At 42.9% G+C, this 576,716-nt stretch overlaps 6 protein-coding genes and 1 pseudogene across 27 annotated transcripts in view; 5 read left to right on the plus strand and 2 right to left on the minus strand.

Annotated features, from left to right (window-relative positions):
• Positions 1-141,895: 141,895 nt before the first annotated feature.
• Positions 141,896-320,158, minus strand: RNF144B (ring finger protein 144B). 5 transcript variants are annotated; one of them, XM_019420022.2, is made up of 8 exons: positions 319,991-320,158; positions 207,088-207,285; positions 179,851-179,955; positions 167,435-167,495; positions 149,125-149,329; positions 146,942-147,086; positions 143,484-143,573; positions 141,896-142,327 (listed from the first exon to the last, which is right to left on the minus strand). In XM_019420022.2, the coding sequence occupies exons 2-8, from the start codon at positions 207,250-207,252 to the stop codon at positions 142,187-142,189; spliced, it is 912 nt and encodes a 303-aa protein (XP_019275567.1). In that variant the 5' UTR covers positions 207,253-207,285; positions 319,991-320,158; the 3' UTR covers positions 141,896-142,186. The 5 variants fall into 5 exon arrangements, with proteins under 5 accessions (XP_019275567.1, XP_019275569.1, XP_019275570.1 ...); XM_019420024.2 differs by lacking the exon at positions 319,991-320,158 and adding an exon at positions 240,605-240,702; XM_019420025.2 differs by lacking the exon at positions 319,991-320,158 and adding an exon at positions 219,445-219,561.
• Positions 320,159-320,527: 369 nt separating this feature from the next.
• Positions 320,528-320,631, plus strand: LOC128777930 (U2 spliceosomal RNA; annotated as a pseudogene).
• Positions 320,632-332,242: 11,611 nt separating this feature from the next.
• On the plus strand, positions 332,243-363,085 carry DEK (DEK proto-oncogene). Of its 3 annotated transcripts, none has more exons than XM_019420030.2 (11): positions 332,243-332,378; positions 332,804-332,963; positions 336,169-336,270; positions 336,519-336,628; positions 337,607-337,701; positions 339,739-339,859; positions 344,271-344,459; positions 356,759-356,894; positions 357,146-357,294; positions 361,117-361,185; positions 361,629-363,085. In XM_019420030.2, exons 2-11 carry the CDS (start codon positions 332,813-332,815, stop codon positions 361,638-361,640), a joined length of 1,134 nt encoding a protein of 377 aa, XP_019275575.1. In that variant the 5' UTR covers positions 332,243-332,378; positions 332,804-332,812; the 3' UTR covers positions 361,641-363,085. The 3 variants fall into 3 exon arrangements, with proteins under 3 accessions (XP_019275575.1, XP_019275579.1, XP_019275576.1); XM_019420031.2 differs by lacking the exon at positions 332,243-332,378 and adding an exon at positions 332,574-332,679; XM_019420034.2 differs by lacking the exon at positions 361,629-363,085 and having other exon boundaries at positions 359,220-361,175.
• Positions 363,086-363,639: 554 nt separating this feature from the next.
• On the minus strand, positions 363,640-425,771 carry KDM1B (lysine demethylase 1B). 5 transcript variants are annotated; one of them, XM_053904857.1, is made up of 22 exons: positions 425,608-425,771; positions 425,244-425,287; positions 422,007-422,106; positions 420,639-420,766; positions 419,522-419,611; positions 418,844-418,955; positions 413,286-413,405; positions 397,605-397,643; positions 393,447-393,651; positions 390,994-391,178; positions 387,480-387,656; positions 387,010-387,084; positions 383,698-383,835; positions 382,554-382,725; positions 379,545-379,672; positions 378,444-378,575; positions 377,826-377,900; positions 373,497-373,613; positions 372,645-372,770; positions 371,211-371,333; positions 369,220-369,372; positions 363,640-365,491 (listed from the first exon to the last, which is right to left on the minus strand). In XM_053904857.1, exons 3-22 carry the CDS (start codon positions 422,091-422,093, stop codon positions 365,408-365,410), a joined length of 2,466 nt encoding a protein of 821 aa, XP_053760832.1. In that variant the 5' UTR covers positions 422,094-422,106; positions 425,244-425,287; positions 425,608-425,771; the 3' UTR covers positions 363,640-365,407. The 5 variants fall into 5 exon arrangements, with proteins under 5 accessions (XP_053760832.1, XP_053760833.1, XP_053760834.1 ...); XM_053904858.1 differs by lacking the exon at positions 413,286-413,405; XM_053904859.1 differs by lacking the exon at positions 425,244-425,287 and having other exon boundaries at positions 425,608-425,702.
• Positions 425,772-425,904: 133 nt separating this feature from the next.
• On the plus strand, positions 425,905-451,890 carry TPMT (thiopurine S-methyltransferase). 2 transcript variants are annotated; one of them, XM_019420036.2, is made up of 9 exons: positions 425,905-426,007; positions 430,579-430,762; positions 431,977-432,069; positions 436,577-436,709; positions 441,070-441,122; positions 441,954-442,028; positions 448,155-448,240; positions 450,807-450,851; positions 451,475-451,890. In XM_019420036.2, exons 2-9 carry the CDS (start codon positions 430,623-430,625, stop codon positions 451,585-451,587), a joined length of 738 nt encoding a protein of 245 aa, XP_019275581.2. In that variant the 5' UTR covers positions 425,905-426,007; positions 430,579-430,622; the 3' UTR covers positions 451,588-451,890. The 2 variants fall into 2 exon arrangements, with proteins under 2 accessions (XP_019275581.2, XP_019275583.2); XM_019420038.2 differs by lacking the exons at positions 450,807-450,851; positions 451,475-451,890 and adding an exon at positions 448,465-448,609.
• An 8,741-nt stretch (positions 451,891-460,631) lies between these two features.
• On the plus strand, positions 460,632-462,088 carry NHLRC1 (NHL repeat containing E3 ubiquitin protein ligase 1). The gene has a single exon (XM_019420039.2). It carries the CDS (start codon positions 460,717-460,719, stop codon positions 461,902-461,904), a length of 1,188 nt encoding a protein of 395 aa, XP_019275584.1. The 5' UTR covers positions 460,632-460,716; the 3' UTR covers positions 461,905-462,088.
• Positions 462,089-560,318: 98,230 nt separating this feature from the next.
• Positions 560,319-576,716, plus strand: part of KIF13A (kinesin family member 13A) — a 215,679-nt gene continuing 199,281 nt past the window's right edge. For 4 of the 11 annotated variants that reach the window (XM_053904861.1, XM_053904863.1, XM_053904864.1 and 1 more), the window contains exons 1-2: positions 560,319-560,561; positions 560,859-560,949. In XM_053904861.1, the coding sequence (XP_053760836.1) occupies positions 560,507-560,561; positions 560,859-560,949 (146 nt within the window). In that variant the 5' untranslated portion in view covers positions 560,319-560,506. Of the gene's footprint in view, positions 560,562-560,858; positions 560,950-576,716 lie in introns of those variants that run through there. The other 7 variants (XM_053904866.1, XM_053904865.1, XM_053904869.1 and 4 more) reach the window with 3 other exon arrangements.

The raw sequence follows: 576,716 nt of genomic DNA on the forward strand, positions 1-576,716 counted from the left end.
TTAACGTGCCTAACAAATAAGGGGGTTCTAAGTAAATATTAGCTCCTTTCCTTTTATATTCCTCATCCCTGATCTCCTGCTATCACAGTTTCGTGGATCTAGGCAGCAGGAGGACAGGTTTGGGTTTGAGCAGAGGCAGAGCTCCACCCTGCTAAGTCCCACACAAGTTCAGAACCACTGACTTGCCTTGCTAGCCCATGGCCCCAGCACCGCCACCATCACCTTCGTTGTTATCCAGTTGGTGATCTGGCCCAGGCTCCTCATAGCCCATGGGTACCAAAGTAACTCATCAACCACTTCATTATGGCTCACCACTGTCCTGTCACTTGAACCGTGAGATAAGATAGAGTGGCAAGAGATCATCCTGTAAAAGAATCTCCATCTAGCCCGAACTCTTCCCTCCTCAAAAGGACAAGCACAGCAAACACAACTATGGTTCAAAACTAGGATTACCAGGAGATGGCATGCTTAGGAGACAGCAATGACAGACCTTTGTCATCATAAGCCTTTATTGTGACATCATCTCATCTTTTCATTCTGGCTTGGAAAAGCTGAGCCCACACTCTATGAATCCAGAAATTCCCAGCAACAACTGACCCTGAACTCAGACCCTGTGATGACGTTACATGAATTATTTTTTCCATCACATAACAACTCAGAGTCAGGAACTATCATCAAAAGATAAAAGGGAAGCCCTAGGCAGCTAATTCACTTACCCAAGTTAAAAGACGTGGCCACAGGGACATCTTTAAGGGGGCAGCGTTCATTTTGAGAACTTCGGTACCGAGTTCCCTCCCTCCTGTGGCGTCACTAGGATTTCACTTTTACAGCGGTATTGGACAACTCTGGAACAGTTCTATCTGCCCCCATGATGTCTGCACGAACAGTTTGTTTCTCTGAGACTGGTACCCACACAGCCAGAGAGGGGTAGCGTAGATATCTGAACCACAGCATCTTGACAAGAGCTTAACCAGCATGCTTCACCAGACTCCTTTTGATAATCTTAGGTCTTTGAACTCAGATTCATCTTTCCAACAAATATTTATTGATCATACGTTATGTGCCAGTCACTGCCTTAGCACTGGCAATAACACAGAGAGAACTCTGCTTTCATGAAGATTACTTTCTATTTGGATAACGAGAAGATAAAAAGACGAGCATACATATAGTAAAGATCAGGTAGTGACAAATGCTGTGAAGAAAAATACAGTAGAGCAAGGGGCTATAAAGTGCTAGATATCTAGGGAGGGCAGCTGATCACTTCTTTCAATCCCATGTCTTCAGGTAGGACGTGCATTATTATCCCCACCCAGTACATCGGATAATGAGTTGAAAAGTTAAGTGACTTGCCAAACATCCCAGAGCTTGCAAGAAATGAAGTATAAAAAGTCAAGTTTGCTACATCCTACTGCATCTTTAGTTGCCATATTTGGTCTAATACTTCCACCTGAAATTATCCTTCCATATGTGAATTTTTAAGCACAGATGATCTCTTTGTACTCATTTTTCCTGGTTGGTCCCCATAAAATGAGATCATCTAACAAAAAACAGAGTGGAAAAGGAAAAAGGTATCTAAAAAAAGAAAGCCCTCTGAACTCACAAGCAACTCAACTGTCCAAAATGAGCTCTCCCACCCTCCCTTTTCAATACCCTGATTAACTGATGGCCTGTGCTCCATTATAATACTCATGGATTTGGCTCACCCAAGTAGAAATATCCCGGATCCAATGCTTTAATTACTAAGGGAAAATAAGAGTCCCCCCACCCCAAATCATCACTAACAGCATGGACATAATTTCCAATCCTGCTCTTTTATTTGGTCAATAAACAAATAAGATTTTAGTGATAGATTGCTCTATCCTGGGCTGTTAGACCATGGGCATCCTAACAGGCTGACTTTGCAATTATGGGGTTTTGACATGAAAAATATTAATCCATTTAAACCCTCGGAAGACTTTTTGGAAAACGTGACCGAGTAGGGAAAGATAAGCCCCATTCTTGTAACTGATTAAATGTCTTTATGGTTATTTTCTTCCTGTGCCCATTTTTTTTTTTTAATGTTGGCAGGAGAACAGATCATTGACAGCTGCAAATTTCAAGTACAAATTGTATTACTCTAAACAAGCAGGGAAAGACTAAACCTGTAAGCTGATAAAAATCCAAACTTTGGACTGAGCTTTTCCTGGGCTGGGCATTTGGTTAGCCAAAAATTCAATCCATCAGTCTGCAAGTGTTAACTATTAAATATCTGCCTCTGAAAACACGTACACATAACACAGGCATCAACTGGGGTGCCCCTGCCTCTGATTCAGCTCTGTGCAGCCTGGAGTGCCTCTATATTTAGGGGGATTCTTGGGAGACATGTATTTTACCTTGACAACTTTAGTTCTAGTTCTCTACTGAAATTCCAATAATGTACCTTTTTTCTCTTCTTGTGATCATCCCCTTCTCTCTTCTTTATGGCAACTCATTCATGGAGAACAGACCTATCTTGATTTTCCAAAAAGACTACTGATACATGGCCAGAGGATATAGCCAACTCTACTGAAAATTCAAGGTGATGTTGACTGGGGAGGTGGGATGGTTATTTACAATGCAGCCCAGATAACAGGAGAGAGACTTCTGTTCTTTGTAAAAGTTCTATAGCTATCTCCACCATCACTCTACCAGCAGCACGGAATTTTCCCTGCCTTCTATTAAGACTCTTTCTATTGCTAACCGCACCCCCCCCCCCCCCGCACCACACACACACACACACACACACACACACACACACTTAACTGCCTCTTCCTCTCTCCTCCCCTTGCCCCTATACTCCAAATGCCCTATTCAGTTTTCATTCAATCATTCAGCGAAGACTTCTCGCACTCACACCATCTCGGCCGTGACGGTATGCTTTGCCCAACTAAAATGGTCAACCCAGATACAAAGCCAAGCAATGGAACCTTCCCATAAAATAAATTCTGTGGTCAGCTCTTTAAGATTTTTTTTCTTCTCCTCTACACATATAACCTGGGCCATATTATCTATCTTCTAAGAATGAGCATTACCTTCCTTTCCACCTACTTTACACATGCAGTCATAGCCTGTGATAATTCCGGTGACTCTTCCTTACCCCCCAGCGTAGTCCCCAATGCTAATTAATGTTGCCACCTCATCAGCTGTGGTGTTTACATCTCAGTAAGAAAATGCTACCAAGATGAACTGAAGGAAGGCTCATAAACCTCATTAGTTCAGCTGTATGTCCCCAGTCGGCAGGACTCCAATTCACGGCGGATTATGTGCCTGCAAAAGGCACTGGAAGTCAAAATATTTTAAGACAGATATTCTTTAGCTTTAGAAACTATTCCAGCAATGCCTGGGTGGCTCAGTCAGTGAAACATCTTGACTCTTGATTTCGGCTCAGGTCATGATCTCACAGTCATGAGATGGAGCCCCACATCGGGCTCCGTGCTGAGCATGGAACCTGCTTGGGATTCTGTCCTTCCCTCTCTCTCTCTGCCCCTCCCTCACTTGTGCACGTGCTCTCTAAAAAAAAAATGTTTTTAATGAACTATTCCATAATAGTGGTATACTTCTGATAAGGAGTGTGATTCACAAATTCTGTCCACCTGTAATCAGTCAACCTTTTAATCAGGTGTAAAGGTGACACATACCCAGTATTATCTAAACATAAATTATCATTTTATGACCATCTTTTCTTTGTAGAAAAATTACATGCAAACTCACCACCAACAGATAACCACTGATCACGTTTTGTTGTGTTTCTTATTTTCTCATGTTTTTACAGATATGAGTTACCACAAAGTTTTGTGTTCTCATCTTGCACTTACTACGTATTGAGAGTTTTCCCTTTCATAAAAATAATTACTGCCTATGTATTAATCCACTTATATACACACACTAATTTACATAACTTCACCTATTATTCAGCACTTAGATTTTATAAGTAGCAAAATAACACCATATTAAATCAACTATTCGATCAACTCTGATTAAAATCTATGCACACAAAATGTGTGTACAAAACCAGAGTACAGAAGATAATCACTGAATTTCTTTCCAATTTTTTTATTACAGTAAAATAGGCATAAAATTTACCATCTTAACCTTTTTTAAGTGTACATTCTGGTGGTATTAAATACACTCAATGTTGTGCGACTGTCACCATCATCCATCTCCATAACTCTTTTCATCTTGTAAAACTGAAACTCTATACCCGTTAAATAATAACTTCCCTTTTATCCCTCCCACCTCCTCCCCTGGCAACTAATTTTCTAATTTTGACTACTCTAAATACCTTATTTAAGTGGAATCATACATTTGTCTTCTAGTGACTGGCTTATTTCACTTAACATAATGTCCTCAAGGTTTACGTATGCTGTAGTAGATGTCAGAATTCCCTTCGTGTTTAAGGCTGAACAATACCCCACTGTATATACTACATCTTGCTTATCAATCCTTCTGTCTGATGATGGCCTCTGGGCTGCTTCCATGTTTTAGTTATTATGAAGACCACTGCTATTAACACGGGCATACAAATATCTCTTCAATGCCCTGCTTTCAATTTTGGTGGGGGGTATATACCCAGAAATGGAATTGCTGGATTATATGATAATCCTATTTTTAATTTTTTGAGAAGCCATCATCCTATTTTCCACAGCAGCTGCACCATTGTACATTCCCACCAACACTGCTCAACGGTTCCAATTTCTCTACATCCCAGCCACTGCTTATTTTCTGTTTTGTTGTCGTTGTTAGTAGCCAACCTAATGGCTGAGGGGAAGTATCTCATCATCTCATTGTAGTTTTAGTTTGCATTTCCCTAATGATTAGTGAAGAGGAGAATCTTTTCATGTGCTTATTGACCATTTGTATAATTTCTTGGAGAAATGTCTGTTCAAGTTCTCTGCCCATTTTTGGATTGGGTTGTTTGTTTTTGTTAAGTTTTAGGAATTCTCTATATAGTCTGGACATTAATCCCTTAATCAGTTATAGGATTTGCAAATATTTTCTCCCATTCTATGGATTGCCTTCTTCATTGTTGACACTATTTTGATGCATAAATTTGTCTTAATTCCCAAAAGGACCAATTTATCTGGTTTTTGTTCCCTAAGCCTTCAGTGTCATCTCCAAGAAATCACTGCCAAATGCAGTATTATCAGCATTTGTTCTGTCTTTTCGTCTAAGAGTTGTATAGTTTTAGATATTACATTTTGGTCTTTGATTCATTTTGAGTTAATTTTTTTTATATTGGTGTTAAGGGTCTAATTTCATTCTTTACCATCAATCACATAACTCTTCATGTAATTTATTAAGCCTAGATGGGAAACAGTTTTGAAGTTACAGAGAACTGAGCCAGCCAGGAAATGAAACTGGAAAACAGGGAGATATCCACCTCTACCCTCAACCCCATCCCCACTACCCCATACTGAAACCATACAGTGCAAAGGTGAGACTGGGGAGATTCTAAGACCCAGAGGAAGAAAGACGGCATACTTTCCAGGGGTTTGTGGCAATAGCAGATTGTCCAGGCAGTATAGTGTCTGCCCAACCTCCTCAAGTGCCAGAAATTATTCCATGTGTGAATATATAGTAACTGATTCATTATGCTAGCCATATATGATGTCATTTACTCCACTAATTAATCTTTGCCTCCAAACACATGATTCTCATTATGTTCCCAAAACTATATTCATTAGAATACCAACACCTATTGTATTCTTGTCTGAGATTTTCTGTTTGGATTATCATCTAAGGGAAAACCAACTACCTCACAGCTTCACGTGTCCCAGTGGGTCTATCATAGCACCATTCTGATGACTCTGGGAGCTTGAAAGTTGGGACACAGAGGGAATGTTATAGTATCTCAAAATGGTAGTTCTACCCTTTTCCAAATCCCAATTCCACCTCCTTGTCAAAATCCTTAATTTTCTCTTGAGGGTACTGGGAATGTCAAAGACCAGGACCCACTACAACTCTCTTGGAATGGGGGATACAAGACTCAAGTCCCATTTTCTCTCAAAGGATCAGCTAAGAGTTTGTGGAGAAATCATGATCTCTCATGACAACACGTAAGAAACACTTTTCAGGGAAAATGGTTATTAGAATCACATTCAGTCTCATAAACCAAGTGTGATTTGGAGAAAATCAAGAGAAGAGCCCAGGAAACAAAAGTTTGTGTCCCAACAGCCAGGTTTCTTTTGCAGTGGCTCTTTATATAAAGAACGAGGATGTGAGGACCTCAGCCTTCCCACTTCACCATTCTGAACATTGTCCTGCCATCTTATGAAGCAACTGAAAAGGAGCCATTCACTACAGAGGAATCCTGAAAAGACTAAGGGAAGAGTGACCACTCTTATACAAAGCAACCCAAAGGTACAACATAACAGGGAATGCTATAATTGTATAACGCTCTGGAGCCATAGGCCAATGAAACTAATGCTGTGCCAAATAAAAGGGAGTAACAAAGTAGATAAAATGCTATTAAATTCTGGGACTCCCCAAGGTTTCCCCTCCAGTAAGCCACTCCAAGTGCCAACATGTCAAGTTGGCTTTCCAGGACTTAGTACCATCTTGTAACCAGTCACCTGTCTCCCAAGGGGAATAAAATCAGCCAACAAATCCCTTATGTCTTTTCTTCTTCCAGAAGTTTCCTTGGTATCAAAAATCCAGAAAACACTACAAGAGACTTGCAGAGGATACCAGCACCTCATCAGAAGTCCCTGTAAATGACCAGTCTTGGTATTTTTCTAAGATCCAGGCAACAAATGGGCAAATCAAAGTAGGACGTACATCCTTCTCTAGAACTGCCTCCCTCATGCCCATGTCTCCTGGTTCTCATACCGCTAGTTTATTTCTGGATTTCCCTGCAAGCAAACTGAAATCCCCATCTGATTCTCACACATTAGTGGAAAGTCAGCCTCAATGGTACACTGTAACCAACCAAGAGACGATTCACCCCTACACCTGGGAATTTATCCAAAGTTGGGACTCTCTCACATGGAGCATAATGGCAGAGCAAGTAGTAAATAGCTTTATTTTTCTTTGATTACTCAAATCAAAGAGATAATCTAACAAATATCCCTAAATAATAAATATCATAGTCCTTTTCTTTGATTTGGGGATAACTCCACAGAAGTCTCTTGCTTCATTGTTTTTTAATCTAGGTTCATTTCCCAGCCTGACTCTCTGTGAACATTCTACCATATTCTGAATTCCTCCTTGGGACTCCTGTAAAGAGAAGGTTCCTAAAGGCATAGTAGGCAGCCAAAGGGTCCGAAGCAGAGCCTGCAGGCCAGGGCTGGTGCATCTTCTAGAGATGAGGCAGAAAGGGGTTGGCCCCTTGTCTTGGTTGCAGCCGGTTTCACCTTAGCAGGCAGCTGGCAACAGCCTCCTGTTTGCAGCCCAGGCAAAACAAAACAAAACAAAACAATTCCAATATCCTCTCCAGCATCAACCAGTTCTATCTCCCTCTCCTTCCGGCCCACGCTGCTCCTGTCACTGTGATTATGGAGGCAGCATTTGGGCAATAATTAGGATCCTCCTGGGCCAGCCAGTCTCAATGAGAGCAGGATGCCAGCTTCTCCATCACCAGAAACATCATCTCAGCATTCCTCCTCGGCACTCTTCTGCCTCCCAGATCCTATCCCATGCCCCTGGCCACAGGAATCACTAAGCCAGGCTGAGACCAAGTGGACAACTTCTCTTCTATCCTAAAGTCAAGGTTATTTATTTTCCTGGCTCACTGGGAGCAGCCCCAGCTCAAGACCAGGTGGAAAGGTGCTGTGTGGTTGGTCATTGTCAGCATCCCTGCCGTCGGGGGGGGGGGGGGGGGGGGGGGGTGGTTTCGGGATCATCTCTGCAGTGTTTGCTCTAATTCTCCACCTCTTGTTTTATTGGTTGCACAGCATCATAGGCTCTTCTGGGCCACCGGACATCTTCAATGCCCACATTTCTCCCAACAGTGATCCTGGAGTCTTTTCAACTCCAGGACCTCTGAAATTCAGGATCTGGGAAAGATCACCTCTTGATGGCACTCTCCATGGGCAGCCTTCTGTGGGATAGCACCCTCTGGGGATGCTTATAGTTGCTTTTCCTCTGATTTCCAATTCCCCACTCTTCTCCTGCTAGGACCTTGAACTCACAATAGACTGAGATGATGAAAATGCTCCCATATCGGTCTCTTGATGAAAAGAGGGGCACTCACTTGGCACTGTGGGACATCACCCCTCTTGGTATCCTGATTCCAAGAGCCCAAAAACAAATGCAGTGATAAAATCTAAGAGAAACCAGGAGAAACCCCTCTGCCTGGAAGCCCTTGCTGATCTAACTGCACTGCTCAAGACCCCAGAAATCAGTTTTCCAACCCCCTCTTCCCCTCCCACTGCCCAACTTCCATTTTCTCCTTTCTTCTGTAGTCACACTTATCAGAATGTAATGTTTCTCTGTTACTAAGGACAATGGGTATTTTTAAACCCCATTCCCCTCCCTATGACTCAAAATAAGTACAATGTGAAAAACTGCTTCGCTGCTCCTGGAGCCAACCCACTCAACCCAGTGGCTACTGGACTCCAGGAAGGAAGTCAGACTTGATAGAGGATGGACAGCAATGCCAGTGAGGTCTGTGTGACCCGCCAGTACTGGGCAGAGTGGAGGGTGGAGCAAGGGATTTGCAAAGGCCCCCAGCCTTTCCTCCAGATTTTGAAATGCCTAAGGCACCACTTTAATCCCTGATAGATGCAAAGGAGTCTTGAAGAAGCAGAAACAGGAAGAGACCATAAAGGGCTTGATTGTATTCAAGAAACGGCCATTCTAATAGCTCTCTGCCTGCAGGCTCTGTCTTCCTGTCCTAGTCTGGGGGGGGAGGGGGGGGGGCGGGCGGTGGGAAATGACCAGTCGTCTCCAATGTGCTGAGTGAGCAGCCCACAGGCACCCACAAATCAGAACAGACTAGTCCTGGGATGCCAGCAGAGCAGACAAAGGGTCGTCCAGCCAGAAGATGTCATGGGCAGCACCTGGCTCTGAGACTAAGCTAATTGGCAGGTGGCTAACCTGCAGTATTCGTGGTAAAGCCTGGGAAGTTACCACATCCAGACAAGAGAGAGGTGGCCAGTTACTATGTCACTACATGATCAATCAGCCAGAGTGAAGGCATGCATGTGACCTGTCCTTGGATCCAGGAGGCTGAAGAAACAGCTCGGACTCATACAAGAGAAACTCTGTCCCAGTCTACAGCGATGTCCTATATACATCCGCATGGCTAAGAGAGGGAATGGAATAGGAGTTGCAGAAGGCATTTTTATAGCAAGGATAGCACAACCCTTACACAAGTAATAGGACACTGGACAAATGCTGATCCCTATAGCTTTCTGTAAAATAGAAGCATTAAATAACTCAGGCATAAACACACACACACACACACACACACACGAAAACAAAGTGTAAAGACTCAGGTTACAACGAAGCTTCATCTCACAGCATCCATGGCTTGAAAACTGTATTGATTCCTAAGTGGGAGTATTCTGCCCAGGACACCTATAATAATTCTACTGAAATTAATTCATAAACCAAAGAGACTTTGCTTCTACTTTTTTGAGGACTTTCTTAAATAATTAGCATCACGATTTTCTTTCGTGCCCGATTATGAAATAACCCTTCACTGCCACCACCCGCACCACCGTGACCACATGCCCCAGTGCATTACATTTGCCTAATCTTAACGCGTAGGTACACAGACTGGCTGAGTCCGTGGAGCTACAGTTGCACACGGACACCCCAAAAAGGCCACTGCCTTTTTCAGTTGACACATATCCTGGTCTTACAAAATGGATCCTAAACAGAACCGGTCTCTTTGGAGTCAGCCTGAAACAACAACAAAGAAACTGACATTGGCATTGACTTTTCACGCGGAGAATAGGTAAGAACGAGGCATGTGCTATTCCCTTCCCTACCTTTTATCCCTCCCTCCTTTGTTCCTTCTCTTTCTAGCTTGCTCCTTCTACAGCACTAGGTTAATAGATGATTATTTTCATGAAAGCAAACCTGCTCAAAGCTTCAAAAATCTTGCAAGAAACGGTTGTGATTCAATCTTTCAAACTTCACCGTGTTAATAATCCCTTTAGACTCATAAAGAGCTTATTGGAACCAGCATTGGAATTAATTGAATTTGTAGTCTCACCAAACAGAAACGGCAACTCTATTATTAGTATTAAGATAATTATGGTAGGTTTGGATATTTTCACATTTTTTTATGTTAAAGGGACGGTACCAAATTAAACACAAACCAGCCTCAACCCTACCTTTACGTCCTCAAGTCATAGTTCTGTGACTCCATCAAAAGCAGGATATAAACCCTGTTTTTATTAAATATCCATAACTTTAATATCCATAACTATCCATAACTTTTACTTAATATCCATAACTTACTAATGGGTCTAAATCAGTAATAACAAAGTCTCATTCCATAGTTTATTTTTAGGCATTTTTGTTTCCTGTAGAATTATGCTCTTTAAGACTCTTAAATACTGAGAACTGAGGGTTGATTGGGGTAGGGCGGAGAGGGGAAAGTGGGTGACGGGCATCGAGGAGGGCACCTGTTGGGATGAGCACTGAGTGTTCTATGGAAACCAATTTGACAATAAATCATATTTAATATAAGAAAAAAAGAATTATACTCTTTATAAAAGGACTGCTTTTTGTGTCCCAGTCCATTTTTTATTTAGGAACATTTTCCAACTGAGCTTCCTTTCCAGACTCTAAGTTTTTACACAGTTTGGCTTCAGGATCAGGTAGAGATCAATTTATAAATGCTAGGGACAGCTTGCCCTGACATTTCTCCTACAAGTCGTAACAGAATGGATTCCGAGCCAAGAGACCAAAGTTCTGGTCCTGGCTTACCAACCACCACCTGTGTGATTGCCTAGCATCAGTTCCACGCCCCCCTCCACAACCCGCATTAGGAAAAAAAGGCTACAACAAAAAAGGATGGTTTTTAATATCACTGTCCTCTCTAAGCATTTTCTGCTTCCACTTATGATTCTAATTACACGAGGTTATAAAAGACCTCTAAACACCTCTCACACTGGTGAATCATAAATACTTCTTTTTAATTGATTGTATTCCTTGTTATTGCTTTACGGGGATGAGAAAGACTTTTTTCCACAATTGCTTGGCATATAGGGTAATGTCTTTTGGTCAAGTTTTTGCCTTAGGATGTGTGTGTGTGCATGTGTATGCACACCCACCTAGGATGGGTACATATTTGTACAGATGTTGGGAAAGGTGATTACAGTGAGGAGAAAATGAGTGCTATTTCAGCGCATTTTGTTTAAGCACCCCAGCCCCGAATTTCAACAGATTAAAAATATTATTGAGGAGATCCAGTTATATGCCTTGAGAATCAAAATTTAAAAAGTCATTCTCTATGGTGCTCTCTGATGGCAAATAATCCTATACACAAGCCAGTCTTATCCTTCATTCCAATCAGGGACTCTTCAGAGAGCTTTTGTTAAGGGATCAGTCATAGCAGTAGGTGTTGTATCCACGTCCTACTTCTTTACCCTTGAGACGTTAATACTCTAGCTGAGGAGCCACAGAATCCTAGAATTTTAGGGTCGGGAGAGTTACCAAAGTTTTTCCAGTCCAACCTCTATCCCATGAAACTGTTGTAAAGATTTCAATTCCTTAACTCCAAAGAGATAATCTTGCAGAAGAGCCCAGCATACCGCACAAGGCGGGTAAGATTCAAAATATGCCCAAGTATTTCTTCATTCCATCATTCAACCGTCTCTCTGTTGTGCTTAATGAGATTTGTAAAACACAAGAAAATAATATCCACACCACAACCCCAATGAACATAAAAGATGAAGCTGATACGCCTGATGAAACACATTCCTCTACATTTCCCCTCCCTCAAGAAGTCGAAGAAAATCAGTTTCTATGATAGATTGATTTGTGATGAAAGCCAAGGTAAGTGTGGATTGGAGAATCCAGCACCTTGGCTGAGTAATTCCACGTAGTTGCCCTCCCTCTGGTGGTCAAAGTCGAGATGGCAGCTATTTCAGTGTTAAGAGTCAGGGATGGAGGAAGGAATAGGGGTTACCCAACCCCCAAAGTTTTGACTGTTTCAGAACCTCAGTGCTAAGTTACAGAGCAAGTTGCCTTACAAAGACTTCTTAATTAGAACATCTTGCTTGTTTATAATGATCACGGCACTTACAAAAGACCATATGTCTTTGAGACACTGCTTGGCAAGACTTTTCCAATGTTTACCAAATCTATTTTGTATCCCATGCTAATAATAGTCCAGTGGGTCTCCAGGCAGAGAAATGGAGACTGAGGACTTCTTGTTTCTCCTATTACTCAGTATTCCGCCTTCAGAATGTGAAAGACCTCTTAGTTCCTATGAAAAAGGCTAAAACAGAGCTCAAAGTTTCCCAAACGCTGTTATTTTGGGAAAGGTTTATTTCAAGGGCTAAATTGTAATCTTTTGACAAATCAACATTGAGCAATGCTCTGTGGCTTTGTTAGACACACATGTTCAACTATTCCTTTTAAAAGACACTTTCAAATGGGTGGCAAACCATTTTCCTATGCTCTCCCTAATGTAATTCTACCCCTAGAGCCCCTGCCTGTAATTCCAGAGGGTGGAACTGATGCCCAGTGTTAGTAATCACTGGTTCAAAGTCACACAGCTAGACTAGCCCCGCTGTAACACTCTGGCCACGTCATGTGATTAAAAATGGAGAGTGGCTGCAGCTACATGATCACCCATGTGACAATAGCAACAACAAACAGTTAAGCAATCAATTTGTTTTACTTTGTTGACATCGCAACAAATAACATGCTCAGTTTGTTTTTTCACTCCTTAGGGTCCGATCTTGGTCATCCAGAATACTAGGCTCCTGTTATTCAAATATTCAAAGTTATATGGCAACGTATACAGGGATCTGGGGGTCAACTGGCCTGGTTCAGCACCGTGTGGCATCCAAGAGCCACTGAATTCACGTGTGTCCTTGAAAGCTCATCAAACATTCATAGCGTGAAGAATTCATGTGTGATACTACAGTTTTCTTCCTTTGGTTAAGCCATAGTCAACATATAATGAAGTGTTAAGAATCTGTGATAACACTATAGCTCTGGGGGCATAATTCTTCACGGTCACATATTTTATGTACTTGGAATGACTATCACCAGGGTCTTCTTCTTACTGGAGAAATGGTGGCAGTGTAGCAACCATTTGTAAAGAGCTTTGCAATAGCTCCTAGAGATGAAAAGTAGTCAATGAAAGTAACTGGTACGTAAGACTAGTTAACATGTGCCAGCCAGTGCTCCAAATGCCCCGTCTCCAAAAACTCCTGTATTGCACACAGCCCTATACTGTAACACCACTGATATCTCCATTCAACAGAAATCTGCACTTTTATCAGGGTATCTGTTTTTTAAGCACATTGTCTAACTGTGACAATATTCTTGTGAGACTACTAAATACTTTGTTTTGTATTTTCTTTCTAATACCAGCATTATATTCCTTTAAGACACGGTACAGTGTCAATTTTCTTAAATATCTCTTGATGCCTTGAGGGCAGGGTCCGTGCTTTAGGTCTCTGGATTTTCTTTTTCACAAATAACTTTGTTATGTGCAGTGGGCAGCTTTTCTGAATAGAATTTCTTCACATCTAAATTTACTACTGCCGCTTTAGTAATATGTTAGACGGGATTGTGACATAAAGATCCCTTCTTTCCCAAAGAGGAAAGCAGAATTTCATTGGAAATTTGTGAAACTACAATTAAATTTAACTCCAAGGCTGTAGAACTATTTCCGTCAGCTATAAAATTACTTTGGAATTAGTAAGCACTGAGGGCAAAGCAATTGGACAAAGTCCTTCTCTGATGTGAAAATGTGCTCTCCAGAGACCAAAGGGGAAAAAAGCTACAATATATATGCAGGGGCCAGAAAATTTAACATGAGTGAACAGTGGTGGTTGAGTCAGCACCTGAGGGACTGAGCTCTAACTCTAGGAAATTTGAACTGAAGCCAAACATAGAGGGGTGATCTAGGTCTCAAGTTTCAGAGAACACCAAGGCAATCCTTCCAAGATACAAAATACTTTGCATAAAATAATAGGCCACACACGCTAGGAGCTTGTTACTTTTGAACCAGTTTTACCAAAACGTCAACTCCGATTTCTCCCCAAGCACAAACATGCACCTACAAATACACCTGTGTGTCTTTCTACTTAGGATCTGGGTAGTTTACAGATCCTATCTTGGGAAGACCTGGAGATTATCCTGCATTAGAAGTTGGCTGTGTCAATGTAACTTCAAGATCCAACTGAAAAATTAGAAAAAAAATTTAGTCTACCAAAGAGATCACTTTACTCCAAGGTGTAATGTCGTCTTCCTTTAATAAACCTTTGAGAAACTTCTCTAAAGAGGGCTCTTGGTTGGAAACCATCAAGGAAGCCAAGCACAGCCTCCAAAAAAGCTTAAAGCCCAGGAATACTGGGATCTAAATCCCAAAACTCAGTGAGGGTAACACGCCAAAGTGCACGGTGACCACCCTGAGGCGGCATGGTGTAGATAGCCATGGGAGTTCCGAGAAGGGATGGTGTCTCCAGCTGCGAGAATTCAGAAGGATTTCATGGAGGGTGAACTACTGAAGAATGCTTAGAAATGTAAACGATCAGGGCTGGGAGGGCTGGGAGACCTTGGAAGTAGAGTTAGCCTCCTGAGCAAAGGGCTGAGAGGAGAAGGCTCAGGGCATAGACAGGAAAAATAGTCATGCTTGAAAGAGGGAAGCAAGATGGGTGAATGGAAAACCCATTCTAAATATTTCCATCCATTTTTTATGGTGTTCTGCAGCCAGAGCTGAAAACTCCTCAGAGCCAAGTCACAGAGAAAGGCCAAGTCCAGAAAGGAGCGATGGGCAACAGAAGGTCAAATCATTTGGGGAGCCAGAGGCAGAACAAAGAAAAACAAACCTTCCCAAACAAGTTAAATTAAAGTTCTGGGGATGTTAATACAAACAAGGCAATTAGAACAAATGCTGCTTAAGAGCTGGTCTCTGTCTCTCGAGACAGGGCAGGAAGACTCCACTAATGATACCAAGCGGAACTCTAAAGAATTAGATGCGGGCATTTTAAATGGGGAGCCTTTGACTCCAGATCTCTAAGTGACTGCGACTTTATTGGTCCTTGGGGCACAAGGTCAAGACCCAATTTTTCTATCTAGTTCTCTACAATTATAATGAGGATGCTTGTTATTTAGTAACGTCGTGGATTAATTCTGAATGAGCACACCCAGTGGATGGCAGGAAAATGAGAGCGTCTTCCACTAGTCAAACAAAGAAACACAACATTGGAATGAGGGGTTCACTCCTTTCCCAGGGGAAGAAAAAAAGATTGTTTTTCACTTGACTTCTAAATGACTAAACCATGAAAAAGGTGGGGGGGGGGGAGGAGGAAAGCCTACGTGCAATGTGTGAGCACAAGGAAAAAATTGGAAAATTAAGAGGATCTTCGGTTAAGTTTTAGTTCCAGTGCTCTTTGTCCTGAAAAATATTACTTTCCCAAAACTCAAGAGTATAAATCATTTAACATAAAGAAAAATAAAAGCTTGACCAAAAGACACGAATAAGATCTTGCAACCAGTGCATCATTTGCACACGACCACCTCTTAGAGTTCATATCGCTTCCAGTTAGCTATGTTCTCAAAAGTTCCGGGTTCTGAGTTTCAGGAGGACAGACTGCATTGATTTGCGAGGCCTTTCAACACGTGGCATTTTGTCACCTTTATTCCTTAGTGCCATAGGGGGACGCAAACTCCATCCACATGTACACTTCCGTATCATTGCCTTTGTTTCTGTGTGTTTGGTATCCCATTTATTAAGCTGATGGCTATTAGGCAGCTACCATGTGCCAGATACTCATTGTACTTGTTCATTCCCTGTCATTCCCAAAACCAAATTTCTGCAGATATTCCTACTGATGTAATTTGAAATTTAATTTTTAAGTGACCCAAGATGACATATTTCACGCTTTGCTCAAAATAGTACTTAATTGGGGAAGGGTTACAGAGAAAGGAAGGAGAGGCACATATACTAAAAGATAAGAACAGGGGCACCTGGGTGGTTCAATCAGTTAAGCATCCAACTTTGGTCACGATCTCACAGTTGGTGGGTTCAAGCCCCACATCGGGCTCTGTGCTGACAGCTCAGAGCCTGGAGCCTGCTTCAGATTCTGTGTCTCCCTCTGTCTGTCTCTCTCTCAAAAATAAACAAACATTAAAAAAAATTTTTTTAAAGAATAGCTACACCAGCATTTTATATGCAGGAATATTATCTAACAGAAATGCTCGAAGCACTGAAATTTACCCCTTCTAGCTTTAAGCAGATAATTAGTTCTTGGGGGCTTCAGCTCAAGTATTCATCCTATTATGATTTTATATTCAAGTAATCATTGTATTACCAAGGGTAACACCAGGCTAGTCTGAATGATCTGCCATTGAGATGGGAAAGCAGTACCTTTCCTGCCTCTACACAGAACAAAGTAAAATAGAAATGTAGCCATGAGCCACTTTGTTTTCTGATCAATGTAAAGGACCACATAGGAGAAAATTTCAAGGGAAGCTGATTGTCTGCACAGATCAAATAAACACAATTCCCCATCCTTCTCCTTCACAGTCTCAGAGCTAATATTCATCCCAGCCAGGTTTGTTAGTAAACACATACTCAATGCATTAACTATCCTTACCACCCAGTTCTCATAAGCTCTATTTAAAAAACAACAAAATTAAACCTCAATGACTCCAAATTTTTTAAATATTTGCTTCCAAAAGACAAAATCACAAATTAGATATAAGCAAGAGACAAATGGATAGGTTTCACATGGATCAAAACAGTGTGGAGCTATTGGTGGCCAGCGATTTTTAAATATGTTATTAGTAGCTGTTAGTAAACAGGTACTGAATGCCTACCATATAGAGCACTGGGGAAAAATATGCATTTACCTATTTGGTCAGCAAAGTTACATTCCGGACTCTGTGCTGTGCTAGATGCTGGGGAGTATGGAGACCAACTTTACCTTTAAAAGGACTTTAAGCTGAGTGGAGACTCGAATACAGACCACATTCCAATTAACAGGAGAGGGACAGACAATAAATGCTTCCTGGCTTCTGAGGAAGTTCCAGGATCCACAAAGCTGAGGACAATTGTATGTAGTACATGAGGCCAGAGCTAGTGGGTAGGCAAAAGGGACCCTTCCCTCCTTGCCTGTCTCTACCGGTCTCCACCTCACCACAAAATGGAGATATGTTCTTCCTGGGATTTTATTTGCACCATGTGATGGATTCTGAGGTTCTTCTCCAATTGCCCCCAAACTCTCTATCAGGGAGACCCACGCCAAAAGAAAAACAAGTGAGAAACTAACCAGAGAGTCACAAATGGATGACAAAGCCTTTTGGGGACCTCCATCTGCTTGTTCTTTTGAACCCGTGGGTTCTCTGATGAAAAAAAAAAAAAAAAAAGTAAAAGAAGAAATGAACAAATAAGTAAATCTAAATGCTTTCTAAATGTATATCCTAGGGGTAGCAATAGGCATTTATGCAATTTGGGATTGCAACAAAGTAAAAATACAAATAGCAAAACAAGGATAAAAGTTGAAATCCCAGTGCATACTTTCCAACCATACCAAAGCAAGAATAAATACAAGAATTATGAAAGAGACCAAAAAAATAGTGGGGAAAGTAAATGTTAAATGGTAGGAGAAATCTGAAATGGAAATTTTAAGAGGAAGCACAGTGAAATGTGTGAGTAAATCTAAACACCAGCTCACATCCCTCTAAACCCCCTGAGAAAAGCCCGAAGAAAAAGAATCCACGTTCATCACCTTAGACTCTGGGAAAACAATGCGTGGGGTCCACCAATAGGTAAAGCACCGACATTTCGTACTTACAAGGCCCAAATCCACGGCGAAGGTTTAGTATGAAGTGCAAAGTTCAAATCAAAAATAGCAAGCAGCAAAACTGAACAGTCACTGTTGACTCAACTGTATACACTTTAAAGCGTTAAAAATAGCAAAGGGAAGGATTACAGTCTCCAAAACTTTTTCAAAACATGGAAGCAAATGCCAACTGAATTCAAAAAGACAAGTTCCAACCAAAAAAGAGAGAGAGAGAGAGGAGGAAAAAATATACATAATCTGCTGATTCAAATGTAATTGATTAGGGAACATAAGGTTGAGGAGTAGAATACCCTTGGGGTACCTGGGTGGCTCAGTCAACGAAGTGTCGGATTTCAGCTCAGGTTATGATCTTGCAGTCTGTGGGTTCGAGCCCCACTTTGGGCCCTGGGCTGACAGCTCAGAGCCTAGAGTCTGCTTAGGATTCTGTGTCTCCCTGTTTCTCTGCCCCTCTCCTGCTGGAGCTCACTTCCTCCCTCCCTCCCTCTCAAAAATAAATAAACATTAAAAAAAATTTTTTTTTAAAGAATACTATTGAAAATCCTTAGCAATGGGGAAGACCATATAGACAGCAGGCCACTGGGAGGACAAGGATTTTCTGACAGTGGTGGAGAAAATGGTAGGAGCTTCAAGGGACAGACACAGAACAAAGGGTGTGTAAGAGATCCTCAACCTTAGAACTCCATTTTCCTATAGGACAGTGTCTCAAGTTGGTTAATTCTCTCTCCCTCCCCTGCCCCCCACACAACACACACCTGATATTCAACTTCCCTCTCCCTTTGAGTAAATTGACCTGTCTTGCCTGTTCTCGAGTCCACGCCAATCCACTTTCTGATTGTGCCGTGGATTCGTTAGCCACATATTCCCACAAAGTTAATGGATTAGCTCCAGAACGGCCAGGTCTGGATAGTACGGTACACGGGACAGGTAAGTGTTGGTAAGCTTAGAGGAGGACGACAAGGGAAATACAGCATTGCCAAGATCTGCAGTATCCGTCTCTGCTTTTCCTAGCCTTGTTCAGTTGAATTCTCAGAGGTCTGACTGCCCCAGCTTTGACCCTTTCTGAGCCCTCCTGAGCCAGTCCTCAAAGGCGAGGAAGCCTATTAGGGGCATCTCCCCGCAACACGGTAACCACCAGAGTCAGTTAACCTGCTGTCCAGTATCTACCTCCAAACAAGCTTCTGATCCAAGAGTGAAAACAAGGGTTTGAAAACAGTGATGTTTGTCTCTTTGAAACATGATATTCCCACTTGGTCTGAGCCTAGCCAAAAATGACTATAAAGAAAACCTTGCCAGGAACCCAGGAGCCTTGCTGGCATGGCCCAATGCCCTTCCACATTAGGCTTTGAACTCATGTCTCCTTACTGTCCCTTCATGGATTTTCCAACACCCTACGAAGGGCTCCCACCCCTCTTCTCATGCTTCTGTCCCTTCTCTCAAATGCACATGCCCAGGTAGGTAGTCTCCTCCTGTGGCCTGATATGCAGTGAGTTCAGGGGCAGTCTCTACTCTCTACCCACACTGCCCTGTTACATTAGTCTAGGGACAGTGACCGTCTCATATTTTTACTGCTGTGAACCCCACCTGATTCCTGGCATATCTAAGCTTTTAAGCAATAATTTGCTTGTGCTTTTTTCTTTCTTGAAGGTTCCTCTCTCCTAACATCAGTAGCCCCATAGTGTTCACATGGGGAGAATATGCTCTTGACACTGGCTGTACCAAACACATCCTTACAGACTCAGAGATACCCCAGTCCTAGCCCCAAGGAGACTTCAGACGAGCATTCCCTCCTTACCCGCTTCCTAACTGCCCCTCCCTCCTGTGCTTTAAGAAGCCTCCAACCTTTGCACAGCTCTCTGTACTCCCCCAGTGAAAACTGAGAAGAAAGAATGCAGATACAAGAGTGGAAATACCTTGGCTGAAACTCACAAAATTCTCCCATCAGGTCACCCTCTGAGGGCAGGCTGTGGGGAAAGGAAGGTAAGAAGGTACAAGTCCTATGGACTTACGGGGGGATGGACAGTTGACACCTCACCAAGCACAGACACCTCATCCCCCCTGCACGTGACCGCAGACATCATCAGGCAATGTGACACAGAGGGACAAGCCCCTGACCGGCTCGGGGTGCCACATCTCAGCTCTGAACTACTGTGTGACTTTACTTCTGTCAGCCTCCATTGCCCAAGATGTGAAGTGAAGGCTTAGAAAGGATGATCTCGAAGGTCTTTTGCAACATAAAAAAAAAACAAACAAAAAAAAAAAAACAAAAACCACACTGCAATTCTGATTTTGTAGGGGAAGAGAGATTTGCATAGAGCCTTTGAGGTCGCTGTGCAGGAGGAATGCACGTGTACACGAAGAGAGCCATTCATCTTATTACTTATAAATTTATTTTTAATTTATTAAAAGATGTCCTATTAACGTTTCCCGGAAGACAGGAGACTGATCTCCAAATATATGGAATATTCTCACATGGCCACCCTCCTCCTCAAGTCAAACTGTTCCGTATAAACCCATGAGGGGGAACAGAAACCCATGGGTGGAAGACAGCCTTAAGCTTAATGTAGAAGAAATGTTTTATTCATCTTGGGGATGGTCCTAATATAGAATCAACTAAAAGCCTCCACAAACTCACTGCTTTCTCCCGAAGAGGTCTCTGAGATTGGGAGTGTTTAAGTCTGCAAGCATGAGCTGATGACGGCCGCTGCAGGCCTTCTTTGCATAAAGGATCCTTACCGGGGCCTCTCACGGCTTCCTGCCTCGGCCAACATCCTGTCCAACAGAAGGGCCTTTTAGCTCTCAGATCAAAGCCTCCCTGTGTGCAAAGCGCCCACTGTTCATTAGTGAGATGGAACTTGCACCTGCTCCGCTGAGGTGTACCGCTTTCACTGCGTCCCTCTCGGCTTCAGCAGGCTGTGGCGAGATCACAGGCCAGTCACTTTGGTGACGAAGGAAGCCACGCTCTGCCAGTCAAAGGCTGGACCAGCTGTGCCAGTCCTGTGCGAACCAGGTGCCTACCGCTTCCCCAGGAACCTGCTGCCAAGCCTTGGCACCAAGGAGAATCAGCAGCTGCTCCTCCAGGATCAGCCTTGTCTGTCCGTCTCCTTCGCGGTCTGAGAAGCCAAGAGCAGTCTGCTGGGAGGCTTATTACAAAGACAAGGAAAGAGAACTTTGAGAGAGATACAAAAGTAATGGCTCCAGAAGGTTGGCTGAGGGCATGAAAAGCAGAAACACAGTCAACATGAGAATGGAGACAAATTTCTAAGCCTGCCGTATTCTGAATAGCATCATCCTCAAGACAGGACAAATGCATAACAGAAGGGTACAAATCACAGTGAGCAAACCTGTTCATTGATAATATCAGTCAGAGACCCCCAGGTGGCTCAGCTGGTTAAGCCACCAACTCCTGGTTTTAGCTCAGGCCAGGATCTCACGGTTTGTGGGTTCCAGCCCCATGTCAGGCTCTACACTAACAGCACGGAGCCTGCTTGACATTCTCTCCCTCCCACTCTGCCCCTCCCCAACTCATGCTCTCTCCCTCTCTCAAAATAAATAACCGTAAAAAAAAATAGTATCAGTGATATCATTATTGATTGTAGATTTGAAACCCATGTAACATCGATCCAGATAAAACACTGATCATGATAAATGTTCACAGCCTGAATTTAGCTTATCAGATGGTGCCATCTGCCCTGCATTTTCATGAGGTTTCATGAACTAGGATGGACAACAGCAACAGGAAATAAGATTACCATTGGTTCCTATGAGCTTTCCTGGTTAGAAGGTTCGCTCTGTGTCAGGACTCAGGAAACCCTATTAGGCTGTAACCGAACTCTGTGCATTTGGGCCTTGAATTTTATGTTATGTGTCCTTTTTCTAGAAAATATATAAATACCACCAAGCCCCTCAGCCAATGGTCTATGCCCTGTTGGATCCTGCCATTTCCTCATTAGACCCAAATGATGTTATTCAACTAGGTGGGACCAGGAGTGAACAACCAATTGGCCAAGGGAGTTACTTCCTCCTCCGAAAGGCGCTTCCTTGCACAGTGTCCTTGGAGCTGTGGCACATGGCTCCTTCCCAAGCAGTAAATCCCAGCCAGGAGGAGGCAGGGGGTGGGGAGGCAGGGGGTGTAAAGGACACTGTTGTGCTGTGACTCATCCTCTCGCTGACTTCATTCACTTCTGTGTTTGTAGCCAGTCGGACAGCTGTGTTGGCCATGTGAAGTCAGAGAATTTTTTTGTTCCAAAGACAGGAAGATGGGGTGGGGGAAACAGATAAAACAGTGGCTGCGTGTGTGTGAAGCCATAATTGCCGCATGACTTCAGTCCTCTGACCGGCTAACAGTCACTGCATTACTCACCAGTCCTCAAAGGATGAGACGGGTCCGGATGGATTCAACACGAAGAGAGACGGGTCTGGCAGCGGGGACTCAGGTCTGGGAGAGGGTGCTCACTGAGTTGCAGCAAGGTGAGGAGCAAATGCCCACGGCTAAAGAATGGGGCCCTTGGCTAGAAACTGAGGAAAATCAGGCTCTTGCAAACATAAACAAGACAAGGACCTTGCCTCCAAAATGTCCACACTCCAGGTTTAGCCAGAAATGTAAGCAATGCTTTCAGGTCCCAGAGAAGGGAGAAATCAGACTCTCTGCACCTGGATATCCTGGGACAACCACAGCGTTGTGTCCAAAACTGGCAAAACAATACAAATGGGGCTACAGCCAGCATCTTTCTGGTGACACTTACACCCTCGGATCCCCCTTTATGCTGTTGTCACCCATCAAGGCTCACCACCTCCTAGTTCCTGCAAAGAACTGCAGCAAACACCCAATGTTCGCTTCAGTGTTACCCAACTGTAGCCCAGGCCTCAACTTTCGAACACAAGGAACAGCAAACTCACATCCCCGCTCCAGCCTGCCACCTCTTTTGCAAATAAAGATTCTTTTGGAACCGAGAATTTGCTTACAGTTACATGTATGATGGCTTTCCCACTGGAACGGCAGAACTGAGTAGTTGTGACAGAGGCTAACGTCTAAACTATCGGCTATCTAGCCTTGCAGATAGTTTGTGGACCCTGCTCGAATGCATAGCAGAAACCCTCTCTTACTTCACCAAGAAAATGCGCTGGTGAATTCCTTAAAACTTCTGACGCAACATCTATTAAATAGTCTACAGCTGTTTCTCTTCCATCTGGGCCTGTCCGGATTCAGTGGAGGAAGGTGACTCCTCTCTTAATGAAGACCAATCTGTCCACTCTGGGAAGAGATGAATTAGAACCAGGCTTCCTTAAGTACTCCCCACTCAGAATGGGTTCAATGTCCCTCTTTAATGCTCCAAAAAGCATCCTGTGTGCTTTGCACATCTTCTTTGCAGCATCTGTCTATATACACATACCCATTTCTTCCAAGTATATCACACTGTAGTGATTTAGGATAGGATGGGGTGTAACAACAGATTTCAGTAGCTTAATACAGGTTTTCTTCTCGATCATACAAAGTCTGAGGCACATTGGCAGGAATTCCCTCTATCTGGCAATCATGGGCCCAGGCTACCTCCACTGTGAAATACTGTCCGGTCAACACCTCATTTCCTGGGTCACAGCACCATGGGAAGAGAGAGCAAGGAAGTAGTGTCCAGGCTTTTAAATGCCTCAACCCATGAATTGCATTCACATCTCATGACTAGAACTAGTTATGCAGCCCCATGTCCCACAGGGGGCTCAGCAACATAACCTGCTATGTACTCAGGAAGAAGATTTCAATATGGCGAATGCTGGGAACATCTACCACCTCCAATTTCATTTGTCCTTGTCCCCCAATACCTGGAAGAGGGACAAGTCTACACTAGGTACTGAACAAAGATCTGAACTCCATCGACTCTGCCTGGTGAACTTAAGGGAAGTCTTCAAAGAGGAGATCAGTCGGTGGAGGAAAGGTCCCTACCAAGTCCTAATCCCAGGAAAGGAGTCTGAAACAAGAGAAGGATCAGCAGACAGCATTGCTAAGGAATCCAAGTACATGAATTAAGATAAGAATAGTCAATAGCATCCCATGCCACAGAGGAAATAAATAAGAACATGACTGAAAACAGGCTACTGGATTTGACAATTAGGTCATTAATGGCTTTTCTCTGGTGCAGGCCAAATCTCATTATGGTGAGTTTTAAGAGGGAATCCAAATCATTTCAGTGAGCTAGAGTTTCATCGTATGAATGTTGCTCGAAACAGATGGCTGTGTGAGATTTGTGGATGTTTTGTTACCCTGAGATTTTTAACCCTAATAAAACTTCTTGCTATGAAATAGTAATGATAAATATAGCTACCATTCATCACACATTTGCTATGTGCCCAGCACTCTGCTAAGTACTTTACTCACATTATTGCTAATATTTAATAACAATCCTGGAAAGAAGGCACGGTTATATTCTGGTCCCACAGTTAGTTCATACCACAGTGAGAATTGGGGTCCAGTCTGATTGATTCCAAAGTTTCTCCTTTTTCAACTACATCACAGTCTCATTCCCCCCAAACACTCAGTGGTTAAAACCGTGGCCAGTGGATCTGGGGCACTCCTCAAAGAATAAAATGTCAAGGTGGAATGGTTCTCCCATGTTGAATTAGACTACCCTTTTTATCTTTAGACTCAATCATTCCATGCCAAAGCATATTATGTTCTGAAGTTGTCTTCACCTTGAGAAAAATTAGATAGTGAATACAGCATCCAAACTTTTTTTCAATTCTTTCCTCTTTGGCTTACTTTCCAACACCTCAGCCTTCCTTTTACTTCTGCAACAATTTGGTAACCATAGTATTTTTTATGTTAATTCTCGGATGTCTTCTTTCATACAAAATGGCGAACATATTTGGATAATGACCGTAAATTAACAATAAACAAAAAGTATACTTCTCAAATCTTGTAGGGAAAACAGTGTCAAGTATATGCTCGTTTAGTTTCAGGAGGACTGAGAAAGTATCTTTGAAAGCCTGTCTTTGGGTCAATAGGAAACTGGTAAGGAAGACTTGGAAAGAAATGCTATACTGGCCATACCAAGAAGCAAGAAGTTCAACTATCGCTCATTTAAAGTTCCCAGAGAAGAGAATGTTTATTCTCACCTTTGGTTAGTACAGCCCTATAGCTCTGGGGTGCTTGATTATTTAACAATCCCAGAATAACTAGACAAGTTGACTTTTTCAATTCATATCCGCTATTGACTCCTTGTTTGTTTGGGCCATTTGCAACATGACTTACGAACACAGTGTTCATATACTCTTCCATATATGGCTTATTTTATTTAAAACTTCATCAGACTTTCTGGGTGAGGGATATTGGCACCTATTACACCTTTACCCATTAAATCAGAAATGTATGCAGCTTAACATGTATAAATTTCACCGTAATTTTTATCCTAAGCTTCACCAGGAACTTCAAATTGAAGTTTTGCCTTTTTAGAATCTGAAAATTCAATGATTAAAATTAATCATTTTATGTGGATCCTTAGAAATGAGTGTTAGAAAATATTAAGCAGAGGGGACACCTGGGTGGCTCAGTTGGATAAGGCGTCTGATTTCAACTCAGGTCATGATCTTATGGCTGGTGAGTTTGAGCCCCATGTCGGGCTCTGTGCTGACAACTCAGAGTGTGGAGCCTGCTTCAGATTCTGTGTCTGTCTGTCTCTGCCCCTCCCCTGTTCTCGAATACAAATAAACATTTTTTTAAAAATTTAAAGAAAATATTAAGCAGGATATTATAGGTATGTTTTATATATTAAAATATCAAAGCCTTAAAAAAAAAAATCAAAGCCTTACTGAATGAATACCTGAAGTGGGCACAGTACTGGAAAGATTCTACTTACCCTCAGTGTGTCGTAATATAGGAGGAAAAAAAAAAAAAAAAAAAAAGAAAGAAATTAAGTGAACAGATTTGCATAAAAAACATGCAAAGCATTATGCCCACAGGTGCAAAATAACTAACATCTGTCTTAAACTTCTGTATAGTACTCAATATCCAATTTACAGGATGAGTAATTCGAGTACCTCACGGTAAATAGTTCACTTTAACAGATTCATCAAAGGTTTTCCTTAAACAGAAAACTCTTACACAGATTTCTACCATGATTCTCTGGAAGCTTGATTTCCTACTCTATTCCAAACATTTTCCCCTATGCTGTAGACACCCTACTTCAGTTCTGACCCCCTACTTTCAGTGGATGGACTAGACTTGTACTTCACAGAGAAAGTAGAAGCCATCCTCCTGCATCCCATTAGCTTCTTCCCAATGTCCCTTTGGTACAATGAACATAGTACCTCACCCCCATTCGAGGTTCAGCCCCTTCCAATATATTCTGGGTCCCACATCTCCCCCACTGATTTCAAACTTTACCCCTTAAGTTGTCCCCTCTTTTGCTTTGGACTTAGATCTGCAATTAAATACATTTAACGTTGAAGGCCAGCCTTTCAACCAAAGTTTCCCCGGGCATTGTTTGGTTGGTGAACGTTAACCCTCTGTTTTCTCAAAATGGGTTTCTACGGATACATCTTGGCAATATGTAAAATCTCCACCTTATTCTTTCTTCCCATAAATATCTTGTAAGTATTCTCCACCATTGCCTGGGATTGTTTAGGGGAGTCTGAGGCCTGCCCAGCTGCATTCCACATAAGTGACTAGAGATTTTCACCTGCTCACCCAAAATACTCTCTTTCATCACCTCAAGAATATGCCTTGATGCTGGCCTTTCTAAATAAGTTTTTCCCTGGTACATGGTAAGCCCTTCAAATATGTAGATTCATGCCTTACCTTATTTTTTAGAAAAGTTCACTTGAATTTTTAAATATTTGTTCTCCTGTTTTGGTTTATTTGGTGGTAGAGGAGGACCCCATATAGTATATGTTTGCCTGTGTTTTATTTTTATAATTTTGTCTCTAATCTTTTTCCTTTTCATATGTCTTGTTCACTTCATTTGCTTTTCTCATATCTACTTTTTTCCCTACTATGCTTTCAATGGGATCTACTCGTGTTCTAATTTAGTCGTGACTTTTTTTTTTTTTTTAATTTTTTTTTTAACATTTATTTATTTTTGAGACAGAGAGAGACAGAGCATGAATGGGGGAGGGTCAGAGAGAGGGGGAGACACAGAATCAGAAGCAGGCCCCAGGCTGTCAGCACAGAGCCCGACGCGGGGCTCGAACCCACAGACTGTGAGATCATGACCTGAGCCGAAGTCAGCCGCTTAACCGACTGAGCCACCCAGGTGCCCCTAGTCGTGACTTCTAAAAAATGTTTTTTCTTTCATGATTTCTGCCAAACTCTAATTCAAATCTTCCTTCATTCAACATCTCCTGTGGTCCAGTCCTGAGTCATTGCATTTCTGCTTTGTATACCTTCATTAATAACTATTACGCCATTCAGTTTTTTATACGTGGACTGTTACGTTAAAATTTTTATCTGTTTCTTGGCAATAGCTTTCTGGTGCATTTCATTTGTCTATAGAGAAAATTTTCTGATTCTTTTTCACAATACCATCTCTGTACAGATGCCCTTCCAACACTTTTGTTGTTACTCATATTTGAATGAGTTGAATTTTCCTGGACCAGCTCTTTACAAAGGTTATGAGGGGGTAGAGAGAAGGACTAAGGAGTTCCAGTCTGCCAAGCTTTACAACTCATAGGCTTTTTCTGTTCCAGTCTGTTGCAACAGCCTATTTCACTTAAAAAGGATGCTTCTGTCCAACCACATTCTCTTTACCCTTTAGGTTCAGAATGGATTCTACCCATGTGATCTTCTCGTGTCTTCACCAGCCACCACCACGCAGGACACAGCTCTTCGTTTCCAAGGTAGCTGCCCCACTTTTTGTTTGATCCTTTTGGCTTCTACTTCCTGGGGTGTGCCATCTGTGTGGCCCTCAGGCCCCTGCCATCATCCCACACCCTGTTCCATCTCCTCTAAGGTGAAAAACATCCCAGTTTGCCCAGGATTGAGGAGGTTCCTGAGATATGGGACTTCTAGTGCTCAAGCTAGGAAAGGTCCAGGCCAACTGGAACAAGCCGGTCATCCGGAATTTGTCCTTGCTCACTGCAGTTGCCATGGAGGATGGGCTCCTCCCCTTCTGGAAGTGAACACTTAATTGGCTTTTCTAAAATTCAGCACAGCTGATGCCACCCACCCTCACCATCCTTCACCACTTACCATGCAGCTTCTTGCCTGCTTCCACTGGCCTCCGCTGCTTTTGGCAGAACATGTGATTTGTAGTTTTAAGAGATATCTGGGTCTCCCAGAAGCACTGAAAATGGAATCTGGGGATTTTTTTCCTTCAACTTCTTTCTCTGTATAATTTCAAAGAGGGTAAGTGGGAAAACTCAGGTTAAGCCTCTACCATGTGTCCCTGGAGCTCGGCAGATATTTTCTACTGTCTTCACGGAATTCCAGGTAGAAGAGCCCCACTTTTGTTATAATTGAATTTCTTGACCAAGCGAACTCTGCAGTTACACTGTGATGCCCAGGGGCACCTGGGTGGCTCAGTCAGTTAAGCATCCAACTCTTGATTTCGCCTCAAGTCATGATCTCATGGTTCATGAGTTCAAGCCCCACATCAGGCTCTACGCTGACCGTGCAGAGCCTGCTTGGGGTTCTCTCTCTCCCTCCCTCTCTGCCACTCATCCACTCATGCACACATGCTTTCTCTCAAAATAAACTTTAAGAGGAAAAAGACTGATGCTCAGAATAAGCAGACTATGTAAGCCATACCCCATACAGAATGAGGAGCTAACAAGATGAATCTCAGGATGTGTATGCTACATGTCATGAAAGCACATTAAGGTACATAAAAGCACAAAAGCATATTATAAATATCAAGTGCTATGCAGGTAAAAGTAATAATAAAAATAGTATAGGAAATGCTGATAACTAAAAACAAATCACAACAAGAGATAAAGAAGAGCCTATATAGAATGGAGACAGAACACAGAAGCAGGTTTTTTTGTTTGTTTTATGAGGACTTTATTTTTTTACTATGAAATTTTTTGTCAAATTGGTTTCCATACAACACCCAGTGCTCATCCCAACAGGTGCCCTCCTCAATGCCCATCACCCACTTTCCCCTCCCTCCCACCCCCCATCAACCTTCAGTTTATTCTCAGTTTTTAACAGTCTCTTAAGGGAGCCAAACCATAAGAGACTCACAGAAGTAGGTTTTGAATCAACCCTCTGTGAATAAGAAATTTTTGTTTCTTGAATATGGCCAAATTAATAACACAAGCATACCAAATCGGCAGACTGAGTGCTCCTATATGCAAATCATTGTGCCAAATACTGCTTCATGGGTTATTCTATTTGATCCTGACAACTTTTCTTTTTTTAATTTTTTAACGTTTTTTTATTATTGAGAGACAGAGAGACACAGAGCATGAGCAGGGGAGGGGTAGGGAGAGGGGGAGACATAGAATCTGAGGTAGGCTCCAGGCTCTGAGCTGTCAACACAGAGCCTGACGCAGGGCTTGAACTCACAAACTGCGAGATCATGACATGAGCCGAAGTCGGTCGCTTAACCAGCTGAGCCACCCAGGCGCCCCAATCCTGACAACTTTTCAAGGTAAATGTAGTGAGACTGAATGTCAGAAAAAGTTAAAATAACGAAGATCATTCAGCAAGCAAATGGAAGACCTCGGATTCAAACCTGGGCATCTCTGGGACCAGTGCCCACGTGGCTTGTTCTACCACCTTGCCCCATCAAAGAAAAGAATTAATGGAAGTTCAGGGCATGGAAAAGAGACCTTGAGGGAGACAGTAACTTAAAACAGGGGGAGTGGAGAGGGCAGTCATGGACTTCTAACCAAATGTGGAAAAAGTTCAAGTGTAAGTACTATAACTGCAGGAGAAACAGAGGGAGAAAGAAAGTCAGCAACCATATTCATGGAGATTTTTAATGCAGTTGCTTCAACAAGCTGGAGAGACATTTAAAACGTGAACAACACAGTGCATCTGGTTTCATCCTCTGACAGAAGCCCATTTTGACGAAGTGGGAATTAAATTCACAAATGTAAGAAACTAGAATAGTTTACCAAATTTCTTCCTGCTGTTATGAAAAATAATATTGTGATAGGGAATGCGATTAAATCTCTCAAAAATTACATTTAGGTTAAGAAAAAAGAAAAAGAGTGGCAGGCTAACTGGTCTACCAGAGGGAATAGAATTATCAAGTCTAATTCTTAGAAAGTGGTTGCAAAAAGTGATTCCTCAGAGAAGCTCCAAGCATTTCAAAGTGTTAGTTTATAACCCCTTCCTAAATTATGATCATCATGCATCCAAAGACTCGGGTGACCAGGATGACATCATTGGAATCATCTTCACCCTCAGTCAAACCTCATAGGGACCCCACTGGGAGCAAAGCCCTGTGCATGTCTGACCTTGGATTCTGCAAAGTACCCCAGGAACGGGGAAAAAAATTGGAGTTGCAAGCCTTCAGCTGATAGGAAGAAAGTGCACAGTGTAGGAAGCTGACTGATTTGAGGACCATATGCAGCCTTGACCAGAAACCTCCCTGAGATATCATAAATCTTAATTCCATTAATTTCTAGCTATTCCAGTATTTTATTCAATAAAGAAATAAAACACTAACCCTTTATCTCCAGATACTGATGCATTTAGATTCCATTAATCTTTCTCCAGCTACTCCAACCCATACTGACCTCTTCCTTCTCCAAAAACTATTCCTACAGCTGATGCAATATAATTTGACCCTTAATGGTCTTTTTTTTTTTTCTTTTGGTGGGGGTTTGTGTAGGTAAACTTTGACTCAAACCACAGGAGAAATTCCAAACATTCTTGCATTAGTTCCAAACATTGTGATCAGCCAGAGCAGATACTTAACATATATCAATTCACTGATCACAAGGGAGGGGAAATTTTAATGGAAGGATTAAAGGGAAAGGATGAAACGCAAAGCATGGGGTATGGTGGGGAACGGGAAGCCTTCATCAAGTATCACATCACTGGATTGTGGGCAGAAAGGTGTACAAGGAATACCGGACACCTGAGAGAAGGGAGGGCAGAAGCGTTACTAGAGAAAGGCAGGAGAACGTTGGCTTGTGTGTCCAACTATTCACATACAAACTAAATGCTAAATTGAAGGTCATCTCTTCAATAACTTCCTGCATAACTTCAGAGAAAGACACACGGACACAAAAAAAGAAAAGCACATTCTCCTCTCCAGAAAGGTCAACCACAGAGATTGATCAATGTGGTGACACTTGTCAAAGCCAACTTATTATTTTATCCCAGAAACAAGTATGAGAATATACCAAAGACAAACACCATTTGTCCGAGAAAATAGAAATCAAGTCCTTGTTAGATCTTCAGGCCACAGAATTAAATGTGTTGTCTCTTCTGCATTTCATTTACTCTTTCCTCATCCTGCATGGGTGTTTCTAGTTTCCAAGTTTAAGAAAATTAGTATTAAGGGGCACCTGGGGTGGCTCAGTTGGTTAAGTGTCCAACTTCAGCTCAGGTCATGATCTCGTGTTTCATGGGTTTGAGCCCTGCATCAGGCTCTGTGCTGACAGCTCAGAGCCTGGAGCCTACTTCAGATTCTGTGCCTCCCTTCTCTCTCTGCCCCTCCTCTGTTCATGCTCTCTCTCTCTCTCTCAAAAAAAAATTTTTTTGATAGTATTAACAAATCATATAATGTAGGACTTCATGTTATATATATATAATATCATATATACTAGATCATTCTTCATTTTCAGGATTTTTTTTAATTACAAAGCATCAATAACACTTCTGTTAAATGAGAAAAAATGTTAAGGAACAGAGAAGTCAGACCATATGGAAAACAATTTTCATTCTTAAAAAGCTTAATCATTGAAAGGACAACTTCAGAAGATGGATGCATTATAATAGATCCAAATGACTGAATCTATAAGGGTTTTAAAATCTTAATTGCCCTCAGTTTGGTCTGACAAAGTTATACATGACACTAAGAAATTCTGAGGTGTAGTGCTGAGAGGGGGTAGACAGACAAATAGGATGCAGATAATCAAAGGTATGTAACAGGCAAGCCTGGTTTCTTCTCAGTGTCACCAAAGTCTCTACATGTTCTAATCTTTCTTTAAAATCGGTGTCTAACTTGTTATACTAGCTGGGGAGAGGAGGAGAAACCAGTTATCTACAACTGATCTCAGGAAAAATCAAGTGCCTCCCTGCTTTCGAACACGAGGCTCACGTTTTGGTTACTTCTTCTATTCATTTATCTAACCTAACACGTACTGAATCCTGGCATAACGTAATCCGAGTTACACAATGGTAATTAACACACTACACTTGAACCTAAAGGAACTTTATAATCAGATAAAGAAGAGATTCTAAAAATAATTATAATTGAAGGTGGTAAACATGGGCAGATCAAGGCAAGAATAGTACTGAATATAGTTTGAGAAAGTACAACCCAGGGCCCCAGACTCAAGTTTCACTACATGAGCTGCATTTATTAATTCTTTGGCAACTGGTTTGCAGTCATTCTTTTTACCCTAAATTCTGCAATCATCCTGCGTGACTTTATCATCTTCATGGCCAGTCCAACTTTCTGACTTCAGAAACTTCCTCTCCCATGCCACTTGAGCTAACCTCTCCCACTGACATCATTCAGAACAGTCCCATCTCTGGATATAAGCCACCCTCTAACCACAGATTACGGTCATTCCAGCCTACACACTTAGTTACTTCCAACACATATTCCTCAGTCTTGTTGAAACCTCTGGGACACTTACTATGTTTTCTTTTTCCACACCTCCCAGACTTCATTCCCTCCTTTTTCATCTAAGATTCTGTGGTTTATAATCTCTACCACTCTCTTACTATTATTCTCCCTGGCTTTATTGATATGTAATTGACATAGAACATTGTGTGAGTTTAAGGTACACAACATGACTTGATATACACAGGCTGCAAAATGATTAGAATAGAATTAGTGAACACCTCCATCATTTCACATAATTACCATTTTTCTGTGTGGTGAGAACATTTAAGATCTACTCTCTTAGCAACCTTCAAGTATACAATTCAATATTGTTAACTATAGTCACCTTGCTGTATATACTTACATGAGAACTTACTCATTTTATAGCTTGAAGTTTGTACTCTTTGACCAACATCTCCCCATTTCCCCCATGCCAAACCCCTGGTAACTACCACTCCACTCTCGGTGAGTTTCCATGAGTTCAGCTTCTTTAAATTCCACATATAAGTGAGATCATACAGTATTTATCTTTGTTGCTAATCTTAAAGAACTTCCTTGCCTTACTATCTTTAATTGCAACTGCTAACAAAATCCCAACCATAGATGAATTCAAGTATCCCACACTCAATGAATGCCTCACAAGTTTCTATGTAATACCAGAGGAATTCAACCAGGCTGACTGCAACCATCAAAAATTCTTATCAGTGACTTCATTTGGCCCCTAAAATCTCTCATACCAAACTCTCCCATTTTCTACTTCAACTGCAAAGTTTCTTATGTATCCCCAATATTTCCTCTATCATATAGCAGATGACCTCTTGTATAAAATAGAAATTATGAGATAACGCCTTCTGCTGCCCAAAAAAGCCACACTCATACCCATCTTTCATCCCCATAAGATCAATTCTTTCATCCATATTCCAGAATCAGTCCTCTTTCTTTTGATCAAGAACGTTTTATTATTAAATGTGTCTCTCTTGTATGATTAATCTTTCTTAGTAGCCCCTTTCTACTAGACTCAACCAGTTCATGTGTCTCCAAATTTTCAGATTCTCCCATGTACTTCCCACCTATTCTAACACTATCACCCTCTCCTTTCATGTAAAAGTTCTCCAAGGATTGTCAAGAGCTAAAATTCCTTTATCTTCATATCCCAAAATTCTTTATGTACTCCAATCTGGCTTCTCTCACATGCACCACTCAGTTCCATCAAAACAATTGTATAAGGTGTTCAATGACTTCCATGGTGTCAGTTCTAATAGACTCTTAATTTCATCTTATTGACACCTCAAAACATACAACATTGTTATTCACTTCCTCAAACTAAAACGTCCTCTTTGCTTCCTTGACCTAACATTCCTCTAACTTGATTTCCTGGTCAATACACTCCAGTGTCCTTTCCCAGGTACTCCTCCTCCACCCTTTGAATAATGGAGTTCCTTGATCAAATTTCACTGGGAATTTTCTGATTGTGTCAGACCTTACAAAAATACTTCAAAAAAAAGTTATTAACCACCACCACCAACAAAAACAAATAACAACAAACTCTCAAGAGAGGAGAGAATCTAATTTCTAGGAATGTCACATTATATCATTTTAAATGTCAAATTTTCAAAAAAATTATTAGATAGCCAAAGACAAAAAAAATATTATGTAGAGAAAAAAACAATCAGTTGAAACTGTACTTGAGAAAACCCAACAGTGGACTTACTAAATAAAGATTTTAAAACTGATATTTTAAGTATGTGGAAATAACTAAGTGAAACAATGCCTAATCAGTGTAAAGTAGGAGAATAGCCTACAAAATAAAGAATATCAATAAAAGGATGGAAATTCTCAAAAAGAACCAAATAGAAATTCAGGAGTTGGAAAGTACAATAATTGAAATGAAAATTTCACTAGAGGGCCCCAACAGTACATTTGAGCATGGAGAACAAAGAACAACCAAATGTAAAGATAGGTTGACTGTGTTCATCCAGCCTAAAGAAACACAGAGGAAAAATGAAGCAAATAAACAGAGCTTCAAAGATGTGTGGGACACCAGTTAAGCATACCAGTACACATAAGGGGAGTCACAGGAGGGACAGAGGTAGAAAGAATATTTGAAGAAATAATGGCAGAAAACTTCCCAAATTTAATTTTTTTTTTTTACATTTATTTATTTTTGAGAGACAGAGAGAGACAGTATGAGCAGGGGAGGGGCAGAGAGGAAGGGAGACACGGAATCCAAAGCAGGTTCCAGGCTCCGAGCTGTCAGCACAGAGCCTGATGCGAGGCTCGAACCCACAACCCGTGAGATCATGACCTGAGCCGAAGTTGGATGCTTAACCGACTGAGCCACCCAGGTGCCCCCCCCCATTTTTTTTTTTAAAGATAGCAATCTACATTTCTTAGAAAGCTTTAAAAACTAGCAGGGTGGCTGGGTGGCTCAGTCAGTTGAACGCCTGACTTCAGCTCAGGTCATGATCTCACAGTTCGTGAGTTTGAGTCCCACATCAGGGGCTCTTCAGATCTTCTGTCCCCCAACCCTCTCTCTCAAAAACAAACAAACAAAAAAATTTTTAAACTCCAAGTAGGATAAACTCAAAGATATCCACACCTAGACACATCATAATCAAACTGTCAGAGTCAAAGACTTCTTGACAGTAGAAAGAGAGATGTAATCATATGTAAGGGGTCCTCAATAAGATTCACAGTGACTGCTCATTAGAAAACAGATCTATAAGCACTAGATCTGCTTATTCAGTGTTCAGAAAGACTACCGACCTGCCAGTGGGATACAAACCTATATCCAAACTATCATGCAAAAATAAAGGAGAAAATGGGATATTTCCAGATAAAAACTGAAAGAATTTGTCACTAGAAAACATACCATATAAGAAATACTAAAGCAAGTCCTTTCAGTTGAAATGAAAGGATACTGAATAGAAGCTCAAGTCCACATGAAGAAATGAAGATATAGAGAAATAAAGGTAACTCCATGGATAAATCTAAAAGATAGCATAAATGTGTTTTTTGCTTGTAACATTTTCTTCTAACTTAAAAGATAACTGCACACAGTAATAATTACAAATTTATATTGATGGGTACAAGAATGTATAAAATATAATTTGTATGACAATATTAGCACTAAAAGGAAAGAGAAAATGGAGTTAATAGAAACCAAGATTTTGTATATTCTTGTAGTTATCTCTTAATCTAACTTAAATTTTTAGGAATTAAGATGTTAATTATAGTTTCTCTAGTATGACCATTAAAAAATAATTCAGTAATATTTAATCAGGGAATTACAATAGTGCACTAAACATTTTTAACTCAAAAGCAGTCAGTAATGGAGGAACAGAGGAATAAAAAAAAAGTATAAGACATAAAAATAAATAGCAATGTGGCAGAAATAAATCCTACTCTATCAGTATTACGTTAAATGTAATTGTACTAAACACTATAATCAAGACAGAGATGGACAAAATGGATAAAAACAGAAAATATGAACCAACTATATGTTGTCTACAAATGATACATTTTAGATTGAAAGACACAAATAGAACGAAAGCAAAAAATGGGAAAAGATATACTGTGAAAGCTGCAGCCACAAGAGAGGTGGAGTGGCTATACTAATATCAGACAAAACAGACTTTAATACAAAAATCATTACTAAAGGAAGGACATTTTATAATGATAAAAGGATGAATTAATCAAGAAGATATAACAATTAACAAAATACATGAAGTAAATACTGACAGAATTAAAGGGAGAAATAGATAATTCAATAATAACACTTGGAGACTTCAATGCTTCATTTCAATGATGGCTAAAATAACTAGACAGATGATCAATAAGTAAATATTTGGGCACCATAAAATAGATCCATAGAACATGCCACCCAACAAGAGAAGGATACAAATTCTTCTCAAATGCATGTAGAACAATCACCAGGATGGGTTTTGTGAGCCCACAAAACAAGTCTCAAAAATTTAAAGGGACTGAACTCATAAGTATGTTCCCTGGCCACAGTGGAATGGAATTCGAAATCAACAATAGAAGAAAATTTTGGAAAATTCATTAATATGTATTCACCATATTAATAAAGAGTAAACAGCAACAAGATCCTTGATCTCAGGGTCATGAGTTCAAGCCCCACGTTAGGCATAGAGATGACTTAATAAAAAGCCACACCATCATCTCGAAAGATGCAGAAAAAGCACTGGACAAAATCCAAAACCCTTACATGACAAAAAACATCCAACAAACTAGCAATAGAAAGTAACTCCCTCAACCTAACAAAATGCACCTACAAAAATCCCACAGTTAACGTCCTATTTATGGTAAAGAACGAAAAGCTTAAAATATCAGGGACAAAACAAAGAAGCCTACTCTTGTCACTTCTATTCAACATTGTACTAGAGATTGTAGCCATGCTAATTAGGCAACAAAATAAAAGTCATGCAGATTGAAAAGGAAAAAGTAAAATTATATCCATTTGTGGATGACATACTCTTATAGACAAAAAAAATCAAAGTACCACCTATACACACACACACACACACACACACACACACACACACACACAAACCTACTGGAACTAGTAAACAAGTTTAGCAAGGTTAGAGGATACAAGATCAATATACAAAATCAATTGTATAGCTATACGTTAGCCATGAAAAGTTGAAAATCAAAATAAGAAAACAAATCTATTTATAACAGCAACGAAAAGGATAAAATACTCAGGAACAGATTTAACAAAATAAGTGCAAGACTTGTACACTGAAAACTACAAAACATCATTGAAAGAAAATGGTATCCTGAATGCATGAATTAAACAACTTAATATTTTAAGATGTAGGTAACACTCCCAACTCAATGTACAGGTTCAATTAATGTTTATCAAAGTCCCAGCTGTTTTTGTACAAGCTGACAAGCTTATTCTAAAATTCATATGGAAATGGAAGAGACCCAAAATAGTCAAGCAATCTTGGAAAAAAATCACCAAGTTAGAAGACTCAAACTTACTGCTTTCAAAACCTACTACAAAGCTATATTAATCAAGACTGCATGGTACTGGCATAAAGATACACAGATCAATGCAGTACAATGGAGTGGCCAGAAATAAACCCATGCACTTAGGACCAACTTATTTTTGACCAGAGTGTCAAGATAATTCAATGGAGAAAGAACAGTCTTATCACCTAATAGTTAGAGCAGGTGAGTATCACATTAAAAGAATAAAGTTAGATCCATCCTTCACACCATAGACCAAAATGAACTCAGAATGCATCAAAAACCTGACTGTAAAAGCTAACACTGTGTATTATTAGAAGAAAATTTAGAAATAAATCTTCATGACCTTGGGTCAATGGTTTCTTAGACAGGACACCAAATACCCAGGCAAAAACAACAAATTTTAACTTAAAATTTAAAAATGTTGTGCTTCAAATGACACTATCAAGAAAGTGAATGCAACCCACTGAGTAGAAAAAAAACTATTTGCAAATGATATATCTGATAAGAGACTAATATCCAGAATACACAAAAACTCTTACTACTCAATAAAAAGGCAACCCACTTTTATACTGGCCAAAGGTTTGAGTGGACATTTCTCAAAAACAAAAAATTTTTTTAAAGGGCCAACAATCATATGAAAAGATGCTGAACATTATTAGGAAAATACAAATTAATACCATATTGAGTTATTACTTCACACTCACTAGGATGCTTATAATTAAAAAGACAGACAATAGCAAATGTTGGCCATGATGTGAAGGAACTGAAGCCCTCATACACTGCCAGTAGGAATGTAAAAGTTGCAGCTTTTGGAACTTTGGAAAACAGTTCAGCAGCATCTCAAAAATACCAACGTAGATTTACTACATGACCCAGAAATTCCACTCCTAAGTTTATACCCAACTGAAAACACACAAAAATTGGCACATGGATGTTCACAGCATTATTCATAACAGCCAAAAAGTTGGAAAAATTCTCAATGTCCATCAGCTGATGAACGGATAAACAAAATGTGGTGTATTCATACAATGGAGTATCATTCAGCCATAAAAGAAGTAAAATACTGTTATATGTTGTAACATGGATGAACCTTGAAAACATTATGCTAAATGAAAGAAGCCAGACACAAAAGGCCACATATTATATTGTTCCACTTACCTGAGGTCTCCAAACAGGTAAATCAATGGAAACGCAAAGTAGATTAACGGGTACTAAAAGTTGTAGGGATGGGAGTGTCGACAGTGAGTGCCAGTGGGTAATGGGTTTCCTTGTGGTGTGACCAAAATGGTCTAAAATTAGACTGTGGTGATGGCTGCATGCTCTGAATATACAAAAACCACTTAAAGTAGACGCATCTTTTCATATGTAGAGTATAGCTCAAGCAAAAAAAAAAAAAAAAAGACTTCTGCCAGTCAGTGATGTCACATCTAGGTACATACTCTATGGAGAAACTCTCACAAGACGACACATACAAGAATGTTTATTCTTGCATTGAGAAAAAAAATAGAAACAGATTAAAGATCCACCAATAAGAGAATCAATAAATTGTGATCTTTTTATAGTGGAATACTCTATAGCAGTTTACATACACAGGAGGATGTGTCCTAATGTATATTGTATGAGAAGCTAGAAAAGCAAAGAATACATTTAAAGACATGGGATAGAAACAGCAAAATCAATAATATAAACTCTTTATAGATACACATAGAAGTAGAAAATATTCACAAGAATTAAAACGCTAAAGGATACTTTGTTCCCTCTGCAGATGGCAGGAGAGGAATGAGATCAGATTAGTTATAGGACTTTAAACTATATCCATAAGACTGAACCTTGTAACGAAGAAGGGAGGAACAGGAAGGAGAAGGAAGAAGGGAGAGATGGAGATAAATCTAAAGCATTAAGGAAAATTTTTACTATATGAAGGAGCTGAGTGGTAAATACATGATTTATTTTATTAGCGTCTATGCTTTCCTATATGTGTCAATGTTCTAGAATAAGACAAAAGACATGCTAATCTTTATCCATGTGTATGTATGTGTGTATGTATATATGGATCACAAAAACATGATTAGATTTAATTGGTCTTGAACTCATCAGCACTTCACAGTATAGAGAACAAAGAAATTAGGGCTGAAAGTGGCTTACTAGTCCACTGATGTATCTTTGCTAATTAATTTCCTATGAGATCTCTATAGAAACCTTAAGATGATTTTTTTTTTTACTGCTTGAAAAATAAATCCATGATTATTCCCAAATTTGGAAACTACAACATAAATAATGCAATATAAAATTATATATAATCACACTGCTGAGATAAAGCCACTATTTATAGTTGTCTTTTCTCCCCAGTATTTTCTTCTATGGAGACATAGATCTTTTTATACAAAATTAAGGTCATGTTACTCACATGTAAATTAGATGGCCATTTATCTGCTGAAAACTTCCAACAGTTGTCTAACACCCTCCTATAAAACCTAAACTCGACCTAACCTTGGCCCCAAGACCATGTATGATGTAGGGCTGCCTGACTCCTTTCCCATTCTCCTATTCTACCTAAACGTCACTAGCCTTCTCGTGGGACTAAGCTTGCTCCCAGCACAGGACCTTTGCATGTGCTCTTGTTTCTTCCCGGGATGATCTCCTCTCATAGGATTATGTGAATTACTCTTCATCAAGTATTCATTCATCCACCTCTACTACTCTATACGGAATGGGCTTCCCTTTCTCACGGAGATTAGACTTGCCGGAGTGATTTGCTTAGGAATTGCAACAGCATGTCAGCAGACATGACACAAACAGTGGTTGGCAGTACGCTTGTGTGATGGGGTTTGTCCTCTTGTGCCTCTGTCATCACCATGAGGGGAACCCACCCCAGCTGACCTGCTGGTTCAAGGAGGAGGACACTCACATGACCCAGACCCATGTGTAATCTTCAACTTGGTGCCAGGCCCAGACAAACATAGACTGAACCACCTAAGCCCTGGCTACCTACCTCAAAGAACAAATTATGTAGAGAGAATAAATTATCTTCAACCACTGAGTTTTGCAGTAACCTGTTACTCAGTATTATGACAACCGTTCGTGGATATGGTCCATATTTTTGCATACTTAATCTTGCACTCAATCCAGATCCTGATACACTTTCTATCCCCTTGATTCTATTTTATATATATCTGTAATACTGATTATAATCGTACATGAATTTGTTGTCTTCCCCACTAGAATGCAAGCTCATGAGAGTAGAGACTTTATATTGTTTGCGGCAGTCTCTCCATTGCCTAGAACAGTGCCTTAAACATTGTACATGCTCAATAAGTAATTGTTAGGAGAATATTGGGACCTCTTGCTTTCTTCATTTTTTTTTTTTGTAATTTTTTTTGAGAGAGAGAGAGAGAGAGAGAGAGAGAGAGAGAGAATATACACATGCTCAAGAGTGGGAGAGAGGTAGAGAGAATCTCAAGCAGGCTCCTTAAAGTCAGCATAGAGCCCAATGAAGGCTTGAACCCACAAACTGCAAGATCATGACCTGAACTGGAGTCCAATGCGTAACCTATGAGTCATCCTGGGGCTCCTAATTTTTTTTTTAACTTTTTCCCAATTAATCCCATTTCGAGATCATGAAACATTTGGTTTGCTTCTGACATTTGCTATTATAAATATCATTATGAAAATATCCTGGTACATCAATCTTTCCATACATCCCTGATTATTTTCTTAGAATGGCTAAATCAAAGGTTTGGAGTAAAGTTGAGATTCTAAGTAAAATTTGAACAAATTTCTTTCTCTAAAGTTTGCACAGACCTGTAAAAAGAGAAAAGTTTTCAAACTTTTGCCCAAACTTAATTTTATGTTTTTAATCAGTAAGGTAGTTGAAAATGGCACACCACTGTTTTTTCATTTTTTTGTATGTGTTAAGCTTTTGTTTTACAAGGATGATGATTCTTCTTTTAAAAAATGATATTCATGTCCACCGCCCAGTTTTCCATTAGCATGTTACATTTTTTCTAACTTTTTTCTTTTTAATGTTTATTTGAGAGCATATGAATGAATGAATGAATGAATGAATGAATGAATGAATGAATATCCTAAGCTGGCTCTGCACTGTCAGCATGAAGCCTGACTCAGGTAAGGCTCAATCTCATGACCCATGAGATCATGACCTGGGCCAAAATCAAGAGTTGGATGACTAACTGACTGAGCCACCCAGGAGCCCCAATTTTTTCCTAATTCTTAAGAATTCTTTATAATTTAAAGGTGTTAAGAGTTGTGGATCGTCTCAAACATTGCAGATATTTTATTCCAGCTATTTTTTTCCTTCACTTTTAAACCACAGTAGGTATAAAATATTGGCACTTTTGTAGCTGGGCAGAGTTGAATTTGAGCCCCAGCTCAGCCTCTTCCTAACAGTAGAATCTTGATCCAAGCTTTATCCTCACAAACCTTCAGTCTCTCATCTGTAAAATGTGAATAACACCTACGTAGATTGATGTGAAGATTAAGATACATCATATAGGTCTAGTAAGTGAAGGTTCTGGTTTTAAGCAACATTCACTGTGGGTAATTTAAGCAAAACAGTGTGTTGGAAAGATACTGAGACGGCTCACCAAATTACAGAAGAGGGCGAACCACCAGACCTTCCAAAGGGCAAACACCATGGGCAACCCCAGCGGTCAGCAGCAGGAGTCCTTCTGTGGACTGCCCAGCTAAGGTGTGGCCATGACCCAGCTCCATTTGCTTTGTCCCTGGTGTCTACACTCAATATTTAAATTCCTGGCTAGGGGGCCCCTGGGTGGCTCAGTCAGTTGAGCGCCCAACTTCAGCTCAGGTCATGATCTCACGTTCATGGGTTCGAGCTCAGCATCAGACTCTGTGCTGACAGCTCGGAGCCTGGAGCCTGCTTCGGATTCTGTGTCTGCCTCTCTCTCTCTGCATCTCCCCTAGTTGTTATCTGTCTTTGACTCTCAAAAAAATAAATAAAACATTTAAAAATATTTAATTCCTGGGTAAGAGAATTTGGCCTAATCCAGATCATATGCCCCACCGCTATAATCAGGGAGTGAGGGTTGATTACAGAAAGGCTAGAAAGTATGTGGGGCAGCCAACCTGTCCCAAATAATCAAAAAAGAGGGGAGGGTAGGGAAGGGAGAAATAGAGAGGGAGAGAAGAAAGAAAGAAAGGAGGGAGGGAAGGAGGATGGAAGGAAAGGTAGAAAGAAGGGGTAGGGCCAGAGGGAGGCAAGCTACTCCTTTGAAGTGCTAAGCTCTGTATCTGCCCCCTTAGTAAGATAGTCATGCATATAGTATGCAACATTTTTCTCTGGATTTTATATTTGTGTAGAAAAAAAAAAGATTCCACTGAAGTCAGAATCTTGACTAAGTTTCTCATGGTAAGATATCTTTTGCTCTTACTGAACTCATTCCCAAGAGAGCCAGCTCTTGAATCAAGCTGAAAATCTCAAAACTCTAAGCGCTTAACGCTTAGCAGTAACCTTAAAGAAACAACCCTCTTCCATAGATCCTCCTTGCCCAGGATGCACTGTGTGTGTTTAATCATATTCTTCAATAGTACAGAATCCTGAATGGAACAACTATTTGAAGACAACCCTTCAGAAGATCCAATATTTCAAAGCCAAAATAGAAATATGAAGCCATCAAATTTCTTGAATATAACCAAGATGGAAAATCCTCCAAATATATTACCCTTGGAAGGGACTTAACCCTTCCAAGACTTAATTCCCTTATTAGGTAGTCCTTTAATACCTTAAAATAGGTTTAATGGTATCTACCTCTCATGATTACTGTGAAGATTAAAAAAAGATGAAAATAAGATTTAAATCGCAATTTAATAGATATCTGCTTTCCCCTTTCCCATGTGAGCCAAATGAAAGCACTATGAAGATCTTTGCCTGATTTTATGTACATAAATATATACCATACAATGAATAGAGTATAGCAATAAAAGCCATAATTCAATTATTTAAAAGGAGGCCTACAGGGCACCTGGGTGGCTCAATCAGTTGAGTGTCCAACTTTGGCTCAGGTCATGATCTTACAGTTGGTGAGTTAGAGCCCCACGTCAGGCTCTGTGCTGACAACTCAGAGCCTGGAGCCTGCTTCAGATTCCGTGCCTCCCTCTCTCTCCCTGCCCCTCCCCCACCCACACTCTTGCACTCTCTCTCTCAAAAATAGACATTTAAAAAAATAAAAATAAATAAAAAGGAGGCTTACAAACCATCCTGCCAGGATCCCATCATGAGGTTATTCCTCACAGCAATCCTGCAAGTTTCGTTTTACAGATGAGGAGAGTAAAGCTCAGAAAGTTAAAACAAGGGCCACGTCAAAGTTCAAACTCAAATCTGACTCCAGACCTCATGCTCTTTGCACTAAGCCACATTACCTCCTAGGAAGGTAAGATGAGCCATAAAGAAATTATTCTAGAACTAAACAACACCCTAGTCAATTGCTCAGGAATCTGGTCTTTTCACAGTCAGTGCTCTGAAAGACCATGAAGAAAACAACAGCACATTGTTTATGCATCTAACCTCAGCACCTGGGTTGGTGCACAGGCCATGTTCAACATGGGTGTTTTCAATAAATCGTGTCTGCAGTTTCACAGAGGAGGGGAGATTCCAAATACCATTAGACACTTCTAGAAAAAGGGTTTGAGGAAACTATCAAATTTTAGCTTGGTAAAATTCTTTCAACCTCCCTTCCCCATCCAAAAAGAGGAAATAAGAAAGAAGAAAATGAAGGAAAGACAACATAAGTCCGGTGACCAATAGTTTTCATGGCTGGTATCTTTTGAGCTTTGATTTCTCTCTGAAAGGTCACAGTACCTGAAGGCAACCCTTCGAAGAATCTGGTATTTCAAAGACAGACTGGAAACTTGAAGTTGCCAAGTTTTAAAACTTTTGTAGATATCAAATTATTTGTATGATACACATGTGTCAGAAAATCATCTGAAGAGACTGATCTTAAAGTATACGTGGTTTGGATAAAGTCATAGCCCTAAAAGGCACTTCTTAAAATTCTCTAAATTGGGGCTAATGAAGCATATGGTATACATATCTACTTTATTTTAGCATTTGGAGATTAATTTATTTCGACCATGCTTACGGAATAGAGTAGATCAGATTCTTCTAGGGAACACCAAGAGGGCTTCAAAATGCATACACAGCAACTCCTCTCTTTGCAAAGCACACCATCCAGCTAGATTCTGAATGAGAGAGTGCTCCAACAGGATTGGCAGCAACCCCACCCATCCCTGGAGGAGTCTGGTTATTAAATTATTTTTCAAAGACTCGTCTTCCCCCAGTCTTCAGAGGCAGTACAGCTGGGAGCCATTAGCTGTAATCAGTGGGCAGCCAGCAAAAAGCAGCAGCAGTGGGGGAATGCTCTGTCTTTCTGTAGCAGCCATCTGGGCAGAGGGAATTTGGTTTTAAACCCTAGGGGGTAGAGGAAGTTATTGGGATCTTGTCATATTTGGGCTTGACTTGATCCTAAACAAAAGGTCTTTTTTTCACCCGACCTTCACTTCCCGGAAACAGGAGTAAAAAGGTAGCAGTGGGAGTCTAGTGGCCACCTTGCAGGACATTATGGTCAAAGCAGACAGACGGTCTGAATACAAAAGCCCAACACTAGCTGGTTGGGAGCCTATTTCTGGCTTGGAGTATTCAAAGAAAGGAGGAACACATACTACTGTGAATAATCTTTTTTTTTTTCCTTCCCTCTCCATGTTCGCAAAGAAAAACATACCTCTTCCACTCAAAAAAAAAAAAAAAAAAAAAAAAAAAAAAAAAAAAAGAGAGAGAGAGAGAGAGGATTATGCTGGTCTTTTAACTTCTCCATACCTATACAGCATGATCATTTTTGACTTGTTCCTAAATACAAGTACCACATTTTTCATTTCATATTCTCTCTCTCCTGGGCCAGCATTCCTGATTGGCACAAAGGGCTAGGACTGCCTAGAGACTGTCCCTCTCAGGTAGGAGATGTGCTCTTTAGTCTGCCACGGTCCCCTCCCTCCCAACTGTGGAATTCTGACCCTGCTTCCCTGGAATTATCTTTTCGGGCATTTGAATCTGTAACACCTTCTCTAACCCTCTGCCCCTCAGTGTAGATGGTTGAGAATAAGAGAAACATGAGGGTGCTTCGTGAAGGATGCTGGGTTAGTAGTTGCAGGGCATGAAGTGCAAAGCAAAGCATCTTGAGTTAGAGGATTAGCAGGACAAGGGACACCAGACCCAGCGACTCCTCCAGGCACTTGGAAGCTTGTCATTTAATTTCAACAGGTCTCAAGCTCCCGACATGTAAAAGGCGGCTAATATTTACTCTGACATTTCACAAGGTGGATACAAGGATCAACTAATGTAACACATGTGAGCAAACTGCAAAACACTTCGCATAAATGAAAGGTACATCATCACAGAGAACGGACACAATCAAAGAAAGAAAATAATTTACTAGACCATCTCTAACAGATCTTTCTAGGAAATCGCACAACTAAAAGATCTTTTTATTTTTTTAATTTTTTTTCATGTTTAGTTTTGAGAGAGAGAGAGAGAGAGAGAGAGAGAGAGAGAGAGAGAGAGAGAACAGGGGAAGAGCAGAGAGAGAGGGAGGGAGACACAGAATCAGAAGTAGGCTCTAGGCTCCCAGCTGTCAGCACAGAGCCCGGTGCAGGGCTTGAACTCACAAACCATGAGATCATGACCTGAGCTGAAGTCAGACACTTAACCGACTGAGCCACCCAGGCGCCCCAAAGATCTTTAAAATGTCATAATCTAGCCCTCAATATAACAAATAAGCAAACAGAAGCAGCTCTCAAGAAGATTACAATCAAAAAAAAAAAGTTGACAATATAGTGAAGTAAAAAGAAACATTTGGAAAAGACGCTCACTGAAGAGATACCTAGAACCAGGTTAGCCTCTGAATCCAGGGGTAGAAATAGTCACCGGGGGAAATTTTTCTTTTTTTTAGATAAACTGTTTCTGCTTTGGATTTCAAACTCTATAAGTATTTCCTCGCTCTGGAGAAAAGGATGGAACGGGACATGTGTTAAATTGACAGGCACAGAAGAGGTCTCTCCCCTTTAAGTGCTCAGTTCCGTGGGTGGGAGGAGACCATTTGCAGAAAGGAACTAGGAGTGTTCTAAATAGGGAAACCCCACCCCAACTCAGATTCATAGTTAGGACATCTGTCAGGGAGAACCAGAATGACCTTACCCCAAGATCCACTGGCAAGAAAGGGAAGTCTCTGAAGAACTCACCAAGAAACAAGGGGTCTAGGGTCAAACCAAGGGTCTAAGAGTCTGGTAAGTATGAGGGGAGACTGGGAACCCTTTCATGTCATTTTGGATCTTCCTAAAAACAGACACCCAGACCGGATTAGATATGCAAGAGATTTATTGGCCGAAACTGTCCTCAAGAGTAGAGGGGGAAGAACAAGAGGAAATGAGGACAGAATCCAGACTGGGACCCAGAACTCACACTAACAAAGGGATGGAGGGAAGCAAGCAGGCATAAGTCCTGAGGACCTGGTAGAAAAATCTGGAACCATGAGTTGGGGCCAGGTTGGGAACTTTATCCATAAGAAAGTAGGAAGCAGGGTTTTGAAGGTTGTACCATTAAAACCACTGGTACAAGCACTGTGACCAGGTTCAAAGGGGGAGGAAATAGACCGGGGGGGTTATGCAATTAGTTTAGGCAAACTAACAAAAGGGCGGAAATGACTAGAATACTGAATAGGGAAGAGTTGAGTGTGAGGGAAGTAGAGAATGAGCAAATTCCCATCACAGAAGTCACAGAGATAGATGGTTTCCAGAAAGAGAGACTCCAGAGACAGGATCAAAATACAGATAAGAAACCAGTTTAAACAGCTTTTATCTTAAGGATTCTATATTTGGACTAATCCTGCAGCAAATGAGGTTAAGAAATGTTTATGTTAGAAGATTTGCATGTAGAGCACTGTTTTCCTTTTCTCGGTTTCAGGGCAGCCAGGCAGAAGAAATTAAGTGTAATTAAATATAAAAAGTATCAATTAGCTCTGATTTGCCCATCCTCGGAGAGAAATGGCCAGTTGGGAATGAGTGCTCTAATCCTCAATCAAGCCTCAGAAGGAGCCAGAAACCAGACATCTATCTAATCCCACGGGAAAACATCACATGAAAGTCAAGGGTCCCTAAAAACCAAACAGGAATTTTCCCCCCAAGTCATTACGACCTCTAACGTGCTAACATGTTACATTATGCTCACGAATCTGACAGCCTGGGGTTGAAGTGGTATCTCAGTCCTGAACGATATTTCACTCCCACCTATCACTGAATATTCAAAAACCTTTTCTATCTAAAAAGAATATGCTTGATAATCTGACAGAATGAACACATTTAGCATCAATTCCCACTTTTGTTCGTTTTTACCAAGTAGATTCAAACCAGCCACTTCACCGTTCTCAAGATGATTCCACAGATCAGTGCTAAATGGCATATTCCTAGATTCTAACTTTCTGTTCCTTCCGCAATCACCTATACTAGTGCCTTACCAACAGCTTTGTGATTCTGCTGTCCCATTTGTCTGCTCTCCTTGCTCAATGAGAATCACATTTGTGCATCGCCGGTCACTGGTTTTATGGCCTTTTCTAATGGATGTGGTTTCCCTCCACTTTCCCCTGTCCTCAGTACCCACCCCTCCTCCCAGTAAATATACACACACTTATATATACACAGACTTTGCGGGACATTCTGAACACAGGGCAGAAGAGTTATATTGGGTTTGACAACACAGAACAATTCATTCAGCTGTTTATATGATAATGAAGCATATCCAAACCTTCCCCACCAACCCCCAACTCCTGAGAACATCTCCCTCTACTCAGGTGCCCAGATACCGCCAGTCTGAATGACCCTCATTATTCTGGGATCAGCCCACCCTTTATTAGTGAGACAAAGCTCCCAGTCCACATACACAAGGACATCTAGAGTGTTCTCTCAGGATCTGCCCCTGCCTCCCTGGAATCCACTCACCCCACAACCTGCCATCTCTGCACCTCCATTCCCAGCACCTGTGTGACAGGTAGACCCTCCCCAGCCATATCCCCCTCAACACACAACGGCCACCACGGTTTTCCCATGTTTCCTGAAGCATCTCGAATACAAGATTTTCGTGTATACTAGAATCTTGCTGACATCTTAAGGGTAATGGACAACAGCACAGAGCAGGAAAGGGCTTCCTTTTCAGTATTCAGACAAAGGTAGACATTTATTGGCCATTCCTGCCTACAGTAAATTTTTCAGGAGCTATATTCCTCCACAGGCCATGTTCTTGCTCTGTCCTCCTCACTTACCCCCCTTTCCCTCCCCTTTCACAGACCCCAGCCCCCTAGGTAAAACAAGAAAGCATGGACTTTGTCTCCTCTGACTCCTCCTCAATGTGCCCAGGGAGTCTTGTTTTTCTCAAAGGGCTTAGCAGGGCTTTTTCCAAAGCAATCCAATTTTTTTTAATTTTTTTAATGTTTATTTTTGAGAGAGAGAGAAACAGAGCACGAGCAGGGGAGGGGCAGAGAGAGAGGGAGACACAGAAACCGAAGCAGGCTCCAGGCTCTGAGCTGTCAGCACAGAGCCCGACACGGGGCTCAAACTCATGGACAGCAATATCATGACCCAAGCCGAAGTTGGATGCTTAACCAACTGAGCCACCCAGCTGCCTCCGCAATGCAATTATTCTTATGGGAATAATACATTCTGTCATCTCCCTAGAAGATAAAAACAGTACCAACTTTTTCATTCTTAGTAATGTTTATTTGTAATGGCTAAGTATGTATAAAGTCTTCTAATTAGAGTACAGCCCCCACCCAAACTCACATGGCAGCATCCTGGAAATGCTCTCCTATACTCCTGTGAGTTGTGGGACCCAGCAGTACTCAAGGACCATGCTATCTGTGGACTGACTCCACTCTGAAATCCATTCACAGCCACCAACACTAGTGATCTCTCCAAGGCAGAGAAAATTTTAGTTCTTTGACAAGCTTTTTTTTTTTTCTTTTTTTGAGAAAGCAAGCATGTGTGCACAAGCAGGGGAGGGGAAAGGGGAGGGGAGAAAGAGAGGGAGGTAGGGAGGGGGAGAATCTTAAGCAGGTTCGACACTCTGCATGGAGCCCAATACAGGGCTTGATCTCACGACTCTGGGATCACGACCAGAGACAAAAACAAGAGTTGGATGCTAAGAGGACTGAGCCACCCAGGGGCCCCACCAAGCCATCTTTTATTATTCCCCAATGATACCCTATCCTAACCCTCAGCCAGGCAGAACATCCTTCTCATCTCCTGTGGTGACCACGCTCTCCCAGAAACCTACAAGTACTATTCCTCTGATTCTACCACAACTCCTGGCTGTGGACTTGCTATTTACGCCCGTGTGAACTCCACATGTCACATGAAAGCTCAGAGAGATTTCTGTAGCTCCACTTTCCAAAGGGCCCTCCAGGATGACCTCTGCCATCTGAACGCACCAGCCCTCATCTTCTAGCTTTACCTACCTCTCCATCACTTTCCCCCCTCTCCGCACCTGCAGCCCTCCATTAGTTCCCTGGGGTTCCCATAACAGAGCTACAGACATGATGGCTTAAAGAAACAGGAATTGATGCCCTCACAGTTCTGGAGGCCAGAGGTCTGAAAGCAAGATGTCAGCAGCATTGCACTCCCACCAAAGACTCCAAGGAAGAGTCTTTCCTTGCCTCTTCCAGCTTCTGATCCCTCCAGGAGTTCCTTGGTTTGTGGTCTTCTGCATCTCCAGTCTCCCTCTGCCTTTTCTCTTATAAGGATGCTTATCATTGGATTTAGTGCCTACCCAGCTAACCCAGGATGATTTCATTCAAGATGCTTAAACTTAATACATCTGCAAACACTTGGTTTCCAAATAAGGTCCCACTCACAGGTTCCAAGCACATACACCTTTTGCAAGAGTAGAAAAGGTGCATGGGAGACCATTCATCTCACTACAAGCCCCACACTTCTTAGAGCCCTGGACTGACCCTTGGCTGTGAAGGGCATCCTTCCCACAGCCTCCCCAAACCTCTCGGCTCAGGAAGCAGATTCACTGGACTGGCCCACTGTGTACTGCATGGCCACAAGGGAACTTGTTTCCCTCTACCCTGGGGCAGTCAGATGCTCCCTCCCCACCAAGAATGGTTACTAGAGGTCTAGGTTCACAGGCTAGGAGTCCACTGCAGTGTGAGGTAGGGGATGTAGTCAGTCTCCCTGGACTTTTCCATCTCCCTCCGCAGGATGGAAATTTTAACTTTCTCTTCCTCTCACCTCCCTGGAAATGTGTACATTACACTGCACAACAGCACTTTCCAAACCTTGATCTACAGAACAGAGGACATTGCTGGTTGTTTTAGAGTTAGATGCTCTGAGACCAACATCACACATTCAAGATTAGCAGCTCTGAGAAGCCTGGAGTAAATAGACTAACACTTTTACTACTTTAGTCCAAAAAAAAACAAAAAAAAACAAAACAAAAAAAAAAAAAAACCAACAATAACAACAGGCTAAACTCATTTAACCCAGAATTTCCCAAATTCTCTTGACCTTCAAGTTTTTGGTTTTTTTGGGGGGGAGGGGGGGTTACTTTTCTTACACCTAGTATCTCAAGATCTCATGGAATACTAGTGTCCAGAACACAACTAGGAAATGTTTTCTGAAAATATTGGAAGGGTCATAAAGTTAATAAGCAACGGTTATTTTTTTCTCATGCCCAACATTAGAATACATAGCTGTATTTTAAGTCCTGTCAGTATTACATATCTAAAATTAAAGTCTTCATCTGGCCAGTTTTGACTTTTTTCCACTGAGAGCCGAGTTCCCTGAATTAGCTGGCATCTGTAGAGGATGTAGGCACCAAGCTGACACAGAATAACCCTCGAGATATTTTTGAAGGCAGTGACCCATCTTTATCTTTCCCCAGCCGCCTTCTGATACCGGAAGCTCGTTCGAAACGAGAGCTACCTCGCGGTCCTCTGAGCGAGAGCAAAGCAGTGAGCTGTGAGGCTCCCTTCTGCACGACTGTGATTTGTGCGTGAGAAGAATAAACCCGATTTTTCCTTTTACAGACACAGGACAAGATTTCAGTGATTAGTTTTCTGTAGATGAGAAACATTACGGATTACAAACTAGGTCGTTTCCAAGTTTTCAATGAGTCGTTTCAAATTATAAAGCTTGATAACTTTGAGCACAGGCACCACACACTGTTCAAAAACAGGTGCTTTCTGGGGGCTAAGGAGCCCCAATTCGTAGGTTTTGCTCCACTTCCTGAGAACGCAGTCCAGGGTGTTGGAATGAACACTGACCCAGGAGTCAGAAGACCCAGGTTTCAGGTCCACTCAGATGATTACAGATCAATATTTCTGAACTTGGAGTTCCTTTCTGCGGTTTCCAAATACACAGAAAGTACGCACCAATACAGTCAATCCTCGTTATTCAAGGATTCCGTATTTGTGAACTCACCTACTTGCTAGTATTGGAAACCCCCAAATCACTCTCCATGGTGCCTTTACAGTCGTTCACACCCATGGACAGAGTGACAAAAAAATTGAGCTGCCCAACGTGCACGTCAAGGACAAATTCTGCTTCCGGTTTCAGCAGCCATATTGTGAACAAGTGTCCTTTTCGTGGTCTATTGCCACATTTCCCACACTTCTTGTACTCTTTGTTGATGATTTCATTTTTTTTTTTTAATGATTTCACTGTTTAAAATGGCCCCTCAGTGTCATACTGAACTTCTAAGTTCAGTCCTAAGTGCAAGAAGACTGGGAAGGGTTTTAATGTGTGTGTTGGATAAGCTTCATTCAGGCATGAGTTATAGTGCTGTTGGCCATGAGCTCCATGAGTCCACAATGTATATTAAGTAAGGCGTCTTTAAACAAACACATAAAATAAGGTTATGTATTGATCAGGTGATAGGAATTTGGTGAGCAGAGGCTCTCAGGGACCTAACTCTGTATCTGCCTTAGCAGCAATAGTTCCATATTCACTAGGACTTTATAGAACATAATTACCAGGCATAAGGAGAATAAACTCTATATCCCCAGCCTCATAACATAGTTATGATTTTTAAATGAGAAATTATATTTATTCAATATTTAACTACAATTGACCCTCAAACAAGGCAGGGGGTAGGGGCACTGACCCCTGCCCACCAAAGATCCATGTATAACTTTATTAATAGCCTGCTGTTGACCAGAAGCCTGACTGATAATATAAACAGTTGATTAATACATATTTTGTATGTCATCTATTATATACCATATTCTTACAATAAAGCTAGAGGGAAAATGTTAAGAAAATCATAAAGAAAATATATTTATAGTACTGTATATTTGTTGAAAAATATCAGCATATAAGTGAACCTTACATACCAGACATGTGTAGACACTGTGGACAGATCTGAGATGCTCCAAACATGGTCCCTGTCCCATAGGGAGCAGAGAGAGGGGAGCACTCAGAAAAGGTTAAAACCTTCCAAAGTTATTATGTGCAGTTAACTTTAATGTTAACAAGCTTTTCTAATATCAAGGCTATTTAAAAATCCTTCGCCTTCACAATATAGGCTTTGTTCTAGGAAATAAACAAGAAATAGAACCAGACCTAGAAATACAGAGAATAAATTGATGGTTGTGGAAAGGGAGGGTCAGGGAAGAGATGGGCAAAATGGGTGAAGGGGAGCAGGAGGTACAGGCTTCCAGTTATGGAATGAAGAAGTCACGGGGAGGAAAGGAACAGCACAGGGAATATAGTCAAGGGCACTGTGGTCACATGGGGACACTTGTGGTGAGCACAGAACAGAGGAGTATCAAATCACTATGTCGTACACCTGAAACTAACATAACATTGGGTGTCAACTCTATTCAAAAGAATTGTTTTTAATGTAGGCTTTGTTCTTATAGAACCAGAAATGGATTTGGAAAGTTAATGTTTTTGGAAAATCCCCTAATTTAAGTGAAAAAGGTGAAGAAAGAAAACATACAAAAAACACATTTTAGGGAAACTTATTAGATTTGGGCTCATCAAAAGTTCGTGTTACAATAATAATCAAGCAGAAAATCTACAGAACGTTTTATAAAGAGAAGATCAAAATTCCCAACGGGCTTTAAAAAAATGAATTTGCATCAGGGACAAAATAGATGAATAACAAAGAAATGCTGGGTCACCAAAAGGTCACTTTGTCCTAGGTGCTCAGGGGACTGACCAAATACATAAAATAAAGACAATGCCAAACTGGGTAGAGAGTCAGAAGTAAAATCATGAACGTATGGAAATAAAACTAATAAGTTCACCTGGAATGAATGCCCTTCTCCACACGACTCCAATTATATTCGCAGCCAAGAACTAGCAGCAGCCAAGAGAGGCCAAATGATGCAGAGCAAATACCAGTAAGAGTATGTCAACTGCTGCTCCATTGTACTGGGCCAATTTTCTCAATGAGACCATGAGTCCTATTTTGGAGAACATGCTAGAATGTTCCAGGTGTTACGGTGTCTCAATGCATGGTTATGTAGCTTCTCCATTTTCCCAACTCCACCATCAGCTGATTGAAAGGACTTAAGGTTTTGAAAATCTGCTGTGCCTCACTCCCCTGGGTGGGTATGCTGCTGTGTAACAAAGAACATGCCAGTTCATCTTCCCCTAGCACTAGGCGCAGCTGGGAGGAAAGAAAAGGAAACCCATTTTAAAACATTTTAAAGCTACTCTCTATTCCAGACTATGAGACTGCTCTGTTTAGGATCTAAAATATGCTTACTTTAACCCATCTTTGTTGACACAGCCACAAACTTCAGCAAATACTAGAACCAGACTCAACTAGATTTCTTGTAAACTTTCATATGTGAGCAAAATCCCCCTTTGATTTCGCCTAATGTTCATCTGCTATAATTTTTTTTTACCAAGTTCTAAAAAGGAAATCTGGCATTCTCTATTCTGTATTTTACGGTAAAAAAAAAAAAAAAAAAAAAAAAAGGAAAAGAAAAAAAGAAAGCCAACTGGACCACACTTATCTATTTCAAGCTATAGTAAGTCTTATCTCTTCATTCTCTCCAAAGCTTTTTTCTGATAGTCATCATTTGTCTTTATTTTCTTATAAGCAGTCCTACTACTCCATGCTACTTTCTGACTCCCAAAATAATGAGTTTAATTGAACTTACACTTCTGCGGGGTGGGGGGACCAGAAACCAAGTTTCAGGTTAGCATGGTAGGGGCTGGGATGCAGGAAGAGAGCTTTTTTTTTCCCCCCTCAAAGAGCCCAAAATGTGTTCACAATTGGCTGAGTCTCTACTCAGAGAAATGTGCCATCTTGTGAACAAAGCCAAGGGCTCGTATCCTCATATCTTTGTATCTGTCCTCAGTCCTCGTCTCTGACCTAGTGTCATGCAGAAATCCAGGAGCCCTAAACCTCTTCTTCCTCGTGCAAGAACTGGCTACATAACCTCAGGCTCATCTCTGGTAATTTCTCAGGGTTAAAAGCTTCAGGATCTTTGTCAGGAAAATCTGGGTAATACCTTCTCTACCTGAAAGCTGAGAAGTAGATCCTTGTCTTTTTAGAGCTAAGCTAACTAGCTGGAGAGCATCTAAAGAAAAAGAAAAGCAAATGCACGATGAAATTAACAGTGTTACATGATCAAGTGGATCTTGTGGTCTCTTCCAGCCCCTTGAATCCAGTTATGAAGGGTTTGGGGAATAAGCAATGTGTGCTTCTCACAGTTGGCTTCCCATGCTCACCCCCTAGTGGCCCAGTTCTTTGGTGTGGCCCCCCAGGCCAAGATTAGGAACATGGCACAAGGCACTCTCCACCTATGACAGCTGAGACAACCTCAGCCTCTCTTGGTACCTGCAACTCCAAGCTCTCTCATATTCAGTCACATGTATTGGTAGGAAGGGAAAGGACGAAACAACCATGAAGTCAGATGGGGGAATTCATACAATTTAACGTGCCTCTTTCGGAACAGGATACATTCCTACCCAGTAAGGAACAAGGTTGCCAAGGACATGTTTTTCTTTCTTAGAAACCAAACACCCTTCATCTTAAAAAGTTGCATATGACGTTAAGTCACACAAGTTTGTTTCCTTGCACATATGTAATGAAAACACTCAAGTGGCAAGGGCTCCAGAAGGAGTGGGGTCAGAAGACCTGTGTCTGAAGGCTTGAGTGTGCAGCTCAGTTTGCTTCCTGCCCTCTCTGCTCTGGTTCCAGTTATTCCCACATCCTTGGGCACCTGCCACCCAGAGCCGCTCACCACTGCCCGGACGTACTGAGCTTCATCTCCGCTCCAGGCCTTTGCTCAACACTGATGCCCTCCTTCCTCCTCTCTGTCAGACGGAGCTCTTTGAGGCTCAGCTTTGCTGAGGCATTCATCCCCACATCTGTGCTCACACTTTTATTTAGTACTTAGCTATCGTGCTTGATTAGCTGGGCATCTACCAACAAACAACTTGCCCATCTTTCATCTCCAGACCTTAGCAGGGTGCCTGACACACAATCATGCCTACTTATACCTGGTCCTCCAACATCCATAGTATGGGACCATCACCTTGAATGTCTATGCAGCCCCAGACCCAGAATCTCATCTAGTGGGGCCCTGTAGGCAACTTTCCCCACAGTACATGAGCAGAAGTGTTGTTTGCCTATTTCAGACCAAATTGATGAAGAAATGGTGATGCCCTTCTTCACCCACTGTTTCCTCTTCCAGCAGCTGGAAACAATATTCCAAGGCAGACAAGGAAGGCCACAAAATGGAAACCCTGGAGTCACTGGATGGAGGGGACATACCCATCGACTAGGAACACCCCCGTTACGTTGTTAAGGGAGCAAGAAACAGACTTCTACGGCATTAAACCACAGAAATTTGGGGCTTTGTTACAGTAGCTTTACCTGAATATTCATTCCAAAAAAATGCATTTTATTTAATTAGAGAACTCTGTGTAACAATGCTTAGTCCTTCTAAGGCCTAAATCAAAGGAGAGAGAAGGAAAGGGGAGGCAAAGGAGGGAGAAATGGAAGGGAAGAAGGAAAGAAGGAGCAGGATGAAGGAAAAAGCAGATGTATGCTATGAAGACCCTAGTCAAACTACCACCTCCCACATAAGCTGTCCATATCCTCATCAGTTGAGTACACTAGACCCAGGTCATTAGTTCATTTTGCTGCTGGACCCGTGGTGCCTAAACATTCCCTGAGACACAGAGGATTTTCAGCAGGTGAATTAACTAGGAAATACAATTATGAATTAATACCATGTCTTGGCTTCCTTTTAAAACGACCCCGAGAAATCACATCTCCTTAAGTCTACAGATTATGATACTTAATCAGGTATGAAATAATTTCTCACCTCTGAAGGTTTAAACAACAACACATAAGAATGCCTATGATGTGCTGTGTGCTCCTCAGAACTCCTGTTCCCTGGGGCCCTTCTTCTAAAATAACAGCGTATTGCTTGTTATTAAAGAGCTGATCCTTCATGGCTGGCTCTGAAGGAGATAAAAGGCAGCATTTTCCTCCCTTCCTTATCCTAATCTGCAAAACAAGTTACTTATTATAAGAAGAATTTTTAGAAAAACCTTCAGAAGATATTTTGGAGGAGGGAAATCGGGAGGAAGGAGAGATTTCGAAACAGAAAATAATCCAACCTTAATATCAAGTAGGAGAAGAGACCACATGTAGTGATGAGACCAATTTAATCTACATCCTCCGGTCCAATGGTCCAATTATTGCAGAGTGTGTGTATATGTGTGTGTGTGTGTGTGTATATATATATATTTATATATATACATATATATATATATAAATATATAAATATATAAATAATGCTAAATTTTGCCCAGTCCTGCTAATCAGACAGCAACTCACTGTGTCTGTTTATCTCTAAACCATTACCCAGTTGTACAGTAAATCTGCATTTCCAGAGATGGTCTAAAATAGAAACCCATGCTAGCTAAATTTGTTTTGGGACATATCAGGCAACAGCTAGAAATTTTTAAATGACCAACTTGTATTCCACCGAGGCACTGAATGAATTGATTAGGGAAAAGCTAAAAATTGAATAGTATTTTCTGGAGTAGGCTAAGGTTAGAGCTGCCAGCGAAAATATGTAACTACCAGGAGAGCGGCCATCCATCAGAGCTGATTTTCCAATAGAAGCATGGGGAAAAAATGCAAGTCAAATGCAAAAGGGAAAGGTCTCCTTTTCCCATCGCGAGGCCCCTTTCCAACTCGGTCAATGAGATGATTAAGTCCTCAGGAATACACGCGAACTCCCGGCGCTAAAATTATGATCGGACGGAACGACTCTTCCCACCGGCCAGAGATGATCTGTCAGTTGAGACGACCTTTGATCAGAAGATGCGCCGGGCTCCTCTGAGAAGGGAGGACACCCCGCGGACGGGTCCTGCGTGACTGATTGGTTTCTGATGCGGAGCGTGTGGTGCTGCGTGAGGAGAGGGCTCTCTTGAGAGACAAGCCCAGCTATTGTTTGGCCGCTCTCCTGTTAGCGAGTGCCCTGCGGTAACCCTCGTGCTCTGAAATACTCATATTGGTTATTTCAAAGTTGGGTGCAGAATTGTGCTTTCCCGTGTCTGTCACTAATGACTTGCAGCTGTTGCTAATCTGCGCCTCTGATTTCCTTTGATTACTATGTGTATTGATGCCTGTGGTAAATAGGCATCTGCCAGGTGCCAGCACAATCAGGGGAAAAATATAAAAAGTTCCCTGTTTCAAATTCAATGTGACATTGTGCAAGTTGAGAGGCAGCCATTTAACTATTCAGAGGAACCCGCTTCCTGGGGCACCTCCGGCCTCCTGGCCAGGGACATTCCTCCCATTCCTCCCCTCCCCCGCCATGGTGCCGACTTTCTTTAGGACTGTTTTCAGCCAGAAGAGAGAGGGTTTCCATACCACATGACAAGAGCAGAGCAAAATATCTCAGTTGGGTAGTTGTGACCCAAGTTTCCAGAGAGAGAGAGGCTAGCCCTTTGGCCAATTTCAGCTTTAAAGCACCACACCGCCCCCCCCCCCCCCCCCCCCCCCCCCCCGCCAAGTTCCCAAAAGATTCTCCCCAACAACTGTCCTGTGATTCTTCCCCCTGTGAGGACACCTCTTGCTCAGGAAGAGCAGCAGCACCAGCTCCTTCAGGAAAACCAGGTGTTAATCTTTGAGAAAGCAGAGCAACGTGGAGGCTCCCCCAGAAAAGATGCCACAGTGATGGCGACCAAAAGCCACCACCTGCGGTACTGCAAGAAAAGCATGAGCTTCTCTCAAGCACTTTTTGGGGATTTTTTGGTGTTTTTTTTTTTTTTGGTTCTTCAGGGACCCTATAAACAGGAAGACGAAGTCCACTTGGCACCCTGACCCAGAGATCTTAGAGCACAGTAGGAAAGAAAGGGGTCTCCACACCCCCCCCCCGCCCAGGTCGGGGCGGCTTTCCTTCACACCTTCCCCTGCCCGCCTTTACTGCAGCAGTGAGAGAGATGTCCCCCAGGACGGCAGATGCCGGCTCTTCCTGCACCCCAGTAAGAGCTCCTCGGCTTTTCACGGTCATCTCCCCCTTTGCCTGGGATGAAAACGTTAGCCCCACACCTTGACAGGTTCACTGTTATTTCCTGTCCTAAAAAGAAATCTTCTGTTGTTGATTCCTGTCTGTTAACTTGATCATCGCCAGGAAACAAAGTGAGAGGCAGGTCCACTTTGGAGTTAGTTAAGCTGCAAAGTGAAGCCCCCCAAAGAAGGGACTAAAGAATGAATGGTAGGGGAGCCTGGGTGGCTCACTCAATTAAGCATCAGACTTCGGCTCAGGTCATGGTCTTAGTTTATGAGTTTGAGCCCCGCATCAGGCTCTGTGCTGACAGCTCAGAGCCTGGAGCCTGCTTCAGATTCTGCGTCTCCCTCTGTCTCTACCCCTCCCCCAAGCTCTCTCTCTCTCTCTCTCTCTCTCAAAAATAAACTTAAAAAAAAATTTTTTTTTAAAGAATGAAGGGTAACCAATTGAATCCTAGCATATTGGGAGAAAAGCCCAAGAGATCCCAAGATATGTTGATGTTCAATAGGTCATTTGAAATTTATAAAAATCTAACATGAAAATGAGCATCTGATGGATTTTTTAAATCTCTTCTTGGGCAATTTTAAAACCCAGATGGTCGCAAGGACATTGATTTAAAAGCAGACCTCAAGAATGCTTGTTCCTGTTTGACAGAAGACCAAAGTGACCACTCTCAACATCTAACCCAAAAAAATGGCTTAAAAAAAAAAAAAAATCAGCAAAACAGTATGCCCCAGGAGTAGATAACAGTAGTTAGAACATAAATGAAAAAGGACCTCCTATCAAGTCAGAAGAAAAATATAAATGCTCCTTGGCCCAGTGTTTAATAATAATCTTCATCTGGACACTGTCTGTAGGGTTCAGAAAGAAACCTCTGAATCAAGAAAAGTACAAGATAATAAGAGGATACAAGATAATAAATTAACAAAATTGTGGGTCAGCGTTCTTGGAAAGAGATCTCATTCTCTGGGTATCCTGACAATAAATACTTCCAAAATATTTCTCTACACTGCATTTTAAGACAATGGCTAAAAAAAATTCTCAGTTCCAAACTAGGAGCCGAGTGAACACCTAAGATACAGAAAATGCTGCCAAGATGAATGGTTTGAGGGAAAGGCATCAGAGATTGGACACTGCTACTGCCCTTTAATCCAATGCTCATGAAGAGTGCAAAAGCAGATCTCTTCTCGTGGGCAGCCAGAGAAGAGCTAGAATCCGACGACGCATAGAGTTGATAATCACCCAGAAAACCAGGAAGAAAAGGCTGGCTGGAGACATGTGCAACCCTATTAATTCCAATCCACACAGCCTTCACCCCACCATCCCCATTCCCCAAAGGGGTGCAGCGGTCAGGAACAACACACTCTCAGCCTCACAGAAGCTGGCTGTGAGATCTTTGGTTTCCAAGATCCTTGATGGGACTTCTTATTACCAGTATCCTCACTAATTGGCTTTAAATTGCCGTCAACACATCTGAACACAGCATATTCCAGCGAGACCCATAGAAGGAGCTCTGTCGAGGGTCTGGACCCTGCACAGGCAATGAGGTTGACCAGAACCCGTTTTGGCAGCAAGAGCCAATTGTGGCCAAATCAAGCGGATAGCTGGATCTTTTGCCCGGCAGCCTCCCTCCTCCTTCCTCAACGACACTCATGCCCCATGACTTGGAGGTATCAGGTATCACAAGAGAAATCCACTAAGTGTGAACTCGGAGTGGTCACCCTTAGTATCACTTTCATCACTTGGAAGAGATGTATACATAGCGAATGCTTAGTGTCACCAGTTCATTTAATTTGGGTCACTGGAATGGCAACTGCCTCTTTTCCAAACATTTACACAGGAGTTTTGTGACTGGGCTCCCAAATAGTGACGTAAGTGGACTTATCACTGCGAGCTGCTAAGGAGATTAAAAATGTAATGAAATAATTAAAACAATAAGAATTTTTAAAACAATGCTGAATGTTATAGGCTCCCTTTTTAAAGATTCCTACAACACATTAGCACGTTATCAACTTGGGAGAGTCCTGGAGTTGAATTGAAATTAATAAAATTTAATACTGTTTAATATAGAATTTTCTAAATACATTTGATGGAAAAATTCCTTATACAGGTGACACCTATAAAAATACCAGGGAAAGTATTTCATGGGCATTCTATCTTAATATAGTCATTTGTCTATACCAAGAGAGAACATTTTCTTATTGACAAATTGGCAAATAGAAGGAGTACTCCTAGGATAAATGATCATCTATATAATTTAGTCCATAAACTGGCTTTAAGATTTAATAAACAAACCCTGGCAATAATCAAGGAGACAACAATTACTATTCCATTAAAATTCTGTGGCATGATGAGTTAATATGGGGCCTTTATTTCTTATATGCTTTGTGAAATATTTTATTTGCATCAATAAAAATGGGCAATGTAATATTTGCCATAGAAGAAATGTGATTTCAGGGAAATTCTGTAAGTGTTTCATAATAAACATTCAGTCTCTGTGCTCTCACCCCCCAAGAATCTCTAAATGTACCTAGTCAAGTTTCAAAGACCTTCCATGTTAAAATAAATAAATAAATAAATAAATAAATGCATGTAATAGACATCAAGAGCCTTTGCTCCTTGTTTCAGAGCTTATTAAATTCAGTCAATGAGATGACTATGCTGAAAAATAAGGGCATAATGCTATAAACACTGTAAGAGAATAAAAGAGGGCTAGCTCTCAATTAAAGCTGATAATATCAGGGGGTGCCTGGGTGACTCAGTCGGTTAAGCATCTGACTCTTGGTTTCAGCTTAGATCATGATCTCTTGGTTTAGTGAGTTCAAACCCCCATCAGGCTCTACGCTGGCAGCACAGAGCCTGCTTGGGATTCTCTCTCAAGATCTCCCTGTCTCTCTGCCCTTCCCACACTCACACTCTCTCTCAAAATAAAAAAAAAAAAATTTAACATAAATTTAAAAAAATACTGGTAATATCAGGCAAAGCTTCAGGAAGTGGGTGTCATTTGGGTAGAGCCCTGGAGAAGGAGTTGACCTTTAATAAGCAGAGATGAGGGCAGGAAGAGTATCACATGACTAAGGAGAAACACCAGTGAACAAAAGAGACCAGTGGCATTTAAATTACGTCTCCAAGTCATGAATATGAGGCAGGGCATTTGAAATGTGAAATTCAGTCCACAATGAAGGGCCAGTGAAGGTGTTTGAGAAGAAATCTCAAAAAGCTGTACCCTGAGAGCAGCATGAAGGGTGGATGAGGAAAGCAGTCCAGGGCAATGGTCCTCAAAGTGTGGTCCCCGGGGGCCACGGCAATTTCTGCCGTGTCAGAAATGCACATTCTCAGCCCTGCTCCTGACCTACCAAATCAGCAACTCTGAAAGTGGGACCCAGAAATCTGTTTTATCAAGTCCTTCCGGGGATTCTGATGCACGCGCAAGTTCCAAAACTGCTGGTCTAAAGACAGCAAAGTCATTTACAGGATAATTCTAGGAATTGTCTAGGAAACTGGTGAAGAGTTAATCCAGGTAAAATAATCGTATGAAGGTAAGAATAGATGGGGGAGGGGCACCTGGGTGGCTCAGTCAGTTAAGCATCGGACTTTGGCTCAGATCATGATCTCACGGTTTGTGGGTTTGAGCCCCTTGTCAGGCTCTGTGGCAATAGCTCAGAGCCTGGAGCGTGCTTTGGATTTTAAGTCTCCCTCTCTGTCCCTCCCCCAATCTCTCTCAAAAATAAATATTTTAAAAAGAATGGATGGGGGAAAAGCAACGGACTTCACCAAAAGGTCAGAGTTCTGGAGGATACAAGATCACCACGTCTCTTCAAACACTGCCCCACATCTCCCAGACAGACGGCCACAGCTCCCGTTTCCCCCCAGCATGTTAAGTCATACTGTAGAAACACAACTCAACAGTGTCTCAGACTGACTAGCTGTAAGGAAGGGGGGATAGAGAGGATTCAAAAGAATTGCAAATTCAAAGCCTCAGAGATAGACGAAGAGATCAGAGAAGCAGGAGACACAAACAGAATACGATAGATCCATGAGTTTACCTTTACTTATACCCCTACCTAGTGACAAAAGGATTTTCAGAAGCTTATAAAAATGCATACTATTCAGTAAATTTAAGATAAAAAGAAAAAGATGAAGCCAGATGAAAATAAGCGTAGAAAAATCAGATGAAGCCATGACTAAGCCAGAAGAGGGCCAGAAATTTGGCTTTAAACGTCTTTCTGATCATGACCCCAAAAGAGTCAGAGGAGCCATGAGACCAAAACAGATCAGTTACTTAGCTCATTTCCTCTTACTGAAACCAGGGAGAAATTGCAACCTTAGATCATGAAAGAAGAGACTTATAACATAGCAAACAATGTTCTCAACGAGGGTGTTGGAGGTAACTTGGTATAAAATCATCACACGGACCTGCGTGTGCCCTCAGAACAATGAAGTGAACATTTTCGGCAGAAAGCAGAGAATGTGAATCTGAAGCTCAGGAAGAAAATATGAATGAACTGGGAATTTCCCCACATGAAAGCGTTGCCTGGTGGGCAGATGACAGCACCAGCTGAAATACAATTGAAAGTCCTGTTACTATTAGGGTTTATGCCTACAGTATAGAAAACACTGCCTAAACTCAAAGGATATTGTCACCAAGATTATAGAACAGGTCTCAGACATGAATATTTAACTAAAAATATAAAAATGTTTCCCTTTTGGGAAAAACTAAGTCCACCAAATTTCATATGTATACAACACTCATCTAATTACCATTCCAAAAGTTTCAATATTGAATGTCAACATTGATTGTTATTGACTAGCAATTGCCCTTAGTGACGTCAAGCTGTAAAATTTCATTTACTGCTCATTTTTGAAGAGCAGGTCTATTGCATTAGAGGTGGCAAATAGATTTTAAAACTACAATTCAAAACACTGTGTTTGGAAATAGTTTCTACAATAAATGTGTATGCAATGGACAAACTCGATCAGTTAAATTAGCTATTCTATTATGTCATGGAACAGGACCTTCTGAAGAGGTAAATATATTCCACAGATCACTGTGTAACTGAGGATTGTTTTGGTTGCAATTAGCAGAAACAGATTCTGACTTTTATATATGCATATACATTCTTGGAAGGATATGTGAAGTGGCTCACAGATCAAAGGAGATGTTGAGTAAAGATACGAGATCTAATAGGCAGACTGCTCAGGGAACACTACGGTCATCAGGACGAATCAGCCTCCGTGTCTTCCATTCTATGCTTGAGTCAAGGCTCCCAGTCCTAGGACGGAGTATTGCTTCTCATGCCCATCTCTTGGCTAGAGAAGGCAGGGCCCCTTGATCAATAGCCCCTCTCAAGCAGCCGTCCTTACAGCCTGAGAGGTAGGGTTCTGTTATGGCAAAAGACACCAGGCAGGGGAAAAAAATGTCTACCACATGCCACAGGTGTGCATTTCTGCTGGAAAGCAAAAACCAATGTGGATATTGACATATAATGTGAATCCAACAGTCATCCAGAAACCAGAATATTTTCACATGCACATCCCTTGAGCATCGTAAGAAACCGGGAATTTGCTGCACGTTATTACCAACTCAAGAGGAATCCTCATCAGATGGGGAGGATCTTTACCTTTCAATAAGAATGTGACAGGATCACTTTGTCTTATTTCTACAGTTCATAAAAAGTAAAGCTAAATTAAAAGGAACAAGGGGGATTGTTCAAATGCTTGAAATAGCCATGATACCAAATATTAATGCAAATTCAGACAATTAAAAGTCCAAATAACAGGAAGTAAAGTCTCAATGCCTTCTATACTGTTTAAACAGAGCACTGTTGTGAATTCTGAGCTTTAAAATTTAGAAAGGATGCAGCAAATTAAGACTGTCCTCAAAGGACAGGACAGGAGAGCAAGGAAATGATCAGAACAACAATGAAGGGAAATGGGGACATTTCATACAGAAAGAAGAGAACTCAGGGAGCAAATGACAATGGTCTTGAGTGTACTATGCTATAGTGAAAGAAAACCTGAATGCATCCTCCAAAGATAGAATGTAGTTCCTACTCTTCTGATTTTGCTGTGAGATCTGGAACAAGTTGCTTACTGTCTCTGGGCCTTGGTCTTCAGATCTATGAAAGGAAGTGTTGTGTTGTGGCTAAAAGCAGGGATTTTAATCAGAGCCTGACTCAGATCCCACCTTCACTGCTTAGTGGTTAAGTGATTTGGGTCTGAATCTGTAATAAAGTAAGGACAAAGATGGAATCTCCCCTAGAGTTTATTGTGAGAATTAAAGTAACATAAATAAGACCCCTGATACGGTGACTGATACACAGATCATAGTTATTCAATTACCAATTACCAACCAATGGTACCTCTTTGGTAATACGGTTCTATGAAATATTTGGACCACCCTCCTGAGAAGAAAGGGACAAAGTTTTTGGTGGTGGTGTAGGGCCACTGGCTAAAATTCATAGGTAAGTAGGTTTTCCTTTAATCAAAGGAATCATTTTCTTTTAACTGCAAGTAGGAAGAGAAAAAGGGGACTTGAGAGGTAGCGAGGTTCCCAACACTGGAAACCTTCTAAAGACAGGAGATAAGCAATGTCACCTGGAGACAGAACATCTTCCTCTATTTTGTATGAATAAGTATAGAAGGTCACTTAGTAATTCAAATGTTCGTCAATTCCAGCTGAGTTCAGTACCAAGTGTATTCTTAGTTTATAATATTAATGTACCACTGCCCTCTAGTGTATAACCTAAGACAAAATCACGAATACAAAAACAAAATCTGCACAAGCACCATGCAAAATTATCCTGAAGGGGCAAAAGTGATCTTACTGATCATGGAGTAAGACCACCTCATTTCCAGATGAGGAGATAGGACTAGAAAGCCACCTGATTAGCCCAAAGTCAGCTATGGAGCTGAGACTGGAAAGCTGGCCCCCCGGCTCTCAAGTGAGAGTTCTTCCTGTTCCATCATGTCCCTGGTGCCACAGCACAGAGCCAGGGCTTGCCTGGAGAGCACCCCTCATTTGAGCCAGAAGTCCTCGGTTCCAGCCACAGAACCGCACCAGGAAAGTTTCCCTTAGCACCATAAGCCTAGTGCGTCCTCAATCACAAGTTCAAACACTTACAACTGTTTTGCTGCAAAAACAATGGTTAATGAGGCCTTGTTGACAAGAGCAGTCCATTATCAGCAAGCTAATGACCACTCAGGCCGCAGCACGGATGCCAGGCTGCAATTAGGTCTGCAGTGATGCACACACAGAAAGGGACTCTAGTTACAATTAAACCTGATCCTTTAGTCCAATCGCTCATTAGGAAAGAAAATAAAACAAAACACAGTCCCCACAACAAGAAGGCCTAAAACTAGTACTTTGGTCCAGGGATGGAATTCTAGGCCATTCATCTACCCAGCCAAGTGTCTGTCTGTGAGCAAACACTCGAGCTTATATTCACACTCAGAGTACTTGGAGATGAAAGGGGATTCTTTTTTTGTCTTAGTGATTTTAAAAGCCACGACACACGGGCTGGTGAACAATCTTATTTTTCTTATCGGGGCTTCCCAACTGCTTTTCCTATGAACTTGCATAACTTGTGTAACTAAACATCAAAAACATGACTGGCAAAACCTCTTTAAGTGATGAAAAATAGTTACTTAATACGGGAATACATAAAAGCACAAATCTTTCATAATTTCGTCAGAGGAGAGAATAATCTACTGAACAAGAGGATGTTGTCAGGTGACCGCGTGGGTTCTGCAACCAACAGTCCGCAGATTCCCTGACCGTTCTGCCCGTTAATGCCTTTGAGATTTGGGCCAAGTATCAAGTCTTTAAGGAGAGTTATTTCATTTAGGGTTAAATGCAAGATCTCATGTAAAGATCTTAGCAGATGCAAAAAATAAAGTGACCTACAATTATATATAGGCTTCTTCCTCTTTCCCTTATCCCCCCTGCATGACCACTTTTCTCTCCCCAAGGTTCCAAAACTTTGCCTAAATCTAGAAAGAGGGCGTTGCCAGGTCAGCAACCCAATGCCTTACATAGGTAGGTCTTTCTTAGCCAGTTCCACCCGCTTCCCTGGGATTTTAACTCTGCACCATGTTGAGAAGGTGAAGAAAAAAAGCAGAGCGAAGCTACGAAGATTACAAGAGATTTGTTTTTTCCCCATTTCTTCCCAAGTGCCCCCCCACACACACCACACACCCCCACTTCCTTCCTATTGCCTTTTTCAGATTTTCCCCTCTTATTCTTGCCCCCTCCCTCTTCATCTCCCAACTGCTTGCTCCGTACTGAACCTGACCCCTGGCTCCTGTCCTTTTGAACCCATATTACCAGCACCCTCTGGGACTGTCCTCAAACTTCCTTTTCCTTACATTATACGTTCTCACATGCTCCTTCACTCCATCTTTACTGGTCTCTTAATCCATCTGTCTAAAAGCCTTCTTAGGGTTTCTCTACTCTCAATATTCAATCTTACAAGCCCTGAAATTGCTATACCTCCTTTCTAGCTAACAGAAAGGGTAAGCATTATGAATATATATATTTTTAAAGGGTTCCAATGCTCAAGGGGCTTGTAATCTAGCTGTGGAGGCAAGACTGCTACTTCACTAGAAACAATGGGGATCAATAAAAGCCAGTGGATAATTAAGTCCTAAATCGTGTTGCCAGACTCAGTTTCTATGGGGGGGGGGGGGGGGGGATGCGTGAAGAGGAAATAACCCAAGGTAGGATGATCAGGGATGACTTCAAGGGAGCACCCGACCAGAACATCGCTGGTAGCAATTATTCAATAACTGTTTGGGTTTTGATTTTTATTTGAGATGAAATGTTAGCTAAGCTTTGGAAACTAAGACCACCAATTCTCCCTTCCATTTGACAATTACCACAAACACGTCGATTTTAGGGGTGCACATTATTTCACATTTTAACAACCCTGAGACAAGGATGTATCTTTTCATTAATATACCAGCATGTATCATAAATTAATATGCAGTGTTTTTTCTTCATGGTAAAATAATCGTATAGCTTATAACTGACTGCTTCTTAGATTCCATAAGACAATATTCATTGAGCATCTAGTACGTTCTATGCTACGCCTCTGGACTGAGGGGATGGGTAAACAAAAAAATGCAAAGTTTCTCCTCTGGAGCTTGCATTGTGGCCGAGGAGATGGGCCGTAAGCAAATGAGCAAACAGGTGACACGCTAAAGCCAGGCACTGTAACAGGCAGTGCAGGAACTAGATCTAAGCCTAGATCACCATCTGCTGTGTTAGGAAAGAAAAAAATATTCAGAAGCAAATTTTTAATATTCAGATTTCACATAGGGAGAAATTACAATCTGGGAGACACTGAATACAATATAACATGTATTGGACCTAATAAAGTAGCTGATTAATGGGAAAAACATCAAACTTGGCAACGGTTTTCAAAGCCATGGTACAGCCCTACACAGCTTTGTCATTTTCAGCGATTTTGTCAGTGCTTTGGGCAAACAAGAAATGGCATTCATATATCATTTGCAGATGATAAATCTTGAAATAATGAGTACATTAAATGAAGTTAAGGCACAAAAAGATGTCCAAATCAGACAATGGACTATACCCAACCTAATAACCATGAAGTCTCACTTTCAGATTAAAAATTTTATTTGCAAAAGGACATCTATGCTGAAACAATAGTATAGGTAAAAAGATTCAGGAATTTTAGTTGCTGACAAGATCTCCACAAACTAAAGTTTTGAGGCTAAATTGTCTAAGCCTGTGTTGAATACATCTTGTTCTCCTTGTACTGTTATCCTTCTGGAGTGAACATCATATTCCGTTTGGGCTGACATCGTTTAAACAGAGGCTCAGCAAGAATCAACTGACAGATTTGTTTCAAAAAAATCTATGAATCTCAAAAGTGTATGTAACATTTTTGAGGAAGATTCCATAATTCCTTTCAGATTCTCAAAATATTCAGAACCACCGTTTTTAAAGGAATGCTGTCCAACTATTGTGGACTCAGAGGAGAATCTGAGTTGATAAAGGACCTGGGGAACACATCCTACCAGGAAAAGCTGAAGAAGGAACTTCAACTTCAGTGGAGAAAGAGGACTGTCTTTTTAAATATTTGAAGGATCTTGTCAGAGAGAGCTTGGATCTAGTTGACTCTGGAGCATAGGACCAAAGTGAAAAAGTGAGTCACTAAGGTAATTTCCCGTATCGTAGAATTATCTTAATGCCATTGGCTGCCTGTAAGGTAGTGAGTTTCCCACTGGAGATGTTCAGAGAGATGAAACATTGTACAACTTCTGCCCTTGATCTCAAGGGTTAGCAAATGTCTTCTATAAAGGGCCAGACAGTAATTTCAGCTTCATGCATCATACGGTCTCTGACACAATTATCCAACTCTGCCATTGTAGCACGAAAGCAGCCTGGACAATACATAAACAAAGGGGTATGGCTGTGTTCCAATAAAACTTTATTTACAAAAATGAGGTCGCAGTCTAGATTGGCCCTGTACTGCAGCTCACCAATCCCCAGACTAGATAGCTACTCCTAAAGGCTCTTAACTCTAGAATTCTTTGGCTCTGAGATGTGAACCTGGAGACCTATCTACCCACAACCATCAACCACAGATTTTTAGCAAAGCTACGAAAGCAAAGCTGTAAGAAAACAGAGGAGCAACGCTTATGGTGTATAGTGAGCAGAAACGAACCCATTTACAAATTGTTGCTCAAAGACCTAGAATTCATACGCATCCCAACACAATAGGGACTTCCAGGTAGAATCAGAGAATCCTGCACTAAAAAGAATAGGCATTTTTGCAGCCACAGGTAGGAGGTGAGCAGGTGATTAGTGAGGTCTGTATCCTCAGCCCCGGCTTGTAACACTGCGGTCAATTACACAGCTGCTTACAAGTGTGTGTTTGCACCTGTTCAAGCCTTCGAATGTGCTGATCTCGTATTAATTAAACAACTCCTTAGAAGTAGGTTAAAAACAAATTACACCCTGCCATCCTGTGCCTGTCCCAGCCTTCCCTCAGTGACCCTTCATCTAGAAGGGATCGTCTACAGAGGATAAAGAGCAGTGCTCATTTGTAATTAGGGAGGGGCTCGTTATCGCCCAATTAATGCTGCCATCACTTAGTGAAAACAGTTGTTGGTAACAGAGTACAGGTTAGTGACTAATAAGGATTACCTAAGCTCTCTCAGAAAGCACAACAGCCACCTTCCACTTGGACCACTGATTGAGAGTTTAGAAGACAAGCACGAGGACCCTCCTCTTTCTTAGCAGGTTAGGAGGCACAAGTCCACAGACAACAAGTGCACCTTTCCAATGTCACATTTTCAAATGACTTGAGTGGTCAAGGATCGCTGGCTTAGAATCAGTGAAAAACAGAGGCGATGAGAACCATGGCAGACCAATGTGGGAGGTGGCCTTAGGAAGGCAGAAAAATTGATCCTGTACATGTGTACGGTATGTTATAGAACATAGGACAAGAATGCTCATCCATTTCAATACTCCTGATTTTTTAAATGTTATTTTTATTAGGAGCACTGAATGGCGGGTACAAACAGGGGGCTGAGATTTGGGATTTGCTCCATTACAGACCAAGCAAATTGTTAATGTTTCTATTACAGCAGCTGTGATGGCATGTCATAATCGCCTGTTTGTATCTACATCACTTATACACACAAGCACAGCTCTGGAACAGCGTCAATAAATGAGCTTGCACATAAGGCACTTTCCTATATTAATAACTATATAAATTACCATGATTAATCTTTCATTATTAAAACTCTAGGATCCTGGAAAGCAGATGGTTTGTGGCAGGTCTGTCATCAATTCTCTCCCTTTACCAGGGCACCCCCAGAAAATAAGGAAAATATAAAGTCATCGAGCATCTACGACATGCCAGCACGGTGCTGGGCACGGCAGCTCACTTTCCCTTGCTAGAGCTCACATGACAAAATTAGTGTAAAAAAACTCCCGACTTATACAGTTGCAAAGAGCAAATGAACTTCAAGTGCCTAAATACTGGGAGATAAAATTCTCTGTTCCTCTAAACTTCCAGTCACCCAGGGTTCCATGTGGAGTTTCTCTCTCTACTCGATGTCATTACTAATTTTCTTTCTTCATCTGGAATACCTTAGTAACAGGAATACGATATTATTCTTTATCAATTTGGTAGTTTTTAAAAATGTAGAACACACAGTGTTGACAAGGGTGGATAGATACAGGTCCATTTGGTAGAGATGCACACTGGAAAACCATTTGAAAACATGCCGAACCACATTTCTACTCCAAGGAATTTAGCCTTCAAAAGCACTCCCATACTATGCAAAGTGTGCATGAAAAGGTGTGCCTAACACAAATTCCCTTCAAGATAAAGATGGTTAAATAAACCATGGTTTATTCACATAATGAACTATGCAACTCTTGAACACCATGATGCATAAATAGATGTACCCATCAAAAGATGTGCAAGACATATAGCTAAGTGAAAAGGAGTGTCCTTTCCTTTCACTGTAAGATAAATAAGGATAGAAATTATAGCAACAACAACACAAAGTATTAATGTATGTTCAAGGCAAAAAACTGTAGAAAAATCTCAAATGACTGAACATGATCATCTTTGGGAAATGGTGTATGAAGGGGCTTCCCCGTTTTATGTTATTAAATAAGGTAATGTTTGTAAATTCTTACACAGAATACCGGTAACAGACAGTAATCTCTGCTATATAAACTTCCCTAAACAAAAAAATGAAACAATATAAAAATGTAATATTCTATTTGCTTGTACTCAAAAAAAAAAAAAAAATCAAAGTTTTGTTAGATTTAAGTGACCATTTTGGGGGTGTCTGGGTGACTTGGTTAAGTGTCCAACTTGAGCTCAGGTTATGATCTCACGGTTCATGGGTTTGAGGCCCGCCTCAGGCTCTGTGCTGACAGCTTGGAGCCTGGAGCCTGCTCCAGATTCTGTCTGTCTCTCTCTGCCCCCCCCCCTGCTCACACTGTCTCCCTCAAAAATAAATAAAAAATTAAGTGACCATTTTGAATCTTGCTAGAAATCCCAGATTATTCTCAGATCATTCCAATAGAAACACCATCAAAGGACTAAGTTTTCACACCTACACCTTTCCTCAGAAATGGCAGAATTCCAAGGAAAGTTGTGAGTGGCAGTTAACCTACCAATCTAGGACTTTTGCCACTCTTCTGCTTAAGAGTCCTCTTGGAAACAGGGCAAACACACTCGGCTTGTTCTCACTCGAATGTTCATGAACATCTCTGGGCCAGAGACAAGGGTGGCTCATACCAGGTAGACGACTGTGGGCAAGAGGAAAGTGGATGGACTGCGGAAGCATTTAGGAGCAGAACTAATGTAACTGAAAATAGGGCTTCGGTAACTTTGCAGTTCAGAAGTAATTCTGGAGCCCTTGGAAAGGACAGGTAACCTGCCTAAGTAACTACTGGACGCTGGCTGCAGCTCTTCAAAGAGGAGGAGGGGTAGAGGACTAGGAAGATCTAAAAGCCAGTGACATATTCAGGCAAAAAAAAAAAAAAAAAAAAAAAAAAAATACAGCTAGACATGCTTTCCTCAGCATATAGAAACTAAACAAATACTTCAAGATTTCAAAATATCATTTAAAAAAAAAAAAACAGAAAAATTGATAGTACCCAGTAACTCAATAGATCTATTTTCCAAAGGTAGAAGATACTGATTGGAATACCAGAGTAACCCGGGAATATCACAGCAAGACTCCTTGGGTCAATTCCTTAAAGCCAAGTTTAGGATTTTCATTGGCATTCCTGAAGCCAAGAAATGTTCCCCCCACCCCCAGGAAAAGAGATAAAGAGAAAGCAGGATGTCAAGGGAAGAGAGAAAAAAAAGCTAGATGGCACTTTGTAGGACAAATCCCAGAAGGTTTTCCTTCCCTTTTCAAATGTAAGTCGTCCTTGTTAACAGTAAAAGATTAGCATGAAAGTCTCCAGAAGGAAACAATCACCAGGTCCTAGGGAAGCTGGGACAAAGATGTGGCACACATCCCTCAGTGGCCAGGTTCTGTGAAGGCCAATCACATCCGTGATTGTGATTGATAAGTTTTAATACATGTGGCATAATGGAAATGCTTGCACACTGGGAGTTTTGCTAAGATTTTTTATTTTTATTTTTTTGAAATTGTCAAATTGGTTTCCATACAACACCCAGTGCTCATCCCAAAAGGTGCCCTCCTCAATACCCGTCACCCACCCTCCCCTCCCTCCCACCCCCCATCAGCCCTCAGTTTGTTCTCAGTTTTTAAGAGTCTCTTATGCTTTGGCTCTCTCCCACTCTAACCTAAGTTTTTTTTTAACGGTCAAAGTAAATGTTTTATAACATCTGGAATTTTGAAGGCTCAAGTTATAGGAGTATGGCCTTTGGCAATGGTCTACACATTCTGAAAGTGTGAGAACCTCAAACATCAAAATACAGTCTTGCAGATCCCCCAGCAAGTAATAGATTTACTCTGAAGGTCTATTCATTTAAGAATATTTGACACACTTTAGGGCACCTGAGTGGCTCAGTTAGTTGAGCATCTGACTTTTGACTTCAGCTCAGATCATGATCCCAGGGCCATGAGATCGAGCCCCACATCTGCTGGAGATTCTCTCCATTCACTCTCTCTCCTCAAAATAAAAATACATGTATTTGACACACTTTAAAAGAACATGTGCCAAGGTGCCCGAGTGGCTCAGTCGGTTACGCGTCCAACTCTTGATTTTGGCTCAGGGTCATAATCTCAGGTTGTGAACTTGAGCCCTGCATCAGGCTCTGCACTGCTAGTGCAGTCTAGCCTGCTTGCAATTCTTTCTCTCCTTCACTCTCAAAATAAACTTAAAAACACATGCCAACGCCAAACTCAAAGGATCAAGAATTTATGCTATAGTACCTGGTATCATTTTCAATAAAACATTAAAAAAAAAAAAAAAGAATATGAGTCCATATGCACAGATACTCAATAATTACTGAATGAAAAATAGCATACATATACAATATTTAACCTAAGTTCTTGTAGGAACTGTCCGCTGACCTACAGATTGGGCCCTTCTCCTTGGAGTAGAAATTCTCCTGGAGTGGAAATTGAGGGCCTCCTATGCCCATTTGTCAATGTGTTGGAGCAAATTGAAGACATTAATCAAGGAGAGTCTAAGCCTTGCCTGGACTCCACCCAATCCCAAATGGAAACTGGGGAGCTTTTCCATATGGCAAGTGTCCTGTTCAGCTTCAACTTTCACAAAATGTCAAAGCTACTCCCTGCTTAGCTGTTAAGCCCTGAGCTCAGCCAACAACATGGCTTACCTGTTCTTCAACTATTACTGAAAAAAATAACCTTGAAGTCACTGACGTTTAGTTGTATCGAAATCTAGCTAGGAGATTTAATATTTATGAAGGACTTTTGGGCAGTCTCTTTTCCTCTAGATTTATGCTCATTGAGTTCACTTGTATGCACAATCTGAAATTATCATACTTAGAAACAGAAACTCACAGAAGCCTGGAACAGTGGTTGCCAGGTCCTGGGGAGAAGGGAGAGGTCTTGGTCAGAGAGTACAAAGTTTCCATTTTGCAAGATAAGGTCTGGAGCATGGGGATTCTAGTTAATAATACAATACTGCATACCTGAAATTTGCTAAGAGGGTAGATTTTAATTACTCTCACTGCACGCGTATGCACGCACACACATAAAAATGTTGATATGTGAGGTGATGGTTATGTTAATTAGCTTGGTTGTGATGATTTCAAAATGAATGTTTATCAAAATATCAGATTGTACACCTTCAATATATGTAATTCCTATGTGTCAACTATAGGTCAATACGCTTTTTTCATAAAAGACTTATGCTCACAATCTATTTTGTCAAACTGCTGCTCACCTAGTCTGGACGCAATTGTCTGGTTCCCCCACCCCCAGAACTGCTCTTAACAAATCGCATTTCACGTCTATACCATTGGTTCACATTATGGAATGTAACAAGTGACACTGGCTTTGAGGATATTATTGAGGACATTGTTTTCTACAGTATACAGGACTCTGTCCAAGGGAGTTTATCTCAATTCCAGAAAAAGCTACTTCTAAGCAATTGCTTTCTTCTCTCCTTTAAAGAAAGTAAGATTTCTATGAGTGATGGTATTTTTCTCTTACGAAACTCAGAGCCGATCCTGTGAACCTGAGTTACCTCCAATAATTTCAAAGAATTTTGAAATGGATGATGACACCCATTTTGTGTAGTGACCTCTCCCTAGCGTTTACCGTATTTCTTCTCATCTTCCATTTCATTAGCTCCGATTTCCAATGACGTTCGGTGGTGGAAGTGACAGAATGGTGACTAGAGCTGCATCTGAGAACAAGTGGAACCCCTCCCAAGCTCAGAGGCCCAGCAGGTACCGGAGCTGGCCATTTCCATCAAGAGCCTCATTCAGCTATAGCTGCACTAAAACACCCACCTCCACTCGGTGCCCCTGCCACCCCCAGAAAGACTGCAAGGAGGCTGGTGACACCTGCTGAGAGGCTTCAATATCTGGGGGTGGGGTGGGGGGAGAAAAAAGCTCTTCTGTCTCCATAAGCAGGAAAGGCTACGGTCACACACCCCAGAGTCAAGGGAAACACCTGTACTACCTGGAGGTGGTGGGGGGGGAAGCCCTTTAGCACAGAATTCACTGCAGAACCCCGAGTGCCCAGAAGGAGGAATGGGAGGTATGTGAGCACCACACACCCCTTTCCCCCAGGAGCTCCTAGAAGACCAAGAATCTAGGCAGCTGGGCTTGCGGGCTGGGCATGCCTGGTAAAGAAAAAGTGTCAAGAGAATGAAGTTTAAAACTGAACAGCAAGGGCCACCTGGGCTCAGTCAGTTAAGCATCCAATTCTTGATTTCCGCTCGGGTCATGATCTCACAGTTCCGTGGGTTTGAGCCCCACATTGGTCTCTGTGCTCAAGGCACGTAGACTGCTTAGGATTCTCTCTCCCCCTCTCTCTGCTGCCCACCCCCCACCGCCGCCGCCACCAAAATAAACATTTTTTTTAAATGAACAACAAGCATTGAGTCACCTAAATGTGATGGCTTTAATAACCAAATAGCAGACAAATTTACGGAACTGGCCTGAGATGCTATGGGTGGGAACAATAAAAGAAAGTTTTCTGTAGCAAGTTTAAGAACATGAGAAGGTCTCATGTTTAAGACCACCAAGTTGAGACATCTTTCTAACCTAGCTACACTTATCTGTTTCCTTGTATGGGATCCACTACACCTGTTAAGATTACTTTTAAAAACACGTAGTTGAATACTGTACAGCTTAAACTAATGCAACACTGTAGGTTAACTAGCTGCAATTAAAATAAAGACTTAAATACAAAAAATATATGGAAATAAGGAATATAAATGGGAAGGATGCCCATTAAACTTCTTAACCTTACCATGTACAAACCTGAGGGAGGGGGCAGGGAACTTGTGATACAGATGTGAGAACCAGGGTCTGAGAACTTCACAGCCACACCCTGCCACCATGCCCTGCCACACTGGCCTCTTGACAGCATTTTCCATTTTTCAGCCACCAGCTCCCAACATAGCTTGAGAGTGTGGCATCCTTGAGGAGCCATGCTGTTCCCAAGTCAGATTTCAGAAAGCGTAATGCTCTGAAGTTATCGCAACCCTTTGACTCAGCATTTTTCTTTCTAGAAATTTACTGTGAATAACAATCAAATATATGCCCGAAGATTTTCAAAATCAGGTCCCCCTCCAATGCCTATTTGTGGATTCCCTGATTTCCTTGGTCTTCCTCCTCCTTCTCCCTCAGGACAAATCAGGTTTGCTTCTAGCTGTCTGCCCTCCACGCAGGTTTCCAGATGTCCCCCGCCTCCAGCGAGGCTGGCAGAACCTCAAAGTTCTCTGGATTTTCGGATGCGACTTTCAATACACCAGCATGTTCACAGAATACCCTCAAAAGTGCTTTTAACTTTCTCCCTCGAATATTAATATAAACGCAAATCATTTTAAACTTTTATTTTGCAGGCACAGATCTAAGAAATTCATATTTAATCTTTGTGACCAGATAATCCACATTTTTTAAGAAGTTTTTTTAATGTTTATTTTTTTGAAAGTGGGAGATAGAGCATGAGTGGGGGAGGGGCAGAGAGAGAGAGAGAGAGAGAGAGACAGAGAGAGAGACAGAGACAGACAGACACAGAATCCGAAGCAGGCTCCAAGCTCTGAGCTGTCAGCACAGAGCCCAATGTACGGCTTGAACCCATGAACCATGAGGTCATGGCCTGAGCCCAAGTCAGACGCCCAACCAACTGAGCCACCCAGGTGCCCAATAATCCACACTTTAAGGTAGGACAACCCAGTTAGGAAGGCAAAGCCAAGAGCCAAGATGCAGCATAAACCAAGATGCAGTATAGGATTCCATCTTTTTTTTTTTTTTTTTTTTTAAAGATTTTTCAAGAATCTCTGCACCCAACATGGGCCTCAAACTCACAACCCTGAGATCAAGAGTCACATGCACTACCCACTGAGCCAGCCAGACACTCCAAGAATTCCATCTCTTACCCATGGCCTGTATGACAACTATGACCATGCTATTCTTGACAAGTTTGGGAGGGATAAGTTTTATACCTTTGCACTATCAAAAGGACCACTCTTCTCCAGTTTACCAAAAGACAAAGGCTGGGGATAGAAGGAAAAGAGGGGTGGAAAGAAGAAAAGAAGTCCACCCACTCACCCAAGAATTAATCACCGCACCATTAAAAAAAAAAAAAGTGCAATCTTGAGGACTAGTGTATGATGATACATCCAATATATCACATGAAATCATTACAATTGTTTTAGAAGACGAAGTATTCAGTGACAATAGAAAATGCTCTGAGATACTTCAGAATAAAAGGCATAATGTCTGAAGGGTAACATAAAATACAGTATCATATACATATCTAAAAGACTGGAAACATGGGACTCAAAACATTTTAACTGGCGATCTCTGGGCGATTTTTCGTTTCTGCTTTGTGCCTCTCTGGATTGTCCAAATCTTTACAACAAACTTGTGATACATTCTAGTCAGAAGGAAAAACAAAGCTCATTTTGAAAAAATAGTACAATACTTAACACTAATATCTTCAGTGACCTCACAAAAGCCCTACCACCCCCACGGGGCAGCTGGAGATCCAGCAGCTACTAGAATAGGTTGGATGACACTAAGTGAACTTGAACTCCCCCATAATAAAACAGGATAAGACGCCACAACAATGTAGTGGACACATAAAAACTGAACGTGTAACTAGGGATGCCTAGCTGGCTCAGTCAGTTGAGTGTCTGACTCTTGGTTTCAGCTCAGGTAATGATCTCACAGTTTGTGAGTTCAAATCCCTGCATCAGGCTCTGTGCTGACAGTACTGAACCTGCTTTGGATTCTCTCTTTCCCTCTCTCTAAATAAATTAAAAAAAAACAAAAAACAAAAAACAAAAAACACTGGTCATATAATCAAATAACCTAAAAGTGGAATCTAATACATATCTACTCAAGAAGAACTTAGGGGGCACCTGGTTGGCTCAGTCAGTTAAGCACCCAACTCTTGACTTTGGCTCAGGTCAAGATTTCACAGTTTGTAAGACTGAGCCCCACATTGGGCTCTGCACTAACAATGTAGAGTCTACTTGGGGTTATCTCTCCTCTCTCACTCCCCACCCCCATCCCCTCCACGCTTTCTCTCACTCACTCTCTCTTAAAATAAACGTTAAAAAAAAAAATTAGTATTTGATAAAGGTACCATGACTAATCATGCAGTAGGAAGAAGGATTTTTTAATAAATGGTGCTAAAATAGCCAGTTAACTCTTTCAGGAAGCTAGATCACTACCAACTGTTATACGGCAATACAGTCTGGATGAGCTAGAATACTAGATGTGAACACGATACTCGGGAGACCTTAGAAGAAATACACATGAATTTTTGATCTGAGACATAGAACATCTTTGTGAGCAAAATTTTAAAGGAAGAAAATAAGCCTAAGAGTGATTTTCCTATATTCTGCACATTGCTCCTCACATCAAAAACCATGAATGAAATTTTGAGGTAAAAGACAAGCTAAGGAAATCTGCCACCTACACAACAGAGTTAAAATTCTTAGTCTAAAGAGATCTTATATTGGGATGCCTGGGTGGCTCAGTCGGTTGAGTGTCCGATTTCAGCTCAGGTCATGATCTCACAGTCCGTGAGTTCTAGCCCCACGTCGGGCTCTGTGCTGACAGCTCGGAGCCTGGAGCCTGCTTCGGATTCCATGTCTCCCTCTCTCTCTCTGCCCCTCCCCCCTCATGCTCTGTCTCTGTCAAAAATAAACATTAAAAAAATATTTAAAAAATTAAGAAATAAAGAGATCTTACAGGTCAAGAAAGGTCAACCATTTCAATTTTTTTTTTTTTTAATCAGGAAAAGGACAGGATCAAGCATTCCGTTCCACTGGGGCAGGGATGGTCTCTCTTGTTCACTGCTGACTGTGCAACATTCCACACATAATGAACCACCCACCATTAAATATTGATCCCAGAAGAGAGTGATAACTTACGAAAGAGTAAATAGAAATGCCCCTAGCAAGTCCATGTTGTAGGAGTCCAAAATCACCGGTAATCGAAGAAGTGCAAGATAAAGAACATTTCATTCTATCAACTTGGCAAATATTTTTTCAAATAATTTCCACTGTTGTCAAGTATGTGATAAAATGATAAAACTCTTATCTACTGTTACTAGGAGTCTAAATTACTTCAAACTTTCCAGACAGTGATTTTCCACACATACGGAAATCTTAATGTTCTTCTGACCCTTTAATACTTTTATTTCTGGATATTTATTCTGAGAAAATAACCCAAACGCACACAAAAAAAATATCAATCTCTCCAATCATTTTAATATTCTTAATTGGAAATAGACAATTACCTATCTTTAACACTTAGGTTAAGTATATACATGTAACAGGTTATGAAAATAATCATCTTGAATATTTAAATATATGGAAAATTGCATATTATAAAATTAGTTGGTTTTTGAGAGAGCAGGGAAGAGGAGCAGAGGGAGAGGGGGATGGCGGGGGAACACGGGAGGGAGAGAGAAAGAAAAAGAGAAGCAAAAAGAAAGAAAAAGAGAAATGAAAAGAGAAAAACAAAAAGAGAAAGAAAAAGAAAGAGAAAAAGAGAAACAAAAAGAAAGAAAAAGAGAGAAAGAGAAGAAGGAAAGAATCCCAAGCAGGCTCCATGCTCAGTGTGGGGCCAAATACGAGGTTCAATCCCACAACCATGGGATCATGACATGAACCAAAATCAAGAGTCAGATGCTCAACCGACTGAGCCACCCAGGTGCCCCTAACTTTAAAAGGACAAATATACACATATGCATTGATTTCTACTTTCTTTAAAATACGTGGACGTATATGTTTACTTGGATAGTGGGATAGGTTTTTAAATTTTTCCCCATAAGGGGCTCCTGGGTGGCTCAGTTGGTTAAGCGTCCGACTTCAGCCCAAGTCATGATCTCACAGTTCATGAGTTCAAGCCCCGTGTCGGGCTCTGTGCTGACAACCCAGAGCCTGAAGCCTGCTTCAGATTCTGTGTCTCCTTGTCTCTCTGCCCCTCCCCACGCTTGTGCTCTGTCGCGCTCTTAAAAACAATATTTTTTTTTTAATTTTCCCCATAAGAACTCATACTCCTTGCATAACAAGTAAAAGAAACTTTAAGTCCTCTCTCTTTTGAGGTTTGCAAGCTCTTTTTCAGTGTGCAAGCTGTTATTTGAAGACATTCTATTGCCACAAGATGGAATATGTGTTCTAAATTGCAACTTCCCCCACCTCTGCCATTAATTCCAACATATGATGGAGTCATTGGTAAGATACCTGTATGCATAAAAATGAACTTCCACTCTTCACACCATATACAAAAATTAGCTCAAAATGGATTGTAAACCCAAATATGAACTAAAACTATAAGACCTATAGAAGAAAATGAGGAAAAATCCTCATGATCTTAGTTTGGCAGAGATTTCTTAAATAGAAAAAGAATCAATAAATTGAAATTCATCCAAAGACCTCTATAGAGAGTCCCTGGCTTACAATATTTCATCTTACAAATGTTCAACTTTACAATGGTGCAAAAGCCATATGCATGGGGTAGAAATCGTACTTCACATTTTGAATTTGTAGCATTTCCCCAGGCCAGCAACGTATGGCAGGATACGCTCTCACGATGCAGGGCAGTGGCCACCACAGCTCCCAGTCAACCACATGATCACAAGAGTGAAGAGTCAATATGCAGACCACCATTCTGGACCCACACAACCATTCTGTTTTTCACTCTTTCAGTTCAGTGTTCGATAAATTACGTGACATATTCAATACTTTCTTATCCAATAGGCTTTGTGTTCATTGACTTTGCCCAGCTGTTGACTAAGGTAAGTGCTCTGAGCACATTCAAGGTAGGCTAGGCTAAGCTACGATGTTTGCAAAGTTCAAGGTCTCAAATGCATTTACGACTTAATATTTTCAATTTATGACGGGTTTATCAGGACATAACCTCATTTTATGTCAAGGGAGATCTAGATTTTGAAAATTTAAACAGACTGGGGGACAAATTTTATCGAAGCTAAAGTACTGGTCTCAGGAATATATAAAGAACTCTTGCAACAACATAGTTAAAAAAAAAAAAAAAAAAACTAGGAGAAATATTTGAACAGGCTTCGCCGAAGAAGGTATGAGAGACACATGAAAAGACGTTCAACGACATTAAATCATTAACGCAATTAGTCCAAAGTAAGACTACAGGGAAAAACCACTACATACCCAGTCGAATGGCTCCATTTAGAGACCGACCACGCTGTGTTTTTAACAATGTGGAGCAACTGGGAATCTCATACGCTACTGATGGAATGTAGTGGAAAAGAGTTTCTAAAGAAGTAAACCTACACCCACCATAGGGCCCAGCCACTCCACTCCTTGGTATTTACCCAAGAGAAATCAAAGTGCAGGTCCAAAGACCTACATGAATGTTCACAGCAGCTTTACTTGTAATAGCCAAAACCCAGAAACAAGCGAAATGTCCCGTGGGAAAGTTGTGGGATGTTCTGACCATAAAATACTACTCAGCAATGAAAAGGAATGAACTATGGGTTCACCCAACAACATGGAGGAATCTGGAAATAACTATTCTGAGTGAAAGAAACCAGAATAATAAGATTGTAATTAAAAGAGAGGATTCCATACAATTCTTAAAAATGCCAACTCATCTATAGTTGACAGAAAGCAATGGTTGCCTGGGGCTAGGGGAAGGGCATGAGGTAGCTTGTGCCAGTGGTAACTACGTTCATTAACTTGACTTTGGTGATGTTTTCTCTCTCTCTCTCTCACACACACACACGTTTATATACACACAAATATGTATACATATGTATACGTACATCATGTATGGTAATGGTTTCACAGATACCTATATATACATATGTATACATATATGTTCATATGTATGTGTGAATATATGTATCTGTGAAACCCTCAAGATCAAGTACATGTATATATGTATACATATATAACTCAAATTGTATACTTTAAATAGGTGTAGTTTATTATTTTTCCATTATTCCTCAAAGAAGCTACAAAGTATCATTAAATAAAATCTATGGAGAAAAATGTGTAAGAAAAGTATCCCTGCCCTCCAGTGAGACTCCAGGTAGTGATTTTTTTGCAGTGTGGCATTCCTGAAAGTAAAATTCCTTTTGCCCAGACAGGGAGGCAACTGACTGATCAGCAGAGACCTAAACTGAGCCACAACACTTCCACATCTAGTGCCAACTTGGTGTGTTCTTAGGTCTTAATTTCCCCTCTCCCAGTTATTTAGGGATTTTGGGATTCTGGGTGATTTTCTTTGTTAGGTTCCAAGTTTTCTTCAATGATCACATAACCCTTTCATAGCAAAAATTACTTATTTTACTTAAAAGTAAACATTTAACGGAAAGACCAGTTTCAAACATCTTAGAATACTAGAAACACGAAGTATCAAACACTTAACAATAGTTGAACACAGAGGGGCAATCTGTGCCTGAAGATGGATGGACATGACCCTACGGATATTTCGGAAGAAGCCACGGTAGTCTAGAGAAAAGGCAATGAAGGAGAGCTTCGGGAATAATTCAACTTTCTTTAGCAATGCTTTCAACTCCGCTTTGATATATCATCCACTGCAAATCCTGGGCTTCTAAGAAGCGAGGAACCGGAATATCTTCTGCTGCACCGGACGAAGGCAATGCAGTTTACCCAGGCAAGCCCAGGGTGCAGTGGACAGTAGGCAGGCAGCTGCGGTCTTTGTTATTTGTGCACTGTTTTGATGGGCACTGAGGCACGCCAAGGGCAACCTGACCTTGACAGCCACGACAGGCAGGCTCTAAAAGCAAGTGGCAATGCACTGCTGTTCCACAACACTGGAATGCACGAAAAATCTTCGCTAACCTCTTGGAATAGTATCACCCTTCGGAGACGTTGCTTTTGATTTTTTAAATATTTTTACTACTCATACGTTGCCTACTCATACGTTGTACTACTCATACACAGCAGACACGGCACAAACTTAATGGTTCCGCATCGGTTCACCTCCGGAGAGAGTTCTGGTTCCAGGAAATGCTGCCAGAGACCCGTCAAGGGCGAGAGAGACACCCCCTCACAGAGGCGGAGAGCTGTGTCTCCCGCTTCGGTGTGCCCCCAACACAGAACTGCAGATCCTGAACCCTGAGAGGTGGCTGGGGTTCAGTCACAGCCCCTCGGATCCAGGGACCCTTCCCACTTCTGTCTGTACACTCCTAGCCACCGTCACTATCCAGACGTGTGTGGGCAAGGTGGGAGCAATACTGCTGGCCTCACGGCAACAAACAGGCCACTTGGAATTTTGAAGACATGAATTTTTATCTTTCCCCTCTTTCAGAGAAACACCCAACATGGGTGTTAAAAGTAACCTCCCCTCTCAACAAATCAGTTCACCAACCTGAGTCTGTCTTGCCACTCCTAAGATGAAAAAATAAAAAGTACACCCCTCAAAGTGCTACAGATCAGGGAATCCACACCCCTTTCCCGCCCCCATTCCTAATCCTCTCAATTCTGACCCGCCAGAACATCCACAAAGTTCCCCCAACCCAAATGGCGATCAGAAGATCAGCTCCATTAATGGCTGATACTTCATCTACTTTAAAAACATAAAAGAAAAGCAGATCTCTGGGCTTCCTTCTTGCATCTTCTTGAAATGCAGAGAGCCAGACCTGCAGTCAAGGTCACCCTGATACATCCCAACAGGCCCTGGTGAAGAACCTGGGCCCAAGGCCGAACCAGCTGAAGGGGTCCTGTTCATCTGCTTACCCCAAGGATGCAGGCAGTCCTAAGCCCCTTCACCCTTCCTACAGCTTTACAAGAGAAGCAGGAAGACTGGAGTCAGATCCTCGCTTTGGAGGAATAACTCCACCCACTGTGTTGTATGTGGCCCACGAGACTTACGCTCACCAATTAGCAGCTCGTCTTCCATTTGGAGGGGTTTAAAGAAAGGATGGCCAGAGAGACAAGAAACGTTGACTCCAGAACTGCTTAGAACCCAGCTGGTCCTACAAATGCTAGAGAACCGAGTATCTCAACCCATACATCCTGAAGACCTCTGTTTACTACAAAGCTCCAAGATGGCAATAGAGAACATCAGCTTAGGGAGACAGTAGGGGAGGGAGGGAGAAATCGCAAATCTCCTCAGTTTCTGATAGGAGATGGGCTCAAGCTGGTAGCAAGGGTATTCTACCTGTCCAAGGACAGCCCCTTCCAAGCTGCAGGAAGGTCTGTCGTGGTGGAATGCATGTATTCACTACCCCATTGGTGCCATCTTGCTTTATTGTCCAGAGACATTATAACAGATGGGCCGTCACCTGCCAGTGGTCATATTACCAGTTCATGTACTTGTACCAAATAGGTAACGATGAGGTCTAAGAAAAACAAAGCACAACATACTTAGTCCCCTTTAAATAATCCCCATTCTACAGACAAAGAAATTAAGTCAGAAGGTAGTTATATAACTGCCCACCATCACAGCTAGTGGGTTGTAGGGCCAAAAACTGAACCCAAGTGGCCTAGCTCCAGAGTTCGTACTCAAGCACTGCACTGTGCTGTATTGAAAAATAACCTCTATAGATTTCTAAGGAAATCTCGGATCAAAACAAAGAGAGCATTGCTCTGGTTAGTAAAAGAAAATTAACCTCCACTCCACTCAGATGGTCACCCAAAGCCACAGACTTGGAATTAACAAAACACTGAGCCATCATCATGTCCAATCCCCAGTCCACAGCGCGAATCCAGTCTATAAACACCATCCCCCACAGGTTACCCATCTCCTCCTACTGCCACAAACCCCACAACCTAAAAGAGGTAGTATTTATTGAGCATATACTCTGCCCGTGCCTCTCCCAGGACTTCATGGATAGTAGTCACATTTAGTCCCCATCAGGTAACAAAATGGGAGCACAGAACCCCCATTTTTTCAGATAAAAAAATGCAAGTCTGAAAGGTAAGTGATTTATCTAGAATCACATGCCTTATACTGAGCAAACTGAAAGTTGTCTACTGGAAAGGGGTCTAAGGCTCGAGATTGGGTGCAAGCCCTTTCCAACAGGCATAGCTCTCATCTGAGCTCCACAAAGGGGCATGTGTTGAGCACCAGGATTACAACTGAGGTTCCCTGTGCCATCAGTTTATTCTTTCTGCAAGCTGCCTTTTTGCCTCTTCTCTTTATTTAATCTGCTTGTTTTATCTTTTACTCATGTCAACAGATATTTAATGAACACCCAGAGTGAGCCAGAGACCCATGTAAGCACTGAGGATTAAACCAGGAGCAAAGGAGAAACTCTCTCATGGAATTTGTATACTGTTGGGGACAGGAAATGAAAAGCATGTGTGCATGCGGAATATAGAAGAGATTTGTAAACATCCCTATTATCTATCATCTGTAGATCTCTTCTATAAAAGATCTGTACCTAGCAATTTATCTATCCATCTAGTAGACGAACAGACACAGAGGGAAAGCTTTAGAGTACATGTTACAAGAAACTAAGGCAAAGTAAGAAGGATAGAGTGACGGTATAGTGAGGGAGTGGAATTTTATATTAGACGGTAGGCAAAGTCTTTGCTAATGGAGTGACTTATAAGCAGAGACTAAGTAGAGATTTCACATATCTGGGAGTCCTTCCATCAGGGAAGAGATGCAGTTAATAGGTCTCTTCTTAACAGCCCTAGAGGAATGTCTGTATGTCTTCACTCATTCATCTTAGAATACCTCAGGCAGTTGGTTCCATTGTGCTGTGGAAGACCCAAAGATGAAGAACAAGTAGTTGTCTTGAGTCATGTTCCCTGGGAAACAAACTCAGACTGAGATTTGTGTGCAGGGAAGAGTTTTACTGGGAGTGCCCTGGGAAACGTTGTAAGACAGTGAAGGAAGCAGTGCTGGGCACAGGGACATGTTGACTAGTGTTACAGGGAGCTCTGGAGCTGGGATGGCCCTACGGAGGCCAGGCCTTTGGACTTCTGCATCATCTAGTCCCTGGATACAGGCTGTCCCCCAAGGACAGAGTGGACCTGGCTAGGGTGCTCCCTCCTACGGAGGGCACTTAGAAGGGACTCCAAAAGCAATGAGCAACCAACACTTCCAGCAACTGCAGAAATGAGTATATGAGTGAACGACTTGCCTGGAGGGGGATTTGGGCATAAACATCACAGCACCCACTGCACTAACTGCCCAGTGCGTTTTTGGTAGGCAGTATTGTAAGATGGTTAAGAACATCTTGGGTCAGAGCACCGGGGTAGATGTCCCCTCCATCATTTATTAGTAGTAGGGCTATGGACAAGTTCCCTCTGTGCCTGGGCTCCCTACTCTGTAAAATTAAGCTAACAATGGTGTCTATTTCCTTGGGTGGCTCTGAAGATTACCTCAGTTAGTACATGTAAAATGCTTAGAAAAAACACCTGGCTTACCATGGTAAACATTGGATGAATTTTTTTTTTTTTTCCTCAGAACATCCCCTGCACATATTACTACTTCTATGTTGACGAACAAGCTTGGATAATGCACAATACCTTTCTGTCCCCTCTCTGCTTTGTAGTCCATTTGGTTTGCATGGGGCTGGCTCCACCCCTCAAGCTCTGGGAATGGACATATAACTGGGTCCCGGCCATCAGGGCAGCATAGACTTTGCTGCCAATTCTGGAACAAATAGCCAACCTAAACAGACACAAGGAATCCCTCCCCTGTGGCTTCCACTAGATTCTCATCAAAGCACGTTCTCTTCCCTTAAAATCCCAGCTCAAAAGATGATGTCAAGACTCTGAAATTTCTAGGAATTCTTTTTTCTCAATTTCGGAGAGTGCCAGCCTAAAAATGGAGCCAACCCAGAAGAAACAAAGCCAAAATAGGAGAGACAGGTTCCTAATGACAGTGATGGAGTTTCTGGATCCCGCCATGTCTGAAACTAGCCTTCTGGGTTTTTTCAGGAAAAAATAAAGAAATTCCTTTTTTGAATTCAGTTTGAGCTGGGTTTTTCCCACTGGCCATACTCACCTAGGTAAGCACAGCTGAGCCAGCCAGAAGCCAACACTGCGGAGGTGAGAATTACCCCAGAGAGTTAAAGCCTGGGATCTTGCTATAAGGACAAGAAGATAACAAGCAATAGGCAACCACAGCCTAGGACAGACTTGTGAAAAGGCAGACTAACCCTTGATCTGATGGGAAGAGAATGGTGCTGCACCTCTGTGGTCTTCCTCCCCAAAGCCCACCCCCTCCCCCAGGCTAGTCAGGAGAAAAACCTCAATCTAGAGAGGAACTCGACGAAGTACATGACCAGTGCTCTTCAAAACTGTCACGATAACCAGAGCACCCAGCTGGCTCAGTTGGTTGAGAATCCAGCTTCAGCTCAGGTCATGATCTCACGGTTCATGGGTTCGAGCCCCGTGTCGGGCTCTGTGCTGACAGCTCAGAGCCTGGAGCCTCTTTGGATTCTGTGTCTCCTCTCTCTCTCTCTCTCTCTGCACCCTAACCGCCCCCTCCCCATCACTCTGTCTTGCTCTCAAAAATAAATAAGCATTAAAAAAAATTTTTTTTTAAACTGTCAAGCTCAAAAACAAGGGAAGTCTGAGAAACTGTCACAGCCAAGAGTGGCTGGATAATGACTAAACGTAGTGTCCTGGATGAGATCCACAAACAGAAAAAGAATGTTATGGACAAATTAAAGAGATCTGAATAGAATATGCAGTTTAGGTAATTTTTTTTTAATTTTTCTTTAACATTTATTTATTATTGAGAGAGAGAAAGACACAGAGCATGAGCAGGGGAGGAGCAGGGAGACACAGAACCCAAAGCAGGCTCCAGGCTCTGAGCTGTCAGCACAGAGCCTGATGCAGGGCTTGAACTCATGAACCGTGAGACCATGACCTAAGCTGAAGTCAGAGGCTTAACCAACTGAGCAACCCAGGTGCCCCTAGGCAGTTTTTTTTTTTTAAAGAGACAAGAAGGTAGGCCCTTTGCCCTGATGGTTGAGCAGCCCTAGTAAGATTGCAGCAAAGCAGAACCCTCAGCTCTGGCACCTGGAGCCGCTTCCATCACTCTAGTTTGCACCTCTCCATCACAAGGCCTCTTCCATTTATTTAGCATACCAGGCTACACAGTAGCTACACACAGTACACATAGTACTGGGGCTCAAAGAAGTGTAACGATGGCCTTGCACTCAAGGAATTTCCCATCTGGGGAGCACTGGACCGCAAAGGTGGATCTCTCAGCTCTAGAAGTGGCTCCCAGACCCACTGCCTCTGCTTCATTGTCCTGAGCACTCGAGTTGGACCTATCAGACCTTGGCCTGGAGAACCCCTGTACTTCAGACAGCTGGGTCATTGCAGGAAAAAGCAAGAAGGGAGACAAACGAGTTGGCTCCGTCAGCTGCTTCTGAGAAAGGACCACAGGCTCTTAAACCTACAGATCCACAATCCCTTAAGTTAAATCCTTGAGCCAGATAAGCTTCAGAATGGAGAATTTTTCAGAATTTTAGGGAACAGATAGGTTACATTATCAAGAGTTCTAGTAGGATCTGGGACCACACCCCATCATCAAAAGTGTTATCAAGGCAAAATACAACTGTGGGCTCTGAGTGGAATAAATAAAACGATGATAAATAGCCTCATGAATTCCAGGCAGGTTTTGCCATCAACAAAATGCTGCTGCCAAACTTACAGTGAAGTTCTTGATTTTCAGAGCCTTCGTGATGTTAGGGTTTTTAGATAAGAGATTAGAGACCTCTATGAATGCTTTCAGCTTCAACCCCAAGAGAAAGCCAGTAGGACTCTTCCCATCTGCCTCTACTGTCCCTCGGGCTGTCTCTGGTTTGTCTTCTCATCAAGAAAGATCATCCTTAAAGTTCTTTTCAACCTTCTTTCAGCCATATAACAATGTAGGTGTTTCAAAGGGAGTTTCCTGAACTCGTTTCCCTCCCAAGCTCCTGCCTTAGTTCTCCCAGCCTCACCCACACACCAGTCGGTAGCTCCAAGCTGGAGTGTGTATCACCATCATCACCTGGAGAACGTTACTAAAACGCATCCTCAGTTCTGCACCCAGAGTTTCTGGTGCAGTGGGTCTAGAGCAGGGCCTCAGGACCACATTGTTAACAAGTTCCCAAGTGCACCACTTGAATGCTGCTGGTCCTGGACCACACTTTAAGGACCCAGCACGTTACTTGATGAAGCCTCCTCATTCCATGCTGCAGTGAAGAAATCAATAAATACTCGAGCCCATTTTTCATTCTTATAAAGATTATCTCCCAAATGACCTCCATGTGCATTTGATGACTCAGCTGCCTGCCTGACGCATCTAGAGACAGAGAGCCAGCTGGATACTTGTGAAAAGCTTTCTTTGCCACAGGATTTTAATAGGATGTCACCCTGAGAAGCCAAGCTAGGCTCTTTACTGCAGTAGGACTCTAAACAGTAAATTCTAAAACCTTGGGGGTTAGACTTTGATTTTAAAGAAAATTTCTAATTGAAATTATTTTCCCAAGTCACCGTATCATGTTGCTGTGTGGAAAAAAAAAAAATTGCAAATGATTTTCAAAAGTTATTTTAAAAATGTCGTTTTCCTTTGGTCATACATAAAGGCCAGCCAAAACAGGAGCCAGTGAACAGAGATTCACTTCCTTCAGGGATCAGGGAATTTATACAAACTCCCATGAGTTGATTTTCTTAATGTCTCTACCTACCGGCCAGTGGATAATGTCAAGACATTTCTTTCACAACATACATATTGTTTTTCCAAGTCTATTCCTCCACCTCTTTTTTTTTTTTTAATATTTTACTTATTTTTTGAGGGAGGGGGAGGGAGGGGGGAGGGAGACACAGAGCCCAAAGCAGGCTTCAGGTTCTGAGCTGTCAGCACAGAGCCCAACGCAGGGCTTGAACCAACGAACCACAAGATCATGACCTGAGCTGAAACTTAACCAACTGAGCCACCCAGGTACCCCTTCCATCTTTACCTTCTAGATCTTACCTAGTAAGTCCAGAAGAAGGTCTTCTTACTCTGTTTCAATTCTCAGGGGAGAAATGGCCACATTTGATAAGTAAAAGCTAGGACAGATCTACTCAAACCCAAGAAAGTTACACATTTAGACACAAGAATCAATGCCACCAACCTCTCATATTCTTGGTGTCCTTCAAACTTTACAGAAGTCTTTCTTCATATTTCTCTAACAGTGCATTTATTCAAACATCAGTGATAACTAAAAATATATTTCTGTTGAGTTTCTATCCTTTATGATTTTGAATATTCTAGCAGTACTCTATTTCAAGAAATAGTGCATGTGGGAGCATGCAGGGGAGGGGTGGAGGGGCAGAGGGGAGAGAGAATCTTAAGTAGATTCCACGTCCAGCATGGAGCCCAACACAGGCTCATCTCATTTCAGCTCATGACCTGAGCTGAAATCAAGAGTTGAACACTTAACCAACTGAGCCACCCAGGCACCCCATAGCAGTACTCTTTTTACTGGTTTCATTACAAATTTTACTATTTAACCTACATCATGGGTTTAATAGATTTTGGAGGGTTGAGCTGGAAACCTAACTCATGATTTCTAATTTCGTAAGTAAAGGGATGTGCATTTTTGCTGCAATAAAGATCTAGAAGCCAATCCATTACTTGCTCAAGGACTAAATGAATTTCTGTAATCCCCTAAGCATGACATGTATGTAGTAACAGAGTCCCTTAATGAACACAGCTTTGCCAACTCCTAGATTATCAGGTTGAACTCTCTGGGGTTTTTTTGTTTTGGTTTTTTTTTTGTATTTTGCAAAAAAGATCATTGCTTTTCAAAGAACCATAGTTTCCTTTATATAGTCAGATGTAAGAGCATGTTTTGACTCACAAATTTTCAGCACACAGCTGTTGCTAAAAGCAAATGAGAAAATGAAATAGAAATGAAGGGTAAGTCTCATCAGTCTTATTCTAGGCCTGTAGACTCTACCTTATTAGATTGACTCTCATTTCTTAAAAAGGCTCAAAGCACATGCCTTTCCATGTGGATGTTAGAGTTAACCTTGGCCAACACTGCTACATGACCCCACCACAACTCAACCATAAGTATCCAGATGAAATCTATGACAAGAGATGTTTGGTAATGCCCTACACATAAGACTACCAACAGCAGGAATTAATATCTAAAAAGCAAAAGATTTATTTCCAAGTATGTCTTCGGTAGCTTATCCTTAGAGGCAAGAGTTGTATCTCAGGAAGCTGTGCCCTAATGGCAATGATTCTAAAAACAGGGTTCATACACATCCTGTCCCCCAGTTAGTGTCCTTACTCTAACCCTAACTGTGGATATTAAGGGGGGCTATAAATAAATTTTTAGCATTCTGTGTCTCATGTCTTAAATGGTCTTATCTTGCCATAGGTCCTAACTATACTTTAGAAACAAAATCCAGCCCTGTTTCTAGAGAAGGACCAAGTTGGTATTGGTCTCTTAAGGATATACATAACCCACACTCAGGCAACCTGCTTCCATGGAAATAAGAACCCCATAACTCACTGAGAAGACTGTGGGATATACATCTCCTTCCTATAGATGCTACTGTGCCTGAAATCATGCCATCAGGGATGGAATGTATGCATATTTACAAGTGCCCCCTATGTAGCAGGTGTCTCCTAGGCCAGTGGCATGAAATGGCCAACTTGGTTCCTACCCTCAAATGACTCAAGGTCATTACAGGGATCCCTTTTGGTGGGGGGTCAATTATTGTTCTGTCTCTGTACAGCTGTTAATATACAACTGCTCCTGGATATAACATGGTAGGCTATGGGGATTTTCTCATCAGGTCTTTCTTTCCCATCCTGAAGAATCTGAGAAAAGGTCATTTAATGAAAATAATTCTCACAAAGCTCTGGAAATTAATACGACCCACAGACCTCAGTTTGACACAAACAACTCTGTCACCTTAAGGACTCACTTCATGACAACCGTCACCTTCCTGGGACCAAGAGCCATTCGTCTGCCATGACATCAGCAAAGCACTAGATGGCACTAGAGACCCGCCACAGAAAAGTAACCTCAGCAGCCTTGGCTGATGTCTTTCTCAAGCATTTCGCACCCAGTGCTTCAAATGTGTCCTCACTGGTCACTTTCCTCAGAGAAGAGCTAAAGAAACAAAAGCGGATATTCTGACCAAAAACACCTACCATTCTCACTGCCATTGTTTGGACTTAATGCGAGGAGCCAGCAATGGGGCTTCAAGGCGACTCGGACTTTCCAAGCAAATCTGAGTTCTCATTTCCTCAGATACTAATTACAGTTAGAATTTTATCTTCTCTCTGACAGAAACATGTGGACACCAAATACAATGGGTTTGAAAGACCTTTGTAAACAGGTAGGTCATTTATTAATTGCCATCAGCATACAAAGTGAACAGAAAAAGCAATGGGTGGCTTAACAGGTTACCCTTTCCAGAAACATCTATATTTAAATGAGAATGGTAATAAAAGAACAATATTTCATCCAAAGGAACAAATCTCTAAGACCAGAAGGACACTGCCATGGAAATGCCCCATACTCTCACCTCCAGGCCACAGACTTCCCATGCAGATCAAAGGCAAATCAGGTCTACCGTCAGCATTGATAACCTCACTCTCAGGGGTGGGAGACAGAACAAAAACAGATTATCTCAGCCCCTTGCCACTGTTAAATATTTAAGAAAATCAGAGAGCTCTAAGACAAACTCCAGCCTGAGCTGAACAGGTCTCAGAGGAATCTTTTTCTATCCCAGATTCAGACTTGGACCTCAGGTATCTCAAAACACCACACAATGGGGGAGGAAACACCTCTCAAAAGCAAAGAAATCTGGATGGTAAAACCAAGTTCTTGACTCCAGATTTCTTAATCCTCCCTGAGGACATCCCCCGTGAGAAGTGCATTCCAGGCTGTTGTGACAGAAGGGCACCACAACCTACTTTTCGTGTTTTGACTGAAATCCCCTTCTAGGACTCGACAGCACACTCAGGGACAGCCTTTCTTCCCATTCCACCGTTCCTCCTAGAGCTTCCTCTCTGGCAGCACAGAGCTGCGTGCCCCTTCTGGGCCAGCCCAGTCCTGCCGCACACACAGTCAAGCCTTTGTAAGAGTTGGCAGCCCTTCCCCACTGGGAAGAGACCCAACCCTGGAGCAGGAACGAGGCGCCCACAACACCTTTCAGTCCTGAACATTTCAACGTGGGGAAGGAGGTAAAGGAGGGTTAAGAGGAATTCAAGAGAGCCATTGAGAAGGGCCACCCACCCTCCGAGGGTGCTATATCCTGCCAATGGCTCCTCTAAAAAAAAAAACTGACATCGGTATGAAATACTCTCACCTGAGAGCTGGGAAGTGGTCATGGCTCTCCGGGGCCACCCACTCCCCAGTGATATCCCGTACCTAGAAATGACATCCACAGAAGGCATCCAAGGGCAGAAGCAGAAACAAGACGCGAAGCTCATTCACTCCCCCTAAGAACGTGTCGGGAAGCCTTGACAGCCCAAAGAGGAGGCTGAGGTCACTGCTGCCCTGGGACCTGCATGCCTATGGTGAAGCGGTCTCTCTATGGCATAGAGAATGCTGCCCTAGCGTACCCTGGCTTCTGCAGGACACGGGGATGTTGCATGTATGTGTACATACATGTGTGTATGTGTGTACATGTACACGCACACACATGCAACCCTTCGTGAAGGTGCTAAAGATGTACTACAAAGGATGAAACAATGCCCTACACTTTGAGGAAGCTTTCTTACCTTTCATGAGAAGTTTTTGCAACTGTTACTATATTCCTTCACTCCAAAGTCACAAGGTAGACTGGGTAGATAAAATTAAAATTAGCCCCTATTGGGCAGATGACAAAATTAAGTTTCTAATACATTGTGCCAGTTTGAACCAAAACTCCCGATCTAATGACTTATTCGGGGTCATCCTGCACCTAAAAGATATTGCTTAATAATTGTACAATTATTACATATTGTAATTATTAAATTATTAAATTACTTATTGTAATTAGTAAGCTTTCAATGTTTTGTAAATCTATCTTAAGAATTATTTTTGTGGAGGGGCGCCTGGGTGGCTCAGTTGGTCAATCATCTGACACTTGATTTCGGTTCAGATCATGATTTCACAGTTGTGGGTTTCAGCCCTGCCTCAGGCTCTGTGCTGGGCATGGAGCCTGCTTAAGATTCTCCATCCCTCTGCCCCTCTTCCATTCTTTCACAAGAAAGAAGGGATAGAAGGCAAGAAAGGAAGAAAAAGGCAAGAAAGGAAGAAGAAGGCAAGAAAGGAAGAAAAAGGCAAGAAAGGAAGAAAAAGGCAAGAAAGGAAGAAAAAGGCAAGAAAGGAAGAAAAAGGCAAGAAAGGAAGAAAAAGGCAAGAAAGGAAGAAAAAGGCAAGAAAGGAAGAAAAAGGCAAGAAAGGAAGAAAAAGGCAAGAAAGGAAGAAAAAGGCAAGAAAGGAAGAAAAAGGCAAGAAAGGAAGAAAAAGGCAAGAAAGGAAGAAAAAGGCAAGAAAGGAAGAAAAAGGCAAGAAAGGAAGAAAAAGGCAAGAAAGGAAGAAAAAGGCAAGAAAGGAAGAAAAAGGCAAGAAAGGAAGAAAAAGGCAAGAAAGGAAGAAAAAGGCAAGAAAGGAAGAAAAAGGCAAGAAAGGAAGAAAAAGGCAAGAAAGGAAGAAAAAGGCAAGAAAGGAAGAAAAAGGCAAGAAAGGAAGAAAAAGGCAAGAAAGGAAGAAAAAGGCAAGAAAGGAAGAAAAAGGCAAGAAAGGAAGAAAAAGGCAAGAAAGGAAGAAAAAGGCAAGAAAGGAAGAAAAAGGCAAGAAAGGAAGAAAAAGGCAAGAAAGGAAGAAAAAGGCAAGAAAGGAAGAAAAAGGCAAGAAAGGAAGAAAAAGGCAAGAAAGGAAGAAAAAGGCAAGAAAGGAAGAAAAAGGCAAGAAAGGAAGAAAAAGGCAAGAAAGGAAGAAAAAGGCAAGAAAGGAAGAAAAAGGCAAGAAAGGAAGAAAAAGGCAAGAAAGGAAGAAAAAGGCAAGAAAGGAAGAAAAAGGCAAGAAAGGAAGAAAAAGGCAAGAAAGGAAGAAAAAGGCAAGAAAGGAAGAAAAAGGCAAGAAAGGAAGAAAAAGGCAAGAAAGGAAGAAAAAGGCAAGAAAGGAAGAAAAAGGCAAGAAAGGAAGAAAAAGGCAAGAAAGAAAGAAAAAGGCAAGAAAGAAAGAAAAAGGCAAGAAAGAAAGAAAAAGGCAAGAAAGGAAGAAAAAGGCAAGAAAGAAAGAAAAAGGCAAGAAAGAAAGAAAAAGGCAAGAAAGAAGAAAAAGGCAAGAAAGAAGAAAAAGGCAAGAAAGAAAAAGGAAAGAAAGAAAAAGAAGAAAAAGAGAAAGAAGAAAAAGGAAAGAAAGGAAAGAAAGAAATTATTTTTGTTGATATCCCCACAGATCACTTTTACCTCTGTAATTAAAATCAAAGTAGAAATGAGCAAAATCATTTGGATTTTTATCTTAAAATGGCTATTTGTAGAATGCTCTTTGAACCAAATGATGCCTACCCAAAATGGAGAGGCAGCATGATGTGGTGGAAAGAGGCTTTGGAATCACACAGACCAGGGATGGCATCCTCGTTAACTGTAGGTCACGGACAAGTCACTTAATTTCTCTGCATCTCAATTTCTCCATCTATAAAATGGGGATGAGGGATTCCCACATCATAGTTATTCTCAAAATTAAGTAAGAACATACCTGGCTTCTCTGGGCCAGACAGTGCTTGGGATACATCAGTAAGACATGACCCTACCCTCAGGGAGTTCACTCTTTGAATCACCTAACATGGTACCTGGTAGAGAAGGTGCTCAATGAACTAATTTTGTTGCATAAACTAATAAGTGAATAGTAGATTCCTAAACAAATATAAACTGTCAATGCCTGGGATTCACCCTGGCTAACTGAAGCAACTGTTTGGGGGTAGACAGGGAAGAGTAATTTTTTAAAGCTCCATGTAGGATTTTACTGTGCATCCATGGACTTGGTGGGATGGGAGTACCGTCCACCAGATACCAGATCATTTTGCACCTTTTGTGTGTGCAGATGTCCATTTACAGAACTTCAAGGTCTTCAAGTTTACCAGCTACTTAAGGGCCACTCTTTTCAAGAATATTCAAATAAAATAACTGGAGTTACTATCTAACATATGGTAAGCAATCCACTCCCCTCCCCGGTATTTTTGAGGCATCCCAGAAGCATGTACTCCTGGTTCATCTCACCCTAAATCCCCAATACTGCCAGTTTCTCAGTCCCACTCGCCATCTTGCTTCCTGCAGAGGCTCCTCAGCCCATCCCCTCACCTTTGGCTACCACCTTCCCACCTCCTTCCAATACCCAATGCAATCATCAGCCTTGTTTCAGAGAACAAACCTTTACTAAAAGCTTCATAGAAGGAGACTACAGCTCCTAAAGACAAATTTGCCGCTAAATACTAAGACATCACTGTTCTTGAAGTTTCTCAGTCCTGCCACAGGGGATTCCCACTGCCTGGTTTGTTCATTTCCCTTAAATCATCAACAGTTTCTAGCTTACTGTATCCAACTAGACATTTCTAGATTCCTTACTTCTGTCATAGGTCCAGGAATTCCTCACCACCTTCCTACCAAGCTTCCACCCGAGAAAGCTCACATTCCCTCAATTTCATTACACAAAGCAGCTGAGCACTTTGGTCTTCATCTTCTCCTGTAGATCATTCTGGGAGGTTTAACTCCTGCCCCCCCCCTTTTTTTAAGCCAAAATGTTCCATTCAATATTTTCCTAAACATAAGGTTCATCACCTTTAGCATCTGGTAGAAGCTTTGACGTTTCTGTTTTTCTTTGACTTGTCACAGACTGAATTTGTAGACTGTGTTCCCCTCCCTCATGACTAAGTATTTACATATGTACACAGATACATGTGTACAGATACAGATGGGATTGGGGGCAGGAAATCATTGGCTGTTATGTGAAGAGTGGTTACAACCTGAGGGAACAGGGGACAGGACAGGAAAGTTTTGGGGGGTACAGAGAGAAGAAACCACTCAAAAGCATGTGGAGGCAGCTGAGGCAATCAGGCAGTTCCCAGGAGCAGCCAGAAAAGCCCGATAGATGGGCCAAAGTAAAGTGGTTGAGCGCAGAGCCATTAAAGAATGTCCCAAGGTCCGTTCTACTTAAGGCAACCTGAAGTCTTGTCTCAAGCAATCAAAAATACTTACCAAGAGCCCTCCTTGACTTCCATAAGTAGCACTCTGACAGGAATGGGATCTACACTCCCAGGAAACTATTCAGGGCCAGACACTGAGCTGGGTACTTTCAACAAGCCTCTGAGGCAAGGGATGAAAGAATTCTTTGGGCAAGATGCTTTCGGACATCCCCTCTATCCCCAGATTGCACAGTCTTGCTAATGGGTTTTTTGTGGAAGGAGAGAGGCCTCCTCCTCACGACTCTCAGGGTGTCAACTAACAGGCTTTGGACTGTATGTATGAGCAGTTGCTGCAGAGCCTGGCAGAATACACAACCCAATCAGAATGATTTCGGGAACAGGGGATCTTGCCAAGAGAAATGATCTAGCATTTGGGCGCTAAAAGAAGTCAATTCATCTAATTCACCTCTTCATGACATAAAGGAATCAGGGTCCAAGGGAGAGATCTCTCTTACTGGATGCTCTTGGCTTCTTAGTGGCATAGCTGAGGTTACTTGGTCTCTTGGCTTCCTGTTGAGGGACCTTTTGTGAACACACAACCTGTCATAAAATGTACCATTAATCTTTATTTTCTTTATTAGAACAAGCCTTAAGACATGAAACTGTCTACATTTCAATAAAAAAAATGATGGATGAGAAATGCCATTTCCTGACAAGTGCCATTTCCAATTCCTACACCGTTCACTCCTCTCTTTCTCCCACCACACCCATCCATCCACCCCACCCAATATACATAGCAATGCCAGAAGACAGAGCATCTCTTCTACAACTGCCCATGAAAACAGCCTAGAAGAAGGCAGTGGTTCAGTCTGACACCAGAATGAATTAGTCAGAAAATTCAGAGCCCTGAACAGAACATGGACTTAGTCGTGTTGGCTTAAGACATTTTTATCCCAACATTGCCTCAACTTTATTACCTCTAGGTCTGCCACTTGCCCTGCTAAAGGTGGGAAATCAATGCCAACCTCGCCTATTAAACCATGAGCTTACAAAATTCCCAGCATTTTGCTAAAACACCAATCCTCAAAGGAAGTCTATCTCGACCCCCCCCCCACACACACACACACACACACACACAAGCTTTCCAAGCTAGGGCATAATGAACAGTGATCTGAGTAGGAGGCAGGAGGCCTCGATATAGTTCCAGCTCTTTTACTGACACAAAACACCATCCCTGTGGGCCTTGCTTTCTTTACTGGAAATCAAGAACTTGGGACTAACAATCCCTAAAGTTCTCCCATTCACATTTCTATGGTTTCATATAATCATAAGGACATCCCTTAATAACCTGAGTGATATACTTAGGTTGGGTCATCCAGAAGACATGCCTCCATAGGACATTGGCAAAGCACTTTAAGAAACTGAATGTTAAGAAAAAAATGATATTGAAAAAATAGGGTCTCTTTGGAATTTTCCCAGGACCCTGCTTTCCTTGGAAGAAAAGCCTCAGAAGCTCAGTAGCCATGGGCCATTATTGAGGCTGGGGGACTCTCTTCTCACAGCCCAAACTTTGCCTCACCCAACACAACAGGGGCCTCTTCTGATACTGACTCAGAGGATACTCACCCTGCCTCACCCATCCCCCACCCCAAACACACACACAGTTTTCCTTGGAACTTTTTAAATAAACACTTAACTACAGCTCAGCCCTGCTTATCTTAAATGAAAGTACCAGGCATGTCTCCTCCTGGTCCAAAGCCAGAAAAATAAAAACACAAACAACTCCCGGCTACTTTAATGAGGTCTTTCTAAGTAATGAAGAGGCAGAGGAGAAAGGTCAAAATAGGAAATACTGAATGGAAGAACCAAAGAAGAAATAGAGCACCAAGAAGTCAGGACAAGGCAATTATTTGGGAAGGAATGGAGCAGTGGCCTCTCTACTATCTACATGTTAATTATGGAAGCTGATGGGTAAGTTGTAGGATTTGCCTAGCGGAGTATACATTTCTCGAATGCACGCATTCAAGAGGCCTTCGCACTCAACACATAATTTGGTGCATGAACTATGGCAGTCCTCCAATTTAACATTCAGAGTCTCAATTTCAAATACAGCAAAAATATTGCAGTCAGTGTGACCTCGGAAATAGGCGACACATCAAATGATAGCATTTAGGATGCATTCTATCTATTGCAGAGCTCAAAGACAGTAGAGGAGGTAGAAGCTGTTATGCTTTTCCTTTTCTTGTTTCATCACAAAATTTGAGCATGCCAAGTATTACGTACAGAATGGTTGGGTCCCCCAAAATGTGTATGTTGAAGCCCTAACCCCTAATGGGATATTAATTATCAATATCCATATTAATGGAGGGGGCCCTTAGGGGGTAAGGTTTAGATGAAAGCATGAGGGTAGGGCTCCCATGATGAACCTGATGCCCTTGTAAGAAGGGAGATCAGAGCACTCTCCACAAAGAGGTCATAGGAGAGGACATTTGCCTACAAGCCAAGGGAAGAGACTCAGAATGAAATTTACTTTGCTAGCACCTTGATCTTGGACTTCTAGCTTCTAGAACTCCAAGAAATCCATTTCTATTGTTTAACCTATCCAGCCTAGGGTATTTTGTTATGGCAGCCTGAGCTAATCCACCAAGACTCAGAAGTCAATGTCCTTCAATTAAGTGCTCTACCAAGGCGTCAGGTGCGTGCTATGGTGCATGGGAGGTCTCAAAACCCGAGTTTAATCAACACCACGAAGCAGGCTAAACAAATCCCAAAGGCCACAGGTTACCAAGTAGAATTGTCCAGATAAACCGACATCTGCTGCCTCCTCATTCCTGCCTTTAATTTCTAACATGGAGGTTCTTAGATAGTCGGCGAGGCAGGTCTGAACTCCTGACTAATCTACCACTTGGCTTCCCCCCTCCACACCCCGTGATTTACAGCACACCATTTAGCACTGGGATACAGTCTATGGACTTCTCATAGGTTTTGTTTTTGTAATCACTCTCCTCCCTTAAGATCAATCATAAGCACCTTAAGTGCTGAGACCACATCTCATTTATTTCCAGCCTCCACAAAGCTTGGCGTAATATTCACCATGTAACAGGGAATCAATATGCATACGATTTATTGGTCAAATAAAAAGCAACAACTTTGGTGGTCTGGTGAGCCATTTGTTGCTTGTGTCAAGAGAAGGTCCGCCTTCTTTTGCAGAAAAGGTAAAGATCTCTGCTCTTCCTCATCTTTACACCTAATAGCGATAATTGCTCCTATCACAGCACGCACACTACCTTCAGACATTCCCGAAGGTTTCTTCCCACAGATCTGACAAGCACGATCCTCAGATGGGAGACTCTCGGGGTGGAGGGGATCATCGAGCCCACTTCACCAAACATCACCTGTCTTTCTCCAATCCCCTCAAACGTTACAGGTTTGAGACAACCAAAGCTAGCAAAATTTCCATGGTTGAAGCAAAAGAGTGCCATTTTAAAAGATCTACCTGCTCACGGGTAGGAGTCCTAAGGGAGAATCTCCAAGTGCCTTAACAAGAATTTTTCTTGCAGGCGCGGTCAGGTTCCTCACATTCAGAACTCGTTGGTTGAGGGCGAGCTGGAGTCCTAGGTCCCCAGGAAGGTTCCAGAAACAGTCAATCCTGGGGTATAACCCTGCCTGCAGATTAGAGTGAAAATCTCCTGGAAACCGATAAATTACCTATTTCTTTTATAAATAGAACCAGCTTTTATGGGAAAAGTAAGCCATGAAAGAGTAACATCGTGTCCTTTAGGCAAAGGGGTTGTATGCAAAAAAGGAAGGCGGTTGTCAAAATTCCTTTGTCCAAAGCTACGAACAAATCTCCAATTTGTTACACCCAGTGAGTGCTTTCACTCTGCAGGCAACCTCCAAATTAGAGGGTCAGGACCAGCATTGTTTAAAAGTTGAACAAACAGAACAGATTTACTTCAATAGGACAGAGCACTTCACACTTAGGAAATGGGAAATGGCTTCATGAAATTTTATGTATGAAACTGTCCCAGGTCTTCCTGTCAAATCCATTTCTTGCCACAGCAGTGGGCAAAAAAGTGCAAAAGCTCTGCCCTGGCAGCAGCAAGGTTGTTGGTGGCATAGTACTGTTTGCACTTTCTCCTTTCCCGGTATCAGCACAATGAAAGAACAGCATTGTTTGTTTTCTGATAGAACAGCCCTCGACCTGCAACAGAGGAGGGCGGTATGAGCCCTGGATTCCGGCCTGTGAGTCATGACTGCATCACTGCTGAGCAGAGAGGCCTGGGGCAAGTTACTTAACCTCTCCGAGTCTCCATTTCTTCACCATGCTCTGGGCATACTGCCTATTTCGTTTAGGAGTCCCGAGGACTAACTAGAATAGTGCCTGCAAAGTACTGAACACGGTGGGTCTCAGTAGATATTCAACAGATGGGACTTCCTCCTCTGTCCACACTCCCCACCCCCAAACCAGCATTTCTGTGGGCTTGTGGGGTCACCTCTGCATTTCTCCACTTTCCTTAGCAAGAGCTCTGCGAACCCTGAGAATGCCACCCTAACAATCCGACCAAGTCATCTGAGGGGCAGTCACTGAATCAAAACAAGGTGGGCATATAATTTACTCGAGCTTCTGGAAACATATTTCTCAAAGAATATGTGACACAAGACATCGAGAACAGGTATTTGTCTTGGTTGGCACAGACGAGAAGCCTAAGGGAAATATTTCGTTTGATGGTTTCGGTGCCTTTGGGGGGGGGGGGGGGTCTCTAAAAAACATCAGGGTCCTATGCTAAGCACTAAAATGACTTCTGCATCACCTGCATCTGGGTCTATGCTCCCTGTGATCAGAAGGTTTCCACAGCACCCAGGAAGGACTCTCAATAAATATTAACAAATGAAAACCGGACCAGTAAAACTCTAATCTTCTTTCCTGGCTTAGCCATTAAAGCAGAGACTTTTTTATCTGTTCCTATGGAAACCACCGGCTGCCATTGTGCCACGCCCCCCACAAGCCTACCATAAGGATCAGGCACTACTTAGCTGGTTTCAAACTCTGTCAGGTGTTAAACTTCTTTAACTAGGAAAGAGCAGCTGTCCTGAATTCCAGAACCCTGAGGGAAGCAAGTTAATGCTAGGTGGTCAACCACCCTGGCTGAGTTTGCACAGAAACACCACCCTCTCCGAACCTTCTACTTCCCCGCCAGCAAGAATACTATCTGTTCTCACTGTTGCTAACTTTCTCTCACACTCTCTCCAGGTCCATTCTTTCCTGAAACCTTCCCCATGTCTCCTGTGCAAATACTTGTATTCGTCTTTGCACTGCCCGCTATTTTGTTTATACCTTTCCCAGATCACTATATTAGTTTTTTTTAATGTTTCTTTTTATTTTTGAGAAAGAGAGAGAGCGCTAGTGGGGCAGGGAAGAGAGAGAGGGAGACACTGAATCCGAAGCAGACTCCAGGCTCTGAGCTGCCAGCACAGAGCCTGACATGGGGCTCGAACTCACGAACCACGAGTTCATGACCAGGGCTGGAGTCGGACGCTTAACCAACTGAGCCACCCAGGCACACGTAAGCCACCCCCCCCCCACCACTATGTTCTGACAGGTGAAACAATTACTTAGAAAGATGCCTTCACCACCGCCCTAGACAGTGGGCACCCTGACAGCAGACTTGATCTCGTTTGTTATCACCCTTCCCATGACCTTCAGCTGCAACACAATGCCTGGCCCATCATGAACATCCAATATAGGCTGAATTGGCTTGATCAGAATTCTCCAGCTGTATCTAAAAAGCAAGTCTTGCTTCGCCCCAATCAGGAGAGAGCAAATAATAAACAGCCAAGAAACAGAAAAGCCGGGGAAGAAAGGAAGCCAGAGAGAAGGCTGAAAAGCCTTCTTCTGCACCGTTCACAGCCCTACTTTCTATCTCTGCCTGCTGCACCCACCCGTCTACCCATTCGGCCAGGATGGAGGGACTGGTTTTACCTGAAAAGCAGCTCACCCACACTGGAGCTTTCAAAGGCTTCCTGGATCTCTAATGAGAATGACAACTGCATTTTAATTTAGACTCCTTTTTACCACAGTCTCAAAGCATTTTCTAACTAAAGAACTAACCTTTACTAAATCATCGGTTCCGCCCCCCCCCTTCCCCACCCACAATTCCTAACATGCTGGTCTTTGGAGCAGAGACCCTGGAGGAGGAGAGGGTGTCCTGCAGGGTCATGACTGCCCACACGATCTCGGTGCATCGACTGGCCCAGCAGCTGCTAGTGCCACCAGTCTAACGCAGAACGTTGTCTGGGAAGAAACGCTGGGAGCCATTCTGCCCCAGTTGCAGCAATGTTTTTGACAGATGTTCTCACAGCCACAACAATGACAAGGCTCCTTTCAATTCCCTTTCTTCCCCCACAGGTCTGGAGAATGCTCTTTATGAGACTTGGCCGAGTCCCAGATGGACACAGGGCTCTGGACTGGCCCCCTCATGTCCCTCACCCATTGGATGCCTAAGGCATCTGCACACAGTGAACCCGCAGGCCAGGCTCTTTACTAAAGCACAAGAGAGCCATTTTTTCCCTCTAGGGCTGATGGTGGCTCTGGCCATTAGAACATGTCCCATTAGCAAGCGCAGCCAGAGAAGATTAGAGAGAGAGCCCAATGTCCCTCCACAATGATCCCACCTAGTAGTAATCTGAAGGGGCCAGCACCCTCTGTTTCGCAGAAACAGTAGGAACCAAGACTATAACCTGGTTACAGACACTTGCAGAGAGACTCCCACTCCCCGCCCCTCCAAACCCCCGACTTGAACAAGTAGGAGACTATCTGGGAATTGTCACCTCTATTACAGTTCCTTTCATCCCATAGGAGGATACACCGTACATCCCAGATTGAAAAATTCCTCCGACTCCCAAAACAAAGGTGCAGGAATAGGTCTATTCCCCCATCACGGTTGTTGTACCATGCAGCCAGTTGCTAGAATAGAAGCCCACCAGTCATTCCCGTGGCTTCACTTTTCCCTGTATCCAGTGGGTTAATTCCACCTACGTGACTCTTACTCTTCCCTCTTCCTGCCTGCCACTGCCACATCCAGCTGACGATGTTAGGTTCACTGCGTTTCTCCCTGAACCTCCTACCACAAAGCTGTCATGGTAACTTTCCTAACATTCAAGTCGGATTTCCTCACTCCCTTGCTCAGTGGTCTTCAGCAATCCCCCATTTAACGTAAAGACTGACTTTTTCAGAGGACTTCGGGATTCAGTCCTTCCCTACCTGTCCACCCACCTCGTATCTCCCATTTTCCTGTGACTGCAGGGACTCTAATTGGTTTTGGGCAGAGCATAGCTGCAAGACTCATGCACACCTCCAATGGGGTTCCCTTCCCCAGAATGCACCTCCTCTCTGGTTTGTTCCCGGTTTTTAAGACCTCCTAATACTCAACCGACTTGCCTAGTTGCATTCTTATTCCCCACATGCAAACCAGGACACGTCAGTCCATTCTTCTCGGTTTCTTTAGCCAGCCGAGGTCAGCAGAAGTTTGAGGAGAAGTTCATTTTCCCCACTCCACCATTCCCAAGCAAGAAAACTTTAAGGGGTGTCCCACAGAGTGGAATCTGATAGCGAAGATTAACATGGTAGGCTGAACAAAGCAGCAAAGCAGAAGTGGGTTCTTGGTAACTTTGAGTGGCTAAGCCATGCCTGAGTGGAACATAACCTATATCTAGAAGTTTTAATGATGTCAGCCAACAAATTCCTCGTATTGTTTAATGCTGTTTGGACGGGATTTTCCATCTCTTGCCAGAGCACCTTATCTGATAAAGCAGAAATTAATAGTATTGTCTTCAAAAAAAATCAGGTTTCCTTAGAATAAATGACAAAACCCAGGGAAGTTAGTAAAGGCAGCATTAAATACAGCCAAGAAGCTTGAATTCGGGACACCTGGGTGGCTCAGTTGGTGAAGCATCCGACTTCGGCTCAGGTCATGATCTCACAGTTTGTGGGTTCAAGCCCCGTGTCAGGCTCTGTGCCGACAGCTCGATGCCTGGAGCCTACTTTGGATTCTGTGTCTCCCTCTCTCTCTGCCCTCCCCCACTCATGCTTTGTCTCTGTCTCAGAAATAAACATTAAAAAAAAATTTTTTTAACATTTTAAAAAAGAAGCTTGAATTCTACCATCTGATTTCATTTGTATGTGGTATCTAAAAAAAAAAAAACCCAAAAAAACGAATGAATAAACAAGAAAGAACAATCAGACCCACAGACACAGAGGACGAATCGATGGTTGCCAGGAGGGAGGGAGGTGGGGGGGATGGGCAAAATGGGGGAAGGGGAGTGGGAGATACAGGCTTCTAGTTGTAGAAGAGTAAGTCACGGGGATAAAAGGTACAGCACAGGGAACATAGTCAATGGCACTGGAATTGTGTTGTGTGGTGACAGATGGTAGCTATACTTGTGAGCACAGCATAATGGACAGAGTTGTCAAGCACTATGTTGTCTCTATGTTTATTTCTCAGAACAGTGATTGGATTTCAAGAAACTATAGCCTAGGACTAGAAGAGAAAAATAAACACCAGCCCACTTCTAAGTATTAACGCAAAAGATGAAATCTAGAAATTAAGTCCCTGGTCTATGGTGGTCTATGGTGGGTTTTTTCTATGGTGCCCCAAGGTTAGCTTCCACCTGAAACTAATGTAACATTGTGTGTCAATTAAACCTCAATTTTGAAAACTAAACAGTAAGGCTAAAGTGTGGGGAAAAAAAACTAAAAGCAGCTTGAATTCTAAATGAAAATTCGCCTACAACTTTAGGAGTCCTTCCTACTTTCTCGTGCTTCATTTTTCTAACTATAAATTGAGTTTCTTCCTACCAACTCCTAATTTATAACACAGGTAACAGGAATAAACTCTGGAAAGATAGCTTAGTCTGTTTGGGCTGCTGTAACAAAATACCACAGACTGGGTGGCTTATAAACAACAGAAATGTATCTCTTACCGTTCTGGAGAGTGGAGGTCCAAGCTGGCATGATCTGGGTTCTGGTGAGAGCCTCTTCCAGGCCGCAGACCGCCAACTTCTTACCGGGCCCTCACGTGGTAGAAAAGGCAGGCATGCGTTCTGGGGTCCCTTTTATAAGGGCTCGAATCCCATTCGTGAGGGCTGCACCCTCATGGCCTAATCACCCCCAAAGGCCCCACCTGCAAATACCGTTGCTTCAGGCATTGGGTTTCCAACACACGATTTCAGGCCATAGTCAAAGAGTTCTGCTGCTCCTTCATATATCTGCATTTGGTCCTTTAAAAACCTTATTGAGTGTTCATTATGTGCTTGGCAGTAGCTGTCACATCTAGGGACAAACCTGAGATATCCTCTAGGCTAGGGTCTGACAAACTACAGCTCGTATAGCTCAATAGGCCCTCCTATTTCCGAAAGTAAGTTTAATTGGGACTCAGCTGTACCCATTTGTTTACAAATTGTCTATAGCTGTTTTTGCCCTATAACAGCTGAATTGAGTAGTTGCCATAGAGACCACGTGGCCTGCAAAGTCTGAAATATTGACGATCCGGAGCTTTACGGAAAAAGTTTGCCAACCTCTGCTCTAGGCTATTCACCACAGCTGAAAGTTCCGGTTACCATACACCTTCCTTCCCTGTAGTGAAGTATATACCTCATCAACTTTTGTGTAACACAGTCCCAAATATCAAATTGCACACCTCAAAAATAAGCACAGGGGAGAAAAAAAGAAAGTGTTTTTAAACAAACATTCGCTCGAATGAACTTTGAGTTTCCAGAATTAACTGGTACCGCAAATGAGATGCAGGCCCCGTGAACGATCATCAGGATCCTCCTTGAGAGACAGGCAAAACCCATCCCCACTGGTATCAATGAGAAACCAAGTGTGGACAATATGACTCATTAACAAAGAAGAGAGGTTTGCTTTTTCTCTCCTCCATCTTTTCCCCTGGTGCAGTTCATTTCTCGGAACAGTGATCTGATTTCAAGAAACTGTAGCCTAGGACTGGAAGGGAAAAAGAAACACCAGCCCACTTCTAAGTATGAATGCAGAAGATGAAACCCAGAAATTAAGTCCCTGGTCTATGGTGGTCTATGGTGGGTTTTTTCCATGTTGGTCTATGGTGACTCACAGGTTAGCTTCCACCCTAAATATCCTGATTTCCATTGTGTCCTTGAGGCTTTCTCAAAGCTCATTTCAGGTTCCAAAGGGATTAACACCAAAATCACTCACGTTATTGTACAGTGGGGTGGAAAGAGCACAGGCTGTTGAATCCAACAGACAGCTGCGTGAATTTGTTTGGCCACTTATAACGTACACAATACAGAAGAATGTATGTTTCTTCTCTGAACCGTGGTTTCCTCAGCAGTATGCAGAACACGAATTCCGATTTTCTCGCGTTGTTAGAGAATCAAATGAGGTCCCACCCGACAGCATCTAACACAGTTGCAGGCACAGCGCTGCATTTCAATAAATGCGGCTTTAGGGGCGCCTGGATGGCTCAGTGGGTTGAGCGTCTGACTTCAGCTCAGGTCATGATCTCACACTCCGAGAGTTCGAGCCCCGCGTCGGGCTCTGTGCTGACAGCTCAGAGCCTGGAGCCTGTTTCAGATTCTGTGTCTCCCTCTCTCTCTGCCCCTCCCCTGCTCATGCTCTGTCTCTGTCTCAAAAATAAATAAAAACATTTTAAAAATTAAAAAATAAATAAATGCGGCTTTCCTTCTCTTCCCGTCATCCTTCGCCACATGAGAAAATAAAAAGCACACCCCACTCGGAACAAGAGAATCACAACCTCCTATTGTTGTGAGTCTTTCCTGTGTTAAGAGAAAAACAAAAGTTAAGAGTTGAGAGGTATAAAGAGATTTAATTGTGCTTTGGGACCTTCTCCTCCCCATTACTTCAACTCCCAGCCCCAACATTAAAGATGGGAATAGGTTTCTATTTGTAAACGAACAGAATGCTGCAGGCATCAATCAGTAGTAACCACTAATGGAAACTTGGCCACTAGTACCTTCTCCAAGGCCGTCTGACACATTTGGATCTAATTGGCAGTCTGCTTCAGAGCAGCCAAAAAATATAGTGTCATACACATCACAGATCAAAGCAGAGACAAACTTGCTATAGCAGGCCACAGGGCTTGGATTGCCAAAATCAGGCGAGCAGGTCTGTGGGTTTTGTTTGGGGACAGGTAAATGCTCACCAGCTTATTTCAAGAAAACCTCTAAAAGACCCTGTTTTAGCTAGCTTGGACCCAAAACATGAAGGAACAAGAAAAAGCATTCAGGGTAGCTGGCAGCTTGGGTGGCCAGAAAGAGAGACCGACTTATTTCTATCCCGCCACAAAGTACATTGGAAATTAATTAATATTCTCTTCTGGGCTTTGACATAATGAGTGACTTAGACTTTTCAATAAGAACTATGCCCCAGCCTGAAGCCCAGGAATGTCAATTATACTGAAAAGTGCTCTTGAATCCATTATCTGTAGGAGAAAACAAAATTTCTCCTTCTACTAAAACCCAACAAAAAGAATGCGTCTCTCTAATTCCAACATTACACAAAAATACCTGCCCCCAAGAACTTAAATGATAAATGTTCCCATTGAACACTGTTTATCTTTTTAGTGTCACAGCCCCATAAAATTTACAGAACTTTATTTTCAGATAAATACATGCACAACACAATTTTGCACACAATTTTGGTATTCACAGACTTCCTGAGGACCTCCCAGGGATTCCCCAGGGCTCTATACCTCCTAGATTTTACTTCCTAAATTAAAGATTCCTGTATCAAATATATTAAACAGAAGGACAAAACTATTTGCTAAGTGATGGTTTACCTATGTAGGTCTGTCATTACTTCCAATTTATGCCAGTCATTTTCAATTGCCTGCTAGTACAAGGACCTCCAGCTCACCAACCAAAGATTATTACCTTCTTCTAGTACCTTCCCAGCCTCAGAACCCCATGGAATATCTGCTATACAGAACTAAGAGGGCTATGGCCCAAACTCCTAGATAACCTTGATACAAAACAATGAAAAGAAGATAATGGAAAGCATTCACATATGGGAATTATTCATTCACTCAACAAATATTTGCTGTACACCCATTATGTGAAAGGCACTTTCTTTTTAATTTTTTTTTTAACGTTTATTTATTTTTGAGACAGAGAGAGACAGAGAGAGACAGAGCATGAGCCGGGGAGGGTCAGAGAGAGAGGGAGACACAGAATCTGAAACAGGCTCCAGGCTCTGAGCTGTCAGCACAGAGCCCAACGTGGGGCTCAAACTCACGGACCGTGAGATCATGACCTGAGCCGAAGTCGGCTGCCCAACCAACTGAGCCACCCAGGCGCCCCGTGAAAGGCACTTTCAAGGTACTAGGGGTACCGAGTGATTTCTGCCTTTACAGAGCTTCTATACCCAGGTTCAAAGCTTGGCCCTACATTTGCCATATCAAGTTATCTGAAGATATTCTAACACTTCGTTTTGTCATAAAAAATGCACTTGGATTATAATTTCCACCTTGTTAAATGGTAGTAAATATTGTTTCAAATGGTCATGCCAATGCACCTGGAACACAGTGGACATCCAAGTATTGTCCATTACTATTATTATCACTACTGTTAATAATGGGAAACATTAATTAATTAATTAATGTTCAGAAACATTAATTCTGTCACTGCTAAAAGAGCTTACAATATCCCCACCCTTACTAGATTCATACATATTACCAAAGTATTGCACAAGCATTGGGGGAAATGCCAAAGAGGAGGTTTGGGCTCAATTCTGTAGTTCTGGACCTTCTTCTAACAGCCTCATTTGGGTCACTGTTTCCAGGATGGGCTTTGATTATTAGTCATTCATCACTATGCAATTTCTCCTTGGTTAAGAAGGTTCTTTCAGCATGAATGCCATTCTGTTTCTCTTTAAAGTCTGCCATCTTCCCTCTTCCAAGACATCAATGGCTTGGCTCCTATATTTGTTCAAGAAAGCCCTTTTGAATCAAGTTGCCATTGCATATTTTCCACTTCAATCTCTCCATCATTGAGATATCCTATGTCACAAGGTAGCTTTTAACACATAGGTGACTCCATACTAGATCACATCACCTGCTAAACTTCCCTGAAACCAAGAAATGGCAAATTTATACCACAACAAAAAATCCAACTGCCAGGAAATTTACAGTATTTTGACTATAGGAAGTAAGGCTGTCTCATATCTATATTCAACACCAGACACCACACTTAGAATGTGTTCCATTCTATAAAATACTTCCAGAGAAGTAAAGTCAATCCTGAGAGACTATAAACTAATTCTAACTCCTACCCATGAGAAGTCCTGGGTTTTTTGGACTGTTGAGATGACTAAGGCTACAAATACGAGAGGGGAAAGACCAAAGAAAGATAATGACAACCAGAGTTACAAAGAAGTGCTCAGCGAGAAGTTGGACAAGCTAACCAAGGAACCACAACTCTAGGATTATAGAAATAGAAAACACAAAATCCCATCATTCTATGGGGGCAGAGGATCAGCACCTTGAATTCATACATGTCTCTAAATTTTAGTCCTCAAGGGAAATGCCAAAATGGAATGGTTAAAATTTTTCTAAGCAAATATTGGAGGAAAGTAAAAAAGTAGACCATCTGTAGAACATAAGGGATGAACATTGAAATGTGATGTGAATTTTCAAAGAGATGATCCATGTCAGAAAGAGTCACAAAAATCTATCCTATTGTGTCAATTATCAATGTACTTGCCTCTAAGCTCCAAATTCATCCTTCATTGTCCGTTCTACAGAAATGGATATGGGCCCTTTGAATATTTCTTGTCTGCCAGTTGGCACAATATCAAGCTTTGCCAGTGGACGGAGGTGGAGGTCCAATGAAGGAAGAGAGATATTTTTCTCTTCATGGTTTGGTAAGCTCCTTTTGCCAGGCTCCTACAGCTCCTGATTTCTCCAGCACAGGCACCTTCAGTGCCTGGCTTCTGCATATCCAGCTCGTACAATGAACTGTTCCTACAACGAATGGCTTTTTCAGCACCTGGCTCCTACAGTGCACGGGGGCAGCCAGCAGCACTCAGTGGCCAGTTGCTTTCCTAGCACTCCCTCAGTTGGCCTTGCAGTGAATTGCAGGACACAGCACTCCCTTGGGGATGGCTCCCCAGCGCCTTAGAGGGCAGATCTCCTGCAAGACCCACAAGCACAGCATCTTTGTGACTCTTCCATTATCCAGGGAGCCAAAGCTGTGCCCACTCCAGAGAAGTCTGTATCTCAGCCCTGATGGAGAGGGAATGCTCCATCTCAGTCCTACATGTAATGGCTGCCCCTTATAGCTGATTTCTGAGTTCTGCTGAGTTCTCTCTACTTAGGGCCAGTTCCCCATTACTCTAATCCTCTATCAAAGATTCTAAGTCTTTATGTTAAACTTCCCTTTTTCTAATTACTGTGTGGCTCTGTCTTCTGGTTGGGTCTTGACTTATCTATTTGGGTACCATCTGTGAATTCATTCAGGTGCACAAAGGCCATTGTTTTAAGGCAGTAAGGTGCTATTTCTCCCAGGTACAGTACCACAGACCTAGCATGCCAGAAAATACAAGAATCTTTGCAATCAAGATAGAAAATTAGAGGCACAATTATGTTAAGCGACTTCTGGGCCTATTCAAGGAAAATTGATGACTCCCTTATTTGTACCATCACTCCACCCAGAATACAATTATAGTTACAACACTGCACTAAATTATTTGATTATAGGTCTATCCGTTTGGAGCAGGTTCAGGGCATGACTCATATATTACTTGTTGTATCCTAGACACCCAGGAAAGTGCTTAGTACACACCAGGAGCTCCATAAGCAATTTGTCCAAGGTAAAACAACTACTTAATTTCAGAACCAATGTATCCTGTTCTTCTTTCCAAAGCCATATTAACATTTATCCTTTCAATTTTCAGGGAAATGGACACTCTATAATTAAAATTACTCTGGGATGGGTGATATATTAAGTCTTCTCTATTTTTTTCTTTTCTTTTTTTTTAAGTCGACTCCATGCTGGGCTTGAACTCACGACCCTGAGATCAAGCCCTGAGCTGAGATCAAGGCTCAAACACTTAACTGAGCCACCCAGACACCCCCTATTAAGTCTTCTCTATCATTAAAATTGGACTCCTCTTCCAAATTGGTTTGGGTTCATTCTTTCCTGTGAATATTATTACTGAACTTTCCCTGGTTATTTGCTAGAAACCATAGACCATCTTGATCAGATGTTGTATTTACCTTCATGTGAAAACTCTGAAGATTTAACAGTAGACGAAACTCTGTATGAGGGAGGAAGGGAATAGAAAAACTCTTTGTACCCTATACTATACACATAGTAAATAAAAGAAACTCTAAAGATTTAAAAATTATAGCCCTTAACAAAAAGAAACTGAAAACTGCAATATTAATAGCAAAGTTAAATTCAAGGCAGACAAACCTTCACAGGGACAAAAGCTATATTATTTTTGTATGAGGTAGAATGTAAAGGTAGGTGTAACAGTCATAAATGTTTTGCAATAAACATAGTAGATGTGTGAGCTTAATTATATAAACCAGAATTTCATTTCAGAACAGGAGGCATGCAAAAATAGAAATATCCCTTCCCTTCTTTTTTTTGAGAACCCACTATAATTAAAGCAGTCATTTTTAAAAGTATAAGTCTTCCAAAATAAAGAGTGATGAGAAGAGGCCATCAGTGCAGAAGAGAGTTCAATAAATTGCTAAAGAACAGAACATCCATTGACCAATCGATGAAACAGAGCAAAAGTAGCCAATTGATATATAAATAAAGAGGGAAAGTGCTCCTGCAATGAAGGTAATTACCTTATTTGATGGAAGCCAGAGGGGATTTTGACTGAGAAGCAGCACATTTAACAGAGATGGGGTCTCAGAACTGGATCCAGATGTAGGGAAATTGGTTGCAGACCTGTGTAAGGAACAGCCAACCACAGCTTACTATCTGCCTTCCCCACTTCTGCTAGAAGCAGCTGAAGAAGGCATTTACCCTGAGGCCAAAACAAATAGGTTAGATAGATGATGATGATAGATAGAGAGATAGATAGATAGATAGACAGACAGGCATATTCTTCTCTAGACAAAGTCAATAAAATGTCAGGGGAGAAATAAGGCAATTAGGGTGGAGGTTGGTACCTTAGAGAAATAACTCATAATTTAGCACTCAGAAAGTTACAATGTTAACGTCAACTCCCTGACCACTCAGCTCAGAGAAGCCTCTCAGTCAACAGAACTCAGCCATACATACCCAGCTCCTAATCATCCAATTCACTCATCCTAAGTATGAACAGACAACCAAGAAACATCAAACATTCAAGAGAAGCCTTGGCATCGGAGGCTCTGGCAAACTTTTTTAAAATTAAAATTCTAATTACCATCCTCAGAGAGATTAGAATAGATATAGCCTCCACAGCAGGATGCTATGGAAAAGGAAAGTCTGTAAATAAAAATAAGCTCTCGGAGATTAAAAACAATTGTCAAAACACCCATTAAAATGGAATGGTTGAAAGACAATGGAGAAAGTCTCCCGCGAAGGAGAATGTAGATGATATAAGGGGTAAGGAGAAGTACGTAGGGTGAACACAGAGGACTCAGTATGTGATAGGAGTGTTGAAGAGAGAGAATGGGGGCAAAGAAGTCTCCCAGGGCTCAAGAAGAAGACTTGTCCTACCATCGAAAGACTTATGAACTAATAAGGACAAAACCAAAAGGACTCATAGCTACAAACATGACTATGAAAAAGCTAAGAACAGAAGAAAACAAATCTCCTGAAAACTAATGAGATATTGGAAGGTATGGAATTAACGTAAAATTACGAGCGGGAAGAATTTATCACCTAAAATTCAGTACTCAGCAAAATTCTCAGTTAAATGTGAGGAAAGACTAAAATGAACAAACGAACAAACAAAACGAATTAAGGCAAGGAAGGGCTCAGAAGGTTTGCCTTCTGCATATATTTTCGTTGAAGATGTACTCCAGCAAAACAAGGGGATCAACCAAGAAAATGAAGACCTGGGATTCAAGAAATAGCAGATCAGAACCAGGAGCGGGAAGAGACGTCTCAACATGACAGCTATGGAACTGGCCTAGAGGTACATGTTGAGGCAGGAAGACTTGAATGTAAAACTTAAAACCATAAAACTCCAAGAAAAAAAAAGAACAGGTGGTAAGCTCCCACATGTCCATTCTGGCAATGATTTGGGGGTGGTATTTGACCCAAAAAGCAAAAGCAACAAAAGCAAAGTAAACAATTAGGACTACATCACACTAGAAAGCTTCTGCACAGCAAAGCGAACCAACAACAAAATGAAAAGGCAGCCTGCAGAATGGATGAAAATATTTGCAACATCTTTATTCTGATAGGAGGTTATTATCCAAATATATATATTTAAAAAAAAAAAAAAACTCCTACATTCAATAGAACAACAAAAACAGAACATACAGTTTAAAAATGGGCAAAGGACCTGAATAGACACTTTCCCAAAGAAGAGACACAAATAATGAACAGGTACATGAAAAGGGGCTCAACATCATTAATCATCATGGAAATGTAAATCGAAACCATAATGAGCTATCACTTCACACCTGTTAGAATGGCTATCATCAAAAAGGCAAAAGATAACACATGTTGGCAAGAATGTAGAGAAAAGGGAACCCTGATGTGCTGCTGGCAGGAATGTAAATTGGTGCAGCCACTGTGGAAAACAGTATACAGGTTTTTCGAGAAACTTAAAAATAGAACTACCGTATGATGCAATGCTCCCATTTCTGGGTAGATATCCAAAGGAAAAGAGAACAGGATACTGAAGAGATATCTGCACTTCGACGTCCATTGCAGTATTATTCACGAATAGCCAAAATATGGCAACAACCTAAGTGCTCATTACCAGATGAATAAAGATGTAATACACACACACACACACTGAAAATTATTCCATCATGAGAATGAAGGAAATCCTGCCAACATGGATGGATCTTGAAAGAATTATGCTAAGTGAAATAAGTCAAACAGAGACAGACAAATACCGCATGGTATCACATGTGGAATTTTTTAAAAAAGTCGAAGCTCATAGAAATGGTATGTAGAAAAGTAGTTGCTAGGGGTTGGGGAAGGAGGGAGTGGTTGGTAAGAGGGCATAAACTTTCAGCTATGGATGAAGAAGTTCTGAGTATCTAATGTAAATAAAGGGGACTATCGTATAATTTAAATTTGCTAAGAGAGTGTAACTTAAATGTTCTCTCACACATACAAAAAGATAAATATGTGAAATGATGGATGTGTTATCTGAACGGGAGGAAATCCTTTCACAATGTACACATATATCGGTATCACATATACTTTACAAATCTTGGAATTTTTTTTGTCAATTGTGCTTCAATAAAGCTGAAATTGAATAAGTAAAAAGCTTTGTATATTTCAAAGAAAACACTTGTTTATGGAATATCTTCTAATTATTTCCCACAAAGAAATTCTCAGTAAACTCCCAAAAGTGGAGGTTGTACAGGCTACATGACCCAATGCAAAGACAATCCTAGAAATTTGTCATAATTTTAAGGAAAAACAAAATACAGCTGGAAACCAAAACTACTTTACCAAAGCATTATCGAGTGAAAATAGAAATCAATATGATGGGGCTCCTGGGTGGCTCAGTCAGATAAGTGTCCGACTTTGGCTCAGGTCATGATCTCATGGTCCGTGAGTTCGAACCCCACGTTGCGTTCTGTGCTGACAGCTCAGAGCTTGGATCCTGCTTCGTATTCTGTGTCTTCACCTCTCTCTGCCCCTCCCCTGCTCATGGGTCTGTCTCTCAAAAATAAATAAAAATTAAAAAAATTTTTTAATTCTTAAAAAAAAATCAAATCAATATGGTGACTATATTGCAGAGAAAACCAACAATGACAACATTATTTATTAAAATTTGTTGGATTCTATTAAAGTTATATGGAAAGGAAAATTCCTAGTTTCAAATGCTTTTAAAACTAAACAAGAAACAATAAAAATAAGTGAAAAATTCAACCCAAGAAGTAAAAAAGAAAAAAAATAAAAACTTAAAAAAATAAAGCAGAGGGAAAATTACAAAGATTTAAAAACAAATTAATGAATTAGAAAGCAAAATAATCCAAGAATTCGTTGTTTGAAAAAACTAAGAAAACAGACAAACGTCTGATCATTAAGCAACAACAGAGAAGAGGGGTGCCTGGGTGGCTCAGTCAGTTAACCATCTGACGTTGGCTCAGGTCATGATCTCATGGTTCATGAGTTCGAGCACTGCATTGGTCTCTGCACAAGTGCAAAGCCTACTTGGGATTCTCCCTTTCTCACTTGTGCTCTCTCTCTCTCTCTCCCTCAAAATAAATAAATGAACTCTAAAAAGAAAAGAAAAGAAAAGAAAGAAACTACAGAGAAGAAACCAGATAAAAGCATCATTCTGAGAATCAGAGGTTTTTTTAGTTAGAAGACTTCTGTTTTTAACTTTTTGACAACCCAGCAATTACACTACTAGGTATTTACCCAAAGGATACAAAAATACAGATTCAAAGGAGTACATGCACCCCAGTGTTTATAGCTGCATTACCAACAATAGCCAAATTATGGAAAGAGCCCAAATGTCCATTGACTGATGAATGGATAAAGAAGATGTAATATGTATATATTAAGAAGATGTATATATGTATGTATGTATATATATATATATATGCACATATATATATACACCCACACACACGCAAACACATACACACAATGGAATATTACTCAGCCATCAAAAAGATGAAATCTTGCCATGTGCAATGACGTGTATGGAACCAGAGAGTATTATGCTAAGCAAAATAAGTTAGAGAAAGACAAATACAGGATGATTTCACTCATATGTGGAATTTAAGAAACAGAACAATGAACATAGGTGAAGGGAAGGAAAAATAAAATAAGGCAAAAGCAGAGAGGGAGGCAAACCACAAGAGACTCTTGACTACAGAGAACAAACTGAGGGCTGATGGAGGCAGGTGTGTGGGGGATGGGCAGGATGGCTGATGGACATTAAGGAGGGCACCTGTGATGAGCACTGGGTGTCATATGTAAGTGGTGAATCACTAAATTCTACTCCTGAAATCAATACTATATGCTATATGTTAACTAACGAATTTACGTAAAATCTTGGAAGAAGGAAAAAAGTCTTCTCTGTATGCCTCAATTCTTCACCCTCTCACTACAACGACAGCATTAGCAGAATTGACAGAGTGACGTTTGTGTGTGCCAGTATCTACGGATGACCTTAGGATAAGAGTCCACACATTCCTCTGCGTTACACCTTTCCTCCCTGCTCATCAACTGATCAGCACAGAGGTACGGGGAGCTGAGCTCTGCTATTTGTTACATGGAAGGGCATGTAGGTCTTCGATCATTTTATGCAACTATTCCCTTTTTTTTTTCTCCTAAAATAATGGGTATTGATTAACAGAATCCAAGTTGGCCAGAATTCGGTGTTCCTCGTCTCTGTTCTCTGATCTCTGTTCAGCTGTAATTAAACAGAGCTCCCAGAGCCACTATGTCAGACATACAGACAGCAAATGGTTTAAATGGGCAAAGGGCAAAAGAATACTCTAATGAGGATGGGCTCATCATCAATTATAAAATAGAATCACCGAGTTAAGAGGTTTTGCTATGGGGAGCGCCTGGGTGGCTCAGTCAGTTAAGCGTCCGACTTTGGCTCAGGTCATGATCTCACGGTTCATGGGTTCGAGCCCCACGTCAGGCTCTGTGCTGACCGCTTGGAGCCTAGAGCTTGCTTCGGATCCTGCGTCTTCCTCGCTCTCTGCCCCTCCCCCATTCATGCTCCTCCCTCTCTCTCAAAAATAAATAAACACTAAAAAAGTTTTTAAAAAGAGGTATTGCTATAAACTTTAGTTTTTCACATACAAGACAGACGTATATAACCTAAAATTACATCCATTTATCCTATTAGCAGACAGAACGGCAGCCATGTAAGGGGAAAGACACACTTTACTGCACTTTCAAAGGGAATTCCTTTCCAAGTAAATGAAAACAACATGGTCAATTGACTTCCTCAGAGCACTTGCAGAACTCAGCTCCATTTCCGGTCTTTGTTAGGCTGGTTGTGTACTACAGTGTTCCCAGCTTTCCCCAAAAAAGGAGAAGGTAGCTGGGTTGAAAGCCATTTCTTAAACACTAGTGAATTCATTAATACAAGAAATTTTCCTGTGCCCCTTACTTCGTAAGAATCAAGAAAAGTTATGAAACCAAGTAGAAATCCATGTCCCACACAACTGTTCTACGTTCGATCAGGTTGCCCCGTTCTCATGCCTCACGGGTAATTTTATTTATTCTCTGCTTTGTTCCAAAACGGACGTAAGAGGTAAAACCCATGAGTAAGCGTCACAGTAACAAAACCCTTCTAACTGGGCTCTGGGTGAAGACTGAGAGAAACTGCATGGGACTTTCAGATTTCATTCAGTAATATGTGCAAGCAAGAAAACAGGAGTAGAACAGAATACCCTTAAAAGGCACCTATCTGGAAATGATACGATCACCAAAATGCTATTAAATGTTATATGTATGTAACATCTTTCTCATTTGCTCCCCGCCCCCGCCCCCACCTGCTGCCCCACCTTTCTCTGTGGACACTACTTTGGACCAGGCCTCAATTAAATAATACCTGCATGACTGCCATAGCCCTCCAACTGTTCCAGCTACTCCCTGAAAATTCAACCAACACGCTGCTGGCAGATTAACCGGCAAATGTGTACCTTTGCACAAATCACCCCTCAAGCTTACAGCCCTTAAATGGCTCCCACCAACTCCTGAGTCTGGGAGTCAAATCTCTTTTCTCACCTGCATCTAGCTCTCCTGGGCCCTACAAGTGCTTTGTTTCACCTTAATTAGGCTATTTATCAAACCCCAAACCACCTTGCTGTCACCATGCCCCCTCTCTGAAATGCCCTGTCCCCTTCTTTGCAATCACGATCCTAACAATTTTTCAGGGCCTTGACCAGGTATCAACTCTGTGAACCCCTGACCAAAAAGCTTCAGCAATGTCTGTGCCCCTCCACATGTGTGCTGCCGTATCTGCCACTCACTTGGCATTTATCAGGCATGACCGGTGTGCTTTTTCTCCTAAACGAGTAAGCCACCTGAGGCGAGTAATGGCCACACATTGGTCTGTACAAAGAAGGCTCTGAATATGTGCTTCATAATTAGAAGGGGAGTCTGAAAGACTTGCCTTCTCCAGTGGGTTTGGTCATAGGTCCGTGCTTCTCAAACAGGCTTTGGTGCAGCCCAGGGATACATAGTGGGTACCAGAGGAAACAAGGTAAACATGAGGCATCTTCAAGAAGTTTATTTTATTTGATAATTTGCAATGTTATCTTTAAAATGAAATCAAGGGGCGCCTGGGTGGCTCAGTCGGTTAAGCGTCCTATTTTGGCTCAGGTCATGATCTCGCGGTTGGTGAGTTCCAGCCCAGTGTCAGGCTCTGTGCTGACAGCTCAGAGCCTGGAGCTGCTTCGGATTCTGTGTCTCCCTCTCTCTCTCTCTGCCCTTCCCCTGCTCACACTCTGTCTCTCTCTCAAAAATAAACATTAAAAAAAATTTTTTTTTTAAAGACGATAAAATTAGAAAACAAAACCGGAGATGTTAAGTGAGTTTCTAGGCCTCAGTGATTCACTTTGGACAATACTTCCAGGTCCCCTCCTCTTTCTTCCAGGGGTGAATTTGTGTTCCTACACCAGCTAAGGGTGTTTATGTGGAAACATCTGAGAAATACCCTGCAGATTATGAATGCGTAATTGGGAAAGAATACAATCATTTCCCTTTTTTTTCTAAATCGTTTCCATTTTAGGATGCAATCAATGCAGATTTTTGTTTTCATTAAAAGGGGTAGGTAATAGAGGGGTCCCTGGGTGGCTCAGTTGGCTAAGTGTCAGACTCTTGATTTCAACTCAGGCCATGATCTCACGTTTGCATTCATGAGTTTGAGCCCCTCATTGGGCTCTGCACTGACAGCATGAAGCCTGCTTGGAATTCTCTCTCCCTGTCTCTCTGTCCCTTTCTCCTCTCTCTCTCTCTCAAAATAATTAAAGTTAAAAAAAATTATGTATGAAATTAAATCTGAAGATTTTTTTCAAGTCTTTGTTTTACTTCCTTGGTTATGGCATCAGCTAGACCCTAAGACCCCAAGACCTGACCTTCACTGCCCAACTGCTTGCACTCACCCACCTTTGTCCCCCAGATTTCCTTAAGCTCTTCTTTCCAGCTTACCTCTGAACACAGGCAAATGCAAAGTAAAACCATCCCTCCCTGCTTCTGCCCTAATGGGACCTCCCACACCAGTTGGTGCAGAACCCCTGACTCGCACCTGTGCAGATGGACCAAACAAGGAATGACCTTTAGAAGACCAGTGACCACCTTTACCTTGTCATAATACTAAAATCTTCACCCAAGGAGGAGCTCAAGCCTCATTCACATAACGTGCCACGTATGGGTAAGCACATTTCCTTAAGGCACATGCACGACCTTCCACCTGCTTCTGCATCTGAGTGCAAGGCTTCCCGTCTAAATATTCACCCTAACCCTCTACAAGAGGAACCCATACAGCTTTGCTCGGGGAGTCCCAGCTTTGGAAGGTATTCCCGGTGATCCTATTTGCTGCAAATAAAGTCTCCTCTGTGGGACAACTCCACCTGCTGTGTCTGTGACTTAGCAAAGAGGGAAGTCACAGTGGTTCAGTTACAAATTGGTGACCCAGATGGGACTGTTGGTCCTTCCGAGGTTCTGACCTCTGGCTCCCTGGCTTCCAATGGAGGGAGCAATGGGCAGTGACAGCTCACAGGGCATAACCAGTTCAAGCTCCAGGGTCCAAGGGCAGCTTCCTTGGAGAGGACTCTCCATTCTCAGTGCTTGTGACCACTGGCCTGGAGTTCTGTCCTCACCTGAAATCCAGTGGCCACTCTGATTGCTTTTACTCAGAAATATTTCTTTTGGGATAACTTACACCAGATCTAGGGCACAGCTTTTGGAGATAAAACTAGAGAAGTCTCACAAAGTCTGAGCAAGCTGGCATAACAGAATACTCCGGGTACACAGGGCCTCTCTGGTAAACACTCTGCCAGATGAACACTCAATTAGTATAGAGTCTAGATAGCCCTGGGGTGACCCAGGGTCACACAAGACCCAGCCGTTCAGAAGCCTGGATGTTCCATCCTGGGGAAATGGGAATAATCTAACAGAGACTAGTCTAGGGTCTGGGAGATTGAAAGAAATCTCTGTCCCGCCTAGTTGTCTGGTCTGTTTGTTGTTGTCCTGTTTGTGCTTGTCCCCTGTTGAAATGTCCACGCTGGCTGCCTGGCCTTGTGCCCTTTCTCCTTCCCTTACAACCCCAGAAGAAGGAGGCAACAGCTCTTTGGATAGCATGCACCAGGAACAGGTAAGAGCTCTACGTCATTGGTTACAAGATAAGCACTTGTAAAAATTGGGCATTCTAAAATTCAGAAAGGTAAAAACGAACCCAAGCATTTTTCAAGTTCATCTGATCTGGGATAATCTTTGGTAAAGTAAAATAGACATGGTTTTGTGTGGTTTCAGCTTTTGGTTGTTTGTTTTGTTTGTTGGATTTCTAGTAATCTGTACATCCAACATGGGGCTCGAATTCATGACCCCAAGATCAAAAGCTGCATGCTCTACTAACCGAGCCAGCCAGGCACCCTCCAGCAAAGCAGATTTCGAACACTTATATGGTCAATCACTATTCTTCCCAAGCTTATATAAATAATTAGGCTAAGTTTGCTAAAACTGGACTTGTTTTACAAACAAATTAGTCTTCATTTGGCTATCTTTGTTGGAAATGAGGGCGATTTTAGAGAATTTATGTTTCAATAACACGTCTTTTTGGACATTAGATTCTAGTTCTGATTATCTTACTATTTGTTGTTTGCCAATAAAACTGGGTTGGCTCCTGAATTCTCCTAGTTTCCTTGAATATCTGGCTCTGACTCTGCATTCTGATTCCATCTGAGTTGGAATCACTGACAGCTAAAACTGCCCTTTTTCCCAAAGCCCTGCAAACTGAAGCTGGAAAACACAGAGCCCTACTTAGGAAGGCTCCAGTCTTAGCATCACCTGGTTTTGACAAGCTGTTTGATTTGTATGTGCATGAAAGACAAGACTTAGCTGTCGGAGTGTTAACCCAAAGGCCGGGGACCTGAAAAAGGATAGTAGCTTATTTTTCTAAACAACTGGACACAGCGGCCAGGGATTGGCCCCCTCGTCTAAGAGCTGTGGCAGCCACATGCTTCTTGATAGAAGAAACAGAAAAACCATCAGCCAACCTATGACTATTTGGACCCCATGCCGTGTTTCAAGTTTGTTGGCATTAAAATAGAATGTTACAACAGCAGGCCATGCTGACGGATACCCACCCAGAGAGAGCTGCCACCCTACCCCCCACTCATGAAGTACTGGATCAAATTTACTCGAGATCTCCAGAGTGAAGCTTCGCTCAAAGCAGAGGAAATCTGGTGTATAGATGGCAGCAGGTCCGTGGAAAATGGACTAAGGTCAGGATAGGATAGGCACTAATATCCCTAAATGTTCTCACTGAGACAAAAAGACAACTCCAGGCACCTGAGCCCAAAAGGCAGAAATAATTGCACTAACCAGAGCATTATAATTGAGTAAGGACAGGGTGTTCACTGTTTAGACTGATGCTAAGTGTGCCTTCTCCGTAATTCAAGCCCATGGAGCCACATGGAGGGGAAGGATCTGCCAGGTCTGGGGGAACTCTGCAATTGCCACTAATTCCCTCTCTCCTGCTGTGGACGTTCACTCCATCCTACTTCCAGGATGAGATTAAAAACAAAAAAGGCTGTAAAATGGGGCTATTAATGGCCTCCAACAGTCAGCGGATTAATGATAAGCAATAATAGAAGAATCTGGGTACATAAGCAGATCACTGAGATCCTTAAGAGTACACACAACTCAACCCATTAGGGTAAGGAAGTTTCATACCCACTGTCAATAAAGATTATGAGCACCCAGCAACAAAGGGAATTATTGAGAAAATAACAAACCAATCTGCCTACTGTAGACCAAAGTACAAAGCAGACTGCCAGCACCACTCGATTTACAGCAACTCAAATCTGGGGGTCAAATGCCAGGGGAGGATTGGTGAACAGGCTGCACAGTAATGCCAAAGGCCCCTGGAGGGTTCAAATACCTTTTGGTGTTTGTAGATATATTTACGGGATGGAGAAAGGCCTTTCCCTGTAGGACAGAAAGAGCTAACAAAGTAACCAAGGCCTTAAACATCAAGTTGACATTACACTCTGCCTGGAGGCCTCAGTGTCCTGGGAAGACAGAAGGTGCTAACAGAACCCTGAAAAACACCCCTGGAAAAACTGTGCGGGGAAACACAGGAAAATTGGTTAAAGTTACTACCAATAGGTCTCACTAGAATGAGAGCTGCCCCAAAGGGCAACTAAAAGCCCAGCGCATTTGAAATGACTTACGTGAGGCCCTTTCCAAAAGGCTCTGACTCCTTCTAACCTCCAGAGATTTCTGTGGCCATTAAGCATACAATTAATCTCCAACAACTGGTGGGGGCATTCAACAAATACGGAAATTTTTTTTGCCTCCCGAAATTAAGCTTCACCTGTATGGACCCGCGATATATATCAAAACATAGATAAACGGGTCACCCCAGGATCAACTATATCCTATATGGACAGGCCCTGCCTAGTGCTATTAGCCACACACTCTTCCTTAAAATGAGAGAGAGCTACACCTTGGATCCACCAGACTAGAGTAAAAAGGCACGTATCTGCACCAGAGGCCCGGGAGGAAACGCCAGCACCACATGGCAGCAAATACTCCCGTGAACCACTCCCCGGCGTGAAAACTTCTATTCCGGAGCCAACTCACAAGGTAAGTAAAGCCTCATTAAATAAGGATCGTCAGATTTAAACTAAGAGTCGCTACCCGTGTAATACTCGTTCTCCTGTTCTGGTTTCTTCGGCCTTATTGTTTGCTGCCAGCCCCGTTAAATAGATTAAATCATTGTCTCTTGACCCTTCGGTAACACACGCCACCGCTTACTGTCAGTACGTGGCAAAACAGACAATACTCTAGTCCCCTCTACCTTGGTCTGATTTTCCAATGAACACCTCCTTGATGTTAGTCCTGGTCACTATTATCCTAGAGATGCAAAAAGCTATGAACACGCTAGAGCATGCTGGCGAACTAAATTCCCTGGTAAATCTCAGTAGGACCACAGCAAAGGGAAACAAAGTAAAGACGGCCCTTACTACTGATTGGACCTCGAATACTTAACTGTTCTGTAGCGTTTGGCTCTGGCGCATAGAGGCTGTCAAATCACTAATGGTGGTAACACAAGCATATGAGCATCTTGGGGTGAAACCTGGTGACCCCGAGACGTATCTAAAGCTGGCCGAGGGGTAATCCTGCTCCTTTGCCAATTCCTATGACCCTGTCCACGTCCGGCACGAAGTAACTACAGAAAACAGACCCTCCCCTCGAGCCCCTCAAGAACGAGAAGCAGAATAACACTACAGGAGGAATGTGTCACCAGCTAGACGCCAAGACCTGACTTTTAATTCCCACCCACCTCTGTCCCACTGATTTCCTTACCCTCTTCTTTCCAGCTTACCTCTGAACGCGGGCAAATGCAAAGTAAAACCGCGCCTCCGGCGATGGCCTCCGCCCTGAGGGGACCTCCAGCTGACCCGGGCCTCCCACCCCAGTTGGCGCAGAAACCCTGGCTCGCGCCTGCGCAGATGGACCAACCAAGGAATGACCTTCAGAAGACCAGTGGCCACCTCTACCTCGTCGTAATACGAAAATCTCTGCCCAAGGAGGAGCGCAAGCCTCATTCACATAACGGGCCACGTATGGGTAAGCACGTTTCCTTAAGGCGCATGCGCGGCCTTCCACCTGCTTCTGCATCTGAGTACAAGGCTTCCCGTCCGAATATTCACCCTAACCCTCTACAAGAGGAACCCATACAGCCTTGCTCGGGGAGTCCCAGCTTTGGAAGGTATTCCCGGTGATCCTATTTGCTGCGAATAAAGTCTCCTTTGTGGGACAACTCCACCTGCTGTGTCTGTGACTCAGCAAAGTGGGAACTCACATTGGTTCGATTGCAGTTATGATATATTTGTGACATCGGATATAAAAGCTACAAAGAAGTTTAGTGCGACCACTCTTAACAACGTTACTGTCAAATGTTAAAAGCCCTAAGTGGAAACATTTTGTCACAAAGAGAACGATCGTCTGTTAAGAACAGCTTATTGCGTGTTTCAAGCAACCCATGGAAAAATAAATACATTTTAGTTCAAAAATCAAAATGTTTTTTAAAGCGTTTAAAAGTATTTGTGTAGCTTTCACTTCTTAATTTACTGTCTGAAATCCGGAAGCAGTTTTGTGTTCTACTTTTGAAAATAAAATGTATTATTTTAGCCTGAACAAAAATGTCATTGTACCTAAGTAGATGTAGATGTGCCTATCCATCCATGTATTTACTACTCATTCACACACACACACAGTATCACATACTATCCTATGCATTAACACATGTACATGTATACCTTACATTTAATTCAATTCACAGAACATACAATGTGCACCAGAAACAGAGAAAAATTAATCAACAGCAAGCAACTGGATGTTCAAAATCTCCTCAGACTGACACACTCAGAATAGATAATCCGTTGTATGCTTCAAATAAGGATGAGGTTCTGATGTTTCTAATATAAATACGAGAGGAAACACGTCCCTGGAAATTCTGCCAGCAACTTTTGTTGTAAGCCTTTTCAGCCATGGAGAGCTGTAAACAAACCATGAAGTTCAACCATTGTTCTTTAAATCTGCTTATTTTAAATAAACTGGTAATATTTTTCCCATGCTTCTGGAACTATCCACCATTTGGTGCCTGGAAGCTTCTTCTGGCAATTACCAGTTCCTTGTCTATAAGTTCCCTTGTTGGGGCGCCTGGGTGGCTCAGTCGGTGGAGCTTTTGACTTAGGTCATGATCTCACAGTTCGTGAGATCAAGCCCCAAGTCGGCTCTGTGCTGACGGCACTGAACCTGCTGGGGATTCCCTCTCTCCCTCTCTCTCTCTGCCCCTCCCATGCTCGCTTGCTCTCTCGCTCTCTCTCTCGATAAATAAACTTTAAAAAAAATAACTAAATTCCCTTGTGCTAACTACTCTCAAGCATACGAGGCTCACAGCAGGTGCAGGTGATCTCCTCCACCTTACACAAAAAGTTAGATTTGAATTGGACCTAGAGAACAATCACTTCCAATTTCCTAGATGAGGAAACTGGGGCCAAGATAACTTGTATATTGTCCAAAGCTCTCACATCTTCTACTCGTCCATCTCCACTCAGAAGAATGGCCACTCTAGCTGAAAACATCTAAAGCACTTGCTTGGGGTCTGCATTCCTGCACGGGTCAGGAAAGGGGTGGGGGGGAGGTGATGGCCTTGACTTCTGGCACAGACCCCTCAATTACAGGCAGCAATGGATTCACTCCAATCCCTTGCTTTCATGGTCTGACTTGAGTGAAAACACCATCATGTAGTTTAAACCAGCTCTTACTAGGCATTGTCCCTTCTGAAACCAACACAAGATTCAATCCAATCCTGGATTCTGAAGTTTTTTTGTTGAAAAAGATGAGATCGGGGTTTCCTCTAAGTCTATTTGGGAAAATCTGTGTCACATAAAGGCCAAACGGCCCTCCCAGCCACAAGCAGCGATGCCGTTCACACCTTGGCTGCATCAGGTTTTCAACTGAAACTTTGGATCCATGGTCCCCTCACAGGAAGCTCCCTATTGCTCTGAACTCTTCCCTGAGTTTGTGGATTCTTCAGTGGACACCATCATATCTGCAGACTGTGTGGCTCCACAGAGCAGGGAAACCGAACAGCAAAAGGCTAAATTTCCTACTGAGAATGACCAACATAAAAACATGTTCACCACTTTCAAATTTGAAATGATGGAAGTCAGAGAGACGCAGCAGAAGAGAAAGCCAAAGAGATCTGGAGGATGAGAAACAGTGGGTTAAAACAAAATACAAATGGAAACCAGTCTTGAAAACTCCCCCGAGCAGACAAAACCAGTTTAGTCATACAAACAAAGCTTAATTTAGCTTATTTTGCAAGGCTAATTTGACCAGGGTCATTTCTTGCTTATGCCTCTGAAAGTCACAAGCAAAACTTAAACCGTTTCCTGAGGTTGATATGAGGTAACCACTGACCAATTCCCTATCATTTAAGAAAATTCTAATATTATAACCAAGCACTGCTTTCTTGCTCTATAAGCTGCCTTATAACAATATACCACTTAGCGTCATTCCATGTTTTAGTCTAAGTGCTCCTGGTGTGCAAATTGTCTTTTCGGCACGTGCATAATAAACTTTTACTCATGACTACTTTGGCAATTCACTGTTTTTACTTCTGTTATTTCTAAGCTTTTGCCACTTGGTGGCATCAGAAGTGGGATCCACAAAAGACCTCCGGCCAGTGAGCAAACAGGTGGGGGGACCCAGAGAGCCCACCATCAGCCCTCTGCTTTCTCATCAACCCTGGAATTTGAAGGTAAGTCTCTCTTGGATCTGAGCTCCACTATCTTTGCATTCTGAGGCTCCGACTTTACTGTGCATGCTTGCTTTCTGATTTCGTTTGTTGAAGTTTCTTGGGAAGTCACCCTTTTCTGTCCAGAAATGGGGGAAACACATGATTCCCTGTGTTTTGTAATAGCTGTTGGAAAACAGGGCTCCTCGTACTTAAAACATCGTAGGGTATCTAAAGACAGAGACAGATTCCACCTGTCGATGGACCAGGATCTTGTGCCTTTTTGGAAAAATGGGTGAACTTTTGGGTACATAGTAGCTATTCTGGGGAGTCTTTAAGTAAGTCCCCATAAAGATCATTCTTTTTTTTTTTTTGAAACGTTTATGCATTTTAGAGATAGAGTGTGAGCAGGGGAGGGGCAGAGAGAGAGGGAGACCCAGAATCCGAAGCGGGCTCCAGGCTGTGAGCTGTCAGCACAGAGCCCAACGCGGGGCTCAAACTCACAAGCTGTGAAATCATGACCTGAGCTGAAGTCTGACGCTTAACCGACTAAGCCACCCAGGCGCCTCTAAAGGTCATCCTTATAAGATAGAATTCCAAACCTCTCAGAGACAATGAAATGCAGTCTTTGATTGGTATGGAGGTTTCTAAAAGACAAAATGACTCTAAAAACAGCTCTAAAACCTTACAGTGTGAAAATAAAATAAAACCAAATAAAACCTTACAGCATGCAAATAAAAGTAGTAAAAAAAAAATTTTTTTTTTTTTTTTTTTTGACCATCTGAGCAGGTAACCATAACTTAGTCTACCTGCTGGAAAACAATTTAAATACAACTATTCTTTGGAGTTTTATACCTGGGACATGGCTAAAACTTTTAAAACAAAAGCTATAAGATCTCTGTTTGCATTTGTCTGTATGTTTAGGTATGTCTATATATGTGTGTTATAGATATGATATTTTTTTAACCTCTAGATGACATTGCCAAAATTTATTTGTAAAGAGCTCTACCTAATTGGCTTAAAGAAAATTAAGTGTTTATATAAATCTAGTATATTCTCAGGAATACAGAAACTAGCCCAAATGTTTTTCAAGTTCATATGATCCAGAATAATCTTTGGTAAATAAAAGGTAGTTTAACTTTATTGGTTTCATAAAGCAGGCATGTCTTCAAAATTTGTCAGTAAGAAAAATATCTTAAGATAATGGTTAGCTGTTTAATGTCTAATGCAAACATAATTATTAAAAGCAAGTAACTTAAAAAATGCAAGAAGAAAAACTAAGTTGAACTAAATAATATATATCTTTTGAATATCTAAGTCATTTAAAAATAAGATGAACAATGGGGAGGCTGGGTGGCTCAGTTGGTTGAGCAACTGACTCTTGATTTCAGCTCAGGTCATGATCCCAGTGTCGTGGGATCGAGCCCCACATTGGGCTCTGTACTGAGTATGGAGCCTGCTTAAGATTCTTTCTCTCTCTCTGCCTCTTTCCCCCACTCCCATGCTCACTCTCTCAACTATAAATAAATAAATAAATAAATAAATAAATAAATAAATAAAAATAAGATTAACAGTAAATGATAAACATTAGTATATTTACTTTTGGTTTAATTTTTTTTTACAGAGACAAAAAAGATATTTGAGTTCATTAATAAACATGTTTTATGCCACACTGAAAATGTTATTATGAGAAAGAACACACTTCTAGAAATTATGAAATGTATTTATAAATTGCTAATCTACCACAGGATGCTAATATATGATAGTGCACAGTTGCTTGCTTCTAAGGTTTCTCTGGAAAGTGAACATTACTAAGAGTTAAAATTTATAATCAATATGTAAAAATAAGATCACTAGAAACAATAAAAATTAATGAAAGAAAACAATTATGTATGAAAAGCAGGTGAGGAAAACAGACTTTTTTTTTTTATAAGGATAGGTCTGAAGGACGTGAGGTTTGTTTTTTGTTCTTGCTTTTTTTTGACAAAGGAAAAAAGAAAGCAATTTTGTCCTAAAGTGAAATGATTGTTCTACAATAAGAAAAGAAAAAGAGGACAAGAGCTGAATGGATAGAAATGGATAGAATGGATAAATGGATAGAATGGATAGAAAGTTGTAGAAAGTTTGTGGAAAAGGAATCTTGAGAAAGGAATTTTATATGCGGTCAAGTCTGACTAAGATTTGAATGGCTTTATTTAAGTTAAAAAAAAAAAAAGGAGAGTTTTAATGTTGAAGGTACCCTGCTGTAAAATTAGAATTTGGTTTTCTCTCTGTTAAAAGGACAAAATTTTCTTAGATTATTGGTCTTCTCTTAATAAGAAATTATAAACAAAGTTTTTTTTTTTAATAAAAAAATTTTTTAACATTTATTTATTATTGAGAGACAGAGGGAGACAGAGCATGAGCAGGGGAGGATCAGAGAGAGAGGCACACACAAAATCTGAAGCAGGATCCAGGCTCTGAGCTGTCAGCACAGAGCCTGGCGCAAGGCTCGAACCCATGAACAGTGAGATCATGACCTGAGCCAAATCGGATGCTTAACATTAGACTGAGCCACCCAGACGCCTCACAAAGTTTTTCTTTACCTTTAATGTCATCTGCTAGAAAGCCAAGATTCTGTGTTCTGTCTTTGTCAGGTCTTTGATTACTTAGGAAAATGGAGTCTTCTCTATTAAAAGAGCTAAAAAAATTTTATTGCAGCTGTGTAATTTTTTGTACATGTTAAATTTGTTTTTTCAACGTTTTTTATTTATTTTGGGGACAGAGAGAGACAGAGCATGAACGGGGGAGGGGCAGAGAGAGAGGGAGACACAGAATCGGAAACAGGCTCCAGGCTCCGAGCCATCAGCCCAGAGCCCGACGCGGGGCTCGAACTCACGGACCGCGAGATCGTGACCTGGCTGAAGTCGGACGCTTAACCGACTGCGCCACCCAGGCGCCCCCATGTTAAATTTGATAGGAAATAAATAAGAAGTGGGGTGCCTGGGTGGCTCAGTCGGTTGAGCGTCCGACTTCGGCTCAGGTCATGATCTCACGGTCTGTGGGTTCGAGCCCCGCGTCGGGCTCTGTGCTGAGGCCCAGAGCCTGTGCTCAGAGCCTGGAGCCTGCTTCGGATTCTGTGTCTCCCTCTCTCTCTGACCCTCCCCCGTTCATGCTCTGTCTCTCTCTGTCTCAAAAATAAATAAACATTAAAAAAATTAAAAAAAAAAAGGAAATAAATAAGAAGTGATGCTAAACTTTCTGTAGGGGGTGTTTGTATGAAATTCCTAAAAATCTGGTATGTCCTGGTATAATGTTATCAGTCATAATGTTAAGATGTATGTCACAGAAACAACCAAACAACTGCATTATACTGAACTCTCATCAGATCTTTAACCGTGGTCATTTTTAAGTCCTTCTGTCCTTTACTTATAGTTATTGTTTTACTCTTGATTCTTCTCTGAAAGCATATACAATGAGCTAAAAACAAAAGTATGAGTCTTCAAAGAGATTCATGGAAAAGACCCTGAAAAGTACTCTAAAGGGCAGGATTTTGATAACTTGAAGATCAGAACACCAAACTGGGTAAGAATTTCTAAAACTCTGATGGAAAACCGATTCATAAAGCTGCTAACCCAAAATGAAGCAACACAAGAATGATTACAGGAGACAGAATAAACTGATGAAGATGGTTATAACTTTTTTAGGATTTTACTTAAAACATCGCCAGTTCTTTAATGGCTTGTTTTCCAGATTTATTTTACTTTCTTATTTTAGAGGGTGAGAACTCGTGAGTGTGCACATCAGCGGGGGAAGGGCAGAAAGAGAGAGAGAGGGAGAGAGAGAATCTTAAGCAGACTATGTGCTCAGCACAGTGCCTGTTACAGGACTCAATCCCACGACCCTGGGATCAAAACCTGAGCAGAAATCAGAGTCAGACACTCAACTGTCTGACCCACCCAGGTGCCCCTGTTTTACAGATTTAAAGGACCCGTTTTTCTCCTCTCTTTTAAGCTCTCTAGAACTTACAGCAATTTGGTAAAGCGTATCTTTGCAACAAAGGTTGAAATGTTTATCTCTTTCTCCCTACTTGATCCATGAAGAGTTCAGAAACTCTCATTATATATTCTTATTTTCATGACACAATGTATTATATAAATAAAAATAAAAACAATAGGCACCTGGATGGCTCAGTCAGTTGGGCATCCGACTTCAGCTCAGGTCATGATCTCACGATTCGTGGGTTCAAGCCCCGCATCAGGCTCTGTGCAGACAGCTCAGAGCCTGGAACCTGCTTTGGATTCTGTGTCTCCCTCTCTCTCTGCCTCTCCCCATCTCACGCTTTGTCTCTGTCTCTGAAAAATGAATAAACCTTAAAAAAATTTTTTAAAAATAATAATAATCAGGACAAGTTTACTGAAACTAGACTTAATTTGCAGACAAAGAAGACTTACTGTGGTTATCTTTGATGAAAAGAAGGATGAGTACAAAGAGGAAAATTATGTTTCAGTAATACACCTTTATGGATATCAGATTCGAAGTTGCTCATTGTCTTTGAGGTTTTCTTACCTGTAAACAGGGCTGAATTCTGAATTCCCCCACTTGCCCTCAACATTTAGCTAGAACTCTCCAAAAGTTAACATATCCAATTTTCTCCCACTCTTTTGACTTGGAAATACTATGGAATTAAAATTGCCCTTTCCCTGAAACCAGAGAAGCTAAAGCTGGACTATTTGATATAAACTTCAGAGAAAATCACCACAACAGCTTATGGGCGGACTTCATGCCTGTTGCAATGTGGCCACTCAGAAAAATGATCAGAAACATTCACCTTGCAAACCTGAAAATCTGACAGATCACCACTGCCCGCCCTCACTCCATCTGAAGATACTTAGAATCCAATACCCAGAAATCTTCTCAATGGGTCGCTCTCCAAACTCAGAAATCAGTTTTATAATTTGCTTTAACCATTAACCTTTGTTTACCTTTTATTCCCATAGAAATGTCTCTCCTTAAATTACCTGATTGCTCACATCTAGGAGCCTGGGGGGAGGGGGGCTACCAACAATACCACCTCCTGAAATAAAACATCCTCATGTTTATCCTGTCCTAAGTAATCATGAGGCTATTTGATTGCTAATACATCGTGTTGTGCCTATGTAAGTAAGTTGAAAAATTATAAACCATTTGAGTTATTTAATTGGCTAAATCTTGGCTCCTGGGAATCTCTGCTCTGGAGAATTTTTCAATCCTTGACTATTATTCTTTTTGTAGACATCATATCAACCTTTCCAGTGTGGTATGTATTCTCTAGAGCTTTAAATTTTTTTTTAATTAATTTTTTTTATTTATTTTTGAGAGAGACAGACAGAGTGTGAGCAGGGGAAGGGCAGAGAGAGAGGGAGACACAGAATCTGAAGCAGGCTCCAGGCTCCCAGCCGACAGCACAGAGCCTGATGTGGGGCTTGAACTCACGAACCATGAGATCATGACCTGAGCCGAAGTCGATGCTTTACCAACTGAGCCACCTAGGTGCCCCTCTAGAGTTTTAAACATCCGTCAACAGCCACTCACGTGCCAACTGGATCTGTCCGGATCAGACAACTGGATGAAATCAACAATAAGGACAAAAATGATGATGTTGACTATGTGGTCCCTTGGCCTGACAACTCAACTGGATGAAAACATCGAATGTGTGATTCTTCAGCCTGACCACATCAACATTGCTAACAGGGACTAACACTGCGCTGAGAGAATGACCAATAGGGGGAATTGTTAAAATAAAAAAAGAGAGACCAGTCTTGAAAGTTCCCTGAATTGCAGTTTAAAACCAGTTTAGTCATTCAGACAAAGCTTAATTTAGCTTATTTTGCAAGACTAACTTGACCTGAGTCATTTCTTGCCTATACCTCTGAAAATTACATGCAAACTTGAACTACCTCCCGAGGTTGGTATGAGGCAACCACTGACCAATTCATTTTGATTTAAAGAAATTCTAAGATGAGAACCAATCTCTGTGAAGATTCGTAACTGCTCTCTCACCCAAAAGCTGCTTTACAACAGTATAGCCTCATTCCGTGCTTTGGTGTCAGCAAGTGCCCCGGTTTGCAAACTTTTTGGTGTGCACTCAATAAACTTTTAGTAGTTACTATTTTGGCGGCTTACTGGTTTTCTTCTGCTATTTCTGAACTTCTGACCACTCAACATGGCTTGAAGGTACAAGGGACCACGAGGAAGACATGAGAAAGAACTGAGTTCTGCCAGCCATCGGTGAGCTTGGGAAAGAACTCCGGGCCCCAAATGACGACATACACAGCCAATACCTTGATCTTTAGTCCAGCCAGTTGCTGAGCAGAGAGCCCGGCCACATGATGACAAACTTCCGGTGTACAGAAGCTGAGGTTAATTATTGTGTTCTTTCAAGACACTTAAAAAAAATTAAAATAAGGCTAAGAGGTTCTGGGCTGGCTCATGAAAGATGTTTCTAACTTTGCCACTAACCCATTGTACCTATGATCTTGTGCTATATCATCTAGCCTCTGAATCTCACCTCCAATCTGTCAACTGGGGGAGGGCCAAAGTAACATGTACTTGCCAGAGTAGTATAAAGAGCAGAAGAAAATGTGTTTGAAAGTGCTTTGCAGGGGCACCTGGGGGTCAGTCGGTTAAGCGTCTGACTCTTGGTTTCAGCTCAGGTCATGATCTCCCGACTTGTGAGTTCGAGCCCCGCATCAGGCTCTGTGCTGGCAGTGCAGAGCCTGCTTGGGATTCTCTCTCTTCATCTCTCTCTGCCCCTCCTCTGCCCACTCTGTCTCAAAAATAAACAAACTTAAAAAAATAAATAAAATACTTTACATACCATATGGCATTGTGTAAATGTGAGTTTTTACAGTAACCCCCCCTCGGCCAAAAATTATTGTGTTGATATGAATTCTGCCTCTCTTCACATAGCCTCCATTTTAATTGAGCATACAAATAGATAAATGTTTGTGAAATATTTGTGAAAAAGCAACATAAAGGAATTTTTTTTAACATTTTTTGTTTATTTATTTTGAGAGAGTGCGGGGGAGGGGCAGAGAGAGAGGAGAGAGAAAATCCCAAGCAGGCTCTGTGCTGTCAGCACAGAGCCCAATGTGGGGCTCGATCTCATGAGCCATGAGATCATGACCTGAGCCGAAGAGCTGGACACTCAACCGACTGAGCCACCCAGGCGCCCCAACATAAAGGAATTTTTTTAATCTAGAAAGACCACATTTTTTCTGAGGAGGCCATTCCTCCCTCAACACGTACTCACAAGCTTGAAATGAATTAGCCCCCGTCTTCTCCTTTGGGAACAGTGTCTGGTCGCAAACTCGTCACCCACACTCACAGCCATAACACACACAGTGCAATGGCTCCCCTCCACTCACCTCCTAAAAAACAATGTCCCTCTGACATTCATGATCTCATCCGACCCTCTATGCCTGAGCCATGACATGACATGACGTTGTAGATAAATGGTTGGCCCCGGACCACACCACCGATCCAGAGCAAAGGGACACCTAGAACTGCAGTCATCTTCTTGCAAGCTGGGTATCTGTCCCCTAAGCCCACACCGTCTGGACCGGTAGAGGGCAGGGAGAAGAGAGGACACCACCTGCTTGTTCTGTGCCCAGGGTGACATCAGATTTGCCAACCCTCTCCTAACTCTCCATTCACGTGCCCTTGTGGTACCAAAGTCCCAGGGCCAGGCTGGAATTCGGGACACACAACATGCAGGGCAGTGTGTGGATTTCTGGACTTGTTTGCTTTTAGTTAAACAAACGGGCTGGCCTCAAAAAAATAAGTCCAGACTGATCAATAATCAGTAGTCTCCAAAAAGAAAATCTGCCCCTCCAATCACACCAGATCATTAGGGAACTACAAATGGCGAACGTTAGACTTAATTCCTTTCTCACCTAAAGCCTGAATTCTACTTCCAATATACAAAAAAAAAAGAAAGAAAAAAGAAAAGAAAAAAAAAAGGAAAGCTGATAAAATTGTACTGATAAAATTCAAAAACATAAAGACAGAAAATGGAATTCAAAGCACAACTTTAGACACATCAGAAATTCAGTCAATAAGTTCATCATTTAGAGCCCCATTTCTCCTTTTTAAAACTGCCAATTGACTGATTTAATAAGTCACAAATACACATTATAGCACAAGCTGTCAAAGTTAATTTATTTTGAAAAAGAGAGAGAGAGAGCAGCGGAGGGGCAGAGAGAGAGAGGGAGAGAGAGAATCCCAAGGAGGCTCCATGCTGCCAGCAAGAGCCAGATGCGGGGCTTGATCTCAAGAACCATGAGATCATAACCTGAGTTGAAATCAAGAGTCAGATGCTTAACCAATTGAGCCACCCAGATGCCCCTAAGCTGGTAATGTTAAAAGGAAAAAATTTGGATTTGAAATAACAACCATGTTGGGTGTTGATTGTAAATATTAAAGGAAACCGTGAGACCATACTTTCTATTGTGGAGAAGAGCCAAACATTTTGGCATCTGAGGTAAGTACACAGACCCACCTGTGATTCTAGTCCCAACGTTAGCAAGATACGCAAACCCCAGGGAGTGACTGGGGTTGGTCTCAGGGGTGGCCACCTGCCCCAGGCAGGCTGTCAGACACACCAAAACACAGGCTCTAAGTGATTACTTGAACTAATAAATAATTCTCTTACATATACCTCCAGAGGCAGGTAATTGAGGGTGGAGTTCATTCTCTTGGTACTCACAGATCCAGGAGTGAAGGCAGGCTCAGAATTTCCAACTAATGAAAGCACAAAAGTATCTCAAGGGACTCTTATGTTCATTTTCTGGCTGCCGCTCATCAGTAGTGTGGCCCTTGACCAGACATGAACATAAAACCACTGCTTCCTTGATGAAATGGATCTAATATCTACTCCATTTATCTCATAGGATTGTTTTCAAAAGTCCTTTAAGGAACATGTAAAAAATGTATCTATCTATCTATATCGTATTATAATTGCTATTGAATTATTTGAAGAAATTCATTTCTTGCTCATAGAGTTGGATACCATCTTTGGGGTCTAAAAAAATAAAATTATCTTACAAATGAAAATAATTGAATTACAGAAAAACCTAATTGTAATTCTCCTTCAGATTCACTAGGCTTATAATTTACATGGCAATGAGTTTGCTGGTTGGGCACTGATTAAAATCACCACTGTATAAAGTGATTCATTCAATAATTCTTTGGGGATACAAATTCAAGTTTAGCAAACAATGACACTTTAAAAATGAAGTAATGTTGACATTTTAGGAAATGATTAAGGAAACGAAGAAACCATAACCCAAAAATCTTTTAATATGATCTTACTGATTTCCTCAAAAGTGAATGATTACAAAGTGAAATTTGAATTGTAAGTCAGTCCTAAGTCTTTATACTCAGGTATCCAATCACAACCATTGAACCAATGTTCAATAGAAAGGCATCAACCCCAGGAGACAGGAATGTGAGCTTTCAGTTTTGCATAAACACAGGTTCTAGTTGTTAACCAACTTTCAGCACTCAACCTTTGGTGAGTCCTGCCTTGAATACTAATCAAATGGAAATGACCTTAACACTAATGTAAATCCTTTAAAATTCATCACGAGGAAATACATTCCTCCAACAGACTTGTGAAAGGTGAGAGCGGACCACAGAGAGCAGGCAGTCCAACCCTCATTTTATAGAACTTTGATCCCTGGCAGCATTCATTAGAATGATCAAAGCCCTAAATTATTGGTTGTTTCTCTGGATAATTACCAATGCCCATGCAGTGACCGTGTGGGATATCGCACATACAACAAAAATGTCTGCAACGAGTGAAGGCATTATACTTCTCATTTCTTTTAAGAAACAGGGTAGCAAGAATTATTTCCATGAATGGTATAACAGATTTGGGTGCTTTTTGTAAATTCAGAACCTAGGATTTAATAGTGCTTGGTGGCTCCTGGAGGATAAAATCAAACGTGTCTAGAAACGTGCAGCACAACAAAGGTTAACCACTTGCTTTCTTGCTCCACGTTTATTGGGGCAACAGAGACTGAAACAGCTATTTTCCTCTCAAATAATCGGAAAAATATAATACAACAGCAATTTCTTAAATACATAACAAAACTTTCTGGATCGTGAATCAACATGAGATGTAATAGTCTATAGATATCAACTTGACAGCTTTATAAAATGTCATTCATCTAAGGCATTATGAAATTATCTTCAGAGCTGCACATATATACATGGGTCTATATACATAAAGGCATCCATTCATGAACACAAGAGTCAAGCACTGTGCAGAGAAGGGTAAAATAAGACGCATTTAGATTTTGAGTAAGTTTTAAGAGACAATTTGGGGTTTCAAGAAACAGTGATTTACATTCAAATAAACATGTACGTTTTGCAAATCTGGATAGGTAAAATTTTCATGATGCAGGCTACAAGAAAATTCACACTGTGAATTATTTGTTTTTCAAAGGCCTCTTTATCTAAATAGAGATTTCAAGTCCAGAGCTAACACCCATCGTGTGAACAAACAGAATGCCTATGATTCTAAAATTTGCTTCCCTGTGGCCTTCCCCCTCACCTCCCTACCGGATTAAGAAGAAAAAACTTCCCAGAAGGGGCAACAGCTAGTTGTCGTCCCCCTACACCTGCTAGTGTTTCTGGGTGGGGGGTTATTACATCCAGATTACAACTGGGTGAAGGAGTTTTGATCCTGTTTCAAAAAAGCTACAGTACTCCAAACACAAGAGTTTTTGCCACAACATCCAAACATTGTCACATAGACCCATATCTCTTCCTAGTCCGGAAAGAGAATCCCTGGAAGACAGAGCTGATGGACAGAGGAAGGAGACAGGTTAAACTGTCTCACTGGCCAGTATGCCAAACAAAAACATCAGTCTCTTTATCTAAGTTGTCAGTTCCCTCCTTTGTAAACAAGGTTTCTAGACTGGCTTGCTACTCACCCTTTGAGGCACCGGCGATGTATCTGGGTTTAACCTACCAACCTACTCCTGTTGATTCTGACAGTCTTACACAGGCCTATTCGTGTAGCTATTTAAGGAAGAAGTCACTACTTTCCAGGCACTTTTCAACATTTAAAAACTTAAATCCAGTTGTTTGAAATCTGTTTCAAAAAAGCAACCCCCCACACCCTATCTTGTATTTAAAAAAAAAAAAAAGGAGCTGCTTCTGTTACAGTATCTCTGTGAGAAAACAAGTTCCTTCAATTTTGCCAAGGAGACAGTATGGATGTTCTCTCCTACCTTTAACTCCAAATTCAGGAGTTCCGCCTCTGATAACACAGGATTTTAGGTTACTTGAAATCAGCCCCTGTTTTAGAGATTCTTTGCGGAATAGAAGCTTCGAGAGTTCGCTCATGCCAGGGTAAACTGCCACTCCTGACACTCTTGATACAAAAATTCATTTTCATCTGAGTTCCCGTGATCCCCTGAGCAGTTATAAATGCCCTGTGCTACAATGAGGCAGTGTTAAGACAAAGCAAATCACTCAAATATATGTACACTTCTCTTTATACTAATAGGGAATACATTGATCGAAGAGAGTATTCTTGTTCTGACACGTTCAGAGTTTCAAAGGAAAAGAAAGACGCTTAACATTGAGAAGTTTCCAAATAAAAATGATTAAAAATGCTTTGGGTTGGTTGCCATTCGAAAGTTTTCCGAGAGTCCACATCTATGTTCTGTACAAATGGTAAATAAAAGTGTACACGACGTAGGGATGGCCTATACGTAGATCAGGTATCAACATGTATGTGGGAACCAAAGTTCCTTAAATATACACATCCCCACTTAGGACACATTCCATTACACAGGCAAAGCATCGTTCCTTAAGAATAGGTCCAGGATAGCAGCAATTTAACAACCTAGTTACCCAGTTACCTCGGGAAAACATCAGAGGTCCAGACAGTCCCAACGCACTGTCCCTCGTTCCAAGGACAGCTCTCTAGGAGCACTTTACATGTTCCCATGAAGCACCAGACTACGTTGCTAATGGCAATTATGACATCCTGTCATTGGAGAAAAAGTTACTGTCTTTTCAAAACCCGTGTATTCAAAAATCTCACTAACGGATGACGGGAAAACTAAGTCGCAACGGGGCTATACCAACCTAAACTATTTATGATACGTAAAGCAGTTACAGTTTCTTTCTTACATTTTTTGTTGTTTGATCAGTGCCTTGTACACACAGGAAGTATCTGGCTCGCCCTAACAGAGGCTTCCAAGAGCAATATTAAACTTTGTTGAGAGCTGCTTGCACTGCGTTTGAAAATAGGTAACTAGCTTGATTACCAGTGTTTTTACACACTGACATGACATGACACCGTGCTAGGGTTGTTTTAAAAGAGTTGGGTTTACGAGTCTATACCTTTTGTTAAGTTAGGAACTTGCAACCAAAATTTACATATTTAATATGCAAAAAAAAAATCATTAGGTTGATTTCTAATAAAGTGTATTAGTCCCAGAAGGAAAGACAAAATGGCTTTGAGGAAACATTTGTTTTGTGTGTACCATGGGAAATACTCGCACGTGCCCAGTGGACAGAGGGTCTAGGTAGGTGGCAAATTATATGGATTTCTAGATGTACACATGGGACTTTGATAGTCACTCTTGCTATGGACTTTCAGGTCCAGTCCTAAATGTGCTGGGCGCAAGAACACAGGGCTCAGGAAAGGTCTCTGTTATCTACGGTGAAGGATTTGAACCTCTGCCCCCTGACCCGTATTTCACATCAGACAATCCTGCAGACCACAGCTACTGGCTGGAGGAGAGTCTATCACCTTCACCAAGCTGCACTTGCCCAGGGAGAGCCGCTCCGTCAGACCACATTGTTTTACAGGCTGTAGTCCTCGCACTGGGAAAAGACACCTCCCTCTGCACAGCAGTTTTGTGCTGGAAGCTGAGATCACACAAGGAGAAACCCATTGTGTTTCTGCCAAGTCACCGTGGGAATGTCGGCAACAGCACACCCGGTGGCTGGCCGAGGCCGAAGCCAAGTACCCACTCCTGAGCTAAGCAGCCTGCTTTGCAGCTCTTACAACAATCTCCTCTTAACCGGTGTTATTCTTTCCCTCCCCCAGGGGGGTCTCTCCCGCGTATCTCTTGATGGTCAAATTGACACAGAATGGACGCTGGTGCTCAGTTGTGATGTGTGTGGCCAACCGCGACAACACATTTATTACACTACAGGTTCACTCGGGCTCCTTGAATCTGGCCAGCAGTTGAACAGTCCGGTGGGATCCTCCGGGGGGGGGGGGGGGGGGGGCGGGTAAAATGATGATGGGTTAGCAACCCATTCCTTCTCAGCAACCCCAAAGCTTCCCGACGTGCTCCACAGACACAGCCTACCCCGCACAGCCCGGTTCTCTTCACACGGGAACACGTGCACCAGGGCTGGGCCTTGGTGCCAAAGGCAAGTTCAAAGTCTGGACACAGGCACTTTCGAAGGTTGGCAAGGAGGAGGCAGGTGCGCTAAGTGGGGCTTTCTCACTGTGCTTCTCGTTAGAACCCCAGACATCTGTGGCACGTGGACGTGAGCAGAGACCTCTAGGTTGTGGATGGGTTGTGCTTTTTCTTCTTGCCCCGACAGGACTTGCAGACACAACAGATGATGCAGGGGGAGGCCAGGAGCAGCAGGGGTGAAGTCACCAAGGCGATGATGCCCAATCCCACCAGAATCCCCACCACCTGGAAATGTGGAAGAAAAGGCTACTTCAGCAGTTAAACCTTCCTGTATGTTTACTGTACCATCTGCTAAAGACCGAATGTGTGTTTCCCCCTCAGCCCCAGAATTCATATGTTGAAACCCTAATCTCCAATACAATGGAATCCGGAAAGGAGGGTGGTTGGGAGGTAATTAGGACACGAGGGGGGAGCCCTCACGGTGAGATTAGTGCCCTAAAAAAAAGATATTAGAGAGCTTGCTTCCATTCTCGCCACTCTCTGCCATGTGAGGACACAGTGAGAGGAAGGCCATCTACAGACCAGGAAGAGAGAGGGTCCTCACCAGAACCCAACCATAAAGGCACCTCGAGTCTCCAGAACAGGGAGAAATACGTTTCTATTTTTTTTCAGCCACCCAGTTTATGATAATTTATTCTAGAGCCTGGACTAAGACACCACCTCAGGCACGCAAAACAGTTACCAATCATAGGACCTTGTAGCCCAGTGCCTGCATGATCTGAACTGGATACTAACCAGGGAGACGGCAAGAACTAGATCGGAGGGGAGGGGAGGGAACAAAACAGACATTAACTCGAGCAAAAGCTCTGTGTGACCCCAAACTGTTGCTCTTGGCGCTCTGGCTCTCTCCCTGAGTTTCCTAATAGTCTCATAGGGATATTAACAATGATTGCTAGGCTATTAACACTGGCACCCTTAAAAGGAACGCAGCCTTTAATGAATATGAAACGCTATTAAAAATAAACCAGGACTTCCTTTGAACCTGCCACGGAAACACAATGGCAGGTACAGAGGGATTTAAGCCCCAGCAGCGGCTCATGGGATTTTAGAGCACCGCCTTTTATAGAAAGTAGGGCTTAGAGGGTTTTAGGAAAGTCGTTCTACCGTTTTTTCGGGAGGAAAGAAGACCTGCCTTCGTTCTGCAGGTGGCTGTTAATTACCCGACTGCTCCGGGCCCTGCCCCTCCACTTATCCGCAAGGGGGTCATGTTCATGAACTTCAGGCACTTGCTGCATTCCCTTTCCCTGGCCCTGCTCAGGGGCTCCCCAGAACCTCCAGGGATGGATGCGTAAGCAGACAACAGGGTGGGGAGGAAGAACAGGTGGGCTTTCTAAGCCTTCCCAAGTCCAGTGTATCTCGTGCTTCTTAAGGGTCAAGGTACCTGTGTTCGGTTCCACATCACTGAGGCTCTCGAGTGGCCAAGCTTATTCCTACACGGCCCTTTGTCATAATGCCTGAGGAAAATGTCATTCTGAAAAACAAGGAGAGAGGTCTCAACAAACACGCTGTTTTGAATTGAGAGACAAATACTAACCACACTGGATCTAACAGACGCGAACCATATTTTGCTTGGTGGAAGCAAACGCTCTTTCGGGCGATACTGATGAACAGCCTCCCGGAATCCCGAGGCCGCGATCTTTACGATGTATCTCGGTACTTTTACAAAGCACTGAGTGAAAAGAGATTGTAATCAACGAGACTCTCGACTGAGTCTTGAAAGGCTCCGTGTCCTGACCGATCCTCTTTGAAAGGCGGCTCTAGAGCAGGTGCGATGTGGAACGAAGAGCAGTCTTCCTCGGCTGGAAGGCGGCCACAGTAGAGCAGGCGAGGAAAAATGCCAGCAGCTGAGGTGGGAAATGCAGGCATGAGATACTGAGAAGGTAACTAACCAGGCGGGGGAAGAAGGAGAAGAAATCACAGGTGAGGGGAAAGGCACTGGGGAGAAGCAGGAGCCTGACCAAGAGAAATGACAACGGAGAGATGAACTTTGTTGGGACGATGACGGCTACGGTTTGGACAGGCTGAACTTGAGAGACACTTGAACCATCCAAGTGGTACTGTCCAAAAGGCAGCTGATTCCACAGATCTGAACTTTGGGGTACTTTGCCTTGGGTACTGGCAGATGTCGGGGGGAGGGGCAGGAAACAACACAGAAGTAGATGAGATCACCCGGGAGAGAGTGTAGACTGGAGAGCAAAGAGGATGTTGGTCACAAACATTTGGGTCACAAAGAATGGGTCAAGGGGAGCCCGGGAAGGAAACGGAGAAGTGGCCAGAAATGCAGAAGGGAAGCCAGAAGAGGTGTCATCACTGAAACAGACAGTTTAGGTAGGATGAGGACTGAAATACCCCTTGCATTTCACTCAAGGCCTTAGAAAAATACAGCTGGGGAGTGACAATGTGGCAAGCTGAGTGTACTTCAATGCCCAGAGGTAACTCAGTGTCAACGACAAGAGGTGACTATGTTGTTTTGAGGCCTGGCTCAAAGAGGAGGCTGGGGGAGAATGGGAGTATGGGAGACACATAGGTTTGAGAAAAGTGTGATTCGTTTTCAAATGGGACACAGCTGCACATGTGATGTTAGTGGAAGCTGAAGTCACAAGAGAGAGAAGAGGTAACAGAAGGGGACAGGTCTCTGAGGTACCCACAGCATAAGATGAAGAACACCTCGTCCTCTGAAGACAGCAGGGATGGGGACGAAGGCAGGAGCAAACTCAACACCCCAGTAAAGCTCAAAACCACGCTGGGTGGCTGTCTGTCTCACGCTTGGCTCTCGGACAACCATCCTGCTCCCAGACCCGCTGCTCTGAAACTTTCCCACAAACAAAGATCAACACCACCATCTGACACAGAACACTTGTCGAGGGGAAAACGTCATCACCAAGAGGCCAATGCCCCTGGCTAAAACCGAGAAAATGGGATCTCAAGAAACAATGACCAGAAAAAGATGCTTCAGTATTTGAAGCCTGTGCATCAGCCTTTTAACATCTGTACCATTTCATCTCGAGCGTCAGAACAGTCCAAGTAACAGAACAGTGTGTTCTTTGCAACGCCATACCCCAGACATATTCCAGCCAAAGGATGGACAGATCTGGCACACATATTTACTCCCTTACATTCTTGCCGCTTAAAAAGAACCTCATGGGCTCAGCCTCCTTGTGGCTATGAACCCAATTAATATTCTGGTTAAACCTGAAGGAAAACAGAGAAGATTTCTTCCCTTTGTAAAACATGAGGGCTGTGCAGTCAGTGAGAACCTCACTCAGAACATCTCACGTTTGGAATCACGACAGCTCTCAAATATCACCCTTAATTGTAATTCGGGGGGTTATGATAGAATTTTTTTTAAGTGGAAACATTTCTTTCAACCTGAGCTACTGAGCTTCTGAAGTCTAAACTGTCAATTTTCTTTTCCCCAATTTATACCTCTGCTTGAAACACTGAGATCGGGCTGATTAAAATTCTTACTCACAGATGTCGTCTGAAACAACCTATCTAGTTTTCAGTTAAAAACCAGGCATGTGGGGGGCGGAACGCATCCCGTATTCACTGCACACGGACTCGCTGGGTGTGTGTGACACTAAAACCCCACACTAACTGCTGATCGAATTGAAGCAAACCAAGCCAACGAAATGAGAAGTTGAGAAAAGAAGGTCCCTGCCCCCCACCAACATGACGGAGGCTCACACGGATATGGACGCATTTTCTTCGTCTGGATTGCCAAAATAGTGAATATCTCTTCCTATTTGGGGCAGCTCACATGTGCTAGAGTAAACGCTTGAACTGAAGCAAGATCGGCTCATCCAGCCTTCACATCACCTTTTACCTCTGGGGTTACCGTTAGCCTTGGCCCGGGACTGAATGAGCTGTACTTGAATTGGGCAAGACGTGCTTCATGAATGGTGAGGGAACAGAGTGAGGGGGGCAGACCCCTGTGTCTGGGAAGGCAACCCTAATAAAACAATAGCAAAACTGCTGTCATGGCAGTGAATGAAGTGGTTATTGAAGACATCTCATGGATTTGAGTGGCTTTTTTCTTTAAATTCAGAAAGAAGACGACAACCAAAGTACAGTAGGCAGAATGGCGGCTCCCCTACAGACGCCCGTGGCCTAATCCGCAGAATTTGAGACTATGTTGCCCTTACGTGGCAAAAGGGACTGTACGAATGTGATTACATTAAGACCTTCATGGGGGAGTGTAGTCTGCATCATCCAGATGTGGCCAACCTAATCACAGGGCCTGGAAGGGCAGAGAAGCTTCCCCAGCTGTGGTCAGAGGGAGCCGTGAATTGGAAGAAGGGTCGGAGAGATGGGATGTGGCTGGCTTTGAAGACGGGGAAAGGGGCCACAGGCCAACGAATGCGGGCAGGCTCTAGACACTGGAAAAAGCAAAGAAGTGGATTCTTCCCTAGAATCCAGAAAGGAATGCAGCCCGAAAGACCCTGTGATTTTAATCCAGTGAGACCCATGTCAGCTTTCTAGAAGTAAAGATAATAAATCTGTGTTGGGTTAAGCCACTGTGTTCGTGGTGATTTGTTACAACAGCAGTGTAAAATGAACACACGGATGATTCTTTATGGAACAAGAGGAGACAGTGCTCCCAAAACAGGAAATGTCCCTAAAACAAAAAAAAAGCTTGCTTGCCTTTAAGGTTGAGGTGACACAGTGAAGGTAATCAGAGATTTTATAGACATCTAAAGTGGAGAGTATCACTGAGAACAGTAAATGTCTTTTACAGGACAAACAGAGGCTCATTGTTTCCAAAGGAAAGGCCATAGGGTCCCGGTGGTCTCACCGATACAGAAAGACCACGTGAGAAGACTTCCGAGTGGAACTTACATCCAGGTTCTGGAGACAGTACCAGCAAAACGTGTGCTTGCAATTCTTGCACATCATCTGAGCACAGCCTTCGTTGCGTTCGATATAAACCCGACAAACAGGGCATTGCTTAATGGGGGCTTCTGTGTCTGTCCCAAAGAGGGCCCTAGAAACAAAATGGATGAGAAATTATAGGGTGTGGATCAAGAACGCTGCCTGAGTTTCTTAAAAGCTAGAACAACAAGGGGGTAGACTACCAGAGCTGGGGAAGAGTGAGCTGAGTGTAAAGAATTAAATAGTTAACTAACACCTTTCTAGATTCCACTTTATGGTCACCGACTGAATTCCTGGGGCTCCTGATGGGTAGGTAGTGAACCCTTCCTTATCCGTGCTGAATTCACTTCCATGGAAGAGGGTGGGGGTAAAAATTGGAGAGACACAGATTAGTCATTCAGATAACTCCAAACAGAAGAGAACCTTTATTTATCTTTGGCTTGAAGTGAATTATATAATTGTATTTTCCACACCTGGCTTAACTCATTATTTGGAGTATTTCATTCCCCGAGCACACACTGTCTAAATAGGAAATGCAAGCAGTCCACTATACAAGAGAAACACGAGCTCAGGATCTGAGACGGCACAGATAAATCTCTTATCTAGTGATCTGTTCTGACAAACAAATGGCAGAGGTTGAGGGAGTCAGTGATCAAGACTTTAAAGAAACACCTGGGGTGCCTGGCTGGCTTAGTCGGTACAACATGCAACTCTTAACCTTGGGGTTGTAAATTCGAGCCCCACACCGGGTGAAGAGATTATTTTAAAAAAACAAAATCTTTAAAAAATAATGAAATAAAATAAATGCCCAATATCATTCAAGAGACCTGCTCCAGATGGATGAATAGGTCAACACAGGCTCACAGCCTTAAGGGACACAGATAATAAGTGGAGCTAATTGAGGTGGGAGGGTTAGGGAAGCCACAGCCCGGCGCTGCACTTCAGCCACTGTTCATTAAAACCAGCACCCAGCACACGGAGACATCAAGTTCACAAAGTGTTGTTAGATCCAGGATCGGAGCTGGTACTCACCATAACCTTATAGAGCACTGGGACAGTTACTATTTTAATTCCTACCCTCCCCCTTTTTTTGCAAATAGAGAAACAGACTCATAGAGGCTGAGTGACTGACATGAGGTCACACAGGCACCAAGTGACAACGTCAGATCTCAACCCCTCTCTCCTCTGGGATCTTTGCACTGTCCTGTGACACCCACAGACCTTACTGCCATGGCAGTGAAAATGCAGAAGGTACTGGCTAGGAAGGTCCACGCCTGCCAAGTGCATGAAGATCTATTTTTCCTCTTGATTTGTTTGGTCTAAGATTCCAGCCCAGCATCATAGCCAGGTAGTGTTGCTATTCCTGAAGAATGGTTCTACACACTCGGAGGGTGCGGGGTGAGTAAGCCAACTGGACTCTTAACACTGGTACGTCTGTTCTCACTGATGCAGAACAGCCATAGCCTTGAGCAGAGCAAGGGATCAAGCACAAAGGTCTCTCACTCTGGGCCCTTCTGCTGCCGTAAAAAGTACTGAAAGGTACAGATTTAATTGCTGCTCGTTGTAACAAAATCTGAACCTTGGTGCCATCTTTTCAGAGCATAAAGTATCGAGAGATGAGTTCTCTTCCTCTTGGACCTAGGAATTGAGTACTGCACTGCCCTGCAGGGCTGCTGTTTCTACTGCTGTGCTCTCCTTGACGTGACTGGCACACCTCACAAGCTGGCAGCATAATCAGGTAAGAAAATAATCCCAGCACCACTTTGCAAGCAAGAAGAATGAGGTCTGTCCCTAGCAGGTGGCCAGCACTCCTTGGCAAATGGCTGTGGACAAGCCGTGACTTCCTACTGAAAACCAGTGGTCCCTGTGCCTCCCTGCCTAAAGAGAAACCAAAATTTATACAAGCTCTAATTTCAGCAGTGGCTGGAAGATCCTCCAGGGGTAAATACCTAAATTCCCTTTAGAAATTCTTCTTTCGTTATTGTTTGTTAACAACTTACCTTACCAATTCTGAGACGCTTCTCAGGGAAGCTCCACAGGGAAGTGACTGATCTCTACATTCCATCACCAGATAACTCCTTTGCCAAGAGACATATTTGGGGTTTCTGAGAAAACTAGTGAATAATCCCCAAGGCCATTTCCCTTCTTACCCGTGCTCTGTCGGCAGGACAACAGGCTGACTATCTCTACAGGAGACTTCTGCGTGCCAAGCATCCTTGCAACAGGAGCAGAATTTCAGGTGACAAGAAGGACACTCCACCAGTACGGGCTGTCCCGGGTCACTTGATGCAACAGGGCACACTGTCTGACAGTCTGCGACAGGACACCATGTTCGGTGGGGGTCCAGGTGAACTTCTAGAGTGTAAAAAAAGAAAATGTGATGGTCTACCTGTCTTGCGCGCAGGCTTGCGGTTTTCCTCCCCTTCACGTTTCTCTGTTATAGGCTAACATCTATGGAAGCTTGGTAAAATCAAGGGCAGTGATTTCTACCACTGGTCTTCAGAATGGATCCAAACGTACAAGGTCACTCAGCCCTGCCGCATTTCTCAAAGTAGGTACTAATGGAATGCCCTTCTGAATAGATAAGGAGTGTTCTCACCAACCAAAATCTGCGATTGTTTTTGGAATACTTCTCACCGTTCGTTCAGTACTCAAAGTAAGCAAACATCTCAAGTCCCTGCTATCGTTATTTTGGGTATCATCTTAGAGGAAAATTGGACCTGAAGGGCCCACCAAGGCAAAAGAAAAAAAAAATACACAAAGGATTTTGTCCTTTCAGGCACTGAGAAATAAGTAGTTAAGTTTCTTCTGTTTCTTAGAGGGAAATGAAAGAACAAGGAAGAAATCGAATAGTTTAGGGACCAGACAGCATCTGTCTGATGTGGCTTAGCAAAAAAGTCAGATTACCTGTCAGTTTGTATATTCCATTGCCCTGCCATATGCTAGAGACATTTGCAAAAGACTCACATGCTCCAAAAACAAAAGGTATGGACTTTCACAGACCATAAAATGATAGTCGGTTATATACTACCCATGAGCTAGATCCACGTGGCATGTAGGAAAGCATATGGAGTTGGGGGTAAGGCCACTGTCATTCTATTCAAATGTTTACAAATTTTGTTCAGTCTTCTATTTTCTATTTCCTAACAGACCCCATGTTCTTGTCACATAATGTGACCTTTAAGGGAACAAATCATGCAAAAAAATGATGTTATTTGAGTAGTTGAGTGGCCCGTTTTTTTTTTTCTCTGAACCAATGTATTCTGCAAATTTTAAACCAATGAGATTCCAGTTTTAAATCTCCCAAGGCTTGTGATTCTTTGTAATTTCCACACTGGAGACAAACAGACCCAGAGAGTGGTGCAAAAAGGAAATGAAGGCATTAAGTCTGAGCTTAGTTTTAAAGTGATAATTTTACAAATTCAGTATCAGGGGAAATAAGTCCAAAATGTTCAAGTAAACACTGTCTGCATTAATCTCTCATCCAGAAAATGCAACAATCAGATCTATGCTCATTATTCCAAAAAGAACATCCTTACACATAGTGTCTTATCTAAAAATTGGGGGGAGCTGGGGTTGGAGAATTATAGGCCAAATATAATCAGAAAAGGGAAGCCTATTATGATTCACAGGTCCTCAGACCCCAAGAGAGATGGATCTTGAGAAGTCCCTAAAACTTTGGGACAGCCTGGTTAGAAAGTCAAGGAGACAGTGACACACACATGCTCCAAGGTCTTGACCTTTTATTTCCACACCATTTATATTTTCTTTCAAACTCTTATAACTGCTTCACAAACACTAAACACTAAAACACTAAAGAAATGAAGGTTGGTATGTAAATTAGAGCTAAGGACTCCCACATCACATACCTACTTACCACCCATTCTAAATCAGGGGTCTTTGAAAAGTCTGAAGATAAAGAAGGAAAAGGAAAGGAAAGATACATAACATAGTTAAAATTTATAGCATCCCTGCAGATCAACCTAAAAAGATACAAACATACAAATGGTCCACATAACTCTAATCCAAATTATTTGGTAGACATTATGACCTGTTTGTTCCTACCAACTTATTATTTCAGGGAGCTGGGATGCCACAATAAAAGCAGGATCAATAAATATGACAGCAGTTAGATTTCGAGAGATTCCCATAAGGAAAAAAATCTGAGGAAGCAATGCACCGGCAGAGCCCAATGCAAAAAGCAAGGGAAGAGTCTGAGCCACAGAAAACCGTGATCTCGTGTATTTTTGTCCACTTTGACAGCACAGAAATGACCAAGCGAAGGAGCGTGGAGGAAGGGACCAAAGGGACACATTACAGCTTTCTATTTATTTCGTTGTTCTTTAAGGATAGCTTACAAAACTTAACTAACACCCAAAGTAGGGTTACCAAGAAATAGATTCTTACTCTATCCAAAAGTGATATTGGCCACTCTAGCCACTTCTAGAGTCCCTCAATATCTGCCCCAACCCCTTTCAACCTGCTGAGAACACTCGTCTTATCTCTTCAGACGCAGAACATGGCGGACACTCGCTTTCCCCAGCCTACTGCGCAACCGTAGCTTGATCACGTGACATGGTCTAGCCAGTGGGAGGGGAGGGGAGGTCCGACAAGGGGCTTCTGGGACAAGGTCTCCTTCCTGATGTGCGGGCAAGAATTGCCCTTCCGTCCAGCCACTTTGAACACAACCGCCTGAAGTTGGAGGTCCGGGAATATGATCTGGGAAAATTGTGAGGAAAAACTACATGAGGTGGAGAAACCGAGCGGCTTCATCAGCCAAACCTGCAACCATCGACCTCTGGATTCCCTGTGTGTGAGGTAATTCACTGCCCTCGCTGTTTAGGCTCCTCGAAGGTCCGGCGTTCTGCTCCTTGCGAATGAAAAGCACTCAAGTGGTAAGGCCACCTCTAGCAATAGTGAGCAAATGCCCTCTTCCAACAAGGACCGTTCCTCCTGGGGCAGCAGGTATTGTACAAAGGGGATGAACGCGGCATGTCCGAGATGACCGTTAAAGTCCTTTCCAACCCAGGATTTTATCATCTCTGTAGGTGAGGAACGTGGAAATGCGTGTACAGAAAAAAATACACACGACACACATCATCCTGTGGAAAACGTATGTACCATAATAAAAATTTTTTGTTATTATTAAAGTTTTTTAAAAAATGGGGTGCCTGGGTGGCTCAGTCGGTTAAGCATCTGACTTCGGCTCAGGTCATGATCCTGCCGAGCCCCGCATCATCAGGCTCTGTGCTGATGGCTCAGAGCCTGGAGCCTGCTTTGTATTGTGTGTCTCCTCCTCTCTCTGCCCCTCCCATGCTCATGCTCTGTCTCTCAATAATAAATAAATGTTAAAAAAAAAAAAATTAAAAAAATTAATACACTATGCCAGATCCATAAGGTTTTTGTGTAGTTCAGCAGACAAGTAATGTACATCCATATAGTTGAACACTACGAACTTTAAATAAGGTGACTCAAACGTGACAATATGGAAAGATCCCAAGGATATATTACCAATTAAAAAATGCAGATTCAGGATGAGTATAAATGAACCATGTTATAAAAATATGTTTTAACATTTTCAGAAGAAGGTGCCTGGGTGGCTTAGTCAGGTTGAGCGTGAGACTCTTGATTTGGGCTCAGGTGATGATCTGACGGTTCATGACTTCAAGCCTCGGATCGGGCTCTCTGCTGTCAGCTCAGAGCCTGCAGCCTGCTTCGGGTTCTCTCTCCCCCCTCTCTCTGCCCCTCCCCCACTCATACTTGCTCTCTCTCTGAAAAATAAATAAACATTAAAAAACAAAACAAAACAACAGGGGCACCTGGGTGGCTCATTCAGTTAAACATCTGACTCTTGATATCAGCTCAGGTCATGATCTTGCAGTTTGTGGGATCAAGCCCAGCGTTGGGCTCTGTGCTGACAGCATGGAGTCTGCTTGGGATTCTTTCTCTCCCTCTCCCTCTCCCTCCTCCTCCATTTGCTGTCTCTATCTCAGTCTCTGTCTCTCAAAATAAATAAATAAACATTAAAAAATTTAAAAAAAACATTTTCAGAAGAATATGTAAGAAACACGAAAATGGTTATCCTTGAGTAAAAGGCGATGGGGGGGGGGGGTGGTTGGGGAAGGAAGCAAAGATTTACTTTAATACTAAACTTGAATTTAAAAAACAGGAAAAAATACTACTTTTATAATTTTTAAAAGCTAGTTTTTTTTTTTTTTATTTTTTACATTCCTTTTGAGAAAGAGAGTGCATGCACACAATGGGGGGTTGGGAGGAGGGACAGAAAGTGAGGGAGACAGAGAATCTCAACCAGGCTCTGCGTTGTCAGTGCAGAGCCTGACACAGGGCTTGAACCAAGAACCATGAGATCGTGACCTGTGCAAAAACCAAGAGTTGGAGGCTTAACCAACTGAGCTACCCAGGCACCCCTAGAAGCTCGTTGGAAAAGGCTACTATCAATCTGGTATATGAGCAACAGGACTAATAAAATAATTCTGCATCTAAGCTGTCCCCTGAAAATCATCTACTTTTTGCAACACTGAAACATATTTAGATTTCCCCTTTGTTTCACATTCTCCATACATACAATTCTCATACTATGTTTTTCCTTCCCCCTAAAAATCCTCTCTCTTTACCAAATTATAGTCTACCCCCCCTTAAAGGACCTTCATTCAAGGACCTACTGTGTACTTGTCTTAATTTGATGTCACAGAATCAGCATCTTGTAGACCCTAGATCTCCACCCACCTGGATTATGGCTCTCTGCATTTGGAAAGGCATCAACTTGGCAAAACATGGAACTTTACATACAGCACTTTCAACATTAAACCGCCTTTATGAAATGTCACTTATTAAGGGTGACAATGAAAAAATTTTCTAACTTCAAAAGGAATAATAATTACCCTTACTGGACCCCCTACTTACTGTCTCTCTGTACCTAACACCCATTTCACTTCTTCTCTCATCCCAGTCCTTGGATGAGTGATCCAGGAGTCACCGATTCTCATTCCTATCCCCTCCTACCCTCCTTAAATCTCTAAAGTCAAGTTTTTATTCCCAACTCATTAATAAACTGCTCTCTGAAAGTTAAAACTGCCATGCCCCTACTCATATCCAGCAAGTGGTTTTTTTTTTTAATGTTTTATTTATTTTTGAGACAGGGAGAGACAGAGCATGAACAGGGGAGGGTCAGAGAGAGGGAGGCACAGAATCTGAAACAGGCTCCAGGCTCTGAGCAGTCAGCACTGAGCCCGACGCGGGGCTTGAACTCACGACCGTGAGATCATGACCTGAGCCGAAGTCGGACGCTTAACCGACTGAGCCACCCAGGGCCCCCCAGCAAGTGTTTCTTAATGCAACTTGTATCAGATACTCTTGCAGCTCCCTCTTCCATTTTCCATGGCCTATTTTCTTCCCCAAACCTTCCTTCTCCTTTAGCATCAAAACTGGTTCCGTTGGTCCCCATCTATGAATGGTGTCTAAGACTTGACCCTAGATTTCTCCGTTATTTGACTTATTTACACAACCCTTGCCATGATTAAGTCTCAATCTCATTCTAATTTTGTACTATTTCAAACTTCTTTTGGCCTCATGTCTTGTGATGATATGCCTGAAAACTAGGCATTGGTCATTCAACAATTGATCAGGTACTTTTTAGAGATCATGGGCTCAAAAGAGGTGAAAATAGAGGTTTGCAGGGCGCCTGGGTGGTTCAGTCGGTTAAGCATTCGACTCTTGATCTTGACTCAGGTCATGATCTCATGGTTTGTGAGGTTGAGCCCCACAATCGGGCTCTGCACTGACAGTGTGGAGCCTGCTTGGGATTCTCTCTCTCCCTCTCCATCTGCTCCTCCCCTCCTCACTTTTTCTCTCTCTGTCAAAATAAAGAAATAAACATTAAAAAAAAAAAAAGAAAATAGAGGTTTACTTCTCGGAGATCTCAGCGCGAAAAGAACCAGAGATGTTCAAAATTAATAAAATGTAAAAAAAACACAAGCAATGTAATAACTGACAGAGCACCCCACAAGATAATATAAATGAAATTATTAACAAATAAATGTGAGCACTCTTAGGGGTGGAGGTAAGGAATGTCTGATATACAGAAACGTTTTTTAATACAGAAATATTTTATGCTTCTCTTATCCCAAGTATCCATAATGAAGTTTCTCCTTTTAATCAGCTCTAAAATCAGGAGGTAAAACTGGTCCCTCCAACCACAGTACAAAAGCAGATGGTACATGCTGAGATAAAACACAAAGAAATTAAGTTAGAGCTAAAGCACCACAGAAGCAAAGATGAAAAACAAAAAAAAAACCCAATCCCCCGTAATAGCAACTCTGCAGGCAGCCAGAGTCAGGAAGGCATAAAAGGAAAAGGACAGTCTCCTCCCAGATAGTGGAATAAAGATTCTGCACTTAAGGAAACACTGAGCAAGGACACTGGCAGTCGCCTCCTGAAGCAGGGTCCCCACCAGCTCACAACCTACCTCCATCTCGTCCCAACGCTGCATTCAGTGACACCACATGAATCGGCTACTTGAGAAATCAACCACGGTAAAGTATTTACACCACAGAAAGCGGCAAACGCTGTAAATCAGAGCCTCCCCCGCCCCCACCAAAAAACCGTTTGCCAACACATCCCTGAACATTGTCCACCTTGAGAGTAAAAACATAGACGTAGAGACCCTACCTCAGCATAGTCAAGTGTGGGGCACACAGCGGGCAACCGAAGAACAGAACTTAGCATGAGAAGTGAAAACTACAATAGTGACAGTTGTAGCCATATTTGCTGACCAGCCCTTTTCTACCCTCCTGAACATCCGCATACAGACAGGTACTTACATCTGAAGTAATCCTCTCATGTCTCCCACGGGTATACATCTTCTAAAGAGTGTTTGCTATTTGATTATATGTTCTAGTTTATTGTTGGTTAATTGCTTCTTGTACATATGTCTGGGATCATCAACTCCAGTGAGAGCTCTCCTAGAAGACAGGCTGTTTCTTCTGCTCAGAACCACGGCATGTGTATGTATGTTATGAGTACGTAGTTTTGGATCTGCCCACACCCATACTTCTAAGCACCCCTCGCTATGCAGTCATATGGATGCACTCAGTACATTCCTGACCACCCAGCAGATGGAAATTTTTTCCTTTATAAATACAAAGGGTCACGGGGAAAAAAAAAAAAAACATAGAACAGATATCTACTAATTTAAACCAATTCCTTCTCTTGAACAGAGCCCCCCCCTTCTCCCATCAGCCATTCTTTTAAAGAATCTAAATAAAATGGAAATTGCTGCTAGGTAGAATCTGACATGATTAAAGCCTGGAGAAAAGTCCATCAATACAGGAGGTACCCACAGTAGCAATATAGTACCATGTGTTTATGTAACGTTTGCTTTGGGGCACAGCTATTTTTACACAGGTACTTGAGCTTGTTCTACACCTTTTAAATATTATTCTGGTGGGGCGCCTGGGTGGCTCAGTCGGTTGAGTGTCTGACTTTCGATTTGGCTCAGATAATGACCCCAGAGTTGTGGGATCAAGCCTTATGTCGGGCCCCATGCTGAGCGTGGAGCCTGGTTGAGATATATTCCCTCCCTCCCTCTCTCTCCTCTGCTCCTCTCCCCACCCTGACTCATTCTTCTCTTTCTGTCTCTCAAATAATAATAATAAAAAAAATACATACACTGTTCTGGTTAATTAAAGGACACTCGTCAAAGAAGTTATGCCATTGTCTTCTTGGTAAAGCATTAAGAGCAAATAACTATTCTGAGGCAAAAAGACAAATCTATCCAAATTTGACAGTCCCCTCAGCCTTTATATTTCTGTGTTAACGAAAGGAGCTGAATAAGTTAACAAGGAGTTAACATTCAAAGGAGTAGAGACTCAGTTTCTCACACTGGTGACGGAGACGGGGACTAAGAGATTTATCGCTTGCAAACAGTACACGCAAGCCTTCTGTAGAAATTCACGAAGGACATTTGAATGAGAAGAAAAGGTATATTTATACTTCTGGGCCTGAATATATAGAGAATACCTAAATGATTTGGTTTTTCTCTGCTTCTTCATTTTTGTTTTATGGCAGAGACCTCTCAGCTCAAATGCACACTTTCTGCTCTCTCAACTGGGTATTAATTTGGTTAGAATTGCTAGAGATAAGCCTCTGGGATTGTTACTTTGTGTGAGAACCAGATGACTCTGAGCAAACATTACTTCTGTGCTTTTGGAGAGTTATTTATAGCTGTATGTTTTTTAAAAACACATTGAAGTCAATAGGTTAGAACCATGAACAAACAGCTAATCTACGCATGGTTTTGATCTGAAAGATTTCCAACTTACATCAAATGATGCAGAAGAAGAGACTTAACACGTGTAATAGGGCAGGGCAATTTCACAAGGAGCTAAGTGAGCAGAGGGGAGGGTCACAGGACATAATGTGGGGATAGTCATCAAGGACCTGATTCTAGAGGATGACGATAAGGCCTAAGCATGCTGAGAAAGCCGCTGGAGGGGCTTTTTTTTTTTTCGGTAGTATAACACAAATACGATGTGCACATAAGCTGTCTATTCACGTTCGCCCACTAGGCGGCCTGGCATTCGGAGCGGTGAGTCTGATGGCCGGCTGGGCCGTGCTTTCCCACAATGGCTCTATGGTTCTTAGAGAGACATTGTAAGCAATCTCTGCACAGTAAGATTTGTTGCACATCCGCAGCTCTTCACGCTCCTTGACGCTGTGGAACGAGGAACTTCTGGAAGCCACCAGGCAGCACGTGCTTTGTTTTCTTGCTGCTCCCGTAAGCAACGCCGGGCATCAAGATCCGGCCCTTGAATCTTCTGCGCGCCATATTGTCAGTGCCTCTGGGGTTCCGCCAGTGGCGCTTAATTTCGATATATTGGTCTGACTGTGCCTGATGAACTTCTTGGTCCTCTTTTTCGCAATCTTGGGCTTCACCAGAGGTCTGAGGCGGCCACGATGCCGAACAGGAGATGGCCGCCACCCCCACGGGCAGTGCCACTGTGATGAGGGGAGAGCCGTGACACGATGACCACTCTCAGAAGGACTACTCTGGCGACCGTAGGGAGTAGAGCTGGTGGCGGCACAGGGTGACGACAGAGAGCAGCGATCTAATCCGAGATGACGCGCTGGATTCTAGGTGAGAAGTGGAAGTACTGATAATTTGGAGCATATTTTGAAGGTGAAACCGTCAAGATTTTCCTAGTGAGGAGGCAGTTGGATGCAGTCATCCCAAGCTGACAACCACTGATCTAGAAAGCTTTCTGAAACTTCGTATTTGTTGAATAAATGAATGAAGCAATGTAACAGAAGTGTAAGAAATGCTATCTGTAGATCAATTCCCCGTGGCAATAAAGGATAATTGATGGTCTACACAGCAAGGTTCTGTCTTACTCAGCCCTGCATTCAGATATTTCCAGAGAACAGGAATAACCACTCAGAGAGACTATTGCACAGGTTTCTTGGACTCTCAGGGAGAGAGAGCATCCCCCAGCAGAACAGGGATTCCCACCCGCAAGTCTGGCCAGATTACACTGAAAAGGTATCTGAGCACAGCACGGCATCTCCCCAATGACTGTGCTTCGGCCCAGCCTCCTAGAAGAGCAGCTACAGGTAAACATGCACAGAGGCTAAGAGAGGCATTTTTATTTTTTAAGAATTAGAATTTCAGGGCACCTGAGTGGCTCCGATGGTTAAATGGTCCAACTCTTGATTTCGGCTCAGGTCACGGTCGCGCAGTCCCGTGGATCGAGCCCCCCTCGACACTGAAAGTGCGGAGCCTGCTTGGGATTCTCTTTCCCTCTTTCTCTGCACCTTCCCTGCTCACACGTGTGTGTGCACACACTCTCTCTCTCGAATAAATAAACGTTTTTAAAAAAGAATGATTACAATTCCAATATGCTATTAAGAGCACAATTTTGCTTCCTATCCGTCAGGTAACAGAGTGTACCACAAATGGTTTTTTTCCTAGAGGAAAAACCGCTAAAGGGGTGTCACATATTAGCAATCCTAACCCCACGCCAAAGAGGAACCGACTGATGGACACCAGTTGGAAGCCAAATCATGTCCGTGAACAAGAGCTTCTCCCCCTCATGCCTGACTCACCCCGTTGACCTGAGAGGAGCCTGAAGGGAGGGGAGCTGTACGGGGTTAATGCGAAATTTTTTAAAAACACTTTGATTACTATTAGAGTGAATTCGATCCTAACTCCTGGCTCTTGGCCTAGGAGATACAGTTATCGTGGAGATAAACAAAATGCGCACATCCAAAAAAACGTAAGATTTCGGTTCTTCCCCCTTCAAATTGCCATTCCAAAGCTGGAGGAAAATGCACTAATGCGTATTCAGCTAATTTTTTCTGCATCTGCGGTGACGAAAGCTTCATGTAGCTCTGAGATGGGGGAAAAGTTCAGGAATCTAGAAAAAGAGAGCCCAGGGGCCTGTACACGGGCTAGGGGTATTCCCAACACTTTACCATGAACGTGATTTAGCAGTCATTAAACGTAACATACTTACATCAGAGACAGACAAATTCACCAACTGGAGCCAGGATTTACTTAAGAAAATTAACACTGATCACTGAAGTAAAGTTGCATGACTGGTCTTAAGACTGCTTGTTCATAGAAATTAGGCAAGGCAGGAAATGCTATGTAAAGCTATCTCTACTTCTGTATTCTGACAATTCTTGAGAAATAGAAACATTTTAAGAGAATAAAACTGCCTTGAGCCCTAAGGAGCATGTCTGACCCCAGCGACTGTTTTCAGTTTTCAAACCCTGATCTCGAGATCCACTGGAAGCCATCAGTATCACATAGGTAGAGCTTGGTTTTTATTCTGTTGTAAATTGTCTTAACTAACATAAGTGGGTTTTCTGCCATCCTCTGCCAGTGTGAAACTGTGCCAGAAAAGAGATCCCATGATTTCATATTATGGTAGGAAACATCATACAGCCAAGCTAATTTATCAGCTGAAATAAACCAAACTGGTTTAACTTTCATGACCCTCTGCATTTTTAATTATGCCAAAGTTAATTTGCTTTCTGATATCTCAAAGAACAAAGGTCTTCTGTAGACAGTTAAAATGCAATTAAACTGATCAGAATTAACATCTGCCGTAGTAAATAAAGTGAAAGAGACGTGGCCTTTAGCAGCCCGCTGTCAAGATTGCTGAGGAGAACCAACAGAATTTCAGACCCGGAAACAACTTCTGAGGTTATCCAGTCTGACGCTCTTACATTATGACCCACACAAGCTAGGAGCGTGCATAACCCGCAGTTCATGAGTATATGCTGGGATCCGGCCTTTTTTCCTCCTAGAATACCATTCTCCATGTAAACGCATAACCATGCTGTTAAATAGATGTCCATTTCCACTATGAGCATGGGAACGTTTTCTCTTTAGAGCAGCCACTTGGCACGCTCTGGGTCAGCAAGTCATGATCTCCTTGGAGGTGCTGGAGAAGGTGGGTTCATGATTCAAGTAACAGCACACTGTATGATGGTGCCGTACGATGCTTTAGAATCTAGGACAATGTGGGTGGAAACATGCTGAAAAAGATACGGGTTAAGATGAAAAGAGGACAATAGTCGTATTATTGTGCTATACCCTCAAGTCCAAGGTAAGATCTGGATTCTAGAAGATGCTCTTTTCGTTTGGTTTAGAAACCTGGGACAAAGGTAAGATGGGGTGGCAATAGTGACGAATAACAAAAACCACAACAACAATTTACTGAGCACACACAGTGACAGACACACAACACTGACTCATTCTTCACAACACCCCAGCTGTTACAGGTACGGGTGGAAGTGCACACAGGGAGAGGCAAGATGTCATACTGTGCCTGTCACTTGGGGCCCCTTTCAAAAAATCACCCTATCTGGTGATAAGGGTCTCTTCTTACGGACACTTTAGTTTTTCAGAGGAAAGCTGAACCACCTAGAGGGCGCTGTTTGAGATTTAGAACTGACCCGCAAGAAAGAGTTGATGGTAAAGGAGAGGAAGCAGAACGCAGGGGAGAAAATGTTACCATCTGGAGGCACAGGGTAGCTTTGTAAGGAAACCCTAGACTTAGTCATACATTTACCACAAAACACCAAAAAGCAGGCTCAAAGGGAGAACAGGTGTGCACACGCACGCACATGCATGATAAGAATGGGCTTCGGGTCAGAAACTATGAAAAGTAAGATGACTAATAAGAGATGGGAGCTGTTGAAAAATAAAACTGAAGGTTTTGGAAGGTCATGGAAGTATCACACAGCCCTAACAAAAACAAAACAAACAAAAAACACCAGGGCGCCTGGGTGGCTCAGTCGTTGGGCATCCAACTTGGGCTCAGGTCACAATCTCGTGGTTTGTGGGTTCGAGCCCCGCGTCGGGCTCTGCGCTGACAGCTCAGAGCCTGGAGCCTGCTTCGGATTCTGCGTCTCCCTCTCTCTCTGCCCCTCCCCCATTTGTGCTCTGTCTCTCTCTCAAAAATAAAAAAAAAAAAAAACATTAAAAAATAATTTTAAAAAAATGCCAAGAGAAACCAAATAACTACACACAGAGCCCCGGTGACATAAAACCTTAAATGATTAAACACAAAGGAGGGGCGGGGAGCATTACACCAAAGACAAATAAAGAAGCGAGATGAAACTCAAAGAGCCCCATCTTCAATGTTGAGACTTTTGTTGCAGTGTGGAAAGGAGGCTTGTGAAAAATGCTGAGAACAGATGGGCTTTGGAGAAAGACGGGGCCGCGGCTTACAGCAGCATCGGGAAGTGACCCTGGCACACAAGAGATTCTCAGTCCACAAAAACGTAGATATTAAATACGTGAGTGAAGGCAGTAGGATTAACAGATAACAGGAAAATAAATTCCTATTTTACTTTTTCCAACAGAGAACAGTGTGCCGCTGGCACCATTTCTAAGAGTTTCCAGCCACTCTGAAAATACAAATAGCCAAGAACAGAGCAATCAACCACGAGGGAATTGAAGCAACGTGCAATTACAATAAGTAAAAAGGGGTCACAAAAAATAGGAAGAGTGCTTAAGGACTAGAGATGGAAAATCTTAATCCAATTTAAAAAAATATTCTGAAAACGTAGACTCCAGACAAGCAGACTCGAAAGACAAAATTCTAGCATTAATCATCAGGCACGTGCTTTGAGGACCAGTAGAAAGTACAACAGTGATCACTAACACATGCCAAACTTAGTATTCTCTTTTCTTTGTTAATATTGGAAGACTGACACGGAAAGGGAAAGCCACAAACACAGTAGTAGCCAACAGAAAGTCACAGATGGAAGGAAAGTGGATTCATCGAATAACCCATCTATGCCAAATGCTGTTTCTCTGCTTTATGTATACAGTGACGATTTAGGCTTGTTCCTATTCAAAATATTTTTTTCCCCACAAAGACTCAGATGAAAACAAAGCTATAAAAGGCAAGTTAATCATATATGTAACATAAAGCAGAAGACAATTAAAACACGGGATGACAGACTAAAAACTGAGTACTTGGTAGGCAATAAGCATGGGGCAAAACTAATGGAAACGTGTATAACTAAGATACAAGGCCACCACTAATCTGAGTCTTTTTCCAGAGCAATGGCAGTCTCTACACCTCTGAGAGCCCAGTCAGTGAGTTTTACTTTCCACAAGTTAGCCCTTTAGATCATTCGCATCAGTATTTAAAGCATCCCAAGACCCCCTTGTAAACAGTTCCACATAAAATATTTTTGTGGCATAGACCCCAAAGTGACCTAGCTGGTAAGTCTTGAGTCCGAGGTAGATATGAAGTCTATTGAGTAAAAACAAGATATACAGTTTAGATAAAGATTATCCCAATCAAGTAAATTCCCTTCCATAACACTGTATTGATTTAAACTTACTCTTACTTGGAATGCTTTCTCTAATAACTCTGTATCATGGATGGATAAAGAAAAAGTGCATGAATTGATACTAAAGAATTATAGGGGCACCTGGGTGGCTCAGTCAGTTAAGCGTCTGTCCAACTTTGGCTCAAGTCACGATCTCATGGCTCATGAGTTCGAGCTCCACGTCAGGCTCTGTGCTAACAGTGCGGAGCCTGCTTGGGATTCTCTGTGCCTCCTCCACTCATTCTGTCTCTCAAAAGAAATAAACTTTAAAATAAATAAATAAATAAATAAATAAATAAATAAATAAATAAATAAATAAATAAATAAATAAAAACTGCCTTCCCAAATCACCTCAGATCAAAATGTCTCTGGACTTTGGTTTCCTTTCTTATAAAACAAGGGAGTTGAACCAAACTCCCAGATTTAACATACTTCCAAATGTAATTGTGGTTCCATACTTTATGATAGTAAAAATATACAATTAAATTTATATTTAAATGACAGAGCTTGGGCAGTTCCTCAAACACCAAATACAGAATTCAGCACATGACCAAGCAATTCCACTTCTAAGTATACACCCATAAGAACTGAAAGCTAGGACTCAAAAAGATACTTGGTCCCCAGTGTTCCCTGTAGCATTATTCAGAGCAGGCAAAAGGTAAAAACGATCCAAGTGTCCTATAACAGATGAATGGATAAACAAAATGTGTGATATCCATACAGTGGCATATTATTCAGCCATAAAAAGTGCTGATACACAGCACCATGTTTTGAACCTTCAAAACATTATACTAAGGGAAGTAAGCCAGACCCAAAAGGAATATAGTGTATGATTCCACTTAAATGAAATATCTACACTAGGCAAGTTTACAGAACAGCAAGCAGATTACAAGTTACCAAGGGCCGGGGAAAAAAGGGAAATGCGAAGTTATTATTTAATGACTACAGTTTCTGCTTGGGGTGATAAATACACGGTAGTGATGGTTACACAACACTGTGTGTGTTCCTAATGCCACTGAATTGTACACCTAAAATGGATGAAATGGTAAGTTTTATGTTTTGCAGATACATATTACCCTAGTAAAAAATTATGCAATTAACACAACGCACAATCTATAGATGAGGAGGCTTAGACACAGTCTATGTGAGGCTGGGCAAGTCTCAACCTCTCCAGTTTTCACTCTCTTCATCCACAAAGTAGGAATAATAAAATCCATTATCAATTCGTGGGATGGGTAATGGGACATCCACCTGGAACTTGTGAGAAAAAATAAATTCCATGTATGAGTAAAACTGCTTGATCAATTTATAATGCATCAAAGCAAAGGTATGCAAGACTACCTATAAACTGGCTCTAAGGCCTCCCCAACTTGACTGTAACTGGACCGAATATATTAACACACCTGATGAATAAATAAGCCAATCAGAAGTAGGGCTGAACACTACAAGAACATCAAAAAGTCCCAATCACAAAGTAAAGTGTGAGGACATCTATCCAAGCTTTCTGGGGGAGAATGACAGTCCTGGCCGATGATTTTCCATGTGGACCTCTCCCGCAGCAAGGCTTTTCCTACCACAAGCATGGATGTAGCACTTAAGAGCTATTGCTCAGTGAAAGATGCCAATCTGAGAAGGCTACATATTGCATGATTCTAACTGTAGGACATTCCAGAAAAGGCAAAACTATGGGCACATTAAAAAGATCAGTGGCAGCCAGTGGGTAGTGGGAAAAGATGAGTAAGTGGAGCCTAGAGGAATTTTAGGGCAGTGAAACGCTGTGTATGATACTGTAATGGCACATGTGTGTCATCCATTTGTCCGAACTCAAGAATGTATGTACACGCACACGATGTGGCCAATTAACTTCACATGTTCTAATCCCACTAACAACAAGATAATCGTATTCTCTATTTCATTTTTTTTTAAATTTTTTTTTTAACGTTTATTTATTTTTGAGACAGAGAGAGACAGAGCATGAACAGGGGAGGGTCAGAGAGAGAGGGAGACACAGAATCCGAAACAGGCTTCAGGCTCTGAGCTGTCAGCACAGAGCCCGACATGGGGCTCGAACTCACGGACCGCGAGATCATGACCTGAGCCCAAGCCGGACGCTTAACTGACTGAGCCACCCAGGCGCCCCTATTCTCTATTTCAATATGGGGATATTTCCTAGAGAATGTGAAGATTATCCCATTTGGGGAATAAGACGAGAACACTGCATATGCGTCAATGTAAAAGGTGCCCCTCTGAAATTATTAGTATTTTTATTATCAACAGCTGTTGACATTTTGAACACGGAGACGAAGTACTCAAGGAAGTGCTTTACATGTTTTAATTCATTTAGTCCTCATCCCAACCACATGGGAGGGGAACCAACATCATCTGCATGTTGCAGCCGAGGAAATCCAGGTACACAAATTAAGTATCTTGTCCAAGGTCACGCAGCTGGTAAGCCGTAAGGCCTGCGTTCCCAGCCGAGGCTCTTAGCCACTGTTTTAAATACACTAAAAGCTTATATTCATCAGTGAGAACCAACTCACACAAAGTTAATTCCTAGTACTCTTAGAATTTGTCTCATGAATTACAAAACGACACTTCAGCTAGTAAGTAGTCTGTAAAATGTAAACAATGAGGAATGAGGCCTGCCCCTGACAGATGGGGCCGCAGGCAGGTGAGGAGGAGGTCCAGGGCAGGAGAAAGCAGAGGTGCGTATAGGCCAAGGGCATACCAACAATGGGCAGAGCCCCGGTTACTGAGTAGGACTAGTGAGACTGACAGAGCTCACCAGTTAAGAAGACTGAAAATGCAGTCTAACTTCTTTGACTTTCTCCAGGTAAGAGCCCTTAAATCATTGCACTGGCTACAGCCACATCCATGTGTGGGGTGAATAGTTGGAATGTCTGTGTTCCCACAGTAATTTATAACAGAGGATACTGGGATAAAGTGGGAGAATGGCAGGCCAGGTGTTTGACATTATCATCTCTGGCCATCACACCCAATAAGCACCCCGGGCTGTATTAATCAGCCAGCATGGCTAGATCTGAGATGTAAAGTACCCCATCATTAATTCTCCATCTGGCTGAGAATCCACACAGGACTGATTCACGGGGCTGTGTCTTCATGAATCAAACCTAAAATTCACCTGACTTTGCTGGTTCAGATTCCACATTCAACAACATCTTAACTATTTCCTCACCCGTTATCTGCATCTTCCTATGAGGCAAAAATGTAATTCAAGTAATCTAGTCCAAAAATTGTTTTAGTAATTTCCATTTTAATACTTCAGCCTTAAAAATGTAGTTAAATGATCTGCCCAGGAGAGATGAATCTGCTTTTGGCTTGCTAAAAAAAAAAAAATTAGCCTATGAAACTGGCCAAACCTTGGTCCTAGGTAGTGAGAGCCATCCCATGACTCCCCCGCTGATCTACTCTTGTCCCCTCATATTCTGCATGGTCTTCTTTTCTCATGTAAGAATCATCTGTCAGGGTGACTGCAAAAACTATATGAGGTAAAGGTAATTGTGTTTGTCAAACTTACTGGCACCAGAGACATAAACGTACCTCTTTCCCCCTACCCTCACCTCTAAACTTTACTGACACAGATTTAAAAGTTATCAATAGAAAACTGTATGTTCATGCTGTATGAGAGTTTATTTGGGGTACTCAATGAGACTCAAAAGCAATTTTCTCCTATTTCTCAGATATGGAAAAACAGACCATTTAGTTCAAGAATGTACAGGGTGTCGGGGTACCTGGGTGGCTCAGTCAGTTGAGTGACTGACTTCGGCTCATGTCATGATCTCGCGGTTCGTGAGCTCGAGCCCCACGTAGAGCTCTGTGCTGACAGCTCAGAGCCTGAAACCTGCTTCAGATTCTGTGTCTCCCTCTCTCTCTGCCCCTCCCCGCTCGTGCTCCATCTCTCAAAAATAAACGATAAAAAATTTTTTTTAAAAATGTACAGGGTGTGACAGCAGGGAAAGGGCTCCTTAAAAAAGATCTGCAAGAAGCCAAAAGGAGAATGAATGAATGAATCCTACAGGTAAAAAGACAATACAAAGAAAAAAGCCCTATCAATTACCCCAAGGCCAAAGTGAGAAAGAAAATGAGTCTGATGCATTGTAGATCGCATGGGAAGGACACACTCAGCCATCACTATGATTACTAGTATCAAAGGAATGAATGGTGAGTATCACAAGCAGCAGTAAAAATGTTTGGGTTGATTCATGTTTTGAAGTGATCTTCAGGAGGGGTAAATGGGTGGTAAAACCCATTTTAAGCAACATGTTCTTTTGTGAAACTACCCCAGCTTTTGTAGAACCTCTCTTCACGTGAGCCAAATTAAAAATATAAAGCAACCAAAATAAGGAAGCTTCTAGTTCCTGCTCGTCCGCATTTTTTCTGCCTCTGGCTGAGAAAGCTGAAATTTTGTGTTGCAATTACAGTTTTTCCCCTTTTGGCGTGTCCTTGTGGCTCTGTTGACAGCCCACAGCCGCCCCGACCTTACACGATGGTTTCAGGTTAGTGCGCAGATGACATATTGTAAAGCCACAACCCACCATCGGGACAGACAGGAGCATGCATACATACCTCGTTCAAATTTTAACCGTTGATAAAGCTGAAACTGGTCCACAGGTACCAAGCAGGCAATCTGAAACCAGAGATATTAAAGAGATGAGGTCTCTGTCATCAGTGGAGCCCAGAATTCCAGCCTTCTAGGACCTCTCCTCATCTGGCTGACTTTATACCAGTGGATCTCCGACTGCTTTTTCTCCCCACAGTTCACATGGTAACACAAAGAGCAATTCTGACATCCGCCCCAGTCCTCTGCCACGGATGGGAGTCGCTACTCAAAGCACCCATGACCGGACCCACCAGTCAGCTTCCATTCTTCCGTCAACAGCTACTAAGACCAGACAACCAAGCTTTTGGACCACCTCAATTATTTGTATACGTATACAAAAGATGCTCCTTTCCCCTCCACATTCATTTAAGAAATGTTTAAAAGATTATAGTCCTAGGGGTGCCTGGGTGGCTCAGTCGGTTAAGCGGCCAGCTTCGGCTCAGGTCATGATCTCGAGGTCCGTGAGTTCGAGCCCCGCGTCGGGCTCTGTGCTGACAGCTCAGAGCCTGGAGCCTGTTTCAGATTCTGTGTCTCCCTCTCTCTGACCCTCCCCCGTTCATGCTCTGTCTCTCTCTGTCTCAAAAATAAATAAACGTTAAAAAAAAAAAAAAAAAAAAAAAAGATTATAGTCCTAGCTTCAGAACTCCTAAAAACTAGGATCAGGTAGGTAGTGCCTCAGGAATTATAAAAACCTCATTAGTTTCCTGGGGAATAGAATCTTTGAAGCAATATAAAAATCATTCCTTCAGGCAAAAATCACTTCATGGGGCCCGTGGTTTCACTGATCGCCATCCATGCTGTGGCAGAAAATGCTAAAGGGGAGCCTGGGTGGTTCAGTTGGTTGAGCATCCAACTTCAGCTCAGGTCGTGATCTCACAGTTCATGAGTTCAAGCCCCGCATGAAGCTTGCTGCTGTCAGCACAGAGCCCGCTTCTGATCTTCTGTCTCCCTCTCTCTGCCCCTCCCCCGCTCATGCTCACTCTCTCTCTCTCTCCCAAAAATAAACATGTTTTAAAAAAGGAAAGAAAATGCTAAAGATGCTAAAATGCTACAGCTATTTCTTGTGGCTAGACTCCTCCGTTTCCATTTCAGATGGCAATATGAACTCAAAGGTTTACTGGTAAATGACAATGATTCATACCTGGCCAAATGACATTTCAGATTAATCTTCTTAAATTGCATTTCAAAGTCAGATGCAGGAAAAGCCAAATGCTCTTAAACTGGCATTCTAAAAATAATAGTTCCATTGACGTCAACTCTATTGACGTTGCTTAAAAGATACATAACTGAGAAAACCAAAAGATGTGATACTAGGCTTCTAAACATTTGGCAAGTTGATACAGGACACAGTCTTAGCCTTAGCAATTCTGACTCTAACACACTGCATATTCTTTGGTATAAAATATATCTAGATGGAAATTCATTAGTTCAACTAATGAAAGGAAGTCTGCGTTAAGAAAACAAGAGTGAATGGGGCGCCTGGGTGGCTCAGTCGGTTGAGCGTCCGACTTCGGCTCAGGTCATGATCTCACAGACCGTGAGTTCGAGCCCCGCGTCGGGCTCTGGGCTGATGGCTCAGAGCCTGGAGCCTGCTTCCGATTCTGTGTCTCCCTCTCTGTCTGCCCCTCCCCCGTTCATGCTCTCTCTCTGTCTCAAAAATAAACATAAAAAAAAAAAAAATTAAAAAAAAAAAAAAGAAAACAAGAGTGAGGCAGTTTAAAATTGTACATAACAAATATTTTTGAAAAGGTATCCAGAATCTAATCCTCCTTCTCACACACAAAAAATCAATTTGTTTACTTTGCAAATGAATTAAACTAAGTTAGCTAAAATCTATGAAGGACCACGAAACAGGCAAGTTGAGTCTTCTCCATCCCAAGTATGGTAAAACATTAATTTAATTTAATTACAGAATTTTTTTCTCCAGCTAGGGGGGAAGGTTGCATTTGCATCTGCCGCCTTAAATAAAGCTCCTGAGAAATCACTGTAAAAAAAATTATGGTTAATTTTATATGATGGGTGTTAGACTTTTACTACATTGGAAGCCACTTTTGTTTCATCTGTTAGAATACATACCACTTGGGCATCTTTCCTAAAAGACAAAGGTGTCTCAAAAACAAAAAACAAAAAAACAAAAAAAACCCCTCTGAACTGGGGACAGAAGACATAAGCAGCCAAAGGCATGAGAGGCATTCAGGAATCTGAATTTAGTTCCTTAGTTGTTGATTCATTGTAGGCAGAGGACAAATAACCTAATATTACTTCAACTTCGGGCCAAGGTGACTTGGAGATGCTGTCATCTGGACCCAACAGACCTCGGTGAGGATCTGTGTCTCTATTTTCAACCCCCACCCCCAAAAAAGATCTCATTCTATGGGACAGCCCTGTACTCAATTCGCCTCCATCTAAAATAGTTTCTGGACTGATGAAGAACTTCTTCAAACCCCTCAAAGTCAACTCTTAAAAATTGTTTGTTTGTTTGTTTGTTTGTTTGTTTTTCAATGACATGCAATTTATGTAACAGCTAAGGTCAAATACAGTTTCTGGAAGACAAAGCAAACAGGAGATGAAGTATTTTAGACACAGATGAAATGCTAATGAAAAAGTGACACAAATTAATGCAGCAAAAAGTCAACAACACGAGAGATGGATGTTTAATTTTAAATTAGAAAAATAAATGTCATCAGGGGACACATTACTGCCAACGGGGAAGTCAGAGGTCTCTAATTTGTTTTTGGGTTTTTTTTTTTTTTTTGGTCACTTACTCTACTTTAAATCTATTTATCATTTTTCAGAGATCAAAGATTTTTACGGAATTAAGCCTTCGTAAGGCAAATCTAATTTTTTTCTATTGAAATTTGTGATTAAAAAAAAAAAAGTTAGTTCCATCACACCGTTCTCTTCCCAGTCCCCCACCACTTAGAGGTGCACTTTCTCCATATTCTGCTCCATGATCCAGGAAGAGTATAGCACTGGCTGGAAGCCAGGGATACAGATGAGGAAAGGAGACCCAGAAGGTCCCCTCAAGGAACTTAAATTACTCAGAAGGCAATACCGACACATAAGGTTTTTTTTAATCTGCTCCTTGGGGAACAAAAATCCACATCTTGATCTTACAATTTGTTGGATATTAAGATTAGACTAGTTTTCTGAAATGTTTCTATTATACCCATGGCTTTAGGTCAGAGAAAGCCAGACCTTGTTTAAAAAAAAAAAAAAAAAAAAAAAAAAAAAAAAAAAAAAGATGGCCCAAAGAATTAAAATCCTGGTTCCACTGCCATTTGGAGAAAGTCACCATTGCTCAAGCTTTTTACCTGGAAGTAAATATGTGAGGATAATTATTAAAGGCTCTATCAGGTCACAGGTTAAAGGGCTACTGCTTTAAAAACAAAACAAAACAAAACCCAAAACAATCACAATTACTCTAAAACTGATTGCAAAACTGAAACCCCAACAGAAGAGATTATAAACAGGTGTCTTTTGATATATCACTCTCCTCTTCCTGCCAAAAAAGAAATTCCAAATTGTTCAAAATCATATCAGAATGCTCCTTTTCAACTTTTCTTTTTGGAAATAATTTTAGACTCACGAAGAATTGCAAAACCTAGGTAGAGTTCCTAAATCCCATCCTCCCAACTTTTCCTTCTGTTAACACCTTACATAACCATGGCATGCATGCATGCATTTATTTATTTATTTATTTATTTAGGGAGAGAGAGAAAGCATGCTCGAGAGGCAGGGGCACCGACAGAGGGGGAGAGAGATTCCCAAGCAGGCTCTGCACTCGGGCAGCGCAGAGCCCAACACAGGGCTCGAACTCATGAACTGTGAGATCATGACCTGAGCAGAGATCAAGAGTTGAACACTTTAACCGACTAAGCCACCCAGGCGTCCCATGGCTAATAATTAAAATAATGAAACTTACATTGACACAAAACAAACAACCTGCAAGTCTTATTCAAAGGTCAAAAACTGTCCCACTTATGTCTTTTTTTTTTTCAGTCCAAGATCCTGAATTGCATCTAATTGCTGTGCCTCTCCTTAGCCTTCTCCAATGTGTGGCAAGTCCTCAGTTTGTCTTTGTTTGTTTGACATGTTGGAAGAGTCCAGGCTAGTTATGTTGTACAGTGTTCTCTGATTTGGGTTTGTCTGATGCATTCTCATGATTAGGTTGAGGCTGTGCATTTTTGGCAAGAATATCACAGAAGTGATGTTGAGCCATCAGGAGGTACATGAGGACACCCATCTCATTACTGGCAGTGTTGACTTTTTAGCTTGGTCAAGGTGGTGTCTACCCAATTTCTTCACCCTTTGTCATCAGCAAAGGTTCTTGCAGGGATACATTTTGAGATTCTGCAAATATCCTCTTTCTCATCGTACCTTTGCTCCACTAATTGTTGTATCTATTGATAATTCTCGCCTACAATAGTTATTACTGTGGTAATTGCTTAATGATGATTTTCTATTTCTACCCTTCATTCTGTATTTGTTAATTAGAATTCTAAAAGAAATTTCAGAAATTAGAATTTCTACTGAAAGAAAGAGCTGTCCCTTACTTCCCCAAAGAAGACATCCAGATGGCCAACAGACACACGAAAAAATTCTCAACATCATGCATCATCAGGGAAATACAAATCAAAACCACAATGAGATACCACCTCACACCTGTCAGAATGGCGAACATTAACAACTCAGGCAACAACAGATGTTGGCAAGGATGCGGAGAAAGAGGATCTCTTTTGCATTGTTGGTAGGAATGCAAGCTGGTGCAGCCACTCTGGAAAACAGTACGGAGGTTCCTCAAAAAACGACCCACCAGTAGGTATTTATCCAAGGGATACAGGTGTGCTGTTTCTGAGGGTCACATGCACCCCAATGTTCACAGCAGCACTATCGACAATAGCCAAAGTATGGAAAGAGCCCAAATGTCCATCAGTAGATGAATGGATAAAGAAGATGTGGTGTGTGTGTGTGTGTGTGTGTGTGTGTACATATACACGCGTGCGCACGTGGGCACGCACACACACACACACACACACACACACACACACACACACACTGGAGTATTACTCAGCAATCAAAAAGAATGGAATCTTGCCATCTGCAACTACGTGGTTGGAACCGGAGGGTATTATGCTGAGCGAAATTGGAGACAGACATATCATATGACTTCCCTCATATGAGGAATCTAATATACAAAGCAGATGAACACAAGGAAAGGGAAAGAAAAATAATGTAAAAACAGGGAGGGGGACAAAACATAAGAGACTCTTAAATATAGAGAACAAAGAGGGTTGCTGGAGGGGTTATGGCGGGGGTGATGGGCTGAATGGGTAAGGGGCACTAGGGAATCTATTCCTGAAACCATTGTTGCACTATATGCTAACTAACTTGGATGTAAACTTAAAAATTAATTAATTTAAAAAAAAACAAAGAAAGATCAGTCCCTTCTCTCCCATTTATTATTCATTTATTTATTCAGGTCAGTATGGACTACTGATATTTTTTTTATTCAGTGGGTTCTCATCCACTAATAACCAGACCTACATTCAAGCCGTGGAAACAAACGTTCCTAAGTATCTTCTCAACTACCAACAGGACGATTGCCTCAGATCAACTACTAAAAAATTCTTATCTTGATTTAAAGTGATTTTTTTTTTGCTATTTCTCCTTTGAAATTTATATTAATCTGCCTGTTCAATAAAAAAGAAAAACTTCTCTCTCCTCCTATGAAAAACCACTTTTTCTCATCCTCATCATTCTAGAAATTCTTTCCAAAAAGAAAGAAAATTTAATTCAAAGATAAAATAAGTTCACTTTCATTTTAACAGAACAAAAGCAGTAACATCAGAACAATAAGAACAAAAGCCACTAATTGCCCATAATCTCTATCCTTTTTTTCTGGTAAAAAATTAACCTGAGGATTCAGGTCCTACTTTGCTGAAAGTCTTCACTTTTCCTTTCCACTCCAACTGTAGCCGAGCGTAACCAGGGCTCTCAGGATATACATACACGTCGGGGGGGGGGGGGGGGGGAGGGGGCGTGCTAGAAATGTTACACATGAAGGTTAACTGGATAGACCTAACATTCGCAACTGAGAAGAAATTAAAGGTGAGGCACCCCCTTGTTTACTATATTAACTATGATTATAATATTTGAGCAGACATCACCACCTACACCGACATTAGCCCTACAAAAACCAAAGAAGAAAAAGGGGGGCAGAGAGTGGAGCCTGTTTGCCAGAGAAACATTTATGCCGAAAGCGGTGTATTCCCATAATACTGACAATTGTTCAATATCTTGCAAATAAAATACTATATATGATTAAAATACATATTGTCTTTTAGTCAGGAAAATGAAATGGTTCCAACATCGAAGCTAGGGGTGGGCTTCATGTAAGTACCTCTCATCAAGGTCTAGAAAGCCAGGTGAGAAGAGAAAAAGAAAAAAGAAAAGCCTAGTCTTTACTTGGGTTTGGCCTTTCAAATCATATTTCTGCTACAGTTGCTTTAAAAAATCAAAGAGACCTGGGGCGCCTGGGTGGCTCAGTCAGTTGAGCGCCGACTTCGGCTCAGGTCACGATCTCGCGGTCCGTGAGTTCGAGCCCCGCATCGGGCCCCTGTGCTGACAGCTCAGAGCCCGGAGCCTGTTTCCGATTCTGTGTCTCCCTCTCTCTGACCCTCCCCCATTCATGCTCTGTCTCTCTCTGTCTCAAAAATAAATAAACGTTAAAAAAAAAAAAAAAATCAAAGAGACCCAACAAAGAATACAAGGGACCAGTATATTTGAAGATGGAATTGACCACGAGGAGATCATTATAGCATGTCAAGGCCTTGGCAATTTTTGAGGGGCTATGACTTGCAAAAATACCAGCAAAAAAAAACAGTCCCAGTTTTATGGATAAGTGCCTTACCACACTTACACAAAAATTACCAATGTTTCTTATCTCGACCCAGAAAATAAGAACTGCACTTTCTACCCAAAAAGGAAAAATGGCACATCCATCGAGTGTACTAACCAAGCTCACATCTCCTTCCCTACATACAAGATATGGAACCTGCTGGAAAAAACAAGAGGGTATAACTGTCTGAGAAACCAGAAGGCAGGGCCCTCTGGGGACGTGGAAAAGATGGCGGAAGCTAGAACTCCAGGGCCAGAATTATCCTCACAATTCCCTCAAGAGGGCTGCCTTTGCTACTCTTTATTCACCTGTCTACAGAGGCTTCTGTGCACCTTCCCACACCGTCCCCTGCCTCTCTCCCCCGCGTGCCTGCTCTGTGGGTAAAAGGGATACGCCCATGAGCACATCCACATGGCACATTCAACCCGTTGCTGCTTATTCTTCTTATAGCCGCCTTTAAAGGAAAAGCTCAGAATCAGAAACGTTATTCTCCATTTATAATCGGTTTTTAATTTTTTTTAATGTTTATTTTTGAGAAAGAGAGAGAGTACAAGTCGGGGAGGGGCAGAGAGAAAGAGAGAGAGAGAGAGAGAGGGAGGGAGGGAGGGAGGGAGGCAGGGAGGGAGGGAGACAGACAGAGAATCCTAAGCAGGCTCCGCCCTGTCAGCACAGAGCCCGATGTGGGGCTCGAACCCACAAACCACGAGATCACGACCTGCACGGAAATCAGATGCTCAACCGACTAAGCCACCCAGGCACCCCCATTTATACGCAGTTTTAAAGCAAAGCCTTAAATACATTCTGAAATAAAATTCAACTGGGAATCTCAAGAATATCTATTAACGCCGGCATAGCAGATTTCTTTATCTGTCGCCACCCCAAGTTTCGACTCTTCTCGGGCTAACATGCATCGCAGCCAAAGGTTATGACAGACACACTTTGGTCCCTTCCCGTGCAGATCTTTCAACCGCAGCAACAGGGCTCTGGCTGCCTGCCTGGGCGTCCTCCTCCTCCCTCTCTGCCCCACCTCGCACTGATGATACGAAGGAAGAGTGTGAGAAGAGATGGCAAGTGGGGGCTGTGCTGACGGGGACTCTGTGGGGAACACATGGATCGCTCTAATTCCAGCAACCTTTACCGAAACCACCCCAATAAACATGCAACAGGAGTAAAAACCGTATTTATTTTGCAAACGTAGCTTCAAATTCCTTAGCACGCCACTGCCCCCCGTTCCTCTCTCCTGGTCCTCCACGGTGCCCCACCCTAAAGCTCCTCCTGTAGAAATTCTGCAGCCCCCATTCTTGGTGCATCCTTGCTCTGGTGCATGTGGGGGCTCTAGCAGCCAAATGCAGGCGGGTCATTTCAATGCCCCAGGAGCTAGGGGGAGGGCTGGTTGTTGAGAAGCTGTTCTCGGCCCTCCACTGCCAGCTGGCAGAGAGAGGAAGCTCCATCACTCAGGCCATGTAATGGTAGGTATGTGCTCACCACTCCAAGTTTACAGGCCCCAGACACACGGCTCGGGCTCCCCCAGCAAGTGGCGGGTGCTATTTCCCTTCCACTGTGAGGGAAGGGCTCCATTAGTCATCGCCGTTAGAACAGGGCTACTAACTCCCAGGGGAGGACTTGCCTGAAGTAGAGCTATGAGCAAACAATCTGCGCCCCACCTCTCGTAAGTCCACGGCCGGAAGTACATGATGGTGTAAGGATGGCCAAGTTTTACTCATCCGGGGCCCCCAGCGGGGTGACCTGTAGCCACCGCCTCCCACCAACTTGCGTGACGTGCAAGCAAAGATGCCTTTTCTACTGTTTCCTCCATAAGCCAAGGGTACTTGGATGGGGCATTAAGTGTCTCGCTAATGAAGCTACTCCTGATAAACAAAAGTGCAAGGGCAGAGCCACAGCTGAGCTCATAGGAAGCGGTAGGAAGGCAGGCAGGACCCACAGCGAACAGGAGGCGGACGCCAGGAGCACAGGCAACCACGTGAGTGAGATCTACCCTGGAAAGCATTTGGACAAAAGAGCCTAAATTGCTGGCGTCCCCTGAAGGTAAAGAAATGTTACGCTACCATGCATCTTAGAAGACAATGGATGATGAAGAACCACGCACATGGTAACATAAACAGCAGCAGCACCAAGGGAACTCGAGTCTTAACCATCATTATTTTTAACATGCAAAGTATGTCTCCGCGTTACCTGTATGATTAAACATTTTTTTAAAGGCACAGTAAGTAGTTATAGAGACAGAATCCAGTCAAGCAATGAGTTGGGTGATGCCATTGTGATATACTTGACCATATCTGGATTAAGAGCTATCTATTATAATAACTATGTAAGAGAAAGCTTGATATAAAGGAAGCCAGAAAGGAAGATGGTCCAGCCCAAGTTCACGTGTATGTGGTATCTGCTTTGAAAGGAGTGGTCCCAGGGATGCCTGGGTTAAACATCCAGCTCTCGATTTCGGATCAGGTCATGATCCCACAGTTGAGATGGAGTCCCACGTTGGGCTCTGCATTGGGCATGGAGCCTGCTTAAGATATTCTCTCTCTCTCTCTCTCTCTCTCTCTGTCTCTCCCCTGCTCACACTCTCCAAATTAATCAATGAATTAAAAATTAATTTTTAAAAACAAGTGGCCCCATATAAACTGATAAAGCTACCAAATATCTCTAACATAATACCCTATTCATGTCTCAATTCAAAATGAGAGACCGTCACTACTACCCCCACAATATTTTACTCTGCGGGAAAACACAAGTGGCCAGTTGGTTAGGAACTTTGATTACTACACATCCGTGCCTATCTTTGGTCAGGCTCTTCAGCAAGTGGGTACAGAAACGGTCCTTTAATGCCTTGGGTGCCTTCTTGCTCACCTAATGGGAAACAGACTTTAAGGAATTGAAGAAATAACCATAGTTTTTAGTTCGGAGGATGTTTTTGTTCTGTTTTTTGTCAAATAGCCTTTGGTAATTTCTAAGAGACACTATGGGTTTGTTTGGTTTCCGTACAGCCTAAAAGTTAAAACCGTTTTGAGAGTCAAACTGGGTACACAGAGTACCAGGGAAGTGTGAATGAGGATGTACAACAGGAAAAGGGTAAGAAATAAGACAGGGGTGAGAACTGCAGGGGAGTGTGAAAAGAAAATTCTATACTAAGAAAATCAGAAAAGTCGAACTCTGTTCTAGAGAACGGCAAGACAAACCATGGACCGTCTTCACTCACTTGCCTAAACACATGGGCTCTAACATTTGATAACCCAAGTATCCGTGGCTAGTGGTTACCATCCATTTTTTTAAAAGTCTAGAACCCGCCATGCCACCGAACTTTCCACAATGGTGGAGATGCTGTATTCTGTGGTGTCTAATCAGGCTACCATGAGCCACGTGTGGTTACTACCGAGCACCTGAAACATGACTAGTGCAACCAAAGGAATGAATTTTTAATTTTATTTAATTTTAATTAATTTTAATGTAAGCAGCCACATGGAGCTAGCAGCTACTGGATTGGAGAGCTCAAGGTCCAGAACACAGGAATGTGGCTCATTTCAAATGCCTTTGAAACTTCATCAAACTCTTCATTTCACTTATTTTTAATAGACTTTGCATACATAAATTAACTAAGATTTCCTATGAGACACAGCTCTTGCTGCCTGCTTCATGTCAGGCATTTGACTTACTAGAACTATCTTACTTGTCACCAGGTTAATTGCCACTCTGCTAGATCAGAAGCTTCAGGAGGGCAATGCTGGGCCGGCCTTACTCGAGTCTACTGCATGCTTAGGAAACACAGCTCACTGATGAGAGTATCAGAGAAGCAAATCAAAGAGGAAGCATCTTTTCTAGAAGGACTGTGCATAGAACGATGCTCCTGAACCCCCAAGGCTTATTTTAAAACCCATTTCCAAGTTGTACAAATCAATAGTATCCTTGGTAGCTAACTCAATCTTTCTCCACTTTAATTTCCTTCCACCCTTTCCTCAAACAAAAGTAACCAATATTTCTCACCTCAGGATTATGTATTCAAGATTACTTTTTTATCAAAAAATTCAATTATTTCATGGTTTTCCTAAAATGAATCACTTCTAAACCATTATGTATTCTTTTCATTTTTCCCTAAAAACCATGTCAAGCTTACTTGCACCACCTCAGTGATAGTCTATAAGCCAAACATGGGAGACCCAGATGCAGAATGATTACAAAGGGTCTATTAACATCTTTTGGACTGTTTAGCTTACAGATCAAAGGATATGTATGTAACAGAATATGTATTTGTAAACAAAGCATATCCACACACGCATACATATCCACACACATATACGTATATATTTCCACATATACATATACATACCACTGAGTCTCCAAGTCCTTTATCATATCATCTACCTACCTCATTCCACTTTTTTTTTTTCAATGTTTATTTATTTTCGAGAGACAGGGAGAGACAGAGCATGAGCATGGGAGGGGCAGAGAGAGAGAGACACACACACACACACACACACAGAATCCGAAGCAGGCTCCAGGCTCTGAGCTGTCAGCACAGAGCCCGACGTGGGGCTTGAACCCATGAACCATGAGATCATGACCTGAGCCAAAGTCGGATGCTTAACCGACTGAGCCACCCAGGCGCCCCTACCTCATTCCACTCTTAAAGCCAAATAGTTATGGTGGCCAGAAAGAACTGGATTAGAATTCTAGCTCTTCTACTTTTTAGATACGCACTCTTGGGAAAATTACTTAAACCCTCTGGGCTCCCATTTCCTAAGTTTGGTGAAGGGATTGGATGGTATACCAGCTACGAATGATTCCAGAAGAGCACCTGATGCACAGTGTTTGCCGAATGAATAACTGATTTCCTCTGTTTCTTGGGCCCTCTTTCCCAGGCTTACAAATTTCCCCAAAATGGGCAAGAGCTGGTTATCCTCTGATTTAAAGTGAGCAGGACTTGAAGATTAAAAGCAGATTCAAGGGCAAGCTAATGATCAGGGATTGAAGAAACGAAGCAAAGAGATCACAGTCTTAAGAAAATGGGGGAAGAACTCACTCAAAAAAGACATTTCTGATGCCCAACAAAGATCAAACGAAACTCCTGTGGAAATCGTCCGACTCAGTCTACCTTTGTAGGATGGCACTATTTCTAATGTCTATAACTGGTTGAAATCTGTCATCTGTTTATCTTTAAAGTATTAAAGATCACAAGACTCCTCGTTACTCAGCCTCCATAGCACACATTTGGTAAATGTGGTTTCTAGCACCTTCGCCCATTCTCGAGCTTCTCCAACACTCAGACGGCATTTATAAACAGATCTGAGATACAGCTTTAACACCTTATATGAAGGATCCATAGGTATGCAGAAATCAAGTACTCCTTTAAAAAGTTAGCCTCTGTATTTTGTGTCTAGACTCCCTGGTGGGGAAGTACATAAAGAGTCAAGATCCTACGGAATAATGTCAACAGGAAAGGGGGAAGGGCACGGCACTCATCCGTACCTCCGCTTCCTGCAGGATCCCGCGGCCGAGGCACACCGTGTCGGGGCAAGAGATGGGAGACCCGCATCCCTCTCGGATTGCCAGCTGCAGGTACTGCTTCAAGCACTAGAAGTTAAGAAGAAAAAAGACAATTACCCATCGCATTACAGTAGCACCAAGGTTATGTAACCGCTGCTGCCTCTTCCTTCCTTCCTTGGCAGTCCTGGGGCTCTTGGACTCAGGAAACATCAGTTATCCCAAGTGTGAACAGTAAGAGCCATCACTTTGGAAAGAAGGCAAGACAGGCGATTAATTATGTATGACCTCAATATCGAGTTTATTCAAGGCCACAAGTCAAACTCCTGTAAGCTCACACATTTTATCCCCCACAGGTTTGGCAAAGAAGAACCACTCTTTTGCACTAATGGCAAATGCCTTCTCTTTACTTTTTCTCTTTTTTAACTTCTATGACTTCCTAATTCCGTTCTTACCTAGTAGTCCTTTGCCCCAAAGTAGAACCCTGTGACTCTCATGCAGAGAGAGCCAGACAGAATCAAAATACAGCTGATCCTTGAACAACACAGGTTTGAACTGCATGGGCCCACTGATATGTAGGGTTTTTTTTAATAAATACGGTCCAGTACAGCAAATGTATTTTGTCTTATGATTTTCTTAATATTTTCTGTAGCCTACTTTATTGCAAGAATACAGTATATAATACATATACAAAACGTGCTAATCAACTGTTTATCAGGAAGGCTTCTAGTCAACAGTAGGCAAGTTTTGGGAGAGTCAAAAGTTATATGTAGATCTTCAACTTCATGGGAGGGGTGTCGGAGCCCCTAACCCCTGTGTGATTCAAGGGTCAATTGTAAGATTAAGGCACTGACTTATGTAGGAACACTCATAATAGCAAATACACCTGGGAAATATAATGTCAAAGACAATTTGGGAGAATGAGACCTTCCCAAAACTATGGGCTTTGGTGGATGCTTTGGTGAGGAGGTTTGAGTAGAACCTGGGGAAAGAAGAAACTGGATTGAAAAAAGAAATCCAGAAAGAAGAGGGATAATACCAAGAACAAATTTAGTCTTCTCACTGCCTGTTGTACCTGGATCGTGGGTAGTGGATGAAGACGGGGTCAGACTGAGAAGGCAGGAGAGGGGCTGGCAGCATTAGGGAAACCTCCGAGTCCCCCCTTCTCCCTCCCAACCCAGCCCAACACACCCACAGGAGATTGAGGGCCACCGTTCCAGAAGACGAACTCTTAGGAAATCCGGAAGTTGATCTTCTCAATTTTGCTCATAATTGGTGAGCTCTGTGTGCATGACGAAAGGTCAAGCACACATGTTGGAGGACAACACCGAAAAAATACATAAGCTAGTCGATGAATTAATGATTCTTCTAAAGTGGTGATCATTTAAAACTGAGTTCAGATTTTTCAAATTTATACACTTATGTATCAACCTGCCTCATTACAAATATTGCTATTGTACCAACCTTTTATAAAAGCTTAACTACTGGGGCACCTGGGTGGCTCAGTCTTCTAGGCATCCGACTCTTGATTTCAGCTGAGGTCATGATCTCAGGGTTCGTGAGTTCGAGCCCCATGTTGGGCTCCATGCTGACAGTGCGAAGCCTGCTTGGGAGTCTCTCTCTCCACGCACCGCCCCAGGGCCTCCGTCTTCCCTTCCCCCGCTCACAGGCGCACTATCTCTCTCTCTCTCTCTCAAAATGAGTAAACATTTAAAAAAAAAAAAAAAAAAAAGCTTAATAGGGGCACCTGGGTAGCTCAGTCAGTTAAGCGTCTGATTTTGGCTCAGGTCATGATCTCGTGGTTCATGAGTTCGAGCCCCGTGTTGGCCTCTGTGCTGACAGCTCAGAGCCTGGAGCCTGCTTCAGATTCTGTGTCTCCCTCTCTCTCTGCCCCTCCCCTACTCGTGCTCTGTCTCTCTCAAAAATAAATAAACATTAAAAAAAAAACAAAGTAAAAAAATTTTAAAAAGCTTAATATTAAATAAATTCTATGGTCAGAATACTGATGCTGTAATACTGAACCCATTCTGAACCCAATTATAAATGATCACCACTTTATAAACTATGCTAAATTCTACAATGGAATACTGAGGAATCATGAAAAATGTTTTCAAATGGTGTTTAAAGACATGGAGAGATGCTCAGTATGAATTGGAAAAGAAAAGACGATTTGGTATGAACTGGAGAATAAAGACATCTGGGAACAGGGGTCCTTCTAAGGAGTTCCTCCGGCAGTGGACTGCATATAGGTACTGTATTTTAGCTCTTACTTTCTTGTTGGAGACAACGGTGAACGATCATTTGCTCTAGGAGTTACTGCGCTAAACATGGTCTCTTGTACCAAGAAGAAGGGGAAACACAGGAGAGCCAGAGCAAGGAAATGCGGGGAAGAATTTCAGGGCACAGGCCAAACTCGAGAGGAGCAGCAAAGCTGGCTCACAGAAAGGAGGGCCACACCAAGGGACGAGTGAATCAACGATGCGAAGGCCTGTCCACCGGCTCTGCTCCTAAGGACCTCTCTGCCATCCCTGTGCCACACAGACTCCAGTGTGACCACCCTGATACCCACAGCTGCCCCTTGACATTTGAGCAGAGAGACTCTGAAAATGTACGGTCTCTAGGCTCAGGGGGGAGGTATCTGAGAAAACAGAGTGAACTGTGCCGTGAACGCCTGTCAGAATATCTGGGCCCTAGCCATGGTTCCACTCCATCAGGTGACAAGAGGAAAGTTACTTAAACTGCTCCCCAGACTTGCTTCTCTTAATTGAAAAAACAACCAACAACAATACCTGTTATGGTTACCTCACAGGGCTTAAAACCCTCGTACACACAAACACAAACCTGTAATACTGTATACGGGAACCCTTTGAAAATTCTTAAATTGCAGGGTATTTGGTTTTATTTCTACCTCCACATGATCTTAGACTTTCTAGCGGAAGCTTTCTGGGGAAATGTTAATCCTTTGGCCTTCTGAGATTACCCTTTCTCCACTCCCTTCAGAAAACCAGTTAAGTCACTGTGGTACAGAAGCTCCATAAACAGAACAGCTATTTGTAACAGAACATCATATATACCTCTATTCAAGCCTCTCCTCAGAACTATTTGCATCCAGGGGCACCTGGGTGGCTCAGTTGGTTAAGCGTCCGACCTTAGCTCAGGTCATGATCTCCCAGTTCGTGGGTTCGAGCCCTGTTTTGGGCTCTGTGCTGACAGCTCAGAGCCTGGAGCCTGCTTCGGATTTTGTATCCCCCCTCTCTCTGCCCCTCCTCCATTCATGCTCTTTCTCAAAACTAAACATTAAAAAAAATTAAAAAAGAACTATTTGCATCTACTGAAAAAGCTTAGAGTTAAATACAAACTATAGACCATGTGAGCCTGTACAGGCAAAAAAAAAAAAAAAAAAAATCATTTCAATGTATATTGCAAACTTGTAAAATTGAACTATAAGCTTTCCCAAGAGTTTACAACAGATTTTTTTTAATTTTTTAAGTTTATTTATTTTGAGAGAGAGAGCAAGTGAGCAGGGGCGGGGCAGAGAGAGGGAGGGAGAGAATCCCAAGCAGGCTCCCCACTGTCAGCACACAGTCTAATGCGGGGCTTGAACCCACGAACTGTGAGAACATGACCTGAGGCAAGATCAAGAGTCAGACGCTTAACTGAGGCACCCAGGCACCCCTGCAACAGATATTCTATTTGTTAATGTCATGTTCTTGGGTACGGCAACCACGACATGTAAACCCAGTAACTTCTCAAGCTGCCATCAAGGACTCTTGTGGCCACAATACCACGTGAACCATGATTTTAGGAGAGAAGTTACAGCTGTATACACTGACTACAGGGTATAATATATACGTATATACCCTACACGCCCTTTTAATTCTGAGAAACACTGGTCTGAGACGGAGGTATGTACCATAAGCTGCCAAGTGTTGCGATGACAGAACCTGACTCCCCATCACTGTGAGCCTGCATTTCTAGTCAAAGGCAAAGAGGGACAAGACCCGGTGATTGTTTCTTATTGAATTTTCAAGTGCCTTCAGTTCGTTGGATGTCTTTCGTTACCTTTCACTAAAAATTGAACCTCAAACCCTCCCTCTCTTCCTCAAGACCTCTGGCTGAAGCATCTAGACCGTAAATGAAGGCAGAAAGAAAGAGAAAAAAGAAAACTACCACCATGGAGTCACATTAAAAAACAAAAACGACATTTCTAGGCAGACAGCCCCTCCTCTGCTATCCTGCCTGCCGCTCCCTCACGGTGTATTCTACAAGCTTCTATCTCCTAGTCCTGCCTCAGGTGAGTTCTTTCACCACCCGCGACTCGGGCCTCCATTGGATGGTCACCCCACATCTGGGGGTCCTCCCGGGGAACCTCTGCCAGGACGGGGTCAGGGCTCTCCCCCGGTTCTGGGGACTTTCTCTGGTGGCTGGACTGTAGCACTCCTTGCAGAACTGACCACCTCCCGCCAAGGTTACTCCTGGGTGAGGATCTGAAGCCCCAGGGGGAACCACCCTGATGCCCAGGCCCAAAAGGGTGAGGGTTTGGTCCTCTTGCCCTTCAGAGGGATCCTTCCCTCCCTCTCCTTTCTCTCTCTGCAGCCCTTCCTAGGCCTCCCCCTAGTCCTCCTCAGACAACTGAAGGTCTCTGGCCAAGGCAGCTCCCTGGTGTGGCCTGAAGGTCTGAGAGCAAACAGGTCAGCCTGTCCCCGCCTGTGAGGGTCAAAGACCCCTTTTCTCCCCCCACCCCCACCCGCAAGGGCTCCATTCCCAGCTGGCAAGAGCAGCTCAGCCAGGGCAAATCCACACACGCTATGGTCTCATGGCTGACTCGGGCCTCCAAGGTTCCCTTTACCCCTCGTGGATCTGGCCACCATCTTGATCTACAGGCAAGGTCCACCCCTACACGTCTGAGTGAATCCCACAGTTCCACAGACAAGTGAAGATTCACCAAAGATCCCAGCCCACACCACGAGGGTCCCCTCCCGCTGTATCCCACGGACCCGGGCACCACAAAGTTTCACCTAGCTCGCCTATCAGCACGTTAATCTAATACCATGCTCTGGTCTCTAACTGCACAGAACCCTTGGTGGACGGACACATTTAGGGAGGGATAGTGTGTACATCCCCGCCCCCTTCCCGAACGAAGCAGCTAGTGAAGAGGAGACCTCCATCCAAATGCCAAAGATCTGTCATTGTCCATCTGTCTGGGGGGAACGCGGAGACTGCCTTAGGCAACAGGCTTGAGCAATGGAAACCTGGGTAAGAGAAAAGTGCCCACGGTGACCACTGAGCTGAACGCAAACAGGCTCCTTAAGTGACCCCCTCAAAACAGCCAGAAGCCCTAGCTGACCAATGGGCTACTTGCAAGCGGGTACTGGTACCAAAAAAGGAAAATGCCAGATGTTCCCATACCCCCCACCTCTCTCCTTAAGCACAGCCCCCACCACCTCTGCCTCCTGGAAGACCATCTCTCCCTTGCTGTCCTGCCCACTGCTCCTTTGCAGTGTATGCAATCAACTCTCATTTACTTTTTTTTTTTAATTACATTCCATTAAGTAATAGCATTAAACAGACGCCTAAATATGCAATATTCCTAACAGCTAATAAATTCTAAGGGAAATGTTTTAAACAGTACTTTTTGAAAATACTGATGACCCAAAAAAAGGAAACAGTTTTTTCTTTGAAATAGTCGACATTCCACTTACTGTGGTAGAACACAGAAACATTCTCAGGCCCTGAAGCGTCATGTGTAATGATAAGGATTGTTCTGTCCCCCAAATCCTGTCCTTGCCCTGCATTCTCTCGCTCTGTGAATGGCACGTGATTCCACCCAGCCGCACCCCAGCAACGTACGGATCCTCTATGGCACCTCTTTCTCTTACCCCTGCATCCAGTAAATGCCTAGGAGATGTCCTCGTCAGGCTGTCTAACCACACCCTCACAGCTACCAGAGCTTCTGAATCCCCCTTCTCCACCTGACCTGCTGCCCCACATCCCCGGTCTTCCCCATCTCAGTAAATGGAACCAAGTACCCAGTTACTCAGCCAGAACAAAAACGAAGACGTCCCGGATTCCTCTCTTTCTCAAATGCTACAACCAAAACGTGTCCTACATCTAAACATCTCTCACCACTCCAAGGCACAGTCACCCCTTTCCAAGACCTCTGCGATAGCTTTCCTGCTGGCCTCTGCTCCACACAGAAGCCAAGGTGCTCTTTCTACGCCTTTCTAAAACATAAATCATGTTTTATTCTCCTGCCCCAAACCCTCCAATGAGTGTGCATCTCATGTAGACGGCCTCTCCGACTCCTTACCATGGCTCACAAGGTCCTACCTGTTCTAACTCCCAGCTACTGTTCTGAGTTCATTTCTACCACATTCCTTTACTCTGGGAATAGGAATCTGCTCACTACATGTCCGACCTGCTCTTGATGTCTTCTCCCTGGGATGCCCTTCCCCCCAGATGGCTCGGTCTTGCGTCCTTCAGAACTCTGCTCAGTGGTGTCTCCTCAGATAGGCCTCACTGGCTAAAAAGGCCCACCTTTCCTTCCCATCAGGCCTTCTCACCCTGCTTGGTTTTTCTTCACAGCACTTACCATTACCTGTGTATCATCTTGTTGGCTCCCTAGAAATTCAGCTCCAAGTACAGGGACACTGTCTTATTCTCTGATGGATCCAAAAAGAAAACACACGTAGAAGGTACTTACAGAACACATGATTGCACAACTTAACACACTGCGAAGTCCTACCCATCCCTTTTCTGAAGTACTGATTAGGACTGTTCAAATCTCTCAAGCTTTTCTGCCCTGCCCCTAGGCCACTTTCCATTACCCCTTACCTGGGCTTCGGCCTTCGTTCGTCTATTAGTTTTCGCATATCTGTTTTTGCCTCTCGTTAATTCTCCACACTGATGGCAAAAGGAACCTTTATAAAATCTAAATCTGAGGGGTGCTCTGGTGGCTCAGTCGGTTAAGCATCCGACTCTTGATTTCGGCTCAGGTCACGATCTCACAGTTCATGAGATCGAGTCCCAAGTCGGGGCTACACTTGGTGTGGAGCCTGCTTCAGAGTCTCTCTCTCTCTCAAAATAAACAAACTTAAAAAAATCTAAATCTGATCCATTCTGTCACCTGTTTACAACCTTCCAAGACTGAAGACACTCTAGGTCTCCTTTGTAGCACTCATTATGATTAGGACTTAAAAATTAGGTGTATATAATTACGCAGCTACGAAAATCTCACTCTCTCCACTCAGAATTGACAGTTCACTTTGTCAACGTTACAAGAAATTTCAACCTTTACATTTCTTTCATGAAAACCTTGTCTCTAGAATGATCCGGTCACCATTCACAAATAATTAGTGCAGGAGGATTTTAACACAGGCTAGTCAGATAAGGCAGTAGTTTCCTAGCAGAGGGCAGAGCTTTGAAAGGATAGAAGACAGGTATGTTTTGATAGATAAGAAACACTGGAAACTAGTGCACACTGATGGGAAGGGCAGCTGTGATACTGTGATTTCTAATAAGAAACACAAATACATCCTTCCCATTTCCAGCACAGAGCTGCTAAAACCCTTGGAATCTCCAGAGTAGCGAGAGAGATAAAGGTGTCTTTTTGTTAATGAAGTGATTCTGGGATGCCCCTGGGTCACCTGCGGGCTGGTTGCTAATGGCACCAACCCCATGAGTAGAGGCCCGGAGCTTTTAGTCCTACCCATCGAGCTCCAGGAAGGGGAGAGAGATTGGAGGTTACATCATTGGCCATTGGTGATTGATTCAATCAGTCACACCTATGTAATGAAGCCTCCATGAAAACCCAAAAGGCTGGTTTCAGAGAGCTTACTGGTTGGTGAACACACAGAGATTTGGTAAGAGTGATGCACTTCAGGGGCCATGAAAGCTTCATGCTCTTCCCCCACACCTTGCCCTGTGTGTGTCTTCCTTCTGGGTGTCCCTGAGTTCTGCCCTTTTATCATAAGCCAGTAATCTAGTAAGTAAAATGCTTCTCCGAGTTCCTCTGGCAAATCCATTGAAGCCAAGGAGGTCGTCATGGGAACCCTGGATTCACGTCTAGTCAATCAAAAGTGCAGTTAACAACCAGGGCTTGTGACTGGCACCCAAAGTTGGGAGACTCCTTTGATCCAGACTTGTTTGGATAAATGTCTATTCAGATCCTTTGCCCTTTAATTGGGCGATTTGTGTTTTTATTATTGAGCTATAAGAATTCTTTGTATACTCTGCAGGTGTCCCGTATCAGATATGGTTTGCAAATATTTTCTCCCAAGTTGTGGCTTATCTTTTCATGTTCTTGAGGATGTCCATCATAAGGGTTTTTAACTTTGATGAAGTCCAATTTTTTTTCTTTTGTTCATATCTATCTGAGTTAATGTTTGTCCAAGGTGTGAAGAAACAGTCCAACTTGATTCTTTTGCCAATGGACATCCAGTTATCCCAGCACCATTTATTGAAAAACTATTCTTTCCTGCTTTGAATTGCCTTGGCACCTTCGATGGAAATCAATTGACAATGAACATGAGAATTTATTTCTGGAACTGTCAATTCTATTCCATTGATCAACCTGTCTATCCTTAAGGCAGTGTTACATGGTTGTGATTATCATAGTGCTACAGTTAAGTGTGACATCTGGGAAGAGGGTTCTCCAACTTTATTCTTTTACAAGATTGTTTTGGCTATTCTAGGACTCTTAATTTCCCATGTGAAATTTAGGATAAGCTTATCAGTTTCCACAAAGAAGATCTTTGGGATTTTGATAGGAATCCTACCTCCAGATCCATTCTGCTGCCATTTTAACAATACAGGCATACGTCATGTATTGTGCTTCACAGATATTACATTTTTTACAAACTGAAGGCTCATGGCAACCCTGTACTGAGCAAGACAATCAGTGCCATTTTTCCAACACCATTTGCCCACCTGATGTCTCTGTGTCACATTTGGGTAATTCTTGCCCTATTTCAAACCTTGTCATTAGTATTATATTTGTTATGGGGATCTGTGATCGGTGATTATGACTTGCTGAAAGCTCAGAGGATGGTTAGCATTTTTTGCCATAAAGTATTTTTGTTGCTGTTGTTGCTGTTTTGCTTGTTTTGTTATGAGACAGAGAGAGTGTGTGAATGCAAGCAGGGGAAAAGTGGAGGGGGGGGAGGGGAGAGAAGGGGTAGGGAGGGGAGAGAGAGAGAGAGGGAGAGGGAGAGAGAGAGAAAGAGACAGAGAGAATCTTGAGCAGGTTCCACACTTTCAGGGTGGAGCCCGACCACAGGGCTCAATCCCACGACCCTGGTATCATGACCTGAGCTGAAATCCAGAATCAGATGTTCCAGCAATAAAGTATTTTTAAATTAAGCAATGTGCATAGCTTTTTTTTAGATACAATGCTACTGTTCACTTAAAAGACTACAGTATAGTGTAAACATCACTTTTATATGCTCTGAGAAATGAAAGAATTTGTTTGACTTGCTTTATTGCAACATTTGCTGTATTGTGGTGGTCTGGAACCAAACGTGCAATATCTCCCAAGTATGCCTGTATTAATAAGTCTCTTAATCATGAATATTGAGTGTCTGTCTGTTTAGTCTTCTTGAATTTCTTTCAGTGATGTTTTGTAGTCTTCGGAGTATGAATTCTGTACCTCTTTTGTTAAATTTATTCCTAAGTATTTTATTCCTTTTGAACTTATTGCCAATGATTGTCTTAATGTGCCATTACATTATCCTTTGCTAGTGTACAGAAAGACAACTAATTTTTGTGTACTGATCTTGCAGTCTTGCTAAACTGGCATCAGTGTTTTCAAACTCTCAGTGATTCCAATATGCAACCAAGTCTGAAAACCTCTAGTTCAATTCAATCCATGCTCTCAAGTCTAATCAAGGAAGATGTGTCCATTATCACTGCCTTTAAGTTATTTTGTAATATTCAGAAATATGAGCTCCACAGGAAGGAAAGAATCTTTTTCTTGCCTTATTTTTTTAATTTTTATTTTATTTTATTTATTTATTTAAATATGAAATTTATTGTCAAACTGGTTTCCATACAACACCCAGTGCTCATCCCAACAGGTGCCCTCCTCAATACCCATCACCCACCAAAAGAATCCTTTCTAACCAACATGTCCATAGGGAATACCTGCATTCAGCTAGTTCCAGAAGAAACAGTAAAGGAAGCCTAAGAAGGAAGTTACATGTGCAAAAGTTAAAGCTCTAATTGAGATCCTTTAAATACTAAACCCAAAATAGTGCTGTTCCTGTTTTTGGAAAAGGGTACTGAGATCCACCTTGTAAGTTTGAGAACAGTCATTCAATATGGGAGATTAAGTCTGGTCCCCAATAAAAAGTACCTCCAGTTCCCACCAAGCAAGAGTGATCAAACACTTCTATCTTTACATCAGGTGACCATGAAACACCTAAATTAAGAAACTCAGTGATGGAAATAGCCCTGAAGAGAAATGCACTGGAAATGCTACAGACCGATCCAGGCTGCACAATGAAGGGAATCCAATCTGCTAGACTGTAAGCACCTTTTGATCAGAGCAGGGAGCAGCCATTAGCCTCGTAAAGATCTGTTTTCAGCACAAGTAATCCAATAACTCTCCGACTGACCTCTCAGAGGCTTTCCCTTCTCTCTGCCCAGGGTTACCTTTCTTAACAGAGGGAGCCCCAGTTTTCATACTAGTTCCAAAGAAATCTGTCTGTGCCAGGTGCTCTCAAACCTTATACCCGTATACCCAGAAAAGCAACCAATGGTTCCAGGAGAAAGCAAGCAAGAAGCCTGGCCAAGTTTACATCCTTCCATTTCCTCCAAAGAAACATTAGCCCTCAGAACTGCCAGCCCTCAGCTGGCCCCGAGGTCCCAGCCAACAGGCCTAAGAAAGGCAGTGAGAATAAACACAGCCCAGATGAAACATCGGGAGATTCCACTGAACTCATTTATCGCTGTCTTCCTCCCTTCCTCCTGTGTACCTAAAGAGTCCCTACTTGAACTCTCAGGCAGCCTTTCTGACTCTCCCAGAACACACGTAAGGCCTTTAGCAATACAGAAAGAAGCAAACACCAAATTAATAAAGGGTCAAAAAAACCTTGAGCCATGATATAGGGCTATGCAAGTTATCTGCATAAAATATAACCATTCAACCAATCTGCATCAACCAATATCTGCATAAAATATAACCATTCAACCAATCCAAGTAAGCCTAGTAAAGAATGTGGTCCTCACATTTTACTAGAGAATTAACAAACGAGCATCCATATCCATTTATCCATACGATGGGTGGGTGGACAGATGAAGGATAAAGCAAGTAGAGTAAAAATTTAATGTTAGAATCTAAGATATGGTGGGAATATGGATATTGTTAAAATTCTGTACACCTTTGTTGTACGTTTGAAAAGTTCCATAACAAACTGTTGTACCAATTTTTTTTAAGTTTATTTATTCTTGAGAGAGAGAGGACAAAGGAGCAGACAGAGAGGGAGACAGAGAATCCCAAGCAGGTTCCCCAATGTCAGCACAGAGTCCAACAAGGGGCTCAATCTCATGAACTGTGAGATCGTGACCTGTGCCAAAATCAGGAGTCAGACACTTAACCAACTGGGCCACCCAGGCGCCCCTGTTGTACGAATTTTTACGTTAAAAAGAAAACAAATTACACCGTTCACCAAATTTTAATTTTGGTGAACATATTTTAATGTTCCTTAAAGTTAGAATCATCTGTGTTACAGTTTATATAAAACCCCAGTATCTGTATTACTATTTAAACCAGAGTTTGAATAAATTAGAATGAAATGCAATCTTAATTAAAATCAATGGCAGAAATATTATCTAAATTTTTGAAAGTTTTCAAAAATATTTACATTTGTATAAATGAGATAAGGAAGCTAACTCATTATGAGCTACATTTTTTTTCTACAGGGTATAAGCTACAAAGCCAGCATGCAAAAGAGTTCACATCAATGACCAGAGGTTTGATAACAGTGATGCTTAGTTTTTTTTAAGAGGATATCGTTTCTCTGCATAGAGTACTAGTGAGAAACAATGTACTATCAGTTTAGAAGAGACATAAACCTTAAGCCAACTTCCTTGGCTACATTTACAAAAGAGAATTTATTAGATTTAAGAAATGTGAACTCCAGGGGTGCCTGGGTAGCTCAGTCGGTTGAATGTACGACTCTTGATTTCAGCTCAGGTCATGATCCCAAGATTGTGGGATAGAGCCCCACATCAGGCTCCGTGCTGAGCATGGATCCTGAAGATTCTCTCTCTGTCTGTCTGTCTCTCTGTCTCTGTCTCTCTCCCCCCCCCCCCCGCCGCCCTTCTCTAAAATAAAATTAAAAAAGTGAACTCTGAACAAGTAGAAAAGCTTGGATTAACGGTGACTAGGTTGAATATGAGCAATCTTGTAATATTCAAAATTAATTCAGATGATGTAATTCAACCACTGCATCACATAATCAGAATATCTTTCTACTTATAACTGAAGTGGTACCAGGTTGCAACCATTTCCTCATCTCATAATTTTTCCCCAAGACTTTATTCTGCAAAAACGTGAATGTTTGACATTCCTGAAAAGCAAGTTTCTAGAAATCTGGGGATTTTGTACGTGGTGCTTACTTTTCTTCACATTAATTGCCGTAATTGGAACCAGTCTTCCTTTTCTTTCACTTAGTAAATCCACAGGCTTGCACAGCCAAGACTGCCCTTGACTGTCTTGTTAAAAATCTAACCCAGTTACGATCCTTCAACAGCCACTTTCCAAATATCCTGAGTTAGCACCATATTCTAGCAAATTAGAAGATTAGGCAAACATCATAAGTCAAACCCATATGACCAGTTGTTTCAGAAATGTGTCAGTGGTCACAAATGAGACAGAGAGAGCAAATGTATTTGACAGTACATGATGGTGAGCAATTCATTTGTGCTTCACCATAAGAGAGCTCTGCACAGACCCCCAGGCCAGGGCATCAGAACCCCTAGAGGATGGACAGAAACACAGACAACTGGGCTCCACCCCCCAGAGTTTCTGTTTTAGTAGGCTGAGGATGGGGGTCAGCTACAGAGAGACAGACAGACAGACAGACACACAGAATCCGAAGCAGGCTCCAGGCTGATGACCTGTGATGACCACAGAGCCTGATGCAGGACTCAAACTCAAGAACTGTGAGATCATGACCTGAGCCGAAGTCAGATGTTTAACTGACTGAGCCACCCAGGCACCCCAAGAATTTGCAATTCTAACAAGTTCACAGCTGCTGCTTTGAGGACTACCCTTTGGGAACCAATGGCCTACGACTACAGAAACGAATTTGATGGGGATGACAGTATCTGTCAAACTCCAGTGGTAGCTGTGATAGGTGTCTTAAAATTATCTCATTTACTCTTCACAGCAACTCTAGGACTAGTATTTCCCCATTCACACAAATGACTAGTAAATAGAGAGGGTTGGATTTATATATTTTATTTTTTCTTCATTTTATTTATTTTAGAAAGAGTGTGTGACAGTGAGCAGGGGAAAGGGGCAGAGAGTGAGAGAGAGGGGGAGAGAGAGAGAGAATCCCAAGCAGGCTCCACTGTCATTGAGGGGCCTGATGTGGGGCTCAATCCTGTGATGCTTAATGTGTAAATTGGAGAGTAAGAGTAAATGAGGGAAAAAAATAGTCTCATACCTATTACATGGCAGGTACTTAAATGCCTTGTCTTTCCTCGATTTTTTTTAAATTAATGTTGATTTACTATTAATCAACTATTGAGATTGAGAGACAGAGAGAGAGCATAAGCAGGGGAGGGACAGAGGGAGAGGGAGACACGGAATTAGAAGCAGGCTCCAGGCTCTGAGCTGTCAGCACAGAGCCCGACGCGGGGCTCAAGCCCACAAACTGTGAGATTGTGACCTGAGCTGAAGTCGGATGCTTAACCGACTAACCCACCCAAGTGCCCCTCCTTGATTTTTTTTTTAATAGATGAATAAACTGAGGATCAAAGAGACTGAATAAAAACCCTACATTCCAGTGGCTAATAACTCACCAACACTTACCAAGAGTCAAACCAAAAGGATCGCCCTACTGGGGATGGGAAATGATTCAAAACCATTGAGGTTTTTGGCGAACACAGAGCCATTTATCTCCATGGAAATGAGGCACCGACTGGGTCTAGCCTGATTCCAAGAGGTGCCAGGCATATCTGAAAAACGTCGCATAACCAATCCTTGCTGATACACTTAAATACCCAGAAAATGGAGGTTTAACGTTAACTAACTTTTCTAGTTAGCTTACAACCTCTTTGGGTTCAACTTGTCTAAATTTTTATAAGTTCTTTTTTCCTACATGGCAACATCTTATCAGTGCAGGTAAACGCTTCTGTGGTATAATGCATCTCCCACCAACGTGAGGACCAACGTTATAAGCATAATGCTTTCTCATTCATTCATGTCTCCAACATAGAACATACTCCTCTTGATAGGACCCATTTTTCTAACTTAACAATACTGTGAGTACCATGGTTTAAAATCAGCTGAAACTGTACTGGCACTAGATATACCGTGTATTTTTTAAAGATGGGTTCACGAGATAGGATTCTTTTGCCACAATTTGCTTCCTCCTTAAAAGAGGAAGCCCTGATTCAACAGTGAGATGTGTTCTTTGCACATCTCAGATTAGGGAAGGTAAAAAATTTGAAAATACCCAGAGCGTCAAAGAAGGGGGCTTTCCTACCTATCTGGTGGGGGCTGTTGACACAACAGTTTGGGAAGGCAATGTGGCAATACATATTAGTTTAGAATACACATGCCTTTTTATTAGGTAATTCCACTCCTAGGAATTTTTCCTTAATAGGTACAGCTTGACATTTATACAAGTACAAACATTTTTATTTATAACAGCAAACACTGGCCATTAGGAAGGGCCTCATTAAATAAATTTTGACACAGTCATCCCACAGGACACTATATAACACTTAAAAATGAAGGTGGGTCTATATGTCGTTACATAGAGGCATGTCCACAATAGGGGGCGCCTGGGTGGCTCAGTGGGTTAAGCGTCCAACTCTTGATTTTGGATCAGGTCATGATCTCAGGGACTGTGAGATCCAGCCCCGTGTGGGGTGCTGTGCTGAGAGCATAGAGCCTGCTTGGGATTCTGTCCCCCTCTCTGTCCCTCCCCTGCTCGCACGCGTGCGCTCTCTTAGAATAAACTTAAAAAAAAAAAAAAAAAGAGAGAGAGAGGGTATGGAAAAATGGGGTGAGAAGGAAGAAAAACAGAAACTGAGGTTTCACTGTATTTCTAATTACATTCTCTACCCCATCGGCGTACAAGGGATTGGTCACCAAAACCTTGGCGTTTTAGTTGAAGTCAAAGTCTGGGACCAAAAGCCCTTCTGGATGCACAGTGGAAGAGAAGTGAGAAATCAGCCATGTGCCCTCTCCTTCTGACTCGTCCCTTGGGGCCTTCATTTGCCTGTTGACTTCCTATTTCTACAAAGACATAAACAGAGGAACTAAAACCCTATACATCCCACCCTGAAATTACTGCAAACTTTGCAGAAGTCGTCACATTAACGGAGTAGCTCTCTGTTTCCGGCAAGGTCAGTGTCCCTGCCCTGAGTACTTTAGGGACTGGCAATCGGGTAAATGATTTGCTTGGGAGGGAGGGTTGAGTCGACTTCAAAATGTGAATGCACAAACCCCAAAATTTGTTACACTAGTAAACAAGGGATTACTGTATATCTACTTCATGATCTTTAAAGTAGGGATATTTTTTAATGACTGATTTGGGTCATCATTTTATGGATGAAATGCCTCGCACTGAATGAGATGGGTAAGGGGAACCTGGGTGGCTCAGTCGGTTGAGTGTCTGACTTCAGCTCAGGTCATGATCCCATGGCTCATGGGTTCGAGCCCCACATTGGGCTCTGTGCTGACAGCTCGGAGCCTGGAGCCTGCTTCGGATTCTGTGTCTTCCCCTCCCCCACTCATACTCCTTCTCTCTTCTCAAAAAATGAACATGAAAAAAAATTTTCTTTGAAAAGATAAGGTGGGTGAGTGCATGCTACTTTACTATGACAACACTGATCATTGGTGATGCCTTTCTTCTTGGGCTTCTGTCCTCAGTGGACTTTGAATCTGGATGGAGGGATAAAATGGATCTCGGTCAGATGGCTGGAAAGTAAGGCAATGCGGAGATTTGTATGAAATCTATTCAATTCGATTTTAATAGTGAATGCCCTCAGGAAAGAGATGCTCGTTTTACACTAGGGTAGCCAATGCCACCCGGGTAAGAACCATGTTTGAGTTTTTCACCAATAAACGCCCCCAATTTAGTATTCTCATCATAATAAGTGTTTGTTGACTTGTAACTGCCCTGACCAGGCAACGAGACTGCATTGGGAATTAAAGGAAAAAGGGACGAAGATTCTGGAAAGAAAAGACATGAAGGTACGCAATACCTCATGTGAGAGGCACAGCAGAAGGTGGTCTGAATGGATGTTGTGCGACAGAACTTGCGACAGCCCCAAGGAAGATGATTCAAACAGGAGCACATGAAGGAATAACAGGAGTGGCATTTTGACAGCAACATTTTAAGAAATCTGACAGTAGTATCCAAATGCATAGGAAGGAGAAACTGGGACACGAAAATAACTTTCATACTCCAGACCTCAAAACGGCAGTCTACCATAGTCAATGCAGCATGTGTGGATGAGGGGGGTGTCCTCTGAGCTCTCACCAGCCTTTTTCCTTCACCCTACCCGTTTGCTCCCTTTCAGACCATTATCCACTCTGTTCCAGAGCCACCTTCCCTACCCCACTTCCCAGACAAAGCCTTTTGTGGCTCCATAATGCTCTGTAACAAGGTATACAAGACCCTCCCCATCCAGTCTCTGCTCGCCTCTCCAACCTCATGCCCAAGCACCCCCATGCCTCCCACAGTACTTTCCAGGGCTTTCTGTCAGTTCAGTGCCTCAGTATGCCCCACTTTCTTGGCTTTGTGCCTTCATACATGGCTGCGTCTCCTCCCTATGGTACTCTTCCTATCCCAGCCCCACCAATCCTGCCATCAAGCAACCCCTTAGTCCTCTCTTGGTCTCGGCCATACAGGAAACCCTCCCTCACCTCCCCAGGTCTAGTTCCAGTGGCTTCCCTGATGCTCCCATAGCACACCGTACTCCCCCATGCAAGCCAGACTAATCATGGGAGATGCACACGGCACCCATGTGTCTATGCCCACAGCACCGTGGCTAGTACGTGCCAGTGTCAAATGGAAGAATAGCATCAGATCAAGATGGGAACAGACTTGGGGGAAATCGGAATAAAGGTGTAACAACAAAAGAACAAACAGATAAACTTGGGTGACTCAGTGGATGTAAGGGTAACTTCTATCATTGTGCTCCCACTTTGCCTGCTCTCTCTGGTGGTGATTTGCATGTTTGGCCAGCCTATTGCATTCCAATATGTGGTTTGAAAAATTAAACTTTGGCAAGGTATGCTTTGGGAAAAAAAAAAGAGAGAGAGAGAGAGAGAGTCTCCATAACATACCAACACAGACTGCCAACATACCATCTTTTTATAACCTTCTTTGTGAAAAAGAAATCAAATCTTGTTCCAGATCCTAGTACCGCCCCCCCTATCCTGATACCATATGCTTTCCTAAGAGAATATAGAAAAGCCTGAAGTACTTGTTCAACCTATGATCAAAGGCAAGAATGTTGTGCAAATGAATCTTGTTCCAAAGCCTGTGTCAACAAAAAGGGGTGGAGGGAGGGGAATGAAGTACTATTTATTAATATTCCCACAACGGATGGAGCACTGTGGGACTTTTTAATGAGTAATCTTATCCTAAACAGTAAGATAAGCCTCATTCGAACATTACAGAGCTGGTGAGTAGAATGCAAATTAGATTTCAACAGAACCAGCACTAATAGGTAGAATTTATATAGAAATAGGCTTCGGGGTGCCAGGGTGGCTCAGTCAGTTAAGCGTCCGACTTCAGCTCAGGCCACGATCTCACGGTTCATGGGTTCAAGCCCCATGTCGGGCTCTGTGCCGGCAGCTTGGAGCCTGGAGCCTGCTTTGGATTCTGTGTCTCCCTCTCTCTCTATCCCACCCAGCTCACACTCTGTCTCTGTCTCTCTCAGGAATGAATAAACATTAAAAAAAAAATTTTTTTTAAAGAAATAGGCTTCAAATGGATGTAGAAGAAAAAACAGCTTAGGGTTTAAAATTCCATAATTGAATAGTCAGTGTTATCCTGGAGGTTTTCAAGCAAAATCTTGATGATCAGACTAAAATTTTGATGATCAGACTACGTAGAGAGCTACATACACGCTAGCTACATTATGGGCACTGGTCTAAATGCTTTACCCAGATTATCTACTGCAATCTCCTCTATAACTTTAGGTGATTTATTATTATCCCTATGTTATATAAAAGAAAATGGAGCCTTAGACTACCCAAAGACATGAGTGGCTACCACCTGCTGGTCCAAGGCCCTATTACCTCTGGTCTGGATTATTATATTTGTCTTGTAATTAGTTTCTCTGCTTTCATCCTTGCTCCTGTAGTTAATTCTCTATGCAGTAGCCAGGGTGACTGTGATGGTTAATCTTATGTGTCAACTTGACCAGGCCAAGGGGTGCCCAAATATTTGGGCAACATTACTTCTAGGTGCATCTATCAGGGTGTTTCCAGAGGAGATTGGTTTTTGAATCGGTAGACCGAGGAAAGCAGACTGCCTCCTGATGTGAGTGGGTCTCGTCCAATAAGCTGAGGGCCTGAACAGAACCACAAGGCAGAGGAAGGGAGAATTCATTCCCTCTGCCTGACCACATGAGCTAAGACACTGATCTTCTGCCCTCAGGAAGGAACTTACACCAGGGGTTCTCCTCATTCTCACGCCTTCAGACTCAGACTTGAACTATACCATCAGGTCTCCTGCAGCTAGTCTCCAGCTTGTAGGGAGCAAATCATGAGACTTCACCTCCATAATTGCACAAATTTCTTATAATAAATCTCTCTCTCTACACACACACACACACACAATCTCATACTGAAGATATGTACATCTATCTCCTATTGGATTTGTTTCTCTGGATAACCCTTATTAACATAGCAATCTATTTTTTTTTTTAATTTTTTTAATGTTTATTCATTAAAAAAAATTTTTTTTAACGTTTATTTATTATTGAGAGCCAGAGAGACACAGAGCATGAGCATGGGAGGGGCAGAGAGAGGGGGAGACACAGAATCCGAAGCAGGCTCCAGGCTCTGAGCTGTCAGCACAAAGCCCAATGTGGGGCTCAAACTCATGAACCCTGAGATTATGACCTGAGCCAAAGTCAGACACTTAACCGACTGAACCACCCAGGCGCCCCACAGTGATCCATTTAAAACATGATTAAATCACATTAACTTTGTGGGTTAAAATCCTCCGAAGGCTCCTGTTCTCACATGAGACTGAGGCCATAATTACGATAGTCTGCAGGGTCCTCCAGACAGACCCCACTACCTCTCCGACTTCATCTCCTACAGTCCCCCCTGCTAGACAGACAGACAGACGGACACAGACACACAGACACATACACATACATATACACACACACACACACACACACACACACACACCTCCTTGCTGTACCTGAACACCAAACACAACCCCAGTTTCAGACTGCCACACTGCTCCCCTCTGCCCAAAACTCTCTTCTGCCTAATATGTATACAGCCGATTCCCCAGGCCCTCCATGTCTCTGCCTAGATAATACCTTGTTGGTGAGATTTCCCCGACCATCCAATGCATAGTAGGAACCCCTCTCCTGCACCACTCGCTATCCCCTTGCCCTGCTTTAACTCAGAGCATCTATCATCATACCAACAAGTACCTGCTTGTCAGTATCTGTGCCCCGCACTAAAATCTGAGCTATCTAAACAACTAGGCCTTGATCCAATTGCTCACGACCGTATCTTGACCGTCAGAAAGATCCGTGGCACAATAAATATTTTTGTGTCCGTTGAATCAATGGAGCCCAAGCAACCAGATTTGAGACCCAGTCTCAGATGTGAAACCATCCTGGCATCCAGAAAGGAGCTACGACAGAGATGCTCAGCCCAAAGAGCGTGGTTTCCTTTTGCTGCTCTTCAGTCTTGCTACATCTCACCACTTGCCTTGAGTAAGTGAGTGGTGAGCACTAGGCGTGGATGAGATCATGGGTCCAGAAAGCCAACTCCTTCTTGAGTCATCCTGACTCGGTTTCTCACGCTCTTACAATTTGCTCCTGTTTCTCCGATGCTATCTGGCCTGCAGCAGCTCCCTCCACGGTAGGAAAATAGAGTATCGAATTTGCATTTCAAATCAGTGACTTGACTAATACAAAGTCAAAGTCATTATCCTCGGAACCCTTTTAAGTTTCAGCAGTGAGAATACTGAAGTCATTTACAAATAAACGATGTCAGATGAAGTCACTGAAAACCTGGCACAGATCATTTCACTTTACCCCAAAGTAAAGTGAAGGGAAAGCCGAAGACTAACCTTGTAAACTGAAATGTTTTAGTAGCAGAAACCAACGGAATCAGAGAGGGCTTTAAGTTGGCAGAATTTACTTCTGTGCATTTAATAGTACTACAAGACGGGAAGGCAGAGAACTGGAGAATTTTAGTGCCTCAGGCCACGACTAGAGGAGGGGACAAAAAAATGTTTGTGACATTGCTGGCGTACGATGCCTTGTTATTTCCTGCAGCTCCAGAGAATTCTCAATAGAAAATACTTAAAATGATACTAGTCTATACATATCAAGCCAACAAGTTATTCTATTACTATATTCCTATTGGGGGTAATCAGCTTTTAAATAAATGGTAGCCTGAGATACTGGGCCATCTGATCTCTTACATCCATCAGAAATGTGCATATCTGTTCACTGTTACAGGGTTTTTTGAAGGTTTTATTTATTTTGACTATTTTAATTTTAATTCCAGTATAGTTAACAGACAGTACCATATTAGCTTCAGGTGCACAATACAGTGATTGAACACTTCCATACACAACTCAGGGCTCATCATGATACGTGTGCTCTTAATCCCCGCATCACGTATTTCACCCATCCCCCACCCACCTCCCCTCTGGTAACCACCAGTTTGTTCTCTGTAGTCAAGAGTCTTTTTTTTTTTTTTTTTGGTTTGCTTTTTGTTTGTTCATTTGTTGTTTCTTAAATTCTACATATATGTAAAATCATGTGGTATTTGTCTGTCTCTGACCAACGTATTTTGCTTATCATGATACTCTCTAGATCCATCCATGTTGTTGCAAATAGCAAGATTTCATTCTATTTTATAGCTGAATAATATTCCTCATGTATATACACCACATCGTTTATCCATTCATCTATTGAGGGACACTTGAACTGCTTCCATAGCTTGGCTATTATACATAATGCTGCAATAAACATGGGGTGCACATATCCTTTCAAATTAGTGTTTTCATATTCTTTGGGGAGATACTCTCATCTATTCACTTTTAAAGTTGTGCTGGTTTTCCTCGAAGTCCTACTTCTCGCTCTTCAATCGAAGCCCCGAGCCATTAGCCAATCTTTGGACAAATCCAACAGAGAAATCTCTCTCTCTACCCTAATTGCCAGTCTGTGGGTGTCTCAGAATAGTAGTAAGGTTGAAATCACCTATAAAACCATCTTCTTATAAAAGGCTAAAGGGGAAGCTGGTCTAGTTTTTACAGGATTTCCTTTCTCTAAAACATTATTGAAAAACAGAACAGCTCAGCACACAGTAGAACTTATTAGGAAAGAAAGGACTAAAACAGCCCCAACTTAAAAGAGACTCAGCACTTGACTGGAGTTCTCACTCAATGCCTCCTACCGCTCTGTGAGATGATCATCCCCTACCTCCCTCCACCCCACAGGAGAGGAAAGGAAGGTTCAGAGAAGCCGAAGATTTTGCCTAAAGTCACACACGTTGATGGGAAAGCCTGAACCTGAGCCTGGTCTTCCTACCTCCAAATCTGCACTCATGTTTAAATTTTTTTTTTTTAATTTTTAATGTTTATTTATTCTTGAAAGAGAGAGGGGGGAGGGGGGGGGAAGGGGCAGAGAGAACTGGAGACACTGAATCCAAAGCAGGCTCCAGGCTCTGAGCTGTCAGCACAGAGTCCAACACAGGGCTCAAACCCACAAACCATGAGATCACGACCTGAGCTGAAGTCGGACGCTCAACTGACTGAGCCACCAGACACCCCCAAATCTGCACTCTTAACCACCACGCTGCACTGGAAAGGGAAAATGGAGGTGGTAGTCGAAAAATGTCATTCCTTCTGAAATCCTAATGTAGTTATCAGTTAGAATCCAGGCACAAACACCCGCAGGTTCTCTGCTTCATTTGGAAGCTACCAACCCGTGCGGGTGCACATGTGTGCACGGGTACACGCACACACACACACATGCACCAGCGCACGCACGCACTGCAAATCTTTCCAAACTGTAAATGTCTCCAAGGCCATATGTGGGCTTTTCTTAAAGGTCACTCAACAGGCCCCAAGGAAAAGAAGGGCTTGGTCTAAAAAGTTTTATATTTCCTCTCACTTTTTTAAACATTGGAAAATCCATTTGGCTCAGAGAAATGAATAGTAAAAGGAGTTCTAACTACTTAGAGCCAACAAAATGTAATGGAAAAAAGTCAAGAATACGGCTGGACGTTATTTTCTTTTTGCTCAGCACATCCTGTCTTTAATCTGAAAGGTAAATAGGCCATGCCCAACATACCGACTCTTTTCAGGTGAAATTATCTAGGTTATAAAAACAAGCAACAACTGTGTCTCCATTATGCTTTAATTCGTGGCTGACAGAAATAGCTTCCAGAATAAATCAGAGAGGCAAAAATTGCTCACAGGGGAGCAAACCCACAAATTTTCCCTCCTTTGATAATGGACTTTTGTGAATTTTTTTTCTTCCACTTGAATTATAACAGTGTGGTATCATTATCTGGTGGAGTATGTTGCAAATGCCAGAAAAGGAAATTTTGAATTTTCATGTTTGAGTTATTTAAATCCACAGGAGAGAGAAAGAGAGAGTTTTTGCATATCATCAGTAGACGAACATCCCTGGGATATTTAACCTCCAAGTACAAGAGCAAGTGATTTTGCAACACCTCCCTCCATAACCCCACAGTATCAACTTCTTGACTCCACAATGCACGTAATGGTCTGTGAGTTCAGCCATGCTAATGAGAGCTAGGCCCATCTCTGTCCTATATACTTAGCCTTCCTTGCTCCTTGCTTTATGCCACGCTTTCTTCTGTATATTACAGCCGAGCAAAGAGTCTAACAGAAACTGTCATCAGAAATAGAACACGTTAAGTTTCCTTCAACAAGAAACGAGCTACACTCATGGATTATTTGAAGCAAAGTCCATCACATTCCTTTCTCTGGATGTCATTTAAATCAAGAATTACCTACAGGGAATAATTTGAAGCAGTGTTCTCCAGAGCCGGAGTTGTGGGGAAGTTAATGGGTAGTCCCCTAAAAAGGTGGGGTGGTCAAATGGAAATGCTTCCTCAGGAGAAGTTAAACATGGTCCCCTTGCTTTTCTTTTAACCACAAGATTTCACAGAGCCTCTAGAATGCATTATGATCCTTCCGAGAAAGGAATGGAGAACATACCAGTTTCTGAGCTAATCGGACCATGGGACAGTTTAGTCAAGGACCACCTCTGTTTCACAGCACTAGAGGTCCACAGAACGCACGTGGGTTGGGGGCACCTATCAGAAGGCCCAATCTCCCTAAAGACAGGGAATGACCTGGCTCACATCCAATGGTCAGGTCAGACACCCCACATCTATCCACACTGCTCTCCCAGAGCACACTGATCTTGGGAACAGAAAGAATTTAAGCTCACAGCAACGTGGTCAGGGATACTTCTTAGGGAAAACAAGAGTGTCCTTATACATTCTTAAGGACAGAATGTATAAAAAGCTTTATTAAATTACGAAAGTATACCAGTATAGTACCGCATCCAGCAGGGGGACCATTCCATTTGACCCCTCTCATAATGAGGAAGGGAGGGAGAAGGATCTTAGCAACACCATCTCAAAGACACGGTATGCGCGAGAAGTCTTTCCCAGCCAATACTTAGAAGATGTCATGCAATCATATTTAAAGTCAGAAATTAGTAGTATATGGCTGATTCAAATGTGTCACATATTTCTCTGCAGCCTTGAAAACGCAAAACACATCTGACACCTTTACTACTAACATTGAATATCTATACTGGAGTGCAAATTAAAATGTGCAGGATTGGACACATTTTTTAATAGTTTTTTAAAAGTTCCAGCGTCGGAGGGATATAAAAACTACCAAGCCATTTGACTTTCTGGTTTGGAGTACTCCCCAACAATGAGGAAGTCTGATCATAGATGACAGAATACTCTCATTGTCCTAACTCCTACCCTCAAATTGCCAAAGGGGAACCGAGAAGCCGTTGTGTTGTTTTTAACTGGGAACTGAGATCTCGTGCACCAATCCTTGTGACAGCATGCACTCCTTGTCAATACGAGGTACCACCTCTGCCTGTGGACCCTCTACCCAGCGCCGACAAGCACAAACTTGAATCCTGAACTATTAGGTCTCATGGCAAAACCTGAACTGCGTATCCTGCTTTTCAAACATCAGTAACCCCCAGACAAAAATTTCCCTCCTGCCTTTAACCAAACGCTGCTTCTGACTCCTTTGTTTCAAAGATTAGCAAGGGTCCAAAAATTATGTGAGAAGGTCAGAAAGAATCCTTTCAGAAGCACAGCATTCAGCAGCAAAGCAAGACCAAAGGAAACCGAAGCCGCCCCTCAACAACAAGGTCACTTCCTTAAGCAACACACACTGATAACATGAGGAAGGACCAAGCACAGACGTCACTGAGCGAGGCGTCCTCTTCACAGCCTGCTACACCTGCAACAGCCCCCACCTGCACTCCACCCTCCTGGCCCTGCTCTGCCTTTTCTCTAAGCCCTGTTGCCCAATCCTCTGTAACTCATCCAGTTATTATGTTTATTGTTTATTATGCAACTGCCTTTGATAGAATATAAGCCCCTAAAAGCGAGGACCTCTGCTGGCTTTGTTTCTCAAACTGATAAATCCCAGTGGCTGGCACAGATCCTGGGACACTCGTCATCTTTGGATCCCAGAGTTCAAAACTTAAGGAAAGGATTATAGTCACTTTCCTTTTTTATTTTTATTTTTTTTTTCATTTTCTATAGGGGAGAGGGGGGGAGGGAGGAGAGGGAGAATCCTAAGCAGGCTCCAGGCTCAGCACAGAGCCTGACATGGGGCTGGATCCCACCACCCTGGGATAATGACCTGAGCCAAAATCAAGAGTCAGACGCTCAACCAACTGAGCCACCCGGCCATCCCTAGTCACTTTCCTTTTTACCCAAAAATCATTCCAAGGCTTCTCCCTACCCTAATCCTCAATCAAAAAAAGTTTTTTAATCAATATAAATGAACTTGAGAACATGACATTTTGATGAAATTAACAAGAAAGAGCAAAATTTATTTCACCTTAAATTGTTAATCTATTTTTTTAAAAAGTATGCTTAGTAAATACACCTCTTTATAAATGACTCTACATCCTTAATGATTCCTCTGTCCTTGCTTCCCTTGATTTAAGCACTGGTCACTATACCTGAACTATTCAATTTCCTTCTCTAGTCAGGGCATGAAACCTAGATTTGTCTGGTGATTATTACACTTTTTGTCTAATAAATAATAACAGTCTGCCCAGACGAGGCCCTACCAAAGCACAGATAAAAGGTAAATATTATAACTTGGACATCAGGCCTCTGCCTTGCTGAGATGCCAGTCTGCATCCCGCGTGACTCTTAATTCATCCTTGGTTTAAGAGAGTAGTTGATTCATGGGGCACCTGTGTGGCTCAGTCGGATGAGCTTCCGACTTCGGCTCAGGTCATGATCCCATGGTGCATGAGTTTGAGCCCTGCGTCAGGCTCTGTGCTGACAGCTCAGAGCCTGGAGCCTGCTTCAGATTCTGTGTCTCCTTCTCTCTCTGCCCCTCCCCTGTTCATGCTCTGTCTCTCTCTGTCTCAAAAATAAATAAACATTAAAAAAAAAATTTGTTTAAGAGTAGTTGATTCAAATACATACAGGAGACAGGAAGGTAATATAAACAGAGGAAAGATCGTCTCTTTGGGGCCTACAAATACAGGCCTGGATGGAGTCGCTAGATCTTACCACTTTTTCATTTTTTCATGAAATTTCCCAATTGGGGATCCAAATAAAAAATGTGTTGAGCCCAGACGTGACCCATGAGCGTCAATTTGCAACTCTTGTTTAAAGCCTCAGCTCAGAGATCACTGCCACCAGGATGCCCCCTCCCATCCCCAAGCAGGTGAGACAGTCTGCTGGTATACTACATCTAGCTACCCCTGACTTTGCCAAACTTGGACAGTTCCTTCAATGAGTCCATCTTCCCTATGGGACAACATCCAGCAGAGTGCCTGGCACACGGTAGGAGCTCAAAAGATATTTGAATAAATGAAAATCTGAATAGGACCACTGGGTTCACACTTGCAGTAGCCACCTTGAATTCAACAGTCTGTTTCCTATCTTCACACCTTAATCAACCAGCCTCCAGGGAAATGTGCCATCAAGGTCACGACCATTGACACCAAGTGTCACACTAAAAGAGGAAGGCCCACTCCTGGAGATCTACCTACATACTCTCTTTATTATGAGGAATAAGTACCACTCAGCATATTGTGAAGACAGAAAAAAAAAAAAAAGGGAGATAAGCACAAAGTAAAAGAGTTATGTATCATGTGCTTTGTAAGAGACGAGAAAGTGTATGAAAGAAAATTCAGTTAACGGCCACCTGGTCTGTCATCCAACACCGGATGAGCTCCTTACAGATGGGAGTTAACTAAGATGTGTGAAAAATATTTCTATTTTGTTTCTTACCTAGCACTTTAAGAACAGATCCTGCTTATTCAACCAGTAATTAAAGATCACATACACTTTATGCTTTGCCTAAAAAACAGTAAATACGGGATTTACCATTCCAGACACTATTTGGAAACAGACCCAAACGTGGAATTGCTCTCCAAAACAGAAGGCTGTTGTAGCAAACCCTGGTTTCTCAGAAAGCCACCGAAATCTATCCTGTGCTTTGACAGTTCTCCCCGTTGTATTTTCTCAGGCTCGTGATGAAAGCTTCAAGGAGAACTTACATCTGTGCAGAAGAGGCAGTGGCATTCCTGGAGTGTGGTCATCTTGTCCAGGGACCGTTCACACAGGCAGAGTTTGCAAGTGACGAGGGGGGACGGAGCCAGGTCTCCCGGCGTCGGATTTTCGGTGGTCATGGTGAGACAGTGGAACCTACCAGCTGAGCCCATCAGCCCATCAGCCTTCTTCAGTCTCCTCAACCCCTACAGGAAGGTCCAAAGCAGAAAATATTGCATTCATTAATACAGCTGTTGTTTAACCAACACATTTGGGCACCAACAGAGCAAACCTTCACCTTCCGGGATATCTAGGCATACATCAAAGTTCATTTCTGAGACCCATGGCCTATAGAGCGTGCCACCTTGGCAAGGTGCTCCTGGAGAAATTGAAGGTGACCTCACCATCCTGACTCATATAATGTAAATTATGGGAACGAAAAGACCACAAGGAATAAACACGCCATTTAGGAGTCGCATACTATAATCCAACAGATTAAAAAAAAACAACTTGAAAATAGGATGCCCACTCAAAAAATTACACAAAGAATTACTATGAGATCCAACAATTCTGCTTCTCAGCATACACCCAAAAGAATTGAAACCAGGATGGAAACCGATACTTGGCACACCAATGCTCACAGCACCATTATTCACAATTAGTCAAAAAGTGGAAACGCTCTAAATGCCCATCAAGAGATGAAGGAATAAACAAAATGTGATATGAACATTCAATGGAATATTATTCACCTTTAAAAGGGAATAGGAGGATGAACCTTAAAGTCATTATGCTCAGTGAAATAAGCCAGACACGAAAGGGCAAACATCGTATGATTCCATCAATAGGAGGTATTTAGAGCCATCATATTCGGAGAGACAGAGAGTAGAAAGGTGGGGTTGGGAGAGGGGGGAAATAGAGAGTTACCATTTAATGGGTACAAAGTTTCTGTTGGGAATGATGGCAAAGTTCTGGAAATGGAGAATGTGATAGTTACACAACACTGTGAGTGTACTTCATGCCACCGAATTACACACTTACAACAACTGAAATGGTACACTTTACGTTCTATAGGTTTCATACCAATCAACTTTCTTCAAGGGGGGATCAGTGCTAATTGTGTCCTGTCACATATGTCCTTGCATTTACTCTTTTGCAACCACGATGATTATTTCCTTCATCTTATAGACATGCTAAGCAATCATAACTTCTTCTGAAGAGGAGTTAAATAATCTGCCTGGGTTCTCAGAGCTTGTATAGAGCAGAGCAAAATTCGAACCTCCATCTTCTGAGACCAAGCCCAGTCCTGGCCCCTTACACCAGAGACTGGATATTATGTGGAAGGATGGAACGGGGAGAGAAAGAAGTTAGAAGGGGTAGGGAGAGAGGAAAACCGAGACAAAGAGATAAAGAGACAAACAGCCCATGACTACAGCTCGAAGGTCACCGAAAACTGTGCAGAGTAAAATCTGTCTCTAAATATGGCAAGACAATAGGATTTTCCTACACTGAAAAATAAAAATTATAACTGAAACCCTTCTACTTGTTTTTATTCAGATTATCTTTAGAAGAGGTAAATAATTGTGAAAGTAATCTTCAATAGTTTATAGCACATCAAGAAATTTCATGTTCTAATTAAAGAGAAGGAAAATCCTAAAGTTCTTACCATTTCAAGAGCGTATGGCCAATCCTAATAAATTCTGCCACAGAAATAAATGTAAATACGCTCTCCCCCTACAAGAACTAGACTCTTCTCATCCCCATTTTGGAGCAAAAGAAAGGACATGTTTGGCATTTGTTATGTAGCCCCACAGTGGCTTATGTCTCAACATACAGGTACAAAAGTATGACAAGGGAGAAAAAAACAAATTGTATTGGATGGACAGAAAAAAGATCTATGAGATCTAACTGCACTTTCTTAATGTCATACCAGAAAGAATCAAGTTATTATAAACTCTAGTAACCTGAAATATTCAAGGCTTTTTACCTACTCCCTCAGTAGTAGACTTGATTAAAAATAAATTTAAATAGGAAGCTAACCAATGATTGGCTTCCATGATAGTATTTCTTGGGAAAGGCCGTATACGGCTTAAGATGTGGTGTTCTTATTTACCTATTAATGAGCTATCATCCAAGAGCAAATCAACCTACGTATAAAATTCAGGGTTTTGAAGTTAAAGAAAAAAAATCTCTCTTTAGGGTCAATTAGTGATTTTACCTCTCTCCTCTTTCCAGGTGATGCTTAGACAACCATCACCTGTTTGTTTCTCCTAGTAACACACACATCACCAATTTCATCCAAGTGCTGTCTTCACCACATTCTGATGATCTTTGCCCACAAAAAGAGAAATCCCTAGTCAAACATTAAGAAGAAACGCAGCCAGTACACTTAGCCTGATGAGCACTGAGTAATGTATAGAACTGTTGAATGACTTCAGTGTAGCCCTGAAACTAATATAACACTGTACGTTAATTACACTGGAAATAAAATGTTAAAACTTAATAAAGTTTTTTTTTTTAAAGGAAGGAAGAGGAGGGTGAGAGGAGGTGGAGAAGGCCACAGCAAAGAAGAAGAAATGTAGCCAGTAAATGCTTCTGGAGGGAAGAGGGGACTGACACAGACCAGAACCTCCCCATGCCACAAATGTCAAATACAGGAAGAGCCCATTTGGAGGAAGCTGTTAGGAACAGGTTAGTCCTGCTGTTCCAACACAGCAGGAGATGTAGGAATTCTTCATCAAAGTCAATTATTTCTTACAGTCTCAAACCACATTATTTTTTTTTAATTTTTAAAATTAAAAAAAAAATTTATCTCTACCCGCAATGTGCCAATGTGGGCTTGAACTCACAACCCCAAGGCCAAGAGTCTCATGCTCTACTGCCTGAGCCAGCCAGGTGCCCCTATAGCATTTTTTAGAAAGAGACATAGGACACTCACAAAATGAAGACATAATTGCATACTCCTTAGATTATCTCTTAGAAATGGTCTTTTGAGGGCGTCTGGGTGGCTCAGTTGGTTGAGCGTCCAAATTCGGCTCAGGTCATGATCTTGGTGCTCATGAGTTCGAGCCTTGTGTCACACTCTCTGGCTGTCGGCGCAGAGCCCGCTTCAGATCCTCTGCCCCCCCGCCCCTCCCCCACTTGCACTCTCTCTCAAAAATAAATATTTTAAAAACGTTAATAGTGAAACATGGTCTTACCACCTGCCATATCCATAAGTTTGCACTCCTTACTTTGTGAGTTACAAACCAAAGTTATAAAAATATAAAAATATCTATTACCTCCAAGTTTCTTCCTGTCCACTTTATTTGTCATTATTTGTGTGTGTGTGTGTATGTGTGTGTATGTGTGGTAAGAGCACTTAACAGAAGATCTCCCCTCTAAGTGGGGCGCCTCGGTGGCTCAGTCGCTTAAGCGCCCGACTCTTGGTTTTGGCTCAGGTCTTCACTTTGCAGATTGTGGGTTCAAGCCCTGCATCAGACTCAGTGCTGACAGCACAGAGCCTGCTTGGGACTCTCTTTCTCTCTCCCTCTCTCTACCCCTCCCCTGCTGCACTGTCTCTGTCTCTCTCAAAATAAATAAACTTAAAAAAAAAAAAGGTCTACCTGCTTAGCAAAATTTTAAGCATACAATGTAGCATTGTTAAGTACAGACATTATGCTGTTCCTGAGGTACATATTTATCTCCCAATTCATCAAGTTGTATACATTAAATATATACAGCTTTTGGCCATCAATCATACCTCAATTAAGCGGTTTACTATATATACATGTACACAACTTTTTAAAGTATATTTTATCTGTAAAAATATTTTGATAAAAGCCTTTTCCAAAGCAGAGACCTGTTCTGTTAAAGCAACAACAACAAAAATTCCAAGCATTCCAAACGAGGCCGTACTTGTGACTGAGAAAGAGGAAGGAGGTCACATATTTCATCTCTGAGATGTGCACAATTCAAAATGATTCTTCAAAAAGAAGTGATTTATTTTTCTGTGGGCAATAACACCGACTCCCTGAAGTGATGGCATTCAAACATGTTTAAGGCGATGGAATTTTACAAAAACAAAATCTGGAGTAAACTGCCACCGTGTAAAGGAGCTAAGGTGGGCCAGTGCTGGTGGAAGAGGATGGGGAGAGCCAGGCCAGGTCCCCTGGACCTGTCCCTGGGCACCTGCCAGGCACCATCACAGATGCTCAAGGCTTCACCAGGCACAGTCTGAAAACCTGCTCTTCGAGTTTTCACTCTGGGCAAAATCAATTAATAAAGGTTTTAAAAATGAATGACTCAGGGCACCTGGGTGGCTCAGTCGGTTAAGCATCCAGACTTTGGCTCAGGTCACCATCTCCTGGTTTGTGAGTTCAAGGCCTGTGTCGGGCTCTGTGCGGACAGCTCAGAACCTGGAGCCTGCTTTGGATTCTGTGTCTCCTTCTCTGTCCTCTCCCACTTGTACTATGTCTCTCTCTCAAAAATAAATAAACATTAAAAATTTTTTTAAAATGAATGACACATGCTGAGCGCTTCATAAAAAGAATATGAATCCAGAAAATCCTTTCACCCTTGATTCATTACATACAGAGCTCTTCAAGGAACAATCAGGACAGTCCTGAAGTTCTCTCTCCTTTGAGATGTCGGGAATGGCTCCCAGGTGTCCTAGTGTCCCTTCACTTACATCTTATTCGGATCCCCCGGTCTCTGCAACATGGAACCACCAAGAGAAGAAATTCAGCCACCCACCCAGACCATAAGCAAACAGCATGAAGTTCAGAAGGGGTGTCCAGAGGAAGCTGACCCCCCCACACACACGCACGCACACACACGCACACACATGCTGACAGCTCCTGACCCTTTCACCGCACCATGTCTCCGCAGGTGCACTGACGGTTCACACCAGCTCCCTTCTAGGTTTTGGGGAAAGCTATCCACCCAGAGAGCCGGTAATTCATCTCACTGCCTTGCTCAACTGGTTCTGCCTCATACCTCACGTTTCACCTGAAAGAAGAAAGTGACCTGAATGGTCCACCCTCCTGCTTGTTTTAAAACGGTAACGAGGATCCCAGCTTTTACCATTATTGCAGATGTGACCCAGCCGAACCCAATGAGGAACGAATTTTGGCAGAGAGGACAAGGGGCATGTTGGGGAAGAAAAAAGAAACTGGACAGCTGCTTTTAGGTTTAAACTCGCTAAAGTTAATGGCATGGGTGGGGGTGGGGCGGCGAGGGCGGACTTCACCCAGATTCTACAAGTACCACTTGCTTAAATATAACTAACCACACAACGGGGCGCATGCTAGAAGCACAGGATGTAGAAGGACTTTTCGTATTCTGCTGGCGGCCTGGAAAAGCAATCTGCTCCAAAAATGCAGAGGCTGGAAGAGCCAACATTCAAAGTATTTTTAACTAATGTCGTCTACGCCTGCCTCACTACCCAGAGTCTCGGTGATCGTTCCACAGCACAAAAGGATAATGTAGTCGGAAGGGACAATGTTTCACCGGGATACTTACCTAGTTATTTAGGAATTTTTGCACCATTCAGCAAAAACTTTAAAATTCAGATAAATGGATGAAGCAGAATTAAAGAGACCCAGAGAGATAGAAAATAAACAGAATGAATCACCTGGATATCACTGACAGAAGAGAATATGAATGCGTGTAAGAAGCCAGCCGATCTGTGCTGAGGTCTTAATTCCAAACCGTGCTAAGGAAGTCTAAGATCTACTCAAGAACAAGGGACAAAACAGAAGAGGAGACACAGGAATACTCTCAAAATGTTTCCATGCCCATGTAAGGCACTGAGTCATTCCTGTGAGGTAGCTGGAATAAAAGATATAAAAGCATGACTCAGAGAAAGCTTACAAAGGGAAAGGTTTTCAAGAAGGGTAGGTGGTGGAGAAGGTACGTCTGAAGTGTTGCCTTCATAATGGAGAGATTTTCTCAGGAAGCCAATATTCTAATCGAGTAGAATGAAACAGCAATCCAAAGATCCCATCTCTGCCTTGTTAGGAAGCTCTCCCAACACCAACCAAGAATGACATGTCAGGCAACCAGATTCCACTCAACATAATCTGAAAAATTAGTACTGTGTTGACCCTGGCACTTCTGCCCAATGCAACTATGTAGCCCTAGTTCATGTTCTTAACAGAAGCTATTAACGACTCAAATGGCACAGACTGAGTCTAGAAGTGCTGACCATCATCAGTCACTAGCCATTTGCTGAAGTTCTACCCTAAGCATAGTCTGGAATGGAAGGTAGACCAGCTGGCTGGTAGAGTAGCAAGGGCAATGGGTATTAGTGCTTAGTGGGGTAAGGACTTAGGGCAGACCTCCTTAGTGGCCAGGGCTGTGGTTCTCCTGTTTGCATCCCTGACCCGCTCTCTGGCCATTCGGGGACTAGATGGACCAGTACAAACCCAGTGATATCAGAGAAACAAATATCTTCTATCTACTTATTTTTTAATGTTTATTTGTTTTTGAGAGACAGAGTACAAGCAGGGGAGAGGCAGAAAAAGAGACACAGAATCCGAAGCAGGCTCCAGGCTCTGAGCTGTCAGCACAGAGCCCAACGTGGGGCTCAGACCCACGAACCACAGAATTGTGACCTGAGCTGAAGTCGGACGCTTAACTGATTGAGTCCCCCAGGCACCTACTTAATTATTTTCTGAAAGAGTAACACCCAAGGCCAACAACAGATACCTGGCATCACATATGGGACACTTGATCATTATATGCAAAAAACAAGACAGATTAGACACTATTCTCGAGTATAAACAAATCCAAGCCATTCTTAGTTCTTAGGTGTGATGGAAGCAAATATTCACCTACTCGGGCTTTGTGAGGTAGCAGCATTGCTGTAAAAGACTGTTTACCATCATGCCTCGTGCAATAGGAAAGCAGACTACGTCTTCTTCCCTCAGGAAATGAAAAAGTACTTCAGTCTGTAATTCCTTAGCTTTAACATATTCATCCCAACAGTTACCAAGATGTCAACAAGATTATAAATGTGTAACCCGGAGACTGTAATCTTCTAAAAATGGAACTAATGTGCAAATATATCCCTATTAACTCGTATGCAGGTGAAAAGGACAGACACTCCATTAGGAGGAATATCTTTTTTTTTTTTTAATGTTTGTTTATTTATTTTGGGTAGGGGGGAGGGACAGCGAGCGAGCGAGAGAGACAGACAGAATCCCAAGCAGGCTCCGTGCTGTCAGTACAGAGCCTAACGAAGGGCTCGAACTCATGAACAGTGAGACCATAACCTGAGCCGAAATCAGCAAATATTAATTATTAGCATTGTTTTCTAAACAGTCTCTTTGCTATTTGAAATTGTTATGTATAAAGTCTGTTACAGCTATTACTAAGATCTAATTTTCTTCCAGCTATGTTGAGATATAATCGATATGTAACATTGTATAAGTTTAAGGTATACAGTGTAATGATGAGACACAGATGTGTGTATATACACATAGATGTCTACACAAGTTTCGAAACGATTACCATAGTAAGGTTAGTTAACACACCCATCACCTCACACACTTGCAATTTTTTATGGTGAGAACAATATCTGATTTTTATGTTTTTTCCTACAAAATATTCAGGAGAAATACACGGAAAGATTTACGGGGACAACGGCTAACAAAGCAGATGACTAACTCTAAATCCTTCAGGGCACAGGCATCTGGGACGGCAAATTCTAACATCTGCACAATGCTGATCCTTTTTCTAAAAAGTACATTCCTTTTTTTCTTGCCCTGTTTCCACATTCTCATTACCGCTACAGGGAAAGGCCCAAGAGGAGAAAATCCGTCCCTGGCTTTTCTAACAATGAAAACTTATCAGAGAAGGCAGGCGTGAATAGGAGAATAACAGCTTCATGATATTTTCAGCACTGTCATTTTACACTCTTCGTGGGAGCTCCCCACTCAACACCGCCAGAGTGCCCTGCCCGCCCCGTTTTTTTAATCAGTGCTTCCCTGCCTCCCACAATTATTCATGCAGCCCTGCTGAATAATTCGTCTTCCCTCTGCCTGGCATAACAACAAAGCTCAGAAGCAGGAAGAACGCCACTTAAAGGCAGGTCAGACAATGATGTAATGAACAGATCAAGGAGACGTGTTATTTCAGAAAGCCCCATACAGAAAGAAAGAGATGGGCTGACTTCTTGGGTCGTGACATTACCAGGAAACTACAGTTGCTAAGGCACACATAGCTAAATCAAAATGTTTGCTCCAAATGGATACAAACATGTATCTGTATTACCCTCTCTTCTGAATGTCAGAAGTTTCCTATAGAAACTTTAATTAGAAACAAATTTAAAAGCAGCTTGGGAGAGGACTCCCTTCCGAAATCCCACACTAAGCAAGGTGCAGCAGGTATGTTTTCATTCGCCTTTGCCAAATCCTTTTCTCAAAAACCCAGTAATGTAGGAAACAAAGTCAACCCCACAAAGAACTGAATTCTGAATTCCACACATTAGGTGCTAGTGATGTAAAGGTGACCGAACCCAGTCTCCACTTACAAGGAGTAAACTCGTTGAGGAGGTTGTCAACAGATAATGTTCTATAATGATAACAGAGGACAATTTGTGGGTTTCTATGAAGCTTTGACCACAAGTCCAGCAAAGAGACAAATGAGAGATGATGTGTTCTTTCTTCCCCCAAAGACAAAGAACCAGTTGAGTAAAAGTCTGGCCCTCAAACTCATGACTGCAGAGGAGATGGGAACCAAGGAGACACGGCTTTTAGAGTATGTTCTTTAACAGATGCTACAAAAGCCATGTGATCAGCAGTATCCCCAGCTGTGAACAAGAGAAGTATTTTGCACTTAGGTTGTTGTGCTTTCAGTTCTAGGAAAGAGGTCTCCTCGTAAACGAGACGTTTCTCATTCCGTGTTGCAAAAACGTTGGCCGCTTTTACTTTCTTTAATGTATAGCCTCCCGTGTCTTAATAACCATTGAAATGCGATGTGCTGGGTTTAGAAATATGCATGGACCCAGCAAAAGCAAATGCCAGAGTTAATAAAAATAGAACATTAGTACAGACCTCCTGCCTGTACCTAAAGGTGAAAAAGCAAATTAAAAATTAAATAATTAAATTAACTTTGGTGAGGTTACGCCTCTTCAGGTTCCTTAACACTCAGATGACATATGGGAAACATTACCAAAAAAAAAAAAAACAAAAAAACAAAAAAGTCAAGATGACAAACATCTAACATACTCAGGAAAATAACATGACTTAATAGAAGCTTCCAGAAATTAAAGCAGGCATCCCTGGAAAACAGTCCCAGCACTCAGGACTAATGACTGCAGATGCCTACTCCCCAAAGCTCAAAGTGGAAAGGAGGATTTGTGTGGCATTTTGGCTCCTTTCCCATATCCAAAATAATCAGTTGCACAAAGTAGGTTTAGTCCCAAAACTGTCTGGACTTTGTTCCTTCACCAACATCTGGGTTCAGCATGATTCCTGACCTCTACCTCAAACTGGTGATTTCAAACACGAAGAACCTCACTGAACAAGAAAGTAATGTCATAAGTCAAGGCCACGGGAAACACAGAAGCCAGAATTAGCAGAAACACCACGGAGCAATGATTCTGAGGTCCTTATAAATGCTCCTAAATACTTAACACATTAAACCTGCTTCTCAAAATCGAAAATTTAAATTTACCTTCTCAGATTAAAAGTACTCATCTTCTTGAAGAGAAAGGTAGTTTTCAGGAAGCTAAGTGGTCTTATTATATAGATAAAACAAGCTTTTTTCCTCTTTCTTTCTAGATAAAGGATAATTTTTCTCTCTGCTGTCAAGTTTGGCTCAGAAAACCTGGTTCACAATCTGGGAGACCCAAAAACTAATTATTTAAAAAAAAAAAAAAAAAAAGACGTGTCTTAAACTGACCTACTTTGAAAGCCTGGATGCCTTTAAATTGCCAATGAACTAAAGCCATTCATGAGAATGGAGCTTTTGAATGCTGAGAATGTTCTGTGGGGCTCAGTGCAAAGATATTTGGCACAGACGACTATAAATATTTGTAAAACTCTGGGTAAATGGACAGCGCTTGACCACAGTCACACCTCGCTTCCAGCACAGTAGTGTAGGAGCAAGTTATCTAGGGTGATTGGTTTGGGGACTTGGGGGGTTATGTTTTCTCCTGTTTGTTTTAAATAAAAAGTTCAAGCAGCCCGATTCCACGACTTGACATCTGTTTTACACTTACATTCTCTATATACATGTGTACCTTGTATTTGTTTACTCATCACGACAGTTTCAATTCATCAGAGGCTATTTTAGAAACAGAAGGGTTTTTCTCTTTCCTATTTCTCCAAGTGTGTGCCCACCACAAGGGAAAAAAAGAGCAGTCACAGGTGTGCAAGGGTAAAACAGGAGGGCTGTGAAAACGTGGCCTTGGATTTAATACAATTATCCCAATGGGGCCCATGGTTCTGCTACATCTATCTTTCTTGCCCCCTCCCCCTCCTCAAGATCATTTCAGAAATAGTTCCAGGGCTGCTACTTAGGAAAAGGACTAGGGTTGGGAAGAGGGGGCAGGGTCAGCAGATGGAGGGACCAACAGAGCAGTGAGATCTGAAAGGGACCAGGAGGCTCATCTCAGTGCACACTGCAGCAGCCAGATACTTTAATTAGCCAGCAACTCTGTGAAGGCTGGCTGGGTTCCTTTTTCCTCTTACCCACACCCTAAAAACTGAGTCATCTCAAAGTTCATTTATTTTGCTTCTGGGCCTAGACCCCCCCCCTCCCGCCCCATCTGCTGTTTCATAAATGTGAGATACATTGTTCTTTAATTCAGATCTTGCAGACTTCAAACAAACATCCAGAAATGCCACCTTAGAACACTGATAGTCCTATGGGGACTCCCAGCTAACGTCTAATCAGATACCTGCAGCAGAAAGAAATAAGAAAGTGACCCACGGTAGTGAAAGCATGAAGACAGAGGACATTTTCCCAGACAGGGAAATGCATTTCTGAGAAATCTGAATGTAAGACGTGCATGCATCAGGAGGAGACTCACAGCAGGATCCCCCAAAGTCATAAGGAAAGCAAAAGGTGCCCCGAGAGGAGAAAGCTCAAGATCCCTTTGCTCCGCTGAAACAGGAATCCCTTTCATTTTAACCTAGAACTTGGGAACGGCAATACAGGATCCGAGTTTCACTCTGTCTTATCAGCAACTGCCTGACAAAATAATCACCATAACGCATGGCCAAGATCCCATCTCATTCCCATCTATGCGTGTCAACACCGTGCTGTGTGCGTTTCCAAACAACGGAAGGTCGACATCTGAGATGATGCCAACTTCTGGTCTCCCCTTAAGAAAGACACCGGGGAGGTCTGACCTAATCTTGCGTTTGCCAATCGGTACATTTCGCAGAGGCCGTTTTACTGGAAACGACACCGGTTTCTCTTCTACCTTTGCGTCTATTTTTCAAAGTTAACAGGTGTCTCGGGCGTTCGGCATGAATCCCACTCTGCGCGCTGTTAAGCAGAGGAGGCAGAAAAGAAAGCTACAGACCATGGAGTCCGGGTCTCTCCGTCCTCGCCCGCCCGCAGCGGCTCAAGCGCTCGGCGACACCTACCTGGCGGGAGGGCTCGGTTCCTCCGGGCGCCGCCGGGGCTTCTCAGCAGCCTGGCCCGCGCGCTCCGGGGAGGCGGAGCCGGCTCATTCCCTCCGCGGTCCTCCGGGCTCCGCGGCCCCAGCTCTGCACCCCCGCGGGACGGCAGCGGGACCGTGGCCCGGGGGGGGGGGGGGGGGGTGCAGCCGCGGGCGGGAGGGGGGAGGCGGGGAGGCGGTCCGACAGGCGCCCGCTGCCCCCCCCGCCCCCCGGTGAGCGGCCGCGACGCCCCGGGCCCCGCGGAGCGTGGAGCGCAGCTCACCAGCGGCGGCGCCGGGAGCCGCGCGTGTATTTATACAGGAAGCTCAAGCGCGGCACTTCCTACTTCCCATCTGGGTCGCCCTGGAGCTGCAGGTGATGCTCTTTTAACCCCGTGCGGGCCCGGCCCCCAGCGCGCCGCCCCCCGCCCCCCACCGCCGGCCCCTCCTGCGCCCGCTCCGCCGCCCCGGGACCTCTGCCGCTCGCCCTTCTGGGGCGGCTGCCGCCGAAATCCGGGGCAGGGAGTGTGGCTGCAGCCCTCCGCGTCCTTCATCCTGCCCGGACCGGGGCATTTCCCCTCTCGGCCTCCCAAGCTTGTTGCTTCTCTGCGCCTGTCCTGCCGGGACACCTTCGCCCTCCCTCCCGATTCCCCGATCCCGGCTCTTTAACTCGCCTTCTGCTGCTGCCGGGAACCCCCGACCTGCCTTCCCAGAAAACGGTTTTGTATAGACACGCTTCCCCGCGCGCGTCTTCTCAAAAAACACCTTGTACCTGATTCTGGCCTTTGGGGTCTGGTGAGGAAGTCAGAACGCAGGCAAATCGAATCAGCACAGGCTTCGTTTACCTCCTAAAATTAGAGGCACGCCTTGATGACTATAATTTTGCTTGAAGTGCTTTACGGAAAAATTATGTGGGAGCCCATTGTAACCTAACAGGTTGTATGACGTTAAAGAAAAGGTGACACAAATATCCAGAAACCGTAGGGTATGCTATGGTGTGCCTTCCTCACTGCAAAACCTTGGACACTTACTGTGTGTGATGTGGAAAACATGATGATCTATCTGTTCCGTCCCTGCCAACCAGGCCGCCCCCACTCCCACCCCCAGCCCAGGTCACAATCATAGTCCCAAATCTGTCTAACGGCTGCAATTTAGAAATGTCGCTGCTCTGATTCAGGAATCTTTTTGTACTCGAGACTCAACCTCACTGTGCTTTTACAAAGGCAGTCAGGAATGTGCTTCCTAAAAGGAAGGGACCCACACGCCCTTTGTGGAAGGGATCTGAGCGTGCCAATAAAGTAGTGGCAGTGAGCTCCGTGCCAGCCAACACAAGTACACTGCTTCTCAGCCCTCTGTGTTCAAGAAAACCTCCAGGTCGAATCCAAGTGTTGAAGAACACAGCTATCTAGGTGTGTGATGGCAGGACAGGCCTGGACCAGTCCCTCAGTAGGGGAAGAAGGGAAGGCAGGCAAGGGAAATAAGACAGTAAGAGAACACAAAGTGAGGAGGGACCCAGAGTAATAGAATCAGGGAACGTTTGAGATTGAAAAGTTGTTCTGGCTACTTTCATCCAAATGCCTAATTTTCAAGGCAAGGAACCCGATGTCCAGGGAGATTTAAGTGGTTGGCTAGAACCGGATACGGGCAGAGCTGGAATGAGACCTGAATCCCTGTTAGGTGAAAAAGGTGCCTGTGAATAACCACCCCCATGTGGTCTAACCTCAGATTTAGCAGAGTAGCTCAGGTTCTAAGATAACCAACCTCCGGCCGTTTCCTTAGAGGAGTGACCACTGCCGATGGACTGGAGTCGGGGAAGAGAAACAAAGCTCCTTCTGAGAGGTTAGTTTATTCACTGGTGTCCATACAAAACTTTGACGCCTTAAACCAAAGTTCAACACAGAATCCACTTTTTAAATTATCATGCAGTTAAGTTAGAATCTTTTGTCAACTGGATAAGGCAAGAGACTGCTGTCATGAAAACATACATTAAGCGATAATCATGCTGCCTGTTGTGCCAAATGGCAAGAAGAAAGGGGAAAAAACGTAGTTAAATAACATCTGCATCGATTATTTTCACCATGCAGGTTTATAAAAATCACGTGAAAATTTTAATCCAAGTAAACATGTAGAACACTACAGTATTATGTGAACAACTTTTTCAGATCTGGAATAACATACCTAGGAATAAACGTAAGCAAGGAGGCGAAAGCCCCGTACGCTGAAACTGTAAGAGATGGACGAAAGAAACTAAAGGCACAAAGAATGGAAAGATGTTCTGTGCTCACGGACTGGAAGAATAAATACTGTTAGAATGTGCATCCTATCCAAAGCAATCTACAGATTCAGTGCAATCCTATCAAAATTCTGACGGCAATTTTCATAGAAACAGAACCTACAATCCTTAAATTTGGGTGGAACCACAAAAGACCCCCAAAGCAGTCTTAAGACAGAACAAAGCTGGGGGGCGCCCCAGGTGGGTCAGTCAGTTAAAGCTTCTGACTTCAGCTCAGGTCACCATCTCATGGTTTGTGAGTTTGAGCCCCGCGTTGGGCCTGCTTGGGATTCTATGTGTCCGTCTCTCTGTCTCTGTTCCTTCCCTGCTTGTGCTCTCTCTCTCTTTCTCAGAAATGAGTAAACATTAAAAAAATTTTTTTTTAAATCAGTTGAGCAAATTCGAAAAAAAAAAAAGAACAAAGCTGGAGGCATCACGGTTCCCGATTTCAAGCAATATTACAAAGCTATACTAATCAAAACTCTTTCAGATCTGCCTAATGCGTCTATAGTGTGCATTCATTGATTCTCTCTAGCATTTCTTGATCTCCTCCCAGACAAGCTGCTAGATGCTAGAAAGACAAAGGCAAATCGGTTCCTGTCCTCAAAGAGCTCTTAGTCCAGGGGAGGAGTCAGACAAGAAAAGCAATGATCAGAGTACCATGATGAGTGAAATGATAAAATGATGCTCTATGGGAGCACAGAGAAGGGCAATTCAGCTAAAGGAAAGGGTTGGTGAAAACAATCAAGAAAGGCTTCCCTGAGAAAGGGACTCAAAGCTGTGTCTTCAAGCAGCCAAGTGGGGAAGGTGGAGAGAGAAGAATGAGCCAGACGCAACAGACAGGGCAAGGAGCTAGGTGGTGCTTGTCATAAGTCAGAGCAGATGCAGTCAGAATGGAAGAACGATGGCCCGAACCCACATAGTAACAACTGGCACAGAAAGGAAGGGGACGAACAGAGAGAGATTTGGGAAAGAGAAGTGATGGGGCCTGATTGGATGTGGGGGTGAGGGGGCAAGAGGAGCCCAGGTTACAAGTGCCACCAACTGAGAGTAGGAATGGAGGAGAAGGAGTTATGTGGAAAATGATGATGCACTTTGAATCACTCAGAATCTGAGGGGCCTCTGGTACATGCTGGAAGATTTGTCTCATAGGCCATCAACAGAGAGATCTGGAATTATCATCATTTAGGTGGTGGTATGGATGAGCTCACCAAGAGCTGAGATCACCCACAAAAGGTAGCATGCTGTGGGGAAGCAAAGGCTTTGGACCCATCCAAACTCCATTGCCCACTCATTACTGTGTAACCTTAAACAAGTTTTAACATACCCCAAACTCAGTTTTCTCTCTCATCTATAAAGGAGGAATGATGATATTCATCTCCTAGGTTGTTATGAGGATAAACAAGGGGTTTGTAAAGTAGCGAGCACAATGCCTGCTGACACCACCCAAGTCTTGGGGGCAGTGAATGTCACTTCCTGGAATTGTGCAGTACACAACCTGTTCAGCTGTACAGCATGGCCCTGTCCTGATACATCATAAGAGCTCGGTCAATGTTATTCATCTAAGGAAGGAAAATGGGAAGCAAAAAGAAAGGGATCAGAAGAGAACCCAAAGGAACACCAGGATTTAAAGGGTAGGTAAAAAAAAAAAAAGCCCTCAAATAAGGGTGAGAAGGAACTACTTCTTTTAGACCACAAAAATAAATATCACATTTGAGAAGTAAAACCCAGCCACTACAATCTATAAAAATATTTTTTTCTGATCAGTAATGACACGATATTACAACCTGTCCACATGAGACAGCAGTCCTGTTGATATTCATAATAGAGAATCATTTCCTAGTCTGAATTACATACCTCCATAAAGAAAAAGCAAACAAAATGTTCACATTAACAGTAAGTAATCCAAACTGTGACAGGAATCTATTAGCTTGTAATATACCTGAAGTCATATAAAAGCAAAACCAAAATAAATTCAAAGCATATTCTCCCTACATATGAGGCCAAAAATATATCTAGAAATAGAATTACTAGCTTTCTCAACACGTACATGTAAGATGTTACATAATAATATATACCATACTATATGTAGTATATAATAGATATATATTATATATTATAAAATGCACTGAGGTCCTACATAAGAAGAGAATCAAATGGAATTTCTTTTCAAAAATTTCTTTAATTAATATAAAGAAAAATCGGGGCACCTGGGTGGCTCAGTCGGTTGAGCGTCAGACTTTGGCTCAGGTCATGATCTCTCAGTTGGTGAGTTCAAGCCCCACGTCGGATTCTGTGCTGACAGCTCAGAGCCTAGAGCCTGCTTCATATTCTGTCTCTGTCTCTCTCTCTCTCTGCCCCTCTCCTGCTCACACTCTGTCTCTCTCTTTCTCTCTCAAATATAAATAAACATTTAAAAATTTAAAAAAAATCAAGATTCACTTATGCAGCTGAAATTACTCTTCTGATACACCGTAGTAGGTAAATTAGTAACACATACCTTAGATGTGACACCTTAATTACATCCTGTGTTAAAACCTAAATTAGGGGCGCCTGGGTGGCTCAGTCGGTTAAGTGTCCGACTTCAGCTCAGGTCATGATCTCATGGCTCGTGGGTTCGAGCCCCATGTCAGGCTCTGTGCTGACAGCCTGGAGCCTGCTTTGGATTCTGTGTCTCCCTCTCTCTCTGACCCTCCCCCATTCATGCTCTCTCACTGTCTCAAAAGTAAATAAACATTAAAAAAAATTTTTTTTAAAAACCCTAAATTAAAGGAAAAGATTCGTTCACTTTCAAAAAGTCAGATGAAAGAACACAAGTATTGAGAAACCAGCTTCTGCAATAAAGTGCAATTCTGTCCACAGGAAAACATTTAAGGCAAAGGTCATGGTGTCCTGCTGCTGACAATTTGGCCATTTCTCCTTTCCGAACAGCTATAATTTTATTTGCATTTTTCTGGCGCATCTAATGGTGCTCATTTATACATTCAATCAACATTTACTGAAAGTATTGAGCACAGAACTAAGAGTGAGACACAATACAAAGTAAGACTTAAGAACACTACAAAACAATATGATAGAGACTATTCCAGAGATACGCCCAGGATGATGTCCAATTGCCTCAGACTTAATAACAGAAGTTTTCAAAAAGCTAAAGACATGTCATTTGGTTCTACTTCATCCATACAAGAGCATCTCAACATCTCACACAGCAGGTCAAAAGCAGCTGAGCCCCAACAAGAAAAATCTGACCAGAATAATCTCAATCCCATTGCCATTATGCCACACAAGAACCCATCATGACTCGAGATGGAGAGCTCAACCAGACAGCAAGACTCCAAAGGATTCGGTCGTTCAAGACTCTTAACATCCCACCTACAACAACCACTAGCAAGCTGGGGTTATGGGCCAATGAGAAAATGGAATTCAGCTCTCTTGTTCATCACCTAACTGCAGAAATAATTACTGAATTAGCCCTGACTTAAGATTCTGCACTAGATGGGCGCCTGGGTGGCTCAGTCAGTTAAGCGTCTGACTCTTGATTTCAGCTCAGGTCATATCTCACAGTTCCTGGGATCAAGCTCTGCATCGGGCTCCATGCTGACAGCCCAGAGCCTGTTTGGTATTCTCTATCTCTCTTTCTCAAAATAAATAAATAAACTTTAAAAAAAAAAAAGATTCTCCACTAGAAAGTCTGACGAAATAGCCTTGAGGATCCTCATATTTGCAAAGATTGCATTAATCCTTCTAATACTAACATCTCTTCCAAATTCCTACATATCAGTCAATGGAAAAAAAAAAATTCCAAGCAAAGTTCCCATAAGTCATCATCCCAGCCACTGTACTAGTTCATTGCCCCCTTTCCTCTTCCGACAAAATGGTGAATCATAAAGTCTCCAGTGGAACCAGAAGCCAGGTTGAACTAACACATACTATCATCTGCAATAGATCAAAGAAACCAAAATTAAGGTTGTAGAAGTCATGGCTAGATGAATGCTGGATTGGGACATGTGGGTACCTTGAGGCGGAGGGCTCCTATTCTGTATCCTGCAAGAGAAAAACATCCCCTACACTTGGGAAGCCTATTTCCTTTCCACATCTACCACCTTACACCTGAAGTTCTCCAGATCTTTCGCAGCATATCTTCGGGGGGTATAACTTCCCAGAGCCCAGGCCATAGTACCATCCTCAGGAGGAGCGGGAGGAGTGGAAGGAGTGTCTCAAGGACTCTGCTAGGTACTAACAATTGTAGCAAAAACCATAGACTCTGTGCAACAATGTTTGCCTGGCCAACAGAATGGAAGATGAGAGATCCTTCTTACAAACCCACGTTCCTTAAGTGGATCCTTCCCATTCCCCTTGGACTCTGCAGTGGCATCATTGATTATGAAATACACGAAGATCAGTTTAAATAAGCAATCATCACGGTCATGTGGCAGGTCTTTGCAAAATGCTTCTTACCAAGGGCCTCTCAATAATTTTTAGACTCATGTGATGCCTGACGTACGTAACTATACTAATCTCATGGAATTACTAGTTACAAGTAATTAACGATCTTGTAAGGCCAGCAGTGAAGAAAATAATTTACTGCCCAGAGTCCTCTCTGTTCAGATACATACACATTTTCTCTTTATTTCTCTAGGGCACCTAGGGAGCACTCAATGATTTCTTTGTCTATCTTCCTCAGTAGTCTGTCAGAAGTGTGCCATAGCATCTTTTCCTTCACTTTCCACTCACATCAGCCCCTCACTCACCATGTACTAAAGCTAACAGACTATGGTGTCTTATAAGTATTTTTCTCGATGCTCATTTAATCACACTGTGTATGCGCTCTCTCCCTCTCTCTCTCTCTCTCTCACACACACACACCATTTATCTCAGTTCTGTGAAATGTCTATTCATATTCTTTGTCCATTTGCCTTTAGAATAGTTAATATTTTTCCTGTTTGTAGGAGCTCGGTGTAAATTACAGATTTTGCCTGAAATATATTTTACAAACACTTTTTCCAAAAACAAAGCTGATGTGTTGACTTATTTTATGTTGCTACTTCTGTAAAAATGCTTTTTGAAGAGAGCCAAAGCATAAGAGACTCTTAAAAACTGGGAACAAACTGAGGGTTGATGGGGGGTGGGAGGGAGGGGAGGGTGGGGGATGGGTAGTGAGGAGGGCACCTGTTGGGATGAGCACTGGGTGTTGTATGGAAACCAATTTGACAATAAACTTCATATATTGAAAACAAATGCTTTTTGATTGTACATATTCGGATATGCACCTCTTTTTTCTTAACTAGCTTCTGGGGTTCTCAGGGTTTTTTTTAATTAATTGAAGTACGGTTGGCACATATTAGTTTCAGGTGCACAGCACAGCGATCTGACAAGTATATCTACAAAACGCTCACCACAGTAAGTGCAGTTACCCTCAGTTACCATATTACAGTATAATGTTATTACAGTATAATTGACTACGTTCATCCCTGTGACTTCTTTACTTTGCAACTGGGAGTTTGTAGCTCTTAATCCCCTTCGCCTACTTTGCCCATCCTCACCTACCGCCCTCCCCTCTGGCAACCACCCCGTTGTTCTGTGTATTTAAGAGTCTGAGTGTTTCATCTGTTCATTTGTTTTGTTTTTTAGATTTCATACCTAAGCGAAATCATATGGTATTTGTCTCTGTCTGACTCATGCCACTTAGCATTGTGCTCTCTAGATCTATCCATGTCATTGCAGATGGCAAGATTCTGTTCTTTTTTACGGCTGAGTGATATTCCATTGTGTGTATACACCACATCTGCTGTATCCATTCATCTATCAATGGACACTTAGGTTGCTTCTGTATATTGGCTATTATAAACAATGGTGCAGTAAACACAGGGGTGCATATCTTTTCAAATTAATGTTTTTATTTTCTTCAGGTGAACATCCAGAAGTGGGATTACTGGGTTGCATGATATTTCTATTTTTAATTTTTTGAGGAACCTCAATACTATTTTCCACAGTGGCTGCACCAATTTACATTCCCATCAACAGGGCACAAGGGTTCCCTTTTCACGACATCCTCGCCAACGCTTGTTACTTCTTGTCTTTTCGATACCAGCCATTCTGACCGGTGTGATGAATCTGAGATCTCATGACCTTGTCGTGGTTTTGATTTGCATTACCATGATGAGTGATGTTGAGAATCTGGATGTCTTCTTTGGAAAAATGTCTACTCAGGTCCTCTGCCCGTTTTTTTGGTGCTGAGTTGAAGAATTCTTTATATATTATACCTAATATTAGTTAATTAAATTAATGTATTAATAAATTAAACACATTAAATTAATGTATAATGTAATAAATTAAGGTTTCCCACGCTTTAGGTTATACATGTGTGCTTTCCTAGATATCCCTGTGAGATGTTTATGGATTCATTTTTTAGATCTGTCTTTAATCCATTAAGGAATTATCTTTAAATGGTATCAGTTCTGTTATACTTTAACCAGATAGAGAACTACCTATACCAGAACAACATATTAAGTAATCCAGTATTTCTCCAAGGAATTGGACTGCAACATGCATCAGATATTAAGTATAATGTTTTCTGTATTTTGAATTATCTATTCTGAATGATCTATCTCTGAATCTATTCTGTTCCAGTGGTCTATTTGTCATTTGCTAGGCCAATATTGTCTTGATTATAGTGACTTTATAATACCCTTTTTTTAAAATGTTTATTTACTTTTGAGAGAGAGAGAGAGAGATGGCACGAGCAGGGGAGGGGCAGAGAGAGCGGCAGACACAGAATCCGAAGCAGGCTCCAGGCTCTGAGCTGTCAGCACAGAGCTTGATGTAGGGCTCGAACTCAGGGATCACAAGATCATAGCCTGAGCCAAAGTCAGACGCTTAACCAACCGACTGAGCCACCCAGGCACCCCATGACTTAATAATATTCTTATATTTCATACTCTTCCTAGTTTTCAATAGGGTATAATCAATGTAAAACTTTATGATCATTTTATGCAATTTTTAAAAGACCCCTGTAGCTATCCTATTTTTGAACTGTGGGAAATTTATATATTATGTATATTTTTATGTTTTTATTATTTAAGGGAATGATTTTTCCATTTCGTATAACTCATTACTTAGAAAAAAGCTTTCAATTTCTACATTTATCTCTCATCCAGCCATCTCTCTGAGTAGCGTATTAATCCTACTAGAGTGGCTGTTCTGTTTCTGATTTGGTCTCACTTTTGGGGGTGTAGACACAGTCATCTCAGCAATAAGAATATGTGTTTTCTTTCTCTCTTCCATTCCAGTACACATGTCAGCAATATAATTTGTTGTCTTGTCACATTTCCTACAACATTAAAGATGATGTAAATAAAAATGCTGGTCATAGGCATTCAAAACTAGATCCTTATTTAATTGGTTTTAGCATCTCACAATATCAAGTTCGTTGTTAGTTTTACACAAATAATCTTTATTATGTCTAACAGTTCCCTTCTATACCTCCTTAAGAGTTACATTAGGAATATACTGAATTCTACTTAGCAGATTTCTCATCAACAGCTCATATGCTCGTACTACTTGTCTTTTAGATTTTTGATACAGTGGATTCAGTGCTGCTGGATTTTCTTAAATAGAACCAAATTTGTAACCTGGAATAACACCTTCTTAATCACATCGTATTGTCTTATACTGATATCACAGGTATGCTGGCTTCACAAAGTGAGTTGGGGAGATAACATCTTTTTCTATGATCTGGAAAAGTTTAAGTTAACAGTACAATTACCTGACTCTTAAAGACAGAATTTCTCATTCAAGCCAGGACACTGTAAGAATGAAAGAAGATGCTAATAAATAGTTGACATCATATAACTTTTAAAATATATAGTGATGGACAAAACAGTCGGTTTCATTATATCGGCGGGCTGACAGAATGGTTCCATTCAAAAAACTGTTTTCAGAAATAAAACCTTAAACAAATAAAACAGCATGCTTATGAATACAAGCATTTAAAACAATTTTTAAACTTCTTTATATTAATTTATCTTAATTTTTAAAATACGGCAAAGAGGGGCGCCTGGGTGGCTTGGTCGGTTAGGCGTCCAACTTCGGCTCAGGTCATGATCTCACGGTCCGTGAGTTCGAGCCCCGCGTCGGGCTCTGTGCTGACAGCTCAGAGCCTGGAGCCTGTTTTGGATTCTGTGTCTCCCTCTCTCTCTGCTCCTCCCCTGTTCATGCTCTGTCTCTCTCTGTCTCAAAAATAAATAACGTTAAAAAAAAATATATGGCAAAGAAAATTAGTCTTGGTGCATATTCAAGTTCTTTAATCAGCTTGTTAGTAACACTGCATCATTGCTATTTTTATGAAAGATGTTATATTTTCATATATACAATCTTTTTTTATTTTCTTAATAAAAATTCCTGCAATCTTGTGGCACCTGGGTGGCTCAGCCAGCTGAGTGACTTCAGCTCAGGTCATGACCTCACGGTTCATGAGTTCAAGCCCTTCGTCGAACTCACTCCTGTCAGTGCAAAGCCTGCTTAGGATTCTCTGTCTTCCTCTGTCTCTGCTCCTCCCCTACTCACACTCTCTCAGTAATGAATAAACATTTATTTAAAAAAAAATTACTACAATCTTCTTTAAAGGTACATTTCATAGTTAATATATTTGAAATTATTGACCCCTTCAATTGATTCCTCTCTGTAGACCATAATATTTTTAATCGAGAAGATAACTCGTCTTCAGTGCTCAAATACCTGGTAAGCTCAGAGAAAACTCTACTACATGAAGTATATTCTTAATTTTTATTTTTATATTGAGACATACAAATATTTAAGCCACGGTATTTTAAAAGACACTGTATTTTTTGTCATACCTTTCTTTGAGAAATACAAAAAAAAAATTCATCAGGATGAATTGTATCCACTTACGATTCTTTTTACTGTTCCATCAAAGTTAGATACCCTGAAAACACAAACTTTCTAAAATTCAATCTATTTTGAATTCTTGAGGACAACACAAGTGTATCCTATAAGAATAGTATTTGCATCAAAAGGATCTTTCCATCCACAATTCTAGATATCCCAAGTGCCACTACAAAATTTCAAAATTAAATCCTGCATCCTGTGTTTGACTTTCTTATCATTGACTTGGCTCAGTTCCTACCTTGTAAGGATAGATTCTAGTACCTTCCTGTTTGCGACCTTTTTTCCCATAATTGCAATTTGCAAAACTTCAAAACCTGAATATTTATTTTGCTTGTTTCATTAGCTAGTACTTTGATTAAAAATCTCTAGGAGCACCTGAGTGGCTCACCCAGTTAAGTGTCCAGCTCTTGGTTTTGGCTCAGGTCATGATCTCATGGTTCCTGAGTTCAAGACCCACGTAGAGCTCTGAGCTAACAGCGTGGAGCCTGCTTGGAATTCTCTATGTCCCTCTTTCTCTGCCCCTCACCTGTTCTCATTCACTCTCTCTCTCTCACAAAAATAAATGAGTAAACTTAAAAAAAAAATTCTAACTGGTTTCAAACAAAACACAACCCAAACGATTTCAAACAAAATACAACCCAAATTTAGAGGACTCCTCTGCAAAAAAACAAATGTCAATACAATCAATTAGGGCTGATTTACAAAGTAGTTCTTCAAACTATTTGTAAAATCTGATCGATATTGGGCTGCAAGGACAGAAAACCCATACTCGGCTTCATCACAAAAATATTCTGGTTCAACAACTTAGCGTATGAAGAAAAATATTTGTAAAACTTGGCTATTTCTCCTATTTCCCTTGCAGTTTGTTCAAAAGAGATAACGACTTCTCTGTGAAATTATATGTGCAAATGTCTGTCCCTCAGACTTCTCATTCTAGCAATTCCATTGTGTGTACTCTGACATTGTGCCCCACTAACATGCTTATTTGTGTTCTCGCTGAAAAATAAATCATTATCGGCACTCCCAGGGGCCGAACGTGAGTATGGAGATTGACTCCAAAGAGGCACCAAGGAGCTTTTGCAGGGATGACAGTGACAGAAGCGTTCTAAAACTGAGTGGCAGGGATGGATGCACAACTGTACAAATTTACTGAAAATCTTCCAACTGTGCACTTAAAATAGGTAAAACTTCTGGTTTATAAATTTTACCTCAGTAAAGCTGTTAAAAAGATAAATTTCATTTTTTAAGGTTTATTTCTTTATTTTGAGAGAGAGAGAGAGTACAAGCAGGGGATGGACAGAGAGAGAGGGACAGAGAGAATCCCAAGCAGGCTCCGTTAGCAGCGTGGAGACTGATGTGGGACTTGATCCCACAAACCGTGAGATCCTGACCTGAGCCAAGATCAGGAGTCGGACGCTTAACCAACAGAGCTACCCAGGCGCCCCTAAATTTCATTTTTTGATGGTAAACTTTTTCAACAAATTTATAATAGAATTCACGGTAATATTAAACCTGTAAACTTCCGTGGAGTGATTTTCCTAAAAGCTTTTCTGAATTATATGAAAATAATGAAACCATTCAGGTAAAAAAATTAACTGATTTTCTTTGTGAAGCACGTGGTAACATTTACATGAAACTGGCACAGTTGGTGTGTTAAATTCTCTTCTGCTGTCAGAGCCAACAGATCAACAGCGGTGACTTCACCTTTCATGTATGTGTAAGCAACCAAAGTTGAAAATGACTGGAATTTAGAAGAGCCATGCTTCACGGAATAAAATTTAAGGACACGGTCTGAGGCTGCAGGTGTTAAATCTTGACCTTCGGGCAAAGTATTCTTAAAATAATTGCAAACTTGGGGCACCTGGGTGTCTCACTTGGTTGAGCGTCTGGCTCTCAGTTTCAGCTCAGGTCATGATCTCGCAGCTTGTGGGTTCGAGCCCCGAGTAGGGCTCCATGCTGATGGTGTGGTGGGTTTTCTCTCTCTCTCTCTCTCTCTCTCTCTCTCTCTCTCTCTCTCTCTCTCTCTCTCTCTCTCTCCCCCCCCCACCCCTCCCATGCTCATGCTCACTTGCTCACTCTCAAAATAAATAATTTAAAAAATAATAACTGCAAATTTTTAAAGTAGATATGGATGTTGCTTCAGTAGGTGTGTGAATTACACATTCATTCTTATCTTTCTTAAGAAACAGAAACCCAATACTCAACTTTTCTTTAAACTTTGCACTTCTTTAGCTCATTTTCTGCAACGGGGGATTCTTCCAAAGTAAATTTCCAAGTTAGTAAACAACAAAACAGAGAGTTTTCGAGTTACACTGCACAAAAATGACGAAATCACCACCTGGAGAACATTCAGACTTCCCACACTTCACGCCGACCACACCCAGGCCCAACCTGGCAGCTTTGTGCTCTTGTAGGCCACGGGGGCAGAGGGGAGGGGAGGCCACGGCGTTGCCGACCAGTAGGTCACATAGCTGGCAGGGCCAGCAGCCTTGAAGACCTTTCCCGCCAGCAACAGGACTGGGATGAGTTAGTTGTCCTTAGCCACCAATGTAGGAGCATGTTTCATCTTGTTAGCAGGGGCTCTGCAGGCTGCTCTTTACAGAGAGATGTAAGTGAACTTGCATTTGGAGAGAACTTGGTGGGGGCGGGGGGGACATAGGGTTGTACGTAAGCATGCGTTAAGGTAAAAACACTCTTCACCACACACACTACAGAGATCATACGAAAACCCGTTCTCATGAGGTCGAGGACCACTACCCCGTCTTATTTTAGTGACTGTGAAAATAATAAAGTCCAGAACCAATGCCAGGTGGGACAGGCCGAGCAGGCACAAACTGAGACTTCTGGTGATCTAGCTGAATTTTCTACACGATCCAATTTGGGTCACTTACGTTTTACTTCCAACATTGTTCATTTCTTCTATATTTTCAAATTTGTTTCTACAGAGTTCTGCACAGTTTCCACGTGTATTTCTTATAATTCTTTCCGACTCTCCTGCCACTGTGGTTGGGTCTGTTTCCTTGTTCCTAATCTTGTATATTTTTACTTTTTCCAATTTTTTTGTCTTATTTAGCCTTTCTGCTTTTTTTCTATTCCATTAATGCCACTTTTAACTTTATCAGTACCTCTTTTTTTTCTTTTTGAGGGAAGCAGGGGTTTTGTCAGGGTTGGTTTTTTTTTTTTTAAGTTTACTTGAGAGTGAGAGAGCACATGTGAGAGCAGGGAAGGGGCGGAGAAAGAGGGAGAGAGAGAGTTTCAAGCAGGCTCAGTTCCATCAGACCCCGACACAGGGCTTGAACTCATGAACTGTGAGATCGTGACCTGAGCTGAAAGCAAGTCGGTCACTTAACCAACCGAACTACCCAGGTGCCCTGTCAGTCTTTTCCTCATGAATAATAATATATATTTACTGTTTTACAGGTTTTCCTTTGAGTAAAATTTTGGGTAATATACCTTAAAAATTGAGTATGCAAGTATAATTTTTATTGCTCTCTAAAGAATCACCATTTGTTAGTTTTATTTTTGAGAGACAGAGAGAAAGAGAGTGAGAATGAGCAAGGGAGGGGCAGAGGAAAGAGGGAGAGAGAGAATCTTAAGCAGATTCCATACCCAGCATAGAGCCTGACGCAGGGTTCTCTCCAACAACCATGCGATCATGACCTGAGCAGAAATCAAAAGTTGGAGGCTCAACTGACTGAGCCACCAAGGCACCCCTGTACAATTTCTCTTTGATTTACTCTTTGATCAAAGGTTTATCTAGGAGAGTATTTCTTAGTTTCAAGTGGCATTTGGGGGGGGGGGTCATATCTTTATTATTAATTTCCAATTTAATTTTTTTAAGGTTTATTTTTGAGAGAGACAGAGCGTGAGTGAAGGAGGGGCAGAGAGAGAGAGGGAGACACAGAATCCGAAGCAGGCCCCGGGATCCGAGCTGTCAGCACAGAGCCCAATGCGGGGCTCGAACTCATGAACTGCGAGATCATGACCTGAGCCGAAGTCAGACGCTTAACCGACTGAGTCACCCAGGCGCCCCTATTAATTTCCAATTTAATTGGATTATAATTAGGGAATGTGATCTTAAAAGTCTCTACTTTTTGTACTTGGTATGCTTTTGATTTGTTTTTATCCAAGTGGGTTAATAAGTGTATTACTTAGTACACTTAGTACTCTAGTAACTGGAGCTTGGAAAATCGCACATCTCCAAAGAAATGCTCCCTTATATGTGTCTTGGTGATGTGCCCTGGTAGCCTGCCCTGCTCACCTAAAGACTAAACCCCAGGGACAATGGTCATGTCCCAGTGTCCCACTGCAAAACCATCCTAACTTGCCAATCTGGAACCATCACACCTCTAAGTAGAAAACAAGGCAATTAGTTATCTTTAACAGCCAGATGATTGTATCACTTTGGAATTTAATCAAAACAAACCAAAGGCATGCAGTGCTCCTGGATGGTGCCCAGCAAACATCTAGTTCAAGTTTTCGTTTTCCAACCTGGGATCTCAACTCCTCCCCAGCATAAGTAGGCACTGGGAGACACCAGACAAACCCGCTGCCCGCCTACAAATCCAGGAGGAAAACATATTTGTACATGTCAAGGGTGGCTCGGCATGATTCACAGAAACCCTGAGGTGCCAAGGGGCTAGAACTATTTTTAAATGTAAGCAACTGTTAAAACAGGTAGTCCCACCAAGGCTTTGAAATGTCTGTGCTTGCATCAGATCGGCCCTGGTGATCTAAGACTCATACAATGAACACACGGAATAGAGGAAATCTTGTTTAAAATCACCAAGGAAATTCCAAGCTCTCACCAAAGAATTAGCGGATATTTCAACAAATATACACTTGGAGACAGGGTGTTGGTTTGTTTTTTTTTTGTTTTTTTTTTTGTTTTACAGTTTCTCCCAAAAGTTCATAAAGTGGAAGCTTCCTGAGGACTGGCACCATTGGGGGAAGAAACACATTATACTGTTGAGTGCCTACTGTGTGCCAGGCAAGCTACTTTGTACTAAGTATTTTGCGTATATTATCTTTTTAAAATTTTTTTTAATGTTTACTTTTGAGAGAGAGACAGAGACAGAGAGCGAGCATGAGTGGGGGAGGGGTAGAGAGAGAGGGAGACACAGAATTCGAAGCAGGATCCAGGCTCTGAGCTGTCAGCACAGAGCCCAATGCGGGGCTCAAACTCATGAACCATGAGATCATGACCTGAGCCGAAGTCGGATGCTTAACCGACTAAGCCACCCAGGTGCCCCTATTTATTATCTTTTGTATTTTCACAGTAGTCGTTATAGAAAAATGTCTAAATTTAATCACATGTTTTTTTTGGTGGTAGCATATTTTTTTTTTTTTTGCTTTTAATTTTATTTTTTATTTTTTTAAATTTACATCCAAATTAGTTAGCATATAGTGCAACGATGATTTCAGGAGTAGATTCCTTAGTGCCACTTACCCATTTAGCCCATCCCTCCTCCCACAACCCCTCCTGTAACCCTCAGTTTGTTCTCCATATTTATGAGTCTCTTCTGTTTTGTCCCCCTCTCTGTTTTTATATTATTTTTGTTTCCCTTCCCTTATGTTCATCTGTTTTGTTTCTTAAAGTCCTCATATGAGTGAAGTCATATGATTTTTGTCTTTCTCTAATTTCACTTAGCATAATACCCTCCAGTTCCATCCAAGTAGTTGCAAATGGCAAGATTTCATTCTTTTTGATTGCCGAGTAATACTCCCTTGTATATATATACCACATCTTCTTTATCCATTCATCCATCAGTGGACATTTGGACTCTTTGCATACTTTGGCTATTGTGGATAGTGCTGCTATAAACATGAGGGTGCATGTGTCCCTTCAAAACAGCACACCTGTATCCCATGGATAAATGCCTAGTAGTGCAATTGCTGGGTTGTAGGGTAGTTCTATTTTTAGTTTTTTGAGGAACCTCCATACTGTTTTCCAGAGTGGCTGCACCAGCTTGCACTGCCATAATCACATTTTTTAAACATTTTTTTGAGTTTATTTGAGAGACAGAGAGACAGAGAGAGAGAGAGAGACAGAGCACGAGCAGGGGAGGGGCAGAGAGAGGCAGAGAAAGAGAGAATCCAAAGCAGGCTTCACACTGTCAGTGCAGAGCCCAACGCAGGGCTCGAACTCACCAAGTGTGAGATAGTGACCTGAGCCGAAACCAAGATTTGGATGTCTACCGACTGAGCCACCCAGGTGCCCCTACACTTTTTTAAGTTTATTTATTTATTGGGGGTGGGGGGTAGGTGTGGAGAGAGAGAATCCTAAGCAGGCTCTGCACTGGCAGCATGGAGCCCAACATGGGGCTCCAGCTCATGAACCATGAGATCATGACCTGAGCCAAAATCAAGAGTCAGATGCTTAACCGACTGAGCCACCAGGTGCCCCTCCCTGTTTAATCACATTTTTAAATGATTAGTAGCTGATGTATCAGAAAAGCCTTGTTAAAATACTGATTCAGCTATAAAGTTTTCTTGTGATATAAACTATTTAGGGTTATATTATGACTCCAATATTTTGTCAGGTAGAATCCCCTAAAACTTTTAAGATCTGTTTGTGATTTCAGCAGACTTTCACTTCGAACACCGACCAGTATATCTACCCAATTTACTTTGAAGTCATCGTTACATAAAATTAATTAAGTAGTAACTCATCTAATCCAATGACCTTATGAGATCCAATCCCAGCTGGTATTATATCATGCATTAGTGTATCACAGAAGTAATTCTGGCCAATGACCCAAGTGATTTTTTTTATTGGGCACAAAATTCAAAGGAACGTATAACCTGCCTACCTTTTTAGATTCATCTTCTGCCCCTTTCACTTTGCATCTGTGTCCCAGCCACACAAAACTATTTTCAGGTGCTCCGAATCTCCCATTCACTAATTCCTTTGGCTCTCCATGTGCCCATTTTCCCCCACCTCTCCCACCTGATGAACAGCTCCTCCGTCCCCAAAACGTGACTCGAGGTATAACTTTTCGGGGACACACCCTCTCCATTTCCACTTGCCTCCTCCCCCATGAGGACAGCTGGCCTCCCCTGGTTTTCCATCCTTAGTACACACAATGCTCTTACCCTGAATGAAGCAACTCATTCGGCAAACTTTTATTTAGCTCCTATTGTCTACGGAGATCTTTATTAGGTACTGGGAACACAAAAATAAACAAAACATGCAGTGTAGGAAAAGTCAGACACGTATACCAGGCAGGGCAGTGCCCCAGTGTTGTGCCATGCGGATCCCGGAAGGCAGCTTTGTGAACCCCGCCCTGCAGAACCCGGAGAGCCTGGGCAGAAATGTGGGGAGCCAACAGAGAGGGGGCTGGGCAAAAGGAACTGCATGAGCGAAAAGAGAGAGATGGATGGCAGATAAGCTCTACTGATGGCAGAAAAAATTTCTCCAGCCAAGGCATTCCATTAAAAATTAAAAACATTAAAAAAAAAACTTTAAAACTACTCATTTATAAACTTTCCAAGGGATAATAAAAGCAGTTAATCATCAGAGAAAGTCACCTCTAGCTTTATTCCTGATTGTTATCACACCCAGTGCTTTCTTAAACACAATGAGGCTCATTAGTAATATGTTAAAACTTTCAGATTTTCTCCAAAGACAAAAAGGTGATCTTATGACTGCCCTGAGAAGCAGGAATGAATAAAGATAAATAGTGCAGTTGTGTGAGACAGTAATGCGGCCGACCGAGGAACAGGGTGAGGAAGGAAGACTCCTTCACCTCCCCGTGTAAAGGGGAGAGAGAACAAATCAAGACAAATGATAGAAACTTTGGTGCAAGGATCCTAGATCATTCTACTGGGATCAGGGGTCCTCCGGTCAATTTGGCTTCCTTTCCTATGACCTAATCTGCAAACATAAAGGCTGAAGTTCTCCTCCTCAGTGGTTATGTGGAAAATCACCAATCCCGAATCGTATCCTCTTTGACCCACAGAAGACAAAACTTTTCAGAGTCACCCATATTATGTTGTTGTTACATAAATTCTGAAAAACAAAACAAACAAAACACTTCCGATCTTTCCAACCTTTAATTTTTACGCATCCTCGTACAGGATGTTGTGGTACCTACCTGCGGCTACAAAAACGGAGATGGGGAAGCAGAAATCAGAGCTCAAAAGAACACGATAAACTTGAGTGGCCGCCTGTCCTTTCCATGCTCATTGTTTCCGTTCAACAGTTCAGACCGGTCAAGATGTTCTGTTGATATCACATCAACTTAGGCCTCTCATCCAAAAACATAACACATGATCCAAATGAGCAGGATGCAGACGTTGTGATCTACACCATGCCCTGATTTATACAGTGCCTGGTTCTATACTGCATTCAGAAATTCAGATGAAGGCGGAAATGACAAAGGCGTGGACAACGTACACCTTTTCTGCAGGGATTGAGTGAAAGGCATTGAGTACAATGCTCCAGGTTTAGAATAAACAAGTCTTTAAGCAAATTACTGCATGCCCATTATAAACTGGTTATAGAGGAAGGATAGTTCCAACCCCTGAAAACAGATCAGAACCTGTTACTACAGCAATGTTACCGCATCGGACGCTCTCACAAACATCATCCCACGGAATACTCACAGTACCCTTTCAGTTGGCTTTATCATCCCCCTTTCATAGATGAGGAAATTGAGCACTGAAAATTGAACAGACTTCCCTGGGGTCAAACAGGCAGGTACCGGCCCCACATGGACTAGCGCCTAATAACCCGGTCAAGTGACTCTCTGCCAGTGCTCCTGCTTCCCCAAATAAAGTTACAGGTGAAATCAACCCCCCTTGTTTTCATACCAGGAACTTTTTTGTAAGGAAGACAAAAATAGAAGGTTGGTATAAAACATTTTAATTCTACTTCTTAAATATCTACTCAGGGCAAAAGGCCAGGTGTTTTGCCCGAGCAAACCAGACAATAATCCTATCTCAGTGGAAGCCCCATCTTAACCAAGAAGAAAGATACCAAACATACATCGGGAAGAGAGTCCAACAACTCTGAGTACATTAATTGTCAGCATTGGCCTCCTGCAAGGAGGAGGAGGCAGGTTTCCTGGAAAAGTGAACAGTCAAAGTGTATGACTCAAAGACTATTTCAGTACAAGATCCTATTTCAACCCTGTTGTCCATCTGTTTGCTGAGAATGTAAAGTTGTCTGGGTCCAAGTCAGAGAAGGAGATGAAATCATCTACTAAAAACACTTATGCAGGATCCCCATGAAGGCACGTTGTGATTACACAACAACCAGAGGCCGGTGCCCGCCTTCCTGTTACCTGTCAGGGCTTCCGTGCAGTCACGATGCCTCACCCCAGGGAGGTTAAGTTCAGGGATTCAGCTAAACAAATGGGGAATGCTGTAGAATTCATCATGAATTTTTTGCAGGCTACTCGAGGGGGAAAAAAAAAACTCAAGTACATGCAAGAAAGAAAAAGTTAATAAATACTTTACACACAGGCACTCACAACAATACCTATTTATCAAATGTGGCAGTCAGTCACTCTTCTCTCCCTGGTCCTCCTCCCCTGACTCCCTTATCCTTTTGAGAGGAGTCACTCAGGACATTAAACTCTCTACTCTCTACTCCTATCCTTCCTTTTGTGACATCTAGTACACCTGCATCTTTCAATACGTGGAGCCACCCTCAAGCCATCCCTTGCATGCCTCCATGGTTTCTCTCTACCTCGTTTAGAGTGAGAGGAAGTGAAGGTTCCAGAGAATATCGGATTTTAGAGAAGTTCAGGAGAACTAGTATTCAGGAAGCTAATGAAGTCAAGGCTTTAGACACAAAAGAGTCCAGACCCCAATTTTAAGAGCAAGTAAATTATGAGATAATAATTAGCATTTCAGCTATGTTGTAGACCAAATGATCATTTACGGTATGGCTAGAAATGTAAACTACCAAGTATAATATCGTTTCCATAGTAAAATGAGTTCTAAGTTCTAAACAACTGACCCACAAACAAACTTTTGGAACACTTAGCATTCATTAGTTTGGGTCACTTACCAGAAAATGTAACAATAAGTTTTTCCCCTTGAGTTTCTCCTCACAGCTGCAGAAGAATATAGAAAGTATAGGTGTCTATAACTGGGTGATTCTATTTGACCTCCTTCCTTAGAAGCTCCTTCAGTTGAGAAACAACCTGGACCATTTGTTCCTAAGAGCCCCAGGTGAATTTCCTCCCACTGTGCCCAATGAAAGTAACTGGACCCATTTCTAGATAGGTAGCGACTATAGGGGAAAGGGCTCTCAACATTATCATAAAGAGATAATAAGGACAACAGGTTGGGAGAGGGTTTTATTCACTTTATATTGGCAAAGAAAGTCAGTAGCTTGCTGCTACTGTAGCCCAGGGCAAAAGGTGAACTCCGATGGCAGATGATTTCTTCTGAGCAGATACTGCAATGGTACTCCTGTGTGAGTGAGGTGTGTGTGTGTGTGTGTGTGTGTGTGTGTGTGTGCGTGCGCGCGTGTATGTGTGTGTGGAAAGGCAATTAAGGTATAAGGAACAAGACTGGAGGGACAATAATGACATGATGTACTTCAAAAGGGGGAAAAATTGACATGACAACACATCACCCAAGTCTGTCATAGACTTCTTTTCTCTTCAAAGAGCTATAACCTTGGGTCAAACCTGGAGTAGAGGGACTCTTAGACTTCTCCATGTAATAATTAGAGTACCCAGAATGGGCTGTAGTCAAACCAGATGAGTGAGAAAAGACAAGAGTTAAACATTCCTACCAGTAAAGGATGTTGCCTTCAAATCCCATGGCAGCCATGTCTGGACGATGTAATTCTGCCTCCTTGGTTAAAGCTGATTGGACCCAGAATAGATGTCTGTCTGCAGCAGAGCCAATCAGATTCTCTCTGCCAGGAATTCGGAATTCGGATTTAGGAACAGCTAATCTGTGCACTTGGTTGAAGCCGTGCAACAGCCATATTCTATCATCTATATGAGCTACAGAAAAATCCAGAGAAAACACAATAAAGGAGATGCAGTAGAGGAGGTAACATAAGAGTCAGAGAAAGAATGATGGCTTTCCACTTCTCAGTTCCAGTTCCTTCCAGAAGCCATTTGCATTCCTATCTTTGAATTCCTCAAGACACTCCTGGTCCTTAAAGCCAATTGCCCGTTTTTGTTAAAGCTAATTCAAATTTACTTCAGTTATTTAAAATCAGAAACACCTTGAGTAAACCACATTACCATCAAGTAAGTCAGTATCATGCTATGAAAAGAACATAGACTTTTGAATCTGCCAATGCAGTGTTCAGATCTTGGCTCTACTAAATACAAGCTGTCTCGTCGAGACTACATTTTCTAACCTCTTTGAGCCTTGATCTCCTCACCCACAAAATACAGATAATGACTGCCATGTGTAGTTGTAAAAATCAGAAAACAATCTAGAGGGGCACCTGGGTGGCTCAGTCGGTTAAGTGTCCAACTTCAAGCTCACGTCATGATCTCATGGTTCGTGGATTTGAGCCCCACAACAGACTCTGTGCTGACATCTCAGAGCCTGGAGCCTGCTTCAGATTCTGTCTCCCTCTCTCTCCGCCCCTCCACTGCTTGTGTTTTCTCTCTCCTTCCCTCTCTCCCCCCCCTCAAAAATAAAAAAATAAAACATTTTTAAAAAATATCTAGAGCCTCTGGCATGTGGTAAATACAAATGAAATGATAACTCTTAGAATTCCTTGGGACAGTAGTCATGGTGGCTGTAATGGCATCACCATGGATATCTCAATAGGAAGGTTATATATAGAACTTATGAATACAGAAAAATGTTTTCCTTAAATTTTTCAGTTTACAGAATAATTCGATCCAAGTTTTTTTTTGTTTTGTTTTGTTTTGTTTTGTTTTTTTACTGGGATACTCCAGTATAGGCAAGTATAGCTTGATTTTAAAATACTTTTTAATGTATCATCTATTACAGATAACTTCTGTATTTATGGGGAAACTCCTAAGGAAATCCCTCCAGGAACTCTTAACCACAGGATCACTTTTTTTTTTTTCTTTTTAAGGAAACTCTCCACCCAACATAGTCTGGAACTCATGACCCTGAGATCAATAGTCGCATGCTCTACCCACTGAGCCAGCCAGATGCCCCCACAGGATAATATCTTTACCAATTCATCTTCTCCATCAGCTTACACAATAGAGAAATGGTTCTAATCCCTGTGGAAATCATAGACCCTTTTGAGAAAGGAGAAAGCTATGAGTTCTCCCTTTAGAAGATTCATGTCCATATGGAAAATGTTGCACATTTCCCAGTGTGCATGGTTTTGTGAATGTCATGCATGAATCCCTAAGAACTGAACAGTCCAATAAACCTCTTTACCTGGAATTTCTTTAAACAAGTCTGCATGTAAGGAGTCAGCATGTATCCCTAGATATACCCCCACAAACAAGAGATAACTTGTATTAAGCACCCCTTCCACAACTCCCATGCTAATACCCTTACTGAAATGCAATAGAGCAGGTCCCCACTTGTCTGGGAGGGGGACTTGGATATCCCAAGGTCATCTTTACATACTCTACCACAGCACTTACTCACCGTATTTTAAGCACTGACTTGCATGTCTCCCATCCTAAGCTGTGAATGAAGGCAGAAAATGTCTTTCATTTCTAGGATTATACTTCATATAGTAAATATTCAATACATGGAAAATAAATAAGCATATGGTATCTTATAAATACAAACTATGATTTGTGCTGATCTTTGATATGACTCAAGAAATAGAAAATTCAAGATAGTGTGGGGGCGCTTTGGTGGCTCAGTCAGGTAAGCGTCAGACTTGATACTGGCTCAGGTCGTGATCTCGTGGTCGTGGGATCCAGCCTCGAGTCAAGTTCCATACTCACTGGGCATGATGCTGCTTAAGATTCTCTCTCTTCCTCTCCCTCGGATCCTCCCCCGCTCTCGTGCTCTTTCTCTCTCTCTCAAAATAAATCAAACTTGAAACAAAATTCGAGATAGTGTGCAAGCAGTAAAAGGACTTGAATCCAGTTCAGAACATTCCCCAAAACATCATTTCTACAACCCTACTGGGGCTGAAGAAAGTTTCTGCTGGGTCGAGTCTAGAGAATTAAATTTTTGGCAGTGGAGCTCTACCCAAGGCACAATTTCCGGTCTTCTTTCTCTTCTACTCTTAAGTCATTTGTAAATTATATACCATCATACACACAAACATGTGAGCACACACATGTACACAGCACAATTAAGTGTTGGATCTTCATGGAATTGTCCTGCACCCCAATCAGCCAAAATATATTCACTTGTTGTTTCTTATATCTGTTAAGAGTAATGTAGCGGTAGCAATAAGAAGGAGAATTAGAATAGGGGCACGTGAGTGCCTCAGTCGACTAAGCACCTGACTCATGCTTTTGGCTCAGATCATGCTCTCACGGTTAGTGAGTTCGAGCCACACATGAGGCACTGTGCTAACAGTGTGGAGCCTGCCTGGGATTCTCTCTCTCTCTCTCTCTCTCTCTCTCTCTCTCTCCCTCTCTCTCTCTCTCTCTCTCTCTCCCTCTCCCTCTCCCTCTCCCCCCCTTGTAAAATAAATGAATAAGCTTTTTAAGAAAGAAGAATTAGAATACAGACATCTCAAGGCACTGCCCTCAATAAGATCTTGGATGAAAACCAAAAATAAACTAGAAACAAGTTAAAGATAGGTAATAGAAAACGTCAGCTTTATCTCTATATTATTATTGCCTTGAGTTGTAGATCATCTAGATACCACCTTCTTACTCAAACATAGCCTTTTATTCATTCATTCAACAAATACTGAGCAAATCCTTGTGTGGCGGGCACAGTGCTAGACCTAGGGATACAAAGGTAAACAAGAAAGCCAGAGAGCTTCACTTCACAAAGAGAGAACGGTCTTTCCTTTCTAGCAGAAAAGATCATTTCTTAAAAGTGATAATAATAAAACATTTGAGTGCCATGCTAAGAGATGCACAGATACTACAGAAGCACTTGGCTGGAGCCCAAATTTAGTCTAATTTGGAGCAATGGTTTCCAAGTGTGTTTCTCATAAAGGCAGCATCAGAGCTACCTGGTGGTTTTAACAAGACCTCTAGGTAATTCTGATTCACACCCTATCCCAGCACAGGTAAAGCGGATCATTGATAGTTTAACATGTCCCCAGGTGATTCTATTGTGGAGCCACAGTTGAGATACTGGTCCATGGGGGTGAGGAGAGACCTCCCTATGGAAATGACCTTTAAACTGGGACCTAGATATAAATAAGAGCCAGGAAATAAATACTAAAGTAAGTAGAGTTATACAATGAAAAAAGTGTTTCAAGGTAGAGAAAACTGCATATTTAAAGGGCAGAGGGCAAAAAAAACCCTGATGCATTTGAAGAATGTATAGAATTATTCAATGGGGCTGGATTATAGAGAAGTTAAGGAAGAGTGCTTTGAGATTAGACCAGATGATCGAGAAGGAATTTGCAGGCTTAAACGTTGAACTAAAAACCCATGGGAAGCCTTTGTAAACAGCTTCACTTCACCAGATCTTTACTTTTTAAATAGCACCCCGACTGCAGTGTAGAAATTGGTTGAACAGAAGCGAAATTTAATATAGGTGCTTCTAGGTAAGAATCTGTTTCAGTAGTCCAGGTGAGAAATGAGACTGATGGTAGCAATGGGGTTGGAGAAAAGTAAACAGCTTCGCCATTATTAAGAAATACGATTGACTGGGGTGCCTGGGTGGCTCAGTTGGTTAAGCATCTGACTTTGGCTCAGTTCATGATCTCATGGTTCATGAGTCCAAGCCCTGCATTAGGCTTTGTGCTGACAGTTCGGAGCCTGGAGCCTACTTCAGATTCTTTGTCTCCCTCTCTCTCTGCTCCTCCCCCGCTAGCTCTCTCTCTCTCTCTCTCTCCCTCTCAAAAATAAACATTTAAAAAAAATAGAATTGACAGAACTAGGGGATTAATAGAACTGAAAGTTCTGAACTCAGTACTTGAACTTGTTGTTTCTTATATCTGTTAAGAGTAATGAAAGTTCAAGAACTCAGTGCTGATCTCCATGTTTCTGATAAGAGCAATTGGGTGGATAAAGCCAAGTTCATATTTAAGCACAATGAATTCAAGGTAGGATATACAAGTGAAAACAACTAGTAGGCTCTTGACAAGAGGTGTATGAAAATACCAATTTAGGAGTGTCTGCTTATTTATTGAAGCCATGGATGGTAATGGTATAATCTACAGAGTAATTCAAGTCTGAGGTGAAAAGGACTTAGAACCTAACCCCTTGGGGGCACTAGTGAATAAAGGAAAAAGAGATAACAAAGAAAAAAAATAGTGAAAGATAAAAAAAGAAATAGCCAGAGAGGTAGGAGGAAAACCAAGGAACCAAGCAAATGTAGTACCTGAAAGCCACAGTAAGAGAAAGTCCTGAGAAACCAAGAGAAGACTACAGAATCAAATGCTGGTAAAAGCTGAAGCAAGGAAAAGACCAGATGGTTCCACTGGATCAGTAACATTAAAAGTCAATATTGACTTCAATAAGACAAGTTTCAGAAAGTGGAAGGAATGAATGCTGCTTGGAATCGGCTGGAAAGCAAGCAAGAGGTTAGGAAATGGAGGTAGCAAGGAGGCAGCATGGTCAAGTTATCTGATTATAAAGATGAGATAAATTGGTACCCAGAGAGGCATGTGGAATTCATCAAATACTTTTTTAAATGCATGTTCAAGAGCAAATGTGAAAGAGAAGATCCTGAAGAGTGTAGGATAAGTTACAGAAAAAGGCCACTGAGGAGATAGGAAGGGACTGGACACGAGTCCAAGAGTAGAACTAGCCTTAGGTAAGAAGGGGCACCTGTTCCTTAAACTCTGACCACCAGGTGAGATTCTGCAGTGGGGCACGCACATCTGTCCTCACTTTGATTCCAGGTTCTCATCAGGAAAGCGATTACAAACCCTGGAGTATTAGCAAATACTATTGGTTACAATTATGATGGGAGTTGCTGAGAACAGGTCTAATTTAGAACTCAGAGAAATGTCAGAGCCGGTACCCGGGTCAGACCAGCCAGATAGTGATCGACTTGGCCCAAGTTTGCCCAGGACTTTCCCTGTTTTAGTACCGAAATTCCTGTGTCCCGGAAAACTTCCCAGTCCCAGCAAACTGGAACAATCGATCAAACTAGACCTGTTTGAATGTTAGCAATATGTTACTTCTCCATAATAAGTCAATAAGCCTCTCAAACAATAAATTATCAAACTTACCTATTTATATTTTTAACCCAAATTACATCTGAGTTTGCTGCTTACAGGGTAAAGAATACGTACTCCTTTTTATTCCCTTTGTAGACCCTGTAAGAGGCAATGCTAATGACATAATTCCTTTGCTCTATTTCTGATCTCGTTCTGTAAGAATGTGCAATGCCCTGGAGTACAAGTCCAGCTTATGGATCTGCTGGGATTTTTTGCCCTTTTAAGAAAACTAAGTGATGATTCAATGCAAAGTAAAAAAAAAAAATTGATCCACAACAGAAAGAAAGAATTTTATTCAGCCCTTAATAATTCAAATGTTTGCTCGTTTTGCTAACTGGATAGACTCTGGAGGAATAAATTACATTAGATACATAAATACGCAAATATGAGGATGATTCAGCATTTTTATTACAGTACACAATATAATCTTGAAGGAGCCATAAAGTTAGGCTACTAATAAACCTAATGATTGCTGGGTGATGGGATAAGATACCAGAGCATTTTAAATAAGAGAGCAGAGGGGCGCCTGGGTGGCTCAGTCGGTTAAGCCTCCGACTTCGGCTCAGGTCATGATCTCGCACTCCGTGAGTCCGAGCCCCGCGTCGGGCTCTGTGCTGACAGCTCAGAGCCTGGAGCCTGTTTCAGATTCTGTGTCTCCCTGTCTCTCTGGCCCTCCCCCGTTCATGCTCTGTCTCTGTCTCAAAAATAAATAAACATTAAATAAATAAATAAATAAATAAATAAATAAATAAGAGAGCAGAACTACATTAGGATAATCCAGCCTAAAAATAATTAGCTAAAATTAGGATGCTTTTACAAATATAAATTGTTAATTCATACATTTAAAATAAACTGCTAAATGACAATTCACCACAAAATAAGTCTGAAGAGGAGAGACTATTATGTACAAAACGTAGTGCTTTTTGGAAGTACTAATGTAGTGAGATTTCTAAAGTAATATATTTCCATTTTTCCAGACTTATTAAGTATATGACATATAATATTGTATAAGTTTAAGGTGCATAATGTGTTGATTTGATACACTTATATATTGCTAAATGATTACCATGTAGCTTCTGCTAACACCTCCTCTAATTTACATAACCATTCCTTTTTTTTATGGCAAGAGCATTAAAGATCTACTCTCTTAACAACTTTCAAGTATATAATACAATATTATTAACTATAATCACCATACTGTATATCAGATCCCCCAAACACATTCATTATGTGTGTGTGTGTGTGTGTGTGTGTGTGTGTGTGTGCGTGTGTGCGCGTGCACCTCACATCTCTATTCATTTATCCATGAATAGGCCGTGAGGTTGTTTCCGTAGCTTGGCTATTGTCAATGATGCTACATGGCAATGCAAATATCTCTTTGATATACTGTTTTCATTCTTTTCAATAGGCACCCAAGAGTGGGATTGTGGAATTATACGGTAGTTCTATTTTTAATTTTTTGAGGAAACTCCATACTGTTTCCATAGTGCCTGCACCAATTTATATTCCCACCAACAGGGCACGAGGGTTGCCTTTTCTCCACATCCTCACCAACACTTGTTATTTGTCTGTGTGAGGTCAGCCCTTCTAACCAGTGTGAGGTGACATTCCTTGTGGTTCTGATTTGCATTTCCCTGACAATGAGTGACGTTGAGCGCCTTTTCATGTATCTGTTGCCCATTTGTACGTCTTCTTTGGAGAAATGTCTATTCAGTTTCTCTGCCCATTTTTTAATCAGACTGTTTTTAGGGTTGTTTTTTTTTTTTTTTTTTTTTGGTTTTTGTATGAGCTCTTACCAGATGCCTCGCTTGCAAATATTTTCTCCCATAGGTTGCCTTTTTTTTTTTTTTTTTTTTTTTTTTTTGCCATGAAGAAGCAGCTTCCCAGTTTGGTACAGCTCCACTTACTAATTTTTGTTTTTGTTGCTTGTGCTTCTGGTATCATATCCAGAAAGTCATTGCCATGACCAGTGACAAAGAACTTTTCTCCTATGTTTTCTTCTAGGACTTTGCGGGTTTTAGGTCTTGGGTTTAAATCTTTAACCTATTTAAAGCATGTAAGACAGGGGTCCAATTTCATTCCTCTGCACATGGATATCCTGTTTTCCCAAGTCCCTTATTGAAAACCCTATTATTTTCCAATTGAGTATTACTGACTCCCTTGTCAAATGTTGACTGTACATGTGAAGGTTTATCTCTGGGCTATTCTCTTCCACTGATCGATGTGTCTGTTTTTACAAAGCCCAGACCACATGGTTTGTAGTAAAGGTGTGAAGCAAGGGGGTGTGATGCCACTGGTCTTGTTCCACTTTCTCAGGATTGCTTTGGCTATTCAGGTCTTCTGCAGTTTCATACAAATTTCAGGATTTTTTTTTTAATTTCAGTGAAAAACGTCATTGGAATTTTGATAGGGATTTGAGTTGAATCTATAGATGGCTTTGAAGAGGATGGACATTTTAACAGTATTAATTCTTCCGATCCCTGAACATAGGATATCTTTCCAGTTAGCTGTGTCTTCTTCAATTTCTTTCATCGAAGTCTTAAAGTTTTCAGTGTGAAGATCTTTCACCTCTCAGTTAAATTTATTCCTAAGTATTTTATTGTTTTTGGTGCTCTTGAGAATGAGATTGTTTTATTTCTTTTCATAGCTTATGGTTAGTGTATAGAAATGCAACTGATTTCTGTATGCTGATTTTGTATCCAGCAACTTTACTGAATTTGTTGCTAGTCCTATTTTTTGATGGACTCTTTATGATTTTCTGCATAGATAATTTTATTTCTTCCTATCCAAGAATTTTTATTGATTTATTTTTATTTTTTTGCCTGATTGCTCTGGCTAGGACTTCCAACTATGTTAAATAGAAGTGTTAAGAATGAATGTCATTGTTACATTACTGAGCTTAGAGGAAAAGCTATCAGCTTTTCATATTTGAGTATGATGTTACCTGTGAAGCCGTCATATATGGCCTTTATTATGTTGAAGCACATTCCTTCTATACCTAATTTGGTGAGAGTCTTTATAATGAAAGGATGTTGCATTTTGTCAATTTCTGTGTATTGAGATTATAATTGATTTTTGTCTTTCATTCTATTACTGTGGTGTATCACATTGATTGATTTCTGTATGTTGAAACATCCCTGCATCCCAGGAATAAATCCCACTTGTTCATGTGGCTTTTAATGCACTGCTGAATTCAGTCTGCTCATATTTTGTTGATGATTTATGCATCTATATTCATCAAGGATTTGGGCCTGTGTTTTTTTTTCTTGTAGTGTCCTTACCTGCCTTTGGTAGCAGGGTAATACTGGCCTCATAAAATGAGTTTGGGACGTGACTGACTAGCTCAATCGGTAGAGCATGTGACTCCTGGTCTCAGGGTTGTGAGTTCGATCTCAACGGTGGGTGTACAAATGACTTAAAAATAAAATCTTTAAGGCCCCTGGGTGGCTCAGTCGGTTAAGCGTCTGACTTCAGCTCAGGTCATGATCTCGTGGTCTGTGGGTTTGAGCTCCACATGGGGCTCTGTGCTGACAGCTCAGAGCCTGGAACCTGCTTCGGATTCTCTTATCGCCCTCTCTCTCTGCCCCTCCCCCACTCACACTCTGTCTGTCTGTCTGTCTGTCTCTCTCTCTCAAAAATAAACATTAAAAAATTTCTTTAACACTTTCTCACACCATTCACAAAAATAAACTCAAAATGGATAAAGGACCTGAATGTGAGGCAGGAAACCATCAAAACCCTAGAGGAGAAAGCAGGAAAAGACCTCTCTGACCTCAGTCATAGCAATTTCTTACTTGACACATCCCCAAAGGCAAGGGAATTAAAAGCAAAAATGAACTACTGGACCTCATGAAGATAAAAAGCTTCTGCACAGCAAAGGAAACAACCAACAAAACTAAAAGGCAATCAACGGAATGGGAAAAGATATTTGCAAATGACATATCAGACAAAGGGCTAGTATCCAAAATCTATAAAGAGCTCACCAAACTCCACACCCGAAAAATAACCCAGTGAAGAAATGGGCAGAAAACATGAATAGACACTTCTCTAAAGAAGACATCCGGATAGCCAACAGGCACATGAAAAGATGCTCAACGTCATTCCTCATCAGGGAAATACAAATCAAAAACATACTCAGATATCACCTCATGCCAGTCAGAGTGGCCAAAATGAACAAATCAGGAGACTATAGTTGCTGGAGAGGATGTGGAGAAATGGGAACCCTCTTGCACTGTTGGTGGGAATGCAAATTGGTGCAGCCACTCTGGAAAACAGTGTGGAGGTTCCTCAAAAAATTAAAAATAGACCTACCCTATGACCCAGCAGTAGCACTGCTAGGAATTTACCCAAGGGATACGGGAGTACTGATGCATAGGGGCACTTGTACCCCAATGTTTATAGCAGCACTCTCAACAATAGCCAAATTATGGAAAGAGCCTAAATGTCCATCAACTGATGCATGGATAAAGAAATTGTGGTTTATATACACAATGGAGTACTACGTGGCAATGAGAAAGAATGAAATATGGCCCTTTGTAGCAACATGGATGGAACTGGAGAGTGTGATGCTAAGTGAAATAAGCCATACAGAGACAGGTATCTGTCTAGATACCATATGTTTTCACTCTTATGTGGATCCTGAGAAACTTAACAGAAACCCATGGGGGAGGGGAAGGAAAAAAAAAAAGAGGTTAGAGTGGGAGAGAGCCAAAGCGTAAGAGACTCTTAAAAACTGAGAACAAACTGAGGGTTGATGGGGGGTGGGAGGGAGGGGAGTGTGGGTGATGGGTATTGAGGAGGGCACCTTTTGGGATGAGCACTGGGTGTTGTATGGAAACCAATTTGACCATAAATTTCATATATTGAAAAAAAAATAAAACAACTATGCAAAAAATTTTTCTTTAATAAAAATAAAAAAATAAAATCTTTAAAAAATGAGTTTGGAAGTGTTCACTCCTCAATTCTTGAAAAAGTTTGAAAAGAAATGGTGTTAATTCCTCTTTAAATGTTTGGTAGAATTCTCCAGTGAAACCTTCTCATCTTGGACTTTCCTTTGCTGGGAGGTTTTTGATTACTAATTCAATGTCCTTTTGGGTCTGTTCAGATTTTCTATTTCTTCATAATTTAGTTTGGCACCATGTATGTGTCTAGGAATTTATCCATTTCTTCTAGGTTTTCCAATTTGTTTGCACATAACTGTTCATAATAATCTTTTCTCATCCTTTACATGTCCGTTTTATCTGTTACAATGTCTTCTCTTTCATTCCTGAGTTTATTTACATGAGTCTTCTTTTTTTTAAGTTTATTTATTTGAGAGAGAGAGAGAGAGAGAGAAAGTGGGGAAGGGGCAGAGAGAAGGAGAGACAGAATCCCAAGCAGGCTCCACACTGTGAGTGCAGAGCCTGTTGTGGGGCTCGAACTCACAAACCGTGAGATCATGACCTGAGCCGAGGTCAAGAGTTGGACACTTAACCAAGTGAGCCACCCAGGTGCCCCGAGTCTTGTTTTTCTTTTAGTCTAGCTAAAAGTTTGTCAATTTTATTTACCCTTTCAAAAAACCAGCTCCTAGTTTTATTAATGTTTTTCATGGTGTTTCTGGCCTCTATTTCATTTATTTCTGCTTTGATCTTTGTTATTTCTTCCTTTTGCTCACTTTAAGCTTAGGCTGTTCCTTTTTTCCCCCTTGTTTCTTGAGACATAAAATTATTTGCGACCTTTTTTCTTTAATTTTTTTAATGTTTATTTTTGAGAGAGAGAGAGAGAGAGAGAGAGAGAGACAGAGTGTGAGTGGGGGAGGAGCAGAGAGAGAGGGAGACACAGAATCTGAAGCAGACTCCAAGCTCTGAGCTGTCCGCACAGAGCCTGACGCAGGGCTCGAACTCATGAACCATGAGATCATGACGTGGGCTTAACCGACTGAGCCACCAGGCACCCCTCTGTGATCTTTCACCCTCATGTAGGCACTGATTGCTATAAAGTTGCCTTGTAGAGCTGCTTTTGCTGCATCCTATAGGTTTTGGTATGATATGTCTCCATTTTCCTACATTTTAATATTTTTATATTTTCCTTTTTTTTTTTTAACCCATCAGTGTTCAGAAATACATTGTTTAACTTCCACATGTCTGTGAATGTTCCAGCTTTCCTTCTGTTACTGATTTCTAGTTTCATACCATTGTGGTTGGAAAAGATAGTTGGTATGATTTCAATCTTCTTAAATTGGCTGAGACCCGTTGTGTGACCTATCAGATGATCTATCCTGGACAGTGTTCCATGTGCACTTGAGAGTATGTATGCCATCTGTTGGACAGAATATCCTATTTATACGTTTGTTAGGTGCATTTGGTCTAAAGTATGGTTTAAGTCCAACGTTTCCTTGTTGATTTCCGTCTCGCTGATCTATCCATTGTAACGTGGGATATGGGAATCCCCTACTATTATTGTACTGTTGTCTATTTCTTCCTTCAGATCTGTTAGTATTTGCTTAAACATATTTAGGTGCTCTGATGTTGGATGCATATATATTTACAACTGTTATATCTTCTTGATAAATGACCCCTTTATCATTATATAATATGTCCAAACTCCTATGTTTTTGCCCCAACAACGGGCTGAAATTTTTCCTCTGAACACGGAACTTTCACAAAAGCTTCCCCATCTATGGGTGATTGTCTAAGACAGTGTTTTCCAGAGGGACCATGGCTGAGAGGGGCTGGAGCTGGTTCACGGACCACTGCACCAAGGTTTATATGCCTGTAACCTGATGTGCATGGTGTCAAAATTCCTCCTGGTTCCCTTGGCCTATGATGCTGAATCCCATGGTCCCCACAAAGGCACTTTTGTTTCTCACTACATTGCTAACCTACTGGTTATTTTTAACGTAATAATACATAGGTCATATAATGATCATTATTTCTAAAATACTAAGAGGCTCAGATGGAAACTGCTATCAAAAGAATAAAACACAGGGGTGCCTGGGTGGCTCAGCTGGTTAAGCATCCGACTCTTAGTTTTGGCTCAGGTCACGATCTCACAGTTCATGAGGTTAAACCCCACATCGGGCTCCATGCTGACAGTACAGAACCTGCTTGGAATTTTCTCTCTCTCTCCCTCTCTCTCTCTGCCCCTCCCCCACTTGCTCTGTGTCTCTCTCTCTCCCTCTCTCTCTCTCTCTGCCCCTCCCCCACTTGCTCTGTGTCTCTCTCTCTCACTCAAAGGAAATAAACTTAAAAAAAAGAATAAAACACAGTATGTTAACTTTCTTCATCATTCACAGTCAAATTGATCACACACACTGCTTGGTTATTCACTTCTCACTCTTGAATTTCTTGTTGAAAAGTTATAGCAAATAACTCAGAAGAAACTGGGAGGAAGGGGAGTTTTGACATCCTCTTCGCCCCTGAAACTTCTCTTACCACAAGACAAAAATTGATCTTGCCATTGACAAACACAAAGTCAGGAATATCAGTGATCTATATAAATCACTATCTTTATGGTATGAATTGTGAAATAAAACTAGGGGTCAGCAGTCTTATGACCTTGAAAAAAGGATCGGAACTAAACACTATAACAAGGGAGAATTCATTGTCAAATAGTTGTAACTGATATTCTGAGAAATTAGGTTGGGATTTTATCCCCATTAATTCCCCTCAGAGACCTAAGCATCAATAGTATTAATGGAAAATAAAAATCGAAAGCTGCCCTTGTTCTCCCTCAATCCAGCTCAGCTTTAAAGGAATGTATTTACCTCCCTACACTCTGTTGCCAAATTCCTCGTAATCCCCAGGGGAAGCATGGTTAGATTTGGTAAAAGGAAAGGAAGTGTGGAGGGCTAGAGTTTCACTCTTTCCTCAGAAATAAAGGCACATTGTGTAGCCATCACAGATACTGCATTGTGATGACGCTTTATGGGCTCTCGGAGTATGTCCATATCTGCATTATCATCCCAGTCCCCAAAATTGTTTCAAATTAGTTCTCTTTCAGATTATCCCTAGTATTGTTCCTTTCCCTAACAGAGCTACAGAAATAGAACAACTGCCCCAGTGATATCAGAAATCACAATTCTTGGGGCGCCTGGGTGGCTCAGTCGGTGGCATGTCCGACTTCGGCTCAGGTCAAGATCTCACAGTTTGTGAGTTCAAGCCCCACATCAGGCTTGGATCCTCTGTCCCCCTCTCCCTCTGTCCCTCCCCACCTGGTGCTCTGTCTCTCAAAAATAAACATTTTTAAAAAAAGAGAAAGATATCACAATTCTTAAAACACAGTAGTTACTTAGAGAGACAGAGTGTAAGTGAAGACAGTGGTTCCCAACCCCAGGTCACACATTAGAATCACCTAAGGGCGCTTTTTAAGAACAACACTTGTCTGTCTTTTTTGCCAGACCAATAAAATCAGAATCTCAGGGGGTAGGGCCCAGGCAGTAGTATATTTAAATACATTCCCTAGACAATTTTAATGGGTACCCAAGCTTCATTAAGAATCAGGTTTGGGGCACCTGGGCGGCTCAGTCGGTTGAGCATCCGACTTCAACTCAGGTCATGATCTCGTGCAGGTCGTGAGTTCAAGTCCCACATTGGGCTCGCTGCTGTCAGCCTGTCAGCGCATAGCCCCCTTCAGATCCTCTGTCCCCCTCTCTCTGCTCCTCCCCCATTTGTGCTTCACCAAAAATAAATAAATATTTTTTAAAAAAAGAATTCAGTTTGACAGCATATAAAAGAAAAAAATAGCAGTATCTTAAGACAGAAGTGCTTGTTTTCTTCTGTACTAAAAATGGGTTTTTTGAAAGTCTGCCCATACTAGTACATGTATAACAGCTCCTTGGGTTCTCCAGGGCTTGTGCTCAATCTGTCTTCTTGCTCTATAATCCTAGGTTGGGCTTCTGCTTTCAAGATCACTTCCTGGTCCAAGATGGCTGCTGGCACTCCAGCCATCACATTCAAGACTAGAAGGGGGAGGGAAGGAGAAAGAGCAAAAGAATGTGTGCCCCCCTTTTTGAATGGCCTTTCTGGAATTTTCCAAACACTTACACTCTATGGGTAGGATATCATCATCATGTGGCCACACTTGGCTGGAATGGAGGCAGGCAAGCATAGTTTTTTGTGGGGTTTTTTTGTTTGTTTTTTTTATGTTTATTTTTGAGACAGAGAGAAACAGAATGTGAGTGGGGGAGGGGCAGAGAGAGGGAGACACAGAATCTGAAGCAGGCTCCAGGCTCTGAGCGGTCAGTACAGAGCCCGATGCGGGGCTTGAACTCACAACTATGAGATCATGACCTGAGCCGAAGTTGGATGCCCAACTGACTGAGCCACCCCGGTGTCCCAAGGGTAATTTTTAACAGGACTAAAGGTGTTTTATTTTATTTTATTTAAATCCAAATTAGTTAAGGACTAAAGATTCTGTTGCTAAAAAAGAAGTTGCAAATGGAATTTGGGAAGGCAACTTGTAGACTCTGGCACAGCTGAATAAATCAACAACACAGCTCAGGATCCCTACATTCCATCTTGCTCCCTTTTGCTTGAATCAACCTCATTGTTGTACGGCGCCCCAAATTGTTACCGGCCTCAGAAGATGAAAGCGACAGGAAACACGAAGCTCTAACACTCCATTATCTTCCGCCATGGTTGAATCAACTGAAGACACCAAACCACATGCACCAGCGGGGTCTGTTGTCTACGATGTCACAATGGAATCAGTTAGCTTCAGAGACTGGGTTTAAGATCAAGGGACATACATTCAGTGCACAATACCCATCCCCTTCTGGGTAAGGTACACATCAAGTCGGGTTTTTTTAACCCAAGCCTAGGCTAAAAATAGACACCGAGGTTCTTTTACATCACATTGAATAGCAGGTATACAAAGACGCAGACACTCTTGAAATATAAATCACCCAATTTTCTTACATATATTTGACCTTGAGGCCATTCTTATAGACTTTGTGTGTGATCGAGCAGCTAAAGCAAGATGCTTTTCAATAATGGGCAGAACCATGTTGCACAGAAAGTAGGTCACTGCAAACTTCCTATTTTAGGGTCCCACTACCTACTTTATGCAGCTTGCCCTGAACTTCTCTCCTTATCCCATAACCACCTAGGCCCCCCGTGGCCTCATGCTGCCCACAGCCTAGGGTCCCAAATCATAGCATCCTCATTGCAAACCGGCTGACTCCAAATCCCCCACCCCAACTGCCAATTTTTCAGACCGTCCTAGAGGACGTACACTATTGCTTCTTGGTGACAATGGCAGTGTTAGTAACACAAACGGGAGAGCATATCCAGTGGTGCCTCTTCTAGGTGATGCCTGCAGGAAATGTGTATCTATTTGAGACTCCTTTAAGGAGTATAATGAGCTGAATTGTGTCCCCCCACCCCCAACTCATATGTTGGTGTCTTAACCCCCCCAGTACCTCGAATGTGACGTTTGAAGACAGGATCTTGAAAAAGGTAATTAAGTTGAAACGAGGTCATTAGGGTGGGCCCTAATTAAATATAATTAGTGTCCTTATAAGACAAGATTAAGGCATACATAGGTACAGAGAGAAGACCACATAAAGACACAGGGAGAAGATGGCCATCCATGGACTGAGGAAAGAAGCTTCAAAAATAAATCAACCCTGCTGACACCTTAATTTCAGACTTCTAGCTTCCAGAACTGAGAAGATTAATTTCCGTTGTTTAAGCCATGAACTCTGTCATGGCAGGTCTAGCAAACAAATATGAGGGTGACTAAGTTTTTCAAATGGCACCAATTTTTGGATTGGTGTTAAGACCCACTGAAATCATACCAGTAACCAGTTATCTCCTTTGCATGCAGGCAGGCCTATACTATCAACTACAAAGTCTTATATTTCTAATGGACCTTAAAAAAAAAAAAATGGAGCACCTGCCTGGCTCAGTTGGTAAAGCATGTAACTCTTGATCTCAGGGTAATGAGTTTAAGCCCCATGTTGGGCAGTAGAGTTGACTTTAATTTATTTTTCATGTTTATTCTTTTTTTTAAATTTTTTTCTTAACATTTATTTATTATTGAGAGACAGAGAGAGACTGAGCGTGAGCAGGGGAGGAGCCGAGAGAGAGGGAGACACGGAATCTGAAGGAGCTCCAGGCTCTGAGCTGTCAGCACAGAGCCCGACGTGGGGTCCGAACTCACAAACCGCGAGATCATGACCTGAGCCAAAGTCAGGCGCTCAACCGACTGAGCCACCCAGGCGCCCCTATGTTTACTCATTTCTGAGAGAGAGAAAGAGATAGAGTGTGAGCAGGGGAGGGGCAGAGAGAGAGGGAGACACTGAATCCGAAGCAGGATCCAGGCTCTGAGCTGTCAGCACAGAGCCCGATGTGGAACTCAAACTTGTGAACCACAAGAACATGACCTGAGCCGAAGTCGGATGCTTAACCAACTGAGCCACCAGGTGCCCCTAGAGTTGACTTCAAAAAAACAATCTATAATTCGAGGGGTGCCCGGCTGGCTCAGTCAGGTAAGTATCCAACTCTTGACTTCGGTTCAGGTCATGATCTTGTGGTTTGTGGGTTTAAGCCCCACGTCGGCTCCACGCAGTGGTGCAGAGCCTGCTTGGGATTCTCTCTCTCTCCCTTTACCTCTCTGAAAAATAAATAAATAAACTTAAAAACAACCTATAATTTGAACAACAAAAGAAAGCAGTACTATGTTCTAGCACAAAGCATAAAATAGTCACTCATGAGTTCATACAGAGAGAAATAAATGGCTGAATGAATGAACAATGGAGAATAGTCCAATCTCCCATACAGAAGAATTCTAGATAATTGAGGTAGATACTCTGCCCTCAAGGAAATGGAGCATGACCCTGTAGTCCTTAATTGTGGATACTGCATAATAACTTCCTTCCAAGAGTACTTTAGGGAAAGGGGAAGAAGAGAATAACTTCCAAGTGGAGAAACCTCGCAAACACTACCTCAGCCTGGTAATCAAGGCCCATGTCAACAGTGAAAAGCCATGGTTATCTTATGCACCACTGACAGGATATGATGAGAATGATACCTTACTTCTGTCGTCACCCGCCTAAAAACCCATAATGCCAGTTGATGTATGAGAAAAATATCCGACAACCCCCAAATCCCAATTGAAGGTGATGTAAAAATACCTGATAGACCTTGGGGCACCTGGGTAGCTCAGTAGATTAAACATCCGACTTCGGCTCAGGTCATGATTTCATGAGTTCAAGCCCCGTGTCGGGCTCTGTGCTGACAGCTCAGAGCCTGGAGCCTGCTTCGGATTCTGTGTCTCCCTCTCTCTCTGCCCCTCACCTGCTTGCACTCTGTCTCGTCTCACAAATAAACAAACATTTAAAAAAAAAAATACCTGATAGTCTTCAAAACTGTCAAGGTCATCAAAACCAATGAAAGTCTGGGGCACCTAGGTGGCTTAGTCAGTTGAGCATCTGACTCTTGATTTCAGCTCAGGTCATGATCTCACAATTCGTGAGTTCAAGCCCCACATCAGGCTCAGTGCTGACAGCACAAAGCCTGCTTGGGATTCTCACTCTCTGCCTCTCCCATGCTCGCTCTATCAAAAATTTAAAAATTAAAAAATTAACCTTAAAAACAAGATAAATCTGAGAAACTGTGCCAAGAGGAGCCTAAGGAGAGGTGAACACAAAATATAATGTGTATCTTGGATGAGATCCTACAACAGAAAAGAGGATGGTAGGTAAAAGCTAAGGAAGGCTGAATAAAGTATAAACTTCAGGTAATTAAAAAAAAATAATAATAACCTATAGACAAATGTGCCCTATAGACTTTCCACAAGTCCAATTCCTTTCTTCACCATCGCGGAGATCCTCAGGACCTGCTGGAGTCCTGGCTGACTGCAGAGCAGGTGGAGGAAGGCAGCTCAGGCAGTTATAAAGGAGGAGAGAGCACTGCAGTCTATGTGCCAGAATGGAGATCAGCCCCACACGGTTATCCGAGGCAACAGCATGGTGGGCATCAGTGCTGAAATTAAACAACAGCATACAACACAAAGGCAGGTCACCCAAAGAAGGCCCACTGGCCACCCATTCAGCGTCATTCCCTTGGTGAATTCTCCTCTGCCCTGGGTCAGCTCTCAGCCTTACAGGTTCGGCAACTACTCCATCAGTATCTTGAAGTCAAACTCAGGGATGCTGAGTCATCCCAACTAAACATCAGTGAATATGATATAGAAAAACAAAATGCCACGTTGTCAGGCAAACCCAACATGCTGGGCTTGATGGGGTGTGGCCTGGGAGTCTGCATTTTTTTAAACTTTATTTATTTTGAGAGAGAGTGTGTGAGCAGGGGATGGGCAGAAAAAGAGAGAGAGAGGGAGAGGGAGAGGGAGAGACAGAATCCCAAGCAGGCTCCACATGGTCAGCACAGAGCCCAACACAGGGCTTGAGATCACAAACTGTGAGATAATGACGTGAGCCAAGATTAAGAGTCAGACACTCAACCGACTGAGCCACCCGGATGCCCCAACAGTCTGCGTTTCCAATAAGCTCCCAGGTATGTCAATTCTCTTGGCCCATGGACCACATTCTGAATAGCAAGGGTGTATACAAGCTACATAGGAAACCAAAGCATCAGATTTTATTGGTGAGCTGAATATGAATAAATCAGATCATGGGAGAAGTTGACCACTTAACTCCTTAAGGCCATCAGGCTTCGGCTGCCAGATGTGTCCACTTCCGTGATAGAGAGAAACCCACTGTGATGCCCAGTGGTTGTTCATTATCCTTGGCAATTCGGCCTTTCCCCTGATGGGGTCTGCATAAGTACCACCTATTTACAGCTCCAGAGACCCTTCTTATCTACATTTCCACACTTAATCCTCTCCTCCTACCTCCGGTGGGAGGAACAGATTCTTGACAGACGCAAATGACATGCCTGCCATTCATTTCTCAGCTGGTTTTGCAGACCTAGGAGCCATTCCCTCCAAAGGAACTTGATAAATCTTTGCACTGATCTCGTGTGTTTCAATTTCCTAGTTCTCTCTCTAAAGAAATGTTACTTCTCTTCGTCTTAATGGAAAAGGGGAAACACCACACTTACCCTGTGGCCACAATAGAAAGGATTCTCATTCCTCAGCTATTTATGGAGCCACAATTGCGTGCCAAGCACACGTTAGGCCCCAGGGACACAGTGGTGAGCAAAAGCAGACCAGATTCCAGCCCTCATGCCAGGTGGTCCTCTGAGGAAAGCAGTGGCCTTCCTGTCATTAGAACAGCTACACAAAACGTTTCATCTTACAAACTTCTACTTTCTCCTTTTGGCCAGCTTCAATCTCTTCAGACCCTTGGTTTTAACAGGCACTCCATGCCATACTACAAACTGCATTCAACAGCATCTTCCCTGGTTCCGTGGTCTGGCCTGTTACATCCACGTGGCCATGCAAAAACCCCAAAATAACCTCCCATCAATTTCTGCCAGGTCAAATCAAAGCATATTGGAAGAGACAACCATCCAGAAACGCTATACCAATCAAAGGAGAGCAGGCAATGAAAACTCATGTAACCACTTACAGCTTATGAATAAGCAAGTTTCTAACAGATTGCTCTAGCAAGGAAGTAATGATTCCATTTCGTTCATTCAGCCACTTCGACACATGCCTACCAAGGGAAAACCCTGCTCAGTGGGTGGTTCTCAAAGTCCAGCATGCAAAAGAATCATCTGGAAGGTCTGTTTCTAATGCAAATTCTAGGGTCTCACTCCCCCTATTCCCCTCTCACCCCACCTCCTCCTACTAGAGTCCCATGGTCGGATTCAGCAGGCTGGGCTAAGGCTTATAAATCTGCATTTTGGGAGCACCTAGGTGGCTCAGTCGGTTAACTCTGTGACTTTGGCTTAAGTCATGATCTCACTGTTCAGGAGTTTGAGCTCCGCAGCGGTCTCTGTGCTGCCAGCTCGGAGCTTGGAGCCTGCTTCGGCTTCTGTCCCCATCTCTCTGCCCCTCCTCTGCTCATGCTGTCTTTCTCTTTCAAATATAAAACATAAAAAAAAATTTAATACAAAAATAAATCCACATCTTCAACACACACCCCCAAAGATTCTGAGAAATAGTGACTTAAGTTTGATTCTCGATGTTAGTGGATTTCAACCGTGGTTCACATTCGATTTCTGTGAGAGGATTTAAAAAGAAAAAAGAAGAGTCCTCATGCCTCATGCCTCAGGCCTGTACACCAAGACCCCAAAACAATCAAATCAGAAAGTCAAGTGTGTGAGACACAGCCATCAATGTTTCCTCAAACTTTTGGGTGATTATTTAGTGTTTCCAGGTGATACTGTATGTCTGGGTTGTTTGATATCAGATTCCAAGTCCCTCCCTGAAGATTCTGATTCAGCAGGTCTGTCTGGGGCAAGACCCTGAGTCTGTATGTCTAACAAGTGCCCTCCGGGTGATTTTTATACTGGGGTTTGGAAATGAATCTATCTTAGCTGAGTCAGAAACTCTCACCTCCCGGGAAGGCTGCTCCAATGGAGCTTTTGAGTACGGTTTTGGAGCCCTCATCCCATGCATCTATTGGCCTGGGTTTTCCCAAAGGTAGAGAGAGAGGAATTCATCTTACTTGATGCTTCCTAGTAATGAAAGCCCACTGCTTTATACCACAGTGACCTCGTTAGCCTCACTTCTTACCAATATAGCAGGATGTTTCTCCCACTTACTTAGACTATGTACCAGGCACGTGGTCTTAACAGCACCTAATACAGTAACTAATTTAATGTTCATGACAACGTTACGAAAAGGAACTCTTCTTAGTGCTAATCTAAGAGTCAGGAAATTGAGGCATAGAGGTTAAGCAGATCACGTAAGCTCCCAAAGTCACCTGGAGGACGAGTTTGGACCCAAATAGCTGAGAACCAAGGTCCACTCTCCCACCCATAATGCTGTAATGGCGCTCACCAAACAAGAGTTGAAGAGCCTACGTGCACATCACTTGCTGCCAGAAAAAGAGCACAGAAAGGATCAAATCAGGGAAGCTAATGTTTATTGAATCCCCACCTGTGTTCCAAGTGCTAGGCTAAGAGCTTCATGTATATCACTGCATCTAGTCCAAGACTCAGATATCATCCCTACTGTCGTGGGCACACTAGGTATACTACCTTACTCAATAGTGGGAAGTTAACACTTGAATAGCATTGTGCAAAAACAACAACAAAAAAAAAAACAAAAACAAAAAAACATATAAAGCAGCCAAAGAACGCTTCAAAGGGATTTGGCAGGCTGGACACCGAAGAATGAGCCATGGGAGGGAGTGGGAGGTGTTGGGCTAGAGGAAGCTGAGCACAGGGTGACCAGGACTGGCTGTGGAAGGAGGAGGCGTGGGGAGCTTTGGCTCAGAGAAAGGACGGGGCTGCCTGAGGTCCTGGGAAGGGAGAAGAGTTTCATTCAGACATTCTGCTTCTCAGGGCAGATCTTAACAAGTCAGGACAAACGGTGAGGTCCATCCACTCAGAAATAACATGACACAACACTGCCTTTAAAGAGGAGCCGATGCCTCCAACTACTGCGAGGAAACACAGAGGCAATTTCTTCTGTCCTGCCTGAGACTTCTCCCTGCGTAGCAAGCGGTACAGGAGGGAGAAAGGGGTGCAAATCCAGCGCCTTTAACCCTGAGAACTTTAAGGATTTGGCAAGTGGCACACGTTGCATGTTTCTTGAGGGAAAACAGTGGCAAGGGGCTGCGAAGCACCACCTTTTTCCGACCTCTGTTTGGGGATATCACGTGATGCCAGTCCCGAGCAGCACATCTAAGAAGAGCCACGAGGAAATCTGCCTGGCCTCCAGGGTTCCAGACATCCAGTGCTACCTGCCAGGTCACAGGGCACACACTGAGTGAGGTCTTGGAACTCTGTGCTGAACAGCTGAACAGAAAGGGTCTAAAAGACACCGGGACTCAGACACACAGACAAATTCCAATGAGAGGTCCAGGAGGTCTGGTAAAGAACGTACCCAATGGCATGAGCATTCCAGATACACGGCTCTGATTCTAGAATATGAGCTACGCAGTCTTTTTATGTGGGCTATGGACAGCCCTGAGCCCAAAGACATTAACTGGAACTGAAAAAGGCAGGCAAACTTCTGCAGGTGAATGAATCCCACCCTTAACTGCAGCAGGGATGGAAATGCTAGGGTTTCCACGAAAGATGTGTTCCCATTCAAGGCCAAGAACAAGCGAGTTAGGTACAAGACAGTCACAGAATCCCAGAAGTGAGGAGAGTAGATAAGGAGACAAAGTGTAATAAAGTCTACAAGAAGGTCCAAAGGACAAAAAAAGCAATGCAATGATTTTCATTGAAGGCAATAAATCACACGAATAAATGAACATTTAAGCTATGCTATCCTTCATTCCTGCTTCATTGAGCTCCCACCATGATTTGTCAGCAAGTTTGCAAAACAAGCATTACCAATAGGAAAAGAAAAAAGGGAAAAAAAGCCTGATTGACTGATTGAGGAGTTTATCATTTTTGGAAACTTCCACTATGTGTTTTATTTGCCCTGGGCAAGTAAAGCTGAGCAGACCACATGTGTCAAGCAAACCAGAATTAATGGTTCAAGTTTTCTTGTATTTTTACTTCCCGGATCCAAGAAATAGTAGCTGAGGACATCTATAATTTAACATTGTTTCAAGGCAGACTGCACCCACATTTCCCATCTTTAATATGTTCCATTTAAAATCCATACCTACTGGGGAGCCTGGGTGGCTCAGTCGGTTGAGCATCTGACTTTGGCTCGGGTCATGATCTCACAGTTTGTGGGTTCGAGCCCCACGTCGGGCTCTGTGCTGACTGCTCAGAGCCTGGAGCCTGCTTCAGATTCTGTGTCTCCCTCTTTCTCTGTCCCTCCCCCGTTCATGATTTGTCTCTCTCTGTCAAAAATAAAGATTAAAAAAATAGTAGTAAAATAAAATCCATACCTATTGTTTTCTCTTTGTACATCGTAAGGTCATAATCTCCTTTATGCGCTGTCCTGAGAATGACTTCTTTATGGGCAAACCACGCACAGCCTGCTTGCAACCCACAAAGCCTTCAAAGCTGGCCACACCACCAAATGTGTAGCACGTTCTCAGACACACCCAATGAAAGCCAAGCCTGTTGTTTCTAAGAATGATTTGTGCATGCCCATGAGCACAAATGAAGTGAATTCCCCCCACCCCCGCCAAAAAATGTTTTGTAAACACCTATCAGCGTAAGGAAACGGCACACTGGACAAAAGCCTACGAGAGCAAACTGCACCGGCTATCGTGGGGGCGGGGGGACTCTGTCTAGTGTTCTCACCCGCTATGCCTCATGTTCTGCATGGAATATCACAAAGCCTCCGTAAACTTAGCTGGTGAGAAGAACGGAAGTCGCCTGAAGTAGAAACAGGATTTATGTGCATTTGTGAACCGTCCTTGCCTAAAACCGCAAATGAAGATTCGACTTTGATTAGGCTGTCAAGCAAACACTTACATGTCCCTCTACATTCACATTCACCTGGCACTGACCCCGTACTTGGCTGAAAGGAAGACACGTAGACAGCCATCTGACTTAACCACACCGACGCTCATCTAGGAAGCTCTGCGGCCCAGCGTGGTGTTGGAACTCCCACCCGGTATCACGGAGTCATAAGGCACAGTCTCCTAGGAAATGTCTTGGCCTTTCTAAGACTCGTGTCTCTCATCAATGTGACAGGATTACCTTAAAAACTTCGTATGGAGGGGCGGGCTCAGTCGGTTGAGCGACCGACTTCGGCTCAGGTCACGATCTCGCGGTCCGTGGGTTCGAGCCCCGCGTCGGGCTCTGTGCTGACAGCTCAGAGCCTGGAGCCTGCTTCGGATTCTGTGTCTCCCTCTCTCTCTCCCCCTCCCCCGTTCGTGCTCTCTGTCTCTCAAAAATGAATAAATGTTAAAAAAAATTTTTTTTTAATTCCTATGGAAACTAAATATGGTTGGCAATAGCTAACGCTTATTATTTATTATTTGCCAGAACCGCACTAAATGATATGTACATCTTTCCTATATTTATGTCATATACATATATAATCTCATCTAACCCCCCCAACAACCCTGTGATTATTGATTCCATTCTACGGATGAAGACATCTAGACAATTAGCTAGTTGGTCCAGGTCACATGTAGCAACCAGCAAAACCAGGATGGAAATGCAGGTAGTCTGGGCCCAAAGCCAGTGCCCCCGGCCACTCTGCCATACATGCATATGGGCCTGGATGTTGTCTCGGCCCAGAAGATAAAGTGGCAATATTCGTTCTTACCCCACAGGAGATGAGCTGGGTGTCTGGAGTATGAAAGGGATAATTTTTTTTTTTTTAATGTTTGTTTATTTTTGAGAGAGAAAGTGTGAGCAGGGGAGGGAGAGAGAGGGGGACAGAGGATCCAAAGCAGGCTCCATGCTGACAGCAGACAGCCCAACGTGGGCCTCGAACTCACAAACAACGAGATCATGACCTGAGCCAAGGTCGGATGCTTAACTGACTGAGTCACTCAAGAGCCCCAAAGATAATTTTTAACTTATATACCCTTATGTGTTCCTTGAACTTTATACTTTATGAATATATTCCCTGTTCAGAAAAATAATATACTAAAAAGAGGTTTTTTTGAACACTAAAATTGGTACAAGAGTCGACAAAAATCAGTAATAATACTATCCCTTATGTAAAGAGGGGAGTGTCCTTTCCACAATTTAAAACTTAAAGCATTATGAAGTCTTACAATCACACAAAGGCCCACCCAGGAGCCTGCTTAAAACACGCTGAAGTTTCTAATATAATCATTGCATTGATTCTTCAGGCCTCTTGTTTTCCACTCACAAAGGTTTCACTGACTGTGCCAGGAGGGCATCCCACGCAGGGCCTTTGCACTTGCCATTTTCCCTGCCAGGACCCTTCCTCTCCTGTTTATTCAGAGGCTCCTCCCTCACCTGCCTCCTTCAGGTCCACGCTCAAGTATCATCTCAATCACACTCTTTAAAAAACTGCAATCCCTTTATCTTGTCCCCTTAGCACAGATCCCCATCTGATGACACATTCTGTCTTTACGTATTTATTCTATTGTCTGTCTCCCAACCCAGACCCTTAGAAGGTCAGCTCCCTGAGAGCCGGGATTTTTGTCTCCTCAGTTCATTGCTATTTCCCCTGCTCTGAGAAGAGTAAGATAGGTAGACCTTCATTTAATTGTTAAATGAAAAAATTGACTGTGGCCCGTGGACTCTTCCTGTGTTGAACATTTTGAAATTCCTTTTTTTTTTTTTAAGTTTATTTGCTTTGAGAGGGAAAGGGAATGCACAAGCAGGAGATACACAGAGAGAGAGGGAGACAGAATCCCAAGCAGGCTCCACACTGTGAGTGCAGAGACCCATATGGGGCTTGATCCCACAAACTGTGAGATCATGACCTGAGCCCAAATCCAAAGTCAGATGCTTAACCAACTGAGCCACCCAGGCGCCCCTAACATTTTGAAATTCTTAATTTAAGTACATATCACATTTATTTTACGGGGCTAGCTTCAACAAAGAGTGAGGACTGACCTACATAGAATTTTAAGAAAGTCCAAAGTGTCACAACGTCTACAAATTCATTCTTTGGGGTTTCTCTTCCAAAGCTCTTTTAAACTGGAAAAAGGGATGTGTCACAGCTGATTTGAAGGGAGCTGGTAGAAGGGGAAATCCACAGAAGCTGAATTCAGACTGTGGGTCTCCGTGCCAACCTGTCCGGCAAGTTCCTTAACCATCCCACACCCAAGCTTCTTAACCAATAAAAAGTTGGTAATTGTAACAGTGCTTAACTTATAAACATGTTGTGAGGCTTACATTGGTTTCAGTGAGGGTAAGTTTAGGTATGAGCTAAGCCCTTGGTAAACTGTTAAAATGTAATACATGTGCTCAGAAAATTGGTAACTGTTATAATATATTATATGTGCTAAGTAAATGTAACATAAAGAAACGTTCCTCTCCACCTTACCACCAAAACAGTAAAAATTAAGTGAAATTTAAAGAATAGAACAAAAAGTCAAATTTGATAGAAAATATAAACTTAAAATGTCACTGAAACAACTAATGTCAAGTCCCTGGGCTTTGCATTTTTAAGGATTCCAAAGCAAAGTAACAAAATCTAAAGAAAATAGTGCAGTGTGGCTGCCAAAGGGCACAAATTAAGAATTTGCAGATGAGAGAGAGGTGCCTGGGTGGCTCAGTGGGTTAAATATGTGACTCTTGATCTCAGCTCAGGTCTTGACCTCAGGGTCGTGAGTTCAAGCCCCGTGTTGGGGTCTGCACTGGGCATGAAGCCTGCTTAAAAAACAAAACAAAACAAAACAAAACAAAAACAAAAACGAGGGGCACCTGGGTACCTCAGTCGATTAAGCGTCTGACTTTGGCTCAGATCATGATCTCATGGTTCATGAGTTCGAGCCCAGCATCGGGCTCTGTACTGACAGCTCAGAGCCTGGAGCCTGCTTTGGATTCTGTGTCTCCCTTTGTCTCTAATCCCTACCCACTTGTGCTCTGTCTGTCTCTCTCTCTTTCTCTCAAAAGTAAACAAACATAAAAAAATTTTTTTTAATTCCAGCAAGGGGAAAAAAAGAAGTTTTTAAGATAGCACTTTTTTTTTTTAACAGAGCACATTCTATCAGAGCAAGTCATAACAACCTCCAGAAGCCACTCAGACAAAAACCCAGTGGAAACAAGCATTTACTGAACTTCAGTGAAGAAGCATCACTTGTTTGTTGATAAAATAAAAATGAATGAAAAATCTAAATTCTCAGGGCACCTGGGTAGGTTGAGCTCTGGAATACTGATTTCAGCTCAGGTCGTGATCTCACTGTTCATGGGATCAAGCCCAGCATTGGGCTCTGCACCAACAGCAAGGAGTCTGCTTGGGATTCTCTCTCTCTGCCCCTCCCCCACTAGCACACACATGCACTCTCTCTCTCTCAAACAAATAAACGTTAAAAAAATCGAAGTTTTCTTGCTGCCTTTTTTACCCTTGGAATGTTAAAAGTATACAATCTTGGGGCGGGCACCTGGCTGGCTCAATTGATGTAGTATGTGGCTTGTGATCTCAGGGTCGTGAGTTCTAGCCCCACATTGGTCTCAGAGATTACTTAAGGAAATTTTTAAAATAATAATAAGTATACAATCTTCTAGAAGCCAGTCAACCTTCCTTTAAAGGGTATGGAGGAACTGACAGATGTTCAACCATAATTAAATCCTTTGTGTTTTGCCTTATAAAAGCAGGGCCTGTGAGACTGAGATCTGTGTGCCTGCACAACTCCCTCACTTTATAAAGAAACTGATACAAGGGGCCCCTGGGTGGCTCAGTCGGTTAAGCGGCCGACTTCAGCTCAGGTCACGATCTTGCGGTCCGTGAGTTCGAGCCCCGCGTCGGGCTCTGGGCTGATGGCTCGCAGCCTGGATCCTGCGTCCGATTCTGTGTCTCCCTCTCTCTCTGCCCCTCCCCCGTTCATGCTCTGTCTCTCTCTGTCCCAAAGATAAATAAACTTAAAAAAAAAGAAACTGATACAAGCAAGTTAAATGGTTTTGTTGGCTCCCATGTTCATTCCTTACAAATGGACACCAGACTCTATTTCATTTAATGTGGAAATTACTTTCTGGAGGAAAAAATCATTTTCCTCTTTAGCCCAAAAGAATTAAAACACTGGATTAAAGGGTTAAGTAAATAAACTGGATTACCTTCTTAGGGTTTTTCATCAGAGGCTTCTAAAGCTCCTTACTATTTCAGTCAGTGTTTTTCATTATGAGGGGAAGGAATAGACTTTTTCTCCCTCACAAGTTGAAAATCCAGAGGCTTCTACTTTAATATATATTAAGTTATGATTGTACATCTCCCTTGGGGTTGCCACTAGACCCTGTATATGTAAATGTAAGAGACTCATCCGAAACAATATTTTCTTACCTTTATTGTGACCATACATAAAACCACCCCCATCTTGAAATGGCAAACTTTGACCCTCTTTTGGAGAGATATTCCTGCTTCAAAACTGAATGCATTATCTGTTTAACCTTCAAATCATTCAGTGATCAGCATCACATATACTGGAAGAAATGCCAATAAATTCAAAGGAAGATGATTTAACAGTAGTAAAACAACCATGGGGCACCTGGGTGGCTCAGCTGATTGGGCGTCTGACTTCAGCACAGGTCATGATCTCACCGTCCGTCTGTGGGTTCGAGCCCTGCATTGGGCTCTGTGCTGACAGCTCAGAGCCTGGAGCCTGCTTCAGATTCTGTGTCTTCCTCTCTCTCTGCACCTCCTCCGCTCGCTCGCTCTCTCTCTCTCTCTCAAAAATAAACATTAAAAAAACATTTTTTTTTTAAGGAAAATTCCAGGGACACCTGGATGGCTCAGTCAATTGAGCATGTGACTTCGGCTCAGGTCATGATCTCACGGTTCATGGGTTCAAGCCCCACGTTGGGCTCTGTGCTGACAGCCCGGAGCCCGGAGCCTGGAGCCTGCTTCGGATTCTGTGTCTCCCTCTCTCTCTGCCCCTCCCCCAAGCACCTCTGTCTCTCTTGCTCTATCAAAAATTTAAAAAAATAAACATAAAAAATTAAAAAGAAAAAAAGAATAATAAAACAACCTACAGGAAGCAAATGATAAAACTAACATCCAGAGAGATAATTCCCAAGTGTTCATATACCATTTTCAATTAAGAGTTTTCCTACTGACTCTGAGGAAAACCAGTGCTCTGTACCAGTTCTCCGGGAAGAAACTCACCCATAGGACGAGGCTTCGGAGAAGCCTAAACTGGCCCCAACTATCACAATGACACCTGCCAATGAACAGAGCCTAGTATGTGCTAAGCATCCTACCATTTGTTATCCCACCAATCCAAATGCTAACCCTGCCAACTGCAATTATCATCCCCCCCATTTTTGGGATGACAGTCTCGAAGAGGTCAGTCATTTGCCCCAAGTCACCGAGCTAATAGATTAAGGAGCCAGGATTTCTATACCCTGCTCTTTCTGATGCTGAAGCCAGAATTCCTTCTCCTCTCCAGAAACATCATGTGACTTTTCTCTCCCACTAGCCTGAAACTTACGACTTTGTGCTCATCAAACATCTCCAGAAAATGTCTTTGGTTTTATCTGAGGCAATGATACGCTCTCTGGCTAATGCACTCAGATGAGCATATCAGACCAACAACTGCTGTCATCCAACAGAAAGAGGACCTGTAAGAAGATGCCACAGGACAGGGAGGTTTTGCCTGTGCCAAAGAAAGCGGGGAAATTTAAAGTTTTGGGGAGCTGGCTGGCCTCCAACAGCACGACCAGGATTTCCAGATGGCAAGCCACCCCATCATAGGTGTCTTTTTCGTATTTGAATTAACAGAATGAATTACGGACAGGTTTGGTCCAAGCCATTCTATGAAAAGAACTCTTCTGTAAATACATTTGGGGAAACTCACAAGTGAATATATCCAAGGGTATGGATGTGAAGAGACCCGCAGAAGTTGCTGCTGATCCTTAAGGATTAGTTAAGGAACATTCAGAAGTTCCTGGTTGAGTTTTAACATTAAGTCTGAGGAGCTCATCCATTTCAGCAATATATTCAAGTGCATATTATGTGCCTGTGGCCAGATATGATTCCATCTACCACGTCCCCGGACTCCGTCAGGGAAACCGGAAACGTCTTCCTCTTTGGCCGGAATAGTTCATGGACTGTCTTTGGGAGGGAACGTTTTGCTGTTTTGGTTCAAGCTGGGTAAGATGATGGATGGCCTGTGACTTCAGGGTTAAGGGAACCAGAGTCTTTAAGCCCAGAGAGGACCCATGAGGCTGATGCAAAGTTGTTTCAGGGCTGAGAGGAGGAGCTGTCTCTCTTAGTCTGAGCAAGAAGTAGGGTGGGTGAGAAAAGCATCTAATGTTTTCGCTCAGAACACAGAATATTCCTTCAGAGCTGCTTCCCGCTTTGTTTGTAAGAGTAAAAGATGAAAACATGTAAATGGGGTATAGAAGCATGCTGGGAAAAAAAGTGGGTAACATGTACATTTGAAAGAACAGATGTTTAATATCTCAGTTTCCCAAAGATTATGATTTCACACGGGCTTTTCAAGAAAGTATTGTTATACAGAAGCAGGACATGCTTATTTAACTAAGTACAAAGAAAATTCCTATCAGAGATGGTAAAGTTTAGGTGGAAAATTATCCCAGAAGCAATGACATACCTAGCAGATTTGACCAGGAGTAAATCACCCAACACCACCTTTCTCTATACGACAAAACTATTTTCAGTAATAATTGCGAAAGGAAGCAAATAAAAGTGATGGCCAGAAAAGAAGCATAGACAGGAACACTCTTATTGTACTTCGAATGTGTGTAATCATGCCCCCCAAAAATAAAGAATAAAAAGGAAAAGAAAGATAAGGGAGAAAAGTAATGGACCAATGCCCTTTCATTATTTTAATGTAGTTTGGAATAAAAAGGGAAAAGCTTATATTTATACATACGCTTATCTTTATATATGAAAAATAATGAATATTAATTTACCTATGCATAATATTACAGCAATGAAACAAGCTAATGTCAATAAAAATGAAGTGTCCAGGGGCACCTGGGTGGCATAGTCAGTTAAGCATCCAACTGTTGATCTCAGCTCAGGTCATGATCTGGTTTGTGAGTTTGAGGCCCACAAGGGGCTCTGCACTGACAGCATGGAGCCTGCTTGGGACTCTCTCTCTCCCTCTCTCTGCCTCTCTCTCTCTCTCTCTCTCTCAAAATAAATAAACATTAAAAAAAAATCTTCAAAAAAAAAAAAAGTGATGCGGGATGCAGGTAACTCAGTGTTTAAGTAGGAGTTCTCCAAATTAACTTCTACATAGAAACAATGTTTATTAAAAAAATAATACAAATACACTAATTTTCAATTTACATAAATATTATTCAAATTCAATGATAACCACAGTAATTGTTTAGAACTTAGGCCCACGGGGGCGCCTGGTGGCTCAGTTGGTTGAGCATCTGACTTCAGCTCAGATCATGATCTTGCGGCTCCTGAGTTCGAGCCCCATACCCTGCTTCAAGTTTGGTCTCCCTCTCTCCTGCCCCTTCCCCCTCACCCTCTGTCTCTCTTTGTCTCTCTTTCTCTCTCTCTCTCATAAATAAATTTCAAAAAATTTAAAAAGAAGAACTTAGGCTAATAAAAGAGCTGTGTCAGGAAAGTATATGTTATCACTGACATTTAGAATTGCCATTACATGCGGATATTAAAAAGCAGACCAACTTTTAGTTGGTCTTTTTATCCTTTTCTAATTATATAGACAATGTATTCAATCCTTTCAGACAGTATCCCCAGGAACACAGTTCCTGAGCTTGTACTGGACTCTTTACTCCCTATTATGACACTGGCCATCTTTTCTTAATTCCAGTAGACTGACCTGTATGACTGCCCCTATCCTAAAGAAGACCCAATCCACCGTAAAGCTTCAAGAAACCTGACATCTGCTGGCAGCTGGATCATGCCACACTGTCTGTCTGCTCTCACACTCATAGACCTGAGTGCCATCAAATGTGAGGTGCTAAGCTAAGACTGGGATCCTAGAATCAAAAGCAAGACTGTAAAAGAAGACACCTCACAGACTTAGGTAGTAGTCTTGTGAGCCCCAAGTATTTTTGCATGGCCCTGTTTCCTAGACAGGTATTCGATTTAATGACATTCAATCCATGTGAACCTGAGTAACAGTTACCTCTGTGCAGGTCCTGTGCTAGACAGTAGGGGGGCTGGGCTGGGGGCTAAATATGAGTGAAACAATCCCTGTTTAAAATGTTCACAGCCCAAAAGGGAAGACCGTAAAGATAAAGATGACAACAGACAAGCACCTGAGTGGCTCAGTTGGTTGGGCGTCCGGCTTCTGCTCAGGTCATGATCCGCGGTTTGTGAGTTCGAGCCCCGCGTCGGGCTCTGTGCTGACAGTTCGGAGCCTGGAGCCTGTTTCAGTTTCTGTGTCTCCCTCTCTCTCTGCCCCTCCCCCACTTGTGCTCTGTCTCTCTCTATCAAAAATAAATAAATGTAAAAAAAATTAACAACAAAAAAAGATGACAACAGAATAGTGGCTCTGGTACAATGGAAACACAAAGGAACGGGAGCTTGTCCTCTCGAGGATCAGGGAAGGTGATGAAGATCAGGGCTTAGAGGCCCTTGCTTCTTTATCTGATAACATGACATGGTTTTGTTCTCTGTTTGCCATGCTGTGGGACTGGAGCTGATTCCTTCTCATGACTGCTTAAGCCAGAGCCCCTCCTTCGATAAGGCAACTGCTAGAATTCAATGGGGAAGTTGTCTGGTTTACAGGACTTGGAATTGCAGTAGAGATTTCGTGGCTTGGGGAGTCCCACATCGAGTCCCACCCACAGTTCTCTAAGCAGCAAAAGGAAGAGAAACTACAGCCGAAAGGACTCAAGAAGGAACCTGAGATAATTTAATCCTTTTCCGTGCTTCACTCTACTTCAGGTTTTTCTGATGAACACAGTATGAAAACAGAGAACTGAATGGACCCAACGGACTGAACCCAAAGAAAATGTCTCTCCAAAGTTCAGAGTGCACCCAAACATCACCAAATTAAAGAAAAAAAAGTCTGTATAAAGAAAAGATGGGGAGGAAATGGGGTAGGAGGAAGAGACCATATAAAAGCCAAGATCCAAGGAAATGCTCAAATCAAAAATGGCGGATCCCGCTCTTGCCAACTCTTCCTCTACGTTGACTGAGACTCAGCCCTCAGGTCCCAGCCCTGCTTCTCTCCACCGTGGATAAAAGGAAATTGCATATGGCGGGCCATTTCATTTCTCCCACCATCAGAAATGGCCCCTAAACAACAAAGTCTGGGGTCTGGGAAGGTGGCACAACTTCCTTGCTTTTTAAGGAAAGTATCTCAAATTGTGGTTGGAGACAAAAAATGGCTAAGCATTCTTTTTAAAGTTCAGAACAGTCTAAGGATTTGGGTGCACAAGAATTTAATCTGATTTTAAACTAAATTAGTCAAAGTTACTGCAAACCAGTTAACGGAGCTCCAGCAGAGGGAAACAGAGTGAAGGACAGAGACCTGAAAGCTTTTCTCTGCTTTCTCCACTAATGTCATTTTTCTCTTTGCCAACAGGAAGAGAAAACATAAATACTATATTGCACATTTAATATGCAAACCTGTCATTAGTTTTAAAATTACATTTCTTGGGGCGCCTGGGTGGCTTGGTTGGTTGAGCGTCCGACTTCGGCTCAGGTCATGATCTCATGGTCCGTGAGTTCGAGCCCCACGTCGGGCTCTGTGCTGACAGCTCAGAGCCTGGAGTCTGTTTCAGATTCTGTGTCTCCCTCTCTCTCTGCCCCTCCCCTGTTCATGCTCTGTCTCTCTCTGTCTCAAAAATAAACGTTAAAAAATAAATAAATAAATAAATAAATAAATAAATAAATAAATAAAATAAAATTACATTTCTTACCAGATGTAAATGTTATCACTCATTGCAAAATAAATTTACCTTCTTTAGGGGAGAAGGAAAATTGTTCCTTAGAGCGTTACGAAATGAAGTGATTTACATTCAACAGAGGTTTCACACACATAAACCAATCACAGTCACAGGACATGTAACAGGGAGGAATTCTTAAGACTGATTGAAGAGTCATCTTTTTTAAATGTCCTGACCTTTTCAAATAATTATTAAGTAACGATGTCTTCCTTATTAAACATTTTTAAAAGCCATGCCTAATCCAATTACCATCTCCACTAAGGTTTTCGGTCTGAAAAGAATCGCAAGTTTACAAAGGAGCAAGGTGGAGGGTACAAAAATCACATACACATAACACGAGAGTCTTTTTCGCAGGTCATACCAGCAGAAATTGGGCATACCTGAGCAAGTTTTAGAAACAAGAAAGTCCTGATGCCCATGAGTTTGAATTCAAACTTAGAACACCTCTCCAATACTCAAACTAACGTCAAGATAACACAAGAGTCTCTGTTTCAGGGGCACCTGGGTGGCCCAGCTGGTTAAGAGCCCAATTCTTGACTTCGGGTCAGGTCACGATCTCACGGTTCATGGTTTCCTGCCTGGAGTCAGACTCTGCTGTGCTGTCAGCACAGAGCCTGCTTGGGACTCTCTCTCGCCTTCTCTGCCCCTCCCCCACTCGCTCGGTCTCTCAAAATAAATAAATAAAAACAAATCATTGTTTCAAAATATGAAGAGAACATATATTTTTTAAAGTGATTTGTTTTCATGTGCTCATCAAAATCAAAACACAAGGGGTGCCGGGGTGGCTCAGTCTGTTGAGCGTCCGACTTCGGCTCAGGTCGTGATCTCATATTTCAGGAGTTCGAGCCCCGCGTCGGGCTCTGTGCTGACAGCTCAGAGCCTGGAGCCTGCTTCAGATTCTGTGTCTCCCCCTCTCTCTCTCTGCCCCTCCCCTGCTCGGGATCTGTCTCTTTCTCTCTCAAAAATAAACACTAAAAAAATTTTTTTTAAAAAATCGAAACACAAAAAGCAATGCCAATAATTACAGTACATGGTGAATACAACTTAAGGGAACAACTAACTTGTTTAACAAGAAACCACTTTTCAGTCAGTGAAAGGAAGGCTCTAGTGACACATATTTAATCACTCAAGGAAGATTCCATTGGTACATTAAATACTAACACGCTACCCCAAGAACACAGTTCTTTCAAAGCCTTGACAATAAATAGTAACTTATGCCTCATACAAATTACGGGTAAGACCAGGGTGTTCGTAATAGCAACAGCAATTCTGCTGTTCAAACATTTACAGGGACTATTGCTCCTGCAGGGTTAAAAAGAATGAGAAAGAGCTTAAGAAGGGGATTTTCAAGTGCATATAAAATGTGGTAAGGAGCTGGAAGTTGGGACGTGGAAAAACTGAAAGCGGTGAAGGTAATTCACTTACCAGGAAATGATATAAAAATAATCAACTCATTCAATGAAAACATAATGCAGAATTAGGTCAGCGACACAGACCTAGAAACCTCCTTCCTGTCTCCCCACATCCCTCAGTCAATGCTGGCTACCTTTTCACTTGCCAACCCAGTGCTAAAAAGCTAAGAAAGAACCACACCGAGGGGAGAGGAGGTCCCCCACTCCTACAAGAGTGTCCAAGTACGTAGGGGTGCCTGGGTGGCCCAGTCGGTTGAGTGTCCGACTCCGGCTCAGGTCATGATTTCATAGTTTGTGAGTTCGAGGCCCGCATCGGGCTCTGTGCTGACAGCTCAGAGCCTGGAGCCTGCTTCAGATTCTGTGTCTCCTTCTCTCTCTCTGCCCCTCCCCAGCTTGCACTCTGTCTCTCAAAAATAAATAAACATTAAAAAAAAAAAAAGCTGTCCAAGTATGCAACCTCTGCAGGAGCCTTTTCAAAGTCACGGCTGTAGAAATTTCGAGCCAGCAGTGAGCATGTGAGTACAGTTGAACAGAACGTCAACGTCCCCACAAAGACCTTCTGTTCTGCATTGCCCATGACCCAGAGCCAGCCTTGGAAATTCTTCCGTGTCTCCATCACCAGAGAGTCTGCAGAGGAGGGAGGGAGGTTGAAAACTCCAGCTCTTCCCAGGCCCTTTCAGGACTCCAGGTGGCCCAGGGACATCTGCTGCTTTGCGTGACAGCTACCGAGGGGACGGGGCCATGTCCCATCTGGTCCTGGTTAAGACTAGCAAGAGTAAGGCTTGTTCTTCCCAAGTCCAGGTTCCTCTTCTCTAGCTTCCTTCCCTCCAGGGGCCCAGGGCTTTGATGGTGCGGGAACAAAGCTGCCATCCACATGCTCCCCAACGTCAGTCTTACTCTTCTCCCCACCAACTCCCCTCTGCAGACTTCAGTGGCGGGGGACGCTGCTCTGCATCAGTTTTCCCCACCTTGACTGCCAGCTCTCTCTCTCGGTCAAATTGAGTCAATCTGCTGGACTCTGGCTTCTAGGCAGTAAAGAGAAGGATTTGGGGGACAGGTGGGGGTGCGACTTGTGTCCCTGATGCCGGATCAATCACACCACTTGCTGGCCTCAGGACATGGTGAGGAAGCACCGGACGAGGGCTTGGAACTTCGTGAAGGGCAAGTGCCCCTTTGCTCTGCTGTCTCCCACGGCCACCCAGGGTGGGCAAGCTCAGACCCCCTCATGCCACCTCCTTGTCAGGCTTCTACTTGTCACAAAGAAATGCAGTTCTGACACAGCCTTCCACAAGGATGAACCTTGAGCACATGACGCTAAATGTAAGAAGCCAAGTGCAAAAGGGTCAATATGGTACGGTCCCACCTCTGCGAGGCACCCGAAACAGGCAAATCCATGAGAAAGTAGAACGGAAGTTTCTACCAGGGGCTGGGGAGAAGAGGGGACGAGGAGTTTCTATTTCGGATGATTGAAAAGTTCTGGAAATAGGGGCACCTGGGTGGATCAGTCGGTTAAGCGTCCAACTCTTGGTTTGGGCTCACGGTTCATGGGATCAAGCCCCACGTTGGGCTCTGCACTGAGTATGAAGCCTGCTTAAGATTCTCTCTCTTCCCCTCCCCTGCCCCTCCACCCACTCTCTCTCTCTCTAAAATAAAATAAAAAAATTAAAAGTAAATGTTTTTAAAGGTCTGGAAATGGTGAACATACCTAATGCCATCAAATTTTGCACTTAAAAATGGTCAATCTGATGTTACGCATATCTAACCACACCGAAAATTTAGAACAAAAAAAGGAAAAAGATTAACAAAGGGAGACAAGACAACCTCACACATACCTCCCCCCACTGCCCACCTCACCCATCCCTCACTGAAACCAGTCTCAGTCCATTTGTCTTCTCTGGCTCCACTAGGGGTGGCCACATTTGTCAATCCAAGGAGGTTGGGCTGCAGAACAACAACGCAGAGAGACGCGGAGAGGCTCTACTGTTTCCTGACTTGGTGTCAGGGCAGAGCTGTGCCGGGAGTTCAAGCAGTGTCTCCTATGTGCAGTGCAGTGGACCCCATTCTGGTTCCCCATGCTCCTTGATCCCAACCCTGAGCCAAATTCCCAAGGACTAAGTTAGTGGGTAACCTGGAACCCAACTTCACGTTTTCAGGTAAGCCTTGACAGGACCCAGGAAAACCCATCCTCAACCCTGAGTGTACTCCACTAGACTTGGGGGCCAGGGTTGGGACTCCCTTGGGCTAGGGGCGCCTGGGTAACTCAGCTGATTAAGCATCCAACTCTTGGTTTTGGCTCAGGTCATGATCTCACAGTTTCGTGAGATCAAGCCCCACAACAGGCTCTGTGCTAACAGCATGGAACCTGCTTGGGATTCTCTCTCCCTCCCTCTCTGCCCCTCCCCAACTCACGTGCACACACGCTCTCTGTCTCTCTTGCTTGCTCAAAATAAACTAACTCAAAAAAAATTGGGCTAGGTGCTGAGAAAAAGTAGGAAGTGAGTTTTCCTCTTTCCTTCTTTACCATGTGCTTGTTATCTTTGTAACACAGTATTTAATCGCTTGTGAGACATTACTCACTAATTACTACGCTGTGTAGCTGTAACGGTTAAGACAACATGTCCAAAGATAAGCTCCTAGGCACTAAACGTGTGACCCTGGGCAGTCTCCTCAACTCCCGGAGCCTCAAGTTTCCCCATCCGTGCAGTGGAGATGATAGTCTTGGCTATGTCACAGCACTGTGATCATTAAATGTGCTACACGTAAAAGGATGAGGAAGAATACCTAGGACACATCAAGCAAAGTAAGTCACTGTTCCGGTTATCTGAATCACCCTCAATTCTCATTGCTCATTACTGACGCGTGACAAGTTTTGTTCCCAACATTAAACACCTTTCTCTTCTACAAAAGTAGAGGAACAGGATACAAGAGGATGAACTGACAGTGAATCCATTTCTCTAAGGTGTTTTCATCACTGGTCCTGTCGTGGCCAAAACTTCAGCCAGCCATCTGGCCCATCTCATTTAACTGAACTCGGCCACTTCTCTAAGTTCTCCAGAAAGACCCTTATTTTTAAATAAATGGGGGGGGGGGGGGGAGTGGTGCCTGGGTGGCTCAGTCCCTTAAGCGTCCGACTCTTGAGTTCAGCTCAGGTCGTGATCTGACGGTTCGTGGGCTTGAGCCCCACATCGGTCTCCATGCTGGGCGTGGGGCCTGCTTGAGAGTCTCTCTCTCCCCCTCTGCTCCCATCCCCCCGCTTGTGCTCTAAAGTAAAATTCAAAAACAAATTTTTAATTAAAAAAAAAAACCCTGTTGTGTTTCAAAGGGACACATGCACCCGCATGTTTAGAGCAGCACTATCAACAATAGCCAAAGTATGGAAAGAGCCCAAATGTCCATCGATGGATGAATGGATAAAGAAGATGTGGTATATATATATACAATGGAGTATTACTGGGCAATCCAAAAGAATGAAATCTTGACATCTGCAACTAGGTGGATGGAACTGGAGGGTATTATGCTAAGTGAAATTAGTCAGAGAAGGACAAAAATCATATGACTTCACTCATATGAGGACTTTAAGAGACGAAACAGATGAACATAAGGGAAGGGAAACAAAAATGATATAAAAACAGGGAGGGGGACAAAACAGAAGAGAGTCATAAATCTGGAGAACAAACTGAGGGTTACCGGAGGGGGGGGTGGGCTAAATGGGTAAGGGGCACTAAGGAATCTACTCCTGAAATTATTGTTGCACTCTATGCTAACAAATTTAGATGTAAATTTTAAAAAATAAAATTAAAAAAAAAAAAAAGACCAACCATCAGAAGAGATGTACCATGCAGTAAAGCAGTATCTGCTGATCACCAATAAAAGCTTGGGCTCCACTGTTTAAAAAAAAAAACAAAAAAAACAAAAAAAAAAAAACCTGTAGGATCCAAAACTGCAAGCAGAGGTGACTGGAGATGAGGGCCACAGAGGAAGTGTTCTGTGGCAACATTTGAAACTCTGGCCCAGCTATTTCTGTCTCCACCCCTTTATACTTCCCAGTACTGTGAGCTTCGAAATTCCCTTTTCTGCATACAGTTTGGACAAAAATGATCCTATTAAACATGACAGTGGAGGGGCACCTGGGTGGCTCAGTCAGTTAAGCATCCCAATCCTGATTTCGGCTCAGGTCATGTCTCGTGGTTCGTGGGTTCAAACAAGCCCCTTGTCAGAGATTCTGTCTCTCTCTCTGCCCCTCCCCTTCTCACATGTGTGCTCTCTCTCTCTCAAAATAAACTTAAAAAAAAAAAATGACAGTGGAAATACTGATATCCATTTGATTTCTCTCTTCCCCTGGTATTATTTCTGACATATTTTCCATGAAGAGCAACATGGTTAACTTGGGGATAAATGCCAAGGAAATAGTTGCACTCCTTCGAAAGCACATCTTGAGGGGCACCTGGCTGGCTCCGTCAGTAGAGCATGCGACTCTTGATGTCAGGGTTGTGAGCTCAAGCCCCACTTTGGGTATAGAGCCTACCAAAAATTTTTAAAAATATATTTTAAAAAATGGAAAGAAAGCATATCTTGAACTGAAGCCAGCATGTTCATCAGACTATGAAATGTTAGAAGAACTAAGAGCTTTGTCCCCTACAGGCACTTCAGCCATTCCTTAACGTGTACCCTTCCCTCGGCCACCCTGCACAAAGGGGCTCAGGCTGCCTCCACTCACACCTGGGAAAGACGGCTGTCCATCTGGGGTACCTGTCTTTCCTTGGAAGACATCAGGCATGACCTCTTCGGTGAGGTCTTCTCCTGCTCATAGCCCAAACTCCTGGGGCTCCCACGGCATCCTCTTAGCATTTCTGATTTTCATCGTGGTTGATTTGTATGCCTGTTCTACCCACTATTCCTTAAAGTGCTTGAGGGAAGAAACTTCCACATTCATTCCCCTGTTCGCAGCACCGGGCACAAACCAGGTGCTCCAGACAGGGCTGATGAACGGATGGGCTGAGGCTTCCTGACACTGACCTCGTCAGCTTCCCCCGGTGGCCTCCCCGAACAGTCCGCCACTTATTCACCTACCTGCCCCAGGTCTGTGGAGGGACACCACCACGGCCCGCCCCGCCTCGCCCCGCTCTCTGGTTCAGCCTCTCTGTCCTTTCCTCCCCCACTCTGCTTTTGCTCCCAAGGCGTTCACACATTACAAGTCATCGAGAAATTGTCCAGCGATGCGAGTTCCCTTTGGGATCTCCTTAATTTTGCGTTCCCCATCCCAGAACCATGAAAGGTAGGGAAACTTTGAAGATCTAAAACGAGTTATCATCCAGGAGTTACCGATGGTAAGTGACCGTACACGTGAAGCATGAGCCCAAAGACACACACCAACACATGCAAAAGATTACTGACAATTGTACAAATTTAGAAACATGCTAGGGGTCGCTTTTTTCTTTCTGTAGAAGACAGGAGTGGTACTACTCCACCCACCAAATTATTTTCCTGCCAACAGAGATGCACGTTGCTAACATTTCATCTTTCCATGCAATGAGGACACCATTCAACATGTTTTAACTTTCTTAAATTTTGTATTATTTATTAGAGAGAGAACAAGCTGGGAGGGGCAGAAAGATAAGGGGACAGAGGATCTGTCTGGCACCTGGTTGGCTCAGTCAGTAAAGCATCTGACTCTTGGTTTTGATTCAGGTCATGATCTTAAGGTTTAGGAGTTTGAGTCCCACATTGGGTTCTGTGCTGACAGCACAGAGCCTGCTTGGGATTCTCTCTCTCTCTCTCTCTCTCTCTCTCTCTCTCTCCCCCCTCTCTCTCTCTCTCTGCCCCTCTCCCACTTGTGCACCATTTCTCTCTCAAATAAAAAAGAAAAATTTTTTTCAATCATTAAATAAAATTTTAAAAAGAAAGAAAGAGGCTTTGGAGTTATTTAGTTCAAGCCCATCACTTTACTAAGAAACAGACCCAGAAAGATTGTAAAATTTGCCCAAAGTCACAGACATGGGGACAGACCCCCAGGCTCGAGACCAGATGTCAGGTCAAATGTTTTCTGTTTTCACTGCTTCCCTGAAGACCACAGGATTTGCCTTAATAATCCACCCTCACTTATCAACACATGATTAGAACAATAGGTGCCCCATGTATCTCAGACAGTCACATTAGGTTCATCCATAAAGAAGGACAATGCTATAGCTGTTTTCAATAGCTATGTACCACTTCCTTTCCTACCCCGCCCCAAGAAAAAACAAACTCTCAGTTCGTGAGGGCAAACTGCAACCCTATCTTTAACCTTGATTTTCTTTTAAAGAACATTCTGGAGGAAAAAAAAAAAAGAATATTCTAAAGTAAAACAAAAATCCTATGCACAACCACCAGCATCCAGGGAAGGGAGAAAACATACCATAACATTTGTAATGAGTTTGTTTATGGTTTTGGAATATCAAAACTGCCTCATATTGATTTATCTAAGTTTTTACACGTCATTCACTACTGAAATATATAACCTCATTCTGGAAGAGTGCTTCCTTGTGTAAATTAAAGCAAGATTCTTAATTAGTCTAAAGCGCCCTCTAGTGTTCCTGTGTAAAAATTTCTTTTCAGATAAGGTGCCAATCTACCTAATAACGCCTAGGGTCCCTTTTTGGGAAGGGGTGGGAGAGGGGATCCTGGTTTAGGCCTATTTATTGTCCTGCCATCCTGTTTGGATATTTTCACTTTAGTAGAGAATTACTACTAATAGCTACATTAAAAGAAGCTGAAATTGGCTGAGTAGCCCTCAAGTTTGTATTTCCAAGCTTCCTCATGGTCTTGGTCAGTACTGTGTGAGGCACACGAGTATTGCTTTGAACTGAATGTTTGTGTCCTCCCAAAAGTCTTATGTTGAAGTCCTAATCCCCAGTGTGATGGTATTTGGAGGTGGACCTTGAGGGAGGGAATCAGGTTTAGATGAGGTCATGAGAGTAGAGCCCTCACGATGGGATTAGTGCCCTTACAGAAGGAGATCAGAGCACGCTCCGGCTCTCCTCTCACCCCCTCTCCTTCTCCCTGCTTCCACACATCAAGGAAAGGCCATGCGAGGACATCACGAGAAGATGGCCATCTGCAAACCAGGAAATCAGCTCTCACCAGATGCGGAATCTGCTGGCACCTTGGTTTCGGACTTCCCAGTCTTTAGAACTGTGAGAAATACGTTTTTTATTGTTTAAGCCACCAGGTCTAGGGTATTGCGTTGTAGCACCCCGAGCTGCCTGAGACCAGCAGCGAACAGAGAGGTCACTCTGACACGTGGTTAGACCAGCAATGACCCATCTCCATTTTCCCCGATCTCTCCCAAACACAGCGGAACAAACACTTCCTTTTCAGAACACGGGGCATTTGCTCACAAAAGAAAACACATTCAAAATGGAGCGGCCGGGGACCGCTGACCCGGCTGGTCTCTGGCAGCAGCAAGAGAAGTGTGATCACTGCTTTCCCGTGCCGTTTGGGTCTGGCAGGCGGGTGTGACATGCCCACGCTGACGTGTGCAAGACGCATGAACTGCCAGGGCACGGCTGGCGGGGCCCGCGTGAAGGCGGGAAATTACGGTTTACGGGTGTGTGAGATGCTTGCAGGGAAAAGAGGACGAGCACGCTGCCTTAGAGCACAGAGACCAATCCGGACGCTCCTGCCGTGACGATGTGGTCATTTCTTAGGTGATGCAGGTCTACAAGTAATTGTGTTCTTGTTTGGTGACGCTTTACGTTGCAACCAGCTCTTTGAGAAGCATTAAGCTCAAAAACGGAAGCTTACATTTAGTAAAATATTAAGTGTTAAGCTTCTTATTCTCAAGTAAGTTGATGATGGATGCGAAATTGCACAAAACTCGAAACAGTATGGTACCGGCACAAAAACAGACACACAGGTCAATGGAACAGCAAAGAGATGCCGGAAATGAACCTACTCTATGGTCAATTCATCTTCGACAAAGCAGCAAAGTATATCCAATGGAAAGAAGACAGTCTCTTCAACAAATGGTGTTAGGAAAACTGGACAGCGGCATGCAGAAGCACGAAACTGGACTATTTTCTTATACCATACACAAAAATAAACTCAAAGGGGGTGAAAGGCCTAAATGTGAAGCAGGAAACTATCAAAATCCTAGAAGAGAACACAGGCAGCAACCTCCTTGACCTTGGCCAGAGCAACTTCTTACTAGACACATCTCCAGAGGCAAAGGAAACAAAAGCAAACATGAACTACTGGAACGTCATCAAGATAAAAAGGCTTCTGCACAGCAAAAGAAACAATCAACACAACTAAGAGGCAGCCTACGGAATGGGAGAAGATATTTGCAAATGACATATTGGATAAAGGGCTGGAATGCAAAATCTACGAGGACCTTATCAAACTCAACACCCCCAAATATATAATCCAGTTGAGAAACAGGTAGAAGACATGAACAGACATTTCTCCAAAAACGACATACAAATGGCTAACAGACACATGAAAAAAATACTCTACATCACTCATCATCAGGGAAATACAAATCAAAACCACAGTGAGATACCACCTCACACCTGTCAGAATGGCTAAAATTAACAACTCGGGCAACAACAGGTGTTGTCGAGGATGCGGAGAAAGAGGATCTCTTTTGCATTGTTGGTGGGAATGCAAGCTGGTGCAGCCACTCTGGAAAACAGTGTGGAGGTTCCCCCCAAAATTAAAAATAGAACTACCCTACGACCCAGCAACTGCACTACTAGGTATTTATCCAAGGGATACAGGTGTGCTGTTTCGAAGGGACACATGCACCCCAATGTTTATAGCAGTGCTGTAAACATTTGGAAAGAGCCCAAATGTCCATCAATAGATGAATGGATAAAGAAGATGTGGTGTGTGTGTGTGTGTGTGTGTGTGTGTGTGTGTACACGTACATACATACAATGGAGTATTACTCAGCCATCAAAAAGAATGAAATCTTGCCATTGGCAATGACGTGGTTGGAACTAGAGAGTATTATGCTAAACGAAATATGTCCATTAGAGAAAGACAAATACCATATGATTTCACTCATTTGTGGAGTTTAAGAAACAAAACAGATGAACATTGGGGAAGGGAAGCAAAAAATAAAATAAGATAAAGACAGAGAGGGAGGCAAACCATAAGGGACTCTTAAATACAGAGAACAAACTGAGGGTTGCTGGAGGGGTGTTGGGTGGAGGGAACGGGCTAGATGGGGGATGGGCATTAAGGGGGGCCCTTGTTAGGCTGAGCACTGGGTGTTACATGTAAGTGATGAATCACTAAATTCTACTCTTGAAACCAATAGTACACTATATGTTAACTTGAATTTAATTAAAATCTTGGAAGAAAAAAAGGGATGAAGAAAAAGAAACTGAACAAAATATCATCATCGACACCCCACACAGCATGGGGACAAAGTACAATCAATAACTGGGTGAAAACCCAAAAACGTAAATCTGAAGAAGCATTATACCGGACATCAAAAGTTAGTAGCCATCTTAAGAACCTTGTTCTTGTAGTTTATGATTTATCACATACAGCTATAAAAGGTGCTTGCATAACATACAGATCCGGGGAATGTTCTGCTAAATTGACTTTACCAATAATTTTGTGTGTTTACTTTTGAGAGAGAGAGGGAGAGAGAGAGAAAAAGCGTGGGAGAGGGGGCAGAGAGAGAGGACAGAGGATCTGAAGGGGGCTTTGTGCTGACAGCAGAGAGCCCAATGCAGAGTTCAAACTCACAAACTGCGAGATCATGACTCGAGCCAAAGTCAGATGCTTAACCAACTGAGTCACCCGGGCGCCCCAACTATGCTTATACTTTTATTCCAAGTTTTTGTGTTCATGTACAAAAATGAAGCAAACGCTATAATGTGTTGATAGTGAAAACAGAAGATTTTTATCAACAGTTCAATGTTGCTAACTTTATTATCAGTGTCATCAGGGTGGCTTCGCCTAGAAAGATCAATTAATTCTAACGGTTTGAATTTTTTATCATGGAATCTAAGTAAAGCTTTTGGAAATTTAGTGTGTTTAAGGTGAAACATCTGACATTGTGAATCTTCCTGTAGATTTGTTTTAAAAGTTCAACATTAAAAAATAAAAGTGTTGGAGCGCCTGGGGGGCTCAGTCGTTTAAGCGTCCGACTTCGGCTCAGGTCACGATCTCGCGGTTTGTGGGTTCGAGTCCCGTGTCGGGCTCTGTGCTGACAGCTCAGAGCCTAGAGCCTTCTTCAGATTCTGTGTCTGTCTCTCTCTCTGCCCCTTCCCCACTTGTGCTCTACCTCTATCAAAAATAAATAAATGTAAAAAAAAATTAAAAAATAAAAGTGTTTTTTGGGGCACCTGAGTGGCTAAGTCGGTTGAGTGCCCGACTGTGGCTCAGGTCATGATCCTGCAGTTTGTGAGTTCAAGCCCCGCATCGGGCTCACTGCTGTCAGCGTGGAGCCCACTTTGGATCCTCTGTTCCCCTCTCTCTTCCTCCCCCACTCACGCTTGCTCTCTCAAAAATAAAAAAATAAAATAAAATAAAAGTGTTTCTGAAGTGATAACATAAATAATTTTAGTGGAGAATGTTGTCCATGGTAAAATCAATATTTTACTAAATTATCTCATTTAAAAAATTAAGATATGGAGAATTATCATTGGAATTGGCTACCATTGTAAACCTAAGTCATAATTTCAGCCAAAGAAGTTGCAAACAGAAACTCTATTTGTCAAAATTTACAAGTTTTGAATATGCTGAGTAATTAAACTACATAATTTTTGTGACGAAGTGGCTGTCAAATTAAAAAAACAAAAAACAAAAACAGTACCAGATGATCCAGCAATTCCACCTCCCAGAATATACCCAAAGAAAATGAAAATGCTAACTTGAAAAGATATCCGCACCCCTGCGTTCACAGCAGCAGCGTTTACAAGAGCCAAGACAGGGAAACAACCTAAGTGTCCATCAGACGATGGATGAATAAAGAAGATGTGGTATACATGTGCAAGAGAATATTATTCAGCCATAAAAAGAGGAAATCCTGTCATTTGTGAAAACATGTATAGACCCTGAGAGCATTATGCTAAATGAAAGAAGTCAGTCAGAGAAAGACAAATACTGTATGATATCACTTAAGTGTGGAATCTTAGAAGGAAGGAAGGAAGGAAGGAAGGAAGGAAGGAAGGAAGGAAGGATTGTTTGCAGTACAATTCCATTCTTCGTGTTTATTATTTTTTAATTCTGAGAGAGAGAGAGACAGACAGACAGAGTGTGAGTGGGGGAGGGGGAGAGAGAGAGGGAGACACAGAATCCGAAACAGGCTCCAGGCTCTGAGCTGTCAGCACAGAGCCCGACGCGGGGCTTGAACTCACGAACTGCAAGATCATGACCTGGGCCAAAGTCGGACACTTAACCGACTGAGCCACCCAGGCGCCCCTCATGTCTATTTTTTTAATGTTTACTTATTTATTGAGAGAGAGAAAGAGCTTGAGCACAAGCAGGGGAGGGGTGGGGGGGGAGGGGAGAGTCCCAAGCAGGCTTTGCACTGTCAGTGCAGGAGGGGAAGAGAAGGGAGAGGAGAAAAGAATAAGGAAGGAAGGAAGGAAGGAAGGAAGGAAGGAAGGAAGGAAGGAAGGAAGGAAGGAAAGGAAGGAAAGAAGGAAGGAAGGAAGGAAGGAAGGAAGGAAGGAAGGAAGGAAGGAAAGGAAAGGAAAGGAAAGGAAGGAAGGAAGGAAGGAAGGAAGGAAGGAAGGAAGGAAGGAAGGAAGACAGGGAGGGAGGGAGGGAGGGAGAGAGGAAGGAAGCAAGGAAAGAAGGAAAGGAGGGAGGGAGGGAGGGAGGAAGAAAGAAACTCATAGAAAAAGAGATCAGACCTGTGGTTACCAGAGGCAGATGGTAGGAGGAAAACAAAACATGGAGGGAAGTGGTCAAAGATACAAACTTCCAGTTATAAGATAAAGAAGTACTAGGGATGTAACATACAACATGATGACTAACATAACTGCTGTATGGCACACAGAAGATAAGAAAATAAATTGTGTTCTCATCAAAGGAGACATTTTTTTCCTTTTTTTTTTTCTTTCTTTTTATTGTACCTATATTAGAAGATGGATGTTAGCTGGAACTACTATAATCATTTCACAACATACGGTAAATCAAACCTCCTGCTGTGCACTTTAAGTTTATACTGTGATGCACGTCGATCGTCTCTCAGTAAAAGCGGGGGAAAAACAAACACTTCACCACAGCAGTAATGAGACTTCTCTCCTTGCTGCTATCATCAAGTGGAATTCGGCAGTAAATCCATCTGCAATGTCCTGATGGTACTGAATTTTTTTTGTAAATGAACCCTCTAGTTTTGGGGTGCACTTTGTTCAAGATCAGCTAGAACTTTTCACCAAAGAATTCAAGGAGTACCCAAAATCTTTGGCTTCTTAAGCTTTTGGAGAATTATAATTATTGAAGAACAAAACGGGCCAAAAACAAAAAAGACTCAAGGGGCGCCTGGGTGGCTCAGTCGGTTAAGCAGCCGACTTCGGCTCAGGTCACGATCTCGCAGTCCGTGAGTTGGAGCCTCGCGCCGGGCTCTGTGCTGACAGCTCAGAGCCTGGAGCCTGTTTCGGATTCTGTGTCTCCCTCTCTCTGACCCTCCCCTGTTCATGCTCTGTCTCACCCTGTCTCAGAAATAAATAAAAAATGTTTAAAAAAAAAATTTAAAAAACAAAAAGACTCTGAAACCTCTCAATCCCAAGAAAGAAATAAGCGAACAGATTAAATGATGAGCATTCAAATCATGCCCAAGATGTTATGTTAAAACTCCATCATTGCTCTTTGGAATAAATCCACTTGTGGAGAGAAATTTTTATAATGTCCACTGGAATGGAACACAATCAAGAGGGCCTATGATTTCATACGATTTTATAGCATCTCCGTTTGGGGAAACGTTAAAAGAAATCATATCTGCACACAACTTACTTGATAATTTTGTCTTCTAGAAATATTTGTCAAGAAAAGGGACTCTAGAGAGATGGGTGGGGGGATGGGCAAAATAGGTGACCAGGATTAAGAGTACATTTACAACGAGCCCTGAGTTAACGTACCAAATTGTTGAATCACTGTATTGTACATGTTGAAACTAATACAACACTGTAGGTTAACTATATAAGAATTAAAATTAAAAACTTAATAAAAAAAGGTACTCCAAGTGGAGGCCAAAAAATCAGTATCAAAAATCACATTGTATCAGATTACTTACACATTTTAATACAAAAATCTTACAAATGGGAATACTCTCCATTTAGTAGAATTCACTTAGTTTTTACCAGATAACTCAGTTCTCCTAGAGAGATTATGGGTTTTTTTAAGATTGTTTTTAAGTAATCTCTATACCCAACATGGGACTTGAACCCACAGCCCCAAGATCAAGAATCACTCACTCCTCCAACTGAGCCAGCCAGGTGCCCAAGAGATTATGTTGCTTAAATAAAAACGTTATGGTTTACAGGTAAGAGTGAAATGAAGGTGTCAACAATTTTCAACTTTATTAACAACGTACTTCAAGAAATATTGCAGACATTAAGAATAATTAAAAATAGTATGTCCATAGTAAAAAATGATCATTCTTCACAAAAATGCCAGTGACCTGCACATTAAAGCCAGATAGGACTAAAAAACTGTTTAAGTGAATACGTAACAAAAATAATCATTCCACTTATTTTTCATGTTCAAATAAGATCATATGAAGGTTTTATTTTTTTATTTTGCTTTACTGCACCTGAATATTTATTTTTATTTTTTGGAAAGAACTGCATTTTAAAAGTTTATAAATAGAACTACTCTAGAGGCCTATCCATATAAGACTAATTTATTGGTCAGTATATAAAAAACTTGTAAACTACATACAATATATACATCAGTTATACAATATGTATCATTTTAGTACCTCCTTTCACATTTGGAAGTGTACTGATTTGAACAATAAGCTACCCTAAACACAGCTAGCATTAACCAAGAGCTTATTATTTATCAGTCACCGTGCTTTATCGCATTATCACTTTAATCTTTACAAACACTGAAGGAGAGGGATTACTGCATTTTACCTGCATTCTTAAGTCTCCACTATGTTTTGCCCTGGACCTCCAGGTACCTCGTTCTACTGCTTGTCTCCCCACATTATGGGACACAGTGCTGGCCCACACAGAACGTGCTTCCAGCCAGTGAGTATGAACTGGGTTCCACTTCGACCTCTGAACCCATCAGCCATGTGGCCAAGCCTATGCATTTTCAGCATAGCAGCTACATTTAGGAGCCCAGACTCCAGCTGAAAACCCAAGCAATTAACTGTTCCCAAGGAACCTAGGAGAGTCACTTACCCCATGTCTTTCAAGGTGCTAGTGACTTCTGCACATATGATCCTCAGGTCTGTCTTCAGTGATATCCTAGACACTAAAGGGGAAAACTATAATGTGGGACTCTTATATTAATGTGAATTAAATGGTATTTGACCTCAGACTTTACAGTCACTAAAATTACAAATTCTTTTTTTTTTTTTTAATGTTTATTTATTTCTGAGACAGGGAGAGACAGAGCATGAACAGGGGAGGGTCAGAGAGAGGGAGACACAGAATCTGAAGCAGGCTCCAGGCTCCGAGCTGTCAGCACAGAGCCCGACGTGGGGCTCGAACTCACGGACCGCGAGACCTGAGCTGAAGTCGGCCGCTTAACCAACTGAGCCACCCAGGCACCCCTCTTTTTTTTTTTTTAAGTTTATTTTTTAAATTTATTTTGAGAGAGAGATAGAGAGCAAGTGGGGGAGGGGCACAGAGAGAGGGGGAGAGAGAGACTCTCATGTGGGGTTCAACCCACAAACTGTGAGATCATGACCTGAGCTGAAATCAAGAGTCGGACACTTAAGGACAGAGACTGTCAGTTCACTTCCAGATTCCAACTCCCAGGGGTATATATGGATCCTGTATGTAGAAAATTTGAACAGATATTTACTGAATGAAGCACTAATATTTTAAAATTGTAGTAAGTTAGGAGGTGAAAATGGTATCTCACTTGTTTCACTTTGCCTTTATTCAATAACTAATTAAAATGAATTGTTTTCATTAAAAAAAAAAAGTCAGGTATTTAACCAACTGAGCCACCCAGGTGTCCCCAAATTACAAATTCCTTATAAGACCCTAGCTATCCTATAATATAGAAGATGCTATGAAAAGCAATAAAAGTTTAATTATGAGTTTAGTCATTAAATTTATCGCGTGTTACATATTCTGCTCTCTTTAAGGGTCACTATTGAGACTGGAAAACTCTTCAAATAGGATTGTGTTTAACCAAGGTACTTATTTTTCTGATGCTTTCATTGTATTTTAATTGTCTTAATCATGTTTTAAAGGTACAAAAGCTTTCTCTTTACCAAGAAAAATAATAATAAAGACATCATTTAATAGACAATTAACAATATGTGCTACCAGATAATGAAAATATAGAAAGTACCTATTGAGTGGATTAAGCTAAGAATTTTTTTAACCTACCAAGGATAAGAGATTAAAATGTTGCCTAAAGCAAGAGATTTGATGTAGATTAGGTATACCCCAAAGTAGGGATGTGGTCAAACCTGAGACGAAGGTTTGATTGCAAATAGTTTATTAGGAAGGTACAGAATTGTACAGCAGCAGAAAACATAAGATGAGTAATAACGGCAGGTTAAATCATGACTAGAAGTTTACTCCACCAGGAAACTCAGAGACAAACACAGTCTCACAACCATCTCACTCAAAGGGTGAAGGAGCTGTACCCTAACTGCCATCAGCTATTGGTTCAGGGTTTCTGGGGGTTGGTATAAATTCCTCAGCATTTCCAGATACCTGCAGGTGAAAGTCTGAAGCCAGTGAAGTAAATGATAAGGTCTTAAAGGAAGTGGGCAGGGAGCTGACAATGTCTGCCATAGCCTTGCCAACATAAAATATATTCTCACATCAAGTAATTAGACAAATACAAACACGCTAACTGCCTGCCCCCTCCCCACACCAAAACAAACATTCAAAATCTAACAGTGATGGGTTTCTAAGCATTTATAGCCAAGGAAAATACCATAGTTCTAATTTTAAACATCTTTTCCCAAACAAAAATTCTTAGATTATCAAATAATTTAATATTATTATGTGAAAGGAACAGAAATAAAGATTTAATTTAAACTTCTATTGGGCTTTGTAGTTGCAAAAGATCTTCAGAAAATCCAGGAAATCGGCCCTACCAGTATAGAACAAGGATTTCTCAGCCTAGTCAGATCCCAAACCAGTGTCAATGAATCACTTATTGATTGAGCTGGAGGTGAATATAAACAACTAGAAACACAATTCGGCTGTGTATTTCAACGCTGCAAAGAAGGGAAGGACTTGCCCGTGTGTTTTTTTTTAATCTCCTTTTTAAAGAGAAAAATCAGGGTCTTTCATTTGGTTTGTTGGTTGATTGGTAATTTACAACAGTGCTATACTCAAACACACACACACACACACACACACACACACACAGTAGTGAACAGACTATGTTTCTCTGGGAAGCACACTGATATTAACGGAGTCTCTAAAGCATCCACATCCAGGCAGATGAGCATTCTGAGTGCCACTTGAAGGAATGTACTTGTCTCTAGATACCAGATGGCAAGTCTACAATGCGTTGAAGAATTTCTCACCTAATTTTCACCGCTGCATATCACTCACCATTTTACATCCTTCCCCCCAACCCCCTTGCAAAAAAACGACAAGCATTCCCATGGTCACATCCTGGGTGGATCTCAAAGAGTATTACAAATAGCACATGCAGCTGTTAGCTTCTCCAAATACACAGTCCAAGGCATTTAAATGCCCAGTCTGCAGTGCTGGCAGTGAAAGACAAGAATAACAGTTACTTTTTTTTTAACCAAAGATAAATGCCATATTATGCCTGAAAAAGCCAGGGTCAGCCTAACTCTTCGGCAGAGAATAGCACCAATGTCAACGGAAGGAACCGGTTTCTGGGAAGGATGCACAGATTTGACTAATTGAAGGCCTTTTAAAGGGGAAACAACGTGGTTCTGTTAACATTCTGGAAAGAAAAGTATTGATTTCAACTTCTTTTTAAAATTCAGAACTAGGGGGCGCCTGGCTGGCTCAGTCAGTTAAGTGTCTGACTCTTGATTTCGGCTCAGGTCATGATCTCACAGTTTGTGACATCGAGCCCTGAATAGGGCTCTATACTGTGCATGGAGCCTGCTTGGGATTCTCTCTCTCCCTCTCCCTCTGCCCCTCCGCTGTTCGTTCGTTCGTTCTCTCTCTCTCTCTCAAAATAAATAAATTGAAAAAAAAATAAAATTAAGAACTAGATTTTAAGTGTATAAAATAAATGTTAGCTCTGGGTTTTCCCTGGTGATGGAATTTCAGTGGTTTTCATGTTCTTCCTTGCATACTTAAGTATCACTTAATTTTTTGACTTTTACAGTCAGGAAAAAATTATGTAAGCTATACTGACTTAGAAAAAAAATGAGGAAAGGACAAAATAAGTAGAGACAAGAGGTGGGAGAAGAGAAAAAAGGAGGAGAAGGGATGTGAACTCCTCCTCCATTCATTCGACAAAGAACTCTTTAGTCAGACGCCATGCTAGGGCACGGCAACTACAGATTGTGGTTGTGGTCGTTAGGAAACAAGTCAGGTGCTAAGACCAGGGGCAGACCGTGCTACACGTGGAACAGTGAAAGAAAGCCTGTCTGAAGGAATATGAGGGGTGTCTGGGTGGCTCAGTTGGTTGAGCATCCAACTTTGGCTCAGGTCACCATCTCACAGTTTGTTGAGTTCAAGCCCCACATCAGGACCTCTGGGGTCAGTGCCGAGCCTGCTTCAGATCCTCTGTCCCTCTCTCTGCCCCTTTCCCACTTGCACTCCCTCTCAAAAAATAAACAAACATTAAAAAAAAAAAAGAAGAAGAAAGAAAAGAAAAGAAAACGCTTAAGCTAAGCTCCCAAAGAATCAAAGCTAACCCTGTGAAAAATAGTGGGGAAATAGGTTTCTGGTGCAGGAAAACCTTGGTGACCCCTGGCTGACGGGTGGGGCTGAAATTCAGAAGAAAGAGGCACAGTGAATGGAGGGGGCAGATGAGAAAAAGAAGCAAGCACCAATCCCCTCAGGCACCTGAAAGCCCACGATAAGGAATTTGTATTTTAATGTCAATACAGAGAAAGCCATTAAAGGATTTGAAGCAGGGAAGAGAAGGCTTCCAGTCACATTTTATCTTCAGCCCACTCACAACCCTGAGATAAGACCTGAGCTGAGATCAAGAGTCAGGTGCTTAACTGACTGAGCCACCCAGAGGCCCCCGGTTTACATTTGAAATTGGCTGTTCTCACTGCCCCGTGGACTGGATGGGAGACAAGAGGCCCGTTGCTGTTGTATTGGGAGGACTAATGCCACTTTCACCCCTGCATTTGCCCCCTACCAAAATTCCCGGCAGCCTTAGACACTACCCACCAGGCAACACTGCCCCCCAAAAGTGTAATAATCCTATTCACAGCTCCCAGACATCCCCGCAATCGTCAGCCCAAACCCATGAACCCATCCAAATCAATGGCCCCAGTTTCTAGGGGTCCAGACACATGGGCCTCTCCTACCTCCTGCCCTGTAGCAACCATGTGCTCTCCTCCAGCAGGATGAAGCCCAACTCCCCCGTAATCACTATCCTCCTTTTCTTTTTTTTTTTTAATTTTATTTTGAGAGAGAGAGAGAGAGACAGAGAGAGAGAGAGAGAGAGAGAGAGAGAGAGAGAGAGAGAATCCCAAGCAGGCTCTATGCTGTCAGCACAGAGCCTGATGTGGGGCTGGATCCCACAAACTTGAGATCAGGACCTGAGCTGAAATCCTGAGTCAGACATTTAACCGATGGAGCCACCCAGGCACTCCCATAATCACTACCTTCTTTATTCCTCTACTTACCTCCTAGTCCAAACTCATGCCACATTCCATATGCCTGGCACTAGGTGTGCCACAGTGTTTTCTCTGCAAATGATCTTATTTCATGGATTATAAAATACTGGGGTTGAAAAGGACTTTAGAAATACTCAATTTCAGCCTGCAGGTTTTTAGGACAAGGAAACAAGCCTGCTATAATTAAAAGACTTTTCCAAGGTCTCAAAGGTTAGGATTTCTGATTTTTTTTTTAATGTTTATTTATTTTTGAGGCAGAATATGAGCGAGGGTGGGGGGGTGGAGGGGGAGACAGAGAAAGAGGGGTACAGAGGATCCCAAGCAGGCTTCAGGCTCTGCGCTGAAACTCACGAACCGTGAGATCATGACCTGAGCCAAAGTCAGACACTCAACCGACAGAGACAGCCAGATGCCCCTAGGATTTCTGACTTCTTACTTAGAGTTCCTTACAGGATTTCAAAGCATTTTTTTACAAAAGGAACACTTGGCAAGTGCTTCATGTTTCACGGAACGCTTCTGTACACCCACCTTATAGAATCATTAGTAATAGAAATAAACGGTCATCCAAGTGTGAATACTGTATATCCAAGTAATAGATACAAATGGCAATCCAGGGGTGCCTGGCTGGCTTAGTCAGAAAAGCATGTGACCCTTGATGTCGGGGTCCTGTGTTCTAGCCCCATATTGGGCATAGAGATTACTAAAAGAAAAATAAATAAACTTTAAAACGTAAAAAGAGGGGCACCTGGGTGGCTCAGTCGGTTAAGCATCCGACTTCGGTTCAGGTCATGATCTCACAGTCCGTGGGTCCGAGCCCCACATAGGGCTCTGTGCTGACAGCCTGGAGCCTGCTTCAGATTCTGTGTCTCCCTCTCTCTCTGCCCTCTCCCGCTCACACTCTCTCTCAAAAATAAACATTAAAAAAATTTTAAAGAAAAAGAAAATAAATGGTAATCCAAGTTCAAGTACATATGAAAATAATACACACAAACTGGAGGCAGAGAAAGATGAAGGGCTGAGAGAGAAACTCAGCCAAGCTCAGACACAGGACTTCTGGCTCCAGGCACAGCAGAAGCTACAAAAAATGTCCCCATTGTTTGATACAATTAGTCCCGGGGCAAAGTTAGAGGTTTCCTATTTCTGCTCGTTTTTATTGGTTCATTATACTTTTGTGTGCATTAGTTTTACAGGTCTTCTGAAGATCAGACTTGCTTACTGTTTAAGGAGGGACTTTGTCCAATACTGGGAGTTTATCTGCAATGAGGGTGAGGGCTTCCAAGAAGAGATAATGTTTAAAGAACAAAGAAAAGGAAGAAAAGAGATGCGAACTTTGCCAACTTACGATTTAGGCTAGGGTTGGATGTGAACGCAGACCCCATGCCCTTACGGCAAATACCATCGCCAAAAGATGCTCTCTAAAATTAGCCTTATGTTAAGTGAAGCTTACCACAATTCCAACATAGTAAAAGAACGTGGATGGCTTCATAAAGTTCGTTACTAAAGGATCTGGATGATATACAAGTTGGATTATGTGTACTAGGTTTTTTCAGTATTTGAGGTTTAGAATTTCAAATCCGATGTCAAAAAAAAAAAAAAAATGAGTGACAAAAAAAATACGCCCTTGATGGCTCTGCAGGACGTGGAAGAGATCACTGGTTCAGGGTAAATGTATTTTGGAATGCCTTGCATCCTGATGCTACAATTAGTTCTATTCTTGTTCTGAAAGTGGAAAGGGGGTCAGGGGCCCCACATAACTGACACTTCGCGGCAGCAGCTGATTCGAGCTGGGCACCCGACGCTCACCCAGGAGCAACGGCTCACTCTTGACCTCAGAACCCAACAGAGACACGTTTTTTTTTACAGATCACGCATGCAACAATTACTGCTTCCTTGCTCTTCGAATTTGCTTTCATTTTGAGGAGCCCAAACATTTTTCTCCCAAGTATCAAACCTCTTATTATCAACCTCCCCTGAGGGTACGGAGGTACAGTTACTTAAGTGCGTTGCAGAACCTCTCCGGTGTGAATGAAAAATAAACCTGCACTTACCTCAGACGCTAAATGCCGTAAGAATGTAGCTCATTCCCTTGTGAAGAGTTATCATGTTAAGATAACAATGCTAAGAGAAATCACAGAGGTCTATTAACTGGAAGTCCAGAGTAATGTAATTGTTAGGATTTTCCTTTTCTCCACATTTTGTAGAGAAGTAGCTGACATACCTCACTGAATAAGTTGAAGGTAGACAGCATCATGGTTTGATTTACATGTATTATGAAATGATTACCACAGTAGATTCAGTCACATCCATCGTCTCCTAATATTATCCATTGGACTTGGAGAACATGGCTGATCACAAGTCAAGCAAACAACAGTACTTGCTTTCAGAAGGCTAAGAAAGCACGTCTAAAACAGCAAGTGTTCCACCAAAAATAATGATGCAAAATGCACATATCTCTCATGCCATCAAATCTGAACATATTTCAGGACATGTTCTGTGCATTGCATTCCATCCAGTTTACTCTCCTCTCCAGTTAAGCCACCCAAGTTGTGACATGTGGATTCTGGCTTAGCTGAGTTGAGTGCTGTGAGCCCGGTGGCAGAGAAGAGTCAGTAAAATACCTCACCCTTGCATACTTTTCATACTTATGGAGAGACCCCAAGATTGTGGCTCATAAACATACAGAAAACTTACAGTGCATCGCCTTGGACTTGGGGGCTGATGCATTCCTTAGAGTCCACTGAAATCTGAAGGCACTGAATCGCCTTGCTGACACTGAACCTCACTGTATCTAATGGTTAAGGTCAGGTAAGAGGACTGACCAAAGATGATACCATGCTACTAAAATCAGTCTTCCCCAGCTTTTAAAAGCACTGAATGGTGCTTTTGTACATGAGACTTAAAGCTCAGTATGCGTTCTTGTGACTGAGTAATGTTTGTATATGTGTTCTTTTTATTTCTTTGAGTAAATGCACGGAGCTAAGATATTTAATGCGCTGAGCTACATATTTAAGATTCAGATAAAAGCAAAAAATGAAAGTGGTTTAGGAATACAAAACAGGTAACACTAGTCAAAACGTCACACCTCTGCTTTCTTCAAAATTGAGTTTTGCGTAAAGAGCATTTTATTTGCCATTGAATTGAAAAAAGTGCCAGGAGCTCTGTGCGATTCCGTTGGCTTACATTTTTAGGCAATTTCCGATTCTTAGAAGTATATTTTACAACTAAAAGAATGACAGTCATTGTGAGTAACTTTCTTCGTTATTATATGTCCCTGAGATCAAAGAATATCATGTGACAATACTAAGTATACTTAGTATACTCACTTGTGTTACAAGTATACTCACTTGCAACACACACAAAAATAATAAATAAAAATGAACAAACCAGAACATTGCATATATGAAAGAAAACCACAAACTGGCTTTCATAGATCCCTTCGACCCTTTACCAATCCAGAAGTACAGCAATGAAATCAACATATCTTGGGCACCTCCCAGAGGCCAGTGGCTATGGCTTTATGGTTCTGTGACCCACCTACTTTTGGCTCTGGGAAAACAAAAGTCAAAAGTGAGAGCAAGAAACCAGTGACGGTTTCCATCATTAAGGAGCCAGCCTGGCAACTGATCCTGAAGGCTTTGTCATGTGAGCCTTCCATCCAAACTGACTGCAGAGCAACCTGAAGATTTGAGAGCTGAACCTTTAGATGGACCCACTGTTGCACTCCCATCGAAATGAGAGGGTAATGCTCACCTACCAATAATTTCCCAAAGTCCTAGAACTAAGGGAAAGCAAGGCAAATTGGATAAAGTTGACAGATCTCATGACGTCTCTATAAGAAATTGGAGAGACTGAGAAAACAAATCAGGCCAGATAGACATATAGTTGCATTATACCCTGGGAAACTTTTTCTTGAGTGTCAAAGAAGAAAAAGGTTCTTAAATACAAGGAAAGTAATTTAAATATCAGAAAAACCTGGAAAATGCATGTTTGAAAAAACATGGGTGGCACTTACAAAAGAAGGAAGTAGGGCTCTGAAAACACAATATAGCATATTCCAAAATGGTTCAAGATTTGGATGATCTAAGCATCATTTACTCCTTGAATTGTTGTTATTTTGAGATATACTTAGATCTCATTCTTATGTTTTAAAATTTTGTTTAAGATTCCTAGCCCAAGGGACACCCGGGTGGCTCAGTCGGTTTAGCATCTGACTCTTGATTTCGGCTCAGGTCATGCTCTCACGGTTTGTGAGTTCCAGTCCCGCATCAGGCTCTGTGCTGACTGTGCAGAGCCTACTTAGGATTCTCTCTCTCCCTCTCTCCGCCCCTTCCCCACTTGTGCCTTTGCTCTCTCAAAATAAATAAACTTTAAGAAAATTTTTTTTAAAAATCCCTAACCCAAAATAGTTAGCCAGCATGTTACTGATTTCCTGGAATCACAGATCAACAGAGCTAGAAAGATGTTCAAGATGATATAGTTCAACATCTATTTATAGATGAGTGTCCTGAGACCCAAGATAAAGGTCATGCAGTGACAATATGAAAACTAGGACCCAGATTTCCTGATTCTTGGTTTAATTTACTGAATCTTCATTGTGACTTAAAGTGACAATTATTCAAAAAACTTTGAGATTGGTTGCAGCTGTCATTCCCTGCATAGATTGCTACCCAAGTGATTCAAACAACCAAACTGGTAAATCAAGATAATGCTACAGAAACAACCATCCATGGGGGCGCCTGGGTGGCGCAGTCGGTTAAGCGTCCGACTTCAGCCAGGTCACGATCTCGCGGTCCGTGAGTTCGAGCCCCGCGTCAGGCTCTGGGCTGATGGCTCGGAGCCTGGAGCCTGTTTCCAATTCTGTGTCTGCCTCTCTCTCTGCCCCTCCCCCGTTCATGCTCTATCTCTCTCTGTCCCAAAAATAAATAAAAAACGTTGAAAAAAAAAATGCTTGTGTGCTAAGAGACAGGCCGGGATACAATCATTTAAAAAAAAAAAAAAAAAAGAAACAACCATCCATGAAAGAAAGAAAGAAAGAAAGGGAGGGAAAGAAAGAAAGAAAGAAAGGGAGGGAAAGAAAGAAAGAAAGAAAGAAAGAAAGAAAGAAACCCTTGATAAGCAAAAAAATCATTTCACTGTTTTTGCCCTAAAGTGTCACATGTGTTGCCTAAATTCTTCATTCCCCTTTAATGCTATATCCTAAACTAGAAGCATTGTCTTCCTTAAAAGAAGACACCCCTTAGGAGGTTTTTACCCAGGGTTTCCAAATAAGCCCCCAACCTCAGTGGCTTAAAACAAAAAGGGTTTTTACATTAGGTCACAGGAATAAAAGGTACAGCACAGAGAACACAGTCAGCAAGGGTCTTGTAATCCTGTTCTATGGTGACAGAGGGTAGCTACACCGTGGTGAGCAGCGCATAATGTGTTGACTTGCGGAATCACTATGTTGCATTCTTCAAACTAATGTAACCTTGTGTGTCAATTATACTCAGATAAAAGTAATTTTTTTAAAAGGTTTTCCCACTCATGCGAAATGACCACTCCCGTTCAGCAGTGGGGTGCTGCACATCATTATCACTCAGGGACACAGACCAATCGGACTGCTACCACAGACCCATTTCCACAGGGTTTTATACCACGGATTAAATGCTCCCAGAAGCGATATGCAATTCTGCTGGCAAATCATTGGTGACACTGGTCACATGAACGCACCCAACCATGAGGGGGGGCCGGGGGAGGGCTCAGGAAATGCAATATTGAAGGCAGAAAGCCAGAAATATTTGGAGAAGAGCATGACTACCACACTCCATTTTTTTTTTATGTTTGTTTATTTTTGAGAGAGAGGGAGCACCTGGGGGGGTAGGGGCAGAGAGACAGGGGGACAGAGGATCTGAAGCGGCCTCTGCACTGACAAGAGAGAACCTGATGCGGGGCTCAAACTCACAAACCATGAGATCATGACCTGAGCCAGAGTCAGACACTTAACCGACTGAGCCACCCGGGTGCCCCCACATTCTGTATTTCTGAAAAGTGAAAAACTGGAGACTGATCTTCTCTGAATATACGAATTTATTAAGTACCTAAATTTTTTAATCAAAAGCAGAAAGAAGCTACAAAGAATGTCACTAAGCATCACAAACCTTCAGCAATGGCCTTTGTTCAACACGCGCCCCCCATAACCAATGACCCTGGAAAGCCACATCAGTTTGCTGACTTGTAAAATAAGCAGATGGGAAAAGGTGATTTCAGAGGTCTCGTCCAGCCTTATGCAACCCACAATGCTGATTAAGTTAATGAGAATGTACAGGAAGACTGTTCACTGGTTGCATTAGCAATACTAAAATCAAGATCTATTCTCCTGAAGATCCAACATTCAAACACAGAAGCCTGTTTCAAAAAACCATACAAAAATGGTGATCACTTGGTTGCTTTTACCTTTTTTTTTTTTTTTTTTTTGGCTTTGTTTTGTTGTCTTTTTCAAATAGTCACAGAAGTAGAAAATCTCACTTTGGGGCGCCTGGGTGGCTCAGTCGGTTGAGCGGCCGACTTCGGCTCAGGTCACGATCTCACAGTCCGTGAGTTCGAGCCCCGCGTCGGGCTCTGTGCTGACCGCTCAGAGCCTGGAGCCTGTTTCAGATTCTGTGTCTCCCTCTCTCTCTGACCCTCCCCCGTTCATGCTCTGTCTCTGTCTCAAAAATAAATAAACGTTAAAAAAAATTAAAAAAAATTAATAATAATAAAAAAAAAAAAGAAAATCTCACTTTGCTCAAGGAATTATGGCATGTACCTTGCGTAGCATTTGCCCCAAGGATCCTACACCAACATTTAGGAATAGTTTCAGTAACCAAAGCAAAAGTTTTCTGTTCATTCGAGAGCTGACTATACTATGCTTAAATGCTCTTTCTTCTTGTTACTTCTCCCTGCTTATATTTGTGCCTTTTCCTACAGGGTTGAGAAAATTCTAAATTCTACAAGGCAACAATGTAGCATTATACTTCAGCTGGCAACATTTTACCTGAACCAAGGTCACTCTGTTCAACGAGTTGAGGAGATAGACATTCATATTTACTCCCTGTCATTAAGAATATTAACAGAAAAAAAAATTCGTTTTACATAATACAGAAAGAGGAGTATAAACTCCTCTTTGTGAAAGGAAAATGTAAAATCAGAAATATAACTCCCTTTAGAAAGTGAATCTGTTTTAATAAAAGGCAGATTATAAAGCAAGCCATTGAAACCATAATACTTCATTTGAATCCCACATTATTAAATATCTTGATCTCTGACGTTAAGAAAGCTGGGTTTGGGGGGGTGCCTGGGTGACTCGGTCAGTGAAGCGTCCGACTTCGGCTCAGATCATGATCTTGGGGTTGGTGGGTTCAAGCCCTGCATCAGGCTCTGTGCTGACAGCTCAGAGCCTGGAGCCCGCTTTGGATTCTGTGTCTCCCTCCCTTTCTGTCTGTCTCCCTCTCTCAAAAACAAACATTAAAAAAAAATTTTTAAGAAAGCTGGATTCGCAGCCTAATGAATGAAAACAGAGCCCTGGTAAGCTACTGATCAACTAAGGAGGATGGTCTCAACGAACATTATAATCAGCTATGCTCTTTTCTCTTCCACAAATGATAGATTCTTCCATGTGCTTTTTTCCAACTATCCAATGTAAGCAAAAGATATCCTTGCTTCCCCTTTGTCTCCAGGAGCCTGCTTTATCTACCAGCAAAAATAAACTTTTATATTCCCATAAACCTCAAGATTTGTGAAATCATGTTTCACAGTCACTAAAGATGACCCCAGGGGGACATGATGGCAAGTCATAAATCGTACATGCTGGTAATCACTTGGGACATATACGAATGTAAGATAAATATAGAGGGTCTAAAGAAATTCTCTTCCTGCTGGAGCAAAGTCTTGGTCCCACAGACACCATACAGACTTCAGTGTGCCTCCCGGCATTGGACCCTGCAGCTCGCTCTGTCTCCCCCTCCTGAAGCTGTTTGCAACCAACTTGAATTATTATCATTAAAGCGCTTCTCACGATTTCTGAACCCAAAGCACAGTGCGCAGCATTGTTCATTCATCTACGTCGCGGAAAAACAGAGATTTGTTTTGAAAATAAAAGTCTACTAAAGCCCCAAGTCATTAAATCAGAAATTGCAAGTTGTTGGGTCTACGGCCAAACCACCCTGAACGCGCCCGATCTCGTCTGATCTCGGAAGCTAAGCAGGGTCGGGCCTGGTTAGCACTTGGATGGGAGAACTGCAAGTTGTTGGTGGTGAAATAGGAACTCAGAAAGAACTGGAGAAATCAAATCAGTGAGGCTCACATTTTCTAACTACCTACATTAACCGAGACAATCTTAAATTAGAAGCATTTGTCTCCCTTCCAAGAAAACTCTCTCATCGCCACAATTAAGGGGTTAGACCAGAGAAAGGATTTCTTAACCAGAAAAGTACATCGGATTACCCCAGGAAACGCTCCAAACACACAAACCCATCCACAACTCAGACCTACGAAATCAGAAGGCAGCACGTAGGTTCTGAAAATGTTCCACAAAAGGATTCAGATATACGCCTTTGGTCTGTAAATTCTAACCTCCACAGTCCCTTGCAGCTAGCTCTAAACTCTATGTGAATAAGCAGAGCCAATGAGGAGAGAGCTCCACAGAGTTGAATCAATAAGGCTCTGCAAGCAATCATGATTTATTGATTACCTGGTGGCATCGCTGGGAAAGAGAAACTCCACCTGGTCTCCATGTTGAGCTGCCCTTACAGCAAAGGTTCTGATGCTAGATTTGCATTTCACTGATAGTCTGAGTAGACAAGGGGAATACACTCTGGCCCAAGTGCAAATTCTTGCTTCTTCATTAGTAGCTGGGCAACTACCCCTGCACTGATTAGTAAACTTAAACCTCAGGGCACCTGGTCAGCTGAGCTGGAGGAGAGTGTGACTCTTGCTCTGGGGTTGTGAGTTCGAGCTCCCTGTCGGGTGTGGGGATTACTTTAATAAATAAAACTTTAGAAAAATAATAAAAATTTATGGGGCACCTCAGTTGGTTAAGCGTCCGACTTCGGCTCAGGTCATGATCTCACAGCTCGTGAGTTTGAGCCCTGTGTCGGGCTCTGTGCTGACAGTTGGGTGCCTAGAGCCTGCTTCGGATGCTGTCTGTCTCTGTCCCTCTCTCAAAAATATAAAAGCATTAAAAAATTGTTTTAAAAAAAATAATAAAAATTTAAAAAATAAACCTTTTTGAGCCTCAGTTTTGTGGTATATAAAATAGGAACAAGAATATCTCTCACTTGCTCGAGCTCTGCATCGGGCTCTGTGCTGATGGCTCGGAGCCTGGAGCCTGCTTCGGATTCTGTGTCTCCTCCTCTCTCTGCCCCTCCCCTGCTCATACTCGGTCTCTCTCGAAAAATAAACAAACATTTAAAAAAAAATTTTTTTTAAGAATATCTCTCACTTGTGCACAGGGCCTCACACACAGCTTGACATAGAACAGGTTCTGGCTGAATGTAATTTTTTTTAAGTATTTTTAATGTTTATTTTTGAGAGACACACACACACAGAGCATGAACAGGGGAGGGTCAGAGAGAGGGAGACACAGAATCCGAAACAGGCTCCGGGCTCTGAGCTGTCAGCACAGAGCCCGACACGGGGCTCGAACTCACGGACCGTGAGATCATGACCTGAGCCGAAATCGGACGCTTAACCGACAGAGCCACCCAGGCACCCTGATTTTTTTTTTTAAATAAGTGGGTTTTAAAAAATTTGTTTTAATGTTTATTTATTTTTGAGAGAGTCAGAGACAGAATGTGATGCGAGTGGGTTAGGGGCAGAGGGAGAGGAAGACACAGAATCCGAAGCAGGTTCCAGGCTCCGAATTGTCAGCACAAAGCCCGACGCGGGCCTCCATCTCAAGAACCACAAGATTGTGACCTGAGCCGAAGACGGACGCTTAACCGACTGAGCCACATTCAGCGTGGCTGAATGTAATTTCTAAAGGTAACACACCCCCTACTTGTGGCTCATTTTGCTAAAACTAAGCCTTTTCTCCATTGTAAAGCCAACGGAAACATTCTGACTTGAAGAGAAAAAACTGTAAAGTCTTAATTATTACCAAGGACGGAAAGGTGTATTACAGGGAGATGAAATACTACACTCAATAATCCACAAGCCTCAGTTTACTGATTACTATTTCCCAAACCCCACACCTCACTTGAGTCACTTCTCTTTTGGGTCAAACCCTCCAGTTTTCTAAATAGAAGGCCTCGGGCAAGACACTTTTCTCAGGGGCTTTCACTGCACCAAGTAGGAGGGCTAATATTGTCCACATCTGCCTCAGAGCATCTGAGGGAGCCCAGTGAGATCCTGTGTATCAAAGTGATTTAAGGCACATTTAACATTACGAAAATATAAACGGGGGCTATTACATAGCAGGTCTTACCAGCTTTCGGCCAGGCTTTTCAGATACAACAGAGGCAACTTGTTTGACTTGTTTTCTCTCTTCTTCCATCCCCGTATTACAAGGAATTCAGTAAAAAACCAAACCAACCAACGTAATGTGAAGAAAGTATATTTATCCAAGGAATCGTTGATTTGTGACCATAATACCGTATACAAGTTCTAGCCTCAATAATGCATATCTGATGTGCTTTTCATGTACATATACTTTGCTTTAGTGTATCAGGTACTGGGGTTTTTTTATTTCCCACTACACCCTAATGCTGCTCTCAGAATAGTTTTGTAGAATCACAATTAAATATGCCTATTTAAGATTCTATATTTTAAATGTTTTCCAGTAACTTGAAAACAATAATAAAAGTAAATAGCAAAGGTACAATTTTCTAAAATGAGCAAATTTTAATATAGGGTGCTATCTCGGCATGCCAGAATAACTAAAGATAACAGAATATTGCAGCACAGAAATCCCTACTGTATTTTACGATTTGCCCATTTAGTCCTGGTTGATTTGGGGGTGCCTCCTTAGGATCTTAGATCCCCTGACCTATAGTGCCCTACATCTGTTCTTTAATTAAAAGAAATGATAAATTTTCACAACAATTTTGCAGAAGGCTTTATTTTATTTTATTTGAGAGAGAGAGAGCAGTAGCAGGGGAGAGGGGCGGGGGGGGAGAGGGGTGGGGGAAAGGGGGGGGAAGAGAGAGAGAGAGAGAATATGAATCTTAAGCAGACTCCACGCTCAGCACAGAGCCTGACACGGAGCTCGATCCCACAACCCTGGGATCATGACCTGAGCTGAAATCAAGAGTTGGATGCTCAACTGACTGAGCCACCCAGGCAGGTGCCCCACAAAATCCTTTAAAACTGAAGGTCACTGAAACCACGGCAGACAGTTATAAACCTGCCAACAGAGAGGGCTGTCCCAGAGTTAGCACTGATGACTGTAAGAGGCGTCTCTAGGACCGTAACATTCCTCTTGTGTCTGAGCTGCCTTTTACCACATCCTAGCAACAAAGACCACACCACTCACTTACTGTCTGATGCCGAAAGCCGAGCTCCCCAGTCTAGCAACAGAGCGGACCTCCACAATTTCCATCTTTCAGCCAATGGTTTTACAAATCCTGACTCTGGCATGCATTAAGTAACAAAACCATACATATTCATTTAGTTGACTGCTGGTAGTTTCTAGTTTTACTTACACATCAAAAAGTTTTACTTACAGATATTCTGAGTGATTTTGATAAATACATATTTACAGTCTCTGAACTACAACATAGTAAGACTAAACTCATGAATGAAAATGTTAAACTGAATTATCCCATAAGTTTGTCACTTTATATTCAGTAAGTGTCTGAGTTAAATAAGAGCGACTAAACCGTTCAAACCAAATTAAAACTATAATGATTAGATAATTTGCTTGTGGTTATTCAACAAGCCAGGAATAATACCTAGGAACAAAGCATAAAATCTAGAAGTAAATTTAACAATATGTATATAATACTCATTTTTTTAATTGCATAATTTCAGCAGGACATTAAAGAGAAGTCTCAAATGAATGATGAGGTATAAACAGATTCATAGGCGGAAGGACTCAATATTGTAAATACATAAATTCTCTCCAAATTAATCTATAGATTCAGTGTAATTCCAGTAAAAAGTAAAATGGAATTTGGGGGAGGCAGGTCACAAGATGCATGTCAGGACCAGTCTCTAGGGCACGCCAAGGTGACTTGAGAAGCCCACTCCACCCCCCAACTCTTTCCGTCTCCCATCCCAATTCCTTTTCCGCTAACACTTCTATGTTCTGGATAAAGTATAACTAATTATTTTTAAGCAAGTAGCTGGGTAGAAAGCAAGAAAGGGAAATCTTCCAGAAACGAAAAAGAAATTCAAACCCCGCAAACGTGATTGAGAAATGAAGACCCAGGAGGAGAGAGAGAACAGACATTCACCTTGGAGTATGGGGCCTCCCTACCCTGCGGAGCTGGAGGTGAGCCCCTCCCATCGAGTCAGGAGGGTGGAGGACTACAAAACTCCATCCTCCCCGTGGGGAGGCAGTACAAAAGCAGGGCACTGGCCCCGGGCTACAGATGGGAGAAGGATCGGCAGTGAGAAATCAGAGATGTTAACCTGCTCAAGGCACAAGGAAGGAGTTCAAGTGCCCCGTCACGACACAGGCCTGGAAACCAGATCCCAGACTGAGGAAGCAGGCAGACCTCAACAGAAGAAATGGAAAGCTGGCTCAGAGGAACACCTCCATCACCCAGGGCACGTGGAACTCATGTGACGCACTCACCGGCAAAGCTGAGAAGGCACACGGCGAGCACGCCACCGCGAGACAGGGAACTGACGGAGGAATCAGGACAATTTACTCCACCAAAGGTACAGGCAGGAGGGCACCCTAGGAATGTGAAAGTTTTTAAAAGGTTTCACCAGATCAAGGCTGGCATAGCCAGCACGTGTAAGTCAAGACCAAGATATCATGAAGTAAAGGAATGAGACTTAAAAAAGAACCACGTAGAGATCTAGAATTTAAAATACGGTGAAGGGAAAGATCAAAGTACACCATTTGCAGATGTGGTAGTGTTTACAGTTTTTCTTTTCTTCTCCCCCTGGGGAAGGGTCTAGTTCTCCATGTCAGTCATGGGCTTGGCCACTGACTTGTTTCTGTCGACGGGCTAAGTGACGCTGCAAGTTGTGGGCAGAGGCTTTCGGGGACGCTACAAGCCCACCAGCCCTCATGCCCAGCACGAGAAACTCACACTGCGTGGTCTCACAACGGGGTGGGCTGAACCTGACCCTCTGTCTGGAGCAAAGATGGTGCCCCCGACTTGACACCACGTGCCATGCGGTTTGAAGGTTGTCTGTTCTACTGTGTTATTAAAGCAAAGCCAATCAATACGGCCAGCTGAAGAGAGAATCAGTGAAATTCAAGACAAATCCGAAGAAAGCCCGGGACACAATACAGAGAAATTTAATGGAAAATACAGGAAGTTGAGAGACACGAGAATAGACGAAGAATTTCCAGCCTGTGCTCATATTAACTCCCAGAGGATAGACTAGAGAAAATTGGGGGGGGGGGGGGGGGGAGTGTTAGTTTTCTGTAGCCATGAAACAACTCACCACAAACTTAGCAGCTGTTCGAGAGTCCTAGTCACATGACCCTTTCACAACATGGCAGCTTGCTTCTTCAAAGCCAGCAGGTGAACCTGTCTCCAGTCTTTCTTTTCTTTTAATTCCACAGTTAACACACAGTGTTATATTAGTTTCAGGTATACAATACCTACAGTTCTCTCCAGTCTTGATAATGTGGATAATGGGACATAATCATGGAAGCAACTAGATCATCCTCCAACCACACTCAAGGGCTCCAACCACACTCGAGGGGAAGGGATTTACAGGGGTGTACAAAGATCTTGGGAGACAGCTTAAAATTGTGCCTATCGCAGCAAAATAGCAATACTAGGACATGTAATATGCCCAAGTCATGCTACCGCTAGTTTTGCCCTTACCACTGAGCTAAAAGAGCTGCACATAGCATTTAGCAGAGCACTAGAACAATGCGGCACTGCCCTCAGAACCCTGAGGGCACAGCAGGGTTTCCTCCAGACCCACAGGACACTGACTCACATCGCTGTGCTAAGTCAGGTCAATCCACTATCCAACTTCTGGATCCAAAATTCCACTTCTACGGAATAAACTGCACTCGTTCTCGGTCAGTGTAAATACTTTACGGGTGACTCCTATGCATTTTTCAAGTCGTCTTTTCCACTTTTAGGAACACATTAATAGAAATGTTATTTAGATTGTTCCCTTGGCACTCCTTTACAATTAAAGACTTCGACTGAGGGGCACCTGGGTGGCTCAATCAGTGAAGTGTCTGACTTCGGGTCAGGTCATGATTCCGGGGTTCGTGAGTTCGAGCCCTGCATTGGGCTCTGTGATGACAGCTTAAGAGCCTGGAGCCTGCTTTGGATTCTGTGTCTCATGCTCTCTCTCTCTCTCTCTCTCTCTCTCTCAAAAATAAACATAAAAAAAAAAAAATTAAAGATTTCGATTGAATAACTTCACAAATTCAGGGAAGATAATATGGAGGCTAATAGTTTAAAATTCCCAAAAGCTAAAAAGAGAAATCCATTAGCATTTTTGTTTATTCTGGAGTTTATTGGTTTATGGGCATCATCTTTATTGTTTTACAGGAAAGCACACTTTTTTTTTTAATTGATCAATGGCAGAATGCAAATAGTGAACAATTAATCTTAGCCATTTATGGCTTCTGTGATTCTTTGGAAACAGAAAGGAGCAAATGTCTTACGGGCCTGTTTCACAAAGGCAATAACTCAGATCACTTCCCCAGCTGTGGAACAGATTGCAAACCTTATTCTTAAATTACCTGATATATATTTTAACCAACTAATTAAAATTCTCCTAGCATCCTTTTAAGAAATGAAAATAGTTATCATGACATTTCTGTTTAATGCCTGTAATAACCTGCATTTCCTCTCCATCCTCTTGTCAATTACGTATCCTTTAAAAACTGCAGACGGTTTTGTCTGTATGACCCTTACAGTGAATAAGCAGGACTCATGGGATATAATCAGAAGATGACTTTATCTGTTTTCTCCATTGCCTCTTTTAGTATGTGAGGCTTGTTCTTCCCTTGTCCTTGGGTGAAATTCAGGACAGTTGTCATGACTTTTCCGGGTCCTCATGAATAATGAACACACTTCAAGTCACTCTAAATCCAAAAAAAAAAAAAAAAAAAAAAAAATCGATCACCATTCTGTAATTAATACACCCAATCATCTGCAGCATGCCAAGTCTTCCAACTTCATGCAAAGTTAAACTTCTTCCTTCGGCTCTGGCCCCACTGAACACCTTCAATGAACATTTTCCCCTCGTACCAGAGAAGGTGGACAGGGAAAGATTCTTCTCTCTTGAGCCAGATCACTAATATATAGAGGTTATGCCACTTTCTGATACCAAAGTAGGGGTGGGATGGGCGGGGGAGGGGGGAAGAGAGGCAGAAGGAAAGGTCTCCCTTGAATAATAATCTAATGCTGGTGATGTGTGAGCTTAGTGGGTATTTAAAGCTTACTTCTTCCTCTTGAGCCAGCGTTGGGATGATGGTGAGAGGAACAAGGGGCTGTGAGGCAGAGAATCCCAACTCTACCTTCATCACTTGAGGGGGAGGGGGGGGGGGTTTCACCTACAACCTACAGATCCCCTGGTGAACATGGTTACTGAGGGCCATTTCCTCAGTTTACCTTGCTAGGGTCCAGGTGGCCCTCTTGCACATGGCCTGAAATGACTCCAGGCTAGGCTAGCTAACTCTCCAGAATAGTCTACCCTAGGTTCTTGGGGAACAACCCGACTGCTAGTGCTCTATCAAATTATAGCACAATGCAGCCACATCTCTTTCATCTATCAGTAGTGGAACTAGCCAGTCTCTTGCCTTTTAGATCTCTCATCTACTATGCCTCCCAATCATTAAACAGTCCACATGGGGGCACCGGGGTGGCTCAGTTGGTTAAGTGTCTCTTGACTTCAGCTCAGGTTATGTTCCCAGGGTTGTGGGTTCGAGGCCTAAAAGAGAGATTCTCAGGGCGCCTGGGTGGCTCAGTTGGTTGAGCATCCGACTTCGGCTCAGGTCATGATCTCACGGTCCGTGAGGTCGAGCCCCGCGTTGGGCTCTGTGCTGACAGCTTGGAGCCTGCTTTGGATTCTGTGTCTCCCTCTCTCTCTGGCCCTTCCCCTCTCAAGCTCTGTCTCTCTCTGTCTCTCAAAAATAAACAAACATTAAAAAAAGAGATTCTCTCTCTCTCAAAATACATAAACAAACATTAAAAAAAATAACAACCCGGGGCGCCTGGGTGGCTCGGTCGGTTAAGCGTCCGACTTCAGCTCAGGTCATGATCTCAAGGTCCGTGAGTTCGAGCCCCGCGTCGGGCTCTGTGCTGACCGCTCAGAGCCTGGAGCCTGTTTCAGATTCTGTGTCTCCCTCTCTCTCTGCCCCTCCCCTGTTCATGGTCTGTCTCTCTCTGTCTCAAAAATAAATAAACGTTAAAATTAAAAAAAAAAAAAAAAATAACAACCCTTTCTCTAGACTTGAGTTGCAGAGGCATTACCTCACACTCCTCTCTCAGGAGCGGGGACTCAAACTCACTACAAACTCTCTAAAGACTATCTTCTGATCATTATTTCCATAGCCTCTCCAGCCTGTTTTATCAGCTGCAAGTGGCCAGTGAGCTAACCACAAAGTCTGCCCTGTAGTCTTAGACCTGACTTTGGAATACGGCCTTAACGGTCTGGAGTCACAGCTTAAAACTGAAAACTCAAAAGGTTCCATCTTGACATCCTGTTACGGGGGACTTCTATTTCTATCATCTGGTTCATTTTTACTTTTTTCTGTAGAAAATACACGTAGTCTGTTAGCTTGCAAACTCCTGCATGCAGGGTTTGGACTCCCAAGAGTTAAATAATTGTAGACGCCAAGGTTTAGGCACCAACCGATGAAGGATAAAAAGACAATGGCAGAGGTGGGGTGGCTGGGTGAGGTGGGGCCTAGTTGGAGGATGCAGGGGAAGAGTCAAAGATACAGAGTTCCCAACTTGTACAGCCTACTGTATACTGCACTGAGCCCATGAGTTTTTGTCGTCCCAGCCCTCTTCCTCCTTTATGACAGCACCACGTAGCACAGCCATTCTGCAAGCTGGACATCACGTTAGGTTCCTCTCACTCTCCCACCTGCCACCTCCAATCAGTCACCAAGTCCTACTAATGCTATTTATAAGACCTCCCTCCTGTCTGGCCTCTCAGCCCATCCTCTCTGCCACTGTTTCCGTGTAGGTCCTCCCATGTTTTCATGTAGGTCATGTTTGTTTTAAGATGGAATGGAACGCACTCATATGATCATGGAAAAGAGTCAACAGAGAAGAGACTGAAAATATTTGAGAGAGAAGACCACTGGTGAAGCCAGATCTCTAAAGAAGAGATAGAACCTTGAACCCAGGGAGAAAAGCCTAAGTTGGACAGGAAAAGAAAAACTTTACCAACGGAGATACTTTCTCACAAAGCTAAATTTATTCCATGTTTTCACATTAGTATTTTCTCTCTTTTCGGAAATAAGTTAATAGTAGATGGTACCATATTTAATGTCCTTGCTTGAAAAAAAATTTTTTTTTTACTTGGCAAACGTTCAGTTCCTAATTTTTTCTTCACCTCTGAAATTGTGACATTCCTTCAAATCCAAATCTGCAGTCTTGAGTATCTGTCTAGCTACTGACTTCTCTCTCTTCTTTCCTAGCTTATCCCTTTCTTCTAAGGGAGAAACATCTTCTCACTGGCTGCTTCCACTTCCTATCTTCTTTTCTACACGTGTTAACTCTCTCCCTGCATCTCTACTCACAGGGTCTGTGGCTGAGGTCACGCTAGCCAACCGCCAAACCCAATGTTCAGGATGCTGATGAGAGTTCTTTTCATCTGGAATTTCTAAATTCCCTTTGATTCCCGGATTCCACTCTTCTGATCTTTGTTCTTGGCTCTGGCCACTCCCGCTTGGTCTCCTTTGTTGGCTTTTTCCTCTGTGCCCTCAGGGGCCTCTTCTTGTTCTGTGCCCTCCGGGGGCCATCTCATTCATGCCTTCTACCACAAACTATATTCTGGCAATTCCTATATAATTATTCCCTGTACCCTGTGCCACTCTCTGAGGTAAACATTACTTCTTCTAGGTGAAGAAATGAGGCTAAGAAAACTAATATGCAAAGCTTCCATTACTAATGTTAAGGAATGTATTCAACCCACAATCTCCAAAGGCCATGGCGCTGGGACTCTGTAACAACTGTTTTAAGGATAAAATAAGATAATGTCGAAAAGTGTTTGAAAACTGAGACAAACATTTCTATCTTATTTTTCTTTAAGTAATCTCTACATCCAATACTGGACTCAAACTCATGACCCCGAGCTCAAGAATCCCATGCTCCACTGACTAAGCCAGCCAGGCATCCCCAAAGTGTTCCATTTTAATCAAGTTCAGGCACTGTATAATAAAAAACATTTAGTGAAGAGCTAAATTTCTTTTATTTAATACCATCTGTCTCTTGCTCTCTCCCATCTCTCTGAGGAGCTAAAGTAAATCACAGTACATTTCAACTTCTCCTTTTGCTGTCCATGCAGTCAGCCAGGGCTCTACTCTGGATGTACAGGACCCACCTTAACTCCTGATTCTCAACCAAGAGAGAATACTTCTCCAAGGCAGAGCAAACTGAAAATACTAGGTGTCCGGAAGGACTGTATTTCTTATTTTTAATGTTTTATTTATTTTTGAGAGAGAGTGAGCAGAGGAGGGGCAGAGAGAGGGGGAGAGGATCCTAAGTGGACTGGGCTGACAGCAGCGAGCCCAATGTGGGGGGCCGAACTCACAAACCGTGAGATCATGACCTAAGGTGAAGTCAGATAACCAACTGAGCCACCCAGGCATCTGTGAAAAGACTATTTCAAAAGAAGACTCTTCTAAAAAAATCACCATAAATGGTATGAACTGGAATAAAGTTGCTGTACGGTAGAAATTTGGATAGGTCTTCTGTGTAATGGACCCAGTAAGAAGCAAAGGGCATCTCAGCTATGAAGCCAAGGTAAAAAACCACAAAGCAGGAAGGATCAGAGATTAGAAAAGACAACCAAAAATACTACAGCCAAATCAAAAGTTGCAACGGACACAGTAACATACTGGAAATAACCGATAATCTCAACAGAGTAGATGATAGGCTTGAGAAATTCTGCCAGTATTCAGAGAAAAAAACAAAAAGATCACATTTATTAAATAAACAATGATATGAGAGATGAATACATAAATGTATGCATAACTCCAAAAAGAAAAAGATCAATAAAGAAATCAGAAGAAAATAATTGAATACCGAGACGAAAAACAGATTTTAAGTCTTCAAATCAATACTAGTCAAAGAGTACCAGGAAAAAATAAAACAGACTATCATTATGATATAGTCTGGTAAAAAAAAAAAAAATCTTTTTTAGTATTAGAGAAATGAAAACAATGCTTTAAGCATCCAGACAGAAAAACAGATTACCTATAAAAGAACAGCAATCAGACCTCAGACTTCCACAACCCTCATTGCTAGAATTCAATCTAGAGAGGCTTGAGATAAGGACTATGACCCAAGTATTTTTTTAAGAAAATTTTTATGTTTATTTACTTTTAAGAGAGAGAGAGAGAGACAGAACACGAATGCGGGAGGGGCAGAGAGAGACAGAGACACAGAATCCGAAGCAGGCTCCAGGCTCTGAGCTGTCAGCACAGAGCCCAACATGGGTTGAACTCATGAGCCACGAGATCACGACCTGAACCGAAGTCAGACGCTTAACCAACCGAGTCACCGATGTGCTGCCCTCCCTCCCCCACCAAACGTTTTCTATGAAGAAAAACAGAAAGTAGTCTCATCTGTACCAGGCTTTCTGAAAGCAATTTCTTAAAAACATCCTCAGCTACACACAGCCTCCTAAAAAATTTACTGGGTCTATACTTAAATTTGTCACGATATGAATTTAAGAGTGGAGGAACAGTAATAATTTTAAGTGGGTATAAGCATTAATTAAACAGAATGAAGTCTAAATAAACTTGGTCAATGTGGGCATAAACCTTAAATAAAATGTTAAAAACAATTCTTCAAATAAAAAAATAATTTTAGCATTTATGAATAATTTGATTTTAATAACCCCAAATTATGTCAACAAAAAACTAGAACATAGAGGAGTTGGACAAAGAGAAATAGTATATGTGTCCTATTTCTCACCTTACAGAAAGAAAACTGTCAAATATCATTTCTTCCTGGCATTAAGAAAAATGAGATCATGCCTATATTAAAAAACAAGCAAAAGCCTTAAAGGCATCAATAGTTGGGTTTTTTTAAAGAGATAATCTATACCTTTTAAGTTACCAAAGAAAAATGAGCAAATAAAATATAGTCCAGACAGCCAAAGGAAATATGTTAAATAGCTCAGGCAATTCTTACATTGTTAATTAAAAAAAAAGTAAACACGGGGCGCCTGGGTGGCTCAGTCGGTTGAGCGTCCGACTTCAGCTCAGGTCACCATCTCACGGTTCGTGAGTTCGAGCCCCACGTCAGGCTCTGGGCTGATGGCTCAGAGCCTGGAGCCTGCTTCCGATTCTGTGTCTCCCTCTCTCTCTGCCCCTCCCCCCTTCATGCTCTGTCTCTCTCTGTCTCAAAAATAAATGAACATTAAAAAAAAATTTTTTTAATTAAAAAAAAATAAAAAATAAAAAAAGTAAACAGTGCATAGAAAACAAATCTTAATTAGGGGGCCCTGGGTGGCTCAGTCAGTTAAGCATCTGACTTCGGCTCAGGTCATGATCTCACAGCTCATGGGTTCGAGCCCCACGTCTGGCTCTGTGCTGACAGCTCAGAGCCTGGAGCCTGCTTTGGATTCTGTTTGTGTATCTCTCTGTCCCTCCCCTGCTCACACACTGTCTCTCTCTGTCTCTCAAAAAATGAAAAATTAAAAAAAAAAAAAAGAATTAGGAAATTCCAAATGAAATGCCAAAATGAGCATACTACCATCTATAGATTCAATCAACAGCTTGGACTCATTAGGGGAAGCAGTGTGGGTGTTGATAGTGATAGGTGTCCTGGATCAAGATACTTAACTTCTCTGAATCATAGATCTATATAAAGGGGATAAAAACAACTACCTCTGAAGGCTGTGGAATTTTCTTAATGTGGGTAAAGCAACTCAATAAATAATTGGCAGTGAGATACAGCCCTTGTAAGAATGCTTCCCCAGATTCCACAGGATTTCTTAAGATTGGTGCCTACGTATCAGGACAAATTCTTTTACAAGTCACAAAAGAAAAATGTCTCAACACTAGGAGCGTGGGAAGATAGATTTTTAAGACAGATGATCTTGAAAGACACAGACATCAAGAAGTGGGAATTCTGAAAGTCAAGCCTTAATTAAGTAGGGTTTTGAAGTCTAGAAACTCCAGTGGTTGATTCCATTATTTCAGACTGCAATCTCTGGGGAGGGGTCTGAAGGCTAACCATTCCTGAATGATACACTGACTCAGTAAGCCCCCACCACGTGCACCACCAGCCTACTCTTCTATCTATACACTCATCCTTTTTCGGATACTCCTTTCCTTTCCATCTGCCAGTGGAAGCAGTCCCCACCCAGCACAATGAAAAACCCAGGATGCTACTTTAAAGTACTTCACCGCCTTTGTAAATGACCGACAATTGCCTTTAAGGTCACACTTTAAGGGGCACCTCAGTGGCTCAGTCAGTTAAGCGTCCCACTTCGGCTCAGGTCATGATCTCGCATTTCATGAGTTCGAGCCCCGCATTGGGCTCTGTGCTGACAGCTCAGAGCCTGGAGCCTGCTTCGGATTCTGTGTCTCCCTCTTTCTGCCCCCTCCCCGCTCAGGCTCGGTCTCTCTCAAAAATAAATAAACATTTTTTTAAATGCCGTTTAAGGTCACACTTTGAGATTCATTGGAAATCTAGCTGAGGTTTGCAACTTACTTTGCTGCCATTCCTACTTTAGTGAACTCATGTATAAATTCATTTCAAATGAGCAAATTCCTCATTACTAGAAGAACTGGAAAGAATATAAAATTTAATGTCTTCTTTCAAAGTCTGGATTATGGCTAGGAGTGCTTTAATATTCATCTGTAGAAAGAAATTATTAGAAACTAGATGATTTCTAAAATGCCTTCCAATTTTAATACTCCAGGACTCTATTATTTCTACATCGTTGAATCAAGGGAAATTAATACAGCATGACTAAATAAGGCAATTTGTGATCTAGGCTACACTGAGGTTACTCTCTTTGTGGCTAAAGGTATTTCTTAGAATACAGTGCTAAACATGTAACTGCATTCTGCAACCAATGCAAACATGTTCTAATTGATCGGAGGGAGAAGAAAAAAAAATTCAACGCGGGGTATCTGTGTGGCTGAGTCGGTTAAGCTTCGACTTCAGCTCAGGTCATGATCTCACACTTTATAGGTCGAGCTCTGCATCATGCTCTGTGCTGACAGCTCAGAGCCTGGAGCCTGCTTGGGATTCTGCGTCTCCCTCTCTCTCTGCCCCTCCCCCGTGCACGTGCTCTCTCCCTCTCTCAAAAATAAATACTTAGAAAAAAAAAAATTTTTTTAATTCAGTCCAGAGCGCCAGCAATTCCTCTGTGAGCTAGCGTGGCAGGGAGTGTGTGGGGTCAGTGAAGCATCAAGTTACAGAGCAAATTAAAGGTCTGAAAGAGAGTGGCAGGGTCTAATCATCTACTGTCTGAGGCTGCCAGAATGGGACCCATCACCCTTCCTCACTCACAAAGGACTGTTCCACGTATGCTAAGCATACAGCTAAGGGCTCCAACCATCTTTTATTAAAAAGGCCTTCAGTTCCAAATAGATCTTTATGGAATTATTTCCTTCAAGTTTTTAGTTCTGTCATATTAAAAATTTCCATGAAAAAGTAATCAAAACCTAATGCTTACAGTGTTCTGCCACAAAGAAAAATATTGTGGGTTTTTGTTCCTATTAAAAACATGTGTTACATATATATACATAATTATGTAAGTCCCAGACCCAGTGTACACATATCTATACAAAAACCTTAGGAAAATAATGATAGTAGTTTTGCCTAAGCCAACGCAAGTCATAACATCATATTGTACTCTGTCCATAACACCCCTCATTAAGCCAATGCTTTGAAAAGGTCAGCAAGCGATGACTATTTCTGCATATTTTGTGGCATAGGTTGCAAACACGAGATCCATAGGGATGAATTAAGGTCACTTTTAAAATTCAAATAGTACTTTCTCGGCTTGGTTGGCTGAATCGTGTGAATCTGCACTATTTTTCCTAGGGGAAAGTTAATTTTAGAAAGGAGAAAAACTTTGCCAGGAAAACAATCACATTGGCTCAATACCTAGACAGTGACTCTTTTCTTAAAAGTTCAAAACGCTTCAAGTCTCCTACTTGTCCTTAATATCCTTGAAAGCAGGTACCCAATTCCAGCCCCATTTCATAATGAGCATCTCATTCCATAAAAAGTTGGATTTCATAGGATACCTACTGAATGGTATTTTTAAAAAATTAGCCCTTTACCTCAATTTTCCAAAGACAGACAAAATAAAAATATTTTCCCTGGGAGGTAACTCTGAGTGTTTGGTAAGTACTTAGAATGGCTCAGATACAGATATATATGAAAAGCAATGGAGGTACATCTATGACAAAGTGCAAGACAGAGAAACATTTAGTATTTTGTGCAAGTTCAAATACAATATAACTTACAGACACTCAACCAGTTCAGGGTAGAAGAGCTTGGTTCAAATAATTAGGAATGTAAACAGAATCTAAATTAACATACACGATAATTCTTCCTTCCGGTTCCTAGAGATAGAGTGCATTTGGATGTTCAGCTTTAAAGGAACCAACATGTAAAAATTCCAGGGGCCACTGGCAGAAAGTCAGGCAATGTAAGCACAGTAGGGGAAGATTTTCTGATTTCCACGGAATAGGCCTCAGTCCTTTCTAATCGCCAGAGTACTTTTGAAGGAATTCTCACATTTAAAAATGTGAGGTTACAAAGCTAACTCTTTAACAAGGGCCCTCAGAAGTATGGTATTTCTCTCCACCCTCTATTTGAATTTCAAATGCACGTTAACCCTCCCTTCCCAAAATTGCCAACTCAAAACCCACCACCCCACCAAATTCATCAACTTGAAGGAAACCAGCCTTCACGGTTTTTATTCTCCGGGCACGCTACCATTTCCAGGTGATGCTTATCATCAATTGGGTGCCCCCTGTCCCTCGTGTGCCGACCTTTCGGACACTTTGAAGTGATTACGGGGGGAGAAGAGCACGTCTCCATCACCTGGATTGATTTTTCAAGACCCAGAAGCTCGCGGGCGCGCGCGCACACAGCCTTCCTCCCATTTCGGAATCAGGATCTCCGCGCTCCAGCGGGACCTACTGCTTTAGGCTGCGATCAAGTTCTAGGGGCACCGCAGTCACCCAGAAAACCTTGTAAACTCATCACAGTATTTAATTTTCGGGGAAAATAACCCCCAAAGCGCCTCCGCCTATTGTTTCGTGCAGACAGGGACGATAAGACGGTTCACCTACCTCGACCGAGGGTTATTACCACCCCCACCCCCACCTCAAAGTTAGGAATAGAAACAGAAGGTGGGGGCGGGGGGGGGGTTGTGTTTTGGAAGGACAGCAGCTGCGATATTTCAACCTGGAAATTACTGCGGAGTCCAGGGGAGAACGGCGCGCCGGAGCTTGCGCCATACACCTGGAGAGGGTGGACGACCTCCCGCCTGCGAGCCCACCCGGTCCCCCACCCCACCCCCCGCCGCCGAGCCCGGTGCGGGGTTTCGGGGGCTGCCCCGGGGAAGGCGGATGAGGGTCCGGCGGGCCGCGGGGTAGCAGCGCAGCAGGCGGAGGATCCCGTATCTCTCCCCCCCACCCCACCCCCCAGCCCGGGGCTGGCGCGGTGCGCAGGAGACCGCGGAGGGCGCAACGAGGGGGTCCGACCGGCACCTGGTGCGGCCGGCCCGGCTGCGCTCCGGGGAGGGCGCACCCCGCGCCCCTGCTTACCTTGCGCGCGAGGTCCGAGTCCGGAGCAGGGACACCGGGAGGGTCCGCTGTCAGCTCCTGCGGGCGACGCTTCAGGTATCAGAGGCGCGCGGGTCTGCCGGCTCCCAGCCGCCCCGCGCGCCCCGGGGCCCCCTTCCTCCGGCCCGCGCCCCCGGCGCCCGCCCGCACGTCGCCCTCCGCCGCGCTCCCCTTCTCCCCCTGCTGTTTATTCCGGAGAGCGGTGGCCCCTCTCCCGAGCCCTCCCTCCCCCCGGCGCGTGCACGCACACACCTCCCCCAGAAATGCGCTCTCTTTCGGAAGGGGCAGCGACTGTGGTCCTTGAAATTCTGGGGCTGGGCGACTTCGGAAAACCCCTTTTAAAATCTTCCATCTACCCAGCGAGGTTCAGGGCAGGCACCACTTCCATTCGTCCCTGCCACCTCCGTCCTCCCTAGCCTTAACCACATCACTTAACGCTTGATTGTGCTCTGAGAATCGCCTGCCAGTCATCTTAATGTTTCCAAAATAACTCCTTCCATCTTACTGTTTTAAAAATGTATCGCTTCTCGGCCTTTTGGCTAAGATCAAGTGTAGTATCTGTTCTTATCAGTTTAAAAATGTAGACGTCCCCACTACTTAAACTTGGGTTGCCAGGACTTTAGATTGGCCTCGAGAAGGGTATGTTCAGCTATGCAAGACAAGACAGGTCAGGCCTCTTTTGCCAGCACTGTCCACACCTGCCACCTGTCAGGGCCCCAAGTCAAGGCGAAAGCATTTAATTATACCTGGCTTTGGTTACTGAGCATGTCTGGAGCCTCCGTTTCTCAGGAGAGAGGCAGTTCTGAAGCCAAAGTTCTGGGAGGGAGCAGGTGGATGTATTGAAGGAGAGTTCTAAGGCCAACGAAGCAGCAATGGGCAGAGCATACTGAATAATATAAAAGATAAGAACGACGGGAAGGGATCTGTGGAAACATCACTGTATCATTAACATGCAGGAGCTGGGAGTGGTGACATAATCCCTACTGGGAATGTGGAAGGTGATTTGTTAACTGGCACTCCATTTATTCATTCATTCATTTACCTATCAATGTGATGTATACTTATGGAATAGGTTAGAGGCATCACAACATTATTCATTCATAGCCAGTCATGTCACTCATAACTTTAAGGATGCCAGGAATCAACTGAAGAAACAACAAGTTTGTAACAGAGCCCTGGACAATGCAAATGGCTATTAAAGAGACTCCGGTTTTTTGTTTGTTTGTTTGTTTTTTTTTAATTCTGCCAACATTTATTGAAAGCTTGCTAGTTCAAGACACTGCTGGGTGCTAGGGGTAGAAGAATTAATAAGAACAGCAACATGGTGTGCCTGAGTGGCTCAGTCGGTTGAGTCACCAACTTCGGCTCAGGTCATGATCTCACAGTCCGTGACTTCGAGCCCTGTGTGGGGCTCTGTGCTGACAGCTTGGAGCCTGGAGCCAGCTTTGGATTCTGTGTCTCCTTCTCTCTCTGCCCCTCCTCTGCCTGCACTCTGTCTCTCAAAAATGAATAACCATTAAAAAATAAAAAAATAAAAGAACAGCAACATCCCTAACCTCACAGAGCTGAATAGAGGGATACACAGTGAACAGCTGTTAAAATTAGATGCTCGGGGTGCCTGGGTGGCTCAGTTAAGCATCTGACTTCAGCTCAGGTCATGATCTCATGGTTCCTGCATTCAAGCCCCGCATCGGGCTCTATGCTTGAAGGTGCAGAGCCTCCCTGGGATTCTCTCTCTTCCTGCACCTCCCCCACATTCTCTCTCTCTCTCTCTCTCTCAAAATAAATAAGTACACAAAACAAAACAAAAAACTAAGTAGATGCTCCGATGCTGATGCATGATGCTGGTGCACCTGGAGGGTAGTCTACAACAAGCCCAGAGGCAGTGTCTTTTAAGCTGAGACCTGAAGAATGAATGTAACTTGGCCAGGGACAGGAGAGTAGCAGGAGAAAGAGTTTTCCAGTAGCGGAAAAGCGTGGAGAGAAAGCCAAAGGTATGAAAGAACAGGGCAACTCAATGAATTTCAAGAAGCTCATGATGGCTGTTGGATTCTTTCTTGGGTGAGGGAGTGCCAGTGGTTCGGAGGAAGACTGGAGAGACACAACTGGAGAGGTAAGCAGAGGCCAGATTATGTAGAGTCTGCTAGGCCATGTTTTAAAAAACAATTTTTTTTAGCTTTATTTTTTGAGGGAGAGAGAGAGAGAGAGCAGGGGAGGGGCAGAGAGAGAGGGAGAGAGAGGGAGAATCCCAAGCAGGCTCCACACTGTCAGCACAGAACCTGACGCAAGGCTCAAACTCACAAACTGTGAGATGATGACCTGAGCGGAAACAGCCTGGCTGCTTAACCAACTGAGCTACCCAGGCGCCCCTGCTGGCCGTGCTTTAAAATTGCACTTGATTCCACAGATCATGGGGAGGCATTGAAATGTCACAGGCAAGGTAACAAGATCAGATTTTTGCTTGAGAAAGACTGCTGGCTGCAAGCAGAAAACAAATGAGGAGGGGAGGTAGGGATGAGATGGACGCGGAGAACTCTAGAACAGGCACTACTCGGTGCATACCAGTGTGCAGATCCTCCTGCCTTTGTGGCATCTAAGTTCAGTCCTATGACAAGTCCCTAGAGAGACAAACTTTTCCTGAAGGGACGCGTGGAGGCAGAGGAGGGTCAGTGGTGGTAAACACTGAGAAACAATGGAAGTAAATAGAAATTAGAGAGAAAATGTTGTTTACCAACAGTTATCGACGTTCTTCAATCTGAACCCATCTGTCTGAAATCCAAGTTCACTGTGCTTCTATGATGTCATGCTTGCAGACACGTATGGCTGGGAGCTCAGCTACCTTGCTGCAACCACTGTGGGCTGTAATCAGATCTAAAGGAAAGCATGAGTGCCAGGGCTGGGGTGCCGGGAGGCACCGGGGCTCTTGCTGGGTCCTCTCACCAGCCTCTGAGAGCAAATGGGCACAGGTGAAAGCAGTGGGGGTAGGGGGAAGCAGGCTGACCTTAGGACAGGAGAACAGAGCACAGCCAAACATTTTTAAGTAATCTCTGCCCCCAAACGTGAGGCCAGAACTCACAACCCCGAGATCAAGAGTTGCATGCTCTTGCAACTGAGCCAGCCAGGTCCCCCAAGACAGCCAAATATTTTACCCCTAGAGCACTCTCTTCATTTTTCTTTGTTTTGTTGTTTCAAGGTGATGTACTGCCTTCTCTCTCTCTCATTAGAATTGTATTCTCCTCAATTTTCCGTCATATTTTTTCATTTGTTTCTCCTTTTACTTTCTCTTCATTTCTTTCTGCTCTCTTCCTTTCCTCCTTGCTTCCTTCCTTGATTCATTCCATAGATATTTTTGTAGCTACTGTGTTTTGTATCTTGATAGTAAATACTGGATATACAAAGATAACCAAGGGCGAGTCTTTGTCCTTGAATTTCACAGTAGGTAGATATATGAATTAGGATACTATGGTTGCCAGTAACAGAAATGCAGTGGAGACAACAAAGGGGGAAAAGGGAATTGCTTAAAAGGTAGCAGGGCTCTCACCTGGAAACTGCATGCATGGATACAGACGGGCTTTCTCAGCAATCTGGAGCTGCAAATTGAATATAATCATGATTCTTTGTTCCTCCTTTATCCTAATTCACTTTCATCTTCATATTCTCTCTCTCTCTCTCTCTCTCTCAATTCGAAATTTTCAGGGAGGGAATTAACCAGCCTTACCTGGGTCAGATGCCCAGGTCAAGGAAGAGGAGGTGTCAGGGTCATGATGTAAACACATGCCCACAAGAGTTCTTCGTGTGACTATAGAGATGGTGGCCAGCACAGAACTGGGGATGAAGAGGGAAGGGTATTTGTGGAGTTGGGGGTAAGGCAGCTCTTCAGAAAAAGCTCTAGGCAGACAACTTAATAAAAGTTTATTATAAAGGTAGGCACATAAGTAATTACAATGTAATTTCATAAGTACTGTAATAATGATAGGAAGGAAGCAGTAGAGGAACATACAGCAGGGGAGGAGGAATCTCAACTTCACAGAGACACAAGGAATGTTTCACAGAGAAGGCAATGTTTTGAGTTTTGAAAGCTTAACCTGTGTTTGCTAAACAAACGCAATAGTTAGTCTATAGAACTTGCAAGATTACTCCTTGTTTGGTTTTCAGTAAGGATGAGGCTTCAGGCAGAGACCAGGAAGGATTCTATTACAGCATTTAGGGAGAGAGCTAATATGGCCTGAAAGATAGGGTGTGTTAGAAAGATCTAGAGATTTAGAATCCAGAAAACTTGATGTGGGGAGTTGGGGAAAAGGGAAAAGCCAAAGATAACTTCAAATATTCAAGTCTGAGCAACAAGGTGGACAACAAAGAGATGAGATGAATCAGTACAAAGGGGAGAGATTTGCTGGAGAAGAGAATGGGTTTCGTTTTTGATTTATTGAGTTTCAGATATCGACAGGATACTGAGTGAAGAAATCTAATAGTGGATAAGAGTAGGATACTCAAAGAGAAAGTTGCTAAATGCATTGATTTGGACTTTATCAACCTAGAGATCATTCATACTATGGATGTGGAAGAGAGCACCCAGAAAAATCACGTGTAAAATAAGAACCAAGAGCCTATGGGGATCCCTGAAGGACATCAACATCAACAGAGGCAGGATAGCTAACAGAGGAGGAGAACCAAGAGAAAGCAATGCCATGTGAGACACTGTCATGCAAGAGAAAGGGGTTTTGAAAGAAGGGGATGATGGGGTGCCTGCCTAGCTCAGTCAGTAGAGCATGAGACTCTGGATCTCTGGGTCATGAGTGCAAGCCCCATACTGGGTGTAGAGATTATTAACATAAATGAAATAAACTTTAAAAGACAGAAGAGGATGGTAAAGAGTGTCAAATGCTGTAGAGAAGCTAAATACTATTCTAGGAGCACTCAGAAGAAGCCTTTCAATTGCCTATTTGGGGATGATTGTTGGGTCTTTATGAGAGCAGTTTTGGGGAGCACAAGTTAAAGAAAGTACATTGCATTTTATCAGGGTTTCTCAGTCTCAGCAATGCTGCTGTTTTGAACCAGATAATTCTTGTTGAGAGGGCTGTCTTGTGTATTAGAGGACATTTAGCAGCATCCTGGGCCTCCACCCACTAGATGCCAGTAGCACCTCCCCAAGTTGTGACAACCGGAAATGTCTCCAGACAATGTGAAATCCCTTGGGGGCAAAATTCCCACACCCATCCCACTTGAGAACAACTGCATTAACTTGAGATGTGGATGGGACAATTTTCTTTTCCTAATTTGCAAATATGTGTTTATTCTAAATTTAATTTTATAAACCCAAAATGCCTACGGGATAAATACTCACCCAAGCCTTCTCTAGTTCACTTAGAGAATAAGTTCATAAAAGGCTATACTCAAAACAAAATTTATAGGACTATTTTAGAGTTAGGTGTATTTTTTTTCTATAGTGGCAGAAAGAAGATCAGTCATTATCCAGGGGTAGGGATTGGACAGGTGACAGGAAGGATAACAAAGGGGCACAAAAAAACTTGGAGGTGGTGGATATGTTCCCAGTCTTGACTGTGGTCATGGTTCCATGCTGTAAACATATGTCAAAACTCATCGGATAGGATACCTTCTTTTTATTATTATTTTTTTAAGTAAACCCTGCCCCTGCTGTGCGGCTCAAACTCACAACCCTGAGATCAAGAGACTCATGTTGTACCAACTGAGCCAGCCAGGTTCCCCTAGGATATTTTATGTACATTTTATTTCATGCCAATTATATCTCATATAAAGTGTAAGGAGAGAGACAGAGAGAGAGAGAGAGAGAGGAAAGAAGGAAGGAAGGAATGAGGGAGGAAAGAAGGAGAAAAAAAGATAGGTTGCCTGTATGAATGGCAAGGAAGAGTAGGTGATAAAGCTGGGCAAGTAAAGGCTCGGAGTGTCATACATTTTGTTGCAGGTTTGAATTCTGTCCTGTGTGTAATATGGGAAGCCAACTGAGAATGGTAAACATGGGTGTGATCTAGATATATCTATTGCCTAAGACAACACCCCATTTGGATACTCTTGTGACAATGTTGATGATTTCTAGCCAACTTGTAGTAGAAAACACTTCACTGCCTCTGATGTTATGACCTGGCCAACAGAGATGACACTAAATATAATCTAAGCACTGAATATTAGTCCATAGGTACAAAAGCCCCCTTTGCCACAGATGATCTTAGTTGACAGTCAACAAGGGAAATAACACCAAAGCTCCATGCTTCGCTATTTCTTTGGTCTCATTCAATGGAACAGCTGATAAGGATATACTCATGAACTATGTTACAAACAATACTTGCTAAATATAGAGCAAAATTACATACCAGGGCCAAAATCTGGTAACCACTTATCCTTGGTCCTCCAACTTTTATAATCACACCACCATTTCCCTCAACTTCTCCTACTGCTTACCTTGAACAGCCTTCCCTGGCCATTGTCACAGCAAGAATATCCAGTCTATCAACCAACTGGATATTGTTGCAGTCACATATTTTCAAACCTAATCTCAAATTACTAAACTGTGTACTTTGGCCAGCTTCTTTCTACCAAAATAGAGTATGATATCTTGTTTTTAGAAGGACCAAATGGGTCACTATATTTATATTTATGACGAGGTTTAAATAAGAATCTGGTCATCAGTTTATTCAAGCCATGTTAATTTACTGAGTTGATATATTGCTGGAAGGTCTTTAAATAGCATCCAAACAATAGACTCATGCCACTAAGAACCGAAAGGGTTCATTTCAATTAAACAAATATTTTTGAAGTATCTACTATGAATCAGGCACTGATCCAGGAACTGGGAGAGAATAATAAATAGCATGGACATGTCTCTGCCCGCGAAGTTTATGGTCTGGGAAAGATAGATATGTGCATGTAAGAGTTAGATATGTGTATGAGAAAGATAGATATATGTGTGCAGTGTATGTAAAAACTTTCTCAAGCCAAAATGAGAAAAAAAAGTTTTAAGAATCAGCGTTGTTAGTATTTCCAAAATAAAACCAACACACAAGCACTGTTCATCTCAACTGTGCCTTATCTGGTTGCAATTATCAGACCCTTATGTGCAGAGACAGCAACGCTCACCAATTATTCCACATGTGCCCCCATGTTGCCTGGATTCCTTGCAGTTCAGTGGGGTCTTATGACTAATCTGGCCACTGGCCAGTGAGCAGAACCCTAGAAGAGCAGGAATGAGTCCTCCTCCTGGTCTATTCCCCTAGCCCCGTGAACTCCAAGCACTTGTGCAGAGATGGCGGTTCAACAAGATCAAAGTAGCCTAGAGCAATGAGTAAACCACTTGAATAGAAGCCCTGGGAGTTGCCTCAACTGATGGAAAGCTTTATAGCATAAGACATAAACTTTTGAGGTTAAACAAAGCCGCTAAACTGCTGTAAAGTGAACTTTTGCCGAATTAACCTGCCCAGTCCTAACACATCATCTCGTCACGTTAAACGAAAAGCGTTCTGAACCTTCGTGATGAGCGAGTAATAAGAATTAGGTGTGCATTCCTTTGGCAAATATTCATTAACCGCTAACTATGCGCGGGCAGGGGGGGGGGGCTGCTTCAGAGGGTGAGAATACTGCAATGAATAAACCAAAGTGCCTGCGGCTACAAGGAGCTTACGTTTTAGTGGGGAAGACAGACAGTAAAACTTTTGGGTAGTGAAATTCTGGATCTTGACCCATTTTCACTAAGTCTCACCCCTTTCATTGCCTGACCTTCTTCCCTGCTCAGCTCAGATTCTGTGCTCCATCATTATATCCAGTGTCCTGTCCATACCCTCAACTCGCTCCTCCCTCTCTCCTTTCTTCGTACTTGCCTGGCAAAATCCCAACCTGGTTGTACCCAAACCTTTGCCATATTCCCAGCTACTCCCAAGTAGATGAATATAGCTGGAGGAAAACCATAAGCCTAACTGGTGCTTTGACCTCATGAACACCAATGTCACTGGGTCCTTCTTGAAGCATCCTGGCAACCACACTACCTTCCCTAATCCACTCATCCCCATTCTCCAGGACTAGCTCGCATTTCCTCTCTCCTGAAACCTCCCACGATCTCCTCCCAGATCTCCTCCCACGCTCGCTGTCAGTGATTCTGCTCCTGCTTTCGCTGAGAAACGTAAAGGAATAACTTCTAAAACTCCCACTTCGTGTGCCAAACCCCACCCAGCGCCTGGACCCATAGGCTCTACTTTCTCTTGTTACTGTGTAGAAAATGTCCACTGTCCCATCCAAGGACAACCTCTCATTTGTGGTCTACATGGAGATGTGCCACCCAGATCCCCCGTCAAGGCAGGACCTGCTGCGCAGCCACAGAGAGCCCATCTATCAGCTCCCTCCAGGTCTGCTGCAGCCATGGAGTCACTTGGCCTGAAGTCATGCCCTTTCTGGGGTGGCGTGCACGCAGTGGCTAAGCAAGACGGGGTTCTGAAAGTCCGACCAGGAAGGACACTCTGAAGAGCACTCCTCGAGAGCTCCCCACGGGATTGGCAGAGGCTTCATCGGTTCTGCCTAGGTTTGACCTCTTCTTCTGCCCAATCTTGCATCCCTCCCTTCCTTTCACAGGTATTGATCTCCCATAACTATCTGCACCCCAACTTCTGGTTCAGTATCCACTTACAGAGAAGCCAACTTGATATCCCTACCGTACCTACCTTAGATCAGCTCCAGCTCCTGTCCCCTCCCTCTCTTTCACCATGAACTTTCCCCCTCTCTACTGATTCATTCCTATCATCATATGAACATTCAGTAATCTCCTCCTCCTCCTCCTCCTTCTTCTTCTCCTTCTTCGAGAAAGAGAGCACACATGAGCAGGGGAGAGGGGCAGAGGGAGAGGGAAGAAGAGAATTCCAAGCAGTCTCCGTGCCCAGTGCAGAGCCCAACGCAGGGCTCAATCTCACCACCATGACATCATGACCTGAGCTGAAATCAAGAGTGGGATGCTCAATGGACTGAGCCACCCAGGCGCCCCTCTCCCTTCTTAAAAACCAAACTCCTTTTGAGCTCCCGCTCCATTTCTCCACTCCACTGAACAGGAAAATTCCTAGAAAGTGTCTAAATCCATTTCTTGCCTACCTGTCTCACTATAGCCTCACTCCTGGCACCTTCACGAATATCAGCCCTACAGAAACAGCTGTTGTCACTGATAACGCATCATCGTGATAGCCAATGGACAATGCTCAGTTCTCTTGTCACCTGATCGTTTAGCAGCTTCTGACCCAAGAGATCACTTTCTCCCTCTTAGACAATCATCTGGCTTCTTTCCGAGACACAGCTTTCCACGATTTTCCTCCTCCTTTCCTGGCTGCAGTAGCTCCCTCTCCTTTGCTGGTTCTTCTTTCTCTCCTGAATTTCTAAACACTGGAGAGCTCCAGGGTACAATCCTGACCCTCTCCTCATCTTTACCATATTCACTCTGTTAATAATATCAGCCAGTCCCGGGGCTTTAAATACCATCTACATGTTGACAAGTGCTAAATTTATATCTTGACTAGAGCTTCTTCCCCTGAATGCCAGACTCTCACATCCAACTGCCTATTCTGAATCTCCATTTAGATTAATAAGAATCTCAAACCTAGTAGGTCCGAAACAAAACAACTGATTCCCTTCCCCACCTCCCCCATCAAAGAAAAAGGAAGCCCTGTCCCCCACCCCTCAACCAGAGGTCTTCCTCATCTAGGTAACCAGCTACTCCATTCTTCTAGTTATTGAACCAGAAAACAAAAGTCATCATCGACTCCTCTCTGCTTCTTATACCCTACATTCACTACGTGAGAGGATTCTTGAGAATCTCCAGTCTTTCTCCAGCACTCTCATTTATTTAAGGTCTCTTTTCAAATGTCATCTTATTAACAGTTATCAAATATGCAAAATAAAGTCCCGTCCACCTTACTGGTACTTCCTATCTTCTTTAGCCTGCTTTACCTTTAACAAAATTAGTCACTCAATACAGTCACTTATTTGTTCATTGTCTCAACCAGAATGCAAGCTTGAAGACTGCAGGGGCTTAGTCCTGATCCCTAGCTCCCAGTGATGGGCAGGAGGCAGGTGCTCAGCAAATACTTCTGAATGATACATGAAGGAATGGAAAAGGATGGAAAGGGAACAGTGATGGCGTAGGGGTAGCAGAAGCACATGGGCATAAAGCTAAATGATGTGAAGGTGCAAACCATTTGAAGATGGAGGGAGAAACGATCCTGGCAGGAAAAAAAGTAGAAAGCTCAAAGGTAGGAATGAGCCAGGCTTTCTGGGGGAACATCAAAGAAGGCTTGTGTGGTTGCAACAGCCAAAGGTCTCAGAGAGGTGAAATGTCAACAACTAGATTACATAGGACTTTGTGAACCGTAAGTATATTTTTAAGTTTATTTATTTTGAGAGAGACAGAGCAAGCAGGGGAGGGACAGAGAGAGAGAGAGAGAGAGGGAGGGAGAGAGAGATCCCAAGCAGGATCTGCATTGTCAGCACACAGCCCCATGTGGGGCTTGAACTCACGAACCATGAGATCATGACCTGAGCTGAAACCAAGAGTTGGTCGCTTAACCGGCTGAGCCACCCAGGCGCCCCCCACCCCCCACCCCGAACCATAAGTATTTTGAATTTTCTTCCAAGTATGGTAAGAAACCACTGAAGAGTTTTAAGCAAGGGAGTACCCAATCTGAGATTTAAAAAAAAAAAAAAAAAAGTCACCTTGGCTGCTGTGTGACTAGCAGGGGGGTGGGGGTGGTAATGTGGAAACCACCTGAACAGTGAGGCTGTGTGGAAATCCAAGCAAAAGAGTGAACAGAATTTGAGTGGCATCAGTAAAGTGGGGAAAATAGTATAAGATTGGAGGGTAGAAACGACTGAATTGGTTTGTTCTCGTTAGGGGCACAAAAGGAAAAGAGAGGATTCCAAGAAAACGTCTCATTTATGCCCTGCAATCTGGAGTCCATTCAGGCAAATTTAACTCATCCTATTTCCATGAAGTCCATTGAGTAATAGGATCCTTTGGACAGCTGTGGTTGAGTAGGGGGAAGAAACGAAGGGCATCACATACAGAAAGGGGCAGAAATACTACATTCGGTTTTGGTAACGATGAGTTTTCAAAGGTGTCTGCGGAGCTGGCCTAGAACTCTGGGAGGAGGGTCTGGAGTGGCCGATACCGTATTTCCTGTTATCTCCCTCTCTCTTTCTCTCTCTCTCTCTCTCTCTCTCTCTCTCTCTCTCTCTCTCACACACACACACACACACACACACACACACACACACACACACACACACACACACTACTTTTAGGGGCCTAGAATGGGCAATACCGTACTTCCTGTATTATCTCACACACAATTCCCCTACATTTACGAGCGTGGATTGGGCAATACCGTATGTCCTCTATTATCTCCCCCATATTTATGGGTCTGGACTGGGCAATCCTGGACATCCTCTATTATCTCTCTCACACACACACCCTACATTCACGGGTGTTACTGGGCAATACCGTATTTCCTCTAGTATCTTTCTCTTTCTCTCTCTCTCTCTCTCACACACACACACACACACACCCCTACATTTACAGGTCTGGAAATCGCGCGCACAAACACACTCGCTACATTTACAGATCTGGAAACCGACTTGTCTCTGGTGACGTGAACTTCGAACGTGGTTGGGTCTTTTTCCCTAGGGCGCAACTTAAACAAGGCATGGGGTCCTCCGAAATACAGCGGTTTCAGGGCTCACCCCCAGCACGATCTCTGGACCCTAATGGAGATCACTCATTTAGCAATCCCTTCAACCTCTGTGAAATACTGCAGGTGGCGACTTCCTGAGATGGAAACTTCTCTACCACCAGCCGCCCGCCCCTCCCGGGCGCAGGCTGCCCCCCTTTTCCGGGCAGGAACCGAGGAGACAATGCCCTGGCAGGCCCCCTAGCGTTCTCGCGGCCAGCCCCGCCAGGTCGGCCGGCCGGCCGGCCGGCCGGGACGCGCGGCCCGCACGCCTCCCCAGCGGAGAGCCCAAGCGGCGGCCCGCGCGGCCCGGGAGCGCGCCGTCCCTCCGCCCGCCACCGGGGCGACCCCTCGCGGCCCCGCCCCACCCCGGCCCGGGCTCCCCGCGGAGGCGCCCGGCTGCCCCGCCTCCCCCACCCGCGCGCGCCAACTCCCAGCTCGCGGCCCTGATTGGCCGCCGCATTCCCGCTTTCCTTCCCGAACCGCCATTTTGAAAATCTTGTTGATTCGGGGGAGCCGAGAGCGCGGCGCGAGCGTCACGCCAGAGAGCGGCCCGCGCGCCTCCTCCTCGGCGCTCGCCGCCGCCTCCCAGAGCCTCTTCGTGCCTTCGCGCGCCAGGCCCGCGGCGGCCGGCACCGGCGGTGAGGGCTGCGTCGGGGCAGAGGAGGCCGAGAGGGCGCCGCGGGCCCGCCCGCACCGCCGCGGCCATTTGGACGGCGGCCTGGGGCGGGGGGAGGGGACGCGGGGCGGCCGGCGGCGGCGGCGGCGGCGGCGGCGGCGGCGCGGGCCGGCGCGAGCGGGCGGGGGGCGGCGCGGGCCCGGCGGAGGGAGGGGCGGCTCGGCGCCCGCGGTTTCCCGCCTCGGGAATGCCCACAGCCGGAGGGAAGCCGTCCCCGGGGAGTAAGCGCTGCTGTCCCGGCCGCGGGAGGAGGCAACTTTGAGGTCGGGTTTCCCGCGGCCCCCGGCGTCCTGGGGCCGTGAAGGGTCGGGCAGGTCTCGGTGGCCGCCCCGTCCCTGCCGCCGGGGCCGAGGGGACCGAGACGTGTGGCTTTCTGCCCGCCCGCAGGTCGACAGCATGTCCTCCTCGGGCCCAGCTGCAGAGGGAGAGGGAACCCCCGCCCAGCCCGCGTCCGAGAAAGAGCCCGAGATGCCCGGCCCGAGAGAGGAAAGTGAAGAGGAGGACGAGGACGACGAGGAGGAGGAAGAGGAGGAGGAGGAAGAAAAAGGTGGGAGAAAAGTCGCGTCTCTGGTGATGGATTTCACAGAAAACCGTTTTCTTGCCTCCTTTTTTGCGCCTGGAGACGCAGAATCGGAGGGATCTCTGGCGAGAATGTTGGCGAGATTTATCCCTTTTTGGTGTTGAGCAGTGGCAGAGAATTGGTGAATTCCGGTTGGTAGAAAATAGCTGTTGGCGTTGTTATTTACGCATTTGGGAGTTGCGGTTGACTTGTGGCCAGCAATCGGCGTTCGTAACGTTTTCGTCATTTGACAGGACGTTTCTAAGTTTCAGATCTGTTTTTAAGACTTGTTTGTTGGCTTTTGAAGTCGCTAGGGTTGCTGTTTTTAATTTCATCTTCTGCTAATTTAAGTACAGGTGTTTTGCCCTTTGAAGTTCTTGCGAGGTCTTTCATGAAACCACACATGCAGACGTGAAGACGTTATTCATGCTAGTCCTGGAAATGTTTTGACAACTTTTCATGCATCTGCTGAACTTCAGCAGAGGCCCTTTGCAGAGGTTCGGGGGAGTTCACTCTCACGGGGAAACACCAGCGAAAGCTGTTGCTGCTCGAGAAAGTAGTTAAATACGAAAGCGGTGAACTGTGAAAGAGCTCCGAAACCGGTCTCAGTTTTGGAGTTGCAGGAGTGCACTGTTAACCATTATTTGCCTGGAGGCCTGAAGCAGGAGGACCTTACCGGATGCGGGACTGATAGAGCATCACTTTCTCCAACATGCACGGGGCACTACCACTTCCGGGTATGCCAGGTTCCTAAAATGTTTTCCAGTCGCTTAAAAAAATCTGTATCACAGTTCTCTTAGCGTCCTTTGATGATATTAGGCCAATCCAGGTTGGTTTAATAGGTGGCTCCAGCCAAACTTGGGAAGAAGTTTGAAGTGTTCTTTCCAGACCCGGGTTTAAGTGTCCCATTTCTTTTAAGCCTCAGCCAGCCCCAGGTCAGCATTTTATACCTACGATCTGGGTTGAGATTACACGGCATGCCTTTTTGTTTGTTAGACGTGGTAGGTGCTCTGAGATCGGAGCATTTCCACATTTAAGTACTGAAGCGGTTGGAGAAAATTATAAATTATTTTCAAGTTACTCACAATACAATAACTAAAAATTGGCTGCAGTATCTCAACTATTAGTCCAGAATTTTCTGAGTGTTTTTACCTCCGATTTTTTGTTTGTTGTTTAGTCTCTTTTTAAAGACCAAGTTTTTATACCACAGGGATGATGGACTCCTCTGTCAGGAAAAAAATTACAGAAATCGTGAAAAAATACTACCTGTGGCTGATACAGTAATGCTTAGGGGCCAGATGATCGTTCAGAATGCGATTTTTTTTTTTTTTTCTCCAGAATTACCCCCAAGGAGTTCTGTAGTTGTTCTAATTGATTATTGTTTCCTTCCTTTGACGTGTTTGTGGAGCAACTAAAATTGTGAAGGTTTTTATCCCAGTCAGCCCTGAAAATTTGACTGTACTCCTAGGGCATCTCAGAAACAGGACAGCGCAGTCTGCCAAAGAAGAGTGGACTTGACTTGGGTGGGGAGGGGCTAGTATGAAAGATGACTCTTAGCTTTGTGTCTTTGGCAGCCGAGCTGACTATATTACCATTTTCTGGAAAACGTAATTCACACAGGTGAGCAAGTGTGGAGAGGATTCGGAGTTCTGTTTGAGCGCACGGAGTTCGGTGCCTGGAGGACACGAAGGGGAGCTGTCCACTGGCGGCTCTGACAGCTGATGTGAAGCTTAGAAAGCTCTTGACTGGATGCAGGTCGGGAGAGTCATTAGCTCATAGATGGTAATCGGAGGCAAGCACATGGTTTAAGTCCGTCAGGGTTTCAGCAGCAGGATAACAGGGATTGCCTTAGAGTGTGTTTTCTTCCCTCTGCACACCATTGCCAGAATATACCTGCCGGAATCCCTTTATCCTTACTCGTTTTTTCTGCGCAAATCCTTACGTCTCCAAATCTTTCAAAGCCACCTCCAAATGTTTTGATCGTTTTTCCTTAATCCAAAAATAATTACCGTCTTCAACTCGGAGAACTTTTATTTGTATCTTTCCTAAGGTGTGTATCGCCTTCTCCTTGGAGTATATTTGTGACTAAACACCATCAGTAGAGGTGATGTCTTTCAGGATATTCAGTATCTTCATCATCTGTTCATCCCCCCCCCCCTTAGTATCTAGTGAGGCTTTGCACAAAACAGGCATTCAGCTGAATGAATGAAAAGACGTTCAGTGATAGAGTGTTCTCTTTTTTATCTGAATTTGTGTCAGTGGGTGTAAATCATTTTAGAAATTTAAGTTTAAAGGTTTAAGTTTTTAAGTATATGTTATATGTCTTTTTTAATGTTTTTAAATGTTTATGCATTTTTTTTTAATGTTTATTTTGAGAGAGAGAATGCATGCACAAAGAGAAAGGGTGAGAGAGAATCGCAAGCAGGCCCTCTGCTGATGAGCCCTACTTGGGGTTCGATCCCAGGAACCATGAGATTATGACCTGAGCCAAAATCAAGAGTCAGACGCTTAACCAACTGAGCCACCCAAGTGCCCCTGTAGCCTTTTTTTTTTTTTAAAGCAGTCCACACCATAAACAGTTTAACTTTTTTTAGAATGATTTATGACCACTGTTATAAACATTTACTGAACTACAAAATAATGTCCTCCCAGTCAGTTGCAGTAAATGTGAACTTGTAGAATTTTGCCCTATTTATAGCAACATTAGGCTGCTCTGCCTTAGCTAAGGTCCTTGTTTTTCTTTCGTCAGCTTGCTGAATTATTGCTTTCTTTGTATGTTTTTTGAAGTTCTTATAAACTCAGCCCAAGCTAGCTATTTGATGATGTACCATAAACTAAATTGCAATCAACAGAATTAGGTCTAATTAAAGAGTCGGCCTTGGTGATAGTTCACAAAGTGACTGGACTTTCATTAGCAATGATTGTAGTTGAATAAAAGTTTTTTGCTTTCTGATTTTTTTTTTAAACTGGATCCCTTGTGACTTGCCAGGCAAATAAAATGTTACTCTAAAAAAAGATTTCAGTGATGTTGTTAACTTACTATTTTTCATCTCTCATTTGCTTCTCAAAACCATGCTCAGGAGAAGAGTAAAGTATTAGAGATTTCTGCAGTTTTTCCTTATATGTTTATCCAATAAAATTAGTATGTTCTTTAAGCCTCTGGTTATTTAAGAAGTATTAAATTAATTTCTAGAAAAGAGTCTGATCGTGGAAGGCAAGAGGGAAAAGAAAAAAGTGGAGAGATTGACCATGCAAGTCTCTTCCTTACAGAGAGAGCCATTTACAATTGCACAAGGTAAGTTTATTCTGTTCTTTTCACTTTACACTAAAAATGTTTAAATATCAAAATTATGGTCAGCAGTGCTCAGTTTTTAGTGTTTACTAAGTAGTTATGTATTAATGGTATAATTTCATTTAGTTTGCCCTATTGAGCAAAAGCTATAAATAAATTATGCTGTAAAAATAACCATCATTAAAATAACTGTAAATCTGTTAACACATAATAGTGCTTAACTTTAATTATCACGGTGTGTTTTTTCCTAGGAAAAGGACAGAAACTTTGTGAAATTGAAAGGATACATTTCTTCCTGAGTAAAAAGAAAACGGATGAACTTAGAAATCTGCATAAACTACTTTACAACAGACCTGGCACAGTTAAGACCTTTTTTATGTCTTTAATCTAGTAACATATTTATGTATTGCAATACTGTGCGATAGAAGCATATAATTTTAGTTCTTGAAAGGACTTCAGCAATCAACTAGTTCAGTTTCTGTACCATACAAATGAACAAACTGAAACACACATTTATTAAATGATTTATCACAGAATACATAGTTGGATATTAGCAGTTAGGATTGTAATATCCAGGCTTTGTAGTATAGTTTTTATGCCAAACTGAATTTTTTTAATTGTGGTGATTTTAGTGATCTTTAAATGTATTAGAAGAAATTTATTTTGGGAAGGTTTCCAGCTATTCAGAAAAAATGATAAAGTGTAATTGTATCTCATTTTGAGCAAATATCTGATAAATTAGGTGGTAATTCTTTGGGGATTTGTTAAAACAAATCTATTTCATATAATTGAGGAAACTGCTTTCGGTTTTGCAAGGACAAAGTGAAGTTTGATGTTAGAATCTTGTGTGTTATCTCATTTGATCTCACTACAATCTAATTTACACAAGTCTCATTACTGTTAAATCGTATAACTTTTGGATTTTGGAGGTCTTCTGTTCTTTTCAAAAAATAAAATCCATGACTCTCTCATATAAGAAATAAATATTACTAGTAATGTGTATTACTTGGGGAAAGGATCTTTTTTTAAGAAGTGACTTTCCACATCCCCTAATACTGTCAGATAACATTTAGTTGTAGTTCTCTAATTGTCAGTAAAAATTCCCAGATGGAAATTTGTTCAATTCAAATTGTTATTTTTAAAGAATTAAATTTTTAAGCCTTTTATAACGTTAATATTTGAGTGACAAATACTATTTTCAGTTGTGAGTTAAGAAATGTTGAATAAACCAATACTATAACTGGGAAACAGATTTGAAAATACAAATGTTGGCTTTGAATTTTTCTTATGTACATTACTGGGTAATAAATAGCATTAATAATAAAGGAAACATTTTCAGGTGTCCTCATTAAAGAAGAATGTGGGTCAGTTCAGTGGCTTTCCATTTGAAAAAGGAAGTGTCCAATATAAGAAGAAGGAAGAAATGTTGAAAAAGTAAGTTATTTTTACATGTATTGTGTTTTGATCAATGTATTTTGAGTTAATTTTTAAACCTTTAAATAAGACCATCCAAACATTTTTAGTGGACTGCTAATTCTTTGCTTTTATTTTTTTTTAAAATTTTTTTCAACGTTTTTTTATTTATTTTTGGGACAGAGAGAGACAGAGCATGAACGGGGGAGGGGCAGAGAGAGAGGGAGACACAGAATCGGAAACAGGCTCCAGGCTCCGAGCCGTCAGCCCAGAGCCTGACGCGGGGCTCGAACTCACGGACCGCGAGATCGTGACCTGGCTGAAGTCGGACGCTTAACCGACTGCGCCACCCAGGCGCCCCTAATTCTTTGCTTTTAATGCCAAGATCTTAACATTCTTTGTAGCTATTAACTTGGGATATTCATTAGTTTCCCATAAGTAGTTACTGTTAAGATTATTGAAAACTCACATTAAAAAATGCTTCTATTTCTTAGAAGCATACGCAAATAAGTCATTCAGACAGTTCAAAATTCAAGTCTTGGGAATAGAGTGAAAAATCCACCACCCTCCTTTATCTCCTGCCAGCCTTTCTGTTCCCCCAGCTTGTAGGTACCATTTAAACTCTTTTGAAAATAATCAATTTGATGAAAACATGTTCTTTGCCACAATGCAAGCAAGATGATATATTCTTAAGAGCTTTTGTTTATTAAATCCTTCATAGTTTAAAAATAGTAAATAATAGAGATGATTATTCCTTCATCACAGTAGGAGTGCTGAGGGGAAAATCTAGTGTTTAATCACTAACTATGTTTGGCTCCATAGCTCAGGGGTTAGAGCACTGGTCTTATAATCACCAACCAGAAAAATTAAGTCCATGAATTTTATAGTATTGAAAACTTCTTACGTTATTTTCTAGTGAATTGACTTAGTTTATTCCTTTACTACCTTTAAAACTTAATTGGTAGGGGCACCTGGGTGGCTCATTCGGTTAAGTGTCCAACTCTTGATTTCATCTCAGGTCATGAACTCCTGGTTCATGGGTTTGAGCCCTGAGTTGGGCTCTGCACTGGTATCTCGGAGCCTACTTGAGGCTCTCTCCTCTCCCTCTCTCTGTCTCTGCCCCTCCCCTGCTTGCAAGCACGTGCTCATTCTCTCTGTCTCTTAATAAATAAACTTTAAAGGGGTGCCTGGGTGGCTCAGCCAGTTAAGCATCTGACTTCAGCTCAGGTCATGATCTCACAGTTTGTCGTTCAAGCCCCATGTCAGGCTCTGTGCTGACAGCTCGGAGCCTGGAACCTGCTTCAGATTCTGTGTCTCCTCTCTCTGCCCCTCCTCCCGCTCGTGCTCTGTCTCTCTCTGTCTCTCAAAAATAAATAGAAATGTTTAAAAAAAATTTTTTTTTTAATTTAAAAAGCTTAACTGGTAAATAGTGTTTTCAATTTATTAATAATCCTATCTGGTTGTATTTTATACATTAATCAAGATTATTAGGAAACATTAGATGCTTTTTTTTTTTTTTTTAAAGGAAGGACTTATTTTTAACTTACTTATTTTGATAGAGAGCACGGGAGGGGCAGACAGAATGAGAGAGAATCCCAAGCAGTCTCCGTACTGTCAGTGCAGATATCAGGACCGTGAGATCATGACCTGAGCTGAAGTCAAGAGTCAGATGCTTAACCAACTGAGCCACCCAGGTGCCCCCTGGGTTGGATGTCTTTTCTTTTTTTTTTTTTTTTTTTTTTTTTCTTTAATGTTTGAGAGAGAGCATAAGTGGGTGAGAGACAGAGAGAGAGGGAGACAGAATCTGAAGCAGGCTCCACACTCTGAGCTGTCAGCACAGGGCCCGATGGTGGGGCTTGAACCCATAACCGTAAGATCATGACGGGAGCTGAAGTCTGACTTGACTGACTGAGCCACCCAGGCGCCTCCCCCCTGCCCCCATGCTTTTTTTAATGTTTGTACCTGAGCGACTGTGGTTAGCTATTGCCTTTATGTTGTGGAGAATGTTTATAAACTTTGCTACATAACAAACTTGGTTTCTTTCATTTTCTGTTTTAGGTTTAGAAATGCCATGTTAAAGAGCATCTGCGAGGTTCTTGATTTGGAGAGATCAGGTGTAAATAGCGAACTGGTGAAGAGGATCTTGAATTTCTTAATGCATCCAAAGCCTTCTGGCAAAGTGAGGACCAATTTTTACTATTTCAGTAATGAGTCAGTTATAGTCTGTCCTTCCTTTCTTTTTTTATGGAACAGTTTAGTTTGTTAGCAGCATTGCTTCTCAACATTCAGTAGTGTCTTCTGCTTTCAAAGAACATGCACCAGTTTCATGACAGAAATAACATAGGAGGCATATAGATTTGTCTTCTTATCAGATACAGAAGATAGAAGATTAAGAAAAATAATTATTAACTAAGTTAATGTCAAATGGACAGAAATACAAACTAAGTATTCAGGGTTTTATATCTAGAAGGAACTGGAAGAACAGAAACAGGTTGAATTGAGGGTGAGGTGTTAGGCTGGATGGGGAACATATGCAACCTTCAACCAGGTGAGGAAAGATAAGATGGGCATATAGAACTGGGTATTTTCTAGACACTGGAATAATGGTTGGAAGTAAAATGGCCTTATACTTTCCCCCACTCTTCCTAAAATTCAGATTAGGTTTGCCTTAATTGTTTAACATAGGACTCGTTACTGACTTCAAATGTCTATTAAAGTATTACTTACCTGACTTTGCACTTTCAGTTTAAGTCTGTCAGTAAATATTTTCATAATCTTCCTCATTTTGATAGCAAAGAAATTGTGGAAAATTCTAGAGGACCTAGGAGTTTAGGGGAAAACCATCGGTGAGGGAGAGGAGAGGGCATAAGGATTAGGAACCAGAAAATAGCTCTGGAACTTTGGTTTTATTTGCTCTTGGTATGATTTACCATTAGCTGGAGAAAGACAGATAAAGAATATTTTTGTCATATAGCTATAAATCCAAGGGCTATGGTGGGGGTTTTTTTGGTTTGGTTTTGGGGTTTTTTATGTGTTTTGAATTTGGTTAAAAATGAGAGATTCCCTATTTTTTAAACTTTTACTATGGACAGACCTGTACTACTTAAGAATTTCATGTGACAAATTGAATACCATTTTCCCAGAAGCCATTCAGAAGTTGTTTAGGTTTTGAGGGATATGTTTACATTCTTTTAATCAGTGATTTTGAATGTGTTGGTTTTAAGACCCAATTACCCTCTTAAAAATTAATGAGGACTCCAGAAGCTTTTGTTTATGTGGGTTATTTTGATATTTACTATGTTATAAAGTAAAACTGAAAAAATTTTATTTATTTTTTTGAAAAAATTTTAAATACCAGTAAGCCCACTACATGTTAACAAAAGTAATGTATTATATGAAAAATACACTTTCAACAAAACTAGAAGAATGGCGTTGTTTTATATTTTTCCAAGTCTCTTCATGTCTGTCTTAAAAGACCGCTATATTGTTATTTGCTCTGGATTTCAATCTGTCGCACATTGTTTTGCTTGAAGTATGTAAAGAAAATCCAGCCTTACCCAGTATGTAGTTAGAAAAAAAGAGTGTCTTTAAAAACTTTGACATAATTATGGATATTCTCTGACAGACCACCAGAACTCCACAGTGGTAGTTTATTAAAGGTTAGTTGTAATGTGGTCTCTGAAACCAACATTCACCAGGTGGAAATTATTGGTTTTTTCAATTGTGCAGATCTTCCAAATGTTGGCACGTTTCCATTAAACACTGTCAAAAAGTCATTAATTAATAAAATCACTGTCTCATCAGAAAAACCTTTAGGTATTAGGAGGCTGTTAAGTTCATGGTTATGGACGTGAATTTTCCATATGAAGTTTTGAAATTTATTATTGGCAATAAATATTATCAGTTATTTTCTTTAAAGGGACAGGCTCACGTTCATTTTGAGAACGTGTCTTTTAAATACCTAAGTCTGAAAAGGCATACTTTGACGGTTCTTTTACAAATGGTGTTTCATGAAAAAGGTGGCTGGCTCAGCTCCCAGCTCAATTGTGCAAGTGCTTTTTCTTGAGAAAACCAGTGAAGTTCAGTATGTGGCAAACGTGTTTGAGGTGTACCTCCCATTTTGTTACCCAGATGTCATAAAGTCACGTACTTAGAGGTTGAGAGTTAACATCACTAGTATTTATTGATTCATCAAGGACATTCTAAAACACCTTTTTCTTTTCACTTCTAGTGTGTGGTTATGAGGAATATAATGACTCCTAGCAGTTTGCTGCCTCTGCCTTGATTAGTACTAAAGTGCCAGCAGTTTTACAACCATCTTTGCTTTTGCAGTCAGTACAAATATCAACACAGTGAAGAGAGAAAATAATGTCTTGATGTTATCATGAAAATAATTTTGATACTGTGGGCTTCTAAAAGGGTCTCAGGAAACCCTATGATCCATGAACCGTATTTTGAGAACCACTCTTTCAGTCTTTCTTATGGAATCTAACTCTTGTATCCACTTTTCATATCTGCTTCTGCGATGATTACTTCTTAATCTGTTGATATCAATCTCAAGTTATTTTCTGCACTACCTACATTTTTGTCATTTAATAAAAACACTACAAACTCATTAGTAACTAATTTTTGTCCCCATAGTAGTAAAATTATTGAATTAACATTGTTTTACTATCTTTTTTTTGTTATACTTCTAGTTTGATTATTTTTCAGATTTTGTTTCCAACAAGTGATGATGCTGTTGACACTGGGTTCTGGTTAAGGTTTAACTGTTTTTAGGACCAGTACAGGAAGGCTCTAAAATATTTATATATTGCTGCTTCTTTATTTATCTTTGGAAGTTGCATTTTCTTGATTGGTTACTTGAACGGTTTAACATTCTTTCACTTTCCTGTGTAGATTATTCTGCACCCATCCAGTCTTCTCCTTTACTAATTCCTTATATAGATTATATTCTTACTGCCTGTATCTGGTTCCTGAACTGAGATAGTAAGGGATACCACACTTTTCTAATATATTTGAGTCCTGGATTTCATATATTGATTGAATAGGGAGTTTGGACAGTCAGAGTCACCTTTTCTCCAGAATTTATCCAAATGGATTTGGTTCCTGGTACTAGCTGGTAATTGTAACAGGTTGTATAACAAGGATATCCATATACGTTCAAGGAAGTTTCTTTATAGAAACTTACAGAGAACCCCCTCTGAGAAATATCATTGGTCTACTAACTTAATTTTTTTTTTTATTTTTTTTTAATGTGTATTTATTTTTGAGAGAGAGAGAGTGTGATTTAGGGGAGAGGCAGAGAGAGAGCGAGACACAGAATCTGAAGCAGGCTCTAGGCTCTGAGCTGTCAGCACCTGAGCCGAAGTCAGATGCTTAACCAACTGAGACACATAATCACTCCATACTAACTTAAAATTTCTGAACTGACGTAGATTGGCTGTAGGCCAGTCAGCCTCTCGGAAGAATAGGTTGTTTGGGCAGCTAGAGGCTATCTTATGAATTGTACATAACCTGAGAACAGAACATACACAAAACAGCCACCTTATTCTTAATTTTTGTGTAGGTGACAGTGACCCCTAGACTGGAAGTTTCTAGGAGAGAAAGAACCTGCGGTTCTGCCAACTTCATGAAAGACAGTGCCTACAGTTACCACTAACATTTATATAACTGTATATCATAAGGTTATGTTCTGGGATTTTCCTTACAATTTCTGCTTATTGCAGAAAATAACAGGAAAAAATAAAAATAGTAGATACCTATAATTTCGGAAATCATTTTAATTCCTCAGTGTATATCTTTTCAGATCTTTTATGCAAGATTTTATGGTTTTCAATTTCAGAAGTTAGCAAATACTCCCCCAAGAAAGCATTTAAGAATTAAATTTGCTGGTTAATATGATCAAATTGTTTCTTCACATGGTCTCTGCTTTTTAAATATGCGTGCTTTAATTGAATATCAAAGTAATAGCAGTACATGTATTTTGTGTTTCTTAATTAGTTTCATAATTAACATACCCAACACTAATTGCATATTTAGAGTCAATGAGAATATAAACCTGACATTAGCAAAAGTAGAGCCCAGAGGTAATATGAATACAAACTATATAGTTCATAAATTCAGGATGTGTAAAGTGAGGTTTTATTTCCTTTATGGATGGTTCTAGTCTTTGATTAGAGCATCCCCTAAAGCAACAAGCTCCTCTGGCATAGCCATTAATGCTTACAAGGAATGAAATGAATTCTAAGTCTAACTCAAGATATTGCCCTTGACCACATGTAAGTAACTCTCTGAGCTTAATCTAGTGTGTACTTGGGCATCTAATCCTAGTCAGAACACAGAGTATGTATTTCAGCATTTGGAAAGAGTCTTGCCTAGGTGTGAGAACACAAATGAAGGGGTATTGGTAGTTCAGACAGAAAGATTTACTTGATACATTAAAGATGAATTGTTGTCTGTAAAGCTGCTAAGTTTGGCAATATCCCCTGAGATAGGAACAAGAAGAATAACTGAGTTGAGAAGTAGTTACCAAAAATGATTCACTTGGAAATATAATAGCCCATTGTTGTTATCTTTATTGTACACAGCCATTGCCAAAATCTAAGAAAACTTCTAGCAAAGGCAACAAAAAGGAACGGAACAGTTCTGGAATGGCAAGGAAAGCTAAGCGAACCAAATGTCCTGAAATTCTGACAGATGAATCCAGCAGCGATGAAGATGAAAAGAAAAACAAGGAAGAGTCTTCAGATGAAGAAGATAAAGAAAGCGAAGAAGAGGTAAAATGTTGGGTGTTTGTGGGTTTTCTCATTTCTTTCCATGGGAGAGTTAAATATTCCTGTCTTATGACAGGTATGGCCAGAAAACAGATTCTAGAAACTATCTACCATATTGGTTGTTTTTAGTTACAAAGACAGAGAAATAGTTAAGTATAAATTCTTTCCCTTTTGGAGCTTTTGGTTTTATGGCCATGTGAGAGCTTGGGAGTTGGAAGAGTGAGGTTGGTGTGGGCTGGACTTGAACTGGACCTTGAAGATTAGAGTAGATCAGTGGGAAGTGGGAGAGTGCGTGCACGGAGCCATTTTATTCTGTTTTATGTAGAAAGCAAGGGGTTTAAGAACCACCAGTTTTTCTCAACTCATTGGGGATGATTTAATGATCATAATAGCATTTGAGTTTTATTTGGTGGGTGGGCAAGTTTTGTACCACTTAGGAATCCCTGCCATTTTCTTTTACTTGGGAATATCAGTAAAATTTTGAGAGCATTAAGTTTCCCAAGTGAAACTTGAGGAAAAGGAGAGCTCTGAACCATTTAAAGAGTTAGCTTATACCCTTTCCTTGGTATGTAGCTTCAGTCAAGGAAGTGACTTCTTATTATTGCTAATAATGTTTTGATAGAGACTCTTTTATACTTTGTTTTGGTGTCCCCTTCAGTGGTCAGAATTTGCTCTGTAAGTTGGGTCATCTCCTTTGTCTTATTTAGGGACTTGATTAATTGGCTTGACTTTTTGGACCAAGATGATTCTTTTTTTGGAGGGCTATCTGGTGCATTATAGTATGTTTGCCCACTAGAGGACAGTAGCACCCCCGCCCCAACTTCTAGTTATGAAAATCAGAAATATCTGTAGACATTGCCAAATGTCCTGGTGGGGCAGGGGGGGAATCACCTCCAGTTGATAACTACTGGATTAGAAGGAATAAAGATGTGATGAACTGAGTGTGTATTTGTTTTTAGGTACTTAAATCCATGATTATTTTAATGTCAAATTTTTAAAGATTTCTATAAAGCTAAGTATAAAGTGCTTCATAACTTAAAAAAGAATATTACAAATCTAGCAGGTGTTTCATAATATATTTTTGGTGTGAAGGAAGATGAATAATCTTAGCCCTAAGGTTTTTATGGAATGATTTTAAGGACATTAGGAGGGAAGCATGTTTATATGTGGATCTATAATAATAGCAATTTTGCAGTAATATTCTTCAACAAATTTTGGGTTACGACTACATGTATTCACTATGCTTCCTAAAACCTTTAAAAAAAATTTTTTTTTAATTTTTTTTATGTTTATTTGGTTTTTAAGAGAGACAGAGCACAAGTGGCAGAGGGGCAGAGAGAGAGAGGGAGACACAGACTCTGAAGCAGGCTCCAGGCTCTGAGTGGTCAGCATGAGCATGAGCTTTGGAAACAATCTAGGTACAAATTCCAGCTGTACCTTCGAGAATGATTTTGGGCAGATTACTTATAAAGTCTGTACCTCAGCTTCTCATTTATAATATGGGGTTTATGGCAGTACCAGTCTTAAAGGGCTGTATTAAATGACTTTATTTAAAGCACTTAAGAGCAGTGCTTGGCACAGGTACTGTATGTAAGTATTAGCTGCTACTATTACTTTTGTCATATGTAATATTCCTAAATTTAATTTTCCTGCCATTTAAAGACTAAGGTGTAGGTTAAAAAGTGAGGGTATTTTATACTCATTTTCACTTGTTTTCCAGGTTACTGTCCCATTGTTCCAAATAGAATTCTTTGAATCTTGTGAATATAAATGACCCCTGATTGATTTGTAATCATATTGGTTCCTGGATAATGATCACAAGTGGAACTTGTCCTAATTTTAAATCAAAGCCTTTCTACAGTGTCATTAAAAAAGGATTTTGTGCTAGAAACCCAGGTTAAATGGTGAAAAGCCATGTAGGAGAAAAAGAAAACTAACAAACTTCATAAAATACAATCCAATAGAATCTGGACTGAGAATTGCTTTTTTTTTAATTTTTTTCATTTTCTGGTAAGTCTCCCTCCAACAACCATACAATTATTCATTGCTCTAAAGGATATTTCAAATTTAGGACTATACTCCTCAAAACCTTTATTACTGATTCTGTTCCTGTGAAAGGCTCTGATTGCCTTTGAAAGGTAAGTACTAGCAACAGGAGCAGTATTTCTCTGGTAACTGTGTTTTCCCTTACTCTTTCATTTTTTCGAGGACTGAGATAAGTGGCAACCTTGTTAGGGACTTCATAAGTGGCAGTATTTTTGATTATTATTATGAAAGGACCTCTTTTTTTAAGAGGTCATAAAGAAGATTGATAGGTTGATTGGAAAAGTTGTGGACTACCTGTAGATAGAATTATTTTGCAGATTCTTTTCATAGAAGATTACTAAATTAATATTACTTATTCTTATTTTTTGAGACAGATTTTTCTTTTATAAATAAAAGATTTCTCCCCCATTAACATTAGATTCTTGGAATAAGTAACTATGAATGTGGGTAGATTAATCTTTTGTTTCCTCTGTAAATTGAGGGCTTTGGACTATTTATAATCTAGATCATATTGCTAAAGTCAGAACTCTTACTCAAGCAGAAATCCAGTTCAAGTTACAGTTGTCTATTGACCAGTTATGTGAAGTTGAGTGTTAGTCACCTGCTCGTGACTCATAGTTAGCTGTGTGGAAGACTAGGATATTTAAAAGTAAATTTATTATTTCTTCACTGTAGGATTGAAGTCACTGAAAACCACATGGTTGAAACAGAATTGGCAGGTTTTTTAAAAAGTCTTCTATAGGAAAACGTGTCACACTTAATCTTGTTAGCCAATAATTGCTAAAAAATTTTGTTGGAAGTTCTCTGTACCTACCTGTAGCTCTATTTTTGTGATAGGTAGTTCCTGGTTCACAGCAGTTTTTAATCCTCCTTTTCTTGAGAAGTAATTCAAATAAGTTGCTCTTTCTTTCCAAGAGTGACTTGGGTAGTAATTCGTTTATAAAAGAGCCACTTTAAACTTCTTTATCATTTTGGTTCTTGGAAATTTGCTTAATTAGGTCAGTAGAAGGAGAGTTGCTTAATTCTAGAATTAGAAAATTTGTAGATGAAGTTTCTTAAAAATGAGGGAATAAGAAAAATGACAGGTTTAGTTATTTTCTATAAACTGACTCTGAAAATCATGTGGCTCCCATACTGGATTAGCTCCTTTCAGGGAAGATTGCTAAAATGAGCCAGTGAGCTTAAGCCATGCTTAGGTATGCCATTTACCATAAGCGTTAGACCTTAGGCACAGAGAAGTTATTGGAGAGTACAGAAAAAGAAGCAGTGCTTCCCATTGGAGAAAACAGTTCTCATGATCTCTTAGACCCTTAAAAGCATACTTGATTTTGTAAAGTTTTATTGTAGTACATCTTCAGTTTTGGCTTATTAGTGTTTTTATAACACCTTCTTATTGCTAGAAATGTATACAACAAACTGAATTATTACTTAGTATTTAGAATTTATCTGAACCTTCCCATACGTATCAGGAATGTCTCCAGTTGTGAACACTTAAAAACCTTACTAGTAATGTCCAAAACAGGAATTCCTTTTTCTTCCATGACAGATCCACAGACGGGCAATTTGGGGCCAGTACAACAGCTCAAGAAAGGTTGTCAAGAATTTGAGTATCCTCTTTCTTCCTGAGCCACCATCTTCATAAGGGGCACTTAACCTCATGATCACAAGATGGTGCTTTTACCTTAAGGCACTGAATCCCTGTGGCAGAGAGAGAAGAGCAAAGAGCTTTCTTCCAGTAATGTTTCACTTTGTTGTTTTTTGCCCCAGAAGGGATTCCTTTTATCAGACATCTCCGTGTACATTGCCTTGGCCAGAACTTTGTTACTTCTCTACCTCTAACTGCAGGGGAAGCTGTGAGATACACGTGTTAGCTTTCCTGAGTCTGTGGGGGAAGGAGGCATCCTGCAGTGTCAGCCAGATCAGAGACACTTTGAATTCTAGTGTTTGGTAAACTTCTATATTTGTACCATTCAGGGAATTATTTGGTGGTAGTGGGAGGGTGAATGTAAAAGTTTTGTTAGTCCTTAATTATGTTCTAAAAAATAAGAACTCCCCCCCCCCATAATAATTTGATCAGAGGAATTACAAAACCATATAAACTATTGAAATCTTTCATTGGAAGGCAAAGTTAATAATCATCATGATAAAATCTTGAACTTGCTTTCATAATCTTTTGTGAACTATATTAAGGCTTGCACATTCTTTACTCTTGGCACTCTTGAGTTTTCTCAGCCAAGTTGTTAAAAGAATAGTGTATTTTAAGCTAATTTTTATTTTGTTCATCTGTTCACCCAGTACAACCTTTCTGCTGTGAGGACAGGATTCTGGCTCTGTGACAGGCGTCTTTTTTGGAGACCCTCCTTCAAGAGCCCTGCTGCCTATAAAAGATAGGTAAGCCTTTTCTCCCAAGATTTTTTTTTTTTTTGCCTTCCTTCAAAAAGTGCTTGTGTCATTCCTCTGATTCTATACCTTCATGGTTACCAGAGATCATGGAAAATCCTCTTCAGATTTTTAAAAATTTATATTATTAATCTTTTACAAATTTAGATTACAGTAAATGGTACTATCTGAAATTAATGGCAGCTGTCAATTTTTATGTTTCCCATTAGCACATCGAAACTTCCTACAATGCTAGATGGCTCTGATTGAACTACTCACAGCAGATTCAAAATAGCAAGCCAGAATCTTAATAAATCCCGTGACAACTTGGACACTAGCCTTCATTTTTTTTTTTTTTTTCAACATTTTTTATTTATTTTTGGGACAGAGAGAGATAGAGCATGAACGGGGGAGGGGCAGAGAGAGAAGGAGACACAGAATCGGAAACAGGCTCCAGGCTCCGAGCCATCAGCCCAGAGCCCGACGCGGGGCTCGAACTCACGGACCGCGAGATCGTGACCTGGCTGAAGTCGGACGCTCAACCGACTGCGCCACCCAGGCACCCCTAGCCTTCATTTTTTTAAAAATTTAACCACCTAATTTTTTCCCATATATTTTGAATAAAAAATTCAAGTTTTGGCTCCTATTTGATTAAATAACTAAATGTTAACTCTGAGTACCTCCAACATTTTTCCTTTGTAATGACATATAATGTGTTTTGTTATAATTACTAAAATTTTCAAAAAAACTTTGTTTATTCATTTTTGGAAGACAGAGACAGAGCCCAAGCAGGGGTGGGGCGGAGAGAGAGGGGGACATAGAGTCTGAAGCAGGCTCCAGGCTCTGAGCTGTCAGCACAGAGCCCTATGTGGGACTCGAACTCATAAACTGTGAGATGGTGACCTGAGCCAAAGTCGGACACTCAACCGACTGAGCCACCCAGGTGCCCCTTATTTTCAAAATATTTTAAGAGAGATTTCAAAGTAAGGGTTTCTCATGTTATCACTTATATTACTCAATTTAATAAATTGGGAGTGCACTAAGTGCTGTTGAGGTTCCAGAAAATATTTTCTACCCAAATGCCATTTGAATGGTACATGATGTAGGATTCCAAAAGAAAGTGTCCCTGTCTATTGCCGAGGGAAAGCTTTGGAGAGAAATGGCAGAAATGCCTGTTGAAATTGACCTTTGGGAATAGAAAGGAAAGTTGTGAACAAAGATGGGGAGCAAGAAAGTCCAGGGTACCTGTGACATACACACTTGTTTGTGGTTGGGTGGTGTGTCCAGAAGTAGAGCAATGAGAGCAGAAGCCAGAGCAGGGCACACAGAAGCCAGACTGGAGAGCCTGTGAGCTTGGGCGTTTTCGTATGAGTAATTGATGAATCATTCTCGCTCATTCAAAATGATTGCCTTATTCTACCGGAATTTTGCCAAGTGTTTGGCTGAGTAGGGGGGAAGAAAGAGAGACCTGGCCTCTGTCTTCCAGAACAGTCTGCCTGAGGAGAGGTACCCCTTGTTCAATAAATGTTTATTGGCAAATACAAGGAAACTTACTGAGAGTCAGCTGTGTGCCGTGTACTTCATGTCGTGCATCTACGTGAGTCTTGACTCCAAGAGAGAGGATGATATATCCTCATTTTTGTATACCTCAGGGTTAGAATAAACATGTCCTATGTATTTTGTTAGTATTCAGGTACTCCTGACACACAGTATTACGTTCGTTTCAGGAGTACTCTTAAGGTTTTTTAATGTATTGTCCATACTACTCTTTCCAGGGCTGCTAGTTTATATGCGTCTGTCTTCAGAGTTGTCTGTAAAGAACTACTGATTTAGATTCAAATTTGAATTTAAGCAATAGCTTTAGATAAGTATATATCCACTTCTGCTTATAAAAACTGAACTAAAAACTATTGACATAAATATAGAACTTGAGAAATTATCCTCTTGATTAATTTATGTAGTTCCTGCCTTTTCCCTACATATCTCCAGTCATGTATAATCTAGACTAGGAATGGCAAACTGTGTATGGCCTATACACCAGATCCAGCCTGTGGCCTGGTTTTGTACAGCCTAGAAACTGAGGATGGTTTTTTCCATTTTTAAAATTTGTTAAAACAAAAAATGAAAGTTGGAACAGTAAGCACATTTAGCCAGCAAAGCCTAAATTACTTATTCTCTGGCACTTTATAGAGAAAGCTTGGTGCATTCAGACTATAAATGTATCTTTTATCTTAGAAATTTATAACTAGGGGCGCCTGGGTGGCTCAGTTGGTCAAGTACCCGACTTTGGCTCAAGTCAGATCTTGCAGTTTGTGAGTTCGAGTCCCACATCAGGCTCTGTGCTGATGGCCTGGAGCCTGCTTCAGATTTTGTGTCCCTCCCTTTCTCTCTGCCCCTCCTCTACTCATGTTCTAGCTCTCTCTTTCTCTCTCAAAAATAAGCATTTAAAAAAAAAAAAAAGAAACATCACTAGGTGAGTCTGCTGAGAGGCTTTAAGAAAACATAAGTGCATAGGCCTCACCCTTGATGGGTTTATCTATTGGTCTCTTTTCCTCTCTTTCATATACAACCTGTATACGTAAATAGTGCCAGAAGACCGTTATATTAAAAAAAATCAAGAAGTTTGGCTAACTGCTATTAGTAGCAAGCGTGTGGCAGGCATAGCAATGCTAGTGAAACAGTCTCAGGGCTGGAATAGATCTTTAACAGTTACCTAATTTCCAGAGACCTTTTCCCATCTTAATCTTCCAAGTAAATTGTGTAGCACCTACTAAGTGCCAGTCCTAAGCCCCGCGCTGGAGATCAAGAAACAAAATAAGACAGGGTCTCTGTTCATCAGCTGGTAGAAAGGGAGAGGTCAAAGATGAGGAGGAAAAAAGTCCATAGAGTATAACTTAAGAGCCAGGAAAGAGAGACGGACAAGATCATGTGGAAGCTCAGAAGATTTTAAAAGAGCATTTACCTCTTTGTAGGGACATGTGGGGAGCAAAGATCCAGACAGGAAAGCTTCACAGGAGGTAACAATTTGATCTGACCCTTTAAAGGATGAACAAGGGAGGTTGGCAGAGTTAAAGAAAGATTTGGTAGAAACTATTTGCACAACATCGGATTATCCCCAGACCCATCTTAGCTTTGAAACAATCTAAAGAAATGATCCTGGAGTCCCCACTAAGTTTGGAGGGTAAAGGCCAGAGAAAGCCCTAGTACAGATTCGGTGAGCCTTTGTTGTCATTTTGCATTTTCTGCCAACATTTCTTACTCTTTGTTCTCATTGGTAACATTTGTATGTAATGGAAAAAGTTAAATTTAACAGTATAAATAGGTTATGATCTCGCCAGCTTATTTTTGTCATATCAACTCTGGCTTAGATGCATAGGTACATTACTCGTTTCTGTAAGCAAGTAATCTAGTAGGAGGCACACTGGGCTTAATGTGCCTCTTGCTCCTTAACTAGTTATGAGGCACTGGCTCTCTTAATTACTCAGATACATTTTCCTCATTTGTAATAAAATAAACTGTTTTGTATTTGAATTTTTTTTTTGCTTTTTTTTTTAAGCTCATATAAGACCGTGTATGTGGAGCAGTACCATACAAATTTTTCTTTTTCTTTTTCCTTTTAATTATGTTTTAACCACATCCTGGGTTCAGAGTAGAAGTAGTAAACTAGATCCTGTAAACAATACAGAGATGAATGTGACAAATACTTAAATGGCTGCTTTATGTCAAACTTTTTTTTAAGTTTATTTATTTATTTTGAGAGAGGGAGAAAAAATCCCAAACAGGCTCTGTGCTGTCAGCACAGAGCTCCATGTGGGGCTTGATCCCGTGAACCATGAGATAGTGACCTGAGCCAAAATTAAGAGTCGGATGCTTAAATGACTGTGCGCCCCTGTACCAAACATTTTTAAGGTAGCCAGGTGTCTTTTCTCATGGAAATTGTCAAATACAACTTTAAGAAACTTGTGATGTGGTGGGAAAAGACTGTAAGTAACTAGGTTAATAAATCTGTATATTAAATGTTTTCTCTGCTACCTTATATTTGTTTACTTACTTGATCTTTAGAACAATTCTACAGATATAGCCACAGTTCATCAAATCTCCGATGCCTATAAGGCATCATTTTAATGTAAATTACAAAATGCACCCCAATATCGGAGATGAGAAAACATGAAAAAAAAGTGGTAAATTCAGCAAAGTCTGGTATTACCTCCATTTTACAGATGAGGAAACAGGCACAGGGAAGGAAGGTAAGTGATTTGTTTGAGAATACAAAATTGGTCAGTAGTGGAGTCCGGATTTGAACCAGGAAGTTTGGCTCTGAAACCTGTGTCCTGCTTCACATGAAGTAGGGATACATAAACTATAGGCCAAGTAGTGTGGGACCACAGATGAATCAATTGGTGGTGGTGCAGGGAGAGATTCAGAGGGGACTGTTAAGCTGGATTTAGACTCATAGGTGAGAGTTTCCTATAGAGAGGAGGGGGTGAAAGTAATGAGGACTTGAAGCTTCCTGTAAGGTGTAAATGGGCACGCTCTCACTCTCCTCTCCTCTCAGCTCACCCAGGGCCTCTTTCCTTTACCTCCAAAATACCAGGTTATCCACAGTTAACCTTACCTGCCAAAAATCGTCCATTGTGTCCCTGTACCCAGGTCCTCTGAGATACCCCATTTAAAAAAAAAAAATTTTTTTTTAAATTTTATTTATTTTTGAGAGAGAGAGACAGAGACAGAGTGCAAGTGGGGGAGGGGCAGAGAGAGAGGGAGGCACAGAATCCAAAACAGGCTCCAGGCTCCGAGCTGTCAGCACAGAGCCCGACGCAGGGCTCGAACCCACGGACCGTGAGATCATGACCTGAGCCGAAGTCGGATGCTTAACTGACTGAGCCACCCAGGTGCTCCTAAGATGCCCCATTTTTAAAAGTTAACTTCCTCCTATTCATACCTAAAACTTACCAGAGCAGCTGAGGTGAATGATTGTTAACATCTACAAGGCTAACATACACGTGTGAGTTTCTCTGCCTCCGCTGTTTCCCCATGTCAACATTTACTGGTCTAAGGAAGATGTTTTACTGAATTCCTACCTTCAGTTTGCCACAGAAAAACTTGTAACTGGTTACCAAAGATAAGTGAAATCCGTTGTAAATAACATAGTTTGTTATTACAGGGATGGATGTTTGTGGGGTCCAGTCATGTCTACCAGAATGCAATGAAATAAGCATGATGCATCATGGTTAGTTAACACGGGTGTCATTGAGACTGTCTTACTGCTTTTGTTCTATTTATCTATTCTTTGTATTGACCTTGCTTTTAAAGAAAACTTTAAAACTTCCAAGTTACTGCATTTACTTAATGAAAGAATTTCTTTACAAAAGGAAGCTCTCATAATAGTAATAATAGCTAATATTTATTATCCATTTCCTGTGAGCCTGGTACATTAAAAGTGTTCTACATGTATTAATACATTTACTCCCCCAAAGACATGAAGTATGATCATATTTCCCTTATTTTGTAAATGAGGAAACTAGGGCCCAAAGATACATTGGGGCCAGAATTTGAAATCAGGATGCTCACCCTCAGAGCCCACACTCTCTCCTCTGTTAGGTTTCTGTAGTGCTTGTGACAGTATGTTTGCAGTTTTTCTCTTAATAGGCTAGTTGTCCACTTAAAAAACTGTGGACACCATCCCTGCTAGATGATGATGTTAAATATAGAAAGAAGCATTGTTTTAATCATGTTTGTCCAGTGGTAACATCTTGTGGAGATGGCTTGATTACCCTTTATTTATCACTCTAAATTCTCATGCTTTTCAAACTATCACTACTCCAAGGTTGCAGGTTTTAAAATGGTGCCATATTATCTAAAAGTATTTGAAGTTGTAATGATAGCTGTAAATCCTGGCCTGAAAAGGCTCTGGAAGTATTTTAAGTACCTGCTTCTAATTATCTGATTTGGATGAGGATGAAGTAATAATGCTTCTAACATGGTTATCCCTTGCTCATTTTCCTCAACCCTTTCTGTAATAACTTTCTTATAAAATCTTTTAATCATCTACAGATCCAGATTTTATTAAATTTTGACTAAAGAGTGATACATCACAGTGATGATTCTTTTATTCTGTGTATTAAGTGTATCACCAGATCTTACAAAGTTTTAGTATTCCCTTTCAGAGCCTAGTGTGGTTCTTATGAATTGGGTAGACGCTGAATAAAACTTAGTTTAAGTTAGAGAATTGATGACCTAGTGATACCTTTCCAGCAACCTCCACTAATTCTTAATTCCTCGAAGAATTAGGAAGTAAGCAAAAATGGCCTTAAGTAGCAAACATCCATAGGTAGAACTTATATACTTTACTTACATAAAGCATTGCAGGGGCGCCTAGGTGATTCAGTCAGTTAAGCATCAGACTTTTGATTTTGGCTCAGGTCATGATCTCCCAGCTCATGAGATTGAACCCCGTGTCAAGCTCTGTGCTGACCTCACAGAGCCTTCTTGGACTTCTTTCTCCCTCTCTCTGTCCCTCCCCTACTTGTTCTCTCTCAAAATAATGAGCTTTGAAAAAGGGGGAAAAAAAGGCATTTTAGCCCCTTGTCACCTCTCAGATGCATTTTTTTTTTTAATTTTTTTTAATGTTTATTTATTTTTGAGACAGAGAGAGACAGAGCATGAACGGGGGAGGGTCAGAGAGAGGGAGACACAGAATCCGAAACAGGCTCCAGGCTCTGAGCTGTCAGCACAGAGCCTGACGCGGGGCTCAAACTCACGGACCGTGAGATCATGACCTGAGCCGAAGTCGGCCGCCTAACCGACTGAGCCACCCAGGCGCCCCTCAGATGCATTTTTTAAGTGGTACTTAAACCAGACAGATTGGCCAGCTCCCAGCCCCAGCCAACAGTATGTTATTGAGGTGGGACAGGGCGATAATGATGGTGGGCCGATATGAATATGTAGTAATGGCAGTGTGGCAAGAGGAAAGACAAATACTCAAATCCAAACTGCACTTAGAAATAGCTTGAGCCCACTTTAATCTTAGATTGGTCTATACACTTTATCGTTTTTTTAAAAAGGAATTATGATAAATTGTAAAACATTTGGAGAGACATTCTGTCAAAAGTGATTTGCGGTATTTTGGGTATGTAAAGATGAGATTTTAGGTTATCTTGAGGCATTTGCTTTATATAAGTTGCTTTTACTTTGGGAAAGTTAATTAAATGACTTAATGTTCCCTAATTTCAAAGACCCTGTTTGAGACAAAGTATAAATTATAATTGTGTCATTTTAATCTATCCATGTGTATATACTTTGCTTTTGTTTTATCAGCTGTGAGTTAGTGTATAAGAAAACAGGTTCTGGAGTTAGATCTATTTGAATCTCACTATTTTGTTATGTGGCTGTGAACAGAATACCTCTTGAGCCTTAGTTTCCTCATATATTCATGAAATAGTTAACTGAGCAACAACTGTGCACAGTGATATTTAGGGGTTAGGGATATTAACAGTGCACTTAAGAGTGTCAAAAAAAAAGTTCTGTCCTCATGGAACTTCCATTCTAGCTGGGAGAGACAATAAAATAATAACATTTATATTCTAAAGGTTTTTTGTTTTGTTTTGTTTTTTAAGATTAAGGCAATGCATATAAAGTTTCCTATCTATACTGTGTGATAAATCAGGGCATCTTATATTTGGTGTTTGAATCTTCTCATGACTGGTTTCATGTTGGGATACAGTGAAGTTTGTTGAGTGTATTGGTTATCTAAAAAATTGATAATTAATAACTTTTCATTGGAGATGCTGAGTACATTAATTTTCTCTAATTTTGCTGGGTACAGAGGATTTAGAGAGATGGCATCAATATATGTTCTTTGCTTTCCTTTCCAACAGCCACCAAAAAAGACCTCTAAAAGAGAAAAACCTAAACAGAAAGCCACTTCCAAAAGTAAGAAAACTGTAAAAAGCGCTAATGTTAAGAAGGCAGATAGCAGCACCACCAAGAAGAATCAAAACAGTTCCAAAAAAGGTAGGTTAGAAATGACACCTTTTCAACAGCTCTAAAGATCTAATTCATATGATATAAGCGTTTTGAAGTGTGTTTGGAAATTAGATAAACTGCAAAGAAAATTGGAGAAAGTGGTATACCAGTTTTTTATGGTTACAGTTTTTCAGAATTGACAGAAATTTCAATGCATGTTTTATAAGTAATTTATTGAGTAGTGATTTATAATTTTACGTAATACTCCTTTGAAAATCTAATGAATGCTTGTCTTTCAGAAAGTGAATCTGAGGACAGTTCAGATGATGAACCTTTAATTAAAAAATTGAAGAAACCTCCTACAGATGAAGAGTTAAAGGAAACAGTGAAGAAATTACTGGCCAGTGCCAACTTGGAGGAGGTCACAATGAAGCAGATTTGCAAGGAGGTAATTGGACAAATACTTGGATCATTTTGCTTTTATTTGAAAAATTCTTTCACTCTTCCCTCAGTTCAGTGCGAGATTTGTATGTGCATTCGTTAGCGAACAAATGTCTGTGGAACTGTTCTGTGCCCGGCATTCCGGCGGGTGCTGGGATACTGCTTTAAATGAGTCAGTCTCTGCCCTGTTGGACCTGCTTCGTAAACAACAGTGGGATGTATCCAGTGAATACAGTGAAGGCGATAGATTCCAGACTTGAGGGAGAACACTCTCTTCCTGATCGGGACACTTTTTATTGATGGATCCTTAGATTGCGTTAGTTGTAAAAAGCAGAATCTCACGGACCACCGTATTTTCAGCATTACTGTTGTACTAAGATGCTGTATCAGGTACTTAGTTCAGACTTCTGTAAAGTTTTCCTGATACTCAGAAAATAAAATGGCCTAGTCTTGAAGAGGATTCCTTAGAGATTCTATACCTGAAATCAAAATTGGGAGATTTTACAATCTGGTTTCTGATGGTAAAACCAAATTAAAATTTCAAATGTACCTAAGGTGACATAGTCTGTACTTTTGTTAAGACCTTGATTATTGTTTTGTTTATTCATTCAGCATTCACTGAGCCTCTCCTGTGTACCAGACACCGGGATAGATTTGGGGGTAGAGCTGGGGATCTGTTAACTTGGCTGTTGGGGGCTTACTGATCAGTGAGATGGGAGGAGATGGCTATTGTAGTGAGTTGGGGACAGTCGGTGGGGGTTGGGCTGGAAGTGTGGAGGGCACCGCACCACCAGGGAAGGAGCCTGGGAGGAGGGAAGACGTCCTGGAGCCTCAGCTGTTCCATACAGGGGAGCGGTACTGACACATGCCTGTCAGATGGGACAGTGACTGCGAGGAATAGTAATTTCATTTGGGTGAAGACTAGAGTTGGAAGGTAGTCTTCATAGATGTTAGGTAAGAAAAGGAGAACTTTTGCAGATCTCGTATATGCCTTGTTGCAGAGTTTAGTTTTTTCCCTGAAACTGATGGGAGAATTGGGAAGCTGGGTAGGATATTGGGAGCTGATTGATAGGGGCATACGCAGTCCAATTTTCAAGAGCCCTCATGGACACACTGAGAAGACAGGATGAAGAATGGGATGCGAGGCAAGAAAGCCAAGTTTGTCATAATCTAAGTTATAGGGTGGCCGTAATCCAAGGCGAGCCGGGAGAGTTTGGTCAGAGGTTGCTCAGTGTGGGTGTTCGGGCGCGGTAGCATTAACCTTCCGATGGAAAACAACAGAGGGTACCCTCTGAGGAAAAGAGGAGTTTCGTTCTAGACATCGTGAGATGAGGTGCTTAGAACATCCCAGTGGGAGAAACTGTGATCATTGTAATTCTCCCAGGTTTGGAGAGAGAGCCAAACTGGGCTACTGCTGGGAGTTAAAACCAAAAGTCTAGATAAGGTGGCCCAGGGAAGAAGAAAAAGGGTGAGAAAAGCAAAGGACAGAGAGTCCTGGAGACTCTGAGTTGAGAAGTAATTTCTACAAAATACAAAAAACCGTAGAGAGAGGGGTGCTGTCAAAGCAAAGAGACGAGACAGTTTCCAGAATGGTCAGGAGGGGGTATAGTGCCAGCTAAGAAAAGGTCATGACCTTACCTGAGACAATGGGCAATGGTTATGGAAAGCAGCTCACAGGGGGAATAACATAAAATGCCCTGTAAACATGAAGACACACTTTCCCTACTAATGAGGAAGATAGAAATTGAAAGGAAATATTTGTGCTTCTTAGCTTGACAGAATCTTTATAAAGATTAAGCGAGTCTTCATGCTTGGCAAAGGTATAGGGAGACATACTCATGCATGAAGTTGTAACAGCTTTGGAGAACAATTAAGTAGTAGCTTAAAATTTAAATTGCAAATGCCCTTTAACCTAGCAAATTCCATTTCTAGGTCTCTATGCTAAAGACATAGTCACATCTGCACAAAATGATTACAGTAATGTTCAGCATGTCTGTAATATTGAAAAATCAGAAACAACCTAAATGGCCATCGATAGGGAAATGTTTAACATGGTACGTCTGTATTTTTGGAATGCTATGTAGCAGTTCAAAAGAACACGGAAAAACGTTCCAGGTATTGTCAACTTTTTGAAAAACCTAGAATATTATCCTATCTAAGTAAATACGGGAAAACCATATTGCCATTGATGTATCTATGAGTTTGTGTAGAAACTCATTTTTAAAGGTCTGGAAGAATGCACAGCAAACTGATAACTGGTTTCCTCTGAGGGGAGAGACGAGGGAAGAGTAAAGGGGGAGGAGTCCTATGCGTTTGATTTTCGTGAATACACTTACATAATTTTTTAAGGGGATTATTTAACAGGGAGAGGTCCAGTGAGAAAGACTTGTGTGGTTTTTTGGACTCCGCAATTAGAAGATGATTGTTCACGTAATGAGAGCAGTTCCACGGATGATAAATGCAGGGATTAATTACCCTTGGATCAAGAATTAATAGTGAGGAAAGTGAATAAAGCTGTTTTAAACATCTTGCTGTAGAAGGGAAATCGTAGTTAAATGGGGGGTGAGGATACAAGTTGATAAAATACTTAAGGTCAGGGAGAGAAAGCACATGCTTATGTTAGGCTGAGGGACTAGTGCTGGGGAAGGAGGAGAAGCTGATGTACAGGAGAGTTCCAGAAAGGGTCCCTGCAGAGGTAACGGAAATGGGGGATATTGATGGATCCACATAGAGTAAACTGGAGGGGAAGATAGGTCAACATTGAAGGAATTCTTGGCCAAGAGCAAGAGGGAGGAAGGGATGAAAATGCCATTGATAGCACAGGAGGACCTGCTGAGAGAGAGTCGGGTTAACCCCGGGAAGGTTCGGACATCGGATACCATGAACTTGGCATGGGACCGGTCTTTTAAAAGTTCTGTGTTCCCACAGCAGTCTTTCCAATCATAGAAAAAGTGGTAGTTAGACCAGTTCAGGGACGGAGTTTTGCAGGGAACTAACAAGGGGTGAATGACAGGAGTGATGTAAATGATCGACTCTGTTTGCAGGACTTGGCAGACCGCAGCCTGTGGGCCACATCCCTCTTACCATCCGGTTTTGTAAATAGTTTAACGTGACAACAGCCACATGCATTCATTCAAGTGTTGTCTGCGGCAGCTTTCATGCTACAGTGGCACAGTTGAGTAGTTGTGACAAACTGTGTTCCTGGAAAAGCTGAAACCACTTACTGTCTGGCCCTTAACTGAAAAAGTTTGCTTACCTTAACTAGTCCTTAGGAGCGGAGCAGGCAGGCTTGTGTGGAGTCAGGCCGGGGAGTGATTGTGAAGTCAAGCAGGTGGCAAGTTGACCAAAGAGAGGGGCCGTTTAGAGAGTAAAGCTGTAGGGGTAGAGGACCCCTGAGACCACCTGGATCTCAGTGATTTAACTTAGGGGACGGGGTGGAGCAGCGCAGCGGAGGCTGAAGTTCATTCGAGTTCAGGTCGAGGAACTGTCAGTGTTGGATGACGGAAGGAAGAACGTAAGGCTACCTCCACGGAACATCTGGCCGACAGCCTGCCGGTATAATGAATTCAGTCCACTTACCTACCATCTCTGTGTAGGTGTTTTCCTCGCCTGTGTGTGTTAATTCAGCTGATACTCCCAGTAGTAGAGAGGACACTGAGAATGGCTGCGTCCTAGTTAGTTTCTGCTCGTTTGCAGTAGTTGCATATGGTGAACCAGAATTCTTAGAACAGACGTGCCGCTATTTGTACGCGGCCTACATTTCTTCTGTATCCAAAGGTAAACTGTGTTACTACTGTATTTTTAAATCTACTTTTAATTTTCACTATAGGTATATGAAAATTATCCTGCTTATGATTTAACTGAAAGAAAAGATTTCATAAAAACAACTGTTAAAGAGGTAAATACATCCACCTTTTCTGATTTTGGTCATTTCGAATGTATAAGACAAATTATATATCAAATACTGTGTATTTTTCAAAATGTTCATGTCACTGTATCACATTTGACCCTCAGATTTTCTCAAAATAGACGGGCAAAGTATTTTTCATTCTCATTAGAGAGTTGAAAAAAATAAAGTCTGAATCTTAGTGACAAAACTTGACCTCCAGCTCACAGCATACATGGGCGGCCAGGCTCAACACAGGTGCTCACCCAACTACTGGAGCGTAATTCCTTTCCACCGAAGTCAGAAGATCAGCAGTAGCTGTATTTTTATATCGGTCCCAACAGATTTCCCAAGGTCACAGTAGTAAAACAGAAGTTTTAAAGGGAGGGTGGGGTATGATTTTTGTGTTCTTAATATTTTAGGTAGAGGAAAATGACGTTTCTCTCTCGTTGCAGCTGATTTCTTGAGGCAGAGGAGATAACTTGTCCCGTGGACGTCAGGATCTGATTTATACCGTTATACCAGCAAAGAGAATGTATTTCCTTTTCTACCCCTTGCAAGCGTTGTGTTAGTAGAACCTGTCGCTGATCTTTTTAAGTAAATTTGAGTTTGTTGTTTTAAATTGCATTTCTATGCAGTTTTTAGTTTAAAATTTTGCATGGCAGTAATTGTTCCTTGCTTTTATAGCTGTATTTTGTACATTTTGGATTTCTTTATATGAGATCGTAGTTTTAGCGTGCTTAGTATTCGCTTGTTTCAGACATACTTTTAACGAAGTAGAAGAAACTATTATTGACATTTATACATGCAGAGACTATGGCAGTATTTAGTAGATGAAATATTTTGAATACACATCTGACAGTGGCAGTGTGTTCATCATATTAAAAATATACAGGCTTCAGCTATCCAGATGATTAAATTGGAAAATTTCTGCTGCATGTGTATATATGTCAAATCGTCAGCATGACAAAAGTGACAGATGTTATTTTTGTATTTTTAAAAACAACTTTGTTGTATATAAAGTTTTTTTATTTCTTTTGTGCAGATCAATTTTTAAACTCCTATAGGTAGGTATCTTTACAGTTATAAACTATGAAATGTCAGTGTTCGGCCAGATGGTATGTGACGGAGCAGCGAAATCAGAATTCAGTGGAGAAAACACTGAAGGAACAGGTCGTTCTCCGCTTTGCCTCAGAAGTGTCAATTCGTAGTTTTAGTGTTAACTCTGCAAGTGTCTGTAGATAACATTTTATGTTAAGGGTAGACCAGATCGACACATCAGAACTTCAAAATTGGGGGGAGGGGATTAAGTACAAGCACATTTGGCTTCTAATAAATGAACTGATTTTTATTAACTGCTTTTGCCCATGTAAAATGCGGATATTTACAGGAAACCTGGCCACCTTTATAATTATGGTAAATGTACCAAGTATAATGCTAGAAGATAACGTGTAGGCAATGGTGGGTATCTCCGACAAAGTATTTCTCAAAAGTGATAAAAAGACTTATTTTTAACATTAAAGAAGTTTAATGTATTCGTGGGATCAGGACTTTTAGGCTTTAAACTTTGGCCAATCAGGATTCTGGGGGATCAACACACAGACCACTCCTGAATTAGATTGTTTCATCTTTTACATTGTCGTAATCAGTTTATTGAATAATTTCTGAATTTTAAAAACATGACTGCTTATGAGAGAATTAGGCCTTTGATAAACCAGTTGTGTGTTTAAACGGAGCACATGAAATACATAAAAATGATAAATGTTGGCCGTTAGCAGGTACTTTCACAGGTCTGACGTATTTCTTGATAAATACAAATGAATAAACAACTAAATGAGACCTAAAAATTGGCCGTTGATTTTAAATATTTAATTTGTTCCTATAAACCTTGTCAATAAAACTAATAAATCCATGCTCTTGTCTCTTGTATTAATGTCTTCCCTTTCTGTAGCATTTCCCCCCTAGCTGAGGATTTCAGAACAGGGATTTTTGTTGTTGATTTTGAGAGAGAAAAAGCACATAGTGGCAGGGCAGGGAGAGAGAGAATCCCAGGCAGGTTCTGCACTGTCAGCGCAGAGCCTGACGCGGGGCTCAAACTCACGAACCCACGAGAGAGATCATGACCTGAGCCGAAACCAAGAGTCAGACTCTTAAGCGACTGAGCCACCCAGGCGCCCCTGGACGGGGATTTTAATGGATTTAGCCCCATGACCCATTTAATTTGGAGTCGTTCAGTGATTGCTGAACACAAACTCTGAAGAAATCCTGAAGGAAAACTTGAAAGTGACCTCACAAAACTAAGGGATTACGGTTCACAACTGTTTATTTTATGACCATTTACTTGAAAGGGTGTAAGACCCAGGAGCTAAACAAGTCTGAAGGCGGCTTGCAGGAGAGGAGACGGGTGGTGTGCGTGAAAGGTCGTGGGGAAGGTGTACCCAGTGCTCACCACTACAGTGCACGGTATTTGAAAAACAAGTCTAGTTTTTATTAAGCAGTTTTACACAACCAGCTGTTCACAATCTGCAGTTAAAACATTGTGTAGTCACTGCTCTTCAATTACAAAATCTTCAAACTGTGAAAAACAGTCAAAAACTCAAAAGTACCGTGGTTCCTTAACAAAATGTCAAATGATGTCACTTGGGACAGGAAACTTTTTAAATACACATTTACTGCGCTTGAGCTAACTAGGGTTTTCCTTAGTTTGCTTGTAGCACAGTACAAGTTTAAGAGCCCAGAGACTAACCGTGAACCATTTCAAACTTAAAATATTTTGCATTTATCACTAAACACATGCTATTCTTTAAACAGTTTAACACATAACATTTTTAAAACAGAATACTTCCCAGTACCAATGAGTCTCATCAGATAGTCTATCAACATTTTCCTATGTTAACCCAACTTTGAAACCAATTTACTGCTGTTTGCCTTCTTGTGTTTGTATCATACTTTGCTGAGGAGGGAGGGGTCTAAACCATCTAACGTCTCCATAAAATTCTATTTCTACTTACAAGCTGACTTTAAATTTTAAAAATACCTAATATTCTGAAAAATGTCCTTTTGAGTCTTTTCAATGCAGACTAACATAATTGAAAGAACTGTTCAGACTTTTTAAAACAAAAGCATTTAAGTTACCATCCGCTTTTCTAACTTCTTGGCAAGATAAGCATCCTGAAGTCCCTGAAACCAGAGTTTAATTGAATTCTTTTGTCAGGAGGAGAAAAAAAGGAAAAAGTGAATATGTGCCATGTTCTCCAGCTTTTAAGATATGGCTTTAAATGTGAAATATTTACCAGGAAATCTCACATTTTCTGCAGTTTTCCGGTGGACCTGCCTGTGGAATACTGAAAACATCATGCTGCAAAAAACAGACTGGATCAGTTGTTTTAAAAAGAGGCAGTAGAGGGAGTTTTATTAAAGTATTCTGACAAGATCTTTTTGCCAGTGGTTGCCAAAATTAAGGCTAAAGTGTGCCATCGGACCAAACTTGGCTCTAAGAAAAATAGCCCTACTCTACATGGTCTCAAGTATGAAGACTATACTATCTCTACCCCATCGAAAATCACAGAACGCCTATACTGTTTGAGGAACTGAAAATTTTGCTGTTTGCCAATGAGTGCACAAATCTGAAATGTTTTATCACAAAAGAGACCCAAATTTAAATTTCTTTTGAATACCCAATGGAAAGAAATATGTACAATATAAAATAGTCTAGAAGCTTCATTTACTTTTAACTGAAGAGTTTGTGCTGTATCTGAAAGGGAAAGATTTCTATCTAAATTTTAAGTAAAAGCTCAATTTTGGAGCTATATAAAAATCTTAAGGCTCATTGGCAAAGATACTGATGAACTGTGACAGAAGAAAAACCCGTGGCTTTATCTGCCTTTTTAATGATCGCTGCTTGGTTTCTTGATGTTTGAAAACAATGGTTTCTCAATGTTTGAAAACTGATGAGCCAAACAAGGTGTCAAAATTCAAAGGGAATCTCCAACCGTGGAAGAAATCCTGTCTTAATGTAAGGTTATATTCTGCTTTGTTCTGAAATACAGAAGACAGCCCTAGTCACACCTGTGGAAAATGCAATTAAATATAAGTGCTTACAAAAGGATTCTTGGGGCTAATGCTCTCAGGAGGAGGTTTTTTTTGTCTTGATTTTATGAAAGTGAGGTTTAACATGTGTTTCAAACTTTACCATTTGGAGCACAGAAGCAAGCTGGGTCCAGACAAATTCTATTCAGAATGCTGCGATCTTACTTGCTTCTCGAACACCACTCAAATATGCCCCCGTAACAGTTTGTGGGAAATGCCTGTTTGTTGCCTGTAAGAAAAAAATTGCATAATTGGAAATCACATATAAGGAACTCAGGCGATCACCGAAACATAATACAAGCGTACACTCTCTGATCCTCGAATCGAGACTGCCGGCAGGCGCTCCTCTGTGCTCACGTTAACACTCTACCTCCCCCCACCCCCACCCTGCACCTGCTGTTCTCTGGCCGTGCCACCCTGCTTCACCACTCCCGTGAAGGACTGAGTGGCACTCCTTAGGATATTACTCACATACACACCGTGTCCCGGAATTAAGAAGAACGAAGACGATACAATCCCTGCCCGTCCCCGCCGCTGCCCCCCAGACAAGTAGTCTCGCTGTCGGAATCAGTGATGAGCACAGAAAGCGAACCAATTCACCCACGGCTGGAGTTTTGCTAGAGGACTGCCACAGGACAGAGAGGAGTCCGTCAACGGGGAGGGGACAGAAAGGTGAGGACTGTCCGTGGGAGAAGACCGCTCTCCAGGAGGTCGGAGTGGGAACAGAATCGGCAAACCAGGGCAAGCAGCAGATTGATCTGTGGCTTGGGGGTTGGTGGGGACGGCGACAAGGTCTGGGATGTAGCTATGGGAAAGAGTCACTGAAGCGGGGGTGAGCCGATCTCAGAAGATGGAGGAGGATAGGAAACGCAGGAAGTTCCACGTGAACTGAGGTATGTTCCATGTCACCTGGATTTACGGCTGGATGCCAGGGACAACAGCCAGTGCCAAACACTTCAGTAAATGGAGAGGAATGGTCAGGAGGTAAGAATACAATTACCGGGGTGCCGGAGTGGTTCCAGTCGGCTAAGCGTCTGACTCTTGGTCTTGGCTCAGGTTACAATCTCATGGTTCGTGGGTTCAAGCCCCGTGCTGGGCTCTGTGCTGATGGCACAGAGCCTGCTTGGGATTCTGTCTCCCTCTCTCTGTCCCTCCCCTTGGCTCTCTCTCAAAATAAACTTAAAAACTAAATACATAACATTAGAAAAAATACAATTACTAGTAGGGGGCAAAAAATGGCAGAAACCTCAGAGAAATGGCTTTAAAAATTTTTTAGGGGCGCCTGGGTGGCTCAGTCAGTTAAGCGTCCGACTTCGACTCAGGTCACGATCTCACACTTCATGGGTTCGAGCCCCATGTCGGGCTCTGTGCTGATAGCTCAGGGCCTAGAGCCTGCTTCAGATTCTGTGTCTCCCTCTCTCTCTGCCCCTCCCCCACTCACGTGGTCTCAAAAATAAACATTAAAAAAAATTTTTTTAATAAAAAATGTTTTCTTTAATGTTTTCAGTGTGAAGTAACAACTGTATCACACGAGCCTAATGCAGCTTCTCTTGGAAGCAGCGGACAGTTGCTGCCTGGCGTGCAGTCACGCTCTGTTCCCACAAAGCTTTGCAGGCCAAGGACAAACCACACAGCCAGTTTTTAAATGACGTTCTTTTGTAATCATCCAAAAATCAGAGAGAGAAAAGATAACTCTATTTTAGATGGCACTAGAAGACCTGGGCGGTCCCAAACTATAATCCACAAAGGATGAAAGCAGATGAAAGAGCTCTGAGGATTCTCTTCACTGGGTGAAGTTTGGGGAGGGTGGCGGGGGGCGGGGGGAGGTGATCCAAAGCAAGCCGATTCACCCCAAAGAACCTTTTAACCATCTCAGCCACTGGAGGCGTCGGGAAGGACGGAGGCAGAGGCGGGGCACCGGTGAAAACAGGACTGGAAGAGCAAGCAATCTGGTTCCTCACCAGCTTCCCTACCCCCATGGCCACGACCCCCTGGAGACCAGACGCAGAGGTGGGGGTGAGGCACCAAAGAACGTGGGGATTGAGTCAGGTCTTCATAACTAAGAGCAAGGCTGCCGGCACCCAGCATGTTCCCAAAGAGCTGTAGATAGACTGTCTGGGGATCCAACCACCCCTTGGCAAGCTCGTGGGCGTTCTCAACAGGCTTTTGTAAAAATGCCTCCCTCCAGTCTGAGCAGTCAACGATGGGATATCTGGATGTGTGGGAAGAGGAGGCTGACGGAAACAAACTAGAACTCTGAGGAGTCACTAAGCAAGAAGAGGATGCTACCAAAAGAAAAACCTGAGGGCAAGAAAGTGCTCATAAAAGAGCCAAAATTCCCAAAGTCAGTTCAAGGAGACAAACAAACAGGATAAGACACACGAGTAACAGCAAAGAAAAGAAGATCAGAAAATCAGTTTAGGAGTTCCAATTTATGTAATGGAAGATGTAGAAATAAGAGAAATAAAAAACGTGAGGAGAAAATGGTCAGAAGTAAGAAATCAAGGACGGAAGGATATGAGCTTCCAGATTACAAGCAAGCGAAAAACAGGCACCGAAAAAAATCAGTAATCAAAACAGCAAAACATTTCTCAACAGAAGTAAACCAAGAAAGGAGCCAGGCCACTTCCTACCCATTAGGATGGCTGTTACCAAAAGCCAGAAAACAGCACACTGCTGGTGAGGATGTGCAGAAACTGGAACCTTTGTGGGCGCCTGGGTGGCTCAGTCGGTTGAACACCTGACTCTTGCTTTCGGCTCAGGTCATGATCTCACAGGTTCACGAGTTCAAGCCCCAGGTCAGGCTCTTTGTTGAGACTGCAGAGCCTGCTTGGGATTTTCTCTCCCCCATTCTCTCTCTGTCCCTCCCCCACCCGTACACACTCTCTCTCTCAAAACAAACATTTTTAAAATAATTTTTAAAATTAAAAAAATAAAAGCTATTTTGAAGATTATGATTCTGACTTTGGAGGAACGCCGGTGATCGATTGGCAGTGGAAGGAATCACATGTGAAATTCCTTAAATATTTAAAAACTTAAAAAAATAGTTAAGGTAGTAAATGATATGTATAGTTTACCACAATTAAAAAAAATACACATAAAAAAAAAAAGGAGAAAGGTATCTAGAAAATAAAAACCTGGAAAATGGTGAGGAGGAGTCCCAGAGATCAGCCAGGATAGACCAGAACATAGGCAAGAGGACCCCCAGGAAGGGGGTTTCAAAAATGGAGCTAACACACCAGCTCACAGGGATTCAGCTGTGACTGAGGGAAGCCTGAAGGGCGGAGGGGCCCGAGGAGAAGCACAGAAAGAATTAAGCTAATGAAAAAAGGGGCCAGTGAGACTGTCAAGAAAACAGGAAGCTGTGTAAAAACGAAGTCAATGAAGAGCTTCGTGGCTCAGCAGGAAGCCACATCACAGGAGCACCATTTCAAGTGTGAAATAACCACACTAAACAGGCTAAATCTTTCACCTGATAAGTCAGCAATGTCTACTTTTTTTTTAATTGCTTTAAGTTTATTTTGAGAAAGAGAGAGAGAGAGAGGAAGAGGCAGAGAGAGGTAGTGAGAGAATCCCAGGCAGTCTCCTCGCCCACAGCACAGAACCCGACGTGGGGCTCGAACCCACAAACCGTGAGATCGTGACCTGAGCTAAAACCAAGAGACGCTTAACCGACTGAGCGACCCAGGTGCTCCAATGTCTACTTTGTCGAACCAGAAGTCAACGATACAAATATTTGAAAACATGAAGTAAATTCCTGAAGAAACAACAGAAAGCATTAAAAATGGCCGCCCTGGGGGTGGGAGGAGGACGCTGAGGGGGCATCTGTCTGCTGTCTTAGGGTCCTAATACTTTTGACCGTATCCGACTCTGCTTTTAAACGCCGGACGTACATCACTCTCATTAAAAGAAAGTCACGAAAACAACAGCGAGCGGGTTCAGGATGGCCACACGCACCTCGCCAGCAAAGAAGACCATTCCCTGTATCTCCTCAGCGAGGATATCGTAGGCTTCTCCGCTCCCTCCCGTCTTCACGAAGCTGTACGCCATCTGGATCCAGGGGTCCATGCTCCACCGAGTGACGAAATACTTCGTGGGGTCGGGGACCTCCTGTGTGGGGCGGAGGGAACCAGGAGCCGGGATCAAAGAGGGGCCTGGACGTGCGCAGCCAGAGCACAAATCTACACTCCCGCCTCCTCTGGAGACGGAGTTAATCCTCTTAGACTCTGCTGTGGCCCCTCTGCCCCCTGCAGCTCCCCCCGGGCCCCCCCACCCCCATTTGTGCAGCTTCCTCCATCTCCCGCCCCAACCGTGCGGCCTCCCCCACGGCTCACTTCCACCCTTCATCCTGCCGGAGACTTATCGTCGCCAGTGACCGGCGTGTGCCCGGGGGACGGTGGCGGAGGGGTGTCTGGGCCAGAGTGGAAGGGGCGGTGCTGGGACCTCAATTCTCAGCAGGCTGCTCCAAAGGAACGGCCAGACGAGGCCATGTTTCACGTTCACCAAGTTTCGAGTCATTCTGTGCCCCTGACGAGCACTACCATGAAAAACAGTTCCACGGAGGGCGCCGGGGTGGCTCAGTTGGTTCAGTGTCCGACTTGGGCTGAGGTCACGATCTCACGGTTTGTGAGTTCGAGCCCCGAGACAGGTTCTCTGCTGTCAGTGCAGAGCCCGCTTCGGATCCTCTGTCCCCTCTCTCTGCCCCTTCCTGCTCGTGTGCTCTCCTCTCTCAAAAATAAACGTTTAAAAAAATAAACAAAAATAGTTCTATGGAAACCACGCGCTAAATTCCAAACAACGAATGTGAAAATGAGTTTTTGGACAAAAACCCACAAACTAGGGATTACTGTGAGATGTAATCACCTCGCGTAAAATAACACCCCCGGGTGTCTCTGTCTCTACTTTATGTAACTTTTCTCTCATTTCATTTCTTTCTACTTCCACTCCTTTATTCGAAAAAGATGACAGCTACGCCATTCCCCAACCTGCAGAGACTGTGAGATGTACTCAACTGGCAAATAGGAAGTACCCTGAGCCCCTCTGGAAAAAGACAGAAATGAGACTAGCTGCATCTGTAGGGTATGAGAATATTCTGGACAACATCCCTTTGAAAGGAAGGTTGCTCTCAAAGCTCACTAGGGTTTGGGTTAATACAGGATGTAGGGAAAATGCTGAGCTTGTTACATCCTCAGGAAAGGAAGGGGATGTGGTGCTCGCTTCAGCAGCACGTGTACTAAAATAGGAACGGTACACGGAAGCTCCGCGTCGCCCCTGAGCAAACGTGACATGCAGATTCCTGAAGCCTGTCTGTGCCCCAGCGCACTGCCACCCTTTGCAGATTAGCACGAAAGGAAGGGGGTGGGGGGAGGAAAAGAAGGAAGAAGGGAAGGGAAGGGGAAGGGGAATGGGAAAGGAAAAGGAAAAGAAAGAGGTGTGCGGATGATGTGAGCAAAAGGAAGACGATGGCGTGAAAGGCGGTATGGAATATTGCTATAGACTCAATTGCGGCCCCCTCAAATTCGTGTGTCAGAACCCTAAACCCCCAGAACCTCATAATATCACCATATCTGAGAAAGGGCCTCTCACAAGGTAATTCAGTTCCCATGAGGTCCCGAGGGTGGGCTTTAATCCAGTCTGACTGGTGTCCTAAGAAGAGGCAATTAGGACACAGCCAAGCACAACGGGAAGACCATGTGGGGTCGCGGGGGGAAGGCGGTCATCTGCAGACCAAGGAGAGAGGCCTGGGAAGAAGCCAAACCTGCCTGCACCTTGATCTCGGACCTTCCAGCCTCAGAACTGCGAGAACGTAAATGTCCATCGTTGAAACCACCCAGATTGGGGTATTTTGTTACGGCAGCCCTGGCAGGCCAGCCGGGGGACTTAGCGGGCAGCCGGACAACGGGAGAGGGACCGTCCGCCTTCTCCCCCGTCCCGGAGGCGGCTCTGACCTGCTCCTTGAACAGCTCCCGGAGGGCGGCCATGCACTGCTGGAGCACCTGCTTGTCATCCAGGGTCCTGACGGACGCCACGGCCTCCCCGGCGACCACCGACATCAGCACGCTCTGCTTCTTCTGCAGACGCGGAAGGGACAGTTCACACTTCCTGCTTCCAGTACAGAGGTCCCTGAATGCACGGCTCCGACTGGGGAAGGCCCTCGTCCTACACATCTCAGGATTTCCCCCTGCCCCTCAGCCCCATTTCAACCACCGGTCTGTCTCCCTCACAAAACTCAGTATTCATCTCTACATTTTGCTGTTCGTGGCTGAACAACTCGGGAAGAAGTGTCAATATCAAATTCAGGGTTCTCTTGGCTTTTTCCCTTACTTGTTCTAGAAGAAATAGAAGAAGGTGGAGAAGGGAGATCAGCAGATAAAATAAGGGGAAAAAAATCTTTCTCAAACAGTAAAGAAATTTTGCCCAAGTGCAACCTTTTAACAAAGTTTCTTGGGATGGGGCGCCAGGGTGGCTCAGTCAGTTAAGCCTCTGACTTTGGCTCAGGTCATGATCTCAGTTCATGAGTTCAAGGCCCACATTGGGCTCTGTGCTGACAGCATGGAGCCAGCTTCAGATCCTCTGTCTGACCCTTCTTTCTCTGCCCCTCCCCTACTTGTTCTCTCTCTCTCTCAAAAATAAACATTAAAAAAAAAAATTAAGGGGCCTGGATGGCTCAGTCAGTTAAGTATCTGACACTTGATTTCAGCTCAGGTCATGATCTCATGGTTCGTGAGATCAAGCCTCACATCGGGCTCTGCGCTGACGGCGCGGAGCCTGCTTGGGATTCTTCCTCGGTCTCTCTCTGCCCCTGTGCTGCTCACTCTCTCTCAAAATAAACAAACAAACATTACAAAAAAATTAAGAAAGTTTCTTGGAAGGGAGAAGAAGCGGGAACAAAACACCAAAGGTGATTCTTTTGCATGACATTAGTATTACCAAGTCCCAGGGACGCCCCTCCCTCCCTCTGCTCCCCGACCGGTCACATCTGCCAACACGGAGCCTGCCCTCGTCCTCCTCGGGGCCAACCATACCCTGCCCTCCGTCCGTGCTCACAGGACCCGGGAGAGCAGTGTTCAGGCACCAGTCATTACTGTGCTGTGCTGAGCTGACTCTCCCTAAGAGGACTCCCCATCAGCCCGAAATATCTGTTTCCACAAAGAACGAATCCCCTTCCCAGGGAGCAACATTAGTACTTGAAAAGAATATGGCAGATGTCGGGCTTTTCCGGTAGGAAAATATCCCAGTCCAAGTACCCTGCCAGCATATAGGTACGTATCTACAGCATCCGCCACGTCCATTAGCTCCTGAGTTTGATGCAGGAGTCATTACCAATCCAAATTCTAAACTGCAGTAAGGGAATTCAAACCGCATGTCACCACCGATTTTACCTGGGGATCCATGTCATAGAACACAGCAAAAAGCCCCCGCTTGCCGGCACTAGGCGGAACGTGACCGAAAAAGTCAGCCCCTTGAACTTTACTGTCCCAAAATCTGTATGGAAACTGCAAGGCAATCTGGAAAACGAGCAAGAGAAAGATGGTTAAGATTTTCTAGAATCAGAAGTAATCTCTAAGACGCAATCTATGGTTAACTAAAGCGATACACAAAAAAATCCTAAAATGCTCCCCTTCCGTTGCTCCTGTCTCGTCTGTTCTCTCATGAGCATCTGGCTTTGGGGGCCATTCAGTCCCATCCCCCCACCGATAGCGTGGGTGGGGTGGGCGGGACCCACTGACAAACCCTGGGCTAATCCGAAGATGCCAAGCAGTCCCGAGACATGGTCTTGAAGCAGATGTTCTGAAGATAAAGTCTCACCTACCCCTAGGGCCACCAGCACTGGCACGTTCTGCTTAGAAAAGATTTTATTTAAAGGCAGAGGAAGTGACACATTCTCCTCACTGAGACCAATTAATTAATGGAGGGTAGGCTTGGAAGGCAGCCAAAAAAAAAAAACAAAAACAAAACCCCACTTTACTTATTTATATGCCAAGTTCAAATCTTGAATAACAACACTCATTTTCCAAACGTCAAGCAAAACTGAGATCTCAGCCAGCTCTCCTCCTTCTGTTCCGATAATAGCCTTTTGTATTCTTCATCAACAATTACTCAAATGAAAAGAAAATCTTTGAATTTTATTTGGATGAAAAAATGATCCGCTACTCAGCCAGTACCAGAAGGTAAGGAACCCTTGGCACCCAACATTCATCTCTTTGGTTTTGAGGCTACAGTAACTTGGTCACCTTTTCAATGATGCCCGCGCCTAAGCTGTTGATAGCCTTCATCTTCTTGTCCGACAGCGGTGGGTTGAAGTGAATGGCACCTTTCTGCAGCAAGGCCAGGGGTACAGTGACTAACACCTGGGGGGAAAACGAACAGTTCACACACAAAAGCACAACTACCCAGTGGGTTCATGACCAGGAAATTCCTCTCTATCGCCAATCACGAGACTGTCAACGTCCCATGTTCTACTGCGAAGAGCCAGAGCCGCCATGGCAGTTCGGTGCACAAGGGCGCCTGGCTGAGCAGAAGCGGCATCCACGTGGAAGAACTCGCAGAAAAGTCTAGATGGTTTACAATAACCCTGGGTGAGAAGAGTCAGTAGATGCTAATTATGAAAAGCAGTACTGTAAGAGGAAATGGCCCTAAATATGGAATCAGAAGAACTACATTTGTGTATCGTTACTAACACTTTCTAATACGTGGCCAAGGTAAAACCTGCCCTACAAGCCCCAAAGAATCGGGATAATGCTTAAAAGTCATACAATACACATCAATATGCTTCATAAATGGTAAAGTCCATCAAAAACATTATGGATTACTGGAGTGCCCGGGTGGCTCAGTTGGTTGAGTGTCCGACTCTTGATTTTGGCTCAGGTCATGATCTCACAAACCGTGAGACAGCATGGGGCCTGCTTCTGATTCTCTCCCTCTCTCTCTGATCCTCCCCTGCTCATGCTCTCTCTCAAAATAAATAAACTTAAAAACATTTTCTTCAAAACATTATGGGCTATTAAGAAGGAAGCAACTTTTTTTTTTAATTAGTTTATTATTTTTATTTTTTTAATGTTTTATTTATTTTTGAGTAAGCGAGAGGGAGGGAGAAAGACAGCACTAGCAGGGGAAGGGCAGAGAGAGAGGGAGACACAGAATCTGAAGCAGGCTCCAGGCTCTGAGCTGTCAGCACAGAGCCCGACGCGGGGCTCAAACTCATGGACTGTGAGATCATGATCTGAGCCAGGCACTTAACTGATTGAGCCACCCAGGAGCCCCAAGAAGGAAGCAACTCATTGCAGGGTCTCCCAACGGCTTACACAATCCTTTAGGAGAGTTGAAGGTGCCAATGCTAAGAGCCTTCAAGAACGACTCTCGAGGTCCCATCACAAAACCCTGCATCAAACACAGCTGCTGTCTCTCCACACAATCAGAAAATTTCTGGCTCCAGAACCCTGTTACCACAGTCACGATGAGGAGCCATTACCACTGCTACCAGCTCCAGAAGCACACCACTTCTAGAACAAACTGTGAAATGGGTTCCTCGTGCTTGCCTCACGCCTCCCTTGTAGTTAATGAGCGGACCCTGGAGCCTCTACTGGCCCCTCTGCGGAAAAGCCCAACACCTTGACCACGATGCTGGTCAGAAGTGAAGGAAAAGCCATGCCATACCTTCCAAATCTCACGCCAGTGCATCTGAGTGGCTGCAACATTTCCTATTTAGAACCTCAGCTTCAAGGGAGTCTAGGAAGCGTGTGTGTGTGTGTGTGTGTGTGTGTGTGCCCATTTCCGTCCACACTGCAGGCAGCATGGCCGGAGGAGCATCCCATGGAACTGGATGCCGAGCACCACATCCACCACAGCCCTCAGCAAAGATGTAGCGTACGTGGCTTGAACCCCAACTCCAGGAGCACAGAAAGGCCAGAGTTCTTCTTGTGATTTTGTCGCTATTTTCTGCCACATGGAACTTTTTATAAAATATAAAACATTTTCTCAGTCATCATCAAGCAAGCCCCCCAAAAAAAAAAAAGAGAACAATTATTCTCTTGGATGCAGAAGAACTTCAAGGAAATAAGATCTAGATATCTTCTTAACAACAAAAACGCTCTCAAAAGCCCATGAAGCTGGGCGCCTGGGGGGTTCAGTCGGTTAAGGGTCTGACTTCGGCTCAGATCATGATCTTGAGGCTCGTGGGTTCGAGCCCTGCATCAGGCTCTCTGCTGTCAGCATGGAGCCTGCTTCGGATCCCTGACCCTCTCTCTCTCTCTCTCTGCCCCTCTCCGGCTCACTCTCTCCCTCAAAAATAAACATTAAAAAAAAAAAAGCAAAAAGGAAAAAAAAAAGCACACGAACTTAGGTAAACAAACAGGCCAAAGGGACGAGCCCGCTCTGGTCAGGGACTGAGGCCAGACCTGGGTGGAACCAGCCTAAACTGCATTACAGTGTGTCAGATGTTTATTGGTGGGTCACGCTGGGGTGCAAGTCTTTCACCTCTAAGTCCGGGAAGCTTCCGACTCAAACCATGCCATCTCTGCAGACTACTATAAAAATACTTCCTGTAAACATTCCAGAAGAGACTTGAGAACACAGCCTGCGGCTATGCCCTAATAACCCCGGAGAGCTGGCCATCAAGAGAGAAGAGCAAAGGTGCGTGGTTAGGGTCAGGCAGAGGGGGACCCAGCGAGAGCCGTCGACAGGCAGAGTCACAAAATACCACAGGTTGAGCCATCAGCTGACTGGCAATTTAAAAATTTTTTTTAAATGTTTGTGTGTATTACAGAGGGAGAGAGAGAGAGAAAGACAATGTGGGAGCGAGGCAGGGGCAGAGAAAGAGGATCCGAAGCAGGCTCCTGGCTCCAAGCTGTGAGTGCAGAACCCGACGCGGGGCTCGAACTCACGCACCGCGAGATCATGACCTGAGCCCAAGTTGGCCACCCAGGCGTTCCGGCTGACTTACAGTTTTAAAGAGAGGTATTTAAAAACAATTTTTACCACCACGAGGAGCTTTAAATTTAAATTCTCAGCTTGGGGCTCCCACATAAGGGCAGGGCTGCTCAGTGGTCTGACACTAGCCACACATCGGACTCACCTGAGCAGTTTCACAAACATGACCAGACTGAATCCCGGAGAATCTCAGGGTGGGGGTGCTGCAGCCTTTCTTTTTAGGCCCCTCCCAGGTGGTCCTAACGTGAGCCAGGATTGAGAACCACTACCAGTCCATGGGGTCCCTGGGTGGCTCAGTCGGTTAAGTGTCTGACTTCGGCTCAGGTCATGCTCTCATGGTCTGTGAGTTCGAGCCCTGCATCGGGCTCTGTGCTGACAGCTCGGAGCCTGGGGACTGTTTTGGATTCTGTGTTTCCCTCTCTCTCTTCCCCTCCCCCACCACTCATGCTCTCTCTTGCTCTCAAAAATAAATAAAACATAAAAAAGAAATTTTTAAAGACCCACTATGAGTCCAAAGGCTACACTACCATTCCTAACTACCCCGCTAGCCAATGGCAGGAATAATATGAGGACCCACCCCCTGGGCTCACACACCAGACCCTGTCTCTTCATTTGACATGAGATCCTTTAGTTCAGTAGGAGTATCATGCACTCTGAAATACTTCTAGGGAACTGAAACGGGCAGAGCACAGCTAATCTAGGAATCCAGTGATGATCTGTCACTTATACATTCTGGTCATGTCAGAAATAGCTAAACTGAAATAAACTTACAGGATTTATTACTTCCCCTCCACCCCAAGTAAGCATCTTTGCTCTCCAACGCCTTAGAAATCTCTGTGTGATTTTGCATGTTACAGCACTCTTCCAGTGTCCACCTACTAACGTGCTTTACAAACACTTCCAGTAACATAAAAGTACTTCTGCCAGTTTCAAAACGAAAACATGGAGCTGTCTTGGACTGAAAAATGATTCCATGGCAAAAGAAACCTACTAAACAAACAAACAAACCCACCACCTTTGTATGTACTGAATCAAGCAAACTAAGTTTTCTGGAATGTGTGACTTCTCAGAGCCTTTAATACACTCATATTTAACTCAAAAAGTAGAGTGCAATATACAACACTTTCAAACTTATTTGCCCAAAGAATTTCTCTTCTTGTTCAACTCTCAGGACTGATGTACCACAGAACCTACTTTAAGAAACACTACTCGGGGCACCTGGGTGGCCCAGTTGGTTAAGGGTCTGACTTCGGCTCAGATCATGATCTCATGGTTCGTGGGTTCGAGCCCCGCATTGGGCTCTGTGCTCATAGCTCAGAGCCTGGAGCCTGCTTCGGATTCTGTGTCTCCCCCTCCCTCTGCCCCTCCCTCACCCCGGCTCTGTCTCTGTCAAAAATAACCATTAAAAGTAAATCAATAAGCACTATTCAGAATTCTGTCTACCATGAATGCATACAGCGTTAGATCAGGTCAATGAGACTTGCGCATCCACACAGAACTGAGTGGAGACAGGGAACTCTTCAGGAATCAAACAAGGCTCCGGGCAGACTGCCAAAGGCCAACTTCCGGGTGGAAAACACTGTTTTCCCCACCCCCAGGCCCCTGGCTACACCTCGTGAAATGCTAGCACCTACCTTCTGTGCTGTACATCCTGTCCCATCCGTCATGGTAACCTGCACCTCATCTCCAGAATAATCAATGCTCTGCACCTGCGCAAGAAAAACCACCATGAAAACCAGGAGGGACGGACCCATACGATCCAGGATCCTCCCCCAATTCTATCACGTGAGTTTAGACCTCCAAGACTCCAGAGAACCACTTCCCGGCATTCAGAGATCTAAGTGACATTTACAGCTGACTTCAGGGAACTATCGCTCAGTCATTACAACTTATAAACACTTTGTCAGAAAGTGGAAAATCTTTACAACACAGTCTAGAGTGAAGTATACAGGTAAACGGGGGCCTCTATGACTAGAGCAATGCACAATACAATGCAGCAGGACAAAGACTGGAAGGGAACACTCGAGAGTGAAAATGGCTGCATTGTGTCAGGGAGGTCATGAGACACTTGAACACTTCATTAGCAATGAAAATGCATCTGAGCCACTGTTGCTTCCAGAGGGTGGAGGTGCCTGACGAACAGGCTCACAGCAAGCACCTGTCTCCTGTGTAATCCACGTGTCCCGCACTTGCCATCCTCCAAACCCAAGGCCAAACCAGAGCCGCCCCTCCCGGCCGCTGTGGAGACTCACTGGAGACTCCAGCCGAATGTCTAGTCCTTCTGCCAGTTTTTCAATGATTACAGAGTAGCCAGGCGTTAGCAGAGTGTGGTCACCAGCAAACTGAGCAAAGAATTCGTTGTGGTCCCAGGAGCGAGCAGACACCTGGGAAATGATAATGTGCAGGAAAGCTTATGTTATTCTTTTTTTTTTTTTTAAAGTCAACTCTACTCCCAACATAGGGCTTGAACTCATGACCCCAAGATCAAGAGTGGCACACTCCACCGACTGAGCCGGCCACGCGCCCCAGGAAAGCGGATCTTAGAACAAAAGGTAGACATGATTTGGGCACGGGCACCACTCCTTGATAAACACACTCGGTGTATTACATATCAGTAATTCTGGAAAAGGAGAACTCTATGAGTAAAACTGCGTTTGAGCAACTCCAGCTATAAATATGCCATCCACGTGTCTTCAACGTGGCATCTGTGAGAGGCTGAAACCCGGCACAGTTTTGGAAAACAGGGTTACTCCAACCACAATGGAGTCGGATGCAGGGAGGTGCAGAGTTGGACAAGAGGTCGGGGTCAGCCGTGGAGCCTCTATTCAAAATACAGAGGGTCTGAGTATCAAGACCACAGTGGTCAAGTGACTGACGGAGGCAAGTGTAAATTTATTCCAGCGAGACAGGCAGACCGTAACTGCAAGGCTACTCTATTTTGGTCTCCCGAGAGCAGTGTTCTCAGACCACGACGGTTCCACAGAAATGCCTTCAGGGACTCCGTGGAGCACAAGGGAAGACCGGCAGTGAACGGACAAGGCTCTGGGCCCCTCCCGGGTCCAGCCCAGTGGCCGTCCTGCACTTGGTTCACATACTGAGTCTTCGCACACATTATCGGAAGGAAGGTTTCTCTCACTTAGAAAAAAAAAAAAAAAAAAAAAAGTCTAAACCACTGTGGGGTTAATATGCTCTGAAGTCATGGTTTTTGACCTTTTCAACAGCAGAACCATTGTTTCCTGTTTACCCAAACTGGTCAGGAGTTCAGTGCTTAGATGCAAAGTGCGGGTGAGCACGCGCGCACGCACGCACACACACACACACGCGCGCGCGCGCTTCACAGAAGCCAGCCACACCTGATGGAGGCTGCTCCCGCAGGCGTACTCCAGGTTACTCAGGTGGAAGTGAAGCACCTGTTGTTCAAGTTCACTGAACTGGATCCCCGACTCCTGAATAAAGGCTTTGTAGATCTCCTCGATCTTTTCTGTAAGGGGAAGGGGGCAAAGCAGAAAAAGAACGGCTGTCACACTATTGTCTAATTCCTTATCTTATGTTCCCAAACTCCTGCTACCTGCAAAATCTGCTAAACTCAGGTCCCTTCCCAAGCCAACTCGGGGCATGAGGGAGGATATGTTGAGAAGGTTGGTTTCACTCACAAAGGAAAAGCTTATCTCAACTGGAAACAAGGTCAGGAGGCTACATTCAACCACGTTTCATTTCTGCCCAGTTGAAAAAACTTTCCTTTTTGGCTCAAGATGGAGAAAAAAGTACCCCCGCCCCCCACCCCCGTCCACCCCCCGCATATATAAAGACACACACCCAGAGAAAAATCCTCTTCCCTTTCTGGTCCTAGTGCGAATCACCTGAAGTCACATTCTGAGGACCTCTCACCTTAACTAAGAGACCTACAACAGACTATCGGCTGTATTCTCTCCAAAACAAGAATACTCCGTTATGGCCTTTCATCACCTCAGTCTGCTGCCTTGATACCTTCCAATTACTGGTGTTTCACCGCCTACGTAATAAATTCCAAAACCCACAGCCAGAGGCTTGCTAGCACCTTTCCAGCCTTTCCAAAGACAGCAACTGCTACCCGCCCGCTCTCACGCTCTGCTAAGTTGCAGCCTGGTCTCTTCCCGGTAAATTCCGACCCCGGGAGGCAGCTGCCCCCACTGGCCTCCCTGCCAGCACCCTCCAGCCCGGCCCATCGCCCCTTCGGGCCAGCGTCACCCGGCCACCACGCACCTTGGGAATCCTGCTTGCTAGCAACCCCAGCATTCAGCCACGTCACACAACCGGAACTTTCAACTACACATACACAGCCCTGTGGAATCGTTCCAATTCTGCTCTTAGACTCCCTTTATTGTGGGGATGTGGGGGCGAGGGAGGCTCACGCCTGACACATGGTAAGAATCTTAGCACGGGCCCTTCTTCATCACCTTTCCAGTGAGAAAGAACCACCACCCTACATGTACACCACAGACTCCAGGCTTCTTTCTATCAAGTCCTGTGCACTTGCTTAGCTAGACATGAACTGAAAGTGAATTTTAAAAAAATTTGTTTTGGCAGCTCCGGGTTCTCATCAAAATTTTCCACCCTCGTGCTAGATGGTTAATCCGGGGATGCTCGCAGCACCTCTGGATTTGTGCCGGGCTTTCTCCCCCCCCAGACCACAGGGCTTTCCTGCCACTTTCACTACCACCCTGCAGTCCCATTCCTGCATCCTGCCGTGTACTTTCTATTTTCCTTTAGGTTTTGTAGAGGTTCGGGGAGAACCAAGACTGCTGGAACAGTATGTGAAATTAAGTATGAACAGATTGGGAGAAGGCTTAATGTGACTTTTATGTAAATTACATTTAAAAGCTCTAGTACATATGCTTTGTGAAATTAACTCTAGCTTCTCACTATTTATATTTGGGTGTTTTGGGCTAAGTGCTAATTAGGTGAAATCTCAGCTCAGATACTACCAGGCAGGATGTAACCGCAACCTTCCCCAAGTGGAGATGTGTGCGCCATTATTCAAGCTTTCCAAAAAAACATTTATAAGACGAAACACCAACTCACACAGCGTTGCTGATCCTGCCCTGATAACTTTTCTTAAGTAAGGCCAAGACAAAGCAGTACTATTAATGTTTTTATGTGGTAGTCCTGAAAGGAGGGTGAAGAAAACCCTGTCCAGTGACTACCACACACGTGCAGAATGCTAACCAAACTCTGAGAACATTCCGCACAATGTCAGCTTAGTAACTGTCCCCAGTTTCAGAAAATTCAACGGCCCACTACTGGGTCTGGACACTACCTACATTTGATTAAATGATCCCCGTGCATCCCAGGAAATTTCTGAAAATGTTCTGCTAGACTCTGCCAGTGAACACTTAACTAGTTAGGGCGGCTCAACATGGTGGGTCTCAGGGCAGGAGAGGAAAAGGGGAGTAAAGAGAAGGGACAGTAAAGAGAAGGGACGGTCCCTGTCACGGAGACGTTTACTCCAAACAGTGATGCAGCATCTATCAAGATGAAGAAGTAAAAACCCTTATAAGGGAACATACGGCTGAAACAAATTAACATCTTGCGAACGGAATCATACTTTAAGAAACCCAGACATTCGCCGAGAACTACAAGTCAATACATTCAGGGCATAAAAATTGTAGGTTAAATAAATATCAATTTAAGAAGCAGTATGGTAAAATCTCCGCTGGCACCCTCACGGAAATGAGTTCTTACAGTCAAGTTTTCGAAAAGAGTACACTTAGTACGTTTTGGTCCATTTAGTACCAAAGCCTAACGATTCTGAATTTAAAATTTTAAACTGTAATACACATTCTTGAATTCTTAAAACATACTGAAAAAAAAAATCTCAACCTACTGCCCAAAACAGGGAAAGGAAATCCTGGCATACAGAAACTCTCTTACCTAGAAAGGGCGTTAGGTCATTGACCATTCACAAGGGGCTTACCACAGTTTCCTTAAAAGTAAGCTCCTAGGGGCAACTGCAAATTAAACATTTAAATGATCATTTTAAACACCAGCTATTTTATGCAACATAAGATCCACGAGTGCTCGTGAACACGGGCATCTAAAGGTCCCTGAGGAAGATCTGCTTTCCAGAGTGGGACAGTCTGGAGAATTCAGCAGTCCAAAACGAAGGTTCAAAGGACTCCACTTTTTTTTTTTTTTTTTTTTTTTTTAAGTAGGCTCTATGCCCAACGTGGGGGCCTGAACTCACGACTCCGAGATCAAGAGTCACATGCTTCACTGACCGAGGCAGCCGGGCACCCCTCCAGAGGACTCCTCTGCTCCTGCTAATCCAGCTTTGGGTTACAGAGAGACTCCCAAGGAACAGTCAGAACCCCATTCTCCCATACCTCCTAAGGGAACATCTTGGAGCTGAGTCTTATCCTTTCTCCACTCAGAGACAACATCCAAGAGAGCATTAAAATGAAAATCCATGCGCTTGTCAATAGTGGGGTCAGTTATTCTTCCACCTTCCTGAATTAAGTCACATCTCTCTCCAAATTTATGCATGCTGATGCCAAGCTTCAAAATAATAAGAATAAGAAGGTGAAAATTTTCCCTGGAAAAAACACTTACAGGTTCTAAGCTGAAATCAGACAGAGCTCTCTCATGGAGAAAATGGTCTAACAGATCCCGAAAGTAAAGCTACACATGCCTCCTGGGGAGTGGCAGCCAAGTCAGGCAGTGAGGAAAGAGCAGGAAATCGAGGAGCGCTTCTCTCAGGAAAACGTGAGTTAACAGCAGGCAGCTTCTATGCCACGCACCCTACAGCCTTGTGGCCAGTGGCCAGGGTCTGTTAATGCTTCAGGTGCTATACCTGCACATGGCCTCCCCTCGCTCTGACGTCCTGTCCCCTGCGTGGACCCTCACAGGAATGAGCACGCAACCACACCAACACTCACAGAAGCTGATGCCGAATTTACGGCAAATAAGCAGTTCAGAAAAAAACCTTGGGCCTACCAGGTCTTCAAAGAAACTATGTAGGGTTGCCCGATAAAAGACAGCATGCCCTCTTAAAACTGGACTCTCAGATAAATAACGAGTGGTTTGGGTTTGGGGAGGGAGGGGGTTGTTTTTTGTTATTGTTTTTTTAGTATAAGTATATCCCAAACATCGCATGCAAGATAGCCCACGTGGTACTTGGGATATACTTATCCTAAAAAAATTTACTTATGTATCCAAAAGGTCAAATTTAGCTGGGCATGCTGTGTTTTTATTTGCTTCACCCAGCAAACCTTAAAATGACAAGCTTATCAAGTGGCCTGCAAATAACACACAAATAGAATTATAGATCTCAGGAAAAAATCTTCTCTGTGCTCTCGCTCCACTTTCTCAGAAAGGAAGAACTGTAACTGTTTTTATCGGGGATGAGGGGGCAAGAAACCATTTGGGGGTTGTTATTTATCATCCAGAAGCATATTAATACTATACGAAAACAAAATGAGACAGTTTTTTCTTCTGCTTATCTACGAGACGAATCATCAAGAAACCCACTTGTTCACACATGAGTGCTACCGGGTTGTTGATACAGCCATTGACAATCTGCGCCCCTCTTCCCACTGTGACGCCTTTGAAAGATTTATCATCCCATACTCGGCCTCCGATTCTGTCTTTGGCTTCCAGGACAGTCACCTAAAAAGATAGGCAATCAGGGAAGCTACACAGGAATAGAGTAGCCATTTAAATACAGTACTACAAAGGCAAAATGACACAGTTAGGTAAGTTCCATACGTAGTAAATTATTAGATCGCTTGCGAACAAAAGTTTAAAAAGAGGGTGGTGTGAGCAGAAGCCAAAGTAGATGTTAAAACACACAATCCCGCTTTTAGCAAGGAGTGAGAAGCCTGCTGGAGGAATGCCTTCAACTGTCCCTCCTCCAACCCCACAATGAGAAGATTTGCTGAGCCAGCACGTGAGATGCACTAAGAGCTTTTATGAAATACTATCCCACAAATTAAAAAGCACTAAAAGAAACTAGGTTAATGCAGTGATTTTGTCCTATGAAACATCTATGTATGTAGCAAAATTCCTTTAGCATTGCAAATGGCCTTTAATGTCCCTGAGATGTGACTATTAAAAAAAAAAAAAAAAAAACAAGGGCACCAGGGTGGCTCAGTAGGTTAAGCGTCTGACTTCAGCTCAGGCCACGATCTCATGGTTCGTGAGTGGAAGCCCCACATCGGGATCGGAGCCTGAAGCCTGCTTCAGATTCTGTGTCTCCCTCTCTCTCTCTCTGCCCTTCCCTCCTTGTGCTCTTTCTCAAAATATAAACATTTTTTTTTTTTTTTTAATCATATGTCATTCTACCCAACGATGACCTCGTGGGCTTGATCTAAGCAGGCTGGCCCCACACCCAGACGATTTTACCTCCCCCCAGATTTCCTTCTTTTTTTCTTCTTTTTAAGGGCTTAGATGAATCTGCGTTTTTTAACTTTTTAAATATTATTTTTAAGTAATCTTTAGACCCAATGTGGGGCTTGAATTTACAACTCTGAGATTAAGAGTCGTGTGCTCTACTGACTGAGCCAGCCAAGTGCCTCTACTTCCCCCAAATTTCTGAGGGCAGGAGGGGCTGTGGGTGACAGCCCTGTGGCTGTAAGTGCTACACTTCTCTGGGCTGCAGTGACCCAGGGCAAATGGGAATCCTATGCAGTTCAAGGCCACCCATTCCACTTCTGGATCCCGGAAAGCACTCTTTCAAATTGCTCAAGGAGGTTCCCCAAGTTAGCCATCTCCTAGGTTACTCAGGAGACTCTCTTTCCTGACCATGAGAAGGATGGGTGGTCTCTGTAGAGTCTGTCTTATCACCCGGCAAAAGAAAGGAGAGAACAGGTGGAGTCCTCTGAATATTTTATTCCTCATTTTCTTCAACAAGCAAGGCTATAGCCAAATTTCTACCCTCCCCACCCTCTTTCTTGGATTTCATTCAGATTAACACAGACCCACCCATTTCTAGATTCTTTTTCAGTATAAGAGGAAGGCAGGACATTAAAGACAGCACCCTAGACTTTCAATGTTAATAATCTCCCCTGTAACATAATCTGTAAGTTTTCTAAGTAAAAACAAGAAATCTTGGCCCTAATATCTGATGCTGGAATAAATGATCAATTAAAACACTTCCTAGCTTCACGCCATTAAGAAAATATTTTGAGGGGCGCCTGGGTGGCTCAGTCTGTTGACCGTCCAACTTCGGCTCAGGTAATGATCTCACAGTTTGTGAGTTCAAGCCCTGCATCCGGCTGTCTGCTCTCAGCTCAGAGCTTGCTTTGGATCCTCTGTCGCCCCTACTCTCTGCACCTCCCCAGTTCATGTTCCGTCTCTCTCAAAACTAAATAAAACATTTTTTTTAAAAAAAAGAAGATTTTGAAATGCAAACACACTTCCTATAAATCCAACTCAGGTTCTTCTGTTTCATTAGCAACATAATGTAATCCAAGACTTAACGTCTTCCATTCAACTGAGGGAAACGGCTCTTAGACATGGCTACTGAAACCTTTTCTCATCTCAGAAACTCTTCCAGCAGAAGAGACACCATGGAAAAGAAGCTGTCATTTCTTGGGGCGCCTGGGTAGCTCAGTTGGTTGAGCATCTGACCTCAGCTCAGGTTATGACCTCACGGTTCATGAGTTTGAGCCCCGTGTAGGGCTCTGTGCTGACGGCTCGGAGCCTGGAGCTTGCTTTGGATTCTGTGTCTCCCTCTCTCTCTGCTCCTCCCCCTCTGACACTCTGTCTCCATCTCTCAAAAATAAATAAACATTAAAAAAAAAATTAAAAAAAAAAAAAAGCTGTCATTTCTTTCAGCCAGAGAAAAGTGAAGATTAATTCAATTCTACCAAGATGATTTTCATATCTGGTTTACTGAAAACCAAAGTCCTTGAAAAATAAGTGTTTAAAAAGGGGAAATGTGTCAGACCTAAAAAGTCACAGAAATCAAGGGGATGGCTAATTTGAATGAACCTAATAGAAATTAGATTCTAAATTGCACAATTTTTTTTCTAACAGTCTCTATTTTGGCTAATTTTGAATTGGAATATGGCCACATACTAGGTAAAAACTACCCTACCTTGGAGAAGCAAGCTGCCTCAAACAGGTGGAGCACACTTTAAAGTCATGCAATTCTGTCTCAACAACAGATTAATCCAATCTTGCTTCCAAAAGCAGGGATTTTTGTTTCTCAGAGTGAGAGTCAAAGTGTGCCTTTGAGGGGCACCTGGCTGGCTGTTGGTAGAGCATGCAACTCTCCATTCTCAGGGCTGTGGGTTCAAGCCCCATGTTGGGCACAGAGGACAGAGGTTACTCGAAAAAAAAAAATAGATGCAAATTTCATTGTGTGTTTCAGAAACTTTTATACAAGAAATGGTGAACTTCTAAGCTGCTATTAGCTGTCTCAAGCTATTGCAAAAACAAAGACTTTTTCCCAATGTCCCCTCTATAGTGTCAATAACACCTGGGAAAAATTTCTGCTTTCATACCTGCACAGAATCTCTTCTGACTTGCTCATTAGGAGTCTAAAACCCTCTGTAAAGCTGTCTAAACTCTTTCTTTTATTAAACCAATTCTAAAAATTTTTTCATCTTTTCTAGAACCAATTGCAAAGATTTTAAAGATACATAAATAAAAAAAATAAAAATAAACGTTAAAAAATAAAATTTTAAAAAATAAAGTAAAAAAAAAAAAAAAAGATACAAAGATACAGTGCATTTAGAATTGCCCACTAAAATCAGAAACTGGTTTCTAAATCTTAGAAAATCTGGACCAAAGGAATGGTTAACCATCTGTTATCAACTTCATGTCCCAAAATCTTACCTTAATTCCAAAGTTATGCAGTTGCCTAGCAGCTGCTAATCCTGCTGGACCAGCCCCGATAATGATGACTGATTTCTTTAAAAATAAAAAAAATAAAAAAAATTTTAAAAATGGAGGGAGGGGGAAGGATCCAATTAGAGAAATGAAAACAATAAAACAATATACCGTGTTAGTTGTTCTAGAAGGTACTAACCACCAAGCCATGTTAGCTCATCTACATTTCTTTGATGTTCACAGAAAGCTATTTTCCTAAAGAACACGGAAGTGCTGGTCTTAAGGAGTCCCCTCCTCCTTACAGTTCCTGACACTCTTCCCCAGAGCAACCCACGTTCTACAAACGTCTTGCTTTATAACTTCTGTGGTGATGATGTGGCTGTTACTAGTATCATTAACTAGTATTCACTAGTATCTGCATGCTAGCACTGATCATGGTGGTGGATGGTGTCCCCGTTAAGGCAACAGTCACCTACGTTGTGGTAATCTTTAGGAAGAAGATGCTGGTCGGTGCCGACGTTAAGAACCCCCGTGTTGATGAGCCCTTTTCTCGTCATAAAATAAAGTATCCTCTCCACTTCCTGAACGCATCGGATGCGCACGAGACCCCGAACGATGATGTGAGGAATACATTTCTGAGGTGTAAGAGCTTCCTGTGTTTGAAAACAAAACCAAGCTGTTAAAACAAATACAACACGTAACTCTTGGTTCCTCCAAAAGTTAAACAGAATGACTACATGACCCAGCAATTCCACTCATATACACTGAAAAGAACTGACAACGTAGGTTCCAACAAAGCTCACAGCAGCACTATTCAAACTACCAAAACGGTGGAAACCATCCAAGTGTCCATCAACGGATGAATGGATAAGCCAAAAGGGGTATACCCATACATGGAATATTATCTGGCCATAAAAAGAAATGAAAGTTCTGGGGTGCCTGAGTGGCTCAGTCGGTTAAACCTCTGATCTCGGCTCAGGTCATAATCTTACAGTTTGTGAGTTCAAGTCTCACGTTGGGCTCACCGCTGTCAGCAACGAGCCTGCTTCGGATCCTCTGTCTTCCTCGCTTTCTGCCCCTCCCCCTCTCATGCACCCTCTCTCCAAAATAAATAAAACATTAAAAAAAATGATATGAAGTTCTGATGACTGCTACCACATGGATGAACCCCGAAAACGTGATGTTAAATGAAGAAGCAACTGACAGAAGGCCACATGTTGCACGATTCCATTTATATAAACTACCGCACTGGGCAAGTCTACAGAGACAGGAAGTAGACTAGTGGTTGCCAGACTAGTACTGGGGGAAGGGAGGAATGGAGAGTCACTGCTTAATGGGTGTGGGCTTTCCTCTTGGGGTAACAAAACAGTTCTAGAACTAGATATGGAGACAATCATATAACACTATTTACTTAATGCCACTGAACTGTACATTTTCAAAGGTAAAAATGGTAAATTTTACATTGCATTTTACAATTAAAAAAAAAAACAAACCACCTTTCAGGGTATATGAGTCCATCAGGTATCACTAAGATATAGTAAGATCAGAGGGAGGTTTGCCTTGTGAAGGACAAAAAGAAGAAAGGGACAAAAGGAAGATACAGCAATTTGCATTTTCTCTCCTAATCCTCTCCCGTCCCACAGAAGGACAGCTAGAGGGAGCGTGGGCTGACCACATCGTAAATACATTCTTGACTCAATAAACCACACAGCAAGGGCCACTGCTGAAGCCCACACTGCCACTGGTACTGGCAGAAAAGCTGGATTCTCATCACTGATATGAGGAGACAGATTTAGGAACTTGTTTAAAAAGGGGAGAGTGGTGCCTGGATGACTCAGTAGGTTGAGCGTCTGACTCATGATCTTGGCTCAAATCATGATCTCAAGGTTCGTAAGATCGAGCCTTATGTCAGGCTCTGTGCTGACAGCCTGGAGCCTGCTTGGGATTCTTTCTCTCCCCCTCTCTGCCCCTCCCCCGCACACATGTCCCCTTTCTCTCCCTCAAAATAAATAAACAAGAACAAAAGACACTGCCTTTCCCTACTCATCCCAACTTTGGCAAGGTCTCGGAACATTTCAAAGATTCAAGATTAACGTAGCCTTGACCCAGTGTCATGACACACAGAGAGAGCGAGTGGGGGAAGGGGCGGAGAGAGCGAGAATCCCAAGCAGGCGCCACACTGTCAGCACAGAGCCAGATTCGGGGCTCAACCTCACAAACCACGAGATCGTGAGTTGAGCTGAAATCAAGAGTCAGACACTTAACGGACTGAGCCACCCAGGCGTCCCCTTACAATTTTGTTAATAATATTTTCTATAGCTGACTTTAAGAATATACTATGCAATACACACAACATACAAAACATGTGTGAATCAACTGCTTACGTTACTGGTAAGGCTTCCAGTCAACAGTAGGCTATTAGAAGTTTTAGGGGACCCAAAAGTTGTATGTGGATTTTTGAGTGGGTAGGGGATGGAGTCAATGCCTCTAACCCTCAGACTGTTCAAGGGTCAAGTGCATGCTCAAAGTATTCAAGAAATAACATTGGCTTGTGATGCTGCAGAAGGTAAAGAAATTTGTTTTCATGAAAATAAAAATGATTTCAAAATCTTTGACTCATAGCCTCTATATATGTGTTTTCCCACTAAAATATTAAACATAGGTAATACATACTATTTTATTAAATATTAAAATAGATCCAGGCTGATAAGTTCAGGATTTTTTTCTGTAAGCTTCTTCACCTATATCAATTGATTTTCAAAGTCAAATGAAAAGAAATGTGAAGAAAAATGAATCCAAGACTGTTTTTCTGAAAAGTGTATCTTTGCAACTTATTTACAGGAAATTCTGACCACAATTTTGTTCAGTTCAGCAAATGTTTATTGAGCATCTACCTCAGGCCTGCTGGGGAGGAAATGAACAAGTCTGCCTTGTCTAACCCACTTACATAATTCATATAAGTTGTAGTAACAGCCATAACCTAATCAGGCCACCTCATACTGGATTCTAACCCAGTGAGATACCAGGGTGGAATTGGAATATCTATTCTTTTAAATATTTGCGAGAGACAGACAGACAGACAGACAGGGAGGGAGGGAGGGAGTGTGAAGGAGCAGGGGAGGGGCAGAGAGTGAGGGAGACAAGAGGATCCAAAGCAAGCTCTGAGCTGTCAGCACAGAGTTGGACGTGGGACTCGAATTCACCAACAGTGAGATCATGACCTGAGCCGAAGTCGGACACTTAACCGACTGAGCCACCCAGGCGCCCCTGGAGTATCTTTCTTTAATCAAGATTAATTTGGCAGTCTTGCCAAAGGTTCTGGATTCAGCAGTTCCTCAAACAATTGAAGAAATTAATCAGAAAAATATTAGGGTTAGGAAATCCTTTGTTGTTGTTGTTGTTGTTGTTGTTTTGAAGCTCATATTCCCTTCTCATTTAGCCTCACCCCTTTCCAAGTAGGTGCTGCGTGAGGCCCCTGACATCTCTTCAGTCCCAGCAAACAGCAAAGCACTCACTAGTCTCCGCGTTGGAGGATAATACGATGTTAAGACTCTGCCTCCGGGGGTTTATGATACAATCTTTAATGTTTTACTTCTCTTCCTCTTGACATTCACAGCGGAACGCGCTCGGAACCAACTCTGCGCCATACACGCACTCACTAGAGTCAAGAGTTCTGATATGATCTGAAGTGGTGGTTCTCAGGATACAGAGACTTCGCACCCCTTGGGTAATACTTGGAGACACCTCTGATGGTCACGACCAGGGGTGAGCTAGTGGCATCTAGAAGGCAGAGGCCAGGGATGCCGCGCAACATCCTACGGTGCCCGGGACAGCCCCCCACACAAAGACCATCCACCCAAATGTCCGCAGTGCGCAGGTGGAGAATCCCCGATCTAGAAGGGCCCCCCGCCCCGCCCCATGGCTATCGCAGCCCCTCTCTTCCCAGGGCGGCCTCCGCCCGCACGCGTCAGCTCACGTCCCTTCACTTACTTTGCAGTTAGTGTACCACAGCGCGAGGATGAGGTTCCTCAAGGCCAGGTACATGGTGGGGTCTCGGGAATACTCCGGGAACTCATAGAGCTCATCCAGCTCCATCACGTCTGGCCTCACGCACAGGGCTTTACCGCACTCGTTGGGCTGATAGAAAGGCTGGAAGTACCGGTTCATGCCTGGAGCTGACAGAAGACACAGACGGGCAAATCCCACGGCCGTAACTTCCAAACCCAAACCAGGGAAACGCCAGGGCAAGACCAAACCGCAAGCGCCATGGTCTGTCCTACGATAAATTTCCTGCTTCCTCTGTCCAGCCGATGAAATACACACGAACTACCTATTTTCCCCATTCTTTCCTCACAAATTTAATTTCCATGGCATGGAAAATTTTTTTTAAGTTTTAACTGGGGTAACAACACCTGCCATAAAATCGACCACCTTCACCGAGTTCAGGTGTTGCGTGCAGCCAGGTTGAGCACGTTCACATTGCTGTGCAACAAATCCCCCGAAATTCTTTATCTTGTAAGACTGAAACTCTGTGAATGTGAACTCCCCATGGAAATAGGTGTTAACTCATTGGAATTTTTCTGATTAAAAAATGGGGCGCCTGGGTGCCTCAGGCGGTTAAACCGCTCAGGTCATGATCTCACGGCTTGTAAGTTCGAGCCCCACGTCAGGTATTGTGCTGATGGCTCAGAGCCTGAAACTGCTTTGGCTTCTGTCTCCCCTTCTCTCTCTCTGCCCCTCCCCCACTGTCTCTCTCTCTCTCTGAAAAATAAATAAAACATTAAAAAATTTTAAAACAATGAATAGGTTCATAGAGGTACGTATCAATCCCTGACTCCTCTGAGAATCCTTGAACAGTGGGGTAACATTTACGGGGATAATCTATCCTCAGTGCTGTTTCTATGAACAGAGACTATTAATATAACAGGTACTTAGTTTTTTCTAAAGCCAGAAAAAAATGCTTTTTCCTAATCTGCCTTTCAAGAACATTGTCCCTATGTCATTAAACATGACTTCAATGGACAGAGAATATTTTCCCATGATTTAACCACTCCCCCATTGCTGCACATTGAATTTTCATCTAATTATTTCACTATTATCAACAATGCAATATAAATCTTTGGACTCACATTTGATAATTTACTTCGATAATTAATTTAGGATAAATTCCTAGAATAAAGGGTGTCTGTCTATTTTAAGGTTTTCAATTCACAAACTGTCCCTCACAAATGCCCATACCCACATATAGCATTTGCAAGCCTGTTTCATTGTACCTTCATTAACCCTGGGATTTATCACTTCAGCTTTGATTCTGACCACTTCCACATTTTTAGAGGGCCCAGTGTTATTTGGTTAAAAACTTTAAAAAAATGCTTCCAGGTCAAAATCTATTTGCACCACCAAACATGAAGTTTGTTAGTGTCCAGACAGAGGAAGGTCTAAAATTGTTCCTTGTACACTAAGAATTCCAGTAGAGAATTTTAAAGATCCATTTAAAGTAAACGGTCAACAGCAGGTCTGGCCTGACCTGATGTTTTGGATTATTTTCAAGAGTGGATCACTTAGCTGAGATTTTCAATGGCTTCATTAGAAGCAGAGAGACTGGGGAGAGAGGAAAAAAAAAAAAAAAAAAGAAGGGCGACTCATACAGTTAAAACTATCTTCCAGTATGTCCGAGTTTGCATTATCTTCAAATTATGTAGCCACCTAAATTTCAAATAAAAAACTCCTTGGAGTGACTGGGTGGCTCAGTCAGTTAAGCAGCTGACTTTGGCACAGGTCATGATCTCACAGTTCATGAGGTTGGGCCCCACATCGGGCTCTGTGCTGACAGCACAGAGACTGCTTGGGATTCTCTGTCTCTCCCCCACTCGTTCTCTCTCTGTCAAAAATAAATAAACGTTAAAAAAAAAAAAAAAAAAAAAAAAAGATGGGGCGCCTGGGTGGCTCAGTCGGTTAAGCGTCCGACTAAGGCTCAGGTCATGATCTCACAGTTTGTGGGTTTGAGCCCCTCATCAGGCTCTGTGCTGACAGCTCAGGGCCTGGAGCCTGCTTCAGATTCTGTGTCTCCTTCTCTCTCTGCCCCTCCCCTGCTCACACTTTGTCTCACTCAGTTTCTCAAAAACAAATAAATGTAAAAAAGGAAAAAAAAAAAAGAAATAAAAAGAAAGTGTTGTTAAAAAAATAAATAAAAATTACTCCTTCAACTCTGTAGACACAATTCCTGGACGGGTGTTACAGACTTCACACTATGGAGGGGAAATTAACTGCACGATCTACACAAATGATACAACTGAGCCACGGCATAACTAAATGCATGAAATAATGAGGGGCCTTCTATCAGGCCACACACATTAAGAAAATGTCTTTTGCGTTCTGCTCGCCCACACGTGCCCGGGGAAAGAGGGGCAGGGGAAGCAGGGAGGGCCACGACCGGCTCTCACCCGGCGCAGAGGGGGCCGCCTTGGAGGGCTCCAGCTTCCCGGGGCTGGTGCTGCCGGCCGCGCGGTGCGTGCTGGCGCAGGAGGGGCTCATGCCCACGCAGTCGGGGTAGTAGGCAGAGAGCAGGGGTGCCGCCACGCTGTCTTTCAGCAGAGGAGGGAGGATGAGCATGGAGTACCACCAGTGGTTGGAAACTTCCGACACCCTCTGAAACGGGGCAGACAAGACAGAGAGGCGCAATGGCAGACAAGAACCGCACGTGCAGACCCAGCCAAGGACAGAGGACGCTGTGCGTCATTCCCCCATGGCCCTCTCACACTCAACCACCCTACACCAGAGCTCCGCACACTCCGATTTAGAAACAAAAAGAGCCGAGGGTCGGGGCGCCTGGGTGGCTTAGTCACCTGGGCATCCGACTTCGGCTCAGGTCATGACCTCACAGCTTGTGAGTTCGAGCCCCACATCGGCTGGCTGCTGTCGGCATAGAGCCTGCTTTGGATCCTCAGTCCCCTCTCTCTTTCTGCCCCTCCCCGGCTCACACTCTCTCTCAAAAACAAACATTAAAAAAAAAAGAAAAAATAGCCAAGGGTCCGCGGAGAGAGCGTTTCCTAACAGAATTCTTTCAGAAGCACAGCAACAGCCTCCTCCTGTGCCCCTCAAACACCAACACCCCCAACCGGCAACACCAAATAAAGCTGCGTCCAGTACGTTATTATCTGTGCAGCATAATTACACGTAACGTAAGAGTCAGTACAGTCCACTACGCTGCAAGCTCAGGTTTCAGTCTGACACAAGAAACTTCTCTCTGGTCAGTAATCATTCATGATCTACCCCCCGCCCCCTTTTACTTAGGATCGGAAGGTAATGGAAATTACGAAACTAGGCAGAAAAAAACAGCTCTCCTGAGAAGCAGCCAAGCATTACTCCTTTTCGCTAGAAGGTACTAAAAACTTTCAGAGGGAGGAGTACACTACAACTATCAAAATAAGATGCTAAATGTAGAAATGAAAAAAGCAGCTATTTTTGGCCTTAAAATATGCGATCGCATTCCAGAGCTGATTTAACATATGGAGTCATCGGATCGAAGCATCTGCAGGATGACTATTGCACTAAAAATCACATTTACTTGGCTTCTAAAGCGACACTGCCTCCAATCCTGTGTCAGACGGCCTTTTCTAAACATGATCTTGAATGTATGTTCCAAGAATTCTAAGAATCTGACACAGGAGAACCTTGAGCTCAGGGACCCTCTGCTGTCAGCTCTCCAGGCTCTGAGCAGATGCTACCTGCCATCAAGTGGGGGTTTGTGAACTCGAGGTCCAGAGGGCGAACGCGGTCCGCGGATGCCTTTTGCTTGCCCCTCACCTTTCACAGGGTCCAAGCGTGGGACAAGCATTTTTCAGTTTACTAAGGGCCCCAACACCCCCTATAAATTATTCCCAGCTGCTTCACACATTGGCTGTACCAGCTCAGCCCCTGCAGGCATTTCAATTTGCAATCTGTTCTCAAGGCTACCCTTGCGGCCTGCCTGTGCTGCACTGAAAAAGCACAGAAACTTCAGTTCCTTCCCCGACACACCAGGGCGGCCTCTGGGGACTCCTTCCCAGCGTAACCCCAAGGAGAAAGGACACGGAGCGTTCAGACCCTGACAGTCCATCCACATGGACCGCGCAGAGGTCAGAATGGAAGTGCCCCAGCAAACATGAACCCAAGCTCTTCCCAATCTCTTCTGCTTCCTGGGTCTTGCAGCTGTTGGTGAACGGAGGACCCAAGAGAGGCCCTGCCACCCTGATACCTGCTCCCAATCCTTCTTCCCCCTGAAGCTGACGTGAAGGTGCTCCAACCAGCCTCTGCCCTGGGATGTGAGCCGCTCCAACAGCAACTGATGCACCAGCACCCCATCCTGCCGTTCCGAGAGCATCCACTCGGCACAGTGGCCACTCCTGGACATGCGGCAAGAATTCAGCTGATGCACCATCACCATTCGGCTGATGTACCCTTGACGATTGGGTACCATCAAGTACCCAGCTCTCACTTTCACTACACATGCCATAGAAGAAATCATACTTGACATAGTGAATCGATTAGCACAGTTAATGAAGTAGCCACTACACTGTGGTTAAATGGTGCTCCCCCAAAGTCTGTGTCCACCCAGAACCTCAGGATGTGACCTTATTTGGAAACAGGGTCTTGACAAGCGTAATCAGTCACACTAGAGGAGAGTGAGCCCTAAACTCACTGCAACTAACGGCCACATAAGAGGAGGAGAAGAGGGGTGCCTGGGTTGCTCAGTTAAGCTTCTGACTCTTAATTTTGGCTCAGGTCTTGATCTCACTGTTCGTGAGTTAGAGCCCCGCACTGGGCTCTGTGCTGACGGTGCAGAGCCTGCTTGGGATTCTCTCTCTCACCTCCTCTCTCTGCCTGTCCTGTTCTCTCTCTCTCTCTCAAAATAAATAAATAAACTTAAAAAAAAAAATTAAAAAAAAAGGGGGGAGGAAAAGAGACACAGGGATGGGGAGACACACAGGAAGAGGGTCACAAGGCAGAGAATGCAGTGATACTTGGACAAGCCAAGGAACGCCCAGGGTGGCTTGTAACATTGGAAGCTGGAAGACGCAGGATGAATGCTCCCCTGGAGCCTTCAGGGGGACAGCGGCCTTCATCTCAGACTCATAGCCTCTGAAACTAGGAGACAAGAGGCTTCTGTGGCCATCAGCCACTCAGGTTATGATCATTTGTTACAGCAGCTCTCAGAAGCTTATACAGCACTCAAAGTTCACAGCCTGCTTTCAAAGTGACCCTAAAAGCCACAGGAATAGAACCGGGGTCAAGCAGCTGCTCCTGACTCTCTCTTAGCCAAACACAAGTAACTGGCAGGTCAAATCTGGGAACTCTTCCCAACTTTTATTTTTAAATTTTTTTTTATTTATTTTGAGAAAGAAACAGAGAGCAAGCAGGGGAGGGGGAGGGCGAGAGGGGAGGAACAGACAGGGAGAGGGAAAGGGGGAGGGAGAGAGGGAGAGAGGCAGGGAGGGAGAATCCCAAGCAGGCTCCACACTCAGCACAGAGCCTAACGTGGGGCTCAAACTCACAAACCCTGAGATCATGACCTGAGCTGAAGAGGCAGATGTTTAACTGAGCCACCCAGGTGGCCCGATCTCTTCCAAACTTTTTAAAGTTCTTACAGCCCAAGAATATGGCCTCTGTCCTAAAGTTTGATTGTTCTGCATGCAAAAGGGTCTGATGTCAGGAGACAGATCCATAAGGTACTGCAACTATATTTGCAGTCATTTTTTCCTTTCGATCTATAATCTCATCCTGTCTACCTTGAATCCAGAAAATATTTGGGCCACTGCTTTCCTATGGAAATGCTTGAGGGTAAAATTAATTATTAAAAATAGGCATGTGCTTCACACACCCCTTTATATAACAGAATGGATTTCAAGTAGATTTAAGAGGTGTCAATCCTCCCTTGGTCTAAAAATCAGTCACAGTTCCTGAGTTTCAGACATGTAGAAAAACTGCAAAGTAACACCCTTGTATTACTGAGATGCAGAATAACTCAGAATCTCAGAATTTTAGAAACTCAGAAATGTAAAAAGTCATTTTCTGAAACAGCCATAGGACCGGGCTGTATGGGCCACGGAGACTGCCAGCTCGGGTAGCAAGGATCCATAATTGAAACATGAGGAGGCTTCGCCTGCAGGAAATGCTGCTTCCCTCCCCTATGTGGGCAGGGACAGGACAGAGCAGTTACACAGAGGTCAGAACACACAAGAATACTCTCGTGGCTGAATGTGGGCCAAGACCATCAAATTACGGGCCTCTTGTTCTTTCCCTGGAAGGATTCACATGGAGATAAGGTCACAAAGTCACCCACAAGAAACCAGTATAACAAGGCTGATGCTTGTACTAAGGCAAGCCATCAGCTCCTTCCCTTTTAACTCAGAGCAACAGAATTACTTCTCTTTAAGGTGGTGGGGGGTCACCCATGATACCACTACTGCTGACATGTCCATCACACAGGTGTCACGTCAGATCAAAAGCCTTTGATCGGCACCCAAAGAGAAACTCATAAAACCGTTATTGTCACCGACTTATTCAGTACTTATCATCGAAGGCACACTGAACTGTAGTCTAGGACGTGCACAGATACTCACTAGATCCTCTGGAAGGCAACAATGATCTGAGGTCTCAGGCTGCAAAAGAGAAAACCAAGTGTTAACTAGATTTGCTTACAAAATACAGGTGTGTGAATGTGCCCTCCGTAAGACACCCCTTTTCACCTACTCCATTAGCACAAGCAAAAAGTGTGATAAAACACCACAGGAGTGAGAGTGCGGGAGACCCAGCCACTCCCGTAAAGATGCCCCAGGTGGAAAGGTAAAGGAAGAGAATGATCTAGAGAGCGATTTGACAAAATAGGCAACACTTAAATGCGTGATAACTGGGCACCCTCTCTCACAGCTTAAGACATACAAGCTGTATGCCCAGCGATTCAAACTCCGCCAGATTTTCGAGAGGCACCTTCACACATGTGCACCAACAGACGTAGCAGAAATGTTCAAAGGAGCACTGTCCGTAATAGAAAAAAACTAAACACAACGCAGAAGTCCATCAAGAGTAGAATAAATAAAGTGTGTTACGTTCAAAGAGCAGACCACTACACGGCGATCAGAAGAAACGAGCCACAAAGCACACGCTACAACATGGACGCGCTCCCACACATAACAGGGACCAAGAAGCCAGGCCCAGAAGAGCACATACCGTAGGAGTCCATCTACATAAGGCTCAGAAGCCAGCAAAACAGGTCCAGTGTTGTAAGCCAGGACTGTGAGTTGGGATGGAGGGTATGAGCGAAAGGGGGTGCAGGGGGGCTTCTGAGGGGTTGAGAAGTGTTGGATTTCTTCACTGGGAGCTGGCTAAAGGGGGACTCTGAGAAAGTTCAGTGAGCTATGCGTTTGGATTTGGGCATTGCCTGTTTGCATGGTATACTTCAATAAGAAAGTTACCCAAATAAACTGAAGATTGGCATCCCATATGGCCTGGCAAATCTGGCCCCTGGAATATAGTCCAGAGAAACTCTTGCACATGTGCAAGAATGCTCACTGCATCTAACAGACCCAAAACGAGAAACAATCCTCACATCCACAAACAGGAGAACAGATCCACTGTGGTAGGTAGATTTATGCAAGGCAAGACCACACAGCAGGGAAAATTAATGAACCAGAGCTTAAGCATCAACATGGATGCATGTGAAAAAGCAAGTTGCAGAGGAATACAAACCATACGACATAATTTATAACCAGTACAGAAACACAGAACACTTTACACGTTGTTTTAGTTTCATAAATACGAATTAACTCTGCAACAAAAAGCAGAGGAATAGTAAATGCAGAATTCAGAATACTGCAGAATACTTGCAGGGGAAGAAGAGAAAGGTAACTACCGAGGGGCACCCAGGGAGTTACAGAGGCCTTGGTAGGGCTCTGTTTCTAAAACTGGATGCTGGGTACCTGAGTGCTTGCTTTGCTTTTTTGTTCCTTACCTAACATTATAAATCCTCTTTCATATCTATGCATTAGCTCACAATAAAATGACCGTATATACTTTGACACAGAAATTTCATTTCTAGGGACACTTGGCTCAGTCGGTTAAGCTTCCGACTTCGGCTCAGGTCATGATCTCACAGTTCTCGAGTTCAAGCCCCAAGTTGGGCTCTGTGCTGACAGCTCAGAGTCTGGAACCTGCTTCAGATTCTGTGTCTCCCTCTCTCTCTGGCCGCCCCCCCCCCCCCAGACCCTCATGCTCTGTCTCTTTCAAAAATAAACATTAAAAAAAAAAAAAAAACCCACAAAACTTGGGGCGCTTGGGTGGCTCAGTCGGTTGAGCGTCCAACTTCAGCTCCAGTCATGATCTCGCAGTTTGTGGGTTCCAGCCCCGTGTCGGACTCTGTGCTGCTGACAGCTCGGAGCCTGGAGCCTGCTGAGGATTCTGTGTCTTCCTCTCTCTCTCTGACCCTTCCTCACACACTCTCTCTCTCTCTCAAATAAACATTAAAAAAAGAAAAAAAAAACTTCATTTCTGGGAAATGATTCTACAAATATACTGAAAACAGCATAGATACAAAGCTATTCACTGTAGCATGTCAGTAACAGTAAACATTTAAAAGTCACCCACATACCCTTTAATCAGACTAAATTCATCAGGATTCATGCATTCAGTGGACTGTATTATGCCGTCTTTAAGAAAAAAGAGATCTTTAGCCACTGATACAGAAGCATCTTTAAGAGATATAAACCGACAAAAGCAAGCTCCAAAACAGCATGTGGTGCGGGCTACCATTCTGTTTAATGTTGTTTTACAAATAAACCCTTCCAGACTTTGTCCTTGACAGAATACTGAGCTGAAGACCAAAGTGACTCTGGGTCAATAAACACCATTTAAATAAATATTTCAAAAGATCAGGCTATGGATGGCAATCAATTGAGACTACAGCAATGGGTCTCAAAGGAAGATCTCTGGAGAGAAAAAGGAGACTGGGAAAATGCGATACCATAGTTAGAAGCTGGAATTTAAGAAGACCATAAAACCTTGAACTTTAAGACGGTGGGAAGCAGGAGGAGAGAAAGACAATTACATTTTCAAAAACGTAAGGAATCTGACACCTCTGAGCTCCACTGAGAAAAAGGACTTGGTGTTAAAATATTTCCAACCATGTGATGAATCAAAATAAAGATGTGAGGAGAGAAGGAACCGTGCTAAAAGAAATCATGGAGAGCAGTAAAGCCACAGAAACACAGGACCAAGAGTAAACAGCGGAGGAATTATGGTTACAGAAAATGAATAACACAACAGCTACTCCAACAAGGCAAACTAGAAAATAAAACCAAACAAGAAAACACTAACAAGAATTAGGAGCAAGGAAAAGGTGAGGTGGACTGAAGTGTGATGTAACTTGCTTTTCTCCCCTTTCATGGCCAGGTATCAACTTGTAACATCTAAGATTAAAATATGCCATTTTATGACATTTATGATTAAAATGGCGAGCCTGGGTGGCTCAGTTGGTTAAGAAGAGGGGTGCCTGGGTGGCTCAGTTGGTTAAGTGTCTGACTTCGGCTCAGGCCATGAGCTCACAGTTTGTGAGTTCAAGCCCCACACTGGGTTCTGTGCTGACAGCTCAGAGCCTGGAGCCTGCTTAGGATTCTGTGTGTGTGTGTGTGTGTGTGTGTGTCTCTCTCTCTCTCTCTCTGCCCCTCCCCCACTCGTGCTCGTGGGCGCTCTCTCTCTCTTTCTCAAAAATAAACAAACAAACAACAGCGATTCCAACCTCCTAACATTCTCATTGTATGTTATCTTAACCGTTTAGGGGGTTTCTAGAAACTACTATCCCTTGTGATGAAGAAATAATCATCCCATGTTCAGCAACTTCTTTCACTTTGGCTTGTTCTTTTTTTTAAGTTTTGTTGAATTAAACACAATCACTTAGGGGTGCCTGGCTGGCTCAGTCAGTGAAACGTCCAACACTTGATCTTGGGGTGTTGAGTCTGAGCCACACACTGGGTGTAGAGATTACCTAAAAATACAATTTTTTTCAAAATCTAAAAAAATAAAGACTAAAGAAATGCAATCATTTAACATAAAACCAGCAAGAGTACTTTTCCTCAGTATGAAGGTATCTGTCAACCAGGCCTTCTCTTTGCACAGATGTGGGAACACTCTTGAATAAACCTCACCTAACAATGGTTATTTCATGATGGTGACTCAATGAATTTGTTTTTTGCTATCATCTTTGTTCTTTTCTATACTGCTTCAATTTTTCAATGACAAACATACTATTTTTCTAAAAACAAGCTCATTCTAAAGAAAACCTTAGACTTTTCAAAGTGGCTTAAATTTAAGAAAGTGAAAATGACATAGACCACCCAAAGAAAAATCAAGTTCAATGAGAAAAGGGACACAAATGACCTGAACCATCAGTAGAAACAAAGTCAAAATTGTATTTTCCATCATTACATGTAAAAGATGAGGGGTCATGGGTAACTCCAAACCACAGTTAAACCACAGCCAAACCACAGCCAGTTGAAGGACAGGACGAAGTGATTTTCACATAAACTTTGTGTGTAAAACACACCTAGCATTTAGTAAGTAACATTATTATGCAAGTTATCCAAAATATATATTTTTTAAAGATTTTTATTTATTTATTTAAATACGAAATTTATTGTCAAATTGGTTTCCATACAACAAAATATTTTTTTTAATCGTTTAGAACAACTGTTTAGAAACTTCACAAAAATAGGCTGGGTGAAAACGGTCCAAAGGCTAGCGTCTATTAAAATAGCTGGGGCGTGCCTGGGTGGCTCAATCAGTTAAGCATCTGACTCTGATCTCAGCTCAGGCCTTGTTCTCAGGGTTGAGAGTTCGAGCCCCACATTGGGCTCTGCACTGGGCACGAAGCCTAAAAAAATAGTCTATTTTTGACTGATCTCTGGCTTGAGCTCTCCTTTAAATATTATAATGAAACGTGACTGAGGCGACTTTTCACTTGAGAAGTCATCTGGGGCACAGGTGCTAGTTAAGTTCAGCGCAGCCATGTTACTGTTTTGCTGGCTGGACAGGCTCCCCTTTGCCATACAAGCTCCTCATGCCTTCACTACTCAAACCCCAATTCCCGTCCGTGTCCCCACTCAGCCTAAAAAATGAACATCAGCCCCCTCCCATATTTTTCTCTCCTATCCCACTAAGAGACTTTCTAGTCTGAAGGTTCAGCTTGCACACCAATTTAGGGCTAAATCGAAAGGTTTCAGAACAAGACTGGCTACTTCCGGGACCCTGACCCCAGGCTTACATGTGTACTTTCCACCCTTCACTCCCACATACCAACATCAATAAAACAGGGATACCACCACAGATCCCACTGACTAAAAGGGGAATGAGGGAACAGTACAAACAACTCTAACAAATTTGACAATGTAGATGAAATAAACAAATTTCTTCAAAACCACAACCACCTAGGGGCATCTGGCAGGCTCAGGCAGTGGAGCGTGCGACTCTTGATCTCAGGGTTGTGAGACTGAGCCCTACATCGGGTATAGAGATTACTTAAAAATAAATAAATACAACCGTGTAAAACATGTAGAATAAACCATGCATCTGTTAAAAACATTGAATTTGTAATTTCAAAACTTCTCACAAAGAAAACTGGCCTAATGTCCTCACAACCGATCACACCAAACAGTAAGAAAGAAATTATATCAATCTTACACAAACTCTTTAGAGGAGGAGGATATACTTCTCAATTGTCTTATGGAGCCAGCATAACTTGGATACCAGAACTAACTTGGCAAGGATATTATAAGAAAATGACAGATAGTATTCATCATGAACACAGGTGCAGAATTCCAAAACAAGGCATCAGCAAACCGAATCCAACAATACATTAAAAGGATAACATATTAAGCACAAGTGGGATTTTTTTCCCCCAGGAACGCAAGGCTGTTTCAACATGCCAGAATCTGTGTGATTCACTACATTAACAGATTAAAGGTGAAAAACCAATATGATCATCATAAAAAATGCAGAGAAAGTTTTTCACAAAATCCAACATCTGTGGGGCTCCTGGGTGGCTTCGGCTAAGTGTCTGACTTTAGCTCCGGGCATGATCTCCCAGTTCTTGGGTTCAAGCCCCACATCGGGCTCCGTGCTGACAGCTCAGAGCCTGGAGCCCGTTTTGGATTCTGTGTCTCTCTCTCTCTCTCTCTGCCCCTTCCGCGCTCGTGCTTCTCTATCTCTCAAAAATTAATAAACATTAAAAAGAATTAAAAACAAATCCAACATCTGTTCATAATAAAAAGTTCTCAGAAACCTAGGAATAGACAGGAACCTTCTCAGTCTGATAAAAGACGTCCAAGAAAAACTACACCCAACGCTATGCATAATGAAAAAAATACCGAACACATTCCTTCTCAGGTCAGTAGCAAGACAAAGATGTCTGTTTTCCAACTTCTACTCAACCCTGTACTGGTGGTCCGGACCAATGTAATAAGACAAGAAGAAAGAGAAAACAACCGAGATTTTATGTGTGTGTGTATGTGTATATATATATATATATATGTATATATATATATATATATATGTATGTTTGTTTTTTTGAGAGAGAGAGAGAGAGAACATGCGTGCATAAGCAGGGAAGGGGTGGAGGGAGGGAGGATCTCAAGCAGGCTCCACACCCTGCGTGGAGTGTGAGGAGGGGCTCGATCTCATGATGGTGAGATCATGACCTGAGCCAAAATCAAGAGTCAGACACGTAATTGACTGAGCCCCCCAGGTGTCCCAAAACATTGTATTTTTAGTTTTTTTTTAATTTATTTATTTTGAGAGAGAGACAGAGCAAGTGAGGGAGGAGCAGAGAGAGAGGGAGAGACAGGATCCCAAGCAGGCTCCACACCGCCAGCAATGCAGAGACCAACGAGTGGCTCCAGCCCATGTGTGAGATCATGACCTGAGCCAAAACCAAGAGTTGGACGCTTAATCGACTGAGCCACCCAGGTGCCCCAAACACTGAGTTTTTAATTTTTTTTTTTAACGTTTATTTATTTTTGAGACAGAGAGAGAGAGAGCGTGAACGGGATGGGTCAGAGAGAGAGGGAGACACAGAATCTGAAACAGGCTCCAGGCTCTGAGCTGTCAGCACAGAGCCCGACGCGGGGCTCGAACCCATGAACTGCAAGATCGTGACCTGAGCTGAAGTCGGACGCTTAGCCGACTGAGCCACCCAGGCGCCCCAAACATTGAGTTTTTAAAAAACAGTAAAACGGGCTCCTGGGTGGCTCAGTTGGTTGGGCGTCCAACTTCCGCTCAGGTCATGATCTCACAGTTAGTGGGTTCGAGCCCCACGTCAGGCTCTGTGCTGAGACAGCTCAGAGCCTGAAGCCTGCTTCAAATTCTGTGTCTCCTCCTCTCTCTGCCCCTCCCACGCTCGTGCTCTGTCTCGTTCTCTCAATAATAAACATTAAAAAAAAGAGTAAAACAGTCTTTATTCACAGTTGATGTGATTGTAGAAAACCCAAAGGAACCTATAAACGATCTTTGAAATTTAATAAGTGAATTCAAGAAAGTCTCTAGGTATAAAATCAACATATGAAGTAAATAGCATTTCTATATAATTTTAACAACTTGACAATGAAATTAAAAATAAATCCTACATATAATTAGAAAAAGCAGAATATCTAGAAATAAATTTAACAAAAGACACCCTCAGTGGAAATGAGAAAAACATTTTTTTTTCTCAACAATTTTTTGTTTCTCAACAAATTTCTCAACAATTTCTTGAGAGAAATTAAAGACCCTGAAGAGATAGAGAGATATACCATGCTCATGGGTCAGAACAGAGATCAGGAAACATTTTCTATAAAGGGCCAGATAGTAAATATTTTAAATTCTGTGTATCGTATTTTCTACATCACAACCCCTCTGCCATTGTAGCATGAAAGCAACCATAGCCAATAATGAATGAGCGTGGCTGTGTCCAATAAAACTTTATTTTCAGAGGGGAAGATGGAGGTGGAGTAGAAGGACCCTAGGCTTGCCTTGTCCCACGAATAAAACTAGGTGAACTATCAAATCACCCTAACTACCTGAGAAATTGATCTGAAGACTGGCAGAAGAAACTCCACAACTAAAGATGAAGAAAAGGCCACATTAAAGAAGGTATGAGTGCTGAGATGAAGCCTGGGAAAGAAATGGATCGTGGCCACTGTGGTAGGGAGGGAGCAACTATAGTGGGAAAGGAAAAGGACAGACTGGCACACGGGAGTGCACGGGGAAAACATATCCCCACAGTAAATGGCTTGGAAAGTAAGAAGGGACAAATTCTGTGAGTTCTTGCAACCAACAAGAGTTAAAGCCTAGAGTTCGAAAGGTCAGTGGGCTTGGCAGGGATAGAGCCCAGAGGGCATCGGGGCTACTCTTGGAGAGAAGGCAGGGAAAACAGCCCTCAGACATACAGCATGAAAACTGAAATCTGAAGAGCACCCAGGACACAAAGTGGGGAGGTTCGCTGCTCATCTCAGAGCACGTCCCAGAGAGACAGCCATCACAGAGAGACCCCTCTGGGAACAAAGGAACTGTCAGGCATCACTTCTCTCCTACCCCTCAGCATAAACACAGAGCCACCTGCAGGAACCAACCCAGCGCCAACACCTGCTACCTAACTTGCTTACGCCAAGCCTCCCCCACCCATGATCATGCTTGCCCTCCGCAGTCACGCTTGCCTCGATCCCAGCATGGCAGGCCCTGTCTCCCAGAAGACGGGTGCAAACCTTTATCCATATCACATCTCCCCACCTGGGAGTTTTGCAAAGCCTCGGTTTCAGTGGCAGTGGTGACAGGTCCCATTTCACAAGCAAACTAGAGCACACACAGGCCATGAACCAAACACAGCCCACAAAAGGCAAAGAGAGCCTCTGCAGATGACGAGCCTAAAGGATACAGTGGCCAGGACACAACAGCAGAGCACTCACAACACACATTGGAGATATTCCCAGAAGTTCCAGGCCCTGGGGTACAGGAGGAGCTACATGGCAGGGCACTACAGGACCTCCTCTTCATAAGACCATTACCCTCAAGAACAGATGTAGCTGGCTTTCCTAATACACAGAAACAGGAATACAGACTTACATAAGATGAGAAGACAGAGGAATTTGCCCCAAATGGAAGAACAGGACAATGCCACAGTCAGAGATCTAAGCAAAACAGATACAAGCAACATGTCTGATGGAGAATTTAAAGCAATGATCATAAGGATACTCAACGGACTTGAGAAAAGAGAACAACAGTGAGATCCTTAACACTAAGAAAAAGAATAACATAGCAAAGATAAAGGGCTCAATAAAATGAGAAACACACTTGATGGAATGAACAGTACTGTGGAAGAGGCAGAGGAACGAATTAACAGAGTAATGGAAAGTAATCAAGCTGAACAAAAGAGACGAAAAGGAATTATGCAAAGCGAGAATAGATTTAAGGAACTCAGTGATTCCATCAAACATAGTAAAATTTTATTATAGGAGTCCCAGAAGAAGGAGTGAGAGAAAAGGGGGAAGAGCATTTACTTGAAGAAATGATAGCTGAAAACTTCCCTTATCTAGGCAAGGAAGCAGATACTCAGATCCAGGAGACACAGAGAACCTCCAATAAAATCAACAAAAGCAGATCCACACTAAAACACACTGTAATTAACACAGCAAAATAGAGTGATAAGGAAAAAATATTAAAAGTAGCAATACAAAAGAAGACTGTTACATACAAAAGAAATCCCAGAGGTGCCTTGGTGGCTTAGTCTGTTGAGCACCTGACTCTTGATTTCAGCTCAGGTTCATGATCCCAGGGTCATGGGATATAGCCAGGCGTCCAGCTCTGCACTAGGCATAGAGTCTGCTTGGGATTCTCTCTCTTCCTTCCTCTGCCCCCTCCCTAACTTGCGCTATCTAAAAATTTTTTTTAATTAAAAAAAAAAAAGAAAGAAAGAAAGAAAGAAAAAAAGAAACTCCATATATCAGCAGAAACTTTCCAAGGCAGAAAGGAGTGGCATGTTATATTCAAAGTGCTGAATGGGAAACACCTGTAGCCAAGAATCCTCTATCCAGAAAGACTATCAAGAATGGAAGGAAAGATAGAAAGTTTCCCAGACAAAAACCAAAAGAGTACATGACCACTAATCCAGTCCTGCAAATAATATTAAAGGGGACTCTTTAAGTGGAAAGGAGAGACCAAAAATGACTGTATGAGGGTAGAAAACAGAAATGCAGTTAAAATGAGTATTTCTATTTAAAAAAAAAAAAAAAAAGCCAAGAAACACACAAAAGGATATAAAATAAACACACTATACCTAAAACATGGCGAAGATAGGAAAAAAGAATGGTTCAAACCTAAATGACCATCAGCTTAATACAGACTGCTATATGCAGAAGAGGCTATACACAAACCTGATAGTAACCACAAATCAAAAATCACTAACAAATACGCAAAGGATAAAAAGAAATCCAAATAGAGAGCTAAAGAAAACCAGCAAACCATGAAAGAAAGACAAGAAAGGATCAGAGAAAATCTTCAGCAACAGTCACAAAACAAGTAATAAAATGACAATAAATATATGGCCATCAATAACAACATTGAATGTAAATGAACTAAACGCTCTAAGCAAAAGACATAGGTTGGGGCGCCTGGGTGGCTCCGTCAGCCAAGCAGTTGACTGGGGCTCAGATCATGATCTCCTAGTTCGAGAGATCAAGCCCCGCATCCGGCTCTATGATGAAAGCACGGAGCCTGCTTGGGATTCTCTCTCCCTCTCTCTCTCTCTGCCCCTCTCACACACGCATGCACTCTCTCTCAAAATAAATAAATTAAAAAAAAAAAAAAAAAAAAAGACGAGTTTACAAAATGGATTAAAAAACGAGACCCATGTATATGCTGCCCACAAGATACTCATTTTAGACCTAAAAACACCTGCAGATTTAAAGTGAGGGGATGAAGAAACATCACGCAAATGGATGTCAAAAGAAAGCCAGAGTAGCAATACTTAGATGAAATAGACTTTAAAAGAAAAGAGACAAAGAAGGACACTTATAGCAAAGCAAATAATCCAACAAGAAAATCTAACAATTATAAATATTTATGCACTCAACATAGAAGCACCCAAATACATAAAATATTTAACAAATAGAAAGGAACTGATCGATAATACAAAAATAATAGGGGACTTTAACACCTGACTTACACCAAAGGACAGATTATCTAAACAGAAAATCAACAAGGAAACAATGGCTTTGAATGACACACTGAACAGATGGGTTTGAGAGATATATTCAGAACATTCCATCCTAAAACAGAATACACATTCAGGGTGCTGGGGTGGCTCAGTCAGTTAAGTGTCTGACTTTGGCTCAGGTCATGATCTCATCATTGGTGGGAAGAAGCCCCACGTTGGGCTCTGTGCTGACAGCTTCAGATTCTCTGTCTTCCTCTCTCTGCCCCTCTCCCACTCACGCGCACACTTGCGCGCTTTCTCTCTCTAAAAGAAATAAACATTAAAAAAAAAAACTTTTTAAACAAAAGCCGAATACATGTTCAAGTACACACTGAGCTCTCCCCAGAAGAGATCACATATTGGGCCACAAAACAAGCCTCAACAAATTTAAAATGATCAAAGTCCTATACCATGCATCTTTTCGGACCAGAACACTATGAACCTTGAAGTCAACCACAAGAAAAAATCTGGAAGGAGCACAAATACATGAAGGTTAAATAACATGCTATTACACAATGAAAAAGTACACGGAAACAAATGAAAATGAACATACAATGGTTCAAAACCTTTGGGACACAACAAAAGCAGTTATAAAAGGGAAGTTTATAGCAATGCAGGCTTACTTCAAAAAGCAAGAAAAATCTCAACTAAACAACCTAACCTTGCACCTAAGAGAGCTAGAAAAGGAACAACAAATGAAGCCCAAAGACAGCAAAAGGAAGGAAAGAAAAAAAAAAAAAGATCAGAGCAGAAATAAATGCTACAGAAACTAAAAAACACTATAACAGATCAACGAAACCAGGAGCTGGTTCTTTGAAAAAAACAAAAAACAATACAATTGATAAACCTCCAGCCAAACTCATCAAGAAAAAAAGAGAAAGGACTCGAAGAAATAAATCATAAATGAGAGAGGGGAAACAACCAACATCTTAGAAATATAAACAATTGCAAAATATATTATGGAAAACTACATGCCAACAAATTGGACAACCTCAAAGAAATGGATAAATTCCTAGAAACATATAACCTACCAAAACAGATCCAGGAAGAAATACAAAATTTGAACAGACTGGTTGAATCAGTAATCAAGCAAAGAAATTTAATCAGTAATCAAAAAACTCCCAATAAATAAAAGTCTAGGACTAGATGGCTTCACAGAGGAATTCTTCTACCAACATTTAAAGAAAAGTTAACACCTATTCTTCTCAAATTATTCCAAAAAATAGAAGAGGAAGGAAAACTTCCAAATTCATTCTATGAGGCCAGCTTTACCTGGATTCCAAAACCAGATAAAGACACTACAAAAAAAGACAACTACAGACCAGTATCTGTGATGAACAAAGATGCAAAAATCCTCAACAAAATGCTAGCAAACCAAATCCAACAATACATTTAAAAAATCATTCAGTGCACCTGGGTGGCTCAGTCAGTTAAGCATCCGAATTTGGCTCAGGTCATGATCTCACAGCTTGTGGGTTCAAGCCCTGCATTGGGCTCTGTGCTGACAGCTCAGAGCCTGGAGCCTACTTCAGATTCTGTGTCTCCGTTTCTCTCTGCCCCTCCCCCACTCATGCTCGGTCTTTCTCTCTCTCAAAAATAAAACATTAAAAAAAAACCAAACCATTCACCATGATTAAGTGGGATCTATTCCTGGATTGCAAGGGTGGTTCAGTATGTGTAAACTAATCAACACAATAAATCACACCAGTAAGAAAAAGGGTAAGAACTATATTATCATTTCAACAGATGCAGAAAAATCATCTGACAAAGTACAACATCAACTCATGATAAAAACCCATAACAAAGCTGGTTTAGAGGGAACACAACATAACAAAGGCCATGTATGAAAAACCCACAGCTAACATCATCCTCAATGGGAAAAAACAGAGCTTTTCCCCTAACGTCAGAAACAAGACAAGGATGTCCACTCTCACCACTTTTGATCAACACAGTACTCAAAGTCCTAGCCTCAGCAATCAGACAACAAAAAGAAATGGCATCCAAATCAGTAAGGAAGAAGTAACACTTTCACTACTGGCAGACGACATGATACTATACACAGGAAACTCAAAATACTCTACCAAAAAACTGCTATAACTGATAAATTCATTAGAATCATAGGATACAAAATCAATCTACAGAAACCTGTTACATTTCTATATATCGATAACGAAGCAGCAGAAAGAAAAATTAAGAAAACAATCCCATTTACAACTGCACCAAAAAACAATAAGATGCCTAGGAATAAACCTAAGAAGAAAAAGACCTGTACTCTGAAAATATAAACTACTGATGAAAGAAATTGAAGATGACATAAAGAAATGGAAAGACATCCCATGCCCATGGATTAGAAAACCAAATACTGGGGGCACCCTGGGAGGCTCAGTTGGTTGAATGTCCGACTTCAGCTCACGTCATGATCTCATGGCTCAGGAGTTCGAGCCCTGCGTCAGGCTCTGTGCTGACAACTCAAAGCCTGGAACCTGCTTCGGATTCTGTGACTCCCTTTCTCTCTGCCCCTCCCCCACTCACGTTCTGTCTCTCAAAAATAAAAACAAATATTAAAAAGAAAAACAAAATTGTTAAAATGTCCATACCACCAAAAGCAATCTACAGATTTAATGCAATCTCTACCAAAATACCACCAGCATTTTTTACAGAGCTAGAACAAACAACCCTAAATTTGCATGGAACCACAAAAGACCCCAAACAGCCAAAGCGATCTTGAAAAAGTAAAGCAAAGGCTGGAAGCATCATACTTCCAGACTTCAAATTACACTACAAAGCTGTAGTGATCCAGGCAGTATGGTACTGGCACAAAAACAGACACATGGATCAACAGAACAGAATATAAAAGCCAGAAATGAACCCACAGTTATATGGTCAATTAATCTTTGACAAAGCAGTTAAGAATATCCAATGGGAAAAAGACAATCTCTTCGACAAATGGTGCTTAAAAAAAAAGTGGACAGCTACATGCAAAAGAAAGAAACTAGACCACTTTCTTACATCATACACACACACACACACACCTCAAAGTGCATTAAAAACCTAAATGTAACACCGCAAGCCATAAAAATCCTTGAAGAGAACACAGGCAGTAACTTCTCTGACACTGGCAAAAGCAACATTTTTCTAGATATGTCTCCAGAAGCAAGGGAAACAAAAGCAAAAATAAACTATTGGGACTACATCAAAATAAAAACCTTCTGCACGATGAAGGAAACAATCAACAAAACTACAAAGCCACCTAATGAATGGGAGATATTTGCAAATGGCATATCTGATAAACAGCTAGATCCCAAACTATATAAATAACTGATACAACTCAACACCCAAAAAATGAATAATCCAATCAAAAATGGGGAAGACGCGAATAGACGTTTTTCTAAAGACGACATACACATGGCCAACAGGCACATGACAAGATGCCCAACATCACTCATCCTCAGGGAAATGCAAATCAAAACTACAATGAGGCACTCCTGCCAGAATGGCTAAAATCAACAACACAAGAAACAAGTGTTGGCAATGATGTGGAGAAAAAGGACCCTCTTGTACTGTTGGTGGGAATGCAAACTGGTGCAACCACTGTGGAAAACAGTATGGAGGTTCCTCAAAAAGTTAAAAATAGAAGTGCCTTATCATCCAGTAATTGCACTACTGGGTATTCACCCAAAAAATACCATAACACTAATGCAAAGGGATACATGCACCCATATGTTTATTGCAGTATTATTTACAACAGCCAAAGAATGGAAGCAGCCCAGTGTCCATCAATAGATGAATATATATGTGGTATATATATAGTATATATAGAATAGTGGTATATATATGTATACACACACACACACACACACACACACACACACACAATGGATTAGTACTCAGCCATAAAAAATGAACACTTGCCATGTGCACAACACAGAGCTTTAGCATATAATGCTAAGCAAAATAAGTCAGAGAAAGACAGATACCATATGATGCCACACATATGTGAAATTTAAGAAAACAATCAAGGAAAAAAAGACACAAACCAAGAAACAGACTCTTAAATGTAAAGAACAAATAGATGATCACCAAAGAGGAGGTAAGTGGGGGGATGGGGATTAAGAGTACATTTATCATGATGAACACTGAGTACTGTATAGAATTACTGAATCACTATATTATATACCTGAACCTAACATACAAAAGAAATAAAACACTAACAAAAATGACACTTTTAAACACTAATTGCCACTTGTCAAAAAACAAAAACAAACAAAAAGACCCTGTACCAACTATATCAGATTCCTAATTGCCCAAACCTATCCATCCATCCATCCCTTCTACCTTGCTAAAAGGATCCTGCTTTTGTTTGCTATTTCAACATGCTCAGTTTTAAAATACTTTCTTCTTTTATCTCTACTGTTGTTCAGAGTAGCTGCATGATCCTGTTCCAGCCAATGAAATGTAAAGAGAAATCTACTGTTGGAACTTTCTGGAAAGCCACTATTACACCAGTAAAAAAGGGTGAAGCTCAGCTGGCACACCCCTCTTGCTCTTTGCCTTTCTCATCTTCTCTGCTTAGAATCTGGATACAATGGCTGATGGTACCACAACCATCTCCTGATGGGACTAGAAACTAGAAGGGAGACCGAACCTGGACAGCCACACCAAGCCTGGACACACGGTTTCCGAACTGATTATAATGAGAAAAAAATAAAATCCTCAGTTAAGCCATTGTAGTTAGGGTTCTGTTATTCATGGACCAATACGATCATCAATACAATAAATGAAAAACTGGGGCGCCGGGGTGGCTCACTCAGTTAAGCGTCTGACTTTGGCTCAGGTCATGATCAGGTCATGGGATCGAGCCCTGTTTGGGATTCTCTCTCTCTGCCCCGCCCCCACTCACTCTTTCTCTCTCAAAATAACTTTCAAGAAAGATGAGGAAAAAAATACAGTAAATGAAAAATACACACCATCACTACTTACAACTAAATTAACCCATCCATTAATTCAAAAGGAAAACCAACAGAGATCATACCTTAACAGTAGTAGAATTCAATTTCATACCACATCGGTAGGTCCTTGCTATCTGTGGAGTAAGATGGATTTCCTTGGTAAGTTGTCTCCATTTTCTACACTCAGGTTTTGTACATTGAACCTACATGGAAAGTAACATGTCAAGGTCAATGAGTTGGCTAATCTTATGCTAGCATTTCCATCCTCTACCACTCAGTCTGCCATCTTTTCCACCCGATCTGACCAACCTTTTTGCACTAAGTACTTTTTCGCCTCCTTGCATGACCAGCACCCACATAATCCGCTTTTACCGCATAAAGTAAATACTGATTCAATACCAGCTCAGGCACGAAGAAAGCACAAAGGAGATCTAAGTACTGTTGTAATAAAGGCTTTACAGCTTTAACCCAAAGAAATAATCAGAGCTAAATTTAGTCAAAAAGTATGGACATTAAACAGAACTGGATCCTGGAACAGCTTTAAAAAAAAAAAAAAAAAAAAAGACACTAGTGAAAAAAAAAACAATGAAATCCAAATAAATTCTGTAATATAGTTATTGGTACCATACGAATGTTATTTTCTGAGCTCAATATCATGGCTGTTGGGTGATAACATCAGGAGAAACTGGATAAAGGACACATTGGAATTCTGTTACTATCCTTGCAACTTTTCCATAAATTTAAAATTATTCCAAAGTAAAAGGTTTATTTTTTGAGTGTGCAGCTATCCATAAAGTCGAACACCTCCTTCACATACATACAAAAATTCAAAATGGATCAAATACCTAAATGAAGAGCTAAAGTGATAAAACTCTTAGAAGAAAACACAGAAGTCAATCTTAAGGACCTCAGATTTGGCAATGGATTCTTGGATATGACACCAGAAACACAAGCAACAAAAGAAAAAATGGATAAACTGAACTTCAAAATTAAAAATTTTTATGCATCAAAAGACACTATCAAGAAGTAAAAAGGCAACCTATAGGAGAAAATATTTGCAAGTCGTATATCATGAGGGCTTAGGATCCAAAATATATAAAGAACTCTTACAATTCAACAACAAAAGATAAACAACCCAATTAAAAATGGGAAAAAGATGCCTTTATTTTTTTTTTTTGTCTGATTGCTGCATAAAGAAATAAAAAGCATGGGGGAGCCTAAGTGGCTCAGTCAGTTAAGCGTCTGCCTTCAGCTCGGGTCATGACCTTGCAATTCGAGAGGTCAAGTCCCGTGCTGGGTTCTGTGCTGGCAGCACAGAGCCTGGAGCCTGCTTTGGATCCTATGTCTCCATCTCTCTCTGCCCCTCCCCCACTTGTGCTCGCTCTCGCTCTCTCTCACTCTTGCTCTCTCTCTCTCTCAAAAAAGTAAATAAGCATTTAAAAGAAGAAATAAAAGGCATCCAAATTGGTAAGGGAGAAGTAAAACTGTTACTACTGGCAGATGACATGATACCATATATAGAAAACTCTAAAAACTCCACCAAAAAACTATTAGAATAAACAAATTCAGTAAAGTTGCAAAATATAAGATTAACATACAGAAATCTGTTGCCTTTCTATATGCTAATTAACAAAGTAGCAGAAAGAGAAATTAAAAAAAAAACAATCCCAATTTACAATTACACCAAAAATAAAAATACCTAGGAATAAAGTTAACCAAGGAAGTGAAAGATCTGTACTCTGAAAACTAAGATATTAATGGAAAAAACTGAAGATGACACAAATGGAAAGATATATCATGCTCACGGATTGAAAGAATATTGTCAAAATGTCCATTCTACCCAAAGCAATCTACAGATTTAGTGGAATCTCTACCAAAATACCAACAGCATTTTTCACAGAACTAGAATAATCCTAAAATTTGTATGAAGTCACAAAAGACCTTGAATCCAAAGCAATCTTGAGAAAGAAAAGAACTGGAGGTATCACAATCCCAGATTTCAAGATATACCACAAAGCTGTAGTAATCAAAACACTACGGTACTGGCACAAAAACAGACACACAGGTCAATGGAACAAGATAGAGAGCCCAGAAATAAACCCATGTTTATGTGATCAATTAATCTACAATAGAGAAGAATATACAATGGGGGAAACACAGTCTCTTCAATAAATGTGCTGAGAAAACTGGACAGCTACCTACAAAAGAATGAAACCAGACCACTTTCTCTCACCATACACAAAAATAAACTCAAAATGGGTTAGAGATCTAAATGTGAGACCTGAAACCATAAAACTACTAAAAGAAAACATAGGCAGTAATTTCATGGACATTGGTCTTAGTAACATTATTTATGGATAGGTCTCCTAAGGCAAGGGAAACAAAAGCAAAAATAAACTACTGGGAACACATCAAAATAAAAAGTTCGCACAGTGAAGAAACCATCAACAAAACCCAAAGGCAATCCAGTGACTAGGAGAAGACGTGCAAGTGATACGTCCAATAAAGAGTTAACATCCAAACTATATATAAAGAACTTTTACGACTCAACACCAAGAAAACAAATAACCTGATTAAAAATGGGCAGAGATAGGGGCGCCTGGGTGGCTTGGTCGGTTAAGCGTCCGACTTCGGCTCAGGTCATGATCTCACAGTCTGTGAGTTCGAGCCCCACGTCGGGCTCTGTGCTGACAGCTCAGAGCCTGGAGCCTGTTTCAGATTCTGTGTCTCCCTCTCTCTCTGCCCCTCCCTGTTCATGCTCTGTCTCCCTCTGTCTCAAAAATAAATAAACGTTAAAAAAAAAAATTTTTTAAAAAAATGGGCAGAGAACCTGAACAGACATTTTTCCACAGATGACATACAGATGACCAACAGACCCATGAAATGATGCTCAACATCAATCATCATCAGGGAAATACAAATCCAAACCACAATGATATCACCTTAAGCCTACGAGGAAGACTAGTATTAAAAAGTCAAGAAATAGGGGCACCTGGTTGGCTCAGTCAATTAAGCATCCAGCTCTTGATCTGGGCTCAGGTCATGATCTCACGGTTTGTGAGTTCGAGCCCCACATCAGGCTCTATGCTGACAGTGTGGAGCCTGCCTGGGATTCTCTCTCTGCCCCTTCCACTCCCACTCCCTCAAAAGAAAAAAAAAAACAAAAAAAAACACACCAAAAATAACGTAAATAGTAAGTGTTGGTGAGGATGTGGAGAAAAGGGAACACTCATGCACTGTTGGTAGGAATGTAAATTGGGGCAACCACTGTGGAAAATATATGAAGTTTCCTCAAAAAATAAAAAATCAAAATACCATACGATCCAATAATTCCACTACTAGGTATTTATCCAAAGAAAATGAAAACATTAATTTGAAAAGATACATGCACCCCTATGTTTACTGCAGCCTTGTTTACAATAACCAAATTATGACAGCAACCCAAGTGTCAATCAATAGATGAATGGAGAAAGAAGATGTGGTGTAGGGGGTGCTTGGGTAGCTCAGTTGGTTAAGTGTCTGACTCTTCATTTCAGCTTAGGTCATGATCTCATGGTTCGTGAGATCAAGCCCCACATCAGGCTTTGCAGTGGCAGCGTGGAGCCTGCTTGGCATATATTCTCTCTCTCTCTCTCTCTCTCTCTCTCTCTCTCTCTCTGCCCCTCCCCCACTCTCACATGCTTGCACACTCTCAAAATAAAATAGATGATGATGTGGGATATATATATACAATAGAACACAGCCATAGAAAACAATGAGTCTCTGCTATTTGTAACAACATGGATGAACTCAGCATTGTGCTAAGTGAAATAAGTCAGAGAAAGACAAATACTGTATAATCTTGCTTATATGTGGAACCTACAAAATAAATGAATCACAACAACAACAAAAAGAGATTCAAATACAGAGAACTGCTGGTCGCCAGAGGGAGGTGGATACAGGGATGGGTGAAATAGGTGAAGGCAACTAAGACCTACAAACTTCCAATTATTAGTTAAGTCACAGAAACGAAATGTACAGCATAGGGAATCAATAATATTTCAAAATGGACACAAGACTTACAGTTATTTCTCCAAAGATGATAAATAAATGACCAACAAGCACACACACAAAAAATGCATTAGTCGTTACAGAAATCAAAACCACAGCAAGACACCCCGCGAGGGGTATCTGTCACTCACACCCACTACGGTACGTAGAACCAAATTAATGGGAAACGAGAGTTAGTGAGGATATGGTGAAATCTGAAGCCTCATGCACTACCGCTGGGAATGAAGACAGTACAGCAATCTGCTACGGAGAAGAGTCTACAAGTCCCTCAAAGAGTAAAACATAGAATTACCATATGACCCAGCAATTTTATTCCAAGGTATATATGTACCAAACAGAACTGAAAGCAGGTAATTCAAATATTCACACACAAATGTCCACAGCAGCAACTACTTGCAATAACAAAAAGGTGACGACAACCCAAATGTCATCTGATAAACGGATAAATAGAATCTGACCACCCCACACTATGGAACATCACCCATGAAAAGGAATGAAGTACAACATAGGTAAACCTCAAAAACGTTATGCTCTGAGAAAGAAGCCAGTCACGAAAGGTCACGTGCTGCATGATTCCTTTACGTAAAACATCCTAAAGAGGTAATCCATAAAGATCAGGGGCTGTCAGGAGCTGCGGGAGCGGAAATGGAAGGGGACTGCTTGATGGGCACAGGTTTCTTCTGTGAACGATGAAGAGGCTTTGCAGTTAGTATTTGGTTGCACAGCACTGTCAGTGTAATAGATGCCTCTACACTGTGCACTTTAAAATAGTTTAGGGACGCCTGCTTGGCTCAGTGGAACAGCATGCGACTCCCGGTTCCAGCGTTGTGAGTTTGAGCCGCATGCTGGGTATAGAGGTTACTTAAATAAAACTTAACGAAAGAATAGTTAAGTTTGTTATGTGAGCTTTGCATCAATAAAAAAACTTTTAGGGGCGCCTGGGTGGCTGAGTCAGTTGAGCGTCCAGCTCATCATCTCATGGCTCGTGGGTTGGAGCCCCACATCAGGCTCTGTGCTGACAGAGCCTGCTTGGGATTCTCTCTCTCTCCCTCTCTCTCAAAATAAATAAATAAACGTAAAAAAGTAATTAATAAATCTTAAGTGTACAAGAGAAACTCAGAGTTACCTATATTTTAAAAATTAGCCATTTATTAAATGATGGTGTATTTACCTAATAATATACACAATCATTAAAATATATCTTCAAGCATGGCTACATGGAAAAGTAATATAAAGTTAATAAACTAAATACTACAAAAAATTATACACAAAGTATGATTTTTAACCTAATTAGGATTTGTGTATAAAAGTATGCAACTGTGCTTCAACATACACATAAAAATATGAACAGAAAAAAAAGATTTGAGAGATGTGTATCAACTGGTGGCAGTTTTAGTTTAGTTTCTTCTTTATAGTAAGTGAATTATCTAAGTTTTCTACAAAAACAAAAAAGGTGATACGCTTTAAGACACAGAAAGAAGAGTAAGTGTAATAATAGAAAGATTTCCTAAAAAATCAGTATTTTCATCCATTCTTGCCTTTGGCTCCACAAACGTTTTCCAGCACAATAAAGCATTATATTTTTTTTTACCCAGTACGGGAGCTGCTGGTCTGCCATGAAAGCTTTGGGGCTAGGTTCGGTTTTCCCGTTGCTAGTCCATATTTTTTTCCAGGTAGTATATTTGTCATATCCATCCTTATGGCTGAAAAAATAAATAAAAATAAATATATCAAGCTAGAAGTTCACCAGGTTTTCAAAAACAGGAAGCAGGTTAGGAAGTCTTACGTAAAGGATTTAACTAGCCCTGTCATTAAGAAGGGGGAAAGTTACCTTGGTGCCCTTCAAACAGGCTGTCGGGAAGGGTGAGGTCCTTCCAGTTTAGTATCGAAAACTATTAAGAAGGGATGACTTCTTCAGCACAAGGTCCAGCACCTTGTAGTCGTCAGCATCCTCCCCAAAATCTCTGCACCCATGCCCGGTCACAGAATAGCAAAGCAGTGCCCACATTTTTCACAACTTGCAGAGCGAAAACAATGACTATCTCACAGCAGATACTTTCTGAGCCCTGAGTGTGCACGCACATAAGCACGCACACAGCAAACTACTGCATCGAAATTCTGGCACGGCTGTAGTTGGCATGGTTGGAATGGGGGAGTAACTCAGTAAGCCTGTGGGCTCCGTCTTAACCGCCTGACCCCTTCCGCCTCCCCCACCACTCCCACCACCGTGCCCTCCACCATGGAAACCTCCAACAATTAGTGAACAAACCTTCTGTAGTAATGGTCAAAGCATTCATTACAGAAATGTTCCCCACAGGAGAGGTGATACCATCGGGACGTGTAACCATTTTTGGCACATCTGAAAATAGCAAAGACGCGCAGCTTTGGTGATGAGTAAGCATTTCTTCTCCCTTTTTAAACACGTGTATTAAGCACATTCTACAAGCCCATTTTGTGCGATCTCCACTTAGAATCCTAACAACCAAGAGTTGATGACAGGGGAAACTGAAAGGATGTTTCATCCATGATACACGGTGAGGGCACAGGGGCTCAGATTCACAGTTACCTAACCCAGACCCCAGAAGGACCCGGGGCTTCGAAGTTTTACCAAGACTCCCCGGAGCAATGATAGAGTTTTATGACATGATACAAGGGGTGTCACTGTGCTTCCTGCAAGCTTCACGTGTATGAAGGAGACAAGTGCAGTCTCTGGCAATAACATATGGCCCCAATACTGAGTAGTGAACAAATCCGGCCAGCTGGAATCTGACCATCAAGCAAACGTATCTGGCAAACGTAACCTGTCAAACAGCCAATAATGTCGCCAAAGAATGAAATACAATGCTGCAGTGAACGCGAACACCAGCACCTCTGTGTGACTAGAAAATAAAAATGGGGATTTGTTTGCCAGGTTTTATGGAATCTGAAGCCTTATCTGAAGACTCTTCTCTGGAAGTAAAAGGTCATGCTTGGGTCATCCCAATAAAAATGGCAAGAGTGCTGGTGGCTTCATGGTTTCAGTGAGACCCGTATATGTCCGCTGGAAGAGGAGACAGGTTATCTGAGGAGGAGAGGAAGCACAGGGAAAGTATCCATGTGCTGGGCTCCCAGGGGAGCCCATGGTCTGCCCTCCAGTGTCCCCACCCCACCCTCAACCCCCAGGAGCAATACGGCCATGGTGCATGGGACCCGAGGACACTGGCCACTGCGTAGAGCTTCTACATCTAGGTCGAGCAGAGGAAGCATACAGGGGGACTGTCTCTATTCTTAAAGGACTTATGCTACCTATCTCTATCTTTAGGAAAACCATCTTGGAAGATGATGTTCCCACCAAGAATGCTCTCCTGAGCAGGAATGGGAGGCTGACACACCCCATCCACACCGACCTTTCAGAAGCACTTGCAAAGCACACGGGACACGCTACTGTGCAGCCCGACTTTTCACATCTCCTGTATTTCTTCTCTGAACTGCCGTCTTCATCCTCGTCTGTTGTCTCTGTTGCTTTCTTCTTGGCCTGAAGAAGAACCAGCTGTGAGGTTACAATTTCCCCAGAAGGGCGAGGAGTGAAGGAGGTAGAAGGCTTTTACTACTGAAATAACTTCCACCTTATGAAAATCAACAACGTCCTGGCAGCAGGGGAAGGGCTGATAAGACAGCAACTTCCCTGAGACAGCAGAGTGCAAGTAATTCACGGACAGGCTAGAAATACACAAGAAGCACTTGAACGACAGGTCTCTGAGGAGAAAACTAAAACACACTCGAGCCGGAGCACCTGGGTGGCTCAGTGGGTTAAGTGGCCGACTCTTGATTTGGGCTCAGGTCATGATCTTGAGGTTCATGAGATCGAGCCCTGTGTTGGGCAGAGCCTGCTTGGGATTCTCACTCTCCCTCTATCTGCCCCTCCCCTGCTCTGTTTTTTTCTTTCTCAAAATAAATAAATATTTTAAGAAAATAAGACAATAAATAAAACACGTGAGCCTTTCTCAGGAAAAGCTGTACTGGTCAAAATAAAAGCCACTCTCAGGCTTTCTTTAATTAGAGCAGTTATATACCCTCAGCACTGCCAATAAAAAAAAAATTGAATAATTGTATTATCTTTTTTAAGTTTTTGTATTTAAGTAATCTGTACACCTAACATAGGGCTCGAACTCACAACCCCGAGATCAACAGTCACATGCTCTTCCAATTGAGCCAGCCCCCCAAAATTGAGTAATTTTAGAAAAAGAATTGCATCATTCAATATTTTTCTTTAAAGACAAAACAAAACCGTAGAAAAGAGATGGCTGCAAGGAACCCGCCAACGGCACCCAACCAGCTCCAAGCTGAAGTCCAAGTTCCTGTGAACGACACCACGCCAAGCATGATCTGGCCGCAGCTCATATCCTGGGAGCAACCACACAGCTGCGATTCTCTGAACAGCCCATGCTGATTCACACTCTACCCCTTTGTCTTTGCAGTTCCTCCGCCAGATGTACCGTTTTTCTACACGCTAGCCCTTTATCACACTGTGCTGTGATCGTTCCGAGGGGAATTTCTCCACTAGGCTTCAAGTTCCTTGAGGACTGAAAAGACATCTTTTCCTCTCTAATACTTCAGCCCAAATCGTCACAATCTCGTGTGCTCAAAACAGGTGCATCGTGGGGTGCCAGGATGGCTCAGTTGGCGGAGCGTGCAGCTGTGACTTTAAGCCCCACGCCGGGTGTGGAGAGTACTTACAACCAAACAGGTGCACTGAGTGAACAAATGAGCGGTACCTGCCTACCGGAGCTCCTCAAAGGCAGGCTATCTGGAGAATGATCAAAAGATGCCTTTTTCTTTGTCCTCCTCCGAGGGGTCGCCATTGTTTCAGAAAATCTTCAAAAAAAAAAAAAAAAAAAAAAAAAATTAAATGAGTAAATAGTAACGCTTTTGAGCCTCCGGAGCAAATTTATTATCCAGTTTACTAGGTAAGAGCATACGCTCCGCAGTTAGACTGCCCTGGTGTGAAGCCACTGCTTTCAAACTACTTAATCTAAGACCTAGCCTCGGTGTTCCCGTATATAAAATGGGCACAGCAAGAGTGTACCCCACAGAAGTGGTGCGAGCAGTTAAGATAATCTATTAAAGCACCTGACCCGGCATATTGTAAGTACTGTACTCGATAAATGTTGTCCGTTACTAACATATACATTTCAAAGTATAAAAATAAGAAACACACCAATGACCAATAAACCAATTACACTACTGTTTGTAAAATTCAGTGAGTAAAACCACCTGAATTTTGTCTGTTCCATTCCTCTCTCCCTTACTATATATCTTCTTAGTAATTCCTGAATTTTGATCTTCTACTTCACAAAGAAAACTCATTGGTTCCCTCTCAGTAAAATCTCAGGCACGCTGTCCAGTCATTACTGCATTTAGGAATCTGGGTTAAACAGTCACTGGTATCTTCTACTAGAAAAATTTATGAGCTCTCAAACTAGTCTAATAACTAGCATGGTTAAACAAGCACTAAGAACAAAAGTCTCTAAGAAAAACAATGCATAGTCATCATGAAAGATTAAGAATTATCAAATTAGTATTTTTAATTAAATTAAATAATGAAAAATGCTTAAAGTACTCAATAACATATTCTACAATTAACACACAATTCCTTCCCTGATCCATCATATTACTACACACACACACACACACACACACACACAATAATAGTATGAAAAATAGGACATATCTATGGGTAAGAAATTTGAAAGTGGAAAAGTGTTATCATAAGATACAAATTCCTCAAACATAATCTTCATCTTGGATAAAAGCTTTGAGGGCCTTGTGATCCTACTGTTTTGTATCCGTGAATTATACTAACATTCATAAGAGCATTTTTCACAGATTACTAACATCATGTGTGACAACACCAACTCTCAGGAATCTTGACGTCAGTGTTACAGATGACTTTCCTCTGACTCGGTCTTCACTTTCTCAAAACCATTAGTTATGAACACATAATCTCTATACATATTCTGAAATGCATTACAGTTAAGCATCAAATAAGTTGCCTTTTGGTTCTACACCACTCGTTATACCACTGGATAACGCCCTAATAATGTTAGAAGAACTACTGTCTACCTGTAATTCTTATACCCAAAAGCTTTCTGGATCACGTTTATATTTTCAAAAGGCTGTCTACGCTAATAAATCTCTTTATGTAATACGTACATCCTATGTTATTCATAAAAAAAGCCACAGATAAAGCACTTGTAAATATGTACATAGAATATATAAACGTATGGAACATGTAAGGATTACAGCAAAAATATTGGAGTCTAATGTCGGGTTTAGGAACATCAGTATCATCAGCCTAGTTCCATGCAGCATTTGGCTCTATCACCTAGAAATACCAGCATTCTCCAAAGTAAGTATAGTTTCTGGAAACTTCAACAAACATTTTAATCCAACTGTGTACTGGAAAATATGTATTTAGTTGCAATGAAAAATTATACAATTCAAGAAATGGTTAAGAGGAAATGAAAACACTGGCTATAAAAGCCATTGTTAAGTCTGTTGTCGAGAAAAAAACATAAGTGATGATTTTTTAGTGTTACTACATTTTCAACTTTAATCACAGAATTAACAGTGATACACCCTCGTCCTTTTCTGACATGGTCAGCTCTGTGTCTTCACTGTTACTGGATTCTTGAGGCTTAAGATGAAGGGGAAATTTTTTAAGTTGGAAAGGCTACAGCTTTTGTGCTTTAAATATAATGTTAGAAACACTGATCGCAAGTGCTAACAAATTAGTATGCTGAAAGTGCTCTCACCTGGTTTTTCAAACTGATAAACACATCTAACTTTATCAATTTGTTTCATGTTTAATATAATTACATAAGCATAAATTTCTAAATTTAAATTTATTGCTTTGGTTTTCTTTTAACATGACAAAAGGATGAAAAAAGTGAGGGGCTTTTGCGGGGATAAATAAATGGATATATCTATCAGTGTCTAGATTTCTATTTTAATAATTCCCAAGGTTTTTTTCTGAAGTAGTTTATTGAATATTTAAAAAAAAAAAAACCCACAGGATTCACAAAAATCTGAATCCAAAAGACTTTTGATTGAAATAAAAATTTACAGCGGCATCAGCACAATTTCTAAAAATAAGATAAACTACCAGAAACTTCTTCAGAGGCAACAGAAACAAGAACTGCCCTGAGGGTCATTTAAAACAAGGTAGGCCTAGCACCTTACTGCACCCACGCCAATCAAATTTTCCGAAATATGGATCCAGTCCAGTTGCCTGAATGCTTTAGGGACTACTTTCACCGCCTGAAAGACCATTTAATTACTGGTAGTCATTTTCTCGTGTACCTCCTGAAGATACCTTCTTCCCGCCCCCTTTCTTCCACTACAATAGAGTTTTGGTTTTTGTTTTTTTTTAAAGCCACCAAACAAAACGCAGAAGCCCTGGGTCGTGTGCATACCTGTGGAGTGACGGAGCTCCCCAAATGGAGTGGTCTGGGGACTCCCGCACCCCACCCCGGGGAGGGCTGGGCCTCCAGCTGGCTAGATTCCACAGTACGGAACCCTAACTTTCTACAGCTGGGCCTGCCTCTCTTCCTTCCTCTTTCACCTGCCAGCTGCCAGGCTGTTGACTAACAGCTACCCCAACCCCGGCCGCCCCCACCGGGTCCCCGGGCCCGGAGCAGTTACCCCAGCAACCTGGCAATGCCGCTCGTGTCTGAACGCGTGGTGGCTGCGCCGGGAAGATTCCTGCAACACCTGCAGGGCTGTGAGGGCGCCCCGCCGCCACACCTCGGCTGGGAAGGACGAGCCAGGGAGTTCCTACCCCCGGAGTGTGGGCTTGCCGCCGGCGGCAGACGCTCCCCAGGTGACAGGGCTCTGACAGTCCCCAGGAGAGACCCCCAACGTTCCCGGCGCCAGCTGCAGCCGCCTCGCTTTCCGAAAAGCTTTCTCGTCTCTTCTCCAAAGTCGGAGAAGCAACAGCCTCCGGGGCTCACCTTTGCGCCGGAAAGGTGCAAGGAGTCGGGGGGAGAAGGCACCGCTGCACAGAAAGGAAGCGTTGTAGGGGGGGATTAGGTGAGACCCTCAACCCCGCGACGGATCCGGGAACCCGGTCGCTGCAACACTCCAGCCCGGGAATCCCCCCCCCCCCCCACCCCGTCCTCGGACCCCGCACGCCCTTTCCAATCCGGGGAGGGCGCCGGCAGCCCCCGGCGCACCCGTCCACCTCCCACCGGGGCGAGGGGCGCTGCACGAGGGGAGAAAGGCAGCTTGCACCCCAGCCAAAACGCTTTGTGCGGAGCTGTCACCCGAAATCCGCCGCCGCCCCCGCGCCCGCCCCCGGAGCCGCGTGCCCCACACCTGGGAGCGCAGGCGAGACGCCGCACGCCGGCCCGGGCTGCCGGCGCCTCTCCGGAGCCGCGCGCTGCGCGCACAGGACAGCACGATCCGCGCCGCGAGCCGCAGCCCCCGCTCGGCCGCCGCCGCCGCCGCCGCTTCCGCCCCTGTCACGGCGTGACCCGGAGTGGGAGGAGCCGGCGGGACCAGGGAGGAGTAGGGTCCCCGCCTTCGCCTTTGCCGCGGCGCTGGCCCCGCCCTGGCCATTTCCGCCGCTGCGCAAGCCGGGGCGCCTGGGGCGGGGGGCGGGGTCTGGACTCCGGGGAGGGGGCGGGCCCGGGGGCGGGGCGCGCAGTCCCGGCCCTTCGGGCACGAGGCGGCGCGGGAGCCAGCTGCGGGGTCCCGGCTGCGAGCTGCGCGCGAGGTAGGCTCTGTTGCGCGCGGAGAGGGTGCGGGAGAAATGGCTAGCCTTGCTGGGTGCGAGCCTGTGGTCTGATTCCGGAATGGGGCATCGTGACGACCGTGGGCAGCCCAGCAATGTACGCCCTGAAACGGGATCAGGAAGCAGAGTGGGATCTGGGGAATAACGAGGTCGCGCCGTGAATAACCTTTCTGAGTCCAGGATTTAAAGTGCCCCTAAAGCACCGTCCTCTATTAGTAGTTTTTAAGAAAAGGGAAATACTCGTTTAATGGTCAGTGATGCTCTGGGGGCGAGGGCAGGGGTGAGGGTAGGGGTAGGGGGGTGGGAACTGGGGTGCCGTAAAGATTTTGTCTTGCTCCAAGGCTGTTATACCGTTGTATGCATGTTTTAAGAGCCATACTCTTAAAATTTTGCACCTTAGAGAAGTTATTCTTCAACTTAGCAACATTTAAAAATAAATCTAGGGGGCGCCCGTGTGGTTCAGGGGGGTTGAGTGGCCCACTTTTGATTAACGCTCAGGTCATGATCCCAGGGTTGTGAGATGAAACCTGGCATCCGGGTCAGGAGCCTGGAGCCTGCTTAAGATTCTCTCCGCCTCTGCCCCCTCTCCCCTGCTCATATGCGAGCTCTCTCTGTAAAAATAATAAAAATAAATCGAAAGTAGAAAGATTTTTTTTTGAAGAGGTGAGAGAGGAAACCAGACTTGAGAGTCCACCCACGGAGGACTTGGGGGCCAAACTAGCACATCTGTTTCTGTGTATGGGTAGGAGTAATTGTGAATTTTGCCTTTCCTGACTGTTATAATTTGCACTTTTCTTAAAAAAAATTTTTGAGGGGCGCCTGGGCGGCTCAGTTGGTTGAGCAGCCGACTTCGGCTCAGGTCATGATCTTGCGGTCCATGAGTTCGAGCCCCGCTCAGGCTCTGTGCTGACCACTCGGAGCCTGGAGCCTGTTTCAGATTCTGGGTCTCCCTCTCTCTCTGACCCTCCCCCGTTCATGCTCTGACCCAAAATCAAGACTCTGGATGCTTAACTGACTGAGTCACCCAGGCAACCCTATAATTCACACTTTTATCTTGTTATAAAAAGAAACGTTTTATTTCTCTAAAAAAGCACGTGGGCAAGGATCCACTGAGATGCTCATAGAACAGCTAAGAGGTGGTTAAGTTATATACATGATGTTAACTTTTGTTTCAAGTTTGTGTGAAAGGAATAGAAGTGTACAATTCCAGATTGCCCTGGTTTTATGATAAAATTCTGTTTCCTTTTTGTTTTAAATAGAGAACTGCTTTATGAGAGCTCAAGCTGAGGTTCCAGAGTTTCTTGCTGAAAATGTAGATGGCAACACTGCTCCTCTTTTTTGCTTTTCTGTACCCAATGTAATCAGATACTTCCCCCGACCTCTCAGAAAACTGAAAGTCACCTCCTGACATCAGCAGGACCTTGCAAAAGCACTTGTTAACAAATATTGGCTGAGAAGTGAATTTATGTTCCCAGTTGCAAGGGAGGTGCCTTCTCCTTAATCCTAAGCACACTAGAACCAAACTTTGCAGTAAAGGGAACTTTTCCAGAAACACCTGCTCTTATGTAATGTTTACTATTCTCATTGATAAATCATTAAATTAAACCCACCAATAGTAGCATGTGAGTATACTCCAAACTAAAATAGTTTCACTAATGATTCAAATAATTATGTTAGAATGTTAGAATTATTGGTGTTACATTGTCCTTAGTATAACAACGTTCACATTGAAAGGACAGGCATTTTCCTCATGTTCAGAGGGACTTGCAGTTATATTCAAGTGTCTTTTTTTTCCCCCAGTTCCATTGTGTGCCTTTTCCCGTGCAAAAAAGAAACTGCAAGAAAAATTATTTGAAAACACCAACTTATGGAATAGAGATGGGATATCAAACCCACATATCTAATTTTGCGCCTTCCTAAAACCCCACCAAAACAGCAATAGGGTAGGGAGGACAGGTGAGACAAAAACCATAAAACTGCAGGTGGACAAGTGGTAAAGGATTTTGCAGACTGAGGAAAGCTAAATTCTTTTTTTTTTTTTTTTAAAGTAAGCTCCATGCCCAACATGGGGCTTGAACTCATAACCCCTAAGATCAAGAGTCACATGTTCTACCAGCTGAGCCAGCCATGCACCCCTCAAGAAAGCTAAGCTATAAACCAGTGTTGGGGAAAGCCAATAAGCAACCCCATTCGAATTATAGAATCCCCCAAATGCTCAGGAATTAGCAACACCAGGTTCCTCTGGGACGTGGGAGAGTGTGGTTGAAACTAGGAGCATTACTTGAAATTCTGGTTCAGAAAAGACTAAATCTCCAGATCCCTTTACCAACTCCCTGCAACAAGGTGTCTGTCTCTTGCCACACCAGCAGACTTGGGGAGTTTATTCCCTGCAGAAGGTAAGGAGTCTCTGCACTAGGGAGATACAAATACACAGTTGGGGATTTGAGTGCCATATTGAGAATGGAGATTAATTGAACACACGCAAACTGAATGCTGGGGCCCTCTCACTTCTGTCCTTTTCTTATGTGAGTATAGAACCATGGCTTCCAAGAACTTGATCCTTATCACAGGGACTGACAGATCCATCTATGGAAAGTCTGCCCAGTCAAAAAAAGACAAAGATAGTGACATCTAGGTTTCCAAATGAAATCCACTCACATCATCCTTAAGGTGCAGCTTACAGTCAGTGAACCCACCCACATACTTAAACATCTAATCAGCTTTTTGGTACTGCTCTTAAATATGAGCAGATAAAAAGAATTGCTAGGCATTTAAGGAAAGTCACTAGTTGGAAAGACAGAAGACAAAAAAACAGAAAAAGTGACTCATAAGCAGCAGACTATGCAGATAAATAAGAGAAAATATTACATCTATTCTATATATGAAATAACAAAGTAATATAAAAAGAACATCAGAAACAAAAAATGAGCTCTTGAAAATTAAAGACTTGATAGCAGGAAAGAAAAACCAAATAAAAAATTTTGTTTAAAAACTAAATAGAAAGGTAGAAGGATAAAAATTAAGGCAGTCTCTCAGAAAATAGAGCAAAAAGATGAACAGCTGGAAAATGGGAACAAAAATACTAGAAATTTACAATACTAGGTCAGGAGGCTCTACAGCCAAATAAAAGAGGTCTGAGAAAGAGAAAGAGAATCAAAAGAGGGACATAAATTATTATCTGAATAATTCAAGAATGTTTCCAGCATTGAGGGATATGACATTTCCAGATTGAAAAACTCAACCAAATTGTTGAAAGCAGATTCAAAAGAAGGCACAGAATTATGAAATCGGAAAAACTAGGGTCAAAGAAGAGCCTTGAGAGAGAGCAAAACATTGACCTTCTGGAAAATATCAGGATCAGAATGTCTTTGAACTTAAGCAATACCCCTGGAAGCTAGAAGACAATGGAACTACTTTTTTCAAAATTGTGAGAGGAAAAGATTTCTAACCAAGAATTCTATACCCAGCAAAACTATATACATCAAGGATCTGGAATAGTATGAAGACATGTCGTACATGCAGAATCACAAAAACCTTTTCTCCTGTGCACCCTTTCTTAGAAAGCTGTTGAAAGTTGTGCTTCACCCTTTTGGGTGAATAACCAAAAAAAGAGGAAAAGAAAGGATAAAAGAAAGGGAATCATTAAAAGAGAAGGAGATCTTCAGGGTGATGAACAAGAGTGATCCCAGAATGCTAGCTATGCAGTGGGAACAGGGAACATTCAGGCCAGAAGGCTCCCAGAGAGTCCCCTCCAAGATGATGCTATTGGTAGAATATCTGATAAGAGATTGAGAGTGTACTGATAGGAGATTGGGACAATTGGTAGAGCTTAGAGTTGAACTAGTAACAGGTACATAGGGATTTTATATAAATGAAAAAGGAAGACAGCTATTAACTAGAAAATAAAAAGTTGTACAGAAAAGTAATCATAGAATACTATGTGGTTCAGCTGTGAATAGTATTTAACTAGTCATAATAATGTTCACTCCAAATGTTTGATCAAAAATAGGCCATGTCTATTGGGGCATCTGGGTAGCTTAGTCGATTAAGAATCCAGCTCCCAGTTTGGGCTTAGGTCATGATCTCATGTTTCATGGGTTTGAGCCCTGCATCTGGCTCTATGCTGACAGTACAGAGCCTACTTGGGATTCTCTCTCTCTCTACCTCTGTCCCTCCCCTGCATGCGTGTGGTTGCATGCATGCTCTCTCTCCCTCTCTCTCAAAAATAAATAAGCATTTTTTTAAAGATGTGATTCAGTTTATTTAAAGATCCTTCCTAATAAGCAATATGAGGTATGCTTCTACAATTAGGCTCACTGAGAAGTAATCTTTTGGATGGCTTTTCCTTGGATGTTGAAATATTTTTAAAAGCCATATTGCTAACGATAATAGGTTTTCTTTTTTTAAGTTTATTTTGAGAGAGAGAACACTGCCATGTGCTTGTGAGTAGGGGAGGTGCAGAGACAGAGAATAAGGATAATGGGTTTTTATTTCATTTATCGATAGAATTGCGATGCCCTTAAATGACAACATTGTGAATATTTTCCTTGCAGGCATTTAAGGCATCTGTTTGTAAGGCAAAGGTGTGCAAGAAACTATGGATGATGCAAGCACTTTAATTGATGTTAAAGAGTACCCCGATACCGAGGTACAGAAAAACCGAGTACTAACTCTGGAAGAATGGCGAGAAAAGTGGGTGGACGGCAAAATTGGATTTCATCAAGAACAAGGACATCAGTAAGAAATGTTTGGTATATAACAGAGAAATGCTCCATCAGAAACTGAGTTTGGAAATAGAAATAATAATATAGGTACACAATATATGACTGATTATAAAGTGTACGTTTTTAGTTTTTCACCTTTTATCGTCTCTGAAATACAGCGCATCTCTGGCATGTCTTAGGTTTATCAGCAATGTTAGCTCTTCCCAGGGGGTATAGATAATGGTGTCTTACAATTGAAGGCATCTGAGATTTATGAAATATATCTTTTTTTAAGCCCCTGTAGCATCTGCATGTTGGTCATACACATTTATATATATGGCAGATGCCCACATTAACGCGTGTATCTCTTTATACTGAAAGGTGGCAATGTTCTGACTTTGCTTTCCAATAGCGTGTGTTCAAATGTAAAGTGTTATCTATATAATACTTTTTCTTCCTGTATGTAGGAAAAGAAGCTGAGAAAAATTAATACATGAAATAGGATGCTGAGCAATGTGTTAGTAGTGGTAAGCTTTGAAGCAGTAGCAATGTATCATGGGCCAGTGCTAAGTAAAGTGGTCAGACTTGTTCTAGGCAGCTACTCTGACTTCCCAGGGGATGACGACATCATCATCATCATCACTATCACTGTATTTGTACACTGAGTGGTAGTTGGGGCATCTTCCCAGAGCCATTATATGGGTTATCTTTGTCATGTGGGTGGCCTTAGAAGAGCCACATCTCTACAGAGGGAATTAACTACAGAATCAAACTTTCCAGAGTCTAAGACGTGAGTACACATTTAGATAGCTTCTCATAAAATGAATGTTGAAAAATTCAGTGGGTCCAGCGGCTCCCCATCTCTCTCTCTCTCTCTCTCTCTCTCTCTCACTCACTCTCACTCTCTCACTCACACACACACACACACACACACGCATACATTGGGGAATTAATAAAGAATTTTTAAAACCTATCAACCAAGAAAAATAACTTTTAATTACAAATGAGGAAAGTTCCAGGGTTAAGTCAGATGTCAGATGACTTACTAGCTGTTGACTAAACAAGTTATTTAACCTTCTTTTTCTTCTTATGTAAACTGGAGAGTGTAACAATGAATGTTACCTATTTTGTAAAGTTGTAGGGAATATTAAGTGAGATGGTGCATGAAAAGTACTTAGCATCATGTGATTGTAATCCTTTCCTCTGTGCATTAGGCTAAAGAAAACAAATCTTTTTTTTTCTCCCCAGATTATTAAAGAAGCATTTGGATACTTTCCTTAAAGGCGAGAATGTTCTGAGAGTATTTTTTCCTCTTTGTGGAAAAGCAGTTGAGATGAAATGGTAAGAGCAGATGAGCATTAACACACTTTCTTGACTTGATGACAAATACTTTAGGTGAATATTTTAAAAGATACAGGTTTAAAAGCTCCACTCTCAGGAAATATACAGGGATCCTTTATTTTTGGTGGATTATTACTGCTGGGTTCGTAGAGATAATATTCTCTGTAAGACACAGCAGAAACAGAGGTGTGGCCTTTCTTTATTGGGTTTCTAAGAAAAATTATCATTTATTTATAATCCTATAAATATAATTATAATTTGGAACCAGTGGTGGGGTCTCAAGGCGTGCAGGCGGCTAGCCTTTTCTCTTAGGTCTGCGACATCTTTGTGCAGTTTCATTTTTGTAGGTGGTTTAGGAATTTGGCTGAGTTAATTTTAGATAGTTTGATTAGAGGTGGTCAGAAAAATTCAAAACAAATTACATCTCTTGGGCAATGCAACATGTAGCCCACGGTTCAACTCCGCTCTCCCCTCCCACTACAAGCACATAGGCAATTGTTTTCAAGAATCTGTTACAAAACTGTTGATGAGGAAAGTATTTCTTGTAAGTAATTCTCTGTGGAGAGAACTCACTTTAATTAGCAAGCCACTATTACTGTAGATTATCCTAAAATCACAAACCTGGCAATCGTCTTCTATATATGACTCAGTTGCGTTAATCATGCATAGACCTGCTAAGAAGTACCATTAATTTATTACCTTGAGGGGTGCCTGGGTGGCTCAGTGGGTTGAGTGTCTGACTTCAGCTCAGGTCACGGTCTGACGGTTTGTGAGTTCGAGCCCCAGGTCGGGTTCTGCGCTGACAGCTCAGAGCCTGGAGCCTACTTCGGATTCTATGTCTCCCTCTCTCTCTGCCCCTCCCCTGCTTACACTCTGCTCTCTCTCTCTCAAAAATAAATAAACATTAAAAAAATTTTTTTTTTAATTTATAACCTTGAATGTTGAGAATTTTGATCATTAGGCAGGAAAGAAAATTTTAAAGTATTAAAAAGATTAGTAAATGAAAAATTTAGTGACTTGAAGATGCTCCATTTCCTATAAAAATGTAGGTGGCTGACCCACAAAACATGAATGCGTTTGGAGCTGATTTTCAAGTACAGATGTGGCGTTCTTGCAGCCAGCACACCCACAGGCTCAACTTGTAGTAGCTGAGCACCTGTGACATGGCTGACATGGCTTAAGATTCTAGTGTGGCCATGACATTGAGAATGTTTAAACTGTATTACTAGACATATCCCCAACCAACTCACTAAACCAGAAGAGTTGCTTTGGAAACTCCTTACAAGAAAAGCATTAACTCTAGAAACAGACGGTCTTATTGCCCCGTGGTTAAGTACTAACCATCTAGCACTAGCAGAGGTTTTGAGACAAGATTAGGAAATGGAATGAGTAAATAGACAATTAAATGTGATTGTCAGATATTTGGATCCAAAGTCATGTGTAACAAAAATACCAGAACTGGGGTGCCTGGGCGGCTCAGTTGGTTAAGCATCTGACTCTTGATCTTGGCTCAGGTCATGATCTCACGGTCTGTGAGTTCAAGCCCCATGTGGGGCTCTGCACTGACCACGCGGAGCCTGCTTGGGATTCCGTCCTCTTCTCTCTCTGCCCCTCCCCTCACTCATGTTAGCACACACCCCCCCCAAAATAAATAAATAAACATTAAAAAAAATACCACAACTAAGCTGTTAGAATTGCGAGTAAGTTATTATATTAGAAGATTTTTCATTTATGTATCTAATTTGTGTATTAGGGTCTGTACAGATACCAGATGTGAATAGATAACTATGAGGCGAGGCCCAAAAGTGTTAAAATAAAATGTTTAAGACATTTTCTTAGGTTTTTTTAAGGATGGTATATTCCAATATAATCCAGCCTATGCCAGTCTATAATAGGCTATATTTTGTTTTCCATATGTCAAATATAAATAAAAATCTTCACAGCCAGTTTGGATAACTTTGTAGGAAGAATTAAAAAAAAAAAAATTCCCTGGAGACACCTGGGAATTCTCTGGCTCAGTTAGTAGAGCATGCACCTCTTGATCTCAGGGTAGTGAGTCCAAGCCCCACATTGGTCATGGAACCTACTTAATAAAAGTAAAAAAACTTTTTTTTTCCAATTGTTTAATATATAAATAAATAATAAAATAAAATATTCCCTGTATATTAACTTATGAATTTAGGAGGAAATATGAAAGACCAGTTATTCATATGTTTATTTTAGAGCTGTAAAACAGTTCACACTCTGACCTCATTGAAAGTGGTAGTCTTGTGTGGACGATAGGTACAATCCATTCTGCTATACCTCGGTTCAAAAATGCTGTTTTCACTCTAACTCCACTGATAAATCAGGGGACGATTTGAGCGTGACGTGAATTTCACCTTCACTTACGTGTAATTTCATCTACAAGAAACATGAAGGAAGAGCAGAAAACTACAGGCAGCTGTGTGTGAAGGGACAGAACACACCCATGCACACACCCCACACAGTTCCCGGACACCTCAGTTCACCTGTGTGCTGTGAGCCACTCCTATCCACAGCTGTCGTTAGAACTTTCCGGTCACCCCCATTCTATCAGTGCACAATAACTTACAAGTTGCCTCCCTTCCAACATTCACTTCTATGAGTAAGCTTCAGGTCTTTCTCCATGTCACATTGCCACACGCTAGTATTTACATATTTTGTAACCATATAACAGGCGTAAAACTGCGCCACCATTTCTATCAGGTTCCTTCCTGTCTTTCTTCTTTTTCTCTCTTTCTTGGTAAGATGTTATTTATTTTTTAGGAGATCTCTACACCCAACGTGGGGCTCAAACTCACAACCCCAAGGTCAAGAGTCACATGCTCTACTGACTGAGACGGCCAGGCACCCTCTGTTTGTCTTTTTAATAGTGTGGCACTGACGAGAATTGTTGTTTTTTTTCTTATGTATTATTTATGCAGTTTGTTTCTAAATTTTCACTGTATATTTTTGAGAAAATCCGGAGTCACAGAGTTAAGTTATGGCAAATGTGTAACAGCTTTTCAAAAAAAAAAAAAAATTAAGGTCTGATTGACATATAACATGGCATTAGTTTTAGGTGTATAATGATTTGATATTCGTATATATTGCAAAATGATCTCCACAATAAGTGTAGTTAACATCCCTCACCATACATAGTGGGAGAATTTTTTTTTCTTGTGATGAGGACTTTTAAGATCCACTCTTTCAGCAACTTTCAAATATTCAGTATGGCATTAACTATAATACTGTATAACATGCTATGCATTACATCCCCATGGCTTACTTATTTTCTAACTGGGAATTTTGACCCTTTCACTCATTTTGACTACATTCTGCCCCTGCCTCTGGCAACCACCTGTCTGTTCCCTGAATCTATGAGCCTTTTTTTCTTTCTTTTTTTTTAGATTCTACATATAAGTGAGGCCATACTGTATTTGTTTTTCTCTGTTAAACTTAATTCATTTAACACAATGCCCTTAAGGTCCATTCATGTAGTCACAAATGGCAAGATTTCTTTTTTTTTTTTTTAAGTTTATTTATTTATTTTTAAGAGAGGCAGAGACAGCATGAGCAGGGGAAGGGCAGAGAGAGAATCCCAAGCAGGCTCCGTGCCAAATGGCTGAATAATGTTCCACTGTGACAAAGTTTTTTTATTTGTGCCCCAACCCGCACTTTCCCCATAAGCCTTTCGATTTTTATTGCATAATTTTGCATTGCACAGTGATTTTTAGGGATGCCTATGTTGCATTATAGCAGAACTGACTGTATGTGTTTGTTTAATTTGACATGAATCAGTACTGTGCCTAGATATTTGTGCTACTAGGGCTGTTTCCCCCGGAGTCAAGATCCCACAGCTGTGAATTCTGTAATTACACAACTTAGAAGGAAAACACTAGTTATTTGTATATGGCAATTCGATACGTTTCTGGATAGTGTTGATGGTAAGTAAATGGAAATTGTAAGATTATAGAAATGGACGCTAACGTCACAGAGCCCTGTGCCCAGTACCATGGCTCCTAGCCACGTGTGACGATTTGAATTTAAATCACACTAGCCACATCTCCAATGCCCAGTAGCCAATGTGCTTAGTGGCCAGTGGATTGGACAATACAGGTACAGACCCCTCTGTCATCACAGAAAGTTTTAATGGACAGGGCTAATTTAGAGAAATTAAAAAGCATTTCTAATCCACAGAATGCTTTTAAATAAGAAACTCTTCTAATCAGATCCATTTGTAACAGACCAATGTTTTAAGGTATAGGTTTTCAAATTTTTAATTTTTTCCTAAGGTCATATAAATCAATTATTCAGAATTCCAGGTACCACTAAGCTTGAGAATACATAGATGCACTTCCCTACAAGTTCTGTGAAACCCTGTGAACCTGAGTTTATGCTAATCCCTTAAAATTAAGGGAACTGAATGTTTATTGGCGTATGCTCTTTTATTTAGTAATGTATCCGAAATAAAAATTTTAAGTGTGAATAACATGATTTCATGCAGGTTTGCGGACCGAGGACACTGTGTAGTGGGTGTGGAAATCAGTGAGCTTGGGATTCGGGAATTTTTTACAGAGCAGAATCTTTCTTACTCAGAAGAGCCCATCATGGAAATTCCTGGAGCCAAAGTATTCAAGGTATATTTTGTTTTTGGTAAATAAGTATTTCCGTACCGCCCCACCCCCAGGAAAAGGTTTTTCTTAGAGAAAGTTAAGTTACTGTACAGATGTCACGTGACCCCACTTTATCAGATTCACCAGGACACTATAGCGTTTAAAGAACTAGGGCTTGAAAGGTGATAGCTAGATGTGCACAAATGTATTAAAGAGCTGATGTTGGGGTGCCTGGGTGGCTCAGTTGGTTAAGTGACCAACTTTGGCTCAGGTCGTGACCTCACAGTTTGTGAGTTTGAGCCCCACATCAGGCTCTGTGCTGACAGCTCAGAGCCTGGAGCCTGCTTTGGATTCTGTGTCTCCCTCTCTCTCTGCCCCTCCCCGCTTGTGCTCTGTTTCTCTCTTTCAAGAAAACAAACACACAAAAAAAAATTTTTTTTTTAATAGCTGATGTCAAAGCCTATCTATAATCATGATTTTGATTTGGGTTTGTTAGTTTTATTTATAAACAGGCATTCCTGAGAATTTCTTGTGCCACTCCCTGCAAAGGACATTGAAGAGATCAAAACATAGTCCCTGCCCTAAAGAATCTGTTAGCTGACAAGAGAAACACAGAGGAAGCTGTTTGTCACACACAGAGCTAAGTGTAACGACACAGGGTATAAAGGGAATAGATAGGAGAGTCCCCTAACCCAGCCTCGCAGGGCTCGCTGAAGCGTGGTGACGGTCAGGCAGTCTAGTACACATTCTCAGATGCCCCGTGAAGCTGGTCCTTCATCCTGTGCAGCAAGGGTTTTAAGTTGGAGCCTGATGCGGCCAGATTTCCTTTTGAGACAAACCACCCTTGTGGCGTCAGGGAAGCGGCCTCCCGGCAGAGAGACCAGCTGGGAGGCCGCGTGCGGAGGTCCAGGGAAGAGCTCCTGAAGGCTGGCGCCGGGAAAGCCACAGGGCGTATAGAGGAACAGGCGGCTCAAAGCAGTGTTTAGGATGTTACACTGGCAGGATTTAAGATTAACTGAGTGGGAATCAGGGGGGAGCTGAGTTTGCCCTTTCAGCCCAGATGACTGGAATGGATGGCAGAGAATAAACGAGAAACAAGCTCAAAGGGCAGAGCAAATGAGTTTTCCTCTCAGGATGATGAGTTTGGGGCCCCTGCCTGGCTCAGTTGGTAGAACGTTCGACTCTTAATCTCCGGGTTGTTAGAGATTACTTTTTTTTAAAAAGTGAGTTTAAGAGGCCTGCGCGGTGGTGAAGGTGTAGCTGGCAAATGGCTCTATGTCTCCGGGCGACGTTTGGGCTAGAAATGACGGATTTGGGAGTGGTCTTTGTCCTCTGACCACAGTGAGCCAAGTAGAAAGCTTCGTCTGCTTGGGATAATAATGTGGGAATAAAAGACCACCCAAATGGGAATGAGTGAGGCTGTTTTTTGGTTTTTGGTTTTTTGGTTTTTTAATTTTTTAATGTTTATTCTTGAGAGAGAGAGAGACAGAGTGCAAGTGGGGAGGGGCAGAGAGAGAGAGGAAGACACAGAATCTGAAGCAGGCTCCAGGCTCTGAGCTGTCAGTACAGAGCCCGATGTGGGGCTTGAACCCACGGACCATAAGATCATGACCTGAGCTGAAGTCGGATGCTTAAGCAACTGAGGCATCCAGGCACCCCTGTTTTACTTTTTTAGAGAGAGAGAGAAAGCATGTAAGCAAGGAAGGGCTGAGGGAGAAAAAGAGAGACACACAGAATCCCGAGCAGGCTCCATGCTTTCAGCACAGAGCCTGACACAGGGCTCCATCCCACGACCCTAAGATCACGACCTGAGCCAAAATCAAGAGTCAGACACTTAACGGACTGAGCCACCCAGGCACCCCTAGAACCCAATGACACATCATCGCAGCAAAGGCTGTGCTTTGGTTTCCCAGGCTAGCGGCCACAGAAGTCACGGGTCCAAGTTCTCTAGTCCTACATGGTCTGGCCATTGTCCACTGTTACATTCAGTCTCTCACAAAGTACTCTCTTTTCTAAATACTGAAACTAATTGTGGGTTAGTAGGAGGCTTGATAGTACTTCATTTTACAGCTTCCTCCCCACTCCCTGCCCCCCACCCCCATTCTCAAGTCATCTAAGAATCCCACGGTTTACTCATTTCAGAGACTAGTCTTGGAGCAGGCAGTGGTTCTCAGCCCCGGGGGCACATTTGCAAAGGTCTGTGGATCTTTCAAAATTCCCCATCTGAGGGTTCAGCCCAGCTCAGTTAAATCCAAAACTCTAAGGGTGGGGCTGGGGATCAGTACTATTCAAAGTGAGTTGAGACTCACTGGCTGTCCTCCCTGCTGACACGCCCACCCCTCTGGGTTGCCCCCCACGGTGCTTCCAGACTGGTCTTTAGAGACCCTTGTCTATTTGTAAGCCTCCGTTGGTGCGTCATTTCAGAATAAAATCCGACAGTTGCCTGTGGACCCCTGGTTTTTCTCTCTTTCATTCATCAGCTCATTGCCTGAGCACCTTGTGGACAGAACTATCCCGGGTTCTAGAGAGCGGGTGTGAATTTGGCACAGCCTCTGACCGCAGTGAGGACAGGCTGGTGGAGCAGAGCCGCGCGGGTCTAAACGCTGAATACAGGATGGCCTGTACTGTTCTGGTTGTGTGCCTGAGAACGTGAGAACCCAGAAGACACAACAGGGAGCTGCCTGAAGCCCCGGGGAAAGGCCAATGAGAGGCAGCCTCTGAAACGGTGTCTGGATGTCTCTGCTCACATTACAGGGGAGCGGGCTGGGGGTGTGGCCCAGGGGGGAGTAACATGCCGTGGACTCCGCTGTCCAGGGATGTGAGAAGCCTCGGGGGGTGGGGGTGAGGGTGAAGGGCGAGGAAGGCGAGGTCAGTCCACACAACTGCACTTTGCATGAAATGATGTTAAAAATACCTGACCTATTGAGGAGGGCACCTTTTGGGATGAGCACTGGGTGTTGTATGGAAACCAATTTGACAGTAAATTTCATATATTAAAAAATAAATTAAAAAAAAAAAAAATACCTGACCTGGGCACCTGGGTGGCTCAGTCGGTGAAGCGTCCAACTTCGGCTCAGGTCGTGATCTCACAGTCCGCGAGTTCGAGCCCCGCGTCGGGCTCTGTGCTGACAGCTCGGAGCCTGGAGCCTGCTTCGGATTCTGTGTCTCCCTCTCTCTCTCTCTCTCTCTCTCTCTCTCTCTCTCTCTCTCTCTGCCCCTCCCCTGCTCATACTCTGTCTCTCCCTCTCTCCCCCTCAAAAATAAATAAACATTAAAAAAATTTTTTTTAAATCTGGCCTTTCTCTATCTGCCTGCCTGGTAGTCGGTTGGCCTGTTTACTTATCTTTAACAGTGTCAAAATATCAGGGGTCTGCTAAAGTAAATACTGTTTAGATTGAACAAGCTCTGAAAAGTATAATAGCTAACTAATTCTTCAGGGTTAACTTCTCTCTGATTTTTCTCTTAGAGTTGATCCAAAAGAACCCATATAGGTCTTTAAAAAAAAAAAACAAAAGCACCATGAGAGCACCATTTTTTAATGAGAGCACCATTAAAAAAATTATTTGCAGTTCAATTCCATTCTTCATGTTTATTATTTTTTAATGTTTATTTCTGAGAGAGAGAGAGACAGAGAGAGAGACACAGAGTGTGAGTGGGGGAGAGGCAGAGAGAGAGGGAGACACAGAATCCAAAGCAGGTTCCAGGCTCTGAGCTGTTGGCACAGAGCCCAACACAGGGCTCGAACTCACGAGCTATGAGATCATGACCTGAGCTGAAGTCAGTCACTTAACCAACTGAGCCACCCAGGCACCCCTCATGTTCATTTTTTTAATGTTTATTTATTTATTGAGAGAGAGAGAGAGCTTGAGCACAAGTAGGGGAAGGGTGGCGGGGAGAGAGTCCCAAGCAGGCTTTGCGCTATAAGTGCAGAGCCCAATGAGGGGCTCAATCCCACAAACCCTGAGATCGTGACCTGAGCCGAAATCAAGAGTTGGATGCTTAACTCACGGAGCCACCCAGGAGCCCCACATTCTTCATGTTTTTTTTTTTTAATGTTTATTTACTTTTGGGGGAGGGGACAGAGGGAAAGGGGGAGAAGGAGAGTAGGGGAGGGGCAGAGAGAGAGAAGGGGACAGCGGATCTGAAGCAGGCTCTATACTGACAGCAGTGAGCCTGATATAGGGCTTACACTCATGAACCGTGAGATCATGACCCAAGCCAAAGGCAGACAGACATCCAACTGACTGAGCCACCCAGGCTCCCCACATTCATGTTTAACTACATATTCTCTCCCTACCACTTTTACTTTGCCCCTCTTGTCTTCCTTCACCATTCAGTTATCTCCTAACTAAACCGATTTTTTTTTCCTTGACTTTCATTACAGAGTTCTTCAGGGAACATTTCACTGTACTGTTGCAACCTTTTTGATCTTCCCAGGTAGGACCGAATACCACCTCTGCACTTTTTTTTCTAAATTTCCTTTTTAATGTTTATTTACATTTGAGAGAACATGAACGGGGGAGGGTCAGAGAGAGAGAGAGACACAGAATCCGAAGCAGGCTCCAGGCTCTGAGCTGTCAGCACAGAGCCCGACGCGGGGCTCGAACTCACGGACCGTGAGATCATGACCTGAGCCAAAGTCAGACGCTCAACCCACGGAGCCACCCAGGCGCCCCAGCACCTCTGCACCTTTAGTAACTTGAGTGCTTGCCAGGCAGCACTGGGTGGGGGAAGGTCTTTGTATTCCTCCCGTTTACTTGCAGTAGCATTGATTTGAATCTGTGCTCTGCCGTTCTTTTTGCTACAGCCTACGTGTCTGCACACTAGATCATCTTTGTCCCTGGATAGCTTCCAGAACATGGAAAACAGTCTTACAACTCTAGGCAGGTAGGGGAAAAGGAAGGGAGAGCAAGACAATGTCTCTGCTTCACACCTGGTCTGTAACAGAAAGGAATTTCGAAGTGCAGAAGGTGGTGACATCCCATCTCCGGAAAGTCCCGGATATTTGTTGTCACACATAGTTCTCGGGGCCTCCTTCGTGCTCCCAGGTCAGAGTGGAAGGGGGAGGCTCCTGCCACCGGCCCCTACGACTGGAAGGAGCTCCCCATACCCGCATCAACACGTCCCTGGAGGCTCTGAAAAAGCAGACAGGAGATCCTTAACAGCCGGCGAAGTACCAGCATGCACCACGGGGGGCGCTGTTCATCTTGTTCAAGACTTGATTTTTCTTATTTAAGCTGTTGTATTCTTTCTTTTTCTTCCTGACAGAGTGAACATTGGCAAATTCGACAGGATCTGGGATAGAGGAGCATTAGTTGCTGTTAACCCAGGCGATCGTAAATGGTTAGTAATTTGGTTTCTTTAATTATGTTGGCGTTTCCTTTTTGGCCTTCTTAATTTAATACGCTGTACTTTTTCTGAGCTCCAGAAAATTAGACTTTTACTATTTTGAAATAGCTTACTGTGTCCGGCATCAGAAGACCTACGTGCAAAACCCCCTTTGTGTGAGAGGGTAGGATTTGGCCCTGCAGACCTGGGACAAGGCTTGTGGCACCGTCCCTTCTGAGCTGTGTTGCCTTGATCAAAGGATTCACCTTCACCAGGTTTCAGTTTACTCTGCACAAGAGCAGCTCACCTGCTGACACCACCCCGTCCGCCTCCACTGACATCACCAGGTGGCCGCTGTCTGGCACTTGCTGCGCCAGCCATTGCTGGAAACGTTCTATCAACACTTGGAATCTACCAAACAACCCTGTGGGGTATATGCTACCATTATTCCCATTTTACAGATGAGATTATGGTCAAAGAGATTAACTTGCTTGGGGCGCCTGGGTGGCTCCGTCGGTGAAGCAACCGACTTCAGCTCAGGTCATGATCTCACAGTTTGTGGGTTCAAACCCCGCATCAGGCTCTGTGCTGACAGCTCGGAGCCCGGAGCCTGCTTCGGATTCTGTGTCTCCCTCTCTCTGCCCCTCCCCCACTCATGCTCGCTTGCTCCCTCTCTCTCTCTCCCTCTCTCTCTCTCTCTCTCTCAAAAATGGAAAAAATAAACATTACAAAAAATTAAAAAAACAAACAAAGAGATTAAGTTGCTTGGGCAAAGTTAGGCAGCTAAAACACAACAGAATTGAAATTCTGACCGAGGGAGTTTGGTCAAAGCCCACGCTCGTGATCCCTACGTTATTCTATCTGCAAGGGTGCTTGTGGGGGTTAAAAGGAAAGACATATGTGGGAAGTGCCTGTCTGCTCTCCATAACTGCTAAATATTAGCTGCTATTATGTCAGAGATTTTGTTATTGCCCATTCTTATCTCACCTCGTCTTATTAGAAAATAAAATATGAGAAAGCACACTATGTAATGGCCTCTCCTATGTACTTTCCAATTCAAATATCATTCACATGCTTACTTGGAGATAGCATATAAATGTTGAATTATTTAGTCCTGTAGAAGCAGACTCTTTTTTTTTTTTTTTAAGTGTATTTGTTTTGAGAGAGACAGAGCATAAACAGAGGAGGGGCAGAGAGAGAAGGAGAGAGAGAATCCCAAGCAGGCTCTGTCAACAGGAAGCCCCGTGCCAGGGCTGGGTTCCAGGAGCCATGAGATCACAACCCTAGCTGAAATCAAGAGTCGAACACCCAACCGACTGAGCCCCCCAGGTGCCCCTAGAGGCAGACTAGGATTCCATGCACATCAGTGAAATAAAATAATTTATTAAAAAAAAATTTTTTTAACGTTTATTTATTTTTGAGACAGAGACAGAGCATGAATGGGGGAGGGTCAGAGAGAGGGAGACACAGAATCTGAAACAGGCTCCAGGCTCTGAGTGGTCAGCACAGAGCCCGACGCGGGGCTTGAACTCACGGACTGCAAGATCATGACCTGAGCCGAAGTCAGATGCTTAACCGACTGAGCCACCCAGGTGCCCCAAACCTAATCTCCTTTAAGTAGACCATGCCACATTTTCTTTTTTTTTTTTAATTATTTTTTTATTAATTTTTTTTAAATTTACATCCAAATTAGTTAGCATATTGTGCAACAATGATTTCAGGAGTAGATTCCTTAGTGCCCCTTACCCATTTAGCCCACCCCCCCCACACACACACACCTCCTCCAGTAATCCTCTGTTTGTTCTCCATAGTTAAGAGCCTGTGAGGTTTTTCCCCCTCCCTGTTTTTATATTATTTTTGCTTCCCTTCCCTTATGTGCCTCTGTTTTGTCCCTTTTTTTTTTTTTTAATTTTTTTTTTTAACGTTTATGTATTTTTGAGACAGAGAGAGACAGAGCATGAACAGGGGAGGGGCAGAGAGAGAGGGAGACACAGAATCTGAAACAGGCTCCAGGCTCCGAGCTGTCAGCACAGAGCCCGACGCGGGGCTCGAACTCACAGACCGTGAGATCATGACCTGAGCCGAAGTCGGACGCTTAACCCACCAAGCCACCCAGGCGCCCCTGTTTTGTCTCTTAAAGTCCTCATATGAGTGAGGTTATATGATATTTGTCTTTCTCTGACTAATTTCACTTAGCATAGTACCCTCCAGTTCCATCCGTGTAACTGCAAAGATTTTATTTTCAAGTAATCTCTACACCCATCATGGGGTTCAAACTCACAATCTCGAGATCAAGAGTCACATGCTCCACTGACTGAGCCAGCCAGCCCCCCCACCATGCCACATTTTCTTAATATATATTTTCCTTCAGTGATAATGTTTATTTACAGAGACAGAGCATGACTGAGGGAGGGGCAGAGAGAGAGGGAAACACAGAATCTGAAGCAGGCTTGAGGCTCTGAGCTGTCAGCACAAAGCCCGATGCAGGGCTTGAACTCACGCACTGCGAAATCATGGCCTGAGCCAATTGAGCCACCCAGGCGCCCCATTAGGCGATAATTCTCACTTCTGTTCCCCTCTCTCTTTCTTTGCCACTCCTCCTTCACCTCTTTTCTGGAACCTTCCCCTTCCTCATGTACCTAAAAGTTGTAATTCCCTAAGGGACCATCGTTAGCATTTGCTTGTGGCTGCCTATCTCTTACCCTTGGTCTTTACTGAGCACATCAATTCTTTTACTGTCATTCAGTTATTCAACAAATGCGCAGAGTTCCTACTGTGTTCTAAATATATATGGCGAAATCACGGAAAAAATCATGGTATTTGCCCTCACCGTTTTTATATTCCTAGCTCTGTTCTTTCTCTCAAACATCTGCATCACATTCCAGTGTTTGCATTGCATTTCTTGTGGGACATCAGTGTGCTTTATCAACTTAAAGTACCACATGAAGCCTCTTTGTTTATAATACACCACATATGTATACTGACCCTGATTCTGCTAAGCATCTGCCTTTGTATGTGTTTTCTATGCCCTGAGGATGTTCATCGTCTCTGAGGTTCCCCTTCTCGGGGCTTTGGTTTGTGTGGTTAAAATCCATAAGGCAGTGGGGAGCGAACTGGGAGTCACAGAGCTCACTATGAGGGCACAGATGATGCACATTGTGTTATTTTCCCGCAGGCTGGCAGAGTATATATTTAGCACATAGTCAGAGCTTAATAAATACTTGTAAAATAAACAAATGAAAGCAAACTAGATGCAGAGCAAAGAAAACACACTGTTTCCTACCAGCCACTATCACCTCCTCTGAGCTAGATATAAAGACCATCTTGGGGCGCCTGGGTGGCTCAGTCGGTTGGGCATCCGACTTCGGCTCAGGTCACGATCTCGCGGTCCGTGAGTTCGAGCCCCGCGTCGGGCTCTGGGCTGATGGCTCAGAGCCTGAAGCCTGCTTCCGATTCTGTGTCTCCCTCTCTCTCTGTCCCTCCCCCGTTCATGCTCTGTCTCTCTCTGTCTCAAAAATAAATAAAAAACGTTAAAAAAAAAAAATTTTAAAGACCATCTAAGTGGCCTCTGGACTGTTATTTCATGGTTAATAAAGAGTAGTGAGATCCCCATGTAGAAGTCTTGAGTAGGGAATCCAGTCCTAGCTTGGGTTCCCTGATTCTCCTGCTGTCTTTCCTCCGAGCCCAGCCTTGTGTGTGTGTGTGTGTGTGTGTGTGTGTGTGTGTGTGTGTGTGTGAGAGAGAGAGAGAGAGAGAGAGAGAGAGAGAGAGATATCACAGCTCCAAGTACACCTGAGAACATGCTGGCCTCTCTTACCAGAATAACAACTTACTTTCAGCCAATAGAAAGATCTTTTTCTTTATCTTGGTCCTTGTACTTAACATGTTAATACCTTATCTCATTCTTGTCATTAAACTGGGCATCTTTCTGCTTTGACCGCCTACAGGCAAGTCCTGAGATGTTGGCTGCTCCCAGGTCTCCTGCCTAACATGAATCAGTGGGGTGTACCTCTCTCTCATTTTTCTGAATTTCTTGAAAGTGGCTGAGAAAGTCCACATTCCAAAAGGAATGAAGTATGTCAGTCCTAAGAAACCCTGCCAAACCAGTCTGACTGATCCCCTTCTTGGGGATGACAAGTTAATTCTTCCTTCTTAAGACCAAGAATCAGAAAGTTAAGTAAAGATCTGTTAGTGGGGCACATGGGTGGCTCAGTTAAGTGTCCGACTTGGGCTCAGGTCATGATCTCAGTTTGTGAGTTTGAGCCCCACGTCGGGCTCTGTGCTGACAGCTAGGAGCCTGGAGCCTGCTTCGGATTCTGTGTCTCCCTCTCTCTGCCCTGCTCGCTTTCTCTCTCTCTCTCTCTCTCTCTCTCTCTCTCTCTCTGTCTCAAAAATAAATAAAAACCTTAAAAAATTTTAAAAGAAAAAAGTTTGCTTTGGTCCCATGCTTTCCTTACAAGGACATACGACCCACTCAAGCCCGCCCTAACTGGGGGAGTGTACTAAAGAGAATAACGGAAGCTAACCTGGGTGCTTACCACACCCCAGGCAATGTTGCAAGCATTTCATGTGTATAAACTCACTGACTACTCGGAAAACCCTGAGTCAGTTACTAGTCTTATCCCCATTTTACTGAGGACAAAACTGAGGCATAGGGAGATTGAGAGCTTGTCAAGCTTTCCTAGCCACTAAGGGCAGGAACTGGGCTTCATGCTCACACACCTGGCAAAGTGCATGCTCCTAATCCCCATGCTGATCCCCTCCCCAGATACTCCCAGAACTGTGCACAGGGATTACAGTATATCCAAGCCCAGTAGAAACCGCTGTACCAAGAGTCAGGGGGCCTCTCTTAGAGCTGCACAGTCTGTCTGTCTCTGTCTGCCTGTCCCTCACAGTGTCTCTACCTCCCTGTGCCCCTCTCCTCTGTGCTCCTAACCTGACCTCAGCTTCCTCTGCTTGCTCCATTTCTGCTCCCACATGTCTGACTTCCCACAACCCCCAGCACCAGCACCGCAGCACAGCCCCCCAAAGCTCCAGCTTTCCGTACAATGACGACAGCTAACCAGCACCTCCTTTGTGGGTGTCTCGATTCCGGTCCCCAGTGCAGTCACGTGATGCCCCAACTCAGCATGCTGTACTGTGGTCACTCTGCCGATGGGGCCCGTCTGAGTCAAGCCCCCTTTCTGAACCGACCAGACGCGGCTGGGCAGTGGCATCCCCTGCTCCCCGGGCGGGACACGTATGGCAAGGACTGTGCCCATAGCACCCATCATTCATGCTGTACCTGCAGGGCTCTGATTTCACCCTCCCTTGAATTTTTGCCTCTTTGTGAGTCTTGTCCCTCTCCCACTCAGTAGAGGAAAGGGATTGTCTTGTCTTGTACACAGTCTTACATATTATGCCCCTGGAGAGGACCCAGTCACCTGGAATCTTGTTAAACTACAGCCTTCCCGGCCCCCACTAGCCCCACCCCTACCGGATCAGGCTCCAAGGATGGAGTGCAAGCAGCCTTTTTTTCAGCAAGTGCTCAGGTGACTGATACCCAGCTGGTCTGGGAGGCCCTGCCCCAGAGCTGACAGCGCTTCCGTAGTATGTGTTCCAAATCGACAGGCCTCCGAGTACCCCATCAGGCCAGAAAGAGCCTCTGCTCACTTCTATGTGACATCTTCTGATCGGGTGAGCCCTGGAAGCCGGCCTCCTTTTGATTCCTAGCTTCACTGTTTCCCAGCTTAGGTGGGTGACGTAATTTGCAGACCCGGTTTCTTACATTTAGAATGCGAATCGACTGCAGATAGTCCTTACAAGAATTTAACTCAGTAATGTAGGTGAAAGTGAACCTGATTTCCCTCCCTGCCTCTCACCCCCCTGCAGGCTTTGCCTTTGTAGAGAAATGTGGCTCAGTCACTTGAGTGTCTGACTCTGGATTTTGGCTCAGGTCGTGATCTCGTGGTTCATGGGATCGAGCCCCACATTGGGCTCTGTGCTGACAGTTCAGAGCCTGCTTGGGATTCTCTCTCCCTCTCTCTCTCTCTGCCTCTTGCCTGCTGATTCATTCTCTCTCTCTCTCTTTCAAAATAAATAAATAAACTTGAAAAAAAAACAAGAGAAATGTAACACCTTACTCTGCTGTGTTCTTTTTAGCTATACAGATATAATGCTGTCCCTAACGAGGAAAGGGTTTCGCTACCTCTTGGCTGTTCTTTCTTATGATCCCACTAAACATCCAGGTAAAGTTTTTTGTTGTTTTTCTTTTTTTCAAAGATGTTGCCTCTTTTCCTGATTTAATTCTATGACGTGGATAGCATTATATGCTCCTGATTTAGATCACAGGAAGAATACTGCCTTTTATACATGAAGAAAAGTCTGCTTTGGGCTAATGGAAACAGTAAATGTTTTTTTCCACTTCCCACAAGTTTTCTCGCTCATATTCCATTTTGTTTGCCATTCACAGCTCAGACTGTAGAGGAGAGGAGGAACGGATGGCCCTAATGTAAAAGAAATCTCATGAGCTCTGGAGTAGAAGGAAGAGAGATTGGTTGCCCTGCTTTGGGTAGAGCATATGTGGGTCATCCCTGGTGGTAGGGATGGGTTGGGGCCCAGACACATCCTCACAGGAAGATGGGCAGGATGAGGATACTGGGGGGGGGGGGGGGGGGTCGGAGGTGTGCAGAAAAATCTCTAAACTATATTTTTTAATTTCTAAAATTTTATAATTTATTGCATTCTTGAATAACAATCTTTGTTTTAAACTTAGAAAAGTGATGTTTTAAGTGTGACGTTTTATAAATATTTACATATGCTAGTATTTTTTTCTATTTGAGTAAATCAGATCTTAAAACCTCATTTAAAAAATGAGACCCGGGGGGCGCCTGGGTGGCTCAGTCAGTTAAGCATCCGACTTTGGCTCAGGTCATGATCTCATGGTTTGTGAGCTCGAGCCCCGCATCGGCCTCTGTGCTGACACCTCAGAGCCTGGAACCTGCTTCGGATTCTGTGTCTCATTCTCTCTCTGCCCTTCCCCCACTTGTGCTTTGTCTCTCAAAAATAAATAAATGTAAAAAAATAATAATAATATAAAAAATGAGACCTAGGGTCCATAATTAAGTCTGGAACAATCAGGTAGAAATAGAAATTATTGGAGACAGACCTCAGCGCTACTAATCTGATTTAAATTCCATTCCTGAATAGGAGGCTTAAGGCCAGGCCTCTGGGCACAGAACACCACAGGCTCTATCTGAGGGTGGGACTCACAACACCTCAGAAAGGGGCAGCAGCTCAATTTCCTTAAAAGTAAATGGCCTGCAGCAAGTGGAAGGGGTGTGTACAGTGTGAGTGAGTGTTGGAGTCAAGGAAAATCAATACTCAGAAGGTGAAGGAAACACTAAGGAATTTGTTCCTCAGCTTCATTCTGATTTAAAAGTTCCCAAGTCCCGAAAACTGGACGACAGGATGCAAAAGAATGAAACTGGACCACAGAGAAGGAAACAATCAACAAAACCAAAAGGCGGCTTATGGAATGGGAGAAAATATTTGCAAATGACCTACTGGATAAAACGTTAGTATACAAAATATATAAAGAACTGATACAACTTAACACCCAAAATACGTATAATCCAATTAAGAAATGGGCAGAAGACATGAATAGACACTTTGCCAAAGACATCCAGATGGCCAACAGACACATGAAAAGGTGCTCAACATCACTCTTCATCAGAGAAATACAAGTCAAAACCATGATGCGATATCACCTCACACCTGTCAGAAATGGCTAAAATTAATAAAAAGAAACAACTGGTGTCAGCGAGGATGCAGAGAAAGGGGAACCCTCTTGCACTGTTGATGAGAGTGGTGCAGCCACTCTGGAAAAGAGTATGGAAGTTCCTTAAAAAACTAAAAATAGGGGCGCCTGGGTGGCGCAGTCGGTTAAGCCTCCGACTTCAGCCAGGTCACGATCTCGCGGTCCGTGAGTTCGAGCCCCGCGTCAGGCTCTGGGCTGATGGCTCGGAGCCTGGAGCCTGTTTCCGATTCTGTGTCTCCCTCTCTCTCTGCCCCTCCCCCGTTCATGCTCTGTCTCTCTCTGTCCCAAAAATAAATAAAAAACGTTGAAAAAAAAAAAATTTAAAAAAAAAAACAACAAAAAAAAACCTAAAAATAGCCCTGTAATCCAGCAATTGCACAACTAGGTATTTACCCAAAGGATACAAAAATACAGATTCGAAGGGATACGTGCACGGTGTTGTTTCTAGCAGCATTATCAACAACAGCCAAATTACAGAAATAGCCCAAATGTTCATTGACTAATGAATGGATAAAGAAGATGTGGAATACGCACACACACATGGAATATTAATCAGCTGTGAAAAAGAATGAAATCTTGCCATTTGCATCAACATGGATGGAGCCAGAGAGTATTATGCTAAGTGAAATAAGTCAGTAAGAGAAAGATAAATACCATATGATTTCACTTATATATGAATTTAAGAAACAAAACAGATAAACATATGGGGCAAAAAAAAGAGAGAGGCAAGCCAGGAAACAGACTCTTAACTATAGAGAACAAACTGAGGGTTGTTGGATGGGGGTGGGTGGGGGAATGGGTTTAATTGGTGATAGGGAGTAAGGAGTACACTTGTAGTGATGAGCACTGGGTGTTAATATGTAAGGGAAATTATGTTGTGTATAGTATAAGTGTACCCAGGTCACTGGAAACAGACTGAGAAGCGGGCCCTGAGAATTTCTCTTTAGAATTAGATCTGTGGAAATCATTCTTCACCATGTTTCTCTTTCACCTAGGCCCACCGTTTTATGTTCCAGATGCTGAAATTAAAAACTTGTTTGGTAAGTTACTTATATTTTAAATAAAATCAATATCTGTTTTGACCTGGTAACTATTAGTGTCTAGCAATTTTTTTAATATTTATTTATTTATTTATTTTGTGAGAGCATGCGAGCAGAGGGAGGGGCAGAGAGCGACAGGCAAAGAGAGAATCCCAAGCAGGCTCTGGCTCGTCAGCACAGAGCCCGATGTGGGGCTCCATCTCACAACTGTGTGATCATGACCTGAGCCAAAATTAAGAGTCAGACGCTTAACCCACTGAGCCACCCAGGCGCCCCAGATTAGTGTCTAGAAGTGTATAAAATCAATGGCAAACCATTTTATTGAACACTATTTTATCCTAGAAAAGGGACAGATCTCTGTGATATGCCTTTTTAGCTAAGCGGCGTGTTATGTTAAAGGCACTGAATTCTTTCAGAGAGATGGTATGTTTAATTTAGGTCTTAGGAGTTGTAAGTAGTGATGGTGATTCAGAGTCCAGAGTTTGCTCTTAGCATTTCCCCATTGTCATTCAAAGGCAAAGAAACGTCTTCAGTACTTCTTTTAAATCATTTGATGTGTTTTTAGAAGATTCCCTATCGCATTCTTCATCAACTTAGAAACTCATTCCCCTTTCTTGTTTCAGGTTCAACATGCAACATTCATTGCCTTGAGAAGGTTGATGTTTTTGAAGAACGACATAAAAGTTGGGGAATTGACTACATTGTTGAAAAGTTGTATCTACTTACGGAAAAGTAAATGAGACCAGTAAAAACAAGTAATATCAACATGTTTTTGGGCAGTTGATAGTTATGCTAAGGCACGAAAATATACTGGATGGCTCTTGAGAAAAAGTTGTTCACAAATCACATAACAGAGCTTTGCTCAGAAATATGTATAACTTTATAGAAAAAAGTCATATAAATAAGCTGGTAAAGTAGCTATACAGGAGAGTGTGATGAGATGGTGAAAGAATATACCTGTTTTGCTTAGAAATTACAAGAATTTTTTACAATCGGCATGTCTTATATAATTTTAAAAATTAAAAGTTTTAAAGGGGTACCTGCTGCTCAGTCAGTGGAGCACACGACTCTTGATCTTGGGGTTGTAAATTTGAGCCCCACGTTGGGCGTGGAGATTACTTAAAAATAAAATCTTTAAAAAAATAAATTAATTAAAATTAAAAAACAATTCTATAAACGTAAAATTAAAAATAACAAGTAATTTTTAAATAAAATAAATGCAATGCATGTTAGCTTAAATAGAATAAGGATATATAGATTATTTTAGAGCAATTGAATTGTTTCCAGAGTTTTCTAAAAATTGACCCTCTTTATGAAAATTTAGAACCATTGAGGCCATGTAACACTTTAATAGGGTTCAAGGTAAAAAATAGTGGCCCAAGAAATTATATGAAATGTAGCTTTACTGGAAGCCCTCATATTATCCTCAATCCTAGCAGCCCTTTTCACATTTTTTTTCTCCTTCTACAATTTTATATATATAACAGAATCAAGCAGCATAGTTTATGGGGCGCCTGGGTGGCTGTCGGTTGAATGTCCGACTTGGCTCAGGTCATGATCTCATAGTCTGTGGGTTCGAGCCCTGCGTCAGGCTCTGTGCTGACAGCTAGGAGCCTGGAGCCTCCTTCAGATTCTGTGTCTCGCTCTCTCTCTGCCCCTCCCAACTCGTGCTCTCTCTGTCAAAAATAAATAAACATTAAAAAAAAATTAAGCATATTTTGGGCGTCCGGGTGGCTCAGTCGGTTAAGCGTCCGACTTTGGCTCAGGTCATGATCTCGCGGCCCATGAGTTTGAGCCCCGCATCGGGCTCTGTGCTGACAGCTCAGAGCCTGGAGCCTGTTTCAGATTCTGTGTCTCCCTCTCTCTGACCCTCCCCCGTTCATGCTCTGTCTCTGTCTCAAAAATAAATAAACGTTAAAAAAAAAACTTTGTTAATAAAAAAAAAATTAAGCATATTTTAAAATTTATTAAATAAGCCAACTTACATGGAAAAGAACATTTTTCTCAAACTGTGAAAAAAAAGTTAAGAAGATTTTTCTCCGAGTTTGGCAGTTTTTTGTTTCTCTTAATTTAATCTTATTTAAATGATAACTCTTACGAACACAGTGTATTTTAGGGCTGGATTCCTGGCTGTTCATTATGATTCAAAGCCTCTCAGTTTTTCATATGCAACCGCACTTTGTTAAGTCAGACTTTCCTCCCTGACCATACAACCTAATACCTAAATGATTTGGAGTGGTCAGCTCATGCTAATAGGATAGTGTATATTATAAAAAGTAGATTGTGTGATTCTGTGTGTGACAGTACGTGTGTATATGCAGGATTAAAGGGTGTTAATGCAGAAGTTTATAAACCCCTTCAGTATTGATGAAATCTGTAGATACTCTCCCCTGAAATACGTCATAGGCAGAACACTGAAAACTTACTTGGACTTCAGAATTGACCTCCCCACATGTTTTGCTCCATGTAGGAACTGCTACCCTAGATGCTCTCGGGCACTGGTCTGATTCTAGTACTTATCAGGCTATTGATTTGGAGTCTGCTGGCTCACAGTGGTCCTTGCTTCTCTGAGACCTGCCCCAGTCCCGAGTGTGGGCTTCCAGAGGCCATGCCTGCCTGACTCCACCCCTGTGGCTGGTGGAATGAACCAAGGATGGACAACTGACCTGAATGGGGCCAATCCGGTTCTCTTCAGGGATTTTTAGGACTGTGGCAAGAAAAGCAAGTTAGATACTTAGAGTATCTAAGTGAACTGTGACCCCAAGAACTGTGGAGCGGCCACATTCCATCATGCAGGTATGAGAACCAGACACTGCTGATCTTTGAAAGCGAAGCAGAGATGGGAGCTGGAGAGAGGCCCCAGGTGTTCTGGGTGTCCTGAAACCCAGCTGCACGCGGGCGGAGAACGCCTGTGCCCCTGTGATACCTCTTTTCTCTGGCTAGGGTTGATTTCTGTAACTCACACACAAAGAATCTTAAACAGTAAAATTGAGATATCCTCAGGTAGTTGATTTTCTTACATATTCTGTACTGACTTTTTAAAAAGTCTCAAGGGACACCTGGGTGGCTCAGTCGGTTAAGTGTCTGACTTTGGCTCAGATGGTGATCTCATGGTTCGTGGGTTCAAGCCCTGAGTGGGGCTCTGACCTGACAGCTCGAAGCCTGGAGCCTGCTTCGGATTCTGTGTCTCTCCTCTCTCTGCCCCTCCCCTACTCACGCTCTCTCTCTCTTTCAAAAATAAAATATTTTTTTAAATAAATAAAAAGTCTCAAGATGGGAGATAAATTACATATAGATTATTTTAGAGCTATTGAATTGTCCTCAGAGTTTTCTAAAAATGCCTTTAATTTTGTATTTAAAAAATTTTTTTTATGAGAGAAAGATTGTGAGCGGGGGAAGGGCAGAGAGAGAGGGGGATACAGAATCGGAAGCAGGCTCCTGGCTCCGAGCTGTCAGCACAGAGCCAGATGCAGGGCTCAAACTCACCAACCGCAAGATCATGACCTGAGCCAAAGTCGGACACTTAACTGACTGAGCCACCCAGGTGCCCCATAATTTTGTGTTTTAAATAATAGATTTCCTGAGCCTCTATAAAACAGTGATTTATGAAATGCCCTGCCCTGCCTAAGTAGCAGGCATGAATACAGGAGTATACAAGCTCCGTGTTCTCAGTGGCAGGCAGGCCGAGACAAGAAAAGTGTGTAATAGTCCATTTGGGTGGATGTGGAAAAAAAACCACAAAGGCATATAACCAAAGCTTTTACACTCCTGTGGCCCGCTGGAGATCTGGTGCTCTACAGGGTTAATGGTACAGGGACCACAGAAGGTTGCCTGAAAGACGTATGTGGTGAGAGATACTATCACATAAGGGGGATTTCTGGACAAAAGAATGAAGGGACAAATAAAAAAAAATGACCCATAGAAAAAGTAATCCAAATAATTCTCCTCCTACTCCATTGTAGTGTATACCTGTCACTTATTTTAATAAGAAGGAGAATTTAAAAGTATGTTTATGCAAACATGTATTATGTGTATGGCACACACCTTTTAAAGGTCTTTTTCAAAAAACAACCGCTTAAAAAAATTTTTTTTAATTGTCTTTCATCCTTACACCTCTGACTTTCCCTCACTTCTTAGCCAATGTGATTTATGTCTTATCAAACATTACATTACAAATTCACCAGAGTGGCTAAGTTGATGGGGACAGGATAGAATGCCATATGTGCCTTAAGGCAGTTACCCTGCTGGTTTGCAGCAAATAATCACATCCCAGATTTGTTTATTGGGTGTAGCTTTAATGCGTGAATTGAAAATACGTATCTTAAAACCCATGATCCTCAACCACTGAATATTAACAGAAACTTGTTTCAATATTGGTGTTAACTCTAGGAGATAGAAGAAAAATAGTCAAGGGAAGTATTTAGAAATAAAATACACCATAAAATATTAACACTTATTTATATTGAAATAATAATAAAATAATACTTTCACACTGCAAACTCAGAAAGCATAAGAGAGTCTAAAGAGAAAGACCAGAACAACCAAATCCTATCTCTAGAGAGAGTTAGTGCTACAACGGTAATGTGTTTTCTCTGTCTACTCACATATGAAACATATGTGTGTGTTTCTGCAAATTGAGATCGATTAAGGAGACATTCTTGTATCTTTACTATCTTCTCTGGTAGTTCATCAGCCGTTTCTCATGTCACTAAGTATTCTTTAAAAACAAGATGTTTTCATAGCTACATAAATGTTCTCCCATATGGTGGTACCATGGTTATGTAATCTTTTCCATTATTAGATTTAGTCAGCAAATGTAAGTACCCTTGAAAACTCTTGAAAGTGCTAGGAGATGAAATCCACTGATGATTGAAGGCAGTCCTGTTCTGAGGAATCATAGACTCCAGGTGAAGAGACAGCACATTGAATGTTACTACAGAGTGTGGTAAGGCTGTAGGGCTGTGAAATGGCCACTCACACCAAGAGCAAGGATGACACTGCTCAGGAAAAGCAGGTGGGAGGAGAAGAGAAACACATTTTCAAATTGAGAATTAAAATCTCCAGATTTTCATTTCCAAGCATACATCCCCCAGCTCATTTCTCTGCAGCCGCTCAAGATACCCAACCCTTTCCCCTCTTCGCCAAATCCCTCACCCCTGGGAAGCCACGCACCTGGGACATGAGTTGCAAAATTAGACAGGTGCTCAGAGTGGGTGCTCGAAGACAAGATGCCCTGGGGAAGGGCAAAGCCAGGCCCCTTCACCACAACCGAGGATAGAGTCCAAAGAATCACAGGCTGGCCTGAAACTCAAACCTGACCAGCGCAGAAGAGATTCAGGTTGGCAAAGGGAGCATGTTTTCGCTCTTGTGGGCTCACGAGCCCTTGCTAAAAGGTCCCACTGTCTTTGCTCCTCTTTTATTTTTTAACTTTTTTAAATTGATTTTATTTATTTTTGAGAGAGAGAGAGAGACACAGAGCATGAAGAGGGGAGAGGCAGAGAGAGAGGGAGACACGGAATCTGAAGGAGGCTCCAGGCTCTGAGCTGTCAGTACAGAGCCCGATGCGGGGCTTGAACCCACGAACCGCGAGATCATGACCTGAGCTGAAGTCAGACACTCAACCGACTGAGCCAGTCAGGTGCCCAGAGATGCTTCTTTTCAATGGGCTTTCCTCTCTTCCTGTCTCTCGAATCACTGTCAGTACATTCTGGGATGTAGCAGTGTCATTGGAGTCATTCTGGGATTCCTTCGAAACCGCGTGGAAGTGTCCAGGAGTCCACATGCCTGGGCACTAACTCCCCCTCCTCAGGTTCCTCAGCCCCGCCTCTGCGGTAACCACCCGGACGGAGCTGGGTCTCTGTTTCCCCTCCTCTGCCATGTGGTACTTTGCACGTAGGTCACCTACTGACCACAAGTTCTTCTCTTCAAATCGTTTGCCCCCACAACCCTCAAGGCTTGTTCTAGGTGGAAGCAGGAAGGTGCCGGCAGGCTATTCCAGGACCTTGTAAGTGAGGAGTGTCAGAGAGAAGCACAGAGGAAATCCACGGAGACTCGGCCACAGGAAAGGCCACATCCATCAGAGCAAGCTCAAAATGTCAGAGCCGGACTCAGGGCATTTCTTTTATTAATCAACCTGTGTATGTATGTACGACGATTATACCCGATAAGGTATTTGAGAAACCTATCAGCATTGCCTCTAGAGATAAGCAAAATGCTCAGCCTGGGTCCTGGATAAATGCTACCTTTTAAACAACGCTTCCTGTAATACTAGAGAATTATGAATGAATAGAACATCTGGGTTGAATCCCTGTAAGTTGTATCCTTTTAAGTATTCATCCAATCATCCATCCGAAAAAAACATTTGTTGGGCTCCTCCTGTGTGTCAGGTATATGCTGCACACGGGGGGATAATAGTGTCTAGCCAAAAAAAAAAAAAAAAAAAAAGACGTGCTTCCCGCCCTCCTGGAGCTTATAGTTTTTCTTTTCCAGAGATAAGAGCAGAAGAAAGAGGGGATGAAGATAAAGAGTAACTCTGAGACCGTACAAAAAGCAAAATTGGACTGCATGTATTTGGTGAAGCAGAAAAGGGACAGGTGGGGAGGGAGGGATGACTGGGTTGGGTCGGTAGGGATGCTGGAATAGTTTGTGATTCTTTCCATGGAGAGCCAGAGAACAATGAAGAAAACGATGTCTAGGGACGCCCAGCTAGAATGGGGAGAGCCTCAATTCTTAGTTCAGAAGCCTTGTATCATTGAGAAAACCCTCTCGATCAAACGCCACAAACTTAGGTTTCCATGCTTTAAATTTACCATTAAAGACTTGACGGTATGAGTCGCTGGGAGGGATGGTCTGTGTGTGCGCCCCGGGGTTTTCCAGAACCGCCACGCTGCCTAACCACCAAGTGAAGAGCGACTACTGTTCACATTCTTAAATATGTCACATGGTGTTGAAGCTTTCTCTGGTTTACCTCACCGAACACCTCGGCCTCTTGGTGCAGTTTGACTGGTTGCCCCGCAGGGGCAGCAAAGGATAAAAAGATAAAGAAAGTAGGATTATAAGGCAGCCTGAGAGTCCCACACAGTCTGGCAGAATACCACTGAAGGGTCCGTCCGTCGAAGCTTTGAAATGAGTTGGGGTCTTTGGGTCCATCTTAAAACAACGTTGGAGTAGAGACAAGTTAGAAGAAAGTCACAGATCAATGAAATCAGTCCGGAAAGCATCTTGGGAAGGCAATCTATTGCAGCATAGACTTCATCTACATCTGTACTGTTCCATGAAGTGGCCGCCAGTCACATGTGGATCCTGAGCATTTGACACTGTCTGTTTTTGTCTTTGTTTTTTGTTTTGTTCTGTTTTGTAAGAGAGAGGGAGACAGAGGATCCGAAGCGGGCTCTGTGCTGACAACAGAGAGCCCGATGTGGGGCTCAAATTCACGAATGTATGATCATGACCTGAGTCAAAGTCAGAGGCTTAACTGACTGAGCCACCCAGGTGCCCCCCATCTTGGGGTTAGTCTGAATTAGGATGTGCTGTGAGTGTAAAATATACACTAGATTTTATGTAGTACTAAAGATAATGGCTGTAAAATATTTCATTAATTTTTATAGTGATTTCATGTCAAAATGGTATTTGGGGTTAAACAAAATATGTATTAAATAATTTTCAGTCATTTCTTTTTACTTTTTAAAAATGTGGTTCCTAGAAATTTTAATTGATAATTAATAATTCTATTATATATGTGGCTCTTGTATTTCTATTAGACAATATTAGTTGTAAAAAACATTCCATTTTTGGTGTCCAGAGTGTATTTCTTCCTTTTTTGTTTCTTTTTCCCTTTTTTAGTGGGCTCCATGCCCAACATGGGGCTACAACTCACCACCCTGAAATGTAGAGTCACATGCTGTACGGAGTGAGCCAGCCAGGAACCCCCTGAATGTATTTCTTAACTCAAAGATTACTTCAGGAAATAATTTCTATTTGATATGACTTCAGTTACATTAAAGCTCCCTTCAGGGGTTTTAACAGGGGATAAAAATCCCATTTTTGCAAAAGTCTAGCAAATAAGAGGATGAATGACCATAATAATGATCTAAATGAAAAAAAAATGATTTAAGTGAAGGGAAGTGATCTGATATATGGTCTTACGAAGACAATGTCCATGTAAGACATGGGGGGGGGGGGGGTGAGGAGGACTCCTAAAAATGAGAAATTGTAGTAGCACAATGGATTCCTGAGAGAGATGGTGTTATCTCCTGTTTGAAAAATTTCCAACATATGGTACATGGTCTTTGTTTTCAGTTTTGACTGAAGTTGGAAGAATTGAACCTGGTGATGATGTGAAGGGATTGTAATGCAGTGGTTTTCGAACTTGACTGTACATTATAATCACCTGGAGCATTAAAAAAAAAAAAAATCCAGCTGCCCAGACCACACTCTGAATGAAAGAAACCTCCAGATGAGACTCAGGTGTTTACCATGTGCCAAATTTATCAAGTTTGAGAATTTCTAGAGCGTGGGCTGTGCAAACTGGCTTCAAATCACCGCCCAGACATTAGCTAGCCATGTGTCCCTGGGCAAGATACTTAGCCTTTATGAACTCTATTGCAGAAAAGGGGGGAGGGGGGCTGGAAAACATGCCCTTATGGGATTGTCATGTGGTTTAAATAAGGTAATCTATGTAAACCACTTAAAAGAAGGTAGGCGTTGATCAGGTTCTCTAGTGATTATGACTAACAGCTATTTTCTTTTTCTTTTTTTTCAGTTTGCCTACTTATTTAAAAAAAATTTTTTTTTAATGTTTATTTATTCTTGAGACAGAGACAGAGCGTGAACAGGGGAGGGACAGAGAGAGAGGGAGACACAGAATCTGAAACAGGCTCCAGACTCTGAGCTGTCAGCACAGAGCCCGACGCGGGGCTCAAACTCACGGAGCGTGAGATCATGACTTGCGTCTAAGTCCGACGCTTAACCGACTGAGCCACCCAGGCGCCCCTGACTTATTTTTAAAGCGCGCGCACAGGCAAGCAAAGGTGGGGGCAGAGAGTGAATCCCAAGCAGGCTGCGCTGTCAGTGCAGACCCTACCCAGGGCTCGAACTCACCTACCCGGCAGATCACCACCTGAACCAAAATCAAAGTCCCATGCTTACCAACCTAACCACCCAGGCACCCCTCATTAGCAGCTTTCTTATTTCATATTCCTCTGGAAGACATTCCCAGCCATCGTTCCCCGATCTGAAACTCACCGATCAGGTTTCTTGTATTTTCCTATAACATTCCTTTGTTCATACAGGAATTCACTTTTACAAGTATTCACTAAGCATCTACTTCACTACTGGTGTGATGGAAGAAACAGGCACACCGGCCTCACCCCCTTGAAGTTTAAATGCCCTCATGCGTGTTTCCCAGTCAGATCTCAAGCGCCCGGAGCTGTGGGACCACGCGTCATGCCTGGCCAGCCGCGGGATCCAGCGCCCCGCGCTGCGGATTGGAAAGTGCAGGGTGCCGGGGATGGAAGGCTATGTTCCACTTGCTCTGCCACCTACAGCCTGGGTGATCGGGAGCAACCCGCTCGTGCCTCTTCAATAGGTGTGCTTCCTCGTGCCTAAAGTGGGGATGACCCACCCACGACTGTCGTGAAGGCGACAGGTCTGCCCACGCGCGGTGGTTACAGCTTGTTAAGCGTCCACGATAGGGCCCTCCGGAGTCAGTGCCGCGCGCGCCCACCAGGGGGAACAGCAGGCGGCGGCCCAGCGGCTGCGCGCTGGACCGGTGACGTCAGGACCAGCGCCCCGCCCCGTGACCGTGACCGAGCGCGGCGCCGCGGCAGCGTCGGTCCCCGCCGGCTGGCCGCGCAGCTGGAACGCGATGGGGACCGAGGCGTCGGGGAGCGGGCCGGCGCTGCAGGAGCTCGTGCGCGAGGCCGAGATCAGCCTGCTCGAGTGCAAGGTGTGCTTTGAGAGGTTCGGCCACCGCCAGCAGCGGCGCCCGCGCAACCTGCCCTGCGGCCACGTGGTGTGCCTGGCCTGCGTGGCTGCGCTGGCGCACCCGCGGACGCTGGCCCTCGAGTGCCCCTTCTGCCGCCGAGCCTGCCGGGGCTGCGACACCAGCGACTGCCTGCCGGTGCTTCACCTCCTGGAGCTCCTGGGCTCGGCGCTCCGCCCAGCCCCCGCCGCCCACCGCGCCGCCCCCAGCGCCCCCGGGGCCTTCACCTGCCATCACGTTTTCGGAGGTTGGGGGACCCTGGTCAACCCCACGGGGCTGGCGCTGTGTCCCAAGACCGGGCGGGTCGTGGTGGCGCACGACGGCAGGAGGCGGGTCAAGATCTTTGATTCCGGGGGAGGATGTGCTCATCAGTTTGGAGAGAAGGGGGAGGGCGCTCAGGACATTAGGTACCCACTTGATGTCACCGTCACCAACGACTGTCATGTGGTTGTCACCGACGCCGGCGACCGCTCCATCAAAGTGTTTGATTTTTTTGGCCAGGTCAAGCTTGTCATTGGAGGCCAGTTCTCCTTACCTTGGGGTGTGGAGACGACCCCTCAGAATGGGGTCGTGGTAACTGATGCGGAGGCAGGGTCCCTGTACCTGCTGGAAGTCGACTTTCCAGAAGGGGTCCTCAGGAGGACCGAGAAGTTGCAAGTTCATCTGAGCAATCCCAGAGGGGTGGCCGTGTCGTGGCTCACCGGGGCCATTGCAGTCCTAGAGCACCCTCCCGGCCTGGGGACCGGAGCCTGCGGCACCACGGTGAAGGTGTTCAGCCCCAGCATGCAGCTCGTGGGCCAGGTGGATACCTTTGGGCTGAGCCTCTTTTTCCCCTCGAGAATAACTGCCTCCGCGGTGACCTTTGATCACCAGGGGAATGTGATTGTTGCAGATACTTCTAGTCAGGCTGTCCTATGCTTAGGAAAACCTGAGGAGTTTCCAGTCCTGAAGCCCATGATCACCCATGGTCTTTCCCATCCTGTGGCACTGACCTTCACCAAGGAGAACTCTCTTCTTGTGCTGGACAGTGCAGCCCATTCTATAAAAGTCTACAAGGCTGACTGGGGGTAATAGGGTATGGGGGGGAGGGGGGCGCTCTGGGACCTGGAATCTGAAGGCCTGGAACTTCTGCTAATGAATTGCTGAACCCTGGATAAGTTAATCTCATCTATCCAGCAGGGATAATTATAACTGCCTGGCAAACTTATAAAGGTTGAGGTAATTATTAAAGAATAAAAGTTAAATCTACCATTTATCGAGTTTGTACTCCCTGTGCTAAGAAATTTGCAAATATTAGCTCATTTTATCCTTACAGCTCTACCCGGGGAGGTAATGTCTATTATTAATCCCATTTTAGAGATGAGAAAACTGAGACCCAGAGAGTTTAAAGACTTTACCAAGGTCACATTTACTTACTGTGATAGTCACAATGGGAACTGAGTTCTGACTCCCAAATCCCTTGCTCCTAAATAAGATAACAGATGTGGGGGGGCGGGGGGGGGGGGAGATACGTGAATGTATACTGTTACTATGTGTACTCTATTTACAGGTAGCTATTTCTTTTGGTTGGATGTGCAGAGAAAGGAGACTTTTTTTTAGAGAGTTCAAGAGAAAAAGGATTATGTGATGTGCATCGGTGTCGTTCAACATGCAGCTTCTTTGATGGCACGTTAGATGGGATAACTATAGATCCTGAGTTACTTGAGTAAGAAGAACAGTTGAACTGCCCGTTTAAAAGGCAAGCGTGTCTGTTAATATCTGTGTCTCCCCCACCACAGGCACTCAGGAAATACCAGTTGGCTGGTGGAGAAAAGCCTGTGTGGGCCTAAGTTTTGTGGGTTTTTTTTTTTTGTTTTTTGTTTTTTTGAAAGAGAGTGTAAGTGGGGAAGGGCAGAGAGAGAGGGAGACAGAGGGATCTGAAGCAGGCTCTGTGCTGACAGCAGAGAACCCGATGCAGGGCTCGAACTCTTAAATCCATGACCTGATTTGAAGTCAGATGCTTAACTGATAGCCATGCAGACACCCCTGGGCATAAGTTCTAAAGGACCACAGAACATTCTACATTCATACCAGTGGTTGGAAGGCTAAAGGGCAGTCTTGCTACCTGTTTGTGTTAATAAAGAGCTAAGTCACCACAGCCGGTTGGTGGCAGAAATGAATTTGCCTTCCTTTTCCTAATCAGTGGTAACCTGGTCACTTTTGTGATAGAGATTTTATCTGTGCCATTTAAATTTGTCCCATTGCACACACCGTATACTCAGGAACCAGCTCCCTTGAGGCTCCAACAGCCTTCAGGCCACTGGTCAACGCTTAAATACTTCTTGAATTAGCTTTGACCAAGATAACACCTGCTTTCGTGGCACAATCGATTGAGCACACAGGGGGAAATTTCAGGTGAGGCGGCCGGTTCATTATAAACCATGTGTTTTAAGCTAGTGTAAACATTTCAGGGTTTAGGGTTACTGGAATAGTACCAAATCAGTGGCATCTTAGAAGCAGCAGCAAAATACATTTTTTTCACAGGGAGGAAGTATTGGTTCTGAAAAGTGAGGGTTTGTTTCAGGTTATAGCTGATGTTATCAACAGTAGGTTTCTATTATACAAACAGTGTTGGTTTTGTTTTGTTTTTGAGAGAGAGAGAGTAGGGGAGGAACAGAGGAGAAGAGAGAGAGAAAAAGAGAGAGAGAGAGAATCCTAAGCAGGCTCCACATTCAGCACGGAGCCCAGTGCAGGGCTGGATCTCAGGACTCTGAGGTCATGACCTGACCCCAAATCAAGAGTCGGACGCTTAAACGACTGAGCCACCCAGGTGCCCTTATTATACAGTTTTAATAGATACAACGTAGATACCGGAGATAGCTCCTAAATTGTTCCAGAAGGTTCAATTTGTCCATTGGAGCTAAAAGAGAGAGCCTGGTCCGTGCCAGTCCACAAAAGCCCATTGTGTTTTCACTGCTTCCGATGCACCACACTAAGATTTCAGGCACACTGGACCACCGTTCGGAAGTGCATTCCAAGCAGGGATTCTCATAACGACCCCTTCCCCCCACATTTGGAAGTCATCTTTAGGTCAGTGACCTCACTGATACCCTCAGTTGTGTAGCAAGAAAAGCTGTCTCAGGCAGAGATAAATGTTCAGGCTTGATCATTTGCAAGTGGGACAACTGTGGATTGACCTTTAAAAAGTTTTCCTCAGGAACAATGATTTTTGTTAAGGTGTAGTTATTCATTTTTGAAAGAGAAAGAGAGAGGAAGAAGGAGAGGGGCAGAGAGAGAGGGAGACCGAGAATTCCAAGCAAGCTCTGCCCTGTCAGCACAGAGTCCAATGTGAGGCTCGAACCCTCACACTGTGAGATCATGCCCTGAGCTGAAATCAAGAGTTGGACCCTCAACCGACTGAGCCATCCGGGCACCCCAGGAACAATGACATTTTAATGACCTCAGGGTCAGTGGAGACAATTCAAGGGACTTTCTCCTATTTGGAATTATTGGTGGCATCATCTTTGACTAGAGAGCTGTGCTTGTGTCTGGTTTAGACAGCACTGGTAGGACAGGTGTAGGATGTGCAGTAGGTGTGGAGGTATGTGGTCAAGGTATTACTTGTTACCTTGTCATTATGCTACCGGAAGTATGGGGTGTGAGTGCTTGAGATGGTGTGGGAGCGAATCACACCACAAGGTGATAGTGAATGACCTTGGTAATACCTCTACTTGGTAGATTACCAAGTAATCTTTTTTTTTTAAATTTTTTTTTAACGTTCATTTATTTTTGAGACAGAGAGAGACAGAGCATGAACAGGGGAGGGGCAGAGAGAGAGGGAGATGCAGAATCCGAAGCAGGCTCCAGGCTCTGAGCTGTCAGCCCAGAGCCCGACTCGGGGCTCGAACTCACAGACCTCGAGATCGTGACCTGAGCCGAAGTCGGACGCTCAACCGACTGAGCCACACAGGTGCCCCGATTACCAAGTAATCTTAAAGACAAAGGCGCTCTTCCCAGGAGTGGCATCATGGGGGAGCAGGGTTTCCTGGGGAAGACACAAAGCTTGCCGTTCTTGGGTCTCCAGGCTGCACCTGCTAAGGGAACAGCCTCAGTGAGCTGCAACGCAGCAGCTATATTCATCTTCAGGACTGCATTCCTTAAAGCAAGCTGGTTAAAAGGCTTGCCGTATTGCCCCACCCAACTCCAGGCTATTAAAGAGATTGGAGCCTCTGAGACCGGCAGGAAGAAATGATTGCAGCAAGAAGTAAAAGGTTCAGAGGTGATGGAGGAGAACTGGAATGACCCTCCAGAGACTGGAGACAAAAGAATGTGACCAGGAGTAAACGTAGGAGATAACAGTCTCTTCCTGAATGTCCCCCTCCACCATGTCCGTTTAGGCCAGCCCCACGTCCTCTGTGCCACCTGGTGAGTCCCTGAAAGCAAGCACAGACACTTTGGCTCTGGTCTCAGCGGTTGTGACATCATCTTCCATCTGTTCTAGTTTTGCCCATTTCCTGATCCTTGAATTGTCTCCTGTTTTTGACCTTGCTCTGACTTACCACCTGGACTTGTTTTCTCAGTCTTTTTCCTTGGCATTTTCTAAGAACTTGAGTTCAGATGTATAAACCTCCTCCCTAGCGGGTCTCACTCTGGACCCCAGAACCCAAGCCATCACCCATTTGCTAGTGCCTTACGTAGCCCTTTCCCAGCTCCTCACCAGGTTGGGGTCTGCACCCCGCTTAGTGAATGATGCCTCTTTTGTGGAAGAAGCAGTACTCCGTATCTCAGAAAAGCGAGGAAAACCCCGGGTGAATGAAGATTTAATCATCCTTACACCACCAGCCACAGGGAGAAGAAGAAATGCATACTGGTGGTCAGTGTTCCACTAATACTGAGCCACTATGGTGGTGAACCATGGTTACAAGGGACATGAACTCTTTTCTCGAAGAATATGTAGGGGAAAAAAAGGGGGGGGGCACCTGGGCTCAGTCAGTTAAGCATCTGACTCTTGGTTTCAGCTCAGGTCATGATCTCATGGTTCATGGGTTCTAGCCCCACGTCGGACTCTGTACTGACCGTGCAGAACCTGCTTGGGATTCTCTTTCTCCCTCTCTCTCTGCCCCTATTTGTGCTGTGTCTGTCTCTCTCAAAATAAAGAAACTTAAAAAAAAAAAAAGAATATGTAGAAAATATGATAGGCAGGGGGCACCTGGGTGGCTCAGTTGGTTAAGAGTCTAACTTCGGCTCAGGTCCTGATCTCGCGATCCGTGAGTTCGAGCCCCGCGTCGGGCTCTGTGCTGACAGCTCAGAGCCTGGAGCCTGCTTCAGATTCTGTGTTTCCCTCTCTCTCTGCCCCTCCTCCGCTCATGTTCTATCTCTTTCTCTCTCTCTCTTAAAAATGAATAAACATTAAGAAAAACATTTTTAAATGCACTTTCATTACACTCTGGAAAGCCAGCTTCCATTTTAGAATACTTGAAGTTTATGCTCAATTTTGGGGTGCCACATTTTAAAGAAAGATCATGATAAGAGTATATTTAAAAGATCTGAAGGGGCGCCTGGGTGGCTCCATTGGAAGAACATGTGACTCTCTCTTTTTTTAATGTTTCTTTAAAAAAAAATTTTTAACACTTACTCATTTTTGAGAGATAGACTGTGAGTGGAGGAGGAGCTGAGAGTGAGGGAGACCCAAATCGGAAGCAGGCTCCAGGCTCTGAGCTGTCAGCACAGAGCCTGGTACAGGGCTCGGACTCACGGATGTCACATCATGACCTGAGTTGAAGTTGGACGCTTAATCGACTGAGCCACCTAGGTGCCTCTTTTCATGCTTATTTTTGAGAGAAAGAGATAACACAAGAGGGGAGGGGCAGAGAGAGAGAGAGGGGGAAAGACGATCTGAAGTGGGCTCTGTGCTGACAGCATGGAGCCAGATGCGGGGCTTTAACTCGCAAATCTCGATATCATGACCTGAGCCAAAGTCAGACACTTACCCGACTGAGCCACCCAGGTGCCCTGAGCATGTGATTCTTGATCTCGGGGTCATGAGTTCAAGCCTCATATTGGGTATAGCGATTACAAAAGATAAATAAACTTAAAACAAAAATTAAAGTTCTGAAGAAGAATCTAAACAGCATGTTTTTTTTGTCAGCCTCTAACAGCTAGAATATAAACTCCAGGAAGCAAAGTTGTTTGTGTTCATAGCTGTATCCCTCGTGCCCAGAACACTGCCTGACACATTGTAAACACTCAAAAATATTTGTCAAATTAATATATGTTTTTCCAAAGGGATTTTTCTAGACCCTGTATTCCTTTCACCATAAAAGGGAAGTGCTGTTAGTAGCTGGGTAGTTTGGGGAAGTTGGTCTAGAATTACAACAACTTGGGGTGAATTTGCCGAGTAACTTGTAGAGAGTCACAAAGCCTTATGGTGCCATTGCGGTAGCCTTGGTTACGATTGGGTGAAGAACTTGGTGTTCTCAGTCACCACATTTCCAATTTCATCAAGCACACAGGACTTTGAGGTATGGAGTTGCCTGACTCACATCTCTTGTCAGGTCATGAAGAGCAGAGACAGCCCCAGTGTGCTGGTTCTCCGATATCCAACAATGCTATCAACTCCCAGAGTGAAGGAACCAAAAGTGCCCCTCTTCGCCTCACCTGGTGGTGGGCTTGGGACACTGTTGAAGTCATCTCGGGGTTAATGCGGCTAATAATGAATCTAACTTCCAAGAACCACTCACACAGCATGGGCGGCCCAACCACTGACTTTTGTTGACTGACTAGCTGAAGATTATAACATATGGTATATCCATTACGGTAGCTGGAGAACAGCTCGTATTTTCCCGCAGAAATAATGATATGAGAGGGGGCTGATTTCCTAAGAAAGGACTCTGGTCAAATCGGTCAATGGTTTGCCTACCCATGTCTTAAAGGTAGCCACAACAAAAATCTAAAATCACTTACAGGATGACTATAGGAAATCTGCTTCGAGCCATAGAGTTTTAGGACTGGGAAAAAAGTTCAAAATGACTCAAATAACACCGGAGGCCTACGGAGTTGAAAATGGGCTGCTTTAGGTCACACGGGTGATTAATGGTAGATCTGGGACAGAAACGGGACCTTCCATATTCCATCTCCACCCTTCTCGTAGGAAAAGATGGGAAGGTCAAGGATTGGGGCTACACACACATGCATCTATGTGCCGTGCTACATCTTTTCCTGGCAGAGTTCTTACGTTCTTTACAAATAGGCCTTTTTACCCCAACTTTCTTTAAGTCAGATTGTATTTTTTAAACTCAGCTTGTATTTTATTGTTTCACTGTATCTACTGGGATTTCAAACTGTTTCTTTCTCAAATAGCGCCCAGGTTTGAGCGCGTGCTGGCCCAAGAAAACAGCACGGTAATTCCAAATTACCTATGAGACCATAACTATGAGGCCAGTCTCTTTATCATTGCCTAAGTAGGCCCTAATAAGTCCACAGTCATGAGACTCTGCCCCAAAGGGGCCAAATAGCTTCACTGTATTTCATGGTCACCAAATATTTCATGGTCTTTGTTATAAAAAGGAGTCTTTGGTTGCAAGGGAGCATGATTAAAAAACTGAAACATAACTAACATTTTCATAATACTTGAAAATTGCTTCACAAAGCTGTTCATTTACATGACCCGCCCCGTGTCTCTGAGGTAGACAGGGCAGGTATTGTTAGGGAGACTTTACTAGTAAAGAAGCAGAGACTAACAGAGATGAAGTCACACCATGATTCCATCACCAAAGCCTGTTGTGTTTGGGGTTGGGCAAGAACAAGTGTTTCCTCTAAATCTCCCTCAGGTGACTCTCTGTGCAGCCAGGGTTGGGTCCCACTGCTCTAGAGAACTAACAAAGCCCAGCCGTCCCTTGGTGGGCTCACATCTACCGTTCACATCAACTTGTATCAGCACTAGGTCAAGTTCTTTGGGGGGAAACATTGCCACCCTCCTGAGTTTCAGACCTCCAGCCTCTAATGCGAACGGGTCCTGTCGATTCCCGAGGGCCCCATGATCCACATGGTGGTGACCTCTCTGAAGTGTTGTGGAGAGAGGCCTATTTACACGACAAGAGCAAGAATTCTGACTGGGTCCTAGGAGGACTCCTGAGTGAAGGAAGTCAAGTTCAGTGTTTCCCTTAGACTTATTTGTTAGAGAAAAATGAATGTGCTCATTAGTTTTAGAAGTTAGAGGATATAATTCTTTAGCCGCTTGCCCACCGTGCCAGGAGCTCTCTGCTCCGACGTGGAGTGCCATGTAGACCTTCACTGTTAAGTGGGGGAGGAACTTCCAAAGCCAAGTGTGGGTGGAAGAGGCGTGGCCTATCAAAGACCACACCTTCCAAACACTGAGGCCCAATGTTCTCTTTCATTTCTCCCTCCTGCCATGTGCCTCTTTCGTGGCTGTTGTCACTCCCCACTAGGCCCACCAATTGTACAAGTAACATGACATTCATAGTAGAATTCAAAAGTACAAATAAGCATGCAGATATTTCATCACTTTTGGGACACCTGGGTGGCTCAGTCGGTTAAGTGTCCGACTTCAGCTCAGGTCATGAGCTCGTGGTTCATGAGTTTGAGCCCTGCATCGGGTTCTGTGCTATTAGCACAGAGCTGGCTTGGGATCCTCTGTCTCCCTCTCTCTGCCCCTCCCCTGCTTGTGCCGTCTTTTTCAAAAATGATAAAAAAACATTTTTTAAAAAGATATCTAATCACTTTTAATTAGAGAAAATTACTATTAGCATGTTTGAATTGAGCTGACTCATCACTATGGAATCAGTATTCCCGGAAATCACTTCAGAGACCCTGATTTTGCAAAACAGGGAATGTATCACGTAAATTGCAAGCCCTTCTGCAAAGTAAATTGTAGTGGCATTCAACTGAAGTTCCATTTTGGAGATCCCAAAACATGAGAAAACTACATGGTAGAGGGAGAAAGAAGGGTACTCACCAAATATTCCATGGACCCTCCATGTTTCCCAGCCTGTGCGGTTCAGTATGATCACGTGACTGACTAGCTCTAGCTGTGAGCAGAACCCAGGAGCAAGCAGTTCACTCTCTGTGAGCTGAGAACAAAGGAAAAATAAGGATACAGGTACATTGAGGTAAAGCAGAGGTCTCAGGTTTCATAACGAAAGTATTGTCATTTACAGAGTTAAAAGACTGCACTTAGATTTGATAGAGTAAAATTTAGGTGGGTTCTGATTCAGCACCTAATGTTTTCAGTCATATCGAAGTTTGCATTAGCACTAGGAAAGTTCAGGTTAGCATACGTTTTCGGGATACATTTTTCTGCCAATCATGAGGGCAGTTTGGCCCCACTGCTTAACAGACGAGAAGGGCTGCTATTAATATGTGAAATCAACATTAGCAGAGCTGTGAGCTGTGTGGTGACACGTGGTAGAATCAGAGGGACTTCTGGCTCCAATTTCTTTAGCCATTTTTGCACTCTGATGAGCAAAGTGTTCCAAAATAGGCTTCAGCCAAATGACCTTTCTCCCCAGATGTACGACTCCCTGCAATTCATTTCCATTTTCAAACCACTGATGGATGTATCTGGACTAACCGTGAAACTGATGATACAAGGGGCCAACTCCATTACATTTTGGAGTTAATTTCCACAAGGTTCTATCACCCCTGGAGGACACTAAAGTATAAATCTTAAAGTCGGCACCTTTTATTTTCTGGTACATCAGTAAGAAATATTTTATATGGGGGCACCTAGGTGGCTCAGTCAGTTAAGCCTCTGACTCTTGAGTTCGGCTCAGGTCATGGTTTTACTGCTCGTGAGTTGGAGCCTTGAGTCGGGCTCTGTGGTGACAGTGCAGAGCCTGTTTGGGATTCTCTCTCACCCTCTCTCTCTCTGCCCCTCCCCTGCTCTCTCTCTCTCAAAATAAATAAATAAACATTCAACAAATACTTTCTATGAATTTACTAAATTTGCTAAAGCACTGTCTGTACAAGTACACATGAGGCTATCTAAATGCATTTTGGGTGAACCTGGGTGGCTCAGTCAGTTGAGGGTCCAACGTCAGCTCAGGTCACGATGTCACGGCTCGTGAGTTCAAGTCCCACATCGAGCTCCCTGCTGTCAATCCTGTCAGTGCAGAGCCTGCTTCAGACCCTCTGTTCCCCACCCACCCCCACCGTCTCCCCTTCCCCACTCGCGCTCTCATTCTCAAAAATAAATAAATCTTTAAATGCATTTTGATTAGGTACGAAGTTTATGAGTTTATCTTTTTTTTTTTTTTTTTGTCATGTCTTTGGCAGTTTCTGGCCCCGGGGTTGGGCTAGCCTCATAAAACAAGTTGGGAAATGTTCCTTCTGCTTTTATTTTCTGAAAGACTTGATATAATATTGATGTTATTTCTTCTTAAACGTTTGGTAGAATTTACCAATGAAATCTTGTGGCCAGCAAGGTTTCTTGGTGTTGGTGTATGTGTCCAGATTAGAGCTGTTTTCTCTAGAAAGATTGGCTGGTTGGAGCTTACTCAACCATGCTGGAAAAGGAAGTCTATCAATTAGAGGGAAAAAACAAAAAAACAAACAAAAAAACCTTTTAAATTTCTTTGATTTTTCTTTTTTGGCAAGAATTTACTCAATAAATATTTCCTATGTGCTCACTCTCTGTTAAGCAATGTACTAAGCAGTGGGGATATAAAGATTATGCCCTCAGGCACTAATCATCTGGTGCGGAGATGGGCAAGATAATCAGCATTCTGGACTGAATGGTTAGTGCGATGTGAGGATATGCTTGGGCACTATGAAGAAGGAGAAATAACCCCAAATGGTTACCAAAGCATGTTGGAAGTCATGATGTCACCCTAGAATTCCAGATTGATCGGGGCACCTGGGTGGCTCAGTCGAGTGAGCATCTAACTTCAGTTCAAGCCATGATCTCACGGTTTGTCAGTTTGAGCCCCGCGTCGGGCTCTGTGCTGACAGCTCAGAGCCTGGTGCCTGCTTCAGATTCTGTCTCCCTCTCTCTGCCCCTCCCCCCAATTCATGCTCTGTCTCTCGCTCTCTCTCAAAAATAGATTTTAAAAAAAAGCTGTTAAAAAAAAAAAAAAAAAAAAGAATTCCAGACTGACCAATGTCCTAAATACTGGTTGCTTTATCCCAAACAAATTAAAAGTAGGGGCTCCTGGGTGGCTCACGTGGTTAAGCCTCCAAATTCAGTTCAGGTCATGATCTCACAGTTAGTGAGTTCAAGCCCCACATGGGGATCTGCACTGATAGTGGGGAACCTGCCTGGAATTCTCTCTCTCCCTCTCTCTCTCTGCCCTTCTCCCCACCAAAATAAATAAGCTTTAAGAAATATAAAAGTGAACAGTGGTGTTTAAGCCTGCACCGATTCTCTGTGTTACCAACATTGGAATCTATATCTGTAGCCAGTCTGGTCTCTGGGACTACATAAAAAAAGACAAGATGATAGCTATGTCAGAGCCTCTGAAGGTATTTACTGATATTTTCCCATTTAGCTAAACATCATACTAGCTAATTTATTAATATCCGTCTAGGTCAAAAGTTCCCTTAACTCTTAACTATATAACAAACAGATGGTTACCACAGGGTGGGGGAAGGGGTAAAAAAAGAAAAAGTGCCCTTTTGAACAAAGCTGATTTACATTCCTATAAAGTACTTCCCACAGTGAAATATTTTATAACCCTCTCCCATGGTTAGTCCTTTCCCATCACCATGGCAACCACAGATTTTGTGGGAGGAGGAGTCAAAATGACATACATACTTCCCCAATTCAGAGATGTGTGTTGGAGGTGTCCTCCTATCCCCTCCTGTGCTCTGCACATCTCTTGATGCCTGGCACCTGCCGATGGGCACCGAGGAACCGGGACTTTGCTCGGCACCAAGGGCATCACTTGAGTCCTCTCCTAACCGAGCTTCAGCAACTCAGATGGCATATCTCCCGCACACTGACCAAGGGACCAAGTAGAGGCAAAATATTCACGACAAAGAGATGTCAAGGTTTCACCTGGTGGCTCTGCCCAACAGATTGCAAACTGTAGGTTGGAAGAGGTCAGGGGGCACCTGGGTGGCTCAGGTGGTTGAGCGTCTGACTCTTGACCTTGGCTCAGGTCATGATCTCACGGTTCCTGAGATTGAGCCCCACATTGAGCTCTGCACTGATAGCACAGAGGCTGTTTGGAATTCTCGATCTCTCTCTCTCTCTCTCTCTCTCTGTCTGCCCCTCCCCTCTCAAAAATAAATAAATAAACTTAAGAAAAAAAAACAAGGTCAGAAACATTCGTTTTGAAGAACAACATCAGAGAAATATGGAGCCTTACAATAGTTTTGACTCCAGGCACCCATCACATGGCGAGGAAATCCAGACCAGCTTCTTCCGCTCCAATGGAAACCACCTTCACTAATGTGTTGAGGGGATATTTCACAACTGAGTTAAGAAGTATCCTTTGCCAGGATGTATGTGAAAGTGTCTATAAGATCCTATCTTCTTTGTGAAACTTGCCAAATAATTTATGAATAATATTTAGCCCCATCTCTTCATGTAATCACCATCAATGAAAGGCTTCCTGTCAGGATATGACCTTCCCTTGGGTTCCATACTCTCTCTTCAAGCCAAGCTAACTCATTACCATCTCACACGTGGGGAGAAGGGGCTCCCACCTGCAGCTCTCCCGCTGGCACACTCTGAAGCTGGCTTCTGCCCCAGCAGGGGCAGTATAAGAAGCTTCCAGTTAAAGGTTTTTCTGTCTGGTGCCCTGGGGTCCGGCGTCCAGGGCATAGGCCTTGTTAATGGCTCCCTCCTAGGCTAGATTGGCAGCCTTGACTTTGTTCTTTCCCCCAGCTCCATCATCCCAACATGGATACTACGTCCTGGTTTTCAGCTTTGTCTAGCTCTGTGGCTTTGGGTGTCCTTCCTTATCTCCATGGGTGTGATCCATCATGACACTTTCTACCTTATCTAATGCTGTTAGTGATCTTGGAATGCATGAAGTTGAATTTTTTTGGACATTACAGGGAAAGAGTTATGGAGTAAGAGAAGGGCAAGTGGAAATGATGCCAAGAGTGATTGGCTTCTTGTTGACTGTAGTGACTCCATGTTGGGTACTATCCTTCAGTTCTAGTGTGTACCCTTATCTCACCCTCACTATAGCCTAGGAAATAGTTGCTGCTGACATTTTTACAGATGAGGAAACTGAGGCACAGAGAGGTCAAATAATTTGCCCAAGACCACACATACAGAAAGTAGGCAAACTAATCTCTCTGAGCCTTAGTGTCCTTGTCTGTGGAATGGAGATTTCATAGTAGCCACTTTCTAGAGTTGTTGTGAGGCCTAAATAAGTTTATACATGTGCATTAGAATAGTACCTGACACAGGGTAAGTGCTCAATAATTCTTAGCAATCGTTATTATTTGTTAAAATATTCTGAAAGTTTAAGTTTTAATATGTTTCATCTTAAATGGTTTTAAGCAACATGCAGTGGTGGTATTTTAAAAATCACCATTATAGATTATGTTCTTTTTCTTTTAAGATTTTATTTCGAAGTAATCTCTGTGGCCAATGTGGGGCTCGAATGTACAACCCCAAGATTAAGAGTTGCATGCTGTACAGACAGAGCCAGCCAGGCTCCCCTTTTTTCTTCTTTTCTTTTGAGAGAGAGGGAGAAAGCACACACTCATAAGTGAGGGAGGGAGGGAGAGGGAGGGGGAGGCAGGGAGGGAGAGAGAGATTGAGAATCCCAAGCAGGCTCTACACTGACAGTGCAGAGCTCCACTTGGGGCTTGAACTCACGAACCGTGAGATCATGACCTCAGCCAAAGTCAGACGCTTAACCGACGGAGCCACCCAGGTGCCCCCTTTTGTTGAGATAGTCCTATTTTTAAATTTGAGCATAGTTGACACACAATGTAACATTAGTTTCAGGTGCACAGCATAGTGATTGGACTTCTCTATACATTATGTTATGCTTACCGCAAGTGTAGGCTACCATCTGTCACATACAAAGCTAGTACAGTGTCATTGACTATATTCCCTGTGCTGTGACTGTTATTCCTGTGACTTATTCACTTCATAACTGGAAGCCTGTATCTCTCACCCTCCTTCACCCATTTTGCCCATCACCCCCCCCACCAGCCCCCTTTCTTCTGGCAACCGTCAGTTTTGTTCTCTGTATTTATAGGTCTGATTCTGCTTTTTGTTTACACATTTTTTTTGTTTTCTAGATCCCATGTATGAGTGAAATCGTACGGTATTTGTCTTTCTCTGACTTATTTCACTTAGCACAATACCCTCTAGGTCCATCCACGTTGTTGCAAACAGCAAGATCCGAAATCCCTTTCTATGGCCACAGAGTATTCATACATATACCTGCACACACGCGCGCGCACACACACACACACACACACACACACACACAATCTTCCTTATCCATTAGTCCACTGATGAACACTTAGATTGCTTTCACATCTTGGCTATTGTAAATAATGCTTCAATAAATATAGGTGTGCATACATCTTTTCAAATTAGTGTTTCCATGTTCTTGGGTAAATACCCAGTAGTGAAATTACTGGATCACATGGCATTTCTATTTCTAATTTTTTGAGGACCATCCATACTGTTTTCCACAGCAGTTATTGTTTTGTTTGAACTATTTGTGGTAAGGCAATACTTCTTTTTTTTTTTTTTTTTAAGCAAAGAAGTTAATGATCAGGAAGCTTAGACCTGCAGGAAGCCATCTTTGTTCCCAGAGGGAGAGAGACTGCCTGACAACAAAACCCACAGAAAAGAAAGCAGAGTTGAGGGATGGAAGAATACAGCATCTGTGTAACATTGACAGGTCCCACAACTTTTCGTCCCCACTGCTAGATGTGACCCTGGATGTCCTAGTTATCTAAGCTGATAAATTCCTTTTTCTCTTTAAATAAGTTTGAGCTAGGTGTCTGTGACTTTCACCTAAAGGAGACTTAAGAGAATCTAAGGCAGATGTATCTAGAAAACCTCACACTTCTGTCAAGGCAGCATGAAGCTGGTTTTCAGTCTGTACTCAGTTCCATAACAGAAGAAAATAATTTGTTCCCTTTGAGTTTTGAATGGGACACCCAACTACTAATAAGTCATTTGACTTTTTTGACAGCTGGGAGGAGAGTCATCTGGTACCAGTTGAAAGGGTTTTTTGGCTTATCAGAGCTCCTTTGATGCATAAGGTTCTAAAGTCTGGTGGCATCACAGAGACCTTGATGTCCAGCTCTTTCACTTTCTTTTTTTAAAAAAATTTTTTAAATATTTATTTATTTTTGAGAGAGAGAGAGAGAGAGAGAGAGAGAGAGAGAGAGAGAGAGCAGGGGAGGAGCAGAGAGAGAGGGAGACACAGAATCCGAAGCAGGCTCCAGGCTCCGAGCTGTCAGCACAGAGCCCGACACGGGGCTCGAACCCACGAACCGTGAGATCATGACCTGGGCTGAAACTGGACGCTTAACCGACTGAGCCACCCAGGTGCCCCTCAGCTCTTCTACTTTCTAAATGAGTAAATGGACACCTGAAGATGTCAAGTAATGTGGACAAGTGATTGATCTTCTTAGGAGAAAAGCCAGAATTCTGAATTTTGCTGCCATTTGAATTCTCCCTGAGTCTGGATTTTCAGCAATATAAGCTGCACACAGCATATTTTTTTTCCTCCATAGATATGCAGAAACTGGAGACAGCCATCAGCTGATGTCAGCTCTCCTGACTCCTAACCTAGTTTGGTTTTCCCAACATAGCACGCTCCTTCCTTCTGGAAAGTAAATGCTTTACGTGCGGCTGCTACATTTACTGAAGCTACCATAGCAGCATATAACAAAGGCGTAGTAGGATTCTAGCCCTAGAGGATGTTACCAGCGTGGGGTATATGGAAAAAGAGGATCTGTGTTTAAAGAAAAATGTATAAGTTAAATGGGTGTCTTCATTGGAGCCCTTCTCAGAACCATTAATAAGCTATTTTGCATTATAAATTGCAAAATCCCGGGGGGGGGGGGGTTAGATAGGATACAGTTAGATAGGATGAATTTTCCAAACTCATCTGCTCACAGGTCTAAGTATTTTGGGAAATGCTGTATTAGAGACATGAATTTTCACATTGCTCCCCCCGAGGCTGAACAGCTGCCCTTCTGCGTGGTTCAGTTCTGCCCTTTTCTTTGGTGTTCTTCTTTCTAGTCCACGGTTTTTAATTCTTTCCTTCAATTCTCATCCTTCCTCCCATCCTTGCAATTCTGCAAATTTTTATTTAAAAAAAAATTAAGTAACCTCTACCACTCAACGTGGAGCTCGAACTCATGACCCCGAGATCAAGAGTTACACGCTCCGTCCACTGATCCAGCTAGACGTACCCCCCCCCACCCTTGCCTTTCGTGCAAATTTCTATGTTTGGTTGCTTCTCTGTGGCTAGTTCTCTTTCTCAGTCTCTTTGTGTGTGGCTTTATTTGGGGGATAAAGAGGTATATCATGGGGCCATGTCTCTGGTGGATTTAAGGAAGACTGACCAGCGTGGACTCACTCCCCTGACTTAGTTTTAGCTCAGTATTCCCGCACTCCAAGGTGGGCTTGTGGGAAAGAGTCGCCCATACAGATGCCTTCAAAGGTTTGCCCAGAAGTGCCACAAAACCTTCTGCCCCCTTGTTGAGCCCACTCTTCTTCCCAGGCACAAGGATGGCAGTGAAACATCTCTGCACATTCCCCAGTCATCAGAAGCTTCTCTCCTGACTTCTAGAACCTCACAGTCAAGTCCTTTCCAGCTCAGTGTTTAGCCTTTTCTCTCCTGACAAGCTGACATTCTGTCCAAGATGGCATTTGTATTTGGACCGAAAAGAATCCACCTTCCTTATTAAGATGTGTAGCTACGGTCACGGAGTAGGATTCTTTCATCTTTCCAGAGTGTTCCGTTTTTTCTATATTTACCCTTTTGTGTCCTCAAGATTGTATCAATAATTCAGAATACATTTGGCAAATGAGTAGGATTTATCGTCGTTTATAGTTTTCACTTTCAAAACTCCCTTATTTTTAAGATTCTTCACGGCCCTAAAAAGAGTCGGGAGCATCCAGGCAAAGCGGTGGTTGAACCAACATTAATGCTGATCCAATTAAATGAACTCCCCATGACTTTTCTCCTCACCTTTTCCCCCAACATTTTTCACATTCTTTCTGAAACTGAGATGCATTTTATGCAAATCTCTCTTTTGAGGAGTTTTCAGGAATACTAATGCAGTATTCACTGGAAAGCCCAGTGAAGACAAAGAAGCGATTCCAAAGGCCAGGTGTGAATTATTGACTGCTGGCAAGCTGGACACACTTTAGACTCACCAGTGTTCGTTTCAAATTTCGATGCTATCTACAAGAATAAATCAGAAAGTGGATTCTACAAAGTTGAGGATAAGTACGCTTTTAGCATTTCTCCCTTGGATGACTTTCCTAGAGACGTGCCTACCCTTTTCCCTACTTTATACTGAACCAGACCTTCCTGTGACTGGCTCTTGTCACACAGTGCTGTCAGGGAGCAGCTGACCATTTGTCATTTTCAAAAATTTTAATGCGTCTTGGGGTTTGTCAGTCATGAATAAGCTCCAGTTGGCACACAGGCAGAGAACAGTGGCCAGCCAACACAGTTCCCAGTGGACCCCCTGACTCAGCCTGGCCTCTTGGACTCACTGAATGGTGACATCCATTGCATACTCATCAGCCACTTCCACAGACATAATTGCTGGAAAGTGCAGTGGAAATGATGCCTGACCTGATAACACCTAGAGCCAGGAAAGAAGAGTCTAAAAAAGGTTACTCCTGTTCTGAACCTGAGAACCTTGTAACCTGATAAGTACTACCTGGCTGGCCATTAATTTAAGTAAGTGACTTGTTTGGACTCAGGTATCACACCAAGGTGTTAAATTTAATCTCTAAAGACGTATGTGGTTTGGACTCAGAATGTTCTCATAAATACAACTTCTTTCCTTTCTCGTGTTAACTGACCCAGATATAAGGACTTAGCCTGGACCACAAGGCAAGCTGAGGCAGAGACAGGATTCAAGCGGAGTGCCTCCAGTTCCGGTCTGGGTATTGATTATACAGCCTGCCCAACTCACTGGGGATCTGAATGAAACCTAAAGCTTTGGGCAGTAGAGCTTCAGACTTTCAGCATGAGAGTCCAGGGTTGAAGTCTATTCAAGACAACGTTTCTGTTCCCTTTTTCTATGATAAGGGCTACTCCATAAAGATAGCCGTCTGTCTTCTGGAAATTCCCAGACCACAGTAAGTTTACTGTTGGGATACTTTCTACTGCAAGCAATAGAAAACCCTACTCAATACAGCTTAAGTAAGAAGGACATTGCCTTACATCAGAATTCCAGAAGTAGGCTGGCTCCAAGTTGAGTCAAGTCAGCAGCTCAACATCATCAGCTACCTATGTGTTGTTCTACCTACCTGCTCATACACCCTCAGGCCAGTGTCTGTCACAATTGTGGGCGGACCACCCTAATTCTAACAGGGAGGAACAGAAGCCATTCCATCCCACCTCCCGCTATGTCTCGTGTCTCATTTCAGGAAAAGTTAACTCTTTGCTAGAAGCCATCGTACCACATTGACTATAACCAAGACATATGACCCATACTAACCCAATCACCAACAAGAGGAATGGGAACACCATGGCTGGTTTAGAACTGTGCACCATACTCCTGGCAGCATATTTTAACATCTGGGGCTGAACAGGGAACTTCTAAAAATAACAATATCCAGGGCCACCTCCAGATATTCTGATTTAATTTCTCTGGGGAGGGGGTCCAGGCATGGGTTTTTTAATTTTTTTTTTTTATGTTTTATTTATTTCTGAGAGAGGAGAGACAGAGCATAAGCAGGGGAGGGGCAGAGAGAGAGGGAGACACAGAATCTGAAGCAGGCTCCAGACTCTGAGCTGTCAACACAGAGCCTGACACGGGGCTCGAACTCATGAACCGCGAGATCATGACCTGAGCCGAAGCTGAACACTTAACGGACTGAGCCACCCAGGCACCCCTAGGCATGGGTATTTTTTTTTTTAATTTATTGTCAAATTGGTTTCCATACAACACCCAGAGCTCATTCACAACAGATGCCCTCCTCAATGCCCATCACCCACCCTCCCCTCCCTCCCACCCCCCATCAACCCTCAGTTTATTCTCAGTTTTTAAGAGTCTCTTATGGTTTGGTTCTCTCCCTCTCTAACGTTTTTTTTTTTTTTCCTTCCCCTCCCCCATGGTCTTCTGTTAAGTTTCTCAGGGTCCACATAAGAGTGAAAACCTATGGTATCTGTCTTTCTCTGTATGACTTATTTCACTTAGCGTAACACTGTCCAGTTCTATCCACGTTGCTACAAAAGCCATATTTCATTCTTTCTCATTGCCAAGTAATATTCCATTGTGTATATAAACCACAATTTCTTTATCCATTCATCCGTTGACAGACATTCAGGCTCTTTCCATAATTTGGCTATTGTTGAAAGTGCTGCTATAAACATTGGGGTACAAGTGCCAGCATGGGTATTTTTTAAAGCTACCCCCACTAACTCTAATGTGCAGCCAGGATTGAGAACCACTAGCTTAGTTTAATTAGGACTTATCCCTGAACCACATTGGGGAAATGAAATCAAAGGTCAACTAGGAGGATGAGAGGAAATGGCTATTGGATAGGCCAACTTGCAGAGGACCAAAAATGCTCATTGAATTTCTCCAAAAAAGATATACAAATAGCCAAAAAGCACATGAAAAGACATTGAACATCACTGATCTTTAGGAAAATGCAAATGAAAACCACAATGGGATACCACCTCACACCCATTAGGACGGCTACTATCAAAAAATCAGAAAATCCCAAGTGTCATTGGAGTAGGGAGAAATTGGAACCCATGTGCCCTGCTGGTGGGAATGCAAAATGGTGCAGCTGCTATGGAAAACAAACAGTAGGGTAGTTCCTCAAAGCATTTAAAATAGAATTACCATATGACCCAGCAGTGCCACTCCTGGGTAGATACCCTAAAGAATTGAAAACAAGGTCTTGAAGAGGTATTTGTCCACCATTATTATTCACAATAGCCAAAAGGTGGAAGCAACTCAAAGGTCCCCTGACAGATAAGTGGCTAAACAAAATGTGGTCTACACAGACCATGACATAGGACTCGGCCTTAACATGGAAGGAAATTCTGACACCTGCTACAACGTGGGGGAAACTTGAGGACATCATGCCAGGGAAACAGGCCAGTCACAAAAAGCAAATACTGTTATGATACCACTTGAACATCAAGTACCTGCAGCAGTCAAATCCACAGACAGAAAGCAGAGTGGGGGGTGCCAGGGGCTGGAGGAAGGGGGATTAGAGAGTTTTCTAATGAGCTCAGTTTTAGCTTTCCAGGATAAAAAGAGTTTGGGCACAATGAATACACTTGACACTCCCACACTGTACACTTAAAAATGGTCGAGATGGTAAATTTAATATTATGTATTTTACTACAGTTTAAAAAAAATGTTTGTTGAATGGATGCAGACCTGAGAAAGCCACTTGCTTTCTAGACCAGTGACTCAGGGGAGCAGTGGCAGGACAGAGGCAGGGAAGCTACATGGGGTGGGGGAACCTGAAGGTAACAGATTGCATTTCTTTCAAGGGTAGAGAATTCCAAATTCCAATGGTGTTCAAGAAGAGGGGGAAGGGCTGAAAATAAGAACTGGGAGAGAAATTCCAGGAACAGCCCACACCCGGTGAGGATCAGCCTTTTGGGGAGACCCCAGCAGGTGTTTTTTGGCAAAATTCCCCGCTGAGCACCTGGGAAGCAGAGGCAGCCCTTAATCCGCTACTGCAGGCCTCAGGGGGGATTTTGCAAGAGGCAGGCTGAGCAGAGGTGTACTTCTGTCTCCCATTTCCATTTTATTGAAGCCGCAGGGACGGGGCAACCCCAAGGCATCGGTGATAGCAGAGTCTCTATTTGGTTTGGGAATATGCATGAATACTGATGCTTACAGGTGAATGGGTCTGATGCAGAGGGAATTTATAGCCCTTAACAGAAGATAACAGTGCTCCAAGTGCTGACTTGGTATAAGCTCCAAGTCACCGACCCCGTGGGTTCCCCTCTCTGCATCCCTACTTCCAGTATAGGCCGCCTTCTCTGGTTCTCTCCTCCCCCAGAGACTGGACTGCACGCTCTGTAGGCCGATGCAACTTTCCCCATCGTCCACCCTCACCTCCACCGCCTCCCCAGCTTACTGTCTTTCTCACAACTTCTGAGGACAGAGTGTATAGTTAAATATTTGGCTCGGGGCACCTGGGTGGCTCAGGTCATGATCTTGCGGTTCAGGAGTTCGAGCCCTGCATGAGGTTGTCTGTCAGTGAGCCTGCTTCACATCCTCTGTACCCCGCCCCCTCCCCCGCCCGCCTGCCTCTCCCCTGCTGGTTCTCTCTCTCTCAAAAATAAATAAACTTAAAAAATTAAATAAGTACATAAAGAAATATTTGGCTTAAAGGGGCTTTTCTTCAGACTGTTACTGATGGAAGGAAAGTGGTAATAGTCTTAGTGCTAAGATTAAAAAAAAAAAAGACTGCCATTTTCAATCATGTTTGTAGGGGTATGGACAGCCGTCCAGTTGACTCAAAATTACCTGGAGAGAAGTGAAACTTCTTGGAACCCAGAAATACTGCACCAGAATCTCTGGGGATGGGCTGGGACGTTGCCTTTGAACAAGGGTCTTGCGCGATTCTTCAACCATCGAGGACTGAAAAATAATCTTCAGAGGAAGGTTGCCAGAGAGAAGCTTCAGAGTGAATAGTCTTAAGCTAACCAAGATCTTTCGGACACAAAGGAGGAAACATATTCATTAATGATCTCTTTTTCAGTAACTTGTATGTCATTTCGACTTCACAACATAATTATCAAGTAAGTATATTATAATCTCGACTTTGAAGTTGATCAGTGGGAGACTGAGGGAGGCTAAGACTTGTCCAAGAACTCCAAGAAACTAAACTTGAATCCAGTTCTGAACAAACCCATCGATGTGTCCAGTCCCAGAATCTGTCCACTTTTTTGTATCCGTGGAGCCTAGCGGATGATAAAATGATGGAAGTCAGGTGGCTGTCTCATATTTACCTCTAGGCCTTGTATTCATTTGAGCCCATTATACCAAGATACCAGTATATCTGTTTTCAAAGTCCTTCAGTCAATATGAGGCTCAAAGACCCTCAGGGACACCTGCAGCTTCCCACGCTTAAAATAGAAGCAAATTGAGGTGCCTGGATGGCTCAGTCAGTTAAACATCCAACCCCTATTCTCAGCTCAGGTCTTGATCTCAGGGTTGTGAGTTCAAGCCCCATTTTGGGCTCTGTGTTGGACATGAAGCCTTCTTAAAAAAAAAAAAAAAATTAAAAAAACAAAACCAATGACTCCTTCTTATGAGGTGTGACGTGACAAAAGGGAGCGACACACCCTCAAATAAGAAAGAAGGGAGCCAAGTCCAAGGGTGTGGTCTGATAGCAAACGTTCTCTGTCAGATCACACTTGGGCTTTGACCAGCTGTTGTTTTCGTTCACCAGGAAGAGTTCTACTTTCTGAGCTCGATGCAGCCCACGCCTCCTCCCTCACATCCTCCACCTCGGACAGGCTCAGGTGGTCACGGTTCCTGGGAAGGAGATCCTGTGTTCCATCAGGCAGTGAGCCAGTCAGATAGTCATTCCACAAGGGTTTAGAAAGCAGCCGCGACTATGTGCAGAAGTTAAAGACGCAGAAGGCATCACACATGCCTGCAGGGAGTTTAGAGTCCAGTGGGGGAAGCAGATCCTTAGCCAGTAGACGGTCCGTTTTAGTTGTCATAGATACACGGACAGGGAGTTTGGGGAACACTGCGGAGCGATGATGAATCAGAGCGGCGGGGGGGGGGGGGGTGGGGGGGTGGGGAAGGCTTTCCCGGAGGAAGCCACAGAGGCTTAGAAGGGACTGAGTAGGAGTGACCAGATGCAGGAGGCTGGTGGAACACACAGCATGAGCGGAAACAAAATGCGCTCAGACCAACAGAAAAAAGCTGCACCTACCACCAAGACTCCACCAAGCACTTCCGTATGGCTGTATCAGCACGCCATTTTGCAGAGGATTTTTCCAAAGACATTACTTCCCCAAAGGTCTTTTGGCTACTGCTCTCGGTGCTTTTCCTGACCCTGGTATTAACTCTAAATTTAACTGAAAAGTCCACCTTTCCCTCCCATGCAGAAATTGCCTTTTTTTTTTTTTTCCATTTCAAGTTTAAAGAATTCAGAGTTCACTTTCCCTCTGCATTTGATAATGTCCTAATATTCAGACATTCTGGGGCACCTGGGTGGCTCAGACGATTAAGTAGCCGGCTTCGACTCAGGTCATGATCTCACGGTTCGTGGGTTCAAGCCCTGCTGCAGGCTCTGTGCTGACAGCCTGGAGCCTGGAGCCTGGAGCCTGCTTTAGATTCTGTCTCTCTCTCTGCCCCTCCCCCGCTCGTGCTCTCTCTGTCTCTCAAAAATAAATAAAAGTTAAAAAAATATTTAGACATTCTGCTGGGGGGAGATTTTCAGTTGAAATGGCTGAAACTATCTTATTTGATTAATTAATGCAGGGTGAGAGGAAAGGAGTAAATCTATACATTGATGTTCTACCTGGAGACTGGAAAGGTTTCTTGAATAGGTGTTTTGACTCTGAGGGCAGGGATTCCCTGTCAGTTCAAAACACAGCCGGTACTTTCTCATCCATTAAGTTCTTTCCAGCTTATCCCTTGACTCCTGCAAAGGACCCTGCAGCAAAGCATCCCGAGATGGGAACTGATACCACCCCCTCAGGCAATAAGGACTGCCCTGAGGTCAGCAAGACCTTGCCCATGACAATGACTGACCTGACCTTTCCTGCCCAGCTGCAGGTACCCACCTACCTTTGCCCCATTTAAACCCAGAGTATTTTCAGCACTTTAGAGATAGTCTTTGAGATGTAAATTCTTTTTTTGTTCCACCACCATTCCTTTCTCTGCTCTTGGGTTTTGTCAGTCTGTTTGGGCCCCCAGGAGCCAAGTGCTCTCAACCCTGCACACTGCCCCCCAACACCCCTGCAGGGGTGAAATTGGCTTGGACAACCACCAACAAATGAGAAGGATTCTTTTTGCTTAAGTCTGAATTTTCAGCTACACCTTTTGTCTTTCTGAGTGGGCCCAGCTCCACAGACACGCTGTCCCACATTTCTTTTGATCACTTCCTCATGAGAACAGATTTTTATGGATCGAGAGTCTATATTAATACAAATATGATGGGAAACAGAAGAATCTGAGCCAACTGATGATTCCCTCATGAAAGGCCTCCAACACGTTTAGGAATTGATTGAAAAAGCTGAGAAAAGGGAGAAGAAGCCACGGAAAATTTTCTGCAGGGAAATAAAAGTGTGAAGTTACAATAATGAACACAGACCTATTGAAACACTAATGATAACACATTAGGATATTATAAGCTTTCTTTTGAACTTTAAGGAATAATCACAATCCAAGCTATGTGATAAGAAATGGAAATCACCTAACACAAAATCAAGTGTAACATTTTGCCAAACAGAAAACTCAGTTGCTCTCTGAATTCTCAGCTGTGCATTTATAAGAGAATAATGAACTATAATCCCAAAGACTCTCCATAATACAGAAAGTGTTACGTACTCCAATCCTAAGTGGAAGCACTGGACCACTGTCTTAGGTTAGGTTCAGGAATGACTACAAAATTTGTGGGACCCAGTCAAAAATGAAAATGGGAGCCGTTTGTTAATTTATTAATAATTTCAAGATGGCAACAGCATAAAAAAGTCCTTCACAGCTGGCCCTAGTTGGTTCTTCCCGTTGCAGATCTGTGGCTATCGTTTATTTGGGAATTGATTCCAGGAAGTGTCAACAGGACTGAGGAAGTGACACAGAAAGGTGGGAAGTCACTTTAGGGTGTATTAATAAGCAGGTTACCACTGTGCTCGGCTACTGGAGACCTCTGAGAGGCGGTGTAGACTATGACTCAGTGATGTCCTATGCAAGGAAGGGATAATATAATCACCAACTCGTATTTGTCATGAGCTGAGGGCTGCTCTAGAGGGTACGAACTTCCAGGCATGCTGGCTTTGTCCATTCCCAGGCCGATCGTGTTCCCTAGGCAGAGTCACAGGCACTGATAGTAGGACCATGGGTGGGCAACCATGAGGGCCAAGGGCAGGGCACCAAAAGCGTCTGCTACAACCACGTCTACGGGTTGGGCGGAGAGATTCAGAATCTGGAATTAGTTCACCCCAGCTTATAAGAGAGTCACGGTAGAAGACAGTGGAAGAAAATGGGATATTTGGGAGAAATTTTCAGTGTACAATAAATGCCCGGTACCCCTTCCAAAGGAGAAGATCAGTCGGTTCTCTTCTTTCCCTTAAGCTGAGTGAGAATAGGAGTTCAAGAAGAGCACTCAAAGAACTTGATATCTTTACCTGAAGCTGGAGATTCAGGACCTGGTGTCTAAAACACACCTGAGAAGACTAAAGGCAAGAGTGTGGCCGATGCGGACAGAACCTGGAGCAGGTGCGCTGGGAGCGAGTTGTGCTTCCAGGCAGCACGCCGTAGACATGCCTATTTCCCAGGGACGACATGGGGACCTATAGAAGGGAGCCAGCCTGAGATTGCAGTGATGAGTCTCACCAAGGGGTCACTCGGAAGGGCAGAGAGCCTCCAACAGGGGGTTGGTGAGGGGTCTTTCAGAAGCCCAGGGGCTGAGCCAGGAGACAGAGGGGGCCGTCTAGAGGACGGGGTTTGCCTGTGTACAGGAGCCAGCCTGCAAGACAGCCCCAACGACCCCTGCCTCCTGGTATTCACACTCTCGTGCAGTCCCCTCCCATATCATATTGGGGTTGGTCTGTGCGATTGCTACGGACTGAACGGTGTCTTGAAAGGGCGGGCCTACGCCAGCTGACTCCATCTTGTTCTGTGTTCTCCACCTTGAGTGACTATGTCCCCGACATGACCCCTTTTCCGGGAAAATCACAGAAACCTCAGACCGCGCCTCCTCCCCTTGAGTAACCTCCCGCTCACCCGTTCAAACTTCCTGATCAAAACACGCCCAGCGACCTGCGTAACAGGACTCCGACCCTTCCCTAGCCAATCGGCCGAGGCCACGACCCTTCCCCAGCCAATCGGCTGAGGCCACAGCCATTACCTCACCAACTGCCCCTAGACCCCTATAAAACCTTTGTGCTTTTGAAACTCGCTCTCTCTCCCTGGTATCTCACCGCTGCGTCGGTGCAGGTAGGGGATTGAGCTCGAGCTAGCTCGAATAAAGGTTCTTTTGCTTTTGCATCGGACTCGGCTCCCTGGTGGTCTTTGGGGATCACGAATTCTGGGCATAACAGTCTCCCCAAAATTCATATTTTGAAGTCTTAACCCTAATGTGATAGTATTTGAAGATGGGGTCTATGAGACGTAATTAGGTTTAAAGATTTTTTTTTTGTTAGTATTTTTTATTTATTTTGAGAGAAAGGAGGGGTGGGGGGCAAGAGAGAGGGAGAGAGAGGATCCCAAGCAGGCTCCCGTTGAGCTCATGATCTGAGCTGAAATCAAGAGTCTGAGCCACCCAGGTGCCCCGAGAAGTAATCAGGATTAGACGAGGACTTGAGGATGGGGTCCTCATGATGGGATTAGAACCCTTTGTGAGAAGAGATACAAGACAGCTTGCCATCTCTCTCTCTCCACCATGTGAGGACACAGGGAGAAGGCAGCCATCTGTGAGCCAGGAAGAGAGCTGTCACCAGAAACTGGCCACGTTGTCACTCTGCTCTTGGCCTTCCCAGCCTTCAGACAGTGAGAAATAAATTTGTCATTCTAGCCATCCATTCTAGGGATTTTGTTATAGCAGCCCGAGCTGACAAAGATGGGGACCACCAGAAGTGACGGTGTGACTTCAGAGACCAGGGCTGTGTGGCTTCCTCCTTGCTTGCTCTCTTGAATCGCGCACTCTGGGGTAAGTAACTGTGCAGAGAGGTCCATGTGTTGAAGAACCACTGGAGAAGTGGGTCTTCCAGCCCCAACGTAGCCCTGAGATAACGGCGGCCCCAACCAACATTTGACAGTAGCCTCGTAAGAGACTCTGAGTCAGAACCACCCTGTTAGGCAGCAACTGAATTCCTGACCCACAGAGACTGTGAGATAATAAACATTTATGGTTTATCTCTTTTATTTTTATTTTTTGAGAGAGAGCAAGCGAGAGCAGGGGAGAAGAGCAGAGGGAAAGAGAGAGAGAGAAAGAGAGAAAGAATCTCAAGCAGGCTCCCCGTTCAGTGCAGAGCCCAACGCGGGGCTTGATCCCATGACCCTGGGATCATGACCTGAGCCAAAATCAAGAGTCTGAGACGCTTGGGACGCCTGGGTGGCTAAGTCGGTTAAGCATCCGACTCTTGATTTTGGCTCACAGCTTGAATTCAAGCCCCGCATCAGGCTCTGCATTGACAGTGTGGAGTCTGCTTCAGAACTCTCTCTCTATGTCTCTCTCTGTTCCTCCCCCGCTCACACTGTCTCTGTTTCTCTCAACATAAAGAAATAAACTTAAAAAAAAAAAAAAAAGAGTCAGACACTCAAATGACTGAGCCACGCAGGCACCCCTATACATTTATGATATTAAGCCACTAAGGTTTGGAGTAATTTGTTATGTAGCAACGGATCGCTAATACACAACAGTAAAGGCCACCAGTGGGGAAGTCTCTAAAGAGCCTGGGGAAGTGCAGCCCACAACTGCAGCCATCAGCATGTACGTGTCCGGAAGGGCACCAACGCCAGGCACAACTTACCCAGCCACTGAGGACCAGGACCTTTTCCACTCATCTCCCCTCTCCTGGCTCTGGGCCTGCTCTTGGGGGGCAGGAGAAAGGCAGAGACAAAGATGGAAGCTGGTGTAGAAGCATTGTCTCTTCATTAAGGGAGAAAGTACATAAGGAGGACCTACATTTCCCACCCTGCACTGCCAAGGTTAAGGAAGCTCAGTGGGGGATGGGAGAAGTTTAAACAGGAGATAATTTTAGTTTTGATAGGATACTACACCAGACTTGTGTGATCAGACTGTGTTGAATTCTAGGCCTGTGACCTGAGGACTTTTTTTTTTTTTTTTATTCTAACAAGCGAAAAAGTTCCAACGTTTGCTAAATATTTCATTTAGGGATGGGGAAGGATGGTTCTTCAGGCAACTTTTAACGGAGTGGAATTTAAAAACAACAGTAAAGGGGGAGCCTGGGTGGCTCAGTCAGTTGAGCATCTGACTCTTGATTTCAGCTCAGGTCATGATCCCAGGGTCGTGGGATCGAGGGCCACATGGGGCTCTGTACTAAGCATGGGGCTGGCTTGAGATTCTCTCTCTCCCTCTGCCCATCTCCCCCACTCACACTCTCTCTCTCTTAAAATTTTCGATATTTATTCATTTTTGAGAGACAGAGGAACAGAGCATGAGTGTGGGAGGGGCAGAGAGAGAGGGAGACACAGAATCTGAAGCAGGCTCCAGGCTCCAAGCTGTCAGCACAGAGCCCAACACGGGGCTCGAACTCACAGATTGTGAGATCATGACCTGAGCCGAAGTCGGATGCTCAACCGACTGAGCCACCCAGGCGCCCCAACGCTCTCTCTCTCTTAAAAAAATAAGTAAAATAAAAATAAAGAATAAAGTTGCTTTCTGCTTACATCCATCCATTAAAGTGACTACCCATTTACTTATTTACTATACACCTACGATGTGCCAGACCCAGTGCGGCAGTGATTAAGACACACTTCCTACCTGCAAGCAGTTTATAGTCTAGAGAAAAATAGAGACCAGGGAGCAGGTGATCTTGGTTCACAGGGATAAGAGTTCCTGGAGCAACCACAGAGTGGCTGTAACACAGAGGAGAGGTCTCTAATTTGGTTAGGGTGGGACAGGCGAGCCAGGAGAATAGGTAGGAGGTCTCCAAATAAAGAGGAGGAGGGAGGAGCCTGTTCCTAAACCGGGAGGTGCACCAGTGCCCCCGGGTGTGTGAGTGACACGGAGAGGGAGAAACAGGACGGAAAGAAAGAGGATGACCAAGTACTTGCAAAGGGCTGAAATAGAGAAATGTGGCAAGAGCTCAGGGAACAGTGTCGGAGGGGACAAAAAATGAGGCTAACGAGGCCATCAGGGCCAGACATGTGGTAGGGTATGAGGGGGAAGAACAGGGGGGCGTGGAAATGTTCAAGCAGGGATTTAAACATAAAATCTTAGATTATCCCCTAGAGCTTGAATTTCCAACAATAGATCTTGTGTAAACATACGATGTTTGGGGAGATGAAATTTCTCTTTCATTCAAAGCTTTGCAAGCCCCAGCAAGCTGGAGTAGGCATCCAGGACACAAGGATATAGGGCTTTCTTTTATCAGAGAACAATCCATCAGGCTTGGGTAGTAGGTATGAGCATAGGGAACAAAAGCAGAGGTGATTCATGGAGCCAGAGGGAGGTTGGCAGGACAGTGTCAGAGGCCGGGTGGGAAAAGCAGATACCTCAAGGGGGCCAGGACAAGAACCAAGGAAGGTGCCAGATTCCCCAGGACTGTAATCTACACTCTCCAGCAGCTGTGGGTGCGTTTTCTCGTTACTGCCGTTCCTGGGTACAACTCTCTAGATCAGTGTTTCCTATGGTGTAGTCCTTGGAATGAAGAAAAGTGTTCTGCAGTACAAGAAGTTGCAGGCAACGTTGCACAATGGGGGTCTCTTTTTAGAGAAACATGACCAGCATACGTTAGCATGCTAAAGGCTCTGAGAAGGCTCTTAGCGTTAACTTAGCATTTTTCAAGCTTTTGGACCCTGGGACCCTCTTTTCCTTCAGAATGCCTTTTCATATCCTGTGGATATCATGCTTTGTGAAAAAACACAGATGTAGGCTTTGTACTAGAGGAAGAGAGGCCTAGCCCTCCTGGAGATCGGGATTCTTCTCATTGCACAACGAGACAAATTCCCTTAGCAGCTGTTGGCAGTGGTGTTCCGTGCATCCTCTGCAGGACCTGATCCGTACGGGTAGGAGTCATTTCTCCTCAAGAGGAAGGTACTTAGGACCTTCACTGGGAAACTCTTATCTTTGGTGATCGGTATATCCTCTGCGGCCAGAGGCAGGTTCCTGACAGCAGGACCTCCCTTCCTTCTTTCCATAAACACTTGTGATCATTTTGTTGAAAGAGCTGGACTTGGCAGAGGAAAAGCATAACATAACTTTATTCTTTCTTCCACCGTCCTTTCAAACCACTCCATGGTCTAATTCTTCCTTGCCGGAGGACGGAATCATGAGCATCCTCCATGGCTTTCCCAGTCAGATCAATGAAAAGCCCCTTGTTTTTGGCATAAAAAGCAAATCTGTTTCATAAGCACATAATTCTCATTGAGTCCAGGAACTCCGTATCTTACCCAATTAAGACTTTTCTTTCTCTAGTCTGGGCCCAGCCCAAGCCAGGAGGCAGGAGAGAGGGTAGAATCAAATTTTCACTCTCTTTCCCAGTCTCCTGCTTCCCCGCTTACGAGCTGCCTTCTGTAACCCCGCCCGGCTGCAGCCTGGGGAGAGGGTTTCGGGATAAGGACACAGCAGTGCTTGGTTGGCCTGCGGTGACCCCGCGGCTGGTCCCTCTGGAAGGCAGATGCTTTCTCTCACAGTGAGCTTGTGCAGACTAGAGATCAGCCTAACGACTCCTTGATGGAGACAATGTGACTTCCCCTGGTTGCTCACGTCCTCTGGGCCCCCAGCGTTCACTCCCTCTGCCTGGGTCACATTGCCCTTCTAGGCAGGCCTCTTGGGAAGAATGGTGTTTAAGCAAACCCCAGGCCAGCCACCTTCAAATCCAGTTTCTGCAAGAAGGCAGCAGGAATACAGCTGACCCACCAGGCACCCTGCCTTCACTCCACTGCAAGGCGGGAGCCATTCCAGCTGAGTTCTCTCACCTCTAGGTGTCCCTTGGCAAGAGTCAGACACTAGACAAACCCCAAGCCTTGCATATGGATCTCTTCAAACTCTCCTTCTTTGACTCAAAGCCCTTCTTTCCCCCCCGTCTGTGGGATTAGGATGCCCAGCATACTGAAAATTCTCACAGCAAAACTTCTCCTTCTAGTATGGATCATTCAAATTCAGTCTTGGAAAAGTGCGTGCAGGTAATTGGCTAATGCTGGCAAAACTGGTTTCTGATTCTCTTCACAGGCCACGCATGAGAGGGTCATGCTCTGCAAGGGAAGACCCCCCCACTTTGTCATTTGGGGAACACTTGGCACTTGTTGGGGCTTGATTGTATGGCCCTCTGCTTTGGGGAGCTCAGCTGAAATCAAGCCAGTGGGGGTCTCAGTTTAACATCCTGTTGTTTACAATTTTCTTCCTCTGGAAGTTTTAGTCTAAAGTTTGAAAGTTTGCAATAACGTGAGGCATGGACAATATGCAGGATGCTATACATATAACAGCACCCCTAGCTTTAATGGAAACTCCTAAGGTTTGACCTTTAGAGAACTTCTATTTCCTAATTTAAAATATTAATTTCTCCCTATTCCTTATTAATGATGATATGATTTGGGTTTTTTTTAAAGATTTTATTTTTTTAAATTTTTTTACGTAAAGTTTTTTTTCAAAGTCTTATTTTATTATTTTTGGGAGAGAGACAGAGCATGAGTGGGGAGGGGCAGACAGGGAGGGAGACACAGAATCTGAAGCAGGCTCCAGGCTCTGAGCTGTCAGCACAGAGCCTGATGCGGGGCTCGAACTCACGAGCTGTGAGATCATGACCAGAGCCGAAGTCGGATGCTTAACTGACTGAGCTGCCCAAGTACCCCTAAAATTTTTTGTGTGTAATCTCTATACCCAACACGGGGCTCAAACTTACAATCCTGAGATCAAGAGTTGCATGTTCCACTGACTAAGCCATGCAGACACCCCATATTACTTATTTTTAAACATATTTTTTTATTTTGATGGGTGGAACATAAGAAGGCTGTGTAAATCTGAAGCCATTTGCTTACCCACACATCTCTTCTTATGTATGTAAATAACTAAAAGACAAGGTAGGGTTCGATAAGTACCAGGGTCATAGTATTGCAAAAGTATTGGGAGGAGGGGTGCCTGGGTGGCTCAGTTGGTTGAGCGTCTGATTCTTGATTTTGGCTCAGGTTATCATCTCATGGTTCGTGGGATTGAGTCCCACATTAGGCTCTGTGCTGGCATCTCAGAGCCTGCTTGGGATTCTCTCTCTCCCTTTCTCTGCCCCTCCCCGGCTCGCTCACACTCTCTCTCTCAAAATTAATAAATATTAAAAAAAAAAAAAAAAAGTATTGGGAAAAAAGATTGAACTTGACCTAAGAAGTTTTTCTGGAAAAAGTAAGACTGACCCAAACTGTGACTTTGAGCAATCTGCCGAACCCCTTTAAACTCGGGCATTTGAGGGACGCCTGGGTGGCGCAGTCGGTTAAGCTTCCGACTTCAGCTCAGGTCACGATCTTGCGGTCCGTGAGTTCGAGCCCCGCGTCGGGCTCTGGGCTGATGGCTCGGAGCCTGGAGCCTGTTTCCGATTCTGTGTCTCCCTCTCTCTCTGCCCCTCCCCCGTTCATGCTCTGTCTCTCTCTGTCCCAAAAATAAATAAAAAACGTTGAAAAAAAAAATTTAAACTCAGGCATTTGATAAATGGCTAAAGAGGACAAGGACATTCCAGGAAAAGAACCAGCTTGAGCAAAGAATGTAGATGGTAATGCCAAGTGCCAGGACGATGTACATAAAAATAAATGGGCTAGAGGGCAATGTAAAGGAGATGGTTTTGCAAAGGTATTTTGGGGTTGTGTCTCGGAAAATTGTAATTACCAGTCTAACAATCTGATATCGGATTCCAGAGGAAATAGGAAGCCACTGAATACTTCTGGCAAGGAGGCGATATGCTAGGATTGTGGTCCTCTGAAACGTGTGAAATTTTCATCGTCTCTGGGTTCTGTGGGTACATGCCAGAGTTGGAATGTTCACGTGTCCTCTTGCCTGTAATGATTTTGCTCTCTGCTGGGCTGAAAGAGTGGTGTCAAATGATGGAGGGAAGGCATCCGGGACCATCCAAAGGACAGTGGATTGCTAAGTGCAACATGCAATGAGAGTTGAGAGTATGGAAGACAAGAAGGAAAGCTCTGGAGGGGCATCTGGGTGGCTCGGTCAGTTAAGCATTCGACTTCAGCTCAGGTCATGATCTCACAGTTCGTGGGTTCAAGCCCCGTGTCGGGTTCTGTACTAACAGCTCGAAGCCTGGAGACTACTTCAGATTCTGTGTCTCTGTCTCTCTCTGCCCCTCCCCTGCTCGTGCTCTCTCAAAAATAAATATTTTAAAAGTTTTTTTAAAAAGAAAGAGCTGGAATGGTAGGTTATAGAGATGACAGCAGGGCTGGAGTGAATGTCCAGCTCGGAGGTGTAGACTCTCCCATAGTCCATGGGCACTCCTGCAGAGTGCCAAGTGAGGCAATGACAACTAACGTGAAGTTGTAAGTAGACAGATCAGATGCAGTCATCTTAAATTAGTTTCTGTTTGTGCCTGCCCACAGCCACTTCATCACTTACAGAGTTGGCGTTTTTTGTTTTTGTTTTCAAGTTTCTGGAGAGCTGACAAGGATACAACAATAACTCAAATGAATTCTGGCTCCATAGTTCCCCAATTAATTTCATACCAATCAAACTTCTAGGCACTCTGCCCCTCATCCCAACCAAAAATACTACCCCATCTTCCACCCTTTGAACAATTTCTAAATCTTGGGATAAGAGGTTTTGGTGTATTTTAAGAAGCCCGGTCTTATTATCCTTTTGAAGAGCAAAGTGTTCAGGGACTCCTAGTAACATCTGAGCCTTGGGTTGCCTCTGTGGTTGACAGGGAGAAGTAAGTTAAAGTGACTGAGCTTTTTATCTGAGCTAATGCAAGCACTTTGAGTCAATGTTAGCCAGGGATTGGCCCTCCTTAGAAGAATTATTAAGCAAAAACACAAATAAGGTATCTTGGACACTCGAAGGGGAGGTCAACCCAGGCTACCGGTGGAAAGTGCAGCGTGGGAAGCTGTGTGGCTATTCTGGTATCTGGGCCATCATCCAGAAAGTTTAGGTTTACACTGTGGAGATGTATTTGAATTCGATATTGACAACTGGTGATTGGTTCCCATCATCCACCCCGCCCCTATTTTCATTTCATCCACCTTTCCATAGTGCAACCTCACATTTCACACAGTCTGAGTTTTTGAACCTCAGTCACGGCATGACTAATGAACTAACCACATATGCCAGTTTAAATGGATTCTAAACAAAGGCTGAACAATGCCTCTGATTTTGCATTTTCAACAATGTAAAAAGAGCCCATAACAGCCCTCAGTCCTACTGAGTCTCTCTCTGCACTGGGTCTGTCCAAAGACTCAGTACACACTCAGAAGCCTCAAACATCTGGAGGACTAGACAGAGATGTTGGTGTTTTCTCAAGAACCAGCCCGCTCAGAGCCTCCTCTGGTTAGCCTGGCTCTCGATATCTTCTTCTGACATAAGGATGAGCCAAAATTTTCTCACTTGGTAACTAGTCGATGCTATACGAGGTGAGGTCATTTGGGCAGGCCAGGATTTAGGCAAACTGAGATGTTTATTTTTGTGTCCTAAGTGAAAGGGCAGGGGGAGGAAAAAGAGAAGGGAGTGTTTTGTTTATAAACTCATTTTATATACATGTAAGCACCCACTTATATGATAATTCTAGAACAGGAAAAACTACAGAGAGAGAGAACAGATCAAAGGCTGCCTGGGATTGGGAGGTATGGGCAGGGATTGACTGCAAATAGACACAGGGGAATTTTGGGGGTGATGCAAGTGTTCTAAGACTGGATTGTGGTGAGGGTTGCACAACAGTATGAATTTACTATAACACATCACACTGTACATGCAAAGAGGTGAATTTTTAAAAATTCCACTTATGATAGCATCACAAAGGATGAAATGCTTGGGAATAAATGTAACCAGGTAGGTGTATAAGACTTGTACCCTGAACACTGGAAAAAATTACTCAAAGAAATGAAAGAACACATTAAAAAAATGGAAGACATCCTATGTTCATGGATCAGAGGACTTAATATTGTTAAGAGGTCAATTTGCAGAAATTAAAAGGCTAATCCTTACATTCATACAGATGTGCAGGGGTCTCAACCAAAACATTGCAAAAGAACAAAGTTAGAGGACTCACACTTCTTGATTTCAAAACTCACTACAAAGCTATAGTAGTTAGAGCAGTGTGGCAGTAGCATAGGGATAGGCACATAGACCAGTGGAATAAAACAGAGTCTAGAAATAAATCCGTGCATCTATGGCCAATTGATTTTTGACAAGGATGCCAAGATCATTCGCTGGGGAAAGAATGGTCTCTTTAACAAATGGTACTGAAACAACTAGATATCCATGTACAAAAAATAGAGCTGGATTCCTCCTGCTTGCTACCATCTACGAAACATTAATTCAGAATGGATGAATGACCTGAATACATAAGAGCTAAAACTAGAAAACTCTTCAAGTAAAATATAGGCATAAATCTCCTTGACCTCAGATTTGGCAGTAGATTCTTAGATAAGACACAAAAACTTAAGCAACAAAAGAAAAAGTAGATAAATTGGACTTCACCAATTTAAAAACTTTAACAAAATTTTTTTAGTGTTTACTTATTTTTGAGAGACAGAGACAAAGCATGAGTAGGGGAGGAGCAGAGAGAGAAAGAGACACAGAATCTGAAGCAGGCTCCAGTCTCTGAGCTGTCAGCACAGAGCCCGATGTGGGGCTTGAACTCACGAGCCATGAGATCATGACCTGAGCCGAAGTCGGACACTTAACCAACTGAGCCACCCAGGTGCCCCTAAAATGCTTTTTTTTTTTTTTTGCATGAAAGGACATGGACAACAAAACACTCCATTAAAAAACAGGCAAAGGACTTGGATAGGCATTTCTCCAAAGAAGATATGTAAAGTGGCTAATAAGCACATGAAAATATAAATTCAACATTACTAGTCATTAAGGAAATGCAAGTCAGAGTTACAGTGAGGTACTACTTCATACCCACTAGGATGCTGGCATTGGGGAGGATGAGGATGATGATGTTGGGAAAATAATAAGCACTGGTAAGGAAGAGGAGAAATTCAGTCTCACATACGTTGCTGGTGAGAATAAAATGGGGCAGCTGCTGTGGAAGACAGTTTGGTAGTTCTTCAAAAAGCGAAACCCAAAATTGCTATAAGACCCAGCAATTTCACTCCTAGGTATATACCCCAAAGAATTGAAAGCAGGGACTCAAACATACTTCTGTGCCAATGTTTGTTGCAGCATTATTCACAATAGCCAAAAGATGTAACCAACCCAATGTCCAACAGATGAATGGATAAACAAAATGTGGTATGTACTTACAATGAAATATTATTTTAGCCATAAAAGGAATGAATTTCTGCTATAGGATATAACATGGATGAACCTTGAAAACACTATGTTAAGTGAAATAAGGTGGACACAAACAGATAAACATTGTAAGATTCTATTTACATGAAAGATTTAGGTTAGGCAAATTCATGGAGGCCGAAAGTAAAATGGTAGTTGTCAGAAACTAGGGGGAGGGGGAAAAGGGAAGTCATTGTTTAATGGGTGCAGAGTTTCTGTAATGAATGAGTTTTGGAATAGATGGTGGTGATGGTTGTACAACGTTGTGAATGTAATTAATACTACAGAATTGTACACTTTATGGTTAAAATGGTAAATTTTGGGTCATATATATTTTACCCCAGTAAAAAAAGTAAAAATAACCAAGTCACCCTGGTATAGTTAAGAAATTCTGATTTCAAGGAGCGCCTGGTGGCTCAGTCAGTTAAATAACCGACTTCAGCTCAGGTCATGATCTCATGGTTTGTGAGTTCAAGCCCTGTGTCGGGCTCTGTGCTGACAGCTCAGAGCCTGGAGCCTGCTTCTGATTCTGTTTCTCCCTCTCTCTCTCTGCCCCACCCCTGCTCGTGCTCTGTCTCTGTCTCTCAGAAATAAATAAATGTTAAAAAAAATTGTTTTAAATAAAGAAATAAACTGATTTCAAGAAAAAGAACTAACACCTGCTGGTTACAAAGATTGTTACCCTTGAGCAACTCCAATCCTGTTTCATATAAAATTTGCCATACATGAGCATTTATTAAATGTTAACTAAGCATTAAAAAATAAGGTGATAGAAGAAAAATTATGAGGGAGGATAGCCCTGAACTGTAAGAATCACATTAAGATTTACCAGGTAGTATTGGGGTGCCTGGGTGGCTCAGTCAGTTAGGCATCCAACTCTTGATTTTGGGTCAGGTCATGATGTCACAGTTTGGGAGTTCAAGCCCTGCATTAGACTCTGCACTATAAAGATTAGGCTCTGTGCTTGGGATTCTCTCTCCCTCTCTCTCTGCCCCTCCCCCACTTGCTCTCTCTGTCTCCCTCTCTTTGAAAATAAACATTTTTTTTAAGTTAAAAAAAAAAATGATTTACCAGGTAGTATTAATGGAGAACAATCCTCTAAGCAATAAAATATGTTTGTTGAGTGAGAGGAGAGATTTCTCTCTCAAACTGAAACAGTTGCCAGTCTGGTACACTGCCAAACCCCCAGAAGTTATGAACACGGAAGATGGAATTTTCCACAGGCATGAATGATGAAAATTGTAAATAAAGGGCACCAATTAAAGCATTGTCTCTACTTGCTGCAGCAAAATATGCCCTAAAACACAGCCAATAATTTTCAGATGCCAGCCAACAAATGACACAGTCCCCAAATTTCTGCTAGAGTTTATTTTTCACTCACATTCTTGCCAACCCGAGCTTTTTAGACTTTGCGTCTGCCATGTTGGCTGGAGCAGATTCTTCCCCTGCTGGTGATGGAATTCAGTGCAAGACTTAGAAGCACAAGCCTGTGGCTTTCTTCTCGTCCACCACACTTGACGTCCTACTGACCTGAGGGTCATCTGCTCTTAGCTGGGCCACTGACAAGAAGAATCGGACTTCTCTCTTGGTGCTTACTTCTTTCTATGTTATAATATCCCTTTGTAGATTTCCAAAGGATTGGGGATGTCCCAAGAAACGGGAGATTTATTTCATGATTAAAACCTATGTTTTTTCATGTTTTTATACATTAATTATTCTTTGGTAATTGGATTTACAGGGTCAGACTGGAGGAGAATCACTGGTCATTTTGAGCACCTCACCTGGTTGTATCTCTTGTTAGAGTAACCTGGCCTCTGAGAAGCCAATGAGAAGACAGAATTGAATGCCTATTATGGGCTGAATTATGCCCTCCCATTCACATATTAAAGTCCTAATTGCCAGGACTTGTTTGACAAATATGTCAAAACTTCTGATGTACAGCTAAGACCATGATTAGAGGGAAGTTTACAGGCTTAAATATATGTGTTAGAAAAAGATGAAAACCTAAAGGCAAATAAACAAACGAAAAAACTAGAGAAAAGGAGAGCAAATTAAATCCAAAGAGAGTAGAAGGAAAGAAGTAATATGGATGAGAGCAGAAGTTAAGGAAATACAAAACAAACAAACTGGCGGATGAGGGTGGGGGGGGAGGGGAGTCAAAACATGGTCCTTTGAAAAACTGGTAACTCCTAGCAGAACTGATCAAGAAAAAAAGAGCACAAATTTACCAACACCAGGAATAAAAAGTGTCATTGCAGATTCTAAGCATATTAAAATAATAAGGAGATATTATGAACGAGTTCATGGTAATGAATGGAACATCTTGATAAAATAGTCACTTTTCTTGAATACCATAACTTACCAAAAGGGAAATAAGAAATCGAAAGCCTTTTCTTATTTTTAACTTTATTTATTTATTCTGAGAGAGAGAGAGAGAGAGAGAGATAGATAGATAGTGGGGAGGGACAGAGAGAGAGAGAGAGAGAAAGAGAATCCTAAGCAGGCTCCACACTGTCAGCACAGAGCCTGATGCAGGGCTCGAACTCACAAACCCATGAGATCATGACATGAGTCAAAGTCAAGGGTTAGATGCTTAACCAACTGAGCCACCCAGGTGCCCCTTGAAAGCCTTAATAAAAACTTCCCTATAAAGTAAACTCTAGTACCAGAGGGCTTCATGAGGAATTTTTTCAAATATCTAATAAAGAAATAATACTAACCTACCATCGATTTACCCAAGTGGCATGACCTTACAACTTATTTTTTGCAGCCAGAGTAACTTTTTATAACAATATTTGACAAGGACATTACAAGAAAATTACAGGTCAATCCCTTTCATGAGCATAGATGCAAAAAAAAAATGTAAACACACACATAGGAAAATCATGACCAAGTTACATTATTTTGAGAATATAAGGTTGGTATAGCAATTAAAACTTAATCATTGCAATTCACTGCAACGACAGAACAAAGGAGAAAACGTGTTTGATGATCCCAAAGACCTTTTGATGGAATTCACTCATCTATGATAAAAACTTCTCCCCAAATAGAAATAAAAGAGAGTTCCTTCATCTTACAGTGTCTGTAAAAGGGCTGCAAGCAAGTATCATATTTAATGTCAAATATTGAAAGCTTCCCAGCTAAGGTTGAGAAAAGGACAGGGATAGCCTCGATCACCACTCCTTTTCAACAGTTTAGTGGAGGGCCTAGTCAGTGCAAAAAGGCGAGACAAAACCTAATCGGCATAAAAATTGGAAGGGAAGAAGCAAAACCATCATAATCACAGATGACATAACTGTATACATAAAATTTCAAAAGAATCTTCAGATAATCCATTAGAATTAATTAGTGAACTTAGCAACATTGCTTGATACAGAACTTATATACAAAAAAAAAAAAAAAATTAGTTGGGCACCTGGGTGGCTTAGTTGGTTAGGCATCTGACTCTTTTTTTTTTTTTTTCCAATATACGAAATTTATTGTCAAATTGGTTTCCATACAACACCCAGTGCTCATCCCAAAAGGTGCCCTCCTCAATACCCATCCCCCACCCTCCCCTCCCTCCCACCCCCCATCAACCCTCAGTTTGTTCTCAGTTTTTAACAGTCTCTTATGCTTTGGCTCTCTCCCACTCTAACCTCTTTTTTTTTTTTTCTTTTTTTTTTTTAGGCATCTGACTCTTGATTTCGGCTCAGGCCATGACCTCACATTTCATGGTATCGGCCCATGTCAGGGTTTGTGCTGACAGTGTGGAGCCTGTCTCTCTCTCTCTGCCTCCCTCTTTCTGCCCCTCTCCTGCTCATGTTCTCTCTCTCTCAAAAATAAATAAACCGGGGTGCCTGGGTGGCTCAGTCGGTTACGTGTCTGACTTCGACTCATGTCAGGATCTCACGGTTTGGGAGTTCATGACTAGAAAGCGTACCTCAGCCCAGCATGGTGATGTCATTACAGACTCACAGACCCACGAACACAACAGAATGATCTAAACTACAAACATTTTCATGCCCACCGTGCTACTTGAAAGCCACTCGATCCTCTATACATACTATTATTGCAAAGGAAAAATAAATAAATACATAAAAAATTCAGAAACAGGTAAAGTGGCATACAAATCAGTGTAGCCCTTAGGTTTGCAGGGAGTGATTATTTCTGGGAAGTGGTACAAGGGAAGCTTTGGAATGCTGAAATTTCACCAAGATGTACACCTATGATTTATGTACAATTATAATTATGTACTTTTCTATATGTAAATTCTAACTTCAATTAAAAAGTTTACCAAAAACAGGGGCGCCTGGGTGGCTCAGTCGGATGAGTGGCTGGCTTCGGCTCAGGTCATGATCTCACGGTCCATGAGTTCGAGCCCCGCGTCGGGCTCTGTGCTGACAGCTCAGAGCCTGGAGCCTGTTTCAGATTCTGTGTCTCCCTTTCTCTCTGCCTCTCCCCCATTCACGCTCTGTCTCTCTCTGCCTTTCAAAGATGAATAAATGTTAAAATTTTTTTTTTTTTAAATTAAAAAAAAAAAAAAGTTTACCAAAAACAGCTAGCACCGGTAGTTTAAAATCAAGCAAATACAACATCTCGTCTTACCTGTACTTGCTCACCTACTATACTTCTTTATTTTTAATTTTTTAAAATGTTTTTATCTTATTTTTGAGAGAGAAAGACAGAGCCGGAGCAGGGGAGGGGCAGAGAGAGGGAGACACAGAATCCGAAGCAGGCTCCAGGCTCTGAGTTGTCAGCACAGATCCGGATGCAGGGCTCGAACCCACGAACTGTGAGATCATGACCTGAGCTGAAGTCGGATGCTTAACCAACTGAAGCACCCAGATGCCCCTCATTTACTGTACTTCACCCATTAGTGTTCACATTTTCAGCAGTTCTGGGTCTTGGCTCTGCAAATTCTTAGGCAATTCAAGATTGGTAAAGGGGCACCTGGGTGGCTCAGTTAGTTAAGCGTCCAACTTCAGCTCAGGTCATGATCTCGCAGTTTGTGGGTTCAAGCCCCGCGTCGGGCTCTGTGCTGACAGCTCAGAGCCTGGAGCCTGCTTCGGATTCTGTGCCTCCCTCTCTATGCCCCTCCCCCGCTTGCGCTCTGTCTCTCTCTGTCTCTCAAAAATAAATAAAAACTTCAACAACAACAAAAAAAGATTGGTAAAGTAGGGCTTACGTGTTCATTTAAAACTGGAAAAAATTCTTTGTGGGCACCTGACCATTTATGGACTTCCACTATTCCCCTGTTCGCAGAATGCAATATCTGTTCCAGAATCATTGCCTGGAGCTAAGACGCTAACAAAGTCAGCTGGAATTGAATTGTATGCAAGTTTAATTTCACTTTAGTTCTCTCTGGCACAATAATTTAAAAACCCATTTACCTAGACAAAGGCTCACTCAACACCATTGTAACTACAAAGGCACATGGGCCCCTTGTAGCCCAAGAGCCCAGATGCCTGAGCTCTCTTACTGACAGGGTACCATCCATTTGCCAAAGAGAGCTTGCAATATTCTCTTTTTTACTTACTTATTTTTAATTTAATTTAATTTAATTTATTTATTTTGAGGGGGGGTAGGGAGGGCAGAGGCAGAGGGATAGAGAGACAATCCCAAGCAGGGATTCTCCACACTGTCCGTGCAGAGCCCCATGTGAGGCTAAAATTCAGGAAATGTGAGATTATGACCTGAGCAGAAATCAAGAACCAGACGCTCAACTGACTGAACCACCCAGTGGCCCCTCTTTTTTTTTTTTTTTTTTTAAGTGTAATCTCTACACTCAACGTGGGGCTCAAACTCACAACCCTGAGATCAAGCGTCACATGGTCCTCTGACTGAGCCAGCCAGGCCCCCCAGCAATATTATCTTTATGTTCTACAAGTCCAAACAGATTTTAGTCCTTAAAACATCCCCTTTGTATTCCTACAACCTAGCAAAGACATTTCAGATACTTGATGTTGATAGTGAGAAAGGTGGGGAGCAATGGAGGAAGAGAGAAAGAAGAGAAGGGGAGGAGGAAAGAGGCATGCATAACTTGACTGCAACCACATCAAGGAGTATGCACCTGAAATAGTTCTTTCAGGGGGTGGTGCAGGGATGGACAGGAAGCAGGAATGGCCCCCACTGCACTGAGAATTAAATCCACACTCCCCACGATGCAAGCTGGTTCTCCATTGGCCCCTGCCCACTGTGGGACCCAAGGAATTTAACAAAAATGCCCTACCCCTGGACAAGCAGAGCAAGACTAACTCCATTTTGTGCTACACCCACCATCTCATGTATAACCCCCACATGACCTACTTATTGCCTAAGACACTCCCCCACCCTAGTGAAGCCGCTGAGCACACCCTTACTGGAAACTGGCTCAAATAGGAATGCGGAACCCCTAACCGCCAAAGAATGTAAACCCCGCCTTTTGCCAGCCAAACTTGCACGCCAATACTGACCAGAGTGATAGGCTAGTTCAAACAGTTACTATAGGGTAAATTGTAATTCAATTGGCCACCTGCGTGTGGACTGACATGACTATGCAACTTTCTGTGTGTGTTACAATCTCATTGGCCACTGGCCCCTATAAAACTGCTACGCCTCTTAACCTAGGGGTCCAAGTCCCTGCTCCGCTGTGTCGGGTATACTTGGGCCCAAACTTGAGCTTGCAAATAAACCCTCGTGCGTTTGCATCGGTATCGGCTCCTTGGTGGTCTCTCGGATTCGAAATGGGGGCATTACACCCACTTCCTCCCACTGTCCTGCACCCACGCTTCTGGTCCTCCGTTTTTCCTTACCTTCTCAGAGAGATCTTTCCTGATGGTGCTTTTTGAAGTAAGCCTCCTTCCAATCCAAGAAGTGGACTCTTAAGTATAGAGAACAAACACACTGATGGTTACCTGAGGGGGTGGGGTGGGGGGCGTGCACTTGTGATGAGCACCAGGTGTATGGAGGGTTGAATCACTATATGGTACCCCTGAAACTAATATTACACCGTATGTTAACACACTTACATTTATACAAAAACTTAAAAAAAAAAGTAGGCCCCCTCCATCCCAGTCACACTGTCGCGATACTCTATTGTATATTGTCCTTAGCGTATATCACTCCCTGAAATTCTTTGTTTTGTGTGTGTGTCTGTGGTCAGTCTCTCCCACTGGAATGGAGGCTGCAGGAGAGCTGGGGCTGTGTCTTGCCTCCCCACCGTGACCCCAGCACCTGGAACAGGTTCTACAGTGCCTGGTGACACAAGAGAGGCTCAATGACGATTTGGTGTGAGGTGTGTATTCTGATCTATCCATTTTATAGATCAGAAAACAAGGCTAACGGAGGAAAAGTAACTTGGCTGAGGTCATATAATTTGCATCTGGTGGAAATGGAGTTCTCCCTGATCTGTGTGAGGTTCCCAAGCCTGAACTTCTTCTTTTTTTTTTAATTTTTTAATGTTTATTTTTTTTGAGAGAGAGAGAGAGTGCAAGCAGGGGAGGGGCAGAGAGAGAGGGAAACACAGAATCCGAAGCAGGCTCCAGGCTCTGAGCTGTCAGCACAGAGACCAACGTGGGGCTCAAACTCATGAACTGTGAGATCATGACCTGAGGTGAAGTGAGAGTGAGACACTTAACCAACTGAGCCACCCAGGCGCCCTGCCAAGGCTGAACTTCTTAACCACTCCCCTAAAACTCCGTGGCACCAGTTTATGCTGACATAAATTGGAGTGCGTGTGATAGGGGAAGGCTCCTGCATGTAGCTGTATTGTTACGTCTCTTTCTTTGATAAAACACCTGAGGAGACTTCCTATTTCAACAACACGAGTAGATATCTATGGAAATAGATTAAATCATATTGGTTTGTATAAAATAGTGCTCCTCAAATTTGGGTGAGACTGAATCATCCAGAAGGTTTGTTGAAAAACCAGGTTATGATCCCTCCCCCATCTTCCAGGCCCCTTCCCGAGTTTGGATGTGTTAAATCTAGGGTAATATTCAATAATTTGTGTTTCCAACTCAGAACCAGGCTTTGAGGGAAAAAAAGGACTTAATTAGGAAGGACTTAATAGTGGAAGACTGGCCAAGGTCATCCACTATTGTGGGGAATAAGCTTAGAAATTCCCCGGGCTTGGGGCACCTGGGTGGCGCAGTCGGTTAAGCGTCCGACTTCAGCCAGGTCACGATCTCGCGGTCTGTGAGTTCGAGCCCCGCATCAGGCTCTGGGCTGATGGCTCGGAGCCTGGAGCCTGTTTCCGATTCTGTGTCTCCCTCTCTCTCTGCCCCTCCCCCGTTCATGCTCTGTCTCTCTCTGTCCCAAAAATAAAATAAAAAACGTTGAAAAAAAAAAAATTTAAAAAAAAAAAAAAAAAAAAAGAAATTCCCCGGGCTTACACCAATGGGTTAACAAGGCAAAAGAAATACAAAGCCATAGAATGCTCACACCCGAGTTTGGGTAAACCGGATTGGCAACCCAAGAATATGGAGGTGTGAGTGCACCCCAAAATAGAAAGGGGGTGTAGAGCCCCCAGAATAGAGAGGGAGGGGCAGAGGCCCGAAATAGGAACTGGCGCAAAGGTGCCCAATCCATAGATATATGAAATAACCAAGATTAGGTATTCAGGGCAGAAGTGCCTCCCAATTTAGTACTATAGCAGAAAGCTGCTTTCACAGGAGGATAGGGCCAAGTTAGGTAAACAGGTAAATTGGCTATAGATCACTGCCTGCCGGTGAAGCAGCCCAAGGGGAGATGATTAACAAAAGAAACGTGCCTTGTTAACTCTGAGGTTATTTCCCCTACCTGTCTCATCCCCCAGGCTAGTTAAGATAGAGGAGATGCCTCTTGTCAGCTGTAAACAACCTTTCTCCCGACTGCCTGGTGCCCAGATTTTGTTTTGTATTAACCCAAACACCTTCAAGACCCCCTTTCCCTCACGTCCACGAGGTAATGTTCACAGATTCATTGTCTCTTTGTGCACGTCCATCGCCATGTTTGTAAGCCTTCTGATCCTAATAAAAATGGGGCAAGGACCCTTATTAGGGGCTCTTGTCTTTTCCCGAACATAAGCCATCTCTCGCTTTAATCCAGCACCTGCTCTTTTGCTAGACAAGAGAGAACTTTAGACCCAGAGTCTACGACACACTACAACTTGGGCATCATGGAGAGACTCATGACCACAGTCCATGTCATCACTGGCACCCGGAATCCTGAGGCGGTCCCTCTGGGAAGCTGAGGGGTGATGGCTGAGAGGCTGCCTAGAACATGATCCCTGCTTCTATTGGTGCTGCCAAGGCTGTGGGCAAGGTCATCCCTGAGCTGAACGGGAAGCTCATTGCTATGGCTTTCCATGATGATAGATGATATCAAGAAGATGACAGAGCGCCCCCTAAAGGGCATCTGCTTTTCCACCTGCAAAGCTGGGGTTGGCATTGCTCTCAACCACAACTTTGTCAAGCTCATTTCCTGGCATGCCAATGAATTGTCTACAGCAACACAGTAGTAAACCTTATGGTCCACATGGCTTCCCAGAAGTCAGAGCCCCTTGGACCACCAGCCCCAGCAAGAGAGGTAGAGAGAGGCCCTCAGCTGCTGGGGAGTCCTTGCCCCAACTCAATCCTGCAACACAGAGAATCTCCTGTCCTCAACACAGTTCTCATCCCAGACCCCGCAAAGAAGGAGAAGGGCTTAGGGAGCCCTGCCTTGTCATGTACCACCAATACAGTATGCTGTACCCAGCACCGCCCCATCCAGAAAAAAAAAAGATGTAATTAGGGATAAATGGATAGTTAAATGTTGAAGCAAATATGCTAAGATGTTAATCGTAGAATCTAGGGGACAGGTTATAGAGATTCACTGTAAAATCTTTAAGTTTGCCTATACTTTTGAAATTTTTCACAACAAAATACTGGGAGGGAAGGCTTACCAAAAGGTTGGGACTCATAATGGAATACAGATAGCGATTTATCAAGAATCCTGTGACCACGGTGTTAAAGCAACCCATGTGGTAATGTGAGAATTAATCACATGTATGGACTAACAGGTCTGTTTACTTATCCCCATCACCTAAAGACTTAATTGAGTGTTTTTCCAACAAGACCTTTGCTTTAATTCTTGACAGGAAATGATTAAAGAGTCTGCCAACAGAAAAACATCAATCAATTGCTACTTAGCACAGGTTAAATCCCATGCAGTAAAGACAAAGAAGGAATAGTATTGCAAATTCTGCCCCCCTTCCCCACACGGAGGATGAGTACTTAGGGACAAAAAGATCCAGATTGCAAACAATTAGAAAGTATTCAATAAGTTTCAGTGGTCATTCAATCATTTTTTGTAATTTTTAAAAATTATTTATTTTTGAGAGAGAGACTGAGAGCGAGCAGGGGAAGGGCAGAGAGAGAGGGAGACACAGAACCCTAGCGGGGCTCGAATTAACTGACCTGGATGTCATGACCTGAGCTGAAGTCCAAGGCCTAACAGACTGAGCCACCCAGGCGCCCAGGTCATTCAATCATTTAATGAATTGGACAACTATTTATTGGAAATCCACTGTGGGCTGGCACCGTAGGAGGAGCTGAGGACTTAAAAAAAAAAAAAAAAAAAAGGCAGTGGAAAAAAATAAAAAGTAAAATAATACCAGCCCTCATGGAGCTTCCGTTCCACATAAGAAGCAACGCCCCAAACCACGCGAGATCTAGGTCACCTGCTGGGGAGTGCGGTGGGGGAGAACAGAGACTGGAAGGTGGTCGGCGAGTTAGGAACGGGTGCTTCCTTCCAGAAGGTAACGCCTCAGCAAAGACCTGAAGGGGGGACCGGGGAGGAACATCCCAGGCAGAGCAATGGGCGCATTTGGAGGCCTAGAGCGACAACAAACCCAGAGGGTCCCAGGAGCAGCAAGCAGGACGGAGCCGGAGGCAGGGACCGAAGCGGGGGAGGGGGGTCAGGACAAGGAGCTGGAGTGCAGGCCTGGAGAAGTCGCCTGGCCACCAGGGGACTCTCCAGCAGAGGGACGCAATCTGCAGTTGTTGGTTGCCCCGTGCCGTGAAGATGCCGCATGACCAGGGCGCAGACCCATCTCGGGGAGAGCTGATCGCCGCTGGGATTTCACCGAGTCCCGGAACGCAGGGCAGGACGTGGTGAGTTACTAACCGCAGACCCAGCCACGGGGAGCTCATGGTCCCAGAGGGGATGTGCCAGGGCTCCGCAGGACACTTAAGTGGACCTAGGGTGTGGTCGGGACTTTGGAAAGATGAAGGGAGGGACGACGGAGAAGGGACGAGGTGCCGGGAGGTGCGTGTGCGGGGAGGGTAGCGCGGAACCCCGGAGATGGGTGGAAGGTGGCTGGAGGGTAGACCCCTGGGATGGGTCACTTACTGGGGCCGCCTCCAGAGTGCCCTTGAAGGCTGTTCTAAAGAGCTTGGACCTGAAAGGCTTGGGAAACTATCAGAACCTACAAGCATAGAACTTGGGCAATAGCTATAATCTGAACAGTAAGATTTCATTCATTTCTTCTTCTTTTTTTAATTTTTTTTTTTATTTATTTATTTTTGGGACAGAGAGAGACAGAGCATGAACGGGGGAGGGGCAGAGAGAGAGGGAGACACAGAATCGGAAACAGGCTCCAGGCTCCGAGCCATCAGCCCAGAGCCCGACGCGGGGCTCGAACTCACGGACCGCGAGATCGTGACCTGGCTGAAGTCGGACGCTTAACCGACTGCGCCACCCAGGCGCCCCTTTTAATTTTTAAAATAGTGTCTTAAAAAACACATAAAACTTACCTTCTACACCATTTTTTTTTTTTAATGTTTATTTATTTGTGAGAGACACACAGAGCCCAGAGCTGGGGAGGGGCAGAGAAAGAAGGAGACAGAATCCGAAGCAGGCTCCAGGCTCTGAGCTGTCAGCACCCTAAACCATTTTTTTAAATGGTCAGTTTATTAGTGTTAAGTGTACTCGCACCATTATACAACCAATTTCTACACGCTTTTTTCCTCTTGCAAAATCAGAACTTGGTCCCATCTATGCAACAACTCCCCATTGACAACTACCTTTCTATTTTCAGACTCTCTGAATTTGAATACTGTAGGTATTTCTTACAAAAAGGAATCATACAGTATTTCTTTTCCGTGACTTAGTTCACTTAGCATGCCATCAAGGTTCACCCATGAGGTTGCACGTGTCAGAATTCCCCTCCTTTTTTGGGGCACCTGGGTGGCTCAGTCGGTTAGGCGGCCGACCTTGGCTCAGGTCATGATCTCGCGGTCCGTGAGTTCGAGCCCCGCGTCGGGCTCTGTGCTGACAGCTCAGAGCCTGGAGCCTGCTTCATATTCTGTGTCTCCCTCTCTCTGACCCTCCCCCGTTCATGCTCTGTCTCTCCCTGTCTCAAAAATAAATAAACGTTAAAAAAAATTATTAAAAAAAAAAAAGAATTCCCCTCCTTTTTTAAGGCTGAATACTCTTCCAGTGCATGCATATATCATATATTTTGTTTATATCCATTCACCCACGGGTGGACACTTGTGTTGCTTCTGTCTCTTGGCTATTGTGAATCATGCTGTTATGAACATGGCTGTGCAAATATCTTTTTGAGATCCTGTTTTCAGTTCTTTTGGGTCTATGCCCAGAAGCGATAGTGCTGGATCCTATGGAAATTCTGTGTTTTAGGAACCACTGCACTGTTCTCCCAACAGCAGCACCATTATACATTCTCACCAAAAATGCACAAAGTTTTCAGTTTGGAATTTCCACTTTCTGGCTTTTTGATAGTAGCCATCCTAACCAGTGGGAGACTTTCTTTTTCTTTTTAAATATTTATTTTTGAGAGAGAGAGAGAGACACAGAACGTGAGCATAGGGAGGGGCAGAGAAAGAGGGAGACACAGAATCTGAAGCCAGCTCCAGGCTCCGAGCTGTTAGCACAGAGCCCGACATGGGGCTCAAACTCAGGAACCTTGAGATCATGACCTGAGCCAAAGTCTTGACGCCTGACGCCTAACTGATTGAGCCACCCATGTGCCCCGTCTTCATCGTGTCTAATTGAAGTAGTGATTAGTCTCCAATTCTTTTCACTCCTTCTCATATCAGACGTCCCAATCTCTCACTCCAGCTGACTTCCGCTAACCCCTCCTGTTTCCACTTTTCTAGAGCACACAGGAGTCCAAACTGGAAAAGTTAGGAGTGGCAGAGGTCCTTTCCTCCCCACGTACCCGCGGTGCATCCCCCCCCTCTACCCCCACTTCACTAAGTCCCTTTTACTTGCCAATTCATATCAGGGGAACAGAGCATAAACTTCGCCTCTTTGCTAGTTCTGTGAACGCTAACAAAATTTTCAGCACTGTATTTTTTACCAGGTTTAACCACAAAATACTTCAGAAATTCAGGAGAAAAAGGCATTTTATTTGTAGCACTTAAACGTGAAAACAGAGCCCAGTGCCCTCTGGGCATGCTGTCAGCAGCAGCCTGGTCAGGATGTTTTTTTTGGGCCTCTGTAATGATCCACACTTAAACTGCAATCCCAAACAAAAAATTTGTATTGTTTGACTGTTAAGATGTGTGTCTCCAGTTGATTAGATAAGGAATTCTAAGCCAGGGTGGAGGAGGAAGATGATAGTATTAAAGATTTTTCTCTTTCAGTTCCTGCTTTGAAGCTCCTGCCTTCATCCTCAGAACTTCCCTCAAGGAGATCCACTTAGTAACCTTGTCCATGGCAAGTATTGACTCTTGTTTTGAAAGTTCTCTGCTTTGAATAAGAAGTCTTTGATTTTTTTTCCTTCTGTCCTTTAAAAAAAAAATTGCTGTGCTTAAGTGCCCTGGGCCAAATTCTGCCCTTAGTTACTATTTCTATGGCATTTGTATTGTACACATAAGCAAACCCAGGGGTTGATTCCATTACAAACTTCTAATAACAATTTACATCTGTGTATCATTTTATATTGTAAAAAATTATTGCGCATTCATTTGCTTATTTGATACACAAACACACACGCAAACTGTGCAATAGATAAGGCAGAAATATTTAGTCCTATTTTTACAAGCAAAATAACTGAGACTCAGAGAGGTTGGATGGCTGGTCCAAAGCCATACAGGCATGGATGGGACTCAAATTCAGAGTTTCTCATTCTTTTTTTTTTTTTTTTTTTTTTAAGTTTATTTATTCAATTTTGAGAGAGAGAGAGAGCACAAGCAGGGAAGGGGTGGAGAGAGAGGGAGAAAGGGAATCCTAAGCAGGCCCCGTGCTAATAGATCCTGACTCAACTCTGGATCCCACGAACTGGGAGATCATGACCTGAGCCAAAATCAAGAGTCAGAAGCTTACCCACCTGAGCCACCCAGGCACCCCCCAGATTTTCCTGTTCTCAAATCTGTGCAAAGGAGGGTTTTATTTTGCTTTGTTGATGATTATAGAATTATACATGCAAAGATAGATTATTATGTTATTACATACCATGTGAGGTGTTTCCAAAAGATGTGAAAAGTGAGACCGTAATTAAGTGAAAGTAACCAAATTTGGGAAGTGCGGGACGGAGGTAAGAACCTTGCAGGAACTATTTGAGGGAAGATGATAGATTGTTAAAGCACTAGAGGGTACTGTCTCTGGTTTATTTATTTTTGCCTTTTGGATAATCCTCAACACAGCCTCTCTCACACAGCAAACACGAAACGGATGAAGGAATGAGTGGATACAATTTCCCAAAGTCGTAGAGGAAGCTCGCCAAGGGTTTGATGTGGCTGGGAGAACTTAGTGAACATTAAATGAAAAAGAAAGAGTTTAATTCAAAGTTTAATGAAACTTTCATGAAGTTCTCCCAGGAAAAAAGTCTGAACTGGCTAACCAGGGCCTCTGTGGCTGTGCAGCCAGAGAACAGGAAGGGAGGAAGAAAGAGAGACCTACCTAGCCTTGATTTGCTATGACTCTCATTCCATCCGCCTGAGAATCATATATGGTTGATAACAGATATAAATTTGGGCAGAAAACTTGTGCTAAGAATGTTCATTTTTTCCTCTCTTTTTAAAAAAAGTTTATTGGGGCGCCTGGGTGGCTCAGTCGGTTGGGCGTCCGACTTCAGCGCAGGTCGCGATCTCGCGGTCCCTGAGTTCCAGCCCCGCGTCGGGCTCTGGGCTGATGGCTCAGAGCCTGGAGCCTGCTTCCAATTCTGTGTCTCCCTCTCTCTCTGCCCCTCCCCCGTTCATGCTCTGTCTCTCTCTGACTCAAAAATAAATTAAAAAAAAGTTAAAAAAATTTAAAAAAGAAGTTTATTTATTTTGAGAGAAAAAGAGAGCAAGATCAGGGGAGGGACAGAGAGAAAAGGAGAGAATCCCAAGAAGCCTCCACACTGTCAATGTGGAGCCTGATGCAGGGCTCGAATTCACGAACCATGACATCATTGCCCGAGCCAAAATCAAGAATTGACTGATTAACCTATTAACCAACTAAGCCACCCAGGCACCCCATGAATGTTCTTTTTTTTTTCCTAATCTGTCATCATTGTTTTGATGTATATAGTGGTGTTAATGACCCACCAATTGATCTGAATTATCTGTCAATAGTTATTGGGGGCAGTGCCTGGCCCACAGCAGGTGTTCAGTAAATGCTAGGGAAAGAATGGATGAATGTCTGCAGCCAACAGGGAGCAGACAAAAGCAGTCTGGCAGACAGGGAAGGCCTGGAGAAGGGGCCAGCCTGCCTCCTACATGCTCTCTCCCCTAAGTGCCACTAAAAAGTGGGACCTTTGGCTTGAAGAAGCAGTACCTCTCTGTCACTGTCTTTTTCAGACTTAGGAAGGAAAAACCCCACAAATTACAAGATAAGCCTTTTGGCGAGAGCTTCTTATATATGAGCGTTGTATGCTTGTCACATCCCTGGTGACACCCACTGGTGCTTCTAGAGTTCACTTTTCCAAATATGTATAGGGTTTATGATGATTTAGTTCACAATTCGGTTTCTGATGAGGTAAACTGGAAACTTCGAAATGAATTCATAATTTAAATGCTTAAAGGAAATCTGTAAAAATTACTGGGTAGAATAAAGAATAGACATATTTTAGTAACTTAAAGAATTCTTTTGTATATTGAATAATCACACCCAAGCTTGTTGGTTTCCCAAGTATGTATTTTTCATATTTCCAGTGTTATTAGTAGCCGTCGGTTCAACTGTGTCGTTTCTGATTTTCTGCCTACTGGGTCTGTTTGCTACTGATAGAGGGCTGTTGAAGTCTCCAACTATAATAATGGGTTCATCTATTTCTCATGCAGTTCTCTGGTTTTGCCTTATGAATTTTGACTCTCTGTTGTTGAGCACATACACATTAAGGATTCTTATGCCTTCATTAAAAAGTGACCCCTTGGGGTGCCTGAGTGGTTTAGTTGGTTGAGTCGGACTTCGGCTCAGGTCATGATCTCGTGGTTGGTGGGTTTGAGCTCCGCGTTGGGCTCTGTGCTGACAGGTCAAAGCCTGGAGCGTGCTTCGGATTCTGTGTCTCCCTCTCTCTGCTCCTCCCCCCTCACACTCTATCTCTCAAAAATGAATAAATGTTAAAAAAATTTTTTTTAAGTGACCCCTTTATCATTATGTAATGCTTTTATTTTTACTTCTTACCAAAAAACATTCTTTAGTGGATAACCTAGTATTTTCAATACATATTTGCACCTAACTCAATCCACTTTAAAATAATACTATACAGCTTTTCACAGAATATTCCTGATTCCTTCCTCCCATCCTTTATAACAGTGCTGTCATTGATTTCACTCATCTATATGCTATACTCATCCAGTACATTAGTACTATTATTACTTTGAACAAACAGTTATCCGTTGGATAAATTAAGAATCAGAAAAATAAAAGATTTTATTTTAACTTCATTTATTCCTCTTCAACATTCTTTTTTTTGATCTATATCATCTTCCTTCTCTCTGAAGAACTACCTTTCACATCTCTGGCAGGCAGGTCTCCTAGTGAGGAATTCCTTCATTTTTTGTTTGTCTGTGTAAGTCTCCTTCACTTTCGAAGGATAATTTCACCAGATATGGAATTATAGGCTGGTGGGGTTTTCTTTCAACCTCTTGTTTATATCACTCCGCTCTCTTCTTGCTTACATGGTTTCTGAGGAAAAGTTAGACATGATTCCTATTTTTTCTCTGCTATAGGTAAGGTGTTTTCCCTTCTCTGGATTTTTCTCAAGATTTTGTCTTTGGTTTCCCACAGTCTGAATATCAAATATGTAGGTATAGATTTTTTGCTATTCAACCTAAGCTTCCTGAGTCTGTGGTTTCATGTCTGTTATTAATTTGGGAAAATTCTCGGCCGTTACTTCAAATACTTCTGCCCCTTCCTCTCCCTCTTCTCCTTCTGGTATTCCAATTACACCCATGTTTTACCTTTTTTGCAATTTTCCCGCAATTCTTGCATACTCTGTTCTGTTGTTGTTGTTGTTGTTGTTGTTCTTTTTTTCTTTACATTTCAGTTTGGGAAGTTTTTATTGACATATTTTCAAGTCCACTGATTCTATCCTTGTCTGGCCATGTCCAGTTTGCTGATGAGCCCATCAAAGACTTTATTTCATTAGTGCTTTTGATTTCTAGCATTTCCTTCCTATTCTTTCTAGAGGTTTCCATCTCTGTGCCTCCATTACCCATCTATTCTTGCATGCTGTCTGATCTTTTCATTAAAGCCATTAAGACATTAATCAGAGTTGTTTCCTCTATGAGAATTCCAACATCTGTGTCACATCTGAGTCTGATTCTGATGCGTAGTTTTTTTCCTCAGACTGTGTTTTTCTTTGCCTTTTTGCATGGCTTCTCCTTTTCTTTTCTTCTTTTCTCTTTTCTTTATCTTTTTCTTTTTGACTGAAAGTGGACATGATGTTTTGGACAATAAGAACTGCAGTAAACAAGCCTTGTGATGAGGTTTTATGTTAATCTGGCTAGGAACTAGACTATTTTCTGTAGGTGCCAAAGGTTTCTGTTTCCTCTGGTGTTCTTGTGGTTTCTTTCTTTCTATATTCTTTGGGCTTCCCTAAGAACTTAAACAGAGTCTGTCTTGCCTTTCCTTTAGTTCTAACCTATTGGCATTTTGCTGGAGCCCTGCTGGCTTGATGGTAAGCGGTGGGAAAGGGGAAGTGCTCTATAATCTTATAATTAAATCTCAGTCTTTTACTAGACTTGGGTCCCTGAGCTGTAACCTTCAGAAGTGTTTCTTATCCTTTTTTCCTTCCCCTTAGGGAAAACAGAGGGCTACAGGGGCTGAAGTTGGCTAATTGCCCTTCCCTCAGGTAGATAAGCTTCTAATAAAGTTGATAAAGTTGTTGCCCATAGCACTTTAGGTGAATTTCAAAATGTCTACTTTTCCTTCCCCTGCCAGAAATATGAGGGCATTTTTCTCATATCTTCATCTTGAGAACTTGTTAGGGTTCCTGGAGGAAAAACCCATGAAAGAGTGAGGGGTCCCCCTAGACAGGGTCCCTTGAGTTTCTTACTCTTAAATGAATCCACACTCAGCATTAGCAACTCATTGCAACTACCATTTAAATATTCCTGCCAGTTTAAGGGCACCTGGGTGGCTCGATCAGTTAAGCATCCAACTCTAGATTTTGGCTCAGGTCATGATCTCATGGTTTGTGAGTTCAAGCCCCACATCAGGCTCCACACTAACAGTATGGAGCCTGCTTGGAATTCTTTCTCTCTCCCCCTCTCTGCCTCACTACCCCCAACCCCAAGTAAATAAATAATCTATTAAAAAAATGTCTGAATATTCCTGCCAGTTTATGTTTCTAAAAACTGCTGCACCAGGTGAGCTGATCCGTAATTCTCTGTATGCACCTGCTTCTCTCAGTTTCAGGATGTGGTTTGCTCTGTGACCTTGTTTCTCTGATAGAGTCATTGATTTTCAATATATTCAGCTTTTTTTGTAAGGACAGGAGTGATGACTTCCAGACATTTTACATGTCAGAGCTAAAACCAAACTCTCTATATTTTGAAAGACCTCAACTGAGCCGTTCTCCCTTCCTCCTGGTACATTGCTGAGAACACCAAGAAAGAAAGCTACTGAGGAGGGTAGGCAAGGGAAGGAATCCAAGCTGCATTGTTCTTAGTTCCTAACTCTTTACACTGTAAACTGTGTGCATGTCAGAAACATTCCTCCCTCCCCATGCTTGGGTTAAGATAGAAGAAAATATTACCAGGAAAAGAGATTTGAGCGAGCTTTTCTGCTCTGCCAAAGGTTTTGTTTAAGCATGAACAAACATGTCGCATAAATCAAGGGCTTCAGAGTCTATGGGAGGGAGGTGTAGTTACCTTGTTGAAAGAGAGCCATTCATGGAGTGAAGACATGAGTGAGGACAAGGAAGGAGTGGTCACTTGGCTAGATCTCAAGATCTGACTAAGCGCACTTCAGATGACGGGGTTCCTGTGTTTTCAGACAGAAAAGGTTGCACTTGACTCTATTGTCCCTGTGGCCAAGTCAGCCCAGAGCCCTGGGGCACAGGGTTTGAAGGAGGCAAAATGGGAGAAGAAGCTGGAGGGGTTTATCTGTGGCACCTCACACTCTTCTGTTATTCAGGCTGCCTTCCTGGACTCCTTATGGCATGATCCTGTCTTCTGTCCCTCCAAAATATTCAGTACCCAATTTCAGCAAGTCTGGCTCTCAGCTGGCGATCAGCCACAACAATCTTGACTTTCCTGATTTCCATCCCCAAGAAGTCTCAAAACATGAAACTATGACCTTTTCAAGGAGTATTTAACTTTTGACAAGGGGTGTTTACTTTAGAATGGAGAAGCTTTCTAGAGACTAACCTAGTATACTCGAGAGTGTATTTTTTCAGGTGAATCATCCTACCTTAGGGGTACCTATTTCCCTAAATGGTTGCCCATTCTCTTTTTCACAAGAATGATTTACCTTTAACCCCTTTTCTTAGAGGGCAGGGAGAATGATCAATATTAATCTCCTTAGAAGAGAAAAGTAATTTTGGGAACACAGGTAAAGTGCCACTCATGGAAAACAGTCCATGGCTACCATACTTCTCCTTGAAAAGACTGACAGATATAATCATGCAGAACATAACATTTTTCATTTTTAACCTGGTAGGGAAATTTCTCAGAGAAAAGGGAAACTTGTAAGAGAACTATTTAAAAGCTAACGCAGACTAACTTTGTGGTTTTCACCTTTTTTTTCCCTTCCTATTTCATTGTTCAAAGCAATGCTCTTCTACATTTGGGGGAAAAATTAGAATCCGACTTACTTTTGTCTATCATGACTTTATTCTTATTCACTTCCAACATGACTTTGAAGTGGAACTTCTGAATGTCAATCCTAGACAAAAGCTCATATTGTAAAGGAGAAAAAGAAATCTTTATTTTTCACTGGAGAACAAATTCCAAGAATTCTTCATCGTTGAGTGGGGAAGACATTGAGATGCCTGTCACCCTTACACCTAGGAGCCAAAACCTATAATGCAGTATTTAATCCCCGGCATTTTTTTTTTTTTTTTCTAGAAAGATAGCCAGAAAACAAAGGGTAATTCAAAGAGGAATGATCAATCTAATAAGGTTTTAGAGATAGAGCTAAAGGTAAATATTAAAAGACATTTTGGGGGTGCCTGGGTGGCTCGGTTGGTTAAGCGTCCAACTTTGGCTCAGGTCATGATCTCACGGTCTGTGAGTTCGAGCCCCGCGTCGGGCTCTGTGCTGACCACTCAGAGCCTGGAGCCTGTTTCAGATTCTGTGTCTCCCTCTCTCTCTGCCCCTCACCTGTTCATGCTCTGTCTCTCTCTGTCTCAAAAATAAATAAACGTTAAAAAATTTAAAAAAATAAATAAATAAAATAAAAGACATTTTGGATATCAAGGACTTATTTTTATTTGTTTAGTTGCATTGTTCAGATGTATTTAGTTACAGTGGTATTGTGGTTAAATTTTTAAAAGTCCACAGATTCTGAGATGGATACTGAAGTATAAAGGGGTTGAAATGATAGGATATTTGGAATTTGCTTTATAAGACTTTGGAAGAGAGAGAGAAACAGATGAAGTGAATAAGACAAAATTGTGATTTTGAAAATGTGAGATGGGTATTATGGGGAATATTCAATTCCTGGAGCTATCATAATAAAATACAGTGAAACCTTGGATCGTGAGTAACTTGTTCTGTAAATATTCCGCAAGACGAGCAAACATGTCTAATAAATTCTAACTTGATAAATGAGCGACATCTTGTACTATGAGTAGTGTGATGCCGAGTGTCACATGATCACAACTGAGCCAATGGTTCTTGGAAGTTCTCTTTGATATACGAATGCTTTGGATTACAGGCATGTTTCCGGAACGAATTATGCTCGCAAACCAAGGTTTTACTGTAATCCAAGTTTAGAGGTTTAACCCGAGAAAAACTTACTCTCTCACAGTTCTGGAGAGCAGAAGTCTGAAATCAAGGTATCAGCAGGGCCATGCTCCCTCTGGAGGCTCTAGGGGGTCATCCTTCCTTACCTCTTTCAACTTCTGATGACTTCAGTCTTTGGCCTGTGGCTGCCCCATTCCAGTCTCTGCCTCCATAGTCACCTGGCCTTCTTCTCTGTGTCTGTGTCTTCTCTTCTGTCTCTTACAAGAACACTTGTCATTTGATTTAGGGCCCACTGGATAACCCAGGATGATCTTATCTCAAGATCCTTAACTTAATTACATCTACAACTCTGTATTATGTTACATAAAGCTGGTGGCTTGAAATCAGCCTTGGTGGTGGGGGTATTTACACCACAGAAATTGGCAAACACTACAGATCGGGGCTTTCTCCCAACCCACTTTGGAACAAGTGAGAGATGTGTCAAGGCTCACTCTCAGGAGTCTGTGTAATTTTGATGTATCACAGTTACTCTTACTCCTGTTAGCATCCCTAAGGCCTAGATACATATAAGAATGGATTGACTGCCATTCCTTTTCTTTTATTAGGCTATTAGTAGCCAACACTGAAAACAATCACTTAAATGTTAAAAACAAAAAAGAAAAAGCCTAAAGATGTACTTCTATTTGAAGAAAAATATTTTCGTGTTAGTTTCAGAAATTTCTCACTTTCTCCTTTAAAAATATTAAATTATGGGGTGCCTGGGTGGCTCAGACAGTTGAGCATCCAACTTTGGCTCAGCTCATGATCTCACAGTTCATGAGTTTGAGCCCCACATTGGGATTGCTGCCATCAGTGTGAAGGTCTCTTCAGATCCTCTGTCCCTGTCTCTCTGTCCCTCCCCCACTCATTCTCTCCCTCTTAAAAATAAACATTTAAAAATAAAAATATTAAATTGTAAGCACGGTGTTATTTACTTGGTTTTACTTGTATTCAGGATTAAAGATAGCAAAATGCACCTGATTTTCAAAAAATCAGTTTAAGAGAAAGGTTGTAAGTTGTTTTTTTTTTTTTTTACATATATTTTTAGATAATAAAGTCATCTGATAACATAGTGGTGAAAAATGATAGGAACTGAGAAACTAAGTATCTTCTATGATAGGAAGTCAAGTGTCATTTTCATGGTTCGGTGGTGATTGTTATTGGCAGTCTGACTGTGAGAAATTTCTCTTCTTAAAATCAAATCCCCCAAATGTGGGAACAAGCTCACATTATTTCAACTGGGGTACTATTTAGAAGTACTTATTTAATAGTTGTTTTTCAAATTCCACTTTGCATTTCATGGAAATTTATAATCATACTTTAGAGCCAGGGATAATTGTGGAGATTATTGTGTCCAGGGAAACCATGCAGATTTCAATTCTTCAGAATCCTCTTGTTTGTGGTGACTACTTGGAGTTCTGCCCTGCTCAACAGGGAAAAGGACTCTGTCCAGTCCCTTTGTATACAGAAGGGAAAAGGCATGTTGTGAGTTGAGTCAGGTCCTGATCTGGTCCAATCTCTTCATTTTACAGGTTAGAAATGGCAGCCATGAGAGATTAAGAGACTTGCCGTAAGTCTACACCATGAGTCAGTGGCATAGGTGGGGTTACTAGGAGCATAGTAAATCCAGTAGGAAGCTGTTCTTAAATAAAGTTCTCCCCTTCATCCCCAGCACCCAGTTGTGCTAGAGCTTTGTCCTCAGATACCTCCCCAAACATTTCTTCCACCCCAACTCTACTAATCCTGCCTATTTGTCAAGAGTCCCCTAATTTGTCTCCGTTTCCATGTCAAATCCAGCCTCCTCGCCCTAGAACATTGCCAGAGAAGAATTCTAAAACACAAATATGATGGCTTCACTTGGATGCTTAAACACCTCCATGATCCCAGCACCTAAGGATATTGTACCTTTATGTCTTTGCTCGTTCACTGTAGCTCACTTCTTGTCCAGCAAAGTTCTACTTATTCTGCTGGCCAGTTAAAATGTGACTTCTTCTGGGAAGCTTTCCTGAAGTCTTCCCTGTTCCCAGAACCATCAGTTTGTAAGAGCAGAGACCATGCCATCTTCTTCCAGTCTGTCTTCCATGTTTTCCAATGTTTGGCACAGAGAAGAATCTCCAGTGAATATCAATAACATTTAGTGATGCACTAATTACTCTGAGTCAGCCTGGAGCTACATTCAACTCTGCGGCAGGACACCAGGGTACTACACTGCTGGGTAGATGTTCAAGACGGGCTTTTGCTATTTCCTCTTCTCTTTATTTTATTTTATTTTATTTTATTTTATTTTATTTTATTTTATTTTTTAAGTTTATTTATTTATTTTGAGAGAAAGAACACATGAGCAGGGGAGGGGCAGAAATAGAATCCTAAGCAGGCTCTGCACTGACAGCGCAGAGCCTGATATGTGGCTCGGAGTCACAAACTGTGAGGTCATGACCTGAGCCCAAATCAAGAATTGGACGCTTAACTGACTGAACCACCCAGGTGCCCCACCCCTTCTACTCTTTTATAAAATTACAGCTGAGGGGCGCCTGCGTGGCTCAGTCGGTTGAGTGTCCAACCTCGGCTCAGGTCATAATCTTGCGGTTCTTGAGTTCAAGCCCCGCGTCAGACTCTGTGCTGACGGCTCAGAGCCTGGAGGCTGCTTCAGATTCTGTGTCCCCCTCTCTCTCCGCCCCACCCCTGCTTGTGCTCTCTCTCTTTCAAAAATGAAAACATTAAAAAAATTTTTTTTTAATAAAATTACAGCTGATACATGTCTGGGAATGTTACCTAAGAAAATAACCTGAAATTCAGGAAATAAAACTTGAGGTACACAGTTTTAAAAAATCTAAGCATTATTTATAGCAGTGAAAAGCAAAAACCAGAAAATCCAACCAATTAAGGGATGGTGGAGAAATTCACTGTCTATGCTGGAGTACGATACAGCCATTTAAAATCATATTCACAAGAAGTTTTTAATATCATAAGGAAACACTTAAAATGTGATGATAAGGAGAGAAAGCAAAATAAAAAATGTACATGCCATAATATTTCTAGGTGTGCAGGATGGTTTAGTGTTGGTCTGGCTGTGTTTCATGGATGGAGACACACAAAAAATGTCCATGCTGTTCCGCCATCTTGGATCCTCCTACATGCCATAATATTTCATCCACAGAAAACACACATTGAAGCAATTTTGGGGGAAAGTGTTAGCAGTGATTGCGTTTGAGTGATTGGATTGTGGACAATTGTTTTCTGCTTTTTTTATACTTTCAGTTTTTATGTTAAGATCATGGATTCTTTTACTAGGACTTTACTGAGAGGGAACTTACATACAGTAAAATGTTTAAGTTTTAAGATGAATTTTTCTTTTCTTTTTTTTTAGGATTTTATTTTTAAGTAATCTCTACATCCAATATAGGGCTCAACTCACAACCCTGAGATCAAGAGTCTTATGCTCTACTAACCAAGCCAGCCAGGTGCCCCCACGATGTATTTTTCAAAAAAATGTATAAATAGTTGTATATCTGTGCTCCTGTGTGAATACCATCAATCAAGATCTAGCATGTTTCCATCACCCCAGAAAGTTCCCTCCTGTCTCCAGTTAACATTCACCTATCTACCTTCTGACTTTTATTACCATAGGTTAGTTCTTGAAAGTCATTCCTTTTGTTGCCTGAATCAGTGGCTTGTAATTTTTCATTGCTGAGTAGTATTCCATTGTATTCTTTATTTTTTTATTAATTTATTTATTTTGAGGGAGAGAAACAGAGCACGAGTGAGAGAGGGGCAGAGAGAAAGGGAGAGAGAAGTCTAACGTGGGGCTTGAACCCACGAACCATGAGATCATGACCTGAGCTGAAATCAAGATTTGGATGCTTAACTGACTGAGTCACTTGGGCACCCCTCCACTGTATTCTTATACCACGATTTGTTTATCCATTTTCCTACCAATGGACATTTTCATTATTTCCAGTTTGGGGCTATCACAAATAAGACTGCTATGAACATTCACATGCAAATCTTTTTACACCCATTTACGGGTATGTATCTAGAAGTGGAATTGCGGAGTTGTAAGGTAGATATGTGTGGAATGTCATTGGAAACTGAGCAACAGCTTTCCGTGGTGGCTGCACCATTTTCTATTCACCCCAGTAACGTATGACCGTACATTCTTGCCATCCATATTATTGTCAGACTTTCTACTTTTATTCATTCACTCAGGTCTGTCGTGGTATGTCATTGTGGCTTCAGAGTCTTTTGGTTATTTTCTTTTGTGAAGAACCAGTTCAAGTGTACTGCCTATTTTGTAATGGAATTGCCCTTTTATTAATGGCGTATAGGAGGTTTAAAAAAAAATTATTATAATAATATGAAATATTTATATTAATATAAAATATTCTCCTGGGTGGCTCAGTCGGTTGAGCATCTGACTCTTGATTTTGGCTCAGGTGATGGTCTCAAGGTTCATGAGATCGAACCCTACATTGGGCTCTGTACTAACAGTGTGGAGCCTGTTGGGGTTCTCTCCTTCTCCCTCTCTCTCTGCCCCTTCCCTGCTCTCTCTCTCTCTCTCTCAAAACAAATAAACATTTAAAAAATTACTATATTCTGAATGCAATTCCTCTGTTAGATACATACACTACAAATCTTTTCTCCAGACCTACATCTTTTCCCTTTCTTCATTTCTTCTGATAGAGGTGTTTAACATTGATAAAGTCTAATTATCAGTTTTGTGTTCTCTGCTGTTTGTGCCTTGTCTAAGAAGTCTTTTCCCACCCAAAAGTATGAAGACATTTCTTGATGGTTTCTCCTGGAAGCTTTAGAGTTTTAGCTTTCATGTTTAAGTCTATGGTTATTTGTTTACCTTTTTTAACATAAGGGAGAAAAGAACTTAAGCTTTATCAAAGAAGTATAAATGGTGGGCTATTAGTGAGTTTATCTATTGTTTACATTGGGGAATGTTGAGATTCTGGCAGTAACACAGTCTGACTCTACCTGAGTTGAAGAAAAAGCACCATGAGTTTATAGAACATTCTCATTCTAACTTTGGCCCCATAAACAAGCTGTACCTGGAGTTTCTTATACTTAAGGTTTGGGAGAAGATTTACGGAATTTTGGGGGGGGGGATTTGGAATAAATAGAATTTTAAGTAAATGGGCTTGAAATGACTCCCACTCCAAGGCTCAGACCCATCTCATCTCTGGGCTTCTTCTGAAGTCAGTGTAGGTTCTGGGGAAAGCCCAGCTGGGTCCCTGGCATCCTCTGACCTGGACACCTCCAGAGCCGGAGGCACGGAGGAGAGTCAGGGTGGGGTAAGCAAAAGAGAATCATATCATTAGTTATGATGAGCTGGCATGAAATAGATGTGAGTCATGCTCCAATGTGGAAAGATATTGAGAAAGACAACCAGAATTCGGGGCCTCAAATTCCTAAATCCTCTCCGGTTGCTAATAAAACAGCTGCCAACCCATGTGAGTTTCCCAAGGGAAGTATAGGCACAGCAGACAAGAGCAGGTGCAGGAGCACTTTATGACTGATGACTCTGGGTCCCAAACCTCACAGACTGGACCTTATATGTTTCGTGATCTTATCTTGCTTCCCTGGTCTGGAACATAAACTTTGAGCACCAGAGTAATTTCTTTGGCCTTCTTCCCTAGGCCGGAAAGACAAATCTCTCGCATATGCACTGCCACTCCCATTCTGTGGCTGTAGTGGATGTCTTGGTATGCCACTGAAATCCCCCCTTTCTGGACCCATGTATGTATCCCCTCAGCTGCCTTGAGTGTTGGCCACTGGTGGCTCATAATTGCATCAAAGGGAGCTGCCTTCCCCAAGGTCACAGGCCTCTGGGGTCAATGTTGTAGAGACTGGGGAAGAGGATTAATGCTAAGGTCTGGCACTTTGTCTTATTTGGGACACCCTGGCTCCAGAGATGGCCCATGAGATTGGCTAAGGCCTTCACTGCAACGGCAATGTCTCATATTGCTTCCCTCTTTTCCTTACAAGTGTGGTTCTTGAGTATACTCCCTAATAAACCCCCTGCAAGCCATTCTCTGAGTCTCAGAGTCTGTTTCTGTGGAATCCAAAACAGTGGCAATATCAGAATACATGACTAATTAATCGTATCACTTGCTTTTTCTTGCTGAGCCTGGGTAAATCTTAAGGTCCTTCTCAAAACAGCCCTCTAAGTATCTGCAAGAAATCAACTGGAATGACGAACAAGCTGAAATCCATTTATCATCCCTGCTTCAAGCCCTCATTTTGTTATCAGTCCCCTAGATCACAGTGTTCTGGTATAAAGAAGAGACAAGAAGGGACATGCCTGAGGGTTGTGCACCAAGGAAAGAAGAGAGCTTCCAGAATCTAAAGCTTTGAGCAAAACCAATCTAAAATGTTTCCCCAGCTCTCCCAGGGGTCCCTTGGGTAGGAGACAGCCCTGGCATGGTCAGCTATGTAGGGGAAACCAATCCAAAGGGGTCAGTCCAAGAAGAAGACCACCACTTATTCTCAACAGCTGTACTATCTGATCGTCACACCAAACTTCCACTCCCTCACACCAAAGTCACAAACTATCCTTGGACGTAACCATTCATATAAGGATCCTCCAACTTTCCCTTGAGATCAATGTGGACAGAAAAATCTGGCGATCTGTAGTCTATTCACACTTCCATGAAAAGCTGCCTATCTTTTGGATAAGCCACCAGGCACTAGCTTGCTCATTTCTAAAATGAAGGAAATGTACTCATAAGATTTCTAAGACTCAGGGGCGCTTGGGTGGCTCAGTGGGTTAAGCATCCGACTTCGGCTCAGGTCATGATCTCACAGTGTGTGTGAGCCCCGCATTGGGCTCTCTGCTGTCAGCATGGAGTCTGCTTGGGATTCTCTGTCCCCGACTCTCTCTGCACCTCCCTTGCTCTCTCTCTCTCTCTCTCTCTCATAAACATTTAAAATAAAGGGCAAATTAAAGAAAATATTTCTAAGACTCACTCTTGCACCAGTATGTGGATTCTGTGCACAGGAATCATTCTGAGTACAGACAGCTTTGCTATTGATGGCACTGACATTGTTATAGTATAGCACAGTTGGCCTTGTCTCTGTGACCTAATCAGATGCAGAACAACAACAACAAAAAAACCCCATAACAGAGCAGAAGATGAGAAGGGAAAATGGGATGGGAGATGGTGCCACAATTATGGCCAAGTGACAGATGCAAAGATCGTGGGCAGGATAGGCAAGCTGTCTCATGGTTTTCATGTGCCAAACATTTCTGGCTCTTGGTTAGACAGTAGGAACCTATCTACTAATCTCATGATAGAATTTTGGTCAAATCCTTCAGTATCCCTGAATATTGTTTCTGAATCTATCAGATGGAATGTATTTGTCAGATTTTTTGGTTGTGATGTCAGAAACACAACCGAAAATAACTTACGCAGCCACCCTAGGCTCATGATTTTCTAGTCTAACAACCCCAGAGGGAAACAAGCTTCAGTCTCTGGGAGAGTCTCTGAGTAATGAAGCCAGGATCACCTACCCATCCCTAAGATGATCACTGTGGCTGGTTGGAGTCCATATACCCTGGTAGGGATGGGGGGGACACCCCATTGGCACTGCTGACATCCCCATTGGCACTACATAGAATAGAAGGGTGGTTTTCTTCAAGGAAAGATAATGGTAAATACATGTTTACTGTGTAAGTATAAACTATTTCCTGTATCTCTGAAACCCCACTGTATTAATTGTCTACTTCTAAATAACATATTGTCTACTCCTACTTGTACTTCGACATAACAAATTGTCACAAACTTCATGGGCTAAACAAAGACAAATTTATTACTTCACAATTTCTGTGTGTCTGGGCACAGGCCACGTTCTCTGCCCAGAGTGTCATCAGGCTAAAATCCAGGTGTTATTGGGGACTGTGATATTACCTGAGGCTTAGTGTTCCCTTCTAAACTCACATGAGTTGTTGGCAGAATTCAGTTCCTTGCAGTTGTAGGGTTGAGGTCCCTGCTTTGTTATTGGTCACTGGCTGGGAACCACTCTCAGCACTAGAGTCCCTACAGACCCTAACTGTGTGGACCTTTCCATACGCAGTTCACAACATGCCAGTTTGCTTTTTCTTCCAGACCGACAGGAGTGTCTCTCTGATGATTTACCTTTTGTTACAAGGCTCGCCTGATTAGGTCAGGCACACCCAGGATACTCTCCCTTTTGTTTAACTAAAAGTCAACTAATTAGTAGCCTAATCATGGCAGTGGTATCCCAGCATTTTCACTGACCCCACCCACACTCATGGGAAGGAAATTATACAAAGTGTGTACATAAGAGGGTGGGAATCTTGAGTGTCATCTTAGAATGCTGTTATCTACAACCACTCACTGAAAACTACAAAAAAAAAAAAAAAAGACAAATCTTCAAACAGAAGGGCAATAGAGACAACTGTGGGTGAGTTATTCCAGCAAATGTGCCTGCCTGCAAAGGGTGAGCGTTCAGGTCACATGCTCTATATAGAGCCCAGAAAATCTCAGGGTTTGGATGTGACATCAGCAAGATGGCCAAATAAAATATTCCTCACTAGTGTTCCTCCCTCAACAACAATAACCTGGCATCCATCCATGGACAAAAGTGCTTTTCTGGGAGCTTTGGGGTCCAGGTGGAAGACTCTGAAACTCCAGTGCAGTCCAAGAGCAGGGACAGCTATTTCGAGAGAGCGGGCTCACAGCAAGTGACTGACTCACCAGCTGCAGTCCTGGCTACAGACCCTGAGGAACCCAGCAACAGCTCCATTTGACTCTGGTTCTGTCAGACAAAGAAGGACAAATATTATATCACCTCGCTTACATATGGAATCTAAAAAAAGCCAAAGTCATAGAAACAGAGTCCAGAACCATAGCTGCCAGGGACTGGGATGTTGGGGTTATGGGAAGATGGTCAAAGGGTACAAAGTTGGGGCGCCTGGGTGGCTCAGTCGGTTAAGCATCCGACTTCGGCTCAGGTCATGATCTCGTGGTCCGTGAGTTCGAGCCCCGCGTCGGGCTCTGTGCTTACTGCTCAGAACCTGGAGCCTGTTTCAGATTCTGTGTCTCCCTCTCTCTCTGACCCTCCCCCGTTCGTGCTCTGTCTCTCCCTGTCTCAAAAATAAATAAAATGTTAAAAAAAAAAAAAAAAGGAGGGACATCACAAATTTAAAAAAAAAAACAAAGGGTACAAAGTTCCAGTTAAAGATAAATTCTGGAGATCTAATACTCAGCATGATGGCTCCAACAGTACTGTGTCAGACACCTGAAAGTTGCTAAAAGAGTGGATTTTAAATGTTCTCATGACACACAAAAGGTAATTATGTGAGCTGATGGATACGTTAATGACCTTTACTGGGGTCATCATTCTGCAATATATATGTGTATCAAATCATCACATTGTACACCTTAAACTTGCACAATGTTGTATGTCACTTATATCTCAGTAAACTTGGGGGGAAATTACAAAAGAAAACATCAGGTTTTAGAAGTGCAAGATATTGTAGAAAGCAAGATTGATACATGGGCTAAGAATCTGTGTACTTGTTGAACGTCTATATAAGAAGCAGTGAGGACCCCCCCCCCCCCAACTCGTGGCAGATGGGCAAGTTATACTTTCTCCACTGACCCTAGAAACTTATTCTCTGGACAAATTGAACCAGAATGTCTCTAGACAAGACTATCAGGCACAAGGGAGGGGTCAGAGGAACAGTAAGTGAATATCTTACTGTTGCATAGTGGGGCTCTGTTGTTTCTAGAAAGCTTGCACTCAGGCTCATATTCCTTAGGAAGAAGAGAGGAGGAGGAATCTTCTCTATAAAAAACAGTCCTATGTGTGCCTGACTGGCTCAGTCGGTAGAACATGCAACTGACTATTTACCTTGGCGTTGTGAAGAGAAGAGAAGAGAAGAGAAGAGAAGAGAAGAGAAGAGAAGAGAAGAGAAGAGAAGAGAAGAAAAAAAAACAGTCCCAGAAAAAGACTTCCAGAAGCTGGCAGTCCCAATGCTCAATGTTCCGATAGTTCAATGTCCCAGTGAAAAAGCTAGCCTGGCACATGACCACTCTGTTCTGAGACCCGCTAGTTGACAATCATCTCATACACATACACTCACACACGAACACACTCACACCACTTCCAATCAGCCTTTTACTGCTTCATCTACTATCAAATGGGAATGGGATACACAAGACTGGCCTTGAGCAGCTTATAAAGCATGACGTGCGTCCATCGCACCTACTCCTGCTGTGTTGCTCCCTTTCCTTCTTCCATACCTATGGCCTCACCAGAGTTCCCATTAAAATTCAAGAACAGCGTATAGATTGTTTCACGCTGCATGCTGACACCAGCTGAACAGGAGTGACTGTGGAGGAGACTAGGGGGAAGGGAAAGGGCATCTCAGGATCTCCAGTTGTTCTTTTTGTCTGAAAGAGAAATTTCCAGAGGGAGAATTCTGTATCTTGCCATGGGTAATAGCTAATGGCATGGCTGTGAGGAAGTCCAAAACAAACACACCGGCAAAATAATCCAAAAGAAACAAACACAATGCAAAGGACAGAAGACAAATTTTATTTGTGTATGTATTTATGTATTTAGAAAGCACGAGCAGGGCAGAGGGGAAGAGGGGGAGAGAGAGAATCTCAGCCAGGCTCCACCCTCAGCACAGAGCCCAACTCAGGGGCCTGATCCCATGACCCTGGGATCATGACCTGAGCCGATATCAAGAGTAGCACACTCAACTGACTGAGCAACCAGGCGCCCCAGAAGAAAACCTTCAAAAACAGTGCTAGAATTAATATCTTCGAGAACAATAAAGAAAAAAAAAACAGAATGCTAAAACATTAGAGAATAATAACAGCAACAATAACGAGATTTTTTTTTTTTAATTTTTTTTTTAACGTTTTTTTATTTTTGCGACAGAGAGAGACAGAGCATGGACGGGGGAGGGGCAGAGAGAGAGGGAGACACAGAATCGGAAACAGGCTCCAGGCTCTGAGCCATCTGCCCAGAGCCTGACGCGGGGCTCGAACTCACGGGCCGCGAGATCGTGACCTGAGCCGAAGTCGGACGCTTAACCGACTGAGCCACCCAGGCGCCCCAACAATAACGAGATTCTAAGAAAAAAAAACAAAATTCAAGAAAGAGCTCTTATAAATAAAAAAATAAATAGGTTAACAAAGGGAAAAAATCTATAGAAATGTTGGATAGTGATGTTGACAGCAATCTCTCAGGACATAGAACAAGGTGGAAAATAGAATGAAGAAAAAAAAGAAGAAGAATATTTGGAAATCATTCCAAGAGACCCAAAACCTGGCTAAACTCAGAGAGAATGGAGAAAATTATCAATGAAATAATACAGAAATGTTTCTGAACTGCAAGATAGAGATTTCCAGACTTAAAGGCACTGCAAAATCCCAACAGAATAATGAAGATGATTAAGGTAGTGATGGTAATGATGAAGGACTAAGGCACATCATCATAAATATTCCGAAAACTGTCAGTTAAGGGAGGGTTGAGTTAATTTTAGACAATCATCTTCAAAGACGGTCCTTGCTAAGGATTGAGATGTTGGTGTGCATGTTTTATGCAAATGTTTCCTTCTCTTATCTAAAACTGTTATTTTCTTTCCTTTTGACCTTTGAATTCTCCTCCCCATAAAATAATAAGCCTTTTTTTTTTTTTTTTTTTGGTGGCAAGAAATTGCCAAAGATTCAGAGGATTCATTCACAGAGCAGAATTCTCAAAGCAAAGCTTTGGAGCCCTGCTGTATTTTAGGGTCGACTAAGGCAGAAATGAACCTCAGCCTAGTGATGCTTTTAAACACAGAACTCACTTAGAATATGAAGGTGTCTTTCTTTTGAAAGGCTATTTTTTCAAACCCTCTAATGAAAAGGCGAGGGAATATTGCTATCAATTCTTCCTTTCCTCCCCAAGCAAAGAGCATGCCTCTCTGCCTTGAACAGATGGGGCTGTGTGTGATAAATAGCCCAGTGTTTCAGTCCAGCAGAGAACGGCGCTGACATCTTGTCCCCAGCGTTTATAAGCTGGGCTGTCCCTCGGCTTTCATCTCCTTTGACTAGACTGTAGCAGTGTTTAAGACTCGGGCAACGAAACGCCGGGGGTTCCTTCCAGCCACCCTCACGTTCCAGCCATTCTTCATGATAAGGATGCGAAGTGTGAACACCTTCTAGGAAAGATTCTGGAGAAGGTGGGAGGGCTGGAGGAGAAAGGGAGAGAGAGCAAAGCCCCGACCTGCCTAGTGCTCTCAATATTAATAGCTCAGGCATTGACTGCTCTGGTTAATTACTATTCCCAGAGGATTCAGCTGGGTTTCCATTTACAGAGGCAGCTATAACAGAAGTGCACACACACACGCACACACACACCACTAGTCCTACTCCTCCAGCTGCCTTGTGATTGGCTTTCTGGGAAGCCCTCTCCCTCCCCATCATTACTATAAAGATTGTCAATCATCACTGAATGAGAAAATCACCCGTCTCTTAAGGAACATCAGACACAGTGTTTGCTGTTCTAATGACTTCATCTGCACTGTATGGAGCTTAGAATATGATTAACTTTGTATCAAAGTCCCCTTTGTTTTGTCATGCTTCTGCAGATAAGGGCGGACTGCCCCAGCTGCCTTCCAAGGAGGAAGGGTAGATTATACGACAGCAAATGTTTGGAAAGAGCACATTCATTTTGGAGCAAAGGGACAAGTTTACATTCCTAAATCTGCAATTTGTTCCTGTGACATTGAATATTCTTCAAGGGCATTATGGGTTGGTGCAAAAATGAATGACATTTGCATATTCTGCATTGAAACACCTTTGGGTGCATTTTCCCTTTCCGTTTCTGACGACTCATTCATTAAAAACTCCATGTAATGAGAACTAGTTGCCAAGAGCTTAATATACATGGTCTGAGGCTCCTGGGGTGGCTCAGTCGGTTAAGCATCTAACGTCGGGTCAGGTCATGGTCCCACGGCTTGTGGTCCCACATCAGTCTCAGCTGACAGTGTGGAGCCTGGAGCCTGCTTCAGATTCTGTGTCTCCCTCCCTCTCTCTGTCCCTCTGTACTTGAGCTCTCTCTCTCTCTCATAAATAAACATTGAAAAATTTAAAAAAATATATATACATGATCTCTACACAGTCAATCTTTAACAAATCTTTGAGCCCTACTAACCATCAAATAGACTCTGAGTGCCGGGTAAAAGAGATCCTTGCCTTCAAGGAGCTTTCCATCTGGTCACATAATGGGCTTCGTGAGTGTGGGATCTGAGTTGCATGGGGTGTGAAGTGCATACGATTGGTGGGGTAGGGCTGTTTAAGAAAAATAATATATATTTACTATGCCAAATTTTAATTTTATTTTTTATTTTTTTTCAGTTTATTTATTTTGAGAGAAAGAGATTGAGAGAGAGAGAGCAAGAAGGGCAGAGAGAGAGAATCCCAAGCAGGCTCTGTACTGACAGTGCAGATACAGGGCTCCAACTCCCAAGCCATGAGATCAGAACCTGAGCTGAAACCAACTGAGCCACCCAGGGGCTTCCAAATATTTATTTTAAATGAATATAGACATTGCCAAAAATTGCATAATTGTCCTCCAAGAAGGAAATATATGATGCAGCTTTTCCCAAGCTTAGTTCATGTATTTTTTTTTAACGTTTATTTATTTTTGAGATAGAGAGAGACAGAGCATGAATGGGGGAGGGTCAGAGAGAGGGAGACACAGAATCCGAAACAGGCTCCAGGCTCTGAGCCGTCAGCACAGAGCCCGATGCGGGACTCGAACTCACGGACCCTGAGATCGTGACCTGAGCCGAAGTCGGCCACCCAACCGACTGAGCCACCCAGGCGCCCCGCTTAGTTCATGTATTTAACAATTATTCCTTGAATGTCTACTATGTACCAGGCACTGTTCTAGATGCTTGGGAACACAGCCGTGAATGAACAACTTGCCCACAGAGGCTTCTTCCCCCAGAACACCATCCCAGCCCAGTGTTTCATGACTCTGCCATGGGAAAGACCCTGCTGAATATTTTCAAGTCCCTTCCATTTCTGACATTCTGTGAACAACAAGCAGCCATTTTAGCCACCCTAACCTTGGACAGTGTCTTCACCTACAGTCTCAGCCCTGCCCAGTTCTTGAGCCTTCATGGTACAAGGCGCCTATTTTTACAAAATAAAGTCCCCATATCCCATTAGATTTTGACCTCCACCCACATTCCCAGTCTCATCTCGTGCGGCTCCCTGTGCGTTCCAGCCACATTGAAGTACCACGTTTCCAAATGACCCATGCTTGTGCCCCTGGGCCTTGGCATATGATGTGAACTCTGTAGAACGTCCTCCTTCACCTTGTGCACTGCGACTCTCTGTTCGTTTTCTTTGGAAGTAAAATTCACGTAATATAAGGGGCGCCTGGGTGGCTCAGTCGGTTGGGTGTCCAACTCTTCACTTCGGCTCAGGTCATGATCTCATGGTTTGTGGGATTGAGCCCCGCATTGAGCTCTGTGCTGACAGTGTGGAGCCTGCTTAGGATTCTCTCCTCTCTGCCTCTCCCCTGCTTGCCCACACTCTCTCTCTCTCTCTCTCTCTCTCTCTCTGTCTGTCTCTTACTCACTCTCAAAATAGATAAACATTTAAAACTTCACATAACATAGGATTAACTTTAAAATTATACAATTTCGTGGCATTTAATACATTCACAATGTTGTGCAACCATTACCAGTCACTCTCCTTTTCCCTCTCCCTCCATCCCTGTAACCACCTGTTTTCTGTCTCTATGCTGGATATTTCATATAAATGGAATCATATAACATGTGGCCTTTGTGACTGGCTCCTATCACTTAGCACATCCACTCTGTAGCATGTGTTAGTAGTTTATTCCTTTTTGTGGTTGAATACCATTCATTGTAACGATGGGCCACATTTTGTTTAACCATTTGTTAGTTTATAGACATTTGGGTTGTTTCCACCTTTTGACTGTTATGAATAATGCTGCTATGTGCATTCACATACAGGTTTTTTTCGTAATGTTTATTTATTTTTGAGAGAGAGGGAGAGACAGAGTGTGAGCGGGAGAGGGGCAGAGAGAGAGGGAGACACAGAATCCGAAGCAGGCTCCAGGCTCTGAGCTGTCGGCATAGAGCCCGACGTGGGGCTCGAACTCACAGACCGCGAGATCATGACCTAAGCCGAAGTCGGACGCTTAACTGACTGAGCCACCCAGGTGCCCCGCATTCACGTATAGGTTTTTGTGTCGATACACATTTTTAATTCTGTTGGGTGTATACCTAGTGGTAGAACTGATGGAACTATGGTGATTCTGTTTAACTTTTTGAGGACTTGCCAAACTCTTTTCCATGGTGGCTACACCATTTTGCATTTCCACCAGCAGCATATGAGGGCTCCAGTTTCTCTGTATTCATTTTTTAACATTTGGCTGCAACTTCATCTTCATTGTAAAGTTTTTGATTCCTTGAGCACTCTGTATTTATATTTCTGTCTCCCACAACAGAGATCTCCTTAAGTTAAGACAATGACTTCCTCACCTTTATGTTCCCAGGACTGAGCCTGGAGTCTGACCCTCAGTCAAAAGATATATAAGAAATAAACGAATGGGCTGCCCGGCTGACTCAATTGGTAGAGCATGCGACTCTTGATCTTAGGGTGAGTTCGAGCCTCACGTTGGGGGTTGAGTATACTTAAAAAAATAAATTAAAATCTTCTCCTTTATGGTATTACCTTAAAAAAGAAAAGAAAGAAATGCATGAACTGGCAGATCACGATGCCTGAAATTAGTTTTCCAACGTTTGACCGTTGTCTTGTGTGGGGCGATGCCTGGGTACCCTCTTCCTTGGGACCTGATACCTCTCCCTGATCCCTGCCTTTGTTATCCAGTCTGAAAACCCAAGGTTTTGTTTGTTTGTTTGGTTGGTTGTTTGTTTGGCCATAGCCTCCTAATTAATTCTTCAGTTTCCTTTTGAGACTGAAGCCTGCCTGAATTCCAGTCCCCTCTTCTGATTCCTGAATCCTTCACAAATTTATCCAGCCACCACCATCCACTCTGGAGAGGTGCCCAACTTGAAACCTTTCAGTCACTGTCTGGGATCCTCCACCAAAGCACCTGGGCCACCAGGCAAGCAGACCTGTCCCTTATCAAAACCCCCCGTCACAGTGGTCACACTGGCTCAAACGTATTCTCCCATCACCAGATTTAGACATCCCACTGCACTGAACTGAAACACCCAGACCTTTGAGAATACCCCCTGCAGGGCCACTAGGTACGCTTCCTTTTCCCAAGGAGCAAACCTTAGAAACTACTTGGCTGCCTTGTCTTCCCCCTGTCCCATATGGCCACCCTTCCTTCTTCCTTCTCCCGTGCCTCCTATTCTACCTGTGCTTCCTCTACTCCTTCTGTCTCCCTCTTTCCCTCCCTTCTCCCTCTTCACCTCCTCACCCTGCACAGCCCTTTGGATACTTTATGCTCTTGTTGCCAAAGTTGTAACACTCCCTAGATTGTGTCATCCTCTGCCACTAATAAGGTCAAGTCTTGATGATGATGAGAGGCATCACCCATTTCCTCCTTGCATGTACCATCTCTAATCCCTCCCTGAGGCTGAGAAAGCATATGTAACTTGCCAAAGGCCATGTGGGTAAGACAGTGGATCTGGGATTTCAACCCATGTCTGTCTGTATCCAAAATCCATCCTTGTTATACTCAACTGTCCTGATTCTCCTGTAAGGGTTCTTTTGCTATTAAAACCATAACTTTCTCCCAGGCCCAACGTAAAGCCAATCTTTCTCAAAGAGAATCTGCCAACAAGACTAATGCCTCCCACGTGACATTCTTACCCTCAGAGCCTCCTGAGTTAAGACACGACAGCCCTCTTTAAGCTCTTCGCCTGTCCTGTGTGCTGTTCCTTCTTCAGTCCTGCTAGCATGAACTGAAGTCTTGCTCATTTGCTCATCAGCACTTTATTATAATTTTCTCTATAAGGGATAGCAGCACATAAGGAATTACTTTCTAAGTGTATGTCTTCTATGCTGTTTACACTAGTACTTTTGTAAATCTGTATTGTGTCTTGGGGGTGGATTATTTGGCTACCCTAGCAGAAGTTATGAAAGCATTTATATTTCTTTCTTTACTTGTACCATTCCTGGGAATTGATCACAAGGGGAAAAGCCACATGTCGTGACATTTATATTGGCATTGACAGCACATTTAAAAGTCAAAGACCCAAAGAAACCTAGGTGTTTAGCAGTTGGGGATGGTCATGTAAATGATATCTGAGTGATGGGATATTAGATAGCTATTAAAAATAATAAATATGAGGGGTGCCTGGGTGACTCAGTCAGTTAAGTGTTTGACTCTTGATTTTGGCTCAGGTCATGATCTTATGGTTTGTGAGATTAGGCCCCACATCTCTCTCAAAATATATAAATAAACATTTTAAAAAGTAATAAATATGAATAAACATGTCATAACACTGAAACACGTGAAAAAAGTAGAACCCAATTCTATATCCAACTATGTGAAAGCTACATTCACATATCAATACAGATTGGAATGGATTTTGCGATCTGAGGATGGGTGGAGATTTCCTATTTTTTTAATTACAATTTCTTTGCAACATTTAAGCAATGATGAACTGGTAAATTGCTGAAGTTCTGGGGCAGTTCTAAGGGTACTGGTCTTTTCATTAATACCCGAGTTCATCTATACGTGGCAACGACTCTTCACCATCTACTCCAGTGAGGAGTGCCACCCTTGGGCATCAAGCCCTGAGTGCTGGCTTGCTCAACAAACCTTGTATCGAGAGTAACCTACTAGACAACTTAGTTTGGGATAAGTACATCCCATTGATGAGGAGCATGAAGGGCCAAGGGAAAAAGGAAATGGGGTTGAGTCGCATGTCATTTCAGCTGGAGTACCAAGCTGGGATGGTCTCTTGAAATGGACAGGAACCTTTGAGGCAAGCCTGGTAAAAATAAGTGAGGCAGCCTGGTAAAAATTCAGTCTCTCCCTAAACAAATTGGCGATTGTATCATTTTCTCCTGCCTACATTCTTTCTAAGACCAACTCCACCCATGTGTTGCTCATATGCAGCCTCCTCTGCACAGTGAACGAGGTAAGAACTTTTAATGATGAGAGATTTAATGTCTATAACTGACACATTGGGATCCAGATAATAAATGTTAATCAGAGCTGTTAAGTAGACTGTTTGAAAATTCTTTTTCACACAAACACCTCGTCAGCAAGGAAGTGGACATGACCGATCTAGCCCCAAGGACACTGAAAGGGAGGACTCACCTGCAGAAGTCATCTCAGAGACATTCCACAAGGATTATGCATCCTGCACGCCACGACGTGAAAAGAGTTGGTCAGGCTGCAAGTCCACAGCTCTTTTGCGAAGCATTTCACGCTTGGAAATGAATAACGTTACCCTGGAACTCTGGAAAGGATTGATTGTTGAGCTTTAACCTTCAGATCACACTTGGTTTCTCCAGAATATCAGAATCTCTAAAGATGGAAAGAGGAAGAAGGTTTGCAGTTACAGCGTAGCATTAGGAATCCTGGATTTTAGAAAAGGCAGGAGGGATGGATATTTGACTAACTTGAAGGGTGTGTCTATTGGTCATTGGGAGGATCAAGATGATGCATTACTATTACTTCCCCTATGAGCAAAAGGGTGATCTTAGCCCCCAGGAGCCCCTCTGTACCTTGTGTACACCCCTCATGAAGCTCAGGTGGAAAATGTGTCTTTGTTATATTAGGCACGAATTATTCTTAAGATGAGTATTCCACTCATCTTTGCCATGTGAGCTCTAAAGGCTGAAAGTCCCAATGTACTGTTGTATGGATTAATGATCTTGAATTGCATCTCTGTGGTTAAGAGGCAGGATGCTGTGCTCAACTGAGAGAAAGGGCTGTTCCTAACGCACGGAGAATGAAGCAGGTGGCCAAGAGCCAAAGACCCAACATCCAAGTGCAGTTACATTGTGTATATAGGGAAAGCACCAATAAATACATTTCATGGATATGTGAGAATAAGAAGCTTATATCATGCAGCTTCTTCCAACAATACGATGTCAAATTTGGATTCAACGTGCAAGGGTTTTAGTAGGGACAATGCCTGTGTGAGAGGAAATCGGGAGAAGTCCGGGTAAGGCTGGGAGAACCGTCAGACCACCAAGCACGTGGAAGGTGAGTAGACGTGTCCTACGCTGCCGTGCAAAGGAAGACTCAACAAGGCCACTGGATAGTCTGGAAGCTGAAGTCCAGCTCTAGAGTCTTCCCTACGTGCCAGAACAGCCTGCCTTCCCTCAGGCACCAGCTGGGAGCAGTCCTTGGGGGGCATCATCTCAGCATACATGCTTCAATAAAGTTCAGAGCACTGTAGTAGGGGTCCTTGGTCAGTTACACTCCCCAAAGCTGGAGGTCTATAACGCACAGAATCAGGGCTGTCTCAAAGCTGCCTACAAACCAAAACTCCACTAGCACTGAGAAAAAAAGCATGATTTGTGGTAGGGATATAGATTAAGCGTATATAGGCCACTGAGGAAACAAAACAGAATAAAAACCAGACCATGCTTTGGGAGAAAGATGATGAGCAGAGAAATGGTAGGACCAATTTCTTCCCTAACTATGAGCAGAGTCCACTAACATGCTAACTGGACCCACAAAAACAAACACAACCGACACTCTTTTGCTACAGAAAAGTCAAGATTCATTAACTAATACTGACAATAGTTATGGTTTGGACTTTAGCCAATGTAGAGTTTTAGAATATATTCCCCAAAGAACGATTCATCTGTTGAATATATTGCTCTGGATGCAGTTTGAATAAATTTATGTTAGAGTCTTGGATATCTGCCTGTTTATTTTTTATAATACCAGACTAATATAATATGGGCCAAAGCTTCTCTCTAAGACAGATTAGTAGAATCAAATGAAACACAGCAAAGAGCCAAGTGCAAATAGAGGCTTACTATTTGATAAAGGTGGCATTTCTAATTAGCAGAAAAGGATTGTTTGATAAACTGAGTTGGAACGACTGGAAGCCATCTGGAAAAAAATAAATTCGAATTCTTACTTCGTATGTTATCCAACAAATTCAGGAAGGACTTTTTTTTTTTTTAGGAAGGATTAATGTTTTAAATGTTAAAAATAAAATAAATGTAGGTGCTCCTGCTTGGCTCAGTGATGGAGCATGCAACTCTTGGGCTGTGAGTTCGAGCCCCACACTGGGCATAGAGATTACTTAAAAATGACATCGTGATAAAATAAAAGTCCTGGTTGGGGCGCCTGGGTGGCTCAGTCAGTTAAGCGGCCGACTTCGGCTCAGGTCATGATCTCACGGTCTGTGGGTTTGAGCCCCGCGTCAGGTTCTGTGCTGACAGCTCAGAGCCTGGAGCCTGTTTCAGATTCTGTGTCTCCCACTCTCTCTGACCCTCCCCCGCTCATTCTCTGTCTCTCTCTGTCTCAAGAATAAATAAACATTAAAAAAAAATTAAAACAAAAACCCAAAACTTTACCTTCCAAACACCCTTTCTAAGGAAGCTACTAAAGAATATGTTGGGGCACCTCGGTGGTTCAGTTGGTTGAGCGCTGACTTCGGCTCAGGTCACCATCTCCCGGTTCTTGAGTTCAAGCCCCACGTCGGGCTCTATGCTGACAGCTCAGAGCCTGGAGCCTTTGTCTCCCTGTCTCTCTGCCCCTCCCCCACTCGTGGTTTGTGTCTCCTCTCTCAAAAAATAAATTAAAAAATTTAAAAAGGGGCACCTGGGTGGCTCAGTCAGTTAAGTGCCCGACATCAGCTCAGGTCATGACTCACGGTTCGTGAGTTTCAGCCCCATGTCGGGCTCTGTGCTGACAGCTCACAGCTTGGAGACTGGATCCTGCTTCAGATTCTGTCTCTGTCTCTGTGCCTCTCCCCTGCTCTGGTTCTGTCTCTCTCTCAAATATAAACAAACATTAAAAAAATTTTTTTAATTAAAAAAAAGAAAAACGGGCAAAGGAGATGAAGGGATATCTCATGAAAAAGTGTATAAATGGTTCTTAAATATATAAACATGACCACCTTCACACATAATCAGAAAAGTTTAAGTCAAAATGATAGTAAAAAGTGAAAAAATGGAGTCTTCTGAGTTGCTGGTTTGTGTTTATTTCACCTATTGTACTATTAAAGATGGAACCACATGCTATGTTATCTCGGGGTCTCTGAGAAGCAGGCACCAAGAGGGGATTAAACATGCAACAGATGAATTGGGGGACAGTCCTGGGAAGAAAAAAGGGGAAGGAAGCCGGAGGAGGTGGAGAGAATCTTAGTACCGGGCTGGGACCAGGCTGCCGACCTGACCCCCACGAAGGGGAGAGGGAAGGAAGGAGGGAGGGCTGGAGAGGGTGAGTCTCAGGCTGCAGCACGGTTGTACGGGGGGTTGGCCGGGGCGAGGGAGAGCCCCTGAGCTGAGGAATCCCACATCCTGCAGGAATGGGTCTTCCTTTGCACTCAGCCCCTGGCTGGGAGCAGCCTGCCAGAAGTCTGGCCCCAGTGCTTTCGCAGCGGTGGATGCTGAGCACAGCACTAATGACAGTTTCTGCAGCAAGAAGTCTGAGTGGTGCATTTTCCAGGCCACCGTGCATGAGAGCATGCATGAGAGCATGCACCGTGCATGAGAGTTAGCAAAGGTGGAGGGAAACAGGCATCCTCCTACACTGAGGATGGCAGTGAACTTGGAATAACCTCCATGGAAGGTAGCACCTCTCAAAATGTTAAATGTGCAAGCCATTTGAGCCAGCAGCCCCCCTCCTACAAAATTTTTCCTAGAGACGTATGTCTATTCAATTCAGTCACTGCGGCATTATTTGTCATAGCAAAAGATTGGTGACAACCTAAGGCACTAGTTAAATAAATTCTAAGATATCGTACAGCGGTAAACAAAGAAGGAAGGTCTTTGTGCGCTGACATAGAGTGATCTTTAAGATGCCTTATGAAGTGACAAAGGCAAGGTGAAGAGCGGAGCAAGCAATGCACTACAATTGAGGTTAACGTTTTTATTCTAGTAGGCTCCATCCACGCCCCGCCCAACGTTGGGCTTGAACTCAGGACCCTGAGATTAAGGCCTGAGCCGAAATCAAGAGTCAGGCGCTTAACCAACTGAGCCACCCAGGCTCCCTGACGTTAAAATTTTTAAAGGGGGGATTACACATGTACAAATTTATTTGTATATGCAGAGCGTGTCTCTGGAAGAGAGCATAAGAAACAGGCAACATTTCTTGTCCTGAAGACAGGAACTTGGATCTCGGGAGACAGAAATTTTGAGTCATGTGAATTCAAAAAATAAATGCAAATTTCAATTAAAATTTTGTTAATGTTTTATTTTTTTTATTTTTGAGAGAGAGAGAGAGAAAGAGAGAGAGCAGGGGAGGGGCAGAGAGATGGGGGACAGGATCTGAAGCAGGCTCTGTGCTGACAGCAGCAAGCCTGATGAGGGGCTCGAACTCATGAACCTTGAGATCATGACCTGAGCAGAAGTTGGACACTCAACTGACTGAGCCACCCAGGCACCCCTCAAAAAATAAATAAAATTTCAAAAGAATTCGAGTCTTTCTGACTTGATATGTGCTATCGCTCTCCTAAATAAGTGAAAAGTGGATAGATACTGTGCTTGTAAGGGATATTTACTCAACGTTAATTACCTTGGGTTAAGCCTCCCAGCTACTGACACGAATATGCTCCCCTCACAAAAAGTTTAAATATTTAAAATGTATAAATCAATATAAAAAAACTAACAAAAGCATGTTTGATCCATCAACCTTGACAAACACGCCTTCACAAAGGTCTGCCATGTTCAAAATTGGGATTCTTGGTTTCTTTAGGATTTCAGTCAGGAATGTACTAATGGGGGAAGGTTGGCCTGTGGCCTTCCCTTTTCTCTTGCCACCTCCCACCCTGTCCTGAATCATGAGTGGCCTCCACACACATGTGTGGACCAGCCTGCCTGTTCAAACTCAATTCACACCTCCAGGAATGCTCTTGGTCATGTCTCAGGGCAGCACGGGTGGCCCAAAGAAAGATGGAACCAGGAAAGGGCTCCCTGTAGCACTGAGGCCACTTGGGAATTTCGGGGTGTAAGATGCCCTAGAGTAGTCAAAAACAGGGATGATGGATTTTTTTTTAATGCTTATTTATTTATTTATTTATTTTTGAGACAGAGAGAAAGAAAGAAGCGAGAGCAGGGGAGAGGCAAAAGGAGAGGGAGACAGAGAATCCCAAGCTGTCAGCTCAGAGCCTGCTGCGGGGCTAAACTCACAAGTCGTGAGATCATGACCTGAGCCGAAACCAAGAGTCCAACACCAGCCAGGCGCCCCAAGGGATGAAAAGTTTTTTAATGTATCAAGGTGGCCAGGCTGAATTCAATTTCCCAGAATCCCTTTCCTGTGGTTTTTGAGGGAGATTTAGTGCCTGGAAGGAAACAGCAGCCGTGTTGTTAAGTACCTCCCACAGTTGCTAATCTTCTAGTTCACCTCACGCCCATGAGGCAGCATCCTGAGAGCTCCCCCGATCCCTGCCCCCGCTGCTCCTCCTTCAGACTCTCTGAACTTTAGTTCAGGTGAGTGTGTTTTAGCTCTGTGACAAGGGACCCTGGCTCCTGCAGGACACCCGTACCCAGAGGTCAGAGCCAACACAGGTTTCCGTGTGTCCTCACGGGTTCCAGCTCATGCTGTGGATTCTGGCTGCCTCTTGATCGTCCCCCTTTACATCCATCCTCCCTTATTGACTGAGTGTCCTGTGGACTCCCAGCTGTGACACCAGACAGAGGCGCTTAGTCACTCCCACAACTGTGCAGAGGCAAATCCCCATGAAGAATCTCCCTCCCTCCACTGCTCCCCACCTCTATATATGTACGTGTGTGTGCATGTCTCTGTGTGTGTGTGTGTGTGTAGGCACATACGTCCCCTAGTGATTCTGCTTCCCAGATTGAAACCTAATTCAAAGGTGTGAGCTCTTGGTAAGTACATCGCCTTGGCCTTGTGGACCCCTTGCCCTATGGGACGGGCATGGCTGGAGCAGGGCAATCCTTTAACATCTGGCACTCAGGTTGGGGTCTCAGGTGCCCAGGAGTAAGGGGACTGCTGAACCCAGGGCAAGAGGAGAGAAGGTACCTGGAAGAAGGTAGGGTGGTCAGGGAAGGCCTTTGAGCTGTCACATGACGATTCAAAGAATCTTCCAGAAGGAGGCTAGGATAAAACTCTGCATCCAGAAAGCCTGGTGTGTCCTGGGACAGCTGGAAGGCCAGTGTGGCTGAGCTGAGGGCTCAGAGGCAAGGCTGGAGGCAGGCAGCATCCAGACATGATGGTGCCATGGGCTCCGCCAAGGAGGTTAGACGAATTCCATGTGTGAGTGGAAGCTACTGGGAGGTTTTCTTTTTTTTTTTTTTTTAACGTTTATTGATTTTTGAGACAGAGACAGAGCATGAACGGGGGAGGGTCAGAGAGAGAGGGAGACACAGAACCTGAAACAGGCTCCGGGCTCCGAGCTGTCAGCACAGAGCCCGATGCGGGGCTCAAACTCATGGACCGTGAGATCGTGACCCGAGCCGAAGTCGGACGCTTAACCGACGGAGCCACCCAGGCACCCCGCTACTGGGAGGTTTTGAATATAGGAATGACACAATCGAAGAAAAGTTTTAGAAACACTGCTCTAGCTGCTCTGCGGATATTGGACAGAAGAGTAAAGTGTATGCCAGACCTCTTGTATGTGCACCCCACACCCACCCTCCAGGAGCCCCCCTCCTGCTCTGCCTCAGGTGGGCTCTCTTCCCTTCTCATTCCAGCCGGGTCAACCCGTGGGAGGTGTATGTCCCTCAGGGAGGCAGTATTTCTCCTGTCACTTTCCCTGGGGGAAGGGGAGTCGCCGTTGGCTGCATGCTTCTGTGTAGCAAGATCTCCACTGGTTCTGGGTTTTTTTTTTTTTAAATTTACACCTAAGTTAGTTAGCGTATAGTGTGACAATGATTTCAGGGGTAGAGTCCAGTCATTCACCCCCCCACAAATAACACCCAGCGCTCATCCCAACAAGTGTCCTCCTTACCGCCCCTTGTCCATCTAGCCCATCCCCCACCCACAGCCTCTCCAGCAACCCTCTGTTTGTTCTCTATATTTAAGAGTCTCTTATGTTTTGTCCCCCTCCCTGTTTTTATATTATTTTTGCTTCTCTTCCCTTATGTTCATCTGTTTTGTATCCTAAATTCCACATATGCGTGAAGTCATACATTTGTCTTTCTCTGAAAGACATAATACCCTCAAGTTCCACCCACGTTGTTGCAAATGGCAAGATTTCATTCTTGATTGCCGAGTAATACTCCATTGCAGATATATACCACATCTTCTTTATCCGTTCACCTGTTGATGGACATTTGGGCTCTTTCCATACTTTGGCTATTGTCTATAGGGCTGCTATAAACATTGGGGTGCATCTGACCCTTTAAACAGCTCACCTGTATCCCTTGGGTAAATGCCTAGTAGTGCAATTGCTGGGTCGTAGTGTAGTTCTATTTTTAATTTTCTGAGGAACCTCCATACTGTTTTCCAGAGTAGCTGCACCAGCTTGCATTCCCACCAGGAGTACGAAAGTGTTCTCTTTCTCTGCATCCTCGCCAACATCTGTTGTTGTCTGAGTTGTTCATTTTAGCCATTCTGATTGGTTCCACTGGTTCTAACCCAGGTTACTATACTGTCCCTAGGTCCCCCTCACCCTGTTCAAGGTCCCCAAACTCTCCTCAACTTATCCTAATTTAAGGGGACCCTCTGTTTTATCTTTGTATTCTGACTGATACAGACTTACAGCACAGTCCCCTCTATTTTATTCAGAACGCTCCCCATCATTCAGTGACTAAGGCTCTATGCCTCATTTCTTCTCCCCTTAGAGTGAGCTCTGTCCTAGGATGCTCTTCAAATCCACGGCCTTCAGGTCGGTCCTCGTAGGCTTCAGAAAACAGTCTAGATGTGCCTGCACCCCGCAGTGGGCAGAATAAGGCTGCGATGTAAGCTGAAATCCCACTACTGTTAAGTATGTGAAGTCCTGCTGAGGTAAGTCTGGTCATGGGGAAGCATTCTCCACCAGTAGCAACCTCAGGGGCAATGGGAATCGACGCGGTAATACACAGTGCTGCATGAGATCCTAGTGTTACCATGTCAGATGCAAATGAATCAATGTGGTCCACGCGGTAACACACAGTGTCATATGAGATCCTCCTGTTACCACGTCAGACACAAATGGAATAACCTTGTTTCTCACTGGTGGGGCTCAGGAAATTTGGTTTTACTTTTCCACTAATGTAAACAAACCTGTAAATTTAACTCACATGTTTTAAAAAAATCAATCAACACTAAAAATATTAACACTATAGTTAATTTACATGGACAAGAACAATTTTTGTTAGAAATTATCAAAGCTATACTAAAGAAAACCCCTCTGACTTTTCTTTTTTTCAACCTAAAAGTGCATTTTGGGATTAATGTAAATAAAGCATATTTTATATTATTTTAACCTTCTGATCTCTTTATTCTGGTCAGGCTCCTGTGTTCAATACCATCATTGTGTCTGATCATGAATTATTGACAAAGTTCATTAAAAAACTAAATTTGCTTTGCACGATGACAAATGACCTATTTCAGGTTCATTATCACTTCCATTTACAAAACGCTTCCTTCCACTTCTTTTGTGAGAAATCAACTATTTATAGTATTAGAGCCTCTCTTTAAAGTTTTTATTTGTATCTATTTTATTTTCAAACATTCCAAATCAAGAGAATATTATAATAACCCCCAACGTAATGCCACCTGTTTAATAATTGACATTTAGCCACATTTGTACCATCTGTTATACATATTTGATAAAGTGTTTAAAACAAGTCCCAGACATCATGATACTTCTACTTTAAAAAAATTTTTTTTTAAATGTTTTATTTATTTTTGAGACAGAGAGAGACAGAGCATGAGCAGGGGAGGGGCAGAGAGAGAGGGAGACACAGAATCTGAAGCAGGCTCCGGGCTCTGAGCTGTCAGCACAGAACCGCGAGAGGCTGACGCGGGGCTCAAACTCACGAACCGCACGATCATGACCTGAGCTGAAGTCGGATGCTTAACCGGCTGAGCCACCCAGGTGCCCCTACATCTACTTTTTTTGATGTTTATTTATTTTACTTGAGAGAGAGAGAGAGAGAGGGAGAATGTGAGTGGGGGAGGGGCAGAGAGAGAGGAAGACTGAGGCTCTGAAGTCGGCTCAGTGCTGACAGTAGTGAGCCCGATGTGGGGCTCAAACCAACCAACTGTGAGATTATGACCTGAGCTGAAGTTGGACACAACCAACTGAGCCACCCAGGCGCCCCTTCAGTGTACATCATCTTAAAAGTGACATTTCAGGGTGCCTGAGCGGCTCAGTTGGTTAAGCCCCCGACTCTTTAACTTCAGCTCAGGTTGTGATCCCAGGGTCATGAGATCGAGCCCCGCACTGTCAGCACAGAGCCAGTTTGGGATTCTCTCTCTTCCTCTGCCCTCCCTTTGTCTCTTCCTCTCAAAATAAATAAATAAACATTTTTTAAAAATGACATTTGAGGGGCACCTGGGTGGCTCAGTTGGTTGAGCGTCTGACTTTGGTTCAGGTCATGATATCATGGTTTATGAGTTCAAGCCCCGCGTCGGGCTCTGTGCTGACAGCTCGGAGCCTGGAGCCTGCTTCGGATTCTGTGTCTCTCTCTCTCTGCCCCTCCCCCGCTTGCACTCTCTCAAAAATAAATAAAACATTGAAAGAAAACATGACATTTAATTACATAACCAGAATCTTATTATTGCTTCACAAAAGTAATAATAATTCTGTAATTATCATCAAATACCCAATCCATATTGAAATTTTTCTGATGCGCCCCCAAATACCTGTCTCCGGTCAGTTTGTGTGAATGGGGATCTGGCACTCCACATGCTGCGTTTGGTTAAGTTTTGAACTGAAAGCTCTTACAGGAAAACGTATTGTTCCTCCTGTCAAGTATGCGAGGATCTTTGACCTTTTATAATAATGATTTCGTAGACTGTGGAGGCAGTTCATACGGATGCAGCTAAAGCCTTTTTAAGGCCAATGGATGCTTGAACTTGGTTTATCTTGTTTGGAGAAAGCATTCACAGGGCCAGAGGGGTTCTCGATGGTCTTACAAATGCTGCCTTACAATCCTTTTTTTGGAAACACATTTGTCCGCTGACACTGTGTACAGGATTTCCTCCACAAAAACATGGGATTTTCTTGTTTAAAAAGGGACACTCATTTTCAGAGCTGTATCTCTTCCATTTGTCCCAGGATTTTGACAGAATCTTCAGGACATAGTTTCTAAAGTTACCAAGCCGTACCTACAGTGATACCTAGAAAGCAGGCCAGCAAGCGGGCTTCATCTGGAACCCGAACTCCCCCTAGCTCCCACCAACACACGTTTTCCTGGAGAAACACTTTGCACAGTATTGTTTCCTTCCATCTTACACACTTTCCAGGAGTGTGCGACCCAGGCAAGGATCTACGTTAAGTGTTTAACAAGGCCCCCAGGAGGTTAGGAGTCATAGTTCAAGGGAGTGGAGAGGTATCCCAAGTCTTCTAGTGAAGCAAAGAAAGGTCTTTTCACTTCCACGAAGAGGGAAATATTCTTTAAGTTACAGCTGCCGTTAACGGACTCCAAACAAAGTTAATTTGCGCTTTCCCAATGGAATTTTCACTAGTTGTCAGTCTTGGTGTTAACTTGACTGAAAGAAAACTTAAAATATGTATCACTACGTGTTTGTTGACCAGAGCACTGTTCTGACTGAACATCCCAATAAGGCCGGGGGATAATGTAGGAGGGAGAAAAAGTTGGACAAGGGCTGATGACTTTATAAATCCTCTACACTATCTAATATTTGAACAGTGTGAGAGTGTCGTAGCATATGCAGGTCACAAGCCAAGAAACGGACAGATGTCCCTGCAGAAGGAAGCAGGCGAGGGCAATGGGGTAACCCAAGTGGCCTGGGGAAAGTAGTAATGAGCAGAGCACCAAAGACCAGCATTCCAGCCCCAAACTTCTTTCTCCTTGAGATACTCATCCTCTCCTTCTGTGTCACTGAGTGAATGTTCTGGGACCTTCTGCTTCTGGGACAGGACACTTTGTATATGACCCATAGGTGACAAGATGGTTCAAAAGGATCTCCACGCATCACTCCATGTTTTCCAGACTATTTCTTTATGTTTCATAGACTATGCTTCCTTCACACACCCCCTCCCCGGCACGCCCCGTCCCCTGAAAACCAACACTTGCACAATGTGCAGAAGGTATGGAACAGCCCCGACTTGGTCCCCTCCATGCTTGTTCTAGGAGCTCCTCGTTCCTACTCAGGCTGCTTCCTGTGGTTGCTTAGACGTGGGTCACATCTAGAAGAGAAATGGCAGGCAGGATCATAGGGACAGGAATCTGACTGAATGATCTCACACTTAAAAGTGATACAGAGAGGGGGCGCCTGAGTGGCTCAGTTGGTTGAGCCTCTGACTTCAGCTCAGGTCACCATCTCATGGTCTGTGAGTTCAAGCCCCGCGTAGGGCTCTGGGCTGATGGCCAAGAGCCTGGAACCTGCTTCTGATTCTGTGTCTCCCTCTCTCTCTGCTCCTCCCCCGTTCATGCTCTGTCTCTTTCTGTCTCAAAAATAAATAAACGTTAAAAAAAAAAAATTAAAAAAAAAAAAAAAAAGTGATACAGAGGGGGCACCTGGCTGGCTCACTGGGAAGAGCGTGTGGCTCTTGATCTCAGGGTCGTGGGTTCGAGCCCCACATTGGGTGTGGCGATTACTTAAATACCGAAACTTTAAAAAAGTGACATAGGGGAAAAAATCAGCAAATATTTTTCTGCCAAATGAAAAAAAAAAAAACCCTCTTCTGGGGGAAATTGCAACAGCAGAATAAGCATGATGAGATGGGGAAGTTCACTACCAATCCCACCACACCCAAGACCAGAAAATTTTAGGTTCCATCCATAGCCTCCCTCCCTCCTCAGTGCCTTTGACTCCCTGACCCCCTACTTCATGATCCCAGTCTTCCTCTCCCTCCTCCACTCTGCTGGCCACCCATTCCCCCCTGCATACCCATGTCTTCTGCCCAGTTGACTCAGCCATTTCTTCAGTCTGTGAACACTTGTGGTTCCTTGTCTCTATCAGTGGTCCCTCCCCTCCAACACACATGCGCACACACACACACACACACACACTCTGACTTTAACTGGACCCGAGTTTACTTACAAGACAAGCGATTGCTTGCTGCTCTGTGTGCTTAGCCAGTCCTGGGAGGCAGAACAAGAGGGCCACGCACAAAGGTGTCAAGGTGGCCATTTTTCATGACGCATACAAAGCTCATCTAGAGAGAGAGAAGACTAAATTAAGCACACAGAGACAGATGAAAGTACACAGGGCTGAAAGGAAACAAGGCAGTAATTTGAATTCTTGACTTTCCAGACTATGGCCACAGCCCTTCATGAGGCCTGTGGTATTTATCTCCCCAAGGAGATGTGTTCTTCTAACACACTCCTCTTTTTGCTTCAGCCAGTTTGAGTTTCTTGCAGCCCAGTGACTCCTGATTAAGATATTCTCTTTCCCTGCTTGGCAAACTACCCCTGAGCCATTAGGCTCCAGCTCAAATGTCTTTTCTAGTGTGAGGCCTCCCTCAGGATGGAAATTACTGTTTCCCCACCAAACTGGTTCACACAACCAGGAAAGCGTGGTCCACCTTGGATGGCGTCTGGCTATTCCTCCCTTACCCTGGAACCCCTTGTTTCTGAGTCCTTATCAGCGATGATGTCGGTTTCTGAGTCCCCAGCAGAGACAGTGTTTGTTTCTTTTTTTTTAATTAAATTATTATTATTATTATTTATTTAGAGAGAGCACAAGCAGAGGAGGGGAAGAGGGAGAGGGAAGGAGAGAATCTCAAGCAAGCTCCATACTCAGCACATTGCCTGATGTGGGGCTTGGATCTCGCAGCCCTGGGATCAAGCAACCTGAGCTGAAATCTAGAATTGGACACTTAACCAACTGAGCCACCCAGATGCTCCAACAGTGTCCGTTTCTGAGTCCCCAGTGAAGTCAATGCTTGTTTCTGAGTCCCTAGCAGAGACAATGTCTGTTTCTGAATCTCCAGCAATTCCCACAAATACTTCATGTGCCAGCTGCTCAGATAAATGAGTGGATTCATTAATAAATGGGCGGGGGGTGGGGAGGGGCTTTCCATTTTCTATCAATGATCTCTCTAGAATCAAAACCAAAGTGCTCTGATTCCCCTATACTTACCCACACAACTTCCAACTTGAAGTCTTTGCAGAGGGTTACATTCCTTGGGAAATGCCTATGTTTTGTTTTAGGCTTCTCCTCACCTTGCTTTGTTTTGGTTTTGTCTAGTTCCAAACCATTCCTGAGCTCATGTTCGGGAACGAAGGCTATACAGCAGCCAGGAATGATCCCTCTGCCCTCACATCGCGGGCTGTGGCCAATGTGACTTACCAAGCTACTGTCAACCCATTCCCGGATGCCAGTCTGGGCATGTGCCGTTCCAGAATCAGCCCAGCTCTGACCTCCTGAATCTCTGTGTGAGAGAAGACCAGGAATCGCTGTTTCAACAGGCTCCAAAGAACAGTCAGCCAGGTCTGGGACCCTTGGCCAGGTCACCGTGCTTATGAAGGTGAGTTATGGGTCTGTGCATCGAGAGAGATCTCAGATTGTGTTCCGCTCAGCCACTGGCCCCGCTCAGAAGAGGGCAGGGCAAGAGGACGCCCTGATCCAACCTGAAGTAGAGATGAAGCCTTCCATCCAGTATTGTCTTCTACTTCAGGTTCTCCTCAGCAGCTGCCACAGTCCACTCCCAGATCATTTTCACCATCTGGTTTCTCTCCGGAACGGACCGACCCTCCAGCATTGCCCCAGGAGCTTCCATCGTTCTCCCGCCTCCGCGTTCCTGCAGTCCCGGAGCTCCACATAGATTGCACTTCCACAAATATGCGTATCAAACCTCTGTCCTTCCCTGCATAACAGCAGCAGCAATAGTAACAATAACAGTTACCATTGGCTGAGTATTTCTTGTGTATGTGCCAATCACCAAGCCAGGCATTCTGCACACGTTATCTCACTTCCTCCTCACAACAGGTCTGTGAAACAGATATTATTGTAGCCACTTTACACGCAAGGGCTCCTGGCTTGAATATCCACAGGAAATACTGCAAGAAAGTTACAGAAGTGGAAAACAGACAGCACTCAGTCGGACACCAAAGTCTACTTTTCCTACGATGCCACAGTGAGCCCAATGGTCTCTGCAAATTCTACCCCCTACATCCTAGGTCACTGCCATGAAGAAAACTGTTTTCTCTTTTATCTCCTACAGTATTCTGTGACTCTTTTGTGGAAGATACCTTATGCATTAAACTGTAAAACATAATCCTAACAGACTTATTTATAATGCTTATCTTTTGTGCCAGAAAAATACAGATGAGTCAGGACAAATCCATTATCACCCTTAGGAAAGCCATTCACATACATGTTTCAATGGGTATGTGCATTCAGATCCCAAGGCCACCACACGCCAGACATGTGACCTTGAACAAGTTACCTAAGTTTTCTCCTTAGTTTTTACTGATCAGTGTAATGACAGATAATGGTAATAATGTAAAAATTATTATTTTTAACAATATAACAGGGTTATTGTGAGCATTAAATAATAGAACTGTGCTTGGTAAGTAGTCAATGTTTAATAGATGTTTGCTACTGTTAACTATTGCAAAATATAAATGTTATCGTAGCAGATGGCTTGGAGCCCTTCTGTTGAGGAAACAACTCACTGTGTTTTCTGTCTACTAACTATCCACTGAATACTTTTGTACCACAAATGTAGGGAAGGTTTTCCCCTCGCCAAGCAATTCTTTAATTTTCAAGGGATACAGATTGGATGTCTTACAACTGAACTCAATATTGACACTATCCATCTGGATTTAGTGTCAGATCCCGCAGGTGAAGGCCTGAATCCTACAAGACTGCCTTCTACCACCTCAGACAGCAATTACAACCATTGTTCTCATGACCCCCTCCTCCATTTGATAATTTGCTCGAGCAGCTCACAGAACTCAGGAAAACAGTTTACAGTTGTCCCTTGGACAACACAGGTTTGAAATGCAAGGATCCACTCGTATGTGGATTTTTTTCAATACATACAGTACAGTACTATAAATGTATTTTCTCTTCCTTATGATTTTAATAACATTTTCTTTTCTCTAGCTGACTTTATTAGAAGAATACAGTATATAATACATATAGTGTACAAAATATGTATTAGTCAATTATATGTGTTATCAGTAAGGCTTCTGATCAGTTCCTGGCTATTAGTAGTTCTGGTTTTTGGGGAGTCAAAAGTTATATGTGAATTTTCGGCCGTGCAGGGGTTCAGCACCCCCAACACCCACCTTGTTCAAGGATCAACCGTACTTATTAGATTACTGGTTGATTTTAAAAGGATACAACTCAGGAACAGGCAGATGGAGGAGATGCATGGGGCAAGGTGTGTGGGCAGCGGTGTGGATCTCCCATGCTGTCTCAGGGGACACCACCCTCCTAGCACCTCTGCGAGCTCACCAGTGTGGGAAGCTTCCCAAACTTCATCTTTTTTTTTACGTTTATTTATTAATTTGAGAGAAAGAGAAAGCATGTGCACACAAGTGGGAGAGGAGCAGAGAGAGAGAGAGAATTTCAAGCAGGCTCCGCACTGTCAGCACAGAGACTGACACGGGGCTCAATCCCACAAACTGTGAGATCATGACCTGAGCCAAAATCGAGAGTCAGACACTTAACCAACTGAGCTACCCAGGCACCCGCCCCCCCCCCCCTTTTTTTTAACGGAGGCTTCATTGTGTAGGCGCGATTGATTAAATCATTGACCATTGGTGATTGATTCAACCCTCCGGCCCCTCTCCCCTCCCCTGAGTTAGGGGTGATGGGAAATAGAGCTGAAAGTTCCAATCCAGTCACATGGTTGGCTCCCTTGGTAACCAGTCCCATCCTGTGGCTGTTCAAATATCACCTCAACTCACTGGAGTTGATGTTAATGTTCTGGAGCTACTTCAGGAATGAATGACAAAACCTCCAACATTGTAAGCAAAGATGCTCCTAGGTTCTGATCACTTAGGTAATTACAAGTTTCAGGAGCTGTGAGTCAGGAACAACGGATGGACACCAAAATATATATTTATTATTTGACAATGCAACACCCTTTCTAGGGGAGGCATTTTCTTTCCTGCTGCACTGGTATGAGGCTTCCTTTGTCCAGTGAAAACTGAGAAGTGATATGTGCCATTTCTGAGCCAAAGCTTGAAGAGCCATTGTGTGGTCTGACACTGTTTCCTTTCCTTCTGCCACAAATTTAGCATTGTCCTGGCAAGGGGCCGTTTCATCAGCATAGGAGGCTGAATGCAAACGATGGCCCCAGAGTCACCACCAGGCAGGCTGTGATGGATATCACGTGAGCGAGACATAAAGCCCTGTCTTTATAAGCCACTAAGATTGCTGGTCACCGTGATGTCACTTAGCCTAGGCTGACAAATACAGTTGTTAAACAAGATTTATAGAAAGCCTCTTACTTAAGGATTTGTCTGCTCCATCATTACTCTTTGGCTCTTTGTAGACCAAAGGCATTAGCAGTTTTTGCATCAAGTGCTAGTCCACTTCCAACTGGGCTAGCTTTGGAACCACGACAGATGTTTCCAGAATCCCTGGGATATTTGCTATCAGGTATCTGCCAGTTCTTCAGAACCCATGGCATTTCCAGTTTCTAAGGTAAAGAAAGCCCTATTAACGAGCTCCTCCTAACAAAGAGCATATGCATAACGTGTATATATGGGGCACACAGCAGCTGTAGTAGTGAATGAAGCCAGTCTTTGGGGGTTGTAGAGATGGTTGAAAGGAACATCTGGACCAGGCTGTGCTGTCAGGGAAGTTCCACCAGCCTTTCCATAGCTCAGCTCTAGTCAGGGTTCTTCTCGGGCTAAGCCAGCTCTCACATGAGCCTTTACTTCTATGCAGCAGGCTCATGTCTCCATGAGCTACCTTCCGAGCCCTAAGCTTCTTTTTCTGACTTCCACATGGGACATTGTCTGTCTGGCTCTCAAAACTTTCCCTGATGTTGCCGGAGAAGAGCATGTGCATACTTTTGTTATTTATTTTTTATTTTATTCTTTTTTTTTTTTTTTTTTGCTGCTTTCTTCACTTAAATAGGCAGGAATAAGAAAAACCAAGCAGAGATGCATTAGAAAGTTCCAGATTCTCCTTAAGAAGTCCATCCAGTTAAAAATCTTAAGCTCACGGAAGGGAGTCCTGATCAATTTAATCATAGCGATACTGATGATAATGGTAACAACACCTGATGTTTGTTTCACCCTTACCCTGGTCAGATCCTGGCCCAGCAAGGTAAGTACCATCATCATCACCATTTAGAGATCAGGAAATGGAAGCAGGGAGAGGATACGTGACTGGAACAAGGTCACACAGCCTGCAAGCAGCAGAGATGGAACTTGAACCTGGGCCGCACGACCCCAGAGTGCAAGCTTTCCCTTTCTTTCTTCCTCATGTTTATCATCTGTGGCTCCAGCTGTAAATGTTCCCCCCCTTCTGAAGGGACTTAATGGATGGAGCTCAATGTCAGCAACATTTCGTGTAAGTTATTGACATTCTCCATGCTGACAGAGTATATTAGCTGCTGTTCACTGAGGATCTTTTTGTCTTCTCACTCACATTGGCACTTTTCCCAGGTCAATTCTATCCTTGCTGTAAGAATCTAGGAGCAGGAAAGTAGCTCAGCCTTGACACAGCCTAGAAGTGGAACCTGGAAGGTTTTAGAAACCCTGACAGTCCTCTGTTCTCTAAATGTCCTGCACAACAGCCTCATGACTATCCTTCTTCAGAGCAGCGTTCTGGGCCTCCTGTAACCATGCAAAATACAGCCATTCCATAGCCCTCAGGTTGATTACAGAGGGTGCCAGCCCCCATTCACAATGCTGTGATGACAACTTCACAGCTATTTTTAAATACTTTTTTTAAAGTTTATTTATTTTCAAGAGAGAGAGAGCAGGGAGAGGGGCAGAGAGAGAAGCTCCCAGGCAGGCTCCATACCATCGGTCTGGAGCCCAACTGGGGGCTTGAACCCACAAACTGTGAGATCATGACCTGAGCCAAAACCAAGAGTCGGACCCTTAAACTGCTGAGCCCCCCAGGCGCCCCGAGAACGTCACAGGTATTAACTCATTTTATCCTAATAACAACCCTATGGAGTAGGTACTTTTCCTCACCTATCACCATGATCCTTTTTTACAAACAAGGAAACCGAGGCCCCAAAGAGTTAGTACAGATTTTCTCGCTCAGAAAGGGAAGGTTCAGAATTCAAACCAGAGAGCCTGATTCCAAGGGTCACATCTGCAGTCCCAACCCTTGGAATTCAAGGGGAGAGGAACCTGATGGACTCAGCTTGTGGCAGAATAGCCCAGAATATTCAGGCTCCGATGAGCTGTTCCAGGCAGATGTGGTTCTATAGTACAATCGTGGCAGCTGAAGCCTGGGAGCCAAGGAGTGAGGAGTAGGGGGAGAGGGAAGGAGAAATGGGGAACATCGCATGTCAGGCACTTACTCAAAAGGCGTCTACTACGTCCTGTGTGGTAGGAGCTCAGATTCCCCATTTCCACATGAACCTATTGAAGATTGATGGGGGTTAAACAGCGTGTTCCAGGCTGCATGCGAGACGAGATTCGAACACAGCCCATCTTATTCCTCAGCCTGACTTTATTACGACATACTTTCGGAAGAGGATGGCCAGGGGAGTCGAGAAAGAAGGGGTTATATGGCAGACTGTATTTTCCAAAAAGGGCTGCGAATATCACCCACCTTGCATGATCTTCTGAAAATACCAACTTTGCTATTTCCCCCATTGCAATAAGGGAACGATAGTCCTCACGATGGGTTTGGGAGGGCTGTGTGGCTATGGCAGAAGTGATGCCACAGGACTTGTAAAGTAAGGTCATAAAGGCTGATACAACATGTGCTCTTGAAATGCTCGCTCCTGCAGCCTAACCACCATGCTGGAAGCAAGCTCAAGGGCTACCCATGCAGAAAGACCACATGGAGACAGAACCTTGAGACTACTTAGACACAGAGAAAAACCCGGCCTGCTCCAGCTGTTCTGACCCCCTCACGGTTCCAGCTCCAGATCCCATCTGACTGCAACCTTGTGATAAAACCAGAGCCCCAACTGCCCAGGTGAGCTCTTCTCAGATTGTTTTAAGCTGCTGGGTTTTGGGGAGGATGTGAGGTACAACAGCAATAACCAGAACAGCATATTCTGAGGAACAGAAGTCTTCACGTGGAGTGAGAGCCCCTTGGAGGTGGCTCTCACTGTGAAGGGTTGTCACGTGTATGAGGAGTCCCACTCGGAGTGTCGACGGTTGGGATTTACAGAGAGGCAGGTTGGATTCTTCCGAGATCTCCTTTAACTATACAACATTAGAACCGAGTCACCCAGCAGTGAGCATGCTGCCACCACACATACTCAAGCAGAGGGGTGACCACTTTGGGGGATGTTGTAGAAGGGTCTAGAAGACCCCAAAAAGGCACTTTCTCACTCTGAGTAGATCTGATTCCGAGTGAGTTCAGGCTAGACTGTTTTGAAGAATAAATGTTTAGTAAGCCCTCTTAGAAGAGGTGAGGACTAATCTGGACCTTTCAAGTTGGAGAGCAGTGGGAAAGGAAATGGAAGGAAAGACGACTCAGCAAAGAGCCCCTGGGGGCTATTTAACTAGCAGCACCCTGTTAATCATTCCCCGCTCATCTTAAGACTTCTCATCCATTTGTGGTGGGTTATGGGCATCATTTTTCTAGACCTTTCCCCAGTCACCAGCAACCCTTTTGCCTCTCCCAGTCCTCATATCATATCCCGTTGGATGCTAAGTCATTCATTCCACTCTCTACAATACACCCTGCACCTGTTCCCCCTGCATTGTCATTGGCTTTGTTCTAGCCGTCACCACCTGTCATCAAGAGGACTACAACAGTGCTCTGAATCATTCCTCAGGATGCTCTGAACGTGTCAGTCCCTGGCTTCCAAACCAAAATCTTGGTTCAGTTCCCATTGCCTTTAGAATAGAGCTGAGGGGCGCCTGGGTGGCTCAGTCGGTTGAGTGCCGACTTCGCTCAGGTCACGATCTCACGGTCCGTGAGTTCGAGCCCCGCATCGGGCCCCTGTGCTGACAGCTCAGAGCCCGGAGCCTGTTTCAATTCTGTGTCTCCCTCTCTCTGACCCTCCCCCATTCATGCTCTGTCTCTCTCTGTCTCAAAAATAAATAAACGTTAAAAAAAAAAAAGAATAGAGCTGAAATTTATCTTTTAATTTTTTAATTAAAATTTATTATTTTTTATTACTAAAATTTTTGTAATGTTTATTCATTTTTGAGAGAGAGAGAGACAGTGACAGAGTGTGAGTGGGACAGGAGCAGTGAGAGGGAGACACAGAATCCGAAGCAGGCTCGAGGCTCCGAGCTGTCAGCACAGAGCCTGATGTGGGACTTGAACTCACAAACTTTAAGATCCAAAACCGAGAATCAGAATCTTAACCAGCTGAGCCACCCAAGGACCTCTGGAGCTGAAACTTCTTAGTCAGGCATTCAAGACTTTCATGACATGACAATGAATTAAAATGAAGGGTGGAGGGACATGAAATGAGAAGGGTTTGGGGAAGAGGGAAAGAGACGCTAATCCCTGTATTACTTTCCTACAGCTGCTGTTACAAATTACCACCAACTGTGTGGCTTAACCCAACAGAAATTTATTCTCTCACAGTTTTGGAGGCTACAAGTCCAAAATCAAGGTGTTGAAAAAGCTATACTCCCTGTGAAGGTTCGAGGAAAGAATCTTTCCTTGCCTCTTTCTAGCCTCTCAGAGCTTCTGGAAATTCTTGGCATTCCTTGGCTTGTGGCTTCCATCCCTCCTATCTCTGCCCTCATTTTCACATGGGTATCTTCTCCATGTGTGGAGGTCCAAACCTCCCGGTTCTTTCTAAAGATGCCAGCCATTAGATTTAAGGTTTATCCCAGGATGACCTCATTTTAACTTGATTAATGCCTACAAAGACCCTGTTTTTCCAAATAAGGTCACATTTGCAGGTACTAGGGGATTAGAACTTGAACATATCATTGGGAGGCACTATTCAACCCTCTCTAATTCACTCTGATGGACACTAGAGAACATTGGCATAGCATGGGGATGGAATCTTACTTGTGAAAAGGTTCTGGGTGAAGTGAAGGATTTCAGGAACAGGGGAGGTAATATTAAATAGGGTACTAGATTACCAGGAGGCAGTTTTTTTGAGCGATAGAATAGCATGCATGATCAAAGGATAAAATTTTAATCAGGAAAAAAAAATCAGCTTGGAAGCTGGGTATAGGAGAGATTGTAGAGGGTAAAACTAGGAAGTTCAGTTTTGTTTTGTTTTTTTAATATTTATTTATTTTTGAGAGAGAACACAAACAGGGGAGGGGCAGAGAAAGAGGGAGACAGAGAATAGGAAGCAGGTTCCAGGCTCTGAGCTGTCAGCACAGAGCCTGATGCGGGGCTTGAACCGACAAACTGGGAGATCATGACCTGAGCTGAAGTCAGAGGCTTAATCGACAACTATCCAGGCGCCCCTAGGAAGCTCAGTCTAAGAGGATGTCTGAGTAGCCAGAAAGTGAGGAGAAAGGCATAGAACTAGATGGTTAGCCCCAGGAAGTTGTTAATCTTGCCTCTCTTCTTTTTTTTTAAGTTTTATTTATGTATTTTGGAGAGATTGAGAGAGAGAGGAAGAATTCGTGGGAGAGGGGCAGAGAAAGACGTAGAGAGAATCCCAAGCAGGTGCCACCCTCAGTGCCCTTGAACTCATGAAATATGAGATCATGACCTGAGCCGAAAATCAAGAGTTGGATGCTTAACCAATTGGGCTACCTGGGCATCCATCCCTAGCTTGCCTCTTTTGCTCAGCATTATATTCCAAGAGCCTAGAACAGTGTCTGTCACATAGTAGGTCCTCAGTACTCATTTGTTGGGTAGATGAATGGGTGGACTGAGTTAGCAGACCCTGCAACAGGACAGAAATGAGGAGGGGAGCACCTGGGTGGCTCAGTCCGTTGAACATCAGACTTCAGCTCAGGTCATGATCTCACAGTTCATGAGTTCAAGCCCTGCGCGGGCTCAGTGCCGACAGCTCAGAGCCTGGAGCCTGCTTCAGATTCTGTGTCTCCCTCTCTTTTTGCTCCTCCCCGACTCACACTCTTTCAAAAATAAATAAACAAAAGAATTAAAAAAAAAAAAAGATAGAAATGAGCACTACTTAGAGTCAAGCCCACAACGTGGCACCTGTTGGGAGACAGCAGGGAACCTCTCTCCCACCGCTTGGTCACACGGTCTGGCATTATACCTGAATCCAGTGCTGTTTTCCCATCAGAGTGTCTACAGAACAGGACACATACATTGTTTTATTCATGCTGTGTGCACCCTTTATGGCACCGTGCGCACAGTAGGTCCCCAAGTTCCACAAATTTCAATGAACTTGTGAATGACTGAATTTCTACATGTAAGCAAAATAGAAATATTTCTCCCAGATTTAAAGTCTGAATTTTAAACTTCGGTGCGCTTCAGAATTGCCTGGCACACAGTAAGCTCCCGATAAGCACTTGTTGAACCAAACAGAATCAATCAGATTCACTCAGTTCCGCCCTGGCAGCGAGGTCTGCATTTGGCAGGACGACAGAATCCATTGCTATTAAATTCTTATGTAAGAGCGAATGACCCTCCCAGCCTACTTGACGTCTCTCGCCCAGGAGAAGTGGAGGGGAAGGGAAGGGAAGGGAAGCGAGAGCGGTGTTGAGAAGCACACACTCTGTCGGCGACAGATGCACAGATTCATTTCTAGCCTCGGGCCCCCACTTGGACCCGAAAAGACCGCTGCACCGGGTGTGGGGCGGGCGGAGGGGGCGGTGTGCTGGCAGTGCGGTCGCAGCGTATTTCATTCCGTGGGTAAGGCCTGCCCACCCGGTGCGCCCTGGGGCTCCCGGTCTGCGGGTGACAGCGGTCCCCCTGGGGGACTCAAGTTCCAGGCGGTGCTCCTGGGGGTCCCCGCGGCCGCGGGTGCCGGCACAGGCTTGGCCCGGGGCTCCCCAGGCCCCCGGCCCCCCCACCCCGGTCCAGTCTCCCCAGCGCCCGGGCCCCGCCGCGCGCCCCCCGCCCGGCCCGGCCTCCCCAGCGCCCCAGGCCCCGCCGCGCGCCCCCTCCCCCGGCCCAGCCTCCCCAGCGCCCCAGTCTCCCCAGCGCCCCGGACTCCCCAGCGCCGCAGGCCCCGCCGCGCGCCCCACCCCCGGCCAGGACTCCCCAGCGCTCCGGACCCCGCCGAGCGCCCCCCGCTCCAGGCCTGGCCTCCCCAGCGCCCCGGGCCCCGGTGGGGCGGGGCGGGGCGCGGAAGATGGCGGCGCGGCCGGGCCCGGGGCGGGCGCGAGGGGCGGCGGCGCGGCGCGCTCGGCTGGGCCGGCGCGGCTAGAGCGGCGCCTGGGCCCGGCCGCGCGGCCTCCTCCCGCCCGCGCCGCCGCCGCGCGCCCCGCCCCGCGCTCCCGCCCGCCCGCCCGCCCCTCCCCGGGCCCGGCCGTGCCCCGCGTCGCGCTCCCCCGGGATGGCCCGCGCGCCTCGGCGCTGCCTCGCGGAGCACACGGCGGAGCGGCGGCGGCCGCGCTCGGGGGGCGCGCGGCTGCGGCGGCGGCGGCGCGGCGCGTGAGGGGCCGCCTGGGGCCGAGCGGGCGCCGCCAACATGTCGGATACGAAGGTAAAAGTTGCCGTCCGGGTCCGGCCCATGAACCGGCGAGGTGAGCAGCTTTCCGCTCGTTTTTCTCTGTGGTCGGGCCGAGGGCGGGGGCAACTTTGGAAAGTGCGGGCCGCGGGGCCGGTGGGGGGGGGGGCGCGGCGAGAGCGCGGCGGGGCCGGGGCGGAGGCGGCGCCGCACTGGCCGCGGAGCCCCCCCCCCCCCCTCCCGGGCGCGCGGCTCCCGGCTCCGGGCTCCGGGCTCCCGGCTCGGCCGCCCCCCGGGAGAGCCCCGCGCCCTGGGGGCTGCAGGCGCGGATGCTCGGCTTGCGGCAGCGGCCCCCTTCCCCTCTTGCTTTCAGAACTGGAACTGAACACCAAGTGCGTGGTGGAAATGGAAGGGAATCAAACGGTCCTGCACCCTCCTCCTTCTAACACCAAACAGGGAGAAAGGTAAAGGGGAGCCGAGAGGGCGGGCAGGGGGGTCCCACCCGCAGTCTCCTACAAGTGGGAGCCCGGAAAATGGGATGGCTCTTCCGTATGGTTACGGGGATGGCTTCAAGTTTGTCGCACGCTCCTGTCTGAAGCTGTTACAAGTCCAAGTTCCTCTCCTCCCGCGGCACCCCCCCCCCCCCTTGTCCCCTCCCGTCTAGAGTGGCTTCAGGCAGGGCACCCCGGGCCACCGCCGGCACCAGTCCGCTGCGTCCCCGGCCGGCTTCACGGCACCCGGACAGAGGGGGCCGGAGGGAACCCTACGGACGACCAGCCCCACATTTTACAGAAAAGAAGACTGAGGCCTGAGGGGGCAAGGGACCATCCCGAGGCCTTGTTTTCGTGAAACCCATTGCCCCTCGTTTTGCCCCTACCACTTCACAGTGTGCTTTATTTGGCAGAATTGCTTAGGGACTTTGTATGTAAAATGAAGGGGGGGGGGGGCGTAATAAAGCCGAACAGTATTGTATGATGCAGGCTGAGGCGTGGACCATTTAAAGTCTATTATTTTGTTGGTGCTGGGTCTAGATAATGCCTGAATGTAATGCGCGAATTTTGATTTTCAAGGAAACAAAAGTAGTGCCCTGAGCTGCATAGACACTGGGGGGATGTTTAAAAAGGGGCTGCATTTACTAGATGGCAACATATTTGCATTTGAAAAGTGGTAACTCTTGGATCCTTATTAATTCTGCTCTATTCCACGCAGCAGTATGGGAAAATGCCTTAAAATAATTTGAATATTTGGCATTTTTCTGGTAAGCCCCTGAGAAGAAAACGGTTGGAATTCATTCAGCATCGCAGTGCAGTAGCTTGTAAAAATAGGAAAGATGAAAACTGTAAGTTTGACAGAATTAATTCCTCTGGGACATGAGTATTAAGTGTGTTTCTAAAAGTCACCTGTTGATCTACGCGCTACAATTTAGTGATTTGTGCTCTTGGGAGGTTTGGCACTGAATAGAGACTGAAGTAGGATTTGTTATTTTATTGCTAAAGGAAGCAACTCTTAACCATAAGGAGTGCTCTACTGTTAGCTACTGTTTAATGAAATACATAATCATGTGGTGTTCAGGCACAGTTTTGCTAAATTTTGGGGAAGAAGGTGTCAGGACGTGAGATTGGGAGTTCTTTGCATTTTGTACTGAGGCTAGAAATTTTTATTCAGTTTTCAGACTACCTATAGCAGATTGTTATGGTGATAGTAAATTGCTAAGTTATACTTCAAATGTTTGTTAAATGCTTTCAGTAATGGATCTATCCTTGGATAATATTTTTGGATGCATTGTAAATATTTATATTATTTTTAGATACATTCGTAGTACTATAGTTGTATATTTCATGGTGCTAACGAGCCAACTGAGTAAATTTAAATATTTACAGATTAAATTAGGTGCACACAGCATCAACATTTTTTTCTAAAACTGGGTATTTTTATGTTGTTCCCCCCCCCCCCCCCCCAAATTCTGCCAGGTCAGATTCTTCAAAGCAGCCGGGGAAACAGGTAGAACATTAATATTAGCTTCTATTATGTAGTTGTAGCTTCTGTTTCCTTTGCTGGTTTGGCACCTGCTCCTTGTCACTCTTAACCGTAGGGAGTGCTACTGTTAGCTACTGTTTAATGAAATGAGCTTTGTGATTCGTGGAGAGAAACATTTAATTCTGTAGAACTTGGATAGAAATGATAACTGTAGACGGTTGTTTAGAAATGCTCAATAACTAGTTGATCATTTTTAGGGCCACCACTGCAGATACTAATCAGGGTCTTTTAAGTAAAGGTTTGTAGGACGATTTGGGAATTTATCCATCTGCTTGCTTATTGGAATAGCCCCTTCTCTGAAGCTGTAAGAATAGCATTGAAACATGGGAGTTCTCTTGTTTTGTCCTCCTGACAGATAGGATTCTTTGGTGGATGGACCCTTCTGTGGAATTCTGCCTGGGTACCGGTCATGCAGTTTGCAGAATACTTGAGTGGAGTCAACTCCACAGAGCCGCTTGTAGGTTAGGACTATTGTCTTTGCAAGGATGGAGACATCAAATGCATTTTGATTTTCATTATGCGGCTTGGTGTCCTATTTCTCCACCAGGTTTTCACTTAAAGCAACAGTGCATTTAAAAATAGAAATGATTCCTCCCTTGGGCTCTGGGTTGATTAATTACAGCCATGCTTCATATTATGTTTGCAGTTCATTTCTATCATCTGTTTTGGGACAGAGCTCAGGGCAAGGTGGGAATATTATTTTTCTTACCTAGAAGTTCAAGTGTTTAAATAATATTGGCAGACCTATGTCAAAGTGAGAATTATTATTTTGCTGAAAATTGCAAGAAGTTGCAATGTATTAACCATGAGTAGAAAATTTAAATTAGTGGGTGAAAGTTTTCAGTCTTAACAAGTAAAACCAAGCAAGGGTGCTTTGATTTCCAGGGAAAGAAACAGGCTTAGCTTTCACAACTTTCCTCCTTTATGGAATCAAAGCCAAGACTACATGTTAAGGACCAAAAGATCATGGGGCTTCTGAGGTTAAAGATATTTGTGTTGAAATTGTAAGAAAATACACTACAGAGTTAATAGTTGACATATATATAATATATATAATATATAATACAATATCAGGTTAATAGTTGACACATATACTCATCACCTTTTTGAAATATTAAGACATATATGAACATGTTTCTTAAAATTCTATTGCATTTACCATTCAGGAGATATTTACGATGTTCAGATCATTTAGGTACCTCTCTCGGCACAGGGGATCCAAAGATCACTATGGGCCCACAATATTTTTGATATGTACCATATCATTTGGAAATTACCTGTTTCCTCTTCTGTCTCCTTTTGAGTTTGCAGGCTCCCTGAAGGCAGGTACCTTATCTTACTTCCCTTTGTGTCCCATGCCTCCAAATAGCACCTGGCATACAGCAGGCACTCAGCAAATGTCTGCACTGAGTTAGGTCCCCCAGTGTGATGGGGGTACTGAGGAAGGGCTGAGGAAGTGACCAAGGGTCCTGGCATCCTGCAGGGACAGATGATAGCATTTGTGTTGGCCTTGTGGTTGCTAAGAGTGTAGGTTCACATCTTCAAGATCAGGAGAAAGTCCTCTTTGTCAAAGAAAGCTTGAAAACACACCTGCCACAGATTATTTCTGGCTGATTGTGTGTCTATGCACACAGCACATGGACTAGGATGCAGAAGGAAGGCAGTTCAGGAAGAGGAAGAGAATAAGAAGCCCTAATTGCCAAAACAGGTAATAGTTTAAAAATCAAAGTATCAAGAGACACATCGTGCAAACTCTTTCACCCTGCTGTCTCCCTGGTTCTCACATCCCCTCATCTCTCCGAAACAATGTATATTTTTAGATACACATACATACACACATGTGAATCTATTGTTTATGTATATTTCAACAAATATCTTTAAATACCCATATGTTAATACTCATTCTTTTTTTATGTCCAGTTTGGATGGGAGTGGTGGTTTTAAAAACACAGATGGGTAGCTTATGAACCTGATTTTATAACTTTTAGGAAGTGAAGCTTTATTATGAAGAGTATAATGGAACTTGTTTCTGTAGATGTTTTGATCTTATTTTATGTAAGTGAATTGTTGGGTAAGCATTCACAGCAATGTGCATGTATAACCCAGCTAGGTGGAAAGAAAAATGGGCTAAATTTAGGCTCTTAGTAAAAAAGCATCAAAGTTTTAGCTTCTTGACCGATTTTTCCATACTGCGGGATGTGTGGTGTAGCTTGTAAAGGGTATGCTTGGTCTGTGGGAGAAAGCTATGTCTTAGTCAACTGTGTATATATTTTCTAGTTTATGTATTGTGTGTTGTAGTTTTTTTTTTTTTTCTTCCAAGCTGGCTTTCCCTGCTATTCCAAAGGCTTCTAGGATGGCACCTTCTGCTCAAGTATCTTTGTAGATCAGAAATTTAGAAATTAGTGAAAGTCATATGAAATTTTAAAAAATAGATCACCTAAGGATCAGTAAAATTCCACATTATAGAATTATTTGGGTGACTTTGAATTCTCTTCTGTTTTCTGTGTTGTTATATTTCTCTCTAGCTCAAATATTATAGTCGATTGTAAGAAAGCAGAGCATTTAGATTTCATTAACTTAAGAGTGATCATTCTTCATGCATGACATTCGTGGTATTTTAAAGAGCTTATTATGGAATGTTTTCATTATCTGTCAGTGCTTTCCGTGTCTTTGTTTTAAAATAAAGGTAGATTGGAATTTCTTACTTCTAAGAAATAAGACTAAATGTAATTATAATGCAATGTAGATTAGTGTTTTTAAAATTATTTTATTCATAGTCCACAGTGAAAACTACATTTAACATCATGGACTGTGTTTGTGTGTATGCACGTGTATGAAGGTTCACAAAAATTTTACTATATGCAGTGTATCTGTTATTTTCTATCCCTCTCTGTTCTAATTCATTTTAGAAATGATGGTTGACTTGCTTAATAGATTTCATAACCCACTAATGGGTTACAAATTTATAATTTGAAAAACAGGTTTAGTGGGTAAGAGGCTGGGTTCTGAATACATATATGTATATATGTAATATGTGTATAAAATCTGTGCACTTTATGTATTTATTTAATCTCCACACGCAACATGGGGCTCAAACTCAACCCTGAGATCAAAATTTACATGCTTTTCTGACTGAGCCAGCTAGGTGCCCCTAGTGCACATAATTTAAAGTGTGAAGTAGTTCTATAATTTATAAGGGCTGTGATAAAAAAAGAAGGAATCCTCTTCTTCATTTCTTTCCCCAGAGGCAACTACATAATAGCAATTTTAGCCTATTCTTTTGGAATTTCCCTCCATATTTCTGAATAACATACTGGTAGTGCTAGTTTCTTATGTGTGTTGTGTTCTCTTTCAATGCTCTATCCCCACCTCACCCCCAAATTCTTCCCATCCTCCATTTCCCCAGTATGGTTATATGGTAATTTTGATAATATGAATATTTAGTATTTACATTATTTATATGACTATATAATATAATTAGCTGTTTACAGTTGAGCCATGTGCTCTTCTGTGGTTTCTTTTCACCACAAAAAATTGTCATACAGTTTTTTTCCCCCCTGGAGTTAACAGTTGCTTTTCTTTTTTCTTTAATTTGCTTCTTTTTCTATGTACTTATCCTTAATTCAACATTTAAATCATTAAATTTTATCTGCTCCTTACCTAAATCTCCTTTCAGGAAATTCAAGAACATTCAAATACATTAAGTTCTCTCTTGATCTCATCTTTTTAGAGACATTTATCTCAAGCCTTCAAATGTGCTCCTTTATGAATGGGTAGTCTTCTGTGCCTGACTTAGCTATCACCTGGGGTTGCCTGTCACATTATTCTGAGGATTCCTTTTATCTCTTTTCTGTGTGGAATCTCTTGTTTTTCTGTTTCCTTTTCCTTTCTTGGTTTACTGTCTTAATTTTGTAGAACATATTCTTTTTTGTTTTTAATGTTTATTTTTGAGAGAGAGAGTCAGAGCAGGAACAGGGGAGGGACAGTGAAAGAGGGAGACACAGAATTCAAAGCAGGCTCCAGGCTCTGAGCTGTCAGCACAGAGCCTGATGTGGGGCTCGAATTCAAGAACCAGGAGATCATGACCTGAGCCAAAGTCAGCGCTTAAGTGACTGAGCCATTCAGGAGCCCTGGCATGTTCTTTAGTGGCTTCCATAGAAAGGGCAAAGTTTTTTGAAACCATGAAAATGTCTAATCTACCCACTCATCTCATTGATAGTTTACATGGGTATCAAATTCATTTTAGGGGCATCTGGAGCCTGCTTCAGATTCAATGTCTCCCTCTCTTTCTGTCCCTCCACTGCTCCCATTCTGTCTCTCTCTCAAAAATAAACATTAAAATTAAAAAAAAAAAATTCCATTTTAAAGACATTGGTTGCTCTGTTGTCTTTTATCTTCCCATGTTTCTGTTGAAAAGTCCAAAGTTAGGTTTCTAATCCTTTAGATGTTACATAGATTTTCACTTTCTAGAATCTTGTAGAATATTCTTCTCTGTTTTTGAGAAATCACAATAGGCCTTTTTGACCTGAGAACTTGTGTCCTTGTTCTACCTTCTAAGAGATTTCTCCACTTTATCTTTCAACCCTTATGTTTAATTTTTCTTTTATGCTATCATACTTTTAATTTCCAAGAACTCATTATTTGGCCTCTGACTTTTTTTTTTTTTTTGTAGTAGCCTATTTTTGTTTCTTGGTATTTTCACTCCCTTTCTGAGGACATTAATGATAGTTTTCTGTATATAGTCTACTTTTTTCTTTTAAGTGTGTTGTTTTGTTTGTGTTGATCTCCGTCTTCTGTGTTAAGGACCTTTGCTCAGTTGGAGCTGAATGCAGCTAGACTCTGGTTTCTCCGGGGCAAGGACTATATATGATTCATCTTTGTATTCTCAGTGCCCAGATTCAAGAATGACCAACACACCAACACAAAGGATTTTGTAAGTTCTCTTCACTGCTTAAAAAAAAAAAAAATCATTAAAACCTTCTATCCAACCCTTTTTCTGTTTAACTTCCAATAATGGAAATAAAAATAATGATTTCCTTTTTTTTTTTTTTTTTAACGTTTATTTATTTTTGAGACAGAGGACAGAGTATGAACAGGGCAGGGTCAGAGAGAGGGAGACACAGACTCGGAAGCAGGCTCCAGGCTCTGAGCTGTCAGCACAGAGCCCGACGCAGGGCTTGAACTCACAGACCGCGAGATCATGACCTGAGCCGAAGTCAGCCGCTTAACCGACTGAGCCACCCAGGCGCCCCGATTTCCTTTTTCTTAAGAGCATATGTAAACCCTGTAATTGAAGGTAGTAGTTGCCTTAGACAATGCTTAATTACTAGCATTCATGAAGATAATTAGTTGTAGCTGGTACAAAAAGCTGTAAAAAGTAGAAAAATCTTATTTTTGCATCACTCCTGCAAAAATTTTAGTTGAGAGATTTTTTTGGAGTCAATTTTCATTTAAAAATATGTATGCTTATGGGGCTGGGAAAATTTTTCTAAATGGTACCGAACTGGCCAGTTTATCAGCCCAGTTAACTTGGCTTCTTCTGGTAAAATCTAGTTGGACATAAGTGGATAACTTGGATTGTTTCCAATTTTTAACAAAATTAAATATGCTTCTCACTCATATTTTTAAGAAATTTACAGGAACAGGTTTCCTGAAGACATCAAGGTTTCTCAGAGTTATTCAACTACAGTTACCTTTTCTCAAATTTTCCCTGGAGCTAGAGTAGAGAACATGTTTATGCATTTAGAATTTAAAGGAGTTTGGAGAATATTACCAGCATAGGAAACAAAATAGCAGAGAAACCAACACAGAAACACTCAGAAAGATTACACCGTACCTTGACAACGTAAGAAATTCAGTTTAATAACAACGGAGCTGTCGATAAAGGAAGTAATGCTAAAATTTATATGAAAACATGTATTAAAACAATCAAGAGTTGATTTATGTGGGATTCAGGAGCTATGCTTTCAAAGAAGCCACTCTACAAAACATTTCTGGGACTTTATGCTTGCAAATGTAAGAAGAAAATGTGAGAAATTCCTCCTGGGTAATTAGTTTATTTGGCATTTTATCACTCAACAAATATGTGGAAACTAAAAGAAAAAATGTCAGGTTTTCACATCTTTCTAAAGTTTTATTTGTAAAAATACACAATCCTTCTATTTGAATGTAGAATCTAAGGTTAAAAGGAAGAGTAGAAAGAAGAAATCCTTGTGACTCTCAGGAAAGGATAACTTGTCTAAGCCTAATCATTTGCCTCAGTCCTGTCTTGATTGCGTGTTTCTATGAGATGAACAATTCAGTGAGTCACTGATAAAGTAGTAGAACTATTTTACAAAATTGTTCTTGCAATGGACTTTTCACATCAAAGCACAATTACATCTTTTTGGAAAGTTGCTTCCTTAGATACTCTAAAATGTTTTTCCATAGTTAACTTTATAAGAGGTATGGCAGAAAGAAAAAGGGATGGGAGTCATTGTCTGGCCAAGACTAACCAGTTACTCTTATTTTTCCTCTACCTTCATTTTGTCCTTGTCCATGTAATACACAGATCTGCAATTTCAGTTTTCTGTTTTGCTTTTCTCTCACTTATATTTTTGTCATGCAACATAAGTTTCACAATTATAATTTTAATAATTGAATGGTTTGTCGAGTTTCATGTAATTTTTAACCATTTAAATGTTTTGGGGCCTAAAGATTGTTTCTCTTAATGATTATAAATAACTGAGAGCATCTTTATGAGACTTTTTAGAATTTTTGCTAACTGAAAGGCATTTCTTCTCATGCAAATTTGCTAACTTAAAAATACACCTTTAGAATTATATGACTACATGAACTATGCTCTTACATTATAATGGAATTAAAAGCTGATGATTTATAGATTTAAATATGAGATAGGTCATGGGAAAATGATTTTGTAGGGTCAGTAACAAGACCAGCTGTTCTTGCCCTTGAGTGTGTGTGAGAGTCATTTGGAGAGCCCCCACCCCAAAAAAGTTCTGATTGAGTCAGTCTGGGATGTGGCTTAAGAATTTGCATTTCTAACAAATTTCTAGGTGATGTTGGTCTGTTAGCTCAGGACTGAGCTTTGAGAACTGGTCTAGATTAGCACTGTTTAATAAAATTTTCTGTGATGATGGAAATGTTCTATATATCTGCATCCAATAAGGTAACCATTAGCCATATATGGTTACTGAGCTCTTGACATGTGTCTAGTGCAACCAAAGAACTGTATTTTAAATTTTACTTAATTTAATTTTAATTTAAATTTAAACAGCTACACGTGGTAGATGGCTACCGTATTGGACAGCCCAGGTCTAGACATGATTGCATATTAGAATCACCTGAGGTGCTTTATTTAAAAAAAATTAAAACAAATTTTTTTACATTTATTTATTTTTGAGAGAGAGAGAGAGACCGAGTATAAGTGGGGGAGGGGCAGAGAGAGAGAGACACAGAATCTGAAGCAGGCTCCAGGCTCTGAGCTGTCAGCACAGAGCCCGACGTGGGGCTTGAACCCACACACCGTGAGATCACGACCTGATCTGAAGTCGGATGCTCAACCAACTGAGCCACCCAGGCGTCCCCCCCACCAATTTGTTTAATGTTTATTTACTTTTGAGAGACACAGAGATACAGAGAATGAGTGGGGGAGGGGCAGAGAGACAGGGAGACACAGAATCTGAAGCAGGCTCCAGGCTCTGAGGTGTCAGCAGAGAGCCTAATGCAGGGCTTGAACTCAAGAACTGAGAGATCATGACCTGAGTTGAAACCAAGAGTCGGACACTTAATCAACTGAGCCACCCAGGTGTCCCCGAGGTGATTTAAAAATAGATGTCTGGGGGTCCCACAATGACTTCCATCCCTTTCTTTCTGGCTAAGCCGGGGTGCACCTTAGGCATTGGGATTTTTAAATGCTTTTCACATGTCCCAGTTCCAATTGTTGTTTAACAAGTTGCCCCAAAAGTTAGTGGTCTGAAACAACCATTTTCTTGTGCCCATGGATTCTGTGGGTCAGGAATTCAGATAGAGCAAAGTAGGTATGACTTGTCTGTTCCACAAAGTCTGTGGCCTCATCCTTGAAAACTAGAAGTCTGAGGTGTAGACATTAGAAGGCTTGACGAGCTTGAATGTCCAAGGTGGTTAACTCACATGGTCACCAGTTGGTTCTCATGTGTGGCCAAGGTTGAAAATCACTGGTCCAGCTTAATAAACCAGGTTTTAAAGGCCAGTGTCACACCTTGTCCTTGGGTTTATTTTACCATTTTGATTGTGATCATGTACTCATAACCATTAACTTTCTGAAAATTAATGTAGGAAAGCCTCATAACTCAGGCTAAATATTTACCCTATTCCCATAATTTATGGAACTTTCATAGGGTTGTGGAAGTAAAGCCCCACAAAGCTAAATAAATTCTCTACCGCTAAGGAAAGAAAAAAAGCCTCCTGCTCTCTAGCCAGGTGTGTGTCATAAAAATTTCTCTGCTTATTTGTTTTTACTTGAATTGCAGCAGTAGGAAAGGAAGTACCTCAATTATCTAGATGTAGAGAGAGCCCTTGCCTCTTGCCTGGCCCATCCCTGGATACTGACTTACTGGGAAGTATTGGCTCTTCAGCTTTTCCAGCGGCCTGTGGGCCACAGTTCCCTGCCGTGGACCCCTGTGACGATGGGGTCATCCCAGCCTCTGCTCCTGTTCTGTCCCAGAGCCTGGGGACCCCTTGTATGTGGAGGGGTCTGCACAGCGGGACAAGCTAGAAGCCGGGGTGCCGCTTGGTTCTGCCACTGACGTGATACGGATCCTTGAGCTGGCCATCGATCCTTTTCCGTATGACCTTCTGCATCTGCAAAGTTGAGGGCTAGACCAGATAAGCGGTAAAGTGTTTTCAGCCCTGAAATTCAGATTGCTCCGACCTGTGCCTACATGTACAGTTGCATCCAACAGTGTCAGTAGGTAACGCTTATAGGAACTGAAGTGGGTTGTGTTGTAACTTGCTTCTCAGAGTGTCAGGAAAACTAGGGAGGACAGGGTCACTGTTCTCAACCGGCGGTTTGCCATGCAGTTAGCTGATGCAAGAAGTGAAGGCGTCAAGTGAAACGAGACAGCCACTAGCTCTCGCTCTCCGAAGTCATTATCAGCCAGCCGAGGAGCCTGGGTCCCTCACAGACATTCTGCGTGCCTCCTACCTCCGCTAGGGCACCAGCTCCTGGATGCGCCCACAGGGGATTGTAAATCATCTGATTTGGACCTTTGGATTCGTTTTCATCTAGTACCGTTGTGCTTTTTTGGGAACCAGTGATTTTTAAGCTGTTCTCCCAGGCATGCAGCTGTTTTATGTAATAAGCATGTATGCATGGGGGTGGAGAGATGACATTTCCAGAGCTATTTGCCTAAAGTGTCCTTGGGTAGCTTGTTTTATTTCTGAGGGTCCTGTTACAACCCTTCCAAACGTTGGTTGATGCTCTGTATTTCCCATCCTCCCTTGTGGGACCAGCTCTGGTTGGGGAGAGAGAGGGTGAGAGAGAGAGAGTGTGCGTGTACACGTATGTCCCTTCTGGTTTGTGCTCTCTTACTCTTTCTTTTGAACACAGAATGGGGTTACTGATTCCGGGCGGCTCTTCGGTGTCTGCTCTGTAGGTGTGATGAGCTTTGCTGCTGTTAGGAGCAGTGTGCGGAAAGCATCTGCCATTCCCTTGGGGGAAGAAGTTTGGAGTCTTGGAACAGGAAGGAAGCCTTGGAGGAAAGGGAAGCTTTACTCTCTGCTGTTAGCTCTTTGGGTCGTCTTGAGGAGACACTCCCTGGATTGTACATCCACCACCTAGGACCACAAATATTCCTTTTTCTCAAGCTGGGGGCCTCAGAGGAAAACCAGAAGGGGCAAACGGTGGGGAAATGTACAGACGTTGTATTACGAATACCAAGTAGATTTATCCCACATTTTGGAAGGCCACAAACAGTAAACCCACATGTAGTTTGTTGAACAGATTAACAGCTATTTATTTATTTAAGTTTATTTATTTTGAGAGAGAGAGAGAGAGAGAGAGAGAGAGAGAGAGAGAGAGAGAGAATCCTAAGCAGGCTCCGTGCTATCAGCACAGAGCCCAATGCGGGGCTTGAACTCATGAACTGTGAGATCAAGAGTTAGATGTTTAACTGACTGAGCCACCCAGGCACCCCTAACAAACCTTTTGATAGACTTACCTTCAATGGATTAATAATCAAGTCTTCAGAATTGATGCTTTATATGCCCACTTATCTATTATCTCAGCTAAACAGAGAATGTTTAAAGATTTATGGCTGAACCTACAGTTCTAATTGCCCTTTTCAAAAATGGGTAACAAACTGTTAGGGTTTTTTGTTTTGTTTTGTCATTTTGTTCTCTATCTTTACTTCTATTTATATACTTAATTAAAGTTTAGACTTCTCTATACAAATTGTAACGGTTACATTATTACATTGAGAAAGATCCTTAAAATTACTTGTTTCAAGGGTAATGTTTTGAGTAAGTAGGGAGGAGTGTGTTTGCGAAGTTTATCAAGATAATGGTGTTAAATCTGAGCAACTGTATCCAGTTTTAAACATCTGCTTTTTTGACCTGGAGTTACAGAACAAATCGGTAACATTAGCATGGCAACATAACTAAGTGTTTTTGAAGCCTTGAACTATTGCTGGGTTTGATAGAATAATATTCATCTCTTGAGGATGACAGCTTAGTCTGTGCTTTTATGATGAATTATGCAGTGGAAATAATTTTCCAAAATTGCTGGCCTACTGTACTCCTAAGGGACTTTTTTTTTTTTTTTTTTTTTTTTTAAAGTTCTCTAGCCAGGTTATTATTTAACTAGTTTTTTCCAAGAGTTAAAACTCTTTCCTTGCTCATTGGTTCCCAGACTTGAGAAGCAATTAAAAAAAAAAAAAATAGAAATAGGGGCACCTGGTTGGCTCAGTCAGTAAAGCATGGGACTCTTGATCTCAGAGTCGTGAGTTCAAGCCCCATGTTGGGCATAGAGCTTAGTTAAAAAAAATAAAAATGAAAAAAAAAAAAAACAATAGAAATAAAACTTTGGATAAACAGTTTCCAACTTCTTTAAAATGTGCCAGGCGAGCACACAAAAACACCAACTGCGTCTTGATACTTCATTTAATAAAATAAACTGCTTAACAACAGAAGGAAGGATATAATGAGAATTTAAACATTGGATAAGTCTAGCTTTGTAAAATACAGTTTAGCTTTGTAAAGCTAAGTTTAGCTTTGTAAAATAACCACATGGTTAATTCTCTCCTTTCCTGGGAATTGATGGGAGCATCACCACAGGTCACCCATAGACTATGACGTGCAGTTGGATGTCCCTGGTGTCTGTGATATTTGGTAGTACATCAATCATTACAGTTGTCGGCATCTTGACTCCTTTGATCCTTCAGGCTAAAGCACATTCTATTATGGGGTGCCTGGGTGGCTCGGTCAGTTAAGCATCCAACTTCAGCTCAGGTCATGATCTCTTGCTTCACCAGTTTGAGCCCTGCATCGGGATCTGTGCTGATGGCTCAGAGCCTGGAGCCTGCTTCAGATTCTGTGTCTCCCTGTCTCTCTGCCCCTCCCTCCCACTCCCTCTCTCTCTCTCTCTCTCTCTCTCTCTCTCTCAAAAATAAATAAAACCATTTAAAAAAGTAAAGCACATACTATCAATGTTAAAAGTTTTTTTTTTTTTCTTTTAAAAACTGAACAAAGCATCCTCTTATGTGTATAATTGAATATTTCTAATGGTACAGGGTTCATCTTTGCTTTTGTAGTTTGATATATTGAAATCAGTCGACCTATCTACAAAAAAGTTAACCTAAACGGAGTTTAAAATTTCTTAAGTATAGTAAGTTACCTTGTATCCAACCTGGAGCTTTTACTCTCCATGAAGGGAAATCTTTTATTTGCCTTCTGCAATGTTTCTGTGGCCGTTAGTTGGGTATGAAGAACAAAGCATTGTGACAGAATGGTGTAGTGGTGTGAACTTTGGGGGCCACCTGCTTATGTTTGAGTCACTTACTGGCTGTGAAATGTTGGGCAAGTCCCTCAAACCTCAGTGCCTTGGTTTCCTCGTTTATAAAATGGAAATAATGAAAGTGCCAGACATAGTAGTGGTTGTAGGGATTGGCATGGTACCTGCCACATAGCACATACTAAGTGCTGATAATTTACTATTTTTATTACTGTGGAACACTTAAAGCTCATTGACCCGGGTTTTCTTCCTAATACTGTTTCTTAGTCATTCCGAGTTTAATATACGAAGTTTTGTTTGTTTTTTTTTTTACATCTAAAAAGAGTAATTAAAGTAGGAAACCTCACAATTCTTTTGAAGTATTATGAAATTTCTGATTACTTTTGATTGAAGTGTATATGTCAGAAAGACTCTTTTGTCTTTGCAATGACTGTGGACCTTCAGCCCTGAGTTCTAGTTACTGGGTGCTGGTCTTTGTTACCTTAGACATAGTAGGTTTTCATAAAGTGTGGGTTAGTATTTGATTATATTTCTATTAATAGGATATAATTAGTGGTTAGTAGGCTTTATTTAGTGTAGGGGATTCTTGGATGGTTACTTCTACCTAGACAGAAATTGACTTCAGGGGCAATGGCTGTCTGAAGGTACTGATACATTGTGTTCAGTAATATTGGGTTTCTGTGCCTCTCTTTTTCTTCCTGAGGCGACTGATTTTATTATCCCAGTGCTTAGCTTGGAGACTCTTGTTCCAGTGGTTTATACAGGAGACGTAGACTCAAAGCATCTCTATTAAACATTCAAAATAGGGGCGCCTGGGTGGGTCAGTCGGTTGGGCGACCAACTTCGGCTCAGGTCATGATCTCGCGGTCTGTGAGTTCGAGCCCCGCATCGGGCTCTGTGCTGACCGCTCAGAGCCTGGAGCCTGTTTCGGATTCTGTGTCTCCCTCTCTCTCTCACCCTCCCCCGTTCACGCTCTGTCTCTCTCTGTCTCAAAAATAAATAAACGTAAAAAAAAAAAAAAAAAAAAAAACTTCAAAATAAAGAAGCTATTTTACTTACTTATCTGGTTGTCTGGGACCCATTAAGTGAATGTATTTTATCCTTGGACCTATTCACTTACTTATTTATTTATTTACCATAATCTTTTTGGAAAATATCTCTTGACTATTTCCTAGAAACACACTACAGTAATTTTCCTTTGAATTTCCTGGTCGTTTTCTTAAAATACTTTTTCAAAAAAAATATGTATCTTGCAAACGTATATGCACGTGCATTTGTGGTCAGTTTCTTTTAATAAGGGAACGATGCATGCCATCAGACATCTCGATCAGGGTATCCAGTTGTGTGCAGAAATACAGAAGAACTAAAGAGGCACGTAACAGAAAAGTTTTGATGTGCTAAATACTTTGTACATTTACATGAACGAACACGAAGCGTGTGCTGCTTTTCTCTTTGTTCCTTGTGCACGTAAAACATCTGAGCCATCATTCATGGCTTGAGAAGTGGGGAGGAGTGCAGGGGAGTGTTTCTGCCATCAGCCTCTCCTTGCCCTCATGGTGCCCTCAGAGTTCACCCCTGCCACCCCTTTGTTCCACCCCTGGAAGCAAAGAATAGGATGGGGCAGGAGAAGCTGGAGGAACAAGGAAGGGGCCAGGTAGGGGCCTTGGGTGCCAGTTTATTGATGGCCTTGACTTTTCAGCCTTTCCCAAGGCCATCTCTGTGATCTAGAGACAACAGGCTGATTTGGGGAGCGCAAGGCCAGGCTACGTGTGTTTCATTCTGTAGCTGGAGTGTTTTATTTTTATTTTATTTATTTTATATTTTATTTTACTTTTTAAAATTTTATTTATTTTTTAAAAATTTTTTAAATTTATTTTTGAGACAGAGAGAGACAGAACATGAGTGGGGGAGGGGCAGAGAGAGAGGGAGACACAGAATCCGAAGCAGGCTCCAGGCTCTGAGCCGTCAGCACAGAGCCCGATGTGGGGCTTGAACTCACGGACCACGAGATCACGACCTGTGCTGAAGTCGGACGCTTAACCGACTGGGCAACCCCAGCGCCCCTATTTATTTATTTTTTTATGTTAATTTATTTTTGAGAGAGAGAGAGACAGAGACAGAGACAGAGTATGAGCAGGGGAGGGGCAGAGAGAGAGGGAGACACAGAATCAGAAGCAGGTTCCAAGCTCTGAGCTGTCAGCACTG

This window comes from Panthera pardus, unplaced genomic scaffold (genome assembly GCF_024362965.1).
Source record: "Panthera pardus isolate Hobbes unplaced genomic scaffold, ASM2436296v1 HiC_scaffold_17, whole genome shotgun sequence".
In the NCBI taxonomy this organism is placed as follows: domain Eukaryota; kingdom Metazoa; phylum Chordata; class Mammalia; order Carnivora; family Felidae; genus Panthera; species Panthera pardus.

What these genes read in the sequence shown, in the direction of transcription:
- DEK (XM_019420030.2), top strand. Translation starts at nt 332,813, where the DNA reads ATGTCCTCCTCGGGCCCAGCTGCAGAGGGAGAGGGAACCCCCGCCCAG. An exon ending in GCCATTTACAATTGCACAAG is followed by an intron (nt 336,271 to 336,518) that starts GTAAGTTTATTC and finishes GTTTTTTCCTAG; the next exon opens with GAAAAGGACAGAAACTTTGT. An exon ending in ATCCAAAGCCTTCTGGCAAA is followed by an intron (nt 339,860 to 344,270) that starts GTGAGGACCAAT and finishes TATTGTACACAG; the next exon opens with CCATTGCCAAAATCTAAGAA.
- KDM1B (XM_053904857.1), bottom strand. Translation starts at nt 422,093, where the DNA reads ATGGCGACCCCTCGGAGGAGGACAAAGAAAAAGGCATCTTTTGATCAT. An exon ending in GGCGGCCCCCTCTGCGCCGG is followed by an intron (nt 391,179 to 393,446) that starts GTGAGAGCCGGT and finishes GTCTTCTGTCAG; the next exon opens with CTCCAGGCATGAACCGGTAC. An exon ending in TGTGGTACACTAACTGCAAA is followed by an intron (nt 387,657 to 390,993) that starts GTAAGTGAAGGG and finishes TTTCAAACACAG; the next exon opens with GAAGCTCTTACACCTCAGAA.
- NHLRC1 (XM_019420039.2), top strand. Translation starts at nt 460,717, where the DNA reads ATGGGGACCGAGGCGTCGGGGAGCGGGCCGGCGCTGCAGGAGCTCGTG.
- TPMT (XM_019420036.2), top strand. Translation starts at nt 430,623, where the DNA reads ATGGATGATGCAAGCACTTTAATTGATGTTAAAGAGTACCCCGATACC. An exon ending in AACCCAGGCGATCGTAAATG is followed by an intron (nt 442,029 to 448,154) that starts GTTAGTAATTTG and finishes TGTTCTTTTTAG; the next exon opens with CTATACAGATATAATGCTGT. An exon ending in TGATCCCACTAAACATCCAG is followed by an intron (nt 448,241 to 450,806) that starts GTAAAGTTTTTT and finishes TCTTTCACCTAG; the next exon opens with GCCCACCGTTTTATGTTCCA.
- RNF144B (XM_019420022.2), bottom strand. Translation starts at nt 207,252, where the DNA reads ATGGGCTCAGCTGGTAGGTTCCACTGTCTCACCATGACCACCGAAAAT. An exon ending in ACTGCCTCTTCTGCACAGAT is followed by an intron (nt 179,956 to 207,087) that starts GTAAGTTCTCCT and finishes CTTAACTTCTAG; the next exon opens with TGCTTGAAGCAGTACCTGCA. An exon ending in ACTGTCTCCAGAACCTGGAT is followed by an intron (nt 143,574 to 146,941) that starts GTAAGTTCCACT and finishes CTTGTTTTTCAG; the next exon opens with AATGACATTTTCCTCAGGCA.